This window comes from Balaenoptera ricei, chromosome 10 (assembly GCF_028023285.1).
Source record: "Balaenoptera ricei isolate mBalRic1 chromosome 10, mBalRic1.hap2, whole genome shotgun sequence".
Classification (NCBI taxonomy): domain Eukaryota; kingdom Metazoa; phylum Chordata; class Mammalia; order Artiodactyla; family Balaenopteridae; genus Balaenoptera; species Balaenoptera ricei.
Window position 1 is genome coordinate 72504364 of NC_082648.1, and position 487587 is coordinate 72991950.

At 35.1% G+C, this 487587-nt stretch overlaps 3 protein-coding genes and 1 pseudogene across 8 annotated transcripts; 2 read left to right on the forward strand and 2 right to left on the reverse strand.

The window, feature by feature from the left end:
* Window positions 1-16622: 16622 nt before the first annotated feature.
* LOC132373775 (proline-rich protein 13-like) lies at window positions 16623-19528 on the forward strand (annotated as a pseudogene).
* A 94710-nt stretch (window positions 19529-114238) lies between these two features.
* RASSF9 (Ras association domain family member 9) lies at window positions 114239-141735 on the reverse strand. 3 transcript variants are annotated; one of them, XM_059934723.1, is made up of 2 exons: window positions 141443-141735; window positions 114239-115675 (listed from the first exon to the last, which is right to left on the reverse strand). In XM_059934723.1, the coding sequence occupies exons 1-2, from the start codon at window positions 141487-141489 to the stop codon at window positions 114412-114414; spliced, it is 1311 nt and encodes a 436-aa protein (XP_059790706.1). In that variant the 5' UTR covers window positions 141490-141735; the 3' UTR covers window positions 114239-114411. The 3 variants fall into 3 exon arrangements, with proteins under 3 accessions (XP_059790706.1, XP_059790705.1, XP_059790707.1); XM_059934722.1 differs by lacking the exon at window positions 141443-141735 and adding an exon at window positions 139754-139836; XM_059934724.1 differs by lacking the exon at window positions 141443-141735 and adding an exon at window positions 128913-129006.
* A 27563-nt stretch (window positions 141736-169298) lies between these two features.
* Window positions 169299-180609, forward strand: NTS (neurotensin). Its single transcript, XM_059934725.1, has 4 exons — window positions 169299-169504; window positions 171277-171338; window positions 177043-177267; window positions 179840-180609. Exons 1-4 carry the CDS (start codon window positions 169432-169434, stop codon window positions 179990-179992), a joined length of 513 nt encoding a protein of 170 aa, XP_059790708.1. The 5' UTR covers window positions 169299-169431; the 3' UTR covers window positions 179993-180609.
* An 83844-nt stretch (window positions 180610-264453) lies between these two features.
* Window positions 264454-482776, reverse strand: MGAT4C (MGAT4 family member C). 4 transcript variants are annotated; one of them, XM_059936631.1, is made up of 7 exons: window positions 482604-482776; window positions 317444-317494; window positions 278099-278251; window positions 272286-272433; window positions 269420-269709; window positions 266341-266406; window positions 264454-264840 (listed from the first exon to the last, which is right to left on the reverse strand). In XM_059936631.1, the coding sequence occupies exons 3-7, from the start codon at window positions 278243-278245 to the stop codon at window positions 264829-264831; spliced, it is 663 nt and encodes a 220-aa protein (XP_059792614.1). In that variant the 5' UTR covers window positions 278246-278251; window positions 317444-317494; window positions 482604-482776; the 3' UTR covers window positions 264454-264828. The 4 variants fall into 4 exon arrangements, with proteins under 4 accessions (XP_059792614.1, XP_059792612.1, XP_059792610.1 ...); XM_059936629.1 differs by lacking the exons at window positions 264454-264840; window positions 266341-266406 and adding an exon at window positions 430061-430137 and having other exon boundaries at window positions 267863-269709; XM_059936627.1 differs by lacking the exons at window positions 264454-264840; window positions 266341-266406 and having other exon boundaries at window positions 267863-269709.
* Between the last annotated feature and the right edge of the window lie 4811 nt (window positions 482777-487587).

Consider the following 487587-nt stretch of genomic DNA (forward strand, 5'->3'; position numbering starts at 1 on the left):
GGTAGTATGGACATTTCAACAATATTAATTCTTCCAATCCATGTGCATGGAATATCTTTTCATTTATTTGTCTCTCTTTCAATTTCCTTTAACAATATCTTACAGTTTCTAGTGAATAAATCTTTCACTTCCTTCATTAAATTTATTCCTAAATATTTGATTCTTTTTGATACTATTATAAATGGGATTGTTTTCTTAATTTATCTTTCTGATAGTTTGCTATTAGTGTATAGAAATACAACTGGTTTTTGAATATTGATTTTTGTATCCTGCAACTTTACAGAATTTTTTTCTATTGAAGTATAGTTGATGTACAATATTACATAAGTTACAGGTGTACAATATAGTGATTCACAATTTTTAAAGGTTATACTCCATTTATAATTATTATAAAATATTAGCTATATTCTCTATGTTGTACAATATATTCTTGTAGTTTATTTTATACATAATAGTTTGTACCTCTTAGTTCCATACCCTTATATTGCCCCTTTCCCCTTCCCTCTCTCCACTTGTAACCACTAGTTTGTTCTCTATATCTGTGAGACTGTTTCTTTATTGTTGTATTCACTAGTTTGTTGTATTTTTTAGATTCCACATAAGTGATATCATACAGTGTTTGTCTTTCTCTGTCTGATTTATTTCACTTAACATGATACCCTCTAAGTCCATTCATATTGTTGTACATGGTAAAATTTCATTCTTTTTTATGGCTGAGTAGTACTCCATTGTATATATACCACATATTCTTTATCCATTCACCTGTTGATGGACACTTAGTTTGCTTCCATATCTTGGCTGTTGTAAATAATGCTGCAGTGAACATTGGGGTGATTTTATCTTTCCAAATCAGCGTTTTTGGTTTTTTTCAGATATATACCCAGGCATGAATTTGCTGGGTCATATGGTAGTTCTATTTTTAGTTTTTTGAGAAACCTCCATACTGTTTTCCACAGTGGCTGCACCAATTTACATTCCCACCAATAGTGTATGAGGGTTCCTTTTTTTCTCCACATCCTCTCCAGCATTTGTTATTTGTGTCCTTTTTGATGATAGTTATTCTGACAGGTGTGAGGTGATATCTCACTGTGATTTTGACTTGCATTTCACTGATGGTAGGGATGCTGAGCATCTTGTCATGTTCCTGTTGGCCATCTGTATATCTCCTTTGGAAAAATGTCTATTCAGTTCTTCTGGCTACTTTTTAAACAGGTTTTTTTTTTTCTGTTTTTTGTTTTTTGGATGTTGACTTGTATGAGCTGTTTACATATGTTGGATATTAATCCCTTACCAGTCATATCATTTGCAAATATTTTCTCCCATTCAGTAGGTTGTCTTTTTGTTTTGTCTATGGTTTTCTTTGCTGTGCAAAAGCTTTTAAGTTTAATTTAGGTTCCACATATTTATTTTTACTTTTATTTCCTTTTCTTTACAAGACAGAAAAAAAAAATTGCTACAATTTATGACAAAAGTGTTCTGCTTATGTTTCCCTCTAGGAGTTTTATGGTTTCCACTCTTACATTTAGGTCTTTAATCCATTTTGAGTTTATTTTTATATATGGTGTTAGGGAATGTTCTAATTTCATTCTTTTACATGTAGCTGTCCCGTTTTCCCAGCACCACTTATTGAAGAGACTGTCTTTTCTGCACTGTATATTCTTGCCTCCTTTTTCATAGATTAATTGACCATAAATGTGTGGATTTATCTCTGGGCTCTCCATTCTGTGCCATTGATCTATATGTCTGTTTTTGTGCCAGTACCATACTTTTTTGATTGCTGTAGCTTTGTAGTAAAATCTAAAGTCAGGGAGCATGATTCCTCCACCTCTGGTCTTCTTTCTCAAGATTGTTTGGCTATTTGGGGTCTTTTGTAACTTTACTAAATTTGTTTTTTAGTTGCAACAAATTTTTGGTGGAGTATTTAGGGTTTTCTACATATAATATCATGGTATCTGCAAATAGGAAAAAATATTGTTTCTTCTTTTCTGATTTGGATGTGTTTTATTTCTTTTTCTTGATTAATTGCTCTGGCCATGACTTTCAGTACTATGTTGAATAAAAGGGGTGAGAGTGGGCGTCCTTGTCTTATTTCTGATCTTATTGGAAAAACTGTCAGCTTTTCACCATTGAGTATGATGTTAGCTGAGGGCTTTCCAAGTACAGGCTTTATTATGTTGAGGTACATTCACTCTATACCCATACTGTTCAGAATTTTTATCATAATTTTGTCAAATTCTTTTTTTGAATCAATTGAGATATTTCTTCATGTTGTTAATGTGATGTATCACATTTATTTATTTATTTATTTGTGGACATTGAACCATCCTTGCATCTTTAGAATAAACCCACTTGATCATGGTATATGAATTTGTGCCAAGACCTATCAGTGTCCCAAAGCGGAGGATCACATTCAGCACCTAGATATAGGCTGCTTGGAAGCTGGACCCTCAAACAGCATCTGGCACCTTCCAAAGAGAAACTGGGAGATGAGGGTTTTTGCATGTTCCCTCTGTACTGGGCCTGGGTATATAGCTGGGGGGAATGGTGAAACGAATGCTCCTGTAACCATTAAGAACTGCTTCTCTGTTTGCTACAGTCATGTGGGACTCATGAAAGCAAGCACCACTGGCTATCAGAGCCATACGATCTTGGGATCTGTCCCTCAGGCAGCAGTTCATATACTGGAATGCAAACATGTGTACGAACTCCTTTTAGGGATATACTGGTAACTGGGAGCAGGCTAACAGGAGACAGCGGGTAAGATGTCCACTGGTTTACCCAGTCTCTACAGAGGATCATAGCTGGCCCCTAAATATGTGTTAAACTAGAAGCCTGACCCTCAGGAGGCAGATTTTAAAGTATGTGGATGGACTTCTTTCAGGGAAAGACTGGGACATGTGCATTTTTGGCTGTTCTCTCTGTGTTGAGCCCTGAGGGGATAGTTGTAGCAAGTGCTTTTGTACCTTTTGACAATTGCAGCATTATTTGCTATAGTTTTATAGCTCTCATGAGCACAAGCCTCTGGCTTTCAGAGCTAGATGTTTTGAGGACCTGTACCATGGGTGGGAGTCTTAAATGTTGGGGTACTAAATGTGGGCTGCAAGCCCCTCACTCCTCAGGGAAAAGCTGAGAGTCGGGAGTTCCTTCCTGATTGTATGGCACTGTGTGGAGCTATGGGGTTTATGGTGAGAGTGTGTCTCAGCCTTTCCTATCCCTTCCAATGTGAGTATTTTCTCGTTTGCTCAATGTGTAGGAGTCACTCAGCTAGTTTCAGAATATCTTTCGGAAACAATTGCTCCTTGTGTAGCTGTATAGTTGATGTGTCCGTAGGACAGGGGAATTCAGGAACCTCTATGTCATCATCTTGGTTGACCCTCCTTCCCAATTTCTTATATCCTTTTCCCTCAGGGAAAGAAAAGAAATCATTAGGTCAGTGGGAATTATAACTACAAAGGGAACTTGATTAAAAATTTCTTTGAATCATATATAATCACCAATATTATATATGTAATATAATCACCAAAGTTACTAATCACGTTCTTGCAAAACAGAATAAAACAAAATGAAATAAAATATGGATTTCATTAACTGTTAAAATAAAATATTAACTTAGATATAAAATCCAGTGCAACATATTATCTAAGAAACATCCAAATAAAATCAATAATCTCAATTATATCCTTGGTTATATGTACAAAAATGAATATCTTCCTTAATGAGCGTTCTTGTATGTTATGTAGATAACAAGGAAAGGTGATTGTTATAGATATTGGCTATATTAATCAGAGATATTAATCTTAAAGTTTATCTACATCTATTGAACAATAGGGATTATCTTTTAATAACACAAAGTACCACAAAGTCTTTTTAAGTTATTTCATTTGTTTGCTTCAATAACCTCCCAAGAAATACAGAGGGCATATGTAAAGAAGACAAATTGATAATAATGTACTTCCGTTTTCCTTTTCATTATGGAAAGATTTAATTGAACTATATTAACCTCTGTGTTTATGTTCTTATAGGAAACTGTCTGTTTTGATGCCTTACACATTTTCTTTCCCCTGCATCTTTACTCAATTGACAGTGAGCCAATCCTTTTGAAAATACACATTCACACATATAATCGATACAAATATTTGTTTTTTTAAATGAGGATATTAATAATCAAGGTTATGGATGTTTAAAATGCTTTTTATAGTTACTGAAATCCAAAGTTAATTTATGCTTTTGAAATACATTCACTAAGATTACCACAATTGAAATATTTGAAGAATATTATCTATTCATTTTCAGATAAACTTGTTTCTGAGGCATATAACTTTCTTTTGTGATAGCCTCACAAAAAGGCAAACCCTCTTTGGTATTTCTCTAATACTGTAATGCTATGTGCAGCTGAACTTGTGGCAGTTACCTCAGTTGCTCAGTGTCCTGGACTGGTCTTTCACTGAAGTGTACTTTGGAAGAAGCTTATCAACATGGTTTCAGAAAGGGGTTAAGTTATCGTGTTGTTACAGTCCCTTTTTTGCTCTTAAAGGTGGGGAATTCATGGCAGAAACCAGTCTAAATTAAAGTCATTACATTTTCACTTTACTAGTCTTGCCAAATCCTTTCTACTTGCTGAGTTCTCACACCAAGGAATTCTTCTGAGTGATGAATAAAACTTTTATTTGTCTTTCCCATAACTTCCCTCCAAATATCCCTCTGATTATCTCATTTCCTTCCCTAGTGAACAATCCGTTCATAATAAGTGTTAACAATTTTATTTTGGAAAGATTCATTTATGTTTTGTTTATACATGAGTATTGCACAAAAACATTGAGAAGTGATTTCCTATGTATTTATCATGAGAGATGGTAATCAAAGTGTTTTAGGGTTTTAGGTATTTGCTTCTGATGTCATAAATGTTTTCCTGGAGATTGTATTTTCAGGACAGTTTATGCTTTTATCTTAATGTAAAAGACAGTGCAGCTTAAGTTCATGATTTACCGCCACAAACGTTTTTGGATTAGATGAAAAATGGAATGATATACTGATTTTTAAACAGTTTGTGGTACTTAAAGCCAGTAAAGCAAAGTGATTGTATTAATACAGGGGGTATATGCATGTATTCCAAATAACTCAGTGTGACATCCATTTTCATAGGAAATCCAGATATGAGGACTATCTCACACAAAGTGGCACCCCATTTTAGGTGCTCCTTAAGACATTAACCCTCACCCCCAAAAAACATATATCAGTACATTAAATGTGAATGTCTTTATTCTCAGAGAATTTTCATATGAGTTCATGTAATTGTGTTATGTATCTTTGATCTAGATGATAATTATATTAAACAGCAGTCATATTAAAGGGCAAAATATGTAGGTTTTAGATTATGTAGAAAGAAATACTGAATAATTTTGATTGAATGATCCAGTTCAGAGCTCAATTATGTCGACTAATAATTATCTCAAATAAAATAATCAGATTATTGAAAAGTTTTACAGTCTTTTAATTGGAATTAAAATGAAAACTAGAGGGAATTTTATTGTACTCGAGTTATTGTATCTGAATATACAATATGAATTGAATAACCTAATTGTCATAAAATATTAATCTGTTTTATGTAAATTTTGCTTTCTTCAATTAAGATCTTATTTTAAAAATGTTTTCCTAACTTCTCCAAAGCAAATCACTTCAGCTATTAAATATTAAACATATTTGAGTCAAGAAATGCTTTTGGAAGAAAAAGAGTACGTCATTATTATAATAGAATTCTGCTAGTATGGAGCTGGTATATATTCAGTCTCTACTGATACCGTTTCTAGTAGAATCACTTGAAATGCTATGCCAATTGCTAACAAAGACTTACTGATAAAAACTAATAAAGACCTCAGTTTGACTTTCTTCTTCTCTTCCAAAAAAGCTATTGAAGGTCATCCAAAAGGTATTGTACAGCTAATTCTTCGGTCAGCCAACATTCCTTGTCTCCTCATGTTTCCTGGCCTCTGAAAAATAGTGCTTGTATTTAAAGTATTCACACTGAGTTGAAATTTCTATTTGTGTTCTATTTACATAAACTACAAGCTCCCCCCCACAATTTTTAATGATCAAATAGTTAATTCATCGTTGAAAAATTGTTTTTGCAAGTTCAGCAATAAACACAAGATACAAGACTCTCTAAAATATGTTAATTAATTTAAACATGTTTAGCTGTATAATTTGTCTCTGAAATTCTCTCGAACTTAATAACACAGATAAAAAGGCAGAAACAGTTTAAAATCAGGCCTTAAGAGGATTAAAATATGATTGTAGTTCTCACTAAATGGCTGAGTTAAAATACTGATAGTATTTTGGGAGCTGAACAAATAAGAGATGGATGTAGTTGACATTAAAAAGTCTCTGCTGAATAGGTCTCATCATTGGTTTCATCTAAATAAGCTAAGTGTTTCAAACTCTGTTATGTTTTCTGTAACTTTATTTTCTTCTCCCTCCCCTCTTGAACAATATAATGTACCTGTCAGATAAGAAATTACCATCAGGTAGGAAAAGAAAAATGTGTATTTGATCTATCAATCAATTAATGTCCAGACAGTTTCCTAGGGAAATATGTATTTAAATAAAGGCTTCAAACTTTGGAGATGTAAATCCAGTACAGTAATAATATTAGGGATGATACTGTTGATCATGATACTGATAAAGAAACTGAAGGGTGGACTGAGAGGACATTAAGAAAAGACTAGAACATCAAATATTGTGAAGAAAGAGACAAAAATCACAATTTTATAAACAGAAAAGGTATTGGAGACTTAGGTGTTTTTTTTGGAATGGAATTCTAGTTTCCCCAGTCCCTAATTGAAATGAGATTTCTGGCTCAGTATTTAAGACAGCGTTAGAGAAGTAGTCTTGACCTGGCTGATTAATGAAAGACACTTGGACAAGAAATATGTTGTAGCAATTGATGGGATAACTCCTGCCCATCTTCTGGTTTCAGGGTATAAAACACTTTGGTGATGTATTTTCCGACTCACAAAGACTTGTTTATGTACCACTCCTTTGAGCTGCTCTCAGAGCACACTCTGCCTGCTTTTATCACAATATGGGAATTTTGTGCTTACTTGTTGGGCTCCCCACAGTCTCTTCTTCATGATCATATTCCTTTATCTACCACTTAGCACGTAGCTGGCATTCAATAAGTACAAAATCAAAGAAAGGATAAAAGGATGAGAGAAGGAAAGAAAAACATACAGAAGATAGGAAAAGAGGAAGGGAAGGAGGAAAGGAGTACATTCAGTAAAAAAGACACTATAGGGAAGGGGAAAGTCATCTTTTTCTAAGGGAGTATTCATGGGGGGAATAAGAGGCCATCTGCCCTCAGTCAGACAGGCAATGGCAAGCAGTGTAGGACAGATGTTACAGCCAGAGTATCTTCACATTGCCTGCAGTGAGGAACAGTTCAGGAATTTGAAATCCAGGGAAGAGAACATGGATTTACAGTTGGAGCAGAAAAACAAAACCAAACCCCAGTATTCTCTGTAGTTTCTGTAAGAGAATAATTTTCTTGCAAAGTGTATGCACATTTTTATTGTACGCCTGTGTTTATTGTTTTGTAAAGATATATTCATACTTGAATGAAGAGGCTAAGTAAGAAACCCACTTCCCAATGTGTGAAGAGAAAGTTATCTCTTGAGGGAGTCATCATAAAATATAGAGAAATAGGCCAAATTAAGTTTATTGGTAATGATTCCAAATCATTTCAACAAAAGTGAGTCACCTGATAAATATTTTTCATGTCAGAAAAATTGTATGCAAATCAATTCACTGTTACTCTTACCCAGTTATTAACAAAAATATATATATGCCTTACACTTTACATTAGATTTTGGATTACTTACATATTTTATTTTTAATATTTAAATTAAAAAAAAAATTTCATCACTCAAGAGGACTGTACCTCAAAATTTGCTCTGTTCACTTTGTACTAACTCATTTGTCCATTTGTTGTAATCACTGGTTCATATCCATTGGCATATCTTTCTACATGATTGGTCATATGTCAAGATAACCTTAACGTTTCTGCATAAAATTAGAAGAGCAACACAATCATGAATCAAATAATTTTAGAAGTAAATCATTTCATAATTTACATATCTGTGTACAGCCTGATTATTAAACCACATTAAAATCGTTTCTGAGAAAATCCCTCTGAACTGTGTTGAAGAGAAATGCTCTGCTAATTGTAGTTTCCAAATGATAATGTAAGGCAAAGCCCAGAAAGCAAGAAGCATGCCACAACATGATTGTAATATACCTCACTCAATTAGGAAGACAAAAAAGAAAACTCGGCATGTATAAGTCAAGTATTTTCTTAATTTGTTTCCCAGAGACAGAATGCTTGATGCCAGGCTTTCCAGTTTAAGAGAACATTCTGACACTTGGCAGTCTCATTATTAATAGTTGGAACTTTGAAAAGTGTAATGAACAGAACTACTGTTTACGTCTAATTTATGTCTTCTCTCTACATACAAAAAATATTGAGTTAGTATTCTTTTATAATGAAAAAGAAGGTTGAATTTTAATGAGATGTGGCTTAATTGTTGTATGGAATGTCTTTATTTTTAATTCACTTTTGTAATAGTATCTTGGATACAACAAAAAAAATGCTCTTTATTAAAATTAAAATCAATAAAGTCTATTTTCAGTTTAACTTTACCCAGATTGTAACTCATTTCAGCCAGTAATTTTGTATGCTTTTTTGGCACATTTATCATAATTGTAGCTTTGAGACATTATACAATTTAGAGGGTACTTTTGCTTGACAAAGATGAACTAGCTGAACAGATAAATGCTTGGCTACATTTTATGTCCTTAGGATCAAGACCTTATATAATGAAGTAGCATTTAACGGCAGGAAGTAAATTAAAACACCTTTTTAAAAAAATTAATTAATTAATTAATTTATGGCAGCATTGGGTCTTCGTTGCTGTGCGGACTTTCTCTAGTTGTGGCGAGCAGGGGGCTACTCTTCATTGTGGTGTGCGGGCTTCTCATTGCGGTGGCTTCTCTTGTTGCGGAACACGGGCTCTAGGCTCAGGGGCTTCAGTAGTTGTGGCTCATGGGCTCTAGAGTGCAGGTTCAGTAGTTGTGGCACACAGACTTAGTTGCTCTACGGCATGTGGGATCCTCCCAGACCAGGGCTCGAACCCGTGTCCCCTGCATAGGCAGACGGATTCTTAACCACTGCGCCATCAGGCAAGTCCCCCATGAGTTTTGTTTTTTTTTTTAACATCTTTATTGGAGTATAATTACTTTACAATGGTGTGTTAATTTCTGCTATATAACAAAGTGAGTCAGCTCTACATATACATATATCCCCATATCCCCTCCCTCTTGTGTCTCCCTCCCACTCTCCCTATCACACCCCTCTAGGTGGTCACAATGCACAGAGCTGATCTCCCTGTGCTATGCAGCTACTTCCACTAGCTAGCTATTTTACATTTGGTAGTGTATCTATGTTCATGCCACTCTCTCACTTCGTCCCAGCTTCCCCTTCCTCCTCCCCATGTCCTCAAGTCCATTCTCTACATCTGCGTCTTTATTCCTGTCCTGTCCCTAGGTTCTTCAGAAACATTTTTTTTTTTTTTAGATTCCATATATATGTGTTAGCATACGGTATTTATTTTTCTCTTTCTGACTTACTTCACTCTGTGTGACACTCTCTAGATCCATCCACCTCACTACAAATAACTGAATTTCATTTGTTTTTATGGCTGAGTAATGTTCCATTGTATATATGTGCCACATTTTCTGTATCCATTCATCTGTTGATGGACACTTAGGTTGCTTCCATGTCCTGGCTATTGTAAAGAGTGCTGCAATGAGCGTTGTGGTACATGACTCTTTTTGAATTATGGTTTTCTCAGGGTATATGCCAAGTAGTGGGATTGCTGGGTCATATGGTAGTTCTATTTTTAGTTTTTAAAGGAACCTCCATACTGTTCTCCATAGTGGCTGTACCAATTTACATTCCCACCAACAGTGCAAGAGGGTTCCCTTTCTCCACACCCTCTCCAACATTTATTCTTTGTAGATTTTTTGATGATGGCCATTCTGACTGGTGTGAGGTGATATCTCATGGTAGTTCTGATTTGCATTTCTCTAATGATTAGTGATATTGAGCATCTTTTCATGTGTTTGTTGGCAATCTGTATATCCTCTTTGGAGAAATGTCTATTTAGGTCTTCTGCCCGTTTTTGGATAGGATTGTTGGTTTTTTTGATATTGAGCTGCATGAGCTGCTTGTATACCTTGGAGATTAATCCTTGGTCAGTTGCTTCATTTGCAAATATTTTCTCCCATTCTGAGGGTTGTCTTTTCATCTTGTTTATGGTTTCCTTTGCTGTGCAAAAGCTTTTGAGTTTCATTAGGTCCCATTTGTTTATTTTTATTTTTATTTCCATTTTTCTAGGAGGTGGGTCAAAAAGGATCTTGCTGTGATTTATGTCATAGAGTGTTCTGCCTATGCTTTCCTCTAAGAGTTTATAGTGTCTGGCCTTACATTTAGGTATTTAATCCATTTTGAGTTTATTTTTGTGTATGGTGTTAGGGAGTGTTCTAATTTCTTTCTTTTACATGTAGCTGTCCAGTTTTCCCAGCACCACTTATTGAAGAGGCTGTCTTTTCTCCATTGTATATTCTTGCCTCCTTTATCAAAGATAAGGTGACCATATGTGTGTGGGTTTATCTCTGGGCTTTATATCCAGTTCCATTGATCTATATTTCTGTTTTTGTGCCAGTACCATACTGTCTTGATTACTGTAGCTTTGTAGTATAGTCCGAAGTCAGAGAGCCTGACTCCTCCAGCTCCGCTTTTCCTTCTCAAGATTGTTTTGGCTATTCGTGGTCTTTTGTATTTCCATACAAATTGTGAAATTTTTTGTTCTAGTTCTGTGAAAAATGTCATTGGTAGTTTGATAGGGATTGCATTGAATCTATAGATTGCTTTGGGTAGTAGAGTCATTTTCACAATGTTGATTCTTCCAGTCCAAGAACGTGGTATATCTCTCCATCTGTATGATCTTTAATTTCTCTCATCAGTGTCTTATAGTTTTCTGCATACAGGTCTTTTGTCTCATTAGGTAGGTTTATTCCTAGATATTTTATTCTTTTTGTTGCAGTGGTAAATGGGAGTGTTTCCTTAATTTCTCTTTCAGATTTTTCATCATTAGTATATAGGAATGCAAGAGATTTCTGTGTATTAATTTTGTATCCTGCTACTTTACCAAATTCATTGATTAGCTCTAGTAGTTTTCTGGTAGCATGTTTAGGATTCTCTAGGTACAGTATCATGTCATCTACAAACAGTGACAATTTTACTTCTTCTTTTCCAATTTGGATTCCTTTTCTTTTTCTTCTCTGATTTCTGTGGCTAAAAATTGCAAAACTATGTTGAATAATAGTGTTGAGAGTGGGCAACCTTGTCTTGTTCCTGATCTTAGTGGAAATGGTTTCAGTTTTTCACCATTGAGAATGATGTTTGCTGTGGGTTTGTCATATATGGCCTTTATTATGTTGAAGTAAGTTCCCTCTATGCCCACTTTCTGGAGGTTTTTTATCATAAATGGATGTTGAATTTTGTTGAAAGCTTTTTCTGCATCTATTGAGATGATCATATGGTTTTTCTCCTTCAATTTGTTAATATGGTTAATCACATTGATTGATTTGGGTATATTGAAGAATCCTTACATTCTGGTGATAAACCCCACTTGATCATGGTGTATGATCCTTTTAATGGCTGTTGGATTCTGTTTGCTAGTATTTTGTTGAGGATTTTTGCATCTATGTTCAACAGTGATATTGGCCTGTAGTTTTCTTTCTTTGTGACATCTTTGTCTGGTTTGGTATCAGGGTGATGGTGGCCTCGTAGAATGAGTTGGGGAGTGTTCCTCCCTCTGCTATATTTTAGAAGAGTTTGAGAGTGATAGGCGCTAGCTCTTCTCTAAATGTTTGATAGAATTCGCCTGTGAAGCCATCTGGACCTGTGCTTTTGTTTGTTAGAGGATTTTTAATCACAGTTTCCATTTCAATGCTTGTGATTGGTCAGTTTATATTTTCTATTTATTCCTGGTTCAGTCTCGGAAGGTTGTGCTTTACCAAGAATTTGTCCATTTCTTCCAGGTTGTCCATTTTATTGGCATATAGTTGCTTGTAGTAACCTCTCATGATCCTTTGTATTTCTGAAGTGTCAGTTGTTACTTCTCCTTTTTCATTTCTAATTCTATTGATTTGAGTCTTTTCCCTTTTTTTCTTGATGAGTCTGGTTAATGGGTTATCAATTTTGTTTATCTTCTCAAAGAACCAGCTTTTAGTTTGTTTTATTGATCTTTACTATTGTTTCCTTCATTTCTTTTTCATTTATTTCTGGTCTGATCCTTATGATTTCTCTCCGTCTACTCACCTTGGGTTTTTTTTGTTCTTTTTTCTCTAATTGCTTTAGGTGTATGTTTAGGTTGTTTATGTGAGATTTTTCTTGTTTCTTGAGATAGGATTTTATTGCTATAAACTTCCCTCTTAGAACTGCTTTTGTTGCATCCCATAGGTTTTGGGTCATCGTGTTTTCATTGTCATTTGTTTCTAGGTATTTTTTTATTTTCTCTTTGATTTCTTCAGTGTTCTCTTGGTTATTTCATAGTGTATTGTTTAGCCTCCATGTGTTTGTATTTTTTACAGTTTTTTTTTTCTGTAATTGATATCTGGTCTCTGAGCACTGTGGTTGGAAAAGGTACTTGATATTATTTCAATTTTTAAAAATTTACCAAGGCTTGATTTGTGACCCAAGATATGATCTATCCTGGAGAATGTTCCATGACCACTTGAGAAGAAAGTGTATTCTGTTGCTTTTGTATAGAATGTCCTATCAATATCAATTAAGTCCATCTTGTTTAATGTGTCATTTAAAGCTTGTGTTTCCTTATTTATTTTCATTTTGGTTGATCTGTCCATTGGTGAAAGTGGGGTGTTAAAGTCCCCTACTGTTGTTGTGTTATTGTTGATTTCCTCTTTTATGGCTGTTAGCAGTTGCCTTATGTATTGAGGTGCTCCTATGTTGGATGCATAAATATTTACAATTCTTATATCTTCTTCTTGGGTTGATCCCTTGATCATTATGTAGTGTCCTTCTTTGTCTCTTGTAGTAGTCTTTATTTTAAAGTATATTTTGTCTGTTATAAGAATTGCTCCTCCAGCTTTCTTTTGATTTCCATTTGCGTGGAATATCTTTTTCCATACCCTCACTTTCAGTCTTTATGTGTCCCTAGGTCTGAAGCTGGTCTCTTGTAGGCAACATATAGATGGGTCTTGTTTTTGTATCCATTCACCCAGTCTATGTCTTTTGGTTGGAGCATTTAATCCATTTACATTGAAGGTAATTATCGACATGTATGTTCCTATTACCATTTTCTTAATCGTTTTGGATTTGTTTTTGTAGGTCTTCTCCTTCTCTGGTGTTTCCTGCCTAGAGAAGTTCCTTTAGCATTTGTTGTAAAGCTGGTTTGGTGGTGCTGAATTCTGTTAGCTTTTGCTTGTCTGTAAAGCTTTTGATTTCTCCATCAAACCTGAATGAGATCCTTGCTGGGTAGAGTAATCTTGGCTGTAGGTTTTTCCCTTTCATCACTTTAAATATGTCCTGCCACTCCTTTCTGGCTTGCAGAGTTTCTGCTGCAAGATCAGCTGTTAACTTTATGCAGATTCCCTTGTGTGTTATTTGTTGCTTTTCCCTTGCTGCTTTAACTATATATATATATATTTTAAAGACACCTACAGCCTGGGCAGCCCGAGCCATGGCAGCCACTCTGGGTCTAAGCCCAGCGCCTGCTTTTCCAGCCCCCTAAATATTTTTTCTTTGTATTTAATTTTGATAGTTTTTTAACATGTGTCTTGGTGTGTTTCTCCTTGGATTTATCCTGTATGGGACTCTCTGTTTTTCCTGTACTTGTTTGTCTATTTCCTTTTCCATATTAGGGAAATTTTCAACTATAATCTCTTCAAATATTTTCTCAGTCCCTTTCTTTTTCTCTTCTTCTTCTAGGACCACTATAATTCGAATGTTGGTGCATTTAATGTTGTCCCAGAGGTCTCTGAGACTGTCTTCAATTCTTTTCATTCTTTTTTCTTTATTCTGCTCTGTGGCAGTTATTTCCACTATTTTTTCTTCCAGGTCACTTATCTGTTCTTATGCCTCAGTTATTCTGCTATTGATTCCTTCTAGATAATTTTTAATTTCATTTATTGTGTTGTTCATCACTGTTTGTTTGCTGTTTAGTTCTTCTAAGTCCTTGTTAAACGTTTCTTGTGTTTTCTCCATTCTATTTCCAAGATTTTGGATCATCTTTACTATCATTACTCTGAGTTATTTTTCAGGTAGACTACCTATTTCCTCTTCACTTGTTTGGTCTGGCGAGTTTTTACCTTCCTCCTTCATCTGCTGTGTATTTCTCTGTCTTCTCCTTTTGCTTAACTTACTGTGTTTGGGGTCTCCTTTTCACAGGCTGCAGTTTCGTAGTTCCCGTTGTTTTTGGTGTCTGCCCCCAGTGAGTAAGGTTCGTTCAGTGGGTTGTGTAGGCTTCCTTGTGGAGGGGACTGGTGCCTGTGTTCTGGTGGATGAGGATGGATCTTGTCTTTCTGGTGGGCAGGACCTTGTCCGGTGGGGTTTTTTTTGGGGTGTCTGTGAACTTTTTATGATTTTAGGCAGCCTCTCTGCTAATGGGTGGGATTGTGTTCCTGTCTTGCTATTTGTTTGGCATGGGGTGTCCAGCACTGGCCCTTGCTGGTCGTTGAGTGGAGCTGCATCTTAGCATTGAGACAGAGATCTCTGGGAGAGCTCTCGCCAATTGATATTATGTGGGGCCAGGATGTCCCTGGCGGACCAATGTCCTGAACTTGGCTCTCCCACCTCAGAGGCTCAGGCCTGACACCTGGCCGGAACACCAAGACCCTGTCAGCCACACTGCTTATCACAACTCCACAGCCAAAGGCAAAGGGTTTCTCTCAGCTCCAGGTCACAGTGCCCCAGGGAAGTGTACAGATTGGCTTGCCTCCCACAGACGTCCAGAGTGGCCCGGATGAAGCCACAGAGCATCTCATGTCTCACTCTCCTATCCTACTTGCTCTACCGATTTTGGAACTGTTGCCCCAGTTTTAATCATGAGGGTTTAGAGCTCTGTAGCAGATGCTGTTACAGTTCAGCCTGTTATCCCATGGATCCCTTCAGCATTTTTGTCAAAATGCCTTTTTAATTGAACTAAAATAATCATGCTTAGTTTCACCACTGACAAGCAGATCTTAAAATGGAAGCTTAAATATTTTAAGGTATGGAAGACATTTTTTCCCATGGGAATAATTTAGGCAAACAAATAAAACATGAATTTACATTTATAAATAGATTTTATGATATTATATCTTTAATAATTAGCTGGGAATTTATAAAAATATATTTACAAATTTTCTCTTAAACTGTGTTGAATCACAATGTACTAGCAACCCTGTTATGCAATTAGATAGTTTCACAATAGATAAAAAGTTGACACTATTTCCATTGACTATGAATTACTTTGAAGTTTATAAAATTAAATATTTCTAAATAACTCTAATCTAATTTTCTATTTCCTATTCAGAATTTGGCAAACACAGAATTCTTTAGCTAGTATTTGCTTTAAGTCTTATAAAAAGGCATTTGATATAATATAGAGCATATTAACATTATAAAAACAAAATTCAGTGAAACAAAAAGTATATGTTGAGAGCGGTTGAAAAATGTAACTAAAATTTTACATTAATCTCATCTAATTTAGGTAATAAGTTGGCAAACAAAAGTTTTGCTTACTAAGTTGATAATTTTGACAGCTCTGATTATTTGAATAAGTAATGGATTTTATCACAGAACTTATTAGTAGATTAATTTAATAGTTGTAGCAATAATAAAAGCCTATATTTTATAATATCTTTGATTTCAAGACAAGAATAGATTAGATAAATATAGTACGTATATATCCAAAGAAATATAAAATAGTTCTGAATTAACAAAATAGAGGGGAGACCCTACATATTTTATTGTAGATTTTGACAACTTTGTGTTTATTTTAGCTATATTGCATTTATGAATGAAAATATTCTGATTCATTTTATCAAATGAATAACACATGACCTAATGTGAAGAGTTTACATTGCAGATAGTGATTTTTTTTTTGGTTTCAGTGAAGTATTTTATACAAAAACTTTTCACAATCATAGATCATGCCAGTATGTGACAAAGAATATAATGAGATTGATTCATTTGTCTTGTTCCCCAAAATGATGTGAATTACCAGTAAATTGGTCACTTTGAAGGAACTGCTGATCATAAAAATGACCAGGATGAAAACCCTGCCCTATGGTTTTATTCCCATTGTATATGTAAGTACAGTCATCATTGCAGCTAAGAAATGCCAGAAAAAGGAAAAGACTAAATTTAAAAAGTACAGCTGCAAGTTATTAATTCCTGATTTATTGAAGCTATACAACCCTAGGACAGTAACAGGCATATAACAGGTATTACAGAACACCTACTGAATAAAATGACTATCTGACCTTATTGAATATCCAGAGTGATGGGGAACTCATCACACTTGCAAGTAAGTTTCTATACACTTAGTTATAGCTAATGAGTCCTTATTTCTATTACTTGGGCAGAATTATTGTTGAAATAGTCTGAGACCTCAACAGATGACCAGTTAGAAATGGGGAAATGTTGGAATTGGGAGGTACTAAACCTTGGGGAACTGACGTTGGTATAAAGAAGAATGATATTCAAAATAGACAGCAAAAATTCAAATCACAGTGTGTCTAAAGATATATATTGAATATGTATTGATTTTGGAAATTGTCAGTATTTGAGAAAATTTTTTCTTCAGTTTCAATTTTTTATTGATATATAATTTAAATGACAGTAATACCACATATCTTATGTGTAATGAATTTTGATGAATATATATATACCCAAGTATTGAGTGCCTCAATCAAGATAGAGTTTCCTCCTGCTGGTTTCTAGTCAGGTCTTCCTAATCCTAGCACTGAGCCTACCATGGTTTCTTTCACCACAGAAGGGTCTTCCTTGTTCTTGAACAGTAGCTACATACAATTACAGGTATATACTCTTTTGAGTCTGTTTTATTTTCATTCAAAATTATGTTCTTGTAATTTACCCATATTGTTGCATGTATCAGCAGTTCAGTTATCTTTATTGCTCAGTTGTGTTCCACTCTATGACTATGTCACAGTTTGTCCATTTCCCAGCTGATGAATATTTGGGATGCTTTCAGTTTTTATTTATTACAAAAGAGGTTGTTATGAGCATTCTATACAAGTCTTTTCTAAATTTTTATTTATTTTTTACAAGTCTCTTTATAAATACAAGATTTTGTTTCTTTTGGGTAAATTTCTAGAAGTAGAATTGCTAGGAAATTTTTTTTAGCTTTTCAAGAAACTAGACAACTCTTTTCTAAAGCGGTTGCACCATTTTGTACTCCCAGTATCAATCTCTGAGGGTTCTAATTGTTCCATACCCTTACAAACACCTTTTTAAAAATTGAGATATAATTGACGTATAACATTATATTGGTTTCAGGTATATAGTATAATGATTTGATATTTGTATATGTTGTGAAATGAGCATCATAATAAGTCTAGTTAACATCCATCACCAAACATAGTTAACGTATTTTTTTTCTTGTGATGAGAACTTTTAAGATCTATTCTTAGCAACATTCAAATATACAATAGAGTATTTTTTAAATTTTATTTTATTTTATTTATTTTTATTTTTGGCTGAATTGGGTCTTCGTTGCTGCACATGGGGTTTCTCTAGGTGTGACGAGGGGGGGCTACTCTTGGTTGCGGTGCACGGGCTTCTCACTGTGGTGGCTTCTCTTGTTGTGGAGCACGGGCCCTAGGCGCACAGGCTTCAGTAGCTGTGGCACGCGGGCTCAGTAGTTGTGGGTCGCGGGCTGTAGAGCGCAGGCTCAGTAGTTGTGGCGCACAGGGCTTAGTTGCTCCGCGGCATGTGGGATCTTCCCGGACCAGGGCTCGAACCCATGTCCCCTGCAATAGCAGGCGGATTCTTAACCACTGCACCACCAGGGAAGCCCTGCAATAGAGTATTATTAATTATAGTCAATATGCTGTACATTACATCCCTAAAAACACTTTTAATCTTAGCCATTCTAAAGGTGGGAAATGGTATCTCATGGCAGTTTTAATTAGAATTTCCCTGAGAACTAATAAAATTGAGCACTTTTTCTTGTGCTTATTGGCTACTAGCATATTTGTCTTGTTGTTTAAAGCTCTACTCTTTTTTTAATTGGGTTGTTTGTCTTTTTAGTATTGAGTTATAGGAGTTCTTTCTATATTATTTATATGTTATATATATTCTTATATTATACCCTTCCATATTCTTTATATATACTAGCTATGTCTTTTATTAGATACATATATACTATAATATTTTCTCCCAGTTTGTGGCTTACCTTTTCATTAATGTTAACTATTTCTTTTGATAACAAAATTTTTAAGTTGATGAAATATAATTTATAAATATTTTCTTGTATGGTTTTTGCCTTCTGTGTCTTACCTGAGAAATCTTTGCCTACCCAAAGTTCATGAAAAATTTCTCATGTATTTTGTCTATAAGAGATATAGTTTTAGCTTTATATTTATGTCTATGATCCTTCTTGAATAAAATATGTATGTGAGTGAAGTGCGAGGGGAATCAAAGTTTTGGGGTTTGTTTTTGTTTTTTCCATATGGATATCCACTTGGTCAGGAACTTTTCTCTCCCCCATTGAATTATATTGTTACCTTTGTTAAAGACTGACTGTTGAAGCAGTGGTGTAAAGGTGACAGGACACCTGGATTCCTCACTTTCCTTCTTTTTCCATTCCTGGGCTGGAGGAAATCCTGAACATATGGAATCCCAATACCAGGCAGCCAGGACCATATCCACACCCCCCTAATGTTGGGTACCCTGGAGGTTGCAATCCTGCCCATCCACCACCTGCCACCCCTACCTTTCCTCCAGGCCCCTTTCCCACTCCCCCAGGAGCACCCCAGGGGAATCCAGGCTTTCCCCCTGGTGGGCCCTGTCATCCTGTGCCACAAGGGTATCCAAGATGCCAACCCTCAGGCCCCTACTCCCCTCAATACCCACCACCTGCCCCTGGCATGTGTCCTGTGAATCCATTGACTCCTGGCATGGTAGGACCAGGAATGGTGATCGACAAGAAGATGCAAAAGAAAATGAAAAAAGCTCATAAAAAGAAGCAGAAACACCACAAACATGGCAAGCATTCCTCCTCCTCCTCCTCCCCTTCCTCTTCCAGCAGTGACTCTGACTGAATACAGGGCCTGGACCCTTCCCTCAAGTCTCTCCAGTTCTGCTCTCCCATCAAGCTTCAGATGCCATCTTGTACTGGGGGAAATTAGCCCTTGTGTCCCTCCCCCCGCCATCCCTGTAATCTAAGCCTCACTCTGCTGTTCAACCCTAACTGGCTAGGGAAAATGGGAAAAGAATTGCCATGGGCTAGCAAAGGCCGTCTTCCCACTGCTTGGATAGAACTTTTAGCTGGTGAATTTTTCAGAACTATATTTTGAAGATGGTGAGATTTGATCTGAATGCTGAAGACAAGTCTAAAATCTGTAAAATGTGATTTTTTACTCTTTTGTAATACTCATGATTGGGGAGATGCTGTGGAAATTTAATTATGGAAAGAAAAAAACGACCTGTACCTTTCTTGTAATTGTGGCATGCTTGGGTGATTTAGTGGCAAATAAACATTTCCCAGCAGGCCTTTTATTGATTGCACTCACTGCAAGGCTGCTGGGAAGTGGAGTCCATTTGGCTGATGAGCTCTGACTGCCATTTTGGAAACTGATCTCTACCCCTTAGCTCAGTATGCTATCTCGGGTCCTGCTCTCACTCTCCAACTCTCAGTCCAAATAAAGCTGTTTCTCCTGGAAACAAAAAACAAAAACTGACTGTTAATACATCTTTATATTTCTAGACTTTCTATTCTGTTTCATTGATCACCTTGTCTATCCTTATTTTAATACCATACTGTCCTGACTGCTATAACTTTAAGTCTTGAAATCAGGAAGTGAAGGTCTAACAACTTTGTTCTTCTTCACGATTGTTTTGTCAATTCTAGAATCTTTGTATTTCCTATAAATTCTAAGGCCAGGCTCTGATTTATATAAAAAATACTAATTGGCTTTTGAAGAGAATTACATAGAACCTATACAGACATTCTGAAGAACTGGTTTCTTAACAATTTGTCTTATAATGCACGAACATGCACAAACATTATGTATCTCTTCATTTATTTTGGTCTTCCCTCTTTTCTCTTCAATATTTTGTAGTTTATAGTAGAAGGATTTGCATATGTTTTGTTAAATATTTCCTGTCCTTGAATGCTGTGTTTTAAATTTGATTTCCTAGTTTTCTGTTGCTAATACATAGAAATACAATTAATTTTTGTGTATTAACTTTGTATTCTGTGCTAAGTTCACTGTTCTAGTAGGTTTTCTTTTAAGATTCCTTTGGGGTTTTCTACATAAACATAATGTCATCTGTGTATAATGACAATTTTACTTCTTTTGTTTTAATCTGAATGGTCTTTTATTTATTTTCCTTACCTCACACTAGTATTTCCAGCTCAGTGTTGAATAGAGGTAGCAAAAGTAAACATATTCACATTTCTCAATCTTGAAGTGGAAATGTTCCATTTTTTACCATTAAGTATGTTAACTATAGGTTTTTCATAAATGTCCCTTACGAGATTGAAAATCTTTCTTTCTCTTCCTTGTATACTGAGTACCTTTATCATGAATGGCAGTTGAATGTTTTTTTAATACTTTTTCTGTATCTATCAATATGCTCATGTATTTTACTTTTTGTTATGTTAACGTAGTGAATTTGTTTGATTGATTTTCAAATATTAAACCAACTTTATATTGATGAAACATATCCAACCTATTCATGATATATTTTTGTGTATATATATATAAATATTGCTGGATTCAATTTGCTATTTTGTTAAATATTTTTGCACCTATATTCACAAGGAATATGACTCTGTAATATTTTTTATGATGTCGTTTTTAGAATTCATTATCAAGTTTGTGTTGATGTTATAGACAAGTTGGAGAATGTTCCCTCCTCCTATCTCTTTCTTATATGTTTAATAATATTTACTGGGGATGGGATATGACCCTGGGATTTTCTTTTATGTTTGAATTCATTTTTCATTAACAGATATAGGGCTATTCAATTAAGTTTTCCTATTTCTTCTTGTGAAAAGAATCTATTCAAAAATTCAGAAATCATACTTTACTAAGAGCTGCCAAAATTGAACTTTGAAAAGTGAGAGTGTTAAGCTGACAACTGGCCTACGACTTTCTAGGATTCCATACACTGGTTGGATGTTTGAGAGCTGCAGCTCCTAAGGGGGAGGCGGGAGGGGGGCAAGAGCCAAGCCAGTTGAGATCTCAGACACACAGCTGGATTTCGGGGTAAAATTTCATTTCCTGTGGGGAGACTGAAGCTAACTAAAGAACCAGAGCAGGAATTTCAGTTACACTGAATGAGCAAACACAATAGAGGTTTAAAAAAAAAAATTCTGCCTTGAGGATTATGTCAACTGGAACATAGATGGAAGTGACACAAGACCTAAATAAATAATAAATATTTAATGCAAAAGGGAACTAATCTCAAAAGGCTTTAATAAAAGGGGAACCGATCTCAAAAAGTTACATACTGTCTGATTCCATTTATATAATGTTCTCAAAATGACAAAATTATAGAGAAAGAGAATGCACAAGTGGTTGCCATGGGTTAAGAGCATGATTAGAAAGGAGGGTAGCATGAGAGAGTCGCTTTGTAGGGATGTAATGATGTAATGATGGTTCTTTATGTTGATTATAATGATGGTTATATAAATCTATACATATGAAAAAATATCATAGACTTACACACAACAGCATAAAATAATGAGTGCATGCAAAATACAGTAAAATTTGAGCAAGGTCTATAGTTTGGTTAATTCTACTATACCAATCAATTTCCTGGTTTTGATAATGCACTATAATTATGTAAGATGTCACCATTGAGAGAAGCTGGGTGATGGGTACAAGGAATCTGTCTGTACAATTTTTGCAATTTTATGTGAATTTATAATTATTTAAACATATAAGTTTAAGCAAATTTAAAAATAAATAAAAAAGGGAATTTGTTGGCGCACAAAAGTTAAATATCCATGGTTATACTAGTACCAGAGTTTCAAATTATATTACTAGGACCCACTCTAAGAAAACGTCTTAATTCTGCTCTCTTTCTTGTTGGCTTCTGTCAAAGATTTAATGAAAAGACAGGAGCTTCCCAGACAAGTACATTTTGTGTGTATATGTGTGATGGGTGTGGGGGGGAGTTAAGGAGGACACAAGTATCTTCTTCCAGCAATTCAAACATAAAGTTCTGTGTCTAAGTGTTACTGGGCAAAATTGGGACATATGATCATCCCTAAGCCAATCACAGTGCCCATACCCAGAGTATGTTGTTGAGTCGACCTCATAAAAAGCACAGCGAATTGAGACTGTGGGAGGGGTAAGTCAAAGGTACATCAAGGTATTGTTACCAAAAGACAGAATAGACACTGGGTTCCCTGAAGAACCACTAGGAGGGCATAAAATTACTCAGAGCTCATGTCAGGTGTGCCAGACACTTAAAAGAATATGGTAGGCTCACTATTCTAGAATGTACTCATCATTCAAGCAGAAATCTTAATACACTTTCTGACTTAAACAACATTGGTTTAGAAACTGGGTGGCATTTGAGAAAACAGAAATTGACGTATTAAAATGGAAAATACTTTCCTCTAAGTCTCATTCATTAATCATATATAAAATATGCTTTCGAGAGCTGCATAAAATAAGTCTAATTGTTATTTAATTTAGAGTTCTTTAAGTTAGGCAAATATCATTTTACCCTGAAATCTCTTTTTTACAAAGCTAAACTTCTTTAATTTTTATAGAACTCCCTTATATATCGTGGTTTTCAAATGTATTTCTCTTAAAGAACTGTGTGTATTATTCTAGATGTGGTCTGACAAGCACAGAGTAAAGCAAAACTCTTACCTCCCATGTTCTGGACACTGTATCTATGCTATTAGTTAGTTTGGTGGACATCTTCACTATGTCACTGACTCGTTATATTTGCAGTCGACCAAAACTCTTCCTTAAATCTTTCCTACATATACTTTTATTTATTTGCACCTTTTCAATATTGAACTTGTAAAGATTTTTTTTTAAATAATTCATTCTTTTACTTTGGTGTTGAAGAAATTTCTATTTTAAATATCACATTCTCAGATTTTCCCCCTGTAGTTTTAACCACGTAGGATTATCTTGCAGTCAATATCTTCAACTTTGTATGTCAATGATATTCCCAGTGTTTTCTCATCAATAAATTTCAATTAACATGTTATCTGTATCCAACCCTATTTATCATTATATATCTTGGTCAAGAAACAGAACTTTCACATAGATTTAACACTATTGGGATCTGGGCATTAAGTCCATCTGAGTATTTTATTGTCAAATATGGTTTGAACTCTGTGTGTTGAAAACAACTCCAAGAACCCTATGTGTTGCTTAATCATCACAACAATCCATGAGGATGTAATATTGTCATCCCCATTTTACAGATTAGAAAACTGAGTCACACAGAGTTTAAGTAACTTTCCCAAAGTTGTACCATTAGTAAGTAGCTGAGCCAGGACTCTAATTAAGGCAAACTGACTCTAGAACCCGTTTTCTTCCAACCTCATCACTTTCCCTCACCACTCATGCCTACAAGAATATCACGTGCAGTCTCTCAAAAGGCCATACTGAAATTCATATGTCATTAGAACTCTAGAACCAAGTCCGAATCACTAAGATTATCACTAGTTTCCCAATTTATAATAGTCATGACTGCAAAGAAATGAGTAGAGATGTATAAATATTCACTAAACCATGTGCGCTGTTACAAGCCTGAAAGGGACCCAGAGGACATTATACTCTGGGTTACAGACTTATACTCACCTAACTTTTAGCTGCATTATTCAATATAAGAACTATTCTATTGTGAGCTGGACAACCCAAATTTATTATGGAAAATCTCAAGCCAAGTCCATAATCTTGTTTTTTGCTACAATTATGATATCAATATTTGTTTAACTATTTCAGGTTCAAGGTTACTTTGACCTTTCCTGCTATTTCTGCTCCCAAGAGATCTGCCTCAGAATTCTGTTCTTATATTCCTTAAATCAAGAATTCCTCTTTTCATCTCAAATTTGTCCTAGCAGGTGAAATTCCCCTCATCTTCTACCTCTACAAGTAAGAGGAATTTTGAGTAGAACTGTTATTCTTAGGAGTCATTACCAATACCATGTCTTCAAGGACCCGAAAAGAATATATACTCAAAATCTGAAAATTTTATCAAGGCATTAACAATGAAATAAAATAAAGAGAAAAATAAATTGGAGTCATCAAAAGTTTATGGTAACAAATCCAGGCACCTGTACCCTGAAACTCTGCCTATTATGAGCTCTTACCATCTATTCTGGTTTGCATTCTGTTCTCTCCTCTCCATTATTCTGGAGGAAAAATTATCATGTTAGTTAGACCTTGTATTGGTTAGATCTCTACTGGTAAAAGCATCAGAAACTCAATTAAAATCAGAAAAAAAAAGAAAGATCACTGGCTTCCTTAAAAAAACCCAGAACTACAAGAAAGCCAGAGATTGTGCTAAAACTGAAACAATTAAGAGAACTCTAATGCCACCATCATCCAGTCTTTCTCTTTCACACATTTTGTCCTTCTTTCTTTTTCTTTTCTTTCTCTGTAGATTGGCTTTATCTTAACAAAGCTAATTCTTTTAAGACATCAGAGACTTTTACCTGGCAGCTCTAGGAATTTCATTCATTTCACCATCAGAGAGTAACGGCCCCTTTTTCTTTAATTCTCATTACAAAAATCATTGGGGAAAAATGTTGATTGACCTGACATGAGTCTGTACCCATTCCTGTGGATAATGGATTGTGTTTCCATGATGGAAATATCCCAGTACTACCTGAGGATGGAGTGGAGAAGGAGCTATTCCCACCAGAAAGGGGAGAGTTCCTTCTGGAATAAGGAAGCAGTGTTCAACAGGCAAACAGTATTTGCCCAGTGCATGCTCTCTTATCTTTACTGCTTTATTTTCCTTTTTTACCCACACTAATAAAGATATTCCTCCCCTATGCTATATTCTCTATATTCCAAGACATGAGGAAAAACAACCTTTTCCAACTCTGGAATTTATCTGCAAAATAGGCATCTCACACTATCAAGATCTTTTTACTGCCTTTTATTCAAGTCCTAAAGCACTTTCTTTCCAGTTTTTACCTATCTCACAGTGTTCACAGGCAAATAAAATCCCTGCCAATGAAACTACCCATGGCTACTTATATCTACCCAGAATCGCCTAAATATTCAGTATAGACACAGCTTAGGTTCTAGCTCTGGGATCTTTACTATATAAAATTAAAGGATTATATAGCATTCCCATACATTAAGTTTGCAGTTTGATGAATTTAGAAGGGATTAGGTATAAACCACATAATCAGTCAAAAATATGAATCACCTGTGTTGCTTAGCTTGCAGGTATTTCAAAATGAAATAAAATTAAGATTGCAGGTATTTTAAAAAGTTACTTACTTTTAAGTCGTTCCAAGACCACAGGTTACACCCCTAACTCCTGCAGCTGGTCAAAACATCATGCATGGAAAACAGAAATGATTCAAGTCATTCAACTCCACAAAAAGAAAAGCAATGGAAAGCATTTTCTTTCCTTTGAGTTATTAAGACCCCAGTTCTCAATGTTATTTTCTGTACACATTTGTAACTTGCCATGAATTATGACATATGTCATAAACATTTTGTACTAACAAGAACTACAGTAATAAAATTTCTAAATAATTCCTTTTTCAGTAATTTTATGTAGATCCAAGTTCATCCCATACCATAATACATTATTCCTGTTTACATCTTTTCAATATTCCTCCTTGAATAGGAGGGAAACTAGTGACCTTATAGTGAGAACACAGGATTAAAACCACTGAAGAATATTTAGTAGGATGGACATGACCAGATTTGCTTTCACTAAAGAGCACACTGGCTGCATTGTGAAAAGCAGGGAGACAACTTACAGGCTGCTGCTCGCAGTAATTCTGCAGAGAGATGAGAAAGCCAAGACCAGAAACAGCAGCAGTGGTAATACATGTTTGAAAGCGGATTGATAAGATACAACAAAAGTCTCATAGGCAGACCACTTTCTAAAAATCGCTCAGAGGAGTTGACTTTATGTTAATAAGAAATTAAATATTTATTGTGCAGTGACCTCATGCAGGGCACTTTTATGGACACTGCTGATATAGTTACAAACAAAACACTAAAAATCCCTGCTTTTATGAAGCTCACGTTCCAGGTGGGCATGTGAAGAAAACAAACGATAGTAATAAGTTCAAAGTATACTACATTTGATACTGATAAATACTATAAGGAATAATAAAACAAGGAAGGAGGTTAGAGGTACAGTATCTGAGAGCTGAAAATGTAGATGTTCCCCAGGAAGAGCTCACTGAGAAAGTGGATTCGAGAGTAAAGTCCTGAAGGAAATAAAGAGCCAAGCAAGTATAAGGGAAAGAGAATTTCTGGCAAAGGAAATATCTTTGAGGCAAGAAAGTGGTGTTCTCTAGGATGTCAGCATGACTGGAGAAGAGGAAAGGAGGTGAGAATAGTAGAAGATGAGATGAGAGAAATACAGGGTTTGCAGGGTCCAGATAACACAGGGCCTTGTAAATTGTGTCAGGATTTAGGTTTTTATTCAGAATAAGAGGGAAAAGCATTGGAATCATTTGAACATAAGAGTGGCATGATCTGACTTTTAACAGAATTACTCTAGCTATTGTATTGATAATAGACTGAGGGGAGGAAAGGAGGACAAAGGAGGAAAAAGCCTCATCAATTAGGAAGCTACAGAATAATCCAGGTGAGGGATGATGGTGGATTAGATCAGGAAGATAGCAGTGATGTGGTAAGAAATGGCTAGATTCTGAATATATTTTGAAGGTAGAGGTAGTAGGACTTGCAGATAGACCAGATAAAGGAATGAGAATAAGAGATGGGTAAAGAATTTTGCCAAGGATTTTGGACTAAGCAATTGGAAGACAGGAGCTGGAGGCCGTCATTCAGCCCATGATAAATATATATCCTTTGTAATGCAAGAGTCCAGCAAAGCATTTCTAAAAACTGTACTGGAATTATTAAGCTACACCTATTAAATAGTATTACTGAGAATCTGTGGAGAATATTATTGACAAAGAAAAGTAATGAGATCTGGGTGGAGAATATGATACTTATAACACTAAATGAATTTTCTGTTTTAACTGTTACATAATAAACAGATCACTTACCTGGACTTTGTTGCTTAGGCTATGGACAGAAATGTTATTAGTAATAATTATTATTAGATTCTCAGGAGACTACATTCATTTATGCACATGCAAAAATATTACAGAAGTTTTAAATACAAAAATAATGCAATATATTTTGTTAATATTGTGTACTATTATATAATGTTATGGAATATTCATCTGTATCTACTTTTTTTTTTTTAATTTTTCTAGCACAGACTTTTATTATCTCTTCATATAGTCATAATTTTGAAACATCTTTTTCTATAGGGTCAATATAAAGATAATTTAGTCTTTCTTCTAGTTAGTTAACCAAATTTCATTTTTCATGATAGAGAATTTAGAAAATTTTTTTTGTAATTTTAACCATCAGAGGTTTTAAGCTGCATTATAATGTAATAAAATAGTTATGACATTTTGAAACTCTGCTGGTCCTTTTTTTTTTTCTTTCAGTGTACATGTCTGGCTTTCACTAGAATATCTTCTGTCATACTTAAATTTTGGCAAGATTAATAATTCTGAAAAAAATGTAAAAAATTAATCTGAAATTAAGGCCCACCCACGAGCACTTCAAATGCATGTTCTAATTGTCTCTGTGTAGTATTGAGCTACTCAGTTTTGTAAACAAATGACTTATACTACATATTTTGAATTATTGACAAATGTGTAGGAGTCTCATCACTGGAACACTTGTTTCTTCAGGCTGTTTGCTGCATTGGTGTCAGTTTTCAACATCATTTTATCTGAAACTGCTAGACTTTATCAAGACAAAATGTGTTAGATAGGTTAAGACACGATCCCTATACATAAAACATGAAGGTTCACATCCAGATGTACTCAAGATTTGTAGTGCTGCTGTCAGTCTGCACCCACCCCACAAACACTATAACTCTGATAATTTCCATTTTGTACAATTCCCATTAAAAAAGAGGGTGCACATATAATTTGCTGCTTGAGTGAATACACTCCTGACAAAAGAGGACTTCTGTGTTTGCTAGGCATTGAAGCAACTAAAATCTACTGCTTAATATTTGCACATATAATGACTAGAAGAATTTTCCACAAACTAGTTATGGTTCTGGTTCTGTATATTTCAAATTTTGTTTCTCCTTTACCATCCACATGCATCTGGTGCTAGGAGATAGAGGACATAGTCATACTGTAATATTGCCTCTGGCAGGCACCTTTATGAGTCCATGATTTGCACCTGGTAAGTCAATGTGGCGAGTGATGGAAGTCTTTCTGAAGGTCATTCTAACTGTGGCTGGCAAGAACTTAATTACACATAGAAATGACTATAAATCAAATAATAATATCCTACCAAACCCAACTAACTGTCAATTCAACTCATTTCCCTTTATCCAGATCCAAAATAGTGCCTGTGACCACGCCAAAGTCCACTATCAAAAGGGAAGTGTGATCAAGGCAAGGTCAAAGTAATAAGATGTATGAAATTGTAAGCATATTATACATCAGATATACTAAGATATAATTGTAATACATACAAAATTGTGAGTTCACACAGATGAATTCACCATTTGTAGCAGTGCTATATGTATGCCTTACAAATACAGGAATTCTGATTAAATGTATTTTGTGTAATTCCATAAAAAATGGAAAAAAGATGGTGCATTTATAATTATAGTACTGAGCATATAAGAAATGTTCATATTGTGATTATATCTGGCCCTATATCTCACAATGCCAGCTGAATCTGAAAAACCCAATTTGTATTCAGATAAAGTATGCAATTATAAATGTTACAACATGACATCTTTTCACATCATGTGGTACCCTAGATATTAAACACAAATGTCATTCTTTTTTTATCCCTAAATAGTATCAGAATCCAGATGAAATCCATGTAAAATAACATATTTCAACCTATTTTTAATAACTCAGTGAAAATGAATTTAAACATTTATGAAGATAGAGTTTAGTTTTGAGTATATTATTCACAGACCTATCTCTTTCATATAACCAAAGCTCATGGAAAATATCAATCAAGGATCATAATTCTATCCACTACTATTTATTAAACCCTCAACAGAACTATTTTCTATAAACGGAAGTTTTGTATTATGATTGATTGCCAAGTGAGATAAACTGACTCAAAAATTGCCAGCCATTTCAGTTTCTGGTAGGGGGTATATCAGAATTAATTTGAACAGATACTTCTTATTCAAAGCAAAGCAATATAGAGTCTGGCCCCTTTCCTTTTGAAGTTCAGCATTATTAAAATATCTTTGATGAAATGAGAAGGCCTGACTGAGGTCATCTTGCAAATGTGGACAGCAGGTACTCAAAAAGGGGAATTTACTGAAAGGATGGAAAAATATGGATTAGTGACCTGGGCTCAAAACCAACTTCTAGAACTGTGTGATTGAGACCAGATTCCGCTTCTGACCTGGCCTTGCTGGTACTATTATAGCTTGCCTTCGGGAAAATGGCAACGTGTAAACTTATAAAGTCATGTGATACAGAACTGCTATTTTAGAAGCCTAGCTCTTCTTTTATTATGGAGTAACTATTGCTAATCGTAGTATGAAGGGAGAGAGAATTTTTCTACCCTACCGCTGTCCGCTCTCTGAAAAACTGCTGCAGACCAGCAAGTAAAAAGAATATCTAATTCTCTACAGGCTTGCTAGTTCTCACTGTGTAGCTATAATCACAGTACAAGAGATCAGGATTCTCTGACAACTTGAGCAGGCTTTCTGGTTTTCTATCCTTCAGTAATAATAACTAATTTGGGTTTCATGGCAGGGAAAAAGAATGCCGGCAAGGAAATAAAACCATTCTCTCCACCTGTAAACTGGAGCCTGGGATGATTTAATTTGAATGGTCTCATATTGTGCTCTTCTATTGCTGGAGATGCATAGAACATTTTATAACAAACTCTAAGCCCAACCTTGGAGGAAATGAATGATAGAGTTTCGACTGATAAGATAGAACCCTAGAGGCTAAGTATTATTTCAGATAATTTTGTTTCTAAAATTTGGTGGAATTCTTCTTTAATATTACCTGATAAGTAGCCAGATGGATATCTGAATGTTTTTATATTTAATTGATATTTAAATTATTTCTATATAACTCTTGATTAAATAATGAGTATTAATATAAATTAAACTTGTAAAGCATCATGACATGACATAGAGCATAGATGAGATTATCCAGAGAGTGTGTGGCATGAGAGGAGAAGGGACAAAGATGAAGACCACATGAACACTGAATTTCAAGAGTTGGATAGAAGGGCCTGCTAATTAGACAGAGAAGAGGTCGATGGAGGAGGAGACCAAACGAAAGGAGGAAGTAGTCAAAATGGCTATATTGACACCTGGAAAGCCACTGGTAATTTGTGAAGAGAGTGTGATGGCATGTTATATAATGTGTGTGTGTGTGTGTGTGTGTGTATGAAAAGTAGAACGGTTAAATGAAAAACTGCTTTATAGTTGAAAAGATCTGAATTTGTAACTTGGGTCTTATTAACTTATACTTATTAGCTGGATGATTTTGTGTTGCCTCGGTGTCATCATTTTTTAAAGAGAGACGTTAATGCCTAAAGTGGCTTTAGGGAATAAACTGAATATTATGTGTATACTCCCTAGCCAAGTTTAAGTACTTACTAATGGTAGCTATTGGTACTGTTAAAAAGTAGCTTAGATCCTCCCTCCTTCTAATGACTTTATTATTAATAATGAAATTACTCATGATAATAATAATGCTAAATGCTATTGACAGACGATCTCTACTAATCAGGTTTTCTTGATGGCTAACATGAAACTTAATTAACTTAAGCATTAAGGGAATTTATTGGAAGAGTGTGTCATGTAGCTTACAAAATTATATAGGAAACAAAGGTGCTGAGATCAAGCAGGCAGTCTAGGAGACACAGCATAGTCAAGATGCCAAAAAGTTGTCACAGAAGGCATCTGCTCAGGACACTGAAGCTTGGTCAGACAGCTAGACATTCCTTATCACCTCCTGACACTCGCTGCTGTGATACTGCATTGTCTACTCTGCCACTAGTGCTATTCCAGGGCTGCTCAACCTCAGCATGATTGACATTTTGGATCAGACTTTGATTTGTGGGGCTTTCTGGTGAATTGTAGGATGCTTAGCAGAGTCTCTGGCTTCCACCCACTAGATGCCAGTAGCCCTTCCCAAATCTTGACATCAAAAATTTCTCCAGACAAAAAGGGCCCCAGTTGAGAACCACTGCACTGTGCTTTGCAAATATCTCTGACTTACACCTTTGCTTCCCTCTTTCAAAATTCAAATATAGAACAGGGGCATCCACTTAGTTATACCTGGGTCACACGACCAGCCTCTAATCACCAGGAGAAAAGAATATTGCTCCAATTTAATTTTCCTTGTTGGGGACACTCGGTTGCCACTGTTATGTATGAATTGTGTTAAAATACTGCTCCACAAAAACAACAAATATCCATGGAGTCCCCTCTGTGCCAAAATTATGCTAGACCATTTACAATGATTTATGATCTTTACAACAACACTTTAAGGCAAATATTGTTAGAATTATTTAACTGATGCACAAAACGGTGCTTTAAGACTACATATTTTGCCCAACACCACACAGATGAAAAACCAAGTTTGTCTGATGCAGATGTCCATTATCTTCTATCAGGTCAAATTCAACTCCAGTTTATAACAAGCCCACCTCAAGTTGCTGTCTTTTCATTTTGTTTATTACTTAGAGCAAATGGTTTTTAATTATATTGAACTATAATTTCTTCATTGTGGGAATGCTTCCACATGGTGTTTACAGTAGTGAATTATTGCAGGATTGTTTTAGCCTTATGTCTCTATTCAATGAACAAAGAACATTGCCCATTTTTTTCATTCCAAATTCTTCTACTGTCACTCAAGTCTAAGTTGTTTCAGTGTCATGTATACAAGAAAGAATTTCAGTTCTGAAAAATCCTTGAAGATGCTCTTCAGATGACATCTGAATAAAAAATGTCAATTCTAGGTTTCCTCTTTCCTAAGAGAGTTTTGTTTTTTTTTTTTTAACGTCTTTATTGGAGTAGAGAGTTCATTTTTACATCCTAATTCTGTATAAACTTGCCAACTCATGATTTCTCCTCCAAACTAGCAACCTAGCCCAAAATCTGTCAAATTGAGTAAGTCCCAGTATGGAAGCTTGCTGGCTGTACAACTAAAGTATCTTGAGGACACTGCCCAACTGGCCCATGTATTTTGGGCTATGATGACTCAGTTTAGCAATATTTATCGTATAAACATTATTAAATGGCTCTTTGTTGACCACTTAGTTTTTGGCTGCTTCGTAATCTCTGTAAATACCTTATTGTCTTATTCTGTTTGGGCTACTATAACAAAAACACCATAGACTTGTGTGGCTTAAACAACAGCATTTATTTCTCACATTTCTGGAGTCTAGGAAGTCCAAGATCAAGGCTGGCAGATTCATTGTCTGGTGAGAGACTGCTTCCTGGTTCATAGATGGTCTTCTTCTCCTGTGTCCTCACATGGTGGAAGGGGGAAGGGAGTTCTCTGGGGTTTCTTTTATAAAGGGCACTAATATCATTCATGAGGGCTCACCCTCATGACCTAATCACCTCCCACTCCCCTAATACCATCACATTGAGGATTAGGATTTCAACATATGAACATTCAACATAAAGATTCAGTCCTTTGCATTTATTTTCCTTTGTATTTTATCCTCTCCACACCCGTGCATTTATTATTATTAGGCCATTTATAGATGTTTGGCTTCAACAAATATAAACTGCACCAAACAAACATGCAAAAATCAATAAACATTTAATACAGCTTTGTTATCAATAAATGTTTTGGGGACTTCCCTGGTGGTGCAGGGGTTAAGAATCTGCCTGCCAACAACAGGGGACACGGGTTCAATCCCTGGTCTGGGAAGATCCCACATGCCGCACAGCAACTAAGCCCGTGTGCCACAACTACTGAGCCTGAACTCTAGAGCCCGTGAGCCACAACTACTGAAGCCTGCTCGCCTAGAGCCTGTGCTCCGCAACAAGAGAAGCCATGACAATGAGAAGCCTGCCCACTGCAACGAAGGGTAGCCCCTGCTCACCACAACTAGAGAAAGTCCGCGTGCAACAACGAAGACCCAGTGCAGCCAAAAATAAATAAATAAATATTTTTTTAAAAAAATGGTTTTGACTACATGCCAATCCACTTGCCAAAACCAGAAATATTATAGCATCCATCACTGATAATGATCGTTTTTGGACTAAGAAGTCTGTTGCTCTCATTATGATCCAAATGCTTTCATTCTCTGGTGAATATCATGCTTTTTAAGTTTTATCTTTCTACATGAAATATAGATAAGAAGAATGGGAGACGTTGGCAAAAGAAAGAAATTTAATCTCAGTGGATTTCACTCTCCTTCCCATAGTGTATCCATGTCAGCCAAGTTGCCAAAATGTAAGGGTAGCATAACAATATTAATAGCCATTCTTAATTGAGTGTATACCAGGTTACATGTACTGGACAAAGTGGTTTATATGCCTTATTCATTTATTATTCAAAAACCACTAGGAAATAGGTTTATTCTTCTCGTTTTATAGCTAAGGAGTTTGAGTTACAATAAAACTGAACATGAAGCAGGTCAGTACCACGGCCATGTCCTAACTGCTGCTTTCTAGTTCAGAAGCCTAGTTTACATTCTTGTTACAGAAGTGTTACTGCTTTAGGAGAGCAAATCGTTAGTAGTGTTATTTGGACTAAAGGGGAAAAGCAAAAAACAAAAAACAAGTCAGGTAAGAGGGCTATCACTAGGAATTTACTTATTTATTTTTGCATGTGATATATATATATATATATATGCCAGGATATTATACTTGCTCTTGTAACCTCTTTACAAGCATTAACTAATTCAGTTCTCATACCAACTTTCTGAGGAAGGTTTAATTATTATCACCATTTTAGGGTGAGGAAAGTGAGATACAGAGAAGTTAATAGCTTGCCTAAGTCACAGTGCTGGTAAGTGGCAGAAGTGGAATTCCAAACCAGGTGGTCTGACTCCTACACTCTTGGCCTTAACTGCTACTGTATGCTGAGGTGAGGCGAGAGTGTCACACGTTCTCATGTTCTCACCTCCTTTTTAGTAGGCTTAAATTCCATGGTGAATTATAACCGATCCCTTGCACAGCAGTTTTTCCTTCCCTACTTGATCTTTTACATCAACTTATAAATGTGTTATTATATCTCTTCTCAAAAAGAACAAAATTTATATTACTCCCATTTCTCTTTGGAAATACTGCCCCATTTTCCTACTGGTCTTCACAGTAAAACTCCTATAAGGCATTTTTCTATATTTATTATCACCAATTTATCTTCTTCCATTTCTTCTTGGACCACTACAGGTCTTTACCCTCCATGCTATATCAAAAGTGCAGTAACCAGTGTCATCACTGATCATTGTTCAATCCAGAAATTAATTCTTAGCCATCATACTTTTTGACTCATCAGCAGTTTCTAAAACTTAAAATACTTTATTTTTTCACTTTTTCTTTCAGGACGCCAACCTCACTTGGTTTCCTACCTAACTTTCAGGCAGCTTTGTCTTAGTCTATTTTTCTGGTCTCTCCACATCTCCTCCAACCTTTAATCAGTGGAATGTCCCAGGACTCAGTTCTTGGACCTCTTCTCCTTATATTTATATTTTTCTATTCATATGTACTCCCTATGTGGTCTCATCTAGTCTCACAGCCTACTAACATCTATACAGATTATTCCTAAATTTTATTTCAAACCCATACCTCTCCTCTGAACTACAAACATATACATTCAATTGCTTACCCTACATCTGCATTTCAAACTTAACAGGTTTAAAAGTTAGTTCCTAGTCTTTTTCTCCCTGTACCTGTTCCCATTCCCCTCCCCCCCCAACAACATTCCCCTTCCATTCCACCCCCCCATCCTCACTCCCCCACCACTGTCAACCTGCTCTACCCATAGTTGTCCCATTCCATTCCTTGTGTGATGGGCTTTATCACACGTTCCACAGAGTATCTTGTTTGCCTCAAAATATAGCCATAAATTCACCACTCTTTATGACCCTCCTTCTTTCACTCCCAACCACCTGGATTGTGCAGGTTTCCTAATTGTGTCCATACTTCTGCCTTTACCACGCCAGTCTGTTTTTACACACAGAAATGGGAGTTATCTTTTAAAAACACAGTCAGGTCCTCTGCTGAAATTCTTCCATTGGCATCCCAATTCAAGAGTGAAAGTCTAAGTTCCTATAAAGTGGACGGGCCCAACTTGACTTTGACCTTTTCTCCTGTGTCTCTGCACCTGGTTCCGTCTCCTCCTCCCCTTTGCTGTTCCTTGAATGTTTCGGACATTCTCTCCCAGCAGAAACCTGCTTTTTCCTCAAATGAAACAACTATACCCATGTGGCTCATTCTCTCGCCTCTTTCAGGTCTGTGCTCAACTGCCGTCTTCTCAGTGAACCTCCTCTAGCAACCCAGCCAGACTGTCGCATCCTCTGTCACCTTCAGGCACTCACTGTACTCCTTTCCTGCTTTGGTTTTCCCCTTAAGGCTTGTCAACAGTGAACACATTGTATACTTTATACATTTTAAAAAATCATCACACAGAATGTTAAAAAGACATCAAAGGTAAAGCTTTAATGAAATTAATAATTATTATACTTGAATCAAGGATATTTTTAAGTGACACTGGCCCCCCTATTGGTGCCTGGCAGTGAAGAGCACAATGGCTACCAGTAAGTTTCGGGACACTGCCTTGATTCCTGCTAAGGTACCAGCGTACCATTGCTTTTGTATATCAGTGCAAGTGTCAATACAATGAAAAAGACAAACAGTGTCTTAATAGTGTTAAAAAATAGCTTTGACTTTGTGGATGCTGTGAAAATGTCTCTGGAACCCACAAGGTTCTGAGAACCACATTTTGAGAACTAATAGGCAAAGTGCTTTGGAAACTCAGAATAAATGTAAGGCAATATAAATATAAGAAGCTTACAACTGTAATAACTAGGTTGATGTCGCCAACATACTGAACAATCAAATATTCAAGAAGAAATGCAATTAAATAGCAAACATCTTCAGATGCAGTGCCATTAACTAAAAACAAGCCCTCAGAGTGTAAAGAGGAACAGAGCATCAGAACTTCAAAAACAGAATTTCTCAGTTCATGGAAAATGTTAAGGTAGAGGCAAAGTTTAGAAAATCTGGAAACTTTAAATGACTTATCCTCATTTAATTGTTGACAATGATAAGACTGACTTCTTCCCAGTATGCTGTGCTATTTCGGAAATGACACTAGCACAATTCTTGAATCTATGTGTCTAACTCAGATATTTCTCCTCAATACAGAGTCATATAGCCTTTCAACTACTTTCTGGGCATCTTTCAGAGTGCTTGTCACTCTATTCATTTTCTGAACACTCTACTATCCCACAAACTCCTTGGGGAAAAACAGCACATTATTCCTTTCTATGCCCCACACGTGTGCAGCCTAGCATTTAGTACAATGGCTGGCATATGGTAGTTAACATTTCTGAAAAATTTTCTCTTTACCCTTACTTTAGTAAATAATAGCTTTTACTGTTCTAAGGTCTTTCCATGTGTTCTCATTTAACCCTCACCACATTGCCATAAGGTAAATATATTGTCTAAATTTTATGAAAATAATTGTAAAATACTCCAAGGCAATGAGTAATTTGGCCAAGTTGCCAATGCTAAAAAGCAGTGAAGCTCAGGGTGAGCCCACTCTCACAGCCATGATGAAGTGTGTAATAATGCTCAATAACTGTTAATTGAGTGAATAAAAGTCACTTGGAGGGTCTTTCAAAACATGTATGAATAAATCTTGTTTTGGTGGATCTTTAAAGACATGTTTGTTTCATTTATTGAATTATGGGGAAGCAAACTTTCTTATAAATTATATCAATTCTGTCCTTAATTAAAAGTATTATGAATTTTTACCTAGGGGAAAATGACTTTATGTGGAATGTTTATATTGATATAACTGTTCTGAGGATATTTATATTCACTCATTTTTTTCTATCTCATCAAATATATTTATTCGCTATTCATAAACAGTAGGGAGACTTCATCTTTGAAAGTTAGTACTATATTAATAAATGTTTATAGCCAAAATATTGAGATAGAGTAGATGGAAAGCAAACTGCATTTTTGCTTTAAAATTCTCAGGTTGTTTTTCCTGGGCAAGTAATGCATTACTTTCTTGAGTGTGGAAATTGTTTTGTATGGGGTTTATAATAAGAGAGATATACATTATATTTCTCTTGATAATGACTGGGGTGGTGTACACACAAAACTAAACTTGTCGGATGCTTGTGGGTCAAATAATCATCAACTTAATAGCTCACACTTCAGGGAGGATGCTTTGGAAATTTTATTCTGATGGAGTCAGTGATCATTCGACTTACTTTCTATCCAGTTACTAGCATTTACTTAGCTTCATAAAAGATTTCTTGATATCTCACATCACATACTTTCTTAATTTTGTATATATACATAAGAATCTGTCACTATGTATATAATTTTGCTATTTATCATCCTTCCCTAGCTCTCCTTTTTGGATGAAATGGAGTTTTACATATCACCACTGCCCCAGAGCATTTGATGGGAGGATCAAAGTTGTCAAACTTCTCTTTTTTCTCCAACAATGTGTTTTCCCAAAAGTTCTACCTAATAATAAATACTATGCCATATCCATCAGAAATCCTAAGCACACTGTAGATGACTAGAAAGATTAATATCCAAGGAAAGATGACAGGACTCAAATAGCAAGGAAGCAGACCTCACTTGTGCATCATACACCATAAGGAACAAGAGCCTTCAAGTTGGACACATGTTGGTTCATATCTGGGTTCTGTCACTTTTTTAGGCAATTTAGAAAGCTTCTCTGAGAACTAGCTTATAATTTTGTAAAACAGGGATAACCAGCTATAGCTTTGTGAATTTAATATATATAATCATATATAAATATATAATCTATTACTGATTATTATCATATATAGTTAATATAAAATATGATATATACTATGCCACATCATATCATATATACCATATACCATATACTGAAACTGCCTATTGAATAGTAAATATGCAAAGTACGTACATACTCAAATATAACTACCATTAGTTCCAAGTTATAAATTGGAATAAGCAGAAGAAATGTTTATAGGGGCTTCCCTGGTGGCACAGTGGTTAAGAATCCGCCTGCCAATGCAGGGGAAGTGGGTTTGAGTCCTGGTCCGGGAAGATCCCACATGCCGTGGAGCAACTAAGCCTGTGCGCCACAACTACTGAGCCTGTGGTCTAGAGCCCACGAGGCACAACTACTGAAGCCCGCGCGCCTAGAGCCTGTGCTCCACGGCAAGAGAAGCCACCGCAATGAGAAGCCGGTGCTCCACAACGAAGAGCAGCCCCCGCTCGCTGCAACTAGAGAAAGCCCGCATACAGCAATGAAGACACACGCAGCCAAAAATTAATTAATTAATTAATTAATTTAAAGAAAAATGTTTATAGCTTGAATATAGGTTTGCTATTACAGATTAGCTAGCAGTGGAGCTAACAGTTCTAAAGTCACATACATACACTACCAAATGTAAAATAGATAGCTAGTGGGAAGCAGCCGCATAGCACAGGGAGATCAGCTTGGTGCTTTGTGACCACCTAGAGGGGTGGGATAGGGAGGGTGGGAGGGAGACGCAACAGGGAGGAGATATGGGGATATATGTATATGTATAGCTAATTCACTTTGTTATAAAGCAGAAATTAACATACCATTGTAAAGCAATTATACTCCAATAAAGATATTTTTAAAAAAAATCTAAAGTCAAAGAAGACAAGTTTTTAATCAAATGTTCAATTGCTGACCATAATTTAAACCACAGTTGAGTAAAAAAAATTATCTTTAATGTGTAAATAATAATCAGCAAAATTTTGGCTTTGATATTTTAGCTTATATAGTTTTTGTTTTGCTTTGTTTTGTTAGTGGTGGGGTTAACTAGTGGACAAAGCTTGCTTTGAATGGTTCTTCATGGTCTATAAGGCACAGAAGCACACAGAAATGAGGCCATTTGAAGAACATTTCTATCAGAGGTGATGAAACAGTGAGGATTATAAAAAATCTTTGAACCAAAGGAATGTGTGTTCACCTTTATAGATGACAGATCATTAATTTCACTTACAACAGATCAAAAATCTAGTCCCTAGTCTATAATATTGGTAGGTTAATGGAACCAGATGACATTGATATTGATTACAAAATGTAAGAGGCAATCATTTTTCAAGCAAAAATATAGAAATTAACAACCTTCTCTTCAAAATCAAATCTCTCTGATCTTAAAAGGTGATTTTGCCACAGTGCCTGAATGCTTAAATAACTTTTGCACAGCTAATTAATCATGGATCAAAGATTATATTGATATAAATGCTAGAATCACCATAAATTTAACTGGTGCCAAACCTCAGGCCTTTTCAATTGTTAAATTTGTATTATACTGTTAATGTTTATAGCAATGTTAACAAAAGGTTTGTAATGCTTATAAAACTTCCTGGCACACAAATATCCATCTTAGATCTGATTCCTGGGAAACCTGATATAAGATAGGTTGTATCAGGAATGCTCCTAAAGGCAGGCACAAAAATGGGATTTTGTAGATGGGACACCAGCTAGAAATAAAGACTCCATCACTGATGGTAGCTGACAGCTCCTAGCATGCTATAGTGGTGCAATTGCTAAAAATTTTACTGAGGACAAACTGGGGTGAGATACACATACAAGGAATTGTCCTTGGCTGTTGCAATACCTCATATGACTCTTAGGAAAAATGAAAAGTCAATGGCTCACATTAAGTGAAGTCTACTTACCATAATTACTATGGCCGATGGTGGAAAATAGAATAGGAAAGCTCATGAAAGTGAGCATAGTAGGAGGGCAGAACACACAGGAGCCACCTATGTTCTGTGAGAGAACTGGTAAGAGTTACAGGAAGAAATACTGTAACTGAGTAGAATGATTTAAATAGTGACTTGCTAACATAGTATCTTAATTTTTTTTACTTCAGTTGTTACTGAAGCTACACATTTTTAATATCTATCGATCATATATTATCTTACATTGTGAATTACCAGTTTATGTTCTTTGTAAAATTTACTATTGTGGTATTTGTATTTTCTTTTTAACTTGTAAGAGTCTTTTGTACAGGAAGACCATTACCTTTACCTGCTATATGTAGCACATATATTATTACTGTATTTTTAAAACCATTCATTTCAGTTTTGGTATTTTTGATACAGAGCTCTCCTAAAAATAATTGTGTCCTTCAAACCATTAATTTGTTGCTGTTGTTTCTTCATTTGTTTTTATGTCTAGTAAAGCTCTTTCCCATAATTAGAAAAATAAACACTCATTTGTATATTTCTTGAATCTATTTTTAATTTGTGCATTAATTTTTATATTATATCTGTAAATTCTGAAGGACTTTTAGTGGCAGGCTAAGGAATCTTGGAAAAAGAGGGGAAAACAGCCTAACCGAATTGTTATATTGTCAGTAAACCAATCTAAAGTTTACTGAGTGCCTATAGCAAGCCTGACACAGTGCTGGTTGGTTTACAGACTGGTAGTAAATGTAACACCACTATTAACATGGTATCATTATGCTTGGTTTATAGATAAAAAATCGAAGTCCACAAAGTGTAATAGTTTGATCAATGACACCCAGTTAATAAGTGGTAAGGCAGAAATTTAGGTGGTTCTGTTTGACCTAAAGCTCATGTTCTTTCTATTACAGCAATATTCTATAAGCAGTAGGGAGGCTCCTGGACTTTTGAGTGGAAAATGACATGGTCAGAACTGGGCTGTAAGAAAATCATTTTAACAATAGTTGACATGGGAAATTTTTGTTAGAAAAGGACATTCTGGAGGCTATTGAAGTAGATGAAGTCAAGGATAATGAAATCCCTGTGTCTGAATGCAAGTAGTAGCTGGAAATTACAGAGGAAGAAATAGAGAAGAGATATTGTAGAGAGAGGATTGGCAGGGCAGGATAACCCACTGAGTGCTGGGGAAAGAAAATAGATGTGCTAAAGATGATTAGAAAGTTTCCAACAATTTAACTTGAAAGAATATATGAGTAGTTTTTCAAATATGAAGTTTTTCTAAGGAAGATTATAAGGTTAATTTTGGTTATCCTGGAGTACCAAATGAAGAGGGAAAGTCCTACGTGATGGTGTAAACTGTGGGATTGCATCCTGGGACAGGAAAAAAGGGTTGAAATTGAGTTATAGATGTGGGAATCATCTGCCTTGATACAATAGAAACCATGAGATTGCCAAAGTTATGAGTTGAAATGAGAAGAATCACGGGCAGATGCTTGGAAAATGTCTGCATTTAAGTGGTGAGAATAGGACAAGACTGTAGATGCGAAAATAAAGGAGTGTGTAGAGAAGTAAAAAGGGAAACAAAGAGTTTTTATAAAAAGAGAATAATCATCTGTTGCAAACAATGTAAATACTTTTAAATAACATATAACCTACACCGTCAGTGTCATGCCCATAGGCTCTCACACTAACCAGATTTGTGCCTGGCTGCTGGAATTCCCGATCCCAGCAACTGCATTACTCTGTCTGCGAGCTTTCTCTGGTCACCAGCACCTGTTATCTGTGCTCACGCCATAGGCTAAGAGTGTCAGAGAATTCCCTCCCAACCCAAGAAGCCCTCAACCAATTAACGGGACTTGGTGTATAAGCGCTCCAGCTCCCTTAGGTCTTGAGAGGTTACCTCTGAGGCACATCTCCCACACTGGCTATGCCAGTTCCCCAACATGCTTAACTTTAAGTTATTCTCAGGAGAAACTTACCTGGTGACAAAACTTTATTGACTGTCTTCTCTGTTATCATTGCCCTGGTAGTGTTTCCTAGAATCATTTAAGAATGTGTTCTCAAACTCAAATCTACCTCAGGATCTTCTGGAAGAACCCAAGTGGAAACAGAACATGAAAAATGGTAAAGGATATTAGTCTTAGGGACAGAGAAGTCATTCCTGACTTCAGGGACAGCCCTCACAGATGAGTGGAAGACAAATTGCATGTAAGAAAACTGAGAATGAGAGAGTGCTTGGAGATGCCAGGTAATTTGATGTAGAAGGAAGTTGAGAGGATTAGATCCTGGTCTGAGCCGAGAGTGGGCTTGAGCCTTGCTTCTCAGCCTAGAGTGAGGTGAAGAGAGATGTTGAGGTTCTGAGAAAAGTACATGAATTCTAGAATAGCTGCTGCAGATAACATGGTAAGCCATTGATCAAAGTTAAAAATATTTTAAGATACCATTAGGTAATGAAAAGAGCTTTTTTTTTTTCAATCCCTGCATAGGGATTCTGGCCTTACCTTACTGTGTAACCACATGCAGGACATTTAACTTCTCTGGCCTCATTTTCTATCTGTGAAATGGGAATAAGGCTCATCAATCAAATATTTGTGGATTAAATGCAACAACGTATAGGGTTTCCTGGCACATACTAAATAATAAATGTGAGCTGTTAACCCATCTGAGGGATGAAAAGAATCCAGCTGCAGTGCAATTGCATAGTTCAGAATGGCAATATTCAGCTCGGTGTTATGTACCTTTAAAAAAAATCAAAATGTTGATCTCTATTACCTAAATCTTGAGATAAGAAATACCTGTTTGTTCCAAGTTTTCCTTTCTCAGGGGTTCTGTGAGACTCACGGGTCCTATTTTGATAATCTACTACATTTGCCTGGCATGCGCTTTAAAAGGTAACAAAAATAATGGTTGCTTCAGCTTTGGCTTTATGGATGTTTTACATGGGTATTATTTTTCAGGCAATGAATGGTATCTGATTATTCTGGGACTATCCGATTTGACTTGAGGTTTCCTTCTCAGATTTTATTGACAAATCAAAACAATGTACTGAATACCAAATTAAAAAGAATCTTTCAGGCACACTGTTATGCCCCCAAAGGAAGCAACAACCTCAAGTGAACTTCCTTGTTCTTAATACATATTCTAATTTCTTTAAGTTTTTCTCTTTTAAAAGCAGATTTTATATACTCAAACATTCTTTTTATTATTAGGATTGATCAGACATGGCATTACAGCAGAAAACACTATTTTACTGTTATTTCTATAGCTGTGAATCAATCACGTGAATTTTTTGTGCACTGTATCTCCTAAAGAGCATGGAAGGGAAATATTCACATAATCATTACACTTCAAAGTTTATGGGGTCAGTTGCTCTTATTAGACACTAGCAAGTAGGAAGCAAAATGTTTAAGTATCAGCTATGATGCTTCTGGCTTTTGAATATGGATATTCTGGTCTTCTACTTGCAGATTGCAAGTTTTTTTCTCTTTACAAATCCAGATTAAAGTAAATTTCAATGCAGAAAAGAATTTTAAAGGTTATCAGAAAGCATTTTGGCTGTATTGAATTGCACCTGAAACGATATAAAAAATTATGCAAAGAAAGCTTCTTTTGGTAATTGTGGTAGAATATGGATTTATACCCTTATGTTCATTTAAATTATTCAACATTATCTTATTGAAACTTACTATTTCATATGTTCTCTACTAGACATAAAAGTCACAAAAATGAAAAACTCACAGTGCCTTCCCTCAAGGATTTAACCATCCAGGGAAACTATTAACCTGTCCACTTCCCTTTTATGAATATAAATTATAAAAATGGGATTTCCTTTGTCAGGAATTCAGCCAGCATAAAAATAGTTTTTTCTTCCTCTGATTCTGTGGCTTCCAGAATTTTGGCAACAATCCGAGCCCTGAACTGAGCCATCAACACATATAGCACAGAATACTAAAATAACCTCCTAATCTCCACTGGAATAATTCTAGACATCTTAAAGTTTATGTTCTTTCCAAAACCTTCTCCTACCCAAGATTTTTCCATTCAATTCAACAGTGTGCTTAGACCCCAAAGCTAGAAATCATCCTTTATCCCTTCCTTAACACCCCTAATCCAGTACATCAGCAAGTATGCCAGTTGTAACCACTTATCATTTCTGCCATTTACCTTATCCAAACATTATCATTTCTCACCTTGGCTAAAACAGTAACTTCACAACTGATCTCTTTCTTTCCACTTTCACTCTTATGTCCACTCAGCCACTAGAATAACTTTTAAATTATGTAAATCAGTCATATCCCACAAAATTTGATCATATATCATATGTCATATCCTCTCCCACCTCCAGTCCTGCTTTAAATACTCCAGTGGCTTCTATCCCACTTAGAATAACATTTAAACTCCTTACAACATCCCACAATCTGTGACCTCACCCATCTCTTAATGTCTCCTTTCACTCCTCCATTTTTTCTCTCTGCCACCCTGGTCTTACTTTTCTTAAGAATGCCATTGATTTTCTTCTTTTTTAATACAGGCTTTTCAGCAGTAATTTTTTGCCTCTAAGCACTGCTTTAGCTGCATCCCATAAGTTTTGGTATGTTTTGTTTTCACTTACAATCCTCTTAAAATGGTTTCTAATTTTCCTTGCGATTGTTTTCTTTGACTCATCAGTTATTTAGAAGTGTGTCACCTACTTTCCACATAGTTGTGATTTTCCCAGATTTCCTTCTGTTATTTATTTCTAACATCATTATTTTATGGTTATATAGCATACTTTGTATAATTTCAATCCTTTTACATTTATTGAGAACTGTTTTAAATAGTCTATATTGGAGAATGTTCCATGTGCAATCATAAAGAATGCACATTCTACTTTGTAGGATGGAATATTCTATAGATGTCTATTAAGTCTACTAGTTTATAATGTTGTTCAAGTCTTATTTTTCCTTGTGAATCGTCTTTATAGTTGTTCTATTTACTACTGAAACTGGGGTATTGAAATCTCAAGTTATTATTCTTAAATTTTCTATTTATCCTTTTAATTTTGTAAGTTTTTGCTTTATGTATTTTGGGGCTCTTTGTTAGTAATTGTTAGTAACAATTTTTGTCTTAAAGTCTACTTTCTCTGTTACTACTTTGTCTGATATTAGTATAGCTGCTGCAGCTCTTTTGGTTACTGCTTATGTGGTATGTCTTTTCCATCCTTTTACTTTCAATCTGATATATGTCTTTTAAGTGGGATCATGTTTTAAAATCCATTGTGTCAATCTCTCCTTTTTGATTGGAATGTTTAATCCATTTTCGTTTAATGTAGTTACTGATAAGATAGAATTTACATCTTCCATTTTGCTGTTTGTTTTCCATTTGTGTTACATCTTTTTGTTGTTGTTCTCTATTTCTCCTTGCTTCTTTTAATTTTTTTGCTAAAGAAATATTTTCAAGTATACAACTTTAATTCCCTTAGTGTTTCTTGTACTAGATTTTTTTGAGTTATTTTCTTAGTGGTTGGCCTTGGTAATACAATTAAAATTGCAATTTATAGCAACCTAGTTTGGATTAATACCAACTAATTTCAGTAGTATACAAAAGCTTTATGCCATTCCCTCCCCATTCCTTTGTGATCTGATTGTCATACAAATGACATCTTTATATATTATATGCCCATGAATATAGACTTATAATTATTACTTAATGCAGTTGTTTTTTAAACTTAGGAGAAAAAAAAGTTACACACAAAAAGCACATTTACACTATCTTTTACATTTTCCTATGTAGCTAGCTACTTCTTCCCTGATGCTCTTTATTTCTTCATGTCAGTTTGAAGTACTGTATTGTTTCCTTTCATTTCAGCCTGAACAAATCTTTTAACATTTCTTACAGGTCAGGTCTACTAGTGACAGATTAGCTGTTATTTCTTAATCTGGGAATATCTTAATTTCTCCTTCATTGTTGAGGGTAATTTTGCTAGATATAGAATTATTGGTTAACAGTTTCTTCCTTGCAGCCCTTTGGATGCCTCCTGCATTCCAGGTTTATGGTGAAAAACCATCTATTAATCTTACTGACCATCTCTTTTATGTGATGGGTCACTTTTCCCTTGCTACTTACAAGGTCTTCTCTTTTTCTTTGTCTTTCAACAGTTGGATTTTGATATGTCTATGTGTTGATCTCTGTGTTTATCCTCAGTGCTGTTTAAATTTCTTGAGTATGTAAGCTTCTTGGGATTAATATTTTTTTTTTTTTTTTTTTTTTTACAAAATGTGAGATGTTTTTGGCCATTAATTCTTCATATGCTCTTTCCGCTTTTCTCTCTCTTCTTTCCTTCTGGGACTCCCAATATGCATACGTTGCTATCCACAGGTCTCTGAGCCTGTTTATTTTTCTCCGTTTTTTTTCTTCTGTTCCTCAAGCTGGATAATCTCAATTGACCCATTTTCAACTTCACCGATATTTTCTTCTTCCAACTCATATCTGCTATTGAGTCCCTATAGTGCACTTTTTTTAAAAATTATTTATTTATTTATTTATTTATGGCTGTGTTGGGTCTTCGTTTCTGTGCGAGGGCTTTCTCTAGTTGCGGCAAGTGGGGGCCACTCTTCATCGTGGTGCACAAGCCTCTCACTATCGCGACCTCTCTTGTTGCGGAGCACAGGCTCCAGACGCGCAGGCTCAGCAATTGTGGCTCACGGGCCTAGTCGCTCCATGGCATGTGGGATCTTCCCAGACCAGGGCTCGAACCCATATCCCCTGCATTGGCAGGCAGATTCTCAACCACTGCGCCACCAGGGAAGCCCCCTATAGTGCACTTTTAATTTGGTTGTTGTACTTTTCAACTCCTGAATTTCTATCTCCTTATTGATAGTTTCTATTTGGTAAGACATTGTTCTCCAACTTTCTTTTAGTTCTTTGCACATGATTTCTTTTAGTTCTTTGACTATATTTAAAATAGCCAATTTAAAGTCCTTGTCTAGTGAGTACAACAAATGTGCTTTCTCAGGGTCCTAGGGACAGTTTCTATTAATTGCTTTTTTGTCATATATATGTGCCTAACTTTCATGTTTCTCTGCATGTCACACATTTTGTAGAAAACTGAACATTTTGAATAATATAGTGTTGCAACTCTAGAAATCAGATTTCTTTTCCTAAGGTTTATTTTTATTCCTATTTCTTCTTATTGTTGTTGTTGCTACTATTTTTTTTTTGCTTAGTGACTTTTCTGAACTGATTTCATAAAGTCAGTATTCATTGTCATGTGTAGCCATGGAAGTCTTTGCTTGGTTAGTTTAGTTATTAGCTAATGATCAGATAGAGATTTCCTTGATTGCCTTCTACCAATATGTCTCCTAGGCTTTCTCAAGGGGCTGAGTGTATGTTGGGGTACACGTTCAATGTTCAAACAGACAATTTAGAACTGTAACTTAATCTTCATTTCCTGTTTTCCCGGTGCCTCATAGTCATCTGGATGTGAGAGCTTAGAGCCTTCTCAGATCCTTCGTGGGCATCTACACAGCCCCAAGCATGCATGTGCCTTTTAAATTCCCAAGAATATATTTTCACTTTTCAAACTCCCTATGGACAGTTCACCCATCAGATTTTCCTTTTAAGTTTGTTGGTCAGCTTGTTTGCCCTATCTGTTATTGCTGCCACAGGCAACTGCAACATTAAACAATTGCTGCTAATTGTTTTCCATGAATGCCCGAAGGGAAAGGCTGTTCACCCTGGGTAAGGTCTGAATCAAGTCAAATAGAGATAGGTCCCATAAATGCAGTTTTTCAGGAAACTGAAAACAGGTCATATAATGACAATTCTTTGGAAATTGAGCTTTAGTGGAACTCCAGTCCTATTCTGTCCCCTCTAATTGATGCTAGGCTGCTTGTATTCACTGTGATTGTACAGATCTGATGTAAGCTACTACAAAGCTGGGGAGAGTAGAATGGGAACAGGGCAAGTTAAAAACAGCTTGGTGCTTTGTGACCACCTAGAGGGGTGGGATAGGGAGGGTGGGAGGGAGGGAGATGCAAGAGGGAAGAGATATGGGGACATATGTATATGTATAACTGATTCACTTTGTTATAAAGCAGAAACTAACACACCATTGTAAAGCAATTATACTCCAATAAAGGTGTTTAAAAAAAAAAACACATAATTTTTAGATTTAGCCATTTATCTTGAATAAATGCTCCCAGAATCTTGCAAGCTTTCGGCTAACTTCCAGAGTTCCCCGAAAGCTGATTTTTGCCAGTGCTTTCATTAAGTGAATAGGCTAATTTTGAGTCCCGTCTTAACACAAAGAAATTACAGTACATTCAGTTTTTTATCTCCTTCTGTTTTGAACAGAAAGAACTGCAGCAAATTATAAAAGTTTTGACGTGGTCCATCTCAGACACATTAAACTGTCATTAACATGTTTGAACAAAAAGAGAAAAAGTATAAGGCCTATGAAGAGGTCCAAAAGAGAAAAATATGTCTCTGTAATCAGAGTAAATTGGCCCCAGTGAAATAGAGAACATACATTAATTGAAAGAATTTTTTTTTTCATATCGCTCAGTGCTCAACTTTATTTTTTTAATTTATTTTTTATTTTTTTATACAGCAGGTTCTCATTAGTTATCCATTTTATACATATTAGTGTATATATGTCAATCCCAATCTCCCAATTCATCACACTACCACCCCCCAGAAAGAAATTTTTTAAAAGAAAAGTATATTTTAAAAAGGGCAAAGTGTTCCAACAAAGAACAGATGATAAATGGCTTCAGGATACTGCGGAGAGGCATAATTAGAGTTCACAATTGTCCAAGGACACATTATTATATGAGATCCTTTACCTATTCAACTTTCTCTAGACATACATGCATTATTCTCATTTATAGCTTTTTAAGTGAATTTGTACAATAACTAGATCCAGGAGGTATGAGGATAAAGAATGGAATAGGCACTTCTTATGTGCAGATTTCTTCACTTGGGTAAACATTACAAATACAGGTACTTTAGAGCACAGACTTTAGAAAGGTACAAATCTAATTTCAATTCCTGCCTCTTCTTCTTAATAGTCCTGTGACATTAAAAGAGTTACTAACTATTTAGAAACATCATTTTCTCCCTATGTAAAATGTAGAGGTTATGAGAAATAAACTAAATAATGTATGTAAAGCTCTTAGCTCGGTCCCTAGCTTATGAGTGTTAAATAAATGGCAGCTATGATAAGTGTATTGTCTGTATTAAATATCTGTGCATATAAATAGGAGTTCTCCTAATTCAGCACTTTTCATAATAACATAATTTTAAATAAGGTCTAGTCCACATGTGAATGTAAACCACATACAACTTGATCAGTAGTTAATGTGTACAACACAATAAGAAAGCAGTAAGAAAGTATGATTCTATCACTCCTATTTCCCTGTGTTATTGGGGAAAATAATCCAGAGCTGTTTAAAATGAGAGGCTGAATAATTTTGTTCACTATCTTGTTGTTTCATTTCTCTTGTTTCATTTCTCCGTGATAAGTCTGAATTGTTTTTTAATACAGCATAATTTTTTTCTTCTTTTTATATCATGCTTGTTTTTGTTTGGTATTAGATCAGTAAACTACTGTAGAAAAATGTTGCTATCATTCAGTTTGACTTCTGCATCATTAGTCTCTCAAACTCAAATGCATAATTTATATCTGCAGGATTGCTATTGCTATAGCTATTTTTTCTTAATTTCTGTTTCATAGATTCACTAAATACTACATTTTCTCTTCTATAATAACAGTAATAATCATCATCATCACTACTATTCATTGAAGATTCTCTATGGACTAACCACAGTCTCAGGAATAATAATACCAATGTCTACTGTTTATTGAGAAAAATTTCGTGTATATCTCAATCTTTACAACAAATCTATTAAGGAATTATTATTCTTACTTTATAGATGAGAATACTGATATTCAGAAAGCTACATAGGAATAAAATTGGACAGCTTTAACTGGAATTTTTCTATTTCCAAATACATATTCTTTCTATCTTACCATATAACCACTCCATCCAAAAGATTTTCCTTGCAATCATGACTGTTACAAAAATTTTCTACATTGATGTTGAAGTGACATTATGTGTTGCTTTTAAATATAAAAATAAATAGTTTTCAAATTAAATATTGTCTCTAAGATTGTCCTGTGTTAGTCAGAACTCTATTCTCATTGATCGATTCTTGCTTCCTCTTCTCAAGCATATCTTGTCCTTCCTACCATATTCACTTACCCACAGCATCTGAGGTTAAATATATTTAATTATTTTATGGTAATTTACATATAAATTATTAAACATATAAGTATATTCCCCTCTCATGTTTTTTGTTCCATAAGCTTTCAAATCACTTCCAACCCTATGTCACTTAGTATGGTCAGTCACACATACACACACACACACACACATTTACAGACATATATGCCCACCACATACATACATACACAAAATGCTACTGAACAAACTATCCAAAAACTCAGTGGGTTAAATAATGTTTTAATTTCTCACAGTCTGGGGATCAACTGAAGGTAAGCAGATTTGACTGGACTCAGTTTGGAGGCTGTGGTTATCCCAGCTGTTTGAATTCATGCATCTAGATAGCCTGATATACTTTGGGCCTTGCTCTGTTTATCTTTCTTCCTTCTGCAAGTTGGCTTGCTGGGCATATTCTCCTCATTGTAACAGTATATTTGCAAGAGAGGGACATCAATGATACAAGCACTTTTCAAATTTCTGCTTGTATCACTTTTACTAAAATTCTCCTGGACGCACCAAGTCTCATAGCTGTGTCCATGGAAGTAGGAAGGAGGGGGGTGGATAATTTTGGACAAGATTTAATACCACCAGACAGAAATGCATTATATATTTCTAAAAATTACTCTAACCAGTCAGAGTCTTGGACACAAATGTAGACTACTTTAATTGGCATTACATCTCTCATATCTGGATGACACCTGACATACAGATATACTCTGGGGCCAATTCACCCTTGTCACAGTTCAGGAAAAGGCATCACCACACAATTTACCATCAGCCTTATCAATTAAGAGTGAAATAATGTTCAGATAATTTGGTCTTCCTCCCTGTAATTAATGATGACAGAAGATAGGGGTAACTCATTAACATAGCCTTCTTATTTGCTTCCACACAAATACATAGATGATCTCTCTCCAAGTTCACATTTTTAGGGTGGGTCTGATATAAAGAGTGCTTAATTCATTAAAAACATATGGATGAGCTAAAGAAAACTGAAATCGTCAGTCATCAAATCACTAAGATTAGTGCAGAAGCACTTCTTTAACAGTGTGGAAGGTGTTTTCAAACTATGTTTTCTGTCCCCAAATATTATAATTCTGACTTCTGTATATTCTGCCCATAAAGAACTACAAAAAGATAGTAAAATAAGGCAAGATGGTAAATTGTGACTAATAGAAAATTTGTGGTGATAATTTGACTTAAAGTTTAAATAATCGTGTTTATAAAACAGATAAGCCAGACGCTTTTCATTTTGAGATATTTATATGAATCTAATTTTCTAAATTTATTTGGCCTAGAATTAGAGGCTATGTTTTTTACAAGGTCAACAGTTATTAATAGTATACTCTTAGGATTGTATAACACTAAAATCATTCAATTATTTACATATTCCTAGGTATGTACACGTTTATCTTCAAAACATGTATATATAGATTTTATGACTCATTTGATTGTTTTACATCTCTTTCCATATGCTGACTATGTCACTAACACATATACCAAAGGCATAAACATTAGTAACTTTATAAAAGTATAATTTAAATAACTTTAAACAATTAGTCTCTCTTCCATTTGACAGTATTTCTTGAAAATATCCAACTCTCAGGTTGATGCTATGGTAACTGTCAGTGTTACTAGTGGCAACCAAGAAAAGCAATCTTCAGGTTCAGCAATAAAAAGACATAAGAAAACAATTGGAAAAAATTTTATCAGTTTACTTCTAACAATATTATGAAAAATAGCAGAGAGAACATTTTGGAAATGTTCAAGTCTTGTGTCAATTTGTTGACATGGTTCTAAGACTAGTTTACTTTTCCTAGAGAAAACTGTTTCAGCCAGAATTACTTTAATAGTTTTAATTTTTATCTAAATGTAGTTGTTGATGCATTATTTACATTACTTATATCATTTGAAGCAAAATTGTATAATTTTTGATGGTTTATTTTATTTTTTTAAAGGATTTGTGCTTCTCTTACAGTAGAAATACATGTCACTTTGGAATAAAACAAGTAAATTAATGCTGAATATTAATTATATATTTGATTTAAACCACACAGTTTATTTTGAAAACCATGTAAGAAATTATTTCAATTAACAAAATTTTGCTTTTAAAATGGTTTTAATTTAGTGAAAAGATAAGGAACCTTATTTATTCAATTTCTAGTTCCACTAAAATTTTTTAAATTTTTAAATATTTTTGGTACTGAAATCAGGTACGACACTAAATGGACCTTGAGCACATTATGCTAAGTGAGATAAGTCAGGCAGAGAAAGACAAGTACTGTATGATATCATTTATATGTGGAATCTAAAAAAGTTATACCTGCATGAAAACAGAGTGAAATGTTGGTACCAGGGGATGGGGCATGGGAGTATAAGAGTGATGGTGTTTAAGGGTACAAACTTATAACAAGTACTAAATAAGCCATGGAGATCTGATGCACAGTATAATGAATATAGACAATAATATTGTACTATGATGATATAATGTGATAAATATTGCTTCAAAGGCAATCATATTACAATATATAAAGGAATCATAGTAACATGCTATATACCTTAAACTTTCAAAATATAGCATATCAAATTTATCAAATTAAAAAAAAAGAATTTTAGGGCTTCCCTGGTGGCGCAGTGGTTGAGAATCTGCCTGCCAATGCAGGGGACACGGGTTCGAGCCCTGGTCTGGGAAGATCCCACATGCCGCGGAGCAACTAGGCCCGAGAGCCACAATTGCTGAGCCTGCGCGTCTGGAGCCTGTGCTCCGCAACAAGAGAGGCCGCGATAGTGAGAGGCCCGCGCACCACGATGAAGAGTGGCCCCCGCTTGCCGCAACTAGAGAAAGCCCTCGCGCAGAAACGAAGACCCAACACAGTCATAAATAAATAAATAAATAAAAATAAAAAAATAAACAGGAGCTGTTGTTTTAAAAAAAAAAAAAGAATTTTAAATTTGTGTGTGAGAGATTATGCACAGATGAATTAGAAGAGAACAGTACTGAAGACATATATTTATCTAATTGTCCTCAGCTGAATTATTTGAAAAGGCAGCAAAATTTAATTTAAATTATGTTTGAATCCCTGATTGTCCCTTAAAATTTGTTTCAAAGATTATACTATGGTACATTCTTAAAACAAAAATTATTGTGTATACCAATTATTCTCTGTCACAAGCCCAGCAAGTGAGTTTAGGAAGTAGAAATAACTAAGCCCCTTCAGAGGTCAGAGAATTTACAAAGCTTGGAAAGATTGAAGATTCATCGATGTGTCACAAAAAGCAATCACTCAAGCATTGAATAGGCATCCATCCAAAGCTTCCAAATGATTTTTCCAAGAGAAACTGTTTAATTTCTAGCATTGAAAAAAAAGAATGAGGTAGGGTTTACTAAAGAGGAAATACACATAAAATTCTAGAATTCTTTGATATACTGTTTTTCAAGCCGCAAATAAATTCAAGATCATGAGCATGTACTATCAAAGCAGGAGTCACCTGATGTGTGTACTTGTAGCAGTTATTCGGGAGACCATTTAGACTAAATAACGAAGATATTTAAATTTTATGATATTAAAGATTAAAATGGTCTGTAGTTATATGGAAACATATGCTGTTCTGTAGTTGTCTTTTTAAATGTTTATATTTAAGGTAATACTTTATTCTTCTCACCGAGCTTCCAGAAAATAGATGATGATGTGTCTTACAATTAATAGTGTCTATGAACTGAGGAAATATGGTCCTTATACTTCACAAAGCAAAATCCCAGCCCAAATTACATTTTATTTGTAAATGCTTTTTCTAAACTGATTGATATCACATTTGCTACCTTGAAAAGGCAGACATTTTTCATATGACTCGTGTGATCTATTCATTTGTGTAGCAAAACTTCTATCATAGACAAGGCACGGGTAAACTTTTATTGAACTTCATCTTCACTTTATCTTATTATTACTAATTCAGTACAGTAAGTCCCCTACTCAAAAACCTTCAAGTTGCGAACTTTCAAAGATGAGAACGTGCGTTCCGTCAACATCAGGCGTGAGTGAAATCGCAGCTTGCCCTCCGTCTCCTATTGCTGACGATCCTTCAGCTCTGCCATCTCCCACCTCCTCTCCCTCCTCCAGTCAGTAACTCTTCTTGCCTGTTCACTCGATGCCAGCCCCTGTATGCCAGCTGTTGTACTGTACTACTGTGCTTTTCAAGGTACGGTACTCTAAGATTAAAAAATATTTTCTTTATTTTCTGTGTTTGTTTCTTATGTATTATTTGTGTGAAAAGTATTATAAACCTACTACAGTACAGTACTGTATAGCCAATTGTGTTAGTTGGGTACCTAGGCTAACTTTGTTGGACTTACTAACAAATTGGACTTAATGAACACACTCTCGGAACAGAACTCGTTCCTATGTAGGGGACTTACTGTAATATATTTTCTTTTTCTACTTCTTTCTATGCATCCTGCAAGTTATAAGGCCTATATTATTCTCTGTTACTCTATATTTCTTATTGTAGTAACTGGGCAACGTTATTACTCTTCCAGGACTTCTCGACCTCAGCACCAATGACATTATGAGTCAGATAATTCTTTGCTGTGGGAGGTTGTCCTTTGCATTGTAAGATATTTAGCAACGTCTCTGGCCTCTACCCACCAGATGTCAGTGGCAAACTCCCCTTCTCTCAGTTGTGACAAGCTGAAGTATCGCCAAACGTCGCAAAGTGTTCTCTGGAAAGCAAAATCACTCTGGCTGAGAATCGCTGATCTATTGCAGTGCTTAAGGCCTTGATGAAGTTCACATGTGGAACTATGATTCAAAACCTGAATTTATCCATTGCTTATAGTTTGTGTGATCTTGGGCCTCATGTTTATAAACTCTGAAATATAAATAATACATTTCTTATAGAATTATTAGAATTAGATGGATAATATATGTTTTAGAATAAAAATTTATACCTTTTACTATAAAGAAGATTTAAAAGCATTTAAAGACAAAAGGAAGAGAGATCATATTAAAAAGTATATATTTATTATTATTTTAGCTATTGAGCTGAATTTAATAATAATTTTGAAAATTATTTGGTATATCTTATAAAGTCATTATCAGCATATTTTTTTCTCCCACCTGTTGTTCTTTTCATGCATTTCTTTAGACCTGATACTTTGTAGAGATACAGAACATTTGGCTACCTTATTAGTTTTAATTCCTCATGTAATTAAGTAGAATTCTTGAGTCAAACCTCACACCTACTGTAATTATACTCAATTATGCCTGTTAGTTTATGCTTTTATTATCCATCCCAACTACTACTCATTACTTTCAACTAGGTATATTTCTCTACGTGTACTGGCCACTAAAATTTCTTCCTGCTTTAATAAGGGACTAGTTAGGTACTGGGAATAGTGTCTATTTGGTTGTAACTTAACTCTTATTGGTCAATATAACTTAAGCCTATCAAATTCTTATTCTCACCAGTCTTAAATATTAGCCAACCTTTGGTGGCCTGGTCTGACTTAGGTGACCTGGAAACAATGGAAGCAGGGAAAACTATTAGGAGACTATTTCAGTAATCTATAAGAATAATGAGATTGCAATGAAAAAGAGATGGATATAAGAAATATGTAGATAAAATCTGATTGAATGTCGTTGATGGACAAGATTGTGGCATCTGAAGTAACTGAAGGTTTGTGGGACATCTATAACCTATTTGATTAAGGAATTATAAGAGTAAAGAATAGCAAAAAACGATGAGGTATTCAGTTTGGAACAAGCTAAGTCTGAGAATTAAATGGAAAATCCAGGCCCAAATATCTAGCACGGAGTTAGATTCGACCTACATAATATCTAGAACTTAGTTTTTAGCCAAAGCTAAACCTTTGGAGATATATATATATATACACACATACATATATATATACACACACACATATATATACACACATATATAACCAATTATATATATATATCTATCTATATATATCTCCAATATAATGTATGTATATGTATATATTTTTTATGGTCCATCTTAATGCCTTAACTACTATACATACATAAACACACACGTGTATATGCAAAAATCAAATCCTCAGGCACTGGAATTGTTAGTATCATGTAAGTCCTCTCAGATAGCCCTAGGAATTTTTAAGGTCTTAAATAAATGAATATTACTTGTGGAAAAAATACCAACCATCAATGATTGTAAATGGCAAGAAGATGACAATATTCTCAACACATATTATTACAGTTCACAGACCATGGCTTTGTGACAGCTGTATAATTTTAGTGAAATTACGAAGTAGAACAAAGCACTGTAATGTTGGGAAAAAGTGCTTCAAAATCAGTCTTTGAACTGTAAGACTTTATATAATAACACAGTTGCTACTGATAAATACCATCCTCTCAATTCTTTTTTTTCAGTAGGAGGAGCTGTCATGTATTTCCTCTCTCACATTAATTTCTAACTTCCTTTATACTAACATAACCAATCAGATCTGAATTTATGACCAAAACTTACTGCTCCTTATTTCATACCTCTCAAAATTTACTTTTAATAGTTTAGTTGAAATTTCAAATTCTTCTACAAAAGTTCAATTTAATCCAACATCCTTCAGATATTTTTTTCTTCCATTGGTCTCTTTCACTAATTTGATAAGAGTTTATGAAAAGAACTGACACAGATGTTTTAAAATAATACCTACATTTGGTGATCTAACACAATGAAGATATCAGTAGGATATTGAGTTTGCTTTCAATCAGAAGCAAAGAAACATGATTTTAAATTAAAGGAGATTTTCTAATTCCATATTTATAGCTGACCTGTACATAATGTAATCGTCCAGTTTGTGAATTAATACTATGGAAAATCTAATATAAAATAAAATCAATGTATGTAGCTGTAGTATAGACAGACACACACACATATATAATAAACTCCCAGTACTCATTGTATGAATTATAATATATATTAAAAAAAAGTTTATTTTTAGATCTCACAGTCCCTTTGAGTCTACCTATCGGGGAGCATTTTTCCTTTTCCCTGGATAAAAAGTAGGACATTTCCATAATATTCAGTTTAATCTTAAATAACAAAAAGTCCTCCTGTTACTTTAACTCATTAATATGACCTCAGTTCTGTAATTAAAAGTGCCCAGTCTCATGTCACAATAAAACTTTGAACTTGCTTTAAAGTTAAAACTTCTCTCTCACCTAAAAGGGGCTTCTGCTAATGGAAACAGGAGAAGGAAGACAAGGTACTTCTTCTATTTTTTCCTTAGTTTAAGTTTCCATCGTTCCTCCTCTGTCTGATACACTTCAATTTCTGACTCTCTGGAGATAAAGCAAGAGGACAGCTAAAAAGCAAGAAAATAAAAGTTCTTACAACACTTAAAGTGTTTGTAAGACAGCTTAATGTTCTCTGCGTCTGGTAGATGTTGTAAACTGATAGATTTCATAGAAGACTTTTTCCCCTCTCACTTATTCTTTATTTTATTTAAAATAACAAATGAATGTAATTGCATATATTACTTAATAGATAGTCCAAGCATAACTCCTTGCTTTACCGTTAGTACTTTTTCTACCTCTTACTTTTTCTTCAAGCCCATTCATCTTTTACTAACTTAGAAGTGCTTGAAATTCACTCCTACTTTTTCATCCTTTTCCCCATGCTTAGAAAATGTGTCTGTAAATTAGACAACAAAAAAATTTTAACTTTTACTTCATCAACCCTAAATACTTTGTATAAGTGACTCAACAGTTGTTCTGGGTTATGATTTATTGTCTTGAATCCTTTGTTGTTCCTGTCACTGGAAATGTTTTAGTGTGTTTTCTGTGGAGTAGTACTGAATTTTCTTCCTAATGGATGCCCTATATAAACATCACAAAGAAGCTTCACAGGTGAATTCTATCAAACATTTAGAAAAGAACTAACACCTATCCTCAAACTGTTCCAAAATATACCAGAGGGAGAAACACTCCCAAACTCATTCTACAAGGCCACCATCACCCTGTAACCAAAAACAAAGATGTCACAAAGAAAGAAAACTACAGGCCAATATCACTGATGAACATAGATGCAAAACTCATCAACGGAAATACTAGCAAACAGAATCCAACAGCACATTAAAAGGATCATACACCATGATCAAGTGCGGTTTATCCCAGGAATGCAAGGATTCTTCAATATATGCAAATCAATCAATGTGATACACCATATATCAACAAACTGAAGGATAAAAACCATATGATCATCTCAATAGATGCAGAAAACGCTTTTGACAAAAACAACACCCATTTATGATAAAAACCCTCCAAAAAGTAGGCATAGAGGAAACTTACCTCAACATAATAAAGGCCATATATGACAAACCCACAGCCAGCATCATTCTCAATGGTGAAAAACTGAAATCATTTCCACTAAGATCAGGAACAAGACAAGGTTGCCCACTCTCACCACTATTATTCAACATAGTTTTGGAATTTTTAGCCACAGCAATCAGAGAAGAAAAAGAAATAAAAGGAATCCAAATCAGAAAAGAAGAAGTAAAACTGTCACTGTTTGCAGGTGACATGATATTATACATAGAGAATCCTAAAGATGCTACCAGAAAACTACTAGAGCTAATCAATGAGTTTGGTACAGTAGCAGGATACAAAATTAATGCACAGAAATCTCTTGCATTCCTATACACCAACAATGAAAAATCTGAAAAAGAAATTAAGGAAACACTCCCATTTACCACTGCAACAAAAAGAACAAAATACCTAGGAATAAACCTACCTAGGGAGACAAAAGACCTGTATGCAGAAAAAAGTAAAACACTGATGAAAGAAATTAAAGATGATACCAACAGATGGAGAGATATACCATGTTCTTGGATTGGAAGAATCAACACTGTGAAAATGACTATACTACCCAAAGCAATCTACAGATTCAATGCAATCCCTATCAAACTACCAATGGCATTTTTCACAGAACTATAGCAAAAAATTTCACAATTTGTATGGAAACACAAAAGACCCCGAATAGGCAAAGCAATCTTGAGAGGGTAAAATGGAACTGGAGAAATCAGGCTCCCTGACTTCAGACTATACTACAAAGCTACACGGTAATCAAGACAATATGGTACTGGCACAAAAACAGAAATATAGATCAATGGAACAAGATAGAAAGCCCAGAGATAAACCCATGCACATATGGTCACCTTATCTTTGATAAAGGAGGTAAGAATATACAATGGAGAAAAGCAGCCTCTTCAATAAGTGGTGCTGGGAAAACTGGACAGCTACATGTAAAGGAATGAAATTAGAACACTCCCTTACACCACACACAAAAATAAACTCAAAATGGATTAAAGACCTAAATGTAAGGTCAGACACTATCAAACTCTTAGAGGAAAACATAGGCAGAACACTCTATGAAGTAAATCACAGCAAGGTCTTTTTGACCCACCTCCTAGAGAAATGGAAATAAAAACAAAAATAAACAAATGGGACCTAATGAAACCTAAAAGCTTTTGCACAGCAAAGGAAACAATAAACAAGACAAAAAGACAACCCTCAGAATGGGAGAAAATATTTGCAAATGAAACAATGGACAAAGGATTAATCTCCAAAATATACAAGCAGCTCATGCAGCTCAATATCAAAAAAACAAACAACCCAATCCAAAAATGGGCGGAACACCTAAACAGACATTTCTCCAAAGAAGATATACAGATTGCCAACAAACACATGAAAGGATGCTCAACATCACTGGTCATTAGAGAAATGCACATCAAAACTACAATGAGGTATCACCTCACACCAGTGAGAATGGCCATCATCAAAAAATCTACAAAGAATAAATGCTGGAGAGGGTGTGGAGAAAGGGAACCCTCTTGCACTGTTGGTGGGAATGTAAATTGATACAGCCACTATGGAGAACAGTATGGAGGTTCCTTAAAAAACTAAAAATAGAACTACCATATGACCTTGCAATCCCTCTACTGGGCATATACCCTGAGAAAACCATAATTCAAAAAGAGTCATGTACCACAATGTTCATTGCAGCACTATTTACAATAGCCAGGACATGCACGCAACCTAAGTGTCCATCAAGGGATGAATGGATAAAGAAGATGTGGCACATATATAAAATGGAATATTACTCAGCCATAAAAACAAATGAAATTGAGTTATTTGTAGTGAGGTGGATGGAACTAGAGTCTGTCATACAGAGTGAAGTCAGTCAGAAAGAGAAAAACAAATGCCATATGCTAACACATATATATGGAATCTAAAAAAAAAAAAAAGTTCTGAAGAACCTAGGGGCAGGACAGGAATAAAGACACAGACGTAGAGAATGGACTTGAGGACACAGCGAGGGGGAAGTGTAAGCTGGACAAAGTGAGAGAGTAGCATTGACATATATACGCTACCAAATGTAAAATAGATAGCTAGTGGGAAGCAGCTGCATAGCACAGGGAGATCAGCTCTGTGCTTTGTGCCCACCTAGAGGGGTGGGATAGGGAGGGTGGGAGGGAGATGCAAGAGGGAGGGGATATGGGCATATATGTATACATATAGCTGATTCACTTTGTTATACAGCAGAAACTAACACAGCATTGTAAAGCAATTATACTCCAATAAAGATGTTTAAAAAAATAGATAACCAACAAGGACCTACTGTATAGCACAGGGAACGTGGCTAAATATTCTGTAATAACCTAAATGGGAAAAGAATTTGAAAAGAATGGATACTTGTATGAGTATAACGGAATCACTTTTCTGTACACCTGCAACTAACACATCATTGCTAATCAACTACACTCCAATATAAAATAAAAATTTTTTAACTTAAAAAAACAAACAAACAAACAAAATCACAAGGAGTCTTACTGCCAGGATCCCATCACTCACTCCTCCAAATGGTCTTCTTGGGCCAAATTAAAAATGATTATGAGCCAGCTCTCTCGCATGGCTCATATTTAGAAAACACTCATGTTTTCTTTTCTCCCACCACTCTGTGAGTAAGCTCTACCAAAATGCTTCAGCCCATTTCTGCTTTCTGGATTTTTTCATACATGAGCTAGAGAGGAATCCACTGTGTCTTCCTATTGCAAGAGATATGGGTCAAGCACTCTAATATTGAAGCTCTGCTACCTTGACCTGATATAAAGAGGTAAGCACTTAACGCTATCAATCTCTCAGTAGAAGGAGAAGCACAGATATCTCCAAAGAATTTCCATCACAGATCCTCTCCCAATTTCCTTTTCACTGGCCTGTGATTCGTACCTTTGATGTGGGTGAAAGATCGAGACTAGTGAAGCAAATCCTTGCCTTCCCTTTGGAAATGTGCTTTGTGTTCTGACTTATAATCTGATATATGGGATGTCTTATAACTTAGTGCATCACCCAGTATTTCTAGTTCAACATCCTGCTCTACATGTTACACACTGAGGCAATGGCTAATTGACACCAAGGCAAGACGTGTAACTTATAACGTAGAAAATTATCTATGCAGGATCTGAGGAAATGTTCCTCAAAATACCTTACCTCCTGAACTTAAAAAAACATCTGAATTCCTGTCATAATTGTAATTTAATCATCCTTTTAGTTTAAGGCAGTAAAACATCTGTTAAAATCTGAATGTAATTATCAGCAAATAATAATAGAAAAGTAATTGTTACCCACAAGATCTTACATTAGATTTATTTTGCTTAGTAGTCATCAATAATTGAAAGATCAATGGGTAAAAATGGTTAAACTCTTTAAAGTGGTTAGAATCCAGGGCAGAAGAGCCTAGATTTGGGCAAGAGAATCATGAAACTTCCAAAGTTGGTGTAATGTCCCAGTCAATATAATAAGGTAGGATATCCCTCTTAAAAGTTTGGAATTGACAACCTACAGCATGAGGGCATTCTTATGAGGGTGGCAAAGCAGAAAGAACAATAGAAAAGATGGTGGACACAGTGAATTTCACTAAGGCTAATCTGTACCATCCAGCAAAAGACAAGATTATAGACAAAGTTTTTCTCAGAAAATACTTTTTCTAAAAAAAAGAAAATACTTTTTCTCTTGTAAAATGATTTCTAACATGGACAACTCCATTATGTTTAGGAAATTCTATATTAAATAACAGTATGGGAAAAATTAACAATGATTCTAGGGTATCAACCAGAGGTATACCCACTAGACTATAATATATTATATATAATCAATCTATTATCTCTATATCCATCTATAATATATATTTCCAAAATTCCCAACATGAACTTACTAGGCAGTTTAGCCTACCTTCTATAATAGCAATTGCAATTCCCAATGCCTTAATAAAAATAGTTTATAAATTACTCATATGATTATTGGGGCTCTGCTTCACATAGCTATTCAGGGACCCAAGCTCCTTTCTTTTAATTATTCCACCATTTATATAATTATCGAATCCTCCATTGGATTAGATTAAGATACTCTGTATCTGGTTGGCAGAGGAGAGAAGAGAGTGGGTAAAGATAGTGTGAAATATTTAAGGAGTTATGTCTACGGATGTTGTACAATACTTCTAACCACGTTCTGTTAGCTAAAGCTCAGTCACATGAATATGTTTCCAGGAAGAAAACAGTAAACATAGTATTGCCTCTGTTATAATGAACGTAATGACTCCATTGTTTGTAAAAACAGTAAATAACAGTATTAAATTTTAATAAGGAAGGCAAGTAAAAGTGCTTTAAATTGATTTAGAAAATATTAACTGTTAATGTTGAAAATTCAACAGAGTACATTTGTAAGAATAGTCAAGATTTTTGTCATAGCTTTCAAAAAAATGATATGCAAGTAAATATATGCAGTAAAAAATATAGACTGCCACTTACTGGTTCTAATAGTTTTTTGACTGAGTCTTTAGGGTTTTCAATATAGAGCATCATGCCATCTGCAAACAGTGACAGTTTTTCTTCTTCCTTTCCAATTTGTATGGCTTTTATTTCTTTTTCTTGTCTGATATTTGCTAATACTTTTGTTGAGGACTTTTGCATCTATGTTTATCAGGGATGTTGGCCTGTAATTTTCTCTTTTATTTATTTACTTTTATTTTATTTACTTTGTTATACAGCAGGTTCTTATTAGTCATCCATTTTATACACATCAGTGTATACATGTCAATCCCAATCTCCCAATTCATCCCACCACCACCCCCACCTGCCTCTGCTTTCCCCCCTTGGTGTCCATACGTTTGTTCTCTACATCTGTGTCTCAATTTCTGCCCTGCAAACTGGTTCACCTGTACCATTTTTCTAGATTCCACATATATGCATTAATATACGATATTTGTTTTTCCCTTTCTGACTTACTTCACTCTGTATGACACTCTCTAGGTCCATCCACATCTCTACAAATGACCCAATTTCGTTCCTTTTTATGGCTGAGTAATATTCCATTGTATATATATGTATATATATATATATACCACAACTTCTTTATCCATTCGTCAGTCGATGGGCATTTAGGTTGCTTCCATGACCTGGCTATTGTAAATAGTGCTGCAATGAACATTGTGGTACATGACTCTTTTTGAATTATAGTTTTCTCAGGGTATATGCCCAGTAGTGGGAATGCTGGGTCATATGGTAGTTCTATTTTTAGTTTTTTAAGGAACCTGCATACTGTTCTCCATAGTGGCTGTATCAATTTACATTCCCACCAACAGTGCAAGAGGGTTCCCTTTTCTCCACACCCTCTCCAGCATTTGTTGTTTGTAGATATTCTGATGATGCCCATTCTAACTGGTGTGAGGTGATACGTCACTGTAGTTTTGATTTGCATTTCTCTAATAATTAGTGATGTTGAGCAGCTTTTCATGTGCTTCTTGGCCATCTGTATGTCTTCTTTGGAGAAATGTCTATTTAGGTCTTCTGCTCATTTTTGGATTGGGTTTTTTGTTTTTTGATATTGAACTGCGTGAGCTGTTTATATATTTTGGAGATTAATCTTCTGTCTGTTGCTTTGTTTGCAAATATTTTCTCCCATTCTGAGGGTTGTCTTTTTGTCTTGTTTATAGTTTCCTTTGCTGTGCAAAAGCTTTTAAGTTTCATTAGGTCCCATTTGTTTATTTTTGTTTTTATTTCCATTACTGTAGGAGGTGGGTCAAAAAACATCTTGCTGTGATTTATGTCAAAGAGTGTTCTGCCTATGTTTTCCTCTAAGAGTTTTATAGTGTTAGGTCTATAATGATGTTTGCTGTGGGTTTGTCATATATGGCCTTTATTATGTTGGGTAGATTCCCTCTATGCCCACTTTCTGGAGAGTTTTTATCATAAATGGGTGTTGAATTTTGTCAAAAGCTTTTTCTGCATCTATTGAAATGATCATATGGTTTTTCTTCTTCAATTTGTTAATATGGTGTATCACATTGATTGATTTGCATATGTTGAAGAATCCTTGCATCCCTGGGGTAAATCCCACTTGATCATGGTGTATGATCCTTTTAATGTGTTGTTGGATTCTATTTGCTAGTATTTTGTTGAGGATTTTTGCATCTATATTCATCAGTGATATTGGTCTGTAATTTTCTTTTTTTGTAGTATCTTCGTCCGGTTTTGGTATCAGGGTGATGGTGACCTCATAGAATGAGTTTGGGAGTGTTCCTTCCTCTGCAATTTTTTGGAAGAGTTTGAGAAGGATGGGTGTTAGCTCTTCTCTGAATGTTTGATAGAATTCACCTGTGAAGCCATCTCGTCCTGGACTTTTGTTTGATGGGAGATTTTTAATTACAGTTTCAATTTCATTACTTGTGATTGGTCTGTTCGTATTTTCTATTTCTTCCTGGTTCAGTCTTGGAAGGTTATACCTTTCTAAGAATTTGTCCATTTCTTCCAGGTTGTCCATTTTATTGGCATAAAGTTGCTTGTAGTAGTCTCTTAGGATGCTTTGTATTTCTGCGGTGTGTGTTGTAACTTCTCCTTTTTCATTTCTAATTTTATTGATTTGAGTCCTCTCCCTCTTTTTCTTGATGAGTCTGGCTAATGGCTTATCAATTTTGTTTATCTTCTCAAAGAACCAGCTTTTAGTTTTATTGATCTTTGCCATTGTTTTCTTTGTTTCTATTTCATTTATTTCTGCTCTGATCTTTATGATTTCTTTCCTTCTGTTAACTCTGGGTTTTGTTTGTTCTTCTTTCTCTAGTTCCTTTAGGTGTAAGGTTAGATTGTTTATTTGAGGTTCTTCTTGTTTCTTGAGGTAGGCTTGTATAGCTAAACTTCCCTCTTAGAACTGCTTTTGTTGCATCCCATAAGTTTTGGATCGTCGTGTTTTCATTGTCATTTGTCTCCAGATATTTTTTGATTTCCTCTTTAATTTCTTCAGTGATATCCTGGTTATTTAGTAACCTATTGTTTGGTCTCCATGTGTTTGTGTTTTTTTACGTTTTTTTCCCTGTAATTCAATTCTAATCTCATAGTGTTGTGGTCAGAAAAGATGCTTGATATGATTTCAATTTTCTTAAATTTACTGAGGCTTGATTTGTGACCCAAGATGTGATCTATCCTGGAGAATGTTCCATGCACACTTGAGAAAAAAGTGTAATCTGCTGTTTTTGGATGGAATGTCCTATAAATGTCAATTAAATCTATCTGGTCTCTTGTGTCATTTAAAGCTTGTGTTTCCTTATTAATTTTCTGTTTGGATGATCTGTCCATTGGTGTAAGTGAGGTGTTAAAGTCCCGCACTATTACTGTGTTACTGTCGATTTTCTCTTTCATAGCTGTTAGCGGTTGCCTTATGTATTGAGGTGCTCCTATGTTAGCTGCATATATATTTATAATTGTTATATCTTCTTCTTGGATTGATCCCTTGATCATTATGTAGTGTCCTTCCTTGTGTCTTGTAATAGTCTTTATTTTAAAGTCTATTTTATCTGACATGAGTATAGCTACTCCAGCTTTCTTTTGATTTCCATATGCATGGAATATCTTTTTCCATCCCCTCACTTTCAGTCTGTATGTGTCTCTAGGTCTGAAGTGGGTCTCTTGTAGACAGCATATCTATGGGTCTTGTTTTTGTATCCATTCAGTGAGCCTGTGTCTTTTGGTTGGAGCATTTAATCCATTCACATTTAAGGTAATTATCGATATGTATGTTCCTATTACCATTTTCTTAATTGTTTTGGGTTTCTTTTTGTAGGTCCTTTTCTTCTCTTGTGTTTCCTGCCTAGAGAAGTTCCTTTAACATTTGTTGTAGAGCTGGTTTGGTGGTGCTGAATTCTCTTAGCCTTTGCTTGTCTGTAAAGCTTTTGATTTCTCCATCGAATCTGAATGAGATCCTTGCCAAGTAGAGTAATCTTGTTTGTAGGTTCTTCCCTTTCATCACTTTAAGTATGTCACGCCACTCCCTTCTGGCTTGTAGAGTTTCTGCTGAGAAATCAGCTGTTAACCTTATGGGAGTTCCCTTATATGTTATTTGTCATTTTCCCCTTGTTGCTTTCAATAATTTTTCTTTGTCTCTAATTTTTGCCGATTTGATTACTATGTGTCTCGGTGTGTTTCTCCTTGGGTTTATCCTGTATGGGACTCACTGCACTTCCTGGACTTGGGTGGCTATTTCCTTTCCCACCCAAGTGGGAAGTTTTTGACTATAATGTCTTCAAATATTTTCTTGGGTCCTTTCTCTCTCTCTTCTCCTTCTGGGACCCCTATAATGCGAATGTTGTTGCGTTTAATGTTGTCCCAGGTGTCTCTTAGGCTGTCTTCATTTCTTTTCATTCTTTTTTCTTTATTCTGTTCCGTGGCAGTGAATTCCACCATTCTGTCTTTCAGGTCACTTATCCATTCTTCTGCCTCAGTTATTCTGCTATTGATTCCTTCTAGTGTATTTTTCATTTCAGTTATTGTATTGTTCATCTCTGTTTGTTCTTTAATTATTCTAAGTCTTTGTTAAACATTTCTTGCATCTTCTCAATCTTTTCCTCCATTCTTTTTCCAAGGTCCTGGATCATCTTCACTATCATTATTCCGAATTCTTTTTCTGGAAGGTTTCCTATCTCCACTTCATCTAGTTGTTTTTCTGGGGTTTTGTCTTTTTCCTTCATCTGGTACATAGCCCTCTGCCTTTTCATCTTGTCTATCTTTCTGTGAATGTGTTTTTTGTTCCACAGGCTACAGGATTGTAGTTCTTGCTTCTGCTGTCTGCCCTCTGGTCAATTTTCTCTTTTTGTAGTGTCTTTGGTTTTGGTATCAGAGTAATGCTCATCTCATAGAAGGAGTTTGGAAGCATTCCTTTCCCTTGAATTTTTGGGGGGCTTTATTTTATTCTCTCATTTGGAACATATTCCTCTGTCTTCTCATTTTGTTTGTGTTTCTCTGTCTCTGAAATTATGCAAGACAGTTACCTATCTGGTCCTGAAGGTGTGTCCTTATGTGGGAGCATCTCCATGTAGCCAGTGGCCTCAGTGAGAGAGCCAGATCTGAAGTAAGCATGGGCTGTCTTCTCCTGGGGTCCACTGGCACATGCTGCCTTGATGGGTGGTAATGCCAGAGTTGGAGGGGCTAGAGTTAGTGCCAGGTGTGAGCCAGAGGTTTTCCCAGGCTCAGTAGCAGTCACTGCCTTGTTATGGGACAGAGGCATGGCCCAAGGAGCTGAAGCCCCACTTCTGAGCTGGCTCCGCTTTTCCCCAGTGCACACAAAGCCAGTCTTCACCTTATCAGGGAGCAGTGCTAGAGCAGAAGAGACTGGAGCAGGAGTCCTCTGTGGGCATTGGGATACACTGGGGTAGTCTTGGAAGGCCAAGCAGAGTACCAGGCAGTTCAGTCTTCTGCCTGTGTACTGGGACTGAGAGCAAGCAAGCCTGTGCATGCACGCTTCAAGAGCAGTCTCAGTTTCTTACTCCCTCAGGTAAGCCCCACTTGTTTTCAAACCAGTTAAGGGGGTTTGTCTTCCCAGGGGTGAACCCCAAGGCTAGGTGCCTAATATGGGGCTCGTGCCTCTCACTCCCCAGGGAAGGTTCCCCAAGCCTGTGATATCCTCCTGTTTTTCTGGGTCACCCGTAAGGAGTGTGGGTCCCAACTAGATCGCTCCTCCTCCCCTCCTACCAGACATTTTGTGGTTCTTTCTTTATAGCCTCAGTTGTAGAAGAGCCATTCTGCTAGTCTTTGTGTCATTTTAAGCGAGAGTTGTTCTATATGTAGTTGTATTATTGATGTATTCATAGGGGAGGTGAGCTCAGGGTCCTCCTACTCTGCCATCTTTATCCCCCTCTCCTAGCTAGCACATTTCTGTCCCTGACACTATCAGTGTAGGTACAGATTAAGGCTGTATCCTTGACCGTTCATCATTCTCTTCCTATTTATCTGTAGCGATCATATTCTCTACTCTGTTTCAACCATCAGTTCAATATAAATGGTTCTTCAAATTTTGTCTCCATTAATTATATCCATCTGAAATTCCAGACCTTTTAAAATTACTATGTGAATGTGGATTTTTGTTAAGCTCAATTTTGTGACCAAATATTTACACTGTATATCTTGCCATCATGGCAAATTCCACAAAAAAAAAACACAAAAGTCAGATTTTTTATCAACTTGGATCTTACTACTAAATTACTTTTTTATGTTAACAATACTAGTGTTCTCTCATGAATTCATTCCTTTTCACATGTTAGTTTGTTTTATTTTATTCCATTATTTTATGCCTGGAGCTGAGCTATTATGGAAGACACAAAAAACAAATGAACTTTGAGCCTTATCTTAAGGGGAGAACTTGACAATTAACCAGATGTGTAACACTAAATGATAAATTTTCTAGTTATGGGTATGAAAAGCATACAAAGGACGTACATAAATGTCTAACTGAAAACTAAACTGAAGGGTCAGAAGATGCCTCTAATCTCAACCTGTATGATCTCAGAAAAGAGGACCACTGAATTTTGTTTTGAAGTTTGTTAGTTTGTCAGCAAAAAGAGTATGGGAAAAGAAAGAGCTTCCCTGTCAGAAGGAATAGCAATTATAAAGACATGAAGTCACTTGAGCATGAAACATTCTTAACCTAACTCCTACTCTTGCCTTTCCTCCCATAATCAATTTGTCACAGAGTCTTCTACTCTGACTTCAGGACATTCCTCTCACTCTCTCCATTTCCTTTGCTACCACTTGAACTTTCATTAACTCTTATCTGGATTTATCTCTTAAATTCTTAACTGATCTTCCTGCATTTCGTCTCTTCTGATTCCAACTCATCCTACACACCAAAGTCAGATAACTGTAATTATGTTAGAAACATGAACTGAATTTGGTCTTAAAGTTTGAATTAGAGCTTGTCACTATTCCAATTCAAGAATGGATATTTGAGTCATTCACTAAAGTAAAAGAGACAAGAAAAATAAAAGTTTGTATCTTGCTAATGTAATCTGAAGAGAGATAGCTAGATAGACATAGATGATAGATAGATAAATGATAGATAGAGGATTGATAGATAGGTAGATAGATAGATAGATAGATACATAGATACATAGATAGATAGATAGATAAAGATACAGAACAGAGGACTGTACCATGAAGCAAAATAAGAAGGGAAAGTTTGTTCCAGAGAGTTCAGCAAAAGTCACAGAAAGGAGTTGCCATTTGAAGGGATTCGATGTTTGAGTAAAAAAGAAAAAAAAAAAAAGAGGAAATAAGAAAAATAAAATCCAGACAGAGGCAAAATCTTGTGGAACATCATGCAACCATAAATATCTTATATGTAAATATCTTATATATAAGTTAATACATATCTTGGGAATGATGAATGACCTGCTTACGCTAGGAAATATTATGTGCAAATCTGAATCATTGGGGGTAATTTTCAGAGCTCCTAGTAAACTCTAGAATGAATGCTGAACTTCTTAAGTTGAAATCAAAGGTATTTGTGATGGTTTCAGTGACCTTTTAGTTATCTCTTTCTACTTCTTTATATAACCCATTGTATTACTCAGGGTTTTCCAGAGAAATAGAATCAATAGGATGTGCATGTATGTGTGTGTGTGTGTGTGTGTGTGTGTGTGTGTGTGTGTATAGAGAGAGAGATTTTAAGGAATTGGCTCACATCATTATGCACTGTGACAAATCTAAAATCTGTAGGGTCAGCCAGCAGGATGGAGACCCATGGAAGAATTGGTGTTGTAGTTCAAGTATGAAGGCCATAAAGCTGTAGACCTGGTGTATTAGTCAGCCCTGGCTGCAATGACAAATTACCATAGACTGAATAGCTTAAACAACAGAAATTTATTTTCCCATTGTTCTGGAGGCTGAAAAGTCCAAGATCAAGGTATGGCAGTGTTCATTTTCTAGTGAGGGTTCTCTTCCTTGCTGGCAGATGGCCACCTTCTTCATATGTCCTTATAAACTGGAGATATCCTCTTCTCTTCTCTTCTTTTCTCTTCTTTCTCTTCCCTTCCCTTCCCTTCCCTTCCCTTCTCTTCTCTTCTCTTTCTCTCTCTTTCTTCTTCTATAAGGCCACCAATCCTATCAAGTTATCACCCCACCCTTATGACTTTATTACCTCCTAAAAGCCCTATCCCCAAATACTTTAATTACCTCCTAAAATTACCTTAGTTACCTCTATTTACAAATACAATCACATTGGGGGTTAGGGATTCAAAATATAAATTTTGAAGGGATACATTTCAGTCCATAGAACCTGGGAAGAGGTGATGTTGCAGTTGAACTTTGAAGGCTTCTGCTGGTGGAATTCCTTCTTGCTCAGTGGAAGCCAATCTTTTGGTCTATTCAGGTCTTCAACTGGTTGGATGAGCCCATCCACATTATGGAGGGAATCTGCTTTACTTAAAGTCCACTAATATAAAGGTTAGCTTCATCCAAATATGCTCTCACAGAAACATCTGTAATAATTTTTGATCAAATATCTGGCACTGTGGTCAAGTTGACACATTAAATTAACCATCACACTCATGTTTCCTCCCAAACTGCTTTCCTCTTTTCTTTGACATGCTTCAAAACATCCTTCCCCCAATGTTTACTCACCTGGAATATATTATTTTCCTACCTCTATTTAGAAAAATTCCACCCATTTGGTAAGATACAGATCAAATGCCATCACTTTCATAAGGGTTCCTTTGATTATTCCACAGGAGCAATTACTATATCTTTCTATTTCAAAGTCTCTAGTAATTCATAGCATTTGTGGCATGTAGTTCTTATCATAAATAGACATATAATTTGTGTGCTTATATAAGTTTTGTTACTAAATTTTCATCAAGTTTATCTCTGGAATATCTCAAAAGCAGTATCTTTCACTGTTTCATATCTACTCATAATTCTTATTATTTTCTATTTCCCCATGTTGCCAACAGAGGGACACTGAGGTTCAACTGGGGTTCAGCTCTTCTACTTTGGGGTAGAATAATTAGAGAGATTATGAGAAAAAAAGAGTTGCTGAAGAATCAAATGTATAGCAGGCCTATACTATGATGTGTGAAATGTTTGAAATTACACAATTATATATGCTTACGTTAGAATATGAGGTAATAAACAATTAAATCATTCTATATAATATCACAGGTGGGTTTTATCAATATTTAAACACATTTTTTACAGAAAGCTATTTTGATATTCTAGAAGCACAGGAGGAAATATTCTACAACATCACATCTTTTATAATGCAAAAATTTTTAAGTTATCTAAACATGATATATTAGTTTTCTAGGGTCCCCTTAACAAATTGTCACAAACTGAATGGTTTTAAACAAGTGAAATTTATTGTCTCACAGTTTTGGAGCCCAGATGTCCAAAATCAAGATGCCCATACTCTTTCAAGGCTATAGGGGAGAATCTGTCCCATACCTTCTCTTAGCTCGGTGTCACCAGTAATCATTGGCATTCTTTACTTTGCAATCATCTCACTCCAGTCTCTGCCTCTGTAGTCAAATGTCATTCTTCTTTTTTTATCTCATCATCATCTTCTTATAATGACACCAATAATATCTGATTAATGTCTCAGCCTACTCCATTATGACCTCATCTTAACTAATTACATCTGCAAATAACCTATTTTCAAATAAGGTCACATTCTGAGGTACTGGGGGTTAGGACTTTGACATACCTTTTCAAGGGGTATATTTCAACCCATAAAAATGATCAATTAAGAATGCTTCCTTTTATATTCAGAAATATCCTGAAAGATTGATAGACCACATTTTAAAATGACTATCTCAATAGACCTAATAATTATTTGATCAAATTTAAGATCCATTCCTGATTGTAAAAACAAAACCAAAGAAGAGGCCAAAAAGCAACTCTTAAAATCTAGGAATGAAAGGATATTGATATTTGCCAAAAAATTATTCTGTTAGATTGTTAAAACAATTAACTAAAGAACTGTTTGAATTCATAATGATGTTGAATGGATCTTGGACATAAGATAAATATACACAAATTGAATATTTTCATGTACACCACAGAAAACATTTAGAAAATAAGTCAAAAATAACTTTCACAACTAAAGAATAGGCAGTTTCATACATTACTAATATATATGCACCAAGACAAATATATTAAGTTATATATTCCATTTCTTGATAGGAAGACAATATTTAAAAGCTGATGTCAATTCTACATAAATCACACTTTAAGTTTAATAGGAAGCAAACTTGACAGAATGATTCTTCAGTGAATTGAATGTTTATGAATAAAAAAAATTACTCATCCTCCCCAAATGATTTCCAACATTTTCTGAGGGTTTCCCAGGGTGAGGAATGCTTAGAACAGGTGTCTCACTTTCTTCCTCCCAAGCCTCCTTGGTACCCTCACGCTGATGGTATTGCAAATAAAGCTTATATAGTCATCTCCCTGTGGGACACAACTAAACTCAGCTGGTGACTGCCACTGCTACCACCATTCTGGTCTCCAAGGAGACAATAATCACCTTTTTTCTTCTGTTCCAAGAAGAAAACCGGACCTTGATTTCAACTGAATGACTTACAACTGCTTCTCATTCTAAAGTCAAGCTGGTCTTCTTTTACCAACCAAAATATTCCAAGTCTTCATACTGTAGAGTCCAGAAAAAACTTTTACCTGCCCTTAAAGAGAGAAGGATAGTGGCTTTTTATTAACTTCAAGTAAGCATTTATCACCTACTAATTAATACTATTTTACCTGAATGTGTTCAGCTAATATTCTGTAAAGAGCTTTGAGAGATAGAAAAATAAAAGTTAGGGTCCTGTCTTTTAAGTATCGAAAAAATGAGAGCAACATATAATCACACCTAGAGAAAAATGCAAACAATATATAATTAGTTGCTAAACTGGATGGTATAGAATGTAACTGTAATAAAAGGAGAAGTTAGGCAGGATAATTTCTAAGGGGCTTGACAGTCCTTAAATGTTGGGCTTCTGACATTGGTGTACAGGTATTTTAAGGGACAGAAATGACTTATGTAGTTTGAGCATCCCATGTTAATGAAACCATAATTTTCTGAATCTGTTTCTAAGTGGAACTTTTTTCTACAATATTTTGATTAAAGTAACATTTATGGAAATCTGATTGATTATCCCCATCTTTTGCTGTACAGTGTGTAGAATCCATGGTGATTCTGATCATGTGTTAATGCAAGGCCCATTATCACATGTAACAGTCTTGTAAAGTGGGAATTACTATCCTTACTTCAAAATTGTTGAAAATGAATCCAGGAAGTTAGAGTAGTTTGCCTGATCACACCATTAGTGGTGCACAAAACTGGTGTAAGTTACTGGAGTAGTCACTAAATGTCAGAGAATAGAGTAATGGGGTAGCCTGAGGCAGGGAGGTGTGAAAGTTTGTTATCAAATAGAAAACATTTTTTGGAAAAGTAGAATAAATATCCCAGGAATAAATCTGAGTTAGAAGAAGCAAAAAAATAAATGTTTCATATTAAATTTTAAGAAAGGAAAAATAGACGATGAGGAGAAATTTGGCATAAAGAAACAAAACATTATATAGGATAAGTCAAATGGGAAACCATAGGAAATAGTAACATAAGAGGGAAGATAACTCGTTCAGTATCTGGCCACACCTTATCTCTTCATCCCTATTTCTTACCACTTCTCTTCCAGATAGTCTAGTCAAAATGAGCATTTTAACATGTCCTGCAAATTACAAACTCTCTAGACACTGTCTTTTTACTTGTTCTTTTGTATCCAATACCATCCTAGTCATAATTGTAGATAGTTATTCCTATCATAAAAGGGCTATGCCATGAATAGAGAAAATCAGATTAAAGGAACACATTTTTGTAAATTAATAATATACTCACAGAAATTTAAAAAAAAAACAGTCTAATGTTAATGCTTATGCTGATAACTGATACTCCATGTTGCATCAAGGAAACAAAGGAACATTGTCCAGAAAAACCTGAATTGCCAGACTAAAAGGAACTACTGAATACTCAGTAGATTCTGAAATTTTATCCTGGGGAAAAAGAGAGGACTCTAAAAACTCAAGAGAGAGAAAGAGAATGAAAAAAGGTGATATACAAAGGTGAATGAATGGGAAAGATATAAGGTTTCTGATCTGCCAGATCAGTGAAATGATGCCTTCAAAATACCAAAAGAAAACGATTTGCGACCTAAAATTCTCTAACCAGTCTAGCTATCAATTGAGTAGGAGAGTATAACAAAGACATTTGCAAATGTGTTAATTTTTTTTAAAAGATAAAAATGACTTTTATGAATATATAAAATAAATCAATGATTTTATTTCACCCATTAATTGATGTTAAAACCAATTCAAATGAGAATTTGAATATATATTTAGAAATGCTAAAATTAATTTGCAGTTATAAAAATTATTAATTCATATAGAGCAATATGAGGTAATGACTGAAATCATCTTTTCTTTAAGGCAAAATCAATTATCTCTATATGCTAGACAAAACTCATTTGGATTATTATGGAAAAGATGATTTGAATGACTATCAGTTTTCTATACCTTGACTTATACCCCTACACAATTATAAAACAGTTTAGTCAATGGGAAGATTATCCAAGAAATACACTTGTATAGGTCAGGCAATTTCTGAAGAGTTTGCTAGAGGATGCCCAGAACTCCACTGAAAGGACATTCAGTAATCTTTTTGTCCTTTTCCAATTCTGTGACATTTTTTCCTGACATGAAAGAGAACTCTCAATTTAAAATTCTTAAGCATTTAGGAAGCCAGTGAAAGATAATCTTCGAGAAAACAAGGAATAATCCAAGAAAAAATAACATGAAATTTCTGGAGGATAGGTAATTCTTCCAGTTCCATTGCTCGATTGCTGCAGGAGAGCAGAGAAGCTCCAAGATGATAGCCGAGCATCAGTCACAGCAGGAAACCAATCATTAAGAGCAATGTGAAAAAAAATTAAGTGCAATTATATATTATGTATATATGGGATCTCCGGAGGAAATTATTCCCATACTTTGACAGATCTGTTACTGTATTTAGAGAAGGAAAAAAAAAAGCAGTAGATACCCAGAAACTAAGCAAATGAAAAAATGCAATTATTAATGCCAGGGAAAAAACACTATTTTATAAGAAGATAAAAATAAATGCAATACAATGCTTGGATTGATACTAAGGCATATTTATATATCATAATAAAATAATGACTTATTTGATTGATTTAATGCATGCTTATGATGTAACTATACTGGGCTATTGGATGCTGGGGAAATGTGTTGAAATAAGAGGGCTAAAACCATCCTATAATAAGAAGTTAGTAAATGACGTCAAAATATGATAGACTAGGAAATAAAACCTTAACATTACTTTTTAAAAATATATTTTTTAAATGCCTGTAAAAAAGTGAATGAAACATTTGAAAATTTGTCTTGGGGGAAGAAGATCTGGGTTGAGTGAGAACTGAAGAATGTGTTCTTCGTTTTCATTAAAAGTCTCAGTTTTATTTGATTTCTCAACTATGTGTATTTATAATATTGACACAAATACAAAATAATTTCAAATAAATGAACAAATATGTAACTGCACAGTGTGTGTGTGTGTGGTAGAAACAGGATTAATACAGGTGGCTGAAGTTGGGAAATTATTCTTAGTTGAGGTAATATTTGATTTGGTACCTTTTGAGATTCAGCGTTTTCTTGTTGGAAAAAGAGAAGTAAAGGTTTTTCAGTATAGAAAATATTATGTGAGCTAGTCTCTACCATTCAAATAAGTTTACTGAGTTATGGATATAACTGAGTTGTGAATAAAATTCTGTATTTAATTATCTCTGACATTTCCAGACTATTTACATAAAATTTATATCTATATATAATGAAATGCATAAAAACTACATAAGTTTAATTCCTTGTATCCTTGCTTCATGTGTGTTACATAGATTTGTAAGTGTCTGCTTTTCTGATGTTCTAATATTTTAACTTGCATTGTTCAAGAGAGAACAAAAAGAAGAATGAATTACATGTGGACTGACATAAAGAACTTCCACATTCTTGTATGGAAAGCAAGTCTTTAATATATGCAAGCATATATTTTCTTATAAGCAGATGTTGACATTAGAAAATAACAAGTAATTGAGCACAGATGGTGTGCTTGGCATACTAAAAATGCTTAGGGGAAAGCACTTAGCGGAAAGCACAGATTTTCTTTTCAGTTAGGATTCTTTTGGCTTTAAATATTCCAGATTTCTTTCTCACTTAATGCCTCTTTGCAAAGGGAGTATTCTGAGCCAGTATGAAAATGATAATATACTAAATATTAATGATAGATATAAAAGTGATTGTTATTCCAAATCAACCTCAAAAGAATGATGTTACATAGCTTAAGTGTAAATGGTAATTAACATTAGTATTATGTATAAATTACATATATATCTATTATATCTTTTATTTCCAATTTTCATTATAGTGATATGACTATTACATTCATTTGTATTAGTCATTGAATAAATTAACCTTAAACTTGCTGTGGCGATAGCTTAGTATTTCTGATAATTGTAGTGAATTAAACCTGCAGCAGAATAAAATAGTGTCTACTTTCTCCTATTAATGTTTCCTGTTGAAATGTGTCTAACTACTTAACCAAAATACTAATGATGATAATTGAGGGAAGAAATGGGGAAAAAAAGTAGATAGATAATGGTTTCAAATTAGCATTTGGTATAGCAAAATAATGCTAATTTTCATTTTAAAGTATAATACCAAGACATCCACACCATGTTCACAGCACTGACTTTTAAAAATGTTAAAAGATGTATTTGAAGTTGTTTTCTCCTTATGAAAGAGGAGAGAGGATAGACTATATCACAAATTTCTGGGCTGTGCCCAATTTTTTATGTTCAGTTGAGAAAGGACTTGAATTATTTTATGCCCCAAAGCCATCTCTTCCTCACAAAGGTTTTCTCATTGACTTCAAAGTAGGAGCCACAGGGGTGCATATTAACACTGAAATGGATGAAAAACAGATTCAAAATTTTGAATGAGCATAACAAATTGAAAGGCAGCGAGTAGAAATAATCAGCAGATCAGTCACTCTGACAGACCATTTGAATCTCTGTTATATTAAAGTCAAATGAAAAGGATGAACATAATTTTTTCTGTGAATGTGGAAAATCTGACAGTAGAAATGCCTATTCATAAAACAGGGGAAAAAGGAAGCATTTAACTCAGATGCAATGTACCATTACTCTGACAATGAAGCACGCAGAATACTTTATTCTTCACATCCCATGCTAAATCTCAGGATATGCAAGGATTTTGGTGACTTAACAGTTCTTAATCATTCTCACAGAGAATTTTTAAAAAACAAAGACCCTAGAAGAGTTAGATACTCTGGTATTCTCTGAGTATAAGCAAGTTATTTTTTGGAGAAGGTTTGCCTCATATGAATCTCTTAATAGTCAAAAGGATAGCATGGAAGATTTATTTTGAGGAGCTTTGATTAAAATTCTTTCTATACATTTCAAAATTTTCTTTTACCTCTGGGTGGAGGATTACTAATTAAATTGACTAATCACATATTTATTGAATATGTTATGATAGTGAACTAGCTGCAGAATAATCAATGGAAGAGTTTTATTCAACAAAATTTGAGGCCATTATAATACTGGAGAACAGAAAGGGTGCCATCAACAGAACAAAAATTTTGAAAAATTCCAAAAAATAGCTAATGAGATTAGATAAATTCTTAAATCAGAACAGAGGAACCTGCAGCTGAAGGCACCAAGAGTAAGTGAGGGATTTCACCCAGTGGAGTTCCAGGTAAGCTCCAAGTTCAGTATCAACTAGTACCAACTGCAGAAACAGCAATCATTAAAGTGTTCATTAAACTCTATTCTGAACAGTTGTTGTCTTCCTTCTTACTGCCATGAAAATAGAAGAGCTATTGATGAGGGATAATTGATAGAGCAATGTGGTTCCATCTCCTTCACAGTGGTTCTAAACCATGGTGGCATTGTTAGGATTAGATGCGGAGCCTTTACAAAGTACTAATTCTTAGCTTGCCCTCCCCAGATAGTCTGAGTCAATTGGTTTTCGCAGGACCCAGAAGTCAGTATTTTTGATAAACTTCCCAGGTAGAAGCTTTTTACAGTTTGGTCACTCGTGAATCCCCAGCATCTAGAACAGTTCCTAACACAGTAGGAACTCAATAGATGTTTGCAGAGTGAATGGATAAATGAATGAGAATCAGATTGCCTTTAAGAAAAATATTAATAACTAGATAGTTGTATATAGTTGAAAGATAAGGTCACAGTTCTAAAGAAAAAAACAAGTGATCCTAGATTTTACACACAATTGAATGATCAATAAAATGTAAGAAAAAAAAAGTAAGCATGTTTTGAAATATATATACACAATTTACTACCAAAGCAAACTATGTGAAAGCATGACTCAAGGTCATACTATAAGCAAATAAATAAGAAATCCAAGAAGTAGAGCACAGGATATAAGTAGCATTTGAGTACAACACAGATGTAGTAAATAACATCTGAAATAATTAAAAGAGAACCCAGTAGACCTTGCCACCTGGAAGATTCTCATTACTGCAGGGAATATTTTCTTTATTTGATCCCCAATCACACTACTGGTTTTATAGTGAATAACTTTATAAATAAATTTTAAATGCTGTTTATTACACTTGAGTTATTTAATCAAATCAAGCCATAAATATTTAATAAAATTACCAAATAAAATATAACTGTTAATAGCTGTGGTATGAAATATATTTGGTCTTCATCACTGGTTCCTGACACAGGAACTACTAAAACCCTTGAGATTCCCTGCATGATGGGAATGTCTTTTGTTATTCTTAAGGAACCCCATTTGATCACACTTGAGTTTATGCTAATGAAGTGACTAAGGGGTTATCCCTAGATAGCCTCGGGGTGGCACTGATCACCAGAGTAAGTAATCAGAGGGCTGGAACTTTCAGCTCCACCCACCAGCCTCCAGGAAAGGAGGTGAGAGGGGCTGGAGATTAAGCTCTATAAAAGCTCTTGAGTAACAGCATTTGATGAGCTTCCAAATTGATGACCATTTTCACATGCTTGCTCCTGTGCTGGGAACCCTTCAGACCCTGCCCTATGTACCTCTTCATCTGGCTGTTTATCTGTATCCTTTAAAAATAAACCAGTAAATGTCGTAAAGGGCCTTTCTGATTTCTGTGAGCTGTTCCAGCAAATTACTGAACCTAAGGATGGAGTTGTGGGAACCCCCGATTTATAGTGGATTTAAAACAGTACTTCAGTCAGAAGTATGGGAGCCAGCACTTTGGACCAGCATCTGAAGTGGGGAGCCATATGTGGGACTGAGCCCTTAAGCTGAGCTAGAATTGAATGGAATTGTTAAACACCCAGTTGTTACCAGGTGAATCAGAGGATTGGTTGTTGATTTTGGAACAATATTTTGGCCTGGTTTCTTTCACTCAGTATAATTATTGTAATACTCTTAAGTTATAAAGTATGTATCAGTAGTTCATTCCTTTTTACTGCTGAGTACTGCTTCTTTGTATAGAGATACAATAACTTATCCATTCACCTGTTGATCAACATTTAGATTGTTTCTCATTCTGGGCCTTTACAAATAAAGCTGCTATGAACATTCACACACAAGTTTTTGTATGGTCATAAGCTTTCACCTCTTTTGTGTAAATACCTAGGAGTGGAAAGTCTGGATCATATGGCAGGCGAATGTTTAACTTTTTTAGGAAACTGCCAAACCATTTTCCATTTTGTATCCTACCAGCAGTGTATGGGAGTTTTAATTCCTTTGCATCCTTGACAATACTCGGTATGGTCAATTGTGTACATGTGTTTAAGTTTAACTATTCTAATGAGTGTGTAATAGTATCTCACTGTGATTTTAATTTTCATTTTCCTAATGATTAATGATGCTGAGCATTTTTTCATACGGTTATTTTTTAAAGTTGTCTTCTTTGATGCAGTATCTGGTTAAATAATTTTGGTTTTGTTCCTTAAGTGGGATGTAAAATAGTGTTTTAAAAATTCCTCTCAGGTGCTTCAAGTTCTTAAGAATTTTTAAATTTTGTCTTTTCATTCCGATAATGACTTAAAAATTAGTGTGGTTGTATTATGTTTCATTAGGACGACAGTGTATAGCAAAATGCTGCCAAGCAATTTCAACTCCTGCATTTCCATTTGTGTGCATAAAGAATTATCCAGAGCTACTGAGAAGCAAATAGTTGCCTATTTAATGATCAAATACTTGCGCTGAATGATTGATGCCAGGCAATCCACATTGCATTATTGCTTTTACCCTCTGGAATCTTAAGATTTTTTGCATCAACTTTTCTCTAATTAATCAATTCATATCAGCAAATTGACTTTGATATTCTGTATTTTTTCCAGATTTTTCTTCCTTATGTCTTAATATCCTCCATTCTACTTATCACATACAAAAAAAAAAAGACATTTTTTAAAAGTCTCTTCTTGCTAGCTTAGGAGAAGAAAGTCTCTTCAGAACTACATTTCTTCCGCTTTATGATCAAGGAGCATGTAAGATTTGCCACATTCCTCGCATTTATTTTTGTCTTTTTAACATGGAACCACAAAATTATTAACATGAAAAAGTGGGACTATTTTGTTTATGAAGATATATACTGTTACTGTGTACCAACACCTTTTTTTTTCTCTAGGTCAATATTGGCACACGTCAATTTAAATATTTTAATATCACCCTTCATCTGATAGGTGTTGAGATACAGGAAGGAGAGGTGAGAAAGGCACGCGGGTTTAGTTGCCCCGCAGCATGTGGGATCTTAGTTCCCCGACCAGGATCGAACCCACATCCCCTGCATTGGAAGGTGGATTCTTAACCACTGGACCACCAGGGAAGTCCCATGGAAACTTGTTAATCATAGGTTAAGGGCAAACAAGAAGAGATGGAACCGGTCAGAATGTCCATCATCAAAAAATTTGCAAACAATAAATGCTGGAGAGGGTGTGGAGAAAAGGGAACCCTCTTGCACTGTCGGTGGGATGTAAACTGATACAGACACTATGGAGAACAGTATGGAGGTTCCTCAAAAAACTAAAAATAGAACTACCATATGATCCAGCAATCCCACTACTGGGCATATACCCTGAGAAAACCATAATTCAAAAAGAGTCATGTACCAAAATGTTCATTGCAGCTCTATTTACAATAGCCAGGACATGGAAGCAACCTAAGTGTCCATCAACAGATGAATGGATAAAGAAGAAGTGACACATATATACAATGGGATATTACTCAGCCATAAAAGGAAACGAAATTGAGTTATTTGTAGTGAGGTGGATGGACCTAGAGTCTGTCACACAGAGTGAAGTAAGTCAGAAAGAGAAAAACAAATACCATATGCTAAGACATATATATGGAATCTAAAAAAAAAAAAAAAAAAAAAAAAGGGTCATGACGAACCTAGGGGCAAGACAGGAATAAAGACGCAGACCTACTAGAGAATGGACTTGAGGATACGGGGAGGGGGAAGGGTAAGCTGGGACAAAGTGAGAGAGTGGCATGGACATATATACACTACCAAATGTAAAATAAATAGCTAGTGGGAAGCAGGTGCATAGCACAGGGAGATCAGCTCGGTGCTTTGTGACCACCTAGAGGGGTGGGATAGGGAGGGTGGCAGGGAGGGAGTTGCAAGAAGGAAGAGATAAGGGGGCATATGTATATGTATAACTGATTCACTTTGTTATAAAGCAGAAACTAACACACCACTGTAAAGCAATTATACTCTAATAAAGATGTTAAAAAAAAAACAAAAGGAGAGGGAGAATCTTGTAAATCATTTAACTTATTCATTCTTTCCACAATTATATGTTTAACATTAGGTGCTAATGCTACATGCTGATGATACAAAGGTGAAAGAAGACATGGGCCTTGCCTTAGTAGAACTTTTACAACATGCATGTTGCATATGTGTAAAATACATTTTTCAGGCTACATGTATTTGTAGAATTTGTAGATTCACTAACTGTGACTAGATGATTCCCCTGTTTTGGCTAATCAAGGAGAGAAATAGTAGAGAGTCATCTTTCCTCCGTGCCTAGAGATTGGAATTTTGATCATCATAGACTTAGAGTACACTAAGAATTTCAAGAACACTTAGAAACGGTGAAGAGGTATTAAATTATTTGATTAAGTTCACACTTTTATTTGCAGTGAAATTATCCAATTTTACTTATCATCATCCAAGACTAGTATAGTTTCCTATGTCATGGCGTAAAAGAATGGACTTAGCTGATTACATCATCATTTATACATCTTTTATTTTCTTATATGTTTTAAAGGAAAAGGGGAAGAAACCCTTCTTTGTTATATTTATGCAATCAAGAATCGATAAGTGATTATTTTTGGTATAACTTCATAAATATTCTTACCTCTCTTCTGCCTTCCATTTGTTGCTTTACCTTAAAAAAAAACTCAGATTATTTGATATTCTAACAATAAAGAACAACTTGGACACAATACTCTCTCTACAGTTTAAAATTTTAAATAGCAATATTTAAGGTATCTTCAACATTATTTGTGACATTTAAAACCTAGTGTATACAAATCATTCATAATAGAAATTTAATTGATTTGATTACAGTCTAACAAATTGTTTATTCTGAATTACTTTCATTTCTACCTACTCTTTCACTTATTTATATTATTTTCTTAAGTTTAATTTAAAAATTCTCTTGTTATACTCAGTTTGTTTTTTTTTTTACTTTATGCTTAAATTTACAAGCTATTTCAGACAAAATGAAGCAAATTCTGTGGCCTCTGTTTAATTTGTCCTATTGGTAAAATAAAAATTGTATCCTAATATGACCTATGTGCCTCACACTTGTTCAAAGAATTGAAGGATGCCTTATACCCTGTTACTTCACTCCACCCCATATTCCTGCTGTCATTACCACCCACTTCTCATTTTATTATTGCCTTGTTTCAACATGTTGCCCAACTACCCCTTTTACACCTGCCTGTGTTCTCTGCCACATTAATTTAATACCCAGAATGTTATCCCTTTTTCATATTAACCATTTTATTTTTCAGATCAGATAAATTGTTATTTCTAATGATTTTTGTAGTCCCATTTCCAAATCGATGGAAGTTATTATGAAATTAAAACATCATTTTGTGCCCATATGGAAGAGGACATTTTATTGAAAGTACAATGCTTTGTAAAGCTACACTAACATGTATCAGATACTTTGTGTCCTAATTACCATACCCTTAATGAAAAGTGGCTGTTTTGTAAAAAATAAAAAAAAACACATATAGCAGAAATTCATTAAAAATTAAAATTTATGGAAAGTTTTCAGTTAATAGAGTGAATCAAATTGATACCCAACATTATAGAAAGGAGGCAAAAATAAGCAAATAATCCTTTTATCCAAAAAAAAATGTAAGTACTCTGTATACCAGAAATAATAGTACATTATAACCATTTTTATCATAGAAAAAATATACTAGTTCCTTTGAGGAAGCATCCTTTGTCCAGAAAATTTCACTTATGGGCTTCTGAATAGAGCTTTTTAACCTTATTCACAGGTTCATAATATTAACTCCTCTCCAACTACTCTCTACTGTTTAACTGTTTTACTCTCCATGTGCCTTTATTGCACAGTGCTTAACATTCCTTAAGTATTTTTTATTTCATGTACTGTTTCCTCAAAGTAGATTAACTGATTTGACATCATCTTATATTTCTTTTTCATATAAATCTAGGTCCAATATTGATACTTGGTTGAGATCTGCTCCAGCCTCCTTCAGTAACAATATACTTATATATTGGGACTAAAAAATATATTTTAATGTGATTTTTATATTTGATAAGACCCTGGGCCACGAACATGGAATTAGCGATAAGAACAGAAAGATGAGTCAAACATGACTGTGGTTTTCAGCTTTGGTAATTGAGTCCCTTATGTTTAGAGACTGGGAAGGGGCAAAAGATTTGGGAGAAACATGCATAGGAGGAATAATAGATGTGCAGGTGCAAATAATGAGAGTAGATTTGGCTTGATAAGCTTCGGGTGCCTGCATTACTTTCAGGTGGTAATGATTAATAGGTAGTAGGAAATATAAGTGTAGCAACAGGGTGATGAAATAGGTTTGGTAAGACCTAGTTTTTTGAAGCTACTGGATTGGATGAAATCCATTGGGAGAATGCTAAAAAAGAAGAAAGGAAGAAAGAGAAGGGAAGGAAGAAGGAAGGGAGAGAGAGAAGAAGGGAGAGAGAGAGAGGGAGAGAGGAAGGAAAGGAAAACAATGAATAGCTCAGGAATCTGACTGTGAAACTAGTGGTCAGTTATTTTAAGGCCAGATTAGTAGGCATAAGCCTAAAGGAGGGCACAAAATAGCACATGTAATCCATGAATAAAAGAAAAAAGGGTATATAAGCATGATTTATAGTTTGTGAACAGAGTCGGAGACTCAAGGTTTCTATCCAGGAATGTAGGAGAAGTGATTCACAAACATTCTGATGGACCACGGGAACCATCAAGTTTATCTTCCACAATTGCTAACTGCCTAGCTATGAAAATTTTTGAATTCAGAATCCAAGAATTCCAACTAATGAATGGACTTGGGTAGGAGATAGAAAACTCGTCAAAAATAGGCTTAAGCAATAAGGACTAACTATTAAAATAGTTATCAGAAAAACAGGTTCATGTACAGGGATTAGTTAATAAGAAACTCTAGTGCAAATGCAAAGTAAGAATCCAGCAGGAGTGCCTATAAAACCACTGTACATTCTCAATATTTTCCCTTGTGTCTAGGTTGGGGCTCTTAAAAGTAGAAGCAAATAAAGTCATTTCAGCTGATGTCTATGGAAGTGGGAAACCAGGTTTATTCACTGAAACACAGGCGTCCCCAAAAGGAAAAGAACAGGCCAGGCAGGCCCGCCCAAAGCTCAGGTGTAGGGTCTCAGGCTCAGCTCCTTTCAGGTTCTCCAATCAAATTAGTCACTCTTCTTCCACGGAGTAGGATTGAAAGGCAAAGAGTACAACTCCAGGGAAGTCCCTCCACATGGAAACATGAGAACTGAGGATAAAGCAACCTCCCCTAACAGAGCACTTAAGGTTTGTAGTCTCTCTGCCCCTTCTTCCAGGAGTTACTGCTAAAGATAATGAGAAAGTGCTCATTTCTCTGGGTTCCTTTTTTAAAAGCTTTCTCTCTCCCTCTCCTCCCTCTCCTCCCTCTCCTCTCTGTAATAGAACAAAGATTCCTCCCTTTCTGGGCCTTGTTCCAGCCAGCTTAGGGTGCTTGCCATCTTCCACACTAGGGCTAAGAGCAGACCAAGGCAGTTAAGATTTTGATGAGTAAGAGGCTACATCTTGCTACCCTGCCCTAATAATTCCCTAGACTATGCCAAAGGTTAATATTAGTAAGAGAATTGCTCATCTTATAGTTGTTTCATTCTGATAGTAGAATAGGATATTTCCCCTTTTCTTCATTATTTTCCAAGCATAAAATCTGAAAAAAACTGATAACTTTTCCTCAGCTCAAGAGAGGGGGAAGTGGGGTATAAGCAGATAAATGAGGGCCAGTCTCGGAGGGAACTGGGCTGGGGATTTCCTGTCCTTCCAAACTTCCAGGGTATAGTTAGGTGGTTTGTATTTACATCTGCCAAATCTCCTCTCACCAGAAAAAAGGCTAAGTCTACTCCCTATCCTGTAATTATGGTTTTTGGTTCTGAATTTTTGATTGAGACCCCCAGGTAGTGTTTTTGCTGGCACAGATCTTTTCCTACCTAGAGCTTTGGGTGGGTCCATCCCACTATGTTGGAGGTATTTATCCTTTTTTTTTTTTTTTAGTTCCTTCAGCAGCCCTCTCAGCAGCTCTGTTTGCTTTAAATTGTATCAGGAAAATTAAAGAGAATATCTTTTCAATACAAAAAACATTGTGAAGAGATTTTGAAAAATAAATTTATTGGATTTCCACCCAGTGTTCTATGCTGATTATTTTTTTAGCTTCCCTATATAGCATTTTATTCAGAAGTCTTTAATAAATTAAATTACCTAGGCTGTTAATAATTCAAGAGAATATATCAGAAGCGTGCGACATTTTCTCCTGCCACGTTGTGCTACAATTAGTCTTTTATCAGCTTCATAATTTATGGCTATTTTTTTCGCAGTCTTTTAAATTTTTCCTTTAGAAAATTGGTTTCCTTCTTTGTAAACTTCTCTTTATTTTTAATAATATAATTTGCTTTCTGTGTTTTGGAATGATGTCATACCAATGGAAATTATATTAGACAAGAAGATTAAAATTACATTTTATTGTAAGTCATTGAAAATGTTCATAGACAAATAGAAATGATCAGACACTTATCATTTTTGCACGATAAAATGTAAGTCCTACAAAGAAGATAATGAAAATAAAATAAATAGCGATTAAATTGTGAATAATTAAACGAACCAAAAGAAAAATATGTAAAATTAGATTATCTACTCTTATTCCACATACATATGTTGATATAAAATGATGTTCCTTTATTTTTCACCAAACTCAGTGCTTTGCAATGATTGCCTCTATTGTTTTGATATTACATTATTGCTAGTAGCATTTAGGATTTTGTTTGTTTATGTATCAGACCTATCCACAGTGGCTAAAACAAAAAGGAATTTTTTTTTTTTCAAGTAACAAGAGTCAGGAAATAGGCAGTTGAGGTCAGTGCAGCTGCTTAAGGAAATCATCAAGGACCAACACTCATCCTGGCTTCCTGATCTACCATCCTTAGCATATAATTTTGGACACTGCTCCACTTCTAGGGAATTTGATCTTATTTCAGGCAGAAAATAAGGGCAAAAGGCAGGGCAACTCAGTCTGTCCTACGAAGAGGCCTCTACTTATAACCTTGGCTGGAACACAGCAACCCCAGACCCCTTGCAATTATTTTTAAATGTGTGTTTTAACCAAATAAAAGTGGGGCTCTCTTAGGCCTTCCTCAAAAAAACAAGAAAAATCTCAAACAAACAACCTAACCTAATTAGAAAAAGAAGAATAAACAAAACCTAAAGTCAGTAGAAGGAAGGAAATAATAAAGATCAGAAAGGAAATAAATAATATAGAGATTAAAAAAACAATAGAAAAAGTCAATAAAACCAAGAGCTGTTTCTTTGAAAGGATAAACAAGATTGACAAACCTCTGGCCAAGCTCACCAAGAAGAAAAGAGAGAGAACACAAACAAAATAAGAAATGAAAAAGGAGACATAACAACTAATATGCAGAAATACAAAAAACCATAAGGGAATACTATGACTAATTATATGCCAACAAATTTGACAACCTAGAAGAAATGGACAAGTTTCTAGAAACATATAGCCCACCAAAATTGAAGAAGAAATAGATAATTTGAACAGACCTATCACTAGAACTGAAATAGAATCTGTAATTTAAAAACTCCCTACAAACAAAAGTCCAGGACCAGATGACTTCATAGGTGAATTCTACCAAACATACAAAGAAGAATTTATACCAGTCTTTCTCAAACTCTTCCAAAAAACTGAAGCAGAAGGAACGCTCCCAAGGACATTCAATGAAGCTACCATCACCCTGATACCAAAACCAAAGACACCACCAAAAAAGAAATTACAGGCTAAAAGCAGGGCTGTCTTAGTAAGAAAATAATATATTTGCCATTGCATTTCTTTTTGACAGAAATAGGTTACAACACTATAATGATTGCAGAAGTTTTCAAAATTAGAATGCTTAAGATTCAACTAGAATGTTTATCAGAGGTAGATTTCAAGTCCTCAAAAGGAGAGACTCATTCAGTAGGGGAGAGTCATCTCAGTTAATTCTGATACAGATGGTTCACAGACCATTCTTTGAGAAATGCTAGTAAATTCTAGCAAAGTTCATTGAAGATCCTTTCCATTACGATTAGTGGAGTTCAAAGATAATTGGTGTTTTAATTTATTTGAACTTTTTGCTTCATCTTCTTGTGATTTTATTCTTTCATTTTCTTCTAATATTTTCCATCGTTTTCTTTATTTCTATATGTGAGACTATCTCTTATTGCAAACCTTGTCATTTCTAATAATAATAATGATTAAGTGAACTTAATAATTATTTTTCTATCTTCATTGATTCTTTTTTTTTAAACACATTTATTTATTTATTTTTGGCCGCATTGGGTCTTCGTTGCTGTGCAGTGCTTCTCGTTGCAGTGGCTTCTCTTGTTGCGGAGCACGGGCTCTAGGCATGCGGGCTTCAGTAGTTGTGGCACGCGGGCTCAGTAGTTGTGGTGCACAGGCTGTTTCTCCACAGCATGTGGGATCTTCCTAGACCAGGACTTGAACCCGTGTCCCCTGCCAGATTCTTAACCACTTTGCCACCAGGGAAGTCCTGATTCTTGAAACATAACCAGTCTGGAAACTGTAATATGCTTTTGGGAATAAACTCTAGATCCATTACGTAAGGCAAATTTTGAGACATATTTAAAGATGGCAACATATTGAGACTTTTTCAAGTTTGAGAGTATGCAAGCATCAAGTCCTCAGAACTGCTGGTGAAAGAAGACTCCTTTTCTATCTCTTCCCTTTGATTCTGGTACTGATTTTAGCAAATATCTTTCATAGCCTTCCATTGACTAGAATGTGGTCTACCTTAAAAGAAGCAAAGGAGCTTAGTAGCTGTAAATTACTAAGCAGTTCCACCCTCCTTGCTCATATTCAGTGATGAGCTAGAGCAGGCTTGTGCCAGCTAATTAGAGGCAAGTGTCAACACCTATTTCCAACTCCATGATCAATGACGTCAGCTTGGTAGTTTGAAATTGGCCTTCGTGGGTATATTTTACACCCCAGAAACTGGAAAATGCTACAAATTAAGTTTTTGCTTTGTTTTTACTAGAACATTACTGCTTATAAATTTACCCGACTTTCCTCAGCTTCAGCCCCTCAGAAATTTGAGTTTTGTTTTGCATAGCTAAGAGGTAGGGCTGAAAGAAGCAAGAAAAGAAAAAGGAAGGAAGGAAAGTGGGAGAAAGGAAGGAAGGATGGAAGATAGAGACAGAGAGAGATTTGGTGAAATCAATCAAAATTTGGGCCTGCCTTGTTCTCAATTTCATTCAAAATTTTTAAAAAAAATGAATTAGAGTCTGAGGATCTGAAATAGAATCCTTCTTAATAAAATTAAATTAAAAACATTTTTCTCAATACCATAACTAGTTTCTACTAAAAAATTCTTGGTTACATTGAAATTGTTTTACTCATCCATCTCCAGATGAAGAATCTAGGTATTTTTGAAGGACGGGATAGGAAGAAAGGTATGGAATAGCTCTAGAACAAAGTCATATAAATGATTTACTGTGTTCTGTAGGATACAGATTATGGGTTGCTGAGATCATCGCAATGGAAGGTACTGATTTGCTTATAAGAAAGTAGACAGTCAGAACTGAGTCAGCTCTCAAAGAACGCTACAGAATGATGTCCTATAAAATTCCACCAAGACAAGCTGCATTGTTAGGCAGCCTCCACACAACCTGTTTTTGCAAGATGCCCTTGACTGATGCATAGAGCCAGCTATCCTTAAATCAACACAGTATAATAGTGAAGAAATAATTTTGTAATTGCTTTTGTTGTGGCAGTTCTACGGAATCCTCAAGGCAAACTGCATACTTTGAAATGGGATGAACTACTAAGTTAGTACTCCAAAAACAACAGTCCCACATAGGTCATTGATTAATGATATGCAATACATGCACTCTGGTTAAGTTTGTATTTTGCAAGTCAATCTAAATAAGTCTGGCACACCATGTAATAGACTTGAAAAAAGATCTCAACTAAGGATATGAACTTTGGGAAGACAGATATACCAAGAGTCATTGTAAAGAATACAGTCACCATCCCTTCCAAAAGAATCCAACATTACAGTTTAAAATAACAGAAATTCTGAAATAGGTATTTTATGAACAGACAAGGCAGTCATAAGACTCTATTAACTGTGTATACATACATATTAAATGATCTTATTTTGCTTCTAATTTTTATTTAAATCTATCACAGTATCTGTCTGGTTCCATTCACTTTTACCTATATACACCATGAAAGACATTTTTCTAATTGATATTAATATTATTAATATTATCAAATGTTCTTCTCAAGAATTGTATACCAAACTATTGAACTAAAAGTGATTAAGTCCACCCAATCTCATGTGTATTAAATATTCACTTGGTAAAAACCTAACTCAAAGCAGAGAAATTTTTAAAATAGGCCAATTTCACAATAACTGAGGACAGGTGTGGAGGTGACAGAGGCATAAGGGTGGATCTAGGGCTCACACTTTGTCCTTAGAACTCTTTCTACCTACTCACCCTGCTTCTCTCTGAGTTTTGGCCACATTCTCTATTAATACAATCAGGTTTCCTCCATGTGGTGGGGAAAACGGGCAACGCTAGTGCTTAATTATACTTTCTGCGCTGTGAATCCAGAAGCAAGAGAGTAACTTTTAAGCATCCTAACAAAGAAAGAATGTCCCAGTTTAGTCTAAATTATGTGTTTATCTTTGAAACCAGTCACTGTGGAGAGGACAATGAGTTGGTCAGAAGGCCTAAATGGAAGCTAAGCCATATACCTTCTCCTAAATCTGGGAATAGTTGAGATTGATATGATTTATTTTCAGTACTTTTTAGCTTCCTCACAAAAGTTAGCAGAATTTTAGTGCTTTTTTTTTTTTTTTTCAGTTCACGCAGGAATAGCTGATGAACATATATAACAATTTCCAGCTTACAAAGTGTTTCTTCACAGATGTCATCATATTTGCTTCAGGTAGTTTGAGTAGGTTTTTGTCCTTTGTTGCTGAGAAGCCTAATTCACAAAGCCTAGTGGACTTGGTTTTCCATATTCAGTCTAATTCATTACAATTATAATTATTGCAAATGAGAAAACTGAGATTTAGAGATGTTTTTCAAGTACCCAAGGTGAATAAGGATTCTATTTCAGAATTTCAGACCCCAATTCATGTTTCTCTTTTTTTGTTTTTGTTTTTAAATTTGGAATGAATCTGAAAAAGAAAGCAGGTCCAGCTATTGATGTATTTTATCATCTTATTTATTTATTTAAATTTCTGTACCATCATTAGCCTGCCTTTTGAGGGCAACTCAAATCCCAACTCAATATCCCAAAGCCAGTAAGAATCCAAGTGTTGCTTTCATCTCAATGATGATTTATAAATTACTTTTTGGTGAATGAGAAACAGTGACTCTATTTGCACTGTAAGACTTCCTTGTTCTTGATTAAATTGCTAATTTGAATCAATAGGAATAGAAAGTCACCTTGGTTCTTACAACAACACTGTTAGGTGAACATATTGCTCAATTTTCTGTTCATTTTGTGGAAGAAAATCAGAGCACCATCAGCCTAAGACTTTATTCAAAAATGCTGCGAACAGGAATGTTCACAATGACCATTGTCACGAAGAAGGAAGGAAAATTTTAACTGAGCTTTAGCAAGAGGAGTTATACAAAATTGAGCTAATTTTGGAAATAGTTGGTCAAAATCAGTTCTAGGAAGATGGAGAAGTTGTTCTGCAGATTAGTAGTTATTTGTTAGTCAATTTGAATTTCTCAAGAAGTATGAAGAGGAAGAGTTAGGGACTAAGATCATGTGTCAGTAGGGTGGGAGAAACAGCTGTGGGAGACAAGGACCTGCCTCAGTAGAAACTGTCAGTCTTTGAAGCTCTCTTACAATTCTATTCTAGTCTATGGAGTATAGACTCATCTCCCCTCATTTATGTTTGGGTTACATTGTCTGTCTGGACTGCATATAAATAGAACTCTGTTAATGCATCTCATTATTTATTTACAAGAAGATCTAGCTTTTTGAATTCCTTTTTTAAATAAGTTATTTGTACTTAACTTAATCAAACCCCAAAATTTAACCAAAACAAAACAAACCTAAGAAAACCCTCTTTCACTCATTGTCACTAAATGTTTTTAAAATATTCCCCTGATAGCTTTGATCTGCATTCTTGTATCATCTATAATTGGACAGTAAGAATTATGTAGGGCTTGCTTAATACATGAATATAATATTATATAGAATTTAATACAGTAGTTAAAAGGATGAATTAATATATCTTAATGTAAGCTAAATTATTTGAAATCTGTTACCTTAAATATATTAACTTGGAAAATAGCATCAATAATTCTGTTCACTGGAAACCATATAACAGGGGCTCTGAAAATGCATGAGCGCTGAATAATATTCATTATTGAAATTCATTTTCTAATAACATATCAGTGTAGCCCTGTCCAACTTATAATATGCTCACCTGATTTACAACGGACCTTCTTGAGTAATAGTTATCAGGGTCATACATAGTTAATAATTCAATATATCAGCCTAATTTGAAACAACTGATTGCTTTATTGAACAATATAATTAAAATATGTCTAATCTGTTGGGTATTTAAACATATTAACATGGTGACAAAACAAGTTTAACCAACATTTAAAGGTTCCCAGTCATCACCACAAAACAACATGGAGGGAAAAGTAAAGAAACCAAGAGGTACCTGTCTATACACAGTGTGTTCATTGGACTCACTGTATCTTTGGATCAGACTGGTTTTGAAAACAGAGTGTTTGTATAAATAATAAATGCAGTCACCCCAACAGAGAATCTTTCTGTTTTAACAAGACCAAAAAATTAAAATATATCAGTTGCTTTACATCTCCCACAACATTGCAGTAATCTTGGAAGCACAAATGTTTCACCTTGTCAATATTTCATTGTCAATACATGTTTTAAGCAAATATTAATATAATACATAGTATCATTGTACCTGTAATGCATAGGAAGCCATTTCCATAATTCTAATAAGATTACTCAAACACAACCGCCTACCATTGGATTAAATTGAAAATATGTAACCAAAATTATCTGAAGTAAGAAGCTTGAGACCAAAGAGTCAATTTCTTGTAAGAGTAAATTTAAATGTAACTTCTCTCCTGACTGAGATCCTCCCAGAAATAAATGCAGCAGGTGAGTGACATTGCCTCACGCCAAAATAAAGTTTAAAGTGTATCAAAGCTTCTGTACACCTTAGCCCACAGCCTTCCCTCCTGCGGAAGCCCAGTGACATTAAACCCTCTTGCCTGCCTGAGAGGTAGAATTCCATAGTGGTTAAATGTAGAGATTCTAGAGATAGCTACTTGGGTTCAAACCTTGGCTTTCCCACTCACTGCCTTTAGGACACTGGACAAATCACTGAAAATATCTACCTTAGTGTACTTACTTTTAAAATAACAGAAGTAAGAAATAAAAACCTACCTCACAGCATTGCAGTGATAGTTAAATGGTTGGGTAAGTGCAAAGCCCTCTAAAACAGTGCCTGGTTCATAGTGTGAACTGTGTAAATGTGAGTTCATATTATTGTTTATCCCCATCCTGTTCTAGATGCCCAGGGTGTCTTTCTAGTGGGGAAAACCTTTAAATAAAGTTTAAAGGAATAAACCTGGGCAGAGACATAGAACTTGGGTGACTAATGGCTAATTTGAAGATCCTAGGGAAGCGGACTCAATAAGTAGTGTGATAATTCCCATCAAAATTCAACCTTCAGGATCATGGACAGAGGCAGCAATGAAAGGTCAAACTTTTATATTCTTGCTCTTTTTTCTGTTTCCTAGGCTATTCTTAGAATAGGATACTATAGGTCCACTTTCAATGTAGTTTTGGTTTACAGTATTAGTTCTCAATCTGTCTCCAAGAAAATGTTCAAATTTTGAAAGTAATTCTAATTATCATTTTACAGATGAAATAACTCAATTTAAAAATGATTGCTTGATCTTTCTTATGTCACGCAAGTAATCATAACAGTTAATCCCATACTGGAATCAACTAGTCACAGATTGAAATACTTCCATTTGGAATCTCACTATATCGAGCCAATCAAGGAAGAATTCAGTTTAAAAAAAATGAAATAGGTGAGCTACAGAAAAATGAAAGATTTTAGCATTAGAACAGACCATGCTGTCCAAGTTGAAATCACAAAGCAAGACTTGTAACCCAAGTGCCTAAGAGAATTTCATATTCTGAAGTAATCAAGAGTGTGTTTTCCTAAGTCAGTTTGGTTTGCTCCTCTGATATTCTCTCTTCAGTTTTAATGGTACCATTCTGTCAATGTGAATGGCAATCTGGTGATTCATCCTAGACTTTACCTTCTCTCGCCCCTACTTCTTTGCAAAAAGCCCAATTATTATACTTCAAAATCCCTCTTCATCTCCTCTCTAGCTCCTTTCCTTCCACATCTCTACCTCACTTCCAGCTCTTAGCAGTTTTGCTTGGATTGTCTCTTGACCTCCTTTCTCAATAATATTCCATCAAAGTCAGAGAATGTCAAAACCTTAGTATTAAATATAAAGGCCCTATGTAATAAGACCCAACAACACCTTCCTCCTCCTCTTCACTCCTTAAGATGAGTATGAAATAGTTCCTGCTCTGAATTTCCATATTCTGGGTTAAACACTGGGGAAATTATTGTTTTGCTGCTGTTGTTTTCTGCTCAGACTCCTTTCCTTACCTCTCACAAAAGTAGGAGGACAGATGGCCCCAGCTTGGCTAGTCACAATAGCCTCACTCCACTGGCAATAGTTATTGGTCTAGAACAGATTTAGCCTGTCCAATCAGAGTCTCTTTCCGATGTTTTTCTTATGGTACTAACAAGAAAACTCTATTGTTCTGGACACATGGAACAGGAAACATGGGGTCTTGGGTCAGCTAATGGCTATGTTCCCCACCACATGAAAAAGCCTGTCTGTAAGATAACAAATGATGCTAAGTGGAGAGGAAAGATACGTAGAAAAGCAGTACTGGCAGAGTTGAATTCCCCTTCTAAACCCTGAAGTTTTCAGAGATGCCAAGATTGCAACAGATCTTCCTTTAATTGTCACAGAATCTTCATTATCTTTACAACATATCTAGTTTTTTGTATAAGCAACTTAATTGGGTTTCTGTCACAACCACAGAGTCCTAACTATAAAAATACACAACCTGGACCACATGCTATCTGAGCACTCTCATTTTCTATTGATTTATGTTTGCATATTTTATTCCCCAAATAAGACTGAAAATTTAATGGAGGAGGGGAGAGGGTGGTGCTTCATACATGATTCTGCAAATATTAACACAGTAAATAATACATAATTGTTGAATAAATATGTTAACAGATCACTAATTTAGCAAAGCTTTGAAAATAAAGCAAATTTAAACTCTTTATTTACAATTATGGGTTTTGAAATAATAAATATTTATAAGTCAATTTAAATTTTTTCCTCAAAATAAACTTATAATATTTGACCACAGTAGTCTTATAGCCCAATGTTACCATTTTGCAGATGAAAGATATAGGCCCCAAAGTGATGAAACTTGACCAAGATCACAGTGTTGATATGTGGCAATCTTCTCAACCTTATCCAGACAAGAGACAGAAAAAAAAAAAAAAAAAAAAAAAAGCTTTATAGTATTTGCTTGGAATATCCAAGCAAAAGTAATTCAATGAGTTAAATTAGATAAAATTACTTAGTCATCTTTATCAGTGTCATTGCTTTCATTTACTTAAAGCTTCCTTTATTTATATTTATTGTTTCTGCTTTTAACAACAAATTTCCCAGGAATTAAAATTCTAGTCACTATAAAAAATAGATTTCTTTCTTTTTTATGTGTTTATGTTTGTCCAACAGAGAGTAAATCAATAGTAAAGAAGAGAGTGAGTCTGTCAATATGACACTCCAGGATACGTAATTGATTCTTAAGCTTTTGACATTTGCCCTAAGTATATACTGAGCATCACCCATCAAGACTTTTTAAAGACTTTTTTTCTTTATTAGAAATAAACAGTGAAAGTTGATGTGAATCAGTCTTACAAAATTTTCTCTGAGATAGGCTTCTCACAGAGTACTTAGTGAGAAATGAAATATTTCAGAAATATTCGTGAATGTTTTAAAGTTGTAAAAAATTCCAAATCAGATAAAGAGCATGTGAAATTTAAAAGGGCAAAATTCTTTTTTTTTAGTAAAAAATATTATTTCCTTTAAGAAAACTAGTTTAAGCTGTTTATATGAAAATTTCATCAGTAAAATTAGGGATGAATTTTATCTGTTTAATTTAGTATCTGCAAAAAAAAAAAAAAACACCTACTTTGTTTTACTTATACACCACATCTAATTTTTCAGTAAAACGTTCACCACATCAAAGTATACCCAAGATGTGGTCACTTCTCATCATCTCCACTGCTGTCACCTTCATTCAAGCCACCATTTCCCACCTGAATTGTTTCAGTGGATTTTTACTGTCCTGTATACCCCACCTCTAGTGTTCTCTTCTACATACAATATCCATAGGGATCCTATTAAAACATTGCTTTGATTTTGTCCCTCCTATGTCTTCCCAGTTTACCCAGAGAAATGGTAACCTTTATGATGGCCTACCAGGCTGACACAGTCTAGCAGTTTCCTCTCCAATTTCCCATTACTGAATCCTCCTCGCCATACTTCCAACCATCCTCTCTTCCTTTCTGTTCTGCGAACACATCATGCATGCCCACAATGCAGTTTATGCACTCTCTCTTCCCTCTGAAGTGCTCTGCACCCTGTTATATATACATCTTGCTTATTTCCTTCTTCAAGCATCTGCACAAATTTCAACTGTTCAGGGAGACCTGGATTGACCATTGTACATAAAATTAGCTGCACTTCTGTAACATGCTTTGCTTTCTCATAGCAAGTTACACTAGCTAAATGTTGAATATTTTTCTATCTCCATTAACTACAGTACGAGCTGAATGAGAGCAGGGACATTGTTTTGTTCACTGACATATCCTCAGAAACAAGTAAGGGTTCAAAAATATTTACAGGATGAAAGAATAGATAAATAAAGAATGAATGAATGAATGGAGTAGCTGCATCTAAAATCTATAGTGAGGGGCTTCCCTGGTAGCACAGTGGTTAGGAATCCGCCTGCCAATGCAGGGGACATGGGTTCAAGCCCTGGTCCGGGAAGACCCCACATGCCGTGGAGCAACTAAGCCCATGCACCACAACTACTGAGCCTGCGCTCTAGAGCCCACGAGCCACAACTACTGAAGCCCGTGCACCTAGAGCCTGTGCTCCGCAACAAGAGAAGCCACTGCAATGAGAAACCCGAGCACCACAACGAAGAGTAGCCTCCACTTGCTGCAACTAGAGAAAGCCCACGCACAGCAACAAAGACCCAACACAGCCAAAAATAAATAAAATAAAATAAATAATAAATAAATAAATAAAATCTATAGTGAGGCATTTAAGAAAGTTTCTAACTATTGTCATTACTTCTATCATTTTCATTTCAAAGTTTGTGGTTTTTATTCTAAATAATTTGGACAAATTCTACAGTTGGAGTTAGATTCATGACTTTAAGGTAAATATGATGTATTTCTTCCAGGTTAGTGCTTGAGGACATATCCTTCCTAATTTGAGCCTTCAGATAAGACCACCTTGATTACAGTCTTGTGAGAGCTTTTGAAGGAGAGGACCCAGCTCAGCTGTTTCTAGGAAACTGTGAAATAATAAATTTGTATTGTTTCTAGGCTGCTAAGCTTTGAGATAATTTGTTATGTACCAATAGATAAATAATCAGATTAGGTAATTTTGCATGAATTTATCCGTGCATAGAACTTGAAATGTAAGTTTTTCTGGTGTTTTCTAAAGACATATTTTCTCCTTTTGGCAGTGCAGAAATTTATCATTAGCAAAGTATAGTTTCTTCATCACCCAGGCATCATCACCCAGATCTAAGAATAATCAAAACTTTTTGAAAACTTTTTCATTTTTTTTAGTATAAAGGAGATGTTAGAGAAACTATTCTATCATATATTATATGCAAAGGTTAAATATGCTCTGATTTATTTATTGTCCTCAGTTTGTTTTCCACATATTCTATTCTATTGTTTCTAAGAGAAGTTGCTTATCTGTGGAACTTTCCATTTCCTGTCTCTTGTAGAGGCTTTTTGATTGTTTATTCTGTTTTTGTTTTTGGCACATCTCTGAGATTATTCTTTGCCTACAAAATCTCTCACCTAGTTTTATGACCACTTTTTTTCTTTGTGAGTCACTACTATTTTCTTTTGATTTACTGGATTTTTTTCCCCTCACAGTGGTATATTAGCATTTCTTCTTTTGCTTTATGTAATTAAGAACTTGTATTCAAACAAGACAAAGCAAAACAAACTACAACTAAAACAAACAAACAAACAAAAATGCCACAAAGACCACCAAGGCTTTAGGGGTTACTATTATACTTCAACAAAATCACCTCAGCACATTTGTGTTACAACACAATAACAGATCATTTGTAAAAACAAGAAACTCAAGAACAGCTTTTTTAAAGGAAAAATAACTGAATGTAGCTAAAGTTGATAGAATTTAGAAGTCACAGAACCAGCATCATTAACCTAGAATTTCTGTCTCTAAACCTTCATGAAAGAAGTAGGTGGTCAATATCTTGACTAGGAAGAGAATCATGGGATCAAATAAAATATGCTCAGTTTTCAACAGGTGAGGATTGAAAACAGAGAGAATCTTATGAATTTAAGATAGTTTCATCCTAGAAAGACAGCAATTACTGTGCCCTTTTCTCCTATTGGTGAGTTATGCTGCATCTGTATATAATTAAATGTTTACTGTAATCTGACCTAAACCCTTCATCTCATTAGATTCCTGAAAGAAAACTACTGTATCCTTCCCATTCCCTGCCCATCACTTAGTAATATGTGTTTCTGTGTATAACTACACCCTGGAGCTTAATTATGTCTTAAGTATAATGCAAATCAAATTATTAATTATTTGTCCTTGGAAGTCCTTACCATCAGATATAAGGAAATAAGAAAAGGAAAACAACAGAATGACTTTTCAATCCTAAACAACAACAAACATCCTACTTACTTTCTTTTTTCAAGTTATTTTCTGCACAGGAACTAGCCCTCAATTCAGTAGATGCATTCTATTGTAAATTATTAACATCCTGATGACATGCATATTCAAGTGTTAGTTTGAGCCAAATGAAATTGCAGATTTCTTAAGTGAAAAATGGTTTAATAGCAGTAACTTTATATTGTTTAACCTAGCAGGATACCTGATTTTCAATTATTCTTTTAAGAAATGTTAACCTACATTTGGGTTATTATTCACTTGAAAGGAGCTATTTCTTTCCCACATTGTTTTTAAAATCCATTGAACACCTTTGCATATGAGATTTTATCTTTTCCAAACTCATTTATAATCATACTTTTCAGCGTATTCAGACTTGAGACAACACAATATTATATATAACACCAACTAGATTACCTCTTGACCCAGGTGTGGACCTCTGCTGGTGTAGGTTTACATTTGTGTTTCAGTTGTCTGTAATTTTCTATGAGAACATGAATCAGCCTTTTAAAGCCAGGATTGAATTTCTCTTGTGATCAGTGGAACATTTGGTCAAGCCGATTTTTTTTTTTAATTGCAGATATAGAATATGCTCACTGTAAAAACTTAGTATATATAATTGGACCAAATGAAAAAAATGAAAACCAATTTCTACATAGAATACCTAGGTTACTATTCTGATGTATGCTCTTCTAGTTTTTCTTCCCCTATATTATATTTACCTAAATCAGCATATGCACTTGTATCATATATTTTGTGTACGTGCATGTGTGTATATACAATTGCATAGAAAAAAAGAAATGGTTGGTGGACCTGTTAACATGCTCTCTTTATGAATTCTTCTTACTGTAGTATCCTCTACTCCTCTGCATCTATGAACATTTTGAGGCAAACACTCACCTATTCTCTCACATTGTTTTAGAAATATGAGTATTTGTAGATTCCTATAATGCAAGTACACAAAGGTGTGCTTTGACACATGTAAGATCAAACATAATAGAAATGAAGCTTTGTCTACTAAGTTAAAGACGAAATAGAAATTAGCTGGCTACTTAATTCAATAAATAAAGTAAAAGTAGAAAAAGTAAAAACTTCCCAAATGATTTAATTATTTCTCAGTGAATGTGAAAAAAACAATTATTAAGACTACAATTTAATTTGGACTAGGCAAGCCGGTGTTTCCCACAATGCTTCATAAAATGCTACTTTAGTGGATCTTTTTTAGGTGTAATTGAAAAAAATGGAGTTCAGAAACCAAATAATTTTGGACATATTCATTTATCTTAAGTGAAGCAGGTTATTTGTTGTTGTTGTTGTTTGTTATTGTGTATTTTTGCTTGTTCTTAACACAGATATTCTCAGATCTTTTAAAACGCTAATATACATTGCAAATATCCAATAACAGAAAGTAGGATACAATATTTCCCAAAATTTGGGGCTATGGAACTCCTCCACTTCTTTTATTTAAAAGAACTGACAAGGGTTTCAATGAACAATTCCTGACAAATGCTTGTGTACAAATATCAGAAATGATTTTCCTTGAATGTTTAGCATGTTGTTTCTTTTAGTAGCTTCTATTTAGTCGTCTATGTAAACTAGATTAGAAGCCTTGTGCAAATTTTCTAACTTGATAGCCTCACATGCCTTTAAACTCTTTAAATTCAGTGATCTTTACCCTTCTGACTCTTTAGTCCCCAAGGTATTTGGATGTTAATTTCCACGGCTTAATCTTAAACTCTGAAATATTTTTCTTTTATCACCTCCTCTATTCTTCTTCTTTCACTTCTTTACTTGACTGAACAAATTCCCAATTACTAGACATCGGTATTTCAATGCACCTCTTCCTTCTTTCTTCCTCTTTGGTTTTATCAATATAACCAGTCACAGCTCTTCTTAAAGTCATTATAAGGGATAGTCAAGGCTTAAGGCCACTGCTCTGTGAATTTTCTCTTAGTTATAGAAACTAATTTTTCAATTCTAACAATATCTCAAAATCAGCAAATCAGAAGCTTTATTTTTTTATCTACTCTTGGTTCTACTAAGTCCCAATCAGTTTACAATTTTATATATCTTTTGTCTCCTTCCTCAATCATAACCCAAAGTTTCAAACACTTTCCTACAGTTAATATTGCTGAATATCTCTCCTGTCTTTCCCTTTATAACCCCAAGAGCAGCCACCGTTTAGTACCTCATTCGCTCCTAACTACACTTTTGCAATAACATCTATTCAGTGTGTCCTTCCAGAATAATAGTCTCAAAAAGGTTTTGATCATGTTATTGCCAATTTATTGACTATTTAAATTAAATACAAGCAAATGCAACATTTATATATCACTTTTGCCAAGTCTATTTCCTTTAGCCAGGCTAGACTACTCAGATCTCTTGCTCATTTGTTAATCTTTGTATTCCTTTGCTTATGCTTTTTCTCTCTACCTACAGCTTTCTAAGTCCTTCAGCGTCCAAAATAAGATCTTTGACATCATGCACTTAGTTTCAAATCTGACTATATTATCATGGGAAATTTGCTTATCCTCTTTTAGCCTCAGTTTTGTTTTGTTTTTTTAATCTGTATGGTTGAGGTGATAATATCTATCTCAGCCTTGTGCAGTTGAAGTGAGATAATGATTGCAAAGTCCCTTGTTAAATATAGATCCTCAAAAATGTTAGGTTCCTTTCCTAACTGATTTTCGCTTCCGTATAGGCTTTCTTTAAAATTCTGTCATGTTAATTTTTATTATAATCATCACTTCCACTCTTTTATGGCTGTATGTCTTGCTTCTTCAGTAAGCTCTTAGAGACTGTACCCATCTTGAATCATACTTCTTTTGTCTCCACCACAGTATATAACATGTATTATATTCATTGGTAGGATCATCAAATATTAGTTGAATGGATTTTGCTATATAAGGTATAAAATCTTCTATTGAAGTACAAACTAAAATCTTGAAAATTTAAATTGTGAAGGATTTCTTTTGAGCTCCTAATCTGTAGATGACAAAAAAAAAAGCCATCTAACTTTTGGTATTTAAAAAGAAAACACAAAAGGGAGGAAGGAAGGAAGGGAGGAAGGGAGAAAGAGAAAAACAATTAAAATCTGGTTTTTGAAAAACAAAATGTATATACAGTTTAAGATGAGAAACTGATATGAAAGAGCTAGAAAACGAGTTTTATTCTTTGCCTACAACATTAACAGTATGGTAATGCTTGGAGGAAAATACTTTGATGTGCCTTAGTTTCAGCAACTCTAAAATACAGGTAAATTCACTTTTAACTCTCTTCCATGTGAGTTATGATGGTAAGACAATATCATATGTGGAAATGTTTTGAGACTTTTGGAAAGTTTCAAAGAACTGCTATATATAAAGTGAGATCATCATTGTGTATACTGTAAATATTGTATAGATGTGTTTCTTACAGATTTATAATATTAATTCATTCTTATAACTTCTTCTTATTAGTCATGATTTCATATTTACATGGCATTCATTATACCTGATATGATGTACTCTTCCTTCCCTGACTCTCTTGATGAATGTGCTCCCTGAAGTTCAGGCGTCTCCAAGTTCAGCTGCTTCAACCATCCCTAAAGGTTGTGTGCACTAAGTGTCAGACTAAATCTCAAGATTTTTTTTATAATTAGAGTACAGTAAGCTCTCAATTATCTATGATAATGGGTTACTGGGAGAGCCTATATAACAGATTGGTTTGGAGATTTGTCACTTTGAGTAAACTCTCCCAGGATGGCCCCTGGGAGTGGCAGAAAGGGTAGGGTGAGAGGAACAGGAAGGCTGACTCCTCACAATGACTGGAGCTCCAGAGGGTGGCTCAACAGATAACTTCCGGAATGTCCCTGTGTCATTCCGACCTCGAGGATAAAAAGACTGACAAAACTGAGAGCTTCTAGCAACAAACATTTGTTGAGCAAATGAGTGAGTGAGAGGATTGACTTGGTGTGGCTCCAGCAGGGGAGAGGTCTCTTCTTTTACTTCCATCCCAAGTTTGGAGTAAATAAATGCATTCTCTGAAGAAAGACTGTGGTAGTGCAAACTCTTATCTCAGGAAGCTAGACTTCCATGAGAGACATTTCTGTCATATGTTCTGTAAACTATATTCACTGCAACAAGGCAACAAATAATAACGAAATATTTTTAAATCAATGCTAAATATGGAATAGTACTTCCTTAAAGATTTTACAATATTTATGACATTCAGAAACAATATTTCTGGGACTTCCCTGGTGGCACGGTGGTTGAGAGTCCGCCTGCTGGTGCAGGGGACATGGGTTCAAGCCCTGGTCTGGGAAGATTCCACATGCCGCGGAGCAACTGAGCCCGAGCACCACAACTACTGAGCCTGCGCTCTAGAGCCCGTGAGCCACAACTACTGAGCCTGCATGCCACAACTACTGAAGCCTGCGCCTGGAGCCCGTGCTCCGCAGCAAGAGAGGCCACTGCAATGAGAGGCCTGTGCACCTCAGCGAAGAGTAGCCCCCCGCTCGCCGCAACTAGAGAGGGCCTGCACACAGCAGCAAGGACCCAGCGCAGCCAAAAACATAAATAAATAAATAAATTTATGAAAAAACAAAACAAAACAATATTTCTTCTGCCCCTTTGGAAACTGCTGCTGATTTTCTGTAGTAGATACACTGAAAATTGTAAACTGTTTATTGAGACAGGGGAGAAGGTGCACGCCTTCTAATTGTACAACCAGTTGTCAAATGATTGATTCATTTGAATCCAACCAATGTTCATGAAATGCTTGTCAGTTCTAGGCATTTTCTAGTTACTAAGGATGAAAAGGTAAACAAGATGCTTCACCTGTCCATTTGTTGCTTCTGTGGGTATGTTGGTATGAGTTACAGAGGAATTTGATCCCAGGCTCTAACTCTTCCAAGGCTACATGACACTTTTCTATCAGTCCTGTTGTTTTTTTTTTTTTTTCCCGAAGAAGGAAATGACACTAAGATAAATATTCTTAGACTATTATAATTGGGACAGTAAGTGTTACATTAACACAGACTGCAAATAATCCATTTTCCTAAAGGCAACAGGTGGAAAGAGAACTCTACTGGGAATTCAAAGGTCTGAATCTCAGTTATAATTCCACCATTAACTATCTATAAAACTTCAGCTGTCTGGAACTCTGTAATTTGAGATGTTTGGACTACATGGACTCTTAAAGTTGTCTCAGACGCTAACTGCAATGAGACCATAATAAAAGAAAGGTGGGATTTTTGAGAATTACATGGATGACAAAAAGCAATGGGACATGGAATATGAGGATTTGGTAGAGTGAAGAGTTTAAGGAGATTCTGAGGATTCCAATCTGGATAACCTATGTCTGGGTAAAAGTTCTAGAGAGGTTAGTTAACTGTTAACTCCTTCAAAATACAGGAGAACTGAGGAGAAAGCAGCAGCCAGGATGATTCATATATTTGACAACTGAGCACTGATTGCCTAAGAAAACTATAATCAATCTTTTTTTTTTTTCCTTTCCCTGATTTGTGTGTTCTTGTTCTACCCATCTAGAAAAATTCCACTGGCATAAGCATAAAAACTCATTACTCACCTAGCATGGAGTAAGCATACACTCTTCAAGCCTCATTTAATTTGTATCTACAAGGAATGATGAATGCTAAGCGTGGGCTCTAATTATGATTTTAAGATAGTGGAGTAAAGCGTAAAATAGTGACCACCCATGATCCCAGCTAATGGTGGTATTAAGTACAATAAGGTAGAGACAGAGACTTACAGAGCCAGTTTCAGCCGAGCTTCCATGGTGACTGAGGCCTACACAGAGTGCTTGTAAAAGTCTCTTTGTAATGACACAGCACTGCATCAAGGCTTTAAAGTATTTAACTCACATCACATCCTCCAACTGCATTATATACGGAAAGTTGCTTACTTATTTATGTGTGTATATGTGAAAAGCTGAAAGATTTTAGTTCAAAATAAGTAGATCATTTTATCTTTTTACAGTATTTTGGGATTCTTCATCCTGAGTCATTATCATTGATATTTTGGTTGTAATGTAATAGCCATGTAATTTTTTTCCTATAGTATTTTTATCACTTGTATCTCCAAAATATTAATTGCTAAAAAAATCTTTTTTAAAACTGTAACATTGAGATAGAGGTCAGAGCTGTTCTCTTTCCAGTTGTATCATAACCATCATCTAATTCCTCAAGTGCCAAAGTTACAAATTGCCTTCTCTCTAGCTCAGCTAAAGTGAAGTAACATTAGAGGAAGATGGTCAGCAATCCCCTGCTTCCTTTGGAAACTGGGATCTTGATTATGTCTTTCTCGATGTTGTCTGTTATGAAATAATAGTTGTAAGGTAAAATGTACTATACATAGAATAATGCATATTTGCTCAGTAATGTTTTTTGAGAAATAAAAGAAACACTTCATGCGATAGCATTTTTAGCCAAAAATTATATGACTTTCTTATTCTGTTATAACAGGAATGTAGGTCTGCCTTCCTGTTAAGAACTCCTAAATTGTTCTAAGTCATGAAGTATTAGAAATTGTGACTCCTTCTTATGTATATAAAATGCCGGTTTTCATAAAAAATATTTATGAACTTGATCTCTATCTTGAAAAAAAACAGAGAATGTAAACATTCTGCACCTCTCTTTTGTAGTAACTTGATTCCTTAACTTAATTAAATATTACTGGAAATTAATTTTTCCTGAAAATCAGTCAGGTGTTTTTGACAAATCGTCATTTGGTGTCTGAGAGATAGTCTTCACGACACATAAGTTACTCACACCAACATCTCTTAACTCCATGGTCTATTCTAAGATTCTTGGAAATTTTTGCTGCCTTTAACTGTCTGTTCTGTGAATTGACAATCCCTTCATAATTTGTCTCAATGACCAAATATGGTGCAACTTTATCTTATTAAGTTTTATTAAAATTTTGGTTGTTGCTTCAAATTCAGTATAAATATTGGTACTTAGTTTCTGAAATGGTATAAAACTTTCTCCACTGTCTTGTGTGGGGTATGATGAATGCTACTTAAGAGTGAAAAATAAACTTTAAAAATAGGATTCAGAATGGAAAAACCTTACCTTGAATATGCATCTGTATAAGTGCCAGTGTATTTGTGCTGAGTGATAGACAGTTATGATATAATCTTTCCAAGATACTTAAATTATAAAATGGAAATAATTAATTTATAGAAAGGGAAAGAGGTAGTGTTCATTTTGAATATAGTATGTAAGTGTATTTTACTCAAGGATAGAAATTTCACTTCTTTTCATTACTTACAATAATAGTTAACATTTACAGAACAACTTTTATGTTCAAGGAACTGTGCTAGCCCTTTGATTTATGAATCTGATTTTACTAACACTTTTTTTTGGTGAATACTAGGTGCTAATCTCTGTTAGACACTAGAGCAATATAAAAATAAATAATACAGGCTCTTTTCCTTTCCACCTCTATTTCCAGCACAGTTTTTCTGTTCTGGAAACACAAATGATGTTCTTTTTTCCTGGCCATATATTGTTTAGCTAATGTAACCATGACTTTTTTGTCTATCAAGACTGGTACTAACAGCCCTACAGCCCTGCCCTAACTAATTTGGAAAGAAATGAGATAAGAGTGAAAATGTTGGGAGAGGCAGAGTTTTGAGTTTTAACTCCTCTTTTGTCAGTTAGTGGGCTACTTTAATTTAACCTTGTGTAGACTCTGCCAGTGTAGGCACTGCCAGAGATAAAAAAGAGAATAGAGCCAAGAACAATAACATGTTGTGCATGTACCAAACATGTGTTGTGCATGTACCAAATCCATTGAATACATTACTTTACGTAATTTAACCTAGCTTAAAAAAAACCCTTAAGGATTATCTAATTTATTTTTAACTTTTCTTTTTCTTAGAGCTTTTAATTTGTTATTAGCCCTAAAACTATGATAAATATCATAGTTTGTGTGTGTGTGTTCCCAAAACTTTGCATGTTTTTTCACAAACTTTGGAATATATATTTTTAAAATTATTTTATAGGTAGGTATTTGACCTCCTGGGATTCAAATGCTTTGCTTACAGCACTTCAGGCTTTCTGTTCCCAGTTGGTTGACCTTGTCATTGCTCATCACTCTCTAGCTGTTTGGTGTTCATGAAGGTCTCTGGAAAGCCTCAGCAAAGAAATGAGAGAATCAGAGGGATATTCTATTTTATACAAAAAACATTTTTAATGTGTTTAAAATATAAAGATTATATATATGTGTTATATATACATACATATATATATATATATATATATGAAGCATATTGTGCCCCAAATTATCACTTTAATATAAAAACTCAGCAAAAATTATGCATCTCCATTTTTATATGATTTGCTTTCTGGTATGCATGGGGCTTTTTTAAACAGAGTTGGTCTATATACATTTTTAATTCCTTTCTTTTAAACTAGAATTTCACTGTTGTATGGTCTTATAAACATCAGAATTAATATTTATAAATTTTTCACACAAATAATACCTCAGAATTTACCTAATAATTTGTCTATTATTGGGCTTTTAATTTGCTATTATTCATAAAGCTATAAAACCTAAATGCATATGTGTTTTCATAACTTTTGGAATACTTTCTTGCCATTTATTATGAACAATAGGAGTACTGACTGAAAGCTGTGAATAATTGAGAGTTGTTGATAGATACCAATATTTCCAAGTTACTTTCCAATGTTAGTTATAGCAATTGCCTTAAGTAAATCTAGGTGACTAGCAGGCCATTTCATTTACAGTTGACCCTTGAACAACACGTGGGTCAGGAGCACGGACCCCCAAAAGTTGAAAAGTCCGTGTATAACTTCACAGTCTGCTCTCTGCTATCCACAGTTCCATATCCTCAGATTCAACCAACCGTGGACCATGTAGTACTGCAGTACATATTTATTGAAAAAAATCTGCATATAAGTGTAGTGGGCCTGTGCAGTTCAAACCAGTGTTGGTCAGGAGTCAACTGTATTCTACTTCCAAAGTGAGAAGTTCTTCAGTAATCTGAGTGGTGGGGCCCGTACATGGTAACAGCACAAGTTCTAATAAAATACACAGCCAAATCAATGGAATGGTATAGGAAGTCCAGAAATAGACCCCAAATACATACCAGAGATTGGTTCACTAAAGAAAGGTGGGACACATTTATTTGGTAAGTGATGTGGGATAACTGGTAACTATCAAAAAAAATTCTTTCTACTTCTGAACATTGTAACAAACTGAATTTCAGACAGTTCAAATGTTTAAAAGTAAAACATAAAACATAGTATAAAAGAGACATGATAGAAACTTATTTTTAAAATTACTTATCATGCAATGGAAAGGCCTTTTTAGGAATAACCAAAAACAAGAAAAAAAACCCTCATGTGTTATTAATGACAAAAATCCATAAATTCAAATTCAAAAAATTAAAAAAAAATTTTGCATTCAAATAAAATAAAAAAGACAAACAGCACACACCGTGGGAGGGAGGAGTATATTTTCAACTCAGTTCTTAAAGAGTTAATTTCCATAAAGAATAACCAGCAGTGTTTATTAAATTTAAAAAAAATCCATTTGTCACTCTTTGACACATTTCTACATCTAGTAATCTAGCCTCACAGAAATGCATTGATGGGATAATAGTAAATGATTGTTTATAATAGTAAATGATTGGGAGACACATAAATGCCCATCAGAAGAGGACTGGTGAAATAAAATTATGATAATTGATATAGTGAAATTCCCTGCTGCCATCAAACAGAATAAGGAATCGCTACATGAATATTGTAGGAATATATATGTATAGATCTGTATATGCATAGATTATCTCTAGAACAATAAATAACAGTGATATTTCTGAGGAGGATATCTGGGTAATTAGGCCATGGGATAGAAGGGAGACTTACTTTTCATGGTGCACATTTTTTGAGTAGTTTGAGTTATAGTAATAATAATAATAACTTGAATATCATGTGTCTATTTTACTTGAAAATAAATTCAATAGTATTACACATGCATTATATATACATATGAAATGTAAGGAGAGACTTAAGTAGTCTTGTAAAAATGTGTCTGATATTTCTATTTAGGAAAAATATAATATTTAAGTTGCTTTTTTTAAAATATGAAGGTAATCATTTAGTTTTTCACTTCCTGATATGGAACTATTAATTATGAAACCTACAAATTGAGATTCTCAATTCCAACAGTTGTTGAAAACACAAATTAATGCTAGATTAACAAAATGACTATTGTATGTTTTCTCTCACTATTGAGATACACTGGCTAAGAAAATAGTGTTAACTTATTTCTATGTGTCATTACTGAACATTATATACAGTCTTTTAATAGAGTAATTTCATGGTCATTTATAGAAGGAGCAAATGAGTTTCCTTAATTTTCAAATGATTTAGTTATTAAAGACAGTCAAAATTAAAGGCCTATTTTGAGAAATAAGGGTAGTGACAAACTGAATAATAGCAAGTAAGATTTACACTTAAGTATTTTTACATTAAAATGGATTTCATTCTAGAAAGCAACACACCAGGCCATAAAACCAGCGGTCCAGTGTAAAAGTGAGGACATACTTTCATGACAAATTGAAACAAATATGTATGAAACCTAACAAAAAGTTTTGTTAGATCTTTTTTGCTATATATATTGTCATGAAACAATATCTGGTCTTAACTTGTGTGAGTTAGCTCAGCAATTATATAATTTCAACTGCTACAAAATTTATTTTTAATATAGCCAAGTAACACACCCAGAAAAACAAACAATATCACATGAAAGAATACAACCATTCCTTTTTATTATTCTGGATCAGTTACACTTGAAGAAATTATTTGTACTTTATATTTGTCATATCAGGTTATTAAACCAATCAGGTAGTATGAAATGAAATAGCCTAATATTTAAAAGAAATCTATGTTAAAAGGTATTCCTTTGTCACTAGAAAAATATTTTAAATAAAACAATAATCCTACTTAGAAAAATTATGAAATGCAGCCACAGAAATATATTTTGTCATGTACAGTAGATGTTTAAATAAATATAAAAATAAAATTTCAATGGATTAGAATAGGTTCTGCACACTAATGAGGGACCATTTATGTTTTTAATTAAAAAGAGAAAATAAAGTAGATATTTTTAAAAGATACTTTGAAGTTATTTTGTGTGTCTACCACTTAAAATCTAGTTCTATGAAATATAATCTTTCTTACATGCAAGGGATGCAGAGGAAAATACCATAATTTAACCACTGAGAGGCTTTAAAAAAAGACAATATTTCCATTGTTTTAAATCAGTAACTCTGTAAATTAAAAGTAAAATAGAAAATTGACACTACATTAAAATCTTTTCATAATAACCCTAAGATTTAGTGCTTTCCCCAAAGAATATATAAGTAGAATTACTGTTAATATTTTAAGTCTGCTAAAATGCATATTTCTGTATAAAATGCACAAGCATCATTTACCATGTATGGAAATAATTTTTTTTAAAGTTTACAATCTTCTAAAATTTAGCAATTCAATTCCAAAACTGAGTAGGGGCAAAGAGGTTGTTGTAGGGAATAAGGTCAACAAGATAGAAGACAAAGTAATACAATCAAAAATACATTGTGAGAGGGAAGTTAGATAAGTACATAAATAAACATAAGCTAAGCTAGAATATAAATGTTCCTCTATGAAAAATACACTAAAATATTTGTGGGTTCAGAGATAAGATATTACAACAGGTTGAATGGAACAATATACGTTTTATACAAGAGATAACATGTTAAAAACCTGAAATGGGTGGGATTTCAGTGTATAGCAGATGGAGGAAAGAGACATTCCAAGTGGCAGGATGAACAAGGTACAGTCAATGAAAATCTGTCTTGTTATAGGAAAGATTAGTCAGCTTTGGTTTGCTACTTCTAGCTGCATATAGCAATTTCATAGTTAACCTGTCAGGTTACTCAGGAATTTATAAACATTTTATTTTAAAGCCTCTATAAATAATTAAAACATTAAGGTTTCTATCAAGTTATAAATTTATCATATAAATTCTCACTTAATTTGATAAAGAATAGCTCAGTATCCGGAGATGAGTGCATCGTATTTTAGTATTTTTATTTGTATTAATATATTACTCTAAATTAGAGATTCACCATGGTAACTGATGATTTAATATTGTAATGAATCAAAAGCACAAATATATTTGTATATAACTAAAGAACAAATAGAAATTCTAGTGTGAATTTAAAACTTGATGGTCTTGCTGTCTGACAAGAGTTTTTAACGTTATCTACTCTAAAAATATAGGAGAATTGGCCCTTAGAATGCATCACTGTGCTTAACTGGATAAAGACAGACATTAATGCAGTTTCTAAAATGAAATTATCTGTCTAGTCCTGTTTCTTATCAGAACCTCTTTTGAATTCAGATAATTAATCAAATTATATAGCAGATAACAGAGTTCTTTTCATTATTTTCTCACTAAAGAGTAATACAAAGAGATTACTTTCACTTTAGAAAAACAACATTACAATTGGTTTATCTTTGATGATGATCTTCTGAGTTTAATCCCCAGTAGTGAACAATAAATATCTCAATAGCTTACCATAGTGCTGAATGATTTAATGGGATATTAGGCAAATAAACTTCCCTTTCTCAGATGACTATTCAATTCCCTTCTTATTTCTTCTAAATTAAACCCATGTTAGTGTTATTACTTACTGTTTATCACCTTAGTTTCCCTAGAATGGAAATTCCTACTTTTCTTATCATCCAACTTCAAATAAGGCCTTCAGCAATATCTTGGCATGAAAAATAATAACATTAGATGTTCTCCAAAAGTGAAATATTAAGAAAGTTCTAAATTTATTCCCAAAGATTGGTGAAATCTGGGGGATGGAGAAATTTTAAAATAGATTAGGAAATTGAGTTAAAACATACACTACAGTAAACATAAGGATAAAAGGGAAGAAATGAGAAATACTGGGAATCTTAACCAATATCCACATATTAAAACTAAGTAAAATAATATTTCTACTTACATGTGCACTGACATATGGGAAAGGTGTTAGCTAAAGAAAAAATAAACTGCAGCTGTATTCATTTAATAGTACAATAAAACAATTAAACTGTTTTCAATATAATATATGTTCAGTAGCAAGAAATAAAGAAGGGAAAGAAGAAGGAGAGAAGAGAGAGAAGGAGAAAGGAACTTCCTAACTAAAAATGAAGCAAAACCAAACCTCTTCTGGCACTGTAATGATTGTCAGTCAAGATAGGATCTAAATAATCTATTCAATTTGTTGAATATTTACTATCACGCTTGAGAGTGGGGTAGAGAGTAGAGCTAGCACTTTTTTTTTTCAGTTTGCACCTTCGATGAAGTACTACAAAGACAATCTGAATTATAGTATAGCAGAATAAAAGATTTGTGTCCATATTAGGTCCTATCTATATGTTCAGAGACAAAATGCTAATATTAATACATATGGCACATAGAACTCTATTTTACCCACACGAAGGACCCCAAGTTGCATCCCTTCAACTTTTGTAGATAAGGTATAATCTAACAGAACTAGGACCCTGTGATTTTCTCTGTAACCCACGCCATATCTCATTCAAGGAATGAAACTGCACAGACCATTGGTCTGACCAAAGTTTTGCATATCAGAGAGAGAAAGCACATACATATCCCTTAATAATTTTCGGATTCTTTAGAAAAGTTGCTGTTGTCTGCAGCACTTGGCCTTCCTCATCTACATACTCCTCTCTGATCCACCTCTGGTATTTGTACATGTCCCAATAGCAACCATTCCCACTTCCTGTCACCTAGGCCTAACAGGTAGAGGGGTTCAGGAAGTAACAGAGATGATATACATTCTAAATATCAATGAAAAGAATCAGGATTTGAATTAATACAGTTACAATATAGTAGCTGTCATGTACTTTACAGATTATAAAATTCCAGTGATACATTGTTGAAAAATATATAACAGTACATTTTAATTTTACTTGTTCATGTGTATAGTTTCAATATATTGACTAATATCAAGAATTAGTTTGCAGTTTGAATAAATCATTTCTCACAGAAGCTATGAGATGATAATTCCCATCAAATTATTTCTCTGTTATATACCTGCAAGCTGTTTGTGCTGCATTCTTAATAAAGAGTTCATTGTTTGAACTTGCAATAATTAGGTCACATTGGAACTCTTAAATCAAAAACAAACTTACAAAGTTCTCTAGTTTTTATTAACTACCGAACACTTTAACATGATTTACATTTTTTTTTTTTGCAGAATGGAATATTTAAAGTTTCCTACTAAATTAAACAAACACGAACAACATTAAAGTAGGTCAGAAAGAAGCCATTCAAATTATGTTGGCAACAGCACCGTGTCTCCTACAGTTGTTTCCGAGTCCTGACTGTGGTTAGAGCTGATACCAGTGTCCGAGTCTGTGTCATTTGAATACATGTTAAATACTCTTTGAGTAAAAGGAGGAACCTCCCCACTGCTGGTAGGGACCTCAGATTCCTTTCCCCTGTTTTCCTTTAGCTGGCATTCATCTTTGTTGCTAGTATGAAGGGAACTGAACTGCTTGGCCAGGAGCTCATATTCTTTAGCTTTCATCTGAAGCAATGAGTCACTGTATTTAATCTCTTTCTGGATGCCACTCAAGTAAGAGTGGATTTTCAAACCAGCTTTCATGCTTTTCTCCAAATCACACTTAACACTTTCTAAATTAGAGCCTTCAAGTTCACTTGAAGCTGCCCCTTCCACAGCATCTGCATTTATCTCTGTGCAAATACTTCTTACCTCTTTTTCTATTTCGGCAGAGAGCTTATCAGTGAGCTTTCTATAATATGTTAGTCGTTCCTCCAGCTGTACAATTCCATCACTTTCTCTCAGGTCCTCCGGAATCTGGTTTTCATCATACTCCAAGCCTAGGTTTTGCTCAACTTCACTGAAACTGGACATCAAATATGCATCCTGGACATAATTTTCTCCATCATTTTCTACCCGGTTGAGGTGGAACTTAGCTTCACACTTTTCAATTTCCAGGTCCAGCTCTTTCATTCTCTTGACTTGTTGATGAATAGTATGATCCTGGGAAATAATCAGATGAACTAATGTCTCCATACTATCTCGATCTTGGGAAACTGTGTCCTGCTTAATTTTAGCCAGTTTCCGGAAAGTTTTTCTGACTATTCTCTTTTGCTTATCTGGTGGTAACGTCTTCATGTAATTTGCTGGGCTGAGCTCCCACAGTTTTTCTGTGTTTTGCATTAATTTGGCTTCAGCTGTCCTCCACAAGGGAACTGGAAGAAAAGCATCTGCTTTAACCAAAACAAACTGCATATTAAGCTGCTCATCTCCCCATGCTTTCCAAAGCTTCAGGATTCTTGTTAGTGGGGGAAGAACCCGTTCAGAGCCTCTCCACTTTTCTATGATGCAGTAATCACTGGGCTTCCCCAGAAGAAATCGTTTCTCTCCAAATGTAGTCTCGTGTTCCTCAAGCAAAGCCTGGATGATGTCAGCAGAGGTGGTGCGTTTGGTTAGCCCACAGACAATCTTCTCTTCTTGGCAAACCCAAACCACAATTTCCTTCTCTTCTGAATCCATGTCTTTAGTTGGAGATCTGAAAGAAAAACAAAGTACATTATATTACAGTCATCACCTGTGTAAACTCAGAAAGATGATTTAACTTTAATACCCTTTCTAGATTTTACCCTTAATGAGAGATGCATTTTGAGGTTGAGACTACATAAGAATCAGAAGTTGTATGGCAAGAAAAAAAAAGTTAAGACCATGAAACATATCTTAATTTCCTTTTTAATTCCTAGTGGGCTCTGGAAAGAGCAAATTGTCATCAAAGACAACGGAGGCTATTTTATCTTTAGAAGTCAGCCACAATATAACTACAGTTAGAACTGGCAGAGTTAAGACAATAATCAAAGTGGAGGTTAATAAGAAGTAGAATAAGACTATTTTGCTGGAGCCTTAGGACTGGGGAATAACCATGGAAGCATAAGTAGGATGTTATTAAAGTCATAGAGTTGAAAATAGTCCATTACTGAAATTAGTGATTATTTAATTCTACGAGTATTTATTGTATGCCAACCATGTGCCAGACATGTCTGAAGATGCTAAACATACAGCAATAAGCAAGGGAGACAAGGACACAGACATAAATGTGTAATTAATATAATATCAGATAGTGGTAAATGCTAGGAAGAAAGTTAAACTGAATGAAAGGATAGAGAATTACTTAAGGAGAGGTCTACTTTATTTAAAGAGCTTAGGAGAGACTTCTCTAAGAAGGTGACATTTGAATAGGAACATAAATTCACACAGTTAGCAGTGACACAAGTGAAGATTCAACCCAAGGAAGAAAGCTGGCTCCAGAGTATACTTCTAACAGATACACTATAAAAACAAGTTTACAAGTTTGATGGTTTAGACGTGTAGATTAAATTGGAAAAAAATCATAAACTACTTCTTAAAGAGGAACTTTGTAACATAAATTCGCTTTTGATAGCAATGGAACCATAGCGCCTCATTAGAGCACCCAACTGGTCAAGGAAGGACTTTTCCCAATGGTCAGCCATGGAGAAGAGTATGTGGAAATGTGTTACCTTCTGTGCCTTTTTCTTATTAATCTTGTTCCTGCTTCGATGCGGTAATAAAGGATTTTGACTGGCCTGGATGACTCCCTTAGCTGACAAAACTCTCATATATTTAAAAGCCCTACTGCTATCTCCTTAGAGTAATCCCTACGTCCTGTTCCACTTTCTGGCTCGGGAAACATCAGTTCTGGGTCTGTAGCTAAGGATGACACATGAGTTATAAACGCTTCAGCTCTACACTGCAGCTGTGAAGACTGGGAAGCAGGGATCAGGGAGTCCTTCTGTATACTAGAATAATAATAAGGACATACATGACAATTCCCCAATACTTCCAGGATCCCTGCTCTAATTGGGATTCTCTTGTTTTGGAAGGAGCAAGTTCTTATATATTACAGCTTCCACTAGAGATCTGCTAGTTTTCAGCTCATGTGGATTATGTAACACTGACAGTCATTATGCACAATCAAGAAAGATATTATTATTTCCATATAGCATATGAGAAAATTAGTGCCTTTATTAATAGCCTCACAGTCCAACTGGTTCCAAACCCCTTTTTTTTAAAAAGTCTGCTCTAAATGTCCTTGTATTTTCTTGAGTCAGTTATATTTTGAGGAATTTTTACAACCATCATTCAAACCAGGTAATTTTCAAAAACTTCTGCCACTTGACTGAGCATGTTTAAAAGTAATGACCATTCTTTATTGAATGTAGGCAATAAATCTTCCATACCTAGTATAAACTTCATCATGTTTAATTCTACTTTGTAGCAGGCTTAGGATTTTGAAAATTGTGTTTATTTTATAGTATGGCTCCAATTGAGTTTCTATTCATTCATTCATTTGACAAATATTTGCCGAGCACCTCCTCTGTGTTTGACACTGTCATGGAAATGTGGATCATAGAAAGACTTGTATGATATATTAGACAGTATCCCTGGCTTATTGTAGGAAACACTGCTTGGGTTGGGAAGGAAACACTTAAATGTCAGTTCTAGTGCTAAGTTTCTTATTACATCAGCAGTTCCCAAATGTTAGACTGATGACCCCTGGTATTATTTCATTAAAAAATTTAGAAATATATAAAAGATGCAAAATAAATATTAAAAATAAACCAATTTAGGAATCTTATAGAATCACTACTTTTTCAAAATAATTGTTTTCATTTGGTCCCAGATCCATGTAAACCTAGTCATCTGATATAAGTAAGGAATTTAATTCTAGAGCTGGGGCTAAATAAAATGCTCCCTTCCCAACCTTTGGAAATTTACCATCTAGTATAAGTAATGACATCCCCAAACACATATATAACAAACGTTAAAAATACAAACTTACACTAGATAATTTGGTTTGTTATGTAATATAATATAACAAACTCATTACCTAATGATTCAAATTTAGCAGTTGAGATATATAACCTCCAATTCTAATGCAACAAAATAAAAATAAACACATCCATTGCATGACTTAGTGTTTGTTTTGTTTTACTCTGCTTTGCTTCTCTGTATGTTTATTGGAAGGAAGGGATAAAGATTTTTACTGGATCTTAAACTTCCCAGAGAACATACTATAACCACATAAAGACTGAAAAATCATAAAGCTTTAATTCATATGATCGCATATTCCAATAATTTACTTCTATTTTCTATTTTTATCCCAGTGTTTTAGTTCCATTTATAAATAACTTCATTGTTGATCTGATTAATATTATTTTTTTTTCTTTTCATATTTTACCTTTGCTCTCTCAATGTTACTTAATGGTACAAATTAAATTTTTTTCTGTATATTGGAATGTTTGTTGATAATTACTATTTCCAATCCAACAAAGTTACTTTTATTTTAGAAATGTCTTGGCTTGCAGCATTCTTGATTTTACTTATGTACATGGTAGTTGCTAATATCATCCCCATTTTACAGATAAGGCAACTGAGATAAAGACAGGGTAAGTAACTTGCCTAAAGTCATAGAGCTAGAAAGTAGAAATGTTCCTTCCAACTCTGGCTTTAGATGTTAACCTACAACTAATCCCTGAAAATAAATTACAATAGCCATTATGACTACCCACTCACAAATATTTCCCAATTTGTGAACTGATTACATTTCAAATGTGATTTTTTTAATTACTTGAAACTCAGTGCATTTTTCCTATAAAATTAAAGTTCCACCTTATATAATCACTGAAATCCCCATTTTGAATGCTTTTAGGTAAAGTATAAATTTGGTTCCTTCAACTCTATCATTCTTTTCTTTGAACATCCAGTATAAAGGCAAGTATTGAGAGCGTCCCATGTATCTGATTCTGTAATATTAAAGGAGTAGAGACAAAAAGATTCTCAGCAGATGTAAGGTTAACATGGATGGAGGTTGCAGGAGTGGTTCTCTCTAGATACTATTGGAGAAAGTAACAGCAGGTGGACATCGAGATAGGAGGCTATATAGGAATATAATAGCTGTTCACAAGTATAGGTTATTTACAGTGCAACTGGCTATAAATTGGGAACTGCTTGGATTGGAGGATTCAAAATTTATAACTTCTATGTTACATTATAGGGTAAAAGCATTTACCTAAAAATACTACGTTAATAAAAATAAAGTAACTACCTCACTGACATTTAATTCACACCAGTTTAAATTTTAGGTTAATTTGCTAAATGTTCATGTATACAATTAGAAAGTAGATATGAAAGTTTATAAGCCAGAATTTAATCAGGTCATGGTTTCATATAGCAAGGATATCTTCTTAACGTCCACTTCAGGGAGGCAGAAACAAAGGAGACATAAAATGTTTTAAAATGCCTTGCATAATGTTATGTAGGGTACCTCAAATTTTGCTTATGATTAAAACACACAAAAACCAATAAAGCTTAAGAAATTTTACAATGAAATAGTATTAACAATTGAATAAGATTATGGCTGTGTTTTGTCTTGATTTGAACTAGTTTATTTCAAGAATGGTCCATAAGAAAAGAGAAAATGCTCTTGATATCTAAACTGTGACTCCCACCAACACATAACTGTTGTACCCAATCATCTTTAACTACTTTTTAGTCATTGGAAACTGAATTAAAACTAATTTGAAACACTGTTCAACAGATATTACTACACATTCTAAATATATATTATACTACATCTATGATTATGTAGTATATATTATGACATTTCTCATGCACATACTTTTAAAAATTGTGTATGTATTTAAACACTTTATTAAATTTGATAATATTAATATATCCTAAGATTCTTATGGAAGAATTATTTTGTTGCTTAGCATGCTCTGTTTAATTTATTTTAAAATAGTTTATAATCACAAAATATGTTTGAAAATTATTTACATATACAGAAGAAAATAAAAAAAACATTCATAATGCTACAGTACCCATTTTTATCTAATGCTTTAAATTCTTTTTTTTCCCTCTGAAACATTAACAAGATTTATTTGTGAAGATTTGCAAAATAGATATTGTGGGAACAATCCTTGATATTTTAAAATATGATTTCCTCTTAACTATCACTAACTTAACTATCACTAACTCATTTTGAATTCCGATAAATCATTTTTTTTCTACTCCCCTGTACCCTTCACTGTAATACTGCAGTATATATACATCTGACTCACATTTCTCACAAGATTGCTTCAAATATCAGATAAGTGAAAGGAAAAGAGTGCTTTGAAAATTGTGAAAAATGTACTGGCTAAATATAGGTTATTAACTCTAATGGTAAAATTACTGTTATTATTACTTAATGCAGAGAAGGGTATAGTGTTTTTAGTATTGTTATTCAGTAACTTTACTGAGCTTGCTACAGTAGTTAACAATATTATTTTATAAATATTTTCCAACCTATCCCACAATATTTTTTCACCTGCTTTGACTAGTCAATATTTTTGCATGTACACTTCCAATATAACACAATTGTTTAGCTAATAAGAGATGTTTAGAAAGATCATTAATATAATCTTTGGATCACAGATGAGCTGAGAATGCATTTAATCTTAATAACTCTCTGATTTTGACTGAGTGTGTTAATGAAGCATATTACACTGAAAATAAATATATACATAGATTTATACATTTATCTGATTATTCTTCTACGACTATTTCATTATTCAGTTTTTGCCTTTTTAGAGTATCTTCATTAGACAATTAAGAAAATTTATATGCCAAATGCAGCTCTTCAACAATGTGTGTCAGCCTCACTTACAGGCACTTTTCCATATTTATTCTGAAGTAGAGTGAAAATATATGAGAATTTTTGTGAGAATTTTTGCATTTACTCTATTATCAATCAGGAACTTAAAAATATTTCTCCAGTGATAATTAGTTTTAATACCACAAAAACACACAGAATTAAGATGAGTTGGCTAGGAATTACAAATGCAACATTCATACAATTAAATATTTCTTCAACAAACGTTCACTGAGTATGGTGCACAAAGCACTGGGGAATAAATCAACTATTTAAATCTATTTAACAATTTAAATAAATCAACTATTTAAGTCTTAAGACTTTAAGATAACGTATTAATAGGATATTTTGATGTCACATTGAAGATCCCACAAAATAAGTATTTACAGAAAAAAGATTAAGTGTGAAGGCAGAGAAAAATAAAGGTAAATGGATAATATTTGGTTATCTTTATTCAGTTGTCCAGAAAAAATAAAAGGCATTGAAGTTGGGGCCCAGGAGAATAACTCAAAGAACAACAGTTCTTCCTAGTATCGCAGACATTAAAGTTTAATTGAAATTTGATGTATAAAACTTATCAGGACAAATATTTCATATTGACCCCTACTTTCAAAAAAATAAGAATCAAAATAATAAATTATTAATTAAGAATAATTACATTATGAGATATGCTTCTAAAACACAGTATATGAAAACTAGCAATCTATAGGTATTTATAGAAAATATTTGGATTTCTGAGTACATCTTTCCATAGAACCTATGTTATAATTCTTTGTTTCCTAAGCCAGCCTGGAAAGTATGATACTAACACAATCTAGCTGCCATATATAGGAGTGATTCTGAAATGCTCTTATTGCTTGACTCTCTTCAGAATCATATTCCATGCTTGGAAATCAAGAGTTACAACTTTTTCAGTTCCAAGCTATTGGTGGCACCTGTGTCTGCAAACAGTGACGCACAAGTCTCCAACAGATTGAAGGATAAAGACCTGTGAAGCTTTGGGGGCATATTGGGGGCATATCTGAATGTTGGCCCAATGCCCAAAGACTGTCCTCTGTTTCCTTTTTATTACCATTACTTATTATTTAAACTGAACACTCTCCTTATAAACCAGTTGTTCTCTACTAGGGGTGATTTTGCCCCCCAAGAGACATTTGGCAATGTGTGGGGACATTTCTTTTCACACTAGGGTCTGGGGGTGCTACTAGTATGGGCAGAGCAAAGAATGATCTAGACAAAATGTCAACAGTTGTGCTGTTGAGGAATCCTGATCCATATTTACAACAAAATATACTTTCATCACAGCTTTATCTATAGCCTTTTTTTCTTACATCTCCTGGAGAATCTATGAGTAAAATACATGAAAATAAAAATAACAAATAAGGGAGACATTTCCAATCTCAAGTAGACTAAAATAAACAACGCAAGTTGGTATTCTACTTAATGGAATGCAAATGGAACTTTTTCTCCTTTCACCCCATAGCCAATCTTTATGCTTATTATTATTAATCTGCCTAACTGGACTTCCCTCTGTTAATCCCAGAGCTGGTCCTAAGGCATACTAATATTTGCATTAAGATGCTATAGAACCACAAATATTCAAAATAGGGTTAATTTTAGTTCAGGAAAAAACGTGCATTCACAGACTTCATTAAGAAATAGTAAATCTTTCTTCTTCATTAAGAATAGTATTTGAGTGTCTGGCCACCAGATATGGGGAATGGACAGTGGGGTGAAAAGATGTGTGAATGAAATGACATGATAGAAATGGCCAAGGCGACCAGTGCAGTGCCAGGGCGTGGTGAGGGTTGGAAGTCAGCAGAAGGGTTTCATTATATTTCTCCCTTACTGCTTCTTTGCAGTCTATTCTGCCCTGGACAGAAGGGACAAAGACCAGAATTAAGAATGAAGATTCTGAGACACCTTGAGTTTAGGGGATGAGGAGGTCAAGATAATACCTGCAGTCTTTAGAGGACCAAAGGAAAATTCCCAGAGATAACCTTGGGAAATGAGAAAAAAAAAAACTATCACCTAGTTAAGGCTGGGGGTGGTGCAGGCATGTAAGATATGCCTAGATAAGTCAGAAACAGCCTTTAAAATACCTTAGCAATAAAACTACATGGAATATAACATTTTCTTGCTTTGGTTATTCAGAAGACACTCTGGAATATAATACTGTCTTGAAGTCACCATCATTAAATGAACTGGCATGCAACACTATATTTAAAAAGTCTGGTTATTTGTGCTTTCTGATAGCTGAATACAAAACAAGAGTTTCTATTATTCTATATTTTATCAGACTTTCGGCCAAACTAAGATATTGTCTTAGTATGTTTGTCCCATGCAGTTGAAATTAAATTAATGCTTTTCAGTCAAACTTCTCATTCCATAGGGAAGTGAGAATTGTCTCTAACATTTTCTTAACACATAATGCAATTAACTCCCTTTGAAATTTTGATGAAGCCTCGAAACATGTTTATACTCCTCAAAAGACATACATTTATTTTACCTGATATCATCATGCAATTCAAAGCCATAGCAAGGAACACAACCAGAATTAATACAATATATGTTATTCATTTATATATCCTGTATTCTGATAAATGTAATAAAAATTACAATACAGAGAAAAAAATACATCCTGCATAGAGATTCTGATCCAGTGGAGAACAGATTTTAATGCCTCATAATAGTCAGATTTTTCACAGAAAACAAAGATGTCTGTGAAATTATAAAAACCCTTCTTAGGCAGTCTGTTCTCAAGACATCTTACCCAAATAAGTTATCACAGGGAATGAGATCCAGTCTATATAACTCTTCAGTGTATAACCCACTATCTGTGGCACTCATATTAAAAACATGTCAGTAAATAACACTTGGAATAGACTAACTCAACAATGCAAGGTTCAGAAATGATGATTAGGAATGGGAGCAATAAAACAGTAATAAAAGAAATTTGATTTCAGTATATTTATTGCAGGCTCAAATCTAACAATACCTTGTAGAAATTCACATTGCTTTGAATAAAAGCATATAATTAATTAAAGAATAAAGATGGGTGAAGATAAAGAGCAAGTTTACTAAATCACGTTCCATACCAAATGTTATAAACTGGTATTTGAATTTAAAAACCCAGCTCTATACCAATTATGAAGTTTAAAATACTGAGGATGCCGTAAATAGTTTGGATGGTGAAGGTTTAAATTACATGTCACGGCTATTTTCGAACTAAAAGATCAAACTTCTAAATTTAATAGCATCTCTTCCCAATAATCAAAATTATCACAGTACAACTACAGTGAGTTTAGGTAATAAATTACTTAGCTTCACTACTATTATGTAAGAGAAAAATTTATATTTTGTGTACTATAATTGGCTTTTAATAAGAGAAAAGGAATGACCCAAACACAGAAATTTCAAGACAGAATTTGGTAAAGATAAAAGTTTAAATAAATGATTGACAAAAAAGTTCTACATAAATCAACTGAATCCATTCTAAGTTAGTTATCCCCCAAATAAATTGTCCTTTTGAATTATGGTATACAACTTTTTATAACTGGATTCAACATTCATTTCTTAACAGAACTGTAGTTTTAGTAAATGTAAATAAATGCTGAGGGTAAAATGCTACAGAAAATAAGATGATCTCAAGGGGGAAAAGTGGTGGGGGAGATGTGTGTGTGTGATGAATTGGGAGATTGGGATTGACATCTATACACTAATATGTATAAAATGGATAACTAATAAGAAAAAAAAAGTGCATCAAAATTCATTTATAAAACTGTTCATCCAGCATTGTTTGTTATTAACAATCCAACAAGATCTACATTCATACATTGTAAAACTATTCATTTCGAAAAATTAAAATGTATGTAAAAATTATATCATTTCTGTGTAAAAACATTTATATACACATCACACATTACACATAAAATGTATTAAAAAAGAAAGAATAAATACTAAGGGAGTAAATTTTTAACAAAAAAAAGAAAAGAAGATGATCTTTACGTTCGGAAATGTGTCATACATAGGAAGGAGAAAAGATATGTTTAGAGAGAAAGAGATTTTAAAAATTCAAGACCATCTTAAACATTATTGGAAATCATGAGATACATTCTGTATAAATATGCTACAAAATTTAAAGAATAAAAACAAGAATAATCAAAGTTGAGTAATATTTAATAAACAATAATAAGACATAGAAGTTGACCTCAATGTCTTCAATTCATTCTCAATTCCCATAACCCTTTGAAGAAAGTCAGATTAGGTAAAAGAGCCTCAAGAGATTTCATTTGGGACAGGATGCTGATTTGGAGCTTGTCTGTAAGGAAGACCCTTTCATATTTTTACTTAACATGATTATGTCTGGGCCTGGTAGTTGAGGAAAAGGTACTTGGAAAAAATAGTAAGGTGACTAGATAGAAGAACAATGGGATGTGTGTAAAAGGAGACATTAGATAATAATAGCTCACATTTATTGAATGCTTAATATGTGCCAGACATTGTTCTAAGTGATTTATACATATTAACTCATATAATTTTTGTCACAACCCTATCAGATAGGTCCTATAGTAAAATCCATTTCACAGATTGAAAAACTGAGACACAAGAGATTAAGGACTTGTTCAATTCCACCCTTAGCTAATAAGTGGGGGAAAATAAGGATAATGTGGAAATAAGGAAAATAAGAATAATTTGGATAAATGAGTTAGAACTGAATCCACACTGAGGAACTCCCTATTGCCTAATACAATAATCAACATATTTCATTAAGTTTTATCTCTGCAAACAAGATACCAAATCTGATTCAGATGTAGTAATCTATTGAGAAAAAAAGGCTTTTGTGGCATTATGAGAAAAATATTTATTTTATCCATTTGTTTATTACCTACTTCTATACATTGTCAATATGTACAGGATCATCTATCAATACAATATTTAATGATTGACTTTCTTGGAAATCTGAAGGCTTGTCAATATACAGACTCCTAATTCTTTTACCTTTTTAAGAAACAACTATAAAATTATTTTGCAGTTTCCCTGGTAGATATCTGGATAAAATATTGAATGCCCATTCAATTCAGTTTTTTTAGAAGTATTTTATTCATCCCAGCACCTAGATATAATTAAGCATTTATTTATATTTTTTCTATACATATACTTTATTTTTAGGAAGTTCTAAAGCATGATATGTTCCCTACTCATTTAAAAGCTATATTAACCTTTAAAACCTATTTTAAGTTTGTTTTGGCTATTTTATTTTTTTATTTTTATTTATGTTTTTATTTTTTTTAATTAATTAATTTATTTATTTTTGGCTGCGTTGGGTCTTCGTTGCTGCACGTGGGCTTTCTCTAGTTGTGGTGAGCGGGCTTCTCATCGCGGTGGCTTCTCTTGTTGCGGAGCATGGGCTCTAGGTGCACAGGCTTCAGTTGTTGTGGCTCGCGGGCTGTAGAGCACAGGCTCAGTAGTTGTGGTGCACGGGCTTAGTTGCTCCGCAGCACGTGGGATATTCCCGGACCAGGGCTTGAACCCATGTCCCCTGCACTGGCAGGCGGATTCTTAACCACTGCGCCACCAGGGAAGTCTCCTGTTTTGGCTATTTTCTGTACTTAAAAATTGATCACCTTAGGCACCCTGAAGGCATTTGATGTAAACCAAATATACTATTGACGGGATTCAAGACATGATACCCCAAAATATGGCACCTTGGTATACTGAATATGGTAAGCTGAAGGTGTTTTAGAAAATGGGAGAAACAGGGAGTTCACTTGGACTTTCCACCCAAGCCTCTCCCCTGAAACAGGTCCTAACACCCTCACTTGAGAGATGCCCTTCCTATACCTACCTGAAGGAAAGGAGCATCCTTATCTCTGAAGACAAAGGGATGAGAAGAATCCAAACAAACAGGCCCTGCTAAATTTCTCCCAGTTTACTATGCTTACTTCATATTCTTTGACCTACCTACCATACTTCTCCATGAATGTCCACTCTTCACTAAACCTAGCATAAAACAACACAGGTTTAACCATTTCTTTAGGTCTTCATTTCCTTAGGAAGGCTCCTGTGTCATGCAAAACTTACATTAAATCAACTTGAATGCTTTTCTCCTGTTAGTCTGTTTTGGTCGGTTTAATTTTCAGAGCCAGTCAGGGACCTTAAGAGTGTCAAGAAAACTTTTTATTCCTCTACACTATGCATAAAATTTAAAAAAAAAAACAATATTAAGTGACAATTTTCATTCTTTCTGTAAAGTACACACACACAGACACACACAAAATAAAGTTTAAGCAAAATTAAAATTAATGAAGCAGGCAAATGGTGAGGAAACTCTGACCCACAAGCTAACTCAACTCTGGTTATTTTACACAGAGTATGGCACGTGCCCTCTGAAGTAATATTTTTTGAGATCACAGTACTGCAGTCTCAGGAAGATAATCACAGGGCGTGTCAGCCACAAATAATACAAGTCTTTTCTTAGGTCGCTATGAAAATTTGGATCACTGTTTTGATAGATGAAGCATGAAAATAGTGCTATCAAATAATTTTCACTGAACACAGACTATTAACATTTTATTAAAACAGTTTTAAAATTGGAGTCCTTCAGAAAATTAATCACTCTATGAAAAATTGGGGCAGTCAAAAATTAAAACTACCTTGAAAATTAAAATTTTACACATACATACACATAGAAAAAAATCACTAGTTTTATGCTCTACTAACACCAGTTTAATTTTCTAGGGAGTAATAATATAAGCCAGTCACGTAGGACAAGAAAAATCCTAGACATTCCATACCTGCAGGGTGGCTATAATACTGTACATAATCCCCACAAACAGAGAAAAGGGAAGGGAATATGTAAAGAATGTGTATTGGGGACTATGGGGGTTAAGTAAACTAAGCTCATAGTCAAGATTCCAGAAATTGATTATACTCAAAATGTAAATATTTAACATGTAGTATTTACTAGATGAAATGCTGAGAAAATATCTAATCTCATTGGAAATTCTAGGGCTAACTTCCAAGTGTTACCTGTGCCTGACAAATACCTAAAGTTTCCTTATTGATTTATACTTTGTAAAGAAATATTTCATAATAACAAAGCATATTTATTAAAGGAAAGTTACCTAGCCTGAATATTTAGTTTAACGATAGCTGTAGTTATGTCAACTACTAACATTTGTTTTTCTTTTGGCAGCTAAGCCCGTAATTGGTTTTGCCTTCTTAGTGGAAGCTATTTCCTAATGATGGTGACTTTCAGCTTGTATCTGCCTGCAGCCACCTACTCTTCCCTCTCTAAATGTATTCTGAAATATGTTGGCAGATTTGAATGGCACTAGAAATATGTAAGAATTTGAATTATCCAGTAGGATAGCTGAAAATACAAGATGACCTCCTTTATCCCTGATTTCCATGTTCTGAACATACTCTATAATAAACAGTAATAAACTGTGACTTCCAATTGGAAGCTTCATCGAAAATAATCAGCTCTTCACATTAGTCACAAATCAATTACCTAAAGAGCAACAAAAAATTAATAACTTTTAGAAACAAGAATATACCAGGGCCTATCATGCCATTTTGTTAAGGAAAAGGAGCTACTTGAAAACATCACTGATAAGAGAAAAATACTGGTCATCTACATCAAAAGTATCTTATATCCATTTACTTTCCCAAAGTTTTTAACTCTTTAATATGCTCTGAATTTCACTGCTTTCACCTCCTCTAGGACTTTGCTTCATAATTTATCCCTTCTTAAACTCATTTTATCTTCTACCTTTACTTCTGGGCCTTCCTACTACCAGGTCACATTATAACAACCATCATTTGACCACATACACACCTCAACTATCTTTCCTTCACAAACTCAAATAATAACCCACAGTCACTTTCTCTAGTTTACCTCTTTCCGGGAACAACCACCATAAAGTGACTTCCACCCCCCCACAGACACCCAGAACAGAAATATTTCTTCCTAGGTTTATCAGAGAGCTAACCTCCAAACCCAAGTGCCATTTTTGGAACTGATCTGCCTCGACCTCTTTGTAATATTATGCATTGTGACCTTTTCCTCCCATTCTTGCAGCAGTCCATTCCTTGACTTCTTGATTTCACTCTCCACGGCTATTCCTTTCCCTTTCTAGCTTCTTCTCAGTTCTGACATGGGCCTTGCTTCCTCTGTATATTCAGTAAACGTAGGTGTCATGCAGGGGTGGCCACAAATTCTTTGCAGCTCCTTCCGTTGAGAGATGGAGTCTATTTCTTTTTGCTCGACTAGACCTTGGGACTAAGTATGGCCAATAGAATATGGTAAAAACCATGTGTGCGAGTTCTAGAGTCCAGGCTTCAAGAAATCTTGCAGCTTCTGCCTTCTTCCTCCTGTAATGCTGTCCTGAGACTGCTGTTTGATGAAAAAGCTTGAGATGAAAGACCACATCAAGAGAGAGAGAGACCCAGCCATCTCAGTTGTCCCATCAGAACCTAACCCTTGACTAACCCACTGCTCATGAGATAGCCAAAGTAAAACTCAGAAGAACCACCCCAGTTTACTCAGAAAATCATAGCAAACAATACATTGTTGTTTTCAGCCACTAATTTTTATCATGTCTTATTGCCAGTAAGTGATAACTGATACAATAGGCATCCCACAGGTTTCTATGACTCATTTCTTGTCTCATTATATACACCTTATGGGTGACTGTAATATCATCCACAGCTTTCTCAACCAATTGAATGATGATAGCTCCCAAATTTACTTATTTTTTCCCTTGAGCTCTAGACCAATATTCCAAACTTTGTTTTTACATGTTGATTTGATCTTTCTGTTACTCACAGCCACCTCAAATTTGGCCCATCAAAACTAATTCACCATCCTTTCCTCTCATATCTCAAACTATTCCACCTCTTGATTTCCCATCCTACTGAATGTAATCACTGTCTCCCCACCCTTTCTCTCAAGTTTGAAAACTGGGAGTCTTCCTAGATTCCTTTGTCTATCTCATTCCCCTTTAACAACCAGCCCCCATGTCTGTTTTACTCTTTCTCCCAAATGTCTCAAATATGCACCCTCCTATCTATCACCACTACTACAATTCGGACACCTTCCCGTCTTACAATAAGTTACTGTAGTAAGTTCGGACATATTATGTTATGATAAACTCCTGCCCACTTCACATTTGTGCTCCATAATATTGTCAGGCTTCCCTTTTTAAACTGCAAATCTAGTTGTGTACCTTCCTTGTTTAAAATCTTTAAATGGTTTCCAAGTCCTGCATTTTCAATTTGTTTACCTTTCTTCCTCTCCCTCATCACCCCTCCCCTCTCTGTCTCTGTCTCTCTCTTACTCTCTCTTCTGTTCTCTGTTTCTCTCCTGCCTGTTCCTAGAATTCCTTCCATGATCTGATTCCTCCAACTCATAGCCAAGCACTCTGTAATAGACACCTTGAGCTAGCTATTCCTAACATCTTGCTGATCTCTGACAGATCTAATGTGAGGGTAACTGGCTGTCACTGTAACATCTATCACCCTATGAATTGCTAGACTGGATTGAACTATATCTGCCATGCTTCTATTTTTCACTCTGGGCTTTTCCATAACCTATTTCCTTGGCTTGAAACACCTTTTTTCCCCTTTCTTCATCTAACTCTTACTCTGTTTCAAATGTTGCTTCCTCTAGGAAAATTCCCTTATCATCTCTGAATAACCCCATTCCCACCACTCCAGATGGAAATGGATGCCCATTCTTGATGCTTCTACAGAACCCATTGTACATTCAGTGGTAACATTTTCTACCTTCGTTTTTTGCTAGTTTGCCAGTCAGGTCCTGGACTGACTCTTTCATCTTTGGAGCCTAAGAGCCTAAGACAATAAATGTTAAATGTTCTTTTATTTTTTGGAGCATGAGAGGAGGAAGGGGGTTGTTGGGGAAATATATAAAGGGAATTTTTCAGTCAGCTAGGACCTGGTGGTTACAACTATCCCACCATATATTTTTGTAAATAAAATTTTGTTTAAGTACAGTCATGCTCATTTAATTATGTACTGCCTGTGTCTGTTTTCACACCATATTGACAGAGTTGAGTGGTTGAGACAGTGACATTATGGTTGGAATAACCTAAATATTTATTATGAGGCCTTTTACACAAAAAGTTTGCCAGCTCTTGACCTAGATGATTTACCTGCACCAAAAATCTAGATTTTGTTTATTTAAATACTAAAATATTATTTGAACTCCAATATCTATACAATAGTTCTGTGTATTATTCTTTAGGGGACAAGAAAGTAAAAATAATGTGGTCTTTAAACAGAAGAATGTATGATCTCATGGAAGTCACGGCTTTGTTTGGAAGTAATTTCAACCAAAGGCAATGACTGAAGGCTCACTAAGAGGATGGCTGTGAAATGCTTCATGGAGAATGAGTGGGTTTAACATAGGATTAGTCAGCGTGAAGGCCTTGGCTGGGAAACCAGTGTGTTTTGCCTTTAAAGTCCCATTCCAGGTGCAGTGTGTTCCATATTAATCAGTCCCATATGGATGTCAGGAGCGATGGCAGTAGGTTGGATGAAAGGCTGCTTTCACAGCGCAGTGTGTCCAAACACCAGGTGTTTGGAGGTGGAATATGTGGAAACATTCAAGTGACACCTTGAATTTTTTTACCCTTCACCCTGATGTTCTTCCCTCCCCCAAATTACCCTTGCCATTTTTTCTGTTCTCTATGATAATGCAACTATATTCCTATTTACTCAGACCCCAAATTGTAGTTATCACTGAATCTTTTTTTCCATCCTGATATTTTCTATTGTCCCCATACACTCAGTTTTGAATTCCTATAAATTCCGCCTCTATAGTGAGTCTTATAACTGTAATCTCTATCTGAAATTTCTTGTTCATTTATTGTTTGCTTGCTGTCTGCCTGTCCACCACTGTACTATAAGATCAATGAGAATAGAGACCTTGACTGCCTTTCTCATTGTTGTATCCCCAGCATCTAGAATAACATGTAGCACACATTATAAGGTAAATAAATATTTTTTGTTGAATACATGGACTTTATTATGATACTTTAAAATGTCTGCCTTGTATTTTAATTATTTATGTATGTCTGTGTGTCTACTAATCAACAAGTTCCTTAAAGTATGTTCCATATCTGATTCACATTTAATCTTAATAATGCCCTCAAAGTATGAGGTTCATTTGATATTTCTGAATTTTTAAAAATCATCAAATAACCATTATCTTGAGTCCCAAAAAGGGAAATATATACAAGTAGATGCCCAACCTGATAGAGTGGGATAGTTTAGAATGTTTTGTTTTTAGATGCTAAGGTAGATAAGAAAGCAATACTATAATATGCTCAGACTATGTAAAGCATTATATAGCACAAGCTGCCATTTTACTTAATTCTCTAAACTGTGATTACAGCAAGGTCTCCTAACTAAAAGTAGAACCACTAAAAACGATCATTTAAAAAAAAATAACTTAGTCTAAGTTTCATGCTGCTTATTAATAATTCTAGGAAAATGTTCTTTGACTTTCACTACTAAAGTAAAAGAACAAGCAGTCAAGAAATTAAAGCTAATACTTTGTGGTCCACTGCTGTAAAGTGCCTAACTTCCTGTGCTCTTAAAAAATATGAAATCTCAGAGGTCCAGTATAGCTTCATAAGTGCTTTTTCTAATTGCACACAACTCTTTTCTTCATATGAGACTGTAGTTATTGTATGTCTACTCCATGAAGACATCCATGGTTTTTCAATAGCACTTCTCATAGGTTCCACACAAATGTAATTATATGCAGAGCTAAAAATAGGTATCTTCAGTTTCTACTATTGAGGACTGTGGTCTCCCCCAAACTGATGTGCTGCTGCTAGATCTTAAAGTATTCTCAGTTAACCATAACTGCAGGGAACCAGAAGAATTGACAAATGTCATAGTAAATGAGGAGCATTAGAGGAACCAAAGATATTGGAGATGGCTGTAAAATGTCTTAGTCATTGGTTGAGAACAACAAGCATACACTGTGCAGTACATCAATAAACCCCAGACACAAAATTCCTACCGATTATATACCATCATTAGTAAGAATAAAAATTTGTTGAAATTGGACCACTATCTGCATTAGTGGAATTACCATTTAAAAGATCCACAAAATAGTAGAATAATTTAATTCTATAAGCTGATACACTGACTAGTTTAATATGATTATTAGAACAAATAGCAGTCAATTACAGTTGACTGTAAGTCTATTACTGTTATATAAACACATCCTTAACATTTTTTTCAATTGTAAAACACTGTTTTCACCAACCAAGCAAGATTCTGGATTCTCACCAAACTGACCATATTACTGCCTGCTTCCTGAATTCTTTTCTTTTGATTATCCTGAATCATTCTTAGCTTTGTGTGCTTCAGCCCCTCCTACATCTTTCTGTACACCTTGTTGTGTTCCCTTCTCTTGTCCAAGCCTGTCACCTAACTGTGGAAGTTTCATAAACACTATCTAATGTGATGATGCTCCATTTATTTTTCTTTATCTCCATTCACTTCTCTCTTATATACTTCTATTTAGAGTCAATCAAAAACATTTAGTGAGCACCTACTCTATAGAGGGACAGCCTTCCTAAGAGATTATACTTTCATTTTATAAATTGTATTATAAAGATAACTTTATTTACCCTGTCAATGATAGTTTCCCATGGAAGAGTGATTTTTTTTTTAAATTTCACGCATGAGATACTAAACTATAGTGCTCTTTTCTCAATTAGGAGTTTAATCCCCTAGGAATGAGGTGGTGTCTTTGCATGTTTGGTATAATACAAAACACAGAGTTTACCAGTCCTAAAGAAATAAAATAAAAAGATAGCTACTCCTAACATTCTTATATTTGTATTACTAAACTTAAAATTGTGCTTAGCAAACACTCAATAATTCTTAGATATTATAATTTATAAACTAATCATATCTCTTTATAATTGGAAATAAACACATTTGACTTTTACCGTAATGGTACCTTTCCTGGTGGAGGTTATGTGGCAATGCATCATGTTTAGGTAAAATAAAATTACAAAAAAAATACTTCTTTCAATTCTATTTTTAAAAAAGTTTTCTTGAAAAAAAGCAGGACAAGAGAATTAAATTCTACTCTGCAGAGGGAATTTTAAAACCACAGAAGCTTAGAGATGAAAGGGACCTTAAGTACCCAATTCAATCTCTCATATTATTAGACAAAGATAACACTAAAATATTCAAATTATGTATCCTTTGTTCTTATCAAAAGTCCACAAAGACACATAAGGAACTGTCTCTTAAACTACGCTATGCATTGCAAAATCATTAATAGTCTCATAATTTTGCTCAGATGTGGTGTGAGGATTAAACATAAAAGCTGTCAGAGTTGAAATATTTCATCAAGATCCAAGGATAGTATTGCACAACATTTATAGACTCACTTCTAATTATAGTCAGTAATTTATAATGTATCTCTTTGTATCTAGGGAGGAAAAGAGATCAGTGATGATCAGGAAAAGAGAACAGATGTCCTAGTGAGTCAAGGTTGAGATTTTGAAGGCCCTAATGTCATGTTTAGGTGTTAAAAACTTAGATATACTTCATAACCTATTTAATCCAAGAGGCCTGAACAAGGAGTGAATATTTACTGAGCTTTTATTATGTCCTAGCACCGTGCTAAATTTTTATATATAATCAGATTTAATCCAAATTCTTGATGGTTTAGGATTAACTCTATTTTAGAGATGAGAAAACTAAATACTAAATAGGCCATACAGAGTAATGGTTAAGAGCATGGATTCGAATTCTGTCTCTGCCACTTATTAACGGTGGCACTGCTCTGGGTCTTAATTGGCTTACATGTGAAATAGGGGAAATACTAGTACCTTCTTCAGAGTGTAATTTTAAGTATTATGTAAATTACTTAGACCAGTGCACATAGTAAATGTTATAAGAAGTATTAGCAGAGGTGGATTTACCCTGAAGCTAATGAAGTTTAAGCATAATGGCTTCCTCATTTGCATAGTCCCATTCCGAGGCCCCATAACGACCTTAGTGATATTATTAATCAGAACTTTAAAGAGCAACTTAAAGAGCAACCCCTTCAATTGTCAAACTTAAATTTGCCTTTGCTTGTTATTATTGTTATTGTCATATTAGAAAGATGAAATATTTGCCCCAGTGCATACAACTAGTAATGGCAAATCTGAGATATGACCGAAAGTCTAGGTGACTAAAGAGCTGGAGTTCTTAACTAAGATAATTTTCTGCCTGTTTCTAGCATTTTCCCTTTGTCTTATAACTGTAATTATCTTATAGAAAGAGCATAAATCCTCCTTTCGTGTGAGAAAATAAGTATTTCCCCAATTGTATTTCCCTTTTACCTCCAAAGGAGGAGGAAATGTTCCACATTCAACCATGCGGTCTATAGTAGCCAACTACCATCATCCACCAAACCTCACTCACATACATACATGGTTGCATTCAAGGAGCATGAAAGGAAGTGAGAGCATCCCTAGAGAAGAATGAGTTACCCTGCACCTTGGTTTGTTCTCTACCAGAACTCCAGTAAAGTCTCTGACAGCATCTATTTCTCAAATATGGCCCTTAACCATTTGAAAGCAAGGAGTTAAGCCTAGAAGCAGGGATGATGAGAGATCAACCTTGAATTTATGGATTCATTCTTTAACTTACCCATGAATCCATTCACCACAAATGTACTGATTTACTACTCTGACACAAGTGCTTTATGGGGACCAGCTGTATTTGGAGAGTATATGTTGAATTCATTTATTCAATCAACAAATATTTATTGAGCACCTACTCACTGTTTATCTAGAAAGAAACAAGATAGATGAGGTCCTTGATCTCACTGAGTGTATACTCAATTTTTTTATAGATATCTTAAGTCCTTTTACTTATAAAAACAGAGGGCATTCTAGCCTGCAGATATAAACCTTTGAGAATAATTTGCCTTGTTTGTCAGCATATTTAATACCCATTGCTCATTTTTATTCTTGAAATATTTTTCTTATCACTGCCAATGCTAAATGTCTCCCCAAGGCTCTATTCCATTCATATAAGTAATTACTTTGCCGTCGGGTGACCATTCACATTACTAATCGCTTTAAATTACTATCAACAGATATGCAAACTTTCTCTAGAAGGTGTAGCCTTACAACAGGCTCCACAATAATTGAATCACAATCTATTTTTAAAAACCAAATAATTGACTCTTAAGAAATCAATGTTTTATGTGTTATGTGTGTTTTGCCAAAGCGGTGTCTTTTAAAACTCCTAAGCAAGTATACATGAAAGAACATTAGCACACAGAAGTATGCTGAACTTTTTCCTTTCACATGTACTCGGTGCAGATGGCATGTTGCCTTATTTTAGAAAGCCAATATGCTAGGGACAAAGAGATCTCTTGTCAAGGACTGGAATACACATTCACCTGGGAGAGGTAAACTCATACTCCTACTTCAACTTTCTTTCATTTTTAGAACTAAAATCAAAAGAAGAGAACCATACTTTTGTGAATTACCTAGAGCCATTATCAGATCTCCCAAACTACATACCAATCAAATAACATCAAAACTTTCGAAGTTATGTCCAGCTAATAAAGAGGCTATGTAAATAAAATTGTTAACCAGCTATATACTTTTAAAAACTTTTAAAAAATCCTTAAGATTTTCACCTTGACATGCTTCACGAATTGATACGGTACATAATAAAACATCTTATGTAGTGGATTTCAGTTGGGTTATAGTTTTTCTGAGTAACAATTCAAGATCTAACCTAGAGCTCAGTTTCACGGCTGCCACTGCTCTCAGGATATTTTTGCCAGGGATAGAGCATTCCAATCATTGTTCCTAATGCGCTGTCTGCTGTCAAGTAATAACTACTTAAGTTACTAGGTATCATCAGGGGAAATCTCTTTCAGGAACACCTGGGAACTAAAAAGATGTATGTCCTCAAATATCCAGCATTTCTCAAGCCAATTTCAGGGCCCTTTCAAATATTTATTGGAGGTTAGACAAAACAGTACAAGATAATTTCCTGTTCTGCAGAATTCATAAATTACCATACTTCTAATTACAAAAAGAAAACATCCAGCTTGCCAGCAACTTCTACCATGACCACAAAACTCAATTCTTCCTTCTGATGAAGTAACTGTGGCATGAGGTGCTTAAGAGAGCAATATGAGGCACCTGGTTTTAAAAAACTTGGTTAGATATGTTCTAATTCATTCAAAAGCAAATTTTAATGCAGATTTTATGTGTCAATTATACAACAATAGAGCTGTGTTATTTACTTCTAATAATTTTATTACAAATATATTTTTTGGAGACTTTTTTGATTTCAAGTTGATATTAGGACAATGCTTGTTATCACCTGTGATATAGGTATAGGAAAAGCCAAAAGAAAGCCAAGAGCTGACTGAATGGTACATAACAATAATTATAAGGCCTTATTCACTAAATTAGATCCTTTCATATTCATTGTTATTATCAATGAATCACCTGAAAGAACAATTCTAATTTTATATTTCCAACAAACATATGAAATACTGCTTTACTCTGGCAATTTTTTGCTCCTAGCAAGGTTTGGTAAAAAGTCCAACCAATTTTCTGCCCTCAAATTTTATTAATTAAAACACCAAGGAATCATAACTCCCAACCAAGTATCCTCAAAATCTTTAAAGTGACATTCCACTTTTCTGAACTTATTTAAAAAAATGTTGCTGATTGCTATTTAGAAGCATTAGCTTTTATAGCAATCATTGTTTTGAAAATAGAACCTACAGACGGAACTTATGTGAATACTTGAATATGTTAATAATCTAACTTCAATTGTTGAATGAGCATATGAATGTCAAGTAAATTCATGCTTCATTATTTGCTTCTTTGGGTTTTCTATGAGAAACAAAAGCCACCTAGTGACTTTTAGAAAATATTTTCAGAAACTTGAATAGCTTATTGAAAAGAAAATATCTAGACTCTCCAACATTTTTATTCTTCATGTGAACAAAAAGTTGCTTAAGAAGGTAGTTATCAATCTTTGGGATTCAGTCACAGAACATTTTATTATTATGGAACCAAAGTAAACAATCCATCTCCTGAGACCAAAAGGTCTTCTGAAAATTGTACTTTTCCTATTAAATGTTATGACAATTAGAAAACTTTAAAAAAATAATTCTGACTGTAAGCATAAAGATTTTAGATTGGCTCCATTTCTTTTATTTGCATGAAAGTTAGAAACGAAAAGCATCAGGGCGGGGATGGATGGGATGAATTGGGAGATTGGGATTGACATATATACACTAATATGTATAAAATAGATAACTAATAAGAACCTGCTGTATAGCACAGGGAACTCCACTTCGCTGTACAGTAGAAACTAACACAACATTGTAAAACAACTATACCCCAATAATAATTTAAAAAAAAGAAATGAAAAGCATAAAATGTTTGTGTGTCCAAATAAAATCATTTTGTGACAAAGTATTATTTTCAGATTTCCTGAAGACTGTTTTCCAGATTTTTAAATCGAATGATTCTTAACATTTAGAAAATATTTTCTGGTAGGGTAGGATTAGCTTGGTGTCCAAATCCATATAATTATTTGTCCATCTCCCTGGTTTTGGGATTTTATCAAATATCAACCAATCCTTTATAAAGTGTTCACTTTTATATAATACCAGCTGATCTCAGATGATGACTAGAGAATAAAATGATTACTGTGTTTTTGATTTGAGTACAAATTATAATTTTAGTTTATAAAATTATATAAACAACTATATTATATACGTCCATTACATACCAGGCACTGTCCTGGGAATTAGAACACAATGGGGACTAGACAGATATGGCCCTGCCCTCTTTAACCTTTACAGTGTGTGTTTTCTAAAAGCTTTTTATGCCTCATACTTTGAAGTTTCATTTGTTTTCCATCTGTCTCTAAAACTCTCAAATATCCATGTATTATGAAACTATTTACAGAGGTACCTTAGGAGGTTCAATCTTGGGTGATTAAATATTCTAAGAGTGAACAAAACTGAAAAGACAGAACAGGATGCAGAAAAATTCAATAAACTTTCTCAAAATTTTATGATCTCAAAATCCTAATATTCCCTCGAAAAATCCTCATTTTTTCCTGCTGACAAAGATACAATTATGTTCAAGTTGTTCTTTTAACTGTATAAATGTTATATCACAATGTATACAAAAATATTGCTCAAATTTTTCCTTTACATTCTACAAGGAATTTTATACTATATATTTGAAGAATGCATTGGCTGTTATCAGATAACTGTTTTATCATCAATCGAAGAATGAATCTATCAAAGGATGAATCACTTGTCATTTAAGGAAAGTTATTTGGTTTCTATATTTTGGAGTGGAATTATTTAAATCATTATAGAGCCCAGGAAATGAAACTGATAAACTTAATCATGTAACTGAGTTTCATCTGTAGTTTCACCTTTGTGAAGGTGAAAAAACAAAACAGACAAAACAAAAATATCTCATCTATATCAAAACTTAACCTTGAAAAAAACAAATATACATTAATTCTATTTCAACACACCATGTGGTTTATTTACTGCTTAGTTTGAAATACCCATATTTTTATGTCCCTAGCCACCCTTGTGGTTTAAGGATTGGAAAAATACAAATCTTTAAAGGGAGGCACTCAGTTATTACAGCAACTCATGCACAGCCTCACTATTACCACTTTCCGCCAAAACTCATGTTCATAAAAAAAATCACCTTCAGGAAGCACCATTCCATTTTCTCAGAGCAACTTAAAATACTATTAAGCTCCCCATCTTTTATTGTTTCCTTCCACTTTTTCCTAATTTTGCGTAGAAAAAATATTAAAAAATGTTTGTATACTCACCTCCCTGAACGAAAGCTAGTTTTATGGGTAGAGTAGATTTTGCAGTGGCAAATTAAGGCAACAAAAGTGGCCATGTGAGGGAAACTCACAGGGGTGCATGCAGTTTTATTGCACTGTTATTTGGCGTACCAATGACAGAATTCTTGAATTAGTTAACACACACACACACACACAAATACACAACAACTCTGAACTACAGGGATAGTATTCAGAAAGATCACTATGCCAAAAACATAACTTGTTTTGTAATACCATGAACTTTCCTGAAGTAATTTTTTATATATTTTTACAGCATTTAAACAAACACACCTCAAAAATGATGCTACTGAAAAATCCTTTAAAAAGTAGGAAGGATTTTCTTTTGGTAAGGGGAGTTGTCTGAAATATTTTTTAATGCATCGACACTACGAAAACACAAGCCTATTTTTGATAACTATCACTACCATATTTTTTAATACTACCCAGACATATTTCTTTATTTTAACATACACACAGTTTCATTAATTATCATAAATACCATATTTATGTATTTGTGGCATATCAAATTATTAGAAAATAAAACAGGTTTAGAAAGTTTGATAGTATTGATTATTGCTGCTTTCGTTTCTTAATCTAGTCAACTAAATCATAAAGACTTTGGAATGAGGTAATAACAGAATTTTTCAAGTAGACATTCATGCCCAAAATAAAGTCTGGAGATTTACTTTAAAGTTGTACCACTATATTGTCATGCAGACCCTCTAAAATAATTGTATCATTTCCTACCATGTAATTGTATGCTTTTAAATTGACACTAAGTAAATTATGACAAGTACAAACAGGTGTGATTGAGAGAAGAGTTGTGGAAAAGCCCTTATGCCAAAATAAATATGTTTAAAAAGTAAAGCCCGTGTCTACAATTATCCTCACATTTTTTTAGGCATAAAAATGTAGCGCTTGAGTTAATAAAATATTTAATAGGACTGATACACACATACTGACTCAAGAAAAATCTGTGTGTGTGTGTGAAATATGTTTATTTACACAATGGGCATTGCCGGCTTGAAAACAGCAAATCAAATCAAAGTAAAATAGTAATAATAAGGATTAAGAAGGACAGCTGTTTGAATCCTTTTTTTAGTGCCTAAAATCACCTAAATTTCTCAAAGATTTTTGAAAGAATGAGTTCACAAAAAGTTTCTCTACAGAGTATTTTCACTTTGGGAAATTTCCAGGTTTTAGGAATGCCCCACTCAAAAAGGGAGGCAAAGCATTGTTTCCGGATTGTATCAGCAGCTCTGTTTTTCTGTTCTAATTAGTGGCTAATAAATTCTAGTTATATCTTCATCAAAATGTTAACTCTTCCTATAATATACTAAAATTCTGTCTAAAGCAAAATAAAACTTGCCATCCCACTACTCTCAAACAGGCAAGGCAACAAAAACGAAGAGGGTGTGCTAGTGGTGGAAACCAGAAGTGGCCAAAGGGAGAAAAAAGGAGTCAAAATAATCATCCTTTATTTTCAGACATCCTTGAACTGGTCACTGCAATCACTGTTACTGGAACAATATCCTCACCAGTTGAGTGTACATACTAGTCCTAACTCCCTAGAGCTTTGTTCCCCAGGAGCAATTTTCATCAGAATCTAACTGCAACAAAACACATACTTTCACAACAGAAGCTCCCGACTACACACACGCTGGACTTTACCTGTTTTTATGCCGAGTCTTTAGCAAGTTTCTTCCAAAGGGAGCCATGGTCCGCCAGGCCAGCGAACAGCAAGGACAGTATCTCAAAGTTCTCTGGGGATGGGGGTGGGGATGGGGGGATATCTGGATTTCTAGGGTGAAGGGAAGAGACCTGGAAGCTTCCTCTTCACCTCCTCAGATGCTCCTGGCTTTCTGCTCATTAGTAGCCGCCTGAAGGGAGCTGCTGGAAGTTGTGCAACTGTTGCTTAACTTTGAACTGCGGGATTGCTGGGCTGCTGCACCTTTGGAGACCTGCCCAGCTTCAGCCTCGAAGACGGCGTTTGGAGGCAGGAAAAGGAAAAGAAAAAAAAAAAAAAAAGAGAGAGAGAGAGAGCGAGAGGAAGGGAGGAGGACTCTATTGTGTTCTATAGTTATTTGCAGACTTGCTAAAAGAGCTGCCACCCCACAGGTATGGCAATACCCACGGAATGGGAATTTCACTCGCTCTGGAAACCCCCCTCTCCCGCTCTCCACGCCCAACCACACAGGGTGAAGTGAACACACATAAAAGATCTAAAAGTAAATACCCCCACCTCCCATCCAGCTCCAGTCTGTGAAAAGTAATCTGACCGAGGCAAGCAGGAGTGAGGGCCAAGAAGTCTTTGCCCAGCGGTTCGACACAAAACTCCCCCGCCCGGGGTGTCAGTGCTGTAACATACATCGAGGAGCGAAGCTGGAGGCTGGATCAAGGGGGGGGGCTCACAGACCCCTGAGGAATGTGAGCCCCCGAGTTTCCCCCAACTCCGTCCCTCCACTCTTCAAGGTCATCTTCCAAAAGTTGGAGGACCTGAAGGACCAAAGGGCTCCAGGGCTGAATGATCACAGCACTGGCCCAGGAACCAGCCAGGGTTTGGGGTCCCGATCCCGCCCCATCTTTGGCACGTACTGGCCCTTTTAGACCACGGGAGTTTGAAAGAAGAGCCAACTGTTTGCTCTCGCCCCTCGAGTAGTAAATTGAGAAAGGGAGGACTCAGGGAACTGAAGTGTGCAGTGCAGGTCGAGGGGCTGGCTGACATCACCTAGTCTCACGTGAGCTCGAACCCTGGCCCACGGCAGCCCCGGCAGAGCTGCGCGAGCGCACGCGGATGCGGGCGGCAGCGAGCAGCGCGGGAGGAGCGCCCCTGCACCGCGACGCCGTGGGAAAGCGCTGACCAGGGGCGAGGCCCTGCAGAAACTTCCCAAGACATTTTTTCTAGGATTCCGTTTCCGACTCCCCTCTCTTCTGCCCTCCGCCCCTCCGCCCCAACTCCTGCCCGCCCCCAGCCCTGCCGCGCTTCTAATCTTGGGCTTCCGTAGCAGAGGGAGGGAGGGAAAAGAAACTGTGGCTTCACTCTGAATACCACTTCAGGCTAAGGGATCTCTGGACCACTAGAAACACAAAAGGCTCAGACTTTCTTTGGGAGCACACCCTCCACCCTCAACAAAAGCAAGCAAAAAAAGTGATCTCAAGGGTTTCTATAATTTTTATATGTCCTGATTTATGCAGAATTATACAGAGCTCAAAAAAATCATTTTCCCAAAATTTACTAGCATAATTCTTCTCTAGTCCTCTATACTGTATACACATATATGTATTTTATATAACATTATTATCTAAAATTTGTTTATTGTTTGTAATTGTACATAAATATTATATATAAGCCATATATATATATATCCCTAACTGTTATAAATTAGCCAATTTATTACAATAGCCAATGCTTTAATTCAGTTACCTTTTTTCTACTCCTGGAAGGTAGGATAATTTTTTTTTTAAAATACAGTCATCTTTTAAATGGATCTGTGGTAGTGGTACCAGAGAAAACCTTTAAAATACTGAAAGTCATAAGTAGTAATGACATATTTTGTTTTATATGTTTATATATATATACATATATACATGTATGTGTGTATATATATATATATCACATATACACATACACACTTTACATGCAACATAAATAAAACCATATTGGGTGTACTTCAGTTTCAGTTCTTGACTTTATTTTAGAAGCACATCACAAAAAATGATTTAAACTATCATGGAAACTTGCCCAGTTACTCTAAGTTGTTCAAAATAGAATCCCCTAAAGCTATACTGCTTGCTTATTAATATGATGGCTGCAGCCAATTTGCAAAGAATGTTGCATTTACAAATATCCCTGCATTTCCTGTAGTTTCAGTTCTCCACCCTTATTAACATTATTTGTATATGTAGTTTTCATATAAAGCAATTTTTAATAGAAGAGTTTAATGGAACAAGGGGAGACAACATTACTTCTTTATTAGCATAATCTTACGTTGAGTTTCAAGTTAGCACAAATGAACCTCATTTAAGATGTTATTATCCCTCACATAAAATATTCTATTAATACTATTTATGACAAGCTCTTTGATGTGTAAGAATTAAATATCCCTCAGATATTAAAAGCTGAAAGGAATCAAAAACATGGGCACTAATATCTAAATAGAAAAGTAAGCAAATAACAACTTGAAAAGAAAATAACAAAACCATGTTTAAAAAAAAACTAGTAACCAGATATTGTATAGGAAAATTGAAATGAGATTTTATTTTGCATCTACCAAATTGCCTGATTTTTAAAATGATGATTCTCAGCTCTGTCAGTATGATGGTCAGAGTAGTGTTGACACATAGTATTAGACAAGGAACTGGCTATTTTTCTTTACAGGGTAGAAAGTAGATAAAAAATTATCTCAAAGTGAAAATAAGGCAAACTAATGACTGCATGTCCTTCCAGTGATATAATGGAGCCTTGTCTAATAGTTCTTCCCCAAGATAATCCAGTCCCCTGGCAGAATGCAATTTTTTTTTTTTAAACATCTTTATTGAAGTATAATTGCTTCACAGTGGTGTGTTAGTTTCTGCTTTATAACAAAGTGAATCAGCTACACATATACACACGTTCCCATATCTCCTCCCTCCCGCATCTCCCTCACTCCCACCCTCCCCATCCCACCCCCCCAGGCGGTCACAAAGCACCGAGCTGATCTCCCTGTGCTATGCGGCTGCTTCCCACTAGCTATCTATTTTACATTTGGTAGTGTATATATGTCCATGACACTCTCTCACCCTGTCACATCTCACCCCTCCCCCTCCCCATATCCTCAAGTCCATTCTTTAGTAGGTCTGTGTCTTTATTCCCATCTTGCCACTAGGTTCTTCATGACATTTTTTTTTTTCCTTAGATTCCATATATATGTGTTAGCATACTGTATTTGTTTTTCTCTTTCTGACTTACTTCACTCTGTATGACAGACTCTAATTCCATCCACCTCATTACAAATACCTCCATTTCATTTCTTTTTATGGCTGAGTAATATTCTATTGTATATATGTGCCACATCTTCTTTAACCATTCATCCGATGATGGACACTTAGGTTGCTTCCAGAATGCAATTTTTTAAACTTACTATTTACTACTGATTAGGCCCAGACTCTGTGAAATTAAGGTTTAAGTTGTGTTTTAAAAAAAAGGAAAGATGCAAGTAGAAAGATAACTCAAAAGGTTATAGTTTTATTGTGCTGTAGGACATCAACCAGTTTTACATCTAACTTAATTTTATTTCAGCCTTCTGTCTTTAATTCACTAACTATATATAGCAGTCTTCCCTATCCTCTTTTGGGCCAGTTTTACAATTCTGCTGAATTCCTCATTAATAAGTCAATCTTTGACACTTGCCCACTATATATTTGTATGAGATTCATAACTGCAGTTTTTTGAAAATTATACTTTGAAAAACTCTGAGCATGCATCTGTCCTTTTCTGAACCAATAAGAAATCTTCATAGAAGAAAGATGGTTACTTATCTATACAATCCCTATCTTTCCCTATGTGTAAAATGTGTTTTGATGGCAGAAAATAGAATGTTCTTTCAATCATCTCTAAGTATACAGCTCAGCCAAAATAAATAGAAAAGGTATATTTCCTTACATATTTAAATTAACATGAAAAATCAACAGGGAAGATGGTACATTATACTTGATAATAAAAGAATGAATGAATATTCTCCTCAATCAAATGAACATTATTTAATCTGTGGTTGAGGTGTTATCAGAAGCTAAACAGTGTTAAAACATGTATTCTGATAGAAAGCCCTGTTTTTGAAAGAGGTATAACAGACAAATGTATCAATTTTTTGTCTAGTTCATTCATAGCCTCTCTTCATATTAGGAAGTTTTTTTTTTTTATTTTTTATTTTTGCTGCACCACGCAGCATGTGGGATCTTATTTCCCCGACCAGAGATCAAACCCATACTCCCTGCAGTGGAAGCGTGCAGAGTCCTAACCACTGGACTGCCAGGGAATTCCCTAGGAAATCTTTGTTAAATTGAATTTTTCCAGTGTTATTGAGATATAATTGACATACATCACTGTATAAGTTTACAGTGTACAGCATAATCACTTACATATATTGTGAAATGATTGCTGCAATAGGTTTAGCCAGCATCCATTATCTCATGGATACAATAAAAAGAGAAAGCAAAAAAGAAAAAAAAAAGTTTTTTTCTTGTGATGAGAAGTCAGAATTTACTCTCTTAACGTTAATATACATTATATACCTGTGTTAACTATAGTCATCATGTTGTTCATTACATCCCTAGTACTTATTTATCTTGTAACTGGAAGTTTGTACCGCCTACCTCCAATTCCCCCTCCCCCCAACCCCATCCTCACTTCTAGTGACCACACTCAAGACTTTTTATTATATGAACTTTTCTGACTTTAAGCTTTAGCACATATGACTTCACTAAAAGGGTAGCAGATATAACTCTAGGGGTTAAGGGCATGAGTTTTGTATCCACAGAGATCTACGTCATAGTAAAGATCCTAGCCACTTCCTAGTAAAGATCTTGGATAAATTACTTAATGTGTCTGAGCCTCAGATTTCTGATAATAATAATGCATTCTCATTTTTCATTAGACGTAAGTTTAGGAGGATTTTAACTTTTTTTAAAAAAATACTGTCTGGTACAGATGTGTTGTATTCTTATTACTAGAAATTTACTCTTCACATTTTAATGATTAAATTGGCTTACTGGTGTAATTATCATACACATCTGTGCTGGTAAGAGCCAGTTTTCCCCAGGGCCTGCATGAAAAAAATAGCAGAGCTGAGGTTCTAGATCTTGGATTACACACAGGTACTTGACTCTGAGCCAGTTTGTCACCACTTATATGGTAATCTGTGAGGAAATAACATACTACACAGCTTGTTATAATCAATCAGTTTATCTGATTTACTGAAAACCCCATTTTCAATTAAGGGGAAAAGAGTAAGATAGAGAACCTGTTTTGTTTGGACAACAAAGAACTCAGAAATAATTAAAACTGGCCAGAAGAGTGGAATCCAAACTTGAATGAGAATCTTTGGACAATCAAGATGTGGCAAAAGGGCACCATGTAGAACAGAGCTGTTTATAGCAAAAGGTAGAAAATCTCAAAAAAGTTAGTGGAGGATACGGTTAAACTGAATTCCAGAGCTATTATTATTATTCCAATGAGTGTCTATCTTCTGAAGTTCTTTCCTATCTTAAGGTTGCTCATGGAAATAGAAAACATGTCTAAAGAGTGGAACAGATGTATTTTTTTCTCACAGAATCTTTTAAATAATGAATGTAGGTGTCATGGGTTATGAAATAACCTCTCTAAAAGTTTTGAGCAAGGAAGAGATAACTATATTGAATGGTTTAGGAAAAGCCCAGAAGCAGAGATCCCATTTCATCTCTAGGATTCTTTTACTGGCAATACTCTTTTGATTCTCCAAAAAGAACTTTAGAATGGCCATCTAAGCTTTTGTAGGATTTACATAATCATGTCTAATTAGTCATCCAGCTTCAATACGTGGCTCCAAGCTTTTAATTAATTAAACAGCATTTGAATAGCTGGCTGGTTGGGTGCTGACCAGATACCTGTGTCCTAAATAAAAGGCCAAATTTCTTCACTTGGTAGCCATAGCTATTATTAACTCTAAATGAGATAAAGTGACATCCATATAAGGAAGGCTGCTATTAGAAATTGCTCAACTTCATGGGACTTCCCTGGTGGCACAGTGGTTAAGAATCCGCCTGCCAATGCAGCGGACATGGGTTCTCTCCCTGGTCCGGGAAGATCCCACATGCCACAGAGCAACTAAGCCCGTGCGCCACAACTACTGAGCCCGCGTGCTGCAACTACTGAGCCTGCGTGCCTAGAGCTCGTGCTCTGCAACAAGAGAAGCCACCGCAATGAGCAGCCTGCACACCGCAACAAAGAAAGCCCATGCTCAGCAACGAAGACCCAAAGCAGCCAAAAATTTAAAATTAAAAAAAAAATTGCTCAACTTCAAATAAAGTGTTATGAAACACAGATACTTTAATAAAATAAAATGTGTGCATATGAATATATAAACACCCTCAAATATACATTCACCTGCTATATGAAATAATAGAGTCATAATGTGTTTTGGTGCTTTATGCAAAGCATTTTCATGTCTGATATCTGATTCCACTATGGTCAGCAGAAGAGAAAATATTATCTTAGTTTTATGAATAAGAAAACTGAGGTGTAGAGCCATGTGATGATTAAACTATTACTCAGAACAAAAAACAAACTGGAATCAAAGATGACTTAAGTGTAGGTAAGGAGCATAGATACCCTCTATTTCAAATTTCTCATTATGTAAATAAAGAAGACAAGACTCAGATATAAATGCACTTGCTCAAAAACATGTGTTAGCATGAAGTAGAACCAAGAACAGACCTTGTTGACTATATTAATAACTCAGATACACCTTTCCAATTAACTTTTAAATAGAACAAAATAAAAAATATAGAGCCTAACATGGACCTTAGAATTCATCCATGCAAGGACCCATTTTCCTGCCAAGGACTCTAAGTGCAAAAGAGAATAAATTAATTTCCATACTTCATGCAGTATTAGGCTTGAAACACGGTTCTCCCAGTTCAGTTTTCTTTTAAAATTATATAACTGTATGTGCTTAATCTATTTGCAAGCATTTAAATGACTTGGGTTCAAATCTCACAGGCCTAAACTACATCTATTTCACAGTTTATAAAGAAAGAACATAGTTTTAATCCAGTGACAAGAATTTTCATGTGCTCATGAAGCACTAGCAGAGTTTTTCTTGAAAAAATAGTGTCTTATAGAGATATATGTTATGCTTATTACTAGAAATTTACTCTTCAAATTTTAACGTGTCAAAGACAATAATTTTGAAATTTGGAACTCTCTTTTAGTAAATATGAAATGGAATGGGTAAGAAAAGGTGATACCATATGTTTCCAATCAGGATATTAAACACCACTTTAGATCGTTCAAGCCAAGCAAGATTTGATGCAGAGAATTGTTTACAAGGGTGTTGAAAAGAATAAAGAAACATAAGCAGAATACCAAGAAGCTGCTACCGTGCTTGTGCTGGAACCCGTGAGCCAGCAACGGCTTCTCAGCTGTTGGAGAAACTTCTTCAGCCTTTCACTACTGTTACAATATTCCAGGTGAAAACCCTGAAGTGTGCACTCCAACAGCACTGGGTCAGTATTTGCAAATCTCTCAGCTCCTCCCACTTTCCAAACTTCTGCCCATATTTCTCAATGTGAGAACTTAAGAGAAAGTAGGCGCTGAAGCCACTAGCTTGGCAAAGCCTCTCAGAAATATAGTTTGTAGGCGCCTAACCCCGTCAGCACAGGGGGAAATAGAGAATGATATGGAGTCAAGAACAATTAAATCATACACAGTTTGACATTTGGTAAATAGTTTTTCAGTGTAGAGCTACCTGGAAGATTATAGAGACAAAAGACATGCTTTCTGTGTATGAACTAAATGGGGGAGAAAAATACTTCAGGAATGTGGTATGTATGTCTAAAGGAGAGAGGCTGAGTAAAGTGTCAGACTGTTGGTATCTTATGACTGTCCCATCTTATGACTGCTGTAAACAGAAAACTGTAACAGTGGGTGCTCAAGACTTGGTTCATACTGGTAATAAAAGCTCCCAGGCAATATTCCCTTCCTTAAGGGAAGGATCAAAAGCTCTAAGAGAGAGAACTCTTGTCATGTAATATAATTTCCTAACTAATCTAAATGGGTAGAATCCATACCTAATGTGATTATCATGAAAATTAATGTAGTAACAGAGATAACGTTCCAAGTCCATTACACATGGTCAATAAGAGTCAGCTCCATCACCCTGCAGGCCCTACCACTTGGGTGTGTTTGATTCAGGCTAAAATTACCCTGTTGGATGGATTGTTCTAGACAGAATTGGAGTCACCTCTTCTTTTCTCACTTCCTCAATTACTCACACATGAAACTGCTAGAATTATTACTAGTGAAAAATTTAAGTTGGTTGTCAGTCTTCAGGTCTGACTAGGTTATAGATATTATCAGTAAATATTAAAAAAGAGTTTACATTTGTATGCTGAATACAGGAAATAATTAGAATATTCTTCAATTCAGAGCATTTAAAAAAATGTTACAAAGGGCAATCATTTATTGGTTTAAGACTCTGGGGTTTGCCTCAAATATTATTAATACCCAAAATAAAAGCCTGAAATCTGGTTTCTCCTTTGAAATGCATTATGTGAGTGATTCAAATTAATCTGTGGTAATTTGCAGAGAATATTATGGAATGACAAATGATGATTTTTAACAAAAGTTAAAAATATTTAAATTATTAATGTTAAAAAAGATACAAACATAATAATACATTTGCTGATCAGTATTTCTTACCATTTATGTTTGGTTCATGTTTAACAAGCATGTTGACTTGAGGCTAATTAGTTCTTTGATACAATAAATGTTTATTGGGCACCTAGAGTATGCAAGGTACTGAATTAGAAGTCTACTATTCAAAGATGAGAAGGCACAGTTCTGGTTTTCAAAGAGCTTGAGTTGAATGGGAAAAGCAGTTGTAATATAAAGCATCGTTCCTTGAATAGAACTATGCATAAAGCACAGTGGTGATATGGGAGAGAAGCAATTAAATCTATTAAGGCAAGCTGAGGAAAATCATAATAACTCTGAGAACTAGGTATTATTACGGCCATTTTATGACTGTTAGCAACAATAATGGCTTAGAATTATAATACAATCACTTACATAATCTTTGGAAAAATTTTCCTTAATTGATGCTTAAGAGATATTTTATTAAGTAGATTTGGGAATGTTTCCTTTCCAAACTTAGTAAAGACTTTGTGAATGTAATTTTAATTCACCACTATCAGCCACCTTTCTTTATGATGTGGAGAACATATTAGCCTCATATGTATTCAAAGCACCAGTACCAATTGTTATGGACTGAATTGTGTCTTCCCCAAATTAATAAACTGAAGCTCTAACCCCCAATGTGACAGTATTCAAACATAGGGCATTTAGGGAATCATCTAAATGAGGTTAAATGAGGTAATAAGAGTAGGGCCCCAATCCCATAGGGTTGGTGTCCTTATAAGAAGAGGAAGAGACGCCAGCGCTCTCTCACTCTGCAGGCACAGAGAGGAAAGGTCATGAGGACACAGAGAGAAGTTAGCTGTTTGCGAGTCAGGATGAGCGTCCTCACCAGAAACAGAATTTACCAACACTTTGATTTTGAACTTCTAGCTTCCAGAACTCTGAGAAAACGAATTTCTGTTGCTTAAGTGGCCCAGTCTATGGTATTTTGTTATGACAGCCCAAGTAGACTCAGACACCAATAATATGAAGCAGATGAACTTGGACTAATTTTCCTTGGGGAAGAACAAACCAGTACCTTTTTTTCCCTTGGAAAAAAGCCACCTCCTTTAATACCCCCTGTGTTCTGGTAGAAGAGGTGGGTGAGTTTGCACCTGGATCTGGGAACCTCCTGGGAAGCTCAGGGGTCTCAGTGCACACCTTCCCCTTGAGATTTAATGTTATAGAATTTCTCAGTGAATAAAAGTGCCATCTTGGACTGAAAGGATACCCAGGTTGCCAAAGGTGATTCAAGTCCAACTGGGAGAAAGTTTGCAGATTGCATGTTTCTCACTAGGGTTCTACAGAAAAACCTGTAGCCTGTGAGGGAAGACTTATTCTGGAAAACTTTCAAAACACTGCCACCATAGGTTTTCAAATTCTAGCTATGTTTGTTAGTGTAGGTTAGGAAGAAATGTGTGACCTTCCAAGTCACCTTTTCTGCACTTGCTTGTTAGGGCAGTGGGCACAGATCCGACTTTGTGGTTCCAGTTTTTGAGATTGAAACCTTGTGAGAGCAATAGAACAAGGGCAGCTAAAAAACTAGAACCGCAAGTAAGCCGTTCACATTTGCAAAATTTCCTTCCCAGTATTCTCTGTAAGCAGGACTGCTTTGTTTTTACAAAGAAGGAAGGAAGTAAAGGAAAGAGGGAGAGGTGGTATTAGATTTCCTGATAAATATAGGCATTTACTCAAGTGATTGATGGGAGAAATATATTTAAAAATGTGACTCTTTTGCTACTCCGATCTAGTGGCTTAGAGCTTGCAGATTTTTTCACATGTAACAGAGCCTTAAAACTACAATTCAAAAAAAAATTGTCGTTCTTATAAACAGGCAATTCACAGAAAGATTAAAGAAGCTCAGTGTTGAAGTGTTAAAAAAATCCACAGATTCTTTGATGCTCCTCCTTTCAATAGGTGAAAGCTTAATCCCACCTCCCCCTTGTGTGTAGACAGGTCTGGTGACACTCTTTTAACGAACAGCAGTAGGTTCAACTTAGTGATTTCCTTCTAACAAATAACGGCAGAAGTGATGGTGTGTCATTTGCAACACTAGGTTATAAAAAGGCTGTATCTTCTGTCTTGCTCTGGGGTAAGTCATGTTGTGAGCAGCCCTCTAGAGAGGCCCACACGATGATGAACTGAAAGCTTCAGCCAGTGGCCACGTGGGTGAGCTCAGAAGCAGATGACACCCACCCCCTTCAGAGACTGCAGCTCTGGCCAATAGCTTGACTGAAATCTTATGAGAGATCTTGAGAGAGAACCGCCCAGCAAAGCTGCTCTCAGATTCTTGACTCTCACAACTGTCCAAGTTAATAAAGGTTTTTAGCTGCTAAGTTTTGGGGTAAATTCTTAAACAGAGTATTTGTCTACGGATCACAGTTCCAACATATGGGGGAGGAGGAGTTGCCCACCCACCACCAAACCATGCTCTAGGCAGATGCCAGCTGGGTGTTCTAACATTTTAACTCAATTCTGACACATCTAGCCGGAGATAGCATTGGATTCCACAGGTTAAGGGTTTAGTCCTACGAGACTCCACTGACCCCTCACTTCAGTCTCCAGTTACAAACCCAGGGTGTCACCTATCTTTTTTGATGAACAGCCTGTAAATCAGAGGTTCCCACAACCCCCTCCTTGGGTTTGATTAATTTTTTAGAGTGCTCAGAGAAACACTTTTACTTACGAAATGACTGGTTTATTATAAAAGGATATAACTCAGGATCAGCCAGGTAGAAGAGAGCGTAGGGAAAAGTACGGGGAAAGGGCACACTTTGCATGCCCTCTCAGAGTGCTCAACTCTCCCCGCACTGCCAAGTGTCCACCAATGCAGATGCTCTCTGAGCCTCATCCTTTTGAGATTTTCTGGAGGCTTTCTTACATAGAAATGAATGATTCATGGCGATTGAACTCAATCTCCAGCCCCTCTCCCCTCCCTGGAGGCAGTGGAGGCCAGGAGACTGAAAGGTCCAACCCTTAAAACAAATGGTTGGTTATCCTGGCAGCCAGCCCCCTATCCTTCAGGAGGGTCCAAAATTCACCTTGTTTATGTTAAAAAAGACAGACATCTTTACCATTCTCACTTAGTAAATTCAAGGGTTTTAGGACCTCTGAGCCAGAAATGGGGACAAAGAGCAAATATATATTTCTTATTATAAATCACACTGTTACACAGAGTTAAACAATTATTTTCTTTTAAGATTGATTGATTGATTGATTGCTATGTTGGGTCTTCGTTTCTGTGCTAGGGCTTTCTCTAGTTGTGGCAAGCGGGGGCCAGTCTTCATCGCGGTGCGCGGGCCTCTCACTATCGCGGCCTCTCTTGTTGTGGAGCACAGGCTCCAGACGCGCAGGCTCAGTAGTTGTGGCTCACGGGCCTAGTTGCTCCGCGGCACATGGGATCTGGGATCTTCCCAGACCAGGGCTCGAACCCGTGTCCCCTGCATTGGCAGGCAGATTCTCAACCACTGCGCCACCAGGGAAGCCCAAACAATTATTGTAATCAGACTTTTACTAGATACCAGAGAAATGCTGAATAAAACAACAAATTCAAGTACCTTCTTAAACATTAGCCAAATTTTAAAAATAGTAATTCCCAGTATTTCCCAGAGCATACACTTTTTGGGTATTTAATCAAAATGCTCTGTTTGGGGAATAATTTTCCAATGTGCTATCTATGAAAATTTAAAGCACACGTATCTTTGATTCAGTGGTTCTGCTTCTAAAAATCTAACCTAAAGGAGTATTTGTAAATGTCCAAAAGGGTGCACTTTTGTATCATGTGTGTAATAGTGAAAAACAAATTGTGTAACAATCACTTATTATATGTTAGCACTTTCCTTAATCCTTTTAAGAGTCTGTGAGATAAGCTCATTTTTTTAATCATTATTTTACTGATAAGGGAAACTGGAATGTGCGGAAGTGAAATAAATTCCTTGAGGTCACAAAGCTACTAAGCAGCAGAGGAGAGATTCAAAGCTATGCTCTTATCAATTACAGTAGACTGCCTCTCATAAAAAGAAATATTTTGGATACATTTTAATAAGAGAATATTTAAATAAATTAGGAGTTTGGGATTAACATATACACACTACTATATGTAAGATAGGTAATCAACAAGGATTTACTGTATAGCACAGAAAACTCTACTTAATATTCTGTAATAGGGCTTCCTTGGTGGTGCAGTGGTTAAGAATCCGCCTGCCAATGCAGGGGACAAGGGTTTGAGCCCTAGTCTGGGAAGATCCCCCATGCCGCGAGCAACTAAGCCCGTGTGCCACAACTACTGAGCCTGTGCTCTAGAACCCACGAGCCACAACTACTGAGCCCACGCGCCACAACTACTGAAGCCCACATGGCTAGAGCCCGTGCTCCGCAACAAGAGAAGCCACCGCAGTGAGCAGCCCGTGCACTACAACGAGGAGTAGCCCCAACTCCCCGCAACTAGAGAAAGCCTGCGTGCAGCAACAAAGACCGAACACAGCCAAAAATAAATAAAAATAAAATAAATTTATAAAAAAAAAATTCTGTAATAACCTCTATGGGAAAAAGAATGGATATATGTATAACTGAATCACTTTGCTATACACCTGAAACTAACACAACATTGTAAATCAACTATACTCCAGTATAAAACAAAAATTAAATTTAAAAAAAGAAGAAATATAAATAAATAAATAATCACTCCATTTATAGACAACTCTATTAAAAGTAATGTTAGAGCTATATACAATTTGATGAAATGATATCAGAAATTATTTTCCTTCAAGTTAAGCTGCATATTAAGGATTGCTAAGGAAAATGCCTGAAGTTGTTAACAGGTGATGCTAATGAGTACAGTGGCCTGGACTGCTCTAGCAGATTGGAACTATGTGAAACGTGGGTCCATCGATTCTAAATTTTATGATTTTTTTTCAAGAGAATCCATGAAACTTTGATTTTTTTTTAATGTGAAATCTTGCCATATTAAACACATAATAAATTAAATTTTTTAAGATGCTAAAGCCAAATATAATATTTCTGAATGCAGACACCACCCACAGTGTTCCAGACTGAGATCACCCTATAAATGAACAATAATGGATTGAGGAGATCCATAATAATGGATTAAGGAGATCAAAACTACTTGACAAACTTAATGAAACTTGATTGAATTCATTATCATATCTAAAAAAATAATATCAGTCAAAGAGACAGTAGCCAGCCACTGAAACATAGAAAAGTAGAGAGAAAGAAATGTGTCCTCAATACAGGTACTGCCCATCCCAAGAATCAATAAATATTGATTGATATATATCAATCAATATATCAGATCTTGATATATTGGACTCTGTATTGCCCTGTAGCAGAGCAGTTGAGGACTTGCGGTCTTGAGCCAGACTCCATGTGTTTGAATCCCAGCTCTACCACTTACTAGGTACTCAATCTTTCTGTGACACAGTATCTCTCTTTGTAAAACAGGGATTATAATTGTATGTACCACATTGAAATGCTGTGAGAAAGTAATGGCTGAATAAATATTAGCTATTATTACTGTGGAAGTGAAGTATTAGATTACCAGAGGCTGGTGCCAGAAACCATTCTTATCATTTAATCTTTGTGCTGATTTCATTCTCACAAAGCAATTGCTGATTATAATAGACTTGTGTAAAATGAAAGAATGCCTTGGTCTGAGGGTGTAAGAGCAGACACTGGGGTAGTTAGAGACCTTAGTATAAATTAAGAGATTGCTATTCTGATTAAAGTACTTTACTCTCCGTGAGTCCAGTTATCGTGAATTAAGTTGCCTAGGATTTGATTATATCTAGAACTAAGACATGATTATTTTTCTGGATCCTAAACCATGGTGAATTCACGAAGACAGTCACCAACCAAAGAGAACTCTTGGCATCTAGGCAGTTGGAATGTTCTTTTTTTCACTGTGAGATTTCTCTTTCAGACTTTCTCTCTTAAAACTGTAATAAAAAAAATTATGTCTCTCTTACTCATTGTTTAATTCCCAATCTTTAGCACAGTGTTTGACAAAAAGTCAATGTTCAATAAATATAAATGATTGAATGAATGAATTTAAAATGAATCAACAATCACAAAACAGATTTCTTTGTATCAGGTTGTTTGTTGCCACTTACCTTGTTTCAATCAAAGTGGTACTTAGAGAATTATTTCTGGTTCATTGATGGTCCCTTTTAGTTGAGTTCCAACTATTGAATATTGTGCTGTGTCTTTTACAGTTGGAGCAGGAATTGGAGAGTGGAAAATGAGAAGTGGAAGAAAGGAAAAGCAACTAGCTATTTGAGAGAACATCTTTCGTTCACTTGAGGGTAAGGGATTGCAGGAATGATGTATATACACAGCCAGCTCTGGACACAGCAGAGTAATGAATATCAGGTTTATCTTCCTGACATAAAATTCAACAGAATAGGATAAAATATATGAAACAACTCTTTTCAGGCTTTGGAAAAAACACAGCATATAACTGTAATTCCTGAAAGAAGGATAACTCCTGAGCCGAGTCCCGCATTCACTCTGGTTTTCTGCCTGGGAACGTCTCAAACTGCTGCACAGGGACGAAGAGCCTCCAAAGAAGGCAGCAAACCTGCTGGCCAAAGAAAACAGCGATTCTATTTTGTTGCTGCTGAGGCTGCTGTATTCCATGGCACAGGCGAGCAGAGATGAGGGAGCTGCACAGAGGAGCCGCAGAAATCTGCATAGTGGCCCCTCCAGATATGTGACTAAACAAACACATGGCAAAGCTGTACAAGGCTTGACTCCACCTACCAGGCAGAGAATAATTGTTGGGAGAATGAGAGCAGAACAGAGATTCTGGAAGTAGCCAGGTGCTGGAAGAAATCGGATTTCCAAACTGCTAGAGTGAAGAATCTTCAGAAAGGCCACCCCTTGAGAATAAGAACTGTGCCTGAGAGCGGTGGTCCCTCCATCTGGTCCTCAGAACAGCAGCCTTAGCATCGCCTGGGAACTCGTTGGAAACGCTGATTCTCTGACACCAACCTGATCTACAAAATCAGGAACTCACCAGGTGGGATCCAGCACTCTGTGAATCAAAGAAAAATCCACAAGGAAATTAGAAAATGTTTTAAATGAATGGTAATGAAAATACAACTTAATCAGAATTAGTGAAAAACAGCTAAAACCACGATCTGATAAAATTTATGTATTTAAATATTTATATTTGAAAAAAAGAAGAGGTTTGAAATTAATGTCCTCAGCCTAACCTTCAAAAGAAAGAAAAGGAAATATAATTTAAACCAAAAGTAAGTAAAAGGAAATAATAATGGTAAGACTGAAAATCAATAAAATAAAGAACAAATGTTGGAAAAAATTAAGGCCAAAAGTTGCTGTTTTGAAAAGTTGAATAAAACTGAAAAATATCTAACAAAATTGATCAAGAAAAAAGGAAACAGAAAAACACAAACAAGATCAACAATGAAAAAGAGAATGTTGCCGTAGAGCCTCCAAGCAATAAAATGATAATAAAGAAATACTATTGCTACTAATAAAGGTATATGAATAAGTCTGATGATAACTTAGATAATTTAGTAAAGTTCATTGAAGGGGACTAATAACTAAAACAAGGAAAATTCAATCGGGTTGCATATACACATTTAAGAACAGTGAAATACTGAGGCGGCATCTCAAACTGGTATTGGGATCACGTCAGAATTAATAGACAACTTCCTATAATGATCATGATGAAAGACAATTATTGGGAAGTGTTGGTCTTAGCATTTATGTTCATTTAAACTGTTGGTTATCCATGCCTTAAATAATCTGTGATACCCCCTCAGAATCTTGCAGACCCACATCAAAATACTTACAAATAAGCATATGTCATCTTCCACGATTAGTTTAGATAAAATTAGACTGGTGGGAAAAAAAATAGAACATATAAATAGAAGTAGATTTGTTTAAAAATAAATGAATTTCAAAATTTAAATTTCTCACCAGGCCAAAGTGTTTTCTCTGATAGATTCTAACCAAAGTTAAAACAATAGTACCAATCTTATACAAATTTTTCAGAAGATGTAAGAGGGAAGATCACTCCCCACTTCATTTTATGAGACCAGAATAATGCCGATACCAAAATCAGTCAAGTATACTCCAAGAAAAGAAAACTACAGAACACTATCTCTCATGAAAAGATTTGCAAAAATCCTTAACAAAGTACTAGCAAAACACATACAACAGTATATAAAAAGGATACTAAGACAAGACATAGCAAGGTTCATCCCAGTAACAAAATGTTGGTTTATTATTTTTAAAAATGAGTACAAATAATTCATCACATTAATAGAAAGAAAGAGCAAAATTCATATATCTTAATAGATGTGGGAAAGTACTTGACAAAACTGAGCACACATTCATGATAAAAACTTACAGCAAACTAGGAGCTAACACTCACCAAAAAGTACATAATGTTTGACTACCTTTATATGAAGATCAAGAATAGGCAAAATTAAGTGTTTACCTGTGATGTCAGGGAAATTTACTGGGAATGTGTATGAGAAAATTTTCTGGTATGAAGGAAATGATCTTCATCTTTATTGGGTTTTGAATAACACAAGTTCAGACTTTTGTCAAAACTCATCAACCTTTACATTTAGAATCTATGCCTTTCACTGTATGTAAATTATAACTCAATTAAAAACAAGCCACAGGAGGACAAAAGTTATATATTGGACTACCATTAAAACAAAAGAGGGAAAGAACTGGAATAATTTTTAAAAGATTAAAGTATGTGAATACAAAGTAGAAAGTCAGGGGAAATAAGAATAAATGAAGGGCTTCCCTAGTGGCGCAGTGGTTAAGAATCCACCTGCCGATGCAGGGGACATGGGTTCGAGCCCTGGTCCGGGAAGATCCCACATGCCGCGGAGCAACTAAGCCCGTGGGCCACAACTACTGAGCCTGTGCTCTAGAGCCCGTGAGTCACAACTACTGAGCCCATGTGCCACAACTACTGAAGCCCACATGCCTAGAGCCACGCTCCGGAACAAAAGAAGCCACCAAGAGAAGCACGCACACCACAACAAAGAGTAGCCCCCGCTCACCACAACTAGAGAAAAGCCTGCGTGCAGCAACAAAGACCCAAAGCAACCAAAAACAATAAATAAATAAAATAAAATAATAAAATAAATAAATTTATAAAAAAAAGAATAAATGGAAAGAGTGTGTGTAACTTATAATCAGATGCACAAGTTAAGATTTATTGAGTATGTATTACATACACATTTTGTGATATATGCATACCATCTTTTAGATAGTAATTATTATTTTTATTTTATAGATGATCATAGAGACCAGAGAATTGAAGTCTAAAGCCACAGGTAGAAAGTTATCGGAATAGGACTTAAACCAGGGATTAGCAGAATGGTGGATCTTGAGGCTGAGTTCAGCACATAGACATTTCAGTTTGTCCGCTTGGTATTGCAAAAGAGAAAATTGAAGTAAATATTTGCATTTAAAGATTGTGACATTTCCATAAAAATCTGAATTTCTGGAAAATACTGAAAATTGGAAGATTTGCCATGTTGGGCCTATGTTCCCACATGCAGAAAAATCATCTGAAGCTCAGTGTCAAGCAGATGGTCCCCTTAAACAGGACTTAAATAGGACATGTTACCTGCTTGTGTCTGTAAGCGTTTGAGTATGGATACCTAATTTATGACTGCGTTTATCTGAATTCAGGTCCAGAGAAGACATAGGAAAAAAGGTGATATTGCACAGTGAAGGGGGGACAAAAGATCATATGAGTAAGGAGTCTATGATTTAGGAGCTAAGGGATTTGTGTTTACTAAAAGATAGCAACAAAACCTGATAATGCCCAAAGCAAGATATTATATAAGAGAAAAAGACAAAAAACAGAGACCTGTCCAAAAGGAAAGCCCATTTTATAGTGAGTAATACTCATTGGATGCTTTCCAGCTTGTTGTGGGGATGCTATACTGTAATAGAGAGACTCACAGAAGATAAATTAATTTCTCAAAATTGCTTGACTGATACTGAAGAATAACCTTCCTCTGGGATAAGAAGTGAGGTTAGACTCTGAGCAGTCAGAACCAATGTAATTAAGCGTAGGAAGGTGGAGGAAATTTGTAACCCCCTTAGAGTATCTAGGTCTGTGTTCCCTTCTCTGTAAAATTAAAGCATAATATAAAACTGGTTATTCCATAACGGACCTTTTCGGTTCCGACATTCTTTAGCTTCATGAATTAGGATGACATTGAAATATGGCCTAGTACTCCAACAGTGCTTGTCTGGTATTTTTATTCTATACATACTAGTGCCTCCACCCAAAGTACAAAGTGGGAAGGGTTCTTCTTTTCAGATCACTCACTCCAACTCCCCACGGGTTGCAACCTCAATTAACTTCTTGATTCCTCTTTCATACTTTCTAATTTACTACCCCAGTTAAAACAATTCAGTGCATGTAGATCCATTTAGGTTCTACAGAGCCCTTATAATAAGAAGGAGGAGTCTGAGTTTTTTTTTTAAGTTTATTCATTTGTTTAATATGTGTAGCACACCTAAACCTGGAAAGGGAGAAGAACAAGGATAAGTTGTTGAGTTAGAATCAACTTGAAAATAGAATCCAATCTGACTTTTTACTAAATGTACTTTTAGGTTAAAAATATTAGCCTGTCCTTTATTTGGCATAGTATTTTCTACAGCATGTTAACACAAGATTTTTTTTGACTTGTGCTTGGATCCAGTATTAATATTACGAAGATTAGCTGTTGCTTTAGAAATGAAAGCTGTTCAGTCCTATCTAAGCTCTACTTAATAAGTCCCCTTATCCTTATTTAAACTCTCTATGGCTTTATTATTTTTTTAACCAACACAATGAGAATGACATCATTCTGCAAACCCTGCTTCATAGTATGCTATGTTACATGAAATCAAATTAATCTGGCATGTTGCCTGTCATAGAGTAGGGTTTCAAGAAATTAATTTCAAGTTTAATCTTTAGATTACTCTGAGGCCTGTGGTATTGGTTACGGTGGATGTTTCTAGACTCAGAATGCTATATTGTTGACTCTAGTCCTCTGCCTCTAACAACTTGCCCCTCCTTATTCTTTCTGTACACATTGGCTCACCACGTTGGAAACATCAAGCCAGTGCCTTTAGGACCACCATACTCCCACTCTTCCTTAATGATAACTTACAAAATGTCAATTGCAGTCAAAAATAACATTCAAGACTCCCTTGAAAGGAAGCATTCTCTTATACCATTTGGCTAAAAATCTCTCCAGAAGAGATTTACTTCCTGTGTTTCATTGTTCACAGTTTGGAGAATGAAAATGTCTTTGTGAGAGGTGAAGGAGAAATAGCCACCCTAAAACCATCAGGGAAGGGTGCTTAGAATTTCATTAGTTCATTAATTCATCCAATTAACAATATTTACTGAGTCCTTACTATGGAGAAGCATTATTTTGTGTTCTGAGAATATAAGAAATAAGACCAAAAAAAAAAAAAAAACCAAAAACATTCCTGCTTTTATTCACAAAAGACAAAAATAAGTGGACAAATAAAGACTATAGAGATTGAATGAAGTAGCAGTGGGATAGGTTTTAAAATAGACAATTGTATCTGTCAACCATTGCCACAAAAATGCTGCATAACAAACTACCCTAAAACTCAGTTACTTAAAACAAATAATTTAATTCTCTTCATATATCTGTGAGTTAGCCAGGGTGATTCTGCCTTCAGCTCAGGAAGCTCTGCTTCACACTGCAGTTTTGCAAGTTGGCTAGTTCGACTGTGCTTCATGTTTCTTCTCATTTTGGGACCACCCAGGAAAATTCTTCTTCTGGCAATGGCAGAAGAGGAAGAGGGCGAGCCAGAAGCTGCAAACTCATATCGAGTTTTTGTTTTCCTTATGTCTGCCAACATCCCATTAGCTAAAGCAAGCCTCATGGCCAAAATCATGATCAAGAGTGGGGAAGTATATTCTACCCACTCTGGGGGGAGGCAGGGGATGAGTATTTACTGAACAATAATATAATTACAACATTCATTGACGATCTCTGAGGAAAAAGGTTGGCATGTTTAGGAAAAAGCCAGAAGACCAGTATGCTTGAGACAGACAGAAAGGGAGAGTGGTAGGATATGACAGCTGAGAGGGAGGCAGAGGCCCACTCAGGGTAATATAGGCCACAGTCAGGAATTTGTTCTAAGTACAATAGGAAACCTTTAGGGGTTTTAAACAGAGAGTAGTAAGAATTGATCTACATTAAAAAACAAAAAAACTTCTCTGTGTGGTGACTACATTGAAAGGGACCGAGACTGTTGGTAACTATACTATTCACGTTACTCTTGCTGCAGCTCAGGGGCGTGATGATGGCTTAGACCTGCATGGTGATAGTAGGATGATGGCTTGGACCTGGATGGTGATAATGGAGTAAGGAAAAGTACTTGGGCTTGGAATCTATTTTGGTGGCAGACCTGCACCCTAGGGAGTTTCCACCCTTGGAAGTGGTAGGGGGAGAGGGAAAAAAATTGTAAACGGCTTCCAGCTATTTGATCTGTGCAGCTCAGTGAATGATGGTGCTAGTAACTGAAATGGGGAACACTGGGGGAGGAGGATATTTTTAGAAAAGTGTTGGAAGGAATCAAAGGTTTTATTTTGGGTGCTTGGGGCCGCACCATGACCACCAGAGGAAACCCTGTCGCTCTGGAAACAGGAGCAAGCCCCGCTGAAGGCCCTTGTTGTGGACCTGGGCATGCAGTGGTGGCAGCGGGACCCGCCTTCTCGGGCCGGCAGAGGGTCAGGAGCGTGGACACGTCCTTTGTGAAGGGCGACCATGTCATCACCTGTGCCTCCCTCATGGTGCTCAGCTACCCTGAACTTGAGGTCCTTCAGTAAGCCCCCTTCATCCTGCAAAACCAGGAGTCGCTCCCAGCACCCTCTTATTTGTCTTTATCATGCTTGGATGGAACTGACCAGAATATAAGCTCCATGATGGGTGGTAGGGACCATGCTGTCTTGCCCGCTGGTTGTAGCCTCGGCACCTAGCACAATGCGGGACACACAGAAGACCCTTGAATAGATACACAAATGAATGAGCAGTGTACCCACGATTCCTTTGGAGTCAACGACTCAGAGAGCATTGGCTAAAGAAGAGCTTGAGAAGGAAACCTCTGCAGCTTCAGCGTTTCCCCCTCCCTGCTCCTCTGCCTGCTCCCAAAGCTGCCTGCCTCCTGCCTCAGTGTCTTTGCGCTTTACTTGGAAGACCCTTTAGTCTATATTCAGCAGAAATGTATTGATAACCAACTTACAGTTTGGTGAGGAATAAATGAGATCATGCGGAAAGCAATTTAGCATAACAGGGCTGGGGTAAGCCCTCAATTAAGCCACTGCTAATTCTGAGGATGACTTCTTGCTTTTCAAGACACAATTCACTTGTTCCCATCGTTCTGTACCTTTCTCTAGCAGCAGAATTAACCACCCCGTCATCTCTGTCCTAGGCCTCTTTCTTAGGTATGTGCTGTTCCAGTACCTCTCACACTGTATTAAAGTTACTGGTTTAGGAGATACTTGCAGATCTTATGACCTATCTATGATCAGAGCAATCTACCTATTGCAATAGTCCTCCTACCTTCCTTGCAATAATTGTTTTGAATAAAGTCTCTCCTTACCTCAAAAAAAAAAAAAAAGTTTTATTTTGGACAGTAAGATTACCTAATGATCCTCCAAGTAGAGCTGTTGCGGATGTGATTGGATATGCAATATGGGTAGTCAGAGATGAAAATTGAGGGGTTATTAGGGAATAGGTAGGATCCACAGCCATAAGATTTAACAAGATCAGCAGGGGAAGAATCTAAATTGAAAAAATAATAAGACCAAGGACCAAGACTAATAATATAAACCGTTATGTTCCAAGTTCAGCATCTAATATCTTCTTCAGATAAAGAAAAAAAACAGTATTTCACTGAATCCACTTCTGGTAAATGGTAGCTCAAGTACATTTGTTCTATTTTGTGTATTACAGGTGATACAGAAATTTTCTTAGATTTTGTAACAAAAAAAAAGAGCGGAGGCTTTTCTTTAAAAAAGAAAAACTCATCTCATTTTTTACTCTAAATAATTACACTCTAATCTGTAAAACTAAGAAAAATAAAAGTTGAAATTGTTAAGAACTTTTCCTGGAATGCTTTCATTTTGGTCTTACTCAAAAAGGAGGCTTATAAGGACAATTACTTGAGCAATACACATAGCGGGGAGTGATTTCCTGGACATATCGATATTTTTCTTTGATATGAGAAACAAGATTATAAGTGAGATCAGTAGTACCTACAATATGGAATATCCTTAGTTAAATATGGCAACCCGTTAACATGTGAATCCCAGGCAAAGCTTGTGTTATAATTGGAGTTTAAGTTGCAAAATATGCTTTGACTACAGAAATCCATCGTCAATTTTTCCGAATTAATTACCTATACAGATGCAAGAGCAGAGACAGGAAGAGCCAAAGGGAAATGAGCTGGGAATTTATAGAGATTATGGGTAAAGCATGATTACACATAGATTGGAAAATTGGACATTTGGTTTACATTTACCTAACTCTCCAAGGACAGGATTATATGCATTTTGTGTGTAAGATAGTATATGTGGGTGTGGGTCTGTGCACGCATATAACCGTCTGTATGTCTAGAAAATGGACCTTAATTGAACAGAAAAATCAATTGAGTTTGCAAAGAGATTGGCATCATTGTTTGTTCAGATGAATCACAGTCACAGCTCCAAACCAGAGACTAATTTAGAGGAATGGCGTAAACGTACAATTTATCCTAAGCACTCAACTGGCGAACGCACATGATCCCAGGGTGCTTTCTTAAATATGTTTAATGTTGACTTCCCCAGTCAGGGAGGAAAAGAATGACTAGAGCAAAGTCTCAGAAAACTGACTTAGTTAAAGTCTCATATCAAATATTAAGATTAGTGGTAACAAAAGAGTTATTAGTAATTGAAATTAAAGTAGAGATGTGGCTGAAAGGAATGTTACAAATGGAAACATGGAAAAACAAGTCAGAAATTTAAAATAATCAGCTTTTCAATTCAACCTAGTGAATATGTATTGAGCACTTACAGTCTGTAAGCCTTGGAAGAAGAGGATATACAATGATGTGTGAGCATCCTTTCCTTCTAGAAGTTTACAGATGTAGGGGAGGAAAAATAATTTTCCCTCTGCCCTTCTAGGTTCTTGGTTGAGACCACCCCACCATCGCCACCATAGTAATGATTAACAGTTAAAAACAGAGTTTAGGGTTTCCCTGGTGGTGCAGTGGTTAAGAATCTGCCTGCCAATGCAGGGGACACGGGTTCGAGCCCTTGTCCAGGAAGATCCCACATGCCGCGGAGCAACTAAGCCCGTGAGCCACAACTACTGAGCCCGCGTGCCACAACTACTGAAGCTCATGCGTCTAGAGCCCGTGCTCCGCAACAAGAGAAGCCACCACAATGAGAAGCCCGTGCACCACGACAAAGAGTAGCCCCCGCTCGCCGCAACTAGAGAAAGCCCGTGTACAGCAACGAAGACCCAACGCAGCCAAAAATAAAAACAAACAAACAAACAAAAAACAGAAGTTTAATACCAGGTATACTTCCTGTATCCATGGGAGATACCCAGGAAAACTGAGTGGTTCCCCAAAATGGTCCAACCCACCACCTTAAACACCATCTTTAGCTAAAGACAAAAGAAAGATTTTGGGGAGGGGCTTGGGGAAGGCCTGTTAATGGGAAATTATCAGGCAAAGCACAGTAAACCAGGGTATGATTGTTGCAGAGTCCGAGCCTTCTCCACTGAGGTGAGTTTTTTCAGAGATTTAGGCATCCTTCTCTTCCAGGTATAGTATAGTGAGGGAGATACCCTTTCAAACAGAGATTCCCCTTATTAACGTAAAGGTCCCATATAAAAGGGTAACTTCTACTCTGTTTTCAGAGCTTCTCTCACCTTGGCTGTGTCTTAAAAATAACCAGCTCAAGTAATCAATACGCCAAAGAGGCATGTTTTGGGGTGGCACATTCTGCTCCCCTTCAGTTTACCACAAACAGCTAGCAGAAACTGGGGAGAGTAGAAGTAGATGAAACTTTTAGGATTCAAACTTGGAAAGGTTTACCTTGAATAGGCCTAAAATAGAATCTTTTAAAAATTAAAGATAAGTCAGAAAGTGAGAGACAGAGCGGTCAAAGGGAAGAAGGAGGGCAGATTCCAGATGGTAGAAACACCACAGGGTAAGTTTTTGGTATTATGGTATAAAAAGATTGGAGTGTCCAGGAAGCTGTATATAAATGGGATGAGGAAGCCTCCAAAGGTACAGGAAGAAATCATCTGAAACTGAAGACACACTGTTTATCAAATAGTTTTTGAACTTTCCCATCTCCAAATTAAATATGGTTACAGACCACTCTTTCTAATTGCCAATCTTTCAGGCATCTCTGTTGATTTTTTTAAGGAATTAGCTAGCAAAAGTCTGATTTAAGTCACAGTAGAAGCTCAGAAATCTACCTACAGTAGAAATGTAACCTACAGGTACCCAGATAAACCTATTTAGATAGAGAAAAAGATAAAACCTATTCAGAGTTAGCTGCTTCATGGTGACCGCAAGCTAGAAGGCCAACACATGAAGATTGTCCAAGGGTAATGTTCAAACTCTTCATTAGTATTTTAAAAGCTAAATAAAAATTAGAAGGATTTTAGGCATAAAGGCTTTAGAATAAAGATATTTCACCCACCTCCATAGAAAGGTGCCTGAAATCCTGCATAAAAGACATCATTGAAGTACTTCCTGAAATACGTTTAAAGGCAAATATCCACACATAACTTACTGTCTCTTAAAACAAATTGTTTAATTGGCTTTTCTATAGCTCGAAGGCATTGGAGCTGAAAAGCAAAGGTGTAACAGATGTTTTTTAAAATACCATTTAGAGGTCAGATAAAGTTTATCTATATCATAATTTTACCATAAAAGTTACACATCTTCTTTTTCTCCCAAAAGAAAAAATAGTGTATAGCATCTATCTGATTTTCAATCATTTGACATTTGCTAACACATTTCCCCCAATTCTTTCAGACTTATCATTTCTACATTGACAGCTAATGAAGTGATATATTTGAAACAAAATGAATTCCCACTATTAATTCTCCCCCTTTTTTTCTAATTAATTAAGAATAAATTTTGTCAACATTTCCCTGAGCTTCATGTATTAAAGAAATCAGTTGAGAAAAATAGGACTCACACTTTCTTGTTACCATTAGGCTGCTATCACACATTTTAAAAGATTATTCTTTGTATTTGCATGTCAAAAGCTCATAAAACAACTAATTTAAATATCATGCAAAGAATATATAATTTCTTGACTTCTTCATTAAAGTGGCTTTGAAAGGATTCTGTCACAAAGATGCTCTGATCATGAGAAGAAAGTAAGCATAATGCTCAGAATTCTAATGTGATCCGTCAAGTGAAAATAAAAAACCTTGTAAACATCTATTGCGCCCCCTAGTGGCAGAAAGGCAAACATTAAGAGTACATATTTCAAATTTCTTTGCCAATTAATTACCCTTTACATATAAAACTTTCCTCAAGTGAGTCGTGTTCAATGCTGTGTGGTATGTAAGTCTGTAAAACAAACTAAAAGAAGTAAAAAATATCAGCCATTGTTAAATTCCTAAACATTAAGTTACATGAATGACTCCTTGCTATTTTAAATTATTATTACATGTTTGGAATTAGTCCCTCTTCTTAGGTGTAGGGTAAAATGGAGAAGTAATTTCCATAGACATATACCATATGATATAAATCAACTCTCTGTAGAAATCAATCCAGACTTCTTTTCTCGATTGTTACTATCTGGTTGATATGTTTAAGAAGTGAACAAGTCTCAGACACATTTACCTTCAAATATTCACATTTCTAACAGCACCATCTTTTCCAGTCATGCCATGTATCCTGAAATACTTAATGCAAGAAGAAAACTTCACTCCAAAAGACATTTTGAGCAATTTTCTACTGAGAACCCGGGAGAGGGAAAGAGTGTCATTGTAACTCATGAAATATGTGAAGATGCGGTCTTAAGAATGCGACGGGTGGACGGTGGTTATTTAAGATTGTCTCCGTTCCAGAAGTACCGTCTCATCTTTATCACTATCACAGGGGAAGAAATCTGATGCAATGGCGAAAACCAGTGAAAAGGAGATTATAGACTGAATAGGATGGGGCAGCAAGAATGAATCTAAAGGAGCAGAGCGATGCAGACAGGAAAAGAGGAAAGTATCAGAAAACAGCAATCAGTGATACAATAATACATATTTCTGCCTGCTAACACGTAAATAAATTATAGTTGGGTTTTGTAAACATGAAATTGTCTTTCTAAGACACTCAACCATAAATCAGCATACATAATTCAGTCATCCTTTCAGTTACTTAAAATAGACTTTTCAATTTGTTAGGAAATAATACCCTATTGCTTAGAGCTACTAGTCTCTTTTCTTAAAATTGATTCTCTCTCCTTTCTCTAAATTCTTTTGCTTAACCCAATATTATAACTGATTTTCTGCTTATCTTCCACTTGCTTTCTTCTTCTAGCATGTATTGTCTAAGACCTTATCAGTCCTGAAACCACAAAACACTTGTTCAAAAGTATGGGTTATCAGAAAAGAATCCTGACTCTTTAAGAACTTCCAAACCTAAAGAATTACTGATTTTAGGCATTCATCCTGGAGATTTTGATTCTATTGGAAATAACAGATCTCATGCTTCACAAAACCAAAATGACAACTTCTTCGAGTCAGAGAATAAGAGGAAATGGGGAAAGAATAGTACTGGAAGTTCTTTTCCAGTATGCTCTGTATGGAATTGCTTTTGAATGACTCCTGTGTGTCAGAAATCTGGAGCAGCCGTGGCAATTAGGGAAGATGTCGCTGTTACTGGAGGTTCAGAAGTGGGGGAGAGGTGTCGGGGGGACAAAGAAGAAAGGGAGGAGGAAGTGGGGAGTGGAGGGGAGGGATGGAAATGAAGGGCACATCCTGAAGAGATAATCCCTGTATACTGATGACATCATCCCCTGCATATATATATATATATATATATATATATACTTAGGGAATGGTCAAAGCATCTCTCATAGTTCAGTCACTTCCAAACTCAGCTGGAGGCAAGAGGAAGCACTAGAGAGCCCCCTTCAGCCTGTCTCAGACGTTTATGGACTGGGCTTGCTAGGAGGCTCAAGAAGATGATGGCAGGAATGAAAATCCAACTGGTGTGTATGATACTCCTGGCTTTCAGCTCCTGGAGTCTGTGCTCAGGTAAGCTCAGCTGCATTTCACAACTCCCTGAAGTGATTTCTTTTTCCATTTTTACAGCGTGTTGCCACTTAACGTTAATGTATCCAGGGAGAAGAGTTTCTCCCTTATTCTGGATTTCCTTTTTAGTGATAGAAGCTGGATATTTTCTCTCTCTGTTTTATGATTACAAGAACTGAAAGATTTCTTTTTCTTTTTTAAATCTGCAAGGTAATAAAAGGGATTTCAATGAAACACTTCATGTTCCCCTTTGCAATGTAACCACTAGAAAAAAAAAAAAAAAAAAACATGTGAAACTTAAATCAAGCTGGTCACTCTCTAATGAGAAGTACAGGAGTGGTGCCTGTCAAAGTGCAAACCCATAATTAAAACTGATTGCATTTGAAATGTTTTCTCTCTTCCTCATTCACTCTCTTAGGACATGGTGGCTTCTCCCTCTCAAAAATTATTTTCTTAATTGTGTGTATATTAAGATAACAAAGTGAAAATTGATATTTAATGAATAAATGAATAAAGCATTATTTGTAGAAAATTATTTCTAGAAAAATACACACAATACCAAGCCCTTTTAAGAGTACATTTTATATAACTTTTCTGTGTGACAAATAGACGTATTATTAAGTTAACTATTTTTTGCATGTCATTTAAGTTGATACAGAATGTAACTGGACAATTGTCATTCTTATATTGATAAAAATTATTTCCCTGTAGAGTATTTTGCATGTGATAATTAAGAAGAAACCATACATTGTCAAATATCTATCAATAGCTCACCTTGAAAATAAGATTTAAATTTAAAAGAGTAATATGAAATATTATAGTGATTGCAATATGCTCTAATTAATGTTGGAAAATAATTGAATGATCACATCAAGGTGGAAAAAAACCCAAGGGATAAATGCAGCAAAAATTATTTAGCCTGTTTTATACTGTTATATCAGAAATATGACACTGAAATTAATTCAAACTCCTGCTATGATTTTATGAATTAACTCAGTATAGTGTTCTATAAATTTATTTCTATTACCTTATAGTATTTTCTAAATTTTTCTTCTCTGTGAAGTATTCATTATTGGAAACTGGAAAGAATATTCTAAAAAACATCAGAAATCCATTTTCCACACTCTTGTACATGTATTGATGGCAACTCCACCCTTGCTTAAACAATTTTCTTAATAGCCTGTGATAAAATTGCTAAGTACACGTGATTCTAAATCCTTGTTTAAAGTAGAGAAACAAATCTTTCAAAGTGTGTTTTGTAAAATAGCATCTCAAATTAAACAAATCTCAGTGTCTTTCTTATTCTAAAATTATCAACAAGCAATTTCCTTTGTTTTTATCTTGAAAAAATGTCTTATACATACCTTTTCATTATGTTGTTTTTAAAATATCAATATGTATATATTCTGTATATGTAAACTATTTCCAGTAAAAATTATCCAGCATATTTGATGAAATCTTTATTATATCATATAATCAGGGTTTTTTTTTAATAATGAGATTCAGTGATTAAACAACTCCAAATCATCAATAGCTCTCCTGGCATAAAATCATGTGTTTGTTTTCTTAAAAGTGCTTCTATTATTCTATTCTGTTAGCCTAAAGTAAAACTATAATTGTTTTTTCTGAATGTTATTCTAAGGAGAATGAATACATAGCAAAGACAATAAACTTCTAAAACAAAGTTTTTTGAGACTAATCTTAAATCTCTAGGTTATAATATAATTACATGATATGTGATTATACAGTAAACATGTGGTTTTGATTTTACTCAGATTCAGAAGAGGAAATGAAAGCGTTAGAAGCAGATTTATTGACCAACATGCATACATCAAAGGTAACTTTTTCTTTTTTTTTAAACCAAGGACTGAAAAACATATGAACTCTCATTATAAACATGGTGTCCTTTTCCTATAGTAATAACTTCCCATTGAGACTGAAAAGTTCATTGGGAGGCATTTCCTTTATGGGGAAACTTTTCCTTAAGTTCAAAGGACTTAAGGGTGTTGATGTGACAGGGAAAGAAGCTATATTGATACTGTATAGTGTATCAATCACTATATTGCAAATTTAATTAAGTAGTCACATATTATTTATGTGGACATGCAAATATATTTTTAAAACTCCTTTTTCCATTCCAGTCACATTGTGTATGATGAAAGGTATATTGGCCCCAAGATAAATACATAAATGAAAATTAAGTGATATTTTTGCCTTTCTTGTGCTATTGGGGAGAGTGAAGTGGAGTTCCTAAATTAAGAATTAAAGTTCATGAAACCCATGAAAGAAATGTGGTAGAGAGTAAAGAGCAATAGACTAGCAAACAGAAGCCTTGAGATCTAATCCCACAACTGTGACTTATGAACTATTTGATCTTAAGCAAGGGGGTTAGTTAACATTGCTTGCCTTTGTTTCCTTATTTTTAAATGTTGGGGTTGGAGTTTATGATCTCCTAGACATTTACATTAAGTCCACACCTTGATTTAAATTCTCCTCATAACAGAAGTGTTATTGGTACCTGCTTATTGTTTTTATTGAATCAGGTGAAACTTTGTACTGGACCTTAGTATTCCTCTCTTGGGGTCTTGAAAGCAAGGTTTTTAGATTCCAGCCTGTACCTAGGAATACAACTCAATTAGAATATACCCAGTTACCATGCTACTACACAATCTTGATTTACTCGGAGTGAGTTAATCAGTGTGTATCTAAATGTAGAGTTAGAGAACAGGTTTCCCAACCAGAAGATGTTTCTCAAAGAAAAACATATCTTGAGGTGAGGCAGTCGCCCGGTGCAATCACTGTTGTAATGCTGAGGACTCCACAGGCGCTGTGGTAAGAAAGTAAATGCTCAGGACGACTCCTGCCACCTCAGGCTTCTCTTCCCTAATTGGATAAGCATGTTCCAGGTGCAACAACCCCCAGCATAGAAGTAGAATTATGTTCAGTAGTGGGTGTGAAGGGGTAATAGCCATTTCTGTGTGTGTATGAGAATGTGGGTCACTGTTATCTCAGAGCTAACAAAGACGTTTTCTACTATGGTCCTTAAAAGGCATTTGGGGAAAATTTAAGCACCTATATATTTCCACAATTGCCCAGATCTACAAAAGTTGAACACATTGAAACCAAATTCTACCATGATTTGGTGGGTTTCCTATCAAGAATGATCAAACTTCATTTAGTCATTAAAACTCAGTGAACAAATATATTTAACCTAAAATAACGGATCCTTTGTTTAATACTCAATCAGAATAACAATGGCTATAAGCACTTCAACTCATAAATAGGAAGACAAGTGAAGTCAATAGTCTGTTTTGAAAAATGGAACAGATTAGTATACCTTAGTGTCTTGGTAGAGATTTTACCTCTGTGATTTCAAGTTTATGTAGACAAATAAAGGTCCTCAATAATCTCCAAAATGTGATATGGTGTGGGGATTGCCAGCTACTTTGCAAAAATGTGGGAGTAGAGGTTATGATTCCTTCCCTGGCCAAGATGCTGCAAGGGAAAAACAATTTCAGTATATGAAGTGGTTTAGTTTTATTCTTAAGAGAAATACGTAGCAAAAGTATAGACAGAATAACATATACCGCTTTCATTCAGTCATGGGATATATCTCTAAAACAGATCATGGAAGAAAAATTGAATCCCATTGCCTCCTTTTTTACTTGAAATAAGTAAAATACAGACTATGATGAGGAAGCACCCAGAAGCATAATTATCCTAATTTTGCTGCTAGGATGGGAACATAAAGCTCATTTCTTATTTTTTATAAAACTACTATCACTTATTTCTCTGTGATTCAATTAGTTTTTGGTGTGTGTAGTGTTCTATGCAAATGAAAACTCTAAACTTTTGACCATTTTAACCAAAATACTGCATCTAAAATTTTGAAAGGATAGTATTTGAAATTGGTATAACTCCATTATTAAAAGCTTCAGAAAGCTTCAGCTTTCTTCTTTCCACTCTAAAGGTAATTTCAATTTTAAAGTAAAACTATTTAGACATTGAAATACTAATGTAGAAATACTGTTAAGCAACAGAAGGCCAAGAGAGATTCCAAAGCCTGAAGAGAAGGGGAAGATAAAGAAATTTGTTCTCACCATACAATTCTCTTTATTACCAGTGGTAGTGCTTTGGTATAGTTTTATTAAGAAAGAGAACTTTGAAGAAAAGAGTATGTTTTCTTTAGGCTCTCAAAAAGCTGCTGGAATGATGTAATTTTCTATGATCAAATTCAATGTCTTGAATACAGTAAGAGTTTAATAAATATTTATGTACTAACAATAAGAGTCTAGGATTTATTACTAGCCCTTACCTTTTGTATTCAGCTGTAAGAACTTCAGGGCTCCACCACAGATGACTTTATTTTTACTTAGGTGAAATACTTGAATTCACCATGAATTCACCAATTCAACAATTCAAATGCTTGTAATACATTTGAGTTCAGTGTATTATAGATAGTGACCATTAGTAATATAGATTAGGTCCCATTTAATTAAGGAAACCAAAATTTGACCAGGATCTTATTCAGTATTAGGAGTTTAATCAAATAATGCTAAGTAAGAACCACAAATATTCTTGTTTTCCTCATTTTAAAAGCAAGAGAAGACAATATTCTAAATTTCTTATCTATAGGCTTAGGTCTATTATAGACATTTATGTAAAATAATTTAATAAATAAGAATGTTTATTGTTAAAGAAAATTATTCATGACACTTGTTAAAGATAGCAAGGAAGACTTTATTCAAGAGGAACTATGGTTTTGCAAAGATCATGCTCAACTCCAAATACAACAAGGACAAGTGTGGATTTACAGCCAAGGAACAGGGTTGGGGTGGATCATTGTATGGAAAATTACTGAGGAAACACTAAATCTAGGAGGATTCTTGCTAGACAACTCCATAGAATCCTAGGATGATCAGGTACCAACGGTGGGGCATTTTTACTAACTTGACTCAGAAGGATTCTTGCTAAAACTGGACTAAGTAGACCAAGGACAGAGCCCAAGGTTGGGACCTCGTCAAGAAGAGGGCTCAGAGGAGCCTAAATCAGATTTCATCAAAGACAGAGTCTTTGTCATTTTCTTGAGTGAACTATTTAAACCTTATAAGAAATGTTCTTAAATACATGTCTATTTAGACATCCTATTGTCAAAAGTGCCCTCTCTGCAGTGCTTCCAAAGTATGACAGGGGCTAAGGTGATATTAAATAGTATTATACTAGTGAGTGATGTAGTGACTGTTTTAACTGGCAGAAGAGAACAAAATGCTTTACTCAGTTTCCTCATCCAAAAAAATAATCAGACAACACAAGTCCCGACAGATACCTTATGAATAAAGCATTATATGGTCAATTAGTTTGGGGAGCATTGGATATTATGTTAGCACCGTTGAAAAGTTACAATGAATGTTTGCAAGTAAAAAGCTCTGGGGATATCTAAATTCAAGAAGCCTTTAAATTTCCTTTAAACTTCCTTTAAACTCAAGTTTTCCAATTCACTTGACAGTGGAACTCCTTTTTAAAAACAGTGAGTACAGAGCTAGTGTTCTAAGGAAAACAATCAGATGATCTCTAAAGAGCTTTCCGAATGCAAAATTGTAGCATCCCATTACTTGGCAAGACATAAGGTGTTGCTGCCACACAGTGGAGCACGCTGCCTCTAAGCATCCCATAGCAGAAAAATTCAAGAACAGGCTGATAATCACATTCGAGGGGCATAGCTGAATGTATTTCCAAACTGGTTGAAAACATTATACCGAATATTTTTGTACTCACAGATTTGCATGTCCCTAAGGTAAAATCTTAATCAAAGGCTATGCACATTTACAATTTTAATACATATTGCCAAAACACCTTTCAAGAAATTATACCAATGTATACTCAGACTAACACATATTTAGAAGAGAAAGTGTCTGTTTCTCCATATCCTTATAAGTACATCAAGCGTACTTATACTTTTTAGGGTCTTCTGATCTGATAGTAGCCACGTTGAACATCATTCCACATATTTCTGTTCCATATTTCTTCTTTGATAGCGATTCTGTGACTTGTCTGCTCATATTATTTATCTGAGGTTTAACAATTTTTAAGTGTTTTTTTTTTTTTTTTTAATTGGGGCATTCACCAGTTTCTTTTGGAAGAGCTCCACCTGTGTTAAGTATATTAACATTTTGTGGCAGCTTTTACAGTATACCTTGCTTTTGATTTTAGTTCAGGCAGTTAATTTTTGAGAGATAATTTACACATTTATGTATTTAAAATGATCTTTTCCTTTATGGATTCTGGTTTGGATATTTGCTTAACAATATTTTTCCAAATTTATAAAATAAATTCTATATATTTACATATTTTTATTTTTACTCATATTTAACCCATCTGGATATTGTTAGACTATAATATGTCAATAAACGTTATAACTAGATCTAAATCCAGCTTTCCCCATAGCCAACTGTCCCAAGGACTTCAAATGCAAACTTTGCTATCTGCTCTTCAATCATATTTACTTGGATCAAATTTTGGACATTATATTCTCTTTTGTTGAGTTTTATATTTATTCTTACTCTATTAATTCACTCTGATTACTGCAGCTTTAAGATACATTTTAATATCTGGTAGAGTAAGTCCTTCCTCATTACCTTTTTATTTTTCTAAGTCTTCTTAGTTCTCACATATTCATACTTTCAAATTAACTTCATAATTGTTTTGCTACACTCCCTCCTCTAAACTTCCAGTCTCCCCATATTTTCCAAATTGGAACTTTGATTTGGAATTGCATTGCATTTGGAGAATAATTCAGAGAGAACTGACGCCAATAAAATTGATACTAATATTTTTGAATCTTCTCATCACAGCTTTGTGGTCATTCCAAAAAAATTTTTTTATGTTCTTTAGAAAAAATTTGTGCTTCTCTTCATCTGTGCCCTTTGAGATGCTTGTTAAGTTTTATGTTATTTCACACTTAGTTTCTCCAAAAATTGGCAAATGAGAAAGTTGTTAATTATGGTAATAATGGTTTCAGACAAGATCTTATTAGAAAAGGATATTTTAGAAAATATTATAATTTTCAAATAAATAAATTGAGCTGTGATGTTACCTGTGACAACTATTAATGTGTGGAATAGATTCGTGGTCTCACACTACTGTAATTATCCAAATCTATTAGTATCACCTTGGCCGCTGTTCCATTAGACACTAAACTGAAGTGTAATAAGGAGAGAGTGGTATTTTTAATATTTTCACCTGTGATGTATACATGTATATTTATGTATTTCTACTTACTGTAATTTCTATTTTCTTTCTTGCTTTGCTCATGTATGTGTGTGTTTATGTGTATTAACTCTATTGCATTTGGTAAATAGAGGATATGAAGTATCGACACTCTTCAACTTTGTGATACGAAGTTACTAATTAACAACAGTGTTTTTATTTGGCTAGACTAAGAATTAGATCTTAAAAGGTAATGGCTTAGCACAATAGAAATTTATTTCTAACTCTTACAACACAAATTTTAATTGCATTAACTATTTCTTTCTACATTTCAGATCAGTAAAGCAAGTGTTCCCTCTTGGAAAATGAGCCTGCTGAATGTTTGCAGTCTTGTAAATAACCTGAACAGCCAAGCCGAGGAAACAGGAGAGTTTCCTGAGGAGGAGCTTATTACAAGAAGGAAATTTCCGACTCCCTTAGATGGCTTTAGCTTGGAAGCAATGCTGACAATATACCAGCTCCGAAAAATCTGTCACAGCAGGGCCTTTCAACACTGGGAGGTAAACAAAAACAAAATATGAATATGATTGCGGCTATACTAGTTAACTCTCATTTGTACTGATTTTTTTAATCCTGATCATTATCATAACAGGAAGACTTACAAATATTAAGGAAGAATAAACCATGTGTTGAGGTTAACATTCCTTCAGATCTTCAAAGTGTCCTGCAAATATTTGGAGTTTAGCGAAATATCTTTTCTTTGGTCTTAAAAGGGGGATCTGTCTTAGGGCAGATTTGATACATATGCTTTTATTGTGGATGGCATGCTTAGGCAGTTTTTGGTGGTGGTGGTGGCATGCCTAAGAAATTTAGGAAATGCAAAATGTTTTCTTAGAAACACATAAGTCATGTGTGTTTATTTATAAACAAACACAGAACACAAAAGGTTCCAGTTTCATTTGAATATATTAGGCAAATAAAACCAGAATGATAAGGATATATACATATTTCTATTTTAATTGAATGTGTGGATTGTGGATTTCACTCATCCTTAGAAGCTAAACGAGGTCCACTATGGCTAGTACAGTCAAATTTCATTATCCAGAACTACCACAAAGGAGTGGATGAATCAGTTCTATTAAATACTACACTGGTGACTCACCACCTTTGGTTTGGAAATTTTTGGAAGAGAAAAGAGAAATGAAAATGCTTTAAGAAAAAATAAGAAGAAAATTTTAAAATTTTCCCGACAAAGAAAATATTTCTTTCAGATTAACCCCTAAGAGAAATTTGCTTCATGTTTCATATTCTGGGCTTATACCAACACTGGGGATCTGAGGGTCTGAGGATGACTTTCCTGCTAATATAACAATCTCTATAACACACTGTCACAGAGATACCCTGTGGAAAAGAGGAAATGAAATGCAGAACTTCTAGTGTTTATTCTAACTTGTAAACAAAATGATATTTTCCAGATTAAAAAAAAAAAAGCTAGTTTTAATTTTTCTTGCTGGACTGTTTATCCCTTAATTCCAATTCCAGCTAAATGATTTTCTCTTCAAAATATTACATCAATAAAACTTGAAAAATACTAATTTTAACATAGGGAAATATCAATTATGTGCTGTTTATCCAGGAAAGAAAATAAACCCTCAATAAACTATAATACAGACAAATCAGGTACACATAAGATTAAAACGTTTGCTATTTTAAATGTTGTTGAGTGATTTAAAATAAAATGATAATATTATTCAGAGTGTAGTACAATTACAGACTATGTGCACAGAGAAACAAAAGATTAAGAAACTAGATTGTCTGACAGTAGCTGTTTTTCCTTCTATGAAATTGAACAGCTGTGGGTTGAAATAAAGTACTTGTGATACGATTCAATGCATACAGATTATGATTAAAAACTTACTCTCCTGTCAGTATTATAGTCACCCCAAAGTTTAGAAGACATTCACAGATGTGAATACAGTTCTTACCTTGAGCATTGATTTTTAAAAAAATTTTGTGTAAATCATGTGCAAAACTCTGGAAAGAGTTCCTAAATATTTTATGCCAGTGGAACATTTGAATGAGAACAGTACTATCAGAAAAAGTGTTTGGAACTAATTTTAGAATGCAGCATATTTAATGAGGTATTAGACAAGATCCTGCATAGAGATTAACTCCCTTGAGTTTTTGAATGTGAACTTGCTTTTAATGATTAACTATTAAGCAGCACAATATAAAGATCTTTACCATTTAAACAGAGCTTTCACATATGTTAATTTCTACAACAGCTGAGCAAGTAGTCAGAACAAGCATTCCTCTCTCTATGACTGAGAAATAGATCTTTAGAATGGCTTTCAAGTCAAATCAGTAATTAACTTAATTGAATATAAAATTCTATTGACCTGGGGCTTCCCTGGTGGCACAGTGGTTAAGAATCCACCTGCCAATGCAGAGGACACAGGTTCGAGCCCTGGTCCGGGAAGATCCCACATGCCACAGAGCAACTAAGCCCGTGCGCCATGACTACTGATCCTGCGCTCTAGAGCCCGTGAGCCACAACTACTGAGCCCGTGTGCCACAACTACTGAAGCCTGCGTGCCTAGAGCCCGTGCTCTGCAACAAGAGAAGCCCATGCACAAAGCCCACGCACCACAACGAAGACCCAGTGCAGCCATAAATAAATTAATTAAATTAAAAAAAAAAAAGTTCTATTGACTTTTGAGGCCAAACCTGGTTTACTAGCTTCAAAACTTTGTATTTGTTGTGATTTATGATATATTTCCATCTTTTGGTCTATCATAAATGGAAGAAAAATACTCAAAGTTATATTAAGTGTGTTCCTTCATTTGGAGGTATTAATATATGGGCTTGACAAATAAAGACAAAAAATTTTAAAGGCTGGCCTGCTGAACTAAGAGCACTGAACGGAGAATCAGAAAAATCATGTCTCATCCTGTCCCAGCCACTTGAGAGCCACCTGGTCTTGAGCAAAACATTTAATTGTTTTGACCTTCATACATCTCATCCACATATATCTTACTGTCTGAATAGCAAATGAGATAAAAGGTAGACAAATCCTCTGAAATGGAAGACTTTATGCATGTAGGTTTCATTCATATTCGGTCTATCTTGCAGTTGATTCAGGAAGAGGTTCTTGATACTGGAAATGACAAACATGAAAAGGAAGAAGTTATAAAGAGAAAAATTCCCTACATTCTGAAACGGCAGCTGTATGAGAATAAACCCAGAAGACCCTATATACTCAAAAGAGGTTCTTACTACTACTGAGAGGATATTTTATTTACATGTGATTGTGATTTACCACCCTTTAATTAAATATCAAATTATATTTGTGTGGAAATATGACAGAACACAATTATTTTGTCTCTGCTACAATTGTGGTTTATTAGATGTGATTTTTCTGCATTAATATAAATTGGACTAAATGTTTTCAAATAAATCTAGATCTTGAGCATGATGTGTTGTGTATAACTGGAGTAGATATTAAGTCATATATAGAATGTTTTGTCATTTTGCAAAGCACTTAATGGGTTGTTGAAACAGTCAAAATGTTTGACATTCTAAACCAAATTATAAGAGATTAGAACAGAGTCTTATGGCAAAGTCTAGCTTACATGTCATTAACCCAAAACAAAATAATAGCACCTGCTTTATTATTTGACTGAATGTTTTATCGAATTAAAAGAAATACGTGCTCTCTTCCAAGACTTACTCATGAATCTCTCAGATATGGGGAAGGTAATCATAGTAAAATAGGACCATCTTCAAAGAATGTTTAATGAATTATTGTTAATTCTGCTTATCTTAATGAATGATCTTCGACTGAATTTGTTTTTCTGTTAAATAAACTTAATAGCTAACAAAAAAACAACAAACCATCAGAACCATGTTTCTTTGCAGATTTACTATCATTAGAAGAGTTACCCTTTATTGACTTTTTCCCCTCACATCCAGTGAATGATAGCTTTATTTTTAACCTCACTGAGGAACTTATGTGACTAATATTTTTCCCACTTAGGAGACCATTTCTGAGGCAAAAGGTATATTTGAAATAGCTCCTCATGAATTTCCTTAAACACTGTACTTACAGTCTCATAAGCCCTCACAGCCCTTACACCCCACCATTAGCAGTGGCCTCCTAGACTCCTGCTCTGACAGGGGGCCTAGGAGGACCTCTCTTTACAGGTTGCATCCTAATCCCATAGTCATCTATGAAGGAAGATATCAGGATTTGACTTATTCTGGAATTAAGGACTTTTGGGAGCTCTATGGCCTTTAGATGAGCTCGCCCCTTCCCCTAGGCTAAACCCCACTTGGTAGGATTTAAGTGTAGCTCACCAATCTCTGAGTTTTTCTGATAAAACCATGACTTCTCACAGCTCCCTACCATCTTTTACAGTCCTAACAACTTCAACATTAAATAGTGCTCAAGGCACTGATCCTAAGAAGGAAACTACTCCATAGTGATTAAGAGTGTCTACTCTGGAGTCAGAAGGCCCAGATTCAGCTCCACTCTTCGCTAGTAATCTTGGACAATTTATTTAACCTCTCTGTTTCCTCAGCTACTAAATGTGCAGTCTGGAGGAGGTTAAAGTAGTCTGATATGGTGTAAAATGCTTACAACGGTACCTGGAATAGATTAATAACATACTAAATTTAACAGTTCTTCTGGCCACTTTCCTACCGGTTTTCCTTTCTTCTTCACAAACTACAGAGCATAACACAGTTTCATACGCTAACCCTCTGTGTTTTGAACAACTGCTGATCTCCTTTTTACTTGCTTCATTCATTATCCTTGAGGACTACCACATACACGTGCAAGATCCCTCCATAATCTCCCTTCTCAGTCCCTGCCATCTTCACTTCCAATAATAAGCATTTTATCCATTTCATCTCATCCCATCACTTCCATGGTCCTACCATAGTACTTCTCACTCCCAATAAATTCAACCTCTCCACAAATCTCGATTTCAAGCACTCTGCTCTCTACACGACATCTTCTCTCTCCAGTTCACATAATCTATCACTCTCTAACATTTATGATCCCATCTAACACATTGTCCCCACTTCTTTTCACTCTTCACCTTCTAATCATGCCCTCACTTTGCACTTTACTTGGCTTAGATTCTATCGCGTAAAATTAAAATCACTCCCTTATTACCCTCAACTTCCTGTCCTTCTACATTATATGAGCCTGTGGGAACACCATCAGTTAAACTGAAATCTCCCCCTGATTCTGACCTGACCTGAGAAGCTGAACATAGCTGGAGAAAAGCACCCAAACTATTGAAGTGTCACCCTTAAAATTTGTGATCGCAAATCTCAAGAGGGTCCTTAGTACTACCCAATATTCCTACTGTTTGCATGATAAATTTTGCCTCCAAGTATCACTAATGATTGTTTTATATCTTCTCGTCTTCCATAAATTGCAACACTCATCATTCTCCTGACATTCGTCAGATGACTTTCTAATGATCTCACCCAAAATACAAAGCAATAAGAAGAAAATCATATCATTTCCCTACCACTGAATGTAACAATTCCCTTGCATTTATGCCTCACTCTCTTACATTTCAACAGAGGAACTGTCTCTTCTCTTCTGAGGTTTACTCCTCTATTTCCCTATGTCAGTGAACGGTCCCACCAACCGCTCAGGCCAAAAATCTAGTAGTAATTCTTAATTCCTCTCTTTAATACGAACCTGCCGTTTCATCTGTTAAGAACTTTTGTTGGCTTTGCTTTCCAAAGACATCTCAAATCTGTCTGCCTCTTACCATATCTACCACCACTGCCCTAATCCACAAATTTTCCTCCCCCCAGGACTGTGACAATTTCTTCCCAGATGCTTTACTCTTATCGTCTTATTCATCTATATCCTCATAGCAGAATAACATTTTTAAAAATATTAATTAGATTATGCCATGCGTCTCTCCTCAAACTTCCACAGTGTCTTTCCCTTGCATTTTGGATTAAATCCAAATTCTGTCTTAAAAGGCCTGAAATGCTGCAGCATTGGTTTACTTCTCTGTTTAATTTCACTCATTCCCCTCCAGTCATATTGGCCTTTTTGTTCTTCTTATATCCAGCTTGTTTCTGCTCCAGAAACAAAAAAACAGTTGCTGAAACCTCTTTTCTGGAAAGCTCTTCTGGTTGAAAATCCTTTTTCCAGGGTACACAGGACATCCACTTAAAGGTTACATTTTCAGCATCTCTTGTCATAGGAATGGCTAAGTTGGAGCCAATGGGATAATGGGTGGTAAAAATGTGTATAACTTGTGGGTCTGTAATAACTTAAACAGAAACTTCATTCCCTGAACTTTGACTTTTTCCTCATTTTGTTTTTTTGGTCTTAATGTGAATTTATTGTAACCACACAAGTGAATACCATTGTCTTGAGCATGACACTGATTGATAGAGCTTGTGGAGCAAAGCTGCCTCACCGGCCTGGACCAACCACATTGTTACTTGAAAGAGAAATGCATTTCTAACTTATTTAAGGCACTGCATTTTTCAGCCTCATTGTTACAATGCCTCAACCATTATTTTAATTGTTACAGTCTTCTCCAAATCTTCTCATGGTTTATTTTTCACATAATTTAGATCTCTGCACATATGATATATGTACAGTGAGGACTTTTCTTAAATAACCTTCATCCCTGAGTCAATATCCATCTAACTTGCTTTATTTGTCTACAGCCATACCACCCTGAATGCGTCCGATCTCATCTCATCTATATTGCTATATTTTTCTTCATATTTGAAAAAGAAAAAAAAAGGAAAAGCAGTCATTGACAGCAATCAGCTGGGAGCTGGCCTGGCACCAACAGCTAGGCTATGGTGTCGTCCAGTTAAACACAGACAATTTCATAGAATAAAACTTCAGACAGGGTCATTCTAACCATGATGCAAAAGACAATAAACACGACCACGCTATAATCGTGCCTGAGCAAAAATCAAAAACAAGGACACCACAAACCACAGAAATGATCAAACATCCTCCTTTCCCACATAATTTGAGTGACTGCTGTTTTAACTAAGCTCTATTTTTCTACCTCTAGCATAAAAACCACTATAATACCCAATCAAAGAAATACCCTCACTTTCTGAAAACACCCAAACCAGAGCAAAACCACACTTTCAGAATATTCTTCAAATCACAAGTCTAAATCCTGTAAAAGGCCCCTACCTATGCCCTGTTATTGGGAGGTCCCATGGTTTTCCATTGAATGAGATCTCCAATACCAGCAAACCCAACCTTGTGGGAGAGCACTGTCTGTGGTCTTTGGCTGGTAGACATCAGCACAGCACATATCATAACTTGAAATTATATAGTAATTTATTTGTTTACTTGTTTATAATTTTTCACCCCCGCTTGAATGTGTAAACTTTGTGAAGACAGGGATTTTGTTTTTCTTATTCATAGTTGTATTCCCAACGTTGAGCACCAGGCCTGGTAACTGTTAGTAAGGATTTGTTTAATGAATGAATAAATTAGCAGCAGAATTGCCTTTTCTCTTATCATAAGAGGTTTTAGACATAGTTTCTACACATTTTTAAGCCCCAACTTAGAGACTACACTTCAGAAAGACTGGTTATGAGCTCAGATACCCACACAAAGTCCCTGGTCTTTTGTGAAGCAACACAGAATGTAGGAGGTTAAAGCTCACCTTCACTAACAGTGGCAACCTGGGGAGATCACGCTTCATTTTTTGTCTCTTAGATTCCCTTCTGTGAGGAAAACAAACAAAAATGCCAAAGTGAAATTGGCAGTACAGTTGACCCTTGAACAACATGGGGGTTAAGGGCACTGACTCCCTGGGGAGTTGGAAATTCATATATAACTTTACAGTCAGCCTTCCTTAACCATGGTTTCGCATCTGCAGGTTCAACCAGCAGGGGCTGTGTAGTACTGTAGTATGTATTCACTGAAAAAAAATCCATGTGTGAGTGGACCTGTGCATCTCAATCTCATGTTGTTCAGGGTCAACTGTAGTTAAAAGGGGAAGGAATGGATTTGTGAAATATAAAGAGAAAGTACTAACATGAACTGGTACTTGAATGTAAGAGGAAAGAAGAAAGGAATATTCTAGATTATTTTGAGATTTGAAGTCAGGAACCTTGTTCTATATTTGCAAATTTTGAGATTTCCCTTAGTTTGAGCTAAGTGAAACTTAAATATTAAATCCAGTCCCTGCCTAGGAGTCCACCAAGATGACAACATCGAAGGTTCCTGAACTCCTTCTCCCATAGGCACGCCAAATTAACAAGCACCCATGGAGCCATTTCCTCTGAAAGAAATCCAGAGACGAGCTGAGCAACTTCTACACATTGGGCAGGTGAGAAAACACCCAGATTGAAACAGGTAGGAAAAGCTGAGGCATGCCCTCACCATACAACTCACCCTGGCACCGTGCTATACAGTTGGGAGGGAATGCCCAACGCCTATTGTCACCTTCAGAAGCAAAAGATTTGGGCTGTACATCTGGCGCCCCTACTTTAAAGACTCCCATTTGAGGGACAGGCTCCCCCAAAACACTCAGCCCTGAAAGCCAACATGGCTTATGTCCATGAGACCCATAAGACTATGATAAACAAAAGAGCAATTCTTAACAGGCGTGTTCACGCTTGCGCGGTGCTGTGTACTTGTTTGATATGATTTAAAATTCACTTGCTTTTTGTTCTAAGAATGAAGTTGTTTACACTGAGAAAGCTGTGTCAAGATATCATCATTAACATGAACACTCTAGCTCAGCAATTGACAGGCACAGCTGGGGGCTTATTGATAAGAACTGCTGTGAAAGAGTGACTCTGGCTGGGGGATTTTAAGCTTTAAATACTAAGAGGTTTGACCAGCAACTCAAAAGTGTTCAGTCTGGGCAAGGCTACTCTTTGCTAATTGAAACGGCTTTCCAAAGATCTCCTGGCTGGGCAAGGTGACTCTTTGCCAGGCAGTGGTGAAAACTATGCAGAGGCCCTGAAAGGGATATCATCTTTCCCATCAACACTGGCATCTTTGTTCCCAGCAATGGCTCTAGTAACAAGGGACTTTTGCTTTGGCACTGGCAGCTGGACATCAGCTCACGGCTGGCTAAGCTGACCCTCCCAAGAACAACTCGTAGAAAGGTACACCTCAACTAAATTTGGGCTTTATCCCTTTTCTCTCCCCCTTGCCTGAAACAATATTGTGATTCATCTGTTGTTGGTTTGGAGGACATGGAATCAACCTTAAGTGTCCATCGACAGATGAATGGATAAAGAAGAAGTGGCACATATATACAATGGAATATTACTCAGCCATAAAAAGAAATGAAACTGAGTTATCTGTAGTGAGGTGGATGGACCTGGAGTCTGTCATACAGAGTGAAGTCAGTCAGAAAGAGAAAAACAAATACCATATGTTAACGCATATATATGGAATCTAAAAAAAAAAAAAAAAAAGGTTCTTAAGAACCTAGGGGCAGGACAGGAATAAAGACACAGACATAGAGAATGGACTTGAGGACACGGGGAGGGGGAAGGGTAAGCTGGGACAAAGTGAGAGAGTGGCATGGTCATATATACACTACCAAATGTAAAACAGATAGCTAGTGGGAAGAGGCCGCATAGCACAGGGAGATCAGGTCAGTGCTTTGTGACCACCTAGAGGGGTGGGATAGGGAGGGTGGGAGGGAGACGCAAGAGGAAGGGGATATGGGGACATAAGTATACGTATAGCTGATTCATTTTGTTATACAGCAGAAACTAACACAACAATGTAAAGCAATTATACTCCAATAAAGATGTTAAAAAAAAAAAGGAGTAGGTTATTTCTTTACTGGCTTATTAAGAGACATTATCCTGTATGCTATTGGCTTGTGAAATTATCATAATTTCCACAGTGAACCTGTGCTAGATAATTTATTGGCAAAGCAATCTCAGTGTCTGAATATAATTTGCCACCAGCCAAAGCACGTGACTATCCCCCCCCAGGGCTCAGGATAGAGAGAGCGGGCAAAACCGCCCCTCTCTCATTGTTTCCCTACAAAGGGTCTGTCTGCATACTAATTTTATTTATTTTTTTTCTCCACTTTTTTTTTTTTTTTAGCTTGGCTGTGCTGTGCCGCTTTGCAGGATCTTAATTCCCCAACCAGGAATCAAACCTGTGGTCCTTGCAGTGGAAGCTCTGAGTCCTAACCACTGGACCATCAGGGAATTCCCTGACTTCTAATTTTAGCAAAAATTTAGGGGCTGGCTGTGATCCTCCCCAGAGAACAGGGAAACTTGTGGACATTTTCCCTACCTCTCCTTCTGGCTCACTGCAACAATAAAACGAAGCTGCCAGTATCTCCCTGGATGGAGCTTACACACACTTCTGGTGCCCCAGGCTTTGTAGCTGCTGCCTGAGGGATGGATTCCCCAAACCACTTCCAAGCTTATCTCTATGCTATAATTATTTTTGGAAGTCTGAATTAATATTGGACAAAATTGTAAATAAACAATTTTTCCCTATTTATCTTCTGCCACCCATCTTTTATCATTTTTTCCTCCTCTGAGTGACAACTTTATAATGTGGCTCTCAGACCATTTCATTCCCCCTAGTAAATTTATTAACATGATTTTAATTATTTTTCTTGGAATCAAACCTTCACCTGCAGGAAAGAATCTCATATTTGGAAATCATTCATAGCAGCTACCGAAATATTGAAACAAATTAGCCTCATTTATTCATTTACTCAACAAATATTTCCCGAGCTTATTCCAGGCATTGGGGTAGGCACAGGGGATAAAGCTGTGAACAGGACAGACTAGGTTGTCTCCATCATGAGCTTCAAGCTCTTGTGCAAAGCCCCTCTTCCCCTACCTTTCAGGTTCTGCTTTCTCTGCCCTTTTGCTGATCATGCAACATAAAGCCGTGGATGAACAGTTCCCTCTGAAACAGCTTCTCCTCCTGCTGAAGAGAGGGTATGTGTGCTGGTAATTACCATGTTGTCTTTGGTTGGCTGGGAAGGAAAGAGATGTGACCTTTCCTGTATGATATGTTTAACTTCTTCTCATTCTGTATTGAGGTACAGAGTATTGAAGTGACAGGTTTTAGAGCCACAGCGCTAATTCATTCCAGAACTGGGATTAGAAACAAGGTGTATTTATTCCCTACGTAAGCTCTTCATCAAGAAAGACTTCCCAGTTGTGGCATGCTAACTCTCAGTTGTGGCATGCATGTGGGATCTAGTTCCCTGACCAGGGATCGAACCCAGGCCCCCTGCATTAGGAATGTGGAGTCTGGAGCCACAACTAAAGAGCCCACCTGCTACGACTAAGGAGCCCGCCTGCCGCAACTGAGACCTGGTGCAACCCAATAAATAAATAAATAAATAAATAAATAAAAGACTTCCCAGGGCAAATAAAGCTAGTCCATTACAAAGTATCAAACTACTCTGCTAGGCTGAGCTTACTTGGAAATGGAGAGCCCAAGTCCCAAGTTGGAGCCAGGGAACTTGAGAGGAATTTCGTGTTACTGTGGCTCACAGACCTCTAGACCAGTATTTCTCAAATGAGGGTTGGTTTCTTCATCCGAGTAAAAAATACATATTTTATGACTCTATTGCAGATTTAGTAACTCAGAATCTCTGAGGGGGAAGCTTGATATTTGTATTTTAATAAGCTACACAGGTGATTTGGATACAAAGTCAAATTTGAGGAACAGTTTGCTATTTGTCGTTTTAGAGACTTAGTTTCCAACCAGTAATCTGTTCGATTTAAATAGATTTTCTTTGTATCAAGTTTCAGGCTAAATAAAAACTTAGTATTAACTCAGATAAGGAAACAGATGACAAGAACTAAAGTTGTTTTAAAATTTCCTAGTCTTTCTTACAGGGTTATATAAAGATATATGCAAAAGCACTAGAAACCCTAAAATCACGAAATAAAGTTTTATTATGTTGCCCTCCATTACCACTCACAAATATTTATTATCAACTTATTAATATAAGTTGAGGAGAGAATGGGGGGACCATTTTACTTTATCTGCCCTGATTTCTTACTCCATAAACCCTCCACCTCACACTAAGATAGGAAATCTGATAGGGTGCCACATCTGGGGGGCAAAATTTCATTCTGGTAACTGATTTTTGAGTTTTCATCTGAATGATTGTTGATGGTATCGAAGTACTCTTTTTTTTAAATAAATTTATTTATTGATTTATTGTTGGCTGCATTGGGTCTTCGTTGCTGCGCATGGGCTTTCTTTAGTTGTGGCGAGTGGAGGCTACTCTTTGTTGCGGTGCGCGGGTTTCTCATTGCGGTGGCTTCTCTTGTTGCGGAGCATGGGCTCTAGGCACGTGGGCTTCAGTAGTTGTGGCTCATGGGCTCTAGAGCACAGGCTCAGTAGTTGTGGCGCACGGGCTTTAGTTGCTCCGCGGCATGTGGGATCTTCCCAGACCAGGGCTCGAACCCGTGTCCCCTGCATTGGCAGGTGGATTCTTAACCACTGAGCCACCAGGAAGTCCCAGAAGTACTCTTGATGTCAAAGGAACTTGATGTAACAAATCAGCCATTTCACAGGATCAGAACAGTGCAAGGCTTTAAAGTTGTGTCACTGATAAAATGTAAAACTATAATGAAAATGAGCCTGAACTCACCTTCTGCTCTTAATTGATTTCAGTGTAAAAATACATCTAAATAAGCCACACAGAGTCCAGCATGGCACACACTAATGCTTGGTGTATGACCTATCTTCTTTGCTTCATCTTCCCTCATATTCACACGTTCCAAATCACTCTGTGATTTTTCTCTTGTGCTTTTTGCTCCACACCTTTTCTCTTGCCATTTCTTCTACTTAGGATTTACTTCTACCCTTGTCCAATTGATGACGTCCCATTCTTTTTGAGACTGAGATGACATCCCATTTCTTGGAAACATTTTCTCACCTACCAACTCACCATCCAAAGCTCAGTTAGGTCTCCTCTGTATTTGTCCTCTGTGCTACTATAATCCCTTGTGTATGTCCCTGTTAGCACGTTTCCTGCATGGTATAATAGATTGCATACTTCTCTGAAAATAGGTCAAACTTCTTTAAGTTAGATATAATGACTTGTTCATCTCTATATCCTGTTGCAGATCCTGGCACGCCCAGGAAGATGTTTTTTGAATGGATAAACCATTGCTTAGCTGAGATAAGCAGTGATTGCAATCTCTTACTTTCATCCCACTCCTCTGAGGATAACCCTCTAGACAGATGCCCCCAGAACCAAATCTATCGCTTTGTAGACTCAACTATAAGATTATCTGTGGATACAGGGAATCTACTTATAGCAGTTATCATGTTCTTACTTCACAAGGGCAATGGAGCTCTTCCCAGATTTGGAGTGCCATCAGCATTTTAATGAGCTAGTGGCTTCAGGGATTCACTTATCCAGCTCAGTGTGTGATAAGTAGCATACAAAGTGAAGTCCTTGAGACAGAGCAATCCTACCTGTCTGATATCCATCCAGGAAGCATCCCTGATGTCCAGCCAGGAAGCATTGGAAGCTTACTCTTTTCTTATAGTGCCCAGCTACACTGGACAACAAATTGGTTCCTTCCACCAGGCATTGCTACCCTGACCAAGATCAACACAAACCAGTTTTTCTCTAATTAAGAACAACAGCCTATAATCTTATACTTGGTGGTGATTGTTCAAGTCACCAAGATTGTTCAAGTCATCAAGCTAACCAACAGCTCTATTTTTTAGCTAAAGCCAATAGCTAAATTGTCCCATGGATTCATGATACAAAAGGGAAATTTTGTTATTCTGTTTTATTTAAATGATATGACAATTACACTTACAAGCTACCTAGATATGTGAAAAAATTTCTGTAAAGAATTCTAGATGTCAGTGTAACCTTCATGGGTTTCTAAAATGAATTATCAGCTATATAACAAGATTGAATTTTATACTTGTGGAAGGAGAGGCATATCTCTGGGTAGTATTTATACAACATCTCCTGTTTCCTCACCTCTACTTTGTTTCAAGTATCCAAACATGGATATGGGTACTCTCCTTACGTCTTTTTGCAGCCTCTGTTCATTTCCTTTCCCCTGGGCCTCAAACTTTCCCTTGAGTTTCAGCTACAAAGCGTTACCCTTTGACAGGGTCCCAGAGGTAAAGTCTATTGCTCTCTGTTCAAGTTGATTCAACTCCACAGATATTCACTGGATTATTATTATGGCTGGGGTGTTTTAGTAGATGACTTTTCTTTTTCCTATCCTCTTTAAATCCAACTGCTCTGGCTCCTATTTTGCTAGGGACTCATTAGAAGGCCACAATTTATCTTTCAGAACTAATCTTATGTGATAATGACTTTACTCATTACCCCTGCTGGATAATTTCTGCCTTTAAATGGTGGTTGCCAATGCCTTTAAACTTAAGTCTTGAAGTCTTAGTCACTGGGATTAAACAAGGCCAGTTGAAGGTGCTCAGTGCTTCTCAAATTACACCATGTAGAAATTTCTCTATTCACTCAATAGGAATGCAGAGGTAGATCAGGAGCTAAAGCTGGCTTTGCTTTTATGTTTAAATATAATAAAAATCAATAAGAATGTTCTTTAAAAAAAAAAAAAAAAAAAAGAACAACAGCCTAAATACAGTTAGGATTTCTGTGACGGAAAATCTTTCAGTGCTTTGAAGATTTTTGCAAAGCTTCATTAGATTGCATCTGATTTTACCTTGTTCCAATTTAAATTACTTCAGACTTTTATAGGGCATCCAATATATGGACTTTCACTTTAGGGGAAGAATTCAGATGAATATTGAAATACTAGCAACTGGAAATATTTGCAAATGAATCTGAGTAAGAGTTTTTGAGTGTTCTCAGCAAGGTCCTGGGGAAAACTAAAATGAGAGAATTTAAGCCATGTCTTGTGATCTTATTGGTAACTTTTAAAAGGAGGTGTGAAGCAACACACTGTGCACCTGCATTTACCATGGCACAGCCTCATGAAAGACAAGGCATCTGGCGTTTACAACAGAAGCCTTCATGTTTCTGGATTTAAATTCAATAAGTCTTAAAATACCCTCAGTGTCATACTTGTAAAGCTTAATTTCTGTTCACTTAAGAATTTCCCACTTCTTCAGTAGATAGAAGCCTGCTGTTTAACTGTCCTGAAGGAAGCAATCTGACTCATTTGCTGTTCCTAATCAATTTTTAATCAAGAGAAAGCTGCCTACAGACAGAGCAGTTTAGAGATGTTCCATTTATTTCTTCCTGCAATGTCTTCCTGATATCTAAAATGTGCTGAAATGAAACCGACAAAGGACTGTCAAAATATTTTCATGAAATCTCTGGGAAACAGTCACAAAGATACTAGAGTAAGTTCCATGTCCATATTAGCTTTCTAAGAACATCATTCTTTCAGATTTAAAGTCCTGAGATTTTGTTTTATTTTCAGAATTTTTCCCAAGAACTCTGATTCTTATTTCACCCAGATAGAAGTCAGAGTTACAGTTATTAAATTAATTTGTTTACTCTTTTAATTAACAAATATTTCCTTAGTACCTACTCTCTGAGGCACTGTGCAAAGCATTGGGACAGCAAGTTGAAGACATACTTCCTGTGTACAAATAATATCTTTCCAAATCACATGCTATGTCCATCTGACTAAATTGGCCACTGGGATGCAAGTGAAACTGTTAACGTGACGCCTTCCTAGAATCTCCTTGAAGAGACAACTGACACAAGTCTTTATACCTCGTGTTTGATCTTTCCTCCATCCTGCCCTCCTGGAACACAAATACCATCTTGGACTTTAATGTCCAGAGAAACACACTAAGTGTGACACAGTGACCTGGAAGGATCTCAAGTCCCTGAGAAGCAGAGCATATTTACCAGCATTGGATCGTGTACTTCTGAATTTTCACATGAGGAAAAAACCCAGTTGTTTATGCTTTGTTTAGCTGATGGTAATTTTAAGGTTTTCTGTTCCTGCAGCTAAAATCAATACTTTACAAATCAACTTCTAATCCCCTTTTGCTTTATAAATCCTTCATGATGTAGACCAGAAATCATGGTTCCAGAAAGCATTCCCTGACCAAGGCCAACAAAATCAACTAAAATGTAAAGTAAAATAAATGATCAATCATGCAGCATAAATAGAAAATATGATAGAAAGTTAAGAAAAATAGAGGATTGAAAAAATGGGGAAGCACTGAACTATTTGAAAAGATTTCCAAAAACTTACAGAAAGTTTAATAAATTTTATGCAGGGTAAAGAAAAAGATATTTATATCTAGACAATTATTAGTAAGACTTCAGAGCACAAAGAGAAGATCTTCAAAGCAGCAAGCAATTCCTACCTCCACAAAGTCAAATCACCTGCACAAAAGTTAGCTAATAGACTGAGCTCAGTTCTCAATGGCAACAATAGAAGTTAAAAGATCTCGAATGATGTCTTCAGTGTACCAAGAGAAATAACCTCTGCTTAGATTTCTATGCCCAGTAATAGGACCTTCCAAGAGCAGTTGTGAAATAAAGACAATTTATTTAATTTAGAGATTTGACACCATAAAAAATGATTTGCTAAAGAAAATAATCCCATAAAAAAAATCTGAGATTGCAAGGAGTAGTGACTAGAGATATTGGTAAATATGGAGGTAAATCAAAACACTAATACACTATTTTAATGAGAGTAATAAATATATACTTCCAAGACTTTTTTTAAAAAAACCTTAACAGAATGAAAATACTGGTCAGTAGTATCATACTAGAAAAAAGGGGCTTGGGGTTAAAGCATTTAAAGTTCTTGAACTATTTGAGAAGATCTTAATGTTCTGATCAATGTATGATTTATTAAAGTATTAAATACCAAGATAAGAAGTATAGAGAGAATAGCTTCAAAGCTGGTAAAAAAAAAGGGGGCGGGAGAGGATGAGATAAGTAAATAAAGGGAAAAATAAGCTTAGTAAATCCTGAGGATGGCTTTAAAAGAAAAAGAAGAGAAAAATAAATAGGAAATACAAAAACAAAATCAGTAGTCAGAAGTGGACCTTTCTGGAATGGTTGTGTGAGGTGCTCCGTGAAACCTCTTTCCCAGAGATACATTTTATAAAATTGGTCAAAATATCAAAAACAGTCATTCAAAATCTGTAAAAATTGATTAAAGGGATTATAATAAATTGAGATGCATTTATTCAACAAAACCTACAAAACTTAGTAAGAACAGGGGGCTGCCATGACATTCAGACTAAGGGCTGCACCCCTCTCTCCACAGCTCTGTATTGTGGGAGAGCTGCTCTGTTCAGCTGGACCACAGAGTAGCAGTTCCCTTTCTCCAGCTTCTGGATGGACTCAGCAACAGGTAAACATGGGCAGATCCCATGGGACACATCACCATCAATTGACAAATAGGTAAACAAAATGTGGTACATCTCAAAAATATTATGCTACATAAAGAAGCCAGTTACAAATAGCAATAACTACATATTAAATGATTGCAATTATATGAAATAATATTGTACAACCGGTGTACAACACAGTGATTAGATATTTTTATAGATTATACTCCATTTAAAGTTATTATAAAATATTGGCTATATTCCCTGGGCTGTACAATATATCCTTGTAGCTTATTTATTTTATACATAGTAGTTTGTATCTCCTAATCCCATATGCCTATCTAGCCCCTCCCTCCTTGTCTCCCCACTGGCAACCACTAGTTTGTTCTCTATGTCTGTGAGTCTATTTCTGTTTTATTACATTCATTCGTTTGTTTTAATTTTTTAGATTCCACATATAAGTGATAACATACAGTATTTGTCTTTCTGTCTGACATTTCACTAAGCATAACACCCTCCAGGTCCATCCATATTGTTGCCACTTCATTCTTTTTGATAGCTGAGTAATATTCCATTGTATGCATATAATTTTTATCTCAATGTCAACTTTTTTCACTGAATAAAAATTTAACTGGGTCAAGAAAGTAGTCTTTGAAAATCCACTCTCTACATGTGTCTCAAGTTGTTCTTTACTGTGCAATAAAGATGGTTAATACAGTATATATATATATATATGCCAAATCTTCTTTATCCGCTCATCTGTTGGTGGATACTTAGGTTGCTTTCGTATCATGGCTATTGTTAATAATGCTTCTATGAATATTGCGACACATGTATGTTTTCATTTTCTTCAGATTTATACCCAGGAGTGGAATTGCTGGATCATATGGTAACTCTATTTTTAGTTTTTTGAGGAACCTCCATACTGTTTTCCAAAGTGGCTGCACCAGTTTACATTTCCATCAACAGTGTAGGAGAGTTCCCTTTTCTCCACATCCTTGTCAACATTTGTTATTTGTAAACTTTTTGATGATAGCCATTCTGACAGGTGTAAGGTGATACCTCATTGTGGTTTTGATTTGTGTTTCTCTGATGATTAGTGATGTTGAGCATCTTTTCATGTGCCTGTTGGCCATCTGTATATTTTCTTTGGGAGAATGTCTATTCGGGTCTTCTGCCCATTTTTGAGTTGAGTCGTTTTGTTTTTTTTTTTTTTTTTAATATTGAGCTGTATGAGCTGTTTATATAGTTTAGATATTAACCCCTTATTGGTAAAATGATGCAAATATTTTCTCCCATTCAGTAGGTTGTCTTTTTGTTTTGTCAATGGTTCAAATTAAGAACTTTAACAAACTAAAAAAAAAAAAAAAAAAGAACTTTAACAAGCTAGAGAATATATAGGTAGTGAAGATAAGAATAATAATAATGCTTTAAAATTAGTCATAAGGACTTGGGGTGGCATAGCTTTGAAAAAAGAAATTTTAAGTAGGACATAAGTGACTTCAAATATGTGAGAGGATTTCGTGCAGAAGAACGTTGAATTGTCTTGTTTCCCTAGTGAGTGGAATCAGAATGCCTTCTAGGATTCCAGCCTGAGGAATTAGGGACACTAAAAGACAGAAATGTTGTTTTATTTGTTTTCTGTTCACTGGTTACTGTTGATTCTTTTGGGTTGGTAGGTAGATGTACTAATTTCCTAGGGTTGATGGAACAAAGTATCACAAATTAAATGGCTTAAAGAGTAGACATTTATAGTGCCCCAGCCTGGAGGCTTGAAGTTCTAGCTTAAGGTATGTGCAGGATAGGCACCTTCTGAAGGCTATGAGGAAGAATCTGACTATCCTCTAGCTTCTAATTGTTTGCTAGCAATTTTTGGCACTCCTTGGCTTGTGGAAACATCAGCCTGAGCTCTGCCTTCATCTTCACTGGCATCTCCCTCTGTGTGTATGTGTATGGCCAAATGTCCCCTTTTTATAAGGACACAGTCACACTGGATGAGGGGCCCACGGTACTCCAGTATGACCTCAGTTCAACTTATTACAATTAAGTCTAATGGCAATCGCCCTATTTCCAAGTAAGTTCACATTCTGAGTTATTAGGGTTAGAACTTCAACATAGGATTTTTGAAGGGACACAATTCAACCCATAACAATAGGGAAGTCACAGTTCAGGAGTTGACATTGACTCATATTGGGTTTCATATATGTTTGAGACATCCTTTGATATTCCCAAATGTAAATTGTCTGGTAAGTGGTTGAATATAGGAGATAGCATTTAAAGGAGAGGTAAAGCTGGAGGTACAAATTATAAAATTAAAAATCATAATTATATAGATAGTATTTAATGGCATATGCATTGCTGATATTAATTAAGGAATGATAAAGAGAAGAGAACGGGGGACTGTACCTTGAACTTTGTTGAAGGAAAATGAGAAGTATCACATTCATTCATAATATCATTATTCAACTATCTGTAAGGGTATAGGGAAAGTATTATATGGAAGACAGAGACATGAAATTCATTAATTAAAGGAAAACACTAAAACGGCTTTACCTTTCAGAACAAAATATAAAGGTAATATATTCTGACCTTCGTCCTTTTATACTGTCATTCTTTCTCTCATTCTCTCATTCCAATAACAATCAATTTAAAAATAAATTTCTTACATAACACTTTGTGTATTTATGTGTCAGATTGACTGGAGCTATAGAGGGGAAGATTTGGAATACGAGTTTTTTTATTTTTTTATTCAAACAGAAAGTCACAAAAATTATAATCATCCTCATCAGTTCACTCAGTCCCATGTAATTAATTTTTTTTTCATCTTGATCTTTTGTTAGCACGTTTATGAATTCATCAGTTTTCCATTAGAGTTCTGAAAATGCTTATTCATTCAGTTCAGCAGTATAGTCAGTTACCAGAAACCTGTACTTGTCAGAGTCGGAATAAGAGTATTTTGAATGGAAACTTTAAAAAAAAAACTTTAGGTTGGAGAACTTCTAGAGTTATTCCAAACTAATTTTGTTTTCCACCAGCCACTGATGACCTTTTCATTTTTAGTTCAGTTTTTCAATCCTAGTTTGGGAAATAATGTATTAAGTAAATGTGCTGAGACCAGAGTCAGAATCTCTATATATTTATGAACAAAGAACCAACATGTATTTTGGACATTTATGTGAACTACAAAGGAGCATGATGACTTCAAAAAATCTATGATTTGATGCAAAGAGACTATTGTGAATCTTATTTTGCCCTCTTCCCAGGAATCCAAACAGTCTTTGAAATAAGTACACAGTTCTATTTGGATCCTTCAGCAAGATGCAAAGATGAAAACTACCCAGTACATTGCTGCCTAGCTCTTTGAAAGGAATCTCTCATCTCTTTGCCGTGGGCTATACTTCAACCTGGGTCATTCCTATGCTTTTGGCAGTGGGTGATTTCTGAGAATCATTCTGACTGTAGCTCTTATTGAAGCAATCACCATGCTGCATCAATCCAGAGGAGTTATCAGTAATGACGCAAAACCTTCTGTTGCCTCCATTATTTGTTACTAAAAGCTAGGGAAAACAGCTCCTAGAACCATTCTGCCTCTGCAGCAAGGTCATACTCATTAACTAAGGGGTAGAATTATACATTTAGCCAAATACTCTGGCCTATGGGTCAGAAAGGTTGTCATAAATATGTAAAGGAAAATAGCCTCTGTGATTTTATAAGGGAGTAGGGAAATTTATGCCAATTTGGGAGTGAAGGAAAAAAGCTTTTTTCCTTTCTATAGCTCAGAGACAGGAAGTGATGAAATCACTCAACCTTACAATATCACTCAACCTTACAATATCAAAAGGAAAAGTGAATGAAACACAAAGTTCAGTATATTTTGAAGATTTTTTTTTCTCAAATAATAAAGAGTGATCCAATTTTTACCTCTAGATTGGGATGGCCTGAAAAATATCATGTTAATTGGCATTGACTACATTTACATGGTAGAAAAATATATAAGTAAAAACTGAGATGCTGTCAATATATTTTCACCCAAAGTTTAAACAGAATACATTTTCAGTAAAAAAAATATTCAGTTAATGTATACACATTCATTGCATTGCCTAGCCAAGTGTTTCCAAAGTATTTATATGTAACACTAGTCCCCTGGGATATTAATGTTTGTTTCAAAAACAAGAAGGGTTTCCAGACCTAGTGTGGTCACGCCCTTCAAGACATTGTACATAAACAATTGTACATGTCCTGCGACTGCTCATTACATTGTAGGTTCAATGGAACTCCACAATTTTGATGCCTGGTCTCACTTATAAGTAGTTTCCTATGGCTGGGGCCATGGGAAGCAATTACACTCCAAAGCCAGATGTGAAATCCAGGAGATATAGCTTGCAAAAAATAGCTTTTGCAACAATATAAGGTAGTTATGCTGAGGGTTCATGGTGACATGTAAGAGATTTGAAAACACCCACTCAGTTTTCAATGACCAGAAAGACCTCTTCCAGGGCAAGCAGGCTAACACTGCCAGCTATTCCACTGTCTTCTAGGAGGAATTGGGAACTTGGGAAGTCACTTCCACTAAACATTGCCACAGTCTGCTAACTCCTGTATGTTCTGCTGAGTCTGTCACAACTTCTTTAGGATTTATTTGTCAGACTGCTCATTTTTGGCAAGCCTCTGGCCTGCTACTCAGAAATTTCACACAAAATTTGGAAAATGCTCTGCTAAGCAATGTTAAACAATTTGTTTTACTTTAGGATTCTGTACAGCCCTTAGTATGCTGATGTATATTGAATATCACCATGAAGAAAATATAAGATATAGGATATCCTAAAGTTATTGAACTAGAGAACCTCCTTTAATGGAATGTTTCTTGACAATGCCCACATACACATTTTGAAAAATATCACCCGTATCAACACTAACTTATTTCCTGTACTTCTAGTACGTACCAGACAAGGTCGTAGGTACTAAGAATCAAGGAGAATAGCTACCCAAGGTCACTGCTTTGTGGAGCCTCTTTTTTACACTTGGGAACAAAGACAATAATAAATAAGGAAACGAATGAACTAACAATAAAATTTAACCTAGTAAGTAGATCTATGAAAAAAATAAAACAAAATTACATGGAAAATTATGTGGGCAAATTTAGGATGGGTGATCAGATCCACTGAAAGATATGAAGTGGCTACTTCCTGGTATCTAAAATTTCAACTTCAGATACCCCATAGACTCGAGTTAATTATATATCTTTGTAAGTCTTTGGTAGAAAGTTTGACAAATTTCTATTTTCCTTGGTAAATGCAATACAAGAGCAAGATGAGAATAAATGTATTTTTTATGTTTAAAATTTTTACTGGGAAATATGATGCATAACCATGCAGAAAATCTAAAAGTACAGCTTCATGAATTATTATAAAGTAAAAACTTTTGTAAGGACCATCTAGTTGAAGAAATAGAACACTGCCAGAGCCCCAGAATCCCTAGCCTGGACCTATCCCTAAGGGTAATCACTATCCTAACTCTTGTAGTAACTTTCATCTTTTTAAAATATATTTTTATCACCAAAATATGTTTCCCTAAACACTATCTTATCTTAGCTGTGCTGATCTTACACATGGAATCATGCACAACATATTCAATTGTGTCTTGCTTCCTTTGCGTGGCATTAATTTGTGAGTCATCCATATTGTATGGGACTGTAGTTCATTTATTTTTTAATTTTTAAATTATTTTTATAAATTTATTTATTTTATTTATTTATTTTTGGCTGTGTTTGGTCTTCGTTGCTGCGCACGGTGTTTCTCTAGCTGCGGCGAGCGAGGGCTACTCTTTGTTGTGGTGCATGGGCTTCTCATTGCATTGGCTTCTCTTGTTGTAGAGCATGGGCTGTAGGCACACGGGCTTCAGTACTTGCGGTGCGTGGGCTCAGTAATTGTGGTGCACGGGCTTAGTTGCTCCGCGGCATGTGGGATCTTCCCGGACCAGGGCTCGAACCCGTGTCCCCCTGCATTGACAGGCAGATTCTTAACCACCGCGCCACCACGGCAGCCCAGTTCATTTATTTTTATTGCCAAATATAAGTCACCACAAATATCCACTTTCCCTTTGGTGGACATTTGGACCATTAAAAATCTTTTGTTACCAAAAATAATGCTGCTATAGATATTTTTAAATGTTTCTTGGTGCACACAGTTACATATTTATCTAGACTAGAGCATAGGAGTGGAGTTACTGGCTGCATTTCTTCAGTTTTCTATGGAGACCACACTGCTTTCTAAAGATGTCATATCAATTTATAATCCCAACAGTAATGTATGACACGTCTACATCCTCGCCAACATCTATTAGCCTCAGTCTGTTTAATCTTAGCCATTCTCAGTATACACAGTGATACTGCATTTTCTTTTCAGTTTGCATTTCTTTGATGACTAATGAAATTGAAGACATTTTTATATCTTTACTGGTCATTAAAAAATCCTCATTTTGACATTTATCACCTAGAAATCAATTATATATATAAATATATATATTGCATTGTAATGTAAATATCTTTTTAGTAGAATTTCTGGTGACTTTCATTTTCATTCTCATAATGGTGTTTTGAAAGAAAGAAATATTTGTAATTCTATTGTAGTCACATTTGAAAATATTTTCTTTACCATTAATCCTGCTTGTGTTTAAGAATCATTCACTGTCTTGTCACAGAGGTAGAGAACAAACGTATGGACACAAAGGGGGGAAAGTGGGTGGTGGTGGTGGTGTGATGAATTGAGAGATTGTGATTGACATATATTCACTAATATATATAAAATAGATAACTAATAAAAAAAGAAATCATTTACTGTCTTGTAAATTTTTTGGTAATTTTCTAAAGGCTTTGGTATTTTACCCTTCTTATATAGAGCCAAAATCCACCTTGAATTAACTTTTGTATACATGTAGGGGAAGGATAAATTTTCTTTTTTTTATATGGATATTAATTTTTCCTAGCATTTATTAAGAGTCTTTACTTCCCCTACTACTCTCAAGTGCCAAATTTATCAAGAATTAAGTGTTTCCTTATGATCTGGAATCCCTACTCAGTTCCATTGGTCAACTTTTTGTTCTTGAAGCAAATATTGCACTGTCATAATTACTGTAACTTTGTAATAGCTCATTAAGCAAGTCCTTTTTTTTCCTTCCTAAAGAGTGTTAGTTATTCCTGGACCTTTGCATCCCATTGCAAATTTAGAATTAGTTTGTCAAGAACCACACACACACACAAACACACAAAACTTAAGTATTTTTATAGAGATTGCATCAAGTCTGCAGATCAATTTTGGAAAAATTGGCAACTTTATGATGTTGAGTCTTCAAACCCATCTACATGATTGATTCTTCCAATCCTTTTATCTAATTCTCCTTTAATCCCTGTTAATAATATATTTAACAGAACTTTTACAGAGAGGTCTTGCAAAGTTTTGTTAAATTTATTCCTAAATATTTCATATTATTATTGCTCTTATAAAGAATAACTTTTAGTTGTTTCACTGCTTCATAGAGATATAATTATTTTTTATTGAGTTAAAGAAATACAATTGGTTTTTAAAAATATATTCACCTATATAATTCCTCTGTCCATTTTTGTATTGAATTGTTTGTTTTTTGTGAGTTTAAAAGTTCTCCTTATATTCTGGATATTAATCCCTTATCGGATATGTGATTTGTAAGTATTTTCTTCCATTCTATGGGTTGCTTTTTTTCTCTGTAATGGTGTCCTTTGATGCACAAAAATTTTTAATTTGATGAAGTCAAATTTGTTTATATTTTTTCTTTTGTAGCTTGAGCTTTTGGTGTCATATCCAAGAAATCATTACCACATCCAATGTCATGAAGTTTTCCCCTATATCTTCTTTTAAAAGTTTTATGGTTTTAGCTTTTATGTGTATGTCTTTGATCCATCTTAAGTTAATTTTTGTAAATGGTGTTAGATAAGGGTCTGACTTCATTCTTTTGCATGTAGATATTCAGTTTTGCCTGCACCATTTGTTGAAGAGACGATCCTTTTCCCACTTAATACTCTTGGCGCCCCTCTTGAAATTATCTGATCATCTGTATGAGCACTTAATTTTGAACTCTCTGTCCTTTCCCATTGCTCTATATGCCTATCTTTATGCCAGTACCACACTGTTTTGATTACTGTAGCTTTGAAGTAAGTTTTGAAATCAGGACATGTTCACCCTCCAACCCTCCAACTTTGTTCTTTATCAGGATTGTTTTGGCTATTCAGGGTCTCTTGAAATTCCATACGAATTTTAGGATGGAATTTTTTACTTCTGCAAAAATTCTTGTTGAGATTTTGGTAGGGATTGCTTTGAATATGTAGATCATTTTGGGTAGTATTGACATCTTAATAATGTTGTCTTCCAGTCCATAAACATGGATATCTTTCCATTTATTTATGTCTTATTTAACTTCTTTCTGCAATATTTTGTAGTCTTTCATCTCCTTAAAATGGAACTGTTTTCTTAATTTCCTTGTTGGGTTGTTCACTGTTAGTTTGTAGAAATGCAACTGATTTTCGTGTGTTGATTTTGTACTCTGCCTCTTTGGTAAATTCATTCATTAGTCCTAACAGTTTTTTGGTGTGGAATCTTTTGTGTTTTCTATTGATACATATAAGATCATGTCACCTGCAATAGGATTGTGGAGCCACAACCATTTACCCTAACCATGTTTCCATTTTCTCCAATACTTTTCTAGTAGTGAAACTGGGCTAAAATGAATATTTGTGGACAATTTTAAAGGGTTAATAAATAATTCAAGGTAATTTGAGGAATATTGGTAGACATGTGACAGGTTATCTAAACACATCTACCTTGTAGATTAAGAGACTTAATGTGTTTAAAAACTTTGAACTCCCTGACTATGGAATTCATGTGTGCTGCTCAGTTGACTGCTGTTCTGAGTCACAGTGAATCTTGGGACCTAATTCACATGCATCCTGGAGGGTCACCAAGATCCTCTTTTAGAATAATCAAGATGAGTTAAAGGAGAGAATATTCTTATAGCTTTTAAATTATCTTAGAAATTAGTCTTATGTGATTACTTTCTTAAAAATGCAAAACACAAACTCCATTTCTTGATCTTTCCAGAAATAAGGACCTGTAACTTATATTTACACATTCTAGTATTCCTTGTTACATCATCATATGTTCCATTTTAAAAGCATCATTAGTACGACTTTCTGTTGTAATAGCATATCTAGAAATTATTTCATATTCAGGTATATAAGGCAGATGATTTTTCTTGAATATTTCATAATTTTAAGACCATGACAGGAGGCAAGAAAAGATACAAAGATGGGTGCATAGATTATAGGATCTTATTATTGAATTAAAGATAAATTTCAGGGAAGTACAGAACATATTCATAAGACTATTTGCGAGGAAAAGCGAATCCAGAAATTCCTTTTTAAACTTTTTAATTTTTTGCCTTATAGTGCCACCTAATGGTGATAAGCGGTATGACGAGCAAAGCATTTATAACACCTAGATGTCAGGAAGCCTTATCATAGTCAATAAATACGGAAAATTGACAAAAGATAAATATAATATCCATATCCTTTGGTAGATTATCCTTAAATTAATCAAAGATTGGTTATATGTTTGCAGATTGGTTGGAGAATTATTCGATTTTAGAACACACACATATTTATGAGTAAGTTACTGTGCACTCAATTCTTAACTCTTTATTGTAGAACTGGATCCTTAGAATCTTGGCCAGATCCAGGAAAGGGATAGAGAAATATATTAGAGGAGCTGAAAGCATGGTGATTCCACATTTGAGCTTTAAGGCCTTCTTAATCCTTCTGAAAAAAATCACTTTACTGAAAGATCAGTGAATTGCTGCAAACTCTTCCATATTTTGGTGGAGAATAAAATGCATTTTCAGATAAACTCGAGTATTTTGGTTGAAGAGCTTATTATTAGAATTAAAGCTTGACTAATCAGTAGTCTGTTAACTAATTGTATCATTTTCCTTACTTTAATCTCCTTTTGTCCCAGCAGTTTTTAAAAATTCTTGTCATTTATATATTATTGAATTTGGTATTTTTTAACTTGAATTGACCTTAATACAAATTTTTAAGACACTTTTTGTGCCACCCAGAAGTTTTCCTAGTTACCCTCAAGAGGAAACAAAAGGGAACATCAGCGAATGGGCTTAAAGTTTCCCAAGCAAGAGTTTCTTTCCTTCTCCATGGTGGGGAAGGGTCTCTGAGCTCCCCCAGGCTCCACTAGAGGAGGTCTCACCCCAGTGGTTCCCCAGCTGATGAGGGTGAGCACTGACTCTGCCCTGCCGACCTCAAGCTCACGCACACACTGAACTCTGTTAGAGACATATGAAGTCCTTCAATGAAGGGTTAACATGAGTACTCAAAAATTGCCCAGAGTAGAAGTTGTCATCATTGAGAGAATGTATATCCTTGGGCTACATAAGTGTATATGCAGAGGGTAAGAGAAGGGAGAAGTGGGAGAAGAAGAATATTCTCTTGTTCTCTTAATTTTCCCTCTCTTCCAAAATTCATCCCCAGCATTTCTCACACTTTTTTCTTTAATCCCATCATCATCCATCTGAAGACATTATCACTCTTCACATGATAGTAGAAATCCAGTCTCATGTTCCTTCTTGTTTCTTGCACATATTACTGTTCTTTTTTTTTTTTTTTTTTCTGTTCATCTGCTTACAGAGGTAAGTACTGGTCCTATGGAAGGTAGGAAGGGAAATGGTTCAGGATCAGCCCACCAGCAGTGAATGTGGTTCAATTTCTACTTACTTACTTACTTAAAGACAAACATATACCATTATCATGAACATTAATTTCTTTACAAAGACTAGAGAGTATTTGATAAGAATATATCTCCTATTAAAAAAAACCTCTGGCTTTTTATGCTAATGGAGTATTTATCTTATTGATTACAAGAACATTTATATTACCTGAGAATTCTCCCGATGGACCACTAGAAGAAAAATGGTACTAATACCAAATATTCTCCCCGTCTTGAAATTTCTCAGCTCGTTTGAGAAGAGGGGTGTCTATTCATTCTATCACATTGTGAACCAGAATTTCTTGTGTTATATTATAGGTAATAGAATTTGAGTTGAATGTGTGCTGACCATAAATCACATGATATAGTTTAAATTTTAAAAGTATTGCTATTTGCATCTTCCTTTGCACCATTATCTCACATTTGAAATAAAAGTAAATATTTTCATTTAACAGAAGTTTAATTGCACATATTGTACTATAAAACCACCATCTTTGAGTTGCCTAACTCCTTACTTAATAGTATATAAAGTTCATATATTATATGTAGGATTTTCTGATGCTTAGAGGAGAAAGAAACCCTGGAAATTATAATACACTTAGAAAACCTGGTACATGTCCAGAGAAGTAGATCTTGGTAATACATAATAAGCCTTTATTAAGTATTTATTAAATAAGTGAAAGAATGACTAAATGAGTAAATAAATAGATGGATGGCCAGAAGGAGTGGCAAACATCTATAAAAAGGATCTTTCCCTCCAGGAGTTTAAATAATAGGCATTAAAGTTCTCATAATTTTTCCATAGGTGGAACAATTTTTTTAAAAATGTCCGTGCTTTTTCTGTGAAGGCCCAATGGTGCCGCTCTTAGGAATTTGGGGGGAAAAGGTTTCCACTTAAAGTGGCAGTTACCCCTGATAGCCACCCTGATAATTCTCTGCATATACAGGCAGACCTTGGAGATACTGTGGATTCTGTTCCAGACCACTGCAATAAATTGAATATCGCAATACAGCAAATCACTCAAGTATTTTGGTTTCTCAGTTCATATAAAAGTTATGTTTACACTATAGTGTAGTCTATTAAGTGTGTAATAGCATTATGTCTAATAAAAAAACAACGTACGTACCTTAATTTAGAAATACTCTGTTGCTAAAAAATGCTAACCATCATCTGAGCAATAGTAACATCAGAGATCACTGATCACAGATCACTGTAACAAACATGATAATAATGAAAAAGTTTGAAATATTGCGAGAATTACCAAAATGTGACACAGAGACACAAAGTGAGCAAAAGCTGTTTGAACAATAGTGCCCATGATGCTGGACACAGCGTTGCCACAAACCTCCACTTTATAAGAACACAGTATCTGTCAAGAGCAATAACACGAAGTGCAATAAAACTAGGTATGCCTGGAACAACCTGCTGTCAAAAGTGGCAATGCATATTTTATTATAAATACATATTTATAATTATGGATGTCATCTACATCTATATCTATACAGAACCCCAGTGCAGTGGAATCCTCCTGTGACTGATTCTGGCCCGGGACATGGCAGCAGCAGGAGACTGCTGTTCAGTACCTGCTATAGTGACTTAAAAACAGAAGAAACACACTGATAAAAAGCTTAAAAACCAAAGTAAGACTGTATTGGTAAACATCTAAATTTTTGTAAGAAAATTTAAAAATTAACAAGAGAACAAAAAAAAAAGAAAGAAAGAACAAAATCTGTCTGTGGATGGTTGGCTTTATCAAATGTTCTGTGACTGTGGAGGTCATTATCTGTGCTCTACAAATAATGATGTATATGAATATCCAGTGGTTGTGCTTTGCTGAAAAGTATACAAAGAGAAAATTGTTGCAAGGGCTTTAGGTTTCAAAGGTGATAGTGGTGGTGGTGCTGGTGGTCATGGTGATGGTGATGGTGATGGTGATGGTGTGTGTGTGTGTGTGTACTTATAAGCTTCTTACATCTTTCTTACCACTTCACAGGGCCTTCTTAATTTACCTTATTCTCTATTCTGGCAAGCATTCTCAGTGCCCTGGTGCTCTCTACAGTGTAGGACTTCCAAAAGTTCTCCACTGATTAACTCCTTGTTAACCTGGACACTTTTTAACAAGATGGACTACAATATACAATAAGAAAAGGATAAAAAGGGGTATCCTTGGCATGGAAGGCAGGCCCAGGACCAGTGAGGTATTTCCAGTGGATACATGATGCCAGGAAATCATTTGGAGGCCCATATTAATGAAGGCCTTCTAAATAACATGTGTAAAGATAATACTAAGAGTTAGGTGGAAACTTCTGTCAACATTTCTTCTAATAAGCCACACTAATAGAGATCTAGAATTTCAAGATTAAAAAAAAACTTCTAGGTAAAATGCTTAATAAATGTTTATCTTTTTTCCTTATGAATACTAATGACAAAACATCAAAATCAATTCAGAACTAAAATCCTCAGTGAAATCACAGGGTTATTATGGCTCAAATAAAAACTGTCATTGCTCTACAAATAGCAATTTATAGCAAAGTATTTGTATAATTTTCTCTTGCTGCTGTAGCAAATGTCCACGAATTTAGCATCTTAAAACAATACAAATTTATTATCTTACTGTTCTGAAGACAAGAATTCTGAAATCAGTTTTACTAGGCTAAGTCAGGGTATTTGCAGGCTGGTTCCTTTTGGAGGCTCTGAGGGGAGAATCTGTTTCCTTGTCTTTTCCAGCTTCAGGTGGTTGCTTATACTCCTTGCGTGTGTAGCCCTGTAGCCATTCTACTCCAAAGCTCATCACTCCAACTTCTGCATCCCTTATTATGTTGTTTTCTCTGCTGTGTGTTGCTCCTCCTGCCACCCTCTTATAACAACTCTTGCAATATCACTGGGCTCACCCAGATAATCCAAGATGATAGTCTCTTGATGGTACAATCCTTAACTTATTCCCATCTGCAAAGTCCCACTTGCCATATAACATAACATTTACAAGCTCTGGGGAACATGATGTGGACATATTTGAGAGCCATTATTCAGCCTACCATCCTCCCCGTGTAGCTGAAGTAGACAGCTAAGAATATTCATTCTGAGGGCAATGATTTGGGGGTTTGTTGACAACTTAATGATCTTAAAGATATTTATGAACATTGATAGTTATCAATATTAATCTCCTATTCAAATGTTCAAAATATTGAACAAGAGATTGTGAGTACTTACATTTTTAGTACCTCACTCTCTTTTACATTTCATTTTTTAATTCTATCAAAATTAATTTATCTAAACCAGAGTGCAGATTAAAAATATTCAGTTGACCCTTGAATGACATGGGTTTGAACCACGTGGGTCCACTTATAGACAGATTTTTTTCAATAGTAAGTATGACAGTACTACATGATCTGTAGTTAGTTGAATCATGGATGCAGAAGTCTGGATACAGAGAACCGAGTATATGGAGGCCAACTATAAATTGTATTCGGATTTTCAACTTTGCAGAGTGTCCATGCCCCTGACCCCCCCATGTTGTTCAAGGTCAACTGTATAGTGTTTTCTTATATTCTCATATATTTCTGCCATTTTCTTTTTAAGTAAATAAGCTCTCATGGATTTAAAATACTTTACCTTTACTTTTATTGAAAATTCAAAACTCTAAATTATAAAGAAAGAATATGTTCAAGGAAAATAAAATTAACAAGAAAGAGGCAGATGTGAGGCATCTACATTAAAGAACAGTGAGGGAAGCATAAATATTTTTGACCACTAGGTGGTACTCCTAATCCACAGAACTATAATAAAACAGCTCTCTAAAGATCTCATTTCTTTTAGTTTAGACATTTTATTATTCAATATTTGTGGCCTAATTTTTAACGCAAGATTTAGATTAATCAATCAGTGGTTTCTGACATAAATACCTTGCCACTGAATTTCAGTATCACATGCACATATTTTGCTTTATGCAATCACATTTTTTAAATGCAGGAATAGAACAGTTTATAGGTGATAGTTCCTCCGTTTTTTTAATTATTATAATTTCTGTATTGAAGTATCATAAAGTTAGTGCAAACCAAATGATAGTTATCCAAACTCTTTCCTTTGAATGTATAAACAAGCATCAATACTGAAATTAACATTTTTAAAAGAACAGTACGTTTATGCTCAGATTTCAGTACTGTTAAATCATTCAACAGCCACCTAATTTGGTGTTCCAAATAAATAATATGTTATATCAGATAAAATATATAGCATATTTCTCCAATATTTTCACAACTCTAGCATAATACAGGACCGTTGTTTGCAATAGATCTTTGCGTTACTATTAGAGCACTAAATATCACATATTTATATACATAAATCTCCAAAGTGTAATTTTGACAGCCATGTCAGCAGCACTGCATTCTTTAGGCCACAGTGAGTGTTATCATTTTTGCCAGAAGTAAATAGTTGTGCAAATACAGTTACAGACACTGTTTTCCTACTTTTAAATAAAATCTGTTTCTTACGAACTCTAATTCATGAAAATGTAATCAGACGGAACATCCTTAATGAAAATAGGATGAATCCAACTGATTTCTAGTTCTGAAGGATTGCATTTTTTTAAAAATTGGGCAAAAGCTTTAAATTTGTGAGAAGATTATCAGTGGAAATTGAAGTGGTTTTTCTATGGAAATGCTATTTCTGCTTGTGGCTATGTGTGAGAATAAAATTTTCAATCAAACTTACGAACCACAATCTGAGACACTGAAAGAGAACTGAAAAAAAAAAAACAGATTTCCCCACTATATCTTTGGGAGAATTGCAGAGGAAATGCTCAAACCAAGGCTGGAACCAACCTCTCTTTGGTGTGGCGTGTGAAGGAAAAACCCCAAGATCTGCAGTATGTTTCTATTTCAGGATAAGTTTAAAGAAAGAGTTTTGAAGATTATTGATATAAGCTAATAAACTGAATTTCAATGATGTAGGGACACACAATTCAAAGATATTAAAATTTTTTTGTGCTGTTTTCTGATTCAATTTTGTCTTTTAAATACATGGAGATGTTTTCAGCACACGTGGGAGACAAACTAGGCAACTGAAAACGGTTAGAAACACTGGAACATGCAAACCTAAAGTGTAGAAGAGCTAATATTTCAATGAAGACTTACAGAAGAAAGATCCAGGAGAGGAAGGAAACCCAGAAAGGTGAGCTTGGTTTTGGAATTATTTTATTCTGTTTTTTTTTCCCCTTAGGTGTTACCCAATTCCTGGCAAATACCCCAGACATTTGTTATTCACCCTGATGGGCTACACACCAGAAGAACGGGTGAACTTGAAACAGGCTCTCGCAGGGACAGAAGCTCAGTTTTGAAACATCTTGGCGTCTTGTAGGTCTGAGTTCTGGGATTCACAGGGCCTTTATTTGCATGCTAAAAACAAATATAAATCCTGTTTAGGGAAAGACAATATTCTAGACCTCAAAATAGCTCTGAAAATTTCCATATTCAATGCCTAGCATGTAACACAAATTAAGAAAATACAGAAAGAAGAGACCTGGATAATAACTAAGAGAAACAGAGACAATAGGAACAGAATCACAGCAGATTCTGATAGAGATCAGAGGGCGTTTGAAATAAATGCGTTGTATATATTTTAAAAAGTCAGTAAGATTGAGAATTTCAGCAGAAGTCTGTAAACAAAACAACAAACCAAAAAATTAGAACTCAAAATACAATAGGTAAAATAAAAACACAATAGATGGTTTGTAAAGTAGATTAGAATGAACTTTAGAGAGTAATAATAAAATGAAGGATAGGTCAGAAAAAATATCCAAAGTGAAGTACAGAAAAACAAGATCTCGTATAAAAAAGAGCAAAAGAGACACGGAGAATACAGTGGATGTGTATCTATGTACTAGGGTTCTTAGGAAGAGAGTAGAGGAAAGGGAAAAATATCAGAGTGCAACACAAGTGATAATGCTCAATATTGTTTCAGGAAACTTTTGTTTCTGCTTTATGTGTCTGCTGTTTATTCACTGAATTGAGACAATGTATGGTATTCTGGATCTTATTTAAAGACAAAACAAAACAAAACAAAACTTAAAACTACTGTGTTAGTTTACGTCATTCATAACAGCAGAGCCTAGATCTTTTCCAAAGATATTAAGTTTTCATTACTCTTGGCAGCAATCATGTAGGAAGCATTTCTCAGTGGATCTAAAAGTCCTTGAAGATGAGGAAATGGGTTACAACATCAAGAAGGCCGTTTGAATATCCTGTATATTTGAAATGGAATAAAATGTAAATGTTTCCCCAGTTAATAACTGCATGTGTACCGCTTGCAATAACTTGCATGTGTACCACCCTAATTACAATAATTTGTAATACATCCTAAAGAGATATTTCAATTGTTATTTTAACAGCAAGATAGGCACCTTCAGACACTTTCATCACACAGATTTATCATTTGCTTTGGTTGGGAAGTCCTGATAATCAAGAGGCTCAGTGAATAACAAAGTCGTTCTTCAGTGGTATTTGCTACTGTTCTCCAAGTCCATCACCCACCATCTTGAATAAGTCATAACATTCTAGGTGCAGGTTATGCCCGGCATTATGAGTTTCAGAGTTATGGGCATCAAAGATTATCAAAAAGATGCCAGTGGCCAAAATTGGACTGCCCTTCAACAACAGAATTCTTTGACATAGGTTAACCAACATCTCTTGCCAGTGGACCTACTTCATAAGTCACTTCTTGATATGCTGACACTATTTAACTTCCAGCTCCACTGTAGTCACTCACTCACAATTGGAAAGGGCACTAATGATGGTCCAGGGTTTATCCTTCCCTGATGGTCCCTTTAACTGGAGACATTTCTGGCCCCATTTCTCCACATAAGAGTCCATGTTCTACCCACTGCCTTCATTCCGCCAGATCTCTCACTGTCCGTATGTAACTGATTCCTTTAGTAGGAACTTTTCAGTCATAGTCTAGTTTCCTAGAGCCATCTCCAGATTTTTAGTTTCCTTTTATTTTTTCATAGTTTTCTGAATTTTTCTATTTTTAACATACTAAATTTTGGAGTAAAGGTTTAATATTTTCTTCTAGATTTATTCTGCTTAAGTATAAGCAAAATAAATTTTGTAATTTTATAATACTCTTTTTACAGAAAGTTTTGTCACTGTCCTCATTGAATAACATGATTTGTGGATTTATGATTACTTGAGAACTAAAATTAATTTCTAAATATGGCTAGGGAAACAAAGATGTCTCAGTTTTCTATAACATGGAGATAAACAATGTTCAGCTTTCTTTATTTACAGTGTGATTTTAAAATGGTGTATAAGGGCTTTGTCGACCACAGTTCTATAAAATTTCTATAATTATAGTAATTTTAGAAGTTCTATTACTCTGTAAGTTGATTTGAGACTGGGGTTAATAAAAAAAAAAACCTTTTTGATTCAATAAGTATATTTTATCTTCTTTGAAAACTCTTTATTTTCCCTAGCTAGTCCCAAGTAAGATCACAGCATGATACAACTGGAACAGATGTTATTTTCCAGATGGAAAATGAGGCCCAAGGAGATAATATGACTTCTGCATAAGTGGCAAAGACAGAACTGGACTCAGATCATTAAACCTCGGAATGGGAAGGGGCAGTCATTCTGAATAGTTCAGAATTCCTAGTAAGATTTCCGGATTACTATTTAATAGTTGTGACACTCTAAACCATTCTTCTCTTGTAAAATTAGAACAACAATATTTTGCACTCTCGTGTTGAGGATTAATCAATAGATGGAAGTTCAAAACAGAAAAATAAACGTACAGGAAACTAAAACATCATGTCCTTAGAGTGGCTTTCAGTAAATCAATTCTCTCCTCTTCTCCTCCCTTTCCCCTTCTTTCCTCCCTCCTTCTTCTTTACTATTTAAGTTATCTTGCATACTATTAGTATCCTGTTTAGCTCACCGCTTTCAAGGTAGAATGTGTTAATTTTCTCTGCTGAAACACTTTCCAAAGTGATAAGGAATTCATTCTGAAGGCTGTCATGGAAGAATTTGGACCAAATATTTCTGATTTGGGTGGGTTTCTTTTCATTGTGATGAAAATATGACCAAATCCTAATTTCTTTCAAGCTAAGGTAGCAAAATAATAATAACAATAATAATTTGAAGCAAAATCACGTGGTGAAATAATTCTCTTACTGGTTTGATTGGTAGTGAAACTTTCAATTTTGTATTATAGGAAGTTGTGGTAGTCCTTTTTGTAACGCTGTATTTTATTTAACAGCAAAATGTGTGGATATTTCCAGAGATATATACATTTGTGATATACATAAACATAGTATTTATTTATACAGAAATAAATTCAATTACTCCAATGTAGCTCCAAAGAGTTTCTTATTATAAATTGGAAAGGAGTATCTTTACAGTCTCATACATGCCACAAGGCTTAGAAAGAAAAACTGTGAGCAGATACGCGTCTTATTTTTGACTTTCATTAGTATTTTAGTCCTATTAAAGCCATACTTTAAAAAACTGTGATGTGCGATATAAAACTCCATTATTTTACAGTCATTTTTGAGGCCAAGAACACCATGGACAATATATAGCTGCCTTGCATCCCTTTTATTTTTTTGATCAGTCTTATTTTAGGAAGAAATAATAGTAAATGAGAAAATTCTCATTTTTGAGTATAAGGCCTAAAATGAATATTTGAGGATCTGGTCCTTTGTTACTTCCATTTAACAGGACTGTTGAAGAATTAAAGAACTAAGGGCTCAAAACTGTGGATGGTGCTGGTGGATACTGGGTACAGTGGTCATTGTTGGGGGTTTGACCAGATATCTCATCTCCCAGCTACTGGGGGTGCTGGCAGATACCGACTCACAACTGCCGCCTGCCAGAGAGAATTGCTCTTGGTCAAATGAGAGCTTCCTTGCCCGGGAGCACCATCACACCCAGAAACCTACAGGCAATGACTGGTTAACATGGGGATATAAAGGGATTCAGAAAAGCAGAGGCCAGGTAGCAGCATTTACTTCAAGGTGGGACGGACCCCCAGGTGTGATTTTTGCTCCAGATCGCCCACTGGATCAAGCTGATGCTCATTTTCACTCGAAATCATATCCTTGCTTAGTTTTCTTTCCCTGTCCTTTTCCCTGCTTTCTGCATTTTTTCATGAGATCACTTCCCCAATAAATTACTTGCTCAAGAATCCCCATCTCTGCTTCTAGGAAACCTGACCTAAGATAGTGAGTACCAGGAATTGTTCTAAGAAACAGAGTCTAAAGACGGTATTCAGGAGAGGAATCATAGACCGGCCAGATGGTAACGAGAACCCCCTCACTGGTGGTAGGTGGAGTATCAATAATCCCAAACTTGCTATAGCAATGTAATTGATAAGACTTTCCTTTGTGGTGAAATTGGACATGATACAAAGTGGAAAAGGATGCCCTAACCAGTGCTATAACTTTGATATTTAATAGGTGTGAAGGAAATAGTAACTATACAGACTATGTTATTGGGTGGGTGTTGCTAAACAGAAATAAAATGACGGATTCAGATTTATTAACTCTTTAAGCACATTTTGAGAATCAGAGACCCTCCTTCAGTGTGTTGAAGAAAAGTCTTCTCCTGAAATCCAAGGGCAGAAAGAGTGAAGACCTGGTTGAGACAGTGGTAGAACTTCGGTGAAGAATGCATTCTCACTCTTGGCAAGAATTTTCTTATGCCACACTCAGAGATCTGATGGGGAAGGATTTGAACCCTGAAACTTGGTGTGAACCCAGAAATCAAGTTTGATAGATGCACTTGAGATCTCCCAAATTCTTCTGAATCTTCCTGCCTGTGGAAGCGTCCAATCTTCCACTGGAAATATGCTGCTTTTAGTACATGACGAGACCTCAGAAGTGACATGTGTCTTAGAAGTCAATGCTTGCCTTCAGGATCTGTCCTAATCTCTCTTCTGATCATAAGGTCCATAACTAAGCTGAAAACTCAGCAAGGTCTAACGGGGAAAATGCCGAGCCTGCGAAAGGAGGGCAAAGATGTTATGTCAAAGGACTGAACGATCTGGCTCATAGTGTACAGGCAGGAACTGAAGCATATGCCTAGAAGTGGTCCCTGGAGGTTCAATGCCAATGGGGGACATAATATGAAGCTGATGAGAGAGCTTAGGACTCTCCCATGACAGAATTTACATCCTGGCAAGGGCCCCAGGAGTTCCTTCTAATTTGCTGCTGGGATGGCTCTTAGAAGCATGGAAAAAAGGATGGCTCACATAAATGAAGTACAGATGCCAGAACTGCCATGACAGATTAGGGAGGAAGGGATGAAAAGGCTCAGAGAAGGGAGCATACTGGAATGGGTCTACTCTATACGACTAGAAAACCCACCAGATGATATATCTTTTGAGATGGTGCAGAGGCGACATAGGTTTATCAAGGAGGTAAGAAATATTGTGACGATGGTGGCAGAACATTCTAGCAGAATCACTGAGAAACTCAGTGTCAGTTGTCCTCTATAATCTGGAGCTGATGGTAGAAGGTCCTGTTACCATATCTAGGCTCATAAATAGCAATGAGAATGAGAGGATCCAGGAATACCGGAGGCCAGGTGGCACCACTTAAATATCAGCAAAAACACTGGGTAAAATTATTATAATAATCGGCGGGTTTGGAGTGGTGGTCAGAGGAGCACATATGGTGTCCATATACGGAATACATATGGAATGTGTACTTGTTCCTAGGGACAAAATAAATGAGAAGCCCAAAACGTGTTACTTAAAATATATAATCAAAATAGATCCAAGAATATATGAGCAGAGGCCTGAGGTAGGATTTCACAATAAAAAATCATGTTCTGGAAAAAAATCTTCTGAAATTGAAGGGCAGAAAGAGTGAAGACCTGGTTGAGACAGTGGTAGAACTTCAGGGAAGAATGCACTCTCACTCTTGGCAAGAATCCTCCTATGCCACAATCAGAGATCTGATAGGGAAGGATTTGAACCCTGAAGCCTGGTTTGAACCCTGAAATGCTTAGTTTCCAGACCTGGTTCAATTATCAGAATCTGTCAACTGAATAAAAACCCTGCAGCAAATGGAAAATGTACATAGTCCTTCTCTTTCCCCAGAGGGCTTCCAGCCATTTACTCAGATAACCATGTACTGGGGAAAGAGAATACCTGTTTTCTAAGGATGATTTGGCACAAGTTCTGACGTAATTATGTCCTGAGAGAATCCAAATAACTATTATACTCTCCCTTGTTAGATAAGGGATGTGCAGAGGTCAGGTATAATTGGAGTCCTGGCCCAATACTGTGTCATAATGGATCCAATAATTCCATAGAGCTACCCAGTGGTGATTTCTCCAATTGCTCAATAATTGTAATGGGCATACCTTATAGTTGGTAAAATTCTCATATTGGTTTCTCACTCTATAGGGTAAGAACTACAATAGCAGTAAAGGCCAAGTGCAAACTCCTGAATCTACAACCCCAAGCCAAGATGGCAAACCAAGAAAAAAATACTGCATCCCAACAGGAATGACACAGATTATAGTGACACACTCAAAATCATAAATGATGCAAATGTGGTGGTTCTCACCATAACTTTCATTTAATTCACCAGTTAGGTTCATGTAAAAACTGTATGGCTTGTAGCACATAACAGTGAACTATCACAAACTCAAACAAGGAGTAGCCTCAGCTGTAACTGCAGGGCTGGGTGTGACATAGGTATTTGAAAAGAATGTTTGTTATACATTTGTTAGTGGGCAGTTTTATTCATTTAATCTTGGATCAAAAGAAACAAGATGAAATTTTCTAGCCATTGATGTTAAGTGTTATAATCCTATAAAATGATATCAGGAGCAACATTATGTGCCCTTGTCTATATTTTAAGATAAGCGTTAAGTCAGAAAATATGTGGTAAAGGATGGTACATGGGGCTCTACAAAACCATGTATTTTCACTTCTACACTCATATCATGACATTTAAATGTCTGTTTCACTTACATGGTTCCTTTATTGCCCTTTACATTTGTGAGTGATTTAACTGTATAGATCTTTGAGGATTTCACAGAGAACATTGGCTTATTAACAGAGTGACACAGTGTTATACAGGTAGATACATTTTTACCTTCTGAAAAACATATAATTCAGAAATTACAGATTATAAATTCCAAAATATTTGCATTACCATTTTTCAAATTAATAATATCTACCCAGTCATTGTGACTAAAAAGGTATACTCTAATATATCTTTAATTTTTCTTTAACATATACATGTTTGCTGAAGACCTTTGTAAAGGAATAATTTTAAACATGAGTTTTGTCAGTTTCAAATAATGAAAAGCTGAGATTATTTTATAATTAAAATCTCTATCACATATACCATTAAAATAGATGACAACTCTTCATGTGCACAGTATCATTTTAAAGCATTTTTAATTAGTATTAAAAATTTTAAATATTATGCAAGAAAACAAGAAAACAATAGAGACTGCAGTATTCTTTATTAACATGCTGAAGATCCTAAAGCCAAATAAACTTCATTTGCTCCATAGGTGGGAAGTCAGGTACCTGGGTTTGAAATTCAAGCATCTCAAACAGAGAAAATATAAGCTTACATCAGTTCACAATGTTTACACACAATCACAGTGTTGATTTTGCTTGTCTCATAAAGGAAAAGCCTTAATTACCAGGACTTTTTATTTTTTGAGTTAAGAGAATCAACTTAAAAGAAAAACACACAGAGAAATATCCTTAAGTATGTTTGTTTTTAATTCAACTGTCAGAAATATATTTCATTGTAATGAAAGAATCAAATTTATGAAGAAGCATATTCTACATGGAAATTAAGAGTGTTGTATTGTAAATATTCAGCTTTCTGTTGATGCATTCAGAATACAAATTTTCTTGTGGCAGTCATTTTGAAGCAATTATCTAGAATTTACTAGATGCAGTAGCAGTAATCTCAAATATACACAAAAACAACCATAAAATCATGGGTCATACTGTAATGTCTGCATTATGACAAGAATTCATGTCTTTAGTCAGTTTTATATTAAAATTTATTGATAGCACAGTAAAACTGCCTTGTACAATTTCTTCTGCATGTATAGAACTCCATATAGCAAAAATAATCGAGGTAGGAATTTAAACAAAAGACAGAAAATGTTTTCATAGGTGTAAAGATCTGAAAGTCCAGGTATAAAGGCATATATTCTCCAAATAAAAATGAAAGTTACCAGTCAATTGCAACTTTGATAGGAACATATGCCAAATATTAATATTTAGTCTCTCAAAACAATCCCCTACTGTGTCTCCCTAACAACAAAGCAGCTGTTTCCAAGGTGGTATTCATATATTTTCTATGAAAATAAAACACTAAGACATTTGAATGTTTTCTCATTAGAGATGCTCAATAAATATTTCACTGGTTTGCTTTGTGGTATTTTGAGTATTACTATTTTAAAATCTGTTTTGGATTGTAAAAAACATGTGCATATAAGAAATTATTGAAAGTATGAAGGAGAAGAAGACTAGACCTCTGTAGCATTACATTATGGGTCTAGTCTCTGTCAATAAATATTGCATGCACATTTATTCATGCACTGAAGCATATGTTTAAGTTTGTGAGTAGAATTTCTATCCATCACACTTACCTTCATCTTTGCCTCCTCAATCAATGATTAGGACTGATGTGACACAATTAGGACATCATGAAGCCATAGTCTTTGTGACGTACTAAGTTTCCTAAAATATATTCTGGGAAATATATGGTTGCTATAACTTTAGAACCTCAAAATTAATTAGGTAGGCTTGCTTCTTATCTGACTTATGTATGTCACAGTACATCATTTAGAACATTTGAGGATTAATATAATACTCAATACCATGATTCATTGAAGATTTATATTCCTGCTCCCTAAAACTCTAACTTATTGCTGGAGACCAGTGCAGGGAACAAAGAACAGAAATCATTCATGTCTATGGGGAGCCTTCAAAATATTAGGATTGTGAATCAGAAATATCCTTCAGACTCTGCCCTAAAAGAAATCTCTTTGAGTTTACACAAAAGTAAACTTCCTGTCCTTATTTTTTTACTTTTTCTAGGGGGTGTGGAGCACAGGAGTTGAATTAATGCCCATTTTACCTCCAATAAATATAAGTTATCTCAAGATAATTTGTCATATAATCATATTAATATGAATACAAAATTTAAAAAATCAGTTCCAAAAATTGATGATGGTCTTAATAAAAAGTGTAAACATTTTCTGAAATAATCAGGTATGTATCATATTTTACAACTTTCCTTTATCTAATGCAGGTAGCCAATTTAACTTCTTATTTACATTTTAACAAAAGCTAAACTGGTAAAGTGGGGATCATTTAAATGTTTTTAAAACTATGCACGATATCCATTTTTATACAGGCATAACTCGTTTTATTCTGCTTTGCTTTATTGTGCTTGGCAGACTGTTTTTTTACAAATTGAAGGTTTGTGGCAAGCCTGCATTGTCAGATGATGGTTAGCATTTTTAGCAGTAAGTATTTTTAAACTAAAGTATGTATATATATATATATTTTTTAGACGTAAAGCTATTGCACACTTAATAAACTACAGTATAGTGTAAGCATAAATTTTATATGCACTGGGAAGCCAAAACATTTGTGTGACTACTCATTTTACTGTGATATTTGCTTTATTGCATTGGTCTGGAACTGAACCCACAATATCTCTGATGTATACCTGTATACATAATGAGGGCAGAATCGTATTTTAAAGTTATTCTTTTTATTTACCCTTCTCTTTCTTTACATACTTACCTGAAAAGATAGGTAATGTGATTTCTCCAACTGTATTATTCTTTTACAAAATTGTTTTAGCTATTTTAGTTTCTTTGCTATTCCATATATATTTTGGAATCAGCTCGGCTATATCAACAATAAAACCCTACAGTAATTTAGTTAGACTTATATCTAAGTATTTCATTTTTAGAGCTTAAACTTTAAATGGTATATTAATTTTTTTCTGTTGTATGTTGCTAGTATACACAAACACAGTTGATTTTGTGTGTTAGTTTTTTGTCCTATGAACTTGATAAACTCACTTGTTGATTTTAGGAGATTTCTTTTATTTTTTTTATATTTTTAGAATCCTTGAAAATTCTACATAGACCATTATGTCATCTGTGAACATGAGTAGTTCATTTAAATCTGCATGTATTTTATTTCCTTTTCTTGACTTAGTGGACTGGCTAGAAGCTTCAGCAAAAGTTAAATGAAAGTTGTGAGAGAAATCTTTGTCTTGCTTTTCATTTTAGGAAAGAAGCTTTCAGTTTTTCACTATGACTTATGATGTTACCTATAAGTTATTGTAGATTTTCTTAATCAGGTTAAGTTCTCATTTATTCCTGGCTTGATGAGATTTTTTTCAGCATGAAAGACTATTTGTTTTATTTTATTAAATATCTTTTCTTACTTCCTCAGGGCAGCTGCCAGGCGCTAGTAAAGACTCCCACTAGGGCCGGATCTCTCGTACCCATGGCTGCCGACTTTCCCATGCACCTGTCATTGCCAGGGGCTCCCGTGACACAGGCAGTTATGCCACCTCTGGGCCCCGTTCTCACCGGGGCAGACCCGAGTTCTCCAGGGCGGCCTCAGGAGCAGACTCCTGTGGGTGGCTCACACGCAAAGGTGGGGCTAAGACCACAGCTGAGCCCCAGGGGCAGGGTGACTAAGGAAGAGGAACAAAAATCTTTCCATGTAGCTGCACAAACTGCAGATTAAATCCCCGCAATTGGCTCAGTAAACCCTGCATCTATGGAATATCTGAATGGACGAGTGTTCCCACAGCTGAAACTGGTGTAGCTCTGGCATCTGTGGGCTCTGTGGACTAGTACATGTGGGAGGTGGGCCAGGTCAGAGTCTGAGCTGCCACACAGTGTCCCCAGAGGGACCAGAGACTTACCTAGAGGCTTTGGAGGGCATTCTGGGGAGGTGGAGGTGGGCTGTGACTCACGGTCAGGGCAAGGACACTGATAGCTGAGACCCAGGAAAATATAATTATGAATTTTTTAATGTTTTGTTTTGCTGTTTTTTTAAGTTATTTTTTGTTTTTATTTTTTAGTTTTTAAAAAAATTTTAATATTTTTTTTATACTTCTATTTCTATGTTATTTTTTTGTTGTTCTGTGTTTTTTCCTTGTTTTATTCCTTTCCTTTGTTCTATTTTGTTTTCATCTTTTTTCCTTTGTTCTATTTATTCTTATCTTTTTAAATTTTTTAAATCATTTTTGTGGGTTTGTTTTGTTTTCTTTGCTTTTTCCCTGTTTGCATTCTGCTTTTGTTTTGTTTTTTATTTTTTGTTTTTGTTAGTTTTATTTTTACTTGTTTGATTTCATTTTGGGATTCTTCTGTTGTTCTCTTGTTTTTTGTTTTCTCTGTTTTTGTTTTTGTTTCTTATTTTTTATGTGTGTGTGTTTGTTTTTTGGTTTGGCTTTTACCATTTGTCAGGGGTTTTGTTTGGCTCCTTGTTTTCTTCCCGCCCCTTTTTTCCCTTTTTCCTTTTCTTTTTTTTCCCCTTTTTTGCTGAGCCCTGTGGCTTGTGGGGTCTTGGTTCCCAGGCTGGGGTTTGGGAGTGAGCCTCTGAGGTGGGAGCACCAGTCTAAGGTGCTGGAATGCCAGAGAATTCCCAGCTCCAGGAAATATTAATTGGTGAGAGCTCTTCTGGAGGTCTCCATCTCAACACCAAGACCCAGCTCCACCCAACCGCCTGCAGGCTGCAGTGCTGAATGCCCCATGCCAAGCAACAAGCAAGACAGTAGCAGATACACACCCTTCAGCCAACAAGCTGCCTAAAGTAATACTAAGCTCACAGACACACCAAAACGCACCACCTGATGCGGCCCTGCCCATCAGAGGGAAAAGATCCAGCTCCACCCACCAGAACTCAGGCACCAGGGAGCCTACACAAGCCACTGGACCAACCTCACTCACTGGGGGCAGACATCAGAAGCAAGAGGAGCTATGACCCTGCAGCCTGCAGAAAGGAGACCTCAAAATGAGAAGAGAGAGAAATATGTTGCAGACGAAGGAGCAAGATAAAAACCCACCAGACTAAACAAGTGAAGAGGAAGTAGGCATTCTACCTGAAAAAGAATTCAGTATAATGATAGTAAAGATGATCCAAAATCTGAGAAATAGAATGGAGAAAATATAAGAAACGTTTAACAAGGATCTAGAAGAACAAAAGAACAAACAAACAGTGATGAAAACACAATAACTGATTTGAAAAATACACTGTAAGGAATCAAGCACAGAATAATTGAGGAAGAAGAATGGATAAATGAGCTGGAAGACAGAATGGTGGAAATAACTTTTGCAGAGCAGAATAAAGAAAAAAGAATGAAAAGAATGAGGATAATCTCAGAGACCTTTAGACAACATTAAATGCACCAACATTCAAATTATAGTGGTTCCAGAAGATGAAGAGAAAGAGAAAGGGTCTGAGAAAATATTTGAAGAGGTTATAGTTGAAAACTTCCCTAACATGGGAAAGGAAATAGTTAATAAAATTCAGGAAGCGCAGAGAGTCCCATACAGGATAAACCCAAGGAGAAACACGCTAAGACACATATTAATCAAACTAACAAAAATTAAATACAAAGAAAAAATATTAAAAGCAGCAAGGGAAAAGCAACAAATAACATACAAGGGAATCCCCATAAGGTTGTCAGCTGATCTTTCAGCTGAAACTCTGCAGGCCAGAAGGGATGGCAGGATATATTTAAAGTGATGAAATGGAAAAACCTACAACCAAGATTACTCTACCCAGCAAGGATCTCATTCAGATTTGACAGAGAAATCAAAAGCTTTACAGACAAGCAAAAGCTAAGAGCATTCAGCACCACCAGACCAGCTTTGCAACAAATGCTAAAAGAAATTCTCTAGGCAGGAAACACGAGAGAAGAAAAAGACCTACAAAAACAAACCCAAAAGAATTAAGAAAATAGTAATAGGAACATACATATTGATAATAACTTTGAATGTAAATGGAATAAATGCTCCAATGAAAAGACACAGACTGGCTGAATGGATACACAAACAAAAGACCCATATATATGTTGTCTACAAGAGACCCACTTCAGGCTTAGGGACACATACAGACTGAAAGTGAGGGGATGGGAAAAGATATTCCATGCAAATGGAAATCAAGAGAAAGCTGGAGTAGCAATACTCATATCAGAAAAAATAGACTTGAAAATAAAGACTGTCAAAAGAGACAAGGAAGTACACTACATAATGATCAAGGGATCAAGCCAAGAAGAAAATATAACAATTGTAAATATGTATGCACCCAACATAGGAGCACCACAGTACATAAGGCGAATGCCAACAACCATAAAAGGGGAAATTGACAGTAATACAGTAATAGTGGGGGACTTTAACACTCCACTTACATCAATGGATAGATCATCCAGAGAGAAAATTAATAAGGAAACACAAGCCTTAAATGACATATTAGACCAGATAGACTTAAATGCTATTTTTAGGATATTCCATCTGAAAGCAGCAGAATACACTTTCTTCTCAAGTGCAAGTGGAATATTCTCCAGGATAGATCACATCTTGACTCATAAATCAAACCTCGGTAAATTTAAGAAAATTGAATTTGTATCAAGCATCTTTTCTGACCACAATGCTATGAGATTAGAAATCAGTTACAGGAAAAAAACTGTAAAAAACACAACACAACGAGGATAAACAATATGCTACTAAATTACCAAGAAATCACTGAAGAAATCAAATAGGAAATCAAAAAATACCTAGAGACAAATGACAACAAAAACACGATGACCCAAAACCTATGGGATGCAGCAAAAGCAGTTCTAAGAGGGAAGTTTAGAGCAACACAATCCTACCTCAAGAAACAAGAAAAATCTCAAATAAACAACCTAACCTTACACCTAAAGCAAATAGAGAAAGAAGAACAAACAAAATACAAAGTTAGCAGAAGGAAAGAAATCATAAAGATCAGAGCAGAAATAAATGAAATAGAAATGAAAAAAACAATAACAAAGATCAATAAAACTAAAAGTTGGTTCTTTGAGAAGATAAACACAATTGATAAACCTTTAGCCAGACTCATCCAGAAAAAAAGGGAGAGGACTCAAATCAATAAAATTAGAAAAGAAAAAGAAGTTACAACTGACACCGCAGAAAGACAGAGGGACATAAGAGACTATTACAAGCAATTACATGCCAATAAAATGGACAACCTGGAAGAAACAGGCAAATTCTTAGAAAAGTACAACCTTCCAAGACTGAACCAGGAAGAAATAGAAAACATGAACAGACCAATCACAAGTAATGAAATGGAAACTGTGATTAAAAATCTTCCAACAAACAAAAGTCCAAGACCAGATGGCTTCACAGGCGAATTCTATCAAACATTTAGAGAAGAGCTAACACCAATCCTTCTCAAACTCTTCCAAAAAATTGCAGAGTAAGGAATACACCCAAACTCATTTTACAAAGTCACCATCACCCTGATACCAAAACCAGATAAAGATACTACAAAAAAAAAGAAAATTAGAGGCCAATATCCCTGATGAACATAGACACAAAAATCCTCAACAACATACAAGCAAAGAGAATCCAGCAACACATTAAAAGGATCATACACCATGATCAAGTGGGATTTATCCCAGGGATGCATGGATGGATTCTTCAGTATACAGAAAACAATCAATGTGATACACCATATTAACAAATTGAAGAATAAAAACCATATGATCATCTCAATAATTACAGAAAAGGTTTTCAACAAATTTCAACACCCATTTATGATAAAAACTCTCCAGAAAATGGCCATAGAGGGAAACTACCTCAGAACAATAAAGGCCATATATGACAAACTCACAGCACACATTATTCTCAATGGTGAAAAACTGAAAGCATTTCCTCTAAAATCAGGAACAAGACAAGAATGCCCACTCTCACCGCTATTATTCAACATAGTTTTGGAAGTCCTAGCCACAGCAAACAGAAAAGAAAAATAAATGAAAGGAATACAAATTGGCAAAGAAGAAGTAAAACTGTCACTGTTTGCAGAGGACATGATATTATACAGAGAAAATCCTAAAGATGCCAACAGAAAAATACTAGAACTAATCAATGAATTTAGTACAGTTGCAGCCTACAAAATTCATGCATGGAAATCTCTTGCATTCCTATACACTAACAACGAAAGATCAGAAAGAGAAATTAAGGAAACAATCCTATTTACCATTGCAACAAAAAGAATAAAATGTCTAGGAATAAACCTACCTTAGGAGGCAAAAGACCTGTACGCAGAAAACTATAAGACACTGATGAAAGAAATCAAGATGACACAAACAGATGGAGAGATATACCATGTTCTTGGGTTGGAAGAATCAATATTTTGAAAATGACTATACTACCCAAAGCAATCTACAGATACAGTACAATCCCTATCAAATTACCAATGACATTTTTTACAGAACAAAAAATTTTACAATTCATATGGAAACACAAAAGGCCTCGAATAGCAAAAACACTCTAAAAAAAATTAATGGAGCTGAAGGAATCAGGCTTCCTGACTTCAGACTATACTACAGGGCTACAATAATCAAGACAATATGGTACTGGCACAAAAACAGAAATATAGATCAATGGAACAGGATAGAAAGCCCAGAGATAAACCCACACACCTATGGTCATCTAATCTATGACAAAGGAGGCCAGAATATACAATGGAGCAAAGACAGCCTCTTCAATAAGTGGTGCTGGGAAAACTGGACAGCTACATGTAAAAGAATGAAATTAGAACACTCCCTAACACCATACACAAAAATAAAATCAAAAGGATTAAAGACCTAAATGTAAGGTCAGACTCTATAAAACTCTTAGAGGAAAACATAGGTAGAACACTCTTTGACATAAACCACAGCAAGATCTTTTTTGACCCACCTCCTAGAGTAATGAGAATAAGAACAAACAAACAAAAAATGGGACCTAATGAAACTTAAAAGCTTTGCACAGCAAAGGAAACCATAAACAAGACGAAAAGACAACCTTCAGAATGGGAGAAAATATTTACAAACGAAGCAACAAAGGATTAATCTCCAAAATATACAAACACCTCATGCAGGTCCATATCAGAAAAACAACCAACCCAATCAAAAAATGGGCAGTAGGTCTAAATAGACATTTTTCCAAAGAAGACCTACAGATGGCCAACAAACACATGAAAAGATGCTCAACATCACTAATTATTAGAGAAATGTAAATCAAAACTATAATGAGAAATCACCTCACACTGGTCGAATGGCCATCATCACAAATTCTGCAAACAATAAATGCTGGAGAGGGTTTGGAGAAGAAGGGAACTCTCCTGCACTCTTGGTGGGAATGTAAATTGATACAGCTGCTATGGAGAACAGTATGGAGGTTCCTTAAAAAATTAAAAAAAGAACTACCATGTGACCCAGCAATCCCACTACTGGACATATCCCAGAGAAACCATAATACAAAAAGACATATGCACCCCAATATTCATTGCAGCACTGTTTACAATATCCAGGGCATAGAAGCAACCTAAATGTCCAGCAACAGAGGAATGGATAAAGAAGATGTGGTACATATATACAATGGAATGTTACTCAGCCATAAAAAGAAATGAAATTGAGTTATTTGTAGTGAGGTGGATGGACCTAGAGTCTGTCATAAAGAGTGAAGTAATTCAGAAAGAGAAAATAAATATCGTATATTAACACATATATGTGGAATCTAGAAAAATGGTACTTATGATCTTATTTGCAAAGCAGAAATAGGGACACAGACATAGAGAACAAACATATGGAAACCAAGAGGGGAAAGCAAGGCTGGGATGAATTGGGAGATTGGGATTGACATATATACACTATTAATACTATGTATGAAATAGACAACTAGTGAGAACCTACTGTATAGCACAGGGAACTCTACTCAATACTCTGTGGTGACCTAAATGGGAAGGAAATCCAAAAAAGAAGGGATATATATATATACGTATAGTTGATTCACTTTGCTGTACAGTAAAAACTAACACAACATTGTAAAGCAGCTATACTCCAATGAAAATTTTTAAAAAAATCTTTCCTGCAACAATTGATGTGATCTTGTTTTGTTTTGTTTTTTTCTTCTCTTGACTATTAATGAGATGACTACATTGACTAATTTTTGATTATTGAAGCAGCTTTGCATTTTTGGAGTAAACATCATTTGGTCATAGTGAATTATTCTGTTTTAACTATGCTGGAGTTAATTTGATAATATTTCAAAAAGATTTTTGCATCTGTGTTCATGAGGAATATTGGTTTGCAGTTTCCTTTTTATATGCTCTGTATGTGTCTCATATGGTTATCCGGATAATAGTAGCCTTGTTAAATGAGTTAATTTTACTGGTTATATACCTAGGAATAGACTTACTGTATTACGGGATAGATACGTTTTTGTTGCATTTGTAGTGAACAGTGGTGAGGGATGAAATAATGTCTCTCTCTGGGACAAAAAGCAAGTTTGCTGACTGCTTTCCATAAAAGCAGTGGATTCTCCAAGCTTATGGTTTCTCGACTGCTATACAAACCTACTACATGCATAGCTTCTATCTGGGTCCCTCTATTTCATCCTCGTGAGACTTGGGGGCGACAAGTGAAACTGATGTTTACATGTTGATGTTCATGCTATGTTCTGTGCCTTGAGTAATAAGGCTCTTTATCTCTGAAACAGGAATCTCAGCATCCATGCAACAGTAGTTAGCTAAAATTAGCTAACTTATTTAGTGTACAAACAAGGTAAACCCAAATCTCAGCCCTGGACAACATAAAACTATTTTATAAAATCCCCAAATCTAAACTTCTTTCTAATTTTCAGAAAAAATAAATAATGTAATTATCACCTTTTTGTTTTTTAGTTTTTTTAGTTTTTTTTTTTTTTTGATAGGTAAGAAGTGGATTTATTTAGAGAGATACACATTCCATAGACAGAACGCGGTCTGTCTCAAAAGGCAAGAGTGGCCCTAGGGCATGCGGTCTTCTGGGAAAGTGAGAGCGGCCGTGGGAGAAACATATTCCACAGACAGATTATGGGCCATCTCAGAAGGCTAGAGGCCCCGAAATATGGGGTGGTTAGTTTTTATGGGCTGGGTAATTTCATATGCTAATGAGTGGGAGTTATTACCTTTTTAAAGATACCTATCTGAACAATCAGAGTCTCCCTGGATACTTTCCTTCTATAGCTACTATTTGTTGTGTATGTCTCAGCAATATAGCAAAACTTTATGACCACCTTTTTCTGAATGGGAAGGTAATTCAATAGACTATTTATAGCCTTAGAGGGTACTTTGAAATTGAAGCTAAGTTGATAAGGCATTCAGTATCTGTTCTACTTACTTTGTCACGAAATGTTGCTTATCTCTTTTAGTGGCTTCAGTTTCTTTTCCCAAAAGAGGCTCATATGTGACTAATACGTAAGCAAATTCATTGAGTTTACTAGTATGCCTATAACTGCAGCCTCTTATAGATTTTATACCTGCCTAGTAACTCCAGGTTATTTTGTGACAGTAGATTTAGCTAATCATAATCCTGCAACATGGAATAAGGTTGCAAATGGAAGTCTTAAGTGATGTTTAAATGATTTCTATGAATATTAAGCATAACTTGGCAAGAAAATAAAAAGATAGGAAAAGTGGTTTCTTTTTTTTAGAGCTTAAAATATGGCATGTTTAGTAGCATCCTGATTGCAGACAGGATTTAGTTAAAAATGTAAAACAAAATGATTACAGCAAAGAGAGTTCAAGGAGAGGAGTATATAAAAAAATTGCATTAGATTATATAAGGCAGCCATTTTTAGTATGAACATTAAATATTTTTAATATATTGTTATTTAAGATAATTCTTAAACATGTTATTAAACTATTTAAGAACTATTTTTTAAATGTTATACATTAATTATTGATATTAGACTTTAATTCCAAATAAAATGCTTAGAAAATATTGTTATTTTTAATACAGACTAAAATAAAGAATAATTTTTCAATTAATTCAGAATAAGTTGACCCCCTTTTAAAAATCTAATTCTTTTATTTTTCAACTTAGAAGTATACAAAATTGAATTCATTTTTTAAAGAACAGAAGTAAACTTTTCTTTGTGTTTGAGTAGTTTGCTTTATCTGCTAATTTAGAGATGTATGCCCTCTACAGTCAAGGATTTATCATTCAGAAGAAATTCCATCTGAATAAGAGCTGCACCATTAAAGGTTACTTTATATTAAGATGCAGGCTGTTGCTTATATGTGATTGTATAAAATTTCAAAATAAAGGATAATAGCATTTACTTTTCTTATGGATAGTTTCTCCACTGTTTTTATGTAGTAAGCTCATGGTGGCTTTGAAGGCAGAAATATTCCAGAAAGAAATCAATGTAGAGATTTTTCTGTAAATAAAGGTTCTCTGTGACTTGAAAGTGTCTTATAAAACAAAGTTTGTAAGGATCATACCTGTCTCATGAGCTTTTGTTCAGTTTATATACCAGATGTGAATGTCATTTTTACCTCTATACGTAAGTTGCAATAATTGTTTTTCAAAAGTAAACTTTTTAAAAAAGTCCAGATTGCCTCTAGGTCATGTATCATGCTTTTTATCTATTAGGAAAAGACAGAGGCACAATGATTGACCACATTGATCTTGCTTATTTACCTAGTAGACTTTTAATAGTACTTACCTGGATTGGGAAAAAATAGAAATAAAAATCATTTTTGATTAGTTGCCCTAATGTGCTATCAGTGTCCATAGATCATGGCTAGTAAAATTCTTTCAAGTGTGTTAATTTCAGTGGCCATGAATTAACTGACTTTTGGTAATCACATGTAGGGGTCCTAAGATCTGTACCAATACATGGGAATTATAGATACTATACAAGCATTACTCAATAGAAAGTCCTAGATTTCAAGATTCAGGAATCTTAGAACTTACACTAACAAAGTGCATAGCTTCAAGCAACCTTTCAGCAAGCAATTCCACTAGCAGGAGCTTTACAGCAGACAGAACAAAAGGACTGATCTGGGTTTATATGGTTGACCCATGGTTAAACTCAGTCTTTCCAAAGAAATATAAAATTGTGAGTGACACATAACAGATGCCTAATAAATATGTTTAATAAATAAGTAAAACATTACATTAGGAAAAAATCACCATATGACCTGCTTACCATTGCTCCACTACCACAACCTCCAGTATCCATTGCTTTGGAACAAAATGACTTCTCCAACATCTTTGGTGAAATCAGGCTTCTGAAGAAGTCCTGTTCTTATGAGTAGTCAAGGAAAGCAGAAAAGAAATATCCTCTTTCATTGGCTTTCCTACTCCTTAATGCAAGGGCTCATAAATTATAATCTAAAGAATGTCTCTTCTAATGTTATATTGTCTTCAATTCTTACCTGAGGGGTTATTTGGTAAGGGAGGAGAAGTGATCGTGGTTTGTTTTTTTTTTTTTTTTAGCTTTATAGTTATACACGACTTTCCAACAAAGAATTATCCAACTCTCATGAACTCACCAATAAGAGTCAAAAGGCAAGCTCAGAGAAGGTAAATAAATATTTATCAAATAAAAAAGACAAATTGCTGGTATGCAGAAAATATATGGAACACTTAATCTGTAAGAAAAACATAGGCAACACTGTAAAAATGGGCTGAAGACTTGTATAGCTACATCAAACAAGAAGATACATGTTGAGGGGCCAAGATGGCATAGGAGGAAGACCCTGAACTCATCTCCTTTCACGGGCACACCAAAATTACAACTACTCACAGAGCAGCTATCTATGAGAACAATGTGAAGACTAACAGAAAAGATATTCCACAACTAAAGACATAAAGAAGGAACCACAAAGAGATGGGTGGGATGGGGAGAAACATGATATAGTCAGTACCCATATCCCCAGATGGGTGACCCACAGACGAAAAGAATATCACAACTGCAGAGGTCCTCCCCAAGGAACCCATATTGGGCTCCCCAGCCCAAGTGTCCTGCACAAAGACGAGCCCCAGAATGTCTGGTTTTGAAAACCAGAGGAGTTTACATTCAGGAAAACCAGAGGATTATAGGAAACAGAGACTCCTCTCTTAAAGGGCACGCAGAAAATCGCACATGCTCTAAGTCCCAATGCAGAGTCAGTAGTTTAAAAGGAGTCAGATCCACGTGATGATCTTGGAGAGCCTCCCAAGGGAGGCAGAAGGCCACTGGGACTCCCCTGGGGACGGAGATGCTGGGGACGGAGAAGCTGGCAACAGTCATTTTGGAGAACTCATTTTGCCATGTAGACGGTGGTGCTGGAGAGCGCCATTTTGGAATCCTCCCTCTGGCCCATAAATTATGGGGGCTTACCCCCCCTCCAGTGGGCTGACAGCAGCCCTGGAGCACTCTGGCCTGCATGGCCAGCCACGTGAAAACCCAGCCCTGCCCTCCAGTGGACCTGCAGCAACTTCGCGAGGCATGGCCTCACAGCCAGTCAGGCTAGGAGTCAGCCATGCCTACCAGCGCTCCCACAACAGAAGGGGGCATGTAGCTCACACAAGGGCCACCCTAGGGTACATAACTCTGGTGACCAGAGGGAGCATGCAGCTGGGCACCATAGAACGTCTCCTAATACGGCCACTTCTCCAACATCAGGAAACGTAACCAACCTCCCTAATCCATAAAAATAAGCACAGAGCATTAGGCAAAATGAGGAGATAGAAGAGTATGGTCTGAAGGAAAGAAGAAAACAAAACTTTAGTAAAAGAACAAAGTGGACATACAGATGGTCAGCAGACACATGAAAAGAAGCTTAAAAATACTAATCATCAGAAAAATGCAAATCAAAACTATAATGAGATACTGCCTCACACCTGAAAACAAATAACAAGTAGCTTCTTCAAAAAATTAAAAATAGAGCTGCCATATATTCCAGTGATTTCAATCCTGGGAATTTACCCCCCAAAACCAAAAGCACTAATTGGAAAAGATATATGCATCCCTATGTTCATTGCAGAATTATGTGCAATAGCTAAGATATGGAAGCAACCTAAGTGTACATCAGCAGATAATGAATAAAAAATATATAGTATACACACACACACACAGAGACACAATGGAATATTACTCACCCATAAAAAAAGAAAGAAACCTTGCCATTTAGGACAACATGGAGGGATCTAGAGTGTATTATGCTATGTGAAGTAAGTCAGACAGGGAAAGACAAATGCCACATGATCTCACTTAAATGTGGAATCTAGAAACAAAACAAAACAGAACGAAAATAGACTCATAGATACAGAGAATGAACTGGTGATTGCCAGAGGGGAGGGAGGGTTGAGTAAAATAGGTGAAGGGGATTAAGAGGTACACACCTCCAATTATAAAATAAATAAACCATGAGGATGTAATATACAGCATAAGGAATATGGTCAATAATATTGTAATAACTTTGTATGAGGACAGATGGTTACTAGACTTATGATGATCATTTCATAATGTATGCAAATGTCAAATCACTATGTAATACACCTGAAATTAACATAATATTGTACATCAATTATATTTCAAATAAAAATACTTAAATATTGAGTATTTATCTATCTACCTATCTGTCTATGTATCTACTGGCAAGCTCATTAGTCATCAGGGAAAATGAATCAAAACTATAATAGGATTCCAATATACACTCACCAGAATGGCTAAAGTTAACAAAAATAACAACACCAAATGTTATAAAGGTTGGGGAGTAATTTGAACTTTCTTACACTGCTGGTGGCAGTATAAATTTTGAAAAACTGTGATTGTACTAAGTTGTAGGGATTTCAATCTTAAGCGTATAATTAATAGAAACATGTACAAATGTGTACTGAAAGATCTACAAGGATGTTAATATCAGCATTATTTACAAAGTATTGCAGGTACAAACTAGAAACAATCCAAATGTTAATCAAGAGTAGAATGGATAAATGGTTTTTGGTATAGTTCTACAAGGGAATACCATATAGCAATGATAATAATATGCCAATGTTGTACACATCAAGGTGCAAGAATCTCAAAAATAACATTGAGTGAAAGAAACCATATACATAAAATTATGAACTGAATTATTCCATTTTATAAAGTTTGAAACCTGGCAAGATTAAACTATATGGTGTTAAACATTAGGACAACAGTGACCTACCGTCTTTAGGAAAAACTGTAGGGTGTGATTAGAAGGTGCTATGAATTTTTCATATTAATGCTTGTTAAGTGAAGCAGAGGGTGCTGGATGGTGAGCCGTGGTTCAATAACTGACCACAGAAGAAATTGAAATAGAAAAGTTAACTTTCCACAGATCCTGGAGGAAATACCCGGCCACATGGGTAGGTTAAGGCAGAATGCAGACAGTCAGGACCTGAGGCACATGCCTTTATTTATTTATTTAAACTTTTTTTTAAAAAACAAATTTATTTATTTATTTTTGGCTGCATTGGGTCTTCGTTGCTGCACACGGGCTTTCTCTAGTTGCAGCGAGCGGGGGCTACTCTTTGCTGTGGTGCACGGGCTTCTCATTGCAGTGGCTTCTCTTGCTGCGGAGCACAGGCTCTAGGCGCTCGGGCTTCAGTAGTTGCGGCACGCAGACTTAGTAGTTGTGGCTCGCGGGCTCTAGAACACAGGCTCAGTAGTTGTGGCGCATGAGCTTAGTTGCTCCGCAGCATGTGAGATCTACCCGGACCAGGGCTCGAACCTATGTCCCTTGCACTGGCAAGCGGATTCTTAACCACTGTGCCACAAGGGAAGTCCCACATGCCTTTATTAAAGTTCATGGGTGGAGTGCTTTGGGGTTCCCTGGCTAAGGCTGGATTGGTCAATTCAAATTCAAAGAGCAAGGTTTTGGTAAGCCCCATGGGGGTCTTATCTAAGTGGCATATAAGGGAAAGGCATTGGAATGGAGAGGAGATATTGGTCACAGGGCTATTGGGGAAGTCATATCTGGAACTTAACATTTACTTGTGACTCTGTGTGCTGCTACCTAGGGCATTTGCTTGCATGATGGGCTAATGTAAGTTTAAGGCCACTGCAGGCTGCTTGGACAAATAAAATGGGTGCCAAGGCAGCAATACCATGAAGTAGTTTAGCTACACTCTTGACAGAGGGTTCGTAGGAATGGCTTTTGTGGTGCTGGTAATGAGTTATTCTTGATTGGGAAAAGTGGTATTTACATGACTGTGTTCGCTTTAGGAATATTCATCCGACTGTACACTTATGATGTATATACTTTTTGTTCCATAATTTATACTCTGATTTTTAAAAAATTCATGTGAATTTATGAAATCATCATTATTCAATGTGTAAGCCTATAAGTTTTTCACTGTATAAAATAATAAAATTCATTTTAAGTGGACATTGTTAGGATGGTACAAACAGGATATTTTGTTTCTGTTTTTATTTTTCATTAGTCATGGATGACCCATTCCTAACTAAGTGACCTCAGCCTTAGTTTATTGAACAGTTTAATAAGTAACCATGCTGAGACTAGAGGGAAAAAAATTTTTTGACAAAGAATTGACAAATTTTCTGAATATTTCTAATGATCTGCAAAGAAGCATGACAATTTCAAAAGAACCTATGAGATTTGATGGAAGTAAGGGTATTCTAAGTCTTTTTTTTTTTTTTTTTTTGCCTTTTCAAAGTAATCTCAAACAGTCCTTGAAATAAGTACGCAGCTTTGTTTGGATCTGTCAGCAACACACAAAGATGAACTATACCTGGAACACCATTGTCTGGTCGATTTGAAATGAATCTCTTCATGTTTTCTTGGTGTACTTGCAGTGAACTGGGTCCTCTGAATACCTTTTAAGCAGGCAAATTCTAAGAGTTGTATGAATAATTCCTAGAATCATTCTAGCTCTGCATCTATGTTAGATTAACCAGAAGGATACACTCAGCTGGATACTGCTTATGTCCTTAATATCAGAAAGGAAGTCCTAAATTTAGAGAGAAATGGGCTTCTTTTTGGTTTTACAAAGGAGATGAAAGAATTTGTGCCAATTCAGGAATGGTGAAGGAACGCTGCCCCCACTTCCACTTCTAGGTTTCAGTGAGAGAAACTTTATGTAAGTGTAAACATTTTATTATCAAAAGGAGAATTGAATAAAATACAGTTGGGAATGTTTTGAATATTTTGTAAAAAAAAAAAAAAGTGACTCAAATTTTACCTCTAGATTGGTGTGGCCTGATAAATAATTTGCTGACCTTGACTATGGTTGCAAAATAATTATGTGATGAGTAAAGCATTCTATCAAATACAGTTTTACTTTTGAATTTTGACAACAACTTTATTAAATTGAGTAAATTCAGTCAAAAGCAGAGAATCCCACACACACATTGGCGATACAGCCCACTTTAGAGTCCCCATGATATTTTTCATGAAGCTCGCATTTTTTGAAATATTATTGTGGTCTCTCTCTCTCTTCCCCTCTCTCTCAATTTCTCTTTCTCTCTTCCTTTACCGTACTGTTTTACACATATTTTCTCTCTCACAGGTAACATACACACACACTGTTTTACACATACTCTCACACATACGTCGTGCTGTTTTCCAAACACACACTCACATTTGCATGTATGCTTACATGCACACGCCCAATTTCCCTAATGGAGTAGGCCTAGGGAAGGCCTGCTAGCATACACAACTGATTGTACATGCTCGTAGACTGGGGCAGTTACATCCAACCTTGTATACCTATAGTGTGATTAAACAGGTATGATGTCCACTTATCAATATACACTGTGGGTAACATTGTTGGTACCCTTGAAGAAGTAACTTATAACTTAAATGTCCTTTTCATATCCAAGTAATGTCATTTGTCAAAGGCAGTTTTGGAAACCATAGAGAATGGTTAAACTGGAGTTTGTGGGTGATATGGTTACCAGGGGTACCAGGACCTGCCTTGTTAATATAGTTTTTCAGAACTTATCCTACACAGGCAGCACACCACAGCCACTAACCTGGCTTGATAAATTATCTTTAGAGAACATCTTCAGGCCTGGTAACTCCTATTAAGCTTTTCTAGAAATACATAAATTCAAGCTTTTTTCACAGTAAACCCTGTCATAAAATTTATGGGTCAGAGACTTCCTTTCTCAAGACTCCAACTCAGTTCTAGGCCTACTTTACATGATAAGGTAAGTTGAAAAATCCTGGCCTAAGCAAAGTCTAGCAAGCCTCTTTACTGCAGGACTTCTTGGAGCCTTTAATATACATATTAATGGACATTATGGACTTCCAAGCAGAGTGTATAGCATGTAGCATTAACCAAACTCATTTGACCACATACCTCTTCTTCAATGGGCTTCTTTCAACACCAATTTGTGGTTAAACACACAGGCCCAATCCTTGCACTATCGCTTCTTTCTGAATTCCCTCACTCTCCTAATTAGTAACTGTTTGAATATGACCTTTGGAAGGTCTAGTAGGCTGAAAGTCTTTTTCCTACAAACAAAAAACTTGGGACCCAGAAAAGCTTTTATGCCCAGGAGGGTCCCACAGGGTCCTGCTCGGTTTCAATCCCTTTTTTTCTTTGATTCTCCTCAATCTTCAGGGGAACAGGTGTTGGACAAGAAAGGGAATAACATTTTGGATAGAGAGGTTAATCATAAACTCAGCAGAGGAACTCAGTTTTAGGGAGACTGGGTTTCATCATGAATGAAGATATTCTAGCATAATGTCAGAAAGGATGGCACAAGTTAGATTTTTATCTTCTAGCATTTTTTTTTACTATCTATATGTCATGATCTATGTTTTGGTGAGCTCTTAGAAAAACACATAGAATTGGTCCAGTTAAGTTCATGCAAAAAAGCCACCAAATGAATTCTATCCATCAAGATCCTTTTTTCTTTTTTCTTTTCTTTCTTTTTACATTCTACCTTTTTAAAAAAATTTTTATTGGAGTATAGTTGCTTTACAATGTTGTGTTAGTTTTTACTGTACAGCAAAGTGAATCAGCCACACGTATACGTATATCCCCTTGTTTTTGGATTTCCTTCCCATTTAGGTCACCACAGAGTACTGAGTAGAGTTCCCTGTGCTATGTACTAGGTTCTCACCAGTTATCTATTTTATACATAGTATCAATAGTGTATATATGTCAATCCCAATCTCCCAATTCATCCCACCCTCCCTTTCCCCACTTGGTTTCCATACGTTTGTTCTCCATGTCTATGTCTCTATTTCTGCTTTGTAAATAAGATCATCTCTACCAATTTTTTCAGATTCCACATATATGTGTTAATATACGATATTTGTTTTTCTCTTTCTGACTTACTTCACTCTGTATGACAGTCTCTAGGTCCATCCACGTCTCTACAAATGACCCAATTTCGTTCCTTTTTATGGCTGAGTAATATTCCATGGTATATATGTACCACATCTTCTTTATCCTTCCTCTGTTGATGGACTTTTAGGTAGTTTCCATGTCCTGGCTATTGTAAATAGTGCTGCAATGAATACTGGGGTGCATGTGTCTTTTTGAATTATGGTTTTCTCTGGGTATATGTCCAGTAGTGGGATTGCTGGGTCACATGGTAGCTCTATTTTTAGTTTTCTAAGGAACCTCCATACTGTTCTCCATAGTGATTGTATCAATTTACATTCCCACCAACAGTGCAGGACGGTTCCCTTTTTCTCCACACCCTCTCCAGCATTTATTGTTTGCAGATTTTGTGGTGATGGCCATTCTGACCAGTGTGAGGTGATATCTCACTGTAGTTTTGATTTACAATTCGCTGATAATTAGTGATGTTGAACACCTTTTCATGTGTTTGTTGGCCATCTGTAGGGCTTCTTTGGAAAAATGTCTGTTTAGGTCTTTGGCCCATTTTTTGATTGGATTGGTTGTTTTTTTGATATTGACCTGCATGAGGTTTTTGTATATTTTGGAGATAAATCCTTTGTCTGTTGCTTCATTTGCAAATATTTTCTCCCATTCTGAAGGTTTTCTTTTCATCTTGTTTGTGGTTTCCTTTTCTGTGCAAAAGCTTTTAAGTTTCATTAGCTCCCATTTTTTTGTTTGTTTTTATTTCCATTACTCTAGGAGGTGGGTCAAAAAAGATCTTGCTGTGGGTTATGTCAAAGAGTGTTCTGCCTATGTTTTCTCTCAGGGTTTTATAATGTCTGGCCTTACATTTAGGTCTCGAATCCATTTTGAGTTTATTTTTGTGTATGGTGTTAGGGAGTGTTCTAATTTCATTCTTTTACATATAGCTGTCCAGTTTTCCCAGCACCACTTATTGAAGAGGCTGTCTTTGCTCCATTGTATATTCTGGCCTCCTTTGTCATAGATTAGATGACCATAGGTGTGTGGGTTTATCTCTGGGCTTTCTATCCTGTTCCATTGATCTATATTTCTGTTTTTGTGTCAGTACCATACTGTCTTGATTACTGTAGACCTGTAGTCTACAGTAGTAGACAGTAGTAGACAGTCTATAGTCTGAAGTCAAGAAGGCTGATTCCTCCAGCTCCATTTTTTTTTTTCCTCAAGAGTGTTTTTGCTATTCGAGGTCTTTTGTGTTTCCATATGAATTGTAAAATTTTTTGTTCTGTAAAAAATGTCATTGTTAATTTGATAGGGATTGTATTGAATCTGTAGATTGCTTTGGGTAGTATAGTCATTTTCACAATATCGACTCTTCCAACCCAAGAACGTGGTATATCTCTCCATCTGTTTGTGTCATCTTTGATTTCTTTCATCAGAGTCTTATAGTTTTCTGAGTACAGGTCTTTTGCCTCCTTAGGTAGGCTTATTCCTAGGTTATTTTATTTTTTTTGTTGTAACAGTGAATGGGATTTTTTCCTTAATTTCTCTTTCTGATCTTTCGTTGTTAGTGTATAGGAATGCAAGAGATTTCTGTACATTAATTTTGTATCCTGCTACTTTACCAAATTCATTGATTAGCTCTAGTATTTTTCTGGTGGCATCTTTAGGATTTACTCTGTATAGTGTCATGTCCTCTGCAAACAGTGACAGTTTTACTTCTTCTTTGCCAGTTTGGATTCCTTTCATTTATTTTTCTTTTCTGTTTGCTGTGGCTAGGACTTCCAAAACTATGTTGGATAATAGTGGTGAGAGTGGGCATTCTTGTCTTGTTCTTGATTTTAGAGGAAATGCTTTCAGTTTTTCACCATTGAGAATAATGTGTGCTGTGGGTTTGTCATATATATGGCCTTTATTATTTTGAGGTAGTTTCCCTCTATGCCTACTTTCTGGAGAGTTTTTATCATAAATGGGTGTTGAAATTTGTTGAAAGCCTTTTTGTATCTATTGAGATGATCATATGGTTTTTATTCTTCTATTTGTTAATATGGTGTATCACATTGATTGTTTTGCATATATTGAAGAATCCTTGCATCCCTGGGATAAATCCGACTTGATCATGGTGTATGATCCTTTTAATGTGTTGTTGGATTCTGTTTGCTAGTATTTTGTTGAGAATTTTTGCGTCTATGTTGACCAGTGATATTTGGCCTGTAATTTTCTTTCTTTGTGATATCTTTGTCTGGTCCAGATCCTGTTTCCAATAGCAGCCTATGGAATCCAATCAGTTACTTTAAGAAATGACCTCATATTTTTAAAAAATGTTTCTACACTTTTTTGCTTATGGAAAGACTAGTTTCATATATTACACTAGGATAAAGAATTTGAATGGAATTACATATGAATTAATATAAAATGATTACCTCTAGTGTTGACAGGTTTGGACTTGCACATCTTAAAGAACAGCCATAATCCTCTGAAATATTGCATCAATTATTGACAATTCTTAATCCATCAGAAACTTTTGTTTATAGGAATTTGTAGGGCTCATTTTGGTTTTATTGAAATGTCATCTAATTACATATTAGCTGTAGATATCAGGTGCTTCTGATGAACTGAAAATATGTGTCTGATGTGTGGGAAACTTCATAAGTTTCCTCATCTGTCATGCACATGATTATGTATGGATATGTTACTGACTTGGCCTGGGTTCTTGGACTCTTTAATCAATAGGAATTGATAAGAGGCCAGATGAGAAATGCAGGCAAGGCTTTATTGGGATTCATGCTGCAGCATGAGGGAGTGAAAACAGGTTAACAGGTTCCCTTGCTTGCTTTCCAAGGGGCAACGAGCTGGTCCCTTAAACGGGGTGAGGGTGGAGGCAGATCGGTGGGTCAGGCTGGAGGCGTGGCTTAGGGGGTCTGCCCACCCCGTTGGTAGTGCTCTGTGCAGGGTGCATGCCCAGTACCCTGCTTTTGCCACTCCTCAGAAGTGACAGCTGGGTTTTGGCCTTTTTGTATCTTGTTGTTCATAATTTGCTCCAACTGCACATGCATGCAGTTTTTAGTCCCTTAGAGGTATTTTGTATTTTGTTGCTCAGGGAGATGTTAGTCCAGGTGCAAGCACTGCAGTAAAGGGTACCAGGTCCCAGGTCCAAGCCTGTCTCAGATACATTTACAAAAATAAAAAGAGTGAGGTTTTTTTTTTCCCTTTGACTTGAATATTATCCCTGTATGTTGCATGAATGAAATATTTTCCATATTTCCATCAGTAATATATTTGCTTTAATTCTTAAGCATAAGTGAACATGATATAAAAATATATGCTGAATTATTTGTGAATAATTTATTTAAAACTATTTTAAATGTGCTTTTATCTGTAAGGCATTGCTTGCTAAGAAAACTGTTATTATTCTTGCTGTTCTAATCTGGTGGTAAACGTATTCTTAAGAATTTGCAAGTACTTTAGATTTTCCAAATTGAATGAGAGAAAATTGTATAACCATCCTGCTGTTCCTTTAGTGCAATACAACTCTGAAATTTAAAAAAAAAAAAAAAGTGGGTGCAACATTGTTTTGTGGTTTTCTACACTCTAAGTGGAAACATTTTATAATACTTATAAAATGGGTACCTGTACATAAAACGTTTCATCTGAGTTACCAGGAAAAGTGACTGTAAGATTTCCAATTATGCCTCACTTTCCCAAGGTATATACAGATAAGTTCCAACATAAATAAAGCTATTTCCAAACAACTTAATATAGAACTTGATTTAAAAAATATTTTGAGAATTTATTGCTGTTCCTTCAAGGTAAATGTCAATCAAGCCTAAAAAGATAATGGAAATGTAAATATAGAATAAAATAGCTTGTCTTTCGTGTATTAAATTAATTGCCTGAACAACACTGTAAATCAGGTAATGTAATATTGAGATGGGAACTGGAGCATATATTAACATTTTATTTTGAGCACAAAGTGGAAGCAATGTTTATTGATCATATACCTTTTTTCCATCAACATATTTAATATCTATATACTATGTGCCATGTACTGTGCATAGAAATATAAATAAGCTAGACCCTCTACCCTAAAAAAGTGTATTCTGAGGAAACAGACAATGAAACATTGTTTTAAAACCTATAATAAGAATAAGTAAAGGTACAGTTGGGGAGAATGGAAGAAAGACACAGGGCAAGGAAAATCCAAGTTTTTAAGAGCTAACCTGTGTACTAATTCACTGGTTCCTCACAATTACATAATTTAAATATTATTATTTCAATTTTTACAGATGGGCAAAATACAGTTCTTTAATCTTAAGAATAAGAAAATTGCCCAAGTCTTACGTCCAGTATATTTTAATTTGAGTGAAATAAAGCTACTAAAAGAGACCAACAATTCTGCCAAATTATCTAGATAGTATGTAATTTGATTAAATTTATAATACATTGGTATTGTTCCCCTATGAATAAACAGCTTAAGTCATTTGCAAAAATAAAATTTAATTTGTGTAAATGTTGGAAAATGTTATGTGTACATTGTGGATGCTATTGACAAAACATTCTTTCCATAGTGGATAAGCTATTAATCTAAAGTCAATAAATGGAACAGGATTGTAAGGATATATAGGGCCCACAATAAATATGTGTAATTTATTCTTCCAAATGTGAGTCTCTGTTACTACTTATGCTTTATCTACTTTCATTGTCTAAAATCAATTATATTTACCAGCATGATTTTTGAGAAGGACCATTGAAATGTATGGAGCTGCTGGTAATTCACCCTGAATGAGTCCCCTCGATTTTCCTGCATATTCTTAAACCAATGAAATAAAGTTAAAATGAACATTCAGGAAATATTTTGAAGAGAAAAGTAAATAACATATATATTTTTTTAAGACTGTGTGTGGAAACCAATTAGGTTGTCCAAAGCTCGTTGCATGGGGCATGGTGGGGGAAGGATTGATGGGCTGAGGGGCTTACTAACTCTGGAAGCCTTCTTTTCAATTGGTTACACCCTAGGTCACTCTCCAGCCTGAGATCCAAACCCACAATTCTCAGAGCACTTGTATCATACAAAGTGCCTTTGGAATTAGCAAAGATGAGATTATATTTAGTTGGTTTTAGGAAAGGATATTCTTATTCCCTTTTAATTATTTTGAAAAATAGACTATATCTGGTAACTCAAATAAAAAATGCATGTTCTTATTCTAGAAAAGAGTCATATATAAATTTTTCTATAACTCAAACACACTTTTCTACTATTCTTTGGGTTACATATGACATTGAAATTAATAATTACAAATATTCCTGTTGTGATCAAGTACCTAGAAAATAATTTTATGTATAGAAGACAATGTTTTCTATAACTTAATATAGTAATTTAAAGAACTTGATGGGGGATGATAGATATGAATAACAGGGTCCCATTTATGAGTCAAACATATAGATTTAAAGAAAACATTCTGAGAAAATGAAAGCTAGAGAAATAATTTACCAAGTAAAATTAGTCCCTTAATTTTTGCCTGCTTTATAATTTGCATTACATTGCCATCTAGTGGTTAATACAAGTATTAAAAATAAAGGTGTTAAAACACCTAGGTATCAGAGGGCCTGTATATAATCAGACACATAGATTTACTACAAGAGATAGGAATATAATGTATGGTTTTAGTATAAGCCCAGGATCCTAAAATCATATTTTAAGACTGGAAAGAGGAAGAAACCCTTAGGCACAAACACAATAAAGCTACAAGCAAGGTCCCTGATCAGTCTATAAGGTATTTCCTGTTTCCTAATCTCTACTGGTGCTCAATGCTTAGTGTTTATTCACAAACAGCTTCTCTTGCTTGGAAATGTGGTCAGATCCAGGCCAAGCCTGCTTAGATTGAATAGGAGAACTTTTAAACATGGTGATTCCACTTTAGGGCTTCATAGTTTTGTTAACTCCGTGAAAGCCTAACTTCTGTCAAAACAAAACAAATTAAATCAAAACAAAACAAAAAACAGTTCTTTACATTGGACTTTTCCAAATTACTGTGCAATTACATAATAACACAAACCTGGTTGGATATGTTAGTAAGAGATATTCAAATTAGAGTTAAACTTTGAAAAATCTCCTTTCAAAGGGGAAATTATGATAAAATAAGGCATTCTAGTTAACAAATTTTGTCTTAATTACATATTAAATTTATTTTGAGGCATTAAACCTTATTTTAGAAAATAAAATTTTATGTCAAGTATGTGAGAACTCAGAAACATTGTGGGCAGGGTAGTTTGTCAAATTTTGGTTGGATGTGCACCAACCAAAAAACATTTTTTAAAAAGTTGAATTTATAAAGAAAATTCTTACTATTAGCCACACATTTGTATTTTCTTTCTGAAAATTTGATTGAAATATGAAAGTTTAACTTTGATTAATATTTATTCCATTACTAATGATAATATCACTCTATCATATCTCTTTATTTGTGAAAAAAATGTGAGGACTCAGAGAGAGAGGAAGGAAGGCCAGTACATATCATAAATTGAGAAATTCAGTAATATTTTGGGAAAACCCAGCTATATGGTTACCCTAGCAATGGCTCATGTTGACACTTTACTGAACATCTTTTTGACCTTATACACAAGTTAGTTCTTTGAAACTGTGATAACTAGTATTTTATGTTATATTGAACTAAACAGGATGGTTTTATAGTTCTCTACACAGTAGTGTAATTTCCCTTGGTCTAAACGTATTTTTGGCTTTGTTGATTGATAGTTCATGTATTGACTTGATCAACCATTAGTTAGTAATCATTCTCAGCCCTGTAAAACTATTGAGAGTAGACAATCTTACTTTGGAATATTAGGCTGGTATTTTTAGCATCTACCAACACATTTAGACCATCACTAATGAGACAAGTATACTTGAATATCATGTGTGGCCCTTGGGAAAGTGAATCTTCCACATTTTATACTTTGTTGTTGTTGTTTACTTGTTTTGGTTTAAACTAGTGTAGTTAAACATCACTTGTGGTCTAGAATAGCAACAAAACATAAAATCTGAGGGTAAGTGACGAGAGATGTTATTGCCAGGGCGTGAGGTTTTAAGGGTGTGTTTATGTATGTGTGTGTGTCTCTGTGTGTCCTTTTGTCTTTCTCAGAATGAGATGGCTTTGACCCCATTTGCTAATTCCAGGAAACAGTTGTAGCCTCTCAGTGGCGTCAGAAGTGCAGAAGTCCCTAAATCCTTTCCTAATTTTTCTGACTGGTCTCATCTGTTGGAGCAGGAAGTCCTTCTGGGCTATATTTATTGAGTTGGACTCTGAAGACAATATGAGAAGAACAGGACTAGATACGCCTAGCATTCAAGTTAGGTTGAATCTGAATCGTTGGGCCATTTCTTTTTGGAACATGCTAAGAAGGAAAGTGGAAGAAAATTTTAGTCATTAAGAGAGAGTGAAGTTGATTTTTCTGTTATTATTTCATATTAGAATAAATAATTGGAATTTCTTAATGAAAATTTCTTAGTTAAAATCCATATGGATATTTACTTTTTCTTATGGAATATTAGCAATTCAATTTATCCTCTAATTTAAAATTTAAAATGTTGCTAAAAATTCAGATTCAATCTTGTCTGCCCCTATATCTACTCAGGGCTATTTCAATTCCAACAAAAACATCGTTTCACAAAAGGTTATTCCATGACTTGCAAGAAAGCCACTATGTACTTGAAGTAGAATTACCTAGAGAAAAATTATTATCAAGAGAAAAATGCTTTTTGAATCAGCTTACTCTTTATTAAGCACAGTTACCTTTATGATGTTTGATGAAACAGTACTATTAAAATCAATCTCCATTAGTGTTTTCATTTATAAACTTTGAATAACGTTGACTGAGTGTTGTATGCTTTTACATTTTGGTATGCAATTTTTTCATGTCATACTCTTTTTCATCTTTCTGTTTTTTTAAATTAATACTAAAATGGTAGAACTGGAAGTGAAACAAAGCAAAATTCTTGTTTTACATGAGGCAATTGTTGATTTATATATTTATGCTTTTTCTTTTTTAAGTAAATATGTGGTTACAGGATTAGAATACTTTTCAGATACCTTCATAAAAAAATCAGAACTTCTGAAATGATAAACAAAAAGTATATTCAAAGTAAAACACCAGGAAGAGGGGTCTTAGGGCCTTCATAATAGGAATGTGAAATTTGACCACTAGATGGTGCACCTAATCCAAGTATCTAATTGAACAGGCCTCAAGATCTTCCTATAACTTTTGGAAATTGAGTCATTTTTAAATTTTAAGTCAACTTTTCCTTTCAATTGCATAAAACATTTAATTCAGCGTATTAGACAGTTATGGTGATATTTTCCATCAATTTTACTCTCAGGTGGGAATTTTTTTTTTTTTTTTAAACATCTTTATTGAAGTATAATTGCTTTACAATGGTGTGTTAGTTTCTGCTTTATAACAAAGTGAATCAGTTATACATATACATATGTTCCCCTATCTCTTCCCTCTTGCATCTCCCTCCCTCCCACCCTCCCCATCCCACCCCTCTAGGTGGTCACACCCCTCTAGGTGGTCACAAAGCACCAAGCTGATCTCCCTGTGCTATGCGGCTGCTTCCCACTAGCTATCTGTTTTACATTTGGTAGTGTATATATATCCATGACACTCTCTCACCTTGTCACATCTCACCCCTCCCCCTCCCCATATCCTCAAGTCCATTCTCTAGTAGGTCTGTGTCTTTATTCCCGTGTTGCCACTAGGTTCTTCATGGCCTTTTCTTTTTCCCCTTAGATTCCATATATATGTGTTAGCATACTGTATTTGTTTTTCTCTTTCTGACTTACTTCACTCTGTATGACAGACTCTAACCCCATCCACCTCATTACAAATATCAGGTGGGAATGTTTTAACGTCCACCTGATTTAGAATGAAAGAATAGAAATAACAGAATAGATATTTTCTTCCCATTTCAATTCATAAGATTCTCTTGTTGATCACCTTTACAGTTATGCTTAAGACAAATGACAGCTTTTCTTTCTTTTGGGGACAAGTACAAGATTCAGTTGATGAAAACAGATATTTATAGAAAGTATACACAATGTTTTCATGTTGCTCAGTCTTCACAATTTTTAACAATTCTCAATTTGCTACTTCAAATGAATAATAAATTGCAAGCACGGGTATAAAAACAGCAAGCATACTACTTCACCATGTTACAGACTTTAAAAAAATACATGACACAGATTAACAATAATTATTTGTGCTACCTAATGCAGAAAACATCTAGATCATTAGTTTTACATATTTTATATATGCATACATTTCAATCGGTAAAGGGTGACCATGAGATCGGTATGAGACTCATTAGGGCAGAATAAATATTACTATCTTTGATGAAATTAAGTCCCTGAACACATATGGTAAAAAGTAGTTTCTCAACTAGCTTAACAGAAGTGTGATTTTTACAAAACCAGATTCACAAAAAAAAACCACAACTAAAATCTCTCTTCCAAACAACAAATGAGATCTAAGTGGTAGGTAGTTTTGATGAATTGGATTAAAAAAAAAAAAAATTGGACATAATCTTCAACTTTGTGTGGAGAAAACAGTGGGAATTGCAATAATTTTTTGAAAACTCTCTTTGTCTATGCAAACATACAAGCATCACATTTTCAATCAAACCACTTGGCCACCATCTGTGACACTGGCAGAGAAAGGAAATTGTGGATTGCTCTATTACTCAGTTTTGTTGAAGAAACTGTTTATACTAACATGAGAATCCCTTCTCTATAGGTTTGGTATTTTGTTTGTGCTGAGATAACAAAAATAATATATACATTATGTTTGCATTTCAGACACCTCAAACGTAAGGTTTTAAATTTGTTGAAGCAATTTGATAAACTTTCTAAAATATTATTTCAAAATTTGAGAAAGTTCATAGAGTTGAGAAAGTTACACTTAGTCCTTAGAAAAGATTTAATTCAATTAAACAGCAATACTTTGTTTAAAAAAAAAATGCCATTAAAATTTTTAGTTTTCAGCTTGTTGTGTAAGATTTAACCCAAACCCCAGGGGACAAACCACATAGTTAAATAATGAATCATGAGGCCCAGTTCTAGCCTCAGCCAATTCTAATCATGCAAATATGAAACAGAGTCAGACATTAGGGAAACACATAATTTATGACGTGAAATTTAAAAGGAATCTAAATCCACAGAATTTTGTTTTTCTTTTCCCATTGCCCAAATTATTTTTGGAGTAACCTTGCTTAGAAAGCTTTGTTGAGTTGACACAAAAAAACATAGAACTATACCTTTAAGCAAATACCAAAGTAAATTTTGAAATAAGTTACAAACTACTAAGTGGAGGTCTTCCAATCGTGAAAGCTGATTTCATGGTTACAGGTCTTTCAAGCAGGTGTGGAATCATTGGTTGGTGAGACAAAATGATGACAGAATGTAGGTGAAAGCACTTTGCCAGTGTCATAGCTTAAAAAGTATAAGCTGTTATTTTGTTGTCATCTATATTTCCTCAATGCAGTTTACTTATTCAGAATTTAGTTTCTTATCGGAGAAATAGTGATAACATCCTACCTGGCTCTAAGCAAGGAGATGCGCTATGTCTGTGCTTAATTTTTATTTTTTTCTGTTTTCTGAACTATGTTTATGATTAATATTTATTTTAATTTTTTTTTCATCTGTACATGAAAACATATTATTTGTGAAGGACCCAGATCAAGGATCTTACAGGTATTTCTGCAATGAGGTCATGTCACTTTATTCATTGCAAAAGTTTCAAAAGTTAGCCATATTTAGGTCTTTTTCAGGGGCATGGGTCAGAAGTATATGCACAGAAATTGTTCTTCCAGCCTTCCTGTCACCATACACATGAATTCCAGTAGCAGCTAGAAAGGAATTAACAGTTTTGGAGGTTGAGCAACAGTCCTTAAGACATACTTCTAAGTATCCTGCAAATATCAGTGAGCTATGAAGGAAGAAGAAAAGGGACCTTCATCCTAGTCTCCTTCCTCTGAATATAGCTGAAGATAGTTCTGTTGTGTCTAAGAAAATCATGGATTTTCCTTTTATTGCAGTGTTGAATGAGAAAGCAAGAAATCTATCAGTCATGAAAAGAGTGAGTCCAGACAGATCATACGGTAAAAATACATACTGAATTCCTTCAGCAAAGATTTCATCTGTTCAGGGGAGTGCCGATGGTACGAGAACTTTCAAGTTTAAGATACTAAAGTAGGTCCTGGATAAAGGGAGCCACCATTGTGTATTGGCTTCTGTTGCTTTGTTTTCCATGTACATTTGGAACTTATTTACTTGGCCCAAATTATTTCACTTGGATTATGTGAGGGACTTGTCATTAACCTACAGTAGAATCCACAACTCAACTTTCTTCCAAATATGAGACTGAAGTTAAGTGTTCAAATGTTTTGGATATTTCATATCATGTAAGTTTAAAAAGTCAAACATACTCACTCATGTCTCAGATCTATTTAACTTCTCTGTGGCTCAATCTTCTTATTTCCTCAGAGATAGAAATTATCATAATACTTCACATTGAGTGTCTACAATTGACTATACACTGTGAAGAACAGAAATATATGTGAGGAGCAGTTAATATTTAAAAACTAACGAAAACACCAGTTATTTACTGTTAAATAAGCAAGGATAATTCTATTTATTTGTCCAGTGAGGGTGGATAGGTATTAATTCATCTTTAAAAAAGTTATTTAGAACTATCAATTTTAAAGATACTTATTACTAAATTGAACCTCCTTCAAAAACTGATAAGCATATTCTTAGAGGTAAAAACCTAAGCATGGCAGTGGCATGAATATTCAATTTAGCTAAGCTTAATTAAATAATACCCAACTAATTGTCAGATTGTTAATTGTACATAATCTTACAAAATCTATGTTTTGGTATACACCTATCCTCTTCACATTTTGAAATAAGAAAAATACATGTGAATTGGACCGAAGAGAAGGTTAGATTACTTTTGCTATATCATTAAATCTCTACTAACCATTTAATACAACTTATGTAGACTCAGTAGCCTAACTTTATTCTTCAAGTTTTATTTCATAATATGGTATAACAAAGAGGAACTTGTTCAGAATTTTGTTTAATTATAATCATATGAATCATATCTAATCTACGAGAAGTCTTAAACTTGAAATATCAATATAAACGTCAGAAAAGCTGGAAAATCTCATGAGGATTAGATTTATACTTCTAAGAAATTCTTTTAATTTTTTGAGGTATGCTAATAAAAGAAGAGGTATAGAATCTAAAGACTGGCAAGTGTATGACATCTTTGCTTTTCAGGCTTCAAGTTACAGATTCTTCTTTTCTCTCTCTACCCTCTTCCTTCCTTCCTCCCTCCCTCATTTCTTTTCTTCTTTCTTTCCTTTCCTTCCTGTTCATTTCTGTAATTTCTTCTCAGACATTCCTATAATTTTAAAGCTTGAATATTTGATTGGATTTAAGGAGGAAAATCCATATCCGGCTTTATTCTAAGTATATTTTACTATTGTAGACAAATGGAGGAAACTCTATTCAAAAAAGTAATTGAAACTGTTTTTAAGCCTGACATTGACATATGAATAAATACTTTAAGTTGTGCTGTAGTTTCACAGAGCAACTTTGCCTGTCCATCACTCACCTTAACCATTTCTCATGGTTTCTTCATTTTTCTATTTTTTACTTGCTGAATTTGAGATTAATATTTATTTTATTCTAACACTCCTTAAAGTTAACTGAAACAACAAAATTACTTTTAAGTGAAGTGTTAATGTCGATATATTAAATTTACTGTGTCTTGTGCTTATAAAAGTATTAAACTTCACCTCTAAATCAAATACACTTCAATTTAAAAAAAAAAAAAAAAAGGACATCTAGTCATCTTATCAAAGAAAAAAAAAAATCACTGCCATATCCCTTTAGGTCAGGGCCAATATTTTATTCCTCTGTAAAACTGTAAAAATAATACCATGCTTTCCCTATCTTGCAGTTTTATTGTGATAATTAGTGCAAAATTGCCTTATAAGCTGCAATTCAGTTTCAAAGAAGTTGTTGCATTGACTGCATTGATTGGGGTCTGATGTTAATGAGATATAGATTGTTATTTTAGTTATTTTATTCTGCTGCTTCTGGTGGCCATCATATATCGCTAGCTAGCCCCAGGCAGACTTACAAAGGACTACCCATTCAGAACGAAAACATGATACAACTGGAAGATATTATCAGCAAACATCTTTGTTCTATCTCCTTGTTACACAGGAAAAGATACAACCAAAAAAGAAGTGACTTTCTCATTGAGTAACAAAATTAGAACCAGCATGCAGGGCACCTCAATTTGGGGGAGAAATTGACACAGGGAGGATGCAGAATATTTAAGTCTGAATCTCAACTCTATTGCTAAGTACTGTGTCCTCACTGGTTAGAATAAAGATAACTAACCTTCCACACAAATTTGTGGTTTGAATCAGGTGAGAGAAATAGATGAAAAATCTAGAACAAGGATAAGCAGAAGGCAAAGTCTCAGCAAATCAATCCTTCACTCCCTCCCTCTCTCCCTTCTTCTTTAACCTTCAAACTAATTTTGGGGGATGATTATTGTTTTGTGTGCAGTCCATAATTCATAGGCAGAATGAGCTGTACTGTTCTATATTTGGAAATACTTTGTGAAGTGAATAGGGAAACGACTCTGAAGACTGTCTTGAATGAATTGAAGGCTGACTTTTTATAGTTGGTGTTTCTTTGCATATGACATGAATGGGCCCATACTGTATACTCTTTTTAAACTAAATTTCCAAAAAATTCCAAATTTGATGTGAAAATCATAAGTTGAAACAATTTCCTCCTACTACTAGCTTGATTTTTACTGAAACTGTATTTATTTATATAAGATATGACACTTTATTTTACAAAACTACATCTCGCTTAAAAGATTTCATTTTATTCACACAAATTTATAGTACTGTATGCAATTTTTAATAAGACAATGAACTTAATACCTACTTCAAGAACAGAATCTTAGTCACTCCAATGACTTTCTGACTATAAATTAGAAAACAATATTCTTTTTATAATATATGGGCGGCCACCAAGGCAAGAATTACAAATTGGTAACAAGTAAGAAAATGGCTGTTGACTTTCATTAATATTCTAGTCCTGCTGCAGTCAGATTTACAAAGTGTGACCCATAGCATCTAACTCCATCATTTTATAATAATCCTTGAGACAGTCAACTGTATGGGCATTGTTTAACAGCCTCAAAACACTGAGATTTTTACCGTCTTATTACAGAGAAAAAACCAACTAAATGATAAAAATGAACTTTTACGAGATCAGAAAAAATGCATGACATGAATATTTAGACATCTCTTTTTTTTGTTATTTCCATTTCAGAGAGTGAGAAAAGTTAAGAAACAAAGGGGATATGTCTGGGGATGGTACTAGTGAACAATGAAATTATATGATTTAGATTATAATCAGAAGAATTATATATAGTATATATTACATATATTTATATAGTTTATTTTCTAATTTACAGTCATCCTCCACAAAAAATTGCTCCTTTATTTTCTTTTTCTATGTCTTACTACCTCAGGAATATTTCATGTGTTTGTCTCCATACAAACTTCACCCTAAGGAAATTTCCATGCTAGATACAATATGAGCAATTGACAAAAACAGCAAAACACAGTCTCCTATTTTCTTGAATTTCCCTTTTTACCCTGACTTTGCTCATGTAAGAATTCATACTCACATCATACTATATATAGACAAATTGATATACACTTTTCATTGACCTTAAAATAATGGGGAGGCTCAGACTGGCAGCATTAAATACAATTTAAAGCTCCAGGAATTCATTAGGATTTCAAGGTTATTCTGTGATGCTGGAGCTCAAGCAATAAGAATTGACTACCCATTGTCAAAATCACTCCCTATCATCAAAACAGAATAGTAAGACTATGGACTATGTCCAGTTTTTTTCTCTATTTTTGTATACCTCAGTGAGGTGTGTGGAAAACATAACCATAGAATATGATTACAGTCCCCTTAGCAACTATTAAAACTGTAATTATAAAAGTCATCTGAAGACTTTAAAAGAGTTGATTAGGAAAGAATAAGTTTCCTTGTCAGTGAACTTTATATGCTTTGTGGGTCCACAAGGATTTTATGGTAACATTGGCCATCGAATCTTGGAATGATAGTTATGGAGAGAATTTAGAGATTTTTTATACCTGGATGAACTAATAGTATCATTCTATTTCAGAACCTTAAGCAACATCCATTAAACTAGAAAGTTATCTTGATTAAACTATGCTTTTAACCATAAGGGGGAATTCAAGTGAAGGAAATTGACTAGATGAGGGTAATTATATTTACTGATACAGAGAACATTATCTATTTATGGAATACCCTTATCTAATATATAGGCCAGAAAAACTGCAACTCCTCTGAAAACCACAATTATTTTTTCCCAATATTGCAGCTAGGTTTTAAGCTTTCACCTACTGTTTCTTCTGACACTTCAATGGTAAAGGAGAAAGTATTAGCAGCAATAATTTTTTTTTTTTTTCCTACAGAGTCAGCCATATGGATAAGTAGAATTAGTTGCCACCTAGGTAATGTGATTTGTCAAAAACCCTCCATCCCAAAATAGATACCCCATCTGCGGACTGATGCCTGAAATTCCTATTATTATACTCACTTTTCAGGTAAGAACCTGAGGCTCCAGAAAGCCCTTGAGAAATGCAAATGTACTATCACTGATCTCCCTTGGATTATTATGTAGAGTTTGGAGCCTTTTATTTTCTGTCAAATGTGGAAGTTATTCATGAATCCTTCCTGGCTACCTTGGCTGAAAGCTCATGAAATCTGCGTTAACTTCTGTAGACATATTTTCTTTCAATTAAAGAGAGTTGTTGAACGTTGAGTGAAGATGTTTTATAAAATCTATTGCTTTTAACATTTCTTGGTAGTACCTTACTGCTATGAAAATTGTGAATTTGGGAAAAAGGACACTCTCAACAATCGGATGCGAACCACACTTAGAGCCGGAGAAGGAATAATTATGAACAAATGTGACTTTCATGAAGTGAAAACTTGAATTTGAAGCAGAACTTGTCCTATACTCTGAATGATTAGAACTTTCAGCTATTTATTACATTTACTTAAAATTGACATTTTTTGTCCAGGTGTGTGCCGTGGTTCATGCCAAGTCTACAGATCTAAGATTATCAGATCAATCACCTTTTCAATTATCTGAATTGTTTCAACATTTCAAAATAGACAGATTTTCATAGGCTATCTCTATTTAATAAGTGTGCACAAAACTGACTTGTAAGGCTATGTTAAGAAAGGGACATGCCTGGAATGCAGAGAGCGCTCACTAAATAGCTGACGAATGAATGACATTTAGCTGCGCTGAATAATTTAAATTATCAGTGCTTATTTTTCTACTTTATATTATCCGGAAATTTTGTGTTATGGTTATATTATCTATGATTGTATCCAAAATAATTTATGAAACATTCATTTTTATATTATCAAAAGTTTAAACAATAATGACAAGACATAAAAAAATGATGTCCTATCATTTAGTTATTAATTTGAAGGCTTTTCTTTCTTCATTCATATTTATCCCTATCTGATTTGGCCACATTCTCTCACTTTCTTTTATTTTTGCTAAGCTTATGGATGGAGCTGTAGGTCTCTTTTTCTAAAACTGACATACCTATCTATCTATCTACTTAACCCATCACCATCACCTACCTAGTTTGAAACTTCTAGAATATAAGGGTACTTAATCAAAGCAGTCATCTTATCATTTGTTAGTGAAACTATTAAACCCAACTGTTTCATTCTACTGTGCACCTGAGTACATAAGCAAAGGTAATCTTCTTTAATCTTAGTTCTTTGAATGCATATATATTTTTTAAATTTGCAAATTTGATGAATCTCAGACAGAGCATTGCCTGAAGAAACAACACTGATTTGTATTTTTGTCTTTGGTATTAACTAGCAATGAAACTTTGAACAAATTTGTTAAACTGTCTGGCATTTCAGACTCATAATCAATCGAGAGTATTTAATTATAAATCCTTTGATTTAAGTGGTGTTTGACAAAGAACAAGTTTCATTTCATCTTAGAGGAAAATGTTATTTCTTCTATACTAATCAATGGAAAGCTTAAAGATAAAATTGGTTATCTTGAGACTATCAAATAGCTATAAGAAATCTCTATACATTGTATTTTAAGTATATATGGTCCCCTAAATTCAAGCTTGATAGCTAACATTTCCAGTAATGTTTGCAAAGAGAAAATAAGTAATACAAATGAGTGTTCCTGAAACTAATTTTATGTAGATCAAATCTGAAAATCCTGTGAGTCCAAAATTAAAATTGACCTCAGAATATTATTTATGAGATCTCTTCATTCATGAAAAAATACTTCATTTTAGCTAGACACCTTGCAGAGAAAAAAATTACATTTGGAATAAGACAAAACATCAACATATGAATGTATTGATTGGTCTCAAAAAGATTAAGTGACCAGATTTCTTTTACAAGTGAATTTAATTAGACATGATTCTCTTCAGCCAGATAATAATGAGAATTTGTGAGTTGGAATTAATGTACGTGACTCCTTGGAACTATGTGTGAATGTGTGTGTAAAAGTATGTGTGTGTGTGTGTGCATAATTTGTTCTATTCATTGCCTTTGCTTTTTTTTGGCTCAATCAGCCATCACCAAGGTTTCTGACACTTTACAGGTATTTGAGTAAGGACTTTAATTTCTCTGTGGGAATATATATCAAGGCTTATATCAATAACCTCAAACTCTCTAAACACTCAGAACAAGCCAGTGTGTTCTCTATCTGTTATATGAAATTTGAAAACTTAACAAATATAAATACATTTTTAAGGTACCCAGTTCCTGGAAAAAGAAAAACAAATAAATTAGAGATTTGGATAATATGGGCTATGACTGCATGAGGAAAGACATATATGTTGACATTTGGAGAATTTATTTATTTATGGAAAAGAAGAAACAAAGTTTAACTAAGTGGTAGTTTTTCTCCCTTTCTTGAATGAGTTTACTTAAGTTTATGGAAAAAAGGAAGGTAATTCAGCTTACATTTAAAAAAAATACATTCTTGTATTTTAACAAATTAAAAAGATGGCACCATTACATTTTATGTATTAAGATGACGATTCCTAGGTTTCAATTAATAAAATATATATGCCAAGACCCATATAAAAATTGCTTATACAGTTTTTAAAAAACTATAATCCTATGCTCAACATCACTAATCATTAGAGAAATGCAAATCAATACTACAATGAGGTATCACCTCACACCAGTCAGAAGGGCCATCATCAAAAATCTACAAACAATAAATGCTGGAGAGGGTGTGGAGAAAAGGGAACCCTCTTGCACTGTCAGTGGGATGTAAATTGATACAGCCACTATGGAGAACAGTATGGAGGTTCCTCAAAAAACTAAAAATAGAACTACCATATGACCCAGCAATCCCACTACTGGGCATATACCATGAGAAAACCATAATTCAAAAAGAGTCATGTACCACAATGTTCATTGCAGCTCTATTTACAATATCCAGGACATGGAAGCAACCTAGTGTCCATCGACACATTTTATATTTTTTTTAATTTTTAAACTTAATTTTTGGCTGCATTGGGTCTTTGTTGCTGCGTGCAGGCTTTCTCTGGTTGCGGCGAGCAGGGGCTACTCTTCGTTGCGGTGTGTGGGCTTCTCATTGCGGTGGCTTCTCTTGTGGAGCACGGGCTCTAGCACTCTTGGGCTTCAGTAGTTGTGGCTCACAGGCTCTAGAGCACAGGCTCAGTAGTTGTGCACGGGCTTAGTTGCTCTACGTCATGTGGGATCTTCCCAGACCAGGGCTCGAACACCTGTCCCCTGTATTGGCAGGTGGATTCTTAACCACTGCGCCACCAGGGAAGTTTATTTTTATCCATGAATGGGTAAGGAAGATGTGGCACATATATACAATGGGATATTACTCAGCCATGAAAAGGAACGAAATTGGGTCATTTGTAGTGACATGGATGAACTTAGAGTCTGTCATACAGAGTGAGGTAAGTCAGAAAGAGAAAAACAAATACCATATGCTAACACATATATATGGAATCTAAAAAAAAAATGGTTCTGAAGAAACTAGGGGAAGGACAGGAATAAAGACACAGACATAGAGAATGGGCTTGAGGACACGGGGAGGGGGAAGGGTAAGCTGGGACGAAGTGAGAGAGTGGCATGGACATATATACACTACCAAACGTAAAATAGATAGCTAGTGGGAAGCAGCCACATAGCACAGGGAGATCAGCTCGGTGCTTTGTGACCACCTAGAGGGGTGGGATAGGGAGGGTGGGAGGGAGATGCAAGAAGGAGGAGATATGGGGATATATGTATATGTATAGCTGATTCACTTTGTTATAAAGCAGAAACTAACACACCATTGTAAAGCAATTATACTCCAATAAGATGTTTAAAAAAACAAAACAAAACTACAATCCTAGTTTCAATAAAAAGGCATGTATGATGACCTCTATAGACCCAACAAGGCAATAGGAAGTTGGCTGGAGCTTGTATTTTTCAATCCAACTCTAATAGTATTGAAATGAACTGCAAGGGCAGGGAGGGAACAACAAAGGAAAATCTACACCTTCTATCTCGTTTCTTAATCTATGGCCTTTTCAACTTGGATAAATGAGAAACTTTGGAATTTTACTGAGGTACAGTGATTTTCAATTGTCCTCCGTTGTTGCACATTAGAATCGCTTAGGATTTTTTTTTTAAATACTGATTCCTGGAAACCACAGAGCACTTATGATAGACTCTCTAAGAGAGGAGCTGAGGAATGAGCAAAATACTTCCCTGGTGATGTTAACAAGCAACCAGACTTAAAAGCTACTAATTTAGGTAAATATAAGTAAAGAATAATAGTGTTCATAAGAATTGGGTTTAGGGTTTCACTCTCAAGGTCAGAGTTTTGATCCAGCTCGACTGTGTGGTCTTGAGCAAATTGCATAACTCTAACTTGAGATACCTCATCTCTGAAGTAGGAATAATAGTCATTCCTACTTAATAGAGCTGGAAGGATTTAATGCAGTATTTCTGAAAGGAGTTCATGCACCATCTGCATCAGTGTTAACTGGAATACATTAAAAATACCAATTCCTAGACCCATACTATGTGTACCATAAGAATGCAGTAGTCTGATATATGCATTTTCAGTGAACTATCCAGGTGATTCTTTTGCATAATGACTTGTAAAAACCATTGTTTTAATAAGTAACAGAAGTACCTATTAGGAGAATACTCCATACATACTAAGCACCCAGTACATGTAAGCTGATAATGCAACTTTAAAGTTTGTTGGTGTTTTCCAACCTTTCCAAAATATTTACTGAAAATTTAAAAAATTCAGTTAATCAACCAAAAATATTTCACACATATTGCCAAACTACCGGTTAGGCAGATTTGGGGTTTGAGTTATGAAAGACTATCATATAATGCAGTAATTCAAATTTACAACTTTGGGAGTCCTTTAATACACCCAGAGTCCATAAGTTTTGTTTCTTTCTCAAATAACTGGAATTAGAAAAAAACAAAACAAAACAAAACAAAAAAAACCAAACAACCTTAGACTTCCAGGCTGTGGCTGAGTACAGTAAAATAAATTATAGAAACATCTTAGATGTTCAAATTTTTTAAAAATGAGAAAAAACATTTCATATGAAAGAACTTCAATCTAAATTCAGTTTTAGACTTTTATATTATTTTTAATATAGCCATATCTTCTAAATAATCACTTTATAGCCATATGCATTCATTGTCAATGAACACATCATAATTAGGAGGTGATATACACTAGTGGTTAAGAGCATGGACTTTTGAATTACACAGACTTGAGACAGAATCTCTTTTCCATCACATATTAGTTACTTGACCGTGGACAAGTTACTAAACTCCAATTTCCTCATATGCTGTTAGTTTAATAATAGTTCTTGTCTTACATGATTGTTTCATTTATTAAATAAGATAATGAAATGTACATGAAGTCATTAAACCATTGTTTCACAATTGCTCAGAACATGTTATTTACATGTAAGCACTGTTTTAGATGCTGAGACTATACAAATAATCTATAAATTAGAGACTTGTTTTGTTTTCTTATCAGCTCAGGTGCCTTTTCTTTGGAACCTAGATAACTTAGTCTCACTTTCTGTCTTCCTCTTTTACCCTCCATTAAATATGAATTATTAACATCATGATTTAATCACTCAGTTTGTAAGGAAATATTTAATTTGTTAATATTGTCAATAGATGAAACAATGCCTTTCCTACATCACTCAAATTTCATTAAGGAATGAGTCAACTGGTAAATTTTGAATTCTATGGTAGATTCATTAACATAATTAATAAATTCTATCCAAAAAAACCCCTGAATTTTTCCCAAAATTGAAAAAATTAGGTTTTTTTTCCTTGTATTTCTTGGAAATAGAACCTAAATTCTTGGGTCAAGTCAGTGAAAGCTGTTAAAGTGATATGAATGTAGACACATTACTTAAAAATCCTCCTAGATTACTTTAAAACCTGTGAATACTTTGTCAGTATAGTCCAGCTCTAACATGACCATATGTTTCTTGTCATTTTTAAGTCTATTTGGGCACAACTGATTTCCTTGTGTGCACTCATTTTAATAAATTGTCTTGAATATATTCTGAAGAAAATTATTGGTTTAACAAATCACATTTACTATTCTTAGACTATTCCAAATTCCTATTGCTTTTACAACCCAGACACTATTTTGCTTTGAAACCAAATGGAGAAATTGTAAGCAATTTAAATTAAAATGATTAATGTTTTACATTATATTTTATATGGTAAGACCAATAAATTGACTTATCAAGAATGTTGACATAGTATGTAAAGCTAGTTCCCTAATTCACCCAAAAGGTGTTTTTGTACCTGTACAATCTCTATCTCTATGATTCCTAAAATGGCTAAAAAAGCAAAATTAATCACATAAATTATGAGATTAAAATACAGTGAAGCAGTGGCATGGAGATTGTTATTGTGTTAAGTAAAAGTGCACCTTGTAAAATCTTTTAGGTATTGTGAGAGTGATGTATAAACTTTATTGCAGCAATTATTAAATGTACTGATGAAAGTCAGAAAAATGGTGAAAATTAATGTATTTATAATAAATTTAATTATTCATAGTAATACAATTTACATTAATAGTAAATAAATATATTTGAAAAAATAAAATAGGCATCAAAAGTATTTAACTAATGTCACTTTCTTCTTACAAAACAAAATACTAAATGTTAGGGTGACACTGTATGAATGGAATTTATGACAGCTATTTTTTTTTCTTTTTTTTTTTTAAACATCTTTATTGGAGTATAATTGCTTTACAATGGTGTGTTAGTTTCTGCTTTATAACAAAGTGAATCAGCTATACATATATATATGTTCCCATATCTCTTCCCTCTTGCATCTCCCTCCCTCCCACCCTCCCTATCCCACCCCTCTAGGTGGTCACAGAGCACCGAGCTGATCTCCCTGTGCTATGCGGCTGCTTCCCACTAGCTATCTATTTTACATTTGGTAGTGTATATATGTCTATGCCACTCTCTCACCCTGTCACATCTTACCCCTCCCACTCCCCATATCCTCAAGTCCATTCTCTAGTAGGTCTGTGTATGACAGCTATTTTTAGTAGTGTATCAGATCACTACTTATTAAGTACCTACTTATTGGTGGTGTGTTGATAATGTGTAGCTATAAATACATTAACTTGATTTGTCCAGTTGAAAGATTTATCAGAAAAAAATATTACAAAATATCTTTTTACTTTCCAAAGATGATCAGTTTAGTTTGCTTTAACTAGAAGGGCACTTATATTTTTTTTTATCGATTTTATAGGAAACACATGACTCAGATTCATCATTGCCCATATTAATTTGGACCTCCTGTTGTAACATCCCATAGCAGAAAACAGTTTATCCATTTTATAAAATGGCAAACAAAATACAGCTTTGAGTCTAATCTGGGATTTTGATTTCATTAAGAGTGAGCTTGATCTATTTGGTCAAGTAACATTGTCTTTTGACAGTCTCAAGAATCAAATTTTGATTTGCAGGAGCAAAAATTTGAGGAGTGTTGTAGACTAAAAAGTTGAGCCATGGTAATTTGAAACGCTGAGAGGAAAGATAACTTGCCTTAGGCAAAATCATGAAGCAAAGATTTTCAGTCTGAATCCTTCCAGCTCTTGTATGCGGTATTTCCTGTTGTGATTTTTACATTCTTTGGTTGCCCAGCAACCTCTCCTTACCACAATATTTGAAAGGATTATCTCATCAATTGTCAAAGTTCAATTAGCAATCAGTTATTATTATCACTCAATTCATAGCAATTTGATATGATAGAGAATATTTTGAGAGGATGTTTTTTGACCACTCTGTGTTTGAGAATGGTTACAAGGAATCAGCAGAAAGTGAGGGTAGAAATATGTACTTTGGTTCATGAATTTAACTGAACAAATCACCAAGCATTAAATTACAGATACTTCAAATACACACTTAAGCCTTAGAAATCTTCTTGACTATTAGTGACACATTTTCCAAATGTTTCTCCAAAATAATTGGATATTCTAAGTGATTTTTAAGGACACTAATGAGGTCATGATTGATTATCAAATTATGGTGGATCAAGATAACACATGTAATAAAATTTTTGTGCTCAGTTATATATGATTTAGAGCTTGAGAAATGTTGATAATAGAAGTACAAATTGCATTAACATAATTAAAAATTTTTTAAATTTGGATATTTACTCAAATGGGAAAGCTTCTTTATTGTAATTCTATAAAAAGCTAAGGTTATAAATATTTTCATTTAGGGAAAAGCCATTGTTCATTCCATTAGCAGAGATCAGTTTGCCCTTTTGAAAATAACTGACTTAGATAGGTTGATTTATGAATCAAAGAAATTAGTTTTTAGGGAATTATTCTTCTTAAATTTATCCTTTTATTAATAGTATAATTATTTGTAGGTAAGGAATTCTAATTCAAGAATAGATCCAATGCGTTATAAAAAGAAACGCGTAAATCCTCAATACTGTTCAACAGTACTCATTGTTAAAATGCAAGCTGTAGTTTGTTAATGTGTTTATTTTCTAATATGAATGAAAAACTTCTGCCAACTATTGACACTGTCTCATGTGGTACACAATTGTAAGATTACAGATGTAATTTGTACTCAAAACCAGACTACTTTAAAAGGAAAAAGTTGGTAGAATTGAGATCATTATTTTAACTTTTTAGAAATATACTCTCACTTACTGATAAAGTAAAAAGTGTAAAATAACAGTGTGTGGCAAAATATAAATATATTTAAAAGTTGGAGTGAACTATATAGATTATTTTAAAATGGGAATATAGGAAATGTCAAACACTTAAACCAATGTGAGGTATTTCATGGGGAAAAATGCATACAATATTTTAAGAATTTTTTTCAAATAGTTGGGGAAATACCACAGATAAAATGATAGATTATTATTCAATAAGAAAATTGTCTTAGATGAAATTATAATAAAAGTATTTTTTCACATCTTTATTGGAGTATAATTGCTTTACAATGGTGTGTTAGTTTCTGCTTTATAACAAAGTGAATCAGCTATACACATACATATATCCCCATATCTCCTCCCTCTTGCGTCTCCCTTCCATCCTCTCTATTCCACCCCTCTAGGTGGGAGTGCCTGAAGTACCACACAGAGAGAGATGGCAATCCCATTTTCAATCTCCAAGGTTTTAAACTCTGTTACAAACTAGACATTTAAAAAATACTTTTATTAAATATTAAATATAAATAAAATATTTTTATTTTTTAAATGTCTAGTTTGTAACAGAGTTTAAAACCTTGGAGATTGAAAATGGGATTGCCATCTCTCTCTGTGTGGTACTTCGGGCACTCTGTTTCCTCGGTGACACACAGTGAAGTGAGGGAGGAGGAGGTAGATAGAAGGAAAACTTCTCTACATCTTTTCCAGACCTTTGAGTATACCATAAATTAAATATTTTGCTATAATTAGCTTTCAATTATGAGTGCTAACAGCCTCCATTGCTTTATTTATGCATTGACTTTTGGTGATTCTTATACCTTAAAATTGTATTTATCTGCAGTTAGGCAGAAAGATTGTAGGTTATGTTGGCTATTGTGGTTTAAGTTGTATTAACAAACACGTAGTATTTTGAAAGTATAGACTCAGTTTCTAAATATTTTTTATTCATTGTCATTGTTTGCCCTTAAACAACAATTAAAGTGATAATTTCCTGTATATTAAATTTAATGAGCATATGCCTCATGAAAATTTTCATTTAATAGAAAAGGTATTGAGAATCTTTTCACTGTATGTTTGATTCAGCCATTTTAAAGAGCTGGTTATTTAGGGTATTGCTTTTTCCTCCTATAAGACATGAAATTTGAACATTCTATGTTCTTAATGTGATTGTATTTTTCTATGAGCATATACAACTTACATATTTTCTCACATAGTGAATTTAACTTTTGAGTAATTCTTCGAAGAGAATATCTACACAGAGTGACATGGGAAGCTGAAGCAATTGTTCAAATAAAAAACTACTTTGGTCTCAAATATGTTTTTCAGAATAGATGTTCATATCCAATTATCCAGAACATGGCCTCAAATCTACATTTCAATCTCAATGTTAAAAATAGAAGAGTAAACCATCTCAGAAGATTTGGGGATTAATGAAATGATTTCTACTCTGGACTTAAATTGGAGTAACTAACTGATGATGAGCAGATTCATGAGGTGGAAGGGATTAGAATTTTGGGGATGCATGACCTTGTTATCTGAGTATCTTTATAGTTTGGAAATACAACCCCTTGAAACTCATATTTTAACCTTCAATTTTTATTTAAATTCAAAGGAATCTAAATTAAAAAATAAGGAATTTAAAGAATCTAAACAGTTGCACAAAATCTCTAATAAGAAATATTTTCAGAGGATGTCATGTATAAAATATGTGGTAAGGACAAGTAACCAAAAGCCAGTTCAGAAGGGAACATAACCAGGAAGACAGCGTGTCATGAAAGCTAAAGCCAAGAATAAGTGGAAGTGTGGAAGCTAAAAATAATGCAAAGGATATACATCTCTCTTTCAACTATATAGGTACACGTGTACAAATATATGTATATACACACACAGATATATACATATAAACATGTATATGTATGTATGTTTGTGTATATACACACACACATAAATATATAGAGAGAGAGCACTCATGACAGATATGTAGATACACGCATGTGCAATGATTTTGGAACATATAAAAAATAATAAAGATGTTTTCTCAGGGGTAGATAAAAAATACAGTTAAAAGCAAAGGAAAAACATGGGACTTCCCTGGTGGCGCAGTGGTTAAGAATCTGCCTGCCAATGCAGGGGACACGGGTTCGAGCCCTGGTCTGGGAAGATCCCACATGCTGCGGAGCAACCAAGCCCGTGCGCCACAACTGCTGAGCCTGCATCTAGAGCCTGCGTGCCACAACTACTCAAGCCCGCGCACCTAGAGCCCGTGCTCTGCAACAAGAGAAGCCACTGCAATGAGAAGCCCGCGTACCGCAACAAAGAGTAGCCCCTGCTCGCCGCAACTAGAGGAAGCCCGCATGCAGCAACAAAGACCCAACGCGGCCAAAAATGAATAAATAAATTTATATTAAAAAAAAAAGCAAAGGAAAATCAAAAAGTAAGAACTAATCAAATCACATTGCATTACAGCCTTTCCCCTCCTAACAAGAATAATTCTGAAATGAATAGAGAAGAAATTCAAAGCAGTAGAAATACAAACACTGAAACTCAAGGTAGTCAAAGGGATAAGCTGCCTACTTCCAAGTTTGAACATCATGGCCTGGGTCATTTATATCATTGCACTGGTCACTTTTGCCAGTAATGGAAAAGATACCAGAGAACAGGAAGTCAACATTAAAAAAATTTTTTTTGAAAACCACAGCTCTATGAGCTTAATAAAGATTCTAAGCAAAATTTTAGAAATTACAAAAAGCCTTTCCTTTTATTTTTCAGAGTAAATGAATTTAGATTTCTTAAAAGAATATTTACAATGAGAACATTAGGAACAAATGTTACAAATTTTGAATAAGATTTCTAAAGTAATAGATTAGAATGACAGAAATATATCTTGATTTTAGGAAGGCATTTACATAATTCTACATGACATTCTTTTGGACATAATATAAAAAGGAGGGTGGATAATATATTTAATGCATAGTCAAGTTTGTGATTCCTGTTGATCAGGATGAAGGTCTCTGGTAGTGTTTTGAAGGGCCATATCCTTTTACACATGTATAACATGGCTAAAAAGAATGGAAACATAAGTTTATTGATGAGTTTATGTTATCTGATTTCCAGCTCTAACATCCTTCAAGGTAAATTTATTCCAATTTCACAGATGAGGGAACTGAGTTTCAAAGAGATTAAATAAATTTTATCACATCTAGAGACTAGTTATTGTAGATCTGGGTTTCAAACTCAGGTCTGCATGACTCTTCTATTGTATCTCCTATGAAGACAAAAGACATACATATTAAATTATGGTAATACAAATTTGGGAGGCTATGTTAAAACACTGAATGACAGAATCAAGAACTGGAAAGTGTGGGATCGTGGGTCAGAAGAAACAAAATGAAATTCTTTTGAAATTAATATTAAATTTTAGAAGAAACCTTCAAAGAATCAATTGAACATGTACAAAATGGCAAATCATGTTTTATCAGTAGATCATGTAATATAAAGTTTGAGTGTGGGCTCTATTAGTCAGTAGTATGGTGATAAAAAACGTGTTGCATTAATGGATATATTGATGAGGCCAAAGAAGAGAATTACATTTTCATCTTCAACTGCTAGAGGAGATTGAGAGCAGTTTTCAGTGTTAATCCTGGGAGCAATGTTCTAAAGGACATGCTGCAAACTGGCAAATATTGAGTGAAATGTGCCGTGCGGACATCTAGAAGAGCAAGTGCTTTCCCTGCCATATCATATATTTCATATATGTTTGTTTCATTTATACACCATTATTGTACAGCCAGTTTTTCTATGATAGCTTTATAAAAATTCCCCAAGAATACTGGCTCAGTAAGAAATGGAATGTTCCAGTGTCATGAGTGTAGCTGTATGACAGAAATAGTTCTAAATGACACATTGGTTTCCAAATTATATTTTTATAACTGGAAAATATCTACTTTATAAATTGTACAAGGTTATAGTTTTTCAGTGAGAATGTAAAAGTGCTTGCATTAACAAGTTTTATGTACTTCTTTTATATCCACACTTGTTATTGCCGCTAAAATGTGTATTTTCCGAAAATGTTTATTTTCCAAACTTGTATTGTGCTTTTCCAAGATGCTTTTCTTTGATGTCCATAAATGCTGAAAAGTCTCCCTTAAGAAGAATTTTAAGTGTAAGTAATCTTTCAGTCAGTTTAAAGTATAAAAATCGAGACGTTATTTACGGTCATACCATATTTTGTGCTTGAAACCTGTCAGCGTCTTATTTTCATAGCAATTAAATAACTCAGCTATTCATGTCACATTCCAGTATTTTTCAATGGGTACTTGTAACAAAGAATTTAATATATGTATTTTTTAAATTACTGCAGAGATCTCACATAATGCTTAATAACAGAATATAATTAAACCTGTCTTTTTTGCTTTGTGTTTCTGAGACAAGATTATTAGAGCCTTATTCAGAATTTTAAAATATAGGATATACAGCATTGAACCATGTAAAGATAAAGAATGTTTGGTCATATGTTTTTTTTTAACGAGAAAGGTTATTGGTTCCCCTAATCCATAATGGAGAAGCTTTCTTTGTCAAAGTCTTTCCTTAGAAAGCTGACCCACAGTCAACTTGTAAAGAAAACATAGAGACAGTCTTAGGTGATTGATCAGCTTAGTCAAACCCAGTTTTAGTAATGAAAGGATCAAATTTAAGATGAAATGTGATCCCTTTGGTTCACATTAGCATTTGTAATTCTCCAGCAAACATCCAATTTCACTGTTACCTTAAGTAATCTTTCTTGAAGCATTTTCCAGAAGTTGAGGTCAATGGCTGGTCTTTGGAAACACTCCTAGAAGAATATGTAAAAGTTTACAACTCACCTCATGGAGTCTACCTAGGTCTTGGTATTATATGACTTTGTTGTGTACCTTTTATCATTGAAAGTGCAGAAAAGGTATTTCTGATTTCTGAGATATGCGTAGAATACTATATATATGATTAGCCAGTTAATAAAAGAGGGTGAGAAAAGCCAAGAACACAGAATATTTTTAAGTGTCTGGCAAGCATCCTCCAAATGAAAGCAAAGGTTATTACCGTTAGTTTAGTTTAGTTTAGTTTAGTGGCAGTATTCATCTTTTCTTTGGACTTTAAGACTTAGATGTGTCACAGAATATTAATACTTATAGGTTCATTGTTTTCTCTATCTAACACTATAGCAACTGGGTGCAAAGAAAATACACAGTAGCTATTATATCAATAAAAGAAAATATTTCCCAATTTTTAAATCTGAGTTTCTAATTTAATTGATTTGAATAGAATTAATAAAATACTTTCCATTCATTTTTTGGACTGTATCATACCAGTGAGTCCTAAGAATTTTGTTTCAGGATGGAAGCAAGAACAAGAGGAATTCCTTATTCCTTCTCATTATCCCAAGTCTAATATCTCTCTCTCTTGCGCTCTCTCTCCATATATATATATATATATATATATATATATATATATATATATATGTATATATATATATATACATATATATATATATATAGGTATATATATTTGTCTATATAATAGTATATTTGAGTCTTTCCATAAACATCCATGAAGTACTCTTTATTTCTCTTTGTAATAAACCCCTTCACCTTTGCTGTTTGCCAAAAAATAAAAGGATGAGACAAGCTCAGGACATTCTGAAAAAACAATGATTTTAGGATGCACTAAAGTGTCCTGAATTGCTTTAATGCACCCATGGTGTGGATACTATTGTCAAGTCCCTCACGGTAAAATTTTGACAAGTTTGTTTACCATTTGGGTGCATATACCACAAGAGCATCATTTAGCACAGTTTAGGATTATTTTACAGAACGATAACATGACTTACAGAAGAATTATACAAGCTATTTCTGATAGAATAACTTATTATCTGAGACTCACGTACCAGAGAACCAAAAGCATAAATTATGTGAAGACCAATCTCTACATAAGGGAAAGAACATTGTCTGGATATCAGAATATCTGATCTCTCATTCTAGCTTTGCTATGAACTAGCTCTGTGTGTAGAAGAAGTGACTGATTTCTGTTTACTTCTGTCCTTCATAAGATGTCCATTTGAACTCCAAAAAAGTATATGATAAATCACAATGGTTTCAATCATATGAATTTTAATACAAAACATATAAAATCAATTTCAAAAATTTTCTGCATATACTGAAAATGTTCGTTAAGAATGGACTAACTATAAGCCTTCTTTAATTTCTTCTATTAAATGCAGGTACCCAATGGAACCTGAAAATATTGAGCATAACTTCTTTGCAAAAGGGAAACTAGAAAAAGACTGCTTCCCACAGAAAATTTATTGACAATAGGTGTTCAAGTTTTTATACATTGAACAATGTCCCCTTTTATGTACTCAGGGGAAGATATTTTTTAAGTCTTTTTTTTTTTTCTTTCCATCACCCCACCTACACACAAAATTCTGTTGTAAAGACATCACTTCTATAAGGAGGTATTCATTGTAGATGTACAGAAGTCTATGGAAACCTAAGTTTACAAGAAAAAAAAAACCCATTATCATTCTAACCAACTGCATAGTCACAGAGATGCTTAATAAAAGTTATCTGATGATATAATGAAGTCACTTCTTAACTAAGTGCATACAGTAGCAACTATTTTTCAAGATTCACCATCCAACAAACTACATTTTCTCACTTGAAATCCTTCGTGTCACTTTTTGACATTCAGATGAAATTCTGAAAGTAATATGATAACATTAAAACATAAACAAAAGTAGCATTAACTGTGAACTGATAAACTTCAGAAGTTAAAATAAATGTAAGTGTGTATTAGAGTAAAAGTATGCTGACAATGTGTAAATCAAAACTGCCAAAATGAGTTTTTCAACATCTGATCCATTGTTTTCCCTCCAGAGGATAAAGGGAGCAAAAGAGGAAGGTAGTCAAAAAGGAAACAGGAAGACCTGCTTCAGTAACTGGACATATTGATTTAATTGGCTAAGAAGTCCAAATGCTAATACTCCTAATAATCAGCCATTCTTTTTGTGTTTTGGTAACATATATCCTCATACAATGTATATCAAATTGAATTTTTTGATTTACATCAGATACTTCAAAGTTTCCATTTTTGAATTCCCCTAGTCTTATGTAAGTAACACATTGTCTATTTTGTTTAAAATATCTAATATCTCCTCCAACATCTAGGGCTCCATGATGCAAAATGTCATTTTGTCGATCTTCTGTTCCAGTATTCACTTTAATTCTTTTGATTACAATCGGATTTTCAAATATAATCACAAAGACATCTCCTGTTGATGGTGATTTTCCCCAAAAGTATTCATCAACACTACTATAAGCCTTGCTTGCATCATAATTTTCAAAAACACTCATGTTGGTATATAGACTTGCAGGAGGGTTATCTGGGATATCAAATGGCTCCTCTTCAAAATCATCATCTTTCAGCTTATTCTCAGTTCCTTTATATGATGAGTAATAACCCATGTGCTGAAAGAGAGATGGTTTAAAACGAATCACATTTTTCTGAGCCAACAGACCGCGGAAATGAGTCAGTAGCCAATCACAAGGCATTTCTTGATAAAACATTAATAAAAAATGCGCCAAACGTGGGAGATCATGAGAATGATAAAGTTTTCCAATATAGCCAAGCTTAGAGAACTCAAGGGTTACCCAGTAAGTTCCTTCTAGGGATGTAATGACTTTCTTGATGGCAGTAAAGAAATTTTTTGAACAACGAACATCATCTTCAAGCATTACATAATAGTCTGAAATATTGGCACAAAAATTAAGCAAAAAAGCATAATCTACATTTTGCTTGGAACGAAATCTCACTCTGTCTTCTGGATCATTGTAATTTCTTTTAAGGCCACTCAGGATTGGGTAATATTCCTCTGGAGCATGTATAACCATTAATCTTCCTGCAATAATATGGTGGGCAAATTTCTGTGTAATATCCTGTAACATGACCTCACGCCAGGATGAATTAAAGTCAGCTAGATGAACCACCACTGAAATTTCCTTCAACTCTTCGTAGCTGGATTGCTCAAAAATTGACTTGATTGTCTCAAGTAAATAATTTCCTTTTTTTCGTCTCACTGATGAAAGTCCAATTGTAAGAAACCCTGAACAAAAGAATTCAGATGGAAGACAAATTAAATGTGAAATTAGGTTTTGAATAACATAGAAAAAAAGAAAAAAAGTTCTTTTCTCTTTAAGCCTGCTACTCTATTAAGTAAATCTAAGTGAATGATTATATATAGAACATTTTGTCATTAAAGACTTGTGCTAAATATTTAAAGGCTATAGTACTTTATATATAATTGATATTTTCTATGGAAAAACTGCATCTTAAGCACAATGATGTATGAGCTCTATTGCTGTAAACATTTGTTTATGAAATAAGATATATGGTTTAAAGTGTTCTGCAGCTTAATGTTCTCATATATGCCCATTAGAGAAGATAGATATTTAAATAACATTGACACTGTTTTTAAAAAAAAAAAAAAAAAAACCTGAAAAGGGACAGGAATTCATCCAGTTAAGAATGACAAACTAGTCTCAAATGATGAAAAAGAAAATTAAGGGTCACTCATTCTTTTAATCATCTTTAAATTTTTCATAGAAAACATGTCATATATTTTCATCTTCTTTAATCACTGTTATTATCTTGTACCAGAATAATTCATAACTGGACTTCACAATTTTATTTTGAAATTTATCTAGTATGTTAATTAGAATGAAAACAATATCATAAACTATTTTTGAAAACCTGCATTATTGCTTAAACATATGATATATTGTTCTAAGACATAAACATTACTGATTTCTTTATTGTAAAACACATTCTGTAGTAATTTTGTCTGGTGAAATTTTTATTCAGATATTTAAAACCTAAAATTAGAAATTAGATATTTTTAGAGAATAAAATAAAACCCTGTGAAATGGCAGTTCACCTCTGAGAAGCGTTAGATGTCTTCTAATTAAAATGTTTTCACTTTTTAAAGCTCTCATTCTCACCATGACTCAGAACTGAATAAAATTTCAGAACCACCATTAGGAAAATAGGGAAATGTTTATATTCACCAAGATCACTGTTTCAAGACAGACACCTACATGATTTGATTTGCACGATACGAAAAAGCCCCTTCCAAGAAAAATCTTTTTTTACTAGTCTATTAGAGAGGTAGAAATTTACATGTTTCATTGAAATATCTGGGCTTACCATCCCATCTTCTACTGAAAAGCTAACATGTTATATGTTACAATTTAACTCAAGCCACCAGCCCTCATTAATACTCAATAACAGCCAATACTTATAGAATACTTTCTACATAAAAGGCAGAAGTCTGAGTATTTTACATGTAATATGCATCTTGAATATTCAAAACAGTCTTTTGAGATAGCTTTGCACTTATCAACATTCCTGTTTTATAGATAAGGAAACTAAGTCACAGTGAGATGAGGAAACTCGTGCAAGGTGTAATACCTAGTAAGTAGTGTGTAAGAGCAGAAGACATTTGAAATGGAAGAAAGAAAGATCTAAAGAAAGCTGAATTGTTACAATTTCCTCAACCTGGTGATCACAAACTCATTTGCATAAACACTTCTTAGCAGGGAACTCAATTTTTGTGGTCTCCACACGATCTACTAAGAAGTTCATGATATCACGGTGTATCACTTATTCTAAAACTCATATTCTTCACACGGAAATATTTTAAAATCAGGTTGTATATCACAACTGATGGCATCTTACAACTTAAAACTGATAATGCTTGTACTTTCTTAGTATGCATCAATTAGATCATGATACTTTCTGTAATCTATAATGTCTTGAAATCCATTAAATGTAGTATGTTATTTCTTGGATCCAAAGTGTCTGTAGTGGATTGATCAGTTTCCTCCAAAATTTCATGTCTACCTGGAAGTTCAGACTGTGACCTCATTTGGAAATAGTCTTTGAAGGTGTAATTAGTTAAGGATCTCAAGATTAAATCGTATCGGATTCAGATTAGGCCCTAAATTCAATGACTAGTGTCCTTATAAAAATAGGAGAGGACACAGAGAGACAGAGAGACAAAGGGATGAAGGCCATGTGAAGATAGTGGCAGTGATTGCAGTTTTGTTGCCACAAACTAAGGAATGCCACAAGCGACCAGAAACTGAAAAAGGTAAGGAAGGATTCCCCCCTACACGGAATGTGGTGCTGCCAGCACCTTGGTTTCAGACTTCTGGCTTCCAGAAACATGAGAGAATAAATTTCTGTTGTTTTAAACCACCTAGTTTGTGATATTTGTTATGGTATCTTAGGAAACGAATATAATGACTTTCACTACTTCAAGCTGGTGGCATGTCATAAAAACCAAACCAATGTTTGAAACTGTATTACTATGGGAATAATTATTTTTAAAAGCTAACTTTAAAAATTTAAAGTCAATTGATTTTTCCTACTCTCTCTACATGGTACTATAGCAAACTGTTAAAAAGTTCATGTCACAATTAGGCATTTAATTTTTTTGTTGTTATTAATGGAATTGGATCGGTGAATAATTGCAATTTGTGAAGAAACACTGAACTATTTCCCAAAGAATATATTATATTAGTCAAACCCATAAACTTTTATTGTTATACAGATGAAGAAAGATTTCATTTTAACAAAATATTTTATTGTTCTTGATTTTAAAAGTCTAAGGATACTTACGCTTTCTTTGTAAAGGCATGACAGCTAAGAAGCGATAGGTGACATTGATGGCTCCTGAGAAATTAGATAAATCTTTGAAAGTATGCACATAGCGTTCAGGATTCAGTTGATGTGTAGATGTTTCCCTTACAAGTTGTTTGTCTCCTTCCTGAATGCCAAGAAGGCAGAGAAAACAAATAAATAATAGATGGTCATGGATTAAATAAACTTTCTCCTTACACAATAAATATATGGGTCTGATATATAATATGGGTATTATATAAATCTCAATTACTGGCACCACAAGCTGTAGATAATTATCTTTAACCTGAATTCCTACCTAGAGTCTCTGTCCCAGGTATATTCCACTTTTTATACTATGCTTACAATTGCTTTTCTACAGCATACATCAATAGTGGCATTCTCTTGATAATAATAACAAAAAAATCTCTATTTGAAACTCCCACTGCCTTCATGTTAAAATTCAAATTCTTTACAATAATTTAAGGATCTTAAAACTTGACAGTAATCTCTTTTACGGTTTCATGTAAAGCGAATTCTCACTAGATACCCCATATTTGAGTCCTATTAAACTATTTACTCTTCTTCAAGCCCTGTCCAATAAAAGACCAAACATTATTTCTATGATTTTGAAATTTTAGGAATGATTAGGAGGATGCAGCAGTGAACATAATAGTTGGAGTCTGGATAACTTATTAATCAAAAAGTTTTAGTCAGTCACTTATGTGGCCACTCTAATCGAAGGCTGTTGAGAATGGACAGCCATGGTCCTCGTGACATAGTAGTATTTTTTTCAAATGTCTTCAAGATAACTCAATTAGGATACATTTGTACAAAGTCTTCAAGGAAATGTCTTTAGACCTTATACTAGTCTTTTCCATGATGTTTTCGTGTTGCTTGTGGGTGTAGAGGGGGAGGGGGAGTATTCCGATGGAGGTGAATTTTGGTCCTTTTTTATTTAAGACCCTCATTATCGATCTGATAATGGAATTATGTCATTCAATCTTCAGGATGGTTTATATTCAAGAAAACGTTCATATTCAGCTTTAAAAATATCCTGTTAACCACTAATTGCTTTGTTTTATCTCCCTTTGATATAAGTTCAGTTGTAGATTTTGATTATCTATTCACCATTTGATCAAGCCTCTATTGGTTATACATTACTAGCAAAATGATGACTTGCTTGGCTTTTGTATATGTTTTAGTACCACTGGTAGACTATTAGGGCAACTAATTAGAAAGAAATGTTTCTTTTTTGGCAAAGTGTCTGTTGTGCTGTGTGAGTTATGTGGATATTTCTACTATTCAGTATAGGAATGGCAGGTCAGGCATAGGCATGCCATTAAAACTACAGAGAAAGTGAATGCATTAAATAAACTTGGTCCTCATGTTTTTGGCTGTGGTCAATAAAACTTTAATCAATTAAACCTTGTTCTAAAATATTAGAAAGGATGCAAATACAAACTTTACCTCAATTGGAACATTCACTACTTTGTGTCAAATTAAAATATAAATGGAAAAGTTGACTACCTCAAACTTTTAAATCTATGACGGGGCTGAGATTGTCTTAGAATAAAAATTGAGAGTAGTGAACCCTGACTGGGAAGAGCTATCAATCTGGTCCTTGATAAATGAAGATTCATTCTGAATATCTTTTCTGTGTATTCAATTATGTTTAGGAACCTATAGTTGCTCTTTAATACCGTATTTCTATATTTTATATTGATGATGATTTAGACAAAGAAAAAATACTTTAGTCTGATTTATAATGTATTTGCCATCTGTAAAATTATAGAGTTTCAAAATACATGATATTAAACTTTGGAGGCTAGTTAGATTATAAATGTACTCATTGAATATCCATTGAATTCTGATTATTTTAAATTCATTGCACATAAATATTTTCATCTTTGTATTTCTGAAAACCTAAAAAACATCACGAAAGTTTTCAAATGAACAAGTTTAGGATTTCTAAAAGGTAACCAGAGACTCAGTTCTGCATCAGCTACTTTAATAGTAATGTAATGGTGTACACAGTCAATAGGGTGTAGAAGAAATATCTAGAAAAATCACAGTAGTCACAACACTGAATTGATTTTACCATTCTGGTCTCATGTGATATCACATTCTAAAGGAAGTGCAGGATACTGAATATCTCTTTAAGAATTCTATCGTGAACACGTAAAAATCCAGACTTTTTCTGTGATAAGATAGAGTACATTCATCCTGTTTGAAGGACATAACACAATATAAAATGAAATGAAACTTATATGAAAGCACTTTATTAAATTCTCAAGAACAGGTTTCTTTACACTTTTCAGCATAAATAAATCATGCAACTTTCATCTGAGTCTGTCTTGTTGGCTGCTTTCCAGAAGCATCTACCCGAACAGCCAGGCTCTCCCTGGATACCTTCTTTCTGTAGCTACTATGCTGTAGTGTATTTCTCAGTAATAAGACAAAGCTTCACGGCAATCATTTTCTGGATAGGAAGGCAATTCAATGGACAGGCTACAGACTAAATATATACCCTAGTGGCTACTTTGAAGACGCTCACAGCCGAGACGCTAAGTTGATTGGACATGCAGTGTCTCTTCTACTTAGTTTGCCTTGTAATACTATTTGTCTCTTACACTGGACTTGGCTTTCTTTCCCACTGAAAGGCACATATGCCCCTAACATGTAAGCAATAAACTAAACTGTTACATGCTCAGATTTGGGGGCCACTGATAGATTTTCTAGCAAGAAGAGTAGAATAGATGTGCTAAATAACTCCAGAGACCTTACTACTGTAATTGTTTATCTGATTTCTCTGAATTATAACTATTATTTCCCCCTGATTTAAGAAAAACAGAAAAAGAACAACCTGCTAATGTCTCTACTTAGAAAATTGCATGCATTGTGATATTTTGGAGTCAAGAAAGAAAATCAAGTCAGATAATTTTAGGAAAACTGAACAAGCACAGATAAAAGGGTTGAAAAGGGAGAAGTATTAAAAAGAAACTGCATTATACCCTAGTAGGAGGCCAGTTTTCCATGGTTATTAGACATTTTTAGAAGAACAATTTTAATTTTACACGAATGATTTAATGAATATTTCAAATATTATACATATTAAGCCTTGGGATAAAATTTAGCTCAAAATGTAATTTAGGTAGAAAGCATCATCTAGTAAACAGTGAAAAATTAAACTAATAAAAATATTGTCATTGAATTGTCAATATGGGGGTGTGCTTGTATTTAAAAACCATTTTAACTCACTTTTTCTAACTTAATATAAGTATTTAAAAATAATTTCAATTTTTAAAGCTAAGAAGCAAACAATTTCTTCTCTGCACCTGGGATGATTTGCAAATTTGACTAGATATATGGCTAACGTAGCAAGAAAATTTTCATTGAGAAAGTACTCTTTAGTAAGAGCTACTTCATTAAATCACACTTTTTAATTAGGTGGCTAGGACCTCTGTTTAGATGGAAATGCATAAAGAGAACAATAGTGTTTGACCTTCTTATGGATATATACTCTATTACTTCTTACACATTTTATAGTGAATTTGAAGCTGTTCTATTCCAAAAAGACATAAGGATGTTTGCTGCATACAATAATCTTTTGTCTACTCAAAGTTAAATATTGAAATTTCACTTGAAAGTATCTTATATGCATCATCATTGAATACAACAAGCATCTTGCCAATACCATGTTTTTGATTTACAAGATGTGATAAACTTCTACCAGTACATACAGATGCAAGAAATAAATTTTTATCACAAAATTAAATCATTAATCAAGAGCTCCTCTAGTTAATTTATGATCTTTAATTCTATTAATTAAAAAATAGCTGGATCGGGCTTCCCTGGTGGCGCAGTGGTTGAGAATCTGCCTGCCAATGCAGGGGACACGGGTTCGAGCCCTGGTCTGGGAAGATCCCACATGCCACGGAGCAACTGGGCCCGTGAGCCACAATTACTGAGCCTGTGCGTCTGGAGCCTGTGCTCTGCAACAAGAGAGGCCGCAATAGTGAGAGGCCTGCGCACCGTGATGAAGAGTGGCCCCGCTCGCCACAACTAGAGAAAGCCCTTGCACAGAAACGAACACCCAACTCAGCCAAAAATAAATAAATAAATTTATTAAAAAAAAAAAAATAGCTGGATCACCTGGGCCTTGCTCTATTGTCCTTAAATTTCATAAACCTAATAACCAGTTTAAAAAATTCTAAAATGCACATCATTAGTAAGTTTCTCCAGTTTGCTATGTTTACCTAAATCATGCCTAGTCAAATTCTATTAACTGTGGTAACTTCAGCATTATGAATTGACTAAGGATGATAGAATGACGAGTCCACAAGATTAAGAGCTATACTTGAAAGTAAAGGCTTAGGCAGAGTCAAGATCTAGGAATCTGACAGAATTTCGCCATCAAAGAACAATGCTAACGGAAGCAAGATGCTTTACAGAAGACTTCCTAAGAGGATCTGCACAAACTTAGATCATGTGGTTGGCTCATAGGATATATTTAGAATAGTATCTGGCAATTAGTAGGTAGTTACCATATCATGTTCAATTAATAAAACATTTTACTAGGAAATGCTCTCTGTAGTTATTGTCAGATTCTCTCTAGCTAAGATATTAATTAAAACTTTTAGCATGTTTGTATGATAGAATGTATTTTCAGGTCCTCTATTTGTCCAAAGGCTTTGATTTTCTGAAATGTGTGAACAGGAATAATTGCATAAAGATTAGAATTTCCCCAGATATCTTAAGCTCAATTCAGATAGAAAAAGTGAATTACTCTCCATATTACTTTCATATTACTCTCATCAGATGTGAAATTATATAATTATAACAAAAATGAATAATAGAAACAATTTGAGTTCTCACAATTAGTCAGAATGTGTCCTTTTGCATACTTTCATAATTCACTTAAAATTCATTCATAAATTATCTACTAATTTTACCTTTTTTAAACTATTAAATAGCTTTCACATAATATTATATTTAGTTCTTAAGGATCTATATTACTTTTCAGCGACCGTAAATGTATAACATGGTGGTCATTTAGGGTTATTCAAAACCCAAATGAGATGTCACACATTGTAATAAAATGTTGCTTCTTAACAAAATAGCACAATTAGTATCACTATTTAGACAATGGGATTTAAAAATTTTTGATAATATAGAAAAGTAGAGAAAGTAAGGAGTAACACCTTTAAGCAAATTTTGTTTATTCTATTTACAGCAGACCCTTGAACAACACAGGTTTTAACTGTGCAGTTCCACTTATAAGTGGATTTTTTTCCCAATAAATACGTAGTACACTACACGACCTGAGGTTGGCTGAATCTGCTGACGCAGAAGTGTGGATATGGAGAGCCAACTGTAAAGTTATACCCAGATTCTTTTGACTGCCTGGAGGGTCAGTGCCCCTAAAACCCACATTGCTAAACAGTCAACTGTATTTCAAATCAAAGCTCAAAAATTACAATGATTTTATGCAATATTAATTCAGATAGGGATGATAGGTAACTTATTTGGAATTAGAGATACATATTTAAACCAATATATATATATATATATATATATATATATATATATATATATATGCATTAAAGAAAACATTGCAACATAAACCAGAACAATTGTAATGTTGGTAATATATAATATAAAAACTAGCTAGATAGGAAATATACATGTTATAATTTTGCATAAACTAAGGCTATTTCAATAGCCTGGGACTGAAGTTAGGTTACAAGTGGACTGTCTGGTCCGACTTAGGCCTTATTCTGAACAAAAAATAATCAACCTCCAAGACTTACCATAACGTAGCTATCTTCAATGTACAAGTTCATAAACAGAAGGAAAATGACAAGAACTCCCAAGAATGAGACCGTAGAACGTTTTCGCAGGCATCGCATTTTATCTAGTGTATCAAAAATATGTTTCACTTGGTGAAATTTAAACATTCTCTCCTGTGGAAAAGAGGCATAAAATTATTAACAATTAATTTTGTATGCAAATATTTCTTCATCATATCAGTCAAATCCAGGCCTTTATAAAATCTCACTATTCAAATCTTGGAGCCAAAATTGTTTCCAATTTCACAATAAATTTGGCACAGGCTATTAATACATTAACAGAAGGATAATGCAGTGGTTTATATTGATGTAGAGTAAGGAAAAATGAAAAGCACAGTTATTTCTGAACAAATAAACATTGGTAACAATAATGTAAGAAAATAATAGTTCTTTGATGAGAAAGAATACAAATAAAAGAGAAAGGCAAACATTAAGGTAACATCTACCTCCTCATATTATAATGTAATGAAAATGAAAGAAACTAGAAGTATGGGCCTAATACTGATCTCAGAGTAGGTGCACTGAAAAGAGTGATGGGGAGAAAATCTGGGTGAAAGAAAGAGAAGTGACAAAGGAAGTGAAAGTTTTGGGGGTGAACCCACACATATATTTGAGTTATAATTGCTTTGTTTATTTTTCCAGTAATTCTTGCTAAATCAGAGTAAATCCTGGAGTGGCATATCGACATTGCCTTGCTTGATCTACTACCTAGAAGTCTGGCAGTTTATAATGATTTATGGACTACAAAAAGGCAAAATTGGAGTCAGCAAGATTAGTGGAGGCCTAATGATTTTCCATTTCACTCTTCTACATTTTGTGATCTGCTCCAATTACAAATTCATTTAGATTACCATTTTTTAAAAAATATAAATATCTGGGATGATCAAAAGACCAGTGGAATCATATTTTGTCAAAAATCAACTATAATCTGGAAATCATGCCTTGTTATGTACTAAGTCTCCCTGGGTTCAGCTTTAGGATGAAGTATTTATGGGCCTAAAGAACTTCAGGAGGTGAAAAGGCCTGCACCCCAAACCCTTACAACAATGTCTAAGAAATAGCCAGCTAATGATGTCTCTTCAATGAGTTAATGCAAGAAAGCATTTATGAATCCTTGTAAATTATAGGAAAGAATATTAGGAATTGGGAGAAAGGAGTGTTATAAGAATTAATGCCCATTTCCTTTGCCCATATTTTTCTCTAGGGTTATTTCTTCTTGTTGATTTTTAGGAGTTTTAAATATATGTGTAGGGATGCACACATATATACTAATCTTTGCTCACGTTGAAAATATCTAAGTATCTTTCCCTAGCACTTTTTGTATTTTCTCCTTTTTGGTATGATGTTTGCAGTGTAGTGGTTTATGTCAAATTTATTTCATGGATGTGGACTTTTTTGTATAATGCTTAAAAAATATCCTTCCCTATCTTGATGTCATATGGGCAGTCTCATTTATTTTCTTCTGGGATTTTTTGTTTTTCATAGATAGATTTTTTTTTTAGTATACCTGTAATTTATCTTTGTGTCTTTTATGATATAGTGGAATAATTTATTTTATCTTTTCTATACGGAGAGCTGATGATCGGCTCACAGTGCATTGGCATAACTACTATTCATACCACCACTCCTAATTTCAAGGGTGTGGGCAAGCATACTCTCCTATGTACACAGAAATATAGAACTGGGTAATGGTAAACATTAATACTGTACACCAGACCAATATTGAATCATCTCTTCCTTTGGTTCGTGATGCCAATTTTAGAATAGGGTCACTTTCTAATTTGCATTTATGGGTCAAAAATGTATTTATAGACTCATCATTTATAACCTTTTTCAATAAGAAAATACATATATAGTACTTTTGAACCAAAATATTATAAGTAAAATTCTGTTGTCTGGTTCTATATTCTGTACCATACTGTAATCTGGTCCTGATTCTACAGATAAAATATTCTGTTTGTAAAAGATTTTTATCTGGATTTGGGTGCAGAATAAGGTGCCCCTTCATGTTCACTGCAGTTGTAACCTGCCTAAGGATGCCTAGGAAGGATAAGAAGCAGGATTAAAGCTATGGACTCTCCATCTGGGTGGCTAATTTCAAGAGAATGATGTTCTGGTAGGGCTTCCAGACCCTGAGGAGCTGGAGGGGATACCTACTGGGTGCAGATTCTGGATGCAGCTGAGATCTGTTAGCACAAATGCTTGTGAGTCTGGATGCTTAAGGCAGAAATCTCAGGGTCATCTGAGAGGAACCGTTTTGGAGTAGGGTCTGGTGTGGGGCTTATCTGTTTATAGTCAGTGGCCGGTCCCAGAACCCTGGTGCTGCCCTCTATATTTTAGGAGGTGCTGGATTCAGGTCCAGGAAAGAATGCCCCAGGCACACTCACGTGCAGATGCCTGAGGGTTTGGCTGGAAGGAAGAGGCGGAATTGAGGCGATTCAGGACCTATCCTGGGGGGTACCATGGGTTAGTAGAAAGCTTTACATTACACATTCTGGTTCCAAAGAGGGCTGAAATATGGACTCAGATCTGTGAGCATGAATATAAAAGCATTGTGGATGGATGTTCCAGGGCCCCAAGTTGGTTGAGAGACTGGGTTAAAGGCGCATATTCTGAGCCTCGGGATGGCTTGAAGAATTTGAGAAGGGGCATTCTAGTAGAACAGGTGCTTTTGGGAGGGATTCTCAGCTGCAGCGTCTTCTTCTGTGAAGGACAGAGCAATGCGGTGCCTGGGCACACGCTTGAGTGTTAGCTGGGAGCAGGCTTTCAGAACCCATCAACTATGTAGCAGGCCTGAGCCCTCAAGTCAAGCTACTACTGGAGGAAACTCGGCCAGATAGCCTGTGCACAAATGCTTGAACTTCCCATCCTGGCTCATGGCCACCCATCCTTGGTGTTTGTCTTCACCTCCACCCAGGTTCTTCTCACCGGAGACTCTCCACATCAGTGTCAGAGCTCTTAGAACCACGACTCCACATTGCCCATGGATTTTCCCCACGATTTGTCATCAGCAGTTATTTCAGCATACACGTGAAGGTGTTTTCATCACAAATTTGTTTGAAAACCAACAAGTGAAAATATTTTAAATTGGCAACAGTAGAAGATGTTTGAATAATTTGTAGTGTTATTAGACTGAAGCCATTGACAATGTTGCCCTAAATGCATATTTGATGATATACAAAGGAGTTTATGAGACAGGTTAAGTAATAAAATGGGTATAACAACAAAAAAGATTTTTATCTGAATTTTGAAATGACAAAGGATTAGAATCTAATCATACACAAGTGACACAATATTTCTAAATGTCAATTTGGGAAGACTTGGCAATAGTATGAAATGCATTTATTCCCTTTAACTCAGCAATTATACTTCTAAAAATCTGTTCAAAGACCAAAAAAAATGTATTTTTGAGCAAAAGTTTAGCTATGGAATTGCAAAGCAGTGATGTTTGTAAAACAAATTGGAAACAATCTATAAGCTGTTAACAGTCATTATCTCAATGTAGCAGAACAATCAGGAATTTTCAATCTTGTTTTACTTTTCTAAACTTTCCATATTTTTAAAAGCACAAATATATAGTAATATTTTTAAAAGTTACTTTTAATTTTCAAAATTCTTTATTGTCTGTTGGAAAATAAAACACATTTTATTTCCTGGACACAAAAGCATAAAGAGCAAATTTTTTTCAAGAAAATAAGATTTAAAAAATATGTAACACTTTATGGTTATGCCTCTGGATGCTTGGAAAGTTGAATGTTTTAAGTTCAATATAAATGCTAAGTCAAGAAGAATTCCATCTTAATTCTATTTTTTTGAGACAAAAAGAAAATGTAAATTATGAGATGCAAACTGAATTTGCAAAGTTCAAATTTACATAATTATATATAGAGATAGTTCTGGGCAGTACATTTTGCATGGATAGCTCATTGAACCTTCATACCAATGCTAAAACTTTAATACTACCATTAGACCAATTTTAAGTTAAGAAAAACAAGTCTTTCTCATCTTCATAAGGGATGATTCCAGCTTTTAAATCTTAGAATTATTACAGAGTCTGCTCTATTAAACACTATTGGTATATAGTTTATTAATTAGGTTTCATATATTTTAAATATATTGTTGCCAACAGACTATTAACATATGTGATAATAATATGTGATATTGGTCGTTGAATAAAATAAAAACAATGTAATAAAAATAAATTAAATTTTCTTGGCAGAAAGCAAAATTTTGATTAAATATATTTAACCTAAAACACACATAAATATATAACATTAGGAGGTGGGTGATATATGATATTTCAACTAGCATAAGAAGTGGTAAAAAAAATGTTTTGAAGACAAACTGCTGTGCATTTTGCATTAATGAAAAATAGAAGAAAATTAAACAGTAACAACACCAACAACAAAATCCTGGAATATAATTCCAAAGAGTTGACAAAACAGAAATTCAGTCCTTAGAGAACAGTGGTAGTCACCTAAGTTCTAACATCCAATCCTCCAACTTATAATCCTCCAAAATTCATTCAAAACATTCAGAGCACAAATAAACCTTCCATAGTATATACCCTCAGAATAACCAGGAGAAATATAATAGCACAAAGTTCAATTTACATATAAGTAAAAACAGTAACAGCCAGGACAACAAGAATTGGCTGAGGAGCCTAAATCAGAGGGCAAAAGATAGACCAAAATATGTGTCATTTATTAAACAAACTACACCAGACTACACTACAGTAAAAGAAAAATTAAGAAAGCTAATAATCTATCCAAACTCCTCTCTCATCTCAAACATAGAATTACATGGATCCAGGAAAAAACAAATGAATATTCACAAAAAAGAAAACAAACAAACAAAAAAAAACCCCAGACCAAAGTCAAATAAATTTATTGAGAAGAAAACTGAAATAGCTGAGAACTCTGATATTAGGCTTTTTGTTGTGCCATGAAGCAAGGAAGCTCTCAGAGGTTAGTGGGGTCACATCTAAAGAACACAGAAAACAACTTGAGGAGGTTTATATTGAGAAAATTTGGGAAAAAAAAAAAACAATGATCAAAAAATGACTATGATTGATAGTAAAATACTGAATTAATATAAATTCATGATTATATTGTGATAATGAAAAGGAGAGAAAGAAAAAGTAAGAAACCTAACTGCCACAATTGGAGGTGATCACTGCATCATCTTCTGATTGCAAAATCAGTAATTGAAACAAAAGTATTAAAGTTCTCCCTCTGCATTTCCAGGAGGAACTGTATTTCATCCACAGTTGATGATGCTTATTTTCAGATACTGGACAACTGGGCAGCAAAGGGCAATTAACCTTGAGAAAAAGGAAACAAAAAAGTAAGCCCCATAATTTCTCCAGTTTGCTGCCAGGAGACAGTTTTTAAAAGGCAAGGCAGGGGCTTCCCTGGTGGCGCAGTGGTTAAGAATCCACCTGCCAATGCAGGGGACACGGGTTCAAGCTCTGGTCTGGGAAGATCCCACATGCCACAGCGCAACTAAACCCGTGTGCCACAACTACTGAGCCTGTGCTCTAGAGCCTGTGAGTCAAAACTACTGAGCCCACATGCCACAACTACTGAAGCCTGTGAGCCTAGAACCTGTGCTCTGCAACAAGAGAAGCCACCACAATGAGAAGTCCAAGGGCAGACAGCAGAAGCAAGAAGAACTACAATCCTGCAGCCTGTGGAACAAAAACCACATTCACAGAAAGATAGACAAGATGAAAAGGCAGAGGGCTATGTACCAGATTAAGGAACAAGATAAAACCCCAGAAAAACAACTAAATGAAGTGGAGATAGACAACCTTCCAGAAAAAGAATTCAGAAGAATCATAGTGAAGATGATCCAGGACCTCGGAAAAACAATGGAGGCAAAGATCGAGAAGATGCAAGAAATGTTTAACAAAGACCTAGAAGAATTAAAGAACAAATAAACAGAGATGAACAATACAATAACTGAAATGAAAACTACACTAGAAGGAATCAATAGCAGAATAACTGAGGCAGAAGAACAGATAAGTGACCTGGAAGACAGAATGGTGGAATTCACTGCTGTGGAACAGAATAAAGAAAAAAGAATGAAAAGAAATGAAGACAGCCTAAGAGACCTCTGGGACAACATTAAACGCAACAACATTCGCATTATAGGGGTCCCAGAAGGAGAAGAGAGAGAGAAAGGACCTGAGAAAATATTTGAAGAGATTATAGTCGAAAACTTCCTTAACATGGGAAAGGAAATAGCCACCCAAGTCCAGGAAGCACAGAGAGTTCCATACAGGATAAACCCAAGGAGAAACATGCCGAGACACATAGTAATCAAATTGGCAAAAAATAAAGACAAAGAAAAATTATTGAAAGCAGCAAGGGAAAAACGAAAAATAATATACAAGGGAACCCCCATAAGGTTAACAGCTGATTTCTCAGCAGAAACTCTACAAGCCAGAAGGGAGTGGCATGATATACTTAAAGTGATGAAAGGGAAGAACCTACAATCAAGATTACTCTACCCAGCAAGGATCTCATTCAGATTTGATGGAGAAATCAAGTTTTACAGACAAGCAAAAGCTAAGAGAATTCAGCACCACCAAACCAGCTCTACAACAAATGCTAAAGGAACTTCTCTAAGTGGGAAACACAAGAGAAGAAAAGGATCTACAAAAACAAACCCAAAACAATTAAGAAAATGGTCATAGGAACATACATGTCGATAATTACCTTAAACGTGAATGGATTAAATGCTCCAACCAAAAGAGGCTTGCTGAATGGATACAAAAACAAGACCCATATATATGCTGTCCACAAGAGACCCACTTCAGACCTAGGGACACATACAGACTGAAAGTGAGGGGTTGGAAAAAGATATTCCATGCAAATGGAAATCAAAAGAAAGCTGGAGTAGCAATACTCACACCAGATAAAATAGACTTTAAAATAAAGACTATTATAAGAGACAAGGAAGGACACTACATAATGATCAGGGGATCAATCCAAGAAGAAGCTATAACAATTATAAATATATATGCACCCAACATAGGAGCACCTCAATACATAAGGCAACTGCTAACAGCTATGAAAGAGGAAATCGACAGTAACACAATCATAGTGGGGGACTTTAACACCTCACTTACACCAATGGACAGATCATCCAAACAGAAAATTAATAAGGAAACACAAGCTTTAAATGACACAATAGACCAGATAGATTTAATTGATATTTATAGGACATTCCATCCAAAAACAGCAGATTACACTTTCTTCTCAAGTGCGCAAGGAACATTCCCCAGGATAGATCACATCTTGGGTCATGATTCAAGCCTCACTAAATTTAAGAAGACTGAAATCATATCACGCATCTTTTCTGACCACAGTGCTATGAGATTAGAAATGAATTACATGGAAAAAAACGTAAAAAGCACAAACACATGGAGGCTAAACACTACATTACTAAATAACCAAGAGATCACTGAAGAAATCAAAGAGGAAATCAAAAAATACCTAGAGACAAATGACAATGAAAACACAACAATCCAAAACCTATGGGATACAGCAAAAGCAGTTCTATGAGGGAAGTTTATAGCTATACAAGCCTACCTCAAGAAACAAGAAAAATTTCAAATAATCTAACCTTACACCTAAAGGAACTAGAGAAAGAAGAACAAACAAAACCCAAAGTTAGCAGAAGGAAAGAAATCATAAAGATCAGAGCAGAAATAACTGAAATAGAAACAAAGAAAACAATAGCAAAGATCAATAAAACTAAAAGCTGGTTCTTTGAGAAGATAAACAAAATTGATAAACCATTAGCCAGACTCATCAAGAAAAAGAGGGAGAGGACTCAAATCAATAAAATTAGAAATGAAAAAGGAGAAGTTACATCAGGCACCGCAGAAATACAAAGCATCCTAAGAGACTACTACAAGCAACTATATGCCAATAAAATGGGAAAACCTGGAAGAAATGGACGAATTCTTAGGAAGGTATAACCTTCCAAGACTGAACCAGGAAGAAATAGAAAATATGAACAGAGCAATCACAAGTAATGAAATTGAAACTGTGATTAAAAATCTTCCAACAAACAAAAGTCCAGGACCAGAGGGCTTCACAGGTGAATTCCATCAAACATTTAGAGAAGAGCTAACACCCATCCTTCTCAAACTCTTCCAAAAAATTGCAGAGGAAGGAACACTCCCAAACTCATTCTAGGAGGCCACCATCACCCTGATACCAAAACCAGACAAAGATACTACAAAAAGAGAAAATGACAGACCAATATCACTGATGAATATAGATGCAAAAATCCTCAACAAAATACTAGCAAACAGAATCCAACAACACATTAAAAGGATCATATACCATGATCAAGTGGTATTTATCCCAGGGATGCAAGGATTCTTCAATATATGCAAATCAATCAACGTGATACACCATATTAACAAATTGAAGAATAAAAACCATATGATCATCTCAATACATGCAGAAAAAGCTTTGGACAAAATTCAACACCCATTTATCATAAAAAACTCTCCAGAAAGTTGGCATACAGGGAACCTACCTCAACATAATAAAGGCCATATACGACAAACCCACAGCAAACATCATTCTCAATGGTGAAAAACTGAGGGCATTTCCTCTAAGATCAGGAACAAGACAAGGATGTCCACTCTCACCGCTATTATTCAACATAGTTTTGGAAGGCCTAGCCTTGGCAATCAGAGAAGAAAAAGAAATAAAAGGAATACAAGTTGGAAAAGAAGAAGTAAAACTGTCACTGTTTGCAGATGACATGATACTATATATAGAGAATCCTAAAGATGCCACCAGAAAACTACTAGAGCTAATCAATGAATTTGGTAAAGTAGCAGGATACAAAATTAATGCACAGAAGTCTCTTGCCTTCCTATACATTAATGATGAAAAAATCTGAAAGAGAAATTAAGGAAACACTCCCATTTACCATTGCAACAAAAAGAATAAAATACCTAGGAATAAACCTACCTAGGGAGACAAAAACCTGTATGCAGAAAACTATAAGACACTGATGAAAGAAACGAAAGATGATACCAATAGATGGAGAGATATACCATGTTCTTGGATTGGAAGAATCAATATTGTGAAAATGACTAAACTACCCAAAGCAATCTACAGATTCAATGCAATCCCTATCAAATTACCAATGGCATTTTTTATGGAACTAGAACAAAAAATCTTAAAATTTGTATGGAGACACAAAAGACCCCGAATAGCCAAAGCAGTCTTGAGGGAAAAAACCGGAGCTGGAGGAATCAGACTCCCTGACTTCAGACTATATTACAAAGCTACAGTAATCGAGACAATATGGTACGGGCACAAAAACAGAAACATAGATCAATGGAACAAGATAGAAAGCCCAGAGGTAAACCCACGCACCTATGGTCAACTAATCTATGACAAAGGAGGCAAGGATATATAATGCAGAAAAGACAGTCTCTTCAATAAGTGGTGCTGGGAAAACTGGACAGCTACATGTAAAAGAATGAAATTAGAATACTCCCTAACACCATACACAAAAATAAACTCAAAATGGATTAGAGACCTAAATGTAAGTCCGGACATTATAAAACTCTTAGAGGAAAACATAGGAAGAACACTCTTTGACATAAATCACAGTAAGATCTTTTTTGATCCACCTCCTAGAGTAAAGGAAATAAAAACAAAAGTAAACAAATGGGACCTAATGAAACTTCAAAGCTTTTGCACAGCAAAGGAAACCATAAACAAGACGAAAAGACAACCCTCAGAATGGGAGAAAATATTTGCAAATGAATCAACGGACAAAGGATTAATCTCCAAAATATATAAACAGCTCATGCAGCTCAATATTAAAAAAACCAACAACCCAATCCAAAAATGGGCAGAAGACCTAAATAGACATTTCTCCAAAGAAGACATACAGATGGCCAAGAAGCACACGAAAAGCTGCTCAACATCATTAATTATTAGAGAAATGCAAATCAAAACTACAATGAGGTATCACCTCACACCAGTCAGAATGGGCATCATCAGAAAATCTACAAACAACAAATGCTGGAGAGGGTGTGGAGAAAAGGGAACCCTCTTGCACTGTTGGTAGGAATGTAAACTGATACAGCCACTATGGAGAACAGTATGGAAGTTCCTTAAAAAACTAAAAATAGAATTACCATGTGATTCAGCAATCCCACTACTGGGCATACACCCAGAGGAAACCACAATTCAAAAAGACACATGCACCCCAATATTCATTGCAGCACTATTTACAATAGCCAGGTCATGGAAGCAACCGAAATGCCCATCGACAGATGAATGGATAAAGAAGTTGTGGTACATATATACAATGGAATATTACTCAGCCATAAAAAGGAAAGAAATTGGGTCATTTGTTGAGATGTGGATGGATCTAGAGACTGTTATACAGAGTGAAGTAAGTCAGAAAGAGAAAAACAAATATCATATATTAACATATATATGTGGAACCTAGAAAAATGGTACAGATGAACCAGTTTGCAGGGCAGAAATTGAGACACAGATGTAGAGAACAAACGTATGGACACCAAGGGGGGAAAGCCGCGGGGGTGTGGGGGTGGGGGTGTGATGAATTGGGCGATTGGGATTGACATGTATACACTGATGTGTATAAAATTGATGACTAATAAGAACCTGCTGTATAAAAAAAAAAATGTGATCAAATGTATTCTATTGGAAAGAAGAAAAAATAGACCATATTTACTGTCTAAATTATATAATAATTTAATGATATTTAGCATCTATTGCAGATGTATTCATTATTGCAGATTGTATTTGCTTTATCAGTGTCTTTGCTTTGGGAATCAAAAAAATAAAATAAAATCTGAAAGAAAAAGAAAAGAAGTCTGCTCGCCACAACAAAAGAAAGCCCGCATGCAGCAACGAAGACCCAACAAGACAAAAATAAATAAATAAATTAATAAATAAACAAATAAATAAAGTTCCCTTAAAAAAAAAAAAAGAAAGGCAAGGCGGGATATTGATGAAAGAAATCGAAGAACACACAAACAAATAGAAAGATATCTTTGTTAATGGATCAGAAGAATTAATATTAATACTCAAAACAAAAATACAAAAATTCCTAAAAACACTAAAAGAAATAATAGAAAAAATATCTGTAAAAATTGACCACATGGAGAAATATATTAAGTATCCCATAATACATAGCATAAGCATACCATAAGACAATTGACTTTAAATCAAACACATTAGTAATATCAATAAATGTAAATGGGCTTAATTAACTTTTTTTTTTAAAGAAAAAGATTTTCAAATTAGTATTCGTGTGTATATGTGAGCACATGCACATGCACACACACAAATCCAAACACTAAACTGTGTAAAAGAAACATACATAAAACAAAGTAATTCATAAAGGCTAATGATAAAGGAATGAGCAAAGCATTTTTAGCAAATACAATGAGATACCATGGTTTGCAATCCTGATATAAAATGTAGGTGAATACAGGCCATAAAAGCATAAAATTACATAATCAAGGTTACTTTATAATGCTAAATGCCACAATTCTCAACAAAATATGACCAAATAACACAATGAGCAACTTCCTAAATCTGAAACAACAGAAAATTTAAGTCAAAACTCCTAATGTTAGGAGCCTTAACACAGTCCTAGATCAAGAGGCCAAAATTTGTCTAATATCACAGCAGAAAAATGCATAAATCAAGAACTCTTAGAAACATAAGCACACGTTTATGGATCTGCAAACACAATGTGGAATATTAATATTCTTCTCTGAGAATCTGACAGTTTAAATAGTCAAAATATTAGCAAGGAAAGAGAATCTGAGTAATCCAAAGTTCTCTCTTAATATTAAAAAAAGTTTGGTGTGTTTTGGTCAACAAAGTATGTATGGTACGTAGGATTTTAAAGAATGTTTCGTGCCTAATCATAAGCCAATATAATTCAAAATAATCCAACAAAGGAGGATAGAGCCATATTCCTTGAAAGAGATACGGTGGCCTAGAAGATAACACCCAGTTAGCAAGAGAGAGTTACTGGGTAGCCGTCTAAACTCAGATTTTAATCCACAGACATTGGAAAAACATTAATTTCTCAGGTCCCAGTGTAAAAAGAGAGCACGTTGATAAAAGCTACTAATAATACTGATTATCTATAGAAAACCACTAAGTCAAACAAGGCATAAACGAGCTCACCATCCTTTAAACTGCAATTATTAAAAGAAAGTAAAAATTTGGTTTCAAATTTTTAAACAGGTGAGCATATCCTGATAATAGAAACTTCACATAGAATGTTCCTACTTGAAAATATTAGTCTCACAAATGAGGACAAGTTACTTGAACAGTATTTAGTTCCATGTTCAGACAGTGTCTTATTTGTTAGAAATTTTCCACTTAGTCTTAAAAAATTTCAGAAATGGCTAAAAGTGTTATTCAAAGGTAATAGATTGATAATTACAGATTCGTTTTATTTATAAAAATGATAATTTTTATTATCGTGGTCTGAATAAATTATTTTCTCAAGTTGATACATCATCTTTATGTACCCTAAATACCACCAGAGATTCATCTAACAACATATGCTACAGTACACTTTATCTCTTGTACGCACAATGAGAAGCATTGAACATGTTTTGTTCAGCAGTTTTAGTGCAAGTGTTTTCAAAAAGTTTCTTTGTCACAAGCTTATAATACATCACTTGATTTTGAATACAGTTATGGAAATAAGAATATATAATAACCCTACCCTCCACCCCAAATGTATGCAAAGTTGGCACATCTAGTTCAATAAGACTTCATCAGTTTTTGTTTATGGAAGAATCACATTCTCTTTGGAAGACCCAAGTGCTAAATGTTCATATATATTAAACTACTATAACCAAACTTCAAATACACAACTATATAAAATCATTTTAATGTGATACCATATCAAATAACTCATTTTTTAAATGGAAAGCAATCATTTTCACTCTATAATTCCCATCATAAAAATTATTATATATGAATAAATGGATAAATATACTCACATATAAAATGTATATTATATATTCATCTATCCCACATACAATTTTGAAATTATAAATAGTGTAGCATATATTCCTATACATTTATATACACATAATTATACATATATAAATAAAGCTGTATTCACTGACAAGGAAACAGGTAAATCAATGAGACGGTACTATTCTTTCTCACTATTTAATACTGATGTTATCTGAATTTTGTCTTCTCAATTTACAGACCATCACCAAGAGGATACAAGACCCTCTTAGTAATCTTCTTTCCCTTCTGTAATATTGTTCTTTTCCACTGCTCCATCCAACTTTCTCTTCTTTTCTCTCTTTGCAACCTTTTGGCATTACATGACCTCTCCTACAAACACTTTTTGAGCAAAATTCAAAATTCAGATACTCTGCTAGGACTTCTTCCTGAGCCTACTTCCAATTTTTGAATAATTACTGTTATCTCTATGTAGATTTCCCTCTGGCTACTCAAACACAAGGAATCTAAAACTACAGGCTGAGTTTTCCTTTCCATTCTGCTCCTCCTTTCAGAGTCTCATTTTTGGTAGACCCAGCTGTCTAATCTCCTAGTCAAATCATCTGGAAAAAAAAAAAAAAAAAAAGCCTCCTGCCGTCCCACAGTCATAGAGCCTTGTCTTGGGTCCTCAATTTCTCTCTCACCTGCCACAATTTCTCCCATCCAGTTCGCACTGTCATTATCGGAGCTCAGGTTAATACTTCCTTTAACTTCGGCAACAGCAATAGATTCCTGGCGGCTTTTCCTACCTGTCCGCTGTTTATCATGTTTCTAAAGTTATCAGAACCTAAACTGGAAGCGGGTTTGCAAGTTTCGACTCCTAAACCGGAAGTGGGAAGATCAGCCCTAGAGGAGACGTCAGGATGCGTTTCCAGCCCAGGGGCGCTCAGAAGATGCCTGCTTGGTTAGGTTAGTAGAAAAAACGTAACATCAGGGCCCTGCTGTGCTCCGGGGCAGAAATCAAGAGAGCTGCCTGCAAATCACCTCAGTCATCACAATGATAAAACAGTGCCCCATGGTAAACCTCGCGTTAGCAAAGAGGCACAGCCAGCGCTGCACAGAGCTCAAGCAGCCTGTGCATTCAGACCCGGTTTCCCCTACTACTCGAACGCCAAGGTTTATGCAGTGACAGCTCTACAGAACACATATTCACTTGATCCTTTTCAGCAATGTTCTTCGGAAAAATGAGGGAAGAGGAACCTAATGCCTCTTCAAAACTATTTTATGTATTTATTTTTCAAGTTCCTAATTAGCTGCACTTTAATTTTTACTCTGCCTTTCATGAGGAAGTGACACTAGGAAGAGAGCCGAGGAGCACTTGGATAAGTAGAGGAGCCACAGGACCTGGACAGTTCTTTTGAGTCAAAACTCCAATTTCAACATCCATCCTGTCTGACTTCTGCTTCCCACTCCTGAGGTAAAATAACCAAAGCTTGTTCTGTTTTGTAACAAGAGTAATTTTTATATGAAATTGAAAAAAATTCTTTTCCTACAGGAAATAATAAAAGAACTGGGGTCCACTGTGGTGGGAGCCCCAGTGCTTCAGGCACTCTCTCCCTTTGCTGCCTCCCTACAAGCTGTGTATGCTGGGGACCTGTCAATCACCTAGAGCCCAAAGAGGAGCCAAAGGACCAGCAGAGAATCTTTGCGGACTGTATGAAAGGCAGAGGCCTGGCATCTTTCACTTGAGGACATTGACATTTCTACAGGTTGTGACTTTGTCCAAAGCCACCTAACTGGAAGAAGCACATTGCAAATTTGCCACCACAGGGAAGTTTGGATTGTTTGAAATTGGAGCTTCAGCAATTGCTACAATAACCAGAGGAAGAAATACTTTGAAACCTTAGTAGCTTTATCCAGAGAGTTTCAAGATCGCAACTCAGAGTATCTAGGCTGCCAACTCCTATGTCCTCCCTCTGATCTTTAATGATGTTAAAGTGCTTTCTCCTAATGTTTCACTTGTATGCAATTCACATCTTTTAAAATGCAAAGCAAGTGATCACAAAGTCTATTGCCCAACTAACTTGATCACTTTGAAGTTCTACAAGGTTGACCAAGATGGACAGATATCTATTTGGGTAGATCAGTGTGTGAGTGGCTGTGGGGACACAGCTCCACAGAAATGGCTACATCTCTTTCTCATACAACCCTTAAACTACTGTAACTCTACACTGAGTACCAGTGGAATGGTTGCCAGTCTTCCAGATCGTCCAGAAAAAATAGCCAAGGAATTAAATTTCCTTGGAAGATGAACAGGTGAAAAGAAAGGATCAGGTAAAACTTATTAAAACTTAATAACCCTTTCTGGATTGGGTTCCAAAATCTTTGATGAACTGCCATGCACAAATCAATGAAATGCAGAACAGTCAGTCAAATAGGACAATACCTTTTTTAGAAAAGGAATGTTCATACATTTATTAGAACTTTCTATCCTACAAGCCTGATGCTCCTGTGTCTTTGAGTTTGGTCACAGGTTTGAAATCACCTACCTCTGAAAAATTTCAGAGCCAGCAGGATTTTTGAAAGTCCTGGTTGAACCATAGGAAGATGGCCTGTTCATACCAGGACTTGGACTTCCTTGGCAAAACCTCTGGTTGAGACCAGACCCAAGCTATTGAAAATAACATTGTGTGCAGATAGGATAGTTCCAGGGGAACTATACAGTTTCCCAGCACCAAAAGCAACATCCATGTGCCTGAAGATAGCTCCTGGGGAAATACAGCAGATCTTCCTGAAAGGTCTGTCAGACACTCTCCTTTGGAACTCAGCATTGAGCGGCATCAGTCCTGTATCACAGGTAAAGGTGAGGCACATAGAAGTGAAAACCAATCTGTGTGTTAGTTCTGGAATCCTTACTCCTGGTTAGAGAAATTTAGGGATCAAACTATTTAGAAGTACATAGGGCCAAGAAGGATATTGTTTGGTGCAACACAGCTTATTTCTCAAAGACCTAACTATAAATCGTTATGTATGTGGTTGTGCTTTCGTACATAATTCCTTTTTCCTCCTTAAGCACAGTATATTCTTGGCATCAGCTTGAGAAAAGTACTGTTCTCCACATTAGCCTCACATTTAATTTTATGGATTTGCTCTCTTCTCTTACCAATGCTCAGATTTTGGAATTTAATTTTTAGGTCACCAAAATATTACTTTCTCGATGAAGATTTCTCTGAACCTCATTTTCGGTCAAAAATTATTCTTCACTTTTTTGAACTCGTACCATTTTATCTATACGTCTCTTAATTTACTTAATACTTTCTGCTTCTTGATATTGTATTCATATGTCTTATTTTCCTTTGGGTTCTGAGCTTCTTATACACAAAACATTTTTTTAAAACTTCTTATCATATTACTTGAATACTTAGTGGGGTGTTTTTTTAAAAAGATAGCAAACAACTACTACCCTGGGGGTTTTTTGTGTGTGTGCACTTTTGCATTTTAGAAATCTTGGACTTGGAGCTGTGGAAAAAACTACCAACCTGTGAATATTTGCATCTCTTTTCCACAGCACAGGACTCGTAAAAGCTTGCCTAAGAGCTTCCCTGCCATGACCCAGAACTACAGTGTAATCTCTGGGCTCTTTGGTTGCAAAAATGCAACTGAGCATATCAAACTTAACTTTGTACATTATCAAAGCACCATGGACTCTTCTATGTTTGTTTGCCTTACAATTTATTTAAGTGAGAAGTGAGGATAATGTCACTTGTTATTTTATTATTTAATGGATTGAAATATTTTATACCCAAGATAAATCAAAGTCTTTGGGGACATTAAAGAAATGTAGCAGAAAAAATTAATGTTGACACTGTAAACACTTAGAAGACCAGTAGCAAAATGACTGGTTTGTGTTGGGGAGCCTCCAACAGCTGTAATATGATCTATTTAATATCAGAATTCAGATATGGTACAAAGTTTTACAAGCCATACAATTTGGAGACATATTCTTTGGACCTATGGAACTATTTACTTATCTTTACTACCTCACATATCTGCATACATATGTATAGGAATAAAGATTCTGCCTTTGTAACACTATGAATATCTATTATTGACCCCAAATCATTGCTCATGGAGGCAGATAAAGTGTTGGTTGTACAAACTTCTTTACATTTCTTCTTGGGAAGACACTGTGGGGAAATCTGTATGCTAGTTTTCATAAACTCAAGAAACATGCTCATTTATTAAAGGATTGATGCTGATATAAAGTGACAAGTGGATTATTACACAGTAGAACCGCTTGCTTAGGGTGCATATGCTTGTGCATGTTATCATGTTTCTGGAATGTTACTTGGATTATATGCGACAAACCACCAAATGTTAATGAGCTCAGTTCTCTCCCTCCAGCTCTTTAGGGTAAAATCACACCTCCCAATGCAAACTATTCCATGCCCCATATGAAAGGATGGAAGAAAGGAAAACCATATTCCTACCTACCTGAATGAATGTGGCTACAGTAATCTCCCCCAAGGCTCTAAGCTGTAACTTATATTTAATAGTCTATTTTTAAATCAACAGTCAGAATGCAAAAGTAAATTACATCCACCACATCACATGGGCTGGTATCCAATACTTAACCTCGCATCAGGGAAAACATGAAAGAAGTCTTGCAGTCAACCGTTCATCTGTCTGACATGTGCCACTATGCACATCTGACTTGCTTGGCTTGCCTTTTTTAATGTGTGCCCAATTTGTTTTTCTACATTGCTTTGTGGAAGGCTGCACATGCCCTCGGGGCAGTATTCAATACTTTCCAATGAAAAGAAAGAATGTTGCTGACATAGCAAAAGCTTCAGGATGCCACGAAAATGAAAAGTGTCTTGTAAAACATGATTATCATTACATTTTGTACAAAAGGCTCAGATATTCAGATATTGATAGGAACAAATGTAATTGCTTTTTCCATTTAAGATTTTTTTTTTAAGAGTCCCAAGTTGTACTGTCCATTTGTAGCTATAGGTGGTAGCGAAGTGGAAAATTATAGAGGCTAGACTATTCCATAGGGTTCACAATGATGACCAGCGAGATTTATTTTCTGGTGCTTTTAAGCTTCAATTCAGATAGAAAATGTGTAGCATTGATAGGCTGAAGGTTTTCTGCCACTGACTATAAAAATGGGAGAACTTGAGATGAGGATTGGGAAGAAAGTAGTCTTTTTCAACACTGAAGCTAAGAAAAGACATGTACTTTATTTACCAACTTCTCTTTTAGAATATCATTCTTTTACAGTTTTCTAATTTCTTTCCAATGAGCTGAAAAAGACCTGGCTAGAGTAGAACCAATAAAAGCAAACGTTGAAGTAACTACTTCAGAGAGAATGCAGGAGTTAGTGCTAAGGAAAGGTATAGTCATGAAAGCTGTTTTAAGTTGCAGTGAGGAAGAAAGGAATAATGATAATGATGGTGATAACTAACTCATTCAGAGGGCTGTGAAATATATTTTATTTAATCTTCCACAAAACTCATGAGGTAGATAAGAATATATTTATGATTTTTCTCACATTACAAATAAGGGAACTGAAGATTAGATAGATTAAGTGATGTGTCCAGGTACAGTATCGAGCAATTATGCTATGTAGATATGATAAATGACAGGTTTTCTTTCTAAATCTCTAACTTTTTATGCATTCCAGTCTACTCAAAGAGTTTATCTGAGAGATGTAAAAATAAGGTGCTTCCAAATCAAGTTAAAATTTGGTTAAAGCAATACTATTGAAAAACATTAATGATCATATTTCTGTCACTAATACATAAGATGACTATTTTTCCCCAAAGGAATTGTGCAAACATTTATGCACAATTACTGGTATAGTATAAAAGACTATAAGATGTTGTCTCAATAAAATTGCCACACATTTTTGTACGCTAATGGATCAGGTAAACTTTAACTTGAATTCAGTAATACGAAATACCGATTTGAGTAGATACATAAGATATATGCATATATATATTTTGTTTAAATAATATGCTGTATTAGAATAGTGATTGCCTTTCTCTTTAAGTAAGAATTGTTTTTATTAAGCTTGTTATTAAATTCTAAAATCAGAATGAATAAGTCTGTTATACATAATTCATTGCCTATTTATTTATCCTTTCATTCAAACACAGATAGAGTTCACAGTAAGTACCAGGGATCTGTGCTAGGCACAATGACTGTAATTTCATATCCAACTTAACTGGAACAGAAAAAAACAAAACAAAATAAAACCTTACAGAGGGAAGTAAAATAAAACCATAGAATGTGGTTAGAAATACTTTCCTGATAGCTGTTATCAGGAATTTTTAGAAACATTAAGTGATTATTTAGTCTGTGTTGCCCTAGATGTTAAATATTGCTTTTGTTCTTTCAGAATTTATTGAAGCTTCACTATGCACATGACATTGTTCTAAAAAGAAAAGATTAATATGCCCATGTTTTTGCACTGCTGTTTAGTGCAAAGGAAGGTAGATGTGCCAGAATTCGATCCAAAAAGTGTTACACGTACGACTTCAGAAATGTGCACAAATTACAGTAGAAACACAAAATAGGGAAAGAAGGGAGTTGTGCTGTTTACTCGGGAGTGGATGTCTTCAGGAAATATCCCATAGAAAAGGTGACAGAGACAGGAAGCAAGATAAGGGTGGGGAAGATTCCAGAAAAGGGTACAGCAGAAAGCAGTTTGTAGAGTGTAACATTTGTAACATTTCTGTTTTATGAAATTTTCTTATTTTCTTAAAATCTTACTACCATCTAAGCAGAAGTAGTACAAATTAATACACTACAAAGATCTTGACAAATAAAATGAGCAGACTGGTTTCAGACTTTTATTCCATAATAATTTTATTAAAAAGGAAGATAATGAGAAAATATCTTGGGACTTCTGAAGAAAAATGCTATTATCCCCTAACTGCAGTTCACAAAAGTTATCTTTATTTTCCAGGAGCGAAATACACTATTTTATTCTGATATGTAAGGTCTTAGAAAATAAAACACTTAAGTATTTTTCTTTTAAAAAATCCTTAAATATTACTCAGCCATAAAAAGAAATGAAATTGAGTTATTTGTAGTGATATGGATGGACCTAGAGTCTGTCATACAGAGTGAAGTAAGTCAGAAAGAGAAAAACAAATACCATAATGCTAACACATATATATGGAATCTAAAAAAAAAAAAAAAAAAAAAAAAAATGGTCATGAAGAACCTAGGGGCAAGACGGGAATAAAGACCCAGACCTACTGGAGAATGGACTTGAGGATATGGGGAGGGGGAAAGGTAAGCTGGGACGAAGTGAGAGAGTGGCATGGACATATATACACTACCAAATGTAAAATCGATAGCTAGTGGGAAGCAGCTGCATAGCACAGGGAGATCAGCTCGGTACTTTGTGACCACCTAGAGGGGTGGGATAAGGAGGGTGGGAGGGAGGGAGACACAAGAGGGAAGAGATATGGGGATATATGTATATGTATAACTGATTCACTTTGTTATAAAGCAGAAACTAACACACCATTGTAAAGCAATTATACTCCAATAAAGATGTTAAAAAAAATCCTTAAATATATCCACTAAGTCATTTTAGAGACAAATTAAGAACCAATAATGGAGAGACATGGAGAAAAACGACTGCAGTTCTTCTTTTACTTAATTTTGGTTCCAAATTCAAGAAACCAATTGGACTTAGGTATACTCATGTTGATTTTGAATCTAAGCAGTGAAATTGAATTTTATGTTAAGTACTACAAAGCTCAGTTGCTCTTTTGTACCTTTGAATTTTCTAGAATCAAGAAATATGTTTATAAAACTGTACCCCATGTTCAAATAGAATACATTACTCATTATTTATAGCCACTTGAAGCAGTAACTGGATTTTTTCAGTTCATGAACTTGCTTACGACAGCTATAACATTAACATAGTTTGGAGTTTACAAGCGTAATTGCCAACAAATTTTGGTTCTGGTTTATTCCCATCAGAAAGGTAGTTGTACTGGGTAACTTAAAAGTCACTTCCATGTGACTTTGTCTTTTCCTGTTGGTTACTGATTTCTTAAAGTAGATCGTCAAGTGATTTTTTTTTAAAGAAGTAAATGAATTTAAAAATAGACATATTAACCTAGATTCATTATCAGTTCCTCAAACATAATTTTTATACCAAACTTTCAGTCTCTCCTCTTTTTCATTCTCCCATGGTATGAATTACTTTATTGATTAGGAAGCTATGGCCTGAATGCAAAATGAAAATCCACAATGGAAACTCATTTTAGAAAGAAATTAATAATTTCAACAGTGAAAACCAACTTTCTTGTGTTCAGTCTTGTCATCTATTTTGCATTATTTCCCACATGCACCCCAAAATCACTGATCATGGAACTGTACAGATAATCAAATAAAATGAAAGAATTACATAAAATATGTTTCTTCAAGGCCAATATCAGCTCTCTCATACTAAAATAGTTATATTTCTATATTCAGAAGCTGAAGATATTATTAGAGATTAAACAGTTTTGAAAATGTATTCATTATTGAAAAATTCATACAATAATATTTTCATATGTTGTTTTAGGAATTATATAATTTAATGAGGAAACAGGCTATTAACATAAACCTATGAAAAAGCACTAAGAAAATTCTAAATTTCAGGGGAACTTATTATATGATAGGCACTGTGCTACAGGATTTTCTACATGCATTATCTATTTTAATCCTCCTAAGACTCCAATAAGTGGATACCATGGTATTCATTTTTCAATTAAGAAAAAAATGAGGCTTTGGGGAACACTTAATAAACTTGTCCAGGGTCACATCGTTGTTGAGATTCAAGCCAAAGGCCTGACTTTATATAGTATGCTCTTAAATATTATACTATCTTGTCTCTCTTCATATAGTGAAAGTAATTCATTATCAACTCGATTCTAATGCTTAGCCTTCCTGTACAAAAAAAGTATATATTTGTATGAAAAAAATTATATCCATATATATATTTCACCTGCCAAACTGGCCCATGGTAGTGAATGACAATGATTAATTAGGAGGAATACTGTTCTGCAGTTATGATGGCATGTTTATGTAACCAGTCCTGAAATCTCATGTTTTTGCTAATATAAAAATAAAAACAAATTTGCTGTAATAAACAAAGGAAGGGTCCAAGTCTTATTCATAAGGAGTGGGGACAGAAAGAGGACCTATAATACTTTCGTTTTTAAATGACACAAGTAATGCAAAGATACATACAATTAGAAAGAGTGAATGTCCTCCTCCACCACACCCCTAAATTCCTACTAGAGATAACCAGTTCCCTCCATAATTTAATTTTCCAGGGCCTTTTCTACACACACACACACACACACACACACACACACATGCACCTTCTTAAAATAACACACATACATTGAGTCACATTGTATGTATTATGTCTTTTTTTCTCTTCACGTATGTTGGAAATTTTTCCATGTCAGTACAAATAGGGTACTTTATTCTTTTAAATAGCTGAACAGTCTAGTTGAAACACCTAATTATTTGACCCTTGCCTTATAAATATATATGCTAGTTGTTTCCAAATATTCTCTATTACAAAAAATGGTACAGTAAAAATTCTTGTCATACATTTTTGTGCATAATTTTTGGTAATAATCTTATAAATGAAATTTCTGGGTCAAAGTGTAGGTGCGTTTATGGTAGACACTGCCAACTTCCTTTAACCTTGTAATATATTCCTGTGTATTAAATGTAACATAATTAGAACCAGTTCTGTGTTTATTGTCAGCATTTCAAATAGATCTCCCCGCCTCCCAATAAATTTAAGCAGATCTGAGAGATTGCTGTTGACAGCTTAGTTAAATAAGCTTTCTTAGCTCTCCCAATCTGTGTGATTATAATTCCTCCAGAGCCAGAGACATTACTGAAAGGGGTCTTTTTTAATTAAGGTAGCAACAACAATGCATTTGTGTATGGTACCATTTGCTAAGTAGACAGTGATTTCCACAGAAAATGTGTCTACTTCCATCTGCATTGGATTTGGTTTCTAAAATCATTAGTAACCTGCTCTCAGTATATTATGAAAAAAATATGTTCACATTCTTAAAAGAAAAATAGCAACAAAATAAAGACATAATGAAACATTGGTAGGAAATCTTCAGGAAAAAGAGGATTTTAACTTTGACGCTACACCTCACAAACAAACAAACTGACCATATAACATCACACCAGAAGGTGAAAAGGGCTGCAGAGAAACCCCGTAGAAGCATTTTCATGGGTATTTTTCTGGCTTATGGTCCCTTTGATAGCTACGTATTAAAAGAAGACTTTTTCTGTCTTCCTTGTATCCTCAAAAACAATGGCCAATGACTAAGTTAAAATATCCTAGCAAGTAGCATTAAAGATCATTGGAAATGTTTGTATTTTCCAAAAATTTTCATCTTATTACATTTTTATGTTGAAAGTCACTAGTTTTTCATTTGTTCCTCATTGGTTATTCTGATATTTAATATTTAATTAATTAGTTAAGTCAAATTTTATAGTGTATAGGTTTTCCATGAAATTCATATGATGAAAAACATTAACTGAGAATACATGTCATTACAGACTACACATTTTTTTTTAATAAATTTATTTATTTTATTTATTTATTTTTGGCTGCGTTGAGTCTTTGTTGCTGCGCGCGGGCTTTCTCTAGTTGCGGCAAGCAGGGGCTACTCTTCGTTGCGGTGCGCAGGCTTCTCATTGCGGTGGCTTCTCTTGCTGCGGAGCACGGGCTCTAGGCACGCGGGCTTCAGTAGTTGTGGCTCGCGGGCTCTAGAGCGCAGGCTCAGTAGTTGTGGCGCACGGGCTTAACTGGTCCGCGGCATGTGGGATCTTCCCGGACCAGGCTCGAACCCGTGTCCCCTGCATTGGCAGGAGGATTCTTAACACTGCGCCACCAGGGAAGCCCCAGACTACGCATTTTAACTGTTTTCTATCTGGTTAAGAATTCTGGTCCATGTCTTGGCTATTGTAAATAGTGCCTCTATGAACATAGGGGTGCATGTGTCTGTTTGAATTATAGTTTTGTCCAGATATATGCCCAGGAGTGGGACTGCTGGATCATAAGGTAATTCTATTTTTAGGGTTTTTTTAATGGAAAAGAAGATGTGATATATATGTGTATATATATATCACATATATGATATATATATTATATATAATGGAATACTAAACAGACATAAAAAAGAATGAAATAATGCCATTTGTAACAACATGGAAGGAACTAGAGACTATCATACTAAGTCAGAAAGAGAAAGACAAACACCATATGATATCACTTATATGTGGAATCTAAAATATGGTACAAATGAACTCATCTACGAAACAGAAATAGACTCACGGACGTAGAGAAAAGACTTGTGGTTTTAAGGGGGAGGGGAGTAAGGGAGGGATGGATTGGGAGTTTCAATAATGTGTATAAAGTAATTTTAAAATGGTAATAAGAAGAGAAAGGTTCTTAGGTACAAATAAACATTGATATTAATATACAAAAAAAAAAAAGAATTCTGGTCCAATGGAAGCAACTTTAGTGTCCATCAACAGATGAATGGATAAAGACGTTGTGGAATACATATATAAGGGAATATTATTCAGTCATAAAATATGAGGAACTTTGGTCATTTGCAACAACAGGAATGGGTATTTAAGGCATTATGCTAAGTAAAATAAATCAAACAGAGGAAGATAAATACTGTATCTAAAAACACAAACAAAAAACCAAAACAAGACAAAAAGCACAAGCTCATAGAAAAAGGGATCAGATTTATGGTTACCAGAGGCCGGGGGTGGGGAGATGGAGAATACGATAAAGGTGGTTAAAAGGTACAAACTTCCACTTACAAGAGTAATAAGTACTAGGGAAGTAATGTACAGCATGATAACTATAGTTAACACTGCTGTATGATATACAGGAAAGCTGTTAAGAGTAATCTTAAAAGTTCTCAAAACAAGGAAAAACTTTTTCTTATTTTGTTTTCTCTTTTTATTGTATATATATAATATGATGGATACTAACTAAACTAATAGCTGTAGTCATTTCACAGTATATGTAAGTCAAACCATTATGTTGTACACCTTAAACTTATATAGTGATGTATGTCAATTATAGCTAAGTCAAATTGAAAAAAAATTAAAAGAAAAAGAATTCTGGTATCATATTAAAATATTCTGGTTAATGAAAAATTAACCATTTCAACTATTCGTGAAAAATTTGGAATTTATGTGAATACATGTAACACTGAAACTATGTTAAACATAACAATATTTCATGATTCATAAAACAGTTCAGGATCTTTCAATGCCCCAATCATCAGTATAGTTTTTACTATAATTTTTCAGAGGTTTGACTAATTCTAACATTCACCTCACTTTGCTAAGCTTATCTTTGAAATAATAGTTTAGTCTTTAATGCACTTATTCATTTTTCCTAGAAAAATATTATACATGTGCAGTAATAACTCATCAATATAAAATATTGTAGATACTAATGGCTTATAATCAATATAATATTTGATTTTATACATTATCCATTGACCTAAGATATTTAAATTTTCCAGCCTTTGAAAGCTAGTGTATCTAGTCCAGAAAGCATTAAACACATGCTGTTAAAACTGTTCAATCAACAGTCATCTCTAAAGAACATCTTGCAATTTTCATAGCCCTTTTCCACACTCCTTTTTATAGTCTTTCTTAAAACAAATTTGGCCACGTCACTCCCAAGCATGAGACATTCCATTATTCTATTTGCTGATGGCACAGAGTTCAAATTCTTTTGCATGTCATTGAAAGTTCCTGTCACCTTTTCTGGCCCTAGTAGTTGACAGCATTCCATCTTAACATCATGTGCTACGTCTATTCAAATATTCCCCACTCCCCACCTCAGCAGCTCAAGTGACGCTCCCCCTATGAAACATTACCTGATTTTTCCCTCCTTTAGGTAGAAGTAGTCAGTACTATCTTTGGCTCATCTGTGCAACTGATGTAACTTATCCATCATATCACCTTTAACACTTAATTGCAAGGATTTCTTTACACAATATTTTTTTCCTAACAAATTGTGGGTTCCTTCAAGTCAAGGAAACTGCCTTTATATTTACTTTAGTATTTAGAAAAATGTATACCTCAGAAACATTCCCCGACATTTTTGATGGATTATTAATTGATGAATTTACCATTTGAGAATGCAGACAAAAACACCTCTAATTAAAATTTGAGAAACTCTTAGTAGGACTCCAAGGAGTATGTTTCTAACTATAAGACACTATTTTACTTTTCTTTTTGCTATTTTGTATGCAAAAGTGTGGGTGGGAGTTTGATCCTGCTGGGAGATTCTGGGGGTTGGGAGTTAAGATCACTGCATTAAAACAAAAGCTGTGGTAAAGGAAATAAGAAGGAAAAACCCATATTATAGCTAAAAAATGACCAAAGATTTCTTACTGCAAATTTATCTATATTTTCACTTAACATGTAATTATTGTGAACTTTTACTATTATTATACCTTTGATCATTCACACTGGTGTACCAAACACTATATTTTCAATTTTCTAATTATTGTCTGTAGCATTTAACATAGTGATAGTCATACGATTGGCACTTACAAAAGACCTTTGAAAGACTGAAAGAAGTAGTAAAATGCCTGATCCTTTTTCATGGACAGGGATATAAACAGTAGAGGCAGATAATATCCAGATTTATATATAACCAGCACACTGAGCTTTAAGTAAGGGCCAGGCTCTGTGTTAAGAATTTTATGTGCTGTAATTCATCTAATCTTCACAATAAACTTGTAAGATAGGCACCATTATTTTGCCATTTTACACATGTGGAAACAAGTTTATTGCGATTAAATGACTTTCTTAAAGATATATCACCTAGAAGTGATAAAGGTAGGAAGGACTCAACTCAGAGAAAGTTGATTTCAGAGCCCACAGTCATAACCACATGCATTCTTTCTACTTTGAACTTGGGATGAGAGGAGTTTTCTGGTTATTTCAGCATAGAATACCATATAATAAAAGTTTCATTTTGTACATTTTTGAGATCGAAGATTAATTTAGAAAAGGACAAATGAGTTAAAATCAGAAAATAGGCTTAATAAATTAGTCCCTAAATGCAGAGACACAGGGAAATCACTCTAAATGGAATCTTGACAATGGATTAGTAATGGAGCAACCATTTTACATAAGGATATGCCTTGTGAAATCAAATTACGTAAATGGGAAAATAAGGTCTATTAGTTCTTGAAGATTATCTCCATTTTTATTGGAATAACTAGATGTCTCTAGGTAAGTTTGTAAATACACAAGGGAACAGATCAATTGGATCAAAAAAAAATCAAAGTTCCAGTACAAATTGATTTTTTTTTTCAGAGAATTTTAAAACATTATAAAACCAGTTTGAACAATCCAAAGCTTCAGTATATTATTTTGTTCTATATCCATAGATTTTTTTTTATGACACAGTCTCTGCTGTATGGTATTTCTTTAAAATCATTGCTTTTTTGTAATTTAATTTGAAAATGTTCATTGTTATACACATAAAATCTCTCTAAATGTAAGACCTCTTTTACGATATACTCACTTATTTGCAATATAGTCAAATTTTAATATCAGAATTATATTTCTAGAAAGTGATCTTAGGAATCATATAGTTGAGTATTTTTATTTGATAAGGTTAGGTGAAGAATTACAATGATCTGTGTTTTGTGTATCCATTCCCTTGTGTGTTACATCACATTCTTTTTAAATTTTTCATTTATTAATTTGTCACATGGATAAACCATGAAGATGCAAATATGAATATAATATTTCCCCTCAAAAAGCTTAGAGTCTCTTAATAAAGAATCTTTTAAATTCTAATTGAATATCAAATTACACTCGGCTTAATAAGTACCTCTGTTTAGCAGAGCTAGAAAGGAAGAACACTGCTCCTACCCAAGGGAACCTGTAAATACAAGTTAGCCAAACCGCTCAAGGTTTGCTACTTGCATCTGAGAGGTGATACAGTCAAGTAACAGTAAAGATGGGAAGCAGAAGGGGATTTCCTTCATAATCTTACTGTGAGTTAGTCATGGAGTTACAGATAGTATTTTCTTCAAAATATATATTATTTTCTACAACAAAATTGTCATGCACATGTTCAGTAGGTGTCAGCATTCCGCTGGGGGTTGGAGACAGATAGTTGTATAACCAAGACAAATTTTTTTCTATCCTACTGCAGCATACCATTCTATAGAAGCCAATTTCCAGAGCCTACCATCTCTACCTGGATATACAGACATTTGTAACTCTACATGTTCTAAATCAAATTCATTTTCTGCCCTTCTCCTCAACTCTCCTTACATGTGTTCTTGGGCCTGCTGTCTTATTTTGGCTAATGACAGCACAATGCCTCTGCACTGCTGCAGGGGGGAAAAATCTCAGCATCATTCCTAACTCTTCCTCTGTTGCCCTCACTTATGACACACACCATCCCACATGTAGTAAGTAATCAAGTTCTGTCAATTCTATCTCAGAAATGTCTCTGATATTTTTTGCTAATCTTTTTTACCATTTTTTTCCTGACTCTCCTGCCCCCTCTAGAATGTAAGTCCCTTGAGAGCAAGGACTTTAACTGTGTTATTCACTGCAGTATCCCTAGTTCTAGAAGAGCTCCTGGCACATAGTAAGCCCTCAAATGATTGTTAAATGATCAAATTAAGTCCTAATTCTAAAATAACATAGCAGGGCTTCCCTGGTGGCGCAGTGGTTGAGAATCTGCCTGCCAATGCAGGGGACACGGGTTCGAGCCCTGGTCTGGGAAGATCCCACATGCCACGGAGCAACTGGGCCCGTGAGCCACAACTACTGAGCCTGTGCGTCTGGAGCCTGTGCTCCCCAACAAGAGAGGCCGCGATAGTGAGAGGCCCGCGCACCGCGATGAAGAGTGGCCCCCGCTCACCGCAACTAGAGAAAGCCCTCGCACAGAAACGAAGACCCAACACAGCCAAAAATAAATAAATAAATTTAAAAAAAGAAAAAAAATAAAAATAAAAAAAAAATAAAATAAAATAACATAGCAACAACTAATATTTTTGGAGGATCACTATCTGCCAGGCACAGGAATAGTGCTTTGTAAAAATTTTATACTTAATCCTCAAAGTTAGAATAGATTGGCACAACAAGTTTGGTTGACTCAGAGGCCCATGTTGGTAGCTACAGGGTTTTACTCAGTTGCCCTACTACAATATTATGATTTATAAGAAATATATATTTGGTCTTTGTTCACAGTTCCAGGCTCAAAGCTCCCAAAACATTTGGCGCTTCCTAAGTGCTGAAAGCTTAAAGGTGTCTCTTATTTATGTTAATAAGGTGACTTGGGAATGCACTAAGGATGGGGGCTGGTTGCCAGGAGAACCAGCCATGTGATTAGAAAGTTGGAAATTTCAGTCCTACCCCCCAGACCTCCTGGGAGATGAGAGGGGCTGGAGGTTGAATCAGTTGCCAATGGCCCATGATTTAATCAATCAAGCCTTCATAATAACCCAAAAGGATGGCGTTCAGAGAGCTTCCAGGCCGGTGAACATGCTGGGAGAACAGCACACCTGGAGAGGGCATGGAAACTGTGTCCTTTCCTCATACCTTGCTCTATGTATCTCTTCCATCTGGCTGTTCCTGAGTTATATCCCTTTTTAATAAACTGATCTACTAAGTATGATGTTTTTCTGAGTACTGTGAGCCACTTTAGCAAATTAATCAATCCTGGGAAGGGGTCTTGGGAACCTTTGATTTATAGCCAATCGGTTAGAAGCACAGGTAACAACCTGGGCTTGCAACTGGCATCTGAAGGGGGGGGGGGGGGGGGAGGGGCGGGTGAGGCAGTCTTGTAGGACTGAGCCCTTAACCTGTGGTATTTGATGCTATCTCCCAGAAGACAGTGTCAGAATTGAGTTGAATTCTTGACACTCTGCTGGTATCTGTGAATTGCTTGATAGTGTGTGGAAAGCACACCCCTGGCCTCCCCTTCCCCCCCACACAAACTTTGGAGTTGGGTCCAGGAATCTAAAAGACTTACCAAAATCTACTCATTTCTACAGTTCATCTACCATGTTATTAGCACTATCTCTCTAAAGATTCATTACAATTCTGTTTTCTTATTTAAAACCTTTCAATGATTTATACCTCCTTGTCATTCCATGTTAGGTGCATTGTAACTTGACTTCAGCCTGCATGTCTAGTCTATTTTTCAGGGATTCCTTTCTAACAATTAATATTATAGCTACGAGGGCCTACTCACTTCCTAAATGATGCCATTTACCTTATCATGTGTGTGTTTGTTTCTATTGTTTTCTGTGCCTCGAATTACTTTCTCCTTGTCTGCTTAATTAACTCCAATTCACCCTTAAAACTCAGCTTCAAATCTCATCCTCATGTGCTTGAAAGAGATAATGTGGCAGCTAGATACATCGGAATTTGCATCCTGGATTTCCTACTTACTGATTGTGTGATTTTAGGCAAGGCCTTAATCCTCAGGTTCTTCATTTTAAAACTGGCACATTAACACCTGACTTCAAGGGTTATTTCTTTGACTACAGGAGATAACAAAGCAACTAGAGCTTGGTACTCACCTCCCAAAAAGTCTATCAGATCAATTCTGTATCCCAACATCACCAGTTGAATAAACTGCTCCCATTTAGTTCACATTTCTATTTCAAAACTTGTAGCAATTATATCTGTTTAAATTTCCAAATCTAACCATCTGCCAGTCACCAAGTAGATTGTAAATAAATAAATGTTGAATTTATTGCTGACTGAGATATAATCACATGTAATCAAAGTATACTATACTTTCTTAAGCCAAATATAATTTGTGGAGGTTGTTTTTATTATTCTTTACTGCTAGTAATAAAGAGGTGATGGATTCTGTGCTTACATAAGCTTTCTACACCTTTTACATCAATAGTCCCACACAGTTTTATCTGTTCAGCATTAGAATCAAACAATGAATTAAATAGAATGACTCAGATTAGAAAAAGTCTCCAGCCCTATCAAGCCTTGTCATAGTTTAAGGCAAATGTAAATGTCAGTGTCAGGTCAGAAAAGATAGAGTTGAAAATTAGGGTGAGTCATGGGAAAGAAAGGCAATGCACAGCCAATTGGAGGGCGGGATTGGATCTGCTATCACACAGGAGGAAAGCTATAATGGAAACATTGCTGGTCCAGTGCTGATTTTAGTATGCTTTGTAAATAGTTTATTTAAATACATACAAACTGCTTTTCAACTCCTTGGGCAGAGGTACGGCCTGGTAAAAACTAGTAGAGTCTTCTCCCAGTGTGATAACCCCAAATTTCCCTTCTGCTTCTTGTGGCAGTTATCGTTTCCTGCTTTGCAAAGTGTCAGGAGGCTGGGTCCCCAAAAAAGGGGGGAGGGGAGAACTTGCTGAAATATTTCTTGGAGATTAGAAATTAATTTATTGTTTTCTTATATTCATTTTCTTCAGAGAGAAGGGGGCCACTTACCTAATTTAAAACCACTGCCCATGATATTAGTGACTACACTTTATATTTACACCTAATAAGAAACTTTACAAGATAGCTATATTACAATTAGATCCTGGCTCAGAGTTTTCCTTTTATTCATTGATGAATGTGTGCAACATTAAAAAGAACTGTGAAAGTGTAACGGTTACAGAATAGAATGTGTCTAAGGTTTAATTTTAATTGCATATAACTGTATTTGGATGGACAGCTTAGAGAAAACCACTTAATGATAATCAAATTTCTTAATTACAAGTAGCAATTGACTTGGACAGACATTTGTTGTGCCTATAATCCTATTAAAAGGAGCACTTTGGAAATCCAAGTGTTTTTTTTTTTTTCCTGCATTGGAAACATCATTTTTCATGACAATCACTTGTAAAGGAAGGAAAGAAAGAAATGGTCATATATGTTAAGTCATGCACTGTTTTATAGAAAAGGCAAAGGAGGCTCAGAGATTAAATAACTTGCCTTCATTCACACAACTATTAAATTACAAAATAAAAATCCATACTTAGTTTTGTACATTTTGAAATCCCATGCTAACTGGTGAAAATAAAAACTGCTTGAAAATAGTCTGTAGGAAATTTGTGAGCTATATATAGTCTGATGTTTGTGTCCCTCTTCAGATTCTAATGCCCAAGGTGCTAAAAACCTAATGCCCAAGGTGATGGTATTAGGTGGGGCCCAAGGTGGGACTTTTGGGAGGTGATTAGGTGATGAGAGTGGAACCCTTATGAATGGGATTAGAGCCCTTTATAAATAAGGCCCCTGAGAACTAGCTTATTCCATCTGCCATGTGAGGATACGACCAGACCAGAAGTTTGCAACTCTAAAAAGGACCCTCACTGATGCTGGCACTCTGATCTTGGACTTTAGCCTCCAGAACTGTGAGAAATAAATGTCTGTTGTTGATAAGCTATCCAGGCTGTGATATTTTGTTATAGCAGCTTGAACAGGCTAAGACACTGTTTCTATAGATTGATACTGAAGTTGAAATCAGTATGATTGTGGAATAAAAAAGAATACAATCTATGCTAGAGCTCCTCACTTCACTATGCATTTATGAGATGAAGCTTGTAATGTGTCTTAATATTAGTGAGTGTCACTACCTGTACCTGGTACTACATAAGAAAAAGCACATTAAATGGAAAAGTTCACCCACCTGTATCAATGAGTAACAAACACCTGTTGAGAAATCTATTATGCACAAAGCATTGAGTTTTTTAAAGAAGGTTAAAGAGGCAAGACTAAAAACTGATTAGCTGCAATACATATTTATGCATTGCTTTCTAAGAGAATATTAGTTATATCATAATCTGGAAGAGAATGTTTATAATTTACTCAGTGGTTCAAAGCATACTTTATTTTATATTAAAATATTTTTTAAATGACTTAAAAGTCAAACTGATAATCATATCAATCTAAAAAGGGATGCAAAGATCATTAATCCAACCACAAATTTATGTAGGAGAAAAAAAAAAAAAATCAATGCTAGAGAGTCCAAGTGACTGATGTAACTTATCAACAGGACAAAGGCACAGTAGGGTATACCAAGTGAAATGGTAGGTAAAACTGCCTAATGCAAATTTATATAAATTGTTATTTCTGTTTGTTTCTGTTCCTCTCCCATTCTCTCTGGTTTTGCTCACCTTTTACAGTTTTATTTATTTGAGTTAAATTTGTTTAGCATGCTGAACAAATTTAATTTTGCTCTCATGCACTTTAATGCATGAGAGCAAAAAATTTAATAAATTTTAAAAGACAGAGCAAGACTAGATTATGAGTGTGTGTGATATCAATATTCATACATAAATATCAATATGAATGAACATCAAAAACAAAGCAATATATCAATTGGAACAAGGCCTAAAAAACCTTGAATTTCATGACAACATCTGCAACGTTCCAATGATGTAGGTTTCACAAAAAATAGCCAGGTGAGGGAGATTCCAGGTTCTAACAGAATTGGCTTGGTCGATGCAATGTGTGAAAAAGGAAGAATTTCAAATAAATATCTAGATTTCTTTTAAAATTAGAGTGTATAGTAATAATGGGCTTTCATTCCCACACTGCAACAACTGGCTGGACCTAAGTATTAGCTAATCCCATTTAGATGGGGAAGGCTTTTTCCAGTTTCATACAATCTCCCCACCTCCAATTTCTTAATATTTTACTACTGAAGTGCATTACTCATTTAAATTACCTATATGATTCTAGACAGTTGAGTATGTAACATCTGATCCAGAGGAAAGTGAACCAAGCTGTAAAAGGTTTTGATATTTTTCTCCCTAATGGTATGGTTACCCTTGAGGTGGAGAGAGATGCAATATACACACTTTAAGCATTTCCCACCCTGCTAGAAAAGGAAAAAACAGAAAACAAAAAATCTTGTCATTAGATGTGACTCTCTTAGCTTGATTTCACTAGATCCTTACTCATCTGACCTCATATTTCGTATTTTGATAATCAGAGAAAAACATTGTGGTCTTTACTGTATTTATCTCCTTATAAGGAGGAAATGTGTTCAAATTATATTTTTTGGCTATTTCTGGTCTCTGTGAAACTGAATTTTGATGATATATCCATAGTATTATATAGTACTATTTGACTATAATAAGATTTTGCTGATTATGCATACATGTATGTCCAACTCAAATAATATATATATTTCTTATTGTAAATTAAAAAATTGGCAAAGTTGCCATCCACTTCAATGTCTTATGTATTCTTTTAAGTGTGAGTCCTTGTGTCAGGACCTGGTTATATCTGAAGCCCTGGTTACAGGTAAGCATTTACAGTGTAGGGCCCAAACTAATGAATTTTAAATGATAGCACTATTACTTCTAAATATGTCCTAACAGATTCCTACAGCACATACAACAGAGTCAAATCTATTGAAAATGAGACAAAGAATTACCTCTACCTTTTTTTTTGGGGGGGGGGGGGGCGGATCTAGGATGCTATGGTTAATTGACAAAATGCCCCGAATTCTTCCTTGTATGTTCCACCTTTTCAATATGACTATAACTTCTCTCATCGAGAGGTGGAGCCTGTTTTCCACACATGAATGTAGGTTGACTTTTCTATACATTCAGCCAAAAGAATGCTGTAGTGTGCAATTCTAAGCCTAGAACTCAAGAGGCCTTTCATTCTTCAACTCTCCCTCCGGAAACACTCATTGCCATGGGAATAGGCCAGGCTAGCTTGCTAGAGGTACAAAGGCCATCATCTCAGCCAAGGCCATCCTAGAGCAGGCAGCTTCCAGACAACCCAGTAGCTGAGTGCAAACAAACACCTGAGTAAGCCAAGGGAGCTCAGTCAAGCCCAGCCAAGACTGGCAGAATTGTCCAGGTGACCTGTAGACTCAGAGGGAAAGTGCATTGTTGTTTGAAGCCACTAAGTCAGTAATTTTCAAAGTGTCATCTAGGGTTACCTGGGATCTTCACCACCTTTTTCTGTGGAGCTGCAAGGTCAAAACTACTTTGATAATTATATTAAGACTTTATTTGTCTTTTAATTCTCATTCTGTCAAGAGTCTACAGTGGAGTTTTCCAAAGTCTTCATAATGTTTTATATCAAAACCGTGAATACAGTAGCAGAACTGAGAACCCAACAGCCTCCTACTGAGCCACATATTAGAGATTAGCAAAAATGAAAACCAACGCTACCCTTCTCACTAAATTTTGCTCTGCTTAGAAAATGCAGCTATTTTTCGTAAAAATACATTATTTATGAGTAATAAATAAGTTAATGTTAAAGGAAATGATAAATATCTTAAAATTTATATTTTAGTTTCTAATACAGTAAATATCAATGTGAAATGCATGTAAACAAACCTCTTTGGAGTCCTCAATAATTTTTAAAAAAGGATCCTGAGAACAAAAAATCTGAGAACTGCTACACATTTCTTATTTATTTAGCATTTCCACATAATGAGAATAGCAGTTTGTTCCTCAAGTAAAAATCACTATGCTTTGTCCCTCACGACATAATTCCCCTAGCACGCTGTGCAATTCTAAAGCCTTACGATCCATACCCTGTGGATATATGTACTTTCATTTCTAGAGAAATATTGAGTCATTTTCAGTCTTATCATTTTATATTTTAAAAATGGGGCTTATTCCCTTTCTAAAACACATGCAGATCAATATCAGTCTATCTAATTTGTAAGCAAATATTTGCTTGCTGATTTTATACAAAGCAATAATTTCCATGGAACACAGAAATACAGAAGCTGAGAATTTTAACTAAGAGAGCATCCATTCAAGGTTTTGCCAAATTTAGCTTGGGGTTGAAGGTTAAAGAATCCCAGTGGAGTTGTAATAATATGCACTTGGGGAGGTTAAGTTGCTCATAAATTTTATTCTACGAAGATCAAAACTAAGGATTTTGAACTGGGTATGCTTCACTGCTCTAACATTATGTAAAGAAATGAAATAAAAAGTGAGAGATGACTACTCAATTCCTGAGAAGTCCATATTTATAAAAAATGACAGATAGGTAATATGGGATCAAACATCTGCTGTGATGAAAGGATTATAAAAAGTTAAAATTTTCTGCAGGCTAATACTGCATACTGCAATGCAAGACAGCTCACTACAATATCTCATATGAAGCTGGATAATTCAACTGTATTTGAATAAAATAGCTTCTTTTGCTTAGTATTTTGTTATTAACTCTTTGATTTAGCTGTAGGTAGTTGAATAGTGAAAATGCAGGAAGTAGAAAATGTAATTAAAGAGCCCTACCCCTCAATGCATTGAAAGGAAAAATGAACTACATACACTACAAATATTTGGGACAAAACAAATTACTGTGAATTTTAATTGCTACTAGACACTGTTGAAAAATAAAATTTAAAAAGTAAAACAGCTTATGAAAATGAACTCGGTACTGATTGATTGAAATTTATGTTTGAAAATTTCCTCCCTCCCTCAAAAAACAGCTTGTTATAAATTGAATGATTTTGTACTGATATTTTCACATTATCTTAAAAACTCCAGAAAAATAACATGTGTTGTATTTTAAAGTAAAAAATAATAATGGATTTTATATTAAAAAACATAGCACATGGACATTTTAATACTATTTTCTACAAATAAATCTGGCTGATTTAAACCAGTGTGAAAGTGCCAGCCTCCAAAGGGAGTAAACAGAAATTTTTCAAATGTTTACGCTGGAAAATGACAACAACAGCTGCTTTATATACACATCTTTCACGTGAGTAAAGAGAAGAAAAAACTTGTGTACGTGTCCTCTCCAATTTTAGCCACCTTTTCCAACTACCATATGGGTAACTTCATTAGAGAGCCCTCATGGGCATTTTATGAATTGCCCTCTTAGTTAAATAGTAAGCATTAATGGTAATTACAAGAATATCAAAAGCAATAAAATTAATACCGTGTGATTTGGGAGTCTAAAAGATTAGAAGAGGAACGAAAATTATGTGTTTTTGTTTTCTTCAAAAGCAGAATCAAACAAAGACTATACTCCTTTTCACTCTTGACAGGGCTTAATATTGTAGTTTAGCAATATAAATGTGATAAAGTCCTTGCTTCAGGGAAGAGAAAGAAGTAACAGAACCATATCAGAATTATGAAGGAAAAGGTTGGAGACTTGTAGAGGTAGAAAATTAGTTTGAATTGAAGTTTTAGCAGAGGTCAACTATTTAAGTTGAGTCAAAAGAGAAAAATCTCACTGCATACAGCATCTGTGAAATATAAAGAATTAAGTATTAGCATTTTTAGTAGACTCTAAACACTTTATTATCTGCTTCAAGCCAGTATACTGGATCTATATAGCCAGCGTAAATTCCTGATGAAAGCAACTGAATAAAATTATGTACACAAATGTATGTGCATACTTTTAAAGAATCTTGGATCTGACATGAAAGAAATCTGCAAAGACTAAGATCAAAGTAAAAGCAGGAATCCTAAGAGGTATCACCAAAGCCAGCATACAACATGAGAACTTCTAGAGATCCTCGGAAAGCTTGAGCTTCCCTTTTGACTGCTTCATGAGGATAAAGGGAAAAGTATGGTAGAAGACTTCTGCCATAAAATGAGAAAGAAATCTCATGGGGAAAAAGGGTCTGAAAGGCAATATACAGTCTTGTCCTTAGTGCTGGCTAGAGAAAAAAAAAAAAAAAAAAGAATTCATATTAACAAGTTGGTCCTCATCACAGACCTGAAATCTACATCCATGCTATTTGAAAGCATTTAGTTTAAAAGCAAAGCATTTAGTTTAAAAAATGTCCTGGATTAATAGTGCCCTTGAGTGACTGGTAGAAGCAAATACTTTAAAAATGGAACTCCAAGTCTGGCCTTAAAGAATTTTCATCAATAACATTCCACATGTGTGAGATTATAGTCAAAATCACAACACACAAGGAAAATAAGATTTCACAAGTGAGAACAAGAAGGAACTGGAAGTGCAATTAGAACCATGAAAATTAAAATAGAGGCTCAACTGAAAATAAAAACAAGAAAAACAGACTATTAAATTTGTAAAACACTCAAGTGGAATTTTGTGTCAAGAATTATAAAATTAAAAGAATAAAAAGAGATTAATTTAAAATAAATCACAAATACAGATCAAATCAGTGAATGGGATATAGACTCAAAGAAGATGATATTAAGAAAATATGAAATGATTTGGAAAAAAATTAAGAGACATAAAAGATAGAGAAAAATGGAAAAAGTCACACTAAATGAGGTAATGACCAAGGAGTTCCAGAATTGCTGAAAGGCATCTATCCTCAGATTCTAGAAGGCCAACAAGTCTAAAGTGGGATACATAAAAATTATACACGTTATAACCAGCTTCAGAACACCAAAGAACAAAGAAAGATTTTAAAAGCAGCCAAAGAGAAATAGCAAATTACCTATGCAGGTATAACAATTAGACAGACAGTTGACTTGCCATTAATAAATGGAATCCAGAAAATAACAGAATAAAATCTTCAATGGTGTCAGAAAAATCTCTGACAATGTAGACTCACAGTTCAGAGAAACTATTTTCCAAGGACTAGAGCAAAATACAAATACATTCAGACAAAGAAAAACTGAGAAATCTTCACTAAAGGAAAGTCTAAAAAATATACTTCAAATAAATAGATAAGGTGGAAGTTCTAATAAGAAGGAACAGTGAAAAAATAGTGGTAAATATGTGAGTAAATCTAATATAATATTAATTTATAATACAGTAATAACAATATCTAATTCTTGGAATAATAGAGCAAAAATACCCACAGAATTGATAAAAAAATCTGATGGCTCATGGTAATTAAAATAATCTAATATACTTGTATTTTAGAAGGAAGTTAAAAATATTAACATGCCTCTGTGTGTGTGTGTGTGTGTGTGTGTGTGTACTCATTTGCTCTGAGAGATATCTTAATTGTATTAGTTGTAATAGTATATTTTATTTTTGTTCTGTCGCTTGTTTTTTTCTTTTAGCATCAATAAAATTTCCAAGTTTTAATAAAAATATCAAGTTACATGCTTTGATAAACTCAGAAATTTCCAATAAACATTCTCTAGAGTTTACAGTAAAAGTAGTATTGTTGAACAAATAGAATGTATGCATATAAAACTAATGAGCAAATACCCTCAATTTAGGCATGCATAACTACCCTAAGACAATTTGACTTATGGAATATCTTTGATAATATATTAAAAAATTTATAGCCTCTCAAACTTCTACTGTGAATGACACCCAATCTCACCTTAAGAAAGAAGTTGTTCACAATCTGTCCTGTGCAGAAAATGTTGATACACTGGAAAAAAGAAAACCCAATATAACTAATACAATCCTCTTGTTTATTATTTATTAAAGGTAAAAAAAAATTATTCTACTTTGTTATTCCCATGCAATCATATTATATTCATATTCACTAGTTTTCTAAATTGAGAGAAAAATATAGAATAAACATTTTAACATAATGCTTTAATATATATATCTCACAGAACAATTCTTTATATTAAGTTAAATTATTCATTAAAAGTAGCCAAATTAAATGTTTGAAGTATATATTATATAATATAAAGATATTTTAACATTATCATATTCCTATAACTTTCTTTGTATCTCTGTATCCAAAAGATTCCTTTTGAAATCTTTCATTAGAAACTCTACTGGTATCAATATACTCCTTGAATAATTAATATTTTTTACTTTAATTTATAACTTAATCAAATTTATAATTTAATTTTTAATTTATAAATTTATGTTTTGGCAGTAGTTTAACAAGTTAAAAATTCTCAAAGGCATAGAATTTTATGTGTCCATCTCTTCAGTTTAGAGAGTTTTATTAGCTTGTAACAGAAGTTCTGGATTAAGCAGTACATTGGGTTGATCAACATGAGCTTGTCTTTTTTATGATAAAAAATGATCAAATTAGTAATTTCATATGGCTCAAGTGTAGATAACTAACTGGCTCACACAACTTAAAAATCTACAGGTAGACCCGACATGTTTTCAACATTCTGCTCTTATGAGGTTGGTTTCACCCTAAGGCTCCCCTTGTGATATTTAGGTAAATGCCACCAGCACTTAGGACTACATCCTTTCTCCTTCTTCTCAGGTAGAAAGAGGGGATATTTACTTAACCATTTTCCCCCAAAAAAATCCTGAGATGTACTCTGGACTTGCAAAATTCAGCCCATAACACTGGCTTAGCTGTGTTATATAAATCCCACCCCTGAAGCCAGAAGAGGAGCCGGTCTCCACAAAACCATATGGATCCCCAAACTAAAGTCTGGCATAACAGAAACGGGGATGGGAGAAGGATGCCACGAATGCAATGGAAATCATTCACTATTTTGTCTCGAAATTTTTTAATGTACTAATAATGAGTCCAGCGAAAGTAGGAAAAATGAGTCCTGGCATAATTCCTGGGACTTCTGGATGACTGATATTTACCGTTTTGGCCCTTTTATTTTTCTTTTTGAGAGGAGAGGATTTCTTAAAAATCCTGTGTCTTGGGCTTCCCTGGTGGCGCAGTGGTTGAGAATCTGCCTGCTAATGCAGGGGACACGGGTTTGAACCCTGGTCTGGGAGGATCCCACATGCCGCGGAGCAGCTGGGCCCGTGAGCCACAACTACTGAGCCTGAGCATCTGGAGCCTGTGCTCCGCAACAGGAGAGGCCGCGATAGTGGGAGGCCCGCGCACCGCGATGAAGAGTGGCTCCCACTCGCCGCAACTGGAGAAAGCCCTCACACAGAAACGAAGACCCAACACAGCCAAAAATAAACATAATAAATAAATAATAAATAAAAGTTAAAAAAAAAAAAATCCTGTGTCTTTGATTCAGGGTTTTACAAGTAAGAATGATTTAGTATTTACCCATTATACGTACCAGATCTTGAGGTGAAGAACAAAAGCAAAATCCTATTTGGCTGTGATCATGTGTGAACTCCAAATGGGCAGGGGAAAACTATTTCCAATCAAATGGGACGTCGCCGAAAAAGTGCATGGGCTAGTTTGTTCCATGTTTATCCAAGTTATTGATTTTTCCATCATATATAAAGTCTTACAACATTAAAGAGATTGTTCCTGCTACAACATTATGAATTCATTGCTTGGAACACAGTTTGCTATTGAATGTCTGCCAGATTTTGTTAACAGAGATATTCAGAAGAAAACTGTGCAGCTATAACACAATGAATACATGAAGTCTCTAATAATGTCTTTAAAGTCATGTGCATATTCTTTAAGCAAAGATAGTTTGAGGAATAAATGCATTGTTATTTTGCATTATTTTTCTCCACTAGGCTTAAAAGTACTATTTATATTTTAAACATTTAGTGCTTCTCTGGGCTATTTAGGTACTTCTGAGGAACCAATAATGTTATTTTCTGAAGTTTAATGCTATATAAGGATTTATTGTTTTACACAATGGTTAACTGTGAAAATTCATATGCTCTTGAGGCACAGATTTCTTGGCCTCTCCGGACACCTTCATCAGCTTTTTTCATCTCCACTTAGATGCGTTGTGGTCAGCTTCTGTGGTCAAAAAGACCCTCACTAGGATTTCTGTAATTCTCTTCTATTTTTTTCATTCTTTTGTAGCTTCCAGGTAAAGCAAGAACAGTTGCAATGGGAGATTGATATTTTAAAATGGTAATAGTCATTTTAGAATTTTCATTTCAAATAAATTCATTTCTCAGTATGGAGCTATTATTATTACAGCTAATTGGTTATACCTTAGCACGGAGAGGGTGGCACCTACAATTATTAGAGCGGGGCAGAAAGGAGGTAGGACTTAAGAGGGTCTAGCTACAGATTCCAAAAAATTTGGTATGCAGAAGGCTATAGTAACAATGAGTTTAATTCTGTGCAAGCTGGTACTTAGCTACTGCAGGGCATTTGGGCTATGGAGTTTGTTTTCAAACTTATGAATAGAATGTATTGATAAAGGCATTCCAGACACTAGAGGTGGTGTTCAGATAATCAGGCAACCATGAAAAACTATTGGGTTTGAAAATATAATAATATCCTTCAAGACAAGGTGTTTCGTAATGGACCTAAGTCTTGAGTCTTTTTACTTACTAGTGATGTGACCTTAAACATACTTCAAGATATGTTTTAACAAAAGATCTGATTTTTTTACAGTGTGTTGACGAATTTTCTAAAAGGCTGATTAACAAAATGGATCTGCTGATTTGTCCTTGTATGTATATCATCAACTGGAGACTTCAACATATACTGTAAACACAGGATCTTAGGAACCCATTAGTGGTTTATAAGGATTGCATTTGGATTTTGTATAATTGTGCATATATACTGAAGAAAAATATCATGGGTGTACCTGAGAAGAGATGCATGAAACAAGATATTCAATTAAGTAAAGGGTAATTAAGCAAAAATAAATTTCTCTGATTGTATAGTCATATACTTTCTCTTAATAAACATTATTTTGATATAAAAACAAATTTATTAGTATAAGAATTTATTCTATTTAGATAGAGAAATAAAGCGTATGAAAAAAGGATGTTTTATTTTTCTAGTTATTAATATTTAGCATGTTAAATGGCATTTTCAATATGTCTTAAATTCTAATAGATATGATTTAGATGTATTTAGTTTCATTTTTGGGTGTCTTCCTTTTGAGGCATTACTATGAACAATGGTTAGTTTAATATCCTTCTGTTCTTTAGCATGAGTAAAAACATTGTGAATTATGCTACAAATAATGTTAGCATAAAAAATATTATAGAATTTTAAAAATAATTGGTTAATAAAATTATTTTATTATTTTCAGCAAATTTCCAATATTTAAACTTTAAATATTCAAATATTTAACATTATAGATACTTAAATTTATATTATATAAATACACATTTATAAATACATATAATTATTCAGGTTGCCATAATAAGAGAATGATAAATTTCTATGATCCTTAAATTTTATAAATGTAAACTTTGTTTCTATATAAAATGAAAATATATGTTGAAAAAATCTCAGGGTAATGGTAATTGACTAAGCATTCTACAAAGAAATAGTAAACCTAAAAATAATTATACATTTTTAATGATCATGGAAGGATTTTCAAGATAATAAATCTCAGCAGGTGAAAAATATCTGTAACAATTACTTTCTGAAGAATACAGAGCCATTCTTTGATGATGTATATTTGAATACACATTCACTAGATCCCTAATTTTTGGATAAATGAATTGCTTTAATCACATAAATGTCAGCTATTATTATATTGTATGTTAAATAATAAGAAATGTGTACTTTCTGTATTATTCTCAAGCAATTTCCTTCATGAGCACACGAGCAGCTTCAAGAATCAAATCGACCACACTACATCACTCAGTGAAATTTACAGCAGATAAGGAACACAAAACATGAGAGAAAATGAAAGAGAGAAAAATTACCTTTCTCAAAAAAAATCTATGCTCATCTGAATCTTAAATCATGTATTCTTTTCCCTTCATATCATTCTTGATGGGACTCTTGCAGAAAAAAAAAGGGATTAAACTGACTGTGCTTCACTGTCAAGAGAAACCTATGGTCAGGGATATACCTAATTCCTAAAGCTTTCATTATTAATATTTTATGAGTCTCACTGATTTGTCCTATCTAGAAGAAAAATTTATCTTTCATTTGTGCAAGCACTACCTGCTGAGTAATAGATTTCTTCTCTGTAAATTGAGTGGTGAAATGCAAACGGCAGCAAAGGTAAGAAGAGGCAAATTGTTCTTTTACTGGAGTCTGGCTGCACTTTTCTGGAGTTGCAGAATCAGCCAAGCAAAGTGAAAGATCCTTGGGGAACTAGGGAGTGTCATATCCGTTCTAACATACTTTGGCCTACACATGTTACTGCCCACATGTTTAACCTGACTTGTAAATGAGCTGATTAGCTACAGTGACTTTTTTTAACTTAAATATTTACAAGTAAGTTTGGTGCCTACAATGTTGGAAAATCACTAGCTCAACCTTGAAAATTTCCTTCATTGTAGATGAAGTGACAAAAAGGCAAATTAATGGTCTTTGAACACTTCAAACTGAAAAAGTAGGATATTTTGCCCCTTGGTTGAGCATGGCTTGCCTTAGCTGAACTAAGGAGGCCATTTAAGTAGGCTAAGAAGCCAACTAAGTAGAGTCATCTGTGACACTGGAGCTGACTATTCCCTGGGCAGTGTTCATCCACAGAAAAGTGAAGTAGAGGAAGAGGGTCCAGGATCCCCTTTCCAGTCAAAAAGATATTGGGTGTCCATTTATTAAGTCCACCTGAGATAGGCTGGGACCTGGGACCCTTTGCTGCAGTGCTGCAGTGCTTGCACCTGGACACACCTCTCCTTGAGCAACAAAATACAAAGAAACTATATGGGACTAAAAATAACTGCATGCGTGCATGCACAGTTGGGGCAAATTCTGGACAAGAGATACAAAAAGACCAAAAAAACCCCAACTGCCACTTCTGAAGAGCTGGGAGCAAAAACAGGGTCAGGAGCAAAAGAAGGGTACTGCGCATGCCCCCTGAACTCAACACCACCAGAGGGGTGGGCAAAACACCTAAGCCACCCCTCTGGCCTGACCCCCGGACACACCCCTACCCTCACCCCAGATAAGGAACAAGCTTGTCCCCCGCAGGGAGCAAACGAGCAAGGGAACCTATTACTTGTTCTTGCTCCCCGGCCCTGCTGCAGCAGAGGCCCCAGTAAAGCCTTGCCTGAATTTCTTGTCTGGCCTCTAGTAAATTTCTATTGGTTGGGAAAGGCCAAGAACCTTGGTCAGTATCATACCTAGACCACAGGTGCATCTAGTTGCACAGGAAGTAGAGTGTGATTCCCACATGTGGTTGAAAAGATAACTTCTGGATAAATGTATTTAGTGTAAAACCAGAAAAAAAAATTCTGGTTTCAAATGAGTATTTTTCTTTGCTAGAGAACATAGAATTCAAAACTATATGAAAAAATTGTTTCTTTTCTTCAGAGCTGTTATCTCAATTTTTAATTATATATTAACTAGTTTAATTATTTAACATCTTTCTAATCTCTTAGAACATAAATCGGACCCTGTTTATTTTGGCACACAATTGTATCCCCAGTGTCTAGTACACCATTGGCAAGCAGTAGGTATTCAACCAGTTTTTGGTAAAAAATGTGCATATTTTAAATTTTCATCAATGTTTACTAGCATGTTCTATATAATAATAATGTTTGTGGTAAGAGTGATGATTTATTCAAACTACAGCTACTGATCATAAATTTACATAAAGCACTGTGTTAGAAATGGGGTGATACTAGAATGTTTAAGATTAATTCCTGGGCCTCAAAGAGTTGACCATCTAGTTGCAAGAATAAGCATATGTGTAGAGATTATACAAAATGTGAAATAGTAAGTGACAAGAGAACATATTAGTTGTAATTGTACATAGATATTAGATAAACAGGAATGAAAGGACATCTTGATAAGGAGAACTACATGAGTAAATACATTGGAATCAAAGGAATATAAATCACAAACCATAAATTATGTTGCTAAGAATGATATAGCTTAGAACGACTGACAAGAGAACACTACCCCTGTCTATAAGAACCATCTAAACCCAGTTCTTTCATTGATTTGTGTATTTAATTTTTGTAGTAGAAACACACATGATTCCCATGAACTGAAAGGATCTACATTCGACACTCACTAATATAATATTACCAGAACTACATGAATATTTCTTTTCTCACACTCTAGCTGGCTGCTGTATCCTTTCAAACTTTTTAAATCTTTGCCAACCTAAAATGTTTGGGGGTAGAGGGGGAATGGCCTCTTGTTTTCATTTGATCTTTACTTGGGATTTATGTACCTTTTCATATCTTTATTCTTTCTTCTCTAAACATCAGTGCTTTTCTCATTCCTCCTTTTCCAATTTGTTTGCCTAAATCCTGGGCATCCTCACCCAGGCTAGACAAATGGAGTGAAGTAGATAATAATTTTTAGAGAAAAGTAGCCATTTGTAGATATTTCCTACTAAGCAAAATGGTTGTTAGGTGTTGCTTATCAATGGGTTTGCTATGCTAGTCACTAGTCATTAGTCACTAGTTTCAACAAATATTTTCTTTTTCTTTAAAATTTTCTCAGGCATACTTCTGGAAATTTTTAATTAATTCAGAACTCATTTAAGCCTTTGTTTTGGCAATAACTCACTAGCTCTGTTATTCTATATCTATTCTTAAAATTGATGTCAATTTGTGAAAACTATTATTTTAACCAAAAAAGTATGCAGTATATGAAATGAGTAATCTATTTAAAAAATCATATAAAAATTCAAAGTTAAATAAGAAAATACAACATGTTACATACCCTGAGAAAACCATAATTCAAAAAGAGTCATGTACCACAATGTTCACTGCAGCTCTATTTACAATAGCCAGGACATGGAAGCAACCTAAGTGTCCATCGACAGATGAATGGATAAAGAAGATGTGGCACATATATACAATGGAATATTACTCAGCCATAAAAAGAAACGAAATTGAGTTATTTGTAGTGAGGTGGATGGACCTAGAGTCTGTCATACAGAGTGAAGTAAGTCAGAAAGAGAAAAACAAATACAGTATGCTAACACATATATATGGAATCTAAGAAAAAAAAAAGAAAAGGTCATGAAGAACCCAGGGGCAAGATGGGAATAAAGACACAGACCTACTAGAGAATGGACTTGAGGATACGGGGAGGGGGAAGGGTAAGCTGGGAGAAAGTGAGAGAGTGGCATGGACATATATACACTACCAAATGTGAAATAGATAGCTAGTGGGAAGTAGCCGCATAGCACAGGGAGATCAGCTCAGTGCTTTGTGACCACCTAGAGGGGTGGGATAGGGAGAGTGAGAGGGAGGGACACGCAAGAGGGAAGAGATATGAGAACATATGTACATGTATAACTGATTCACTTTGTTATAAAGCAGAAACTAACACACCATTGTAAAGCAATTATACTCCAATAAAGATGTTAAAAAAAAAAAAGAATGGAATAATCCCATTTGCATCAACATGGATGGACCTAGACATTATCATACTAAGTGAAGTAAGTCAGACAGAGAAAGACAAATATCCTATGATATCACTCATATGTGGAATCTAAAAAAAAAAAGATACAAATGAACTTATTTACAAAACAGAAACAGACCACAGAATTCAAAAACAAACGTATGGTTACCAGAGGGGAAACATGGTGGGGCGGGGGGGATAAATTAGGAGTTAGGAGTTTGGGATTAACATTTACATGCTACTATATATTTATAAAATAGATAATCAACAAGGACCTACTGCATAGCACAGGGAACTCTACTCAATATTCTGTAATAACCTATATGGGAAAAGAATCTAAAAAAGAATGGATATATGTTTATGTATAACTGAATCACATTGCTGTACACCTGAAGCTAACACAACATTGTAAATCAACTCTACTCCAATATAAAATAAAAATTAAATTAAAAAAATAGAATGTCATTTACATTCCCTAAACCTTGAAAATTCTCTAAATTTGCTAATTTCGTAGTAACATATTTCTGAAACTATGTAAACTTTGTTCATATCCCTGAGTATTATTTGATGGCCTTTGTATAGATATAACCTACTGGTAATTCCCACATTCTACTCTTCTTTTATTCAAAGCATCAGTTATCTGGATTTAATTTTTAAACTTCTTCACCTTTTTTCCTTTATCATCTCTTTCATTTACACTAATACATGGCTTTTTTTTAGGGTCACATTTTACTACATAATAGAATTCTTTTGTTTCTTGCTTATTGATTCCTTTTTCTTGTTTTTTAACCACTTCACAATAATTATATCTTCTTTAAAGACTAGTGGAACTTTTTTTAAAAGATAAGTTGAAGTATAAAAACTGGTGGTTTGGCTGCGTGTATTCCCCTAGTGACTCCTTTTTGTGTATCATCTTAAAGCCTTTAAAATGTGTGTAAAAAATCACAACATGATGTGGACTTTCACAGTTTTTCAATTACTACTGAAAAACCAGGAATGTTAAATTCACAAATGCCAAAGAGTAATCATATAGTCAAGTTCAGGAGAAGGGCAGGGAGTTCATTGGCGAATCTGGGTTGGAGGAAAGGGGAATAACGTCTGTTCACTATTCTTTTGTGACACAATGGCACATAACAATGACATTGGGGAAAAGTTGTGGATTAAGGAAAACATCTTCTCACTGAAACTTTTGGAGCTCTTTTCCCAAGCATTCAGGCTCCAGGTAATGTCCCTGTTTGCACAGCAGCTACCCTTCTGGTTTTTCAGTATATCCCTAACTAAATGGTGTCTATTGTCTCTTCCAGTCAATTAGATAAGTGAATCAGATAACTCTGCTGCCAAAATAATGTCTTAAATGCAGCTGCAGTCAGACCACTCTAACTTTGATCCCTGTATTGTTTTCTCATTGTCTGTTTGGTTAAATAAATTTCTTTGCCATGTATTTTATTCACACCAAGCATCTTATGCCTCAGCCACAGTGGACTACCTGCCATTTTTCAAACACATTTCATATGAACTTTCAAGCTTCAGTGCTTTTGAACATATATTCCATCTTCCTAGAACAAAATCCTGATCAAATGTCACTTTTTTTAGAAGGTCTGTAACCTCTGCAGCAATGTTGGTCATCCTTTTCTTGAGACTATAATTAGAGGATGAACTACATCTTACTGCAATCTTTCTGTGAAAGTCTGTAACTTCCCAATGCTGTAAGCTCAAGGACAGAAATTATATTATGTCATCTTTGTGTTTGGAATATAATAGATATTGAATAATGGATAAATGACTAATATAATCAATTTATATGACATTTTCCCACTAACTGGAGCTTTTCAGGGAAAATAACACAAGATTTCTCTAGCAGACAGAATTTTGAATTCTATGCACTGCTATTTGAGGAGGTATTTTTGATTTGGCAGTTCTTTCCGGACCTCATAATAATAGATTATCATAGATTTACTTAAATTTAAGGGCTTTTAAAATCTGATTTTAACCTACATTGCCTCACTTCTTTGCTTAGTCATTAACTAAACTTTACCTTAGATAGATATTTTTATAAGAGAAAAAAATGTTATAAATGAAAATCCACACTTAATTAACAATGGGTATTTTTTATATCTATACATTTTAGTTATTAATATGATGTTGGGGCCTAAATTATCTAGAAAGTAATATTCCTTCAAATTAACTGACACACATAAATGCTATAATAAATCTGCTAGAAAGATAGTGCAAAATAAAAAGCCTCATCAGAAAGATGACAGCTCTCTTTCGAATAGCTCTTCTGAGTAGTTTGTGTAAAGAGTATGAATGCTCCCAAAATCTATAAAAATATTTTGTATCATGACAAATAAAATATTCAAACTATTCTCATAACCTCTTTTACAAGAAAAATAAACTTAACAGTCTACTAATAGTGATAAATATTTTCCCCAGTAGTTTATTCAATAAGGCTTACAATTAAATTATACTTAAAAATGTACAGTGTTTTAAATTTGAAAATGCTTCAAATATATTACTGTCATGGATTCTTAAAACAGTCTTATAAAGTAAGCTCAACAATTTTTGGTATTATCTTTATCTTTTATATTAGAAAACTGAGACCACAAGAGATTTCGTAATTTCCTCAAGGCAACATATACAAAATATCTTCTAGGTTTGAATTAAAATTAATCCATGATATATTATGTGGATAAATGTCTCTCTGACATTTTTTACTTGGTCTGTCCATGATTTTAATAAAAAGGTAAGAGTTTATTCAACTCTAACAGATATATCTAAATGTCTAATTTAATATTTTATTTATCTTTCAGATGTAAAAAACATATTCAGTTTTCAAGTTTGCCCTCAAATTCTTCCCAATTCCAATTTCATTAGTGGACAGTCTTAAGTTTATACAAAGCATTTAGAGAGATATCCACATTTCTAGGAAAAGCATTGAATTTAAAGAATATAATATTTTACACAAACATTGCATTCAATTCATATGCCAGAGCATTCCATTTTCCTGGAAGATCGAACATCTCCCCTTAATGTTCACACTAGTGCCTCCTTTGTGTTCTATTCATCCCTTTGTTCACATTTGTTCACCCCGTTGTTGATTTCTTCTGCCTTCAAAAGGAACCATAGTTCTACTGACCAGCTGGGCTAAAACCAGTGTTTCTAGTGTCCATTCCGCTGGTTGGAAACAGCTGTCTCCTCTGTTCTCTTGTGGCTGCAGACATTCCCTGCCCACCCGAACCCTCCCCCGGGGATATATCCATTCTGGAAGGGCGGACATAGGATAGTTCAAGCGCCAGTGTGATGTGGCCTGTATATCTGATAAAGGCTATTCTACCTAGACTGTGGTAGCCAGATACGTTTACTTTTCTGACACAAAACCAGTGTCAGAACACTGTGGTTCTGATTACCATGAACTAAAATGACAAAGATTCTGTCCTTTTGGTTCTTGCCTCTCTCACTTGACAAGCGCTATGTCTTAAGAGTACCAGAGCATCAACCTCTGAACAGGAGTCTAACGCTTGTGGAGTAAGCCATCACTCCCACACCATCCACCTTATGATGCATATCAGCATACTGAAACTGATCAGAGAAGTGGGAGACAGCAGTCTTACTCAGAATGGAAACAGAAATAAAGCAGGAGGCAAGAGAATGGACACAAAGCACTGTTTTTTGAAAACTTCTTTGTTCTCAATTTCCTAGAGGTAGAGAGGGAAACATGCAAATATGGCTATCAACTAAAACAAGACCTACAGCTTCAGTTTTTCCAAAGGAAGTAGAGATCTCTGGAGATGACAAACCTATCTGAGGCTCAAGGCCTCTAATCCTCTTTTTCTGATACACTGGGGGAGGCCTCTAGACAGATAGCCCTCTTTGAGGTTGTCATGTCACTCAAAGAATAAAGAATTGTTTTTCCCTAATACTATTTTCCCAGAGGCTCCACATCTTTTTTTGTTTTTTTGTTTGTTTTTTTTTAATGAATAAAAATTATTTAGGTAAAGTTCAGGAAACTTTCACAATTGTCTTATAAATTTTTAGGAAACATATATGGCTTATTAAAGTTTCAAAATGATCTATAATAGTCGTTTAACTCCTCATGTAAAATGTCTATTATAGCTTTTGTTATGATTGGCTATTTAATCATATCAGAATACAACATTTACCAATCTAGAGAGTCCATTAAATTGGAAATAATTTGTTCAAATAATTTAAGATATCACTTTTAACTATGAAATTATATTCTAAGAATTATAATTTTATCAAGTCTCAAATTGTGCTATTATCTAAAAACACTTAATTCATAGCCAGTAAAGCAAAAGAAAGAAGATGCAAAATGATAGAAACATTTCTTCCTCAGATTCTGTATCTTCAGAAAATTCATGTGAAGAATTCAGTCCAACAGGGGACTCCTTTGAGGAAATGACTGTAGGTAGTGAATTCTGGGTTTGAACAAGGCTGACAAGGGAATGTCTTAGAGGACAAACTTTACCAGTGCTGCTGGGGCATGGGGCTGGCCAGCAAAATCCCCCTGTAGAAAGTAATCGGAGGTGGAGGGCAGTTTTCATACACTTTCTGGAGGAAAGTGGGGGGGAGGAAGGAGGACCTCCTCTCATCAGTTTCCCCCGTTGTTCATTCCCGCTATGGGCCTCCAACTTTGTGATGGTGTAGAGCAAGAGAGCTTGGGCCAGGTGCTTTGCTTTCAAGTAAAGAGATCCATAGTGAAAATGCAAATTGCCAAAAGCATCTTTAGCATGCTAAAGTTCCACTGGACTTCATTTTTAAGGATACTGGATCATCTGTTCCATGGGCAGAAGGCATGTAATAGATTATGAGTCCTCCTGGTCCAGGTTGATGATCAGAGACAAAAGCAGGAGTGAACTTTCTTGCCATACAGAGTAAGAGCGGAAGCGGAAGCGGAAGTGCCAGCTGGTCAACAGTGGACATAGATCCTAGAGCCACAAGTCCTCTCAGCTAATGTCTCTTACTAGCAACTCAGAGGATTCCCTGGTCCTTTCGGCCTCTGCCAAACACCAAAATTGGATTGCCTCTCTAAAATTTCAAATTTAACATCCACTTCAGTTAATTTTGGTCTACTCTGTGTGTTCTTTGAAGTCATTGGCATTTCTCAGACCAGCCTGTGTTATTGACCACATATCATATATTTTCTTATAAGGGGCAACAATGCAGATTTTTTATTTTTTAATTGTCTTTTTGTTTTTTTATTTTTTATTTTTTAATTTTTGGGGGCTGAATGTGTCAAGTTTAATAACTATTAAGTAAAATAATGTATCTTAAATTCTTTTTTTTAAGGTACCCTTTATTCTTTTATTTTCTTAACATCTTTATTGGAGTATAATTGCTTTACAATGGTGTGTTAGTTTCTACTTTATAACAAAGTGAATTAGCTATACATATACATATATCCCCATATCTCCTCCCTCTTGTGTCTCCCTCCTATCCTCCCTATCCCACCCCTCTAGGTGGTCACAAAGCAACAAGCTGATCTCCCTGTGCTATGCAGCTGCTTCCCACTAGCTATCTATTTTACATTTGGTAGTGTATATATGTCCATGCCACTCTCTCACTTCGTCCCAGCTTACCCTTCCCCCTCCCCGTGTCCTCAAGTCCATTCTCTACGTCTGCATCTTTATTCCTGTCCTGCCCCTAGGTTCTTCAGAACCATCTTTTTTTTTTTTTTTTTAGATTCCATATGTATGTGTTAGCATATGGCATTTGTTTTTCTCTTTCTGACTTACTTCACTCTGTATGACAGTCTCTAGGTCCATCCACCTCACTATAATTGTCCTTTTATTGAAGTATAGTTGATTTACAATATTATATTAGTTTCAGGTGTACAACATAGTGATTCAATATTTTTATGGAGTATACTCCATTTAAAGTTATTATAAAATATTGGCTATATTCTCTGTGCTGAACAATATACATTTGTAGCTTATTTATTTTATGGCTAGGAGTTTGTATCTCTTAATTCCCTACCCCTATTTTGCCCCTCCTCACTTCCCTCTCCCCAGTGGCAACCACTAGTTTGTTTTCTGTATCTATGAGTCTGTTTCTGTTGTGTTATAGTCATTGTTTGTTTTATTACAATGCAGATTTTTAAGAAACAAATTATTCTTTGCTCTTTTCTTTAAGTTTTAGTTTGATTTTTTGGTAGGTATTCTACTCTTTGGGCTTATGGTTCCTGTTTCTGTCTGCTTTGCAACATCATTATTCCTCTCTCTAAGCCATTCGTTCCCACTACAGTTAGTTTACTGGGGAAGTCATTTCTGTTGTTGTTGTTGTGTGTTAGTTAATTAGTTTTTTTTTTTTTTTTCATTTACTGATATAGTTCAGTCAATAATGTAAATTTCTGATGAAGCTTTTGAACCTCACTTTCAATCTCTGCATTTTCTGATTCCAAGGATTCATTCTTGTTTTGCAGAGTTGTGACATAAACCATAATTATTTCTTTTATCTCCTCCAATTTATATATATGTGTGTGCGTGTGTATATATATATATATATATATACACACACACACATATAAATTTATACACACACACACTCCCAGGAAAAGCCTGCTCCTTCTTCTGTCTGTTTGGCCTGAGCCAATCTAATCTGTAGTTGAGCTGGGTATCTGGGATTTGTGGATTACTGAGGTATTCTTTTTACTATTTTAGCTTTCCATGCCTCTGACAATCTCTCTCCAGTTTGCTACCCTGCACCCAACCAGTTATAGCAGTACAGTGGATGAAAGGCCTGTAGGCCTTGTGTGAGCTTTCTTAGCTCTCCTCCCTTACCCCAATCTTTGTTAGGCCATGGCCTTGCAGTTGGTAAAGCTCCTCTGTGGTCAATGCTACAGAACTGATTTGTGATGGAGATGCTTTGGAATTCTAATTCATTGCTTCAACCCACCTGTGACCATTAATAGCTTGTTAAAAATTGTGATAGTTCCTCCTTATTCTTGTCTAAGGCAAACAGTTTCCTTCTGCTGCAGTACCCTTAGGGATGAAAAAAATCATGAGATTCTTTTGCTCTGGGAAAGGCCCTTTCTTTTCTGGAATTTGGTCATTTAATTTTGTATCTTCAGTTCTCTGAGGAGTTAAAAATATATGACTTTTTAGCTTATCTGGCTTATCCTCAAGTATTCTTTTAATAAGCATCTCCTCATAAACTCTTTTTCTTGATTAGGACAACTCTACCTACAAAAATATTGATTCAAGTCAAAGATGAGATAATATAGATTTACTTCTCAAATACTTAAACCACCATCAATGCTGATCCTTCCACAAGTGACTGGGTCAATAACAGCACTCCAAATTATTAAATAATCAGAGCATATGTATGAGTCTTAGATTTTACTTAGTCTATTTATCTAAAACCTAATACCTGTAAAGTGGAAAAGTCTCCAGTCTTAATATTCCACATATAATATAGCACTGAGGGGAAAGTGAACAGTGTAAGCTATGGGAGGTTGAGTAAACAGATGAATCTATACCATATTCTCAATCCTAACTGATGTCTACTCTATTTTTCCAGTCCTTGAGGCCACTTAGAGTTCAACTTCATCTTACAATCAATATCCAATTTATCAGGAAATCCTGCTGGCCCCCATCTTTAATATTTATCCATAATATAACCATGACTCACTAAAACTACTGCTATCACCTTGGTTCAAGTTACTATGATTTCTTACCTGGATTTAACTAATATGCTTTTAACTCATCTCCATTCTTCCACTCTTGCAACCTTGCCTCCTTGCCCACCCCCAACATACTCTAACTAGAGTAACTAGAGGAACCTTATTAAAATAAAAATCAGATAACCTCATTTCTCTACACAAACCTTACACTATCTCCTCATTTCTTTTGAAATGAATGCCAGTTACAATGATCTAAAAAGGTCCTCATTGGTTTCTTATTCCTGCCCTCTTCTTTCAGCAACAGCCATACTGCCTTCCTTGTTCTTTGCATACGCTGTGAGCCTCCTGATGTAGGAGGACTTGGCACTCGATGTTCCAATTTTCTTTTTAAAATCTCTCCCCCTAAATATTCCCATAGGTCTAACACTTACCCTCCTTCAAGTCACTGTTCAGACATAGCCTTCTCAATGAGGTCTATCCTAACCATTAAACTCCAAGTTTCTTCCTCCAAACAGGCATTCTAAAACCCCTCACCTTGTCCTATATTTTAAAAATATTCTATAGCATTTATGACCTTCTAATATACTATATAACTTACTTGTTTATTTTTTATTATATGTCTTCTTAGACTAGATTGCAAACGTTACAAGAACAGAATTTTTCCTCTGATAGTTTGAAAGTATTTGATAAATAATAGATATAGTAAATATATGTTGAAAGAATGAATCCAAATGAGGGAAAAAGCTAGTCAACCAGTCTATTTCTTGTGCATAGATTCAATCAAAATATTTAACAAGAGATATTTTTTTCCCCAAATTTCAACTTTAGTTTAAGTTTATGGTTTTTAGATAAATTTCCTTAATAATATTTATTTGTAAAAATAGCAATATAGTTTTTAAAGGTTATAGTGTCCTCTCTATAACCTTTATATAGAGAGGTCTATATATAGAGACTCTCTTCTATAGTCCTACAGGAAACCAGGGCTCAGAAGGAAGACCTCACAAGACAGAAGAGGTTTAATCAGAAAAATATAGGATGGAGTAGCACTGTTTTTTTTCTGAGAAGAGGAGATTCATGTCACTCCAGTGACGTGAATAGGTGCAACTCTTTGACTGACAAGAATAGCAATTGTATATTGATATCTAGTCAAATCCTGGCATGGAGATGGTACTTGATAAATATTTTCGCAAATGAATGGGATTAGGAGGGATTCACTCAAGGTAATAAAAGAGCACAGATGCAACCGTATTGTCTCATAATTATAAAGGACCCAAGAGACTATCTCTCCTATTACTCCATTTAAGAATTTTGCCTAAGTATAACCAACAACAAGGAAAAGGTGAGGAAATCATAGCTAACTTGCTGAGAGGTCAGGTAGCTGTTTCAAATGCTAGACTACAAAAGCAAAAGGAAAAGGTTAAACCGTGACTAAAGAGTGGTACATTCAGCAGTCTCCTCTTGAAAATATCTAAGGATACCCAATGGTCATCTTTAGATATCACTATATAGCATGGTCTTGTCTGATGGGAGGATGGGGTTTGAAATGAGGGTTAGAATATAAAGGCAGCAAGAAAAATGAAATTTCCCTAGAAAATTTACCCTGAAAAAATATTCCTATTTACTCATATGTTACATATATATTGTATGTTACAATAACATGCATGGGAAATGGACAATGTACATATGCAAAACATGTAAAGATATATATATATATATATAATATGTGCTATAATTACAATCATATTTTTGTATCTTTAAACACTAGAAATGTTTAAACATTGAGAATAAAGTGAAATGGTGATTATTGAGGGCAGGTTCTCCCTTTGGGCATGTGTTCATTGAATGAAATGGCTAAGTCATTAGCTGGTTTGCACGCACGCTTCTCTCTCTCCTTCTCTCCTCCCCCTCTCTTTCCATTTTCCTTTTTAAATTTCTAGTTGATCTACCCCATTCCCACAGTTCTTCCTGCTGTGCTGTCAGTTCTGTTACACTGGGTGGGCATAGCTAAGGCCCTCCATGCCTTGAGCCTTAGATAAGGCTTCTCCTCTAACCTTCCAGATACGTCTTTACCAGGAGTGACTCGCAGTGCCAATACCGTGCCATTGTTTGAGTCCTGTTTTGTCAGATGCTGTTGACAAGACATATCTTCTTTATCAGAGTGTGACCTGCATTTCTCCTCTCTCTACTCTTTTTATCCACATTTTTTTTTGTCCTTTTGCCACCTGCTATATTTAAGTATTCTGGTTTTAACTAAAGTGACTGCTTTGTCTTGTTCAATCCTACTCCTTTCCTTTGGCTGGGAAAGCAGTTTTACTCACTGTTATGGGTAATTCATTTGGGTTAATTTACCCCCTAGTAACTGGCTCAGGCTTTTATCACACATTCATGTTTTGTTTGTTTTTTTAAGTCTCCTTTATATTTTTTGCTTTTTATTTTACTTTGATTACCAGGGGAAATAGGCAACATATATTTGCCTGATCAAATAGAACATTTAAAAATATTTGGAAATACATGAAGTGCTATTAAAGCAGCAGCAGAAACAGCTTAAAGATGATCCCATCTGACTATGCCTCAATCTGGTTATAAAAACCAGTCAGTGAACACACATATGCACACACGCTTCAAATGTACCATGCATTCAGTCGGAATCAAGACATTGCAACCAGAGTTCACGTTACTGCTGTAATAATGGCAGATGGTTGTAGTTGTATATTCTACTCAAAATTAGTAGGTGTGGAGAAAAAGAGACATTTATTAACTGGAGGGAGGACATATTCAAATAAATACGTTGCCCCATAAAGTGCCCCAGTGCGAGTATGATTTAAAACATAATTATGGTTTTCCATTACCGTAAAAATTTTGGGGTAACAAAATTAAAGTGTTTAATTTTTAGAATAGGCTCATGCTCTCAGCATGGAAATATCTGTGTATTTTTAAAATAAATTACATATGAAATAAAGCTGTAAATTGTGCAGATATATTCTAGGCATTCAACTTAAGGTAAATTAAAAAATTAAAAGTAAATGACATTTAGCTGATGTAAATAGAAATCACTATTGTTTCTCTGTTATTCAAGGGAATGTGGACAGAAGGAGTGTGCTTTGTAATGCAAGATAGTTTCAGTACTCCACACGGGGGGAAATATATGTGGTTATTGTTGGTAAGAAAGCAATAATAGTGAAATATGAATAAACAAAATTTTTGAAAAGTTCCTACTTAATGGATTATGTTCCAAAAAACACATCCTAGTAACCTATAGATGTTAAAGAACAATATGTAATGAAAGGTTTTCATCGCCATTGATTTGTTGCCATGGTGACTTTTCGGGATGATGGGAAGGCAACATAGTCAAAGTGATTTAAATATGAGAGTCTGTGATGCAAACCAGAGATAAGTGGTCATTGGACAGAAATCAGGGGCCTCATTTTAATCTCCCAACACTCTATTTATCATAGCATTACATTTATTTTGCTGGCTCTGTTTTTTTGTCCACATAAATGTACAAATTCACCATGAATCCAGCTTTATGTAATATTCAAGAGAATAGTGTTCATCTAGCACAACTGATAACACTAGGGAACAAGGCCTGTTACAGCTCCTGGAGCACAGAATGTGGAATATCTGTTACAGGAATTGAATGGAATCTGGGGTGGCATCTCAGTGACATTTTGCACTATTGCTATGAATATAGCTTTTACATTGAGGCCTTGCTCAATTGTTCAGTTACAGAAAGGGCCAGAGAGATCATGCTGATTTCCAAAAGGAAAAAGAAAAAAAAAAAGGGATCTACACAGACAAGGCCAACTATCTTGAAATACCTCCTGTTGTCCTAAAACATAACATCACTCAGTGAGAGAGGCTATAGGCTCTGTCTCATGGGACGAGGTAAAGAAGGTTAGACAACTGAGATGCTTGCTCAAAATCTTCATTTAAAAGAAAAAAGTCTATATTGTGAAGGTTCCATGTCACTAGAGAATGGAGACATTATATAGCTCATTACAGTGTATGCAGTATGCTGTCTAGGGACTCCTTGCCCAGTTAGAGCTCTTAGTAACGGAATCCTTCGCAGGCATTTTTTGGCAGAGAAAGTATTTCTGTTTAGATATGCTGTGAGTCATGCATAGATGCTGTATGAGAACCCTCTTTCAGAGGTGTCACGAAGTGGGCCACAGCACACAATAATAAAAAGAGTACTGGACTGAGAACCAGAAAACGGTATTTCTAATTCTGGCAATGCCATTAAACCAGCCATGCAACCTTAGGCCGGCCTCAATTTCCTCATCTGCAAAATGAGGACTTTGGACTAAACCATCTCTAAGGTCTTTTCATCTCTGAAATCCTATGATTCTTTTCAGCATTATTATGTGTCTTTATTTTCCCAGGGGGATGATTCCTTTGACTAACTGGAAATAAAAGTAAAAGTTTACACTGAAAAAGGGAATTGGTAGGCAACAACTCATTTGTCTTACTATATTTCTTCAGAGACATTCTGGAGCATGTGTTTCTGTCAAATATGAGGTTTTCTTAAGAGGGATTTCATACTAACACATATCAACCACAGTTTAAGCATCTTCTGAAAAAAAGAGAAAAAAATCCCAGCACAGTCGTAAATGGTAAATTGTAAGTTTCACTACAAAATTATCAAAAGGCAAGTTTAATATAAGGATCACACTATTACAAATGATATGAAATACATTTGAAATTCTTCTCCTTCCATAAAATACCCTTTTGGGGTGTTTGTTCATTATAAAAAATCAATGGTGTGGGAAAAAATGGGAGGGTGTTTACAAACCCAAAGTTAATTTGAATCTTTCAATAGCAAAATAATTCTAATGTGTTTTATTGACTTTACTCTCCTGTTTTTTCTTATTTGTTTGTTTTTTGCATTCTAATCTTCTATAGACTGAATGTTTGTGTCTCCTTAAAATTCGTATGTTGAAACCTAACTCCCAATGTGATGATATTTGGAGGTGGGGCCTTTGGGAGATGATTGGGTACTGAGAATGGAGCCCTCATGGATGGGATTAGTGCCCTTAAAAAGATACTGCCAGGGAGCTCCCTGGCCCCTTCTGCCACGTGAGAACAGTGAGAAGATGGACTTCTGTGAACCAGGAAGCAGGCTTTCATGGGTCACCAAATATGCTGGCACTTTGATCTTGAATTCCCAGCCTCCAGAACTGTAATAAATGTTTGTTGCTTAAGCCACTCAGTCTATAGTATCTTGTTATAGCAGTCTAAACTGGGACAGAAATTGGTACCTATAAGTAGGGGTGCTGCTGTAACAAAGACCTAAAAATATGGAAGTGACTTTGGAACTGTGTAATAGGCAGAGCCTGAAAGAGTTTCGAGGTGCGTGTTAGGGAAAAAAAGCCTACACTCCTGTGAATAGACCTTTACAGGTGATTCTGGTGAGACCTCAGAAAGAAAAGTGGGGAGCTGAAGTGAAAGCCTCAGTCTTCTTAGAGACTAGCAAAGTACTTGTGAATAGAATGTTGATGGAAATGTGGGCACTAAAGGCCATTTTGATGAGGTCTCAGATGGAAATGAGAAACATATATTGGACACTGGAGGAAAGGCAATCCTTGTTATAAAGTGGCAAAGAACTTGGCTGGATTGTGTTTGTTTCCTAATGTTTTGTGGAAGGTAAAACTTGTGAGCAATAACATTGGATATCCAGCTGAGGAAATTCCTAAGCAAAATGTCGAAGGAGTAGACTGGTTCCTCCTGACTACTTGTAGTAAATTGTGAGGAGAAAGAAATGACTTAAAGATCCAATTGTTGATCTAAAAGGAAGCAGAACTTAAAGATTTGGTAAATTCAAAGAACTCCATTTCTTCGATGTCAGTTACTGGACCTCTATTGTGTTCCTTTGGTGGTGTCACGTTTCCCTGATTTCGTGATCTCTGCAGCCTTGTGTATGTGTCTGCGCATTTGAGGAAGCAGTCACTTCTTCCAGACTTTGTGGACTGACTTTGGTAAGAAAAGATTTCACCTGTGGATGCGGACACACTGGAGTGTGCTGAGAACCTGGGTCTAGTGGTGTGGCGTGCCAAGTGCAGGGGTGTGTGGCAGCTCTCGGTCTGGGGGGGATATGCTGTCTCCTTGGCTCAAGCAGTTGGGGCCCATGACATCACAACTGCATGATCCTTGGTGGTGAGAGCTGTGGGGGGGTAAGGGGGTCCTCAGTGGCGGTGCACCTGTATGCTGATGGCTCTGACTCCTGCCACCAGCCTGCACTACTGTACTTGAGCTGGCAGCTAGGCACACAAGTGCATGCCTGGCAGACAGCCCAGGCACCAGCAACTCTTCACGTACACAAATTAGCCACAGTCAGGGTCACCATGCATGGACCTGCAACCAACCCCTGCCACCCTGCAGGCACCTGCAGCCAAGCATGTGCATACCATTGGCTCCAGCACCAATGCCACCTTGCCACTGAACCCAGAGGTACCACTGAGGACCCCGTGGCCTTTGCAGTCACTTCTTCTAGACTTTATGGATCCCAGTATATCATCTGTAACTAATCATAAATTAGTCCCTTCTTCATCTGAATTATCGCTTATATTTCTTTGTCTTCTCTGACTTAAAGCCTTAAAATTAATACAGAATATTAGTAGCTATTGTGGGTAACTTCATCTTATTCCTAATTTTATTGAGGGACTATTTAGATTTTTGCCATTTCACGTAGTGTTTGCTGATGATATCTAATGAAAAATCTTGATTATGTCAAAAGAAGTTTAGTACTAACATATATAAACCACAGCTTAGGCATCTTCAGGAAAAAGAGACAAAAATGTTATAAATGTTAAATTGTAAGATTCAGTACACAATTCTCAGAGAGCCTAACATAAATATCAGATTATTTAAAATGATTTGAAATATACTTAGGCTCTTCCTTTTTCATTTATAGTCTGAGGAATTGTTGAAAAAATTCCTGAAATACTTTTTGTTGCTTTATTGCATTTTCATCCAAAGAAATATACTCTAGCATCTCTATATTTGCAATACATTAAGTTTTATTTGTAGCCAGCTTCTTGTGTATGTTCCATAGGCATAACACAATAACATATAGACACAGTTGTGGATTTAAACTACATGTAGGGTTAATCAAACATGGTATGTGCATTTGTCTGTATTAGATTGAACTTGTTTTTTTTGAATTAAAATCTTTGATGTCCATTAGTTGGATCATGTTTAACCTTGCTTTTTGAGAAAGGTGGGCAGGAGAAAAAGTTAGCATATGTTTGGGCTGCCTTCCTAGAGTCTTCCTAAACTATATTTTCCTAATCCCATAGCCACAAATGATTGTTTAATTTACTATTGGAGAACAAAAATTCAGAGGAAAACAAACTCATTTTGTTTTCTTGTTGCAGTGATTTATCTAAAAAGTTAAACATGTATTCCCCACTTTTCTCTTTCCTATAAAATGTCACATAAAGTACCAAACCAAAGAAACAAACAATAAAAATATAAAAAACCAAAAGGAAAGGATTTAAAGTAAGTTGAAGTGCTGAGATCAGGGGCTATTCTAGTTCTTGATGCTTAAGCAGGAATATTTTATAAGAAAAAAAGTTGCCTCAGATGTTTTTAAAAAAGAGATTTATTAGGAAGGAAGGAACAAAAGCAGTAGCCTTGAATAACAGCTATTTCCTAAGAGTTGAATAAATGAGGTGGAAACACAAAACCTTGATGTATAATTGTCAAAATTTCTTAACATGAATATAGTGATGGGTTGTTAACCATTTTCCCCCCACTGGCTCCGGATATTAACATCACTATGAGAATCCTCAGGATATTTTGTTTCATGTGAAGTATTAATGCATTTCAAAATCCCTAGCCAAATGCAAAAGAAAGCAGAGCATAAAATGGCTAATCAGGCAGGAGGAATTTAAGTATGAATGACAATATCTACAGACTAGTAGACCTTGTCCCGAAATGGCTGGAAGTCTTAGGCAAATAATAAACAGCAAACACAAAGAAATAATGAGAGCTTGAAACTCATAGCTTTACAATTCCTCTCATTTTATGTGATTCCACTGAAAAGTGACTTAAATACAGAATTTCAGAAAAATAAAGAGATGTTCCTTGACACAAGGTATGTTTCTGGGTACCTGATAACTCAATAAGGAGCCTTGAAGAATATCATATCTTGAGGCTGCCACAGAAATTTCACATAACCTGAAAGTGCCTGCCTCTGGCATTCACCAGACACACAAAGATATTACGAGAAGGAAGCTAGTCTTTCCTTTATCTAATAACAGCTCCCCAGAAAGGATCCCAAAGGCACTAAGCCATGCTCACTAGATTCACAGGAAGAACTAGAAATTGTTTTTCCTTTTCTTTTTTAACTCCATCCTCTGTAGCAAGAAGTAAGTATAGTTTTTTCTCGTTGCCCTGCAACCACGCTTGGCTCTCTAGTCTTCTCTGATATATGACAAGATGAAAATATTTACCAAAATGAAAAGGGACCTTTGTTTCTTTTTTCATTGCAGATCATATTTCTCTCAGATAACCACATAATCACCTCCTGCTCATATAAAAAATCAGTGATCACAGGTTATGAAAAAGAATTTAACACTTGTCTTTTGGTGTGCAAGAGCAAATATCATGTTATTGCACACGCCACTATCATCATGTTTGATTACATAATAATGCTCATACAACTTGGAAGTAAGATGGAGATAAGTTATCATACCCTATTCTTTTATTTGTATTAAAACCAAGACCCAGAGAGTCTATGTGATTTAATTTCCCAAGATCATCATTATAACTAGTGATCAAAAATGCTAAAAAGGGATGTGAAAATATTATATTATTAACATTGGGGATTTGTATACGTGGACCACATGTGCTTGAGGAAAAATTTGGCACTAATTCATATAGATTCATTTAAACTAAATTCTCAGTTAATTCTGTTTTTTAAGTTTCAGGTAGACTCTCCATCTTAACCTTCATCTTAACCATTCTTCTCAAGATTAGATCCATCTTCTCTTTATCAATATATTTAGTTTAACTGAATCTTTAGTGTCTGCAGTGTGTAGACATCCACAGAACTGTAACAGGAACACATCATCTAAGATACATGTTATCGCTCCTTTAACTCAACACATAAAGCTATCCCTCCTGTCCCCCTCTACACCCCATCAAACCTTTGTCTGTATGTTCTCATCTACCACATAATGTCAGAGGAAAAGGTAGTTATCCTTCTTTCAAAGCTAACCCTGAGCTCTTTTTTCCTTTCTTTCATTACCTCACTTTTTCTATCATTAAGTATCTTAAAATCTTATTAGTATGTCCCTTTCTACTGCCTCTTTATACTCTGTAATAGCAAAACTACATTTCTTCTGTTTTTCAAATCTTCCTTTGGCATTCTTGATTTTACACAAGCAACACTTTCTCGCTTCACGCAGCATTCTATTAAATCATTTGACAGTATGTTTCCACAATCCCCTTTCCTCTGCAATTGGCTCCTGAAGTTTTTAATAGACAATACTTTCTCAATATCCATTTGGTAGAATCGACCACACAGAAAACACAAAGATCTGTTTAGAATTCTCATTGCTTCCCATTAATTATTTCTCTGGAGTTTAATATATGAAATCATGTAATATAAATTATACATAGCCCTTAATAAAAAGGAAGTTACAGGATGTGGTTAATATCTAATAAAGGGCATTGCTTATATTATACTGCAAATAAGTCTTGGTTTAAGAGACTGTACTGAGCACAGATCTCCAGTAGCACTGGATGCTCTTGAATACCATCTACCTCCTAAATTTATTCCTCCCACAATTTCCAAAACACTATTCTCTTCTTGATACTCCAATTATTTTATTACCTCTTTCTTTATTTTAGTAACTTCTCTCCATCCTCTGCCCCTTCATTTTGGCTGGTAAATGATTCTAGATCTTGTGCTTTTCCCTGCTCTCCTTATGCTGTGTCACTCTATGTTGCATCATCTAGCATCTAGATGTAGATGATTTCTCTAGCTCCATGTCTATCATCTATGGATATCTCTATCATCATTTCACACAGGACATATTTTCAACTCTATTAAGGTATCCTACAATATATCCCAACTGGATATTCCCTTTTTGAATGTACTCCTAGGGATACTTAAAATCACTTCAAATAATTTCTGCTGGTGTGTTTCTTGATATATATTTAATTTTTGTCACCTTACTTTTGATTTTGAAAGAATGTTTTTAAATTACTTTTTATAATAATGTACAATATTTACCTGGTTTCAAAGTCTTAGGTGACTATCCTAGTCCTTTAAACCTATTTCCTCTTATTCACGACCATTTTTAGAATTTTATATATAAGCAAATATATTATTTAAGAATGGTTATATTTTGTCCTAGATATTATCTATACACTGATGCTTTTATGAAAACTTCTAGTTTCTTCTTTGCTTTTTGGGGGTAGGGGAAGGGAAGACTATTTCCTATTTTTCCTGCCTATGAACAACATTGAAATTAGCTAGTAATCTCTTTCCCCCTTCTCTCCATCTCTATACTATGGAATTTTAACTACTTCTAGTTAATTCCTGTAAGTCAAGCATTAAGCTTATTCTACTTTTCTTATACCCCCCCCCCGCTCCCCCCCCCAACACACAGAGTGTTGCAGTTTATTATGTGGATATTGGAAAGTGGTAAGGAGAAGTAGAAAATATGTAAATTTTATAGAAAATAATTTGGCTCGAATTGGTCATTTCTCTGTCAGAAAATCTTCACATCGACTTTAGAATAACAATGCAATTGACATCATGCTGCAATATTGGGTACTAACATAATATGTGAATTATTTACTGTTTCCCACATCCCTTCTAGATCTTACTCTTTTCAATAACATAGTGCACAGAATTTTGTTACATTTTTTAGTTTGTTTAATGGAAATAGCTGTGACACGGAGATACTGCATTTGCAAATTTGGGGGAAGATGTCTACAGAAATGCATACTGAAAGTTACAATAGGAATAAAGAGTGTATGTCTTTGACATTTTACTTGCCATGGATCCAGAAACTTCATTATACTTCTGTATGTAACTTACAGAGATGGTATTTAATAAGGAAAGAAACTGGATAAGTGTGTTTCAGTACCTTTAATTCACTTAAAATTAGCCTATTATTTTCATTATTAGGAGTAATTTCATGAGAAGTTTTATTCAAACTAGTTTCCACAACAATGGAACACCCCAGATACCTATTAAATAAGAAATATTATCTACCTTGAACTGCTTGTACTACATGCTATTACTGCATCTTCCCCTGAAAAGATCTTTTTGCTTTTCAACCATCGAATGTTTCATTTCCAAGCTATTTCTAATTAGAATTTTAGTAAAATAGAGGGCAGCAATCTGTTATTTGACACTCACACTAATGGAAGAAACACCTGCTTGAATTACATTTAGTATCAGTTAATAGACTCTTTTTCTACAGTTTTCAAATGACTCTGTGTTTAGAAAACCATTTCCTAGGAGAAGCATTTTCTGTACTTAAGTCATATTGTATGTATCTATTCCTATAAAACAGTTAAAATGATTTCACTTTATCACCCTCCATTCCCCTTTTACAAGAGCCCTTCATCTTTTTTCTTTCCTTTTCTAAATTTCAATCTTGGGGCATGAATATCATGGTATTGTATTTGCAAGGTAATTTTTTATTTTGTTCCTTTCTTGCTATCACTTAAGAAACGGCCCAAAATAATTTGATCCCCTGCTATGGGAAAAGTTTTGATGCAACTACCTGAGAGTTTATATCAAGTTGGAACCATTGAGGCATGTGTGATTGAGTGCCAGTGGGACAGGTTCTGGCACAGTCATATATTGTCTTCATTTCATGCATTGTTTTATTTAGGTTTGCTCTGCCACCACAGTGTGTGAATGGCCAGAAGGCAGAGACTATATATTAGATGCTTTATGTAATCCCACTGTTTCTACCACAGTTTTAGGTGACATATAAGATAATCAACCCTCCTTCCCTTCTTCTCCTTGATCACTAATCTCTCCACAGCTAATCCTTCTAATTCTTTTCCTATACACGTCTAATATTTGCAAACATAGAGCTTATAAAATAAAAATGGGATATGTATATATATTTTACACACACATATGTACATAAATATATTTCTATAATTTTTTTTGCTATTTTTAACCTTATATATTTCATTTACTCTGAAATGGCTGCAAATTATTTCACATGATGTTTGTCTGAATTGTATATATACTAGGGAACTAATTTTATTTTTTGCAAGTAAATGGCAATTTTCCATATTTTTTACAGAAAAAATTATGCATATCGATGCTCTGAAAAACTCAAATGCCAAAATATTGTTCAATGACAGAAAACTTTCCATCTCACTTAAAGCTATTCATAGAATAGTCGAGCGCTTATTGAAATTCTACCCTTTTAAAATAAATTATATTGTACTTTATATGAGAGTTTATATCTGAATTCTCTAATTACTTAAAAAATTTTTCTATACTTGTGTCAATAACATATTCATTAGTTTTATGGTATAAGCATATTTTTATAGTTTGTGCTTAGAGAAAGTTTATACAATTTGCCATGTTCCACAAGAGTGATGCTTTACCCTTTTAAGATTGTTTCATGTCTGTCAATAAAGATCAACATTTTTATTTTATTTTTTTTCATATAGGGCTTGCATCTTTCTTTTGAAACTTATTATTAGCTATTTCATGGTTTGGATGAATTCCGTGAGTCTTTTTTTTGAAGATTTTCATCATTCATTTCTAAAGATTTTGTTATCTTTGCTTTTCCATTCTATTCAAATTAAGATTTTATTTAGAAGAGAATTTCACTTTAAATATTTTTTGTGTATATGTTTTTTGGTTATTTTTTCTTACCATCAACTTCTAATTTTTTTTAATTGGGTTTTTGCCAGAAAATATGAAAGGTGTGTTTTCTATACTTTAGGTATGTTGCAATAATCTTGTGGCCTGATACATAGTTAATTTTCATGAATACTTCATGACATTTTAAAATGTATATTTTCTGTTACTTAAATATTTCTCTTTTTGTCTTCTTGCTCCACTGATTTGTGAGAAGTGTGTTGTTTTTCTATTAAATATGGTTTATTATTTACCAATTTCTCCTTTCATTTCTATTAGTGTTTGCTCTCCTTTTTGAAACTCATTTTTAAGTGCATAAAAGCTACTTTAGCTTCTGGTATCTTTCATTCTATCATATTTTATTGTTAGATCTTTTTCTTTGGGTTACTTTATTTCATTCATTCCTCTGCAAAAATAGTGTAAACCAGATTTTTTTCTTTTAAATTTATTTTTGGCTGTGTTGGGTTTTCGTTGATACACGGGCTTTCTCTAGTTGCAGCGAGCGGGGGATACTCTTCGTTTTGGTGAGTGGGCTTCTCATTGCAGTGGCTTCTCTTGTTGCAGAGCACAGGCTCTAGGCACGTGGGCTTCAGTAGCTGTGGCATGTGGGCTCAGAGTTGTGGCTGAGAGAGTTGTGGCTCGCAGTGCGGGCTCTAGAGCACAGGCTCAGCAGTTGTGGCGCATGGGCTTAGTTGCTCCGCAGCATGTGGGATCTTCCTGGACCAGGGATCGAACCTGTGACCCCTGCATTGGCAGGTGGATTCATAACCACTGCGCCACCAGGGAAACCCCAAACCAGAATTTTAAAAATCATAATATGATATTCCTTATTAAGGGAATTTATCCATATTCACATTTATTACTATTACGATCTGATGGACTTAGCAATGGTATCTTATTTTCTGTAATTTATTTGTTCTCCTTTGCCACTTTTTTCTTTCCTAATTTTGTTGGATTGATTGAGGATTTTGAGGTAATATTTCCTCTTACTTGAATAATTTAGAATTTAAACAAATAATTTCTATTTTTCTGAGAGTCATCATTAAACTATTAAACATAAAATGTTAAAAAAAAATAGATTTCTCATGACTGTTCAAGGTTAATCAGTATCTATAGACTATTTCCAAAGAAGACAAAAAGCTCCCCTGCTCCCTGCTCCCTAAGACCTGCCACCCATTGCCATGCAGAGATCATCTATAAATTTGTTAATTTTTAAAATATAATGTCACAACTATTACTTTGACATATACTGGTAATTTGCTACTTTCATTGCTCCTGACTATTCCTTGTGTGGAGTGTATATTATTTATAATTGATAAACTCAAATGTGCATAAAGTTTTTTATAACTAGATTCATTTTTTATTTTAAGTCACCCATTCTAAGCAAGGTAAGAAATAATTTAGTCACTTCCAGGTAAACTTGGTCAAATAAAATTTTGGAATTTTTTCTGCTTCTTTCTTTTCTGACTTAAATATTAATATCTGGGTGGTTCCAAAGATTTCTGCATCAAACTGTAAACTACTGAATAAAAATTAAGTTATTGTTGCTAAAATAATAACTACTAAAGTAACGACATGCAGGTATATTATTTCTATTTTTTCCCATTCACTTGTCAACTGTGAAGTAGAAATATATTTCATATTGATTTTTATTCTTTATTAAGACACCTGTTTGTTTTTTTCTTCAGCAATTCATTAAAAATAAACGCTGAGTATTGCAACATTCATTATTACTCTGTAAGACATGGTTGCAACTTTCAAAATGCTTAGAATAAATATAGTTAGTAAGATAAGAGATAAGACCGAAAAGTTAATAAATAGTGGCTTAAGTAATAGTGTAGAATATCAATGAAAAAATCCATATGAACACAGATAACTTACTGTCACGGAGCATGGACTATTAGTGGAGTTCAAAAGCGGGAAAGACCATTTCTTCCCAGAGAATAAAGACTGTTAGAAGCAAAATCTAACTGTACATTGAAATACAGTAAGCAGAGGACAGAAGGTCTTTCTATGTGGATGAATTGACAGAGCAAAATTAAAGAGATAGAAAATAGTTCAGAGGCAGCAAGTAATCCTCCATAATTTCCAGTGTAAAATTACCTTTTAAAGTGATACCTTTCTAAATTTAGAGATAGATAATTATGCATAGCTCTCCTTTGAGACACTTAGTGTCAACCTGACTGCTCCAGTCAGGCTAAAGCACAGCGGGTATTTCAAAACCATCTATTAATGGGTACCCAAAATTGCAGTACAGTAAAGTTGCGTTTACTTTAGGGTGATGCTGTTGTGAGAGAGGTGTAACAGAGCTGTGCTTGAGACTAAATCCTAGGAAAATAAATGGACCCCTGCTACTCTAGCAACTGACTATGAATTTCAAAGGCTGCATGTACATTGAGTTTTAGACTTTCTGCACTAAAGTTAATGGAATCAACATCTTAAATCCCCAAGTTGAAAACCTCCTACTGAATTTCATATATCAAACAATACTTTTCCAAAAGCCTTTTCCTGATAGAAGCATCTTTGGAAAAAATAATGTTTCTTACTTACAATATGTACCATCAAGCAGCCTAATTAATAATAAAATGGTAGAGGAAAGAAATAAAAGAATTATGACTATTTAATGCCATTTATATCTCATTTAAAAGATTTAACCATCACACTTCATTGGAATACAAACAATTAGTGGAAGAGGAGTCAAATACTGATGAAAGTTTGAATACTAAATATGGGAAATAAAGGACCGTGCTTATGGGTGCAGAAATGGAATAGAATGTATGCTTTCATTGTAACAACAAATTAAAACTTCTTTAACGTTTAAGGCAGACGAAAGAGCCAGATATGCAGCAAAGGTGGCATTTGCTACTTCCTAGTTATGTCAAGCACTTCTATTTACCTAACAAATATTATGTTAACCTGCTGTAATAGAAGTTACTAATTACTAATCTGGTTACAAATATAAATGACTAATCTGGTTACAAATTACTAATTTGGTTACAAATATAAAACCACAGAAAAATCGATTTACTTTTGTGAGTAATTTTGGAAGCAATTTAGAAGTAATAACTATTACAATTAAAAATTAATGTATGAAACATTGCAAAAAGCAAATGAGTTCGTATTAGGCCATCAAAGTGGCTTGGAAATGAAGTAGTAATTTCAGTTCTCTGAATCCATTTATTTGACAAATATTTGAATAGCTGAAGAGAGACGTCTTTAAGACAGCATTATCTAACTTAAAAAAACAAATGATCTTCAAAATGGAGAAGGAAGTGACAGATGATAATATGGGTATTCTTAGTAGTCTTACTCAACACTAATCTATTTTAAAGCAAAATGGTATTTTTTTCACTGTGAAAACTCCATTACAATTCTTATAGATTTATTGTTTACCATTTTTTCTCTAGATTAGCCCTTTAAATTTAATAATACTTAGTATTTTTTCCAAAACATGCAATGGACAAACAGGAAAGTTAGTGCAAATGTGTGAGATTTTTGCATTTGCTTACTCTAGCTAAGAAAGGTAAATCTCTATATTGAAACTAATATGTTGATAAAAAGAAGTAAATGTCAATTTTTCAGCTCTCGATATAACCTATATTTATTTTCAGAAGAAGAGCTGCATTTCAGGTATATTTAGTACTTCGAAGCACTGGCTTCCTATTGTGCTTAAGGTGTACAAGTTACAGTTGGTATTTTGACTAGCCTGGATAATATACATCAGCTAAAAGGATGAATCCTGTAGTGGGCAGAATGGTGGTCCCAAAGAGATGTCCACATTCTAATCTCTGGAACCTGGGAACTTTACTTTATATGGTAAAAGACTGATTAAGGATCTTGAAAAGGGAAGTTTATCATGAATTACCAGGTGGGCCCTAAATGCAATCACACGTATTCTTTTAAGAGAGAGGTTGAGTGAGTTTTAAAACAAGCACACAGATGAGAACACAGCACAGACAGAAGAGGAAAAGGCAATGTAACCGCAGAGGCAGAGACTGGAGTAATACAACCGCAGTCAAGGAATGCCAACAACTATGGGAAGCTGAAAGAGGCAAAGAACAGATTCTCTCCTAGAGCTTCTGTAGGAAATGTGACCTCGCTGGTGCCTTGATTTTGAACTTCTGGCCTCCAGAACTGTGAGAGAATAAATTTATATAAATTTCTATTGTTTTTAAACCACCAAGTTTGTAGTAATTTGTTATAGTAGCCACAGACAGTAATCTAGATCCTTTTCTTTTTTTTTTTTTTTTTGGTCTATCTAAAATAACATCCCTTTGTGCCCTGTTTTGAATGTGAGCTGCCATCTTCTTATAGACCAAAGATGGGGCAAGGAGGCGACACATGACCCAGGCTGTGCCATTAATATCTTTTCCTTCCTCACCCATGTAGCTTTAGTTGATTAGTCAGGCTACAAACCTGCCGAAACCTGAGATAATTAGAATATTTCTCTGAGCGGCTTCTTTTTCCCTTCTTAATTTAGAACCTTTTGGTGTCATCCTCTCCTGGTGGCAAATGTTGTAAATGTGAGTCTGGGAGCTTCTGGTGACTATATTTTTAGATTTAATTCATGGATGAGTCCAGGTGAATAGACTACAATAGTGGATACCTACAGTGCCTGGATCAGAGAGCCTTCGGTACAAATTCTTAAATTATTCATCTTAGATTCGTCTTTGCAGTTTGAGAACGTAGTCATGTCAATCATATAGTAGGTATTTAATAAATATTTGATGAGCAAACTGTCTGTTTAAATCAGTTTTTCTTCCATGTGAATGCTAACTTTGCCTGATTACTGGAAAGCCTTTAAAAAGACTTGAAAATTCTAACAGCAGACAGATATTTAGGGCAATCCCAAGTGTAGAGGTCAGACTCTTTTCTCTGGGAACTATTTTTTATCAATTTTTTTGGACAAAGCAGGAGCCACTAATCCAAATTTGGAAGTTGGGATAGGACACATTTCCAAAAATTTTTTTCTTATAATTTTTAATATTATTTTCCTAAAAGTCTCAAATAAGCTGATTTGTGAGGAGCTGGAGATGGATTAAGAGAAGTAAGAAATAACAAGCTAGAAGACAAAGGTAGCTTTTGTTTTCGATCTTAGAACCTCCACTGTTTAGTTCTCCAATACCCTCACACTTAGATATCCATGTTTACCCTTTTGCAGTACTAAATTGTAATTTTATAGAAAATTGAAATGAGCCATAAGTGTTTGTTGAATGGGAGTTCATATGATAATGAAGTATGTTTTCTGAACTGAAAACAATCCTGCCATTAAGGCAGATTTTTTGTTTTAAAAATATGGACATTGGTTACAAAAATACACAATGTGTTAAATTCAAAATTACCTGGACAACCTGATATTTCTTACAGCTCTTAAGTGTTTCTGGGTTGATCTCAACTTAATGGAAATTATTCTAACCTGACTCAGAGTTAGACAGTGATATATCCCTGCATCTCATCTATCATTGCTACTTATATATCATTGACAGAAGTAGAAGAATAGAGATGGACTCCATTACCAAGGTCTTGACATGTTATTTTAATTTACATTCCCTTCTTATGAAAAATTCCTATGTAAATGCAGACAAAGTGTGCTGTACTGAAAAAATCACATTAAGGCAAATGGTTAAGTAACATCAATCGTGAAGGATAATGGTTTGCACTGACTGGATAACTTTATTTCTAAAATCTGCGTTTTTCCCAAGAATTCCATGTTTGACTTAAAGTAGATTGTTTTATATATTAGATGAGTGATATTTTGGATTTTGGAAAATTTTTTCTTTCTCGAATAAGATTTAACTTTATAAACTCTGGTAGAGTTTTCCTAATAGCAGAGAATATCTTAAAGAACAAAGCATCCCAACAACAAAACTGAAAACAACAAAGAGCTTCCAAAATCATATTCAGTATATGATTGTATAGGAAAAGCATTATATGCATAATTTTTCAACTTTCACATAGACCTCATTAGCATACATATTATTGGAAACAATAAATCAATGAGTAACATTTTCTACTCCAAATAATATATATTGACTGAGTCACATACATAATGAAGCATCTATCTGACATTTGCTATTAAGGAGGGAGGAGAAGGAAATCAAGAGAAATACCAGTTAGAGATATATTAGAAAACATACACAGTCCTAACTTTATTTCCTATTAATACAAATAAAAAGAAAGGAAAAATTGTTAGCCACATACAACTCATGTTTTTATCCTCCATATTAGTGACTACTTATTTATTATTTAATTCAATAAGCAAACTTTAGTGAATATTTACTATACATAGTAATAATATATTTCTACTGTGCCAGGAGAATGGTCGGCAGATAATGTAAAATACGGTAGAATATTCTTTCAACATAAGAATCCTGCTCAAACAGTTCACCAAAATAATTAATTGTGTACTTAGTTTGCAAATATATTTTCTCACTAATTTAAAAAATATTTATTGAGAGCCTATATTGCAGTGGGTTCGGGAAGTGACAAAAAAAGTACTCTGAATCTAAGTGGAAAATGATAGCTGTAGTCTCTAACATCATTTCCAGAGAAGTTTTTTAGTATTACATTCTTTCTAGGTTTTTTTTTTTTTCAATAGGCATTGGCAATTTTTAATGTTTCACTTGTGCAGAGCTGAAATTTGCATTTAAAGGCACGGAAGGAAGGAAAGGCAGTTATCACAGCATGAATTCACAGATAAAAGATGCTGGATAAAATCATAGGACTGTTCCTCTTTAGCCTTAGGAAAATAAATAATGCGGTACTAAACTAGATGTTCATTTTTATTATATTTCCATGTAAAGACATCACCCAAATATCAGCTGAGCAAAAGACTTTCTGCCCAGATACCAAGCATGCACAGTTGATCCCACTTTGGAATAAATGCCCAGAAGGTACACGTCACCAGTGGGTGGGAGCTCTAGGCACAATGTTGGGTCTCATTCAGAAAGTGGACAGAGATTTGAATCAGTCAAACATGCAGCTTCAAAAACTGGAAATCTTTCATGACATTTGTTTTGAAAATAAATACAGGCTTTCTGTAGTGAGATTTTTTTTTTAATCCACACCCTCTTTAAAGTTTAAAGATACTAAAGATAGTTATTTTTTGTGTATTTGAAATGCAATATTTTTACTTCATTTAAAAATATTAGCATCATAACACTTTGCTTTAAGAAATACAAATTTATTCTATAAATATGATAAAATGTCAGAGTAACTGTTATAATTTTTAAACTATAGACAGTTTCTGTCATTTTAGGGAGACTGATTTTCTCCATGTATGAAAAGGAAACTTTATTATGCAGGTATAAAAATATAATGTATCAGTATACTAACCTAGAAGTTAATGGCATTAGGACTGAAGAAAATGGGGACAGAAATCTTTAGAAAGTCTATCAAACATTTGTCATGATTCTGTAATCATATAAGAAAGGTTGTTTTTTGTGGCTCTGCAATTGAAATCAAATCTCACTCTTCTTGTGTATTTGCAAAATAATATCAGTGTTAATCTGTATATGCAGCACAAGACTCTAGAACAAGAATTTGGCCCTTTACATTTGAAGATATAGAAAGTCAGATTTAATTTCTAGATTTTCCACAGAGATGACAAATGCTTTTTAACACTCTTCTATTTAATTATTTTAGAAAGAGGGATTTTCGAAAATCTTTGAACCAAAACAACTAAAGATTACTCTTCCTTGTATATATGTGTCTAATTCCTTTAAGATTAGTGGGAGTTATGTGTGCACATTAAGAAAAGACTATAACCTAAGCCTCAATTTCAAACATTTCCTAAAAACACTTTTTGAGAGCTTAACTAGAGTGGCTACCTATTTTTCACATACACTTATGTGCAAACACTTCCAAAGGAACTGCACTTACTTTAAAAACCTAAAATCACAGAAGGTTGTTACATTAACCAAGTTCAATAAAAGACAACCACAAATGGAATACAAAATATCTTTTCAATCTTTCTGTAATCACTTCTAAATGGGAAACAGAGCCACCTAGGGCTGAAAGTGTATTACCAGTCATTTTAGTAATTCAATTATTTGAGAAATATAACTACTGGAAAAATGCTGTAGACACAAAATACCAAATATATATACTGTACAAGTATACATATGCATATAAATAGAATTCACACTTTCAAGCATATTGTCTAAATACAAAAGAATAGATGAAGACTGCAGTGCATATCATCTACATATTATTCACATATGGAAAATCTTGTAATTAGGGCTAAAAGTGTAGTGAGCTTCAGGTTTACAGCAACATTTAGTTCTCTAGCTAAAATCTCTATCACCTTGAAAGGGTGGATGACATTTCAGTATTCCCTAAGTGGTGCTATGTAATCTTTCCTCTTTCCTCGTTCTTCCTAATTTCCAGCATTTTATTGTTTTTGTTACATTTAAGGCTATTGGTGTACTTAATGTCCTTGTAGAGTCAATTTTTCTCTATAGGAATAGTTAAAAAATACCATGACCATCTTGAGAAAGATCAGCAGTGACAGTGCTATCCCTGTCCTTGCTCACATTTGCAGGGAAGAATGAAAGTGATTAGTTAGCCAAAACTTATTTATTAAACATCTATTGATGCCTCCTGCTGTGCTAACCACTGAAGGCAATACACACAAAAAGATAGCTTTTATTGCATGGTTTCTGCTATATACTGTTTATTCATAGCAAATGAACATACATGAAATAAAGACCAACTAAGGATTAAAGCTGAGTCATAAAGATGATAAAAGTAACAGAAGTTTAACAACTAGGGAGATGACTATGGGCTGTAGTAGCCATTAAATAATTCATGAACTAGATGGGGCTCCCCAAATGGGAGGTAGCAGAGTAATGGTGTAAGAAAGAAATGAACGGCATGTGTGAGTGAAAATAGATGAATCTTTCTGGAACAAAGCTTTATTATGCAACATCATATGGTGATATATAAAGAGAAAGGTAAAGATAGAAATGATTATGAAGGGTTTTGAAATGCAGAGGTATTGGGGAGGAAATAAGGAGCCAATGGAAACACATTACATTTTGTTTTATAGTCATTCATCCAGATGTATAAGAACAAATAGAATTGAGTAGGATGAGGCTGGAAACAAGAAAATTAAGACCATTGTAATAATATGGATGTGATACAGTCTGATCCTGGCCTCGGGTGAAATTAATGGTAATTGCCAAAGTGTGGTAAATATATACCCTTGATTAGCTGCTGACCAAATTTTTTACCTACTTATTTAGGTATCATTCAGTAAAATAAACTAATTAAAACTTTTTTAAATTTAAATTCAGAAACATGGTAAAATAAATTCCTAAGAGTTTTCAAAAGAAATTTCAAGAAAGAACTCTTAAGGGTTATCATTATTCTAGAGTGACTTAAGCAATATTGACGTAGAGGTAATATTGCCACAAACTCTAGGTACTGTGCAATATTTCCTTTGCTGTCTGAGTTGATTATTAATCACAAGTACTCAAAAGAAAGTTGTTCTTTTGACTAGAGAAGACTTGTAGTCTTATAGGCTTTTTTTTTTTTCCACACTAAAATTTACATTTGAGGATGGGAACTCTTTAGATAAGATGGAAGAAATGATATGGAAGAAAAGTACAAAAGTGAAAAAGGGAACTCAAAACTAAAACAATGGGAAGTAGAGCACGAAAGCCAAGAGAGCAGTGGAGATTTCACCTAGGTCTGGAGGCTCTGGGCATTGTGAAAAGATAAAGGAGGCAAGAAGATAGAGCAGAAAGAAAACGGAACTAGAACTGAAACCAAGTTTCAGGTTTCATCTTGTTTGTGTCCAGGGGTAAAAGCAACTACTCATCCTAAACTAAGAAACCTAGATTAGCTGATTTCTAACTGTCCTGTTTTTAGTAAGATCTATCTATCACACTTCCAGAAACAGAAGTGCATCCATGTTAGTTCAGATAATGGGTTAAAAAAATGCCCAGGGAAGTAAGAGGCACGTGAACAATCTCAGCAAACTCATAGCTGAATCTCAAGAGAAAATGAAAAAGCATTCCTCCATTCAAAATACTACAGGAATTTTAGTAGTCCAAAGCCTGCTCCTGACTCTTAAACATGCCTGTGGGTTGCTAAGCTCGTGAGTTAGATTTTCCCTATCGGCTCCATGTCTACTTGTTTTTCTCCAAGTCTTTTTTCGAGGTGGGGAACTCTGCCTAATTATGTCTTCAACTCTCTTTATGGATTCAGTTTCCTCATGATTTATTTTTTACTAATACTTCTTACTGTGCCTCCCCCTTTCCTGCATCTATAATGTTTTCAGACACTATGATAAATGCTTCAAATATATTATCTATAATTTTCATAGTAATTCCTATCCAGTTTATTTTATTTTTGGCATATTAGAAATATAGAAATAATTTTATAATTGTTCTCTTAGGTGCCCAAGGCAAAAGAGCTGTTATTAGACAGAGCTAAGATTTGAACCCCTATCTTTCTGAACTTAAAGGCCTACTTTTCAATTTCTCTCTCCTTCCCACCCCACTTCCTTCTTCACCTTCCTTTATCATGGTTTTAAAGACACTAGTAGAAGTTATGAAGTCTATTATCTACCCTAAGGGAATATTGTGATGTCGCTGACAAGAAAGCTACTGAGATTTATGAGAGTAGCTGGGGATAACCAGACATTATAAATCTCTTTGAGCCCACTCCAGGAGATAGTAGATAACCTCACAGAATTCATCCATTTTAGCGTTTGCTAACACTCCTGTTTTATGGAGAAAATGATATAACCAGAAAAAAAATCAGGAATGTCCATGGTAGCAGTCTTCAAGATATGGGGAATAAGTGACATTTCAGTAAAATTTTCTGGATATCAGTATTAAATAGAAGGGTGAGATATAAATTTAGCATGTATCTGCCAAATTTCTAAGATAGTTAAAGACAAGGGAGTTAGTGAATTTACCCGAAAATATACCATAATTAAAAGAAGGAAGGCTGAGAATGGCAACTTAGAGACAGCTGTATCTAATGGATAACGAAGCTGTACCATGAGATTAAGAATAATGTGATTCAGGAATGAGAAAAGTGAGAGTAGCACATTTCAAGAAGAATCATTAATCAGTTACGTCATATACTACAGATATGGGATAAAACGAAGTTTAGTTTAATGATACAAATATGTCTTGCCTCTAGATATTTAGAAAAATAGTAAAATAGGCTAGAAGAATGTTTGTTTTTAAGTTTGTGGAAATAAAATGCTAGGGTTTCAATTGATTATAAAGAGCACTAACAGTTGTTTTAAAAAAGGTAAACAAAGCTCTGAGTAAGTGTTAATTAATCTAGGTCACTGTAAAAAGAATAGCTCTGATATTCTCAGTGATAGTCAAAGTCAATTTAGAATAATTCATTTTAAAACTATTATTTCAAACAGGAATGTACACAAGATGCCAAGACTTCTGGATAGAACGACATTAGAAGGAAGACTAAATTGAAGATATTTACTATGGGGAAGAAGACAAGTGATATGTTAGAAGGACAGAGCAATGGTTTCTAACATGGTATTTATTCAACAATTATTTCTTGGGCACCTGAGTGAGAGGATTTAGTGAACAAGACAAAGTCTTACCCTTGAGGATCTTAGAGTGATTCATAAACACATTAACAACAGCAAAAAAAAAAAAATTTTTTTTAATTTTATTAACATGTTATCAAAGAAACAGGGTAATGAGAAAATCAGTGACTAGGGTATATGGCTACATTGGCTATTGTACTTAAAGTCTTTCTGAGGAGGTGCTATTTGGGATGTCACTAAAATAATGAGAAGGTAGCTGTTAGCTTTCTACGGCTGCCATAACAAAGTAGAAAAGACTGGGTGGCTTAAACCACAAAATTTTATGTCCTCACAGCTCTGGAGGCTGGAAGTTCAAAAGTAAGATGTCAGTAGGGTTGGCTTCTTTTGAGGCCTCTATTGTTGACTTGTAAATGGCTGTCTTTTCCTTGTGTCCTTACATGGTCTTTCCTCTGTGTCTGTGTCCAGTTTCCCCTAAAAAGGACACTGGTCATATTGGATAAGGTCTACCTCATTAACTTCAATTACCCCTTTAAAGGCCCTATCTTCAAATACAGTCACATTCTGTGGTACTGGGGGATAGGGCTTCAACATATGAATTCTGGAGGGACACATTTCAGCCTATAACAATAACCTATGAAAAACTGGGCAACAATATTCCAAGCAGTAAAAACATCTCTGAGAAAGGAACATACTTAATATGTCAAAGGAATATCAAGAAGGCTGTCATGACCAGAGCATAGCAGGAAGAAGGCAGATGATGGGACTGAATTGGCAGCCAGGGGCCCAATCACATAGGGTCTTAGAGGGCACGATAAAGAGTTTGCATTTTTACCTTATTTACAGTGGAAAGCAAGTGTAGGAGTAGAAGCAGGACATAATCTGAATTATGCATTAATATGCCCTCTGGGCTTTTCTGTGAACAGTGGAGTATAGGGCAACGTAAAGGAAGGAGATCATTTAGGAGCTGCTATGGTAAGTGGTCCGGATAAAAGAATATGGTTTCTTGCACTAGGCAGCTGTAAACTTTGTGAGAAGTGGTCAGATTTTGCATTTAAAAAAATTTTTGGAAGTATAGCCAATGGAATATTTGACAGATTAGATGTTGGATTGGAAGAAAATGGAAAAATTAAAAGTAGTCATTCAGTTTTGTCTCAGCTTTTAAATTGAAGACAGAAGTGACATTCTGGATTACTATAAAAAAAATTAATAAGGAGTGTGAAAACTGTATAGAAGTAGATGTAATACGAGTTTGGGAAAATTTTTTTCAACTAGAATTGTCCAACATCACAATGGGTTGTCTTATAGGAAAATAAGTATCTGTCAGTTGAACTGAGCAAGTGACTAGAGTGGGATATAAGAGGAAATCTAATCCTTTCTAATTTTAAGACTGTATGATTGAAATAAATCTTTCTAATGTTTTTAGAGAGAATATTAGAGATGGCTTATAGGCTTATGGATATAAACATTTGTTGTGATTTAACTATCACAAACTATTGATAACAGTACTTTGGGGAACAAATTACAATGGATGAATATCATCAATGCAATTACATTTCAGAAGATCAAAATTTTAATTTCTAAAATATATCATGGAAAACTTTCAATTAAGCCACTATTGAGTAAGTGAATTTGTATATTCTTTCAGTGTAAGGAGAGTAAGTTTATTTATCAAAGTAATATTAATGGTAAATTTTTCATTGAGAACTCTGAGGCTCTATCATTGGTTCACTTTATTCACTATTAAATACTTGCACTGTGCCATGTATCTGGTGTCATTAATTAACGAAGTTGGCTAAGAGACTAAAGCTTCATTGTGGCCCAGAGTGGAATGCTAGTTTCATTAGTACTGGAAATTCAAGACAAATGGGGCTGCTTGGAGCAAACATCATAAAACGACTTCGTAGGACCATAGTGGAGTCTCCTTATCAAGCACAATAGAAATAATAGGAAACCCTATAGACGACATCAGGGAGTATCTGAACAGTTAATTTTTCCCTGGGGCATAAAAATAGAAACCCGAAATGCAATTTTTTACTACCTTGTGAGATTTCATTATATTTGGCTCATCAGAAGGTCCCTGTGGAACTCATCCCAGTTACCTAGTGTGGCAGTCAACTTAATAAATGTATCTTTGCACTGACTTTTCCCCCTCTGTTTTGGTCTCCCTAGTGATCATGTGTTGCTACTTATCTATCAGATATAGGTGGACTTAATTACCCTAATGGCATCGTGGGCAGAATGGCAATCAAAGTGCTTTGAACTACAAGAATCTATGGTGATGGTTAATAGATCATAATGTTCCTAGTGGGGAGAGGGATAAACAGCTATCTAGAGTGATTTTGACTTATATAACTAAAAATTACAAACTGGCAAGCAGAAGGCAAACTACAGCCACCAGAATGGAAAGTTGCAATCCTTCACCAGGGTAAAATTACCAGGTACACAATGAAGGTGCTACCCTGTGGAATATTCTATAATATGAAATAGACATTATAGCGAACAGGAGGGCGTTTTAGAAAAACACGCAATTGTTTTCTTTACAGAAAAAAAGTAGATAAGAGACAGTAGACTACATGTTTGTAACAAGAAAAAATTATTTGTTAAAAGTAGGTCACATTTTAACCTTCTATGTATCTATAAACAACTGATCCCACTTAATAAAGCCACGTATATCTTTGAAACGGAATTTTCCCTCAAGGGTTATGCAAATTATTAATTTTAACAATATTTTACAATTGTGATTATAAACTTCATGTTCAAAAACAAATGAATAATGCATTGAGGCATGTAAGACACTAAAATGAATATATTATTTTTTAATTCTTCGTTGGCAGATTTTATTGAAATTGCTCAGAAATAATTAAAAGTTTGGCAAAATAGCTACAATCTTCAAACTGCAGTTGCTATTATAATTATAAAATGTTGAGGTACCATGTCATTATTCATACCCATGAGAAAATCAATACCATGCTTCACAAGAGGCAATATAGTTGTAATAATTTTGAAACTCAAGTTTATAAGTTATGAATCATAAAGAGTTAATTAAATGCATTCATTTTTTAAATGAATGCTTTTTATTAGCCAGAATACACATTTTACTGTTTTTTTCATGTAAAAATACAGAAAAACTTAGGAATTTAATCAGGAACGATAGAAATACAATCACTTTTTTTCCTGCCATTTTTCTTTCAATACCCTAAGATGTAAAATTTAATATACTTGTGTCATTGCTATTATTGTCCTCTATTTTCTATATTTTTTATGTGACAACTTCATATTTTCTTGTACCTTTTTTATAATTACAGCTATGCAAGACGTTTTTATAATAGAAGTGTTTAAAATTTTTATGGCACTTTTCATCTTATCTGAGTTGTAACTAATTAAATAAGTAATTAATCCATAACATCTCTAAAGTAGTATGCAAGCATTTCATCTAAGTTAATTACATAAATTAAGAAAGTAAACATTACACTACAGAAATATAAACACTGCAAGCTAATCTAGTCAGATGGAAGTGGTTCCATTAAGCTTCCAATTAATCTGCCGGGAGATGCTATAAAGTGTATAAAAGAGGAATAAACAGAACAATCAACAGGAATAAACAAAAACAGTTGAAAGTTCTTTTAGAGTGTGTGTGTGTGCATGCATGTGCATGTTTGTGTGTAAATTTGCACAAAATGATAGTACTCGTATTTTGAAATAATTTCTTCATCATAATTGTAGCACTAAAACAGATATATGTGTCCAATTACTGAAAAAGTAAGTCACCCAATATGTCAATCCTGAGCACGACATAGGTTAATTCAACACTGAAAAGAAAGTCAGTCTTCAGCTTATATCTCTCATACAATAACATATACCCAAAAGTATATATTGTCTTTAGTATCCTCTAAACATTATTCTGTTTGAATGAATTTTGGTAATATTTAATAATGAGAAAACCCTGATTTTTCATCACTGATGTCTTAAAGTACCTGAAGAGATGGCAAAATACCCTGGTATGAGCTTATATTCTCACTTCGTCGGGCAGAAAACGTAGTGACTTTCTGTGAAATTTTTAGATAAAATCAGCCCAAGGTAAAGTATTCAGACACAATACAGCATCAAAAGTTGTATAATTTGGGCTTCCCTGGTGGCGCAGTGGTTGAGAATCTGCCTGCCAATGCAGGGCACACGGGTTCGAGCCCTGGTCTGGGAAGATCCCACATGCCGCGGAGCAACTGGGCCCGTGAGCCACAACTACTGAGCCTGCGCGTCTGGAGCCTGTGCTCCGCAACAAGAGAGGCCGCGATAGTGAGAGGCCCGCGCACCGCGATGAAGAGTGGCCCCTGCTTGTCGCAACTAGAGAAAGCCCTCGCACAGAAACGAAGACCCAACACAGCTAAAAAGAAAAAGAAAAAAAAAAAGTTGTATAATTTGTGTCAACACAATTTTTATTTTTACACATTTCAAGCTAATTGCAAAAAGAGAGATTCATAATGACTTGATAGTTGCATTAAAATATATTTTGGGGAAAAGTACCCAGTAAGATCTCACTGCTCTTAGCTATATTTAGGTAAGTCAGTATTCTGGTGTGATTAAGCCATTCATTCTATTGTACAAATATTTAATGACAACTGCTACTCTATGCTAGGCTCAGTTATATGGGCTGAAAAAAAGGCAGCCCATATAAGTAATTCTTTGTTAAATTATTTTGTTAAATCTGTGAGGCATTTAAGAAATTTTTGAAATACTTCAGTTTGTTTTTAAAAATTGCAGAAAAAGGATAGGCACACTATCCATTACAAAATTACTAGATAGTCCATTGTTAGGCGAATTTTACTTATTTAATCCAATGATAACTGAGATAAAGTGAAATAAAAGTCCCATTATTTCCCTTAATTTCCACTTTGAGTCACTGCCTAAACTAGGAAAGTGGAAAACCCATAAAAGCACTGTAAATTAATGAAAGATATATTTCACATTCTAGAAAATTTGAGGAACTATTGATGAAAGTTAAAATAATGAAAGAAGTGTGAAGTATAAAAGGATTTTTCTATCTCAAGAAGGAACAGCATCTTGAATAGGACTAAGAAATAAGTCCTAGTCTGGCAAAGCTCACAAACAATACTAATTTGTAGGGGAAGTGCTAATGGCTAGTGGAACAGATGTGACTCATAAAATTTGGGCTGCATATCACTTTGTTACTTACTGAAAATAGTAGTCTCTGTGGTCTTATAGCAGATACACTATTCAGAAAGCTGAAAGAAGTTACTAGGCACTAGGATGAAATTTTGGAAAACTTACAGTTTTTACCTGGCATAGAGACAGGACCATACAGTAAATCAAATATATTCCCCCTAGTGGAATATCTTTACCAGACATGGAGAAGACATAATGCTGAAACAAATTTCCCTTTGGGAGTGCGGGACCATTTTTATGGTACATCTTTGAGAGGGGCCATCTTTGGGACCATTTTTATTTATTCTCTTTTAGTTTTTGGAAAAAATTGTATTCTCTCTATGAACTGGGAAAAGATGATATTCATATGCTATATACTTGAAGAAATTTCTATGAAAGAGAGTATAGATGTGACCAGAATAAGGTATAGACTTACACAACCCACAACTCTCTATTGGTATGGCAAATGTTCTTACTGGGAATGTGGTGGGCTGGATTCTAATTAAAACTCACTAACTACCTTACTTGGATGGATGAAGGCTGGGAATGACAGTGTTCTTTATGTAAGTAAGAGAAGGGTGAATGACAAATCTGAATATCATAAGCACCTCTGGAACATACATCGGATATTGGATTTCTTTTTTTTTTTACATCTTTATCGGAGTATAACTGCTTTACAATGGTGTGTTAGTTTCTGCTTTATAACAGAGTGAATCAGCTATACATAAACATATATCCCCATATCTCCTCCCTTTTGTGTCCCCCTCCCACCCTCCCTATCCCACCACTCTAGTTCGACACAAAGCACCGAGCTGATCTCCCTGTGCTATGTGGCTGGTTCCCACTAGCTATCTATTTTAACATTTGGTAGTGTATATATGTCCATGTCACTCTCTCATTTCGTCCCAGCTTACCCCTCCCCCTCCCTGTGTCCTCAAGTCCATTCTCTACGTCTGCGTCTTTATTCCTGTCCTGCCCCTAGGTTCTTCAGAACCATTTTTTTAACAAGCAGGATTACCCCTGTGTGCATTAGACATAGGCAACTGTATCTATTAAAAAATAAATAGCATTTTGCATGTGGTAGTTCTAGGCTGTCACCATACCCAGGGAAGAATTTTATAGCAAAAGTAAAAGCTCCCTGTTCATGGTGCCTTTGGGTCTCATTCATTCTCATGTTGCTGCATCCTTGAATTAATGAAGTTCATCCAATAAAGTAACCATTCCCACTCTTCCTTTCTTGACCTATATAATGTGTTATAGAGCAGCTCAATACATTAGATTATGTAATATGCAAGGATAATGATATGCAATAAAGAAGGATAAGCAAACTGGGTAAAATTACCAGTCATATAACACAAGGGTTATCCGTGGAAGGAGAATCAATTTTTTCCTATGAAATTGAATTACTGCAGAAAACAGAAGGGCATTTTAGAAAAACACCCAATTGTTTTTGAAAACATGATTGGAGAGAACACTATACCAAGAAATTTAGAGCAATTTTAAACAATCAAAATGGCAAACACTGATGTATATATATCTATACCTATATTGATACTAGTATCAATATAGGTATAGGTATAGGTATAGATATAGATATAGATATATATATAGAGAGAGAGGCACTATCTGAAATAACTCAGGTCAAAGAGAAGCTCAAAGTTACAACTTCAAACTACTTAGAAATAATAGCAGAGACAAACATATCAAAACATATGGAGCTATATTCAAAGATTAAGAAAAAATAAAAACTCAATAAGCCACAGAAAACCAAATCAACACAATATTTTATTTAAAATATGAGCCAGAGTTTACTGCCTGTGCTGGATTGTAAGAAAAGAATGTGAAGAACTTTGAATGTGACTGCATATTAAACTCATCAAAAGTGAGTGGATCAGAAATATACTGATTTGTGAAGATTTTTTATTGTTAAGGAAACCAGGAGAATGACCTAACATTTCTTTCACTTCTGATCATTAAAGTGATAAACTAATTTTCTCACTTGGTGTTAGGTGTGGCCATGTAATTGAGTTCTACCTAGGCTTGGCCCATGAAAGTATCTATGGACCTCCTCAATTTGCTTTTCCCTTCCTCATCTAGTTTGTGAAGTTTGATAAGGACTGAATGATGACTCATGCAGCCACAAGATAGAAGGAGCTTAGGTCCCTAAATAAAGCTCATAGGACAGCCACTCTGCCGATTTTAATAACCAATTAAACTCCAAAATCTTCTGTAATATTGGGCTAGTACATATTTGGATCTATAATTGTTACAGGTCCTTGGTATACCCTAAATAGCAAATGAGGTAAAAAGAAACAAAATAATATTCTGACTGATAAAATGCATATGAAATAATATCTGTATTTAGGAATACAGAATTTGAAATTCTAAATAAAATACCATTGCATTAAATAAGGCACTAAGTAAAACAGTTATGTGAAATCAGCAAGTGGAGTTTGGTCCAGGGTTATTATTATTTTTTTTTAATTTATTCATTTATTTTATTTATGGCTGTGTTGGGTCTTCGTTTCTGCGCGAGGGCCCTCCCCAGTCGCGGCAAGTGGGGGCCACTCTTCATCGCGGTGCGCGGGCCTCTCACTATCGCGGCCTCTCTTGTTGCGGAGCACAGGCTCCAGACGCGCAGGCTCAGTAGCTGTGGCTCACGGGCCCAGTTGCTCCGCGGCATGTGGGATCTTCCCAGACCAGGGCTCGAACCCGTGTTCCCCGCATTGGCAGGCCGATTCTCAACCACTGCACCACCAGGGAAGCCCCAGGGTTATTTTTGTATCATATATGTAAATATTTAATTGACAACTCCTCTCATATTTCTGAGTCATCTTAAACTAATAATGTCCATAACAAAACTCTTATTTTTCTCAAAATATCTGCTCCTCCTTCAAGTTTCCCCCTTCTTTGTTCGTTAATCTCCATTCCATCAATTGCTCAAGCAAAAATGATGGTGTCATCTTTGACTCTTCTAGTTCTCTCACATCTCATATTTATCAAAAGGTCATGTCTGGTCTATTTGCAAAATGCATCTGAATTCTGACCCTTTCTCATAGTTCTTCAATCACCACTCTGTTCCAAGATACTCCCATATCTCACCCCTATTATTTTTTATTAACTGGCCCTCATGCTTCATCCCTTGCCTCTGGAGCGTGTACAATAGTCAGAATAATCTAAATATAGGTTAGATTGTCATTCATCAGTTCAATGGTTTCTAACTTATTTAGAATAAAAGTAGAAATTCTCCAGTGGCTCACAAGGACCTATGTGACCTGTACCACTCCATTCCATCTCCCAGACCTCTTCTCTTGCCCCACTCCCTTGCTGAGCAGGCTACAGTAACTCTGTTCTCACTTCTGTTTCACTAACAAGCCATGCATGTGCCTTTGGTAGGACATTTCAACTTGGTTCTCTCTCTGTCTTGAATTTTCTTGCACCATGTATCCACATTTCTTTCTCCTTCTCTTCATTCATATCTCTAGTCACCTTTTATGAAATAGCTATGATTTTCTTTATATTTCTCTTATTATGCCTTGTTTTCCTGCATAGCAATTATCACCTGGCATATTCATTACTTACTTATATGGCCTCTTCACCACTATATTGTAAGCTCCATGAGGCCAAGTGCTTTAGGCTGTTCACTTGAATAAGTGAATAAGTAAAAAGATAGCTTAATATTAGGAAATCTATTAACATAACTTATCACAACAATGCATGGATAGATCAAAGGAGAAAAGCCTTATGGGAAGTTTAAAAACTGAAAAGATATTAGAATTAAATTCAGTATTACCAATAAAGACTTAATAAGCTAGAATATTAGAATTCTTCCTTTATATGATAAAGAACATTAATCTTAAAATAAAAACTAATGTATTAAGGAATACTGACAGAAGAGGCATCCACTTTAATTTCAGAAGCTAGCTAATGACGTCCCATTTACCACTAAATTTAACATTTGTCTGAAAATTATAACCAATGCAGTACGGATCAAGAAACATAAATAAGAGAAAGCACAACCCACTATTTTTACACGATACGTTAAACTGGGAAAATCCAAAAGAATTAACTGAAAGTATATTAGATATTTGGGAAGGCAGTTGGAAATATCTCTACTTTTTTCTTCTTCTTTTCTGCTGATGAAGATTTTGTCACCATAATTACTTAAACTGCTTGTCAGGGTCACCAATGACACCCACAATTCCAGTTAAATGGCTGTAGTGATTTCAGACCTCACAACTACATTTCTGCAATCTAGAGAGAGAAAGAGTCTCTCCAAAATGATTCCAGAAGTTTTCTACAAATATTGCTTCATCAGCATGCTCATGAGAGGGTTTCTGGACAAATCCTTGTATCAGATCGGATGGAATGTGCTGTGTGGTTTAAGAAAGATCGAGTCTACTGGTAGAACTGAAAGCACACACGCTATGTTGAAAAAGGGTCGAGCGCTCTGGAATCAGAGTACTTTTTTTTTTTTTTTTTTTTACAAGAAAGGGGATGTTAAACTGAGGGGTTATGAAAATCAGTGATGTATGCTATATTTAAGTTAAAGCCACTAAGTGACTTTAATCAATTACCTGTAATGACACAATTATAGTTCCCCCAAAGCAGAGAGATCATTAAATTTTATTCCTACAGCCCAGGGGATAGCTGATCTCCTATCTTGTATGTTTCCTTAATGAATACTTATTATCAAAATTTGTCAAACACTTAAAATTAGTCTTCAATAAGATTAATTTCCTTGACTTTGTTCTGGTGAATAAACGTTAGAGATTGTAATAACAAAAATAAAGAAGAAACCCCTACATAAATATATGTTGAATATGAAGTATACAAATGTTGAGAATGATAATTTCCAGGCCAAATATAATAAAATGCTTACTATGAAATTTTACAAGGACAAAACTATATTTTATATTCAAAGATTTATTCTGGAACTCTGTGTTTCTCAGGGTAACTATATAAAAAGTAATATCTCTATATTATAAAAATGGGAAATACAAGACAGTGCATTCCTCATTCAATACAAATTGCTTATTTGAACATAGTTTCCTGAAATAAGGAAATTCAGGTTGCCTTCTTCTTTATTAAGAAAGCTGATAGAAATTCATATATTAAAAAAAGTAAATACAAGACTATCATTTTAATTTAGACTGTAGCAGAAGTAATGCTCTTCATTATTTTTTCTTTGAAATAGATATTGAATTTATAATAATACATACATTAACTAATATTAAAATTTATATTAATATCTGGATATAATGTTCATTTTAAACTTACAAAACTCCAGGAAAATTGGTCAAAATATTCCCCATGTGAATTAAACTTACCACCGGATAAAACTGCATTTTATTTAATCTGAATACATGTTGACACATTTTATTTAATCTGAATACATATTAATCTGAATACAATCAGTACTACCTATTATGATTATTTTTACCACCACCGCAACCATACATCTTTACTATTATTGCTATTACTAGTACCACTACTGCTATAATAGTCACTACTTCTGCTGCAAGTATTAAAACTGTGGTTATTCACTAAAAAATTTATATTTTTCATTAGTATTGCAGTGATTTCTCTCAAGCTTTCCAGATCTCACCATTCATCCTTTTATATATATGGGTGTAGAGGAAAAAGCAGTGTTAGAAACACACAGATTTTGGCCGGTTACTACATATTTAGCTTTGTTTTAGTACTAAATTTTCTCTGAGCCTCCATTTGTTCCTACATATTTAAAATGTAATAATAATATTTATCTTTTAGTTTGGTGAAAAATAGTAGGATAATGTATATGGAATACCTAGATCTAGGAAGTGATAATGTATATATTATGCTTGAAGATCAATAAATACTAATTTATTTTTTTCTTATCCAGGCAGCTGATTCTTATCTTCCTGTCCCTATTTTAAGATGTTCTTGACATGGTGAGTTTTCCATTTCTTTCATAATTTTATATATCCACATTTGGGTATTCTCTAGATCCATTAATTTTCTTGAAACAAAGAATCTGAAAATAGCTGATATGATATATATTCATCAATGGTAGGACATTTTGCAACAATTCAAAGTTATAATTAATTTAGCATTTATTCTTTTGTTATATATAAATCCTCCTTCAATAGAAATCGCTTTAAATATTCTCCAGAAAAAATGTGCTGAACTGTATATTAGTGAATTTTTATTGCCTTCATGTCACTAGTCAGATTTTGAGGTTTATCTTCCTAGACTCCTAACTTTTTAATGATAATTTACTGATAAGCAAGACAGTAGTACTAAAGTAAAGAGGCGATATGCATGACATAATTTTTTTTTCAGTCTTTACAACACAGCTATTAAGAAAACATTCAATTTAATTAAAAAAATAAACAATGTGGGCTGTATATTATATACATAAAATTTTGGATACATTAATATTGTAGCTATAATTAATAGTATTCTTCAAACATCAACTATCATGTAGCTTGTTTAATTCAATTATAAAAATCAAACCATCTAGTATAATTTCAAGTCAGGATAATACTAAAGGCAGTAAAATTGTATGTGGCACAAATGATTAAAAGGAATAATTCTATAATTTATTTTATTACAAGAAGTTGATCTCTCTCTGGATAGCTTTCAACACCAAACTATTTCAGGAATTGCCAGTCTGTGTAGGTTCATGAATTTTTTACTGAAATGCTGAAGTTTAAAAAAAGACCTTTTTATCCTGAAACTAACATCAATGTATTTAATGAGTACTCAATAAATACTTTATGATTGACTGGCTGGAACACCTGAAATCGTTGCTTTATTTGGTGGCGAATATAATAGGTAGCTTTTAATCGGATGGAATGAGCAGCTTCATGCTAAGCAGAATATGAACTTTCCTTTTGTCAATATAAATTGATTCTAAAGTTCAATAATGTTTGGATTTTTTTTTTCCCCATAAGTTTTCTATTGACTTTTGTCCTAGAATCACTCTTCTTTCCAGTTCTTCCATAATCCAAGGAAATACATGAAACAATTACACTATTTGCAGAAATTGTCTTGTAGGTAAAACACAAATGAAAAATTGACAGCACTAACTGCTATTATTTCCACTTTCAAAAGAATTCCAAATTGCTATGTCAAATTAAGTAAAATTATGCATTTATCTCTACTTATAGTACCATTCACTTTTTTAATTATCTTGATAGACTCAGTTTCTTTACTCAGTCTACATATTTTCTTAGTTCTGGAACAGTGACCCGTTCTCTACAGTTCTCTACTTGGGAGAATTATCTGCTGACTCTTTGAGATTTAAGTATTTTTCTAAGTGTGTGAAAGAAGTGCCTTTGTTAATTGTTTGCTCATAGCCATGCTTACACAATTTTGTGTAAAAGACATATAGAAAGACATGAATACTAATTGATTTTTGTTCAGTTATACTTGTGGTAGATAATATTAATAGTGATAAGCTGGGAGAAGCTATTAGACAAAGCATGAATGAATACTAGATTATACAAGGTACTTTTGCAACATAATAGAAATGCAATAGCATTTAGGGATAGAAAATGCAATAGCAAAATGGAAGAAAAGTGTTACTATGAAATTCACTGAAGGAGGTACCTGAATGGCTAATAAGTGTACAAAGGGATATTCAGTCCACCGACAATGAAACAACTGAGAATTAAAACAATAATATTATACTGATTAAATCACCAATAATTTTAAAAAATCCAGTACTACCAAATTTTGGTAATGTTTGAAACCAGTTAGCTTCATAAACTGCTGGCTGATATGCATACTGATGTAGTTTTTTTGTACAAAATTTGCTGATCTTTAGTAAAATTACATATACATACACCTCATGACCAAGAAACCTTCTGTGTGTTCTTCAGAAATGCTTGAGCTTAGGCTCCTGAAGAAGTGTTTATGTAGCAATGCTTTGGGTAGCAGGCACTGGATTAGAGGTAGCTTCGGTGTCCATATATAAGATAACTGATAAATGTTATAAATGCATGCATGCTATGTGGCAAAGTTGTTCCTTAAAATCATATCACAGAATTTATTTCTATAAAAAGCCCCCAATATGTAAACACACAGAGACAGAAATTAAATCAGTGGTTGCTGAGGGCTGGGGGTAGAAATGAGGAGTGACTGTAAATGACCACACCATTTCTTTAAGGTCTGAAAGAAATGTTCTAAAATTAAATTGTGGTAATGGGCGCATAACTCAATACACTAAAATTCACTGAATTGCACAGTGAGAATAGGTGAATTTTATGGCATGTAATAAGGTTGGTAAAATATGGAATTTTAAAGACAAATTGTAACACAGTACTATTTGTCTTTGCAAATATATATACAAAGGCAAATATGGACATACATACGAGATTCCAACATACCTAACATATTAGCAACTACTTTTAAGTGGATTCTTAGAAAGAGAAGGAAAATAAAGTATTTCAGTCACACAGCACATGTGTGACACAGTATAGAATAAGGAAGCCTAGCCTGTACAAATAATGAAGTGCCTTAAACTCACAAAGATTAACCTAACTCTTGTCCCTGGAAAAAAATTAAATACATAAAGCAACTATCAAATATGGTATTTGATGAAAACCCAGGAGAGGATAAAATTTTTTTAACATAAGTTTTGAGAATTCAAAGTGCTGTGCTGGTTATTGCAATGCCCAGAAAGGTTTGGAGGAGAAGGTAATGATTGTGTATACACTGAAGATTAGAACAACACAATGAGCTAAGTAGATGGGGCAGACAAGTCTTTTATGTGAAAATATACCTTCTTCATTGTTGTTATCATACTTGTGTGCTCTTTCATAGTTATCAAAAGCCAGGAGGACCCGGAGGTTTACAACTATTTAAATGACATGTCTTTCTTTTTATAATCTCTCAGAAAATAGCCTTTAATCATAAGGCTCATAATGACCACTGCCTCTTAAAAAATATGTTATGATAGGAAATTTATTTTAAACCTTAGGTTATTGGGCATATTGAAAGAAATAAAAGATGATACAAACAGATGGAGAGATATACCATATTCTTGGATTGGAAGAATCAATATTGTGAAAATGACTATAATACACAAAGCAATCTACAGATTCAATGCAATCCTTATCAAATTACCAATGACATTTTCCACAGAATTAGAACAAAACATTTTACAATTTGTATGGAAACACGAAAGACCATGAATAGCCAAAGCAAGAAAAACGGAGCTGGAGGAATCAGGCTCCCTGACTTCAGACTATACTACAAAGTTAAAGTTATAGTTTAACTTTACTATAAAATATCTAATAGAAACACAAAAAAGTTTAAGTGCTGTGTTTGAATTGTCTATTTTTCTTAAATTCAAGAAAAGAAAGCAACATATAAACAGGTAAAATAATCCTAATTATGTTATATATGACTCTATATAACTCTCATATTTGTGATCATTTTTGTTTTCAATTATGATAGCCTCTCATCTAGATTCAAATAATATTTTGTTTCTTAATATTCTTGCTGAAATTATTCACAAATATAATTCCAAAATTTTTTTTGATTAACTAGTAATTTTTATTCCATATTTTTTCTTGGACAATACTTTGTCAAGAATATTATGAAAATATATAACTTTGTTAATGCTTACACTAACTTCAAAATTTTAGCTAAGATAAATTTAAAGTTTTTAATTTCTTGCAGAATCCCCAAAAGATTTAGATGAAAAAATAAATCCTTTTTTGATATTGTGTGCTTTTTGTTGTAATTAATGTTTTATAAATTCAATGACCTCCTCACCTCCAAAAAGTTGTTTTATATTTTTTATCAAAGATTTCTTATGTCTGATAAGAGTATAGCTCATTTTTCTATTTTTTCCTTTCTTACCCTCACTAATGAAACTGGTAATAGTTTTGGACCCCATGCCATTTTTTCATGTAGTTACATCTTGTCTTTTTATAAAAGAAAATTAGAAAACCGCTAAGTGTTATAGATATTAATGGTTGTTAGAAAAGTATAATAAAAGACTCTCTTTTGAGAGCTTTTATGTCATTATTCATGAATGACTAATGCATTCAAAGGAGTAGAGCGCTGATCTCCAAGGCTAGGATGATGGACAGTGGAAAGGGAAAGAGAGGCTAAGAGAAAGCTGTTTGTCATATGTGAAGCTCTAATAACAAGCTTGCCTATAATGAGGTATTTCAGCTGAATTTAGAAAAAGAAACTTTTATTACATGTGATGGCATCTCAAATCTTCAAGGGCAAATCTGCTGGATACCTTTGTATAACTGAATATTTTTAAAGCCCATTAACAATACAAATTCCAGAAAGTAATAAATAGGACTTAGGGGGATTTCCCTGCTGGTCCAGTGGGTAAGACTCCGTTTTCCCAACACAGGGGGCCCGGGTTCAATCCCTGTTTAGGGAACTAGATCCCGCATGCACGCCGCAACTAAGAGTCTACATGCTGCAACTAAGAAGTCCACACACGCAACTAAAAGATCCCACATACTGCAGTGAAAATTCCGCAAGCCGCAATTAAGACCTGGCGTAGCCAAAAAAAAAAAAAAAAAAAAATAGGACTTAGGTAATGCCACGAAACTACACTTTTATTTCCTTTCTGCTACCAGATCACATACATGTTACTCAAGTTGTGGGCACTAAAAGAATCATAAATAGGGCCTCTGCATTTGTTGTCGTTCTCTGACTATAAGCAAAGGAAACAAGCTCTGGGTTAATAAAACATAACATGAGTTTATTACAAGGACATGGTGTAGCTTCCAGAATCCCAGGAAAGACTGAAGATCAAGAAGGACAAGATCCCAAAAAGTTTCTGGTATTATGATGGGAGGAACTAATGGGCAATCTCAACAGGATAACCCCATTGTTCCCGATATTTTTGTTTAAATGTTTTTCAGTTCACAATTCAAGTTCTGGAGAGAGATAGCCATGTGATCATCAGAGGAGAGTGTGTGCATGACCTTATTTGTAAGGTTGCATGAAAAGGTTGACAGGTTTAATTACCCAAGGGGGAATATTGAGATAGTATTGTTTTTTTAAAAAAGGAAATGAATGCTGGGAAGATAAAAAGAAAATTATGAACTATACCTGGACTCTTAACATCCTTCAGATCTATTTGAGTGTGTGTGTAATAATTACAAAAGCACATTGACTATTTACATATTGTCCCTAAGCTATGTGTCTCAAAGTAAGACTGATTAGAAGAATTTGGCCCTTATAGAATGTCTGTATTGTCTTTGATCTAGCAGCACCTTAATATCATGGAGAAATATACTAATTTACCAGAATAGAGTGAATGATTTTCAGATTGAGATGATGTATCAATAAATTAATCCCAAGCATACCATTGCTAAGCTAAAATGAGCATGGAATCTGGACACAGATTAATTACCAAGTAAATGTTTGAGGAATCATTGCTGTGACTAGCTTGGCTTAGGGATACAGTCTAACTAAAGAAAGATTATAGAAGAAAGCAATTTTGTTCACTGAGACTAAAAGAGTAGTTCTGGCTTCTTTAAGAAAGCAATTTTGTTCATTGGGACTAAAATAGTAGTTCTGGTTTCTTTAGAATAATTCAAGAGTTTATATTATAATTGGAGAATCAATTTTGCTTAATTTTTTTTATAGATTTGCAATATACAAAGAGAATTAGATTCTGCAAACAGTATTGTTTAAAATGAAAATAGGGAACTCCCTGGCGGTCTAGTGGTTATGACTCGTACTTTCACTGCTGAGGGTGCGGGTTTGATCCCTGGTCACGGAATTAGGATCCTGCAAGCCACAGGGTGTGGCCAAAATAATTAATTAATAAACTAGAAAAGAAAACGAAAATGAGTCGATAAAATAATCACCCCTTAAGCCTGTTGTATGTATCAGTCATTCATCTATTCATTTAAGAATGAATGAGTCTTTTTCATGTTCCAAGTAGTGTTCTAAAACCGGGGGAGGGGCTTCCCTGGATGGCGCAGTTGTTATCCGCCTGCCAATGCAGGGGACACGGGTTCGAGCCCTGGCCTGGGAAGATTCCCATATGCTGTGGAGCAACTAAGCCTGTGCGCCACAACTACTGAGCCGCATGCCACAACTACTGAAGCCTGTGTGCCTAGAGCCTGTGCTCTGCAACAAGAGAAGCCACCGCAATGAGAAGTCTGCACACCACAACGAAGAGTAGCCCCCACTTGCAGCAACTAAAGAAAAGCCCACACGCAGCAATGAAGACCCAAGGCAGCCAAAAATAAATAACTAAATAAATAAAAACATGGGGTATATTTGGTAGTGGTGGTGGGAGGGGACTCTTTCTTCATGGAACTTTAATTCTACTGGAGAAGATACAAAATAAATACCCCCATGAATTTATGATATAATGCCAGCTAGTTGCATGTACTATGAAATAAAAAGCAGGTAAGGAAATAGAATAAAATAGGGTTGGAGGTAATGTGGAGGAGAGATATTTTAGATGGAGTGATTAAGAAAGGCATCTCTAACTATCATCTGAATAGAGATGACAATAAAGAGACCAGACAAGCAGTTAAATCACAAAGATATTATCTAACCTGAAAGAGTTAGTCAATTAACATCTAATATGGCTTCGTTAGTCTTTAAGCATTCCATTACCCAGAATTCCATTGCCTTATTTCTTTTCTTATCCTACAAACTTTTCCCGGAACTTCTTATCCACTCATATTAACTATGATAAATATGATAACAATGTACAAATTCCTATCTGGTATCCTGATGTTCCTTCCAAACTTCAGACTTTTATATTCAACTGTCTGATAAATAGCTCAGCAGGAATGTTCCAGAGACACCTGTTATACAACCTATTAATGCTGAAAGGGACTATTTTCAGCATCCTCATATTCCTCTATTAACTCAGTAACCAAATACAGAAACCTGTAGCCATCCATGACAGTTTTTCGTCATGGAACTGTAAGTCTCTATTTACTCTTGAATATTTCTTAAATAAGAAAGCAACTTCTGTCCATTACTACTTTCCCTAAACCTCTATAATCTCTTACTTGAACTTTTGCAACAGCTTCTAAAATGGTTACCTAGGCTTCAATTGAACATCCTCAAGTCTGTTCTTACACTGCCCTTATTGAGATAATTATCTATAGGACTTTGTTATGGTCCTTCTCAAAACCATTCAGTGGCTTCATACTGCCTAAAGGATAAAGTCTAAGCTCGTTTTATGACATTTTCATATAATCAAGCCTAATTTTAAGCATGGTCTTGTGACTAAATCTAATAAATACTAGTTTTTCAGAGTTTACCTTAAACTCGCAAGAACTTTTAGGAAAATCTACCATGTCTTGAAACTCTCCTTTTGGATTCTATGATTTCATATTTAGCAAACACATGTAAGTGCTAGACCCAGATTCCTTTTGATGGCTTTTATCATTTCTGTATACCATCTCTCCTTTCCTATTATTCTTGCTTCTAACTTCCTTCACATGCAAGTATAATTGGAGGCCACTTGCAGGCAATTAGGGCTCTTTTGCAAAGAACAGGAAGTACCTGGGAGTTAATGACCTCATGGAACAGAGTTTGGCAAATACCCTGTGGAAGTATAAAAGCCCAACTTATTTGCATTGACTAGTGAAAAATTCTGAGGAGCAATTCACCTTCAGATCTTTCCTAAGGATTCAGGCTATAGTGAGACTGCCTGAAATTGTACACTTGCTGCTACTTCCTCACCAGTTTCTCCAGGATCACTTTTCTAATAAATCACTAGAACATCTTAAGGTCAGCTTCCAAAGATATAACCTAAGACACCACCCTCTCCTATTTTCCCTCATACCTTCTGGCTCCTCTTCACTGCTCTCTGTTGCCAGCTTTTCCTTCTCCCTCCAACATATAAATGCTGAGTTCATCAGCACTTAATCTCAGATGCTTTTCTCACTGTCCCCTCCCTATGCAATTTCATCTATTCTGACGGCTAATGCTAGAAGCAATTTTTTCCCTTTCAACTTAGACTTTCCTCTGAGCTTTAGACAATATATCTAATACTCTCCTCAATATTCCCACTTGGATGTCTCACAGGCAACTCAAACTCAATATATCTCAGAATGAAAAAAGTAATCTATCTCAACTCCCATTCCATATATCGGGTAATCACATTGCGGAAGAAAATCAACCAAGAATTTTTAGCATAAGAATCTATGAACAAAAATAATAGGTATGAGAAGGCTTCAAAGGGGCATTCAAACTTGGGGAAACAGGGTGGAAAGTTTTATTGGGCTAGTTTCAGGAATAGATAAACTTTTCATATGGATTAGCAGCCATTGAACAATCTGGTTTTTATCAAGAGGGGCGAAGAGACAGCAGATAATTTATGTGCAAGAGGACGTGGGAGGAAGAGCTGAAAAATCAAGTATATGCAAAGGTCACAATGGAAAATTCTCAGTTTTTCCATGTCTCACAGCATCCTTCTCCTAGGTCTTCATGACTTTCCTCTATCTCATTTGCTTCACCCTAGAGCAATTCACTATATTTTTCCTGATTATTCTAATAATCTTCAAAATGGTCTCTATATACTGTGAACCTTCTATAATCTATTTTATAATGTTTTATTAAATATCTAGTAATTATAAGATAATATAAAAGGCTATAAAATGTATAAAGCTAAAATACTAAATTGCTCATTTCTCCATCAGCTGGTTTAAGAAAACCTCTATATGCTTCTCCCTGATCCTATTCAATTTTGTCTTCAGTCAGCCATGACCACTTACCCGACTTTTAGCTTTAACATTTGTTCTCATGCTGTCCTTAAAAAGTCATCATTTCTGCCTGTATCTCTAAAATATATTGTTTATTTTTCCTGTGCTTAAATATAAAATAATACTGTAAGTATTATTCTATGACTTGCCTTTTTCAATAGACATTATATTCCTGATATACATATATATTATGTAAAACTGTTATATAATATTCCATTGTATATAAATATAACACAAATTACTTATACATTTTAATGTTGGCAGACTTTTTGAGGTTGTTCCTTTTTAAAAATTAATAAATTAATGAATTAATGTTTATAAATGTCATTTCAATGAACATTTCTATATATGTCTTCTGATGTATACATTATAAGGGTTTCTTCAAATACTTGAGCTGAAGCACTAGGTCTTTGGAGATATAAGTCTTCGGCTTTACTAAAGGGTGCCAAATATTTTTCCAAAGGATTTGTACCAATTTCATATTTATAATCCTAGCAGTAGTGTATAAGAAATTCAGCTGCTCTCATTTTCTTCAAATTTTAGAGTGTGATCTAATCCATTCCTCATCCTGCAACTACTATGACCTTTTACAAATGCAAATCTGATTGTCAACCAAACCCTGCCTAAAATCCTTTAATGGTTTCTCATTGATTCTAGAATAAATTCTAGAAGTTTAACATTGTCAAAGGATTCTTTTTGCTCTGACCACTCCATCATTTAATATTTTATAACCCTCTATCTCCACACTGGCCTTAAGTTTCTTTTTTCTTTTTTCTGCCCCAAGACCTTCATACATGACACTTTTCCTTGGAACTCTTTTTTTTCTACATCTTTTCCTGATTAATTTGCTCCTTTTGTGTCATGTTAAATGTCACTTCCCCAAGGAAGCTTTTTTGGACTCCTTAGAGTTTATTAGGCCCTTTCATTAACTGTCATTATTATATACTCTTTTTTCTAAATACAGCATTTATCACAAAAATAATTAAGAAATGTTACATGTATTTTTTAATGTGCCTGCTAATAACCTTCAATTTCAAATGAGCTCAATTACAGTCTCCTGTTCACAAAATTATTTGGAACAACTAGCAAATATTTTCAATAGACAATGCTCAGTATATGTTGAGTGGGAATGGCTAATCCCTATATTCACACACACATGCATGCATTATACTTTACATTAATTTTCATTCCAGAAGTGGTAGGTTATTATTCAGCAAATATTCATGTCCTCCCTACATTCTCAATTTCCCCAACTTCTAAATGAGGAGGATATTTTTCTGTGCCATTGATATTCATCTTAGCCATGAACCACTTTGACCAATGGAATGTGGAAGGTATGATGAAAGCTGAAACATGGAATGTGCCTGCCCTTTTAGGCATGCCATCTTGCCTTCTACCATCACCATGAGAAAGATACGCTTTAGCCAGCTTGCTAGTCGCTTCAGAATATGGGAGTCACATGAGGGAGAACTGAGGCAAGTATAGATTGGCAAATACCATCTGATCCATAGACTGAGATATAAGTGATTCTTTTTGTAAGCTTTTTGAGATTTGGTGGTTAATTGCAGGTAGCAAAAGGTAACAGGCACACTAAATTCTTAAAAGAGATGAAACTTTTAAAAAGATGCTGTATGGTCAGGCCAACCAAGATGGTTGTTCTCTTGTTCTCTGTACATCCTCTGTTTGACCAGTGCCTACTTAGCACCTACACGCTACTCACCTGACTGACCTCCTTACATAGCTGCCCCAGGAGCCAGCTAATGATTGGTATAACTTTAGCCACCTAGATAGCTTATCACAGGGGCAGTGAGGGATGTGCCCATCTGCTGGTTTCCTCGTAACCGATGAGCCAACCTGACATCAGTTCCCCCTATAACTGGTAACTTTCCCTCCCCCAGCGTGAAAACTGCCACCCTGTCCTTCATTGCAGTCAGCCACACACAGTGGGGTGTCCCTCCAGGACCTTGCTGTAGACAAGTAAGCTGCCCCTATCCATTAAACCATTGATGTCTCTCTTGCTGACTCCGGGCTCTTTCTTCAGTCTTGAAGTTGGGCAAGTAGACTGAAGTTGCAGGCTTGTGAGGTGCAGCCCAACAGACACAAAATTAACAGAGTTAAGTTTTCTCAAATAATTATCAATAACATAAAATGAATCCAATTTAGTTTGAAATATAAATAGCTGCTCAGATACTTTTTCAAAATAACTTAGATGAGAATAAAATATAAATTTAAACATTGGAACCTTTAAGTGGTGGACTTCTTTATTTTAGACTCTGATTATAAGCCTTTTTCCTCATAAATCCTTTCATGTGTCTTCAATAAGGGCCATGGCCATTATGAGCTATCACTGACAATTTCTCTTAACATTTTAAGGGCCAGCTTTAAACTGAACGTTTTCCATTAGATGTACAGAAAAGGTTTTATAATCCTTTTCTGTGATGACCCCTGCTTTTCAAAGCTGAAATATAAAATACTCTTAACCAATTACCCCATATTCTTAATGTCCAAGTTTAGCTTTTTAGTCATAAAGAAAAAGAGCCATTTAAGTTTCAGAGGTAGTGAGTATATCATAACTAAAAGCATATAATTTAAATCATGCAGATAACACAATTCAAGTGCAAGATATATCTGCTGGTTAAAGTAGCTTCTGCAATCTGGAAGTTATCTCCAAACTCCTAGACCAGGGAGAGTGAAACTAGAAAAAAAGTCTTTCTACTATACCACAGTATAAGGTTTATACCAGAATTTGCCTTCTTTATTGTGAGAGTCAGAGTCTCCTTTTTACAGGGTGGTGGTCTTGTGCCACCAGTATCCAAACAACACTCACATGTAGAAGCAGGGATTCTAAGGAAACCTCATAAACGCTATGACCTGTCTCCCTGGCTATAGTCAGTCCTTCTAGGGATAAACTTCTGACTCACGCCAGGCTGATTCTCTCTCTGAAAATTTAGGATTAGAATTCAGGGTTAATAATTAGATCTACTGTCTACACCTAGAAGTCAAGTGATATGAACATGAGCACTTAAAGGTGGCCACGTGGATGCTGAAGGCAGGAAACAAGGCCATGTGCATAGAAGAAAATCAAGCCAATACAGCAGATACGCAGAGATTGCAGATGGAGCTTCCCATCTGGTTTCCAAAGAGCTTTTCAGTTCCGTTTACACCTTTACCAAGAGGCCTATGTACACATATTTCTTTTCATGTACCTGTAAGGAGGAAAGTCTCCAATTCTAGGTTGTCCATTTGCCTGTGAAACTTATCTGTGATTGAATGAGATAGTTCACATCAAAATCTAACTTCTGTAATCTCAACAACAGTCTGGTAGAAAGTGCCTCCACATATTCCAATTTTGCTTTCTCTTTTCTCCAAGCTGAAGTTCCCATGCAAAATCTAACCTTTCTCAGCTGAATGTATGCTAGGAGACTGTGTATATTGATGGTTGTAACTATGTTAGCAGTGATGGAGAGAAACATTGTAGTACATTCTGTTTGTCTGTGTGGGAGGAGGGGGTGTTGAGATTATTAAAATTTAAGTTGTTTTTTTCTTTTTTATAACCAAAGGATATTGCTATGGACTGAATTGTATCCTTCTACTACCCACTCAATTCATGTATTGAAGGTCTAACCCCTGAAGTAATTGTGTTTGGAAGTAGAGCCTATCAGGAGGTAATCAAGGAGATAAGGCCTATAGGAGAACATATGGGCAGGGCACTGATCCCAGAGAATTAGTGTCCTTATAACAAAAGACACCAGGAAGCTCTCTCTCTCTCCACCTACCCGCGGAGGAAAGGCCCTGTGAAGACACAAGCAAGAAGGTGACTGTCTAAAAGCCAGGAAGACAGCTCTCTCATCAGAAACCAAATTTGCAGTCTCCTTGATTATGGACATTCCAACCTCCAGAATTGTGAGAAAATAAATTTCTGTCATTTAAGTCACCCACTCTATGGTATTTTGTTGTGGCATCCCAAGCTGACTGATACAGATATTTAACAAATTCCATGTGTAAAGGGGGCCTATGTCTATCTGCGAGTCCCAGAATTCACAGTGAAGCTGGATAACAGAGCAACTTGTAAGTTTCTATAACTTGTGGCATCCAGGTGAGACCATTAGGGGAATACAAATAGGAACAACCTTGCATGTACTTTAGACTTTCTACATAGTATTGATGACCTGGTCCATATTATGCTTAGAATTCAAATTTTTCATTTCAGGTTTAATATACGATCATTGTAGGGCATGCTAATGAATGTTCTTTTACTTCAGCAAGTGAAATATTTCTTTTACCAGGAAAGCTATATGCAGTGAAAATGTTGATAGCTTCCTCTAATTGAAACTACATTGCTGGTTATATATCCTCAAGTACAAGTCTTATATCTACTTTTTTCTATGATGCTAAGAATCATGACACTATTATTAAATAGAGACAAAATATTCTTCAAGTCAGAAAAAAATTGGTGTATGTGACCAAGAAGATTATGTATTACATATCATTACAGAGTTGTCACTCTTGTGATATACTGTAGAGTACTAAAAGCTATTGTTCCCATGAATTATAACCCCAAATACCTTCACTCTGAAGATTCATTTTATCAGGGAACTCGGTATTACACATCACCACTGTAATGTGTAACATATTTTCAGTGACATATCTTTATGGGATGTTATAGGCTAAAGTAGAGTAATTATCATTATAGGAAGGTTTTTACAAGAGATTTTATGTTTTAATTCCTATATTCAAAGTTATCTAAGTTGTCTCTGTAACAAGAATGTTAAAAATGCTCTTAGGTTATATTGTAAAGTCAGTCCTTAGGGATTTTAAATTATTTTCAACTTTTAAGAGGTCTTTTATGAGAAAAGAAATCATCAATAAAACAGAAAAAACTTTCAAAGCATACTCTTCATTTTACATTGCTTCAGCTTGTGACAAGTGGCTGTTTAACAGGAAAACAAAATAAAGGAAAGAAAAATCTTATTTTCTCCGTTTTGCTCCACCAAAGTAAACCATAAGCAAATGCAGAAACAAAGCTGTTTAAATGCAAAAGTCTTGCTAAATCCTCTGTCAGGCCCTATAACATTTAAATGATGTCTAAGTATTTTAAACATAATAAGAAATAACTATCTATAACTTATATGGATACCCACCTCTAGCTTCTGAGTTAAATTCTGGCCTGGCTAGCCATTAGTGGTTAATTAGAAGTGACATGAGAGATCCAACATTCAACACAGACTTGATTTTTCTGGTTTAAGAGCCTAGTTACTTTATGCAAATTGGCAGGAGACCATTATCAAGCAGCCCTGGCAATCAGTGTTTAATTTGTTGATAGCCTTGACAGTCATGGCCAAAGTATAATTGGCATGGGCCCTGGTGCAAAAAAATAAATAAATTGGATCGTGTACAAAACTAAACAACATAATTACCAACAATTAGACATTAATTAGGGGGTAGCAGATTCCCAAACCCTTCTGAATTTGGCCAAATCTAGACCTAATTATATTTTGATGTTGTGAAAACATCCATGTTCCTGAGATAATCAAGTGTTCAGAAGGTGCTTCCTATCGATTTTGTATTTCATAATGGATTACCATGTCAGGAAATTAAATATCTTTATATTTGGCAATGATCTAATAATTACAGAAAAAGTAGTGAGGTGGGACTCATGTTAATTTAGTAGTAATTTATATACATTACCTATTTTTATTTGATCACATTAAAAAACTGGTACACAAAGAAATGTATATAAAACAAATAAAGTCTCATTGATGAATATATTAAAGAAAGAGGAACAGCAAGAGACAGGAGAAAAAGTTCAATAAGTACCTTCCACTATAACAAAGAAACTCCATCTAATATTAGACCCCAGGGGAGAACTGTCACAGCACACTACCAGCCACAGACTTGATAATAGGTTTGTGCTATCAGGTGGGGCATGAAAAGTATTCATATGAAAAATATTTTAGCACAAGAAATATTTCATTATAATTATTAATGAAAAAAGTCCACAGCATCCCTTTGAGACATGAGAATATGTTACAGATGTTCCTTCTGATCAGAAACATAGCTGAAGAATATATGCAAATTTCAACAGCTTAGCAATATTTGAATAAACATTTCCTTATCCTATTCCTATGATCTGCAGACCCGAGACAGTGATCTCTGAGTTCTCCTACCAGCTAGTCATGGTACAATCCACCTGTTCTACTGGCGTATATTCTAACTACTTGTGACTACAGGTTATTCCATGCAGAAGACCACAGGTAAAATGGACATCCATGCTTGCTTGAAGGAACCCACCTGTTCTATCTTATTTTTCACTTTAATGCATATCAATCTGTTCAGTTACCTAGGGAGTGTGGACTCTATCCTCTGAGGGAAATAAGACACAAATTTTTTGTTGTTGTTTTTACATGAGTCCTGATTTCTACACCTCACCTCACACTCACTCTTCTGTATTGATAATTAGAAGTTACATCTATCTATCTATCATCTATTTGTCTATTTAGTGAAGCAATTTTTAAAGTATTTTAAGTAGAATATTATTTTAGGACTTCTGCTCCATGTTCTCTTACTCTGTTTAAGTCTCTCATAGAACTTGCAAGTTATACAACCTAATGTCACCTTGTGAGTTCTCATCCTAGACAATATAGCATTGGGTATTTGTTAGCATTTCCTATTCCATGAAAGCTTCTCTTCCCATGAATTCCACAACACTATTTTATTCATTGGATAAAAATGTGGTGGCTTATCAATAGTTATCAGCATAACTTAAAGGTTATTATCATTGAGATTCAGAGCCTTTAAATTTGACAACAATCCACCTTACTTGATACTGCCTTTGTACATTCTAATCTTATTTTTTCCAGATTGTAGCATGCACTTGTATATCCATTTGCCTTTATCCCTGCTGTTTCTACACCTGGTGATATCTTAAACTTTACCTGCTCTGTAAAATCTACTACATACCTACTGCACGACACTCAGCACACAGACTAAGCCACTGGTCCATCTAAACAACAGGGGATGGATTCTTTGTCCTTATAGTGCCTAGCAAAAAAGGTTTTGGCATATTGGGAATTACGAAATGTGTGTGTTTGTGTAATTTTTATTGATTTGTTTTCGACTTGAAGTCCATATGTGTCTTGGATCCAGAGAAAGGTGGGTCTAAATATCGAGGTGTCTGAGGCTAGGTGAAGTGAAGGTGAAGAGAAGAAGCAAGATAGAAGAAATACACAAAAAAATGTTAAATACTACAATTTTTCCTACTGTTTAGGATAGTGTTTTCCTCCTAAATAGCATATACCTGCATTAAGTATGTCTCTTTTGAGTGCAGCATCAAAGATGTTTACATAAGGAAACTCCTTCAAAGTTAGAGCAATTGCTAAACCACAGTGAGTCACCAGAGAAGGGGAAAAGATGCAGATCATATTGAGTGAAATTGTTCATATTTAAGGGCCTAAACCACCAGTACAACTCCATATGACTGCACTGAAATTAGTGATTTAGGGAGAAAGCAGTGTGGATTGTAACATATAGGTGGGGTACCCGTTATCTGGACAGTGTAGAAGCACATATATAAAACTAAAATGGTCTCTATATGACAACATTTGAGAAATAAAACTAAGGCTAAATTTCAAGTCTCTGGATTTCAGAGCTTTATTTCCAAACAGAATAGTTACTGGGTTCCAATGAGAGCAAAACAAAGGAAAGAGAAATATTTGAAGAACCAAGGCCAAAAAAAAAAAAAAAATATATATACAGTAAACAATGACAACAAATGCATGTTGAAGCATTTCATATAGAAATACCAATTTTGAAGAGAATAGTAAAGTGAATGACTAATTAAACAGTAAGTTTTTTAAAGGCTTCTTGCAAACACTCCTTTTTTGGCCCTAAAAAAAATTGTGCTTCTATCAGAATTTCTTGAAACAAATTGTATATGCAAATCTGTGTCTTGGTACCTGCTTCAGACCAGCGGGACTGACCACTTGCATTCCCAGAGAGAAGGGCATGGAGCTAATTGGCCCTGCCAGAGACTAAGTAGACCTACTGTGTTTCAATTTGGGGTGTAATTATATATCTGTGCAAGTTTTCGCATGCCAATTATTGCACTTCAAAAAATCTGCATATTACTAATATCTCTGCAACTGAAGAGGAAAAGGATAGTATTCTCTAAACAATACAATTAGAGCATTATAGGCAATTAACTTTGCTATTTAGTAAAAAGTTGAGAGCAGTAAAGACTGAAGTAATAAATATTCACAAACACTTCATCATTATACAAAATCGCAGAACAGCCACACATTTTTAATACGCAATGCAGGCAGTCATATTATTAAACTTAATGGCATCCAAGAAATGAGGAAACACTCACAGCCTTGAGCTTGTGATGAGATAAGCTTGTAGCCTGATCGGCTTGCATACAAATCATCTCATCGGAATAAAATTAACGTTTGATTTTTATATCTCTCCTCTAGCACTGCTGAGCCCCCCTTTTTATTTTATGAACAATTATAGAAAGGAAAATAAAAGTTTAGCCACGATATGATTTATCAGTGGGAGGGTCTATAATACATGATATTTTAAGTTCTTATTTCTGGGGCTCAATGTAAGGTTTCTTGTATATTAGAAAAAACAAAGAATGAGTTCTTGATGCTAAATACAACGTGAGAGATATTTTCAAGCTTTTACATTAATATAAAAATGCTTATATTTTAAAGCGTATTTTCACATTCCAAAGTAATAATAATAGCATGCTAATATTTAATGTTAAATTATTGATATTCATAGATTTAATTGGATTTTTTCTGAAAATTTGATATTCCCTCAAATTCCAATTTTAAAATTATGATATTAAAGGAGATAAATTTATTCTAGATATGTCCTTTCAAGATCAGTCAAAATAGCAATACTTGATTTTCATTTATTGACTAAAGTTTACATTCAAAATTTTAAATTCCAAAGTAAGTCATTTCCTTATATGTCTTTTGAAGTGAATTAACTGTTACAGGATTTACTTAAAACAGATTGCAAGCATCTCAAGGTAAGACAGTGCCCTCTTCCCTGAATATTTCATACAAAGTCTAGTAACATTTAGCATTCCATAGCTATGAAAGAGTCAAAAAGCACAAAATCTTAATTTCCATTTCAAACTTATACTGGGAAAGAAAATCACAAAGAAACTAAAGTAGAAACTCTTTGTGGGATGATATCTTAGACCATAATTCTTAAACAAAGGCCTCAAGTTATATTACATTCCCTCAATAAATAACTTGTGATTATTTACAACATCAGTATCAAATTTTATCTCCAAAAGTAAAATTAGTAAGAACTACCATAGTTCCTAATAACATGGAGATTTAAGCCATCCAAAAATTAAGAGAGTATTTAGGAAAAGTATTTAGTTAGTAAGCTAAGTTAAAAACTCAAACTTTCTTTCTTGAATCACCTTACTTACTAACAGATATTCATCTCATTGTATCCATGTAGACACCTCCTAAATGACAAAATTGAGGATTAAGTGAGTTCAAACATAAAGTGTATACAAGAAGGCCTGGCAAATAATACATGTTCAGTAAGTGCTAGTTATTACTCAAGAAGTATACCCGCACTTCAACTCCTTCTTGCCCACCAAGAGTCAATGTGTTACTTCTCATGCATGTTTTTCCAAGAGGAATTTTTCCTTTAATTCAAAAATCATAAAATGTGGTAAGAATTTGTGCCCAGATTTCAAGCGCTATTAAGTTCCCTTTCTTCTTCAAAAAAATAAACCCCACGGGAATTCCCTGGTGGTCCAGTGGTTGGGACTCCACACTTCCATTGCAGGGGGCATGGGTTCAATCCATGGTCAGGGAACTAGGATCCCACAAACCCCTCCATGTGGCCAGTAGATAAATAAATAAATAAACACAGATGCAGAGAACAAACGTATGGACACCAAGGGGGGAAAGTGGCGGTGGGGAGGGTTGGATGACTTGGGAGATTGGGATTGACATATATACACTAATATGTATAAAATAGATAACTAATAAGAATGTGCTGTATAAAAAATAAATAAAATAAAATTCAAAAATTCAAAATAAAGAAATAAAACCCCAGAAATCATAGATAACGCTTATGGGCGTGGCTTATATAGGTTGTGTCGGAGGTCCCCAAGACAACCTAAAGGCTCAATAATTCTCAAGAAGGACTCACAGGACTATTAAAAGCTGTTATTCTCATGGTTATGGTTTATTACAGAGAAAGGATACAGTTTAAAATCAACAAAGAGAAAAGGTAGATGGGGCAAAGTCTAGGAGAAACTAGATGGTACCTCCAGATGTCCCCTCCCAGTGCAGTCACATGGGGACCCACTTAATTCTCCTATCAGTGATGTGTGACAACACACACAAAATACTACCAATGTGGGAATCTCAGCCGGGTGTTGGGAGTTTCATTGGGTTCAGTAACACAGTAATGTATTGCCCACAGGACTAAAACAGACTGGCCCAAGGTGTCAGACATATGAAATACTGTTATCAAGTACAATATTCCAAGGGTTCAGGGTTTTCTCTCAAGAGCCAGCCAAAGGCCAATACTGAAGATAAAACTTTCTTTGGAATGTACAGCAATCCAGGCTTGCTGAGTTAACCCTTTTCTGCCCTGAAATATAAAATGGAATTCTAATCAGTGGACCAGCATGCAGAGAAAAAAAAAATCTTGGCACTATACGAAAAGATCCATGAATGAACACATCTATGTTTTTTATTAAAAGGAAATCATGTTACTTAATTATAACTTTTAAAATAATATCCTATTTCAAACTACTTTCTGCTTAATTGACCAATTTCCATAATTCAGGCACACCGTTCAGTAGCAGGCATAACTGATCGTTGTAGCTTATGCCCTGGCTCATGCCTTCATGCTCTGGTTCCTTAAATAGAGCCTCACCTTGTTCCTACCACTAAAGTTATTCTATAACCTTGTTTCCTCCAAATTCCTGCATGAAAATTCTAGGTCCTATGGCCAGACCTCCCAGCTCTGTGCCCTGACTAACAGGGTCCAGCCTGTTTTCCAGGCTCACGCCTACCACCAGGTTCACACCTGTCAGGTTCAGCAATCCTGCTAACACTGACCTCCTGCTTGACCTCCCTGAGAGCCCGCCTGAACTGCCTCTCTACCTTCGGCCTCTCCAACTCCTGTCAGGTTGGATGGGGCGTCTTTTCAATTCCCTGTAGCTTTCCCTGAAGGATTTACCTTACACTGACAAGTAAGCTTATTCTGTTTCCTGGTCTTTACATGGCTTCCTCTTCTCTCATAGTAGCTCTCACAGGGCTACACCATTTAGAAAGAAATTCATCTCTTTGTCACATAACATGCATTCAACAAGTATTTGGGGATTTAGTGAGTGGCCGTTAAATACCAGGCGCTCTTCTAGTGCCAGGAAATATGTGAATATGTAGTATCAGCAATTGAATGTCTATGTTGACATATGCATTTGCATTACACATATACACCACACATATAAGGTCCCAGTCTTTTTTAATAAACAAAAAAAGAGCAGTATGTAGAACTGACTTGCCAATTAGCCCCTTGTCATTATTCTCCTTTCTTTTCATAGTCCCCCATGGGTCTTTTTGTTCTTTGTTAATGTGTCCAATCCAGCTCAGATTACTTTTCAATCCTGCTAAAGGTACTATACCCTGATCTTGTTATAGTTTCCACTTCACAAATTCTAATCTGTACCACTGGTTGTAGAACTAGTATTCTTTGCCCCTACATGCCCCTAAAAGTGGAAAATGCCATAGGGTCACAGCCTCCCTGACATTAAAAACAAAAAATAAAAAACATATTAAAACAAAATGAATTGCCCTCTCTCAATACAAACAGCTGTAAATCCAAGAAGTACATGACCTCAAGTTCTCCTACTTTTAGAGGGAATCTCTTGAATTCACTGATATTCAAAGCATTAGAGAAAAAAATAATCTACCCTCAAATTAATATATCAGCACACACTAGACAAATATAAAAAAAGAAGCATTTAATAAATTGTCCATGAAGTAAATCATGGAAGTATAATCTTAAAAACCACAAAACAGACACAGTATTGAATACTATGAAGACTCAGTTTACATTCTATCTCATGCGTTCAGTTAAAAGTCAAAAAGATACATGGAAGCAACCTAGATGTCCATCAACAGATGAATGGATAAAGATGTGGTATGTGTGTGTGTGTGTGTGTGTGTGTGTGTGTATATATATATATATATATATATATATATATATACACACACACACACACTATACACACAATGGAATATTACTCAGCTGTAAAAAGAATGAAATAATGCCATTTGCAGCAACATGGATGGACCTAGAGATTATCATACTAAGTAAGTCAGACAGAGAAAGACAAATATCATATGATATTACTTATATGTGAAATCTAAAAAAAAAAGATACAAATGAACTTTTTTACAAATCAGAAACAGACTCACAGACATAGAAAACAAACTTACAGTTACCAAAAGGGAAGGGGGGGGCAGAGATAATCAGGAGTTTCAGATTAACCGATACACACTATTATATATAAAATAGATAAACAACAAGGACCTACTGCATAGCACAGGGAACTATATTCAATATCCTATAATAACCTATAATGGAAAATGATATGAAAAAGAATATATATATATACATATATACACAGATATATATGTATAACTGAATCACTTTGCTGTATATACCTGAAAATAACACATTGTAAATCAAATATACTTCAATAAAAATACACATAAAAAATCACAAAGACAGTAATCTCTAAAATTGTTGCTAAAGAGTCAAAACACTCAATATGCTCTGTTCTCATTGTGAGCATTCTTCCATTCTCTGAGCATAAACATTATAGTAAAGAATAGATTTGATGCTGTAGACAAAAACATTTTAGTGATGTAGAATAACATCAATCAAACCACGTTGAAAACAAAAAGGCAAGTTATAAGGATTTATATATATATATATGTATGTATATATATATATATATATATATATATATATATATATATATATATACATACACACAAAATTCATTACATTTACTACCATGGAACAATTTTATTTGATGTTGAATATTTCTTGAATAAATTCCTAGCTTCATTATTACAAATTGTAATTGAGGGAGTGACCCATTATTTCTGACAATATATTTAAATCTAATTACAATCTTAGCTGTAGCCAGAGAACTAGAAAAAACAAATAAGTGAATTTAGTTTTTAGTAGACCCAACCACTTTCTGCAAGAAATTCACTTTTATTTAGAGCTTAGCTTATCCAGCACTTCATCTGGGTCACATATTCACTCTTTCTGTAAATATGTGTTGAGTCTTTACCACATGCCTGGTCCTTTTCTGGACATTGAGGACACTGCTGAATCAGAAAGATAAAACAACTGTCCTTATGCAACTTATATTTCAGTGGAGACAGAAGAAATTAGTAAAAAAAAGTTGTGTTGTGTTCTGAAGAACATAAAGTGGGATGCTGTGATGGAGAGTAACAGGCGAGTGCTAATTTAAATGGAGGGGTCTAGTGGGAAGCCCTCTAGTACGAGGTGAGAGTTAAGCAAAGATCCAAATAAATGATGATCCTGGAATGAACATTATAGGAAGAGGGATGAACTGTTGTCAAGGTATGGAAGATCTTAGAGAATTCAGAAAACAGAAATATCAATGTGATGGAAGGGCAGTGAGTGTGTAGCAAAGAACAGTATGAGGTGAACTTGGCAAGTTAGTCCAGAGCCAGACCACAAAACCTTGTAGACAAGAGTAAGGATTTTGTATCTAAGTGTAATGAGTAGCAATTGGATGGTTTAGTGGCATGTGTATGGAAAATGGATGGTAAGGAGTTAAGATGGAAAGCAATGATGACTAGTTAGGTAGCCACAGCAGTGATATAGGTGAGAGATGATGGTACCATTGAATAGAGGAGGTAGTGATGGAAATAGTGCAAAGTGCAGTTGTTTATGATATGGTTTAAGTACTGTAAACAGAACATGATGGTGGCAGTATCTGGATATAAAGGAAAAGCAATAATCAAAGGATCAGCAATGCCTAGATTTTGGGATTGAGTATATGAAGAGATGGTAGCATTATTTACTGATGTAGAAAGCCAGGAAGGAACAGGTTGAGTGCATGTGTATGTTTCAGATAGGTTAACTCTGATGACACTACTAGACCCAAATGGAAATGCCAACTTGGTAAAAATATATATAATTTATATATTTATATAAAATTTATATAATTTATATAAAACTATATATTATTATGTTATATAATAGAAAATAATATATAGTTTATATGTGTGTGTGTGTGTGTGTGTGTGTGTGTGTGTGTGTGTGTCAGGAAAATTATCCCAAACTTAGATGAAAGAGATAACTGTGTTCTTTCAGTGTGGTGCTGGCCTTGACTTTCTATTAATTAGGCTATTTTCCAACTCTGTAGGGGCAGAGGCTAACTTGTTGATTTGTTTTTGTTGTTGTTGTTGAGTATATATGAATATAATTTCTGTCTAGTGGAATAAAAAAAAATTAGTTTTTTGCCTTATGAGACATTTACCAGTTTTGACTCAGAAATAAATATTATCTTAATATTCTTTTATTAAATTGCATATTATATATACATACATGTACACATATTTAAACACATGCATTTAGCTATTTTTGCATATGCTCCTTGGACTAATTTTAATAGGCTGTCATAAATTAATAAGTTAAATGGAATCTTTGGTATGTGTTTATTTTACATTTGCATGAGATTATTGAATTTATCTTTTTGAAAATTATAATGTAATAGATGTAATGGTTAAAGTTATATATTGGAAGCCACTGGCATGTAGATGATAGCTATGAAATAAGAGAGATTATATAGAGAGATAATACAGAAAAATATGTGAGAATGGTTCTGATTCCAGAGGACAGAAAAAACACATAAATTTTATTATATGCTCAAAAAAACTATTTTTTGAGGTTTTGATATCTTACTTTTTCTATTAAGTAAATTATGGATCAGAAAGCTTGAATAACTCTCCCAGAGTCTCACAGCTAAAAAAATGTTAGAAAGCAAATGTAGCCCTGGTCAGCCTGACTCAAAATTTCATGGCTTTTTTTTTTTTTCCCCCCGCAAGAGCAAGATAATTCGCCAGATGAAAATAGCTTAATTTGTTATAGAGCTAATGGGCAATTTAGTCAATCTTCCTGCTCTTAATTCCCATCCCCTTCCTGGTGTGTATGATTGTTGTAATTTAGGCTCTGTATACTGTAAAACTACCTCTTAACCTATATTATCTTACCCAAAGGAGTTACTTCAAAATTGGCTTAAGTACAGATCAAGTAGGAAATGCAAATACTACCATGGCATGAGGCATTTTAGCATAGGCAAAATATGAAAAACAAGCTTACATATGCTGCAAGATTTTTAACATGTACAATTGTAAATTTTTTAACTGAAGTAGTATTCATGAACTAAGTAGATGATTACATTTCCCTCTTTTTAATTTATGACTTTTCATTATATAATTATAAGAATGTGCATAATAACCATTGGTTAATCCTAAACCTAAAATTATAATCATTTATATCCATATATAATTTAAAATATGAAAATTTTAAAGCATTACTTCTTCAAATGAAAAAAATCAATTCACAGCGAGATTAAAGGCAATGCATTAAAAATATGTGATACAAATTAAATAAATGTCATTAATGCCTTCGTATTCACCACACTCTTTAACATGCATGTTCTGGTTATGCAGGTAGACAAAAATAGATTTAAGGAGCTTAGGAAAATGATAAATCCACTTATATGACCTCGATAATTCAGTGATAATGAAAGAATATTAAACAACTAGAAAATTATATTTTCTTGAAGAGGTAGGAGTAGTTAAAGGTGATTGAAAATGATAATGAACACATCTTATTGACTAGATAAAAATTTCAAAAGTAGTACAAATTTTATTGACAATGATACATTTATTGTAGATGCTGGATCATTGACTTTACATAAATAATCTCACTTTGGTATACTACAACTGCTTGAGGGCAGAGAACATGATATTATTCAACTGTGCATTTCCAGAGCACGTGGTGAGCCCCTCATACATACATTAATGTGTTATTTATTTAGTGTCTGTGTCTTATATACCATGATGACCATCTTCTAAATCTTATTACAATTCTAAAAATATAAAATTCATAACAGGATAAAATTAGAATTTTGGCCATTTTTACCTGCTAGAGATGTCTACTAATTGATATTTGAAACAATTCTTTAATAAAAAAATAAGGTAAATTAATGCTGGAATTTGTCTTCTCTAAAATAGGAATAAAATATTAAAATGCAATCATTTAAAGTATTGGAAAAGTAAATGCTTAAAACAATAAACAAATAAAATGGAAAAAATTATATAACTTATATCTCTTGGTACAAATCCTTTATTTTAAAAGAATCAACAACATAGAACCAGATGCTGAGGGTCTGCAATCCTTCATGCCCATTTAAGAGAACTGTAAACAATTACACAAAATATAAAAAATAAAACTTAGAAAAAATTATGAAAACAATGATTTCAATATGTAAACTATGTCATTAAAGGATATGAAATATTTAAAATTTATTACAATCATTCACAAAAATATAATTAAAGATTATAATGCCTTTAATGTAAGATGTTAGATCAAGGAATATTATGGGCAGCCAATCATGTGTTAGATTAATGTTATGAACTAGGAAAGTATTATTTGTAAAAAATAAATTTATATTGCATAAAGGCTAAATTAATTATTTGTCTAAATGGCTTTTTTCCCACTAAAAATAATTGCCAGTCCTACATCTTCATAATTTGTGGGATAGTCTACACAGATTTCCTGGAAATGTAGAAATTAAACTTCCTATCTTGACATGTTCTTAATCCTAAGATTAAAGGTGTTATAGCTCTCTAAAAAGGTTTCATGTCTGCCATTCATCATGATATTCTGATTCAGTAGGTAGGTCCTGATTGAGATAGGCCCTAGCAATCTGCATTTTAATAAGCATCTCAAGCAAATTTGATTCAAAATCTTTGTGGAGCCCTCTCTGAGTAAACTCTCAACAATTAATACCTAAATTCTGCCAATCTCCCTTTGCAATACTTTTTTTTTTATCCCTAGCCCATAGTCAAAATCTTCACAGTGTAACTCAGTTTTAATGCAACAATTATCAACTCTTAAGAGAATTTCTGCAGTTATTCCCCACAACATTCTAGACTGAAAATTAATATTATTCACCTTTAGGAATGAAAATTCTTAGAGACCCAGACACTCCATTTCATAAACTTTCACATCCTCAGTATTGATCCTTTGCCTGGAATGTAACGTATTTATTTATTGAATTATTAAATAATTCATGTTATCACTAGATCAACCCTGGAAAATCACTGCTTTAATCATCCTCTGAATAAGAATGCTTAATGGCTGCCAGTCAGAAAAATTAAAATTTCCTGAAATCCTAACTTGACAATATGAAATGCTGTTGAATTAGATAGACTAAGAAATCACATGAAACCATTGAACGTGCTTTTGTACCGAGACCATATTTTCATAATTCCTTAATTTCAGTCCTTACTTCCTTAATTTCAATCCATCAATCGATTAATTAACCAATAAGGTTTTTACAAATCCTTATTAGGAATATGATTTTATACAAAACATGACTCTTGCTCATATGGTACTTTAAAAAATAATTTCAAAAGACATATACATATATGAATATGAAAGTATGCATGACAGTAAACAGCAAATATAATATATATACACAGTAGAAGACAATCAGGATTTTGCATAGGTAAGGCTTAGTAGAGCTGAAGTGCCCTGAGTAGGTTTTAATGGATAGTTAGGCATTAGATAAGCAAAGAGGTAAGAAGGGTTTTACAGACATGATGAAATAAAAGATGCCTTTGGGAGATAAAGAGTAAATCAGTTTGGCAAAAGCAGAGGGTTTAGAGAGTTAAAGTATGAAATAAGTTTTAAAGGGTAGCTTTTAAAGGGTAGCTGTGTTTTAAGACACTTATGTCTGCCAGGACAAAGGATTTGTGGTTTATCCTGTAGGCTCTGTGTTACCTTGATGATTCTGGCGAAGGTAAGTGACCAGCAGAGTGACATGAATTAGATGATATCCAATGTTTTAAAATTGAAAAGAAAATATTTTGGAAAACTGAGATGCATGCATCTCACTATTTAATCATATACTCAACCAACGAGTACTTAACTCTATGCCAGGCACTATGCTGGGTAATGAGAATACAATGTTGAGCAAAAGCAAATGTATAAGGTAGTTTAAATTCAAATGGGAGAGACAGACAGTAATCAAATAGTCATGGACACTGGGAGGGGGAAGGGTAAGCTGGGTCGAAGTGAGAGAGTGGCTTGGAAATATATACACTACCAAATGTAAAATAGATAGTGGGAAGCAGCTGCATAATACAGGGAGATCAGTTTGGTGCTTTGTGCCCACCTAGAGGGGTGGGATAGGGAGGGTGGGAGAGAGGGAGACGCAAGAGGGAGGAGATATGGGGATATATGTATACATATAGCTGATTCACTTTGTTATAAAGCAGAAACTAACACACCATTGTATGCAATTATACCACAATAAAAATTTTTTTTAAAAATAAGAAAAAAGATAGTCACCCAACCATATTTATAACTTAAAACTGTGACAACTTCTGTGGAAAAGTGCATGGTATTTTATGAGCATATATTAGGATTACAGAGATGGTTTAGCTAAATGGGAATATGGGATTGGGGAGAGAGCATTATAGACAAAAGAAAGAACGTGTGCAGTGGTCCTGATGTGCCAAGGAGCAGGGTACATTTGAGAATTTGAAAGAATGCTAGTGTAGTAGAGAGGGAGGGAATAAAATAAGTAAGCCATGTAGCTAGAGAGGGAGATAGGTGCTGGATGAAGCAGGGCTGTTTAGAACTTTTAATGGCATTGTATTAAAAAAGAGCAATGGTAGTGAGTCACTGAAGAATGTTAATAGAAGATTGACATTGAGCTTAAAACATTTCAATTAGGCTAGTATACGGGAAGGGCACATTGGATGTCTGGGACATGTAGCTACTAAAATGAGTAATCCATAGAGGTAAAATTATTGAATCTGGGATTATAACTTGGTAGATAGGAGAAAAAGGGCAGATTTAAGGGATATTTAGAATAAAAAATGTAGCCAGACTGGCTATTGGAAGAGAAAAAAGGATTTCAATTATGACAACTAGATTTTTAGACATTATAGATGAATGATAGGTTCATTCATTATGACAGCTATATATAATATACAATAATACATTTATATCTCAATTTTTATATATACAATTATATATCTTAATGTCTCTTTACATATACAGCAATATATATTAATGATTTAAATATAAATAAAAGAATATATTTATTGATAATATAAAAAATTACACATAGTTAAAAATACTTTAAAAAATTTTAAATGCCATAGATTCATAGATTATGGGTTATGTGTTTTTTAATCACATATAATCTAAGCATAATTTTAGAAAAGTTTTTAATTTTTTTCACGTATTTTTTGTTGACCTATTATCCCACAGTAAATGAATATGAAATGGACTAAAAACCAAAGTCTACCTGTACCGAAAGACCAAACATTTTGCTCCTTTAAAAATTTTTTTTTTTTTTTAATTAATTTATTTATTTATTTATTTATGGCTACATTGATTGGGTCTTTGTTGTTGCGTGCGGGCTTTCTCTAGTTGCGGCGAGCGGGGTGGCCACTCTTCGTTGCGGTGCGCGGGCTTCTCATTGCGGCGGCCTCTCCTGTTGTGGAGCACGGGCTCCAGGCGCACGGGCTTCAGCAGTTGTGGCTCACGGGCTCAGTAGCTGTGGCTCGCGGGCTCTAGAGCGCAGGCTCAGTAGTTGTGGCTCACGGGCCCAGCTGCCCCGCGGCATATGGGATCCTCCCGGACCAGGGCTCGAACCCGTGTGGCCTGCATTGGCAGGCGGATTCTTAACCACTGCACCACCAGGGAAGCCCCTTAATTAACATTGTGTAACAATATTTGGAAATCTAAGTAACCCTCACCTTCCCCTTTTTCATAGCACAGCAGCAGTGTATTATATAATATACAAGAAAAACTACTCAAAATAATAAATAAATCAAAATAACTCAAACATTTAAAAGAATAATTCAAGAAAAGATAACTAATCTCATATTAATTAAGAGTGCAAAATAAGAGTCAGGTAATTTGAAATATCAAACTCGTCTTTGGCAAACGTATGTAATTATTAAATAATCAATTTAACTTTATTTGCCCATTTTGAATTAAAATTATATTTGTCATACATTTTGGTACATTATCTTACTTTAATCCTCAAAACAATCCTACTTTTGAAGGAACAAAGGCTTATGGAGTTTATGTGAAGCGCTTAAAGTGACATTTCTAGGAAGACTTCAATCTACAAACTGAAACTAGACTTTTCATTCTAACACTAAAGCCCACACTCTTAATAATTACTCTATTGCAATTTTGGTGTTGAAAAACACATTTCCACTAAGTGATATTAAAATTGTAATTAAAGATTATGACAGCCAGTACACTAATACAATAATCATTATGGTTATATCCATATTAAAATTGTGCGTTTTTCGAAGTCAGGGATCATACCTTATTTTTCAGTTCACAGTGTTTATCACAAGTATTTTGAGACGCACTGATGTAGATAGTGGTTAACAATTAACTACAGAATTAATCAGCACAATGAACCTCATTAATCAAAACTTACTGGAGAAAGCTTAATCTGAATTAGTGAACATTCTGTCTTCAAGGGTATCTTTTAAAAATATAACTAAATTCTACTAAATCATTTATTTAGAAATATCTATGAGCTAGGCTTTGATAAATGGTGAATAAGGTATATTTTCTGCCCTCAAAGACCTTACAGTCTTTTCCAATATGTTTCGTGTTTTGATGAAGTATTGCACAAGAAGCTGTCAGAACTAGGATGGCTATTTACGATAAAATTGTAATTGAATTTAAATAGTCAAAACAGTTGTCACTTAGTCAAATACCATTTGTGGTAGTGAATTTGGAAGTTATTTATGAAATATTCAGCATTATTTTAGTGCTGCTTCATGGTTGTAAATGCATTTTAAGTACGAATTCCTGAGTTTTCTTTTCAACACGTGTATTATAGCACAGCACAAATTAATCCAAATTTGGTCTTATTAACTGGAAAACTTAAACTTACCAGCCATAGTTTTATCATGTTAAATTATTTTGCTGATTTATTAAATTTCTTCTTGAGCAATTATCATCAATCATGAAACAAATCCACAGTATGTGCCTTCCTATACAATGCACAACATCTTTATGAAATATTTCTGTCAAAAGACCATAAACTGAAACTTATTGTGAGATAACATCACACAAACCCAAATTAAGGAACATTTTACAAAATAACTCTGAACTCTGAACTCTTCAAAAATATGTGTCAAGAAATAACACACAAAAAAATGAGTCAGGAAATATGCCAAGTTAAAGGGAATTAAAATATGACAACTGAACGCCATGCATAATTCTGGATTTTCTTTTGCAATAAAGGACATTATTGAGACAATTGAAGACATTAATAAAATCTATAGATTAGATAACAATATTTTAAAAGTGTTAATTTCCTGATTTTTACAATTGAACTGTGATTATCTGCTTTCTACTATCCCTGCTGCTTGGATCATGAGGGGGATGAAATCATGTGTGGTGGTGATAAGAACAATCAACCTGAAATGCAGTGTTTGGTGTAATGTCTTCCTAATGTGAACCTTTTTTTTTTTTCCCTGCTACTGCCCAGGCTCTCTATCACTACAGCTTCATTCTCTATGCTATCACTCTTCACTGAGTGCAATCTTGTAAAATCTAAGCAGCATCTAGAATACCTCAACTTAGGGTCTTTGGAAGCACTTTTTTCTATTTTGCTTTTTTTTTTAAATTAATTTTATGATGTAGGTGAGATTGTGAAAAGATACGAAAGGATTAAGAAATACGCTAGTCAAAGGATAAATACAGCTGCCAGCAGTTTTCACCATTTTTTTCTATGTGAGTATCATACTTACTGATTTTTAGTGATGATAGAAAAAACAACACATCACTTTCTTCTGTTATTTCCACTCAAATTTTAAACTTGAAACCACAAATAAATAAACAGATAAACACAGTAAAGGTGAAGACAGAGAAGAGAGTGATGTTGTCCATATCCTTAGTCTTCATAGTCTTGTTCCTGCCTAATTTCTAGCTTAATTTCTGGTTGAGTCTTACATTTCCCCTTATCCTATTCTCTGTTTTGAACCACTTGCTCTGAATATACTATAATGTTTTATAACCTCCACTAGGGATGATAATTTCTACTCCCTAAATTTCTTCCAAATGAAGAACAGTTATTCATTTTCCAAATCAAGCTCAAGCTTCACCTCCATGTAAGGCCTTTCCTATTCTTTTCTCTGCACAGGCAGATTCAACCATGATGATTAATTCTACGTTTTTTGTTTACATATTGGTATTCTCATTGATAAAGCTCCATTAGTAGTTCACATCTCTACCTCCTACACTTAACAAAGAGCCAAGCACATAGCTTGATGCTCAGTGAATAGTTAAGGAAATGAAGTAGAGATAAAACACAGATAAACAATTCACATCAAATTTTTCTGGTCTACTCTTACCTTTGGGAAGAAAAAATTGGAGTGTATTTCAGATTCAAAGAACAACAAAGCTAAGAAACAAAAAGGATATGGAGAAAGAAAAATGAACATAAAGTTCACAGAATGAAAATATATCCAAAAGAGAAATAAAAGGAGTTGCAAATCTCATTTTGCAACATTTCCTCACACCAGAACCGAGCAAAGGATATGTAGACTGCAAAACCTTGTGTGATTGTTTACCAGGCCAAAAGAGTTCCATGTGAATTTAATTCTTTCAATGCCAATACATGGTTTAGAAGTGAGGAAGAGAGGAGAACTTTTTACTCTCTGATGTGTTAGAGTACTGAAGAGACAGTATCATCAGTTGCTGGGCTAGAGGATTCCTGTGAGTCTACAGTTCTTTGAACATTGGTGACCAACTGTAAATAAACAGTTACGATATTATTGAAAATTTGTATAGCATTATGTTTTACAGAGCCCTTTCCACAAACATTAAGTCAATCAACTATTCTAATAGCTCATTTAAGTAAGCTTATCAGGAGTTTACAATCCCTATTTAACAAATCGAGAATCTGAGGTTCAGATTAAATGACTGTTCAATGGCTATCGATATCATACCTGGTGATTAGAACCCAAGACAATTTTTCTTATAATCTTCATTGTATTTCTTATAATCAGCATTGTATTCTACGGTGCTGCTTCAAACACATTACTAAGTAATAATTACATGATAAAAATTTCCCTTAGGACCATGAATATCAGTAATCTTTGTGATCTGCATACCCCAATCTCATCATGTGGTTTAAACTTCATAAATGTTTGCTGGATGAATGGATTTGCATTTCTAGAGTATTTATTTATTTGCTCCACATCCAATAATTATTCAGAGTAGATTCACACTGGGACCAAGTTGTTTCATAAATAGAAATGGTCATCCTGAATAACTGTAAAGTTTAGTGTCTAAAAAAAAGACTTTCAAACCAGACTGGCTTTACGATCCCAGGTTTTAAACTTCCAACTTGAGTCACTATGTGGAGGTTACTTATCATAACCACTCTCCGTGCCTCATTTTCCCTCTGGTAAAATAAAAGTGAAAGCCTACCTATCTCAGAAGGTGTTATATGTATTAAGTGAGTTGATATGAGTAAGGGCTTAGAAAACAGTCTGGCAGTTAGGAAGCATTATATGTTTTCACTACTATTATTATCACAGTATTGCTTATTATTATTATTTTACTCAGAAAATTTTGACTGAATACAGGCTCAGCCAGTTGTTTGACCTTGGGAATATTGTTTTATATCAGTAAGCTCAATTTTTTCATATGTAATATTGGATCATATTTTCAAATTAACATACTGACAACACTTAGTATTTAACACAATATAATTGCCCAATAACATTTATATATTTTAAAATTTCATTTTACTTAATAAATACTGAGTAACTATAGTGTATCAGGCCCTTTGCTAGTCTCTGAGGATGGAATAGTTTTATAACAGGTAAAATGATTGTTTTCTAATATTTTAATAGGGGATAGAGACATAATAAACTATTTTCACAAATATGTAATTACATATAGCGAATCCATATTCAGCCAGAACACTCAGTTAGAGCTAATATCTGCAACACATAATTTACCATTCACTTAAGTTTTGATTTATGGAGCTGGTCAGTTGTCTGTACATCTTTCAAGTTTGCTAAGGGCATGCCTTAGATTTTCAGCTCCGGGCAAAATAGATCACCCTCCATATATCCTGCAAATCATATTTTTTAATGATTAGGATTTATTTGATTTTTTTTCTTAGATTAGTGGTGATAAAGCAAATGAAAATGAGATCATCTCTAATGAAGCTGACAGAATTCTAAACCCAAGTGGTCTGACTCAAAGTATTCTACATATCTTTTAATAATTAATATTAATGATTCAATTTATTAAAGTTATTAGCATCATTGATGACTCTTCCAGGTATAAAATTACAGAATCATTACACTTTAAAACATAATCATAAAATTATATGTATAGAAGGCCATGCATATACAATTTTGAATATGAAACTGTCACAGAGAAAAATGTTAGCTAGCAAAATCTACATTAATGCAAGCATTAATGTTCTGCAGGAGACTTCCAGTTTAGGCTAGGATAAATTGTGATCATGGTGGTAGCTTAGTATAAGGGAGAGTAAAACCTAAACAAGATTCCACATATTTCTTAGAAGAGCTTCCTGTTACCCCTCACTTAATAGTGATTTTTATTACTACAGTTTAACTCTGTATTAGCAACTTTCATATTGGGCAACTATATTTATTATATGTGAACATTTATGTATTCTGCAGGTCACTAAAACAATATGACTTTCTCATCAATTTACTATACTAGGAGGATATATTTTTAGATATGCTGATGTGAGTTTTGTAATTATAATCATACCTTAAGCAGTGATGCCCACAATAGAACAATTATTTAAGGATATTTTAATTAATTACCTTATTTTTTGTTCAAAATGTTATTGTTTCTTTTTAAAAATAATATGCACCAGATCAGCAGAAATTGGTCACAATGAGCTACAGTATTTTACACAATTATGAGCATATCACATTTATTTGTATCTCTCAAAATACATTTTTACTCAAAATAGTAATCCAATACTTAGTTTGATCTTCCATGGTGTTATTTCTAAACAGTGCCATTTGATAGAAAAATGTTAATATATAATTTAATATTTTACATAAAGGTATAGGGGAGATGTGTATACTAGGATGCGTTTTTCTCAAATATAGTCAGCCTGAAAAAAAGTATAAAAAGGAGGAGGGGGAGTTCATTGATGTTTCTTATTTGTGTCCTTTTCCTATTTATGACTTCTTTACCTTTTACTTTTGAAAGTTGCATTGCATTTTATGATCTATAATACTGAATTAGTCTTTCCTCTCTTTTTTTTATGTTGTTTACTCTCTATTTATTTATTTAACATCTTTATTGGACACACCATTAAATCTTAATTTTTGTTATCTGCAAAATTTAGATAATATTGTCTCCTAATTGGTAGTTCACTGGAAGGTTAAATGAGATAACGCATATGACATTTGTACCGTACTTGGCAAGAAGATGTCACCAGATGTATGTATTATTATTGTCTTGTGGCTCTCCTTCCACTGTTGAAAACCAAGATTTGCTTAAGATTCTACCCTTCATTACTCTCTTCCATTTCTATGTCTCAAGTACGTGGCTCCACTTATTGTGCAATTCCTACAACCTAAACATTCCTAATGAAGTGATATAAAAATAAGGTTTATAAAGCTCCATTTCAGGACAAAAATGCTATTATTGATTTTAAAAGGTTGAGAAGCAACAATGAATTTATTATTACAGAGATAAAAAATGAAGGAAAAGAAAGTGCATTGTCTGGTCCTAACCCTTATTTACATTTTCTGTAATAAGCTTAGAATTCATATTAGTACAGTTACTTTAAATGCATATTAATAGTTGGCTACTCGGTATTTGGAATTAGTAGCATATTAATAACCACTTTCACATTTCCACAGAAAATGATTCCAAGGTATACAGGGTAAGTACAATTTACTATATATAGCATAAGTTCCTATAAATAGAAAACTCAGTTGTCACTTAAATTTTTGTAGATGCATTTGACTTAAAACAAAGAATGTACAAAAATTTAGGTAGAGTATAATCAAGCTTTTAAAGAAAGAACTTGTAAATTGATAATATATACAAATAATATTTGGCAGTTTATTAAATAACTGGATATATAATACGATTGGTTTACTTAGTTCACAGAGCTAGAAAACTAGAAATCAATCAAAATTCATCCCTTTACCTTATGCTTCTATATGCTCTTGTTCATCAAATCTCAGTTTTACACCTCAAATTTCTCTTAAATCTGCTTCCTCTTCTATATCACCATATTTAGTACTTACTTCAGAATCTCCTCAGTTGTCACCTGATGTGCCAAAATGTTATTGAACTCTTCTTGCTTTCATTCATATCGCCTTCCAATGAATCTACAAATGAATTATTCTAAAGTACGTATCCAGGCTTCTCTCTCACTTTTGTAGGTGTGTGCCTTTGTAATGCCAGACTATTAGCAAACATTTAAGTGCAGTGGTTCTCAAACTCTAAAGTACATCAGGATCACCTGAAGGGCTTGTTCAAAATAAGTTTCTCAGGACCTCAGAGTTTCTGATTTAGCAGCTTTGAGTGGGCCTTGATGATTCACATCACTAACAAATTTTTAGGTAATGCTGACATAGCTGGTCTTGGGACCATACTTTGAAAATCTTAATACGACCTAAAATGTTCTCCATAACATCATTTACTTCATTCTCAAACCAGCTCTCTCAACATATTCTCAAACATTTATATTCCATATAGGCCTAAATACTGTGGGCTCTCCTACATTTCCATACAGGATCATATGCCCATTCTTTCTGGAACATTCTTTATTTCACTAACCCATTTTTCTGAAACCTTGTTTATTTGGCTTCATGATGATTATATTCAAGATTCAGCTCAAATATAATTTTGGCTGGGACGCATTCCCAAGCTCTTTTCTTGCATAGGTCAGATAGAACCCATGTGTCAGGTAGTACCTTTGCATTCCTTTCCATAATACTCACCAACATGTAATTAGCATTTGTTTTTTCTCTTTTGCATACTATTATTGTGAGCTCTTCATCCTATTTCTCTATATATAAAGAAACATGTCTGGCATTTTAGCTCCATAAATGTTTACCATAAAGAGAAAAATGCACATGCCAATGTTTGGAAAAGAATATGAAAAAACACAAATAAAAAGTATGTCTATTAGGTTAATAGTATTCTTGGGTTTCTCTTTTAAAGCTCCTTTAAGGTTATTATTTTTATAAATAAAAATAATTTATTGTGTACTGTGAATCTTAACAATTACATAAAATATTGGTAAAATTATATATATTCTATATAATCCTTTTGAAAGGATGAATCACAATACATTTTTGCTATTTTTCTTTTCTTTATCTAGAATGTTCTCAAGTGGTAAGGTGAGATAATGTTTATAATATACTGATTGTTCATTATTTCATTAAATTAAGGAATATGTATTGAGAGCCTACTATGTAGCAAGCACTGTTCTAATTTATGAAATTTCCCAAAACTCAGAGATAACAGTAAACAGCTAAGCAGCAGTTCAGGTTGTCTGACCCATTTACTATTCTGTCAACTCTTCTTCAGTCCATGTAGTGTGGTTGTTTAAAATTGTGTGAAAATACCAGCTTACTATTCAATAAAGCTGGCTTGCAGCTCTCCCAAGATGTATTTGTGCCAAGTGTAGGTTCTAGCAAGGGGATGAAGCTACTGAAGAATTCTCATCAATGGAACAGAAGTTGGAGATAGAATGGAAGACACAATTGGGCAGCCTAATTAGAAAAGTAACCATGATATTCAGAATGATGATAGATTTTATGGTGGAACTACCTTCCTTGGGATATTCTCTGAAATTAATCCATGAGTTTTCTTTTTATTCCCAGTTTTGTTAAGGTATAATTGCCAAATAAAAATTGTGTGCATTTAAAGTGTGTGACATGATGATTTGATATAATATATACATTGTGTAATGGTTAGTACAATCAACCTAATTATAACACCTATCAGCTTACATAGTTACCTTTTTCTCTGTGTGTGGTGACAACACTTAAGATCTATTCTCTTAGTAAATTTCAAGTATACAATACATTATTATTAACTGTAGTCACCATGCTGTGCGTTAGATCCCTAGAACTTATTCATCTTCTAACTGAAAGTTTGTACCCTTTGACTGACATTTCCCTATTTCCCCCAACCCTAGCCCCTGGTAACCACCATTCTCCTGTTTGTTACCATGAGTTCAACTTTTTTAGATTCCACATATAAATGAGATCATACAGTATTTGTTTTTCTCTGTCTGGCTTATTTCACATAGATTAATGCCCCTTAGTACATTCATGTTATTATAAAGGGCAGAATTTATTTTTTAAGGCTGAATAATTTTCAATAATGTATGCATATCACATTTTCTTTGTCCGTTCATCCACTGATAGACACTTAGGTTGTTTCCATATCTTGGCTATTGTGAACAATGCTGCAATGAACATGAGAGTGCAGATATCACTTTGACACACTGATTTCATACCCTTCAGATATATAGTCAGAAGTGGGATTGCTGGATCACATGATAGTTCTATTTTTACTTTTTGAGGAAACTCCATACTGTTTTCCAACTTATATTCCCAAAAACAGTGTACAAGAAACCTTTTATATTTCTAAAGATTAATAGGCTTTTCTTTTAACTTTCTTTAGCCGGAATTGATGCATAAAACTTTTAATAAAACAACAGAATAAAAATTTTCAATGTGTGTATTTTAAAAAGTTGAAAAAGGACCCATTTAAAAATATGCAGAGAAATTCTTTCAAGTACACCTGCAAACTAGAACCAAATTATATTAATGATTATTAGATTTTCCCAAATATCTAATAAATATAGGTGGGGCATAAATTATGTATTCAAAATTCAAAAAAATAAAGAATTTCTTCATTATGTCACCAACACCCTAATATTTAACAAATACATATGTGAAAAGGACTTCTTTGAGAAAAATGAAAGTATTATTTATAAAGCAATTAATATGCTGCAAAAGGATTTACAAAAAGATATCCTGTGATTACACTGTCTAATACAATACATTAATATTTTGGAATATGTCTCGTTCTACTAATCATTGATATCTGAATCTTAGCCTTCCTTCCATTTTTATGCTTATAAGAACAGAGTTTTATTACATTGTGATAAATCCACTAGAGTAAGATTTATAATTTTTATAATATTGAATAAGAATTTTAGTCTACTAGGAGCAATTAAAATATATTCAATTGCCACTAATAATGTAGAAGACAGTCTGCTTATAATCATCATTGAATATTTAAGATGATTTGAGAATATGAAAATAAAATGTAAGTATAACAAACACGTTGATGGAAAGAAGATTAACTTGACAATTTGCATAGAGCATACTGGCTGGGTGGAGCGTTTGCAATCTCAGTACTCCTTTGGGGCGCTGCACGGGTATACACAGTTACGCTGAGGATTTAATTAAAAGCAGAATGTTGACTTTCTTCTCCTTCTTGCTTTTACTATTCTCAGAAGATTAAAATGACATTTCTTGCCCTATCATGTCTTTTTTATTCATCACATTTTTATTGTTACTGTTTTTGTTTATAGTTAAACAACTGTGGCAGAAATTTCCCTCCCAGACTGCTCTCCCTTAATCAGAAATGTCTGTTCATTTTCATTGTGGTGATTAGTTAAGACAATTGCTGCCTTTCACGAGATCTGGACCCACAGAGAAACACACGTAAAACTCTTGTTTCAAAATCATTAATTTAATAATAAGATGCTTACATTAATATGGAGACTAGCTTGTCACTTCTTTGCTAGCCATGTTCTGAGCTCTTTTTTTTTTACAGCCAGATTGTCTTGCAACAATGCCTGTTATCTGATTCATAGATCCCTATTTATTCCTGACCAATACCAATGAATTCTGCTCTTGCCTTTGTGATCCCACCTCTGTTATGATCCTGCCCTCTGATTTTTCTCCTGAACCCTTAGTCCGACTTGCTTCCTTGTTACTTGCTTTATCCCATCCAGTATTCTTCACAACCTAGGATTATATTTGTTTCTATACTGAAGGCTGTATTGACAGTCACTTAAAACTTACCCTGGCTCAGCAGCAGTAGCTACCCAATTCTGGCAATGATACTTACATCAATATAAGGTTTGAAGGAGACATAGAGTTATGGTAATACTTTGTGATGGGGAATGACAATTCTTGGACAAAACAGATAAGCAGTCAATTAGCACATTAGACTACAGTAGTACCCCCTTATCCATTTTTTTTGTTTCGGTTACCCACGCTCAACCACTGTCTACTGACCCTAGACATTGCGTTTTCTTGCCTTCCAACTACAAAGAAAATGTCATTTCTCAGGACTGCAGGCTTGAAGATATTAAAAGTGGGTTATTTATCTAAGTTCCACCTAAGTAAGAATATTTTACACAACTCGAGAATGGGGGATCTTCAGAAATCCAAAGATATTCTTGAAATAGGAGAAAATTACCTTGACAAATAAAATGGCAATTTTATCTGATGGTTCCCAAATGAGATAACCAATGCATTCACATCCAAAGTGCACTGCAGTGGGAGATGAGGCATATGCCCTGCTGAGATAAGGAACTGTTGGGCCTTTGCCTGTCTTAAAGTACATTTCTTCCAGTGAGCAGAGATTGGATTTCTCTTTTCAGCTGCAACTTTTCTGCTCAAGTTATGCTGGAGAAGTATTTTTCAAAGAGAAACATGAAGCAACTAAACAGAATGATGATGAGAAATGATTGAAAATTCCAGTGATTTTAGGGGAATGGAGTTTATGTTGGCCACTCAAGCATAGTGATGATTTTCTAGTGGGAAAAAGAGGACTGGAAATTGCATACGTTGTGATAGTTTGGTGGCAGAATACAAAAGAAATTCTTTGCAACAGCATTTAAAATTCCCTCGGGAGTATAAACATTATCTCTTCCTTGCTTATGGGCAGCAGGGCATAGCATATGGAACATACACACAATATGAGGAAAAACTGCCAAACAGAAGAAACTTGCTTATTTCCTCTTTGTGATCCCAATTCAGTCTATAGATTCTTAGGCACTATTCCCACCCTAGACAAGCTGGAGATAGATCTAGGAGGCACAAACATATGCCTTAGAGGAATACCCCCAGAAAAATCTGAAAGTTCAAAAGAAATAAGAAACTATGTAACCTCTAATTCTACAGAGAAGGAAAACTAATTCTCTCCACAATTTGTTTTAGATACAGCATTTGGGAAGTTTGAAATAATTGGTTTGTGCATTGTAGTTTATAGTTATGTCCTATGGGGAATTAATTAACCAATATAGTTTTAAAATTCCTCTGCCAGTGTAAAAGAGCAAGGGACACCAAAGGCTTTACATTCACTTGAATTTACTGAATGAAAAAAAAGTCACTAAAACTTCATTATAATGAAATTATTTAATGAATATTGAATATCATAATAGTTATTACATTCTAAATTTTAAATAAATAATATAAATAAGTAAATTTATAAATAAATAGTAGCTTTTAGGTAAATTTTAAAGAATATGACTTAAAAGAAGTTAAGTTAGGGTGATTGGACTGGATTTGATAGGTTTTATGTGGAAATAGAGGAACGTATTTTAGAAACCAGTGACTTACTCTTTAAACTTCAGTCCAGTAATGATTCCGGTTTTTCCCCTTTTTGATTAAGAATCATATCCTTCTATTTCTAGAATTAGGGATGATTTTAGCTGTCTTTTCTATTTAGAAAATAACACTCCAAAGAGAACTTCCAACTTTTCAACCCATTTTAGAGAGGAGAATAGGTATGGCAAAATTGTTTGGTTTCTCATAAAATTATTTTTTACATTTTGTTACTGTTGGAATCTCATTAAGCACATTTTAAATTTAAATAATGTATTAATTTAACTGAAATTTCCAAGAGTGTAATATATTTATTTCCAACCTTCAGCTTTTCATATGCAATAATAACATATTACAGTAGCTACCCACCTGAAAAAATATCACAATAAACTCTACCCAAAGGACAAAGAAAAGTTTGTATTATTGAACAAGGAATATTAGGAAAAACAAGAAATCAAAAGATGCTCAAAAATATTATAATGTATTTTTTTAATTTAAAGATTTTCCTCTTTTTAGCACTTCTTAGCATAAGTAGAAATTAAAGTCACTGATTTCTTATTAAAAAGTAAGGAGAATAGTCTTTTCTAAGAGCTCCTGCCAAATGAAAAATTTTTATTTCTTGAAAACTCATCACGCTTCAAAACACCTTCATATGCAAACATGTAAATCCCACATACTTTTAAAATTGAGACATTCTTTCTGTTTTTTAGCAATTTGAGGTTTTATTTGTATATATTCTACTTGAGGTACATAGCTTTTCTTAACTCTGGAGTTTCTTTCTTTTCATTCATTTGGGGAAATTCTCAGCCACTGTAGCTTTTATTTGTTTCTTTTCTTCTCTTCTCTTCCCTCATATTGCCTCATTTCACCTCACCTGACCTCACATTTTCTTACCTCCTTTCTCTCAATCTCTCTCCTTTCATTTTGGGGATCTAGAAGATATGCTAAAATTTTTCATTATAGATGCATCTTATATGCTCTTTACTGTATTTTCAATATATCTTTCTCTCTGTGGTTCAGTCTATTTCCTAATGACCTGTCTTCCTACTCACTAACCCCTACTCCAGCTATATCTTAAATGTGTTCTTAATGTTAGTTTTAGAATTACTATAAGATTCATTTTATAAATTCCAATTTTCTGCTGATATTATCTAACTTATTATATTTTCTTGTGCATATTAATCATTGTTATTTAAATACCCACGTGTAATAATTCCAATGATGATTGCCATTTAACCTCTTGGTTTTCAACATTTAGTTCTGCTTCCTATAAATTTGCTAATTTTTGATAGAATGTTGAACACTGTGTATGCAAAATTATACAGATAATTTGAAGATCTGCATGTGGTTATTTTCAGTATGAGAAATTTTTTTTTTTTTTTTTTTTTTCTGGCAGGCAGTACAGTAGGGGCAGACCAATTTAATCAGTCTGGGATAGAACTGATTCAAAGCTGGTTTTCTGCCTTTAGGAGAGGATTTATTTGGGTTTGCTCTGACCCCAACTGAAGCTGAAGTATTTACCAGAGCCCATCTTTTTTGGCAGGTCCTGAACTAAATGCTTGCCTCCCCTGTTGTGAAATTGGCAAAAGCTCTCTTCAGCTTCCTCAAATTTTGGCCAAAGTTTAAAATTCAGCAAATGCTTAGGAAGGTGCCAAGTATTAGGCTTCCCTCTCTGTATTCCTCTTTAATTTCTGTGGTCTTGGGCCTCAAGTTCTGGCTGCCCCGGGAGACATCAATCCTGATTTTCACTTTACTAGTTTCAAGAGACCGTACAAAGCTCTGGTCAATTTCTCAGCACCTTGATTTTTGCACAAATCATTAAGGAAAAAGTGGCACAGGAATTTGGTCTCTGTTCAGTACAGTTCCCTTTTCTGCAGGATCTTAGTTTAAGTGCTGGCTACACTTAACTCCAACAGAGTTCTCCAATATTTTAAAATAGATGTAGAGATTTTTTTAAAGATTAGTTTTCATAGTTGTTCTTTATAATCTGTTCTCATGTAAGATAGTTTTTCCTTATTATATTATAATGATTGTATTAGGATATTTATAAAGCAAAGTGTTTTTAAAGGTAATATTGGACACTATAAATTAGAAAAGAAACTCTTTTGAGTAATTTCTTATGAGTTAATATATTTCAGTTCTTAGCTCAATAATCATCTTATAATATGATAATGTGTATTTAAAAAATGAAAATACTAAAGTATTTAAGATTTATTGGTTCTATCTTCTGAAAAGATATCTATTCTACCATACATAGATATAAGTATCTATCTTCATTGATATATGAGAAAGTTGACAAAAATAACAGAAAACAAATATCTGAAACTGCTGTAATTTTTGTCTAATGCTTACAGGAATTAGAAAGCTATTTTACTATAACTAGGTGCAAATCTTTTTCTATTTCACCTGCCTCCTATCTCTCACTCATCTCTCTCTGTCTCTCTGTCTATATATATACACATACACACATATACAAACACCCATATATAACAATAGCATATGTGTGTGTATACCAACTATACACACACACACACAAATACACATACACACATACCAACAAGAAACATATAAAGGATAAAAAAAGCAGTTGCTTGCAACAAACTTTTTCATCTGAATAAAGAACATTTTTGTAATGGTTCCTCAAACCAATATTGCCTGTTCTTTTTCTGCTTAATTTGAGGAATTTTTCTTTGAGTGCTTAATGCCAGGTTCTTATACTTTGTGTTTTGATATTGTACATTGATTTTACCTATATCATCAAGCACCCTAATTTCATATTATTTAAATGGCTTTATTGCTAACTCTATTTCTATGACCTAAAATATTCTATAAGCTCAGGGAAGCCAAAAGATAAAAATGAAATTCTGAGAATATATTTGGAAATAAATAACATTTTCAAATATATGGGCTTTGAGGAAGATACCAAAATAGTTTTAGGTGTTTAAATAAATAGTTTTGGCATGAAAATCTGATCATATGTCTTTATTGACCATGATCTTGTCTAACACAGGAATTGGAAGAAATCTGAAGATAACATATTGACTAAGTTATATAAAATTCAGTGAAAAGTGCAGTGACAAAGTCTACCAATTATTTTATTAGGCAAGTTGTCTGACAGATTATGGACAGTTTCTGATAAATTAATTGTTCTATCCATGCAAATTATTTCAATTCATTGAACATTTGGTTGATTTTTAACATAATGACGCAAGATGTCCAAACTTTAGCACTTTGTACACATGAATGTTTAGTAAAAAGCAAAATAATAAATGAAGATTTGAATAAGCTGTCCAGTCAAAACATTCAATAAGATAGCTTTAAAGAGTTTTGTCAGTACAAACTGCTGTTTAAATTAAGGAAATTGTCAATTATGAATGCTGTCGTCACTCAAACAACTGTGAACTGATATAACTTGAAACAAAATCTATTACATAGAAAATCAGTGTGTTTAATTCAGTTATTAAGATGATCTAGGTCCTAAAGAGTGAATATTTTGTGGGTTTTTTTCTAAATTTTAAAGTTGTGACTTGTACCTTTCACCAATAGTGACAATAATCTTTCTTTGGTAACTGAAAGTTTTATGTGAAGTCAGCCAAATTATTCTGAGATACAACATTCTATGTATCACACACACACACACACACACATACACACACACACAAACTCATAAAAAGCACCCCATATTTTTAATTAATTGCACAAATATGTGTATACTACATACAGATAATTGTACTATATTTGTTATTAATTTACAACTCTTTACTTTGCAAAGGGCAAGAGTGGTTTTCTTTCCCAAGATATATAATGTGTATATATTCACAATACCTATGTAAATATAAAATATACTTTGGATGGGATTTTTGTAGTAGTTTATAAACTTTTCTTTTTTTAAAGTAAAGATGACAGTTAGATAGAAAAACAGACGATATTACATTTTTAAGTGGAAATACTGTAATCTATTTTGACTGACAAAAGATGATGGAGTCTTAGAATTACTGTTAAGTGTAGACAGGACACCTTGCTGTATCAGTTGAAATGTCTAAGTGTAAGAGTGAAATCTGACAAACATTAAACATAATTTATTGTTTGAGAAATATACACTTTTTATTGCTTGACAGTTGACCAGAAACAAAGGCCAAAATTAGGTAAATTTAAATATGTTAGAATAAGTAGTTCAGTAAATGGGAATTGTGAAGCTCAGAGCACGGATCCATGTTTCATTCAAATAGAGTCAGAATTTTATAGGAAACTATATTTCAAATGATGCATATTCAAAACAGTAGCTAATGCAATTAAGTTTAGTAAAATGTTTTAAACATGAAGTTCCCAACATGTTGTCACCGTGATACATTCAAAACCAATCAACAAGCATTTAATTGGATTATACAGTCTAAGTGGATGTATAAATACATAACCAATCACAAAATTCTGCAACCAAAGTTGTTTCCTTTTGTCAGTAGGGTCTAAAGGCCATTGGGATACTTTTTTTTTCCCAATCTCTACTTTATTACAAAACCCCAAATGAATATTTTCCATGATCTAACTTTCTGCTTACAATGATTATGGTGTTTGACATTCTGACTTGGTTTTTTCATTATTTTTGTTATAACCTTCTCTACAGTTATAAAGCATTATGTCTTTTTAGATGAGTTTATTATGAAAATTATTTTGATGAGTTTGTATGATGTAGTTTTCTCACATTTTCATTGTTCATGTGCACAGAATTTTCTTCCTGTTCTATCGTCTTCTCATTTTACTATGATATTTTAGAGGCAGTTTGAATAGTAGTTTATAAACTTTTCTTTATATTAATTGTGACACTCTAGTGGGTAGAATTTATTCTTTGACTATGAATGGTGGTTCGCAATGGACTGATGCTTTTATGGTGCTCTTATAGTTATAATTTGAGAGCATTTCTCTGAGTATTAGCTTTAACTCCACCCATTTGTCCCTCTGTAATGCTCAAGCTTCAGCACATCTCCATTCTCAGGCTGAAATTTCCTGTTTCCAAGGCATCATGGGTATACAACAGAGTATGCCACAAAGAATATTGGACTTTTGTAAGCTTGGTTATCACAAATGTGTAGCAAATTCTCTATTCTGTGCCAGAATCTGCTCATTTTACTTCACTGGGACTTTCAAAGAACAAATGCATCTGTGTGAAATAAAGCACTATTGAAGGATTTAATAGCATAATTCGTAATGGTTATATCTTGATGATCATTCCAAACCGATCTGTTCCAAAATTTACTCAGGCTTAAAACATCTTGATAGACTACTGCTGTTGCTGCATTTCCAGATTTTTCTTCATGGGGCTATTACTTTTGATATGCCAATAGAAACTGTATTGTTAACAGAAGAGTTTGAACACTCATGAGAACCTCAGGGATAAAGAAGCAGTGAGTAGAAGTTGGAGCATCAAGGCTTATGACAGAGGCAGCAGGTAGTGGAAGCAGAGAGAGAAAGGAAGGATCAGTGGTAGAGATGATGGTGTTAAGAGACAATTTAGGAGAGGAAGTTGGAATTTTATTCCTTTTATAAGCTGCATGCTCTGAGTTCAGTGCAGAGGTCACTATAATTTTGTAAAAAGGTTTTTTAAAAAAATTTTCCAAGTCATATTTAATCATTCATTCTGTCATTCATTCAGTATATAGTTAACATGTATTTAAATATTATGTCACCTGGGTCTGTTGTAGATATTAGAGATACATTGGTAAAAACAAAATGTATTTAAAACAAATATCTTTCTTTATGGAGTTTGCATTCTGGTCTGTAAATTGGTATGTGATAGAATAGGTATCAGATTTGCCATAATTACTAATATGATGCATGCAAAATACTCAGTAAAGTGCAAAACATGTAAACGTTTATTTCTAAATAAATGTAACATTGTTATTTTTGGAGAATGGGTACTATTAGTACTACATCAGAAAGCTACAAACTTAAACATACAACCACCTCATAAAACTTTCCACTTAATATTTTAAAAAATGTTTTAAAATTGAAGTTAAAGTTTACATACAATAGCAAATGTGGAGAAAAAGGAACCCTCATACACTGTTGGTGGGAATGTAAATTGGTGCAGCCATTGTGGAAAACAGTAGAAAGGTTTCTCAAAAAACTGAAAATAGAACTACTATATGACCCAGCAATTCCACTCCTGGGCATATAGCCAAAAAACCAAGAACACTAATTTGAAAAGATACATGTATCCCAATGTTCATAGCAGCATTATTTACAATTGTCAAGGTATGGAAGCGACCTAAGGGTCCATCAGCTGATGACACTGTATGTATACACACACACACCCCACCACACACACAGTGGTATACTACTCAGCCATAAAAAAGAACAGAATTTTGCCATTTGCAGCAACATGGGTGAACTTGGAGAGCATTATGCTAACTGAAATAAGTCAGAGAAAGACAAATACTGTATGATATCACTTATACGTAGAATCTAAAAATTACAACAAACTATAAATAAAACAAAAAAGAAGCAGACTCACAGATATAGAGAACAAACTAGTGGTTACCAGTGGGGAGAGGGAAGGGGGGGAGGAGCAATATAGGGGTAGGGGGAAAAAGGAGTTATTATGGGATTATATGAAATCATGTGTGTCAAACTTTTGAAAATTGTAAAGTACTATAGAATTTAAAGAATCATTTAATTAAAAATTTTATATAAAATAAAATGTATAGCTCTTAAATGTTTATTAAGATGCGTTTTGGCACATGTATACACCATGCAACTAATCACCAAATCAGGATACAGAAAATTTTCATCACCAGAGAGTTTCCTTATGACCCCTTCCTATCAAATTCTTCTTTGCATAGGCAATCTATGTTTTTATTTCTATCTCATAAATCAATCTGGCCTGTTTCTTAACCTCATAAAAATGGTATTATATAGTATATACTCTTTTGTGTCTGGCTTCCTATGCTCACTGTAATATTATTGAGATCCACCCATGTTGTCAATGTATCCATAGTTCATTGCTATATGTACTATGGTGTTAAATTTCATGAATATATTACAATTTATCAATTATCCTGTTAATGGGCATTTGGTAGTTTCCAGTCTTTGGTTATTAACTATAAAGCTATCTGAACATCCTTGTACAAGTAAATTTATACACATCTTTTTCATTTCTCTTTGGTAAAAATCTAGCTACATCATGGTGTAGGTGTATGTCTTACTTTATAAGAAACTACTAAATACTTTACTAAAATGGTTGAAAATTTTTTATGCCACCAATAAATTATGAGAGTTTCTATTCACAGTTTTGCCTTGTCAGTCATTTTAATTTTAGACATTCTGGTAGACATAAAGTCATATCTCACTGTAATTTTAATTTTAATTTTCTGGTGACTGAAAAAGTTGAGCATCTTTCCATGTTCTTATTCAATATTTCTGTAGCATTTGCCCATTTTCACCACATTTGACTTTTCTTTATGAATTTTAGATACAATCCTCTTTGTCAGAGAGATGCATATCAAATATTTTCTCCTAGGTGTGGCTTGTATTTGCAAGGAGGTAAAGTTATTTTTTCTATGTTTTTTTCCAACTTTATGATTTTAAAAACTTTAAATTTACATATAATCACCTTAAAATGATTTTTGTACGTGAAGTAAGAATTTATGTGTTCCATTAAACTGTCTTGGTGCCTTTGTTGAAAATAAATTGACTATATATGTGTGCATCTACTATAGTCTACTATGTGTAGATTCGACTCTGTTCCATTGTTTTATTTGCTAATCCTTATGTCAATAACATGCTGTCTTGATTAATGAAGGCATATAAAAATCAAGAAATCAGACAGTGTATGCCATCCAAATTTATGATTGCTTTTAGCATTGTTCTGACTATTCTAGGTCATTTCCAATTCTGGAGTAATTTGAGAATTGGTCAGTCAATTTGCATCAAAGTGGCTGTTGGGATTTTTATAAGAGTTGCTTTGAATCTGTAGAATAATTTCAGAAGAACAAACATTTTAACAATATTGATCTTCCAAACCATGAACATGATTTATCTTGCCATAGATTTTCCTTAATTTTTCTCAGAAATGTTTTAATTTTCAGTGCAGATATATTGCATTTATGATTTTAATGTTATTGAAGATGGTATTTTGTTTTAATTTAATATTCTAATTGCTTGTTACTATTATGTACAATTGCTTTGTTATATATTGACTGTGTATACTGTGAATTTTGAATATTTAATATTTATCATATTTTTTATACATCTTTCAGGATTTTTCACATATGCAATTATGTCATGTGTGAATAAAGAATGTTTTACTCCTTTCTTTTCAGTTATTGTATTGAATTTTCCCTTTATATTCTTGCCTGATTCCACTGGCAAGACCTCTAGTACAATGTTAAATAAAATCATGAGAGCTCACATCCATGTCGTGTTTCAAATCTTAGGGGAAAAGCATCAATATTTTGTCATTAAGTATGATGTTAGTTATAGGTTTTTCAGAAATATACTTCATCAGATTGAGTTTTTCATCTATTCTCATTTTATTGTGAGTTATTAATATTTATTACATAGGTATTAAAGATTGCTGAGTGATATATTCATAAAGATTGTATTCATATGATATTTTTCCTATATCAATGTTGCAACTTAGATTAATTACTCTTTAAATATTAAACCAACTCTGCAGTCCATGGATAAGATCCAATTAGTCATGATGAATTATGCTTTTTAATTATTACTGAATTCAATTTGCTAACATTTTCTTAGAATTTTTAAAAATCTTTTGCTTGTGTTTCACTGAATTTCTAGATATACAGGTTAATATATTTCACAAAAGTTGTCAAATTTTGATCCATTTTTTTCTTTGAATATTTTTTGCCCTGTTTTTTTCTCTCCTCTCCTTCAAGAACCACAATTACTCAGTTATCTTACTTGATATTTTTCCACACACATATCACTAATCTCCATTTAATTTTTAAATTTTTAAAAAAAAATCTTCAATTTAGATAATTTCTATTGATCTGTCATTAATTTTACTGATTCTTTTTTCTCCCATGTCTAAAATGCCATTTAGCCATCTAATGAATTTTCTTCATATATTGCATTTCTGTTTGCTTTTTTAATACCTATTTCTTAGCAGTTTCACCAACTGTTCCTTAATATATCTATATTTTAACTCCTTAAACATATTGTAATACTTGTATTAAAATCATTTTTGCTAATTCAAAACCTATCTCATCTAGCAATCTGTTTTTAAACACTGCTTTTGCTGCTAACTATGTAACACAAGTTTCTGTTTTCTTACAGAGCTAGGATTTTTTTTTTTTAAGGCTGTATATTGTGAATGTTACTTTGAATGGAGAGATCACATTTTTTTTTTCTTTCAATGGCACTGATTTTACTTCCCTGATAGGCAGTAACATTTCTGGCAGATCTTCCTAACTTTGTTAAGTTTCTTTTTTTAAAACCACTTTATTGAGGTATGATTGACATACAAAAAGCTATACATGTTTAATGTATACAACTTGATGAGTTTGGAGATAAATACACATCTATGAAACCATCACCACAATCTATGCTTAGTTAGGATGGGTCTATTTCTGTTGTCTCCTTAATTCAAGAGTTATGTTCTGATTAAAGTGATGTCCTTATTCCAACAGAATATTCTGGGTTCTCCAGCGAGTTCCCAAGACTAAGCTGGAAATCCAGTGACATCAGTACTGTATGACCTCTAGTATTTCCTTTCAGATCTGAGCTGACCAGCAGCTACTCTCTTCTAGGTCTAGCAGAGAATCACCATGAACATATGAAGCCCAGTTCTCAGTTGAAGACTCTCAAATACCTCTAGGCAGAATTTTGGTGTCCTTTCTTTGCAGAGTTATGTCCCCTCTATTACTCTGATCAAATTCTAGCTGCTTCAGCAGTTCCAAACTCTGATTTCTGCCTCAACATCTCTACAAACCAGTAGTCAGGCAGAATGCTAGGTTGAATGAGGAACTTGCCTTTAGTTTACTTCTTTCAAGACTATTGTCCAAAATGTAAGGAATACATATAAACAAATTCCTTAATGCATTATAGTTAACCTCTAGACTAACAGAGATAAAGATCATAGAATCATAAAGACAGAGAGACAAACAATTCAAAGGACCAAGACATAGTAGCATACGTCTGAACAAAAATATATTTCAAGAAATAGATTCAAATAAAAAATGTCCAAACAAACAAAAATTGAGAAATTTTTTTCCACCAGCAGACCCTCACTACAGGAAATTTTGATACAATGAGATATTTAGTCAGAAAGAAAATTTTACTAGAAAGCTGAGAGAAGAAAAACGAAAAAAGAATGATAAAAGGGAGTGATATGTGAGTAAATTTAAATAAATATTGATGATACAATATTTATATGGAATTACAAGAAAACCTGTGTACGGTAAGAATCATATTATTCAAGTTAATAAAGTATATTCTCAATTGATACTTAAAAAAATTGAACTACCTAAAATCAAATCAATGATGCAGTTCATTCTGAGCTTTTCCTAAAAATCTTATACTTGACAAAGATGACCGTAATGTTTCCCTCAGTTTGATGAAACTTTTAGAAAGGCTTCTTATTGTTTCTCACTTGACCTCTCTCTCTCTCTCTCTCCCCCACCCTAACAGAATCCAGGTGGCTTAAATACAGAGATCTTCTCTTTTCTTAGGGAATTTACTTTAGAAAATTTGTAGTTAAAAAGTTTTTCTCTGCCCTTTTGAGATATAAATCTTTTTTAAAAGCCTCTTGTCAAGTTTATACCCTAAGATTGATTTCTCAAGGACCTGGGACACATCCCTTTGATATGGAATCATCAGGAAGATGGGCTCCTAACCAACCCCCAGTCTCTGGGAAGGTAAGAGCCCAATGGACTTCATTGGGCCAGAGCCTCACTCCAAAATGTAAAACTACCTTCTGTCATGAAGATAGGAAAAAGTTTACTTTTCATTCGGGAAGGGCCAATTAGCAAACACAGTTGGCCTTTATCCCCTTCATCTCTTAAAATTCTCTCGTCTTTTATTTCAGCAGAGTTGAATTCAGACTGCCGTCTGAACTCTATCCCCCATTATAATAGCCTAGAATAAAGTCTTCCTTACCTATTTAACTTTACCAGTGCAATTTTTGCTTTGGCATAATTGTAATCCCTCAAACTCTGAAGGTAGTAACATTTTGGAGACTAAACCTCTAGATTCAATTTAATCCAAAATCCAAATTTCAACTATGTAGTTAATGCTCTTGAGTAGTAGATTATCACCAAACTAGGACTATTCATGTGTCTAAAAAGAGGCTATGCAAATAGTAATAAATTTGGTAAGAACCTATAAATTCACTATGTGCTTCTTTAACAACTTGATGTTTTAACCTCAAAAAGTACTTTCCATTTTTCATTTGTATGTACCGTTTTAATCTAAATCTTGCATTAAAATGACATTACATTATTCCAATGAGAGTATTACTATCAGTATGCCTAAAAACTTTGCATTAATAGATTTTTTAGTAGACCCTACCTATAATTAAAGAAAATAGTTTAACAAAAGCTGATGATATTCTGTGCACGTAATTCTTAGATGCGTTCATATTTCATACCCCCCAATATTGTACAGTATTAACAGCATATATATTATTTTTTCTCTGAATATAGATAACATTTAATGGAAGTTGCAAGAATTATATAATTAAAAGTTATAGTGTGTTAAGGTCAGGTATCCTTCAGAAAAAAACAAATCTGTAAAGTTTAATGAAGATAAATCTACATTGTGATTTATTAGTAGTAATGTTGTCAAAGCCATAAACTTATCGTATTCCTTAGCCTTTGGAATTATTTTCTTCTAAGGAAAATATTAATTAAGGGATATTATTACTTCTGACCGTTTTTCATATGACTTATATTTAGTTCTAAATTGCAATAATTTTAGCAACTTTCAACATTCTTAATATAATATCAGCATCAAGGTTTAATTTAATCTATCTTAAGCAAATCAATCTTTATTTCTCAGTTTGATTGTAATAAAAACAGTCTATATTTTCCATCTTCCTGTGGACAGACAAGTCAAAAGCAAGGCTAGACATTAGAAGGGAGAGAGGCATGAGAATAAGGAAACTAACGACACAAATGAGAAGATGAATTTTGTTTTTCACTGTTCCATAGCTCCCACTAGTTCTCAGTCTTCTATCCCATAGTCACCAAAGATGACGGTGAGAAAGAGCTTTATTATTCTATAAACAACACAAAAATCCTCTTGGGTAAAAGTTTTAGAATATCATTTCTGTGCTAAGATAGAAATTCTAATACTCTCACTCATCTGCCTTCTACCTTGCCTTTTAATAGTAACACAGATCATGATTCTGTTATTCTCTCAAAGATGAAGCCTGATAACTTAGGCTCAACTTTCTCACTTCCCTTTTTCTTGAAACTCTTTTTGCTCCCCACTTACCTGCTCATTAATCACCATGTCCTATACATTTCAGAATATTCTATCTGAATCAAGGATTTTATACACAGATAAATACACTCAGATAAGTATAGCAGTTGGTTTAACTTAGGTGTCTCTACTTTTCTTCAATGGATATTTCCTAATCAAGTTGTGATGCTAATCTTTACCTTCAATATAAGTCTCTTTTAAATGTCTGGATTCACCTTGGGGCAAGCGCTGATTTGCAGGTTCAATGTTCAGTAACTCTCCTTAGCGCTTTCCCTGGCAACAGTGTTCAGAACCGCAGTAAACAGAACTGTCAGTAATAAATCAATTAACTCTAAAGAACTGTGACGTGAGATATCAGGCTCTGTCTTGTTTCCCAATGTTGGCAGATTTCCTGTCCTGAGAGTGGCATCATCTGACACTCACCTATAAACTCAGCTTTAGCCCAGGTCCAGGAACACTCCAGACCTTGGATCTCATGGATTTCTTGAATTCTAGCTCACTAGTGTCCAACTAGGAATCAATAAGGTTACCTAGAAGCATTAATGAACTATTTTCAATATTTCAAAATACCTAATGCAAAATTATAATTGGTCTATAAAGCATCATTTACATATAGGCTAAATAGTGTCAAATGTCTTTGCATTTAATTGGAATTATATCGATTGTGTGTACTTCCATATTATCTCAGAGTTTACTCTAGAGTAATACTTATTTTGGTTTTGGATGTTTACTTGATTACTTTGTCTCTCTCAAGGTCATATAGTGTTGAACCTGGCTCATTCATTTGACAGACAGTTGATAAACAGTATATTCCAGATCTTGTGCTAGGCACTGAGGATAAAGAAATAAGAGACTTCATGCTGCTTTCAGTCTACTCCTAATGTGACTGGAGAGGGAGGTAAGCCAATAATGCAATGTGAAGTGATAAGTATATCAACATAGCTTTGTTAGAACACAGAGAACAGACACGACTCAGAATGAGCAGAGACTGGAATTAACATGTGGCAGTATGCCTCTTTGCTTCCATTGTCTTTGCAAGAAAAAGTTTCCTACCTATTTCTGATCTTAACTTGGTCTTTAACTGCTTGTCTCTTCAACATTTTTCCCACTCCTTCTACTAGTTTCTTTTGTTATTCATACCCTCCCTCCAGAGGAGCTGACAAGAGTTTCTTCTCTTCTTATGTGACTTTATTTTTGCACCTGTTAAAGGGAGTCCTGTTGATGTGATCTCAGCCATTTTCTTTGTCTACTAAGGTGGAATTCTTTCAGGGATTATCTCCAGATCCATATTTATCCTTGAACTTTTGAACTGCTGTGACTTAGGTGTTAATAATCCAGGTACCTATTCAGAGCTTTGGTCTTCTCAAAAGAGGAAAAAATATTATGCTATGTTCTAATATTTCCATCAAAGAAAGATGCTAACTGCCTTTATAAATTTAAAGATTGTAACCCTAGAATTCTCATTCCTTTATGGTTATTCTGGAGGTGAGAAAAATAAAAGGAAGACTAGCCATCTCATTTGCATATCCACTGAATCATCCTTTTCTGATAAGTACAGATTTTCCTCTAATGAAATACTGTTTCATCAAACTACCTAGGAAATAACTGTACAAACATTCTAATGTACTCTACCCAAGGATAGAGTTATGTTAAATTTCTTATAAAATAGTTCTTTTGTTATCCCAGTTTTTGAATACAGAGGATATATATGTTTGAACAAAACAGAATCATGGAAAAGCAAGTATAGCCATTCTCTGACAGGAGAAAAAAAAATCACTGTGACATTATTTTACAAGAACCAAGATTTTAAAAAAATGGGTACAGCAGAAATTTTAATGATTATATTTGCTTGTTGGATTTTAATTTCATCACTTAATTGATATTTTATATTTAGTATCAACTCATACTGCAGATAGTTATATGAAAGCTTTAAAGACTTACAAATAAAGAAAAAGAAAGGCACTTATTGCTTGTTAGTGAGATTATTGTTTTTGTCAATTTCAACAAAAGTTCCTCTCATGGACTGCGTCTTTAAAAGCATTAAATAATATGTTCTGTGGATTCAGCTTGACATGGTTCCCCCTGGGCTTCAGGGGGTGACATCTCCTTTACCAGCTCAATAGCTGAACTCCTGGAATATTAGCTTTGTGTGCTGAAGGAGAAGAGAATTTGCGGCTGGAGGATTGCTTTCTAATTTACTCGAGATTTTCTGATAACTTTGCCTTTCTGGTTTTTGGCATCAGTGATCTAAATTGACAGATCAATTGGGGGCAGAAACATACACTTGTCAGGTTCTTTCCAAAAGTGAGTCTGAGACCTAATGCTGCTTCCCAAGAACAGCTGCTGCTCTGCCTATTCAAGGCCACCCCTACTGGAAATTGCTGCAATAGACTGATGGGTTCAGATACAGACAAAATGACTGCTTAGTGGTAAAGTCATGGCAGAACCATATGGTAAGTCAAGGAAATAAATAGAATTTTGTTACTTAATAGAATAGTTTTAAATCTCACAGTGAATAGAAATGGTGGATAATACCACACTGTGTTATTTCACTGTTATATATAACAGTTATGTCATCTTCTCCAAACTCAAAAGAACAACCATCATAAGAGTTTATGTTTAATGGCCCTCCAGCACAGATTAATTAAAAGAAACTAGCGTAACAGTCTGAAAATGCACTGAGACACTAACCATTTCTTATTCAAAAATTACATGCATCCAATATTCACATATTCCATATATGGAATTGGATTGTATAGTATGTGCTTGACAAGGGCTTTTGCCCGTCCAAACCAAAGTTAAAAGTGAAGGCGATAGACCCACCAAAGCAGTTTGAAAATGAGAGAAATAAGATCATGTGGTGATAAAGAAAATTTTTAGAGAAGTTTCAAGTTTCTTCATCTCTATGTGACTGCCTAAAATCAAATTTCCACCACCCCGTTACTGGACTACTCTAAGTAGTTTTTCTGCTTTCATTATGTGCCCATGTAATCCATCCCCCTCCTGGGGGGCTGAGTGATCTTTGCAAAAATTAATCAGGCTACGTTGCATCCCTTCTTAAGTTCCAGTTGCAGTCTACAGAGTATCGCACTCTTCCATAGGCTCCCAGCTCTACATCATCGTCTCTTGGTCCCCACCTCTGTGATGCCATTTCTGACTACTCTTCCAATTACTCTTTATAATTCAGATATACTGAATTTCTCTCTGTTTCTGTAACTGTTCAAGCTGTCTCTCATTTCTGGGTCTTTACATTTCCTGTATTCTTTGCCATAGACCCTTTCCCTTCTGGATTGTTTTTCATTCTCTGTTAAGATCAAATCACCAGAGAGGCCTTCCCCCAGCAACCCCCATTTAGGTCTCCTAGGTTAATCAGTTCTTATTATATTATCCTCTTTTATTTTCTTCAGAATACTTGTTACTATCTGATTTTTATTTCTAGTCCACCTCCACCCACCTTTTGAATGTTTCATGAGGGTGGAAACATTGTCTGTCTTATTCATTGCTTTATTCCCAGTGTCTACAACAATATTTGAAACATAGTATATGCACAATGAATATTTGCTGAATGATAAATGTTAAGTTTCTTTCACTTGGACCCAATAGTCTGATTCTAACTTTAGGTCAAATTGCATCATATTGATAGAGGTAGAGTAGGATAATCAAATAGTTCAGAAATCCCACTAGGGCATTGTAGATAGAGAGGGAACTTTAAGGGGCTTTGGGAAACCGCAGTAAGTTAATGATCACTCAAGAAAGCAATGGGAAAATCCTGAAACAATGTGGACTTGCTTGACTCATAAAGCAGGGCAAGTCACTTAGCATCAAAGCCAGACAGGCTTGCTTAATAACAAAACCAAGCTAACTTGCTCAGCAACAAAACCATGCAATGGAGCCATGAGTCATGCCTCAAGACAGTAAAACAATAGTGGAAAAATAAAGCCTACATCCTGCCCAGTGATGTCAACAAGTTAATGACACCTGGGACATGCTCTCTGTACAAAAACAATAATTTAGGGGAAGGTGACATTTCAAAGTGAAAGACCCTCATTATACTGAGACCTGAAATAATTTTTTCATAGTGCCAAGACAGTCCTGGATGCGCCAATGTAGGGTCAAAAACTCCCCTGCCCGACATGTAGGAGGAGTTAATGATGGAAGACTGGAAGAACGAGGAAGAAAGTGGTCTTCTCTCCCTTCCCTCTTTTCCTTTGATTATAAAAATGTAACCCACTAAGTACCTGGGGCAGTGCAACACTCTCCTGCCCACTTGTAAATCTCACAAGTGTCCTATTCTAATAAATCACTTCTTATTCTAATAAATCACTTCTATCACTTTGCCTCTCACTGAATTCTTTTCTGTGCTGAAACATAAAGAACTGGAGCTCCTCGGAGTCCCTGAAACCTCACCTAGTGGTTTCAGTATCAGTTTCTTGTGGATTCTATTCTCAGATTCTGTGACCTCAGAGGGTTTTCATGATTTACCTTTATTTCCTAAGCCTGGAAGAACTCCACACTAGATTTTATTATGGAGCAGGGATTGTTTTCTATGAGAATGCTATGATTTACAAGATCCCCCCTACAATGCATTCTGGAGTAAGTTAGGGTATAAATGTATTTCAAATTAAAAGTAGATATATGGATGCCATTCCTGGCAACCCTTTTCCCACAAGCTGTGCATTTTGTATATGTAAGTTTGTATGACTTAATTTCTAGGTTTCTTTTTCTATCCATTTCTGGCACTTTCTATGGTTGTATCATAATGAAAAAAACAAGATCCTTCAACAACAAATGGGGTATCTTTGCATCCTCCATCTTGTTCCACAATATACACATACACACACATAAGTCAGAAATAGGAATTTTCAAAGAAACTGCTCTCATACACACCACACAGGTATAATCCACAGTATAAAAACCAAAGATATAAGCTGTCTGAGAAAGGAAAATAAGAAACCTAAAACACATTTCTCCTTTTTAAAAGAGAATCAGCTTTAATTTAAGTAAAACTGCAATGCAGATCATAGAGAACTGAAAATATATTTAAAAATCAGGTGTGGTACTTCAAATGTATCCCTTTATGCAGATAAGACAGCCAAATTTATAAGCTTTTAAGCTAAACAATGAGCATTGGTTAACTGCAGATCAAATTGAAACAAAGTTCTCAAGTAGAACTAAATTTAATTACACTCTGTTCTCCATCAAAAGTGACAGATTTTTCTATTATATTTTCCTGACATTGAATAAAATAAGAAAAAAATGGCTTTTATTGTCACATTGTTTTATTGCAAAGCCTCTTTCTATCCATCTAAATTATACCTTTATATTTGTATGGAAGTCAAAGTTTGAATAACACGTTTGAGTTAATTATGGAAAACTATAAAAAAAAAAATCTCAGCTAGCTAGAAGATGAATTATACCTAATTTTAATCTCTTCAGAGATAATTAAACCCAAAATGCACTTTTAAGGTTTTGGAATTATATTAACATTATTACTCCTTTCTTACCTCCTAGTTTCTGTTGTTATTATTGTTGTTGTTGTTTTCTAAAATCTACACATACCACGGTGGAGATTTGCATTTTGGAACTGGCTATTTCAACGTGCCGTCTCCTTTGTGCAGATGTTACCATGAAGCTGAAATAAAAGTGCTTCTAACAGTTTCCAATTTTAAATACAACATATAATTCTAAATACAAATCTACTATGCAAATTTGTAGGTACTCACTGAATTAAATTTTGGTGTGAGGGAGAAAATAAAAAAAACAAAATGACCTGCATGTAATAACACCTATGTAATTTTATAACGTGCAATATTTTTTGCATAGCTACTGGAGATGTACCATCATATGAGGAATACACAGTCTGTTGGCAGAAAGGAAAGAAGTACATGATATGATAAGGGCTATGGTAGGAGCAAGTTTAAGGTTTGTACTAGGAGGACTTGCTGGAATTTAAACTGAAGTTTAAAGAATGGTTAAAAGTTATATAGTTCTTGGGACTTCCCTGGCGGTCCAGTGGTTAAGACTCCGTGCTCCCAGTGCAGGGGGCATGGGTTCCATCCCTGGTCAGGGAATGATATTCTGAAAGCAGCACGGCACAACCAAAAACCTCCCAAAAAATCAAAATAATAATAATAAATAACAATTAAAGAGGTATATAGTTCTCATGTCACAACAACAGAACTTTCAAAGACCTCGATGTGAGGTATATTTGAAGAGTAAGAAAAAAATCCTGTATGACTGGAATAAAGTATGAATAGGCCTTTCTGGGGATCTGTATGTACTGGTGAGGAACTATCAACTCCTTTCCTCATTTCCCTTCCTTCTCAATACCTGGAAATAACTCAATTCTGGTAAAAGTTTTTTCTCTATCTCCTTAAGCCTCCAACATTTCCTCTCTCCTCTCAGACTCACCTGATATCTTTGTTCTTTATTTCATTGAAAAAATAGGAGAAATCAGATGAGAACTTTTTAGATTACTGCCCTCCCACCTCAATGCAAATCACCAAGTCAACCAACCTACCTACGTACTCAACCACATATCTGTCCTTCTTCCTATTAAAATGAAAGGGTCATGTACCTAATACCAATTCCTCTACTTAATGGCCTGGGTTTCAGCCCCTTACACATATTCCTGGACATCCATTTTGCAGTTGGCTTCACTCTTTCTCTCTGTGGTGGGTGTTTTTTTTTTCTTCTCTACTGTACTGTTCACATCAGAATATAAATATTATGTGATGTCTCCCACCTCAAAAAAGAACCTCTTCTGACCCCACAATCCACTCTAATCCACTCTAGTGCTCCATTTGTCTGATCCCATTTACAGACACACACACTTACATACATATACACACACGCATACATTATCTCAAGGGTGGTCTATATTCATTATTTCACTTTATCTTCTTCTACTCTTTTTAAAACTCTCCCTAAATAAGCTTTGCTCCCATTACTCTGTGAAAATTCTTTTGTCAAAGCCATTAATGGACTCCATGTTGCCAAATTCAATGGTCTTTTTTCCAGTCCTTAATAAACTCTTCAGCTTTTGATACATTTCATCACTACCACCTTCTTGTTTTCTTTACTCAGCATCAAAGATATGATTTTCTTCTTTTTCTTCCTTTCTCAATGAATACTACTGTTTAGTCTCCTTTCTGGTTCTTCCTCATTTTTCCAACCTCCAAATAATGGAGTGGCCCATTACTGAGTCTTCAGCTAGAATCTGTACCTACGTACTGCATCTAGAATTCAAGTCCTTCACTTCACTTCCATTTCTACAATCTTAGTCCAAACCACCATCACCTCTCACCTGATCTACTACTTTTGCTCTTGCTCTTTTCACTATATCCACAATGGACTTCTTCTATTTCAGCATATGCCTCCTTCCAGGCATTAGCTCTCTGTGTCTAAAATATTCTTACCTTGGTGTTTGGATATCACTTCTTTCACATCTCTGATCAAAAGTTACCATGTTAGAGAGATCATGATATAACATACTACCTAAAATCACAATTTTCTCCCCTCCCCTTATCCCGCTTCATTTTCTTTCTAGCCCTTGTCTTGACTTGATTTTATTATTTGTTTGTTATTTTCCACCTTTCACTAGATTACAAAGCACCAAAAGAGCAGTCTTGGTTTTGTTTTCTGCTATATTCCCAGCGATTAGAATTCTGCCTAGAACAGAGCTGCCACTGAAAATTTCTTATTAAATTATTATCTAACAAAATTATTGTCTCACAAAATGGGATCTAGGGGAGGAGACGATAATTCTGTACTCCAAAAGAGGTGGGGGAAAAACAGAATAAAACTGAGAATGAAACAGCCTTTTGCATGCAGTTGTGTTTAATATGTTAGGATTCTAATAAGGTATTCAAAATTTCATAGTCTTTAGAAACTATTTTGGATTTACCTATTTTTCTCTTGCCAAACTTAGTTTGTCTTCATTTGCGGCAGGGATGGCAGATGGGACCTTTCTATTTTTGAAAATACATTCCTGATGGTAAAGTGTTTTAGGCATAAAATGTAACATCTTCCATACCTGTTTCCCTAAATCCACATCCTTCCCCCCAAAACACATATAATCTCACCGTTCTGACATACACACACAATTGTTTAAAAATATTCTGAATCCCTTGATGACAAGATTTATGCACTCATGTTAAATCTCCTGAACCTTTACCTTCACCAGACAAGCATTGCTTCCTTTGTATTACAAAGAAAGGGTCGGTTGCACAACTTCATGTGTTTTAAAACAAGTCAAATTATTTCAGAACTTACGTTTAAAGATTAAAGTTGGAGTGAGCAAACTTAGGATAAATATTAAAAACTAAATCCATTTCTTTAGGCCCAAACAGGGTTGCCACTAACATGCAAAGGTAGCAGGAGAGAGTTCAAAGAAAGGATCTAAGAGAGATATTTATGTTCTAACTGGAGCCCACGGCATATTTAGTTTTTGGATAGAAGCTTGATACCTGACAGTGATCATTTCCCTACCATCAATCAAGAGAATAAATTTATACCTTGTATCTTGAATCTGTTCCAAAGTTCACACTTAGAATTTCAAAGCCATCATGTGCTCAGGAAACATCCTTTAAGACTGGGGATAATGGAATGGAGAGACAGATAAATAGAAATGAGATGCAGAAGTAGTCAGAGCATAAATTATTTGGACCAGGGTAGTTTTGACTACCTTCATTGGTTTTTTTAAAAAAAATATAATATAAGCAGGTACATGCATTTTTTTAAATGACAAAACCAATCAACTACTAGACAGAAAATTTGCAAAATAGAAAAAATACATGTAAGTTCAGCACCATGACATAAATACTGTTATTGTTTTAGGGTAATTATTCTAAATTTTCTTTATTTCCCATGCATTTTAAAAGCTTGTATCACTTATGTTTCTTCTTATCATGCTAATGTCAGAATAATATATCAAAATGCCTTTCCATGGATCACCTCTGCCTATTTAGGACTTCTAGTCTCCTCAAATCCCTTCCCATCTTGTTTTGTTTTCCCCAGGAGGTGTTTCAAGTGTACGTATGAAATAGTCTTCTTGCTTCCATTTGACTTCTATCATTTTCTTCTCACCAGTATTGGCTCATGATTTTGATACCTTCTGAGACTGCCTATGCCACTGTTCTTTTCATTCCTATGGCTTCTGAAGCCTGCCTTAGGCACTAATAAGGCTGAGATGCTGCTGTGATGTCCTCTAAAAACACATCCCACAGGAACGATTCCCTCTCACAGCTCAGAGAGCGTCTATTTCATATTCCAATGAGCACCAATAGTACCTCTAGGTAGAGACGTAATGTCCTAGTCATCACCACTGCTGACACACTTTTCTAAATGTTAATGTGTCTCATGTTCCCAGTGCCTCACTAGAAGATTTCATAAATATTCCTGCTTTATAATAGCATCTTTCCATTTGGACTCAGGCACAAGCTTCCTCAGGATAAAATAATTGATATTTCAACGGACTTAGCCCCTCATGTAAATGAATTCTTGATAGGTCCAATATGGCAGTTCTGTTATCCTGCATCAGTTTTCAGTATTTTAACATGTGATATAGAATAGATTTTCAAATTTAGGTCCTTGCTAAATATAGTTATGATTATAGTATATTATCCTGATTGTTTTTACTTAACATTACATAATTAGCATCTTTCATGAGTCTGTATTTTAATGTAATGTTCATAATTTTTAGAGTTTAGTATATGTGTTTGAGAGAATTCAGTGCAAAAATAGGGGTATCTGATCCAAATAATCCTTTCTCCTAGCATGTTAACATTATTTTGTGTGTATGGTAGAGGAAAAGAAATAAAATAATAAATGTTTTGGTGTTACTATTCCATAATGGAGTTAAATGATGTAGTAGTACAGCTAGAAACATGAGCCAGAATCTTTCCTTATCTTAATATTAGACTAGAACTTCATGTTCTAAGTTTCTGACTCATGACTTTAATATTCTCCATGTACCTCTCTCTTCAAGTACAATAACATGTTGTTTCAGTAAATCTTACGCATGACCTCCTTGTACAGTTTGTTCATTTCAACAAATATTTATTGAACTACATTATGCATTGAGCACTGTGTTAGATGTTGTGGGTACAAAGGAACAATAAGATAGGGTTCCTGCTCTGAGCCACATGGCTCGTTTTCTCCGGAAACTGTATATCCACATCCATCACTTCTATCTACTGACTTTTTTGCAAACAAGGAAAAAAATATAATAGAAAAGGAGAATAAAACCAGAAGGAATCAATTAAATATTCCTCAGGGAAACTTATTAGAATAGAAAAAAGATGAAGACCAAAAAAGATCAATAGCTTAAAATTTTACCTGAGTGCACTGCTATTTATCAATAGATGATTTTAATTTAAGATGCCTTTTTATGTCTATTTTATACCAAATCTAAAATGCATGCAATAAATGCTTTTTGTAAAAATATCTATTTAAACCAACGGAATAAATATCTTTGACATGAAGTAAGAAGAGCCTTTTGAACCCTCAAAGAGAGTTTCTGGAGCTTTCTATTAATCAGCGGAAGCATTTAAAGCCAGTATTGGTGGAGGCTGGGTTGGGGGGAGACAACAGTAAGCTCACATTCACAGGATTTGTCTGCACTCTAGTAGAGGGAATACGGAATTTTCCCTTTGAAACAGAAGGAATAAGGATTTGCATTTTTGACAGTGATTCCTCATGCCACTAAATCCTAATGTTTTCTGTTTATGTATGTAAGACTCTTATTTAAAACAACAAAAACATTTAGTCAGCAAGGAACAGTTAGATGTATGTCATTACAATATATATATTCACCACAGCTTGGAGAATTAATTCTTGTTAGGATCAGCAAAGTCAAACTAAACAAACAGAGCCTGTCAACTGACTAACTCCTCAGGGAAGGAATCTCCTCTAGATAGTGAATGTTTCAGGGATTATCAAAACCATTGTCGAGAAAGTGTGAACATGTGCTTTCTTATGTCCAGAGGGATCATGAAATGTATAAAGATTAGGAAAGAGAAAATAATTAGTTGATGCTTTTCCTAATTTTGCTTCATATACTATAACTAGTATTATCTATAAATCAATGAGCAACCTGAATATTAGTGACCGTCAATGTTCAAATATATTAGAAAGCAAATGAAAAATAGTTATAAATATTGAATAATTAATTATAGTTGTAACCTCTCACATAATGATATAGGCACATGTGTTCACAAAATACAATCTAGATGCCTATTTCTTAAAACATGAATTATAAGAATAATGAGTAAAAACAAATATTATTTATATTCATATAAAATAATTTATTTTAATTAGATTTTTTTTTTCTTCTTGGAGAAAATATCTCAGTTATAGAAATCAGAAATTATAGTTTTGTGCCTAACATATTGGGAGAATATGGGGAGCATGAAGATATTTCGGTGGATGCAAACACATGTAATTCAAAATTACGCCAAAATTCAAATTGGGAATTAGAGACTAAGAATGGAGAATACTATGTGTGCATTTGTGTGTTCTTTGTTCTAATTCTTAATTTAGGTTGGTTATATTTCAAATTAATAAAGCAAATATTTTTCAGTAGGAGCCATGATGTGGATTAGGTCTCAGGGATAATGGAATGACTACCACATAGTTTTTGCCTGTAAGTAGCTTAAAATCTAGTAATGGTACAAAGAAGCACATAATCATATACAGTTATCTCTTGGCATCTAGTATCTGAGGGAGACTGGTTCCAGGTACTCCCCCCCACACCTCCACAGATACCAAAGTCTGCCAATGCTAAACTCCTTTATATAAAATGGTGTAGTATTTGCATATGAGTTATGTACATCCTCCTGTATACTTTAAATCATCTCTAGATTTGGGCAGGAGATTAACCAAGATGGCGGAGTAGAAGGACGTGCTCTCACTCCCTCTTGCGAGAGCACCAGAATCACAACTGGCTGCTGGACAATCATTGACAGGAAGCCCCTGGACTTCACCAAGGAGGATACCCCACGTCCAAGGACAGAGGAGAAGCCACAGTGAGACGGTAGGAGGGGCGCAATCAGAGTAAAATCTAATCCCATAACTGCTGGGTGGGTGGCTCACAGACTGGCGAACACTTATACCACAGAAGTCCACCCACTGGAGTGAAGCTTCTGAGCCACACGTCAGGCTTCCCAAATTGGGGGTCCGGCTACGGGAGGAGGAATTCCTAGAGAATCAGACTTTGAAGCCTAGTGGGAATTGATTGCAGGACTTTGACAGGACTGGGGGAAACAGAGACTCCACTCTTGGAGGGCACACACAAAGTAATGTGTGCACCAGGACCCAGGGGAAGGAGCAGTGACCCTGGGGGAGACTGAACCAGACCTACCTGCTGGTGTTGGGGGGTCTCCTGCAGAGGCGAGTGGTGGCTCTGTTTCACCGTGGGGATAAGGACACTGGCAGCAGAGGTTCTGGGAAGTTCTCCTTGGTGTGAGCCCTCCCAGAGTCTGCCATTAACCCCACCAAAGAGCACAGGTAGGCTCCAGTGTTGGATTGCCTCAGGCAAAACAACCAACAGGGAGGGAACCCAGCCCCACCCATCAACAGTCAAGTGGATTAAGGTTTTACTGAGCTCTGACCGCCACAGCAACAGGGAGGGAACCCAGCCCCACCCATCAACAGTCAAGTAGATTAAGATTTTACTGAGCTCTGACCGCCACAGCAACAGTCAGCTCTACCCACCACCAGAGCCTCCCATCAAGCCTCTTAGATAGCCTCAACCACCAGAGGACAGACAACAGAAGCAAGAAAAACTACAATCCTGCAGCCTGTGGACCAAAAACCACAGTTACAGAAAGATAGAGAAGATGAAAAGGCAGAGGGCTATATACCAGATGAAGGAACAAGAAAAAACCCCAGAAAAACAACTAAATGAAGTGGAGATAGGCAACCTTCCAGAAAAAGAATTCAGAATAATGATAGTGAAGATGATCCAGGACCTCGGAATAAGAATGGAGGCAAAGATTGAGAAGATGCAAGAAATGATTAACAAAGACCTAGAAGAATTAAAGAACAAACAAACAGAGATGACCAATACAATAACTGAAATGAAAACTACACTAGAAGGAATCAATAGCAGAATAACTGAGGCAGAAGAACGGATAAGTGACCTGGAAGACAGAATGGTGGAATTCACTGCTGCGGAACAGACTAAAGAAAAAAGAATGAAAAGAAATGAAGACAGCCTAAGAGACGTCTGGGACAACATTAAACGCAACAACATTCGCATTATAGGGGTCCCAGAAGGAGAAGAGAGAGAGAAATGACCAGAGAAAATATTTGAAGAGATTATAGTCGAAAACTTCCCTAACATGGGAAAGGAAATAGCCACCCAAGTCCAGGAAGCGCAGAGAGTCCCATACAGAATAAACCCAAGGAGAAACACGCCGAGACACATAGTAATCAAAGTGGCAAAAATTAAAGACAAAGAAAAATTATTGAAAGCAGCAAGGGAAAAACGACAAATAACATACAAGGGAACTCCCATAAGGTTAACAGCTGATTTCTCAGCAGAAACTCTGCAAGCCAGAAGGGAGTGGCATGATATACTTAAAGTGATGAAAGGGAAGAACCTACAACCAAGATTACTCTACCCAGCAAGGATCTCATTCAGATTTGATGGAGAAATCAAAAGCTTTACAGACAAGCAAAAGCTAAGAGAATTCAGCACCACCAAACCAGCTCTACAACAAATGCTAAAGGAACTTCTCTAAGTGGGAAACACAAGAGAAGAAAAGGACCTACAAAAACAAACCAAAAACAATTAAGAAAATGGTCATAGGAACATACATATTGATAATTACCTTAAACGTGAATGGATTAAATGCCCCAACCAAAAGACATAGACTGGCTGAATGGATACAAACACAAGACCCATATATATGCTGTCTACAAGAGACCCACTTTAGACCTAGGGACACATACAGACTGAAAGTGAGGGGATGGAAAAAGATATTCCATGCAAATGGAAATCAAAAGAAAGCTGGAGTAGCTATACTCATATCAGATAAAATAGACTTTAAAATAAAGAATGTTAAAAGAGACAAGGAAGGACACTACATAATGATCCAGGGATCAATCCATGAAGAAGATATAACAATTATAAATATATATGCACCCAACATAGGAGCACCTCAATACATAAGGCAACTGCTAACAGCTATAAAAGAGGAAATCGACAGTAACACAATAATAGTGGGGGACTTTAACACTTCACTTACACCAATGGACAGATCATCCAAAATGAAAATAAATAAGGAAACAGAAGCTTTAAATGACACAATAGACCAGATAGATTTAATTGATATATATAGGACATTCCATCCAAAAACAGCAGATTACACGTTCTTCTCAAGTGCGCACGGAACATTCTCCAGGATAGATCACATCTTGGGTCACAAATCAAGCCTCAGTAAATTTAAGAAAACTGAAATCATATCAAGCATCTTTTCTGACCACAATGCTATGAGATTAGAAATGAATTACAGGGAAAAAAACGTAAAAAAGACAAACACATGGAGGCTAAACAATACGTTACTAAATAACCAAGAGATCACTGAAGAAATCAAAGAGGAAATAAAAAAATACCTAGAGACAAATGACAATGAAAACACGACGACCCAAAACCTATGGGATGCAGCAAAAGCGGTTCTAAGAGGGAAGTTTATAGCTATACAAGCCTACCTAAAGAAACAAGAAAAATCTCAAGTAAACAATCTAACCTCACACCTAAAGAAACTAGAGAAAGAAGAACAAACAAAACCCAAAGTTAGCAGAAGGAAAGAAATCATAAAGATCAGAGCGGAAATAAATGAAATAGAAACAAAGAAAACAATAGCAAAGATCAATAAAACTAAAAGTTGGTTCTTTGAGAAGATAAACAAAATTGATAAGCCATTAGCCAGACTCATCAAGAAAAAGAGGGAGAGGACTCAAATCAATAAAATCAGAAATGAAAAAGGAGAAGTTACAACAGACACCGCAGAAATACAAAGCATCCTAGGAGACTACTACAAGCAACTTTATGCCAATAAAATGGACAACCTGGAAGAAATGGACAAATTCTTAGAAAGGTATAACCTTCCAAGACTGAATCAGGAAGAAACAGAAAATATGAACAGACCAATCACAAGTAATGAAATTGAAACTGTGATTAAAAATCTTCCAACAAACAAAAGTCCAGGACCAGATGGCTTCACAGGTGAATTCTATCAAACATTTAGAGAAGAGCTAACACCCATCCTTCTCAAACTCTTCCAAAAAATTGCAGAGGAAGGAACACTCCCAAACTCATTCTATGAGGCCACCATCACCCTGATACCAAAACCAGACAAAGACACTACAAAAAAAGAAAATGACAGACCAATATCACTGATGAACATAGATGCAAAAATCCTCAACAAAATACTAGCAAACAGAATCCAACAACACATTAAAAGGATCATACACCACGATCAAGTGGGATTTATCCCAGGGATGCAAGGATTCTTCAATATATGCAAATCAATCAATGTCATACACCATATTAACAAATTGAAGAAGAAAAACCATATGATCATCTCAATAGATGCAGAAAAAGCTTTTGACAAAATTCAACACCCATTTCTGATAAAAACTCTCCAGAAAGTGGGCATAGAGGGAACCTACCTCAACATAATAAAGGCCATATATGACAAACCCACAGCAAACATCATTCTCAATGGTGAAAAACTGAAAGCATTTCCTCTAAGATCAGGAACGAGATAAGGATGTCCACTCTCACCACTATTATTCAACATAGTTCTGGAAGTCCTAGCCACGGCAATCAGAGAAGAAAAAGAAATAAAAGGAATACAAATTGGAAAGGAAGAAGTAAAACTGTCACTGTTTGCGGATGACATGATACTATACATAGAGAATCCTAAAACTGCCACCAGAAAACTGCTAGAGCTAATTAATGAATATGGTAAAGTTGCAGGATACAAAATGAATGCACAGAAATCTCTTGCATTCCTATACACTAATGATGAAAAATCTGAAAGAGAAATTATGGAAACACTCCCATTTACCATTGCAACAAAAAGAATAAAATACCTAGGAATAAACCTACCTAGGGAGACAAAAGACCTGTATGCAGAAAACTATAAGACACTGATGAAAGAAATTAAAGATGATACCAACAGATGGAGAGATATGCCATGTTCTTGGATTGGAAGAATCAACATTGTGAAAATGAGTATACTACCCAAAGCAATCTACAGATTCAATGCAATCCCTATCAAATTACCAATGGCATTTTTTATGGAGCTAGAACAAATCATCTTAAAATTTGTATGGAGACACAAAAGACCCCGAATAGCCAAAGCAGTCTTCAGGCAAAAAAATGGAGCTGGAGGAATCAGACTCCCAGACTTCAGACTATACTACAAAGCTACAGTAATCAAGACAATATGGTACTGGCACAAAAACAGAAACATAGATCAATGGAACAAGATAGAAAGCCCAGAGATTAACCCACGCACCTATGGTCAACTAATCTATGACAAAGGAGGCAAAGATATACAATGGAGAAAAGACAGTCTCTTCAATAAGTGGTGCTGGGAAAACTGGACAGCTACATGTAAAAGAATGAAATTAGAATACTCCCTAACACCATACACAAAAATAAACTCAAAATGGATTAGAGACCTAAATATAAGACTGGACACTATAAAACTCTTAGAGGAAAACATAGGAAGAACACTCTTCTGTTATTTACAGACAGTTCTGGGTGTACTCTGATGATTTTGCAAATATGTTCCTATAAAAGGGTTTCATCTTCAAGAAATTCATGGAAAAGACTCTGACAAGTACAGGTTTCTGGTAACTGACTATACTGCTGAACTGAATGAATAAGCATTTTCAGAACTCTAATGAAAAACTGATGAACTCATAAAAGTGCTAACAAAAGATCAAGATGAAAAAAAAATTAATTACATGGGACTGAGTGAACTGATGAGGATGAGTATAATTTTTTGTGACTTTCTGTCTGAATTAAAAAAAAAAAAATCCCACAAGGACTCAGAGGCAAAGAATATACAAATCAATTTTCACTGCAAAGTAAAGGAGCTGTTACAGTGGAGGATTACTGGACTGAATGTCAATATTATGACATAGTATGAGTGTGTTTCATGTTTGGTAATTGCAATCATTGTTGCTTTTGTTGTGGTCATCCATGTACAAAAAAAAAAAAAAGAACCTAAAATAATAGTAACTCATGTGTAGGTGTTCCCAGATTTCCATCCTCATGAGAATTAAAGCAAAGATGCTTAGAATCGGTAAAAAAAAAAAAATAATAATAATAATATTGGGGCATCGGTGGGTACGTATGGGACACCCATGTGAATTGTGAGTGGGGCATCTGGGGCTATGGGCCCCTGTATATGTGCATTGACCCTGGTAATTGTGAATCATTGCATTGCTCCTATCAGGTTGGTCTGTTCTTTAGGGCCAAAGAATCCCCATAAATGTTATTGATTCCCAGTAGAAATCATGCAGATGGATACAGGGGTGTCTGTACCTTAGGCAGGTGGACACTCCTTCAGCATTTGGGTGGTCCTAGCATCTGGGTCCCTAGAAGGGGGGGCCTGGTGGACAGATGGCCATGCAGAGCAGAACCTTCACAGGTGTGTTGTTGGCGTGACAGGCAGCAGTCAGAAAGTCACGGGGCTTCCTGGATAGGCGGTCAGATGACCAAGGGCTCTCCCAGGAAAATACCCTGAGAATCAGTTGGGCAGCTACAGGCGTTACTGGCTCTTCTGGGGCACAGCTGACGTGCAAGGACACCCTCCACATGGGGTCCAGAGCCACGTGTCCCTGAGCCCAACTGCCCCAGGGTGGTGGGAACTGTTGCGTATCAGGCTAGTCAACTGTATCACTAGGTCTCAACCAACCTGTCTCCATGGAAACCTAAGTCCTCAGGGATAGGCAGGACCTCTAGGGATCAGTGAGCTGACAAGGACAGAGGTGGGGAGGCTTTGTCCCTGAGGGAGAGTTGGGGACTGAGACCTGGAGAGCCTGGGGAGTCCCACTCTGAGGAGATATGGCTCTGATGTTCCCAAACCCTTTAGACATGTTCTCTGTTCTTTTCTGAAGGCTCATGATGCTTCTAGCAGTGGGAAGCTTATCTCAGTTTCATGCTTCTCTGATAGGATGAACTGACCCTTTTATTCACTATTCCACATCGAGCTGCAAACACATCAGATGGAACCACGTGATCATTGTTGCCACCAGCTGACCCCACAGCCACCTTGTGCCTCCCTTGGACCCACCCAGGAATTTCTGAGCCTTCTTTATGGTGAGTCTTGTGGCCTTTTCTCCCTCATTGTGAATCCTCCTGCCAATAAAACATGCTGTGAATGTTAACAAAAGGAAACCTCAACTAGAATTGGAGTCTGGAAGGCCCGTAGAGGGAGCTCTCATGCTGTGTCACTCATCATCAATTACCCCAAGAGGAAGAGGTCATTTACTGACCCCAAACAGGAAGTGCAACCACTTTACTACCCCAGCTGGAGGAGGGAAGACTTCCTTCTTGGCCAGCAACAAGAAATAGAAAATAGAAATAGCTAATAGAAAATTCCGCAGTTTAGCCAATGAGAAGCCATTGTCACCTGAAGTTTCACTTTCCTCCAGTGAACTTTCATTTTTTCCCTTGATGATGACTTTCTGTCCTTGTCCCACCCTCTTTACTTTAAAAGCCTTCTGGGACTTTCCTGGTGGTCCAGGGGCTAAGACTCTGCTCTTCCAATGCACGGGGCATGGGTTCGATCCCTGGTCGGGGAACTAAGATTTCCACATGCCATGTGGCGTGGCCAAAAAACAAAAAGCCTTCCATGTTGTGTAACCCGTTGGAGTATCTCCCTTTCTATCAGATGAGATGCTGCCTGATTCATGAATCGCTTAATAAAGCCAATTTATTCCAACTTCAAAAAAAAAAAAATCATCTCTAGATTACTTATAATACCTAATACAATGTAAATATTATGTAAATACATGCTGGTGAACAGCAAATCCAAGTTTTGCTTTTTGGAATTTCTGTAATTTTTTTTCCAAATATCTTTGATCTGTAGTTGACTGAATCCACGGAAGATGCTGAAACAGAATAGAAAGGTCTGACTGCAAAAGTAAAAACAAAATGAGCATCATAAAAGATTTTAAAAAAGAGCTGCATTTTCCAGGGTAGAGCGGAATAGACTTCTGTCAGGAACAGTCAGGAAAAGCTTCATGGTGAAAGTGATGAAGGACAATTTAGTTTATAAAGTAGGAAATAGTATTAGACTTAACTTCTATAAGCAAATTATCAGCTTATATATAATTTTTAAGAAAGCACAGTATTAAAAAAGCATAATATGGTTGTGTAGAAGTATTTTCAAGATGAACAATACAAAATATTGTCCTTTTAAAGAGAGGAGAGAACACTTCCACTCTTTTACCTCCATCTCTGCCTATCCATGCCCTGGCAAGTTCCCATGGGGAGAGAAGATGTTAATCTTATTGATCAGAATGTAAAACATTTTAATTGCTCCTCATTAGAATGAAAGCTCCTGTTGAGGGCAGGGATTTTTGTAGGTTGTATTTATTGATATGTCTTTAAACCCTAGAACAGTGCCTGGTATATAATAGTTACTTATAAATATGTACTGAATGAATGAAAAGGCACTAACAATGGTGGCTGTGATGCATTTTTAAGTGGTTGTTTACATCTATCACACTGTGTGCTCTTTGAAGGTAGGAACTACTTCTTAATTGACTTTTATAAACATATAGATGTGTTGAGAAATGTTTAATGCTTTGGAATGATTGGATGTCAGAAAAAAATATTAATGAGGAGCCCCACAAGCTACATGAAAAGGGCAAATGTTTTGGCATTTCAAATAGAATAAATTTAAGTAAACAAGCTATCAAACGTTTAAAGGAAGTCAAATAGGTTTTGACCTTTTCAATTTCATCCATCCTTTAACCCAAAGACATTATTAGATTTAAATTACAATGCTTGTATAAATGAATTTCAGTTGAACTAGTTATCTTTGTGAGAAAACAAAATGTATCCAGTGTCAGTTGATCTAACTATGTGGTGGAAAATAAGAATTTGTCACAAAGGAGAAGCTGATGATGCCAACTTATTGCTTTTGCTATTGCAGGAAAAGACTTGAAAACACAAGTTGCACTTCCATGTGTTTATTTGGGATCACTCCAAAAGAAAATAACTCTAAGCAACACAAAAGGAATTTCACCTTTGCCATTTACAGGATGAAGCAAAGGATTTTGAAGAATTTCTTTCCCCAGATTTGTAGCAAAGATGTCTCTGGAAATTTGACCTTTAACAGATGACTATCTACTTCAAGCACTCTCCTTTTCTTACTTTCTTCTGATTTACATGCCAAACAGGAAAAGTAATTTCCATTACATTATGAACTGGTCATCCCCTCCCTTACTGCATTTTCTCAGGGTCAACACAATCTTGAGCAGTAATGGAAGCCTACTATAGTTGAGGTGGTAGAAGGACCTGCTCAAATTGAAATAAAACTCTATCTTAAAATTTATGCCTGAAGTTTAGTATCATTGATGGTTCTGGTAACCAGATATAATGAGGTAGAAAGCTATAGAGATTACAAATCAGATATTTCCCACTAATAGAAATTTTCTAAAATATCCCCTTTAAGCAAATTATTTGCATAATAAGTGACAAAGATGATATTTTCCACAAAGTTGAAAAGAGAATGCTTCTGGCTCTAAGCAATTTTTAATCTAAAAGAGATAACTTATCCTTAGGCAAGATTCACTAAAAATATATTGATTTTTTCTGTGTGTGTGAATTCTCATATATTTGGAATATATGAAAAACTCCTGCTTTGTTATTATATATGTGTACCTAAGTGGTGGGTTACAGTTTGCCTTTCTAATCATCTGCCTACCTAATTACCTATGTAATATTTAGAATGGAACTGGGTTGTTGTGAAGCAGTTTTAATTAACCAAAGAAGAATCTAGTTCTGGAAATCACATGTGTACTAGAATCGTCATAATCTAGATGCTAATAAATAATGCCTTGGGGGCAGAGTCAAGATGGCAGAGTAGGAGGACATGGAGTTTGCATCTCCTCACAACTAGGGCACCTACTTTGACAACCAAGGGGATGGGAGGAACACCCAAGTGACCAGGTAGCATGTTGAGGGGAGTGGGGGCGGGGGAGGAGAAGTGGAGGCAGGATGGGACCTGTACCCCTGAGGGGCAGCTGGGGAGGGGAGGGGTTCCTATGGGTGGAGAGGCCCACTCACCATGAGTGGATCAAGGGGGATGGGGAGAGACCCTCAGGGGTTTGGAGGACCAGAGGGGAACGTGGCTAGTGTTTCCCCTGCCCACTTGGGCCCCAGGGAGCCTGCTGGAGTCCAGGCCTTGTCCTCCATCCTCTGGGCCCCCTCTGGCTGCGTGGGTCCTGGGGGCATGGGAGGGAGGCGGGGAGGTAGAGTAGAGGTGAACAGGGAGGGACCCTTGGGGATTGGAGGATCGGGGGAAATGCGGCTGGAATTTCCTCCACACAATCGGGTCCTGGAGAGCCTGCTGAGGTCCTGGGCCTGATCCTTTGCACTCTGGGGCCAGAGGCACTCCGGGGCCCCCTATGCCCTGCGCTGAGCCTAAGCCCTGCCCCCCAACACCCCAGGGCCTTTTCTGGCCTTGTGGGTCCTGAGCATAGGGCCCACCCCCCACCTAAACCCCACCCCACCTAAGCCCTGCCCCCACCTAGGTCCCATCCCCCACAGCCAAGGCCTTCCCCAGCCTTTTATCTTTTTTTGCTATTGTGGTTCTATTTTACCTTCTGGTTGTTGTTTCATTTATATTTTTATTTTTTCTAATATACCCATTAGTTTTCTAACTTTATTTTATTTTTTATTTGTTATTGTTCTGATCCTTTTTTTTTTTTTTTTTCCATGCTACATGGATTGCACGATCTTGGTTCATGGGCCAGGGGTCAGGCCTGAGCTCCTGTGGTGGGAGCACTGAGTCCAAACCACTGGACCAACAGAGAACCTCAGATCCCAGGGAATATTATCGGAATGAAGTCTCCCGGAGGTCCTCATCTCGGCACCAAGACCCAGCTCTACCCAACTGCATGCAAACTCCAGTGCTGGAAGCCTCAGGCCAACCAACCAGTAAGACAGGAACTCAGTCCCACCCATCAAAAAAAAAAAATGAGGGCTTCCCTGGTGGCGCAGTGGTTGAGAATCTGCCTGCCAATGCAGGGGACACTGGTTCGAGCCCTGGTCTGGGAAGATCCCACATGCCGCGGAGCAGCTGGGCCCGTGAGCCACAACTACTGAGCCTGTGCGTCTGGAGCCTGTGCTCTGCAACAAGAGAGGCCGCGATAGTGAGGGGCCCATGCACTGCAAAGAAGAGTGGCCCCTGCTCGCCGCAACTGGAGAAAGCCCTCGCACAGAAACGAAGACCCAACACAGCTAAAAATAAATAAATAAATTTATTAAAAAAAAAAATGAGATGACAAAAAATGTGTTACAGATGAAGGAGCAAGGTAAAAACTACAAGACAAAATAAATGAAGAGAAAAAAGGCAACCTACCTGAAAAAGAATTCAGAGTAATGATAGTAAAGATGATCCAAAATCTCGGAAATAGAATGGAGGCATGGATCGAGAAAATACAGGAAATGTTTAACAAAGACCTAGAAGAATTAAAGAACAAACAAACAGAGATGAACAACACAAAAACTGAAATGAAAAATACACTAGAAGGAATCAATAGCAGAATAACTGAGGCAGAAGAACGAATAAGTGAGCTGGAAGATACAATGGTGGAAATAACTGCCAAGGAGCAGAATAAGAAAAAAGAATGAAAAGAATTGAGTACAGTCTCAGAGACCTCTGGAACAACACTAAATGCACCAACATTTGAATTATAGGGGTCCCAGAAGAAGAGAAAAAGAAAGGGTCTGAGAAAATATTCAAAGAGATTATAGTCGAAAACTTCCCTAACATGGGAAAGGAAATAACCATCCAAGTCCAGGAAGCACAGAGAATACCATACAGGATAAACCCTAGGAGAAACACACCAAGACACATATTAATCAAACTGACAAAAATTAAATTCAAAGAAAAAATATTAAAAGCAGCAAAGGAAAACAACAAATAACATACAAGGAATCCCCATAAGGTTATCAGCTGATTTCTCAGCAGAACTCTGCAGGCCAGCAGGGAGTGGCAGGACATATTTAAAGTGATGAAAGGGAAAAACCTACAACAGAGATTACTCTATCAGCAAGGATCTCGTTCAGATTCAACAGAGAAATAAAAAGCTTTACAGACAAGCAAAAGCTAAGAAAATTCAGCAGCACCAGACCAGACCAGCTTTGCAACAAATGCTAAAGAATTTCTTTAGGCAGGAAACACAAGAGAAGAAAAACGCTTACAAAAACAAACCCAAAACAATTAAGAAAATGGTAATAGGAACATACATATCGATAACTACCTTAAATGTAAATGGATTAAATGTTCCAACCAAAAGACACAGACTGGCTGAATGGATACAAAAACAAGACCTGTATATATGCTGTCTACAAGAGACCCACTTCAGACCTAGGGACACATACAGACTGAATGTGAGGGGTTGGAAAAAGATATTCCATGCAAATGGAAATTAAAAGAAAGCTGGAGTAGCAACACTAATACCAGATAAAATAGACTTTAAAATAAAGACTGTTACTAGAGATAAGGAAGGACACTACATAATGATCAAGGGATCAATCCAAGAAGAAGATATAACAATTGTAAATATTTATGCACCCAACATAGTAGCACCTCAGTACATAAGGCAAATGCTAACAGCCATAAAAGGGGAAATAGACAGTAACACAATAACAGTAGGGGACTTTGACACCCCACTAACACCAAAGGACAGATCTTCCAGACAGAAAATAAATAAGGAAACACAAGCTTTAAATGACACAATAGACTGATAGATTTAATTGATATTTATAGGACATTCCACCCAAAAGCAGCAGAATACATTTTCTTCTCAAGTGCACATGGAACATTCTCCAGGGTAGATCACATCTTGGTCTTTGTGATTTGATCACAAATCAAGCATCAGAAACATAAGAAAATTGAAAATCAAGCATCATTTCCAACCACGATGCTATGAGATTAGAAATCAATTACAGGAAAAAAAACCTGTAAAAACCACAAACACATAGAAGCCAAAAATTCACTGCTAAATAATCAAGAGATCAGTGAAGAAATCAAAGAGGAAATTTAAAAAAAATCGAGAAACAAATGACAACAAAAACACAATAACCCAAAACCTATGGGATGCAGCAAAAGCAGTTCTAAGAGGGGAGTTTATAGCAATTCAATCTCACCTCAAGAAACAAGAAGTCTCAAATAAACAATCTAACCTTACACCTAAAGCAACTAGAGAAAGAAGAACAAAGAAAACACAAATTCAGTAGAAGGAAAGAAAACATAAAGATCAGAGTAGAAATAAATGAAATAGAAATGAAGAAAAAAATAGCAAAGATAAATAAAACTACAAGTTGGTTCTTTGAGAAGATAAAATTGAGAAATCTTTAGTCAGACTCATCAAGAAAAAATAGGAGAGGACACAAATCAATAAAATTAGAAATGAAAAAGGAGAAATTACAACTGACACCGCAGAAATACAAAGGATCATAAGAGACCACTACAAGCAACGGTATGCCAATAAAATGGGCAACCTGGAAGAAATGGACAAATTCTTGGAAAGGAACAATTTTCCAAGATGGAACCAGGAAGAATTAGAAAATATAAACAGACCAATCACAAGTAATGAAAATGAAACTGTGATTAAAAATCTTCCAATAAACAAAAGCCCAGGACCAGATGGCTTCACAGGCGCATTCTATCAAACATTTAGAGAAGAGCTAGCACTTATCCTTCTCAAACTCTTCCAAAAAATTGCAGAGGGAGGAACACACCCAAATTCATTCTATGAGACCACCATCACCCTGATACCCAAACCAAAGATATCACAAAAAAAGAAAATTACAGACCAATATCACTGATGAACATAGATGCAAAAATCCTCAACAAAATACTAGCAAACAGAATCCAACAACACATTAAAAGGATCATACATCATGATCAAGAGGGATTTATCCCAGGATGCAAGGATTCTTCAATATATGCAAATCAATCAATGTGATACACCATATTAACAAATTAAAGAATAAAAACCATATGATCATCTCAATAGATGCAGAAAAAGCTTTTGACAAAATTCAACACCCATTTATGATTAAAAACTCTTCAGAAAATGGGCATACAGGGACCTACCTCAACATAATAAAGGCCATATATGACAAAATCACAGCAAACATCATTCTCAATGATGAAAAACTGAAAGCATTTCCACTAAGATCAGGAACAAGACAAGGATGTCCGCTCTTGCCACTCTTATTCAACACAGTTTTGGAAGTCCTAGCCACAGCAATCAGAGAAGAAAAAGAAATAAAAGGAATATAAATTGGAAAAGAAGTGAAACTGTCACTGTTTCCAGATGACATGATACTATACATAGAAAATCCTAAAGATGCCACCAGAAAACTACTAGAGCTAATCAATGAATTTAGTAAAGTCACAGGATACAAAATTAATACACAGAAATCTCTTGCATTAATTAATTAGTTAATGTTAATGTTAATACACTAACAACAAAAGGTCAGAAAGAGAAATTAAGAAAACAATGCCATTTACCATCACAACAAAAAGAATAAAATACCTAGGAATAAATCTAGGTGAAAGACCCTTATTCAGAAAACTATAAAACACTAATGAAAGAAATCAAAGATGACACAAACAGATGGAGAGATATACCATGTTCTTGGGTTGGAAGAATCAACATTGTGAAAATGACTATACTACCCAGAGCAATCTACAGATTCAGTGCAATCTCTATCAAATTGCCAATGGCATTTTTCACAACATTAGAACAAAAGATTTTACAATTTTATGGAGACACAAAAGATCCCGAATAGCCAAAGCAATCTTGAGAAAGAAAAAATGGAGCTGAAGGAATCGCGTGTCCTGACTTCAAATTATCCTACAAATCTACAGTAATCAAGACACTATAGTACTGGCACAAAAACAGAAATATAGATTAATGGAACAGGATAGAAAGCCCAGAGATAAACCCATACACCTATGGTCACCTAATCTATGAAAAAGGAGGCAAAAATATATAATAGAGAAAAGACACACTCTTCAATAAATTGTCCTGAGAAAACTGGACAGCCACATGTAAAAGAATGAAATCAGAACACTCCCTAACATCATACACAAAAATAAACTTAAAATGGATTAAAGACCTAAACATAAGACCGGACACTATAAATCTCTTAGAGGAAAAACAGTCTTTGACATACGCCACAGCAAGATCTTTTTTGACGCACCCCCTAGAGTAATGAAAATAAAAACAAAAATAAACAAATGGGAGCTAATGAAACTTAAAAGCTTTTGCACAGCAAAGAAAACCATAAGCAAGATGAAAAGACAACCCTCGGAATGTGAGAAAATATTTGCAAGCAAAGCAATGGACAAAGGATTAATCTCCAAAATATACAAACAGCTCATGGAGCTCAATATCAAAAAAACAAACAACCCAATCAAAAAATGGGCAGAAGATCTAAATAGACATCTCTCCAAAGAAGACATACAAGTGGACAAGAGGCACATGAAAAGATGCTCAACATCAGTAGTTATTAGAGAAATGCAAATCACAACTGCAATGAGGTATCACCTCACACCAGTCAGAATGGCCATCATCAAAAAATCTACAAACAGTAAGTGCTGGAGAGGGTATGGAGAAAAGGGAACCCTCTTGCACTGTTGGTGGGAATGTAAATTGATACAGCCACTATGGAGAACAGTATGGAGGTTCCTTAAAAACCTAAAAATAGAACTACCATATGACACAGCAATCCCACTACTGGGCATATACCCTGAGAAAACCATAATTCGAAAGGACACATGTACCCCAATATTCATTGCAGCACTATTTACAATAGCCAGGACATGGAAACAACCTAAATGTCCAAAGACACATGAATGGATAAAGAAGATGTGGTACATATATACAATGGAATATTACTCAACCATAAAGAGGAACAAAACTGGGTCATTTGTAGAGATGTGGATGGACCTAGAGTCTGTCATACAGAGTAAAGTAAGTCAGAAAGAGAAAAACAAATATCGTACATTAACGCATATATGTGGAATCTAGAAAAATGGTACAGATGAACCTATTTCCAGGGCAGGAATAGAGACACAGACATAGAGAGTGGACGTGTGGACACGGGGTGGGGAAGGGGAGGGTGGGACGAATTGGGTGATTAGGATTGACATATATACACTACCATGCGTAAAAGAGATAGCTAGTGGGAACCTGCTATAAAGCACAGGAAGCTCAGCTTGGTGCTCTGTGATGACCAAGATGGGTGGGATGGGGGCGGGATGGGAGGGAGGTCCAAGAGGGAGGGGATATATGTATACATATAGTTGATTCACTTCACTGTACAGTAGAAACTAACACAACATTGTAAAGCAATTATACTCCAATTAAAAAACAATAATGCCTTTATGTTACTAAGTTACTGAAAAACCTCAGAATCTATATATTTGACTTCTGAACATGTGATACATGATTGAAAGGGTATTTATATATTTCTTATTTGAAATTCTATTAGATTTTTCCAACTCACATAAATTGTGGAATTTGTCATTTTCATTTTAGTAACATTATAATAGTATTATTTTGCATTTGTGGGAATTTTTAGTTGACAGTGAATATGCACATCAATTATATTATTTAATCCCAAACAAAAACCTTCTAACAAAGACAAAAGTTATAGGAAGTTAGGAAATTAAAGCTTAAAGGGGGTAAGTGACTTGCTAACGTTTGCCAGTTTCAACAAGATGGTCTCACTTCTCTGATTATTTCTCTTTGTGGAAAAATTTAAAGTTAAGAATTCTACATGTTTATTTAACAAATCAATATTAGCTCAATATTCATTCTTTTTCTGGTGCTTGACTAAGACAAAAGTCACAAATAGGTTCAAAAAGTTTCTTCTCAAATAAATTAAACATAAGTTAACATAAGATGTATCACCAAATGCCTTACTCATGGTCAGATCTGGAAAGAAAGGCAGTAAGGCAGAGTATTTGAGAACACAGAGTCTGAGTCTTGGTTTGAACCCTGACTAGGCTACTGACTGTATGTATGTCCTTGGACTATTTATTTTCTCTGCTCTTCAGTTTTTTTTTTCATATGAATACGGTAAAAATTACACCTATTTCCAGGGGCTGTGGTGTGAATGAATGTAGTAAAACATGTATAAAGTTTAGAAGAGTGCCTACCTATTTGATATTTTAATCTAGTGAGAAGCCAAATAAAGAGTAGTCCCCTTCTTATGGTATTCAGTCAGTGAATATGTGTGTACATATTTATGTCTATCAAGGAGAAAAAACAGAATTAATAATTGGCATCTGGATAAGGGGAGACAATGAGTTTCAATGTGAGAAGGTGAGAATTTTTTTGGAATGTCACCATTCACTAATACAGAACACCTATGACTGACTCCCGTGGGATGTTCTTTGATGTTATGTAGAGAAACACTCCCTGATGCTACACAGCCGTCCATATGTGGCATTACCTATAATGATGGGTAAATATCTAATAAACTCTAGAAAAACAGCTGTAATCTGCCAGCAGTGGAGTAGGGACTCAGTGATAATTGAGGGATCTCAGTTATTCTCTCTTACATTTTTAAATCTAGATTTACTCTGTTGTATCATATGTGGTGTAATCTTAGGAATTTTGCAAAACGAATGCCTTTGATCCTCAATGTGAATTAAACATGTTTTAGAAAGAAAGCGTTATGTTGCAGGAAACAGTTTTCTCCGTAAGCCACTTATATGCAAGTCTGTTTTCAAAGAGCTAAGTTTCTCTGATGAAGTTTCAGTGCTTACCCGTAAGCAGCTAGGAATCTGGAAGCAAGCCAGGTGGTTAGTACTCAACACATTTAAAGCAAAACCAATATTGTAGGCTGGCAGACACTTTGATGTTAATGGCACATTAGATTACTCCTCAGACTTTTATTACAAGGACTCCAAATGTGCAGCCTTTGATAGCTGACAGTCTTGCTGTGTTTCAAGGAGTGGAACCTTTAATCTCCCTCTGAGCTGTTAGGTTTCACAGTTGTATTACCACACCCTTGAAGGTTTGTTGGTGAATTCCAGGACAATTTCTTTCTGCTATGACTAGAACGGAAGGGTGAATTAAGCATCCTTGATAATGGCAAAGCAGAAGAATTGCAATTTCATTTATTTTATAGTTTCTTCTTTTTATTATGATTAGAAATTCTCTTTCTAAGCATGTATGTATGAGCATCTAACAATATTCATAAATTTTGTTTAAATAACTCAAAAAATAACTGATTTTTTTCCTTTGGAACTATATATAATCTTTCATAACAAGTTTTCTCTGTGAAATGAAATTATAGTAAGTATATGTATAAATTATATTTCTAGCATTTTTTACTATCAAAATCAGTTAAAGACAACTCAGCTATGTTCTTTTCATTCCATTATGACTTCAAGAGTTTATGATTTATTTTCTAATATATATAGGTTTAGCAGAAGTATTTTGTAATTCATTAAGCGCTCTTATCTGAAACTGGATATGCTACTGTCACTTGATACTTAATAATCATTTATTTCTGTATTAAAAATAATATATGTCATCATGGTAGGAATCGTAAAAACAATAAAAAGGCATGAATGTCGACTAAGATGAAAATTTCTTATATAATACATACAATTCACTTTGAAAAATCATCTAGTTTAGTTTGTTATAAAAATCTGTACATGTATGAATTATGTACCTATGAAACATGTACATATATGTATATATATGAATTCTAAAGATAATCTGAAAATAATATATTTAAATAGAATTATTTTAAATAGAAAGTGATATAACCTCATCCTACTGTTGGGTGAGGTAATCAACAGGATGTGTCTGCTGGTTGACCCATGAGCTGGACCCAGACAATCAGTGGCTCCTCACCCCCACCCCTGTCCCTGGAATGTGTGTTCTTGCATTCCCCGTACTAGAAACTGCCCAAGGACATAGCCTTGAGATAGCAATGTGGTTTTGAGACCACCTGGATGGTATACATGACTGAACCCAGTTAGGGCCTCTATATAAACTTTTAACTTTCTGGTGGGTGGGCGTGGAGATCTACTCATCTTGGATAAGCCTTGCAAGTAAGTTGCCTTTCTTATTAAAACTGCCACCTACCAATCTAGAATTGTTTGCCTCTTTCTTCAGTCTCTCCCTGCCCTCTGTGTACAGGAGCAATTTGCAAACCAACAGTCGTCGAGCCACCCAGGAGAACAAAGGAATGAGTCTTGGGAAAGAAGCAGCTACAGGGGAAATCTTGAGTTGGCCACTGACCTCTCTGTTATGGGGGGTGGCCCATATACTAGATGCTTGTGGATCACTGCATGAGTACAGGATGCCCCCAAAACTAGCTGCTTTAATGTGCTTGCTTGAGAAACTGTACATTGTGCACTGTGGCAAAAAAAGGAAAACAAATGACTGTTGCAGGGGGCTGGCCTTCACTGCAGGTAGTTCGGCCAGCCACCAATGCCCAACTAGAGGCTGAAGCTTGAATTGGAAAGTTGGAATAAAAACTGAAGTCATAGAAGGACATGCAGGTGTCCTCTACTCTGTTAGCTTCAGGGCTAGCAGACGAGATAGGAGAGCAGAATAATAAGTTGGAGACCTGGAAATTTACACACTGCTGAAGTTTAAGGTTCAAGCACTTATGACCAAAGTAGGACATTAAGATGAAGAATCCCTGGGGAAGTAAGGAGAGTGAAGGGGAGGAGGTTGTGGTGATTGATAATGAAATAAACAGAATGGCCAATTCCATCCACCCCTTAATACAAAGAAAAATTTAAAACTGTGATTACCCTAGATTTCTGATAATAAAAAAATATACCCCAAAACTCCTACAAGAAAACTTGCATTCTTTCTCTGTCCCTTGAAGTTGTAAATCTTATCATATCTGTGAACTGTAAACACCACCTACGATTACTTGAGATTGAAAAAAAAAGGGCAGGGGGGATATTTTTTTAAAATACAGACTGTTATAAAATTCTGTGTTTTGTCAAAATAATTTCCTATGTTTCATGTTGTCTTTATCAGGTCTTTGATTACTTAAGAAAACAGCCTTCTCTAGTAAAAGAGCTAAGCTTTTTTTACAACTATATAACTCTCTGTATTTGCCTTTAAAGTCTTCAATTGTCTTTTTGGTTAAATGGATAACTAAATATTGTTTCCTAATAATCTATGATCCTATTTAATCAAGTATTTTAAATCATTTGATAGTTTTAACAAACTTCCGCAAAATAAAATTCTAAATGGAGTCTTACTGACCTTGAACTAACTTTGGGATTTTGCAGCAGGCCCCTGGAGCATCTCAAAAGATGTGTTCTCTCTCCTTATAAAAGAGAGATATCAAACTAAGTAGGCTTATTTAATATGTTAAATTACATGGTAAACATTGTCAAATAAGAATAATGCCAAACTTTCTTTATAATATATTTATAGGACATTCCAAAAAATCTAGTATGTCCTGGCATAATGTTATCAGTCATAATTTTAAAGTGTAGGTCATAGAAATAACCAAATTTCCTTGTTAACTGCGTTATAATGAACTCTCGTGAGATCTTTAACCATGGCCATTTTTAAGTCTTTTATCATTTACAGACAATTATTGTTTTACTCTGATAATGTGTTCCTACAAGAGTGCTTCATCTTTGACAAGATTCCTGGAAAAGACCCTGATAAGTTTCTAAAAACTAAGATCACGTGAAAGGGGCAACATTGGATCTTTCAATTGCTTCCCCAGGGCTACCTACAATATGTCGTGGGATGGTAACTCAAGATCTGTCCCTGTTCTCCTTCCCCACATCAATAAAATAGGCCCAGGACATTGATGATATAATGCTAACAAGTGAAGACTTGCCTCTGCAGCAGGTCACTTTGCAGACTTTGCTAAAACATCTGAGAGGGAGAGGATGGGTGGTGAACCCACAGAAAATTCAAGGCCCAGGCATAGCCGGAAGTTTTGGGAGTTGTTTAGTTGGATAAGACACACTGTGTCCCAGAATCTGTAATTGATAAGACTCAAGTCCATCAAACCCCTAAATATGTGACAGAGGTACAAGAGGTTGTAGAGATTTTGGGGTTTTGAAGGACTTTTATTTTCCACTTGGCACAGTGCCTCCATTCCTTATACCAACTGGTAACGAAAGGGCACGTATGGGACTGGGGATCAAAACAAGCTGCCTCTGAGAAGGCAAAAATACTAGTGAAGCTCTGAACACCTCCCATGCAGCATTACCATTTGAATTAGATACGCCTGTGACTCCAGATGGTATGGGTTGGACACTGTGACAGAGACAACAAAAGGAGTGAGTACCCCTAAGATTTTGGTCTCAGGCCTGGTGGGGGACAAAACCCAATATATCCCCAGAGAGCAACAGCTTCTAGCAGCGGACACAGCATTCCTCCATAGAGCCTCTCACAAAGGAACAGCCTAGCATGGTAAGAACTTTCCTTCCTATCAAGGGGGTGAGTTAAGAATATGTTCCATTGACTCACCTCTACCACGGCTCAAACTACCACATTGACTAAGTGGCCTACTTGCAGCACAGGAGCGCTTTGCCCACCAGCCCACTGTCTCTAAAACTGCAGGTGCTACTAGGCCCTGAAGAGCATGTAGATCCTCCAAATACTCCCACCCCTATTCCTATGGCAGCCCCTGTGGCCTGTAGAGAGGGAGTGGGGGAAATTCCCTCTGATGCTTGGTATACAGGTGCCTGGAAAAAAAAGGAGCCACCACAGCCAATGGGCTGAACTCAGAGCAGGTTGGCTGGTAATCACTAATGAGCTCTGGCTGTTAACCCTGTGTACTGACAGCTGAGCTGTTCTAAAAGGGTTAACCCTATGGCTTAGACAATGGAAAGCTGAGGGGTGGATGATCATGAATAAGCCCTTGTGGGGTCAAGATATGCGGAAAGACATTTGGGTTCACCTGCAAGAGCCCAACATAGTCCTCACTGTCTTCCACATTCCAGCTCATGAAGCATTGACACCCCCTGGCAATCAGGAAGCTGATGTCCTAGCCTGGGAATGAACTTTAGCAACTGACACACCAGTAGATACAGTAGATTGAGAGCATAGGACACTTCCACTGTAGTGCCTCCATAGGATGGTGTGTTGCCAAGGATGCCAGATTGCCCTTAAGATACAGTATCTTGGTTAGTGCAGTATCAGCACATCCTATGTGTTCTAAATACCACCCAAGATAACTGTCAAAGGAGTGTGGTGCCATCCACTGGAGTTCCCAACTGATGAGGGATTGGCAAGTTGAATATATTGGCCTCTTTCCTCTGACTGAGTGCTCTAAACATGCTCTGGTTTGTGTAGACACTGTATCTAGCCTAACCCAAACTTTCCCCTGTTGCCACACAAACCATGCTACCACCATTAGGAGACTAGAAGAACGGAGTACCATGTACGGAAAGCTTCATCAAATAGACAGTAATCTGGGGTCACATTTCAGAGCTCACAATATGCAAAACTGGGCAGAACAACGTGACATGGAGGTTCCATCTCCCCTATAATTTTCAAGCAGCAGGCTTAATGGAAAGAAAAAATGGAACATTAAAGCAGCAGATTAAATTACTAACAGGTAAAACCACCTTGGCTAGGTGGACTAAAGTACTGCCCTAGCCTTTAATACATTTGAATGATCAACCAGTGGACCTGTGGCCCCATATACCAGATTGGGGACCCTGGCTGAAACATCCAATACCATAAAGGTATAGAAATCACAAAAAAACAGCCACTGTCCTGACTCTTACCATGGATCAACATGTTATGTTGTTGAGAACACCAAGCCCCATCATGCCTGAGAGAGAATTATCCACTGAAATTTACAATGAGATGTCCCACCAGAATACGTGAGTTACTTTGCACCCCTGGGTGAGAGGAAACTACTCAATATCCACCGCTGCAAGCCAGACCTGTTAAAATGCATTATACTTGAAATGGAACATGGGCTATTGAAGGAGGGGAGAAAATGGGGGTCCTGGTCTGGCATATCCCACCCCCATTCTATCATCTCACACCAACAGTACTGCCTCCACCAGCCAACATGTATAACATGCAAACGAGGTCAAGTTCCTAAAGCTGCCAACCTCCTTTTCTTCAAGGCCAGGTGGACACATTCTGTTTTCCACTGGTACAATCATTTGGCCACTATCTTTGTCCCCTCCACTGGCCTGGAGGATATTACAGCACACATGGAAGCCTTTACTAAATTCCCCCAACAAGCCTCAAGTGATAGCCAACAAAGCCTGTCCATACTGAATACTAAAATGTCTCTAATAAAAAAAGCTTTCCTCCAAAATAAAATGGCCTTGGACATTATTACCACCCGGCAAGGAGGCACCCGCGCCATTATTCAAAGAGAACGTTGTATGTTCATACCTAATAAGTCAGCCAATGTGTCATCTTTATTAAATCACATAAAAACAGAAGTAAATGCCCTGAGTGATCTGACCATCACCTAAGGGACTTAGTAAATCAGTGGTTTGGGTCATGGGGCTTTTGGTGAAAAACAAATTGTTACTGATTTTGAAAATCATTATCTTAATGGGTTTTCTCTTACATGTGTCTATGCTGTTGCTGTGGCATCTGCCTCCAATACAGCCAGATAGCTGCCCAAACTAAGCCACCTCCCTACTAGTAAAAGCCCTTGCTGGCAGCTCAGGGCACACTGCAGAAGAGAGGCCATATGAAATTGTAAAAGCTGGTCACAAGGGGTAAAGTATTGTAGGAGGTAATCAAGAGGACATGACTGCCAGTTGGCTCCCAAGCCGGACCCAGACAATCAGAGGCTTCTCATCTCCCCCCAGCCTTGGAGTATGCATTCACTTTCCTTCCCCACACTAGAAGCTGCCCGAGATGCAGTCTTGAGAGTACTGTGGCGTTGAGATCATTCGGATGGACTGAACCCAGTTAAGGCTTCTATATAAACTTTTAAGATATTAGCAGGTGGGTGAGATATTAGCAGATCTACTTGTCTGATGGCTGCCCAAGACAAGCCTTGTAAGTAAGCACCCTTGCTTATTAAAGCTGCCACCTGCAATCTGGAGTGGTCTGCCTCTTTCTTCAGTCTCTCCTTGCTCTCTGTGTACCAGGGCCAATTTACAAGCCAACACTTACGCTGATATAGAAACATCATTTTGGGGAAAAAATTACAAGCAAAGAAAACTAAGGATGTGAATTGATTTTCACAAAGTGATAGGCAACCCAAAATTAATAGACCCAGTCCTTTTACCATGTCATGTGGATGTTTAGTGAAGAATGACTGCATGCCTAACACTGCACTTTGCATGCACACTTGAGGGAAACTTTCCATCAAGTACGAATCACTCTGCTGAGTCAGCATGCTGGTGTGGTTTAAGTATCATTCTAAATGCAAAATAGGTACCAGTCTGTGTCTGATAAACAGTATATGTAAAGTCCCAGTTTGCACTGACAGTTCTTGGGTACATAAGTCAGAATCCTTGACAACACAAACATCAGGCCAGAGCTCTTGGCCAACACCAGCTGTCCCCCTACTTAGTGCCCTCTCTTTCTCCCTTCACATTAGTTGCTTGAGTTTTGTCTCCCCTAATTTATTTCTAATTCATTCCTAAACCCATGCTAATTTGTATTCTTCCCACACTACTCCACTGAATCTGCTATTCCCAAGGTCACCAGTGACCTCCTTTTCGCTAAAACTGATGGACACTTCCAAGTTTGTTTGTTTGTTATTTTTTCCCTCACATGAACTGGTACTACATTGACATTATTGCCTCCTCCCACCTTCATGAAATATTTCTTTCTCTTAACTCCTTTTATATTACTTTTCTGTTAGCTCTTTGTCTCCTTATTTGGGCTCTTTATTTCCTTCTGCCTTTCCTAAGTGTTGATATTTTCCAAAGACCAGTCCTTAGTTCTTTTCTGCTTAAAAAGGCCTCTTCTCACATTGCTGTGATATTTCATCCGTTTCCATAGGTTTATTTAGAACCTTATGATTCCCAGGACAGCTCTTTCTCATGAACTTCAGTTCACTGGAATAATGCATCTTCTTTTGACCCTTCTTGCTCAAATTCATCTACTGCTCTTCTTCCCCATGCCATGAGCCACATGCCACAGAGGTTCAGGCCATATCATCTGTCTCCTCAGTAACTCTTAACATACACTTGACTGACATCTATGTTCGAAAGTTGTCTACTTCCATTTCATCAATAGAAAATCAAACAGGATTTTTTTCCCTAAAATACAAACATATGTCTGTCAATCCTTTAATAAAACTGAAACTCTCCGGCGACTGCCTCCTTCATATGGGTAACAACACAAAGTTCACACAAGGCTTTACAAGGTTCAGTTTTGTAATATTTACTTTCCTCCTTGCCAACTTCTCCAGCCTCACTTTTCCCCTGCCCCCTTCTCCCAGCCTCTGTTGCTGAACTATACAATGTACTGGCAGAAGACGAGCAAACTCCTTAGTTGGTAAACCATCTCTAGCAATTATTTATCAGGATAACCAGAGCTTCTTAGACTCATGGCTACAGAATGGACTTGCTCATATTAAACTACCCACTTCTGTTACTTCTAGCAATCAACTTTCACATTCTTTGAAGCTGAATTTGAGATGGTCTTCTGCCAACACATTGCATAGTGAAGTAATACAAAAGTCTGAACACATAGGAGATGTGTTGAGCTATTTGAAAAGAATAATCCATGATCAAAGGAAGTTTAATTGTCTTGAGTGTTGCTTTGTTCTATTTTATACATTTTCATTAATTTCCTTGTTTATTTTGCTACAATATTTGATGTTTTCTATTATAATCTTCAAATTTACCAAAACATAAAAAAGGCATTACCATGTAAATGTGGGCACATGCATTCTACACTGTTAGAGAGTTTATTTGAATTCAGCTTACATGGTTTCAGGGTCAGCAGTTACAAAGCTGTTGCTGAAGGGACAGTTCTAATTGTGCCAGAAAACCTGGGCAGCATAGGTATAGCTTTGTGGCAGATCTAAATTTGTATCGCATGCCATCCTCAAATTGTTAAGCCTTTATACTTAATAATCAATATTCCATCCAGCACAATAATAAATCATAGAATTTTTTATGGCTACAATTAAGGTGTACTTTTCAGTTACAAAAAGAATGAAAAGGTTACTGGAGAGGTGATGTGATTTAATGAAAAGGCCATTGAAGAAGAAGAAAAGGCTCTCAAGTAAGATAATAAATGTGAAAGCCTTTGAAGAAAGATAAAGTATTATGCAAACATAGTATTAGTATTAAAAATCTAAAATGTTCATTTCTAGCAGAGCTCATGTGTTCTGGGGCTATCGGAATAACATTCAAAAAGTGTTCAATACAGGCAGTAATATACGGTACCGTGGGAAACACTAAGTCCCAGATTTCAACTTCAAACTTGGAATTTATTGCTGTTGTGGTCTTAACAGTTGACCCTTAATATCCTTTCTACACAGTCTTTTAACTTTGTCTTTATGTAGTGGTATTCTGCTGATGTTCTTGTCTTTTTCCTTTAGGAAATGTCCCACAGTAACTGCGTTATTAAAACTGGACGTGTTCCAAAAGAGTTGTCAGAGACCATGGCAAACTTCGATTCAATCTCAGTGGAATAACTGCAAGGTAATTGTCCCAAAGTCATCACTTTCTGGATGTCTCAATAAATCTGGCCTTGATAACAGGAAAATTTGCCTTGTTGGGAGCCTGCGGAGGAAGGGACATGACTACATTTGCTGTAAAATGTCAAATTACACAGAAACCTCAGAGAGCAGGTGAAAGTCTTCAGAAGTTAATATAAGAAGGCTTATATGTCTTTTCTTTCCATTTTCTCTTCCCTTTCTTTCTTTCTTCTTTCGTTCGTTCCTTCCTTCCTTCCTTCCTTCCACACTCGAGCATGTTTCAAAGAAGTATGTTTTACAACTGACGTTAATAATATTATCTGTTTGTATTTATTTCATCCCCTTTCCAATTGAAGTTCACGTATCTCCATAAAAATGATCTAATTAATCCTTAGAACACCCTTATATGGAAAGCAGTGGAGAAAATGTTACTTAATCCCTTACAAAGGGAGAAAAATAAAGTATAAATGCTTCAGGTGAGGTGCAGTTAAAACAGTGGGAGATTCAGGTGTACAACTAAGGTTTTGTACTTCTTTCCCCCTTATTTCATTTTAATAATAGCATCTTAGTTCTCTTGCCTTTCTTCATTGATTAAAAGACCTTGTCCCTCTCTCTCCAAGTAGAACATGAGTTACTTGAGGGCATGAAATTCAAAATACAGCTTTTTCATTATATTTCTAGGGCCTAGACTCATGTACATAGAGATTAATATGTATTAAACGGAATTAAATTAAACTATCATTGTTTTTCATTTTAAAGGTACATACATTTTTAAATTCAAACATTACAAAAGGGTTATACAGTTAGAAGTAGGTCTCTCTCACGAAGATACACAGTCCCTGACCCAGAGGCAAATGCCAATAACATTTTCTTGTCGTATGTATCTTTCCAGACATTTTCATGCATATTAATGAATGAGTGTGTGTCTTAGTGTTTGTATTCATGTTTGAACAAGTTAGAGAGCAAATAAATACAGCGTACTAGATTTTTTTTTTTAACTTAACAATATATATTGGATAACTCTTTCTGTAAACTTTTCATTTGGAAATCACTTCAAATTTGTATTTTAAAAAAGTAGCAGGAATAAAAATAGTATAAAGAACATCAATATACTCTTAACCTAAATTCAAATATTACTAACATTTTACCCTGATTATCATTTGTTTAATCTTTCTTTCTCCCTCCCTTTCCCTTTCTCCTACTCTTTCTCTCCCTCTTTCTCCCTCTCTCATCATTTGAAGGAAGTTGCACATACCATGGCCTTTTACTCCTAAAAATGTTGATCTTTAATTCCTAAGAATAATGATATTCTCTTACATAACCACAGTACAACTCTCAAATTAAGTAAATTTAATATTGATATAATACTTTAAAATAATACATGTCCACATTCCAATTTTGTCCATTGACCAAAAAATATTATTTAGAGAATTTTTACTTCTACAATATAGCACCGAGTCTAGGATGAGGTATTGATCATTTAGTTATTACATCTCTTCTGCTGCTTTTTTTTTTTAATTTTTAAATTTTATTTTATTTAGTTTTTATACAGCAGGTTCTTACTAGTTATTCATTTCATACATATTAAGTGTATATATGTCAATCCCAATCTCCCAATTCATCACACCACCACCACCACCCACCCCCGGCACTTTCCCCCCTTGGTGTCCATACGTTTGTTCTCTACATCTGTGTCTCTATTTCTGCCCTGCAAACTGGTTCATCTGTACCATTTTTCTAGGTTCCATATATATGCGTAAATATACGATATTTGGTTTTCTCTTTCTGACTTACTTTACTCTGTATGACAATCTCTAGATCCATCCACGTCTCTACAAATGACCCAATTCGTTCTTTTTTTTATACTTCTGCTTCTTTTAATCTGAGTCATATCAGAGCATTTCTTTGACTCTGATGACATTAGTAATTTTGAGGAATAAAAACCTCCTTGTCCCTTCTTTAACTGAATGCTCCTCATTTTGGATTTGTCTGTTGTTTCCTGATTAGTTCTAGATTAATGATCTCAGGCAAAGATACTACACAGGTAAATTTGTTCTTCTCCGGGAATCAAATCTGGGGACGCGTAATAGCCATCTGTCTTTCACTGGTGATGATAATTTTGAAAATTAAAACAACAGTCAAGGCGTTGCCTGATTTTCCACTGTAATGATTCTTTTTGTTCTCCCTTGCAACTAATAAGCAGTCTGTAGGAGCGATTTTACAGCTATACAGATGTCCTGCTCCACATCAAAAACTCCCCCTTAGATGCAGCATCGATTTGTGACTTGCTTGATCCAATCTTTACTATTTTCGAAGCAAAATGACAATTTTCCAACTTTCACCCTCTCTCTCCATTTACCAGTTGGTCCTCTGCATTCTAACATAAATAAGAACTATACCTTCTCCCCCATTTATTTATTTATTTATTATCTATTTATTATTGATGTGGACTCATGAATTCCTACTTTGTTCAATAGCTTATAATTTATTACTGTGCTTAGTTACTTTGGTCCTCACATTTTCCCAGACTGAGTCAAGATTTTACTCTTGAAAGTCTAGGAAGACCACCCCCCCTACCCCCTTCAAGAGCAGAGCTGCCCTTCCAAGAGGAGGACAAGGCAACCAAAATCAGCCAATGAAGCTTCAGTGGCAGCTGAGCCAGGGCTGGCCTCAGATCCTAGACCTGCTTGATTGCTGTATGTGAGAAAGCGCTCTACAAAGTGTCACCCAAATGTCAAGTGAATCTCCCCCAGTCCTAACTGCAGGTGGTTCACCACATGGCCAACCAGCCTGTTCTGGCAGTGCTGACAAGCCTTTCGCTTCAGTCTGACTAATTGTCTGGCTTGGTCCTACCTGAACCTGCTTGGTCAAACCAGCCCTCCTATCATCAAGAGACTGAGGGACAGGAGGAAACTGAGAAGAGATTATTCATGTTACTGATGGTGGCCTCCCAGTGTCTCAGAAGTTATCCCCACTCCACTGCCCACTCTCTTCTTTTTTACTAGCCCATCAAATCGCCCAGGTATCTCCCTTTGACTGAGTCTTTTACAGCTTCCTGAGACCCTAGGAAGAGCATTTAAGGGCCACTGAGTGAAACTTGAGTTTTCCCCAGGGCTTCAGCTGCAGTCAGGCCTGTTCCCCTTTACGCTGTGAACAGTCCAAGGTGGTCATAGCAATGCACCCATTCAGTTGAACTTCAGAGAACATGTGGCAAGACCCCTCTAGTTGCAGGAGCCTGCAAGACAAATGCAAAGAACACAGCAGTCCCTTCCAGCTCACTGGCCCCAAAGCTGTCTTTGCCAACCACTGATGCTACTTCAGGTTCAGTCTCTCTTTCACCTGAAATTGCATCACTTCTCTCATTTAAATGATTGAGTGAAGCCCTCATGGTCCTCTCAGATTCTCAAATGTTGGTACCTTTTTCACTGTCTCTCCTCCTGCATGTTCCACATGTACTGACTTCTTTTTTAATCCTGTAGTTTCTGTATATAAGGACACTTGACTTTGTACTAGAAGTTTCAAGAGCCTTTACTGATTTGGTTTGACTGTCAGGGAAAGAACTTTAGAATAAAATATTAGGGTATTTTGAGGCATATAGAAAGGATAAAAGAGGAGGAAAAGTTGGGGTGGGGGAGCTGCTGAAAGTCTAGCTGTGTCAACAAATCCCATCTGTAAAACAGCCCCTTAGCAATGGCTTGTGAAAGGCAGTAACCCCCGCTCACCACTTCCACACACACACACACACACACACACACACATCCTTCCCAGCTCCTTAGGGTTTCTGCTGGCCTCTCGGAGCTTTCAGCAATGTGGGGGTGGGGGTGGCGGTGTGTATATACTGATTCTAGCTGCTAAAGGGGCCCAGGAATGGGAAGCCTCTCAGGTACTTTGCCTTATTAAGCAGAAGAACAACAATGGTGGCCCCAAGCGATGATATCGGCAATGTGACTCTCAATTGCCCTCCTCTTGATAATGGGTTGAAACTAGGAGTCCCTAATCCAAAACGTCTAATGACAGTCAAACACCACATCCCTTGCCCCAGCTCCCCAAACCCACAATAAGTACACGTGGCTACAGTTTTTCCTGTTGAGAAGTTAGGAGGAGGCAACTGGCCATATTTCTGGCTCCAGCGATCATTTTCCCTTGGTTACTGATCCACCCTCCTCACTCAAAATTAGCTCTTCCCTGTGAGCTCTGCCACTTGCAAGTGTAGAGAGTTTTGCAGAAAGTCTTTACAAATGGTTAGGCAGTGGCATCTGAACAGTCACATAGAGGTCTCAGAATATTCTGTGATTGCTCCCTGTGGTAGGCACATCCTAAGGCGACCCTCAGTGAGTCCGATCCTTCTGTAATTCCCTCCCCTTGAGTATGGGCATAACCTGTGACTGACTCATAGACAAAAGGATATGGCAAAAGTGATGGGAAGTTACTCCCACAATTATACTGTCACTTAAGACTCCATCTTGGCAGACTCGAGCAAAGACTCCCCTGCCGGCTTTGGAAAACTAAGCAGCCATGTTGAGAGAACCCCCTGGCAAGGAACTGAGGCAGCTGTAGGAGCTGAGAGCAGCCCCCAGCTGACAGCCAGCAAGAAAATAGGGACCTCAGTTCTACAGCCACAAGGAACAGAATTCTGCCAACAACTACATGGGCCTGAAAGAGAACCCAAACTCCAGAAAGGCACATGGCTACACCTTTACTGCAGCCTCTTGAGACTCTGAGCAAAAGATCTTTCTAAGCAGTGCCTGTATCACTGACCCATTGAAACTGTGCAATAATGTCTATTGTTTTAAGCATCTAAGTTTGTGGTTATTTGTCACACAGTAATAGAAAACTAATATATTCCCCAGGGCAGTAAGAACATCTCCCAAGGAGAAGAAAAGAGGGACCATAGTCTAGCTTAGACCCTGTGACTTCTATTTGCAGCTCTTCAGGCCCCTGCATTCTTCAAGTTCCCAAACTGGTTCCAGCAGGTAACACTGCTGGTGGAGTTTATTTATCGTTTTTTTCACAGAGACAAATTAAGTCAATAAAAATAAAAGAAATGTAAGGGAAGAGCTTCTGAATATTCAGGAAAGCAGTGGGTTGCATAAGGCGCGCCCACATGACCACAAGCAGAAGCACCCATACGGTACCTCCCAGAATACTTTGCTTTGCCTGATGCTGGGCTGTCCTTCACTGACCGGTCTTCAGGCATGTTTACACCAACCAGAAAGGGGAAGATGGTGACCGATACAGCAGCTTTCGGGCTGTGCACAATATCTCAAGATGAAAGCTGTTCCTATCAATGTTGTGTGGCAGAAGACGGACAGGGATTAACGGGAAGTGAGTCCCCCTGCCACCCTCTGAAGGACCTCAGACCTTCTAGTCCTGCTCTCCAATTACCAGCCCCCAAATTAAGCTGTAACAGAAAAGTCCTTTCAGATTATGGCTCTCCAAAGGGATCTAAGTCTAGGGTCTCTCACCATCTATTCATTTAATCACCATTTAATGATCTTCTACTCTATGCCAGCACTGCTGGTACAGCAGTGGATAAAACATATGAAATCCCAAAACATATGGGGTTTTGAGTCTAAAGGGAGATATAGAGAAGAAAATGGCAATTAAACTATATGATAGGGAAAGTACAGGTGTTGTATGAGCACAAAAGAGGGACGCCACCCCGCTGTAAAATGGTCTTAAGGAATTCCTATACGCCACCAGCAATGACATCTGAACCGAGACGTGAGGGATGAAGAGCAATTGACAACACAGAGTGCTCCAAGCAGAGGGAATATGTAACTAACACCCAGAGGTGAGTTTGAGGAGAAGCGGAACTGAAGCATAGAGTTTGTAGGTTAGTCATAATAATAAGGTACAGCAGTTATCTAGCATGTACTGGATACTATTGTTATGCTAAATGAATGGTATATATCATCTCATTTGATTCTCATAACATCCCTCAGGTGAGACAACTGAGATGAAGAGAGGTTATGTGCTTTGCCCATGATTGTACCGCTGGTAAATGGTGAAGCCAGGAATTAATGTGCAGCTGACTGGCTTCACAGTTCACAGCCTTAACCCCCAACTCTCATACCCTAGTCTGTAGCTCAAATGAATAAACCAAATGGTGGGCCTTCAGGTCAGGCCTCTATTCTTCACTAATGGAGCCACTAACCCAACATATAAGTCCAAATCCACCTCAGATTCTGGAACTTCTCTGACCTCAGAATCTCTGTCCAATCCATGAGTTCTTGCTCAACAGTGGGGACAAGTCAGCCCTCTCCCAGTTATCAGGTCCCTTGTTAGCAACCCAGGTTTCCACATTGAGGCTCTGCTTCCTTAGGCTTTTTGAAAACTAGAATCTTGTCTCTGAATTCAGTCCCCTTACATAGATTCCCAGTTCCTAAGACTGCAGACACCATGTTTTGCCTCTTTTTTGGGGGGACTTTTTCCTATTTTTGACTTCCTGAATATCCTCATATTGCTTTTAGGTTCTTTGGAGTCTAGTCTCCCTCAATGTAGTCTGACTACAAAACATTGCTGAAAGATCCTCTTTATTACATGGAGGTGGCCATGGATTTCCCTAGGCATAGTACTGTGGACATCTTTTCTAATTTCAAAACCCCCTTTGACTGCACTGAGCTCTGAATCTATGGTGCATTACACTCCTCCTTCCCTGTAGGTTGCTGGACTTAGTAGTCAAATTCTGTTGCTTTGTTTTTCAGACTATTTTGGAAAGAAGAAAGATATCGTTTCTCTCCTAACCAGAATATTTAAAGACACCTTGCCCTTTCCCAAAACCACAAGAACAAGTAAATTAAGCAAAGTGTTTTTTTCTAGGCAAATCAGAACTCTCTTCTTAAGAAGAATTCTCTAATCACTGTAAAGCTACCAGAATAAATAGCTCAATGTGTAGCCAACTTTGAAAACAAAAGTTTCTAACACTAAATGTATATTTTTGCATATGCAAAGATACATAATTTTGTATGTATATACATGTATTTTACATTCGTATTTGCATATTATAGTATAGTAGTCTCTCTAATCGTACAGATTTTTAACCCATATCCACTGCATATTCTCTCTTTGGGTTTCAGCTAATTTCTCCAACTTCTTAAGGTATGGGAGATCCCCTATTTAGCAGGCTGTGGATACTTCCTGGTACAGCATTGCTTCTTTTTGAATATTTTTTGGCTTTCTGGAGGGCCCAAGTCTTAATGTCAAGGGGTTTATTTGTTTATTTGCTTACAAAGCAAGAGTTGCTTATTGTCTATAAAGATGCTTATAAATATTATAGCTTCAATAGAAACAATAATTTTTATGAGAAAAAATTAACTGCTGAGTAAATAATCCCCACAATTTTCTACATTTTTGGATATATTATTGTCCTTTTTTAACCATGATGATGTTTTAAACATAATAACTAGGTGTACAATATCTAGTTATTTATTATGAATATGTTTGGTACAAGTTATGAAGACCAATTTAAAAGGGTAAATGTTACTTAACATTTCACATATCCATCCATGGAATAAAGTTTTTCCATTTATGAAGGAGTCATTATTTGATAGTTCTGTTCAGCAGGTCTTTATTCTTTTTCAGTTCTAAATTGCTTGAACATGACTTCAATTCCTAACAATCAATTTCTTGCTGGATTCCTTTCTGTCTAGCATCTCAAACTACTTTCTTTAAGGCCACCAGTAACCTTCTCTTCAACTTAAAGTACAGTTTCCTTTTTTTCTATAGTTTGAGCCTTTCTGCTGCCTTTCATATGTTGGCCACCGCATTCTCAATTACACTTTTTTCTAGTTTCATTAACACCAGTTACACCTGGTATAAGTTGTACACGTGGTTACTCAATTTCTATACCCTTTGCAGGGTCTACACTTCTTCATATCCATCAAATATCTGTGTGTTCCAAAGGACCTCTGCTATATTTATGTCACAATTTACAAGTAGATATTGATAATATTTTTGTTGCTTGGCATGTAACTCAAAGTGCACAACCTATGAGTCATCCACATATTAGTGACAAAGAGGCTGCAGAGATGGGCAAGTATTTTAATACTCTAGGAAAGTCCATTCAACTTTCCTTTTTGTAATTAAGATTCACTAGCATCTCAGTGCCTTCGTTTTTCTCTGGGGAAAATACAAATTTTGCCAGCTTCTAAGTGCCTATACCATTTATTTAGCTGCTATCCTTACCCTAGACATTATGCCAGATGCTGGAGATTCAGTGATGACTCAATACAGACTCGGCCATTATTTTCATGAAACTTAAAGTCTAGTTGGGAAGACTGGAATTAAACGTTTTTATTAACCAAAAACTCCTGCAACTGCAACCCTTGCAAGTGTTAAACATTGTTCTAAAAGCTTATAATAGGAAAATGTGACCTGGTCAAGGAACTCAAGGAGGACTACCTTAAGGGTGTACCTCATTAACTGAGATTTGAATGACAAGTAGGAATTCAGTATGTGAAGAGGAACCTGCTAACCAGAAGGACTGGCATGAGCTAAGTCTCAGTGGTAGGGCAGAGAAGAGATTATAAGAGAAGCAAAAAGAAGGCAAATGGTGTGGAATGCACAGAGTAACCATGCTGGACCTTGTAAACTATATTAGTTTTGTCATTATCCTGCAAGTAATGGAAAGCTATCAAAGAATTTTAGATAACAGGGGATAAAGAGGCGCTATGGGGAGAGGGTGGGTAAAGGACTGTCATGTTCAAATTTATTTTTCTTGCCTAAAGATTTGTATGGATTCCCTACCCTAAGTACTATCTTCTCCTTCCTGATCTAAAGTTAGGAGGCTGTTCTAATAGTTTAGATTTATTTCTTTGTCTGAATCAAAGGCCTTTCATTCTGAGTCTCCTTAGTTTGTTTGGCCTCCTCTTCACAACCTCTAAACAGTGGAATTCCCTAAAGTTTCCTCTCTAGTTGATATCTTTTGTCACATTGGTTTTGCATGTCAATAATTTGAAGATGGTTATTAAATATCTCAACTCCAGTCTTGTATATCCAATAGCTACAAAGGTATATTTGTATATTTTTAACAGGCAACTCAAACATAGCAAATGTAAAGTATACAAAGAGAAAGAAAACCAGTTTCTGTCCTCCCCTCAGATAGTCAGGCATTCACTTAACAAAAATCTGCTAAACCCTTTTCCAGGCCATGGGTATTCAAAGAAGAATTAGGTAGAATCCTTGACTTTAAGGGAACAAAATATTCTCTGCAATTAGTTATCATATTCCCTATGATTAACTATCACAATGCTGTATGCCAGTGGATACTTTTGTTATACTTTTTTTTTTTTGCTTTCCCTAAAATGTTTTCCTTTCTGGACCACCACCTCTCTAATGCTTCATAGCTCCTGCTCATTTCCTACCCTCAAGACTATTTCTCTTTCCTAAAGTTATCACTTGCACCCATCATGTGATACTGCTCTGAGAGTTAATACTAAAGATCTAGCCAAGCAGGAAGGAGCTCTGAAGAAACAGTCAGGCAGTTGTCTTGCATTTCCTGAAGTGACCTGTCTTATTGTCCCTTGTGCCCTGCCATGAAGACCCAAAAGACCCAAATTCTTTTTTTTTTTTTTAATTTTTAATTTTTTGGCATGGGGGATCTTAGTTCCCTGACCAGGGATTGAACCCGTGCCCCCTGCATTGGAAGTGTGGAGTCTTACCACTGGACTGCCAGGGAAGTCCCAACACCCAGATTCTTGACGCAATGTCAACACCACACTTATCTCTGTATCTCCACCACCTACCAGAATGCCTAGAGCACTGTAGGTGCGGGAGGCTGTAGAATAAACCTAATTGATTATGTCCCCATTGGAAGCCATCTCTTTCTCCATATTGGAAACTCACCATTATTGTATAAGTGAGTAAACTTGGAATAACAGTTTTGGGAACAATCTTATGAGACAACTATGAAACTAGTGTATGGACTTCTCTAATGCTCAGTACCTCTTTCTCTCTCTCATCTCCCAGTACTAACTTGTGTTTACCATAAATTACATGCCACCTAAATCACAGCAAGCAGTGAATGAGATCGTGCTTCATTTTTCTTTTAAAATAATTTAAAAATAAATAGCCTTATATAATGTTGTTTAAGTAATTTAAAAAATAACTACAGTGAATTGAGTCATCTGATAAGAGGGGAGTCCATTCCCTTTCATCTTCTAGCTGACCCTAGCCAATTATGGAAACATTGGGTCATTTAGGATCAGACATTTCCTATCTTTAGCTGATGTCTGATCAAAACCATAAGGAGTAACTCAGGGACAGGAGGGACCTTCAAGATAGTGGAGGAGTAAGACGTGGAGATCACCTTCCTCCCCACAAATACATCAGAAATACATCTACACATGGAACAACTCCTACAGAACACCTACAGAATCAGACTTCCCAAAAGCCGTGTGGCTGACAGGGTCTTGGTGCTCCAGCTGGGTGTCAGGCTGGAGCCTCTGAGGTGGGAGAGCCGAGTTCAGGACATTGGTCCACCAGAGACCTCCCAGTCCAACAGAATATCAAACAGCGAAAGCTCTCCCAGAGATCTCCATCTCAATGCTAAGACCCAGCTCCACTCAATGACCAGCAAGCTACGGTACTGGACACACTATGCCAAACAACTAGCAAGACAGGAACACAACCCCACCCACTAGCAGAAAGGCTGTCTAAAATCATAATAAGTTCACAGACACCCCAAAACACACCACCGGACGTGGTCCTGCCCACCAGAAAGACAAGATCCAGCCTTATCCACCAGAACACAGGTAACAGTCCCCTCCACCAGGAAGCCTACACAACCCACTGAACCAATCTTACCCACTGGAGGCAGACACCAAAAACAATGGGAACCACGAACCTGTAGCCTGCAAAAAGGAGACCCCAAACACAGTAGGTTAAGCAAAATGAGAAGACAGAGAAATACACAGCAGATGAAGAAGCAAACAAAAAACCCACCAGACCAAACAAATGAAGAGGAAATAGGCAGTCTACCTGAAAAAGAATTCAGAGTAATGAGTGTAAAGATGATCCAAAATCTTGGAAACAGAATGGAGAAAATACAAGAAACGTTTAAAAAGGACCTCGAAACCTGAAGAGCAAACAAACAATGAAGAACAACACAATAAATGAAATTAAAAATTCTCTAGAAGGAATCAGTAGCAGAATAACTGAGGCAGAAGAACGGATAGGTGACCTGGAAGATAAAATAGTGGAAATAACTACCGCAGAGCAGAATAAAGAAAAAAGAATGAAAAGAATTGAGGACAGTCTCAGAGACCTTGGGAACAACATCAAACGCACGAACATTCGAATTATAGTGGTCCCATGAGAAGAAGAGAAAAAGAAAGGGACTGAGAAAATATTTAAAGAGATTATAGTTGAAGACTTCCTTAATATGGGAAAGGAAACAGTCAATCAAGTCCAGGAAGCACAGAGAGTCCCACACAGGATAAATCCAAGGAGAAACACACCAAGACACATATTAATCAAACTATCAAAAATTAAATACAAAGAAAAAATATTAAAAGCAGCAAGGGAAAAGCAACAAATAACATACAAGGGAATCCCAATAAGGGTAACAGCTGATCTTTCAGCAGAAACTCTGCAAGCCAGAAGGGAGTGGCAGGATATATTTAAAGTGATGAAAGGGAAAAACCTATAACCAAGATTACTCTACCCAGCAAGGATCTCATTCAGATTCGACAGAGAAATTTAAACTTTTACAGACAAGCAAAAGCTAAGAGAATTAAGCACCACCAAACCAGCTTTACAGCAAACGTTAAAAGAACTTCTCTAGGCAGGAAACACAAGAGAAGGAAAAGACTTACAATAACAAACCCAAAACAATTAAGAAAATGTAATAGGAACATACGTATCGATAACTACTTTAAATGTAAATGGATTAAATGCTCCAACCAAAAGACACAGACTGGCTGAATGGATAACAAAACACACCCTGAATATATGCTGTCTACAAGAGACCCCCTTCAGACATATGGACACATACAGACTGAAAGTGAGGGGATGGAAAGAGTTATTCCATGCAAATGGAAATCAAAAGAAAGCTGGAGCAGCAATTCTCATATCAGACAAAATAGACTTTAAAATAAAGACTATTACAAGAGACAAAGGACACTACATAATGATCAAGGGATCAATCCAAGAAGAAGATATAACAATTGTAAATATTTATGCACCCAACATAGGAGCACCTCAATACATAAGGCAAATACGAACAGCCATAAAAGGGGAAATCGACAGTAACACAATCATAGTAGGGGACATTAACACCCCACGTTCACCAATGGACAGATCATCTAAAATAAAAATAAATAAGGAAACACAAGTTTTAAATGATACATTAAACAAGATGGACTTAATTGGTATTTATAGGACATTCCATTAAAAAACAACAGAATACACTTTCTTCTAAAGTGCTCATGGAACATCCTCCAGGATAGATCATATCTTGGGTCACAAATTAAGCCTTGGTGAATTTAAGAAAATTGAAATCATATCAAGTATCTTTTCTGACTACAACGCTATGAGACAAGATTTCAATTACAGGAAAAAATCTGTAAGAAATACAAACACATGGAGGCTAAACAATACACTACTAAATAACAAAGAGATCACTGAAGAAATAAAAGAGGAAATCAAAATATACCTGGCAACAAAGGACAATGAAAACATGATGACCCAACACCTATGTGATTCAGCAAAAGCAGTTCTAAGAGGGAAGTTTATAGCTATACCATCCTACCTCAAGAAACAAGAAAAATCTCAAATAAACAACCTAACCTTACACCTAAATCAATAAGAGAAAGAAGAACAAAAAAACCCCAAAGTTAACAGAAGGAAAGAAATCATAAAGAGCAGATCAGAAATAAATGAAAAAAAAAATGAAGGTAATGATGGCAAAGGTCAATAAAACCAAAAGCTGGTTCTTTGAGAAGATAAACAAAATTGCTAAACCTTTAGCCAGACTCATCAAGAAAAAAAGGGAGAAGACTCAAATCAATAGATTTAGAAATGAAAAAGGAGAAGTAACAACTGACACTGCAGAAATACAAAGGATCGTGAGAGATTAAACTAAGCAACTATAGGCCAATAAAATGGACAACCTGGAAGAAATGGACAGATTCTTAGAAAAACACAACCTTCCGAGACTAAACCAGGAAGAAATAGACAAATATAAAGAGACCAATCACAAGCACTGAAATTGAAACTGTGATGAAAAATCTTCCAACAAACAAAAGCCCAGGACCAGATGGCTTCACAAGTGAATTCTATCAAATGTTTAGAGAAAAGTTAACACCTATCCTTCTCAAACTCTTCCAAAATATAGCAGAGGAAGGAACACTCCCAAACTCATTCTATGAGACCACCATCACCCTGATACCAAAACCAGACAAAGATGTCACAAAAAAAGAAAACTACAGACGAATATCACTGATGAACATAGATGCAAAAATCCTCAACAAAATACTAGCAAACAGAATCCAACAGCACATTAGAAGGATCATACATCATGATCAAGTGGGGTTTATCCCAGGAATGCAAGGAATCTTCAATAGACACATATCAATCAATGTGATAAAACATACTAAAAATTGAAGGAGAAAAACCATATGATCATCTCAATAGATGCAGAAAAAGCTTTTGACAAAAATCAACACTCATTTATGATAAAAATCCTCCAGAAAGTAGGCATAGAGGGAACTTACCTCAACATAATAAAGGCCATATATGACAAACCCACAGCCAACATCGTTCTCAATGGTGAAAAACTGAAACCATTTCCTCTAGGATCAGGAATAAGCCAAGGTTGTCCACTCTCATCACTATTATTCAACATAGTTTTGGAAGTTTTAGCCACAGCAATCAGAGAAGAAAAAGAAATAAAAGGAAACCAAATCGGAAAAGAAGAAATAAAACTGTCACTGTTTGCAGATGACATGATACGATACATAGAGAATTCTAAAGACTGTACCAGAAAACTACTAGAGCTAATCAATGAATTTGGTAAAGTAGCAGGATACAAATTTAATGCACAGAAATCTCTTGCATTCCTATACACTAATGATGAAAAATCTGAAAGAGAAATTAAGGAAACACTCCCATTTACTACTGCAACAAAAAGAATAAAATACCTAGGAATAAACCTACCTAAGGAGACAAAAGACCTGTATGCAGAAAACTCTAAGACACTGATGAAAGAAATTAAAGACGATATGAACAGATGGAGAGATATACCATGTTTTTGGATTGGAAGAATCAACATTGTGAAAATGACTATACTACCCAAAGCAATCTACAGATTCAATGCAATGCAATCCCTATCAAACTACCACTGGCATTTTTCACAGAACTAGAACAAAAAATTTCACAATTTGTATGGAAACACAAAAGACCCTGAAAAGCCAAAGCAATCTTGAGAAAGAAAAATGGAGCTGGAGGAATCAGGCTCCCTGATATCAGGCTATACTACAAAGCTACAGTAATCAAGACAGTATGGTACTGGCACAAAAACAGAAACATAAATCAATGAAACAGGATAGAAAGCCCAGAGATAAACCCATGTACATACAGTCACCTTATTTTTGATAAAGGAAGCAAGAATATACAATGGAGAAAAGACAGCCTCTTCAATAAGTGGTGCTGGGAAAACTGCACAGCTACATGTAAAAGAATGAAATTAGAACACTCCCTAACACCTTACACAAAAGTAAACTCAAATGGATTAAAGACCTAAATGTAAGGCCAGACACTATAAAATCTTAGAGGAAAACATAGGCAAAACACTCTATGACATAAGTCACAGCAAGATCCTTTTTGACCTACCTCCTAGAGAAATGGAAATAAAAACAAAAATAAGCAAATGGGACCTAATGAAACTTAAAAGCTTTTGCACAGCAAAGGAAACCATAAACACGACAAAAAAAAACACAAACCCTCAGGATGGGAGAAAATATTTGCAAGTGAAGCAACTGACAAAGGATTAATCTCCAAAATTTACAAGCAGCTCATGCAGCTTGATATCAGAAAAGCAAACAACCCAATACAAAAATGGGCAGAAGACCTAAATAGACATTTCTCCAAAGAAGATATACAGATTGCCAACAAACACATGAAAGGATGCTCAACATCACTAATCATTAGAGAAATGCAAATCAAAAGTACAATGAGGTAACACCTCACACCGGTCAGAATGGCCATCATCAAAAAATCTACAGACTATAAATGTTGGAGAGGGTGTGGATAAAAGGGAACTCTCTTGCACTGTTGGTGGGAATGTAAATTGATACAGCCACTATGGAGAAAAGTATGGGGGTTTCTTAAAAAACTAAAAATAGAACTACCCTATGACCCAGCAATCCCACTTCTGGGCATATGCCCTGAGAAAACCATAATTCAAAAAGAATCATGTACCCCAATGTTCATTGCAGCTCTATTTACAATAGCCAGGACATGGAAGCAACCTAAGTGTCTGTCGACAGATGAATGGATAAAGAAGATATGGCACATATATACAATGGAATATTAGCCATAAAATGTAACAAAATTGAGTTATTTGTAGTGAGGTGGATGGACCTAGTGTCTGTCGTACAGAGTGAAGTAAGTCAGAAAGAGAAAAACAAATACTGTATGCTAACACATATATATGGCATCTAAAAAAATATGGTTCTGCAGAACCTAGGGGCAGGATAGGAATAAAGACACAGACATAGAGAATGGACTTGAGGACACGGGGAAGGGGAAGGGCAAGCTGAGACGAAGTGAGAGAGTAGCACTGACATATATACAATACCAAATGTAAAACAGATAGCTAGTGGGAAGCAGCCGCATAGCACAGGGAGATCAGCTCGGTGCTTTGTGTCCACCTAGAGGGGTTGTTAGGGAGGGTGGGAGGGAGATGCAAGAGGGAGGAGATATGGGGATATATGTATACGTATAGCTGATTCACATTGTTATACAGCAGAAACTAACACACCATTGTAAAGCAATTATACTCCAATACAGTTGTTTAAAAAAAAACAAAAAAGAGTAACTCGGACTGTTTCCCAAACTCTGATACTCTCCTCAATGTTGTTATGTGTGACCCTCCTCAGTAGTCTTGAGTAATTAGTCAACCTACTGGATATCACTCATACTTTAAAATAAATTAATAGAATGGGGACTCTAATAACGCTCTTTGAAACTTAATGAAGTAGATACTCCTAGCCTTTCTTTTCCTTTGATGGGTCAGACTGCTTTAAATAATTCCAAGGTAATCTTGCTTCCAGTATCTTTTAGAAAACATTCCACATTTACTCAAAACCACAGTGATCTATCTCATCACAGACTTTCTACAGTATTTAAATTTAGAAAAACTCAATTTAACCTTCTGGCCAAAGCTTATACTTATGCAGTTATGACCAGGTTGTTCCTACTGGGTTTTTACAACCAGTATTTGTTCTGATAATTAGTTGCTAATTAGCTTCTCCTCCTCCCTGCCTCCAGTCATTCCAAACACTGGTCCTTAGCTGAACACACTGTGCTTTCTCCTCCCGTTCTGTTGTTGTCCTTACTAGAGCCTCTTCTGCCTGAAATAGCCTTTGATGATCTCCGCCTGTTAAATTCTTTACTCATTTTTTAAAAGTCAGCTAAATGATAGCTTCTTTTGGAAAACGTTTCTGAATTTTCCAGGCAGAATGAGTCACTTCTTGTCTATGTTCCCTCAGCACTTCATGCATGCCTCTAATGTAACTTATCACAATATATTATAATTATTTATATTCAACTGTGTGTTGACTTCTAGACCATGAGTCCTTTGAGAGCAGTGGTAGTGGTTTGTTCATTGTTGGCATGTCATAGGTGCTCAATAATTGTGTGCCTATGCTTTAAAGAATTTGTGAAAGGGCTTCCCTGGTGGCGCAGTGGTTGAGAATCTGCCTGCCAATGCAGGGGACACGGGTTCGAGCCCTGGTCTGGGAAGATCCCACATGCCGCGGGGCAACTAGGCCCGTGAGCCACAGCTGCTGAGCCTGCGCGTCTGGAGCCTGTGCTCCGCAACAAGAAAGGCCGCGACACTGAAAGGACCACGCACCGCAGTGAAGAGTAGCCCCCACTTGCCACAACTAGAGAAAGCCCTCGCGCAGAAACGAAGACCCAACACAGCTAAAAATAAATAAATAAGTAAAAAATTTAAAAAAAATAAAAAAGAATTTGTGAAATAAATCAGAGCACTTAGAAGTAAAGAAAAAATAATACCTTAGTAAAATGACTGGATTATTCAATGTTTTACACATATATTAACACCTTGATTCTACAAGACTGTGAACTGTGGTGAAATTAATATTTTTATCCTTTTCTGTTTATACCTCTCAATGTAAGTTTAGGCACGTGGTAGACATACCACTAAAACAAAGCAAAACAAACTACATACACACAACACACACACAGATTTTAAAAATCAAAACACACTTATTTTGCCTTTCAGGGTGTGTTAGGGATTCAGAACAGCATGATATAGAAAAGGACTTTAGCCTAATTGTATCATCACTTCATCACTCATGTGAGAGAACAAGCTGTTGTGAAGTAGGAGAGTTCTGACCTCCCTATATATCAGAATAAATAAAACCTTTTATAACTACAGGTTTCAAACTCCAAACAACTCACAACAAATAATGGAATAACAAGTCAAAGGCAAATAGAGTAAAATAGAGTAAAATTTAAAAGGTAAATGTATAGGATTTTCTGTTTGTGTTATACACATATGTTTATACATATATATGTGTGTATACATACACACACACACACACACACGATATTCCATATCATGTAATTTTAAAGCTAGAAAAAGCTCTTAAAAGTTATTTAATGCATTTTTATTTAATTCATTTTTATATTAAAAATGTGAAATCTAACACATATCAGAAATCTTATATGTATCATAGTTAGTGATAAAGCTATATCTAAAAAAAAAAAAAAAAAAAAAAGCTATATCTAATACTAAAATCTCCTGAGATTAGTATCAAGTTTTAAAGGGTCATTAGTATGATTAGTTCCCAAAGTTTTTGTGTTTGTGCTATACCAGAATTTTAGTGTTTGTAAAACTGGTTTTTAATGAAACTGCTGAATTAATTAAGACACACACACACACACACACACACATACAATACTAAGCAAGTCAGTAACAATAAAAATACTAAAAGGAGGCAACACCGATTGAACACATACTATATGCCAGCTACTGTTCCCAGTGTTCATAAGAATTGCTCACAAAATTTTCTTAACAATCCTATGAAGTAGGTACTTTTATTTCCCCCAGTTTTTATATGAAGAAATCAAGGCCTGAAAGGGGCAGAGCAAGACATTGTACTCCGGTAGTCTGGTCCCAGAAACCATACTCTCACCACAGTGCATGCAAAACCAGTAAAGAAGCAAACAAAAACCGTCTTTGAAAGCGTCTGCTATTTGTTGCTCTGCTATTTGCTCACCCATTCAAGGTCTCTCATGCACTTAAAACTGAGAACAGTTGCTGGAACTGAACCTTCCTTCATGCCTCTTGATCAATCACAGCAGATTTTATCATGCTTTACTCCACATTATAAATTTCACCCAGCTCTGACTTGGCAGTACCAATATGTATACTCTGTTTTAGCAAAAATACATTTTTTTCACACTAATTCAAATGCTATGGTACACCTCTGAGGGTTACAGTGTGCCATGGCATAAAGGCAGAGGGTCACTTCTGAATGAAGATGGTGACCAAGACTGTCCTCATACTCAGTTCCTTGCTGCTAAAATCAGTATTACAAAACAAACAATCCTCTGATTTTAGTAGAACCTTACATTTAAAATACCCACTTTGATATCAGTTTATATTGTATATATCATAAACATTATCAAAATTAATTCCGGAATATTATTAAGTAAAATTAGCTAAATTCAAGGCCTAGTGTCTTGTAAAACTTTTTGGCAAAACATCCATGGCTTAGTATCTCTTGAATTTAGTTAATTCATACTCATAATTCTTACATTCCAATTTTACTCCCTCATTCTGCACATTTCAAATGCACATTAGCAAAAGGACTAAGTTCAGGGATATAATTTTATTATTATCCAATACTAACAAGAGTAAAATATTTTGTGCTAAATCAAGTTTGTGCAGGCAACTTTGAGTTGTTTTACAATTTATGTGTATGTCACTAGATAGACTCTTCAGTGGCTAATTAAATGATACCATCTAAAAATGGTTTATCTTTAACTGATAGGTTTTATGTACAGATTGATTTTCTCTGAGGAGGTTAGATTTCAGGCTTCTTTTTTTCTTTTAAATCACTGGGCATCTGTAAAAAATTCAAAGGGTAGTAAAACTTACTTTCAGTTCAACTGTCCTAGGAACTAGTATTAATATATGCTAAACTACTGAAAAATGGGTGTTAAATTTCCGATTCTCTCTACTTTGCTTTATTGAAACATAGACTACTATCATTTGGAAGATATTGTTAACTTTTATTTTAATTAAAAGAAAAACAAAATTCATCCATTTCTCACTTTTCTATTTATACTATCTAAACTCTATCTAAAGCCAAACAACTGTAAACTCAATGCATTATGACCATCAGGAACTGTATTATAGAGGATAAATATAAAGCTAGATTGCTTGAATGTACTCTACAATACAAGATAACATGGTCCAAAAATGCTTTTTTTGGAATCCATTGTAATTTAAGCATCTTATTTTTGTAAAGTTGCATTGATCACATTCAGAATAAAATATAAATTATAAAATAACTGATAGACATTTTCACAATATCCAAATGTAAAGTTTTACAAATCTGTTTTATATTAGAACATGCCTGAGAGCTTAAAGATACATAGAAACACAAGAAATGCAAATAAGTCCACCCCTTAACTCATGTTTTCTGTTTCCTAGCAAGTTCTTTGATTTATTCAGCCACACCTTGAAATACACTCTATATTTTTTGTAATTTAAGAGAAGAGAGCTTACCAGATAGAAAAAACATATAACATGCACAAGAGCAAGGATCTTTTATATTGTTCAGTTATAAATAAATCCCAAGCACCTAAAGAGTACATGACACAGAGCAGACAATAAAATAAAACTAGTAGTAGACTAGTTAGATAGCCAGATATATGGAGGGAGAGAGAGAGAGAGGAAGGGAAAGAGGGAGAGAGGGAGAGAGAGAGAGAGAGAGAGAGAGAGATAAAGATATTGATTGATCGGGGGCATTAAAAATTGAAAAACCTATTTCTGAGTCTTCTCCACTTATTGATTTACTGACTGGGTTATCTTTGGCAACAAGTTAAAACCTGTTAGTCTCTGTTTTCTTAGCAGCATAATATCAATTACCTTATCACATATCAAATGTTAAGAATGAATGATATTATGTCCATGAAAACAACTGTTAAAATTTTAAAGTACTTTTAAGCATTATGTTTATGCACATAATATATACACCTGAATATCCATGCATTCACATACTAATATAAACCTACACTAAGATGACATTGTGGTTACTATGTTATGGGTTTAACTAAAACGTTGGTCATGCAAATCCAGAATTCATACTGTTAAGGCAAACGTAGAATTCATCACACATCCAAGTACTTCAACGGAGAAAGTTGAAAACTAAATGGAATCATGCATTCAATAATTTAAAGACACCAATGAAGGTGCTTACATAAACTAAGTTCTAGGAGAAGATTAAGACATCTAAGAGGGAAAAAAAGAGTGTTATTTTGGAATAAGTAATAACATAATATGAGAAACAATTTTCAAAAAAAAACAATATGTCACCCTCAGCCTGTGGGAAATGCAAAGAACTTCAGAAGGGATAATAGGAATCTTTTTACCATTGTGTACTTTTTCCATCTCTTATTAAGACCAGTAAAACCTGTCACTTAGTAACATTAACTTTGCACACCAGTTACAAAGAATTGGATAAAATAATATGAAGAAGAAAAATGCAAAAAAAAAAAGATGATAACTTCGACAAAGGACATACGTATTAGAAAGGAGGCAAGTAACATAGCCATACATGTAGCGTCATGCATCTTTCACCTATGGTGCCCTGCACTAAGAATTCTTCCTATGGACTTTGTGGCATGGAAAATTGCTATGATCCCATTGTTGTCCTCTCTTTAAAAAAATAAAACTAAAAGCAAAAACTTTCTGTCGAGTCTACCATCCAGATATCATATCAGGTATATTCATGTTGTACAAAGTTGTTCAAAGGAAAACAAGGAGATAAACAATTTTAACACTGTTATCACTACCAAAGCAGTGCATTTGTGATTAGAGGCTATAATACCGAGAAAAGCATTTATACACAGCAGAAAATACAATTTTAGATGTTTAAAATGTTATTTGACTGAGTAAGAGTTTCTTCGTTGTTGACAGAATGATATAAACAGATTTTTGGAGAATTAATTGTTGGGAAACAAATGGCTTTCCCTTGGTCAAGATTGATCACCTGTGAAAATGACAGAGTCAATACCCTTGGGTTATTCAACTCCACTTTGAAATACTTAATGGAAAAAAATATCATTTCAAAGCCGTGAATCATTATGCTTTCAAGTTCATATATTAAAACTTTTGCATTCTCACTTTTAGATTTTTTTTGAAATTTACAGAATACACCAACATAAATCTCCCTGTAAAAAATTAACCCCAGATGCTTGTTTGTAAGCTTTTGAGGTTTGGTTGATTATATACTATCTTGGCTGAGACAAGCTCAGTTCTTTGGATTCCATTAATACACATCTGACACTTTCTATAAACTCAGTTTTGTTCAGACCTGAATTGACTGAAGGAGACAAATTGAACAACAGTAGTGTCAAGCATTGCCAAACAGGACTGGGCTGGTAGAAGACAGAGAAGCGTGACATAGCTGAGAAGCCCCTGCTGTCCCTGAGCACAACTTGAGCACCTCCAAGCCCTGATTTCTAATTATGCAAATTACTGGTTCTCACAGGCAGAAATACGCTATGTTAAAACACAGTAAAAATACATCTGAAAAGCATTAGCATATCACAGCCTGATGGCAAGCCATTATTCAAAAGTTTTATTACCTTAGAAGAGGTGGAGATGCTATTAAAATAAAATATGTTCTATTAAATAATAGCTATTTACACTTTTCTGTGTCTTCATTTCATAAATATCTGCATTCGACTTTGAGATAACGACAGTCTGCTGCTTTTTACTATGAAAATAGACAATATTTGAGGAGTTAAGAGTGTTTTTGAATTCTTCATTTGGTAGCACGTGAACATTCTCAGTCAATTAAAAGCTTTTATTGTATCTGATTTTTCATTCAATTAAATTCCCGTCAGATTTAATCATCTATGTCCACAGTAATTCAACAGCTGTAAACATATTTGTTGTGCTACAATACTGTAAGGATCCTCAGGTGTAAATATCACTACTAGTAAATGATTAAATAATTGAAAGCTTTAATTTCAGGGCTTAAATATTCTGCAGATAACATAAAACAGAATTTTGTTATGCATTCAAAAGCACTTAATACAATAAATGATTTTAACATCTCTCAATTGCAGGAAAAAAAAACACAGTGTTCTTTAAAACTATTTGCCATTATTATTTCCTTAGGTTAAAAATGATAAATATGAATACAAAATACTACAACTTCATTTCAGAAGCTAAAGCCTTTGCTTACTTGGTAAATTCTGTTTTCCCATATAGATACAACTTTGGAAAACTGTCCCAAAGAACTATCATTTAACAATTAGAAACTTTGACTCATTTTAAATTTATAGCAACACTACCTGCTTGACCATTTCTACTTCTACTCTTCGCTACTAATAGTACATGATAAAGAAGTGGAGCAGAGTGTATACGTATCCATACATATTTAAAAACACATTCAAAATAATGATCTCTAATAGAAGTTACTTTCCTTTTCCTAAAGAAAAGCTGAATTTACCTGTCATTCATTTTCTACCGCAAATTAGTTTGCCAGGTCCACGTTAGCATTCTCTTTTTAAATTCATTTTGCTAAGTCCACACTTCCTTTTAATACTGCTAAACACTGCTCTGATTAAAAGCTTACCAAATAGTAATCCTGTTCAACCCTGACACCAGTTTCTTATACTGTTTCCCCTGTTAGACATATCTACCTTTATTTGGAAAGAGAAGGTAAAACAGAAGAGGCTCTTACCAGAGACAGGGAAAACAATTCGTTCGGCTACATCCAACAGTGCTCTGTGCAGCCTCGCAGCATGAGTGATCCTTGGGCCTCACACAAAAGAGAGATAATTGGCTCTCAATGAAGAGATGTAAACATCCATCATAATGGCACTGGGGCTGAAACTGAACGCTACCTCAGCTCCTCTATGTACTCCGACTGGAAGATGATGTCACAAACATCATCTGGGTGTACTCTCATTGGCTTCTGTTACCTGGAATCATATCTTAACCCTAAACTGTCAGCTGCAAATTGAAATGCTCATCTCTGACTATAATTTTTGCTGAAAAGTGGAGTGAAAGTGATGCTGGGCTACCGGAGGATAGAAAACTGAAAATACTTTCCCCCAAATATGTTAAGACAAACTTACATAATTAATTAATTAGGATCTATGGGAATTTTATTCTCCAGATATGTTTAATACATAACAGTATTTATAAAAGGTATTCCCCAGAATGGATATTAAAGGAAAAGATTAATATAATCACAACATCTGGAATTTAAAATTTTCTAATCACTTCGCATTGATTTTTCACAACTACCCCACGAGATTAACAAAGTAGAGTTGAGAAAAATTACAGTGTAGACAACTGTACAGTGGAGCTTTTAATCAATTTGGTCACAGCAGCCACATGTATTGTAAAATCTAATAAAAATTAAAAAATGAAAATGCATTTTACTCTCTGAATGTTAAATAGTATCCCCAAAGTTTTGTGTAATAAAGCTTAAAGTATGATATATTAAAAGCATAACATCACTAAAATAATAATGTAAAATTTGGGTTTTTACAAAGAGTAATTTATAAGTCACTGGAACTGTAGACAAGCCCATTTCAGTAAGTGAAGGCTACTTTACAGTAGCCTTTATAGTGCTGTTCTCTTTGAGCACAAATGGGGAATAATTATCTATCCCCTACACTCTATCCTGACAAAAGCCCCAGACTTCTCCCCAGGCTTAAATTCAGTGGGAGAGGAGGATAATGGGCTAAAGCTGGTTGCAGCAGCTTGCTGCCAGAGGGACAAAACTACAATCACCTTGAAATATATCCAAGCTTTCCCCACCAAAAGGAGCTGTCAGCCACATAATTGTGAGATGCAAGAATTACCAGAGCCATTCAATGACCAGCTCCTTCTAAATCCAGCCCAGTCATATCCCAGGGCAAGCCCTTTGAAAGCTGTGCAGCTCAACATGCAAATAGTACCCCCACCTGGAGAGAGAGTGAGAGAAATTCTCTGCATCCACCCCCATCTTTAGGGAAAGGAAGGTCACCAACAGTGTCCTTGTGTGCCATTATGCTGGTTCACGTCCTTCTGAATAATGGATTCAGGGCAAAGTTGTTATAATCCCTCCACATTTCCAATGACAGAAAATTATTTTTATTGTATGGTACAATGAGAGTTCTAAAAGATGAAAATATATGAAAAGACATTTTCATAGGCCACACATTCAAAATTCCCCTCCAAGTCCTGACTTTCATGACCATTGGCTTGATTATTTGATTACTCTTAGTAGCAAGTTAGTATGTGATACAGGGGTAAGAGTTTTAGATTTGGGTTCAAAAGCCCCAGCCTCCAATCCTTGCTCTATCACCTACTATCTGTAAGAACTTCAGAACATTAATAACTTTCATGTATAGTATGAGAAGAACAATGCTAATTACACCAAAAAACGTTTATATAGGGATTAAATGAGGTAATATACAAAATATATTATGTAAAATAAAAACTATTACATAAATATAAGATGCAATTAGTATTATTGTTGTTATGCAAAAGATCAAATGTGTTCATTTTAAAGGCATTTGGGTAATTTAAAATGAAGAGTCAAGTCAGTGCCTTCAAAATAATTAAGGAAGAAATATGATTATCCTAAACTCTTAAAATTTCAACTAGAAAATAATGTTGCAAATTAACTTGATTTATAACACTGATTCACTCAGTGGTCTCTTTTTAAACTTGTTGCTCCTCCTGGTATTATTCAGAATTTAATCATATTAGTCAAGTTGAAGCATCTAGATTCAAGAAGACGATTTGTCAAACTGTACTTTGGGCCGACGTGAAAGACACTGTTCATTTATTTCTGCCCCAGAACGTGGGAATGTAGATAGAAATGTGTATAAAAAAAAGATTCATTGCCATGCAAAGTGACATAAAATTGAATTACAGATCAGAAAGATGAATTTGGACAATGGGAATGTCAACTGTATTTCTGGTAGACAAATGATAACACTAAGACATTGTAACTGCTAAGAAGATATGTCATGGAGAAAATAATTAGTAATGAAATAAAATATGCTCCTCCATTTTATATTTATATAAAATTTTAATGGTATAAATATTTAATGACAGAGATGAATAACTAGCAAAATTAGATTATATTGTGTTGCATGTAGAAAGCATGCTGATATATACACCATCCAGTTAATTTTTAAGATAAATGTATATTCTGGTGATTTGAGTAAACTCAGGTTATAATGTTTCTTATTTTGTTTTGCACTTGTTTGAGTGCTGCCATGCCACATAGACATAGGACACAATGAAGATTGAGAAATAGAAATACTCCTAGTGCTTTGAAAACACTTTGTATCAAATACCCACATCCTTCACACAATTCATTGATAAGTTAATGCCTTGGAAAAGGGCCTTAGTTTTGTGTTAATAAAATAATATTTTTAAGAATATAGATTTCTGTACTTACATATTACACAAGATCAAGACTAATTAATGCATCAGTAAAATTTTAAGGGAGTTCACTTATTAAATGTGAAAGCATAAATGTTTGAATTGTGCACAAAATAGAAAAATGAATGGGATATAACTTAATCCCTTGGAGAATGAATAGGAGATAAAGAAAATGTAGCAGAAATATTTTAAAATAATGTTGGCTTACAATAATGAATGAATCTTTACTCCATACATTAAGTCAATTTTAAATTTTAGTGCAATTCATTAGGACAGAATTTATACTTTAATTTCAAATAATTATATCTACTCTCAGGGAAGTTTCAGATAAATATAGAATATGATATATCATATATAGAAATCAGTGAGATTAGTATAGTATCTTACACATAAGAACAGAAAAAGTATATTTCCTTATGGTGGGCAGTAATCATCTGAAATTAATGATGAGTGGAAGTTATGAAGTTTTTAGTAATTCTCTGATAGTGCTTCTTTAGGAAGAGCAGAGGTATTAAAGGTCAGGGCCTTTCAGTGATTTATTTTCAGTATGTCCTTTTAGAAAGTCTAATGATACTTGAACATCAGTCTGCACATACATCTGGGTTAAAGCCAAAGATAAGATAGTGAATATGTAATGTGAACATTGATGATAAGACATAAAAATTCTTACTACTATCATAAAATAGTATTAGTAAAAAATACAACCTGATTACATAATGTAAAAAAAAAAAAAATCCTAAACATAAATATGTTAAAACATTAAGGGCCTGCAACAACAACAACAAAAAACCACAGAATGGTGTCATTTTTTGAATATACTGTTTATTACATACATGTAGAAAAGTAAAATACACTTTTTTCCAGAATCAAAAAAGATCTCCAATTTCATAAAAAGGGAAAATAACAAACACCACATTTTATATTGAATTTACCAACATTGTTTCATTATTTATTACATTCCTCCCAGTAAAATGGCCTGCTAACACTCGTGAGTTCCAGAGAAAAGACAATTATTTTAACATTAACAACCATGTAAAACCTTAATATAAAGGGGGAAAAAAACCCACAGGAATTAATCTAGGCATTATTTTGAGTAAATTTATATTAGTGAATGCTTTCTGATATGAAGAACATGGAAGCTATAAAAATATTTTTGATAAATCAAGTAGAAGATGTTTTATACTTCAGCCCAAGTATATCTCAATTTTATTACTATACTTACATACTAGTATATATTTCCCAGGAGTTGAAATCATTGCAGTATTTAATTGCCTGACAGTTATTTCTGTTACATCAATTTTGTGGTTAAACTAATTATTTATATTATCAAAACAAATCAGCACTAGAGGCTAATTAAACTGGAGAAACCATCCTCCAATGTTTCCCAACCTACATATTAATAAGGTTTAAGTTAATGCTAACTTTAGAAGAAATGAACATGTCCTTCAGGTGGTAATTTTATAGGCAGGCCTCAGAAATTTAAACAGGTTTTAAATTCTTGTGAATATTATTACTTACACTGAGCAGTTAGGAATATCAGAGTATAGCATTTTACTATATCTTACAGCATTAATAAAAGGCCCATTGCTGAGTTATCCACAAGATGGCAGCTGAGTTTATGTGGCCACTAACACTCTTAATACACTAGTTCATCTTGTTTTTGTTATTATTATTATTATTTAGAGAAAAATAATATATAAAGTATATAAAAAACTTACATGTGTGAATGCTTATATTAGGTAACTTTTCAGTTTAAGAGGAATAAGTGGTTAAAATTTGTTAAAACCAATTGAAAAGCAGGAATTATTTAAATCATCTTAAAATGTGTCACTTCAAAACACAGCTTTTTGCTAACACAATGTCCAAATGCTTCATCTCAAACATATCTCAGAGGTTAATCTATTTATAAAAAATCATTTTATTTTGTTTCATAGACTTCTATATTGCTTTTAAAAAATGCAAACAATGTTCACAATAACTTTTTGAATCAATGATAACTGTTGTACGGTAAGAGATATATGAGAATTAAATTTTTCCATTTACTAAATTCTAGGCGTAATTAACTCTGATAAGAATATCTATTTATTGACCTTGATTATATTCCCTTTTTATACTTAGTCATCTTCACTGTTATTTTTTTCTTTATGTCTACCTTAAATCTATTGTGTGGCAGCTTTAGCGCGTTATCTTTATTTCTGTTTCCTGAGTAGATAAATTTTTGAAAATACTTAGAATTATTAGGCTATATCACCTTCTCTTCTGAGAATAAATATCCC

Excerpts from the sequence above, each read along its gene's own strand:
- RASSF9 (XM_059934722.1), bottom strand. The coding sequence starts at position 139,827 with ATGGCCACTTTTGTTGCCTTAATTTGCCACTGCAAAATCTACTCTACC. Across the intron at positions 115,676-139,753 it reads ACTAGCTTTCGTTCAGGGAG|ATCTCCAACTAAAGACATGG; the intron begins GTGAGTATACAA and ends TTTTTCTTTCAG.
- NTS (XM_059934725.1), top strand. The coding sequence starts at position 169,432 with ATGATGGCAGGAATGAAAATCCAACTGGTGTGTATGATACTCCTGGCT. Across the intron at positions 169,505-171,276 it reads CTCCTGGAGTCTGTGCTCAG|ATTCAGAAGAGGAAATGAAA; the intron begins GTAAGCTCAGCT and ends GATTTTACTCAG. Across the intron at positions 177,268-179,839 it reads GGGCCTTTCAACACTGGGAG|TTGATTCAGGAAGAGGTTCT; the intron begins GTAAACAAAAAC and ends TCTATCTTGCAG.
- MGAT4C (XM_059936630.1), bottom strand. The coding sequence starts at position 278,245 with ATGTTTAAATTTCACCAAGTGAAACATATTTTTGATACACTAGATAAA. Across the intron at positions 272,434-278,098 it reads TTGAAGATAGCTACGTTATG|GAAGGAGACAAACAACTTGT; the intron begins GTAAGTCTTGGA and ends CTTGGCATTCAG. Across the intron at positions 269,710-272,285 it reads CATGCCTTTACAAAGAAAGC|GGTTTCTTACAATTGGACTT; the intron begins GTAAGTATCCTT and ends TCTTTTGTTCAG.